Source organism: Microtus oregoni, unplaced genomic scaffold (genome assembly GCF_018167655.1).
Source record: "Microtus oregoni isolate MIOR12 unplaced genomic scaffold, Mior012 000004F_ref0000308, whole genome shotgun sequence".
NCBI classification, from domain to species: Eukaryota; Metazoa; Chordata; class Mammalia; order Rodentia; family Cricetidae; genus Microtus; species Microtus oregoni.
In genome coordinates, this window is record NW_024543063.1 from 23,649,757 (window position 1) to 24,226,472 (window position 576,716).

The following is a 576,716-nucleotide window of genomic DNA, read 5'->3' on the forward strand; positions in this document are numbered from 1 at the left end:
GCTCACAGAGATTGAAGCAACAAGCACAGGCCTACATGCGTCTGCACCAGCTCCTCTGTGTATATGTTATAGCAATTAGCTTAGTATGTTTATGGTCCCCTGGCTATGAGAACAAGTGGGTCTCTGGCTCTTGCCTGTTCTTGGGACTCTTCCTACAGTTGGGTTGCCATGTCCAACTTTGATATGAAAGTTTTTGCTTCCTCTGATTATATAAAAAGTTATAAGCCGGATGGTGGTGGCACACATCTTTTCCTAGCACTTGGGAGGCAGAGGTAGGTGGACCTGTGAGTCTATAAAGCGAGTTCCAGGACAGTCACGATTGTTACACAGAAAAATCATATCTCAAAAAGTATTATTTTTAACAGGTATACGAATCAACTGCAGACCTTATTAATAAATGTTCTTGGTCCTACAGGCAGCCCAGGAAGCTGCTATTTGTTTGACAGTGAACATAAATCTTCTAACATGCCGCCCAGAGCCATGTGTTTTCACAAGCTTACTTTGGGAAAACAGTGTCCTCTGTTGGAAACTTGCTGGTATTATTTTGAATTATAATAACCCATATATCTTTCAAAATTCATGTTCATCTGTCTCCATGGCCAGCTTACACACTTTGCATTTGGGACTGGACTCCCTATCTCTCTGCTTGCACTGATTCCTCCAAACTCTCCAGCTGTACTTGTGTGGTGACCATTGACCTTTCGTCCAAGATGAACCCCTAGGAATCCCCCTGCACAGCGTCATTTCACTCTCCTCCAACAGCCTGCACCCACCAACTATAACTCCCAAATTCACCTCTAATGTTTTATGTATCTCTACTGAAATTAGTATATCACCACAGGTCCCTTTCACTCATTCTAACTTCATAAAATCTCATGTGGTTTCCAACTGCTGTCATGCTCTTCCAATACATGGTTCCAATTTCAGCATGACCTTTATTAGATAGACACATCAATCATTCAAATTGCAAGCTCTGAGGGCAAAGTCAGATGACTGACATGCGAGGCCATCTATGGTCTGGCTACCCTGAACCTAATTTCATACCACTTCTGTCCAAAGACCTCCAGCTATAACAATGACTTTTGGATGCACATGTCAACCTGCCATGTGAATTTTTCTTTCTTGGGCCAAAAGTCATTTCCAACTTTATTAAGCTAGATATAATTCCCCATCTCATTCAGAACCATATCCAAGTGTCTCTGCAAAACTACTGGTGAAAATTAAAAGACAGATTAAAAGTGAATTTGCCTTCCTTAGAGGGGAAAGAGCAGAAAAGAAATAGGGAGAGCAGAAACTGTGAGAAATGTTTTTAGAGAGAGAGAGATAATAATAATCTCATGAGCCTCCTCTTCAAAAGAGACAGAGACAAACATGATTGAGACAAAGAGAAGACAGACAGACAGACAGACAGGAAGAGGAATGGAGGGGAGGAATCTAATTGACTCTATCTTTCTGGGAAACCCTGATGAATACAGATTTTGACACAGACATGGCTCCAGATCCTTGGTGAAAATATGTTCCTCTAAGAGTATCTTAGCAAAATGCTCATCTCTAGGACAAAAGAAGTCTCAGCTGTGCTTGTCTTCTTCGTTTTCCTTAGGAAACACCTAGAAGTGGTATTACTATGTGTGATAGGACTTAATCTTGGGGGAAACTGCCAAACTCTTTACAAGATGTTGGAAAAGGAGATGTTTGTATACATTTGCTCCAAAATGTAGTAAGTCCTGACTTTAAAATTGCAGTCTTTATTCAGATGTCCAACTATGGCATGCTATTGTTTTAATCTGAACATTGTTTGAGAATCTTTTCTGTGTTTCTTGGCTATTGGTTGACACTCTTTTGTGAAGTGGCTAAGTTTCTGCCTTTGATAAAAATTAAGTTATCGGTTTAGTTGCTGAGGAATCCCATCAGGACGGGTGAGTGTGTGCTATCCAGGGGCGGACTGTCCCGGAAGAGAGCACAAACCCCCTCCCCCAGCTCCTTCTGCAGGGCTGTCTTTCTTTCGCACGCACGACCCAGCCCCCCCAGCACCCCTCCCCAACCCTGCCCTGCTGTATGCTAGGACCAGTGCTCAAGTACAGTTTCAAGCTCCTAAACTAAGGCGACCCACCCAGAGCCGTGAGTGCCTGCCTACCGGGCAGGCCTCAGGGTCCCCTGTAAGGGAGCCGGGCACCTTCAGCTCCGGTGCCAGGCTTCCTGCGCGCTCCTGGATACCACCACCCCCCCTTGCTCCATTCATCCTCTTGGCCCTGGATCATTGGGCTACCGGCGGCCCTGTTTAGTTGCTGAGGAATCCCATTGGGATGGGAACGGTTCCTGCTTCTACACTGAAGAGATATACCCAGAGAGTCAATCACAGCAAAGACTGGACCAAGAGACCAGGCCTCTCCTGGCTCCATTTGAAGGAAGAGATGGGAAGGCGCCAATACAAGAATTCCTCCAACAACCTGAAAGGCAACATGACACCACCAGAAACCAGGGATCCCGTAATAAGAAGAATTATACACCCTACTCCTGAAGAAATAGAAGAAATCGACTCAAAGGTGAACTATATGAAAATAATAGAGGACCTTAAACAGGAGGTGAAAAACTGCCATAAACAATTAGAGATTACTAACAAAAAGGTAGAGGAAATGAATAAATCGCTCAAAGACACACAAGAAAACCAAGAGAAACAAGAAAAAGCAATCAAACAGGTTAGGGAAGCGGTTCAAGACATGAAGAATGAAATGGAAGCAATGAAGAAAGCACAAACCGAGGGAAGAATGGAGATGGAAAATCTGGGTAAACGAACAGGAATGACAGAGACAAGTACTAACAACAGATTACAAGAGATAGAAGAGAGAATATCAGACACTGAAGATACCATAGAGAAAATAAACACACTGATCAAAGAAAACAGCAAAACCAACAAATTCTCATCACAAAACATTCAGGAAATTTGGGACACAATAAAAAGACCAAACCTAAGAATAATTGGAGTAGAAGAAGGAGAAGAAGTGCAGCTCAACGGTACAGAAAATATACTTAATAAAATTATAGAAGAAAACTTTCCCAACCTGAAGAAAGAGGTACCTATGAAGGTTCAAGAAGCATACAGAACACCAAATAGGCTGGATCAAAAAAAAAACACCCCCTCGCCATATAATAATCAAAACACAAAATATACAGAATAAAGAAAGAATATTAAGAGCCGCAAAGGAAAAAGGCCAAGTTACTTATAAAGGTAAACCTATCAGACTTACACCTGTCTTCTCTATGGAAACCATGAAAGCCAGAAGGACCTGGATAGATGTACTGCAAAAACTAAGAGATCATGGATGCAAGCCCAGACTACTATATCCAGCCAAGCTTTCGTTCACTATAAATGGAGAAAATAAAATTTTCCAGGATAAAAACAAATTTAAACAATACGTAGCCACAAATCCAGCCTTACAGAAAATTATAGAAGGAAAATCACTAACCAAGGAGTCCAACAATGCCCACAATAACTCAATCATCTAGAGACCTTTCACCAGCGCAACTCAAAGAAGGGAAACACACAAACCCTACTACTAAAAAAGTGACCGGAGTTAACAACCACTGGTCATTAATATCACTTAATGTCAATGGGCTCAACTCACCTATAAAAAGGCACAGGCTAAGGGATTGGATATGAAAACAGGATCCAACATTCTGCTGTCTACAAGAAACACACCTCAACCACAAAGACAGGCACCTACTCAGAGTAAAGGGCTGGGAAAAGGCTTATCAAGCAAATGGACCTAAGAAACAAGCAGGTGTGGCCATACTAATTTCTAACAAAGTTGACTTCAAACTTAAATCAATCAGAAGAGATGGAGAGGGACATTTTATACTCATAACAGGAACAATTCATCAGGATGAAGTCTCAATCCTGAATATCTACGCCCCTAATATAAAAGCGCCCACATATGTAAAAGAAACATTACTAAAACTCAAGGCAGCCATCAAACCGCACACACTAATAGTAGGAGACTTCAACACTCCTCTCTCACCAATGGACAGGTCAATCAAACAGAAACCTAACAGAGAAATTAGAGAATTAATGGAGGTAATGAAGCAAATGGACTTAACAGACATCTATAGATTATTCCACCCGAAGAGGAAAGAATATACCTTCTTCTCTGCAGCTCATGGAACATTCTCAAAAATTGACCACATACTCGGTAGCAAAGCTAACTTACGCAGTTACAAAAAAATATTAGTAACCACCTGCGTCTTATCAGATCACCATGGATTAAAGTTAGAATTCAACAAAAATGCTACCCCCAGAAAGCCTACAAACTCATGGAAACTGAACAGTCAAGTACTGAACCATACCTGGAATAAGGAAGAAATAAAGAAAGAAATTAAAGTCTTCCTTGAATTCAATGAAAATAAAGAAACAACATACTGAACTTATGGGACACTACGAAAGCAGTCCTAAGAGGAAAGTTCATAGCACTAAGTGCCCACTTAAAGAAAACAGAGAAAGCTCATATTGAAGACTTAACAGCCCACGTGAAAGCTCTAGAAAAAAAAGAAGCAGACTCACCTAGGAGGAGTAGAAGATTGGAAATAATCAAACTGAGGACTGAAATCAACAAAATAGAAACACAGAAAACAATCCAAAGAATCAATGAAACAAAAAGCTGGTTCCTGGAGAAAATCAACAAGATTGATAAACCCCTATCCAAACAAATCAAACGGCAGAGAGAGAATACGCAAATTAATAAGATCAGAAATGAAAAGGGGGACATAACCACAGACACAGAGGAAATTCAGAGAATCATCAGATCTTATTACAAAAGCCTGTATAACACGAAACTGGAAAATGTAAAAGAAATGGACACTTTTTTAGATAAATACCATATACCAAAGTTACACCAGGACCAGGTGAACAATCTAAACAGACCTGTTGGTCGCGAAGAATTAGAAGCTGTTATCAAAAACCTCCCTACCAAAAAAAGCCCAGGACCAGATGGTTTCAATGCAGAATTCTACCAGAACTTCCAAGAAGACCTAATACCTATACTCCTTAATGTATTCCACAATATAGAAACAGAAGGGTCATTACCTAATTCCTTTTATGAAGCTACAGTTACTCTGATACCAAAACCACACAAAGACTCAACCAGGAAAGAGAATTACAGGCCAATCTCACTCATGAACATCGACGCAAAAATCCTCAACAAAATGCTGGCAAACCGAATCCAAGAACACACCCGAAATATTATCCATTATGATCAAGTAGGCTTCATTCCTGAGAAGCAGGGCTGGTTCAACATACGAAAATCTATCAATGTAATCCAGCATATAAATAAACTGAAAGAAAATAACCATATGATCATCTCATTAGATGCTGAAAAAGCATTCGACAAAATTCAACATCCATTTATGTTAAAAGTCTTGGAGAGATTAGGGATACAAGGGTCATACCTAAATATAATAAAAGCTATATACAGCAAGCCGACAGCTAACATCAAATTAAACAGAGAGAAACTCAAAGCCATCCCACAAAACTCAGGAACACGACAAGGATGTCCACTCTCGCCATACCTCTTCAATATAGTACTTGAAGTTCTAGCAATAGCAATAAGACAACATAATGGGATCAAGGGGATTCGAATTGGAAAGGAAGAAGTTAAACTTTCGTTATTCGCAGATGATATGATAGTGTACTTAAGCGACCCCCAAAACTCCACCAAAGAACTTTTACAGCTGATAAACAGCTTTAGTAATGTGGCTGGATACAAGATCAACTCCAAAAAATCAGTCGCCCTCTTATACACAAAGGATAGGGAAGCAGAGAGGGAAATCAGAGAAGCTTCACCATTCACGATAGCCACAAACAGCATAAAATATCTTGGGGTAAATCTAACCAAGGAAGTGAAAGATCTATTTGACAAGAACTTTAAGGCATTGAAGAAAGAAATTGAAGAGGATACCAAAAAATGGATGGATCTACCTTGCTCTTGGATTGGGAGGATCAACATAGTAAAAATGGCAATTCTACCTAAGGCAATTTATAGATTCAATGCAATCCCCATCAAGATCCCATCAAAATTCTTCACAGATCTGGAGAGGACAATAATCAACTTTATATGGAAAAACAAAAAAACCAGGATAGCCAAAACAATCCTATACAATAAAGGATCTTCTGGAGGCATTACCATCCCTGACTTCAAACTCTATTACAGAGCTACAGTAATGAAAACAGTGTGGTACTGGCATAAAAACAGAGAAGTCGACCAATGGAATCGTATAGAAGACCCGGATTTTAACCCACAAACCTATGAACACCTCATTTTTGATAAAGGAGCTAAAAGTATACAATGGAAGAAAGAAAGCATCTTCAACAAATGGTGCTGGCACAACTGGATGTCAACCTGTAGAAGAATGAAAATTGACCCACATCTTTCACCGTGCACAAAACTCAAGTCCAAATGGATTAAAGACCTCAATATCAGCTCGAACACACTGAACCTGATAGAAGAGAAAGTGGGAAATACCCTACAACAGTTGGGCACAGGAGATCGCTTCCTATGTATAACCCCAGAAGCACAGACATTAAGGGCAACATTGAATAAATGGAACCTACTAAAACTGAGAAGCTTCTGCAAAGCAAAGGACACTGTCACTAAGACACAAAGGCAACCTACTGACTGGGAGAAGATCTTCACCAACCCCGCAACAGACAAAGGTCTGATCTCCAAAATATATAGAGAACTCAAGAAACTAGACTTTAAAATGCTAATTAACCCAATTAAAAAATGGGGCACTGATCTGAACAGAGAATTCTCAACAGAAGAAGTTCAAATGGCCAAAAGACACTTAAGGTCATGCTCAACTTCCTTAGCAATCAGGGAAACGCAAATCAAAACAACTTTGAGATATCATCTTACACCTGTCAGAATGGCTAAAGTCAAAAACACCAACGATAACCTTTGCTGGAGAGGCTGTGGAGGAAGGGGTACCCTCATCCATTGCTGGTGGGAATGCAATCTTGTGCAACCACTATGGAAGTCAGTGTTTCGGTTTCTCAGGAAATTCGGGATCAACCTACCCCTGGACCCAGCAATACCACTCTTGGGAATATACCCAAGAGATGCCCTATCATATGACAAGAGCATTTGTTCAACTATGTTCATAGCAGTATTATTTGTAATAGCCAGAACCTGGAAACAACCTAGATGCCCTTCAATGGAAGAATGGATGAAGAAAGTATGGAATATCTACACATTAGAGTACTACGCTGCGGTAAAAAACAATGACTTCTCGAATTTTGCATGCAAATGGATGGAAATAGAAAACACTATCCTGAGTGAGGTATCCCAGACCCAAAAAGATGAACATGGGATGTACTCACTCATAATTGGTTTCTAGCCATAAATAAGGGTCACGGAGTCTACAATAGGTGAATCTAAAGAAGCTAAGTAAGAAGGGGAACCCAAGGAAAAACATATAGTTATCCTCTTGGCTAAGGGAAGTAGACAAAATTGCCAGGGAGAAAATTGGGATCTTGGGGGTGGGGTGGGATGGGGGAAAGGGGAGTGGGGAGAGAAAAGTTAGAAGGGAAGGAGGTCGGGCCTTGGGAAAACAGGAGGATTGGGATAAAGGAAGGTTGGACAGGGGAGCACGGAACCACAATTCTTAGTTAAGGGAGCCACTTTAGGGTTGGCAAGAGACCTGACCCTAGAGGGGTTCCCAGGTGCCCAAGCTGAGGTCCCCAGTTAGTTCCTTGGGCAGTTGAGGATAGGGAACCTGAAATGACCCTATCCTAGAGCAATACTGACGAATACCTTGCATATCATCATAGAACCTTCATCTGGTGATGGATGGAGATAGAGACAGAGACCCACACTGGAGCACTGGATTGAGCTCCCAAGGTCCCAATGAGGAGCAGAAGGAGGGAGAACATGAGCAAAGAAGTCGGGACCACGAGGGATGCACCCACCCACTGAGACAGTGGAGCTGATCTATTGAGAGCTCACCAAGACCAGCTGGACTGTGACTGAAAAAGCATGGGATAAAACTGGACTCTCTGAACATGGTGAACAATGAGGGCTGATGAGACGCAAAGGACAATGGCCTAGGGGTTTGATCCTACGTAATGTGATGGCTTTATGGGAGCCTAGCCAGTTTCGATGTTCACCTTCCTAGATATGGACGGAGGTGGGAGGTCCTAGGTCTTACCACAGGGCAGAAAACCCTGACTGCTCTTTGGACTGGAGAGGGAGGGGGAAAGGAGTGGGGGGAGGGGGAGAAGGGTGGGAGGAGGGGGAGGGAAATGGGAGGCTGGGAGGAGGTGGAAACTTGTTTTTTTTTCTCCTTTTCTCAATAAAAAAAATTTTTCAAAAAAAAATTAAGTTATCTTTTTATTATTAATTTATAGGAGCTATTTGTCTTACCTGTGTTCTTAATGTGCTGTCTACAAACCAAGGTTCTCATCACCCCTGCTTGGGCTTTAAGAAGCATGTCTCTAAGATAAAGAATGTTACAAGGGATAGAGGTGAATAAATGCTTGGGATGAGGTATGAGGGAGGGACACATAGTTTCTGTAATCTTTTCTGTAATCTCTTTTTCTGTAATCCCTTTTCTGTAATCTCTATGTGTTCAGATACCTATAGTTCCCTGAGTTTGGGGGTTTTATGGGGATGTTATTACATAGCTACAGTTACTAGCAGACTAAATGGAATAATCTAGTAAACTTGTCTATTCAGATTTTTCTCAACCTCTGTTCTAGTTTTCTTTGTGTTGCTGTGATAAAACACCCTGAACAAAAGCAATGCTGGGAAGGAAATGGTTTGCTTAATTTACAATAACATACTGCAGTCCATCATTTCAAGGATGTCACAAAGGCAAAAGCTAGAGACAGCTGGTCACACCATATCCACAGTCAAGAGGAGAGAGAAACAAACTCATGTTGCCTGCTTGCTTATTCTCAGCCAGTTGCCTCCACTCTTACACAGCCAAGACCCCATGCCTAGGGAATGGTGCTACCCACAGTGGGCTGGATCAATTAACAACTAAGACAGTCTCTCACAGACATACCTATGGGCCAGACTGATCTAGTCAATCTCTCAATTAAGATTTCCTTCTCAATTAATTCTTGTGTCAGGTTGACAGTTAACACTAACATTCACAGTCTCTCTGTGCAATGCTCTTCCCTCTGGGACAAGGAACAGGAGCACTTCTGAAACAGGATTCTTATAATCAAAGACTGTCTTTGTAGCCAGGTCTAAGCTAGAAATGTAGGGGGTGATTAGAGTGTGTTTTTAGTTTCTCTGATCCACTTTGGGGTTTCCATGACCTGTCTTGGGAAGTAAAATGAACAGAAGGAATAAGTGGAGAGGAAGATAAAATGGGGAAAGGGGAGAAAGAAACAGAAACAGGGAGAGAGAGAGAACAAGAGCGAAACAAACACAGAGGGGGACAGGAGGGATCAATTTGTGAGACCTCCTTCTGAGGTCGAAAGCATCTACACATCACGCTAGTCACAAGGACTATGGGTGCAGTGAGTCAGGAGCCGTGAATGGGAATCAAAGCAAACCAAACCAAGCAAAGGAAAACATGTATCATATCATAAGATGTGAAAAAAGAAGAGATAATGAAATTAATGTCAGGATAAAAATGCAGTCTGAAATAAGAAATGCACTAGACACATAAACAAGATATTAGACACATCAGATGGCCATATGATGAGCTGGAAGGCCTGATAAACAGCCAACATGAAGACCCAGAAGAAAAGCAAACACATGGAAGAAGCCTTAGTGACCTACGAGAGCCAAGCTGTGATTGGAGCCACACAAAGAAAGCAGAGAGTGGAATATGGACAAATGTAGTTTTGGGGTGGCTAATTCTTCAGAATTACTTGATATTTAAAAATCCACATGCTCAAGAAGCTGAAAGAAACCCAAGCAGGATAGCATGAGGAAAATACTGTAGAAAATTCATAAGCAAAGGAGCCCAGTGGAAGAAACGGAGAGAATCTCAATGTTTGTGAAAGAGGCAAACTACACATGTTAAAAAAGAAGATGATGGCCATAATTAGTCACTTAAATGCTATGAAAGCCCAAAGTACAATAGAACCGAATTTCATATGCTTAAATCGAAGCATACCCTGAAGCCAAAATTGTCTAGACAATAAAATTATATTTCAAAAATAAAGATATTTCTCAGGAAAATAAAAATTAAACTGGTACTAAAGGCAGCTCTCCAGGCATAGAGGAATGAGGGCAACAGGTAAAAATGGGGAGTCATGCCAAAGAAGGCAGATGTTAAAAATGGGTGTCATCTTATTATTCTTCTAGCTTCTTCTTATTCTTACGTTGATCAGGGTGACTCACTGGCCAAAGGCAAAAGTAAAATAAAGGTATTAAATCTGTAAGTTCAAACATATAACAGAACTAAAATTTGTGTTAGACACAGCACAAAGTATGGGTGATGAAACTGAGACATACTACTTACTGTATGTCGCCTCCAAGATGGAAAGTGACCCAAAACATTTTATGGCAGTATGAATTGAAAAGGACGCTTAGCATACCTTAAAATATAGAGTATATGTAGAATACCAAGAGTATACTAAAATTACTAAATCCAAAAGAAAGGCGTCAAGCCATAGAATATAAAATTTCAAACCCTTATTAAGATTACATTAAATGTGGAGCATCCCAATTAAATGGGAGAGTGTTATATTGACTATAAACGGAATATCCAATTAAATACTGCCTAGGCATTCACTTCAAATAAAATGAATAGGTAAAGAAGTGGAAATACATGTAATATAAACAGTTACCACTATAGGCTGTATGTTTAAGCTCCTCCCAAGTTTACTTATTGTAATCCTAATCCCCAAGGTGATGGTATGAGGAGGTGAGTTTTGAGAGGCGATTGAGGTAGGAAAGTAGAGTCCTGATGGGTGAGAAAAATGTCCTTGTAAATGTGGCCTGAAAGAGCTTCCTCCTCTCCACCACCATGCAGAGGCTGCCCTGAAGTTATTGGTTCTGTGAGCAGTCCCTCTGCACAGGCCAGGATGTTCAACCTCTCCCTTTCAAGGCATGAAAAATGAGGTTCTGCTTTTTATACATTTCTCCGTCTATAGCACCTTACCACAGCAGCCCGGACAGACTGGGACACTAGGATAAAGAAAGCTGGGGTGTCTGTATTCACAATGGGCAAAGTAGAGTGTATGCTCAAACCATCATCGGAGCAAGCATGGCTTCCACAGCATTAAGCAGGACCAGTTCATCCAGCAGGCACATCAACCCTAACAGCAAATAAATCTTAGAGGCTTCCCGAAAATGCAGCAAAAACAGATCTAAAAGTAGAAATGAGAAAATCCACTACTATGTAAGCAGATTTTAACCCTGTCCTCTCAGTAAGTGAAAGAGCAGTAGCCAGAACAACTGCTAGGGCAATGTGTATCAAACAGTTTAGCGTGGTGATGTGGTATAGTGCTGGACTAAACAACAGCAAAATGCATGTTCTCTTTATAAGTGCCTATATGAAAAAATCACCAATAGTAGAGACTATGAGAAATCATCTAACATTTTTCAAATAAATTTAGAACTAAAATTCTAACATTTTATTATCTAACCATCAAAAACTTCTGATAAATTAATCTCAAAATATATGAAAATGAAACAGGAATGGAGAGAAAGAAAGAAAAACCTAGATAAGAATGTTCTTAAACAAAAGCAAAACTATTAAATATGGAATACAATTGAAATGGAACATTTTCAGCCTCTACTTTTTACACTGGAAAGGAATGAATATCTTACACCTTATGATATTAAAGTCAAAATATTAGAAGTTAAGTACAGAGGGAGATTTACAAATAGAATAAAGATTTTAAAATCAATGAAATAGAAAATAGATAAATAAGAACATTGGAGCTAATTAAAATAAACAAAATAACTTTAATATCAGGGATATACTCCCATAGAATCCATGGTTCTCAAACTTTGGTGTGCACTAGAGTTAACACGAATGCTTATTGATGTATGGATGGTTGGACTTGGTCCCCACAGTTTCTGGATCACTAGATCTGGAGTGGGATCCACTGATTCTCATTTCCAATGATCCAGGTGATTATAAAGCTTCTGGCAATTGCATTTTAAGAATCAGAGAACTAAACTAATCACAAAAACGGCCAATACAAGGAATAAGAATTAAACTCTCATTGTAAGTCTTATAAACATGATAAAGAAGGAATGTCGATCAACCCTATTTAAATCTTTTATGTCCCCCACGGGCTAATGTGTTTGAATGTCTAGTCCTCAGATGATGGTGCTGAGTTACACTATCAGCCTTGAAACCTAGATCTTAGGTGGCTGACTAGGACAATAAGGGAGCCTTGAAGATTGTAGTCCAGCCTTGCTTTTGATTTCCCTCTGCTTCTTGACCTGCCAAGACCTGAGTTGCTCTTCCATGGACCCTCACAACTACCCTGCACCCTCATTGGTCATACCTTCCTCACTACTGTGCACTGAAGTAATGAGCCAAACACGTCCTCATTCTCATTCCTTGTCTAGTTCTTGCATTTGGTCAATAGCGAGGGTAGACAAGCATTAAGACTCTTGTGCTAGACCTTTCAAAATTTCTATGGCAGTGGTCCATTCCTTAGAGGATACAGCACAAATGCCAAAAGACAAACCAAACCTCAGAGGCTTGTAGCTACAGAATTCAAATAAACTGGATTTATAATTTTAAAATCGTCCACAGAGAAAAAATAAATAAAAAGTACAGGAAGGAAAATTTCTCAGTTCCCCTGCACCAAAACCAGAGAAACACATTATAAGAAAACAGCAAGGGGCAGAGAGATGGCTTATCTCTTAAGAGCATGTACTGATATTCACGAGAACCAGCATTTAAGTCTCAGCACCCACATTAGGAGGCTTGTAAAAGTAATAAAAATTAAAAAAAAATTCTTAAATGAAAAGGCTAACAGCAAACCGATATCTCTCATAAATGAAGATCCCCAAATCTTTACCAATCTAAAGAAATAAATCCCCAATAAAGAATAGTATCTCATGAATATTTGATCCTCTGGAATGAAGCTTTAACTTCACTTCAGAAAACTGGTCAATAAACACTCAACCTTATTTAAAAGGTAAATGTGAAAAATCACTTCCCTATGTAAGAGAGAGAATTTGATTAAAATGGACATGGATTTATGGTAAAAATAAAAATAACTCATAAATAAGAAATAGAACTTTTCAAAATCTGATAAAAACATATATGGGCTATTCACAGTTAAGGTCATGGTTGACAGCAAGGTGCTGAAAGCTTTTTCTTCTATGACTGGGAATGTGAGGACAAACACAGACTTGTAGAGGTAACACTTTCCTGGGAGGTCTAAACAATGTGTCAAGAAACTAAAGGCAGGAAGAATGAAAAGGAAGAAGAAAATGGCTTTTTCTGATAGGTGCCATGATGTTGCTTATGGAAAATGCTTACAAAGTTTGGAGAAACTACTAGACCAATAGGCAAATCTGTCAAGATAACAACAATTAAATTAATTTTAAAAAAATCAATTATCTTTCTATACCATCACTGCCAGGTTTGTCACTGAAAATTCTAACACTAGCTTTTATGAAAGTATGGAATAATTTCCCAAAGATTTAATAAAACATCTGGAAGGATTATGATTGCAATATTATATACTGTTGCTAAGAAAAATTAAGAGGAAACTTTAAAAGTGTGACAAGAGTCTTAATATTGGTAAGATGTCATTTCTAACCAAACTGATCTGTAGATGGAAGACAACCCCCAAAAAATCCCAGAAGGTTTGTCTTTTGACTTTCATAGACTGGTTCTGAAATACACATGGAAATAAAAGGACCCAGGATTGCCAAAACTGTGTTGAAATACGGGGGCAGGATTGGCTACTTGATTTCAAAATGAATACAAGGTAATGCCATAGTGGCATTAGGGTAAGAAAAGGGGGTGGAGGGGTTGCTCAACTAGTAAGAGCTAAGAACTTTCCTGTTATTATAGAGGACCAAAGTTCAGTTTTTAGCATCCATTCAAGACCATCAGTAACTCCAGCTCCAAGGGAATTTGACACCTTTAACTGGCCTCTGTTACCCACCCCCAACACTTGTACACATACATATAAGTAAAGATAAAATAAAATCTTTAGCTGCTTTTTGGCAAAGATACTAAAACTATTTAAAGTTATTTTCTAGCTGAAAGTTAATTTGAGAGAGAAAAAGAAGATGGACTTGGGCTCTAGCTACATCAACCATGAGCCCAGTTACAGTGCTGTAGACCTACATGCAAAGGCCTGTCTGCAAGAACATCTAAGGAAGACAAAAAAGATCTTCCCAATGTGCAAGAAGGCAGAGATTTCTTAGAGATAAAACATCTAAATCACAACATGGAAATTATAATTTGGAATATATAAGAAAACATAGAAGCATAATGTTCTTCAATAGAACAAGAAAATAAAAAAAATGTGCTGCTGAAACTGTCTCTAAAATAGGCAAAGAACAATAGATAAATGCCTGGAATATACCAAGAAGTCTACAAATTAATAATAAAAAGATAGTTTAAGTTTAAGAAAGGCAAAAACTTTGATTAAATACTTCACAAAAAATATCAACAAATGGCCAAGCTCAAACCATTTTTCATGTTAAAATAATATGTGGTATTTGCACATCCAAACAGAATGGCTACAGTTTAAAACAAAGCACATTACATTTTGGTATAGATGTCTGCCAAATGATGCTCCTCTTGGTCTCTTATTCAATTTTTTGTCCAACATCTTTGGGAAATAATTTAGTAGCTTCATATAAGGTTAATCCTACCATCTTCAGTTATTCTACTTCTAATTGTTTCCTAAAGTGAGAACTTGTTTTTCATAAAGTCTGTACACATCTGTTCATAAATTTTTATGGGACAGTCCAAAAAGTGAAAATCTTAATGTTCATAAGCTTGTCCATAGTATGTTTGTTCTGTGCATTATTATAGTATTAAGTAGTTTAAGGTTACAAACAATGACATCGTTAAATCTCATGAAGAGATTCATAATCACACAGAAAAGCATCATCCTGCATTATCCCATGTGGTGTGTGTGTGTGTGTGTGTGTGTGTGTGTGTGTGTGTGTGATAAAATTGTCTGTATCTAGAGTGGCAAAGGAACGAGTCCTTGGAGGCCCGGAGACAGGGGTGAGGAGGGTACTGATCACAGGGGTTCATGAGGAAGCCTTCTGCAGGATGACAGCTGTGTACTCTATCCTGATTGCCATGCTTAAATGCCCTCAAACTCTTGTCGGTCTCATCAAGGTACACTCTTAAAATGAGTGCATCTTGTCATGGATGATTGTACTGCCATTGCTGAACCTGGCGAATGATGGGCCTGACTTGGGAAAGAAGCCCTTGAGAGAAGGATGACTGGCAACGTGGAGGAAGGCAGGGGTCTCCTGAGAAGGGCATCAGTGAGGACAGTGAGGATGCTCATGATGAGAAGGCTAAAAGGCTCTAGGGACTCAGTGATAGTCTATCTTGAGACATTGAAATATAAATCTGTGTCCTTACCTCTTCATTAAATTCCACTGTACCCTGAGTGGATCACTGATTTTCATTTGATAAAGGAGCCACATGAGATTTTTCCAACCAGGGCCAATTCTGCTGGAGATGCTTCGCTCCTGTTTGTCAGAGTCCCGCTCCAAACCACTATCTTTTAATATAATTCCAGCTTGCGTGGGAGGTTTTTGAACAAAATGAATGAGCTTGATTTCAGGGTCAGGGTTGAGCAGAGGAAAAGAAGCAAAGCACATAGACTTTGGGTCACACATCTGTTAGGTTTCCAGAGTTGAAAGGAACCACGAGCCCATGAGATACCAAAAATCCACAGAAGCTTTGGACATGATAGGAGCTCTTGCATCTCATGAACTAAGAGGCTGGAATCAATTTTATCTACATTTCAAAGGCTATATCTGGGAATGTGTAATGCACCTTCATTGACCCCACAAGCTATGGAGTCGCTTTCTTCCTAATGGCGCCTATGCCTTGTTCCTAATGGTGCCTGTGCTGACTCTACAAATTGTCATTGAAAGTCTCTGAGCTGTGAAGTAAGTTGAGATCTAATTAATGTTTATACCCTAGCATCTACCCATTACTTGACCCAGAGGCCTCCTTTATCCGATGCTTGTAGAAATAGCTGTTTAGTTCTTTCTCAATCTCTCATAATTCACCAAATCTTGGCCCCACGTGTCTGTCACAAGGAGCCTGGTTAGAGGGTTAATTTGCTTCCTCCTCCCGGGTTCCCCATTTCTTTTTTTGTTCACTGACATCTGGTTCTGTGGTTTCACTTCCTGTTTGGTTTGGCATTCTCAGAGCACCAGACTTGGAGACAGTGCCCCCTTATATTGGCTTCATTAATGTCACTGGTACTGATGCGACCAGTGCAAAAGCTGGACAGTCATTGTATGGACATGTGACAACTTCTCCACTGAGCCTCCCTGAGAGCCACTGTGCTGATGGATGGATCTGGCTTGTGAGGATGTAGGAGGAGGCCAGTGGCACACATGAGAAGTGTCTATGAGCATCTGAAACCTGTCTTTTACTGACTAAGAGACTTTGAGCAATCATGTCCTTCTAGTTCTCTCTCTTCTGGTAGACTGAATAGTCTGGTGACCTCCAGACTCTTCCTTGGAAGACTAAGACTAAATCAAACTAGATTGGATTAAGAAAAGCATAGATGCCATAGTTATAGCTGAATATGGAGAAGGAAACCAGACCTGAGTCCTTGAGAATTATAGTCGCTGGCTCTTAAGGAGCTTGCCTTTCCTGTTTACAATGAGCATTCTCAGCAGGAGTCCTTTTGTAGCTGATGTGCCCTCTTACAGATAGGGTCTAGGTCCATGATCCATCTTCATAAGGGATCTCTCCCATTACCTAAAGCTTCTTTACATGGAAATACTAGGTAATTCCACCTGTCCATCAGTCATCACCACCAATACTTACAGTTCTTCCAGTATATCCATCCTTCGGCACTGCCTTCTCCCCACATAAGGTGTGTAGGGGCAGAGGCAGAAGACAAGATCGCCATCAACTATGGATAGTTCTGTGCATGTCTGTGCCCAATCATATCCTTACAGAAAGTTTCGTTCTCTCACTGCCAAGGTTCCAAGGAGTCCTCCCTCTCCTTCTAGCTCCAGTCTTCTTAAAAGGAAACTTAACTCAGAGATGGGGGATTTATACAGACTGAAAACCTACACATACAGTCTCAGAGGTGCAACAAAGAAATCACAATGCCTACCTAATCTATAGATTTTGGTGCTGGAGACTGGTTTCCTAATTTTAAATGAGTGAGGTTCACTCCAGGTTAAAAACGAAATGACCCCCACGTTGTTACAAGCACTGAGAGCCATTTATTTCAAATACTCATGAATATCATTAAATAATTTTATTTACTGACATTAGCCACCATTAATCTCATGAGCAGGGAGAGGAACCTATTGGAGCAAATTGCTGTAGCTTGAAGTATCTCCATCCATCCCTAATGTGAAGCAATCTCATGATCCGTCCATAGGTTTGTCTATCCTGCCTGTATCCTCAATCCTAACACCTCTGTCTTCCTCTAAGCAATGAAAGGTTCCATTCAGTACCATGTAACTAACTTAAAGGAGTTCTTTCAATATACCAAAGCCTGTGGCTACCGAGATAGACATCCTGCTTCATCAAAGGAACTCACAGTGTGGTGTCGGAGACTGGAAAACAACCAACCATGCTGACGTCAGTGGCATTTGCAATGGGAGAAAGATGGACAAGGGCCGACCAGTGAGGTGGCTTATTGGTTACCGGTACTGGCTGTTCTTCCAGTAGATGTAGTTTGGTTTCCAGTCCCACAGGAAGGTTCACAGTCATCTGTAACTACAGGTTTGGAGGACTGATACCCTCTTCTAGCTTCTGAGGGCATAAGGCAGGCACACGGTACACGGACGTAGATAAGTAGACAAAACATCCACACCAAAAAAAATCAAAATAAGTAAATCTTTTTAAAAAGGAAGAAAGGTAGATGAGCATGAACAGGAGATCGAGTCAGTAAGCAGTTTTCCTCCGAGGCTAGGCTTTTACTTACTGCCCCAACTCACCTCAGTGATGGACTGGTACCTGCAAGTATAAGCCAAATAAACCCTTTACTCCTCAAGCTGGTCTTGGTCAGAGTGTCTCTCACAGCCACAGACAAGAATTGAGACAGCCTCCTTGTGCCTCTTCCTCTGGATTCACAGTCTCCACATTGCATCCTGGTACTTTCCTCTCGTACTGCAGAGTGTGGCTCATTCCTGAGCAATAAACCACAGCGTGATTTTACTTCAGTGATGGGGAGGATATGAGCTTAAAAGAGTATTTTAATTGAATAGCATTCAGATCAGATAGTGTGAGTTCAAAACAAGCCCCAGAGGGTCTGAGAGAGAGAGCAGGGTTTCTTTCTCCATATGGGGTAGCTAGCTGTTCATGTTTCAACAGATGGGCTGTTCCTAAGACCCACGTTTCTTCAGCAGTTGTGTTTGTATGTTGGTTTCTGGCAAGGGCAAAGTGTTTACTTATGACCTTGAGAAAATGCAGACATCACCTCACCAGGTCTCATCAAAACCAGAACTGGCCCTAACATTCATCTTTGTCAGACCAGGAGCTGCATTCACGCTAGGTCACCCAGGGCCACCGTCGCTGCCTCCACCAAGGACAGGGAAGGTTTCATCCTTCATTCTGCTAATAAAGCTTGTGTGTGCTTTAGCCCACAAAAGCTGGTAACGATCCAGCCAGCCACAGTGGCTCCCTCTATACTGTGTCACCCTGCAATCAGGAAATGAAACGGGTCATTGGGTAAGTCTGCAATTGGCTTTCAAGGGTACTCAAGGTTGTAGTCCTGGACTCTTGTTCTATTATTCCTTTTTAAATTCGGGGATCCCATAGGTCTAGCCTCTGTTGGGGGTTAGGCTTCCAAACTCAATGCTCCTACTTGTCCTGGCTTATCCCTTCACTCTCCCCCATAAGGCTGGTTTTAAGCATCCTGTGGAGTCCCAGAGAAAACCCAGTGTGGCTTCTGCCAATCTAAAAGTTGGGGAATTGTTTATCTTATTAGCAAAACCAACTGAGTATGTTTTGCCCTCGACTGAAATTTTCTCAAAACACTGAGTAGGCTACATCAAGTTATTTTGGAAACTGTTAGAAGAAGGGGTCTATTCAGTGTTATTTACAAACTTAGAGAACCCTAGCCATTCCCTGGTTTGAGCCAGTTTCCTAATTGACCAGACCAAACTCTGCAAAACTTCTCTATTACTTAGCATGTATGGTTCACTCATGCAAGTTCCTTGCTAGGCCAGCATTGTAGCCTGAGCACAGAGCCACCATGACCCCAAGTGACACACACACATGTGACAGGCACAGTCCTAAATCACTAGGGACAGACTGGGAAGAGTGTGCAGGCACAGATAGCCTAAGAGTTGGGACTGACATCTGTCAGAGAAACTGTTGGGGTGTGAGCAACAAGCCTAATTCATGCTCTGTCTGTAGGGAAAGAAAATATAGGTTACTGTCCATGCCTGGATTAAAACAATGGATACAAGAGAATGTGTATAAACATTGCCACTCTCCCCCATGGAGGGGGTGATTCTCCATTTCCTGGCAGCCATCCAACTGTCCTAGCTGACTTTGTGTTCTAGTCTCCCAGATGATTCCAATGTCAGACCTACAACTTACAGGACCAGAAAATAAAATGTAGCAGGCTCAGTGAAATTGGAATTTCAGATAACAACTAATAATTGTTTAGTATAAGTATGCCCTAAATATTTAATAAGATATACTTTTAAAGGACTTGTTTATTCTTTCCCTAAATTCTTATTTGTTCTGAATTATATATACTTCACTTCTCTTGCCCCCACCAAACCCTAATAGCCAAGTTTAAGAATGAGGCTTTGGAGAAAGCCTTAAGATAGAAGGGGCTCCAAGCAGTATTGCAAAATCAAGACGCTTCTTCAAGTTCAAGCTTTGTCTGTGATATACTATGCTTAACCTTCATTGTCAACTTGAAGGGATTTTTCTAATCACTCAGTGTAGGTGGAATTTTCCTGTCCCGACCTCCTTCTCCCAAATAACCAACACAGAGACTTAAGACTATTTATAAATGCTCGGCCAATAGCCCAGTACTATTACTACCTAACTCTTACCTTTAAATTAACCCATATATCTTATCTATGCCTTGCTACGTGGCTCATAGCTTCTTACCTCATTTTCAACATGGGCCACTTCCTCGACTGCTGGCTGGCATCTCCCTGACTCTGACCTTCTTCATCCCAGGATCCTCAGTCTGAATGTCCGGCCTAACTTTATCCTGCCTTACTGTAGGCCAATCAGCTTCTTTATTAACCAATGAAAGCAATACATATTCATAGTGTAGAGAGGATTATTCCACAGCAACTAGAGAAGATTAGTGAATCATACTTCTCAATGCATCTTTGAGGGTGTTCCTAGACATGATGAAAGGAAGCGGAAAGAGCCAACCTGAGTATGAATGGCATCACCCCATGGACTGGAGTCTGGAAGAAATTAAAGGAAGAAGTGTGGTGAGAAGCGGTGTGAGAGAATACGTCAGTGTTCTCCTTTCTCTGCTTGCTCCCCACCACGATATGAACTGCTCATCCACACATGCCTCACCGTGATGAGCCAAGCCCTTTGAAACCACAAGCAAAGTAAATACTTCATCCTTCAGTTCTTTCTCCCACATCTCTGGTGAGAGTGATGATAAAGGTAACTAACATGGATGCTGGCAGCAGCAAGGTAGGCTCTTTGCTGTGACTTCCTGAACACGAGGTTCTTAAATCTTTGAAACTGGCTTTAAAAAGGAATTTGGCAGAGTCTGTAGGTATAAGTTAGAGAAGTCCCAGGATACTCTAAGCAGAACTTGGTGGGTGATTCTGAATGAAGACGACCAAAATGTCAGTACACAGGCAAAGAGCAAAGATTCTACTTGGGAACAAGGATTCTGTTGATCAGCGGTCTAGCAGCTACTTCTTTTCTATGTCGTTTGTGTCCTGAAACACTGGGGACTAAGTATAAAGGTGTTGGGCTGGCTAATCTGGTAGGAGAAATTTCAAGGCAGTTTTACAGTTAAGCTATAGAGTGGTTATTGCTGGATGCTCTTAGCCATGTTTACAGTGAGACTTAGGAACCAAAAGAATAACAGAAGGGTTTGAAAACTGGGTGGCTGTACCAGAAAAGAAGCAAGTTAAAAGTTTCAGCAGATAAGTAGGATTATTTAAAATAAGCTAGTCACTTTTGCATGGGGACCATGGGAAACCACCCAGACACCACAGGCTCCAGAAGGTAAAGCTGTAAGCTCAGTTGAGGAAAATACCCTATGTTAATGGGAGCAGCAAACATTAAAGTGATGAAAAAAGAAAAGCCAGACCTGGAACCAAGTTTCTTTTCCAGACAGAAAGTGAGGGTGGCAGAGAAAATACTGAGAAGTGGCCACCCCTGCAAACTTCCAGGAGCGTAGCCACCAGCTGGTACCTTGACTTCACCAGTGGTCACAGCCATGCTATGGAAATCATTCCACAGATCTACCCTCCAAAAGTTCAAGAATGTCTAAAGTCATCTGTGATTTACAAAGGATTCAGTCAGTACCAGGTGCGATTTCTGGGTGCTGCTGCCCTGGTTTGTAGTAGGCGGCTACTTGTTTCATTTCTGATTGCTCAGCCCCAAAATAATCACACAGAATCCATATTATTTGCAATACTGTTTGGCCAATAAGTTAAGCGTATTCCTGGCTAACTCTTATATCTTAATTTAATCCATCTCTATTAATCTGTGTATCACCATGAGGCAGTGATTTACCAGGTAAAGTTCTGGCATCGGTCTCCAGCAGGGCTCCGTGGCTTCTCTCTCAACTCCGCCTTCTTCCTCCCAGCCTTCAGTTTAGTTTTCCCCATCTGGCTCTAATCTACCCTATCAGGCCAATCCAATTTCTTTATTAACCAATGGTATTCACAGCATACAGAGGGAATCCCACATCACTGGTTGATTGTGCTTGCATCTCAACCCTGCAGTTCCATAAACAGAAGGTTTTTCCCAGAATGCATTTTCCTATTTGGTTGCTATTTCTTTCAGATTTTTTGCCCATAAAAGAGGTAGCCTTGGAAAACCAAGGTAGGCTTGGCAGATACTGTTCTGCCCTGTTCAACACAGTCTAGCTCTCATTCCAATAGGCAATGAATGTGTGAAAAAGAGGAAAGGTAGTGGCTGGGATATCAATAAGAGTGCATATGAAGGAATTGAAGGTAAAGCTGGGTACCTTAGGCTACCAGCTCCTGTCATCCCTGTTCTCCACTAGTGACAATTTCAGCCTGCCCCCTCTCTGTCTCTGTCTCTGTCTGTCTCTGTCTGTCTGTCTGTCTCTCTCTCTCTCTCTCTCTCTCTCTCTCTCTCTCTCACACACACACACACACACACACACACACACACACACCTCACTTCCAGGGCCTCCCTCCTGGCCATATGATCAATTACAGTCCAGAAAGATCTCAAAGACTTACATTGCCTCTGAGGTTAAGACTATGAAATTCTGTTTCTTCCCTGAGGTTCTCTTAGAACCTTGGAAGCCACAAGATCCTTCCTGGGGCAAACAGCCCAGTTCCTGAGGCTGCCTAAGATTGCTGGCAGCCATTAGTGACCACAGTGACTCATGTGGCAGCTATCCACCCACAAGGCCTCCATGGGTGAGGACACCATCTGGCCAGCAGGGACAGTGTCACTGTGCCGGGCCACCCTGGAGGACCGATGAGACAGGCTGAACTCCCCAGGGTACAGATGCTCTTCCTTCCTCTCTTGCCACCCATTGGGGTCATTCACCAGGCATTCCTTGACAAGTCCTGATGTGTTCTGAGCTCCACCCTAGTCAAATGCGTACAGCAGATGAGGGAGATAGACACTGGCCTCAGAAACCTTAGCACACAAATCTAAAGGATGGGAAGAAAAAGAGGAAGGCCTCCTGGAAGGGAGTGAGAGAAAAGAATGTTTGGACTCTGGGGAAAGAGATAGGAAGGGCAGATGGTGAGAAAGATAACTCTAAGGGAAGACCTGGTGTGTGCGTCTAACAAAGCCACATCTAGCAGCTGGCTGAGGAAGCAGTGACACTGGCAAAGAACATACACAGAGGCAGGCACAAGAGTCTCACTAATGAGGGTGGGATGCTGGAAATCCCCGTACTGTCCTCCTGTTGACACGCCATTAAAGCTTTATAGAACAGCTACGGGAAAGGTAATTACCCATCATTCTTTCACTGTGCATCCACTTCACGTCAGTTCAAGGTCTGACCCTGGGGACCTGGGTGTGAGCCTAGTGACCCTGGGGACCTCGGTGTGAGCCTAGTGACCCTGGGGACCTGGGTGTGAGCCTAGTGACCCTGTGGACCTGGGTGTGAGCCTAGTGACCCTGGGGACCTGGGTGTGAGCCTAGTGACCCTGGGGACCTGGGTGTGAGCCTAGTGGCCCTGTGGACCTGGGTGTGAGCCTAGTGACCCTGGGGACCTGGGTGTGAGCCTAGTGACCCTGGGGACCTGGGTGTGAGCCTAGTGACCCTGGGGACCTGGGTGTGAGCCTAGTGATCCTGAGGATATGAGTGTGATCATAGTGACCCTGGGGACCTGGGTGTGAGCCTAGTGATCCTGGGGACCTGGGTGTGAGCCTAGTGACCCTGGGGACCCGAGTGTGATCATAGTGACCCTGGGGACCTGGGTGTGAGTATAGGAGAACTTACCAGCCTCATCACATGGTGGACTATATGTGTATGCCTTACAACTTTCTCTAAGCCAATCAGAGGAGATTTTAATGATTAGTGGAGTTTCATGGCCTTTATTAGAAATAGATGGCCAGATGGCCAGGATACCATTAGGGAGTCTCATACAGGAACAAATGTAGTGCCAAAGCAAATCAGAAACTGTGTGCATGGCCATATTTCAGTGAGAAGCATGTGCTGTAAAAACATAACTCTGTGTGTGTGTGTGTGTGTGTGTGTGTGTGTGTGTGTGTGTGCGTGTGTGTGTAAGATATAGTATAGGTTACAATATGCAATGTTTTTATGAAAATATAACTCTGAAGGGAGGTGGTAAATTCCTTGCAGAATGTCATGATCCACACTCGTTAGAGCCTCTGACTAATAAGAACAATGCCCCTCAATGCTCAGCTTTCTACAGGACAACTCCGAGCTCCCCCCACTCCACTGAAGGTTGGGAATACACATTGAACAAGCCCCGTGTGTCAAATATTCATCACTGCTGCCCTACCATGCATCAGGAGAGGAACTGAGAACAAAACACTACTACACCCTTAGAGGCGAAGTCAGGACAGCAGCTGGGGTGAGGATGCAACCCAGGCCCTCCCAGCCCAGGGAAATGCCCAGCCCCAGAGCCACAGCCATAGTCCAGCGCAGTTCTAAGACGGGGTACAAAAGAAGCCAGTGAGAGAACAATCTGGAAGCTCCTGATTACAGATGCCCACCCTCATGTTCTCCAGACTCCAGACTGATGAACTAGATGTCCATCACCAGAGAGGCTATCCCAAAAGACTAACAGAGAGTTATCAAAACAGCCTTGATCCTCCTGGCTCCTCAGACTATTTTCTTGGCATAGAAAGAATCCTATGTAGTTATTTCATCCAGAGAACATTTTAAACAGCAATGTTTACATTTGTATCTTTTTTTTGAATTTTTAAAATTGTATGTGTACATGTATTTTGCCTGTATGTATAGATATGTATCACACGTGTGCCTGGTGCTCACAGAGACCAGACAAGGGTGTCAAACCTCTAGGCCTGGAATTACAGACATTTGTGAACCACCATGTGAGTTCTGGGAGTTCAACTTGAGTCCTCTGAAAGAACAGCTGGTGCTTTTAGCAGTGAGCCATCTCTCCAATCCCACAAGGTTTGTTTTTAATATAAATTAATTAAGCGTACAATCAGTAGATTCAAACTTGGGAACCAGGAGTTAGAAGTTGGTTTCAGTTATAGCCAGATTTACATATCTGTGTTGCAAAAATTTTCTAATTTACTAAACCTTGATTTGGGCACTTGCAGATTCCCCATTGGGGTGGGGTGCTTTGAAAACACAATGAGGGCCCGACCCACTCCCTTTGGGCACGGAGCTCAGCATAGGTTCTAATGCCAGTGATTTGATAACACCCAAGTCCACTAACTGGAATTTTTGTGGACAACAGCCAGCCCAAACACACAGTTAACTGACAACATGTTTTAATTGCTTTCTTCTTCCAGTTGATACAAAGGACCTGCTCATGGTGTAGGCTGCAACCTTTATCAGAAAGGAAGTAATGCCTGGCTCTTCCACATCCTAGCCTCTGCCACCTCTGCCCTGCACAGGAACACTGTTCAGTGCTCAAAGTAATTTGTCTACGATCCTTCTGGGAGACTCTGAGTCATATCATACTGTGTTCATATGTAAAATTACAGAGCTAACTTATCTCTTCGTGCACCCAGCTGACCTCTGTGTGGCTAATGGAAATCAGGGAGGAAAAGCGAGTGGCTTATGGGATGCGGACAATGTGCCAGGAAATGTGGTATTACTCCTGGCTCATGGGTCTCTTGGTGACTTTTAAGAGTCCCATGAGTTTGAGCAAAGCCACCATTCCCTTTTCCTGGGCCTCCCCTACTTGATCTGCTGAAGGAGGGTTGAATGTTATGATTCCAAACATCTCATCTGTCCACAGCAGTTCAGCCAAGTCCTTGTGTGAAGTTCTGCTAGCTCATAGAAAGATTCCTCTGCACAGACAACTGGCACAGGAAACCCAGAGTTATTTTTCACACTCTGTCTTGTTGTCTGAGACTCAGAGTGGCTTCTCTGGACACGGAGCTATTCAGAGATGCAGAGCCACACTCTTGGACAAAGTGTAGCTTCTATCCATGGCTGTGGACACTCCCTAGCCTATCTGCTACCTGGTGTCTCCAACATCCCTCACACAGCAAAGCCTGAGGGTCGGGCACATAGCAGGCATTCTGTGAAGATGCGCTTAGGAAGGGTCAGGATTCCCAGGATGATGATGAATGCACCTGGCCTGGTTTCATTTCTGTCCTTGTGATGAAAATATCCTGACCAAAAAACAACTTAGAGGAGGAAAGGCTTCATTTGACTTAACAACTCCAAGTTACAATCTGTCATGGCAGGCCGGTGCCGGAGACTGTTGGTCACATCATGTCCACAGTCAAAAGCAGAAAAAAACCTCATGCACCCATGTCACCTGCTAGCTGTTTCTTCCTCTCAGTTTTCTCCACTCTTCTTCAATTCAGGGCCCAGCCTATTATATAAAGGTCCTGCCCACAACCATGGAGAGTGTGTTTATCTCAGTAATCAAGATGACTCCCCACAGGGCTGTCCAATCTGATCTATTTAATTCCTCCATTGAGATTTTCTTCTCAGGTGAGTCTAGTTTGGATCAAGTTGACAATTTAAGCTGACAGGAGCAGATCCCAATATATTTAGAAATGGCATTGTCATGTTCCAAAGTCAAAAGGCTGAATACCTCTGGATGGATGGGCAGGTGGGTGGTGACTTGGAAGAAGGTTCTAAAATATCTCCACACATTGGAGCACTGGACTGAAATCTCAAGGTCCGAATCAGGAGCAGAAGGAGAGAGAGCACGAGCAAGGAACTCAGGACTGCGAGGGGTGCACCCACACACTGAGACAATGGGGATGTTCTATCGGGAACTCACCAAGGTCAGCTGGACTGGGTCTGAAAAAGCCTGGGATAAAACCGGACTAGCTGAACATAGCGGACAATGAGGACTACTGAGAACTCAAGAACAATGGCAATGGGTTTTTGATCCTACTGCACATACTGGCTTTGTGGGAGCCTAGGCAGTTTGGATGCTCACCTTACTAGACCTGGATGGAGGTAGGTGGTCCTTGGACTTCCCACAGGGCAGGGAACCCTGATTGCTCTTTGGGCTGACGAGGGAGGGGGACTTAATTGGGGGAGGGGGAGGGAAATGGGAGGCGGCGACGGAGAGGAGGCAGAAATCTTAAATAAATAAATAAATAAATAAATAAATAAGAATATAAAATGTCTCCAATGTCTTTAAAATTGTGGGGCCTTGGGAAGCTATATAAACTCTCTAGATCTTAGACTCCTCTCTCAAGACAGGAAGTAATAAAGATTCCTATCTCAAAGGGTCACAGTTTGGATTAAAGGATAGATGTATACAAACCTCTTAGAGTCCCATGCAATATGAAGCAGGCTTTAATAAATGCTGAGAATCTTCACTGGAAGATAGGGAATGCATGGTGTGTTCTCACAGAGAAAACCTTAAATCTCTCTAAATCATTAAGAAGCAAAAAAATTTCCAGAGCCCAACACTTCAGAGTTAGCAACACAATGCTAGCAGCCATTCCTTGACAGGTGTGCTACACCCACAATGGCGGGGTGGGGGAGGGGCATTAGAGAACCTACCCATTAGGTACACAGTAGGGTTTCAGGTAGATTTGAGGTCTGAATGGGCAGAATGAATGGAATGAAGTGGATAGGTGGACAACATGAAAAGGCCCCAAGGGAAGGACAGTGTGTCTGCTCAGTGGCTCTCACTCGGATGTTATTTCCTACCCAAAGGCTACTTGATGATCTCCAGAGTCAGAGTCAGTGTTGGTCGCCTTAACTGAGACAGACTGCTGGTATCCATTGGTAAGAGGCCAGAGATGATGTTTGGCACTCTGCAAGGCATAAGACAGCCTCCAACAATATGAACGGACCAGCCTAAGTGCTGTGTGTGTGTGTGTGTGTGTGTGTGTGTGTGTGTGTGTGAAGAAAGAGAGAGAAACAGAGGACAGGCAGGCAAATTTCTGTCTTTGTAAGCGGCAGATACATGAACATGTGTGTTGGGATTAAGTCTGCCTCCAACTGCACTCAGCTAAGAACCATTTTAGGTGTTTCACATGTTCTTCGCATCAGGGTTCCACAGACGCTTGTCTGTGACACAGAGCGTTTCCCCCATGAATTAACTTGAAATTCCCAGTGGGAGCCACATTTCAAAAAGCTTGCAAATGTTGCTTGGCTTCAGTATAAGGAAGCCACATATTTGAATTTCAAATTGTTCAGGGGCCTTTTGGGTTGAGAAAGCAGGAAATTGCCTTATTAAAAGATAATTTGCCCATGGAGTGTTTTCCACACAGGGCAGTTTAATAAGAAAAGGATTTCCATTTTGTGAACATTCTCTTTAGCACTTCAGAGTTTTCAGTGAAGCCAGCAGGAAAATGACAATTGATTATCCGTTGGCCTCCCCTGCCCCACCACAGCCAGGAAATGTGTTTGTGAGGGAAATTTTTAATCTGCAGATTAGAAAATTTAAATAACCAATGTGGAAATTCATTTGGGCAAAACTTACGTTATAAAGCCAGGAAGAAGCTTCTCACTCCATTCAGAAACTGAAGTTTCTAGACACTCTATTCAATCTCTCTCTCTCTCTCTCTCTCTCTCTGTGTGTGTGTGTGTGTGTGTGTGTGTGTGTGTGTGTGTAAGTGCAAGTGCAGAGATGCACCTGCCACAGTACACACAGGGAGGTCAGGGGTCAATCCCAGGTGAGAGGCCAGGCTAGCTGTCCTATGAGCTTCCAATGATTCTCCTGCCTCTTTCCCCCATTCCCCATCCTTTTAAAGGAGAACGCTGGGATCATACATACATAGCTGGCTGCATCTGTTTTACATGGTGAAGTCAGGGCATCATGTTTCCAGGGCAAACTCATTACTCACTGAGCAATCTCCCCAGCCACAGCTGGACACAAAGCCCTGCTCCGTGGCCTCTCCTCGCCCAGCATGGGGCATTTCCATGTTCCTATCCAGGTCATCCTCTACGTCAACCCACCTCTGTCTTCAATCTTACTCACTCTATTGAATTTTTTAGTGGTTCCATCTTTTTAAGCTTTCTTGATGTTTTAATATTTATTTCGATCTCACATCTATCCTTGGATGGCATGTGGCAAGTGTATTTTTTCTTCTGTCACTAGAATTCCAGTAGGGACTGTTTTCACCCACCAGGCCCTTCCTACAGGCCCCTTCGCAGTCTCCCCAACTCCCACCTTCAGGATCCAGAGACAAATGCCATTTGGATTTTTATCACTATAATTTTATTTTTCCCAATCTGGCATGTCACAGGATGGAAGGCTCTCTCCCTCCTCTGATGAGACTCACTATCTGATGTTTGCACCTGCAGGATGCAGATGCCTTGCTGTGTGTCTCACAAGTTCTGTCGTTGACTTTTAAGTAAAGTTTAAGTGCCTTTTGCAGCATCTCGGGGGCCACTGTAAATAAGAGAACTGTAAATACTCTTATATAGAACATTCTGAAACATGCTCTTCTTGCTGGTGGGAAAACACATATAGAAGAGAAGCTGCCAGTTGTGCAGCTGAACCTGCTTCTGACTATTGATGCCTCAACCTGGCTGTTGGTTCGCTCCTTGGAGAGAATGTGAGCCCACCTAAGACTTCACACATCTACCTGGGCCTTCTAGCTGGGCGTGTCTACGTTATCCTGTGAGCAGGTCTGATGTGACCCACTTCTAGGATCTGTATTAATTCCAGGTCTACTTCATTGTCAGTAATCCTAGCTGACTTTGTTAGCTGCAGGCACCAGTTTCAAACACGCTGAGCATGCCCATCTGTTTAGTACCAATTCGATGATTGGTTGAGCTGAAGGTCGGGGAGATGAGAAGCCCTGGTGACTGGCCTCTTAAAATGTTTATGCCTCATTATGGCCCCTCAGAAACTACTGACATTAGGTATGATATAAAGGGAAGGTCAGAAGGTCAATCGGGTTCAAGAGAGAATCTTGCTTATTTTAGTGTTTTGTTTTGTTTTTGCACCAAACTTCCATGAAACATATCATGAGAGGACAAAGTCCTTTTTTAAAACATGGTTTTAGAAATCACTAATCTAGTTTTGAGATCTCAAACTCAAATAACCCCAGGTGCCTAGAAGATAACACGAGGCCACTGCTTCATCAAGTATTCTTGTATTGAATGAATTCAAACAAATTTCCCTTCCACAATGAAGTGCTACCCCTCGCAAGCTGAATTCGCTCCACCCAGCACTCATCTGCTTTCTTTGATGACTTAGCTGCAGAGCGGTGTATATTCACAAAGGAAGGGGAGTAAAAATAGCTGGACAAACAGGTCCAAAGTGGGAACTGACTTTCAGTGTCAATGGCAGGGTTACAATGAGATCAGGAGTGTGCCCCTTAATCTAGAAGGCTTCATTCACTTCCATTTCAGGCAATTGCTGTCTTATGGGCAGTGTGAGATTTCAATGTAATTCAGAATATTGATTGTGGTGCGGTGTGGGAGATTCTTCTGTCTATGTGTTGCTTTTGTTGGTTAATGAATAAAGAAACTGTCTTGGCCTGTGATAGAGCAAAAGAACAGAGCTAGGCAGAGAAAACTAAAGTGAATGCTGGGAGGAAGGAGGCAGGGTCAGAGAGAAGCCATGGAGCTGCCAGAGACAGGTGCTGGGAACTTTACCTGGTTAGCCACAGTAACGTGGTGATATACAGGCTAATAGAAATGGGTTAAATTAATTTAAGAGTTAGTCAATAAGAAGATACAGCTAATAGGCCAAGCAGTGATTTAGTTAATACATTTTCTGTGTGATTATTTTGGTCTAAGCTAGCCAGGTGGCCGGGAACCAACAAGCGACCTCCCACCAACAGTGTTGTATGTATGTATGTGTGTGAAAGAGAGAGAAAAGGAAGAGAGACAGAGACACAGAGAGAGGGGCCCTTAAGCCATGAGTAAATTCCACAGAATCCCACACAAACACAAGGCATACTAGTTTGTGTGAGAACATAATCAATTGAAACAACTTAAATAGTATTATTGTTTTATTAACCTCAGTCCCCACCCTGGGGCCAACAGATGGAAGAAACAGAAAGCTTGTCCAGGGTCTGCACCTGCCCAGTGGTGCCATGTTAGTGTGCTAGTGTGAAGTTTGCCTTCATACAAAGACTACAGTGTACTGGCTGTTCTCTGACACACAGTCTTCTCGCTCGTCTATAGCCCATCTTTTGTTGTGAATTAGAGTAAAAGATGTGCTGAAGGTTGAAGACTGTGCCACACACTAGGGAACTTACTAAAGTTTAATCAAGCGGACTCACTCTGTGGAGGGCTTTACCATGTAAAGGAAGAACAGAGGAACACACTCACATGTAAGCCACACTTAAAGTACAACTGCGCCATGCTAGCTCTGAGAGGGTGTGTTCACCTATCCTATGGACCATTTCTACAGTGGAAGCTGCTCAGATGGAGCCTAGCCAACTTTACAAAGGTCCAATGAGTCAGTATTTTCAACTTTACTGACTAGACGTAGCTGTCTGAATAGCAAGAAAGAAACAAGAGCTCAAAAGACGTTTACCAGTGAACAGCAAAATAGTGAGTCCTGGTTTTTTATTTACGTCTGCTAATGAAAGGAATTCTCTAAAGGATAAGGAATATTCTTGCTTAATCAGATTGGGAAGCACTCTTCAGAGGAGCTACTCACTGATATCAGAGCAACTGTGGCTAATTGACGGTTGGGGTAGAAATAGGAAAGACTGGCTTTAAACATTTTCTCGTGCCATAAAGCAGAACATGGTGCATGTACACACACACACACACACACACACCATGATGGGGGCATGCCAAATAAATAATACAGTTGCCACCGGAAGATCTCAAGGTCAGTAAGCTAGATAACGTTGGGTTATACTCCAAAATATTAATAACTATAAATCCATACTTGTATAAATAAATCACCAGATAAGAGAATTAAATAAGTCTCAAAAGCAGAATTTCAAATAATTTATGAGATATTGTCCTTAATGAGGTAGCCATAACCCCCATTACATAAATGGGGTCAGTGTAGACAAAGAGTCAATAGGGAAAGAGGGTAGGTAACATAGAGTACTTCTATGCTGTAGAAGCTTGGCAAACTCTGCTGTAGCCGGTAATGTAGGTAAGTCGTGTTGACAGCGGGTGCCCTCGCAAGGATATGATGAAGCCTACACTTGATCTCTGTGGTCCTCCTCCCCAAAACCATAGACCCTGGTTGGTTGTGAGTCAAACATCCTCAAGTGTACAGAGAAGAACAATATATACAACACTTCGCCAATACTACTCAGAACTGTTAAGGACATGGAAAAGAGGGAAGAGCTGAGAAATCACCTCAGCTAAGACTTGCTTCGGAAGAGGTAAGGATGGGATCCATAGTTTACCAACATATGGTCTAAGTTAACCACTTTTCCTCTTCTTCACTTTGTGGGGGGTGAGCGTGGATAACAATGGAGTCAGATTAGGGAAACTAGATCCTACTGTGATGAACACAAAATCTGGGTCCTTTCTGTTGTAGCAGAAGAGAGTTTTGGTTCCTCTTACTTGGAAACATCTAAGGATTCTCTGGTAGTCCCATCACTCTTTGGGGGATGAAATACTTTTAGGAAGTTCCGGGAGATTTCCTAAAAGGTCCCACTGACCAAAGCTATGTGTTCAGCTCTAAGAACAAAGGGAACTAAGAAAGATGGCGCTTGGCCTTGCTAGTTCTCTGATACCTTAGGAAGAGGGTTCAAGAAATGGCTGGAGTAGAGTGGAGGCAGCCCATGGTATAGAGTAGTTATCAATAGCACTCAAAATGTTAAAATTATTTCTCATATATTTCTCTTTCCTGTGGTTCATCACACTCCTACTAATAAACTGTAAAATTTATCAAGATTAAAAATTCTGATTTCAATGTAGCTATGCCTAAAAATCTTTTAATGTTTGTTGAAGAACATCATTTGAGAAAAGGATCTAACTAGGCCTAGTATAGAAGATAGCCAGACCAAGTAATTCACATTACAATTTATACACACAGACCCATGGAATTAAACAGAAGCCACTAGGGTAGAATGCTTACTTGACAAAGATAAAGGTTGGTGATCCAAGGACAGGAATTCTAAGCCTCCTTGTGCTAAATAGAGGCTGTGGGTATATCAAGAAATAATCACTCGATGGCCGACGACCTTGGGAAGCAACTTACTGGTGTGTGTCACCTCCACTTCACTGCAAAAAAATGGAGAGCTTATAAAATCCCTCCCCAGTAGGCTGGGGACACTGATGCACCATTTATAGACTGGAGCTTTGTCTGTCCATACAGCCTTGTGGTAGTACATAAACAGAACAAGGTTGATTTGACCCCACAAAGTCAGAAACCATCACAAGCTCCTGCAGTCCCAAGCACAGTTACCCTGGCTTATCAAATGCTGACTTCTAGGGTATTATAGTTTTGGTGGGTTCTGGAGGACTTGACATGGGGGAGAAGATGTTCCCTGCTGTAGCACTGTGAACACATCAGGACACACTGTGGGCCATAAGCACTTACCATCAAGAAGGGTATATTAACCTACTTTGTGATAATAGCCACATCTAAAAATAAGAATGCCAGCAACCATAGTAACAACAGACAGGATGGATACTTCCCATATACCGAAGGTGGGGGACACAATACACATGCAATCTGCTCTGTCATTATCCAAATCTCTTTTCCAAATTGTGAAGCTTAAGCACACACAGTTACTTGCCCAAAGCTGTTTTCAAGTAAATGATTCAAGCATAGTTTTAATCTACTCTGCTGTAAAAACAATGCCACAGATCAGAGTTCATCTTCCCTTTGTATGTTCTCAGATGTGTAATTATATGTGTATTTGCTTACTAGACAAAGGGCTGGTATAAAGTAAGCCAAACTTGGAAGTTCGGACTCTTTCCTCTATCTCTTGCTGTTCATATCTACCCCCACTGATCATAGTTACATTCCTTTCATGACTCAGCCAAGCCATTTTTAATATAAGACTTAGACTATTTAGGATAAAATAACTATTGCAACATTTAGCATGTGTTTCTTGTTTGATGTTGTTCATGCTGGTTGTGGTGGTACATGCAGTAGGATTTGCTGAGGGAGGTGGAGGCAGGAGGCTCACTAGTTTGAGGCCAGCCCAGGCTACGGAGTTAGTACATGGCCCACCTGAGCACATTTTTTTTTATTTTTTATTTATGATTTTTTGAGACAGTGTTTTTCTGTAGCTCTGTAACCTGCCCTGGAAGTAGCTCTTGTAGACCAGGCCGGTGTGTGAGCATCCATTATGGTTGAGGAGATGAGTCAGTGGGCAAGACGCTTACTGTTCAAGCACGGGAACCTGAGTTTGGATCGCCAGCCACCAGCTAAGAGCACAGTATGGCCTTACTTTCCCATAAAGCCAGTGCTGCAAACGGGGGTAACAAGAGGGCCTCTGGGGGTTGCTGACTGGCCAGCCTAACCCAAAAAAAAATTGGTGAGCTCCAGAACTTGTCTCAAGAGGAAATAGTGGAGGGTGATAGAACAGTACACCTGATACCTTTCTGTGACCTCCGTATGTGCAGGCACAACCTGCATACACCACATGGACAGGGAGAGGAGAGAGACAGAGACAGAGAGGGTGGAAACGACCTGAGGGGACGTGCAGCCCTGTGGACACTGCCCTGGAGCACTGAGGAGAAATCAACAGGAATGGAACTGTATCGAGCCAGCATGGTCAGGACCTCTCCTCATCCACCCAGGTGTCTTATATAAAACGACTCCGCAGTATGTTTCCAGAAGTTATGTAACTAAGAGAGTTAATATTTTATTCTTACCCTATTCCCAAACACTGAGAACGTTAGCATATTGCACTGTGTTGGTTAACAATTAGAGTGTAGGTGTACTGCTATGTCATTTGTTAGATTGGGGACAGATGTTCTGAGGGTAGAGAGGGATGGAGAAGCATCTGAAATTACTTTTTCCTTAATGCCCGCCCTTGCACCTGATTTCCGGATGTCTTTTGACCTTACCAAATGGTTCCATGTAAAGCTAAAGATGCATTGTTTTTTTTTTAAAAAAAAAATGATACTGGGACTTTAATGCAGGATTTGAAGAAGAGTGAAATTGGGTGCATAGATACTCTAAACTACCTTCAGATTTCTAAAGGTGAGGAGCTGTTCTCTGGGGTAATTTCATTCCACCTACAAAGGAGAGCAGAAGAGAAGATATTTCTTGAGGTACCTGCCCATTATGAGTGAACATATCCTTGAATCTCACGTCCATTAAACATTGACACAACCTGCATCTCATTTAGATTCATGACTTCAGGCAAAAATTTCTCCCTGATTCTCTTCCCACTCTTCATGTTGACAAACATCAGTAGCCAACAGGAAGTGATAAAGATTCACAGAGTGTGGAGAATGACCCTAGCAACCATAGAGATGCCATGTCAGCCTTGAAACAGAATATCTGATGTGAGCTAGATTTTATAAAGAAAGAGGGGCCTATTTAGCTTAGAATAGAGGCTCAAATTCCAAGATCAGGTTGCCTTCTGTGAAGGAAACATGGTAGGTGGTGTCTTAATGGGGGAAGTCATGTGTAGCAAAAGAAGCCAGAAGGACACTCAGGATTTGAACTGTCTTATACCGGATTTTCACGAGAATTACCTTAATCCTTTTCCAAGGCAGCTCCCAAACTTAAAGACCTCTCCCCAGGCTTCACCCTCTTAAGGTCCCATGTCACTATTTGGGTCAACACAAGAACGTCTTAGAGATACATTCAAACCATACACGAGCTGTCCCTCGGGCTTTTTAAATGTCATAAACAATTGGATGAGTTGACGACCAATATCATATCTAAAACATTTCAGGTTAATTCTTAATGAAGGAGACAAGTAGATCCTCGACCTGCTAACGTTTATTCATTATTCTTTGAAATTAGCAAGAATCATAAGAAGCACATATCAATCAAATACAGCCACAAAGATGTCTTGGGTATAAATAAAGGTGCACTATGAGACACACTGCAGAAGGGACCATCACCTTTTACATGTTACTACCTCTTAGCAAGAAGCACCTGCAAAGTAATTTCATCCACTCACAGATAAGAAGAAAAACACTTGAATTTTAAAAGGAAAAAAATATATAGGTTAAAACTGATCAGTATTTGCCTCCCAAGACCCTTCCTTTGTTTGCATTTACAAGGTCAAGTTCAAGGACTGTTACAAAAGTGACCAAAACAAACTTGAAAGAACAATGTTTCCTCAGAGTTCAACAGAACAGTACAGAAAATAAGTTACTTACCCATGCACAGAATAAGGCAGAGACTAATTTCATTCGGGTTAGGAATAATAAATTTCACTAGTTTTCTTTTTCACAACACAGACATCTCGGACGTCACGTCATATTAAGTAACGATTATACTGAATTATGCATCATACTCTACTTACTTTCCTAACTCTACTCAGCAAGTCACGCCAAAAGAAGCTCTTCCCTTGGAAGGCTAACTGCGCAACCACAGAAGTCCATCTGGGTCTCACTGTAGGGTCTACTGGCAAGAGAGCCCATGCTGTCGAAGCAGACAGTGGTGAGAGCTGAAGGTACATTAAAACATGGTCTATGGATTTCACAAATTCTGGATTTTTAAAATACTTTTTTTTCAAACTAAAAGCCGCAGAGACTTAGTTCCTTGGTAGTCTACTGGAAACTCGTGAGCAGCTAACGTTTAAATTTCTTAAGCTTTTTGATTTTCTTAAAAATATTTAAATGATCTTAGTATCTCATCTTTTTTGAAAAATAATCCCCCCCAAAAAAGATTACAAATCTTTTGTTTTAATCAGTGTGACCAAGGGCTTGTCATCAGGGCTGTAATCCTCATAGGCAATGGGAGTCACGTCATACATCGCAGGCCGAGATTTCTTCCCAAACCTGAAAACACAGTCAGAAAGGATTCTGGTTACATGGAAGCGGTGGTGGGGAAGAGACAAAAATCTTTAATAAATAAATAAATTTAAAAAAAAGAATTGAATTCCAAATTCTATTAAAGGTGAGTGCTAAGAATTTCCATGATGTCATTGTTGAGCTTTTTTTGTTTTGTCTTGCTTTATTGGTGGTGGTGGGTTTAGTTTTGGTTTTTTGTTCGTTTGTTTTTGTTTTGGTGTGTGTGTGTGTGTGTGTTTTGCTATTGTTGTTTGTTTTTTGTTTTGGGGGTAAACCACAGAGACAGCTGACCTAAATTTGTGGGATCTCATGGACTCTAGACCAACAACTAGGGAGTTGGCATGGGAATGACCTAGGCCCTCTGCATCTGGGTGACAGTAGTGTACCATGGTCTTTTGTGGGGCTCCTAGAAGAAAGACCAGGACCTGTCCCTGACACATGAGCTGGATCCTTAAAATCTATTCCCTTGGGTGGGATGCCTTGCCCAGCCTTGATGCAAGCAGGGAGGAGCTTGGTCCTGCATCAACTTGATATGCCATGCTTTGTTGACTCCCATGGGAGACCTTACCCCTTCTGAATGGAGATGAAGGACAAGTGGATTGGGAGGGTGGGTAGAAGTGAGGTGGGTGAAGGGAATGGGAGGAGAGGAGGGAGGGGAAACTGTGGTTGGTATGTAAAAGAAAGAAGGAAAGAAAGGAAGGAAGAGAAAGAAAGTTTCCATCAAGCACCTGTTGCATACACATGAGCTTGAATCTAAGCTTGGTCCTCCTGCACCCATGTAAAACCTAGGGCAGTGTTGCTAGTGTACCCCAGGGCTAAGCAAGGAGGGGAGCAGATGGATCCCAGGTCTTACTGGCCACCCAGTCTAACTAATTGGTGAGCTGAGGTGAGCTCTAATTCAGTGAAAGACCCCATCTCAAAAATTAGTTGGCAGGGGGCTGGAGAGATGGCTCAGAGGTTAAGAGCACTAACTGCTCTTCCAGAGGTCCTGAGTTCAATTCCCAGCAACCACATGGTGGCATACAGCCATCTATAATGAGACCTGGCGCCCCCTTCTGGCTTGCAGGCACACATGGAAAGAATGCTATACACATAATATAATAAATAAATAAATAAATAAATAAATAAATAAATATTGAAAAAAATTAGTTGGCATAACCACCGAGAAAGTAGCTGCACATGGACTTCTGGCCTACACACATGCACACACACACACATCACACACACACACATGCACATCACATATACATCACACCAACACACACACGCACACATCACATGTGCACATCACATACCTACACATACACATGCATAACCTACATACAACACACACATACACTCATACAAGCATATATGTATACTCACATACCTACATATATATATATATATATATATATAACACAAAAAATAATATTCAAGAACTATAAAAATACTCCAAAGTACATTCTTTAGCATGTATAAAAACTTGAGGCACCCAGATATTAACACTGGGGAATAAACATTAGTCTTTAGTTCAGGAGACAAAACGGATTAATGTTAAAGCATCCAGGATAAATCGTGGCGAATCAGGCAGGACAGCTTCACACCAGACTTAAGACAACATGAATTGATCTCTCCTTTACTTCAAGACCCATAAATATCTGGAGAGATGGTTTGTTTTCCATCCATTCTCATGACTAGTGAGCAAAATAGCAGGTGGTGGTCCCTAGGCAGCACACAGACAGCCTCTGGCCTGGGGGTTTGGAGGGAGTAAGCTGGAAAAGCTCTGAGATCATCTGAAATCCCAAACACAAAAAGCCAAGAAGAAGGAAATGACCTACAGCACTGAGGGGTTTGCCCACAAATGCTGGCGGTGTTCCCCATCAGTTCCCTCGGCTCCAGGAGCATCCTTTTCCTCTGAGTACCAAGCTATTGCCCCGACAGATCTATGCAAAGCCATGTCGCCTCGGCAGCAGGACTGATGCCCAGAAGCCAGAGGAGCTAAAACTCCAAGTGCGAGACTTTCTGCCAAACCAGTCCTTAGAGAATAATTATTAAAACATGGCCAGTTCAACTTCTGGGTGGTCTCTTCCCAGGCAAGACCTCACTTTCCCCAAAGCCTCCGGAGTAAAACAGTTTAAAGTCTCGCATGGGAACCTACCATTGTTTCTTCCTCATATATATGGCTTTTTCTTTAAAAAATAATAAATTATTTTACTTCCAACAGAGTTCATTAAAAAGAGATTTTAAAAAAACAACCACCTCAAATTTTGAAAAGTTTAAGAAGGGTCCCCAAGAAATCAGAGGGGTTTACTTACCATGGCTCCCTCCCTCTGTTCTCTTCTCTCTTTGTTTCCTTTTGAATGTCTGCATTCTCACATACAAAGGTGAGAAGCAGGAGTGAGTGGGGAATGAGAAAGAGGGCACAGACTCATGGTAATCCTCCTGCTCCGGCCTCTCGTCCTGGTATTCCAGGCGTGAGTTGCCACCATGCCTGAAATGATCTTTGATTCTTAAACCTTCATCAGTTGCCTTTCAATTCACTCAAGATTGGCTGGCCTTCAAGAGCACAGAGGGAACACCATGCTAAATGCATGGTTAACACATTCTGCCACCACTGACCCACAGTGACCATTAAAATGTTTAAAAAAAAGGCCCTAAATAGAATTGTTTCTGAATTGCAAGGCCTTGCTGAACACCCACAAACAGTGTTGGCATTAACATGGGGTTGGACCTCAGCATATAGCCTGCCAGTCTGTCTGGGTGAGGCCCATGCAACCCTAGGACAGGAAAAAGTGCCCACATTATGACACTGGCTCCCAAGTGAAAACATAGGAGATTACTCTATGGTAGAGGACTTTGATAGATTATTTTTCACAGAAGAGCTAGATGCTTTTGTAATAACAGTGATGATTTAGAAGGAAAGCTGACAACTGAGAGCCTTCTCGGCCCTAGCCTGGTGGCCCTGGGATGTGTTCCTCTGGGAACACTGATGTCAGGATGAATCACAGGCATTAGCTGACTAAATGAATCAATTGTTTGGCCAAAAGTAAAGCAATGTAAACAACTGAACAAGCTCAATGCACCCTTTTAAGGCCACTTAAGAAAAAGAATCTGTCTTCTTAAAGCCCGGAAAATTAGATATCACAGTTTTGCGCCAAGCAGTAATTCAAATGGCTGAGAATTTCAGTGTCACCATGGGGCCGAAGACTGATAAGGAAAGTATGGGAAAGAGTACTGTGGACCTGCTTGATGGAGGAAGGTCATTGGCTAATAAAGGCACTGCCCTGGCCCATTTTATTGGTTAGAGGATAGGTGGGAGGAGTAAACAGAACAAAATGCTGGGAGGAAGAGGAAGTGAGGTCAGAGACTCACAGCTCTCCTCTCGGGAACAGACGCCTGAGAGAGACGCGATGCCCTGCTCCCGGGATGAAGCTCCGACCCAGGATGGACATAGGCTAGAATCTTCCTGGTAAGCGCACCTTGGGGTGCCATACACAGATGATTAGAGATGGGCTAAATTAATATGTGAGAATTAGCCTAGAAGAGAATGGGCCAAGCAGTGTTTAAATGAATACAGTTTGTGTGTAATTATTTTCGGGCATAAGCTAAGCGAGCGGGCGGCTGGGGTGCTGGGGTGCTGGGGAAGAGGCCCCGCCGCCCCTATTACTACATATGGCGCCCACGTGGACAACTGCTTCCACATAAAGCCTGAGACAGCTTGGGAAGTAATTCTAGAACAAAATGAAAGCATTGTGCCTGGTTTCTTGGTAGCAGCAATTTCTCGGTTCTACTCTGCTTGCTAGAGGCAAGCAAACGCCTCATCTAAGAGAGGCTTCCTGACTCAGCTTTAGCTGCAAAGCCTGCAGCTCATTAAGAGGTCCTGCCACGAAACACTTAAACGGTGTTGAAGAAAAGCTGAACGCATGCTTTTCAGTTTTCAGCCGTAGCAAGAAAAAAGCTGCGCCGTTTAAAAATGCTGGCTTTCTGGGCTGTCCTGCCAGGACAAACTCTGACTCTTTTATGCAGGCGGTCCCTGCGGTTTGCAAACACAGGCTGCTAAAGCTCGCTTGCTGGCTACAGCCAGTACCTCAGCCATGAGGCTGGAAAGCTAAGGAATGGGCTGGATCCAGCCAGCAAAGCCACGCCTTTAATCCTACTGATATTGCTTGGTAAATTAAAGATTCATGTAGTCAGAAAAAGAGAGATATACAGTAAAGAGAGATTCAGAGACAAAGAAAATTTTTAAATGGTTTACAGTGTGTTAAAAATATATGCAGACTAAAAGTTGAAGTTCTTAAAGTAAAAAACATAAAAAAAGGAAGGGAGTTGTTGTGTGTGGTAGCACACGCCTTTATTCCCAGTGCCTAGAAGGCAGAGACAAACAGATCTCTGTGAGTTCAAGGTGTAGTAGTATACACCTTTAATCCCGAATGCCTGGGAGGCAGAGACAGGCAGATCTCTGAGAGTTCAAAGACAGCCTGGTTTACAGAGTTACTTCAGATCAAAGATACAGAGAACCTGTCTCAAAAAGCAAAGAGTTAAAAGTAAAAATAAACAAAATAGAGGTTAAAACAAAGCTGCACAAAGATGGAAAATACACAGAAAATTTTGATACTGTATGCTATTATGCTCTCTTTAAATTATTTAAATGCTGAGGAAGGAGCAACAGATGCTAAAAGATATTTGTTTATAAATGCTGCTGAACTAATCCAACATAGATACTTTGAAAATGCCTTAACTTTGAAATTTGGATCTAAGGACATGATGCTTTGGAAAGGAGTTTCTTATTTTGTTTTCACAGAGGATGAGACGCTGTTCATTTCTTCTATTCCGATGTGGTATGATGGACCATGCCCTCCTGAAGGGTTGCAGTGAACATCTTCAAAAAATTGCTTTGCTCAACTGCCAACTGAGATGAAACTAGCACACAGGTTATACCATGAAAGACCTAATTAACGACGCCCCCATTCAGCAGGAAGCAGTTTGGAGAGAAAAAACTGCGCCCATGTTCCCAAATATGGTTTATAAACGTCCTTTTACATTTAAAGGGGGATATGATATAGATATGAATAATTTACATTAGTATAGATTTTGCTTTATTGATAGAGATTTAAGGTCAATTTTGTTATATATATAAGTGTTTCTGATTTTGATTAAGGTATTGTGATTGTGTAGTTCATTTAAATATGTACTGTATAATTAAGAAATATAGGTTGTTAATGGATAATCATCGATAATAGTAAAGCTTGTAGTCATGTTAGTTAGATTTTCTAGATATATAGAGATATATTTTAGATAGACATTCTTCATGTCTTTCAAAGATTACAGATTAGGACATTTAATGTTTTAATAACTGAGGACTTTTCATGACAATGAGACACTCTGCTCCTGGCAGCACCAATGTACTTCAAGAGGAAGATGGGCATCGAAGAGGCTCGTTATGGAGTTTGATAGCCATTTGGGCAAGAAACTGCTCTTGCCTGGACTATTGCATAAACTGGACACAGAGAACCCGCAGAGAGAGGACTACTGAACTTGCCTAAGGTGAGATGATCTTTCGGGGGTCCTGATTCATGAAAGAGTCTGCGAGACATTCTGCAGGACACAACAGATAGTGACTGAACTGACTTTGAATTTTCCTGCTTTATGGAAATGTCTGCTGGATACCATGGGCCTGAAGGCTGAAGATGGATGCCCCAACGGTACAGAGGAACCTTGGGTGACTGTCCAGGCAGCAAGATGTCTCTGTCATGTCTAGAGTTTTAAAAGTTGCTTTTTTCTTGTTTGCTTAGGTAGTATTGTATCTTTCTTGAGTCTTTGATGGAGTTAAGAATAGTTAGTTATAGTTTTCCTTAGTTATGATAAGGATTATTGTAACTTTTACTTGATAACTGTTTTGTTATATGTAATTTTGCTATGTTAAAGCCTTTTTTTTTGTTTAAACCGAAAAAGGGGAAATGATGGAGGAAGGTCATTGGCTAATAAAGGCACTGCCCTGGCCCATTTTATTGGTTAGAGGATAGGTGGGAGGAGTAAACAGAACAAAATGCTGGGAGGAAGAGGAAGTGAGGTCAGAGACTCACAGCTCTCCTCTCGGGAACAGACGCCTGAGAGAGACGCGATGCCCTGCTCCCGGGATGAAGCTCCGACCCAGGATGGACATAGGCTAGAATCTTCCTGGTAAGCGCACCTTGGGGTGCCATACACAGATGATTAGAGATGGGCTAAATTAATATGTGAGAATTAGCCTAGAAGAGAATGGGCCAAGCAGTGTTTAAATGAATACAGTTTGTGTGTAATTATTTTCGGGCATAAGCTAAGCGAGCGGGCGGCTGGGGTGCTGGGGTGCTGGGGAAGAGGCCCCGCCGCCCCTATTACTACACCTGCTGATGTGACAGCCCAAGTCCAGGCACTGATGAGGAAAGTACGGGAAAGAGTATTGTAGACCTGCTGATGTGACAGCCCAAGTCCAGGCCCACTCACTTGAACACATGCAAAGGGCACGAGAGAACAGGACACCTGACCTTGTGCCCAAACTCACTTGATTAGGTGGCATAATGCCAATGAGATCATCTGCATGGGTCAGAAAGTGTGATGCTGACGTCAAGAGCTGGTTGAAGTCAGACTAAGACAGGAAGAGTGGACCAGCAGTCTAGGAGCTGCCTACTCAACTGCCTAATCAGTGTGAACTCTGTATCCTTGGATGAGGTGCAACGTTAAACCTGAATTTAAGTTAAACCTGGAAGCTAAGAATGTGTCTGTTACAGACACTGAGGTGTGTGAGCACCCCTAAGCTGAGACAAGGCTGTCTTTGTCTCTCCTGCACCTCTCAAGGTGGCGAATAGATGCCTATTAGCAGTCATGCTGAAATAGTAACTGCTTTTCATATCTCCTTTGTTCCTTGGAAATGGCCCTAAAGACTGGCCACACCAGAGACTCTCAAGAGAGGTACCCCCCCCTTTCTCTTCTCTGTACTACGATTTCACCTACAAAGTCCACAGTGAAGAACCATATAATTTACAAAAACAAACCAATAAAAAGGCAATATATATACACTTATGTGTGTGTGTGTGTGTGTGTATATATATATATATATATTGTTTTGTAGATATAATGTTTTAAGTAAGTTTACAATTTTGTATTGAACTACATTTATAACTATCCTGAGCCATATGAGGCCAATGGGCTACAAGTGGCCCACCCTAGTTGGTCTCAGTACAAATACTACCAACATCACACTAGCATCTTAACCATATTTGATAACAAGTCCTGAGTGTCTAACTCGTTCTCTGAAAGAACAAAAGATGCTCTAGCCAGTCATAAATAAGACAGGAAAACTAGCACATTCTCCTAGCTCCCAAAAGCAATAAAAACAACACCATAAAGCATGTCAGGTTGATCTGATGATAAGCAAGGCCTGAATTTAAAGGTGTGTTATCTGAGAATAAGAGAATATGTCTTTCTGTTCTCCTTTTTCTACCTTTTGTAAACACTTCTGGAGATAGGCCTAGGCACCAAGACGTGACCTCACTGTCCGGAAATAGCAAGCAATGGATCTGTTCCTGCTGATAGTGATAATCACTCTGCCACCTGAGCGTAAGGCAGCTGTGGGGCAGGTGGCTTCTGGGACAAAGGAGAAGAAATAAATGCCTTCTCAGTCTAGCTGATAAATGACACAAGGGGCACCAAATGTCTTCTTGGTCTCTCATGAACGTCTCAGGTGACCCACTTGGAATGGATCTTGTTTGGTCACTGAACTGCGGTCATTCCAACTCAGTATCACTCCCAGGCTCACAGCCAGGAAACAGCCTGTGGAATGGCCATTTGCTACAGGCCATGTTTGGAAACTAGAGAGAAGGGAACATCAAAGGGACCAAGTTTGGCCCAGCTCTTCCTAGAGTTTCCAGGAACAGAGAGAGCTAAGAAGCCAACTCACCAGAGATCTGGCTGCAGACTCTTTGTGGCAGGCAGCAGATCAGGCTGTAGCTATAGAGCCGTTCCGGCAAGAAGTTACCCTGAATTCCTGATTCTTGGGAAGATGTGACCTTCCTGGGGACTGCTTCCTCTGTGCTTACTAAAGAACACTGGAGTTTGCTGGCTAGGATTATGCTTGTGCATTTTGATAAAGATGAGCAATAAATAGGAATCGGGTTGGTGAATGCTACCCCGCCTCTGCTTTCTTGTCCCAGTATTCCGTTATCTTCCCAGAGAGCTGTAGAAGCATCAGGCTCCACAGTAATCTCTCTCAAACAATCTGGGCCTGAAATGTCATATTCCTCCACTTAGAGGGGATTACAAAGGATCTTAGCCACATTTCTCTGAGACTCTTGTTCCTGGGTCTCCCAAACATCCAAGTATAAAGCGATACTCTCACTTTCCCCTATGAGCTAAGTTCTTCTGGGAGTACCAGAGAGAGAGGAGACTTCAGCACCAAGAGTGTTAGTTCTCCACTCCTTTTTTCACCCTCTGCCAAAAGTCCAGCCATTTAGAATACTGAAAACTAGTCCTCTTGGCTGGGGCCATGCACTGAGCTAGCACTCGAGGACTCAGACAAGACAAAACATCCTATGCCAACACAAACTGAGATCATCCATTCATGTCAGACCTCAAATTTTAGTGATATTTGCTACGTGGCCAGGACCTGTTGGAGAAACAGAACTGAAAGAAAAGATTTGAATAAACAGTGGGGCTTGTGTGGATTGGCCCTGGGCTTCCTGGAAGCTGGGTTGCCTGAACTGACCCTGAGAGGAAACATCCAGGCGCACAGCCATGTAGGTAGGTACCAAGTCCACTAGTTTCTCTCCCTCACAGCCACAAGAACCCCAGGGTGCAGCTTCCAGTGAGGCTTTGAGGCAGATGCTACAAGTTGTCCAAATTCACATCTCTGGCTCTTCTCTCTGAAACTAGGCTCTATTCCTGTTTCTGGAACTTCCCTTTGGGGGAGGAAGGCTATGAACCTCCTACCTTCTGCTTCCACTCTACAGATTTGGAGTATGTTTGTATCTTTACTGACACATCGTCCTAATAAAGATAATACTGCCAACAGTTTCCACAGGCTCCACTCTAGATACCAACCCGAGGGAGCTGGGGAGATCTATCTGTGGTTAAGAGCCCTTACTGCTCTTGCAGAGAACTGGAGTTTGGTTCCAGGGAGCTCAAAAGTATCTGTAACTCCGCCTTCAGGGGATACAACACCTTCTGGGTTCTAAGTGCAACTTCACATAGGCACACACACACACACACACACACACACCCCAAAATGTATTTTTATTTATAAAAACTAAACTTAGTACACTGACTTTCTGAATTCTGTGTTTCAGATTATTCCATCAACTCACAGGAAATAATTTTGCTGCTGATTTTAGAATGACAGCCAGCTATTAGCTGGCCTTCCCAGCATTATCATAGATCTAGGAGAAGTAAATATGTAATTATCTACTTACAGAATAATTTAATATCCTATAATTTAACAATTGTCTTGTTCTTTAAGGAGAGGATTGGAGAGAGCTGTGCTTGCAGATGGTTAAGGGAACCAGATGGAAGAGAGGCAGGGAACGTAGTAATGACACTTCTGGTCACACCAGCTCCTGACTTTCCTCCAGGAAAGGACACTCACTTCCAAAACACAAACTCTAAGCATCAGGTGACAGTGATTGATGTAGGCCTTGGAATCCAAGAGGATAGTCTACATTCATAGTGACTGCTTTAAAGCAAGCAAGAAATCGTCAGTCTGAGGGGATGTCTGTTAGTAAAGCTTTGCCTTGCCAACACAGGACTTAAATTCAATCCCAGGACCCTGCTAAAAATGCTAGACATGGTGGCAGGGCCTGTAGTCCCAGCACTGGGGAGGCAGAGACAGGAAGATTCCTAGGGCATGCTGGCAGGCAAATCCAGCCTCATTGGTGAGCCCCAGATCTCTAATGTGAGAGACCCTGCCTATCTCAAAGGAACTAGACAGCATCTGAAGGTAACACAAGTTGCTCTCAGACCTTCACACACACGCACACACACATGTGACATGCAAGGCATCCATACATACATATGCATACATATATACATATTTATAAAAAATGTTAATGCACAGTGATGAAGAATCATGTGAACAACACAAATCAGATAGATGAATATATTCAATATAAACATAACTGGCCACAGGTTTAAAGGGTCACTCATGAAGTGGACCAGGACTATCTTCAGTACCTTGTTCAGTTCCTGTTTTATTTTTGAAGACCCTCTCTCATGGCTGTGAAGTCCTAATGAGAGCATAGCCCTGGAGCCCAGGTGTGAGGTCTCCCCTGCTGCAGATTCCCAAGCTTACCTGGCATGCCGGATGGATGCAATGGCATTGCTAAACTCGCTGTCGATGCTGCGGCAGTTGTAGAACTCCTCGTAGGCGGGTCGGGAGGAGCCCTGGTACTCTATGCGGCTGATGCGGCAGATGCCCACAATCAGGATGATGAGCATGAGCACGAAGGCCACACAGAGGGCTCCGATGATGATGTAGAGAGAGTGCCGGGGCATGTTGGTGAGGCTCTCGGCCATGTGCCCAGACTTCCACTGCAGGTCTGAAGGCAGACAGAGCAATGGCACAGCATGAATTGTAGCAGTCTGTGTACCGTGGCACTAACTTCACATGAGGGCCATCTAAGCTAGGAAAGAGTCTTTCTGCGAATAATCCAGATCAAGATTTAATATCAATATTTATTAATTAATATTAATATTAATCTTTAACATTAAGGGTTACTGACAAATTACAAAGAAAAATCAAGAATACACTTACTTTGGTTTAGATGTGAAATGTCACCAAAGAACCTTGTGTTTGAATACTTGGGTCCCAGTTGATGGATGTTTGGGAAGGATATGGAAACTTTAAGAGGTGGAACCTTACTAGAAGTCTAGAGTCACTGGTGGGGAGGGGGCTAGCCCTGTTTCCTGGTCATGTCTGCTTTCTGACTACATGTGCTTTCTCCCACCATGATGGACTGTCTCCCCTCCAACTGAGAGTCACAAGAAAATTTGCCTTCCTGAAGTTGCTTCTCTTCGGATATTGTGTTACAACCAGAAAAGTAATTAACTCCATAGTCACTTTCAAAATACAATTCTTCTACCTGTTGCAAATATTATCTCAAAATGATGGAAACCACAATTGACAAGGATGCAGAAATGGAGGCTGCAAATTGATACTTGACCCTAATGGTTGAACTTCATCCCAGACTTCACCACTTTAGACTCCCTGCTGAAGAAACATCCATCCCTGTAAATGTGCACAGAACCGTGTACAAAAACATTCATCCTAGGGTCCTGATATTTCAGTGTTAAATAATCAACCACCGCATATTTACAAACAGCTCAGAAAATAAGGTCAGGCCTCATGTACTTACCTCTCAGAGCTAATAAATATTAATAGTTTATCACTCTGCTTTATATTCCTTTCACATGTTTTTAAAAAGGAAGACTATGTTGTAGATAAAGATGAAGTCCCCCCACTCTCATGTCCTCTCCTCACCCCACCAGCCCCCAAACAATTTACAAGAGTCAAAAGGAGGACGACAATCCAAATATTTAACTCTTAGTTAGGCAGAAAAAAAGATATTCATTATACAGTACAAACAAATCGAATTCAGTCAAATGAGACCTACTCATGGGGCAAAAGTAATTCAGTAATCACAGTGAGCTTAAAATAGTTGCTTGGACATTGAAAAGCTCAAAGTAGGCTCATAACACTAGCAAGTTTACCCTGCTTCCATGGGTGGGCTAAGACCTTAGAAACATCTTCTTTAATCATAACTCCCAAAACATACATTATTTTCACCACCTCACCCACACAAGAGAAGCAGCCTAGGAAACTGACATTCCTTTAGTGAAAACAAGATAGGAGCTAAGGTCTGCATGTCCTGTGTGCATCAACAGTGACCACCTCTGGAAGACAGGATTATAAGTGATTTTAGGGTCTTTTATATACTTTTCAGTCGTTTTTAGAAATAATGACCTTTTCTTTGTATAATTGAGAAATGAATAATAACTGTTGGTATAAATGCCCATAAGAGGACTTCCACAGAGCAGTTGAAAGAGCACAGCCCTTCTGATCACAACAGCGTAAGTATCCCAGCTCCAACATCTGATCCACCTCCCTGAGCCTCTGTCCCTTTGCGTGCAACAGGGAAGCAGCGACGCCAACCCCACTGGTATATAGTGAGCATCAGCCAGAAAACGGTGAAGAAGTGTAGTAAGAGAAGGCACTCAAAGGGTTAGCACTTCCAGCTGACATGCTGGGAGCAGAAAGGATGAAGAAGCTACACTGTCCTGTGAGGGAGATGCTCTGGCTGAGGATTTTAAGGTATCAGTTGCCCCAGACCTTCCATCTGCCTCTGTCAACAGGGACAAAATGGAAGGACCAGATGTCACTGGGTGCCTGGAATTGGTCGGCAGTGACAGGTGATATCATCTTTGCAGACTTGCACACCAATGGAAATGTCCAGCTGTTAGGACCAGGATGTGGAAGGAGACCGCAAATCAACAGGGGTCATGTCGTCGCCACCGTCATTGCCCTGCAGGGTCATCACTGACATGGCAGGACTTTTCCTGGTGTCCGGATAGAGTATTAAGAGAAGGGTAGAATCAGGACCACACCTCAAGGCACCTTTCACTAACCTGGTTGTATAAGAATACTGTCACACACTCAGCTACATCTTTGGGGACCACGGCCTCTGAGAACCCACTATTCTTGACCTTGGACAAACTGAAGGAGAGGACACAGATATGCAGGCAAGGAGCCAGGCCTGCAGATTCATTTCCTAGAGGCCCTGCTCTTGGTCTTGAAGCTTCTAGAAAGCCTGAAGAGATGGGATGAAGGAAGACTCTCTGAGCCTGCAGCCAGATCATCCAGTCCCTGAACACCTCGCAGAGGCCTGTGACACCTGGTTTATTGTTTCCATCCCTGGCTGCCTGCGCAGCTGCTGAGGCAGCAGAGGGAACTGGGAAAGCTACCTCATCCTCAGGGTGCTCACTCCTCAGCTGAGCCAATGCACAGAGACGGGGAGAGCAACGTTACACACTGCAAAGAGTCTCCACGGATGGCAGAAGGTATTTTCTGAAAGCAGAACTGAGGCTCAGTCCCCAAGTCAGCAGCCCTTTTGGCAATCGCTACCGACTGCTTGGAAAGACGACTCTGTTTTCTGGCTGAAAAAGTAAGTGTGGTTCGCATGGTTTCCAAGTATTATAGCATCCATTCCCTTAAAAATTCAGCAGCAGGCTGGAGTCCAAGGCTCCACAGAACGTTTTAGCATCCGTTTAGCATCAACACAAGGGTGGCCAGGGTGCTTTCTACTCCAGCTCATGGACTGCTCAGATCTGATGGCCAGGGAGGATCAGCATTTTTTTAATTATGTTTGTATGTATGAGTACATGTGTACACGTGTGTGCAAGTATGTGCATGCACGCATGTCATAGCACATGAGTAAAGGTCAAAGGACAACTTCCAACATGGTATTAGTGCTCTCCTGCCACGTGCATCCTGGATCTGACACTTAGGTCATCAGCCTCAGCCAGACCTGCAGACCCATTTCCTGGAGGCCTAACAGAAAAGTGGGCCCTGCTCTTGGCTTTGAAGCTTCTAGAAAGCCTGAAGAGATGGGATGAAGACTCTTCAGAGCCAGCAGACCGATCACCCAATCCCTGAATACCTCGCGGAGGCCTGTGACATCTGGTTTGACGTTTCCATCCCTGGCTGCCTGCGCAGCTGCTGAGGCAGCAGAGGGAACAGGAAAAAGCTACCTCATCCTCGGGGTGAAGCCTCGGCAGCAAGTACCTTTATCTGTGGACCGACCTCTCCAGCCCTTGCAGGAGTTCGTGACAGACTCCTGAGCTTTATGCGTGTGTGTAAGAAAAACTCACGTCACACTGATTGTGTACATGTTCTCACACCCACGTGAGAACTGCTGTGAAGGAAACATCGTGCCTATTAAAGGTCAGGACAGCATCGCCCCATGTATGACGAGTTGCTCACAGTTTGCATGTCCCTTCATTTGTACCACTGCTCAAGTATCTGCGTTCCAAGGTGTGATATTAAGGAGAAATCTATCGTGATTTCTTAAAGAAAAAAAAAAAGGCTGTCCTCATCTTTAAAGCTAGATTCATCTTTACTGCCATCTGAAATATTCTTGACAGAAGCGAAGATGTCTGCTCCACAAGCTAATTAATTGGTTTTGTAGCCAGCCTGGCTCTGCCTAATCTAACCCTGGGGCTGAGAGGCATCAAATGCACTCTCACCAGGTGGCTGCAAATGCCATCTCCCATCCAGGCTCCATCTTCATGAGGCATCGATTTTCCACATTTCCCCGAGTCCCACTGCACGAATCATTTGCTGCACTGGCTGCAGCCCAGCCTGGAGAAGAAATCTTAAACCTGAATGTGCAGAATGGGATTATCTCAAGGGCCCCAGCAGGTGTGTGACCAGGAATGCTCTCGCAAGAGCTGTTTGGGAAAATTTCATAAACGCCCTACTTGTGAGTTTCAAGGATCATTTGCATTTTTGTTTAAATTCATCTGAAGTTCTGTGTTTCTCGAAGGGCGTTTTGGAGCTGCTGGGAGCCGGGTAGGGAAGCTGTTCAAGGTGAGACAGGCAAGTAGATGAAAAAACCAAATCTATCCAAATTGGACTTCGGTTTCTTTGCATAATTTATTCTAAAATAAATTGTCCGTATCTATTTTGTAATTTATCTTAGTGAACATAGCCACGCTGGCTAATTTACTCATCCATATGATTTTAAAAAAGCCTGGAAAGGAGCACATTTGTGATGCTGTCATTTCATAACAACAATTCTCAAGGCCATCTGCTGCCTACAACCACAAGGTAAGATTTCAAATTATGTTGCTTTCCATAGCTGAAGGTGAGCTGTCCAGCGAAAGCATCAATGAACCTGAGAGAAACCAAGTCATTGCTGATCTTCAGATGATGAACAGATGGGAAAGTATGCTGACCTGAACAAAAATGGCCCCCATAGACTCATAGGGAGTGGCACTATTTGAAAGGAATGGGAGGTGTGGCCCTATTGGAGGAAGTATGTCACTGGGAGTGGGCTTGGAGGTTTCAGAAGCCCAAACCAGGCCCAGAGTCACTCTCTTCCTGCTACCCATGGATCTGGATGTAGAAATCTCTGATCTTTCTCCAGCACCATGTCTGCCTGCGTGCCGCCATGCTTCCCTCCATGATGATAAGGGGCTAAGCTTCTGAAACTATAAGCAAGCACAAGTTAAATGTTTTCTTTTATAAGAGCCTTGCTGAGGTCATGGTGTCTCGCCACAGCCACAGAACACTGACTAAGACATAAGTGGGACATTCTTCATAAAAACCCACATAGTGATATTTCATTTGTATTTTAATAAATAAAGCTTGCCTAAAGATCAGAGAGTAAAACAGCTGCCCTGGTCAGCCTTACAGACCAGGCAGTGGTAACACACACCATTAATGCCAGTAGCCATACCAGTTTGCCACAGAAAAACAGGCGGTAGTGGTGCATGCCTTCAATTCCAGCCCTAGAGAGGAATATAAGACGGGAGGAGACAGCTCTCAGACATAAACTCATTCTGAGGATTCCTGGAGGCAGGCTCGCCATTTCAGACTGAGATAGAGGTAAAAGTCAATGGTGGCTGTTTTGCTTTTCTGACCTTCAGGTTGAGCCCCAATTTCTGTCTCTGGGTTTTATTAATCGTGCTACACACCCATTCACGGAACACCTATGACTTGAGTGCCTATTGTGTGCTATGGTAAAATATAAAGAAAGTCGGGGATAAGAGAGCTCTTAGAGATGCGGGTCTTTTGACAGACACAGCAACAGCAAACTGTCACCAAACAGTGAAAGTACAGGTACACCAAGGCAGTCTGGGAGAGGCTGTAGAGAAACAGGGCGGGGGACGACAAGGTGCTCGTTTCACTGTGTCACGAGAGCTTGCAAGACAGGGGAAACTAGATACAAACCAGGGATGAGGAAGAGCAGGGGGAAAGCTCTCCCAGGCAAAGCAGCAGAATAAGGCCAGGCCTGTAGCAGAAGAGCAGGACAAAGGATCAAAGGAAGTCAGCATGAGGAGACTGAGGCAGAGAGGCCCAGTGAAGGGAGAAGAACCTCCCTCAAGTGTCCTATCCAGGCAATAGTCCTGGGTATGGCTGGGTGCAAGGGTCTGCGTGCCCTGCCTGACTGCATGTAAAGACAGGCTTTGAGACAGTGGTTCTCAACCTGAGGGTTGCAACCCCATTGTGGGGATCATATATCAGGCATTTATGTTGTGGTTCATATCCATAGCAAAATTACAGTTAAGATGTAATATTGAAATAATTTTATGATTGGGGGTCACCCCAACTTGAGGAACTGCATTAAAGGGCCACAGCATTAGGGAGGTTGAGAATCACTTCTGTGAAGGGTAAGAAGCTAGTTTAGGGGCTACTCTAGTTTGGGGCAGAGCTGTGGCAGCTTGACCTGGGGTGGTGAGGACAGAGTCACAGAGCAGCAAGTGAGGGTGACATCAGAGATGGAAATAGATTGTGCAGGCCGTTGATGGAGAAAAAAAAACACCTCACCTCGTGTTCCTGCCTTGTGTGGCTGGGAGCACACAAGGTGCTGCGGCTGAGTAGGGGTCACCTCAGAGTGACCAGGTAGAGGTGAGAATCTCAGACTCCGTTTCATAAGCAATGAACTGGAGATGCCATCAAGGTGGCCCAGCGACAGGGATGCCAGAAAGTTGCACTTGCTGTGAAAGCTTTGGTTATTAATTTCAGGCTGGCATTTATTTAGAGTCCCATCTCTGCTGGGCACAGCTCTTCATTTCAATTGTAGCTCATTTATAGATGTTATTGACATCTCCGTGTTATATGGGAAGCCACTGAGACCTTACGAGGAGCAACATAGCCAAGATTATGTGTAGTAAGTGGCAGCACCCGACTGGCTCTAAAGCCATCACACTTTGGTAATCGATAAACATAATCAATGTGGTTGACTGCACTTGGGTTAATTTCTGTGGTTTCTATTCTATGCTAAATTGGAAAAAAAGAAAAAGAAAACAGGAAGCATCTTCAATAAATGCTGTGGGCTTCTCTAATGGGTTGGTCAGCAATGTAAAATAAATGCCATATTGTCACCCTGTGGGGGGGGGCAGCAGTCAGGCAGCGTTTTGATAGATAACCTCTTGTTAAAACACTGAGTGACAGAAGGCTAGAGAGATTGCTCAGTGGTTAAGAGAACTTGCAGCTTTTGCTGAGGACCCAGATTCTATTCTCAGCACCTACAGGGTGGCTCACAACAGTTTATAACACCAGTTCCAGGGAATCTAAACCCTCTTTTAGCTTCTTCAGGTATGAAGCATGCACACAGTACACAGATATACACACAGACAAAACATACATATAAAAATAGAATATAAGAAAAACTAAGCTACAGTGGAGTCCAGAGACTAGAGAACATCCACAGGCCAGGGAGTCTCTCAGTTTGGCCTGCCACTGCCCCTGGGGCATGAAGGCCTGGAGAAGAAGCAGTTCCGGAAAAGAGGAGAACAGATTATGACAAACTAAGAGGCCCAGGCAGCAGAGGACTTGGCTAAGGCTGGGAGGTGCCTCAGGAGAGACGGCCTGCCTTCGGTGACACAGCTCATCAGCTGAGCATAGGTCTGACAATGCTAAACCCAAGGCCGTGAGTTGATGAAATTCTAAAGCCACCTGACTGTCACAGCTGTCGAGTCTGCAAACTCTGAAGTTCCAGAACAGGGTGCACATGATGCCACATTCCTTCAGCAGGATGATTCACGCTCTGGGGATGTTGAAAGAACAGAGATGGGCCTCTGCCTGGACCCATCTTGGTGCTGTGGCCAAGTCCTATGCACTCAGGGGACATCTCCAACTGAAACGTTAGCCACTAGAGGACTAGGACCTGAGGATTCTCCAGAGATACTGAGTGTACAATCCACAGGATGGAAAGCTGGATGTGGGCAACAGCGAGAGGCCCCTGCCGCCCAAAGAAGGAAAAGTACTTCCGCGAAGACTGCTCTTCAAAGACAGACCCACTAACTACGGAGTCCACAGTTTGGCTGACATCCACCCCATGCATGCAACTGTCACTCTAATTTTCAAGGACCAAAAAATAAGTTGGCGCAATTCTTCATTTTGTTCTTTCGTGGTGACCCTTGTGATGCCCCCATTTTGAGATATTTGTTTTATATGCATAGGTGTTTTGTGTGCACGTGTGTATGTGTACCGCATGCATACAGTGCTCATGGAAGCCAGAATAGCACCCCGGTTCCTAGGAACTGGGGTTAAAGACTGTTGTGAGCTGGCAGGTAGGAGCAGGGAACCAAGCCACCTGGGCCCTCTGAAAGGGCAGCCAGTTCTCTTAATGGATGAGTCCCACCCTCTTACTGTGAGCATTTGGAAGAGTCTTACTTGTGGTATTTTAAAGAGTTTTTATGCTTTTATTTGTTCTTTACCTCTACATCTTTATCTAATTCTATCTATAAATTTTTCCATTCAAAGAATATTTTTCCTTTCTATTTCTCTCTCTCTCTTAGATACTCTGTTTCCTCCTTTTTTATTTCTTTCTACATTTAGTAATATTCTGACTTTATTGCTTTTAATACTATCAGGTTTTAATTTTGTATTCCCCCTCTTATAGCTTCCTAATTTTCCTTTTGAACTTTGTACTTAATGAGAAATCATTTTTTATTTTCCTTTTCTTTAAATTATTTTATCTTGCTCTTCTCTACAGCTTTCTCCACCCACCTCCCTTCTTTCTCTTCTGATTATTTAACCTTGCTTCTCTTTCCCATTTCGTCCCCTTTCTCTGCTCCTTCCCTTATCTCATTCATTTACTATTTCACATTTATTTATTGCAAATAATGTTTATTTTTGTACCATACTCTACAGTGGTTCTGCCATTTTCAGATTTTATAGTCAATGGTGATATACTGATGTGCCATATTTGAGTTTTAAGTTTATTTCTGTATTTTATACAGTGTGATGTAGTCATTTCTAAAGGCGGTTTTGTCTCCTCCCACCTAGTTGTCCTGGGAAATTTCACCTTCCAAAGTAAGCTGTTCAACAGAAAGGTAATACACCTCCCAATCCCAGAAGAGCTTTCCAAACCAATAGATGCACAGATGCAACAAGGAAGTGTCAGGAACATGAGGAAAACAAGCAACACTGACTCTTCCAAATGCTCCCAAGCCCTCAACCACTGAACTCACTTAAGTGGCTAAAGCACTAAGTGAAGATTTCCAAATATTTCTGGTAAGAATGATGAGTGATCTGTGAAAGGACACAAACAAACAGATGAATCCAGTCCAGGGCCTGCAGAAGAAAATCAGCAACATGAGGGGAGATGGAAGGAAAAAGCCAGGAAAATGAATGAGAGAGCATCAGCGATGTGGATGAAGAAGTCGGCAACACAGAGCAAGCAAATCGAGATTCTGAAAAAATAAACAGATGGAAATTTTGGAAACAAAAAAGAAATCCTAAAGGAATAAAATTTAGAAACACAGTGGAATGCATGACCAATAGCCACAATCAAGCAGGAAAAAAGACTCTGAGGGGTGGAGGACAAGGTTAGTGAATACTACAATCAATCTTCTATAACAAGAAGTAAATAAATTAAAAGAGCATGACCACAAGATCTAAAAACTCTAGGATATGATCAAGAGACCAAACCTAAGACTCCATGGGCTGAAGCTTGAGATAAACACTAAAAGCATAGCAAATACAGCCAACAAAATATAGCAGAAATTTTCACAAGTCTAGGAAAAGAATCAGACATTCAATCAAAAGAGGCATCTAGAACCTTAAACAGACATGACCAGAGAAAAAGATCTCCACAACAGATTACAGTCAGGATATCAAAAATACAATGAAAAGAAACATTATTAAAAGCTGTAAGAGAAAACAACTCCCCTATAAGTGCAGAAACATCAGCAACCCTCAAAGCCAGGGAATCATGAAACAATATCAAGCCCTAAAAGAGATAAATGCCAACTCAGATTGCTATACCCAATTAGAAGTACACGAACATCAGCCTACCTCAGCCTAGGAAGGATTAGCATCAATCCCAGTTCTAGATGGGAGAAAACTAGCTTTATCAGTTCAGGAGACAGTGGTCTCCTGAATTTGCATCTTACAAGACTTGTATAATACAAGAGAAACCTAAGTATGTTTAACATACAAAGGAGGCAGCAACTGTTAGCATTGATCCACAGAAGAACTACACAAAAGTTCCTCTTATATTAGTATATCAGCTCAGCTCCTACTCTTGAAATAAAATTTAGAATCTTTGGCTTGGTAGAATCATATATCTACATCACTAACAAAAATAAAATCTTCAGACATCTTACAAATTTAGGGAACGATCACAAACAGACTCATCTTCTGATGTTCAAGTGTACCTCCTAATCAGTCATGTCTTCATGGGAGATTGCTCAGAGACAGTGGGAGAAGTTATCAGAATAGCAATAATGTCACGCTCAGTCAGTACCACCCAGAGAGGCTAAAGCAGAAAGACTATGAGTCAAAGGCCAGTCCGGATTTCATAGTGAGAACCACTTATAGCGAACTAAAATGGAGTCACAAAAAAGAGTGCCAGCCCTTTCCAGAGGAACTCAAGCTGAGATGCTACAGTGAGGTGGTTTTTATGCATGGCCACCAGACACTACCTTCGAAGATGCTACAGTGAGCTGGTCCTTATGCATGGCCACCAGACACTACCTTCTAAGATGCTACAGTGAGCTGGTCCTTATACATGGCCACCAGACATTATCTTCTTTTTTGTTGTTGTTTTTTTATATTTATTTATTTAAGATTTCTGCCTTCTCCCCATCACCGCCTCCACTCATATTTGGTTTCTTTTTTTTTTTTTTTTTTTGGTTTTTTGAGACAGGGTTTCTCTGTAGCTTTGGTGCCTGTCCTGGAACTAGCTCTTGTAGACCAGGCTGGCCTCGAACTCACAAAGATCCGCCTGCCTCTGCCTCCCGAGTGCTGGGATTAAAGGCGTGCGCCACCACCGCCCGGCTCATATTTGGTTTCTAGCCATAAATAAAGGACATTGAGCCTATAATTCGTGGTCCTAGAGAAGCTAAATAAGAAGGTGAACCCAAAGAAAAACATATAGGCATCCTCCTGAATATTAACCTTCATCAGGTGATGAAAGGAGACAGAGACAGACACCCACATTGGAGCACCAGACACTATCTTCTAAGATGCTATGGTGAGGTGGTCCTTATGCATGGCCACCAGACACTACCTTCTAACTTTATCTCTTCTTTTTATTCTTTTTATAATAGTTGCCTCAGGCATAGGCATATTTCAGAAACTTTCACATCAAATACCTCAAGATGGAGGTCTAAAAACAAATTGTAACCTTTCTGGCATGAAAGAAAATGCTCTAAAGAGAGATATTTGTGTCTCCTCTTTTGCTATCATACTATTATAATAGTATACCCCCAAGGAATTGTAATTTGCCCAGGAATCTCTTTCTAGGTGGAGGGAATGCCTAACATTCTGTTGTGGCCAGAAAAGGAAGTTGTCTATCAAGAAAAGATTTTACTCAGTTTTGACACCTGGTCAGACCACAATGGACTGGAGCTGAGACACTGATGTCTAAAATGTGGGAGACAACACATTGACCAAGACAGCTCAGCCTCAGGTGTTATTCCTCCGGAGCTACCCACTTTTATTTGGTTTTGTTGCTTGTTTGTTTGTTTTTGAGAGAGGGACTCTGATTGGAACCTGTGGATCATGGATTTGGCTAAGTTAACTGGCCAGAAAACCTGAGGGATCCTCATGTATCTGCTTTCAAAGCATAAGGCTTCTTGTGTAGGCAGTAAGGATCTAAACACAGGACTACATACTTGTCCAGAAAGCACTTTACTGGATGAGACACACACACACACACACACACACACACACACGGCAGCCCTAGTTACTCTTATCCCTCAAAGAGTACAGTCAGCAGAGAGAAGGTTCCGGAAGAAGCACTCTTTGAACACCATTTCAATGCAGAGAATCATCTGGAATTGGGAGGCAGCACTCCCCGACTCAGCCCGGTTGGATAAGATGAAACTTTACTGCCCTGAATAAATAAGAAAAATGCCTTTGGGCAGGAAATATTTGTCAGCTTTCAAAACAGATAAAAACCAAATTCCATGTTAGCCACTGTCACCTCCATCAGGCACTACACTGTTCTGGTGCATCAGACCCTGATCCTGATATTTCCAAACTTCAAGTCATTCACCCACAGCCCATTGCTTTTTAGTTTCTCTTTCCATGTTCATCCTTGATGGGCTTTCCTTCTTCAAGCAACTAAAGGAACCTGCTAAATTCAAAGACACCTAAAAACACAAAGGCAACATGAATTCAAATCCTGTACTGTTTCTTGCTGCTCTTTGGACTTTCCAGAGCAAAGGGTGCATTGTTTTTTTTTTGTTTGTTTGTTTTGTTTTTTTTTTTTTTTTGTGGTATTCTAACACTTTGTGAAGCACATTTTTTGGCTGACCGAGTAGCAGTGAACTTTGGATGACATCTGAGGATGCTCATAGTCAGTGAGAAAAAAAAAAAAAAGGCTGGATGTAATCTCAAGGAACAGGCATGGCAGAAAGCGGGAGACAGAAGAACTACTTGGACTCTGGAGACAGGGATGACGGAAGTGGTCCCTCTGAGTCTCATGGGCTTTCCTGTCATTGACATGGGGTCTTTCTGGACATAGTTAGCATCTTCTTCTTGATGAAGGCAAAGCATATACTAAGTAGTCCACAGTTGAAATACTTACGGATTTCACAGTTTGCTCCCACCCAGCCATGAGGGCAGTGGCAGGTATAACCATTAGGCTGGTCCAAGCAGGTTCCAGCATGATGACAAGGGTTACTGTCACATTCATTGATGTCAATGTCACACTCTTCACCTACAAAATAAAGAAAAGTAACAGTGATTGGCTATGTCCATATCCCCCATGAGTTGGAAGGAAGGAAGGAAGGAAGGAAGGAAGGAAGGACGGACACAGGCTGATGATCATGACTTCCAGCCATTGAGCCCAGCCTACTATTTGTACAAAGTAAGAAACTGTTGAGAAATCCCAAACAAGGAATTTTTCACTTAAGCAAAACTGAACAAAGAAAAAACAATCCTACAAAGATTCTCCCCCTTAAGCCCATGAGGAAGTAAAGCTGTTCTCACATCTGAATAAACCTTAGGGGGTCAATCTGAAAGGCAAAGTTGGTTCCTGATGTTGTTCAAGTCCACTCTGCTTTGGAGTCAGTAGCTGAATCTCATGCCATTTTCTGAAATTCCAGGAAGTTGAACACTCACAGGTTATGATTATTTTGTAGCCAAATATTTGAGTTTGCTGGTTTGGACACTGGCGCTTTAGTGGACACAGTTGTATGCCCAGATCAAGTCTTTTGTGAAAGCCACTTCTCCTTTCTTAGACCCTCTGTATGCTTAGATTCAGCAGGGAAGGGACTGAAAACCTCAGGGGGAGCATCAAGTCCAATTAGAGTGGCAGTTAAATGCACGAGGTTAGCCCAAATCTGACATGCCCTTCCTGGAAAATGGTGCTCACGTCCACTCCAGTCTGTTTATCCTCCACAACCAAGATGGCCAGACCCTGCTGAGACGCAACATCCTGGGCTTTCTGACCTGTCTACAGAACGTGCCAAACTAGCACACAAACCAGCAACAATGCAAAGCAAACATCCCCATATAGGAAGTATCTTGCTAGCAAAAGTTTCATGAACAAAAGACACCCTTGAACAATTTTACAGCCATCACAATGAACGGATACAAAATGAAGACATTCCTTAGACCTAAGGGCCTCTCATCAAAGCTGAAGAGGATACTTTACACTAAGACAATCACTCTTAAAGGGAAGAAAGTGGAAGAGAACATTTAAAAATAATCCCTCATTTGCTTAGATAAACGTAGAAAAGGAAGCAAAAGAAAATACAAACACACCCTGCTCTCGTCATCACAGTCAACTGAGAGCAAAACCAAATATTTTGCTCCCATCTACAGAAGGCAACATTTCGTTTTATTCGGGTAATTACTTCCGGGCTTATTTGGCATTAAATTGCTTTTCTATTGGCTGTTGGTTTACTTCGTATTTATAAAACTGCCGTAAGCTACTCACTGATCATTTCAGAGAAGGAATCTTACACTGAAAGATTTTCTGTCTGTTCCGTTTCACACTCTCTGCATACCTGGCATCTGACTATTGCGAGTCAAATCTGTCAAACAAGACACTCACAGTCTCGGGGTCATCCCAAAATAATTGCAATTCAATCACATCAGGTAAATTTGTTTCTTGCGATAAATATAGTAACATATATCAATAGAAAGAACGCAGAGTCGATTGCCTCACGCTAACCTGTTCTAACATGTTTAAAATGTGGTCTCTGTGTATTGGCGGGGTGATTGCTCTGGGAGGAGAAGGGCATTGACTGACTGCATCATTACAGATGGTATTGCATGATAAACCAGCTGGAAAGCATATCAGCTGAGAAAGGCTGAAGGATAAAAATCAAAGTTCTGACAGACAAATACACCAGTGCCCCCTTTCCACCCATTTAGGAGGCCAGCCTTAATGGAGACATTTGCTAAACAATTGCATGCTTCAGCTGGGAATCAGACATGGAAAATTCTGAAATGAGACACCCGTGACCTGAGCAGCAACAGTGAGAGAAACAGCCTGGCTCTTCCCAGTCTTCACAGACACAGTCAGGCAAACCCCAAATCAGCAAGCCCAAGGTCAATGTTGCGCCCTCTGCGTACCACGTGACCTTAAACTCCTGACAGGTCTCAAGCCTCAACTTCCCAAGTGTGATTACAAGCAAGACAGACAAGCATCAGTCTTTCCATGCGGCTCAACATGCTGGCATTGTTTCCAGACAACATGCATTATTCTACTAGAAAGGCTCCTAGTGTTGGTTTTGTTTACTAATTGTCAACTTAAAAGTCTGAGGTTTTGTGAGACTAAGACAGTTGTCTTTCTAGCTGACTTGCTTATTATTTTCTTTTACCTAAATTAGAAAAAAAATATGCAATGCTCTTAAATGACTATTATTCTTCAATAGCATTTGTGAAGAGATGCAAAACGATATTTCTCCTTAACTAAGGCTAGCAGTTAGGACCTGAACATGAAGGCTTTTACAGTTTACTCTCAATCTGTTCTTCTCTCCCCATCCCCATATCTCTCTCTGCATTCACGTGTATAGACATGTACATATAGATGCATATAGGTTTACATGTATGTGGAAGCCAGAGATTGAAGTTGGGTGTCTTTCTCTCTCTTGCTCCAATTTTTAAATGTGTACAAGAGTTTTGCCTTCATATATGTCTGTGTACCACATGCATGCCTGGTGCCAGAAGAGGCCAGAAGAAGGTATCAGATCCCCTGGAATGGATGTTATAGATGGCTGTGAGCTGCTATATGGGTGCTGGACAGCAAACTCAGGCCCTCTGGGAAAACAGCCAGAGCACTTATCTGCTGAGTCATTTCTCTTGCCTCCATCTTATTTCTTGCCACAAAGTCTCACACTGAACCCAGAGCTAGACTAGCTTGCTCATAAGTCATGGGGGCTCCCCTTTCTCTGTCCTCCCCTTCCCAGCGCCCCACTTTTCACATGGGTGCTGGAGATCCACACTCGGGCTGCATGGCCAGCACTTGACTACCTGAGCCGTTTCCCCAGCCCTCAATCTACTGTTTTCTAAGAGGCAGGGTAGATAATATGTATCCTAGGTAGTACTTACAAAAGGTTATAATCACAGTGATTTATTTATGATGCTTTCTTTGGGTAAATTAGGAAGTGTAAAACAACTAAAAACTATCCAAAGTCATTACTATTAGTAAAGCCTTGAGTTAGCAGAGTCCATGCTCAAAGGTATAGATGACAATCTCTGCAACCACCATATCTACATTAAACACGCCAGGCTCCAGGCAGGCGCTTTAGCTTGTTCCTTCACACTTTAATAGGATTTTACTGTGGATGAAGCAAGATTCAAAAACATTATTTAGAACTTTTCCTATGATGGTGAAAAAAAAAAAACTGGAACCTGTCTTAACCACTTCTATAAAGTAGAAGACTGAATAAAATATATGAAAAATAAAACCCTTTAAAGAACTAGATACCACGTAGTCCTGGGTTGCAAAAAACAAAACATGGCATGTTAAATGTAGGGAAAGCTACATCAGAAGACAGAGTCCCTCAGATAAATAAAGCACCTGAAATACTAAAGTACACTGTATCCCAGAATGATGCTGTCTCACTAGAGTTCGCTATCAAATATGATGTACACATGAATTCTAGAATCCTGGCAACGAGGGTAAGAGACAAACAGCCCCCAAACTGCTAGCAGATGAGGAAGAATTCAAGGCTCACTACTCACGGTACGTCAGTGAAGTCACTAAGGGTCCCATCTAAGCAGCAGGACAAAACAACCACTACAGTAGAGGGTCACACATGATCAACATAAAAAGGTTAGTATTAAAAAGATAGTCCTATCACTCACCATATTAACATACAATGGCCAGCATCCAAACAAATCTGGAGAAAAGGAGGAAGAGAGGATGAAGAGGTAGGAGTCTACCTGCCCATTTTCAAAAGTAACGTGGCTACAGTAGATTTTAGGTATTGAGGCTGTATGGCAACTGAACAGACACATCAATCAACGAAAAAGAAAAAACCCAAAAATAGAGCCACGCAAATATTGCCAACTGATTTTTGACCGAGGTTCAAAGGCAGTTCAATGAAAGAGAAACACATGGCCCTTTAACTAATGAAGCCATGTTTAAAAGGAAAAAATAAATAATGTCTAGTGGGAAAAGTCCATGATGGACTAAGTCTATAAAGAAAAGTAACTTGACCAGAGAAGCCTCGCTGAAGGGCAGCTCTGCAGGGTGGGAGCTGCTGACCGAATGACCTTGAAAATGAGTCACGTTCAGCTGCTGTTGTTGTTTGAGAGGAGGTCTGACTGACCTTGAACACACTAAATCGCCAAGGAAGACCTTGAACTTGTGATCCTCCTGCCTCCACCTCTGGAGTACTGTGATTATATTACTAAGCCTTCACGCCTGGTTTAGGCTTGGCTAAACTAAATGAAAAAGAGCTGCAAGCAGATCCTATATTCTGGTTGAAAAGTGATTTACTAAAAGAACACAAAGTAGTAACTTTGTTACCGAGAATGTTGGATTTAACGATGAAGGGGGGTGGGGGTAGTGGGAACCACTTACATTGCTATTATTGTGTGTTTTGGGGGTGGGTTATGGGTAAATAAAAGAAGACCAGCATGATCCTCGTGGTGCTAGATTAGAGTTTGGACATCACCATGACGTCTCATTAAACTTAATATAGATACAGAGAGCTATATAGTAAGACGTGCACCATACACACATTAGTGTATACACAGACAGTCTCTGGCTTGTCAGGCAAGAGGCTCTGAAAGCAGTGACATATAATAGCAACAAGCCCTGTTAGTGCCTAGATAGTTATTTCAATTATTCTCCAGGAAGGAGCCAAGGGACCTTGGAGAAATGGATGACTCCAGGATGAGGGCAGGAACTAGACAAGATGAGACTAAAGAGTCTGAAAACATCAGGAAACAGGCAAGAGCTGAAACACAACACAACAAGCAGCCACCCCCACACCCACACGGGGATATGAAGAAGGGGCACAGCCATCAAATGAAAGACCTCTCAGTGCCCACATTGGGAACATTGTGAACAATAAAACAAACTAGAATGTGTTGTCCTGTAACATAAACCATACACTAAGTACCCATAAGCCCTAACTAATATAAATGATTGAACAAACTAATAAATGGAGGATAATAAACAAATCTCTCACAAGGAAGAGTTCCAAATAGTCCTTTAGCTACCCCACCTTCATAGCGAAGCATAGCCCCACTCACTGAGGGTTGGCCATGCCAAGTGACTTCCTTCCACACAGTGCAGCATGGTAGAGAAATGATGGAGGAAAATGGAAGGAGCACCAGCTCAGCTAGTGACCAAGGCTATCAGTACCCACAAGCTACGCTGTTAGCAGGAGGCCTGCTATGCTGTGCCAGGCATGGAAGATGGACAATAGACATGAGAAGACCTTTGCCATGGAAGATACCCAGATAGCAAAATTAAAACACACACACACACACACACACACACACACACACAAAAAATGTTCACCATCATTTTGCCATAGAGAAACTCAAACTAAAGCCATAGAGAATGCTCACTATACAGCTAACAGACTAACAAAGCCCTGGAGGAAAGGGTGGATGCCACACCAATAAATGAAAGATGAGAAGGATCGACACTTGGTGGTGGTTCCACGGAGAGAGCTGTGCAGAAGAATGCCAGGCTTGCAGAGCAGGAAAGTGCTTTCGGTTTGCAGGGAAATGGGACATTTGCTTAGATGACTATTTTTATCTAACTCCATCAATGAAGAGGTTCTCAAACACTCACTAGTTGGCCAAATACAAGTTTTCCTAGATCTCAGATGCACTGAGAGGCAGGTAAGCAAGAAAAAGAAAAGAAGATCAAGGGCTGGAGAGATGATTCCAGAGGACCTGGGTTCAGTTCCCAGCACTCACAAGGCAGTTCACAACTACCTGTAACTCCAGGCCCAGAGGATCATGCACTATCTTCTAATCTCTGTGGACACTAGGCACACATGGGAGACATACATACATGCAAGGGGTCAAAATTATTCCACAGTTTTCAGGCAGAGCAAATTACAGTGGCAATAATACTATCTGAAGTGCTAGCCAACTTTTAAAAATTTAAAGCAGAAAAGAAAGGATCATCTATGAGTTTGGTACATGCTTGATAGCTCTAAGACAGTTTGCTAAATAGGCAGTTGGAGGTTCATTAAATATTCTGCAGTAAATATTCCATTTTCTCACCTAGAAAATTGGCAAAAAGTAAATTTCAAATACATTAAAGATTTAAATACTAAAAATTAGCTCATACATGGTTATAATGATATAGGAAGATACTAACAAAGCCTCAATAGTTAAAGCCATTTGATAACCAAGAAAGAAAAGGGGAAAAAAATCAATGTTTAATTATGTAAAGCTGAAATATAATACATGTAAAGCAGAGGTAATGAACTAAATGGCTAGGAAGAAAGATTAGTGTGGATGGCCTAGCAGCAAAACAAAGTTCTGAGGAAGTGTTTAGAGAATAAGGAACACAACTGGCAAGAAATGTTTTTAAAGTTTTCAACTCTTTGAGCCTCAGACCTACAAATTAAATAACAAAATAGAGCTGTTGCCTTCCAGAATGACAACTCCGGAGCGTGTGTGTCAAGACAAGAAGACAGAAAGTCATGTCATTAGGTGTGAAAGTTGGCGTTTACTTTTGCCTTCTTCCTTAGGGAATATAACATATATGTAATAATCTGTTCTTCTGGACCCCTGGGTTTCTATCCCGAAAAAGTGTACTAAAGGGGGGCGAGGGGCATATACAGAAAAATACATGTGTAGAAACTTTCCTTTCATTACTGTTTGTAATTTGGAAACGTTCCTAACTTCCAAAAATAAAATTGAAGATGAACTAAAAATAAATCATGGCATTTCATAGACCAACAAGTCAACCAATAAAAATGCTTTAACAATAAAGGCTTAGGTCCTCTTCCAAAGGACCCTTGTTCTGTTCTCAGCACCCATACTGGGCAGCTCACACCACCCATAACTCCAGATCCAATGACCCAATGACCCCTTCTGGCCTCTGTGGGTACCTGCACTCATATGCATGCACGCGTGTGCGCACACACACACACACACACACACACACAAAATTATAAAATAAATATTTTGAAAGTGTAATTCTTGGTATGGAAACACATTTATTATTTATTTATTTTGTCTAGTTAAAAGTAGGCTACAAATAACATATTATTATTCCATTTGTGTCCATATATGTACACATACATATGTACACATATACACTGTATGCCATATTCTATTCATAGACCTTCAGAAAACTCTTGAAAGTCAATATATTAATAATGTTATTTCCCAGCAATATGGTGTTAACTGGTGAATTATTATTTCAATAGCTTTAAACTTCTAATTTCTTCTATTCTTTGTATTTAATTACTAGTAAGATAGAAATATCTGGAAAAGACCCAGGAATCTTCCCTGATATATTTTTGCCTCTACTGACTAATACATAAATGTCTCTCTGCATTTATAAACCACCAGATAAACAAAACCATCTGCAAATCATTTTCTGGAGCAAGCCCACTTCTCAGTCTCGGAACAACACAAGAAGAAAACACGGGGTGAGAAAAAGATAAATAGGAAAATCAGAAACTTGGCTATTGGCACCTTCCCCAAGGGTAAACAGATAAGGCTTCCCTGGAAAGGACTGGAGAGTGGACTTTGCAAAGTGCTGTAGAGTTTGGAGATGGCCACAGTGGCACAGAAGGAGAGTTCAAGCCTAACTAAGTGGTCCCCAACAGAGGATGCCATGTGTTTCCCTACAGACCCTCCACCTTCTTCCATGGGCAGGCTTCTCCCAAACCTATAGAGGAAGAATGCTCCACCTAGATTGACTTAACAACATACCAAAATTATAGGCCATATGTCCTTTTTATGTACATGTATGTGTGTATTGTATATGTGCAGGAAATATGAATGATCATGTGTGCTCATGTATGTGGCCCCCAAGGGACAACGCCGAATGTTGTTCTTCAAGCACCAATCACCTTGTGTTTGGAGACTGGGTCTGCCACTGACCTGGAACTTGCCAAGTGGCTACGTAAGCTGGTCGGTGAGCTCAGGGAACTGGCCTGTCTCCCTGTCCCAGCTCTGGGGGACAGTGTTGCTGCCTCACTCAGCTTTTGTATATGGATCCCAGTGATATAACTCAGGTCCTCATGTCATTACTACAAGCAAGCCCATTACTAAGCTAAGTCCCCCAGCCCCAACCTTGTCTTATTCTTTAGTTTTGAAGGCTTCTGAGTTCTGCAGGGAAAAGCAAGGTTAAAATTTGGAATATTCTGGACTCTCGTGGTTTCAGACTTTCTTTGAGAATCTGATGAAAACTGAGAACCTCCCCTTGGCACACACATCCAACATAACACTGCACTTCTGCTTTCACAGATTTGCAAGCTACCTGAGCTCAGGGGCTGTGGCTTGGACAAAAAAAAAAAATCATGCTAGATTGGATCCCCAATCTAAAAGCAACTCCCTGACAATGTTGGGGAACCACCAAGACTAGGGTGAACCCAGCTTCTGTGTCTGCAGCTGTCATTTAATTCTAGCTACCCACTCCAGTCTGTCCCCACATTCCTATTCTACCCTCAGTCTTTCCTCCCCAACACCAAAACTGTCACTTTTGTAACAGTCAACGGTGTCTGGATAGAGTTCACACGGAAAACATGTTTGATCCTTCCTGTGCCCTTCATACTACATGAACACTGACACTAGCAAGTGTTCTCATGAGCTCATGGCTTATGCTTCAGAGCTCCAGCTCTGGAAACATACAGTGATGGCAGTGCCAGCAAATCTAAATGAGAAATGCTGGCTTCAGAAGAGCCTAGTTTAATGACAACATAATTTATTGTTTTGAAATGGATCTTGTTGAAGCCATGCCCCTGACATTTCACAATGGCATCTCTGCTTTGCAATCACTCATGACAGAAGGTTTGGGGTTGTCCAACCTCGGCAACCATGGGGACTATGCGGTGAGTTTGAAAACACACTCATGGACTACTCACCTGTGAACCCTGGTGCACAGATGCAAGTGCCGTTCAGGCCCTCGCTGTCGCAGGTTCCGCCATTCAGACAGCTGATGTTAGCACAGGGGTCCTTGTACAGTTCACAGTGTGTTCCTGCAGAGAAGCAAATGAGAAAGGGTGACCCATGGAGCACTCCCCTGTCCCTGTAGCCTTCCAAAGAAAGGGTTGCACCAGCATGTGACAGCATTGGAACAGATCCATGGTGTATATGTGTTCATGTGTGTGCACCTCAGTGTGGCTGTGTCGTGTGTCAGGGACCATTGTCCTAAAGATGATAGCAGGGACCATTGTCCTAAGGATGTTTGCAGAAAGCCCCACTACCTTGAGAGCTGTTTGCTAATGGAACCTGCCTCACATCCCAACTATCTTGATAGCAGGGACCATTGTCCTAAGAATGTTTGCAGAGAGCCCTCACATCCCAACTACCTTGAGAGCTGTTTGTTAACGAAGCCACAAAAAAAGAATGTTTCTGCTTACACCAGGTGTGCTGACTGGTGACCTTTGCTGCCCCCGCAAAGTAAGCACCAGACTACAACCCCAAGGTCCAAATCAGGAGCAGAAGGAGAGAGAGCACGAGCAAGGAACTCAAGGCCATGAGGGGTGCACCCACACACTGAGACAATGGGGATGTTCTATTAGGAACTCACCAAGGCCAGCTGGACTGGGTCTGAAAAAGCATGGGATAAAACCAGACTCACTGAACATAGCAGACAATGAGGACTACTGAGAACTCAAGAACAATGACACTGGGTTTTGATCCTACTGCACGTACTGGCTTTGTGGGAGCCTAGGCTGTTTGGATGTTCACCTTACTAGACCTGGAAGGAGGTGGGAGGTCCTTGGACTCTCCACAGGACAGGGAACCCTGACTGCTCTTCGGGCTGATGAGAGAGGGGGAGTTGATTGGGGGAGGGGGAGGGATATGGGAGGCGGTGGCGGGGAAGAGGCAGAAATCTTTAATAAATAAATAAATAGATAGATAAATAAATAAATAAATAAATGAAAAAGTTCCTTCCTGCCCCTGCCCCCCATCCCAAGCCAAATTCCTTATTCAAGGGCTATATAAGCCGCAACCATTACCCTAATAAACTGAGACCTTGACAACAGAACTTTGCTTGGTCTCGTTTCTCTCTCCCACCCATGATTCTTTCAGGTAGTGCCTCTTTAAGACCCTGGAATAACTGGACCTGCTGGATGGGTCAGTCGTGTATGTGTGTGCATACATGTGCATATCTGTGTGGATGTCTGTCCCTGCGTGCATGTATGTATTTGTGTGTGTGTGCATGTGTTTGGGTGTGTGCTTGTTTGTTACATGGGTATCTGTGTGTGCATGTGGATGTGTACTCTTTAAAAATGTACCTTATTAGAAAATAACCAATTTAATCCCTGCCCAAAGTAAGTATGGTATTTTGTCTACTTAGGGAGCTTATCTACATTTTCTCTGCATATCTCAAAGCCTATCGCATGGAAAGCCAAAAACCTGAAAGTTAAAATTTCTCAATGGCCAGCTCCCACACCCATACACATATGGGCAGCAGTAATTGACCTTACAGAGCTACCAAAAAAAAAAAAAGAGAGAGAAAGTAAAAAAGGAAGACAGGAAGTTAGGGGGAAGTATTAGACAGACATGGGGAAATTGGGGAGAAGGGGAGTATGTATAATAACATTTCATTGTGTATATGTATAAAGTTCTCAACAAAATAAAAAAAATCTCCATGGCAAATGCTGAATCTTTAAAAGAAACAGGAGATGGTTAGATAGCAAGAGAACCATTCGATATTCAACAGCAAAGGTGAAAACTGGACGTCGGATGCTTCAAGGGTTCCAACTCTACATAAAGACAAGAGGAGGCAGGAGGGGTTTCTCCATGCATGGACTTCACACTCAAGAGGAAATCAGCCCATGCTTCAAGTCTCCAGGCACCCTGACAGCACACGTCCCAAGCCCTCTCTCGGTGCCGAATGTCTGATTTACCCCTCACTGCAACACCCAGAAGAAGGGGAAACTGAGGGAAGGAGCTGCCTGCTGTCCCAAGGCCGCGAGGGAAGGAACAGGGACTCAAGTCCGTGAGTGATCCCTAGCCAAGGTGGCCACTTAAAGGGATGTCTGCTTCAGACCCGCATGTAGAGTTCAGCTTTCACTGGACAAAGATGAAGCATACAGATCTAAGGGGTCAGTGAGATGGCTCAGATGGGAAAGGTGCTTGTCACCAAGACTGGGCATCTGAGTTCAATCCCCAGGACCCACACGTAGAAGGGAAATACTGATTCCTACAAGCTGTCCTCTGACCTCCATGCATATAAATATGATATTCGTGCCCACATACTCACACTCACATACACACACACAGATAAATGCAATTAACTGCTTTAAATCCTTGAATAAAAATAGAAAACTTTGCTTGTATAAAAGAAAAAATAGGATATGTTTGCATGTGTACATACAAATGTCTGAAGTGAGGTTGGATTACTTCCAAAATAGATTGCTTTGATTTCACAGCTGCACATTTCTGCTTCATTTACACACACACACACACACACACACACACACACACACACACACACCTTTTCCACAATAAATATATTATTTTTTAATTAATAAATGAAAAACTCAGTACTATTTGGGAAAAGGGAGATCTGCTGGGAAGCCAGAGTACAACACAGATGAACAGATTTCTTGCCCTTCCTCCTTTCCTTCATCCCTCCCTCCCTTCTTCATCCCTCCCTCTCCCCTTTTCTGTCTTCTTCCCTCACCCCACAGCCTTTGGAGTAGAAGAAAATTTACATTCTGATCTAGGTGAGAATGTAAACAGTGCAGTGTTTATTCTCCCTGACTGCCTCAAGAAAAATAGGCTTAGAGCAAATCTCAGAAAGGTGACACCGACTTCGCTTGCATGCCACATCCTTCCTCAGCTCGCATTGCACAAGTGACTGCCACACCCTGTGACTCATCCCGTGGGCTCTGACATCTTGCTGGCCTTTTCCACTCCTCTCTTTGTCACTGCCTTAGGAGACGAGGCTCAAGAAAGGGGGACAGAAGAAAATAAAGGCAGAAAGCCTACATCCACAGGAGCGCCCTCCGTGAGCAGTGCATTTTACAGCGACAGCCCTGATTCCTGTTCTGCCTCACCTGCCATTTTCAAGTATTGCTCGATGCCATGACCAGGATTTTTCCCAAGTGTTTTTCGGAGCTCAGCTTTCTCATATCTTACTGCCTCGTACCTGCAGGAAACAGTCACTCACAACATGCCCTAACTTCCCCTCTGTGTCCAGGGCCTTGAAGGGGATCTCCCTGTCTTTGTAATGTGAAACTTTCTTCTACATTTGAGTTATAGGGCCTCTTCCTAAAGTTTCCACTTCTAGAGGCTGGTAGCTCACCCAGGTTTTGCTTTGATCCCCATCACCACAGAAATCAGGCATGGTGGCTTATACAAGGAATCTGGGACTCCAAAGTTTGAGGCAAGAACATGAGAAGTTTAATGTTGTCCTTGACTCCATAACAAGTTTAAGCCTCTGACTCAAAGAGAGAGAGACAGAGAGACAGCCAGAGAGATACAGAGACAGAGAGAGGAGTCTTCCTAAGGGAAGAGCACACCCATTGATATGCAACACAAAATGTTCAGCCCTGAAACATACACATACAAGTAACATTATATGGACTGAGCAGGTTGTGTTTATATATTTAGAAACTACATGTATGTATACATGTGTGTTGATATATGTTTATATAAATATACATACAAGCCGGGTGGTGGTGGTGCACGCCTTTAATCCCAGCACTCGGGAGGCAGAGGCAGGCGGATTTCTGTGAGTTCGAGGCCAGCCTGGTCTACAGAGCTAGTTCCAGGACAGGCACCAAAGCTACAGAGAAACCGTGTCTCAAAAAAACCAAAAATAAATAAACAAACAAACAAACAAACAAACATATATAGCTATATAAACAGTAAAAGAAAAAGAAGCCATGAATCTGAAAGAGAGCAAAGGGAATGTATGGGAGGAACTGGAGGGAGAAGAGGGAAGGGGAAATGATGCAATTATAATCTCAAAATAATTTTAAAAATCAATCAGAAGAGTGGGAGCAGAGGAGTCCTCTCTGCTTCAAAATATTTATCTCAAAAGATCATAAGTTTCCAATGGTTGATTGATGGGAACCAGACAATCAACAGATCCAGTTGTAATGTGAAATAAAGCTATCACCAAAGTTCAGAGCAAAGTCCAGCAGACCTGAATGGCTACACTGAGGCTGTGCTCCAATTGCTAGCCAGTCCAGCCAGGTCAATAAAACTAACTACCTTTGCCAAATAAGGTTAAAAAAGAAATTCTAGGCCAAAATTTACATATCATAAATATATCTACCTATCTATCATCCATCTATCTATCTATCTATCTATTTATCTACCATCTATGTTCTTATTTAGTTAGAGTCTTACATAACCCAGGCTGGTGTCAAACTCACTATTAGCCTATAATGATCCTCCTTGTACTGGGATTCCAACTGAACACCACCATAGCCAGTATATGTGTTCCTGGGGATCAAACCACAGGGGCTTGTGAATGTGACATCCACAGACCAAACATCTCCAATGATATAGATTTACTAAAAACATCCAAAATCACAAGCATACAATTGCAATCTTTCATGTATTTAGATTTCTTTCCCTTTGGCAATAATTTTCTTCACTGTTACTTTTCTTTTTTGATAGATAAGGCATTCAGTTACACGAGCATTCATTGGGAGATTTTTGGCAGCAAGGCTGGACAAAAGCTCATCTTTGCAGAAACATGATCTCTGTGAATTGGGAAGGGCTCACATCCCTGGTACATACTTGAGTCACATGCATTTCTATAGTCTAAGTTTGGTAATCCTTCTACTAAAAAATATAATCGCATGGCCATGTAGGTCATTAGAACAGAGCAGCTTTGCACTAGAAACTAAATACACAGAAGAGACAGACGGCACGGTTACCCGTGATATGCCTAGGTGCTTCTGTTCAAGCCTTCCTCTTGGCTTCCAGGGCCCACCTTCATGCCACCAGGATGTTGCCCCAGTACTGTCATAGGCATCCTGACTCCCTGACCAAACATAGCTACCTTCACCTCTTCCTGGACTGGACTTTGCCTGGCAGAACTGAACACCTTTTGCTATAAAGCAGAACTTTGAATTTCCCCAGGCAAAGCAGGTTTCAACATTGTGTGTTCAGAACTTGCTATGATTCCCATTGTCACAGAATTCCATGTGTCAGATCCCAATGTATCCATTCCCTCCTTGACTCCCCCATGGATCTCTGAGCACCATCTGAGCTGAGCACACATCTTAGTTCACAGAAGAAATAGCAGCCACAGCACCATAACCCTGTCCTCACAGAAAAGATGACAGACAGCCAGTGGACTTTGGCTGACATGCAGGTGAGATTGCCAGAGGAATGAGGCGTCATTCCAAGTTCCAAATTGGCCTCAAAAACATCCTATTTTGTCAGGGAAAACCAAGTCCACACTTCAAGCTAAGTCTGAGGACTGACACACACATCACCCATTGGCAAGGGACTGGGCATGCACAATTACGAAACATGTTTAGTCTCAAGCAAAAATAAACTTCAATTCAGTCACAATTAATAATAATTCATACTTCTCAGATTAAGGGATGGAGAATGATGTTTCTGGAAAATTTTCTATTCCAAGAGGGCTCCTTCCTGAATCTAGTTTTAAAATGATCTAGACTATAAAGAGCAATGTGCCAATTATATATCTTTGTTGTCTCAAGTTAGTTACAATTAATATTTGAAAACTGAAAATCATTTATTTTTTTAATCTCCCAGAAAAGTAAGCTCGGTAAAGACAATTAGCTAAAAATATTCTTGGAGGACGACTGCTGTTTTGTTGCTGGTTTCTTCTGGCTTGCAGTGCCAAGGACTGAACCTAAACCCCAGACTCGCTAGTAAGCAGTTACCCCCTGAGTGACATCCACCCCCCTCAGATGTGTTCTTAGTAATTCTGCTTCACTTTGTGATATCATTCTGTTTTACTAAGCTCTACTTTCTTCTTGAAGACTTCCTCAGGTTTTCAATTGTTACAGAGCTCACCGTCTTCTGAACCATTTTAGAAATTACAGTTGGCATCTCAACCCTAGTGCTATTGTCCTTTGTGCATGCCGATCTCAGTCTGTTCTCCTAGGGAAGCAATGGGCAGAGCTAGAAAAACTCGGACTTAAGTCATGTCTGCATGGATCATAGTGCAGAAGCACACAAATCCCTAGAATTCTCTGTTTACTCTGTAAAAGCATGGAACAAAAAATGCAACTTTACCCAAAAATAAATGCATAAATAAATATCATTCCTTCAACAGTAAAGGTATGATGTGACCACACCTTTAACAGAGTGATATAATTTCTGGGACATTACCCATTCCAAAAACAACCAGGAATTATAAAGAATTAAATGAACTGTGATAAACAATGCTACCATGAATGTCTTTGTTCATTGTATTTCTTTTTTATTATTATTATTCTTTTGTTGTTGTTGTTGTTCTTTGAGACAGGGTTTCTCTGTAGCTTTGGAACCTCTCCTGGAACTAGCTGTTGTGGACCAGGCTGGCCTAGAATTCACAAAGGTCCACCTGACTCTGCCTCTTGAGTGCTGGGATTAAAGGCGTGTGCCACCACTGTCAGGCTCTCATTGTATTTTTTTAATAGCAGAATAAATTTAATGATTAACCAATACTTGTTTGGGATTCTTGGTCACAAAAAATAGAATACCAATTCTATTTTAAAAACATTTAAAATAGTTTAAATGTTTTAAATAGCTTATCTTAGTTTTATAATACACAAAAGTAATAAATGACCGTCACCACCAAGAATCCCAAACAAGCATTGGTTAATCATTAAATTTATTCTGCTATAAAGAGATAAAAAACGAATCCAACATGAGGTTATACGTTGATTTTTTTTTTGACACGCTGAGGCTATGAACACTAAATAGAAATCATTTTAGATCCGTCATTCACTAGCTTTAAAACTGTGAAGAAGGAAGAACCAAGATGTTTGTGGCTGAAAGGAGGCTGATTGAGCCCATTGGTCTAGCACTGGCTAACAATGTCATGCCCCATGGTAGAAACTTAACATTTTCTCTTTTTACCTTTATGTATTTTATTTTTTGATAATTTCATACATAAATACACTGCATTTACATCATTTACAACCCTTTTCTCATCCCTCCCCCCATTCCTCTTGATGTGGGTGACAGGCAACACAGGAGAAACGCACATGTTCTATTTACTTTCTTTATTCTATTAATGTGATTAACAACAGGTCTTTTTGTTGTTTGTGTTGGGGTCTGCTGTAGTATTGATGGAACCCAGGAGCTGCGCATGCTAGGGGAACACTAGGAACTCTGGTTCTCAAACAATTCGGATTATATTCTGGCAAACAAACATGGGGCCAAAGTGCCAGAGAGCTGCAAACATCAAGCAGCCTATGACAGGGTTGGAGCTCCCATACGGAGACTGAGAGAGGCCAGGGCATGAAGCTGCGAAGGTGAAGTCTAAAGTGGGATTGTGAGGTGTTGCTCCAGCAACAGAAAAGGTAATTCCTGCACTCAAGGCTCTGAGGGAGCAGCAGGTCTATAGCAGGCGTGTGTGACTCCTTCGCCTCATAGAGACTTGGTTAAAACTATACAGAACTTTACTTTGGCTATGTAAATCCCCTCCCCCAGGAGTCCCTGTGATCTACCCCATGTAATTCCCTCCCCCTGAATATGAACGTCTATTCCAGAGCACCTTGGAAAGTTCAGAAATTTTTAAGACACATTTAAAGTTCCTAATCAGCTTACGTGGAAAGCTCATCCTATGTGAGCCTGACTAGGGAGGCCTCTAAGGGGATCCAGGCTATTGCTGATATGGAGAATTTGAAGCTACGGGGATGAAACAAACTGTCATGAATTCTACAACCCGAAGGAAGAATGTGAATGCTGTCCAGCCCTGGGGGTCTTCACGAGCTTATCCTTCTGGAGTCCAGCCTTAGCTTGGAGCGCAGGCTGTTTAATACACAGTGACCTGAGGGACCCTGGGCAGGGCACCACTCAAGCTCTTCCTGGGCTGACAGAACTAACAGCTATCCAAAGCCGTGTCCTAAGTCACTGGTGTATCATAAGCCTCTGAGTGGCAGCCACTAGCTAACGTAGCAGTTGTGCTATTCTGAGAGACTCTCTTCGCCATTAAATTAGCACAGTCACATCCATCTGGGTCACTCTCTGCATTTAAATCAGTCTTCCCACAACCCTCCTGTTCTTCCCCTCTACTATCTCAGTGTCTCCTGAGGACACTTCTCACAAACACAGTGCCAGGGAGGGTCTCTGAGTTATTAAAATGTATGGTGATATTTTGATTTTATACACCTGTGTACGTGTGTGCACATGTCGGGGTGGCAAGAGCATGTGTGTGCGTGTGTATGTGGAGACCAAGAGACAGCCTTAGGCATCTGCCTCAGAAATGCCATCCATCTCATTTGAGATATGGTCTCTCATTAGCCTGGAATTCATCAAACAGGCTAGACTGGCTGGCCAGTGAGCCCCAGCCATCCATCCCCCTGTCGCTGGGAAGTGTACCACCACACCTGCTGTTTGTATGTGGGCGCTGGAAATTGAACTCAGGTCCTCGCATTTGCAAAGCAAGCACTTCACCTACTGAACTACCTTTGCAAATGGTCCTCTAACCCCCAGCCTATACCCTGCCAAACAGGGCTGCCAGCTGCCGTTCTCCCAGTCTTCTGTTTAAAATGTGACCTGCACTGCCCATTCCCATAGAATGTTCTGTTTAGCCTAGGTGTTACCCGGAAATCACAACGTGTACATTGTGTTCTTGGGCACGCTGAATTAATCCTCTTGCAAGCCAGGTTTCCTCCTCTCCCTGAGGTCCCGGACAGTGACTTGGTGCTAGGCTTGTTTTGGTCTTTCCCTTACCCTTCTGGAGCATCTGTCCTCAGAGCCCTTGGATCTTTTCTCCAAAGTGTCTATCTTTTTCCCGATGACCTCCTTTTCCTCATACTTTAATATCTATCGGGAAATAGTTCTGCCTTTGTGCTCTCCAGATTCAGATTCAATTTTGAGTAAGACATATCGCTTTTTTACTTCCCTTCTTGAGTCTTTAGAGACTCGGTTTTTCTTCTTCTTTGAGTAGTTGGTATAGGCTTTTCTCGTGTGGGGCTGGAGGAGACATCAAATCAGAGAGGGGGACGCTGGACTGGCAGCCAGCTGAGCCCTGTCTTCCTAGGTCTAGAGTAGAAAGGCCTCTGAGTCTGGCTTTCTCAGGGTCCACTGATATGAACAGGAGAAAACCATTCTCTTCCAGCCACACAAGAAAGGATTCGGGCCTCCGGACTATGCATTTCCTTTAAAGAGCAGCCGGGGTCTATGAAATGAGGGAACAACGTTGCCTCCTGAGGTCATGGGTGGTATGTTCACAACGCATCCTTCAATTCCATGAACTCAGGGGTCCTCTGCAAGCCTCAGTCATCAGTTCCTAAACTTCTCAGCTCTCTGGAATCGTACTTTCTCTTCAAACAAGAAGTTGAACTTCCCAGCTCCTCTAGCGCTCCTCAAGAACCTCATCTTCATGTGACCTTTTACCTCCAGGATCAAGGTCACTGAATACAGGCTTCAGCTGCTTTCTTTCTAGAATCTTCACTTTCTTACACTAGGAGATGCATTGATTTATTGATAAAGGGAACATTCAATACTGCAGATGGACAAACAGCAAGGTAATAAGGGAAAACTTCTCAGGCAGGCAGACGGGAGCTCCTAACTCGGAGCACACAGGGACGTGCTGAACTCATGCAGAATGAGCACGGCCAGCTGACACAGTACAGAATAACGCAATTGCCATTTCAGATACGCTTACAGAGAGGAGTTCGCAAAGGCTCGCCTGCGTATGTGCCAGAAATGCAAAGTCTTGGCCCCCACTTTAAGCTTAGAATTAAAAGCTGGAAAGTTGAGGTGCCGTGGTCTAGATGAGAGCTGCTGGCAGAAGCTGGCATGAGCTCAAGCTTGAAAGCCATGGCTCACAGCAGAGGGAGGGGAGAGGACGAGAGGGTATATTTGAAGACTTTCTACATGATCGTTTTCTTTTATTCTATAGAGGCAGAGCCGGGCGTGTGTTTGGAATGAGGAGTTTCACGCGGGGCTTCTGAAGAAACGCTGTGATTTTAGAGCAACAGCATGGACAACAATACCCAGAATGTGTGGAAACCGCATGGAAAAAGTTAACATCGCTGCCCTTGAATTTTCAGGGCCATTGATAGGCTTTTAAATGCAACCATACTTTTCTTGTTTAGTAAGGCCAGCGTGAGCTAAAGGTCAAAGAGAGAAGAGCCCATATTCCAGATCTATGTACTTAATCATCTTGCTAATTATAAAGATAAGATCTGTTCCCCAAACTAAAGAATATTGGTAGTTTTAGTTGTGTGAAGCCTATTCCCCATACCAGCCCTATTACTGAAGGATCTGGAAATCTCTGTATCATTGGCCAAAATCCACTTGAGAGCTTTGTCCCGGCTCAGCAGACCTGTGGCGGGATTGAGATGAGCTAACTAAACCACTAGAGTCATTGTCCTTTTGTTCTCCTTTCCAGAATCAAATGAATTCCTCCTTCCCCCCAAGCTCTGATAGACCCCAAGCTGAAAAGCCACAAAGCCAACATGACGTTGAGGAAGTGGATGCTTCTCGGTTGTCACCGGCTATCCATTCCAAATGAAACAGCAGATGTGCTGGACACAAAGGCCTGGCCCAGCTTTAACTGCATTCAGAGCCCTCACTGAGTCCTTCGATGAGTGTCAGTCCTTGAAGCTTTCCAGAAAGATCACCAAGTAGAGGAGGGCCCATGAAAGAGAAGCGGGAAGAGGAAGGCAGATGGAGGCTCTCAAGCAAGCAGTAAGAGGAGTTGAAAGGTTAAGGGAAATGGATATAAATAGGGCCACGAAAGTATTTTAAAAATTTAAGCCAGCCCTGGTGTTCTGGCTTAGGGAACTGTGCGACAGCTAGCGAGCAGCATTCACGGTATGGCTGTGAGGAGCTGTGGCTCTCAAACTTGACCATCTGGGCTTAGACGAAGCCACACCATCCACACACCATGGCTAGAAGCCAAGGTAAAGGCAGGGAGAAGGGCTTTAGGAACCAAACCACACTGGCTGGCTCATGCCAGATAACATTATCATCTGCCTTGTGGGGCTACCAACAGATTCAATAAGTTGATGCACTTGCATGCTTAGACCGTGTTCCACATACTGTAACTACCCCGTCAAGGTCGGCTGTTCTTCCAGAGTGACAATAACAGGCATCCAATCAGATGAACTAACATTTCCCTCCCAACTGACTTGTTTAATAAGAACTCACATCTTTGTCAAAACATGTTGTTTCCCCATCCTCCACCAAGGGCATACTGTTTTTACTCAACAAGCTTTAGAGAACACCACACTTCTTTCTTGTTCCCAGCCACGACCTTTGACCTGTCCCTGCCTGCAGACCTTAACAGCCCTTTCAGGGTCTACTTTTATATGAGTTAAACAAACAGAAATGCATGTGAAAAAGAAAAAGGCAGAAGCTGGGTTTCTCACTTATCAGGAGGAAGTCTGAGGCTTTCAAATGGGGCTCTTGGGACCCTTCCACCATCCTAGCCTGAGTATTTGGTTTAGATTATAAACAAACCCATGCCCCAATCAGGGGCTTACCTACTAAGTTGCCATGGCCATGTGGTGTGGTCATTTAGCACCAAGAAGTCATGAGAAAGGGCTCACCTTTGTATTCTGCCAGGCACACACACTCATAGCCATTGATGAGGTCCCTGCAGGTGGCAGCATTCAGGCAAGGAGCAGACAGGCACTCATTGTATTCTTCCTCACAGTAGAGTCCATGGTAACCTGGGGGACAGAGAGGAAAGGATGTTGTCAGATGCACCTCGTCAAATCCTACATTCTGCTCATCTGCAAAGGAAGTAATGGGGTCTTCAGTAGAAGCTATGGGGCCAGGCAGTAGGGGCTTAAGTGCGTCAGGTTCCTTGGGGATAAATAGAAATGTGACTATTGAGAAGTATAATTCTTCACATATTTTTTATTTATTTATTTATTAAAGATTTCTGTCTCTTCCCCGTCGCCGCCTCCCATTTCCCTCCCCCTCCCCCAATCAAGTCCTCCTGTCAGCCCAAAGAGCAATCAGGGTTCCCTGCCCTGTGGGAAGTCCAAGGACCACCCACCTCCATCCAGGTCTAGTAAGGTGAGCATCCAAACTGCCTAGGCTCCCACAAAGCCAGTACGTGCAGTAGGATAAAAAACCCATTGCCATTGTTCTTGAGTTCTCAGTAGTCCTCATTGTCCACTATGTTCAGCGAGTCCGGTTTTATCCCATGCTTTTTCAGACCCAGGCCAGCTGGCCTTGGTGAGTTCCCGATAGAACATCCCCATTGTCTCAGTGTGTGGGTGCACCCCTCGCGGTCCTGAGTTCCTTGCTCGTGCTCTCTCTCCTTCTGCTCCTGATTCGGACCTTGAGATTTCAGTCCGGTGCTCCAATGTGGGTCTCTGTCTCTGTCTCCTTTCATCGCCTGATGAAGGTTAATATTCAGGAGGATGCCTATATGTTTTTCTTTGGGTTCACCTTCTTATTTATTTTCTTCACATATTTTTGTGGCCCCCCAAGGAAAGAAGAAATGATCCACTTAGCCCCACTTACTGGCCTCACCCTTATGATCCCAAGGCTCTGGGCACTGGAAAAGTCAGCCACCAAATGTCTCAACTCTGGCCACAAGGGACATCTGAGAGTAGCAGTACATGCTGCACGTGATGACAAACAGTTCCTTTCAAGGACAATGTCCACACTACTTCTCCTTATTAGTAAGAAAAAATGCACTTAACTGAAGAAACTGTCATTAAAAATGGAAAGTCTCTTTCCCTCTAATCCAAAGAGAAAGTGAACTCAAAAGGACCACCCAAAGTTCCTGTTGAGATGGGAGATTGCTTTGCCACTATTTGTTTGTTTAAAAACACAAATCTATATGTTATACAATTTCAAATTTACTTAATTTTTTAATTACTGGAGAATAATAGAAATGAAGAAAAGAAACTCAACAATTTTTATAAAGCCAGCTTTTATGCTTCTATTTTGCAAAACAGGTGTTTACCCTACAAGACAAGAAGACACTATTCTCTGAAATGAGGCATTATGCTGTTTTCAACTTTCAAAAACCATGTTATTGCTAATTTGCCGTGAAAACAGACCATTTTTGTCTGGCGCTGACCAAACAATGAGCACCATGTGAGGGCTTTCAAAATTCCCTCTGCCTGTGTTTGTTCTGAATTCAGATAAGCCGAAAAAATAAACCTTTGCCCAAGTGGGAATTGGAGTTGCTGGCTGTCACCACCCAGCACCCCAGCCTTTCTGACACACAGAAGGCCCTCAGACTCAGAGAGTCCCTTTAGAACAGGCTAATGTGTTCGAGGCTGCTTCTTGTGCCTATCACAAAAGTAGGTTAGCTCATATCTGCATTATTAACAGAGCACTTTGCAGCTGTGTTACCATCGCAGAGTTATTTTTGAACCACTTCCCAAATTTAGGTGTTGTAATGGACCCCTTGAGGTAACCTTGACCTACCTAAGACAAATACACCAGGGGTTGACTCTTCTTCTACCTTCCCCTACACCTTGTAATCTTAGGAAAGCATCTCCTGGGAGTCTTTATCAGGTTATCTCAGCCAATTAGATAAGAGGGTCACAACTAACAGTGACTTTGTCCCCTGGGGGGGGGGTGCTGTTACTGGCATCAACTGAAGAGAGCTGGCTCAGCATATAACAGTACACAGGCAGGAAAGTTTCAAGTCAAAAGTCTTCAGAAAGCAATAGACTACAAGCAGAATCCATCCCAGGCTGTTTGGCACATCCATCCATACATGTATTGTCTGTACCCGTTTCCACCATAACACAGAAACCCAACAGCTTGCCAACCGTAAATGGTTACTATCAACTCTTCATAGATAAGTCATCACTGTGGCCTGTGCTTTTTGATGTCGTATTCCAGAAATCATTGCCAAGAACTATGACGGATTTCCTAGCTGTTATTTTGTGGTTTAAAATCTTATGTTAAGTCATTTATTTTTTTTTAAAAAATGACAAGATTTTTTTGTGTGTGGTATAAAACACTAGTAATGGTGAGCAGGTATACGAAGGGATCATCAACATCACTAATGATAAAGGAGGTAAAAGTTAAAACTACATTGAGAAAACACATCACACCTGTTAGGATGGCCATCAGTGAAAGAAAAACAGCAGAGAGTTATGAGAGTTGTCGAAAACGGGAAAAAACTTGGACCCAACTTAGTTTCCTTTCCTGTTGCTGGGATAAAATACCATACCAAAACAACTTAAGAGAAAAAGGGTTTATTTGGCTCCTGATTCAAGGACAGAGTTTATCATGGCAGAGAAATCATGGAGGTAGGGGCTTGAACCTAGTAACACCCAGTCAAGAGCAAAGAGCAATGAATGTGTTCATGCTAGGACTCAGCTTCCTTTCTCCAATCTTACACAATCCAGGAGCCTAGGGAATGGTGCCACCCACAATAGGCAGGTCTTCACACTTTAATTAAAGTGGTCAAGACCCCCATTGGCAAGCCTAACTTAGACAACTTAGGCGATCTTTGACTGAGACTTTTTAGGTGATTCTAGACTGTGTTAAGTTGACTGTTAACCTTTGACCATTACTTAGCCGTAACCATCACAGAACTCTGGTGCAGTGTTGGTGGGAACATAATGTGAAACAGATGCAAGGAAAAGAATTTTCAGGTTCTTCAAGGGTTAAAAATAAAAAATGTTATATGATTAGGCAATTCCATTTCTGTGTGTTTATCCATTAGAATTAAAAGCAGAATTTCAGGCTTTGTTTGCGACCTGCCCACCAGCACGGAGGCCTGATCTCTCGGCGCCAGGAGAGACAGCGATGGGGTGAGTTTCTGGCCCCTCGGCACCAGCCTGGGAAGGGGAGCTCAGAGGTTCCTTGGCCCCCTATCCTTCTTGGGCGCTCTGCAGGGCCTCCACTCCCTGCATACCGCCTCTTTCTTCCTAGCCCACCCAGCTCCCATCCAGAACCCTCCCCACTTCGGCCCCACTGTCCTCTTTTGGTACATAACATCACCCAGCCCAGCCTGTCTGGGCACTGGGTCCGAATCCTCGGGGCACCCAAGCGGGCGGGAGTCCTTTTGTTTCTATCGCCTGCCTGCACCAAGCAGGGTAGGCGCTTTGTTTGCGACCTGCCCAACCAGCACGGAGACCTGATCTCTTGGCGCCAGGAGAGCCAACACTGGGGAGAGCCAGCGTTGGGTAGGCAAGGAGACCTGATCCGGTAAAAGAAGATCCATAAGGGAGCATTTGGAAGAAGAGATAGGCAGACGCCAAGGCAAGAATTCGCCCAACAAGCTGAAAAGCAACATGAAGCAACCAGAAACCAGCGACCTCACAAAAGGAGGACATGAACACCTTAATCAAGAAGAAGTAGAAAAAATTGACTTTATGAAAGTGATTGATGCCCTTAAACAGCATGTAAAAAACGCCCTTATAGAAATGGATGAGAAATATAACAGAAAGTTTGAAGAATTGAATAAATCAGTGAATGATACCCTAGAAAACCAAGGAAAAACAATCAAACAGATAATGGAAACAGTTCAAGACTTGAAGACTCAAATGGAGGCAAAGAAGAAAACACAAACAGAGGGCCGGCTGGACATGGAAAATTTAAGTAAACAAACAGAGTCTACAGAAACAAGCATAACCAACAGAATACAAGAGTTAGAAGAAAGAATCTCAGATTCTGAAGATACCATAGAGAAAATAAACACACTGATCAAAGAAAACAGCAAGTCCAACAAACTCTCATCACAAAATATTCAGGAAATATGGGACACAATAAAAAGACCAAACCTAAGAGTAATAGGAGTAGAAGAAGGAGAAGAAGTGCAGCTCAATGGTCCAGAAAATATATTTAATAAAATTATAGAAGAAAACTTTCCCAACCTAAAGAAAGATATACCTATGAAGGTTCAAGAAGCATACAGAACACCGAATAGGCTGGATCAAAAAAAAACATCCCCTTGCCATATAATTATCAAAACACAAAGCATACAGAATAAGGAAAGAATATTAAGAGCTGCAAAGGAAAAAGGCCAAATTATTTATAAAGGTAAACCTATCAGACTTACACCTGACTTCTCCATGGAAACCATGAAAGCCAGAAGGTCCTGGATAGATGTACTGCAGAAACTGAGAGACCATGGATGCAAGCCCAGATTACTATACCCAACCAAGCTTTCATTCACTATAAATGGAGAAAATAAAATTTTCCAGGATAAAAACAAATTTAAACAATACGTAGCCACAAATCCAGCCTTACAGAAAGTAATAGAAGGAAAATCACTAAACAAGGAGTCCAACAATGACCACAATAACTCAGACATCTAGAGACCCTTCACCAACACATATCAAAGAAGGGAAACATACAAACTCTACGACTAAAAAAATGGCCGGAGTTAACAACCACTGGTCATTAATATCACTTAATGTCAATGGACTCAACTCACCTATTAAAAGGCACAGGCTAAGAGATTGGATACGAAAACAGGATCCAACATTCTGCTGTTTACAAGAAACACACCTCAACCACAAAGACAGGCACCTACTCAGAGTAAAGGACTGGGAAAAGGCTTATCAAGCAAATGGACCTAAGAAACAAGCAGGTGTGGCCATACTAATCTCTAACAAAGTAGACTTCAAACTTAAATCAATCAGAAGAGATGGAGAGGGGCATTTTATACTCATAACAGGAACAGTTCATCAGGATGAAGTCTCAATCCTGAACATCTATGCCCCTAATATAAAAGCACCCACGTACATAAAAGAAACATTGCTAAAACTCAAGGCAGCCATCAAACCGCACACACTAATAGTAGGAGACTTCAACACTCCTCTCTCACCAATGGACAGGTCAATCAGACAGAAACCTAACAGAGAAATAAGAGAATTAATGGAGGTAATGAATCAAATGGACTTAACAGACATCTATAGAACATTCCACCCAAATAGGAAAGAATATACCTTCTTCTCTGCAGCTCATGGAACCTTCTCAAAAATCGACCACATAGTCGGTAACAAAGCAAACATCCACAGTTACAAAAAAATATTAGTAACCACCTGTGTCTTATCATATCACCATGGATTAAAGTTAGAATTCAACAACAATCCTACCCCCAGAAAGCCTACAAATTCATGGAAACTGAACAGTCAACTACTAAACCATACCTGGATTAAGGAAGAAATTAAGAAAGAAATTAAAGTCTTCCTGGAATTCAATGAAAATAAAGAAACAACATACTTAAACTTACGGGACACTATGAAAGCAGTCCTAAGAGGAAAGTTCATAGCACTAAGTGCTCACTTAAAGAAAACAGAGAAAGCTCACATTGGAGATTTAACAGCCCACCTGAAAGCTCTAAAAGCAGAATTTCAGAGAAATAGTAGCACCCTCCCATCCATTGCAGTGTCATTCATAATACCCAAAAATATGACAACCACCTAACCATCCGCCAACAGCCGAGTGGCTAAAGAAAACGTGCTGTGTCTGCACAACAGACTGCTATTTGGGATATAAGAGGAAGGACATCTTATCAGCAGCTACAACACGACCACCTAGACAACATGCTAGGTGTGGCAGAAGGACAAACACTGTGCAATCCTACAGCTAGAGGTCAAACTCACAGAAGCAAAGCATAGAAAAGTGGTTTCCTGGGGTGTAAGAAACAGAAGCTGGGAGCTGCTGGCCAATATGTAGTGTAGTTTCAGTGATACCGCATGAGTAGACAATAAGGATGTGCCATGTATCAGTGTGCCGATGGCAAGCGCTTCGGCAATGTTCCTTTATAGTCTTGCTAAGAAGGGAGACCACTCTGCTGCTTATCACAATAAATACGTTATGTACCATGAACTAGGTGCTGGGGAGACAGCTCAGCCATGGAAATTACTTGCCTTGCAAACACAAGAACCTGAGTTTACTCCAGAGCTCACATTAAAAAATCCAGGCATGGTAACACATATTTGTAAACCCAGTACTAGGAAGGTAGAAACAGATGGATCCTTGTAGCTTACTGGCCAGCCAGCCTAGCATACTTGGCACATTCCAGGCCAGCAAGAGACCCTGTGTGCTCACTAGTTTTATGTTGACTTGACACAAGCTATACGCATCTGAAAGGGGAAAACCTCAATTGAGAAAATGTCTCTGTAAGATCATACTGTAAGCTCTCTGGTCTTGGTTCCAAAGAAAGGGGGGGGGGGGAGGAGAAGAAGAAGAAGAAGAAGAAGAAGAAGAAGAAGAAGAAGAAGAAGAAGAAGAAGAAGAAGAAGAAGAAGAAGAAAGAAGGAGGAGGAGAAGGAGGAGGAGGAGGAGGAGGAGGAGGAGGAGGAGGAGGAGGATGCCCGGTGTGTGCCCAAGGACAAGACCATTTGTCAGGGACAAAGCCAAAGCAGGTATCTTTGATGCTTATGTGTTCCCAAACTCTACATCAAGCTGCATTACTGTGTGAGCCATGCCATTTATGAATGGCAAGGTGGTCAGGAAATGATCACGTGAAACTAGTCCTGCTGGTCCTGCACCACAGCTTCCATCAAGGTACAAAGAGGTGGCTTCATAAGGACAGAAGAAGAAACACCTTGGAAAAATAAAATGGAAGTTATACTTAAAAAAAAACAGTTAAAGCTATAGAGCATTATCTTAAATAGTAATTAATGTGGGAGGGCCCTGCCCATTGTGGGTGGTGCCATCCCTAGACTGGTGGTCCTGGGTTCTATAAGAAAGCAGGTTGAGTAAGCCATGAAGAGTAAGTTAGTAAATATCACTCCTCCATGGTCTCTGCATCTGCTCCTGTTTCCAGGTTTCTCTCCTGTTTGAGTTCCTGTCCTGACTTCCTTCAATGACAATGGAAGCATAAGTCAAATAAACCCCTTCCTCCTCAGCTTGCTTTTAGTCATGGTCTTTCATCACAGCAATAGTAATACTAAGGCATCTTGTCAAGAAGAAGAAGGAGGAGGAGGAGGAAGAGGAAGAAGAAGAAGGAGGAGGAGGAAGAGGAAGGAGGAAGAAGGAGGAAGAGGAGGAGGCAGTGCCTGAGGAACAATACAACTAGCCCCCACATTCATGCATATATGTGCACATGTACCTGTACACAGACACACAGACACACATGCACAGAGAGAGAGAGAGAGAGAGAGAGAGAGAGAGAGAGAGAGAGAGAATCCCGTGTCTTTGGACTCCTTTTCCTAAAAAACTTTCATGAGGGTTACTCAGCTGGAAGATCACTTGCCTTGCATACAGAACCTGGGTTTGACCCCACACCTACCAAAAAGACCTTATATGCCCACGAGATACCGTCCTGGGTAGCATTGTTCCAAGTGTTTGCTCTCCAGCAGATCTTTTATCAATCAGGAAGGATAATAAGTGACTCTGCACGTACCTTTGTCCTGTAAAGTGAGGTGTCATTTACATCGACACAAATCCAAAGCAAGTTTCATGAAATTATCCATAATTATTTTGTAATTTGCAAAGAGCACCATTATCTTTCAGTAGCATCATGAAAAGCAAACGTGGAAGTTATTTCACAGATATAATTAAGCTGGGGATATTTTTCTTCCTTGCCCGGGTGGGGGTGGAGGTAAAGGTTTCATATTCTAAAATTGCTTCTTCAGAGAGTGTAACATTTAAATGCCTTTACAGAAATGTCAAGGCACTCTTTACACTAGTTGCCAAAGAGCCCTAAGTTGTACTGTTTGAATTAAAAGGCATTCCTTCCAAAAGACAGGGGCTCTGAGAAATGAGGCAGCTACCCCCTACTGATAATTAATTCAGGCAAACAAATTAACCCGGGGCAGTAAGCCCAGGGTTTGAAAACTATGGCTTGATGGGGGAGAGTCTTTTGTTTTGTGTTAATTTTATTGGTTAAATAAAAGGGACTGCCCTGGCGCATTGATAGGACAGAAAATTAGGTAGGCAGAGTAGACAGAACAAAATGCTGGGAGAAAGAAGCCGAGTCAGGCAGTCGCCATGATTCTCCCACTCCAGACAGATGCAGGTTAAGATCTTTCCTGGTAAACCAGCTCGTGGTGCTACACAGAATATTAGAAATGGGTTAGATCAATATGTAAGAGCTAGCCAATAAGAGGCTGGAACTAATAGGCCAGGCAGTGTTTAAAAAAATACAGTTTCCATGTAATTATTTCGGGGCATAAGCTAGCCATGCAGAGCTGGGCGGGAACGCAGCCCACCGCAGCTCCCACAACAATGGCTAGTCCAATGAATTTTTTTTTTAATAGAAGAGGCTGGAGAGATGGTTCTGTAGATAAGGGCATCTGCTACACAAGCATAGAGATCTGAGTTCAGTAAAAAAAAATCCCACTGTGGCAGCACACACTTGTGACATTGGCACAGTGGGGCAGGGGCAGAGACAGGAGGCTCACTGGGGCTTACTGGTCACCAGCCTAGCTCCATGCTCAGTGAGAAACCCTGTCTCATGGGAATAAAACAGAACATGATGAAGCAGAACCCCAGGAGAGAGTGTAACTTTGTGCGTGCTTGCATGTGTGCATGTGTGTGCATGCATGTATGCACCACAGACAAGGTCTGTCTCTGAACCTGGAGCTTACTTGATCAAAAGCCCACACCAGGCCCAGTTTCTCTTTTCCTGTCTCCTGCAGGAAGATCATGATGTAAATCCTCAGCTACTGCTTCAGTGCCACGCCTGCTGCCACAGTCTCTGCCACGATAGTTGTATACTAACCCTCCAAAAAAGTAAGCAAGCCCCAATTAGATGCTCTGAGCTATAGTCTGCCTTGGTCATGGTGACTCTTCATGGCAGTAAAATAGTAACTAAGACAGGCCCCTTTGCATGTGTTGCTGAATCTTTATCAAAACCCAAAGGAAGTATGTATCTCAGTCAGTAGAGAGCTTTGCCTAGCATTCAAGAAGCCCTGGATTCCATCCCCAGTACCACATGAACTAGGTACAGCAGTGTATACCAATAATCCCAGCATTGGGAGGCAGAAGCAGGAAGGTGAAAAGTTCAAGGTCATTCTCACCTACACAGTGAGTTCAAGGCCAGGGTGGGCCTAATGAAACCCTGTGCACAGAACAAAGCAACCATAAAAGGGCATAACTAGTTCCAACTTAAAAGCGAGAAGTTAAGGGTAAAGAAGTTGATTGTGACCACACGTTAAATCCTATGTGCTCTTCCTGCTTCCCCATGTTGTCCCAAAATACATTGTCTAGTGTGTCTACCTGCTAGGGCAGCCATAACAAAACAACACATACTGGATAGGTTAAATAACAGAAACTGAATTCTCACGGTTCTACAGAATGGAAGTCCAAGAACAAGGGCATCAGGTTGATCTGTCCTTAGCTGGCAGGTAGCCACTATTTGCTGTATCGTCACACGGCCTTGTCCCTGCCAACGAACACTGCTGGGGTATTCCACTATAGCTACTGGGTTACAACCACACCCTTGGGACCTTTTTGAATTTTAATGACCTCTTTCCACATCTGTTCATGTGTGTGCATGTTTGTATAGCATGCACATGTTTGCATATGTGTGCAAAGACTAGAGATCAACCTCAGATATCATTCCTCAGTGCCGTTAACATTGGGTTTTTTTTGAGACAGTGTTGCCTAACTGGCCAGTGACCTCCAGGGCTCTACCTGTCTCACTGCACTCTCCCCTGCCCCCCCACCCCAGCACTGTGTGAGCCATTGGGTAGGTTCTGAGCCCAAGCTCAGGTTTCCACAGCGAGTACTTCATACATGAGCTGTCCCCACAACTCCTTTCATCACCTCTTCAAGGGCCCTGTCTCCATAGATAATCACACTGGAGTCAAAGCTTCCAAACATGAATTTGGAAAGGGATACAATTCACCCATAAGATCCCATTTCAGGGCTTCTTCATTATGTCTCTGCAGTACTCTCCCCTTATCTCAAGTTTTGGTTTTTGCAGTCTCATTGACCTACAGTAAACTGTGGCCTGTAAACTTTACATGGGAAGTTACCGAAGTAAACCATCTAAGTAAGTCATAAACCACATGCCCTTCTCAGTACCATCTCTCTTTACCCCATGTGGGACATGAATCAACCCAGCGTACCCATACTGAACCCATAGTACACCCTGTCCTCTATGTCTATAGGTTCCACAACCAGGGACTCAGCCTACCACAGTTAAATACTATTTGGAAGAACAGTTGTATTCGACTAAACATATACAGAATTATATTCTCCCTAAATCATATAGCAAAATAAGCATTTATGTACTATTTACATAATACTAGGAAGCATAAAACAAATAGAGATGGCTTAAATACACAAAAGGGAGTATGTAGACTGTGTGCAAATACAATATTATTTTCTACAAGGGGCTTGAGCATCTCCAGATCTTGGATGTTATATTTGTGTGCTGGAACCATGTCCTGCAGACACCAAAGGGTGACCATTTAGAAAGAGTTTGGCACATGGTGTCAGGCCATCCACTGGGGACTCAGGAATAGATGCAAATATTAGTGGGGCAGGAAATGAGGCACTGTATTTATATTTTGGAGCCTATCACACTTCACTATTGGGCACTTTCCTGTGAATTGTAGGGTGTCAGGCACAGCCCTGACTCCTACGCACTAAATCTCAGCAGCATTCTTACTCCAGAGGTGATGACCCAACCATCTCCAGTCATGGTCCAAAGGGCAGAAGTTCGTTTTGAGAGCAACCATCCTAGATTCGTTAAGGTAAGGATGATTTGAAGGGAGCGGGGGACATGAAGGTTTCAGATTGTTGCAAAGGGAGAACAAGAACTTATCAGAGAAAAAGAGACTGAGCATCAGTCCCCAGGCTGCATCTGCCACTGAAATCTGATTATAATACCAGCCCTGGATGATGCTCCCCAGCAGTGCTGGTCCACAACAGGAGATGGACACTGGATTCATCTGGAACTAAGTTTATACCAACCAATGGGGTTATGCAAGAGTAAGTCTAGCACCCCTACTGGTGGTTCTGAGGTACTGAGAAGTCTATGAAGAGATGTCTCCAGGATGAGTGAGGCAAGTCTGTACGAGGGCGTTACCAGAGAAGATGGACAAGGAGAAAAACAAATGAAGGAAAAGGACAGGCCATGAACGTGAATACAAAATCACCACACAGGCTGGGGTACATGTCGGGCTACAAGAAGGAGCCATGTCTTAGTTTCTGCTGCATTGTTGCGAAGAGACACCATGAACAAGGCGACACTTAGGAAAGAAAGCGTTAATTTTAATTGGAGGCTTGCTTACAGTTTCAGAAAGAGAGAGAGAGAGAGAGAGAGAGAGAGAGAGAGAGAGAGAGAGAGAGACAGAAAATGCTCCCAAACACCTGCAGTTCTGGTCTGAAGTGGTGCTCACCGGACTCACTCCACTGGGAAGCAAGACCTCCCACGGCCAGTTCTTTACCTTCCCCCCCCCCACCCCCGCAGGCTCCACATCATTTAAACACCAGCCTAAGATGGCTACTGCCCACACTGTTTACTCCCTAGTTCTTCTCCTTGCCTGGCCCATCATGTTGTCACCCCCTGAAAAATCCCAAACTCTGAGGCTCTGGTTGTAGCCAGATGGCTTTCACACATTGTGTGACAAATCCCAGCAACTCATCCATTACTGTCACCTTGGGGGAAGCAGGGGGCGATCCATGCTTCGTCCTGCCTCAAAGGAAGAAACCTGATGAGATCACCTAAACCCAGTAGCCACAGGCTCAATGCAATCAGGCCAAGACTCGCTGTTTAGGCCCCAGCTCCACCTGAATTCAGGGCAAAGGCAGCTTGAAAGAACTTTTTTGTTTCTGTGTTTTTACTTTGCAGTTAAGCGGCAGTCAGTGAGACATGGGGAGGTTTCTTCAAGGATACTAAGTTTTCCCCTCTTTTCTATATGAGCAGGTTAAATGGAACATCTATGACTTAGATTCAAGTCTAGGCCAGTTCTCAGAAGATCAACTCCTCCACCTCACCCATGGTAGTTAAGAATAGGCATGAAGGATATAATCCTTCTCTGTTAATAAGAGGGTCTGTGCGCTTTCAAGTGAAAATCACTTATGGCAGGGAGCCCTGGGGTACTGAGAGGAGTTGGGTGATGGCTTCCTTTACAGAGCAGAGCATTTCTTTAAACACTCGGGAGGAGATGGACCCCTGAGGAGGCTGCCACAATGACCAGGGATCCCAACAAAGATGAGGGTGGTGCCGGGGCATTGCTGAGAGCTATGTAAAAGGTAAACCAGAAACACCTAGTGATGAGCAGACTGTGAGAAGGAGAGAGAGTGTGAGGGCCACCCCAGGCTCCTGCCTGGTCTTAGCTTGAACTTCCACAAGAATGCTCTGAGGGCTGTAAGAGGGTGCATTTACTGAGGCCAATTTCTGCTCTACATACTTCCCAACACAGTCAAATCCATTAGTGGGAAGTGGCTGAAGAGAGTGAGGGAGCAGGAAGGCACGCAAAGCACTTTCTAGAAGCTAAACTTAAGTTAACAAAAGGGACTGACCGTTTCTTTCGGAAAATCAGATGATCTGAGAAGAAAATAATGAGTTTGTTTTCATGAGAGGGTGTGCTGAGTTCTGATTCTGTTGCCAAACAGTGAAGTCGATGCTAACATAGAAGGAAGCTGACATGCGCTTGACCCTGCCCATGAGGTTCTGACACAGGAGTGCACCTAGCACAATGTCTGCCATGCAGTAAGCACCTGATCCACTTGCTATGTGGTCATGTGGCCCAAAGTACAGATATTATCTAAACAGATACCCTAGGTGTCATGTTCCAGAAAAGAGTAGCAGGTTCACAAATACCGTAAAAGCTCTGAGTATCTGAATGCTGAAAGATGCTCTAAAACACCACATCACACAGGCAGCAAACACACACACACACTCACACTCACACACAACCTCACTTAAAAAGAGAAAAAAAAACACCAGATAATACTAGCTCAGCATTCCATAGTGCCTGGCTGGTTGGCCCAGCTCACAAACCAGCAACTCAAAGGCTGGGACTTTTCTAATACGAGTCATGCTTTTACCTTTGACTTTTTCAAAGCCCACTTTTCTGCAGCCTCGTCACCTGAGAGTAACCTCCAGGATGGATCTGGTTTCCCACTGGGAAGTAGAATTTTGAATCACTGCTCAATACCCGAATGTACATTCTGCATTTTCTCTTTATAATGGTTCGTTTTATGCTCCTCAAGACACAGATTAGTAAATAAAGAAGATGCCTGGTCACACTGATGAATTAAATTTGCTAAGAAAATCCTAGGGCAGAGTAACCTGTGCATTCATAAATGCAGAAGAATTCTCTTTTTCCATGTCTGGTTTGAGCAAATATGCATTTTCCAAAACTGACAATAGTTGTTTGGTCTTATATATTTAAGTGTTCATGTTCAAATTTTATAATTATCCATAGCAGAAGTATGCTATTTATGTAATATGAAGGATTTTATCATCCCCACTTTCTTGATATTATATAGCACGGCAAATTTAAGTGCTGCTTCATGTTACAAAGGAAATAATGCTCACATTCTATGGCTAATTCCTGCTGAACTGCGAGACAATAGGAAATACCAAGAAAAGGCCTGACTTCATTATTGACTTTTTAAGAGATGGGATGAGGGGAACTCTCAAAGTCTGTAAAGCAAAGGACAAGCCTTATTCAGACATAGGAAGCAGCCACCACACCAAGAGAGATCACTAATAAAGAAAATGCTTTTAAAAACAAGAATTATACTAGTCAAGCATCGGGGACATTTTTGTTTAAAACCCAGAAGTTTCTCTAGATTAAGTGTGTAAATTATAAATCATATTTGAAGGAGAAATGCACTGGACTAGAACAAACCACCAGCAATCTATTTATAGCAACAAGCAGAATTCTCCTTCCAAACACACGTAAGGACAAACAAAGATGTCAGCCATCACATCGCCGATGACAAGTGGGCGGCACAGCCGTGGTTACAAAGAGCATCAAAAGTCACGTGAGCTCTGCCATGCGCCGGCCACACAGAAGTGCTTGCTATGTACAGGCGATTCATCTTAAACTTGATCGTCATCTTGAGAATTTTCTAACAATCTGTTGACGTAAACATTGTCCTGAAAAGAATTCTCTTAAGATTGCATTCAGAACTAGGTTACAATCCCCCCCCCCCTTTTTATTCTCTTATGACTTTTTCGTGTCGCTTTTGGCCACTAGAGGGTGGATTCTACCTACGATCTAAACAGGATACATAATGGGAGGGGGAGATCTTTAAAATTTAATCACAGAGGCACCATAAAAGGATGTCTTTTATGAAGACTATATGGTGCCAGAATATGAGGGTCAACCAATCAAATTGCATTTAAAGAAGAAATCCTATTCCCTTTAAGAACAAAACTAGATACTTAAATATTCTCTTGCTACCATTCATGACTGAATTCACCAATGTGTCCTTTGAATATAGGATATCTGCAATGAACATTACTCATCCTAAAGCAAACTATTCACCCATAGGCTCTAAAAAGATCCTTTTCAATAGAAATGCTTCTACTGACGAGACAGTACTGCTCAATGATTTGAAAGATGATCTTGATAAGGTTTGGCTTATGGTTTAGGCAAAGATGGGGGGAAACCCAAGAAGAAAAAGGTTTCCCATGCTAGATGTTTCTGGCTGTCCAGCTAAGAGGCTGGACCAACACAGAGAGCAAATGATGGAGGCTGTAGTGCAAGGGACCAGGAGATGACATGTACACACACAATTTTATGTATATGCATAAGTATATATATGTAAACAAATTGTGAAGGGTTAAGGCATTGGAGCATTTTTTCAAAAGATTAATTGCTTTTCATTTACTTCACAGTTGATTAAATTTCATTTTAATAAACTGCCTTGTCAATGGATTGAGAGGACCTTATCCTAAAATCTGAAATCTGAAATGCTCCAAAAAATTGAAATATTCCCAAAGTCAGCATGATAGCACAAGTCAAAAATTTCTCACCTAACCTCATGATGCATTAGAGGCAAAGTGTACATAATTATTACAAAATATTACATCAGATCATTTCTAGTTTCCTATAAAAGTATGGAAAAAATTTAAAAATTATTGTTTGGATAAACCCTCAAAATTTATCATTATGTGCCTCCAAATATTCCAAAATCAAAAAAGATCTTAAATCCAAATCACATTTAGTCCCAAGAATTTAAGGTGGTGCTACTCAGCCCATATATATACCTTGATGTGTCTCCACTTACTGCACTGTAGTAGAAGTTCTCGTGGCACAGTTCCTAAGCCAGCAAGCAACAGATTCCCCTGAGAATGTGTTATAACGCATGTCCTTAGGTCCTCCTGAGACTCAGAAACTCTCAGGGTGGGGCTCAGGCCTCCCCATGTACAACAGGCTGGTTTGCATGGTCCCCTCAGCACCACCTAGAATCAGCTGGACAGAAAGAGTCTCGGAATGATGTCTGCAGGGGTTAGCCTGTGTGCTTGTCTGTGAGGGATTATCTGATATAGGAAGACCCAACCGAGGGTGGCCCTAGTTCCTAGGCAGGGTGTTGCAAACTGTGTTCTGAGTGAACTCAGCTGGCTGAGCACTAGGTGTTCATTTCTTTCTGCTCTTGACAGTGGCTGTGATGTGATCTGGGGTCTTAGTCTTCTCCTTAGTGGTGGTTTTGCTCAGCAACTAGACTCCTTTCCTGGCTGTCATTGTTCTGTAAGTTTTACCCCTAAAATAAATACCCCTTTAAATCCAAACTGGTGTGGGATTGTTTTGCGCATTAAACCTATCTTTAAGACTTAAGTCCAGGAGTTACCGGGCGGTGGTGGCACACACCTTTAATCTCAGCATTTTAGAAGCAGAGGCAGGCAGATCTTTGTGAGTTTGAAAACTGCCTGGTCTACAAGAGCTAGTTCCAGGACAGGCTCCAAAGCTACAGAGAAACCCTGTCTTAAAAAAACAAAAACAAACAAACAAACAAACAAAAAAAAACAAGTCCAGGAGCTGGAGCAATGGCTCAAAAGGTTGGAGCACTGGTTGCTCTTCCAGAGGACCTGAGCTCAATTCCCATCATCTGAAGTGCAACTCACAACCATCCATAGCTTCAGTTCCAGGGACCCAGGACCCTCTTTGACCTCCATGAGCACCAGGCATGCATGATATACACAGACATGCATTCAACCTAAACACACACAAGTAAAATAAATACAATTTTTTAAAGGATCTGTTAGTCAACTCCTATAAAGCCAAGTAGCCGTTTAAAAAAGAGGACTGTGGTGTCACCCAAGAGGTACTGAGTGAGAGCTCAGAGCATCACGGTGTCCTGTACTCGCCATTTGAGGGTGGGCTACAATTAAAAGAAAAAAAAGGAGAGAGGGAGGGAAGGGCCATGTGTCAGTCTTCTCCAGGTGAACCCGAATGCTCTGAATCTTTGTTAAAACAGAGGGAATTCTGTAGATGCACCGGCAGCTACTGTGAGCTTTCCAAACTGAAAATTATGGGGTACAATGGCAAACAATAAGGGAAATGTGGGGCATTTTCCTCGGCCTTTGTGCAAATCCAACCACTAAAGACTCTTCAAGAATATTGAAAGCTAGAAGACTGGAAAAATAGGACATGCAGAACAACATTCATGTTTGTTACCTAATATGAACTCTGGGGTTGAGGCTAGAGTCAATCACGAGATGGATATCACCAATGATACCACACTGTTACAGGGTCTCCAATGCTAAAGTTCCAAGTTCCAGAAGAGCCACTGTTATTAACAATGATGGGTGATCATTTCTACAGAGACTAGATTGTGGGCAGCTTGGGACATAAAAGCTGTCTCAAGGCAGAAGACTAAAAGCAACAAAAGTAGGAAGAGAAAAGAATATGTCAGAGACCGTGGCATTTCCAGAAGATGTGAAGAAGACCTAGGGTACCCATATTTCACAGTAATCAATGCAGGAGACTTTCAGAGATTTGGAGGATGAGAGAAATTAAGAGTAGGTATCAAAGACCCCAGAAGTGAGAGATGCCAGTCAAGAGGAACTCCCCAAGCTGATAGACAGTGCATCTGTCATGTGACTGTGTCTGTAGCCTCTGAGTCATAGAAAGACAAGCTCCTGTATTTAAGTGAACCCAGTAGACATCAAGCCAAATACAGTCACAAATTCCCAGCCCAGGTTGCCCTTGACATCAAGCTCAAAGCAGCTCACAGATGGATCTTCAGAGTGAAGCAAAGACAGGAAGGAAGTGGGGGGGAGGTGGTTCTAACTACTCACAAGAGTACTGCTTCCTGTAGTATTACACTGAGGAGCCTCTGCACTGGGATGGAAGAACTTTGTCACTCACTGACCCACAATCAAGGCTGCCTTCAGTCCAGGAGTCCAGGTTTTCAGGGGCAATGCTGAGAGAGGAGTCTGAGAATTTGTTCTTGTAATCGTTCAGCCAAAGTAAGAGTTGAAGAGACCGAGATCACAACTAATGTGGGAGCAGGGTTCCCCAACTGGGCTTCCAAGAAGCCTAGCCTTTGGTCATGAACAGCCTGTAATATCGAGCCAATACAAATGAACATGAGAGTTCCACTACCTCCACTTCCTGCCATCCGGACTCTAGATACCTCGATTTCTTTAAGAGGAAACACGTCAGACACTTAGCACAGCATCTAAATGAAGTGAATTCTCAAGAGATGGAAGCAGCTCAAGACACAGTCAGCCCAGTTAAGGTCAATACCCCACTTCACAGAGCAAGTCTGTATGGCTAATGACTCTCAATTTGATGGGCTCATCTGAGGGAGCTACAAAGACAGCTAGCACTCAGAAACTCCAGAGAAATTCCTCATTTTTCAGTCCTTATTATCCTCGAGGAATAAAGATGACCATTTAACCCTGTTTCTTATTTATTCTGAGGCAGCAGAGGCTCTGGGCCCTGAGCAGCTACATTCAATCTTTGTATCATCCCCCACGTAGGGGAGTCAAGGGCAGAGAGATGACAGCCATGGGCCTCACTCCACAAAGAATGATGAATCAGGAAGTACCTCCCTTACAAAGCTCTAGCCAGCCCCTGGCCCTTAACTCTTTATCACCTCAATCGGAAAATATAATGTTCAAGATGCTGAGTAACCCTTAAATCTTTGGACAATTCAGTGTGCACATGTAATTGGTGAGGAAGTAACTGGCAACTGAGTTGACAATAGAAACGGAGCAAAGATAATATTCAGCATCTTATTGTTACATGGTTATTGCTACCTTGGGTTGTTTGGTTTTATTTCTAGAGCTTGAGCCTACATCCTCATATACATTAAGCAAGCGCCCTACCACTGAGCTATCTCTTCAGTCCCGCTTTGCCTTTTCATTTTGAGACAGGATCTCAGTTGTTTGCCCAGGCAAGCCTTGAACCTATGATCATCCTGTCTCAGCACCTCAAGTAGCAAGGATGATGAACATGTATTAACAGGCCCAGGCTAATGTTTATCTTTTTATGTCTTAGACAAAATTCTGGTATGGTCTTGTTTCATTTTACTCTGCCATGGCATCTCAGCGATGTCTGACATCATCATGCTTATCTTGATGTCCAGCAGGAATCAATAGGACTCCATGCCATGTGCACTAGGCCAGCTCCTAACAGCTCCAGGTTCTACCTAAAAGTGACAGACAAGATATCAGTGGCTCTTCCACTCTTCCCACATTCTCAATTCCATCTGCATTTCAAGGCAGATTAAAACTGTTTTTATTTGTGGGATTTTTTTTTTTTTTTTTTTTTTTCCCTGCAGAGGACAGGCTCTGAAGAATGAGGCAGGTTCCCATGAACAAAGAGGCACATGATTAAACTAGCCTTCCTTCATTTCTTCCTTTTGGGGACCAAATGATAAAAACAGGCAGCACATTTTGGAGGATGAAAGAGGAAGGATGTCACATGATTGGGACCTACACAATGCATACTGCTCATATGCAATCCATACCTCTCATGAACAAGGAGCTGGAACAGATCCCAGCATGTCAACACACGTACTGTCTTTGTCCCAATAAACCAGAGGATGTCCCTTGGCTAATAGCGATAAAAGTTGCCCACTGGACTTATCCCAGAATCTGAATGTATCCAGACACTCATTAGCAAGACAAATGACGTCCTTTCCTTATAGGTGTGTTAATTTCATTGTTGCTGTTCAATTAGGATATGAATATCCTAACCATTAGGTCTCATCTTTATTCTGCTTACAGGTGGTACTATATGAATATTGATGTGGTCAAGCCTGAAAACCACAGTAGGAAAGCGACACCTGCTGGGTCTAACAAGCCACATAGCAGAAAGGCAGCCTACAGGTGAGGCAAATGTAGAAAACAGAAACAAAACAGCATCTGAGTCCTATAATTTCTAAGGACAAGAGCAACAGGACTTTATTTGGAAGGAGCCTTATTTTATTTAGTTTGCTGTCTGGATGTCATTGGTTCACCGCCCCCTTGGTGGAGAAGAACTGGCTGGGAAATGTGGCCAACACCCTACCCAGGTCTAGGAGTCTAAATGACTGCCATTGAGATTACAGTCATGACAGACATTATTCTTAAAATTCTAATTTGATACGTATTTTTGCACACAAGCTACTCTAATGGCTTACGCTTTCAGCTCCTTAAGCTAGCTTCACCTGCGGGGGTGGGGGGTTACCATCAAACAAGCACATGGGGAGGTGCTCATTCAAGTGCATTGGGAAGCCAAACCCCTCAAAAGAAAGCTGAACGCAATTCCTTCCAGCCGGCCCCTGCTGCTGATGCTGGTTATCTGCAGCACTGACTCTAAAATGCAGTCTAAAAGATGGCACCATTGTACCTAGTCATGAGATGTTGGGGCTCCACCTGCAATGGCCACAGTGTGCCCTTGACACATTCACACCTAATACACACAGTATTTCCAAGACCTCGGTTCTCCAGCCTCTGGGAGATTTCAATTTGCAATTTAAAAAGAAAAAAAAAAGTGGCCTGTCACTTAAAACTGTCACTGGGAGATGACATTTCAGCAATTACTCAGTGGTGACATTTTATTATTTAGTATTAAAGTGCCATCAGAAGCCCTGGGAGCCCTAAGCTAAAATTGAAGCTTGAACATAGAGCACCTGACAGATCTGATTCACAGCCATCAGAATAGCATGGTTGGTTTCTTTGTGGTTTTTTTTTTTTTTCAGATGAGAACTAATTGCCAATCTGGTATGATTTCAATCTGCTGCCATTCATGAGACAGGATCTGTTCGCTCTCTCTAAAGATGATCCAGCCCACCACTCTGTAGCCAGACACCCAATTTCACCCATTCTTATAAGACTCGACTATTATGCAAACGAGTGGTAAAGCAATTACATGCTCCAAAAAAATTAAGACGAGAAATTTCCCATTCACAGGCCTGTCATGTTCACTTTGTCACATGTAACCCAGCCAAGATGACTGAAGGCCCTTTTTCATTTCACATAGTCGCCCGACCACCTAAGAGAGTATTCCTCTGGAAGCAACTAGATGTCCCAAATTTGAAGAGCAAGCCCTCACGGGATCAATCCCAGAACCCCTCTGGAGGCTACATAATGAATGAAGGTATTATGGGATAGAAGATGTGTTTTCTGTAAGGTTCAAGGCTACTTAGGGATGATTCTGGACCACAGGTGACTACCAATCTAAATGTTCCAGGTAGACACAGGTGAAACCCTACCAGAGAGCAGTAAAGCAAGTGAAATAGAAATGATGTCTCAGTTCACCTTGCCTCAAAAGATGCTACTGGAAACCCCATGAATGGTGAGAAAGGTTGAAAGGATAGCCCTTAAGACCACACAAACAGAGGAGCTGCACTGTATCCTCCCTCAAGCTTCCCACCCAAAGAGGAAACTGAGGCCCAGGGTGCTCTGTAAGTGTCTTATTCTGCAGTGAATAGACAGAGGCATGGCCTTCCTAGTGCTGCCAACTGCTCTCCCAGAGTAGAAAGAGAAATGCTGAGTGATATATGTTGTATGTTTCTGCTTAGGATAATCTCTCTCTCTCTCTCTCTCTCTCTCTCTCTCTCTCTCTCACACACACACACACACACACACACACACACACATACACAGAAAGAGAGAAATTTATCTTCAAATAACTATAGTCCACTTAAAATTTTTTTTAAGTACTATATACGCCAGAGACTTTCATGTTTAAGACAGGAATTCAGAGGAGAAAATGAGGTTGTTTTCTGGTCTGCCCTGCTTGGGTCTTCTCTGTGAGGCTTGTAGGGAAAGAGGGTGCTCACAGGCAGGTGATAGAATATGGAGAAACTCCTAATAGAAATAGTTCACTTCCAGTTGCCATTGAAGGGGGATGACCCCATGTGCTGGGACATCTCCAGAGAACTTAGGCATGGTGAGTCCTAGTGACGCCAGGTATGAGATCTGGTTCTGTCTAGTAAGATGGCACATTCTGCACACAGAATGCTGTCCTAGGGGTGTGTTCACCTAGTAGGAAATGGTACAGCTCTGCTCTGCCTCCCTCTTCTGCGTGCAGCTCTGCAACATGTGGGCTTGGGTTCTCGTGCCTGAAAGTCAGGTCCAACATGCTACCATGTCAACCAAGACTTCCCTAGAGAAAGATGATGAAGATTTAGAAAAGACAGAAACATCACATGGGGAAATGGGGTTATTTCACTTTGAGGTTTACAGGGAACCCCCAAATATTACTTTGATCATTAATTGTACCTGTCAGGTTAGGTAGATGATGGCATCCAGATATTTTACCTACATATATGCCTAGAGGCATTTTCTCTTAGGTGGTATTAAAATTTACGAAAGTAGTCTCTGAGTAGAGATGACCATGTACCGTAGCCAGGAATCATCCTGGCTCTTGGAGGTCCAAAGAGCAAAGATTCCAGTTCTTGCAGATGAAGGATTTTTAGCTTCAAAGCCCAACACAGACGTCGCACTGGTTTTGCAGCCTGCCAGCCTCCCCTACCGGTTTTGGATTTGCCAGTCCCCACAATTGCATGAGCCAGTTACTTAAAATAAACCTCAGCGTGTGTGTGTGTGTGTGTGTGTGTGTGTGTGTGTGTGTGTGTGTGTGTGTGTCCTGCTCCTCTGGAGAATCCTAGCACTGTTACCAGGCAGATTAAACAGCCCCTCCTCTGTATTGCAGAGCTCAGAAGAAAGAAGAACTTGGCAAAATATCAGCTGCTTAGAAAATCAGAGACTTAAGAGTCTATGTGCGAAAAGCTGTGGGTCACCTTTCAAAATCTTAGCTGTGTTTCCCTTAGTTGCACTGACTCTTTTAAATGATTTGTGAGTATGAGACACAACCTTTGAAAGCCAGGCACTGGAGCCTTAGCACCAGAAGCATTGGGGTTGGAATCTGGGCTCAGGCTCTCTAATGAATATGAAGCCACAGGTAGAAAAAGAATCTCCAGGGGAATTTCAGGTGAGTTAAGCCCTGAAATGTCCATAGATGTGATACATCCAGCTAAGAACCTAGGAAGACTGTCATCCACTCAGCAATGGCTCGGAGGTACAGGTGTTGATTCAAAATCTATTTAAACACATATACACCAGTCTCTCACTCCTTGGGGCAGAATGTCATCTGTCACAATCATTAGTGTATCCCTTGTCACTGAAGGATGGGGAAACATCCCAAGCAGTGCCTTGTTAGGTGACTCCATCTTTGTGCAAACATCACTGAGAGTGTTCTCACACGTGCTAAGGTGGCTAAGATGTCCAGAGGCTAATCAACCCTATGGAGAAGCAGTGTATATGCGGGATGTTGTTATGAAACATCCCTGTGAGGTGTGTGACTGTGTCCCACTGTAAAGATGATGAGAGTGATTTTGTTTCTGGGGTACCAGAGAGCAGGCATCCCAGGACTGGAGCACAGTCATGGGTCAGCAAAAGGGGTACCAGCTGGCCACACTGACTGGCCAGGGTCACATGTGAGGAGAAGTAATGTAAAAACCTAGCTCACGCAAAGACAGAGATATGGGTATGATGGAAAAGAAAGAACGGGCTACCCACACACTCTCTGCAGACACACTAGGAGGTTAGAGAGACATCAATGAGGACAAATCATCACTCTGCTTTCCAGGTTTCCAAACTTCCACAATTTAAATAGCACTGTCATGAATGCAAAGTATTTCTGGGAAATACATGATGAAGCTAGTGAAATGTTCCCAGAGGAAGCCGGGTGTGTGTGACATGCTACACACAGTAGGAATGTTAATAGACAGCAGTGAAAGTGGGCCGCATCCTGCTTTCCCTGACACGAGCACTGTGTTACAAGATTCAGTTGATTCTCAATTTCTCCATCTGCCTTCCTGCACTTTCTAATTTTCTCACAATGAATGTGAATGGGTGGAATGGGTAAAAACAAAGGCCTGTTGATAGCTCTACCAAGAGTAAGTCTGACGAGTAGGTGTGCACCAGACAACAGGAAGCCACTCCTGTGTATGTCACACTCTGTGGGTGACCTTCGGTCAGATACAGAGATGAACTCATAAGCCGTCTAGGAAAAGCTTTGCTGTCTACATGGAGAACCAACCTGGATCACAGAGGCACTTGTAGCTGGTTCCCACGCTGTGGCAGGTGCCGTGAGCACACGGGCTGAGGGCACAGAAGTCAACGAGCTGGGCACAGGTCGGCCCCGTGAAGCCTGGGCTGCAACTACAGGTGAAGTGCACACCGTCCATATAGCAGGTGCCATTGTTCTGGCATGGAGACGACAGGCAGGGGTCGATCTTCTCTTCACATGCAGTGCCAAAGTATCCTGCAAGAGAGCATAGGAGGGCTTTAAAATGTTAAAGTAGGGCTGGAGACTAAGTCCTGAGTTCAATCCTCAGCCCTGCATGAACCAAACAAGTCCTATAATCCTAGCACTAGGGAGGCAAGGCAGGAGTTTAAGAAGTTCAAGGTTAGCCTCAAGAATTTGGCAAATTTGGGAACACATGGGATACTTGAGGCTTTGCCTCAAAGAATAAAAATAATAGAAGATTAAAACATTTTAGCACACCTTAACTAATTCAAATATGTCACAACCCAATAAGACCTATAAGATTGGTTATCATAGATTTGGTAGCCCTATATTAAAATATCTTGTTGAAACACAAAATATAAACACAAAAAAACTTGGACATATATCGTATGTGTGGTATATGTGTGCATGGTATGTGTAGGTATGTGTATATATATATATATATATGTGTGTGTGTGTGTGTGTGTGTGTGTGTATAAAACCTAAAATATGCCAAAAATAAGTAGACAATGACTACCTAAAAGTATGATAAGATGTAACACTAAATGTAAAAGAGAAAAAACATGTAAAATAGTAAATAATGAAGACATCTCCCACCCATCCCTATCATTTGTCTTCTATTCAATTTCTTGAAAACATATATTACATTTAAGTGTATAATTTCTAGATTATAATTCATTCTTCCAGGATATATAAGTTAGTCTTTTTAATAAATATTCAGGTGTTCAACCCAAAGGATGTATGTGTGTGTGTGTGTGTGTGTATTAAAGGTTGAGTCTGGTGATGGGTAGACAAACATGATACCGTCTATTCTTACAGTGCAATTCCATTTGGAAATAGTTACTAAGCACCCACATAAGTCACAAGATGAGTGAGTCACCATGGAACGACAGTCTAAGAATGAAGACAGGTTCAGAAGACCATACATCATATCAGAAACATCCAGAAAAAGAACAAATGAAAATATTAAAAGTAGATGTGGCTGCTGTCGCTGCAGGGTGACAAGAGATTGAGGACAATGGACATTGGTGGCCGTGGGTTAAGGAAACGTTCAAAGATGATCCACGTGAATAGTTGCACACCTACATGGATTTACTAAAATTGATGAGTTGTGCAGTTTGGAAAAATGAATTATAATCTAGGAATTATACATGCAAGCGTATTTTATGATATAATATTATGTAAAGCTGTTACACATTTCAATTTTAAATGAGATTATCAGATAAGTGATTTTGATTGTTTTCTGTACACAAAATTTGGCATTTCTCAGGCCAAAAATTATATATACATATAAGTCTGAACATCTCTTCAGTCACACAGACTTATATATTTAACAGTTATATGAACGTAAATGTCTTTTAATACTTCAAGACTAATTTAAAAATTTATTAAATATTTACATTTTAGAAAGAAAAGCTAAGTAATACACGTGCGTACTTTTCCTTTGATATGCTGTTTTCTCATCTGTTTTAGTTTATATTTATAGTCACACATAATTCCTTAGTGATATTGACAACTTCCATAGCTATTGTTAAGAATATAGTCAATCTATAAAATAAACAAAAATAGCCACAGATTTAATTATCTGAAGCACAACTCATAAGTCAGCATAATGAGAAATAGAAAAAAATTAAATGATACTCAACATTTTATAAACTTCCTTTAGCTTTCATGTTTCAGAAACACAACCAAGAATGTTCTGATAACACTTGAATTCTCCAGAGTCCTCTAGAATGGAGTATTTTCTGTCCTTCATGTATTCCATTCCACTGTGGTTAAAAAGAAGATTCTTGGGCACTCATTAGCACATGGCCACACTGTAAAGTATCCTTGTTTAGCAATTTATTTGCAAAAAATAAAACTACCTCAAACATCTTCATTTTAGAACACAATTAATTGTTGCTGTTTAATTGTGTCTGGAAAATGCACAATGGCCATTTGAAATATTAAAGATCCAATTTCACCCTGTGTGCATCACTAATAAAGGAGTTCTTATTTTCTTAATCTGAAGGGATAGGTTTGGGAAGATAAATGACAAGCCAACTCACAAGCTGCTTTCAATCAAAGAGAGGCACAGGGTTTTATCTTTTAACCTAGGAAAATGAAAAGATGGGTCTCTTCCTCCAAACGACTGACAAGCTAGAACTGCTGTGTCTTCCAGACACAAGGGAGCTGGTGAACAGAGGAACTCACAGAGACGGTGGCCATGCGCACAATACCTACAAAGGTTCAAGCCAGAGACAATCCCAGAACTGAGTTCCGGAAGTGGACATGAAGTCCCACTCCTAATCAAGAAGCTATTAGCAACTGACAGCTTCTGGGAGACCGGAGATTGGTTTTCGTCAGTAGAATGGCATTGGGTGCATCGACCAGACACCAAGGCAGGCCTCACTGAGGCTTGGAAGATGTTGGCCAACACAAAATGAACTTATGAGTACATGTGATAATTGTCTTTCTGTATCTAGGTTACCTCATGCAATATGGTAATTTCTAGATCCATCCATTTTCCTGCAAATTTCCTGGTTTTGGTATTTTGAAGAGAGAAAAAGCATACCTTTGGATGGATAGGGAGAATACAATGATGTAGGAAGAGTCTGGATGGGGATGAATACAGTCAAAATACAGTGTATGGAAATTTTTTTTAAAAGCAAAAGAAAAATTATGAAACATTAATGAAATTAAAATTTACCAAAAATTGGAAAAGCCTCCCCCAGTATATTAATTGGAAGAATTAATATTGTTAAGATAGCTGTACTACCCAAAGCGACTTACAGGTTAATGCAATCCCCATCAAAATACCTATTACATTCACAGAACAACAACAACAAACCCTAAATTTCATATGGAAACACAAAGGACCTCAAGTAGCCAAAGCAACCTCAAAGCTGATGAACAAAGCTAGATCTGCTGCAGTACTGACTTCTGGAAACACAACTGAGCCATGGTACCCAAAACAACGTGGCACCTGAACAAAAGAGGAACTTAAAAACCAAAGCCACAAGACTATAGCCCACGGATTTTCAATAAAGGCACCAAAACATTCCTGAGCAGGCTAACCAAGAAAACTAGATATCCACACACAGAGGACTGACTCTGACCTCTCATCTCTTGCCTTACCAAAAATCAACTCAAAATGAAGACAAGGAGACCTGGGTCCAATGGCCACCTCTGCCCACCAATCTATTAGATTCAGGGCTAGCACTGAATCCCTTGGGCTTGCCTGGCGTCGGGTGGAACGCAGATACTGATGAGGTCTGCTGTTTGGATTTATTGTGGAGCTTGGATGCAAGCATCGCAACTCCCAAATGCTAACTACTGGACCACAAGCACCCACATTTGTATGTGACTGCCAGAGAGCAAGGGCCTTGGTGCTGATTGCTAGGGAAAACACAAAAGTGGGTCCTGTAGTTAGGGTTGTCAGTCCATCTGGGAGACTGGACACACTCAAAGCATTTAGAAACTAAAGGAAGAAGAGAAAGCTGTGCTAATTTTGAAAATCCTCTAGCTCTGACTAGCAAGCTGCATTTCCTTCCGTTGTGCAAGCCACTGTTATCTTCTTGCTAATATGACATCCTTCTGTAAGTGACTCACTCTTTCTCAGCTGCCCCAGAAATGACCTTCCTCAGGGAACATGAATAAGGTTTTGTAACACCAGTGATGAAAAGCCAAAAAAAAAGAAAAAAGAAAAAAAATGGATTTCCTTATGAGATATCTGACTTTGGACAAAGAATCTTATCATTTTTGGCTCTGTTTCCTTACCTACAAAATGCTATGGACTCCGACTAGGTGAGACTAAGTATGGACGTATAGTGGCCTGTGGCGCCCGATAAAGGTTGGATTCGACTTGCTTTAGATGTGAGTCTTTTACTTTATGTGTATCCTCAGAGATTGTACACAGAGAAACTTTAAGATGTGAGTCTTTTACTTTGTATATATACTCAGAGATTGTACACAGGGAAACTGGAAGGAAGCTGTACTATTAGGCAATCTCTGCAACATCATCAAACTTCATATTTTCTCAGAGTCCCCCAGGACTGTATCCCTGAACATGACTGAGGGTGTCTTCTGGAATCAGGAGGTGGCCACACAGTTCTTTAAACACATGCAGCTACTGGGCCACCCTGTGAGGCAAAGTGGGTGAACTCTGGGGATAACAGCTGTGGGAAGTCATCCAAGAATTGCTTAGAAAAAAATCTCTTCGTAAGTTCAATAGGAGTCTCTTGCAAGCAGTTAGGATTTTACTATACCGATTTAGTTTTATATAAGTGACTCTTATATAGAACTCATATAAACCTCATGAGTGCTATTATTTCTTGATTTCCTAGTGGGGAAGTAAACACAGGAAGATCAAGGACTTTGCCCAAAGGTACACAGTTAGAAAAGGCAGAGTCAAATTTGAACCCAGGATTCTCAAATCAAAATGTTTTAACATTCACACCAGCACATAGCAAAGAAGCCAGTAATGAGAAGTGGTGTCAGTTTGAACCCTCACTCATTGGCTGCTGCCTAATCTAGTATCCATCTCCCAACTTTCTACATTATACAACCTAAGTTCACATAGCTATAGGAAATAATAGCTACACTTCATAGTCTCTGCTACAGTAATATACTTGTCACTTCATTCTGGGTAGTGAGATATAAGTGAAAATAACCTGAGGTCACATATGAAAAACTTCCTAAAGAAAGAGTTGGCATGTTCCCTTTGCTTTCAGTACTTTATCCCTCTGACCTTCCTACCACTTAGACTACACACATATGACTGAATTCTTCCTAAATTCAGTCAAAATTATCAATCCATGGGCAAAATATTCATTGAACAACAAAAGGATAAATTAAAATACATGGCAACAGCATAGTCAAACTACTAAAAATCAAAAATTAAGAGAAAATATTAAAAGGAGTCAAGGTCTAGTGAATTTTATTAATGGTTATATTAAATGTGAATGGACTATTATCTATAATAAAAGGCAGAGATTCTTAGATTGAACAAGAAACAGCAATTTCTTTTTTATTTTGTTTCTATTGAGCTATACATTTTCTTACACTTCCCCCTCTCATTCCCCTCTCCACTCACTTCTACTCTCTCCCATGATCCCCAGACTCCTAATTTACTCAGAAAATTTTGTCTTTTTCACCTTCCTATGTAGATTCATACATATTTCTCTTAGTGTCCTCTTTGTTGTCTAGTTTATCTGGGGTTGTGGCCTGTAGACTGTTTTTTCTTTGCTTTATGTCTAAAAGCCACCTATGAGTGAAAATATATTATGTTTGTCTTTCTTGGTCTGGGTTACCTCACTAAATATGTTTTTTTTTTCTGATCCATCCATTTGCCTGCAAATTTCAAGGTGTCATTATGTTCACCGCTGTGTAGTACTCCATTGTGTAAATGTACCACATTTTCTTTATCCATTCCTTAGTTGAGGGGTATCAAGGTTGTTTCCAGGTTGTGACTATTAGAAATAATGCTGCTATGAACATGGTTGAGCACATGTCTTTGTGGTATGATTGATAGTCTTTTGGGTATACACCCAACAGCAGTACTGCTAGGTCTTGCAGTAGATAGCTTTCTAATTTTCTGAGAATTGCCATACTGATTTCCAAAGTGGTTATACAAGTTTGCATTCTAACCAGCAATTCCCTTTATCCCACATCCTCTCCAGCCTAAGTTGTCATCAGTGTTTTTAATCTTGGCCATTCTGACAGGTGTAAGATGGAATCTCAGAATTGTTTTGATTTGCATTTCTCTGATGGCTAATAAAGTTGACCATCTCCTTAAGTGTCTTTCAGCCCTTTGAGATTCGTCTGTTGACAGTTCTCTTTTTAGGTCTGTACCCCATTTTTTCATTGGATTATTTGCCCTTTTGATGTCAAATTTCTTGTGTTCTTTGTATATTTTGGAGATCAGTATTCTGTCCAATGTGGAGTTGGTGAAGATGTTTTCCCAATCTGTAGACTGCCATTTTGTCTTGTTGACCATGTCCTTTGCTTTATAGAAGTTTCTCAGATTTGGGGGATACCATTTATTAATTGTTGCTCTCAATGTCTGTTCATCAAGGCATGGCAGTAGAGGTAGTTAAATCCCACTGTATTACTCAGAAAGCAGAGAGGGATGTGTTCCAGCGCTCAGCATGTTCTCTTTTTATCTAGATTGTGTTCTCAGTCCATATTCAGTGTGGTTCTTTCCTCATCACACTCCCTGTGGCATGTGTGCACCCACACGCCCAGAAAAAAAAAATAATTCTAAAAATTAAAGTTGTGGTTCTCTGTTAATCACCATCTACTATAAGAAGAAGCTTTTCTGATGGAGTTTGAGAAATGAACTAATCTATGGGTGTAACAATAAGTCATTAGGAGTTGGTTTTATACTATCTTCCTTTAGCAGAGCAAAAATAACAGGTTCTCCCTAGGACCTAGAACCTGTCTAGACACAGGTTCTTGGCCCACATGATAATGCCAGGTATGAGTTGCATCTTGTGGAGAAAACCTTCTTAATTTCAATCAGGTATTGGTGCATCTTATGGAGCAAACCTTAATTTCAATCAGGTATGGACTACATCTTGTGGACCAGACCTTTTTAATTCCCATCAGAAACTGACTGATTACTCCTATGACATTTGTGCCACTATTGTACCAGTGTGCCTTTCTTTCCATGCTGGTCCTTATTTGTTGTAGGTTTACATCTGGATAAGATTAATAACAACCTTTCTCCCTCCAGTACTGCTCAGAGCTCCATCCAGAACTATGAAAGCCAGACAATAAGGGTGAAGCTAAAGCATCAATGTTAGCCTTTTCTCTCCATGTTCTGTCATTTAAGTATATGCTGTCTTCAGCAATGGGGTCTTACCATTAAGTTCTGTGATAGCTACATCATAGGCCCTCCTCCCAAGGCTCAGGAATAATTGAGGGGAGGGGAGAGAGAAGGGTTCTATGGGCTAAAGGTGGTGAATGACTATAACAGAACAACATGTGACCTATGATGGCTATGATGGCATGCATAAGGCCGATACAGATGCAAGTCCAACAAAACTTCCTGCAGGGAAGGAAAAAGTGGTCACGAAATCCCACCCCTGACTGAGGAACTATTGGCAATTGACAGTTGCCAGGAGAAGGCAAATTCGTTTTCTTTCAGTTTGTGGACCCAGGTAAAGCCACACACCCAAGATTGTACAGGCAGCACTAACGGGACTCAATGAGTGTGCAAAAAGAGAATATAAAACTGGATGTGTATAGAATGGGGTAGATCTGGGAGGCATTTGGGGAAAGTAGATACAATCAAAATGTCATGTATGAAATTCTCCAAGAACTAATAAAAATTTTAGAGCGACAATTCTGAAATAACCAAAGATTAACAAAACTATGTGGGAACAAAAATAGGGAGTCCTGACCTGGAGGTGATGAGAAAACTGTGTTTGTATTTACAAGCCTCCTTAGAGAGAAAGAAATGAACAACTGTTTGATAGTATCAACCAACAAGTACAAAGAGAATGGCCACAGCAGGACCTCCTGTGTTCAATAGTTGGTTTCAAGTTGTTCAGGACACAGACATCAGGAAATGTTGGAAAGAAAACAGAAGAGCTCCAGAGAAAAACTCAGTCCCTAACATGTGGAAGCAATGTCACCAGACAAGGGATTTCAAAGGACTGTTGCAAAAGAATAAAATGCAGGGAGGGGAAAGGATGGATTCAGGGGCTAAAATGAAAGGTAAACAGACTGGCAGGGGGTAAAAAACTACCAGGGAATAAAGGCTGATTTAAGAAACTAGAAACTGTAATTTATCGAGTTGACTCTGCCTTCAAATTTTGTATTTGAACCAATATCAATATGAATGCCTGCAGAATATGCATTATGCAAATAAAAAGAAAATACCCTTGAGATACATACATGAAAACTGGGTATTTAAGACCAAAAGAAATCATTTCTGGGAAATTTTAAACTGTAAGACAATGAAGTCATTCTGTGTACTGTCAGAAATACAAATAGCTTTGCCATATTAATGAGAGTACATGAACTAAAGCAACACTAGCAACTGGGCTGATAGCAGAAAGGCAACTCACATGGGCCAAGTGATGTGTCTGAGCCTGTGAAACATCTCGCTGTGCAGCCTTGGCGAGTGGTTCAGGCAACACCTGGAGGTCTTTCTAATTCTTTCCCTTTGTGAGCCCCACATCCAGCCATCAATCAGTGGGTCTTGTAGCTCCCATTGCCAAAACATCCTGAACTCCAGTACTTTGTCACTGCTCCCTGGCCACCACTCCAAAGTCACCACTATTCCTTCTCTGACGTGTTTCCTCTGGTGAGACTCCCTTGTCTACCTTAACCCTACAACCAATTACCCGTGATTTATGAGACTAGCTTTCATAAATGCAAATGCTATCATGCCTCCAATCATCTTTAGAACAATATTGAATATCTCTTCCGTGGGCACCATGTCCTGTGTATAATAACTCTTACCATCCAGTCTGATGCTTTGTTCCCCAGCAACTGGCCCCAACAGCTGCCATTCAGTTTCCAGAACTACCTTTCTGGAAGTTCTTGCCAGTTCCCTGTATGTTCGTTTCTCTCTTTTTCTCCCCACCCCCTCTCTTTGTGGTATGTCCATGTCCATGTGGATGAGCCCACCCAAGTGTGTGTATTTTGTCCATGTGTGGAAGACCACAAGCCAACACTAAGTATCTCCTTCTGTGGCTCTCGACCCTTATTTTTTGAGACAGTCTCTCGCTGAACCTGGAGCTCATCTATTCCTCCAGGCCGTCTGACCAACAAGCTCGAAGGACTCACCTGCCTCCACCACACCATACCCCTGGCATTAGGTAACAAATACAACAGTGCCCAGCTTTTGCATGGGTACTGTGAGAACATACTACAATCCTCATGCTTGCACAATTGGCGCTTTCCCTACTGAGTCAAATCCTCAGCCCCTTTGTGTTCTCATCCATGGCTCACATATTAGATATGCTTCTCCTGACGACTCCAGCCTAGCAGAATTTCTATCACAACACCCCACTTTCTTCTTCATAGCTGTTTTTTCTCATTGGAAATGGCATAACTGTGTATCGGCTCACCTGCCATCTGTCTTTCCACCCTCGATGAGACCAGGGCCTTCCTGAATAAGAACAAGTATTGGCTCCCCTCATTACTGAGTCTCAGAAGCAACAAGTGCTTAGGTTATTGGAGGCACTGAGTAAATATTTATGGAGTGAATGTGAGCATGAACAGATGTGGGATGAGAAAATATTTTAATAGAGTAGTCAGAGAAATACACAATAGAGTAGTCAGAGAAAAAACTGATAAATATGGATTGGGTTTTAGAGATGACAATGAGGAAATAGGAAAAAGATGAATATTAGTCCCCAGATATTGTGATTGCAGGTTTATAAATGAATAATCGCTGAATCAAATAAAGGTAGAAAGTTTAGTTCTGAGTGTTCTCTGGATGGTACAGAAAGGGAGGAGAAGGTTCATTTAAGAGTCATTCCTCGGTGAGGAGTCCAGAATACATGGGAGATGCTGGGAGACGCTCGGAGGTGCTAGGGATGCTCGGGGATGCTGGGGGATGCTGGGGATGCTGGGGGATGCTGAGGGATTCTGTGGGGATGCTGTGGGGATGCTGGGGGATGCTGTGAGGATGCTGGAAGATGCTGTGGGGATGCTTTGGGGTGCTGTGGGATGCTGTGGGGATTCTGTGGGGATGCTGGGGGATGCTGGGGGTGCTGTGGGGATGCTGTGGAGATGCTGTGGGGATGCTGGGGGCTGCTGGGTGATGCTGTGGGGATGCTGAGGAAGGCAGAAAGATGCTAGGAGATGATGCTGGAAATGCTGGGGAGATGCTGCACTGTTTCTTCCAATAGATACTGGAATGATTCCTTTCATACATGAAGGGTTGGAGGGATGAACCAGGCTGTGGTTCTGGAGTCAGTAGGTGGCACCAGTTGTGATTCAAAAGAAGTGAGAACTAGACTTTGTGCTGGGTCTTAAAGAAAGCCCCAGATTTGGCTCAGGAAACAAGGAAGAGGAACAATGTTGGACTGGGAGAAGGGATTTTGAGTAATGCATATGGAAAAGTTAATTGTAAACACATTTGTTCTCCTCCTAAGAGAGAAGACAGTTGGGTGGGATAAAGAGAAGGGGGAGTATCTAGGAAAATCAAAGCTATCAGATCCAATAAGGCTGCAGTTAAAATGTGACTTTTAGCTGGGTATGGAAGTATGCACTGCATCCCAGCTACCTGGGAGCCTGAGGAAAGACAGTCAGTCACTTGAGTTTGAGACCAGTCTAGCAACATTGCAAGACCTCAGATAGGTAGGTAGGTAAGAGATAGATAGATAGATAGATAGACAGATAATAAGATAGGTGATAGATGAATAGATAAATAAATAAATTAGATGATAGATGATAGATAGATAGATGATAGATAGATAGATAGATAGATAGATAGATGATAGAGAGAAGGTAAACAGATATGACTTTAAGATCCTATTTTAGTTTCTTTTCAAAGGACATTAAAAATGATTCTTCAAAGACAGTCGCCTAAAATCTAAAATGATTGTCTTTTGGGGACCGAATCATAGAATGTTTTTCTTTGAGCTTGCTTGAATATAGATGTTTCTGGTAATTCTGAGTAAATGCCCAAAATGAATTATAATGCTATATAACATCTTAGCTATCAAAGAAAAGCAGACTGTAGTAAAATGCATTGGAAATGGCCCATGGATTGGCAATTCCAAGTGGATGCCTGATGTCACAGTGACCAGAAGCTTCACTCAGTGCAGACTTGATTTGTAAGATAACACATTACTCATATAAATTAAATTATGATCATTCATAAATGGAGAAATTCAAAAGGAGACCAGTGGGGGGAGGAAAAAAAAATCTTTAAAAAAAATCTATCTTAGGAGAAGCATAAGTATCAATCAACGTGATGTTGATGTTAAGTCATAAAAGATGAAATTGGGTCAAAAAAGAAGATTTAGTGAATCCAGCTTGCTCAGGGAACCTTCTGTTTCCTCCTTTCTGGTGCTAGAATTACAAGTGGGTGAGCAAGCCCACCCTACATTTACATGGGTTCTGGGCATCTCGGCTCTGGTCCTCACAGTGAACATTTTAACTGCGGAATCACCCCCCCCCACCATCCCTATACACTTCTTTTGGAAGAGAAAACACTAGGGCATCATCATCATCATCCATGCATTCATTCACCAGGCTGGAGCTCCAGGCTGCCACCTGTCAGTCTGAAGCTACCCATCAGCATGGATTTCCCAGGCGGAAGAAATGGTGCCCAAGAGAGACAGGACCCAATCCCTCACTAAATGCCCCTGCAGCTGTTGTCCTCACAGATGATGTGGGGGAGAGCGAACAAAACTCTCTGCAGTATTTCTACTTAAATGATTTCAGAGACACTGGACTAGGCACATGGGGAGGAAAGTAAAGAAATAAGAAAATGAGAACTCCTGTCATAAAATGAAAACTAAACTGTATGGACAAACCACAGAAACTCACACTTAGCAAGGCTCAGTGAAGGCCCTGCTCTGTTTCCAGAGGTGAAACTCTACACCACTTGGAAGCCAAGGGTCTTGGCTCTTAAGGTCCCTAAGTGGAGTGGTGGCTCAAAGATCCTGCCAAATGGGAGAGGAAGAAGCACATTTATTCTATCCTGTTTGGTTTATGGGAACACGTTGTAAGTTCTTATATAAATACACACAATTTTATGTGGTCCTCAGAGAATGCTTTCACCAAGCCATTATCCACTTTAGAATACTGCAGACTGCAGCCCACTCCCAGAATGGTGTGATACCTAAATACATATTAGGTGATGTGTCTAGTTTCTGGACAGGATATATAAGCTCAGATGCAACTCCTGTACCATGTGTTGTGAGCTTCTATAAACCCTTTGAGGTACAGAGCATTCCCACTGAAATTGGAGTTGGACAAGAGGGTTTATACGGTTAGGGTACTCCAGGCTATAAAACTTGGGAAAACAAAATACTTTGGATAAACTCATGGAGCTTGTTGTAAGACCTCTGGGCTAATATAAAGGTCTAGATCCCAGGCCTCCTCTAGTGTTGCTTACACTTTCCACTGTGATTATTACCTAAAACAAAGTATATGTATGAATTTATCAAGAGACTCTTAAAATGATATATTGGTATCAAAGACATTTATAAACAAGGTCCTTTAAAGGTAGTAATTAGTTGTCAAGATCCTATAACCAGGAGGCAGGAAGAGATATAGTTTTATATGACTCCCCCAATGTGCCATGCCCAATTAATAGTCATTATTCTAGCTAATTTATTCAGTACTCCCTACTTCCCATGCACAGAGCTAGGGTCTGGTATTCTTCACAACCCATGCGCTGGTAGCATCCTCATTCTGAAAAGGAAAATGAGCCTCAGAGATACAAAGACTTTGGAGTCTAGACACAGATCTAAGCAGTGTGAAGATGGAGGTGGGTCTTGTATCTTATATGTTGCTTTCATTGGTTAACTAATAAAGAAAACTGCTTGGCCTGATAGGACAGAAAATTAGGTAGGCAGAGTAGACAGAACAGAATGCTGGGAGAAAGAAGCCGAGTGAGGCAGTCCCCATGATTCTCCCATCCGACACAGATGCAGGTTAAGAATCTACCTGGTAAGCCACCAGCTCGTGGTGCAACACAGATTATTAGAAATGGGTTAGATCAATATGTAAGAGCTATCCAATAAGAGGCTGGAACTAATGGGCCAGGCAGTGTTTAAAAGAATATAGTTTCCGTGTAATTATTTCGGGTATAAAGCTAGCCGTGCAGGTGGCCGGGTGCCAGGAACGTAGCCTGCCATACCTATTACAACAGTGTGACCATAAAATCCATACTGAAAACCACTTGGCTTGGTAGCCTCACCATTAAGCCAAGGTTTGGGAGCCTTCTGGGCCAGAGAACAATACCCCATGTTCATGCCAGATGGGGATGCTTCAGCATCATGAGTTTAAAGCCAGAGCCGCAGGTTACAGTCTCCGCCAAAGATGAAAGTCTCCGCCAAACTGCAGTGTTTGCCTTCATGGTGACATAGCAAGAGGGGTCCACACAAGTCCTGTGATCCATGATTCCATACAGAAGGGGTTTAATGTTTGTAAACTTTTAACACCACCAATGTTTTGGGTTCATTGGATAAAAAGAATGCTTTTTGCAAACATCACATGAAGCTTACATTTGTACTTGAGTCTCGGGCTACTACAAGCCTCCTGTGACAGACATGCTATGAAGAGACTCCATTCTACTCTGCACCATGGGAATGGTCGTACCTGCAAGCACAATGAGCATCCCTTATGGCTAAGTGCTTTAATCATTACTGCATATTTTTATTCCTATTAATCTCCGTGGTGTCTTTCAGCTTTCCCAGAGAGAGCTGGGCTGCTGAGGTTAAGGTGTTGCATGGATGGATGGATGGATGGATGGATGGATGGATGGATGGTAGCATCTAGACTGTATTTGCATATTTCTTAAACATATCCACACATTGAAAAGTCAGGATTTAATTATAGGGTATACATAACCAGAAATCTTAGAATTAAAATCCATATAGCTTAAACATTTAAAGATCTCAAAGTTCCAAACTAAATATGAGATATCTCATGGGAAGGAGTGCAAATAACCAGAAACCTTCATAGTTAAAATTCACCCAGTTTCAAATGAAAGGATCTCAAAGTTCTGAACCAAACACGAAATAACACTGAAGGAAAGTACCATCGCTACAGGCTAACATACCAGGCTTCTTTCCTTGTCTTTGCCATTGTTAGCACTCAAGTGGTAAAAGTAAATTTAAAAAAAGTTTGTTTTGACTTTTTTTACCATCCCTTTTATAATTAGAATGAGAAATACTTTTTAAATATGAACCTAGGAAAGGTAAGTAGAAATTCAAATTAAAACCAGAATTCAGAGGCTGGAGAGATGGTTTGGTGGTTAAGACCTTGTACTTCTTCTACAGAGAACACAGATGTGGGAGGTCCTTCTGTCTTGGTTAATGAATAAACAAACTGCCTTGGCCTGTTGATAGGACAGAACTCGGGTAGATGGGCAAGACAGAACTGAATGCTGGGAGAAAGAAGGACAAATTCAGAGAAGAACACCATGGAACTGCCAGAGACAGACTCTGGGAATTTTACCTGGTAAGCCACTGCCACATGGTGATACACAGATTAATAGAAATGCATTAAATTAATATAAGAGTTAGCCAAAAAGAAGCTAGATCTAATGCACCACGCAGTATTTTAATAAATATGGTTTCTGTGTGATTATTTCGGCTCTGGGCAGCCAGGACAAGCAAGCAGCTCCCTGCATCAGAACACAAATTTAGTTCTCAGCTCCCACCCTGAGAAGCTCACAATTCCTTGGGATCTGCTGCCCTCTTTTGGCCTCTTTGGGCATCTATACTTACACGTGTGCTCATTCTCACATACACATATACATAATTTAAAATAAATAGCATATTTTCAAAAAGAGATTCAGCAATGAAAGACAAACATGTTAGTGTCAGAGATCCGTGCACACAGATACACCCCAAAAGACAGAATTAGTGGTGGTAACACAGCTGTCTCCCTAGTGCCTGATTCTGAGCTGTGGGAAAGGCATTTCAAGAAGGCTGATGTCAGAAGACAGCTCCCAGGAAAGACTTCACCCCTGAATGCTCATTGATCAGATGGAAAAAGGATCCTTGAAGGGAAAGGGAAGAAGGAAGACTGGGTGAGAGACACCAGCAGGCTGTGATGAAAGCCCCATCCACAGGAAAATCCCTGGCCCCATAGATTTCTGACCTGAAGAAGCCTGCTATGAGCAGATTCCATGATTCTTTTCTAAAGAGAGGGTCTCCTTGTCCAGAATGAAGAACTGAACTAGTAGAGAAGGAAATAAGCTTTAGAACCCAGCAAACTGCACTTACTTCACTAGCATTCATGGCAGCACAGTCATGAAAAATCGGCATCGGGGCAGCTGCACACAGAGGTCATAGCAGTGTGACAGTGTGCACAAGATGCATGCAAGCCCAAGTCAGACCACATCCCAGCATGGAAAGGGGAGTCGGGCCATAGAACTATCGGCAATTATTAGCTCCTGGGAAAGGGAGAGTTTTCACTTTGAGAGTAAAGCCATGGAAGGTCACATATCTAAGAACATTTTGGCAGCACAAATTGGTCTTGATGTTTTTTTGGTTTGGGAGGGGTTTGAAATTTTTTTGGTTTTGTGTTTTTGGTGTATTGTTGTTTGTTTTGAGCAACTTTATGTTAGTGGACGGTGAAGTGTGTGTGGTCATGGATCTGGGAAGAGATGGAAAGTGAATGCGGTTAAAATGCATTGTACCAAATTCTGAAAGAACTAATAAAAATAAAAATTATAAGCATCACAGGTGCTGGGGTGTAGCTCAGTCAGCAGCTTGTCCTAACATGCATGGAATCCTGGCTTCAATCTCCAGCCCTGCATGAACCAGGGGGTGATGTACGTTTGTGATTCTCTCACTCAGTGGAAGGAAGCAGCGAGTTCAAAAGTTCAAAACCATCCCCAGCTATATAAAGAACTCGAGGTCAATCTGGGAGACAAATCCTGTCTCAAAATATATATATGATAAAAATACACACCATAGGACTTATTTTAAAGAATGTGTCCAGAGAATATTAACGTGGTTAAAGAGCACTGGAGGCCAGCCACCTGCCTTCCAGTTTCCGGCTACATGACCAGGAGCAAGTTATGTGCCCTCTTCCCAGACTATTAAATAAAAATGGTGAGGAATGTGGAAGAGAGATGGGGTAGGGTAGTGGTTAGGCAAATATAGGCAAAGTACAATGTATGGGACACTAACATTTCTCAATAGAAGACAGACCACTTTGTAAAATGTTTGTCACCAGTTATGTTTTTGCTATAAAGCTTCCAGGCCTTCCCATAGCCATTTCAATCTTCACTGAATAAAAAGATGTCTCACTGAATAAAAATATTTCTGGAAAATTCACACTCATCCTTTTGATTCTTGAGTGCCACAGTTTCCACAGCACGGAACATTCACAGGGCCATAGGATGAATAAGGATCTTAGATGTGGTACCCATGGCTTAGACAACTGTAGGTCAATGGCTCTTATTTAGACTTAGCCAATACTTCTTCCTCAGTGGCATCTTGTTGGAATGAGCCAAGGACCCCTCAAACACATCTCTAAAACACCTCTAAAAACATCTCTAAAACATCTCCATTTCTGTTCCCTCCATTGGGGAAGACAACCTACTGGAAAGTGATGGAAGCCACAGATTCCTGCCTCTCTGCCCCGCCCTCCATTCAGTCCTTCCCGAGAGGTCCTGTCTTTGTCCCCTGCACTTCTCTCATTCACATCAGCTTCTTGCTTCTTCCCAAACCCTGTGCTTCAATTCCAGGGAGTCAGCTATTTCCTGGATATCTGCAACTGTCCCCAGTCCTTTCTCCTGATTTCCACTCTCCTCTCGTTCCAGGTTCAATACTGTCCCAGAATGAAATGATCGAATCACTTGGCTTAAATTTGCCAGTGGTTTAATGGTAATTGATGATGGAGCAATAACAAAAATCTCAAATATTTATTGAGAGCATGTCCAACCTCTGTACAGTACACGTTTATCTGCATGAGATTTTATTAAAAATGAAAGGAGATGCTTTGAATCCCTTACCCTGTGAAGAACACATTACCATCTTGTAGCTGCAACACTGAAGCCACAGAAGGTAAGTTACTTGTCCGTGGAATAGGAGGTAAGCTGGACATGAACCCTAATCCTCTGCCTCCCTGCACTCCAGGATGAAGTAGTAGTGCCTTGCCTGCAGCCCAGGAAGCCCTGCAAGCCTTGCCCTACCCCTATTCCACAAACTACCTCCAAGCCCTCATCTTAGCGTCGCCTCTGTCCTCAGGTGTATACCAAAGACACTGTACCTGGGAGGGACCTTTTTAGCTGCTCCAACCATCAAGGTCCACTACCTAGTACAGCACCTGATGCATAGAAAGTACTCAGGAAAGTCTCTGCCAAGAAGAAAAACTACATGAGTGAAGGCTAAGTCCCTAGATTCTAGCTCAAGCTGTACAGTCTCTCCTCTTTAAGTCTCTGGAGTTTTCTTGGACCTTTCTAGTAAATACCAGAAATAGAAAAGCATTTGGGAGTTGACTAAACTCTTGCAGAAATCCCATGTGAATTCATAATGTCCCAGAACCCTGACCTTGACTGAAGGTAAAATCTAAAAAGGGGTAGGTGGCCACTGACTCATCCGGAGTGTGACAAAGCTTTGCAGAACTGCAGAGCATTCGTAGGCAAGTAACAAAGGTGCTGCTTGCTCAGCCATCAGCCCTGGTATGCTTCCAAGTCTCCCTGTTTGTCTGCACTGCCCAAGAAAGATAAAGGCAAGGCTCATAAAGAACGTGGTTCCCCTTCACTACGGGAGTCACATGCATTACCAACACACAAAATTGGGGTTGGGCTGGAAGTCAGTCATTCTGTCCATGCTCCTTCCTGGGTGAGTAGGAATTGAACCAAGGGGCAGCTCACAGGAACCCTGTATTAGAAGAGGGCTGGGCTCTTGGCCAGGGGCTACTGAAGATGACTGGACGTATGGAGATATTGCCTTCTGTGTGGGCTCTGTGTTGCATCTCTGCAGAATATGAAAAGCTACATAGTCGCCTATGTTGTGTCTGTGAATCAGGAGCCGACGTGACAGTTTTAAGCACTGAAAAACTACTACAGCATTGTTCTTATGCCATTAAGGGTTTAAAGTCATCCCCTCACAGCAGAAATGGGAGCAAAATCGCTCCCAATGCCAGGTTCTACCTTCCATCACCTGCCTGTCTCTTTCCTAACAGTAAACCCGTCTTTTGAAATAAAAACAACCCTAAAGTGAGGACTCTCCAGGTGGCTTAATTTTCCTCAGCCATCATAAATTTGCCATAAAGCACAAAGAAGGCAAACTTCATATCGGTTGTTTTTAATGTGTATTTGTATGGGACCTAAAACAAGTCAAGCAAAGTAGAAAAGTGAAGTTTTACTACTGGGTTCTATTTTATCACGCTAACTCATTATATATATAATTATATATATTGCTTACTCATTTTATATGTATATGTCAATATGTGTATAAGGGTCAAATTTTGGAGATATGCATGTGTGTGTCAAAATCACAAAAATTTCTAGGTTATAGCTCTTATTCAAGCAGAGCAGAAAAAGGAATCCATGTTGGACATGGCAGTGTATGCCTATATTCTTAGCAAGTTAAAATCATCGTCAACTACAAAGAAAGTTCCAGGCTAGCCTGGGCTACTTAAGACCCTTTCTCAATAAATAAAAGAACAATAAAACTGAGGGATCATATTCAGCCTTTGCGCTCTCTCTCTCTCTCTCTCTCTCTCTCTCTCTCTCTCTCTCCTCTCTCTCTCTCTCTCTCTCTGTGTGTGTGTGTGTGTGTTTCTCTTGTATAAAGTGTTTAGAAACAAAAAGTACCAAATTGACCAAAAGAATTTATGTTCTAAAGAGGAAAATGAAAACCTTTCCCAGAGTACTAGATGACGTCTTACCTTCCAGACACTGGCAGGTGAACCCACTGACGCTGGACACACACGTGGCTCCATTTCTGCAAGGATCTAGGACACAGTAATCGATCTTGGTCTGGCAAAGCTCTCCAGTATAACCTGCAGAAAAAGAAGATGCCTGCTGTCCAAGACCTGCTATTCTAAAACCACAAGAGCCACCCACAAACTGAGGGACTGAACCCCCAAACTGAGGGACTCTGCCAGAATCCACCCTCGGAAACAGCAGTCTTGCATAAGGGTGTCTCAGACACTCCTTGATCTCTTGTAGTTTTATAATCAGAAACCACCACCATAAACTTAGAGCTATGGTTCAAAATTCATTCACTTTTCAAATTGTTTTCTCCCACATTAGCTCTGAGTTTTATATTACCAGAAGCTTTAGAAGCTGAGGTTGAATTGCACTGTCCAGAGGACAGGGTCCCCCTGACATCAGGTGCCCTGGGCCTGAGATGAATGCTAACTTCCCTGGGTCACCACCACACCGCACTATACAGAGGTATTAGAGAGTTTTAGTGGATAATATTTAGACCCAAAAGAAGCCACCTGTGTTAACTCTGTACCCTGTGCTCTCATTTTAAAGACTAAGAGTTTGCAGCACACACAACAAAAATCACATTAATATATTATGCTTAATACTTCTTTGAGTCATAAACCCAGCTCTCCCTTCTCCATGAAGCTAGCCCCCCAGCTGATCCTGTGGGGTAGTGACATAATTCCAGACAAGCGGTGGGAAAATCAGGCTGTAAATCTCCTAGAACACCTTGGGCAGCCTGGAGGCTTTAAATAAATCCCAGATTTTTAATTCAGTTTGAAAACATAGCCCTCCAGAGAGGCAAGTTTAATGAAAACACCACACTAAAACGGTCCTCACCTTAGAGTGGGCAATGCTTCAGGAAAAATATGGAAAATACAAGGTATAAAATAAAAAAGTAAAAAGGGTGCTCTTGGCTATGATATTTGAGTGATGGAATCACTGGTAGTCTAGAGAAAATTCCCATTATAAATTTTAATCAGATGTATTTTCTACACAATTTTCATTATACAGTAGTATCTCATATGTTTCCCATGGAGTCCTGAACAACACGGAAACTTGCCTTTCTGGATTATTGGTTTTGAAGGGCCATCACCAGCACACACAGCTCAGACTTGAAAAACTCACCATTGCCTGCCCAGTGGGTGTGAACTACAGACAGTGAATGGAGGCGATTATTTTAGCATCTCCCATTGAGTCCCTTCCCCATTCACTCCAAACCAAGCCAAGGCATTTCAAGTTATCCACGGGGATGGGATTGAGAGACCAGCCTGGAGACCAGCCTGAGAGCTAAAAGGCCAACACCCAGGCAAGAGGTGACTTCAAAATTCCAAAAGGAATCTTTCAGTATGACATCACAGCAAGAATGTAGCTTCAAATGAAAGTTCTAGATTCAAAGTGGAAGGCAGCATGCTTACAAGGGGAATGCTGTGAGGAGCCGTTTGACTTAAAACGGTACGTGTTTTTTATATCTGAGAGAATTCCTCTTCATCTGAGGTCAACACTCATCTGATCACACACAGCACTCCCCTGTCCCATCCCTTCTCTTACAAATAAGGAAACTGAGGATTAGAAAGATTAAGCTATTTACACAATTACCAGGGATTCAAACTCGTGGGGCCCACGCCCTTAAACACAGCTATGCTTAGTCACCAAGCAGCCTAGACAGAGAGTAGACCATGGTAGCTCCTGCCTGTAACCTCAGACTTGGGGATCCTGCCGGCCTTGAGTGGGTGACACTTGTGGAGGTTCTCCATCGTTTGAGAAAGTCTGATAGAACAGCTTTCTTATGTCAAGGTCAGAAGAGGGTCCCTAGTGAGGGAGCTCTTGTCTGGGGTAAAAACACTACCTCATTATTTCATTTCTTTATGGTTTAAAGTCTTTCAGAATTTTGAAAGTGTAAGAAACAGAAAAATATGATTTAAAAGACTGTGGCTTAAAGGATAGGCTTGTAATCTAGGCGTCTACTGGCATATCTATGGCTCGGCATTCCTACAAATGAAAAACAATAATGGAGGCATGAGGAAGTGGTGTGGTACAGAGGGGAGGTTGGGATTATGAGGTTATAGGCTATAAAGCATCCCTGGCAATACTGCAAATACCTAATAATTACTAGCATCCTAGCGACCACTAGCATCCTCGTGATTGTAGATGATACCCATCCTTGTGTATGCAGAGTGGTTTCAATGCCTGTCCATGCTAGGCTGATCACGGAGGAGCCAAAATTTATCATTGACCTTTCTAATTGATCCTCTACTCTGTTACACAGTTTATTTCTAAATCTTTGCTGTCTTTATTTTCTGATCCTACCAATGGATTTTTATCTTAACTAGCTGCTTCCACAGCCTCCCCCAAGTGGGTAGTCAACCAACAATGGTGGAAAATATATGTAAAGGCACAGAGCTATGCAAACCAGGTGTGATTGTTACGTCCTGTAAAATGCAGGGCAATGGAAAGCTTCACTGGTTTCCAGCAAAACATCTACAGAAACAGACAAGGGTTGGCGAGTGTGAAAACTCCTCTCCTGAAGCAGTGGACAGGGGTCCTTCTGACTACAGGGCCACAAGCACTATGGGCAGCCTTCCAGATTACTGACATAGCCTTGTGACACCTTTACTGTCTTCTAGGCCCAGGCATCACTGTTTCTCAAGACTCCAGCTACCGTTCCCCAGACTATCACTTTACACTGGCTATCTTTCAACCCATTATCCACATAGAATTAACCAGAGAAATAGTTGAACTACTACTATTCCTATATATAGACTCCTCCAATGCCTTCCCAAAGGGTTTGGAAGAAAACTAGTCAGTGACTAAAAAGTAAGACATGGTCTAGCCCCAGCCTTCCTCCTCTTTGTCCAGCCTCCCTGATGACCACCACGCAGTAACCACTTGGCCTCATTCTGTTCTTAAACTCACCAAACAACTCAGTCTTTAGTGTCAGATTCACACTAGCCTGGGAGCAGATAAAGATATAAGAAAAATGCACTATTCAAAATAAATAAATAAATAAATAACAGACCTAGACCTGGCCTACCCAGAGAAGGGCAGCATGAACTTAAGATTATCATCTAATAAAGACATCACTAATGAAAGTTAGAAATCAACTTTAGGGGAGGCAGAGGAAGTAGCTAGATGAAAGTCCATCTGTAGGATCAAAAAATAAGACACCAAAGATTTAGAAATAAACCATATAGCAGAGTAGAGGATCAAATAGAAAGGCAATGAAGTTGTCTCTAGAATCATGTAAGGGGCCAAAGAGATGGCTTAATCAGAAAGGTGTTTTTCCCCCACAAGCATGAAAACCTCCATTCAGATTTCCAATATGTACATAAATCCAGGCTTGGTAGTTTGTACCCAGAAATCCTAAGGCTGGGAAAGTAGAGACAGAAGGAGCCCTAGAAGTCTCTGGCCAGGAACTCTAGACAAACTGGTAAGCTCCAGATTCTGTGAGAGATGTCTCAAAAATCAGGGTGGAAGTAATTGAAGAAGATACTCAACATTGAACTCTGGCTTCCACACACAAGTGCACATGAACACACAACCCTACAAACATGTACACGTGGGTACAACACAAACACACACACACAATCCAGTCAAGCATAGAAGGAAGCTAATTAGCTTCAACCTTAGTCAGGTTTGCAAATAATATCAGAGCACTGAAGTGATGGTGTTTCTTAAAGCAAGGCCTATGAGTTGTGAAATCATGGCATTGGAAGACTGTGAGCTTAGAATCACATGTTGATGCAAAGGACCAAAAGGAAGGCATGACCTGTGTGGCTGCCCAGGTTTTGTGAATCTGCAAGCTCCAGTTTATGTCGGTCAAAAGCTGAAAATAGCTTAGAATAAATAATTATAATAAAGCTTTTCTTTTACTTGTAGGAGTTTTAACCCCAGAAAGATGTAGAAGTGTATTATGATTTGAACATCAAATGTCCTCATCTGTTTGAACACTTGGTCTCTTGACAATAGTTCTGCTTGCTGTAGGAAGTAACCACCAGAATAAGACCTTGGAGTCTTTTTTATCCAAGTTCCACTTCCTGTCTGCTTTCTGTGTTGTCTTCCACCAAGATGTAAAGGGGTTAAAAGACCCATCTAAAAGCTTCTATCACTGTAGAGGCGGAAAGGCCACCTATAGCCATGCCTTCCCTCCACGACAAACTGTACCCCTCAAACTGAGAGCCAAATAAGCCCCGCCTCCCTTAAGCTGCTTCTGGTCAGGTATTTGCCATAGCCATGAGAAAAGTAACTAAACAAACCAAACACAGAAAAAACAGCGCTTGTTCTCTTCAATCTATGGTGTTCTGTTCAATCCCTTTGGGATTGGGTTAGGATAATCTGGCATATGGGAATGCTGAGATTACATACATCACAGCTGAAGAGGTGTGGATGGTGTCTGAGAGAACCTATCAGACATGATTCCAATCACAATGTTAAATTGGGTAATTTTTTTTAGCTAATGAATTTTAAATTGAAATATGAGGTTGTTAGATCACTTTGAGATGTTAAACAGATCTCAGAAATCGCTATTAAAATTTAATTCTCCCTGGCGAATAAACACAAAGGAATAACTCCTTTCTTTTTTAATTTTTTTTAAATCTGTGTGTGTGTCTGTCTGTCTATCTGTTCACACATATGCAGCAGTGAATGGGAGGACCAGAAGATAATTTGTGGGAGTCAGTCCTCTCCTTTCCATCATGTGGGGCCTGAGGATGGAACCCAGGTCATCAGGCTTGACAGCAAGTGCCCTTACCCACTAATCCATTTTGTTGTCCCACAAAAGACAATTTCTGATTGTCTTCTCTGGCACACAAACCATTCTAGAACATCTGAGATGCCAACCCAGGTGACTCTACATGGCTATTCACTTGGCCTCTGCATTCTTTTGGGGCTACCCTGCCCAGAAATCACTAGGCAGGACCCAGTGCTCTGGTCCTCCTTGACTCTTGAACAAGATGCATGTCCCTACTGGTCACCGTATCCATGTATTTATTTCTTCTGCACCTATAAGAGCCTAAGAGCGGACTTTATCCCCTGAATCCATGCTCCAGCTCTTTAAACTTGCCCTTACCTGATATGACTCTCATTTGTTCACTTCTAGGTCCATCTATCTAAAGGACACAAGTTGGTTTGCCTTTTACATGCATTCCCAACTCGGTGAGAATCAGGACTTTGTCTTATTAATCTCTAGACCCTCATAACTTAAAACATTTCCCAGCACAAGTAATTGCTCAAAGAATGAACCATTCCACGTAAGGTATTTTCCTAAACTCATCGCATCTTCTAACTAAGATGTCTTCCTATTCTAAAGCAACGACACCCAGAAACCAGATGGATGAAGCATGTTTTCCACTCTTTCTCCTAATGGGTATGGAAATAAACACAAAGATGGGGGGTTTTGTTTGCTTATTTGTTTTTGCCTTTTAAAAAAAATGGTTATCTCACAAAATACACTGCAGTAATTTGAATGAGAATGTCCCCTGTAGGCTCATACATTTGCATGATTGGTCCCTAGGTAACCTGTTAGAGGATTAGGAGGTATGGGCTTGTTGAAGGAGATATGCTCTTGTTGGAGGAGTCATGTCCTTGTTGGAAGAGGTGGTATGTCCCTGGGGATGGGTTCATACCAGGCCCTGGGTCACTTCTTTGCCTGCTGCCTGTGGATCAGAATGCAAAGCTCTCAGCTACTGTACTGCTTCGGCACCATGTCTGCCTGCTCCCGGTCATGATGGTAATGAACTAAACTCTGAAACTGTAAGCAAGCCCCCAGTTAAACGCTTTTTATTTAAAAATGAGAGTTACTTGGGTCTCTTCACAGCAATAGAACAATGACTAAGACAAGCACTACAAAAAAATCACCTTGCTCTTTACAAATTGCAACCCCAATTTGGGAAATTGTAATGACAAATTATCCTGCTCAGAGGCCCCGCCCCATTCCGTCAGTCTGGAATGAGCAGAAAATTAAGCTAGCTCACTTCTGAACTTCAGTCTTGCTTCTCTAAGACTTCATCCAATGGCTCCCTGCAACATGGCAAATTAACATGGCTGAAACAGAACTCATCACCTTTTTTTGGCTCAAGAGTTCAGGTTAGATTCCTCAAGTGAGTGGTTCTCAACCGGGCTGACTCTCCCCAGGGTCAACTGGAATGTCTGGTGACGCTGTTCAAAGACCAGTCCCTAGGATGCCACTGACATCTAGTGGATACAGAGTACGGCCAGACATTCTGTAAATTCTGTAAAGTCTCCACCACAAAGAACTACCTGGTCCAAAATGGCGCCAATGCCGAGGCTTGAAAGCCTAGTCAGAGGGATGCTATCCTTCCTGACTGAAAGTTACTCTTTCCATCCCAGCCCCTCCTCCTTCCATTGCACAGAACCGGTCCTTTCTGAACCAGAGAGAGGATGTTCAAAGCACTTTGAATAATCGGAATTCTAAGCATACCTTCGGAGACCATTTGAAAATACATGTTTGACTCTAAAAACTTCAAGTTACTAAAGAATTCAGCATTGGGATGTTCAGAATAAAGTAATTGGTTCAAAATGGATAGCTTGAAAAGACTGCCTGGGAATCACAGGGTTGCTTTTTTCTTTCCTTGCCTTTTTTTTTTTTTTAAAAAAAAAAACAGGGTTTCTCTGTGTAATAGTCCTGGCTCCTTGGCTGTCCTGGAACTCACAGATATCCACCTGCCTCTGCCTCCTGAGTTCTGGGATTAAAGGTGTGCACCATCACTGCCCAGCCTATCTGCTCTTCAGAAAATATTCTTGTTTAACAAAGACTAAGGAAAATAACGTGACACGGGGACACACATGGATGGCTTCAGAAATGCGTGGAACACCCAGGGACACTCTAGCCTGAGCATCGGTGCTTTTATAGGGGTGTGAGCATAAGTAATGTTAGGTGAGCCATCGAGCATTTGACAGGAAATGTGCCCTGGCAGAGAGCCTGTTCACGGCAGAAATACCAGGTGCATTTAAGGAAAGCATCAGACTACAAATCATTCACCGGGTGTCTTAGTTGGAGTTTCTATTGCTGTGAAGAGACCCCATGACCACAGCAACTCTTATAAAGGACACCATTTAATGGGGTGGCTTGCCTAAAGTTCAGCGATTCTGTTCATTGTCATCATGGTGGGACACGGCAGTATGCAGGTAGACATGGTGCTAGAGAAGGAGCTGAGAATCCTACAGCTTGCAGGAAGTAGTCTGTGTGTTACACTGAGCAAATTTCGAGCAAAAGAGACCTCAAAGCGGGGCTGGAGAGATGGCTCAGTAGTTAAGAGCATTGCCTGCTCTTCCAAAGGTCCTGAGTTCAATTCCCAGCAACCACATGGTGGCTCACAACCATCTGTAAAGAGGTCTGGCGCCCTCTTCTGGCCTTCAGGCATACAGACAGAATATTGTATACATGATAAATAAATAAATAAATTAAAAAAAAGAGAGAGAGACCTCAAAGCTCACCCCCACAGTGATATACTTCTTCCAACAAGGCCACACCTACTCCACCAACACCATACCTCCTAGTAGTGCTACTCCGTTTGGGGGGGCATTTTCTTTCAAATTACCACCAGGTGTTAACAGACTACATGGTATTTAATATATCTTTGGAAAACTTGATTTTATAGTGTTTTATATTTTGTTATATAATGCATCTTAAAATTTAGTGGCATATGGAAAAAGAATGACTTTTCCCATTCAGTGTTAGAAGGACTGAGACAAAACTAGAGTTAAACAGTATCTTTTGACTTCTGACAATATAACAAAATCTACCTTCCCTACCCACCTGTCATCTTAACTGCACTACCTGACCCTTCAAATAGAAATCTATCAGAGGTCAAGGATGAATCACATGCATGTAAGAAGAGTTCCCTAAATGAGCCAGACTATTTCAAAAGCAATTTATCAGCTATATCTGATAAAAAAATCTGATATATTGGATATAAAACATTTCCCACCCTTCCCAGCACAATTGTTTGTACGTAAGACGTTTATTGCATGATTCTTCTACTGAAACGAAAAGCATTCCCCTTGCTGCTTTAGCTCGGGGAGGAAGAATCTAATTGTTTCTTTGGAGCTCTGTTCTGAAAGCTTCCAAAGTGGGAATCAAAGTGAGAGCTATTTTTAGTGCAGCCAGCCTTTTTATAATCTAGCCTGCGCAGTGGAGCGAAGCTGTTGGCCTTGAACGGAAAGCCTCATGCCACCAAGAGAGCTCACCAGCTCAGATCTTACCCTCTGGGATCTGAGCAGCTGGTGCCAGAGCCTCAGCCATGGCAGCCGAGATGACATGCAGCACCTAATACCGCACACTGAACAATAGGCAGATAGCAGGAATCTGTGTGCCATCGAGCTATTCCATCCTGGTGCGTGAAATCTCAATGTGGGAAGGCAGAAATTATTCAGGAAGAGAGAGAAAGATGGGCGGGCAGGAGAAAAACCAAGCATTTCTGGGTAAATGTAAATCTAAGTTAAAAACCAAAGGGAAAGAAAGAAAGATATAGATGGCTCACGAAAGGCAAACTAGTAACATAAAAGTAAAATGGGAATGTGTGATATGAATAAAAGCATAAAAGAAAGCTTGGCATTCATCAGAAATGAAAGAAATCTTAGTCTCAAGGTTTAAAAGAAAGCAAATACACCCAATACCCAGATATGCAGGAAGTACAGAGAGCAGAAAGGATATGGTTAGGGAAACCAAAGGTTCATGGTGGTAAGCTGAGTAGACTCATCCAAGTCTTGATAACATTCATGCCCACCATGGTCAAAATGAGGATAAAGATGCATAGGTCTCAGGTCATTGAGTGATGATGTGGGAGTGTCATATCAATCTGTTGCTTTCATTGGGTAATTAATAAAGAAACAGCTTGGCCTGATAGGTTAGAACATAGGTGGGTGGAGTAAACAGAACAGAATGCTGGGAGGAAGAGGAAGTGAGCTCACACTCCATAGCTCTCCTCTCTGAGGCAGATGCGATGAAGCTCCGACCCAAGATGTACATAGGATAGAATCTCCCTGGTAAGTCACCACCTAATGGTGCTAAACACATTAATAGAAATGGGCCAAGCAGTGTTTATATGAATACAGTTTGTGTGTTATTATTTTGGGGCATAAGCTAGCCAGGGGGTTGGGAGCTGGGTGGCAGGAACGCAGCCCACAGCTCCTTTTACAGAGTGAGAGCAACTCTACGCAGCAGATACAATGTCTATCAAATGTACCTTTAAATCTGCAGCAGCTTGCACTGTTCCTAGGTACTAGTGTATTTCTGTGCTTTGTGAATGAAGGAAGGGTTTGTGGATTTCAAGAGTGCAGTAGATTTTCAATGTGCCTAGCTATCATCATTTGAGTTCCAGTTCTTCACAGACAATTTAAAACAGTGGCTCTTGAAGTGTGACCAGCCTTAACATCACCTGGGAACATCTGGCCAGTGAGCATGAGCATCCTTTCTTTCTTTGCCAAGGCAGAAAACACAGGCAGGCCTAGAGACCTAAGCCTAAGGAACCATTAAGAGATGGCTCAGCTGGTAAACCACTTGCTGAACAAGTATGAAGAGTTCAGATTCTCCAGGACCCATAAAGCCAGGTGAGGTGGTACGTATCTATAATCCTATGTTCCTGCTGTGAGACGGGATGTGGAAATGGGAGAATTTCCAGGAGCTCAAGAGCGAACAAGTCATGTATGCACAGTGGCTAACACCAAAACACTCTGCCTCAAACAAGGTGGAAGATGATGCTGACACCTGAGATGTCCTCTGATCTCTACACATCCATGACAAATACATGTACACACACATGCACACACAAAGACACACATACACCACTCTCAAAACATAAATATAAAAATTAAAAAACAAAAGGAATTCTTCTAGGTTGCTCTGACATGATGTATCTACTGAAGAGGGAAGTGACCAGCAAACATTCTTTTAATATAAAATATTAATGTTGTTCATTTAAAATTTGTGCATATAATTCAGATTATTGAAGGGAAAAATAAAAAATAAAGCATAACAGGTCCCCAGACCTTGGCACAAATGATGCCATGGTAGAAATGCCATTCAGGTCTTGGAACCCAGGACATAGGCAGCAACACCTACCAAAGGAAAGCGAAGACCTAATCCACCAAAGTCCATAGATCTGGGAAAGTCCCTAAATGTACTAACCTTGCTTCTTAGCTTCTGAAGTTCTGTGTTGACAGAGGTTTCTGTCTCGCCCAGTCCCTCAGTCCCAAAGAAATACACAGGCCTATGTTAATTATAAACTGATTGGCCTATTAGCTCAAGCTTCTTAACTGACTCATATCTTAAATTAGTCCATAATTCTTGTCTGTGTTAGCCATGTGACTTGGTACCTTTTATCAATGAGACATTCTCATCTTACTTCCTCTGCATCTGGGTGATGACTGCAGACTGAGCCTTTCCTCTTTCCAGAATTCTCCTATTTTGGTCACCCTGCCTATACTTCTTGCCCGGCTACAGGCCAATCAGCATTTTACTAATCTTTACAGGGTACAAGATCATTGACTTGCAGCACTTCTGCTTCTGTCTAACTGTTCTTAGTGAGGTGTGTCAACCCAAGATGTGCTTTGGGTTTTTTTCTTGTTTTTTTTTTTTTATTTATGTCTAAAAGCCCACCCTCAGGAAGACGTGGAACTGCATGTAGATCCTGAACACCGGTGTAGTCACTGGCCAGCTAACAAAGGGTTTCTACACAGAAAGAACCTATGTCTGAGTTGTAGCACGAATAATAAAAAAAACCCAGAGACAGACATTGGCGTTCAAGCTGAAGATCAGAAAAGCAAAGTGGTTAGCCACTGGAACTTTCCTCTTCCTCAGACCAAAATGGCACTCTCCTGCCTTAGGAGAGGAGAGAGAACGTCCTGAGAATTGCCCATGGACCAGTACGGGAACCACAGAGAAATGAAGTCTAAGTTCTGACTGAAGGAAGCAGTGGCAGAGCTCTGTTCAGAGCTATAGGCTTTGCTTCAGACTTGGCAACAGATGTGACAGCTGGCACTTTCGAATGCCGACTGCATACCAGGCACATTCCTTTCTGAGCATGCCACAGGTATCCTCTGAACTGTGGCCATTGACTACCAACCTTCAACCCTACTTTAGATAGAGACATAGTGCAAACAAAGCTTTATTTCCCCAAGGTCATGAAAACAACATCACCTGGGCCCTGGGTCTGCCCTTCTCAGTTTAGGGCATCTCTTCAGCCCCAGGCCTGGGCTTCCCAAGTATCACCAGCAATAGCGAACAAAGCAAGATGGAATGCAGGGAGGCAGAGGCTTCTCCCCATTGCTCAGGCAGCAGATGACAGCAGCTTGAATCATGGCCATAGTGGTGGAAAAAGAAGAAAGAGTCAGATAGGGAATCATTGTAAATAAGGTGAATTGGTGAGTGTCCAGGGATAAATGATAGAAAGGCAGAACCATCAAGGTCCAGCATCCAGCCTGAGCAATGAGGGAGACAGCGGTGGCAGCCGCGAGCAGATGAATCAATGCCAAGTCCAATAATGCTGCCAGAGCCGAGGTGAGAGGCCAGACTGGAAGGGGGGTCTGGAAGTCATCCTTGTGGTGACAGCTCCAAATGAGAAACTGCTAGCAAAGGCCCAGGAGAATGGCTAAAACAAAAGGGGGGGGGGAGATCTTGTGAGAACTCAGGAGAACAGAAGCAAAACAGCTCTGCAAACTACACAAAAATGCTTCCAGAGAGATGCGCACTGCGGACAGAGTGAAGACGAAGGAGATAGCACTGATGGTTGACCTGTGATGTGAGCAAGCAGGTGATTTCATTTAGGAAATCACCAAGTGGATCAATGTGTACCAGTGACAGGAGAGAGGGGAGGAGAAAGGACGAAGACAGGGAATTAGAGATCAAGAGAAAGTAGAGGAAGATAGGATGAGAGAAGCTGAACATAGAGAAGCAGGATGGTTTGCAGCATTCTTAACAGTGTAAGGGGGCAGGTTTCAGACAGAGAACTGGGAGCCTAGCAGATAAGCAGCAGGAAAGATGAAGAGGGGCATGGGACACAGTAGAGAAGAGGAAAGGAACCAAAATGAAAGATGAGATGGTGCAGAAAGACTTGGAAAGAACACAGAAGTATTTTCCACAATAGCCTGCAGCCATAAGGGCAGGAGTGGATGACCAAAACATGGTGTGTCTACTCAGGAGAAATTGACTGGGGCGTTATGTCGTGGATGAGCCATGGAAGCATTGTACTCAATGGAAAAAGCTGCTTATAAACAATAGCTATCATATAACTGAATTTATAAGAGATGTCTAGAGTAGGCAAATCTATGAGGGAGAAAGTTGCCTAAGGCTAGAGGTTGGGGGAGTAGTTAAATCAGTTGATGAATGCCTATTTTGAGGTGATGAAACGTCCTAAAATTTATTGTAATGATAATTAGCCTGTGGAAGCCCAAAAATGTGAACCTAGTTTTACCTTGTCTAATGGTCAGAGAGTTTAAAAGTTGCTAAAAAAAATTGTTAACAACAACCAGGGCTACACACCCTGACCCAGGATGTGGTTACTTGGTTCTTTTGACATTAAGGTGGCCCATACAGGTAGATCCACTCCACCCTGACAAATGGTCAGGATATGCAGGCATAATTCTGCTCCTTCTTTTGTATTAGGAGGTTATCTGGGGAGTGGCTGCCTTAAAGATACTTGGTCTAGTTGTGGGTTCACTGCCTAAACAACAGAATGCTAATGACTTGATGTCTCAAAGTGTTGAAGCAATTAATTGAGTTCTCCTTTGTATCATGTTAAAGAAGTCTTTTGTTGCCTCCCCCCCCCCCTTTTGTATTGGGTATAAAAGTGTATGGAAGTATATAAAAGTGGGTGATTTCAGTGTTCACTGGAACTTCTTCCCAATACTATCCTATGTTTCTGTTTTATTATTTTTACTGACGTCTTTGTATTCTTTACTTACTTTTTGGATCCCTATGCACCTACCCTGTCAAGTAACATATTTGTCGAGGCTGGTCCCCAACATTACCCAATCCTGAACATACTTTAAAAAACAACCTCTATTATATATTTCAATAGTATATGAATGGTATCTCACTCAATAAGCTGATACCATTTAAAAATTGAAGGCATCTATAATTTCTCACTGCAATCATATTTTCTATTTAACTTGCCAGAAAGTATCGTCAGCACTACCCTCAAATAATTTTCAGGCAAAGCCTCTCACCAGGTCTACAGGTAGCAGGCCAGCTGTGTTCATGGCCCAGACAAGCTGCCTGGATGGCCAATAGTCTCCTTGCCATCTTCTTAGGGTACCTTCTGGTGTTCATTCTTTCCTCAGTTCCAGACTGATCTTTCCAAGAGTGGCATCACATAGCCCCCTGCAGTTGGCCAAGAAAGGCTTCCATCATCTTTGGGATAAGATCCTTGCCTGTCCCTGTGAGCTGGCGCATTCTGTCTGACTCTCTCATGCTCTCCACTCCTGCTTCATGTACACTCCATGCAAGTTCCTACTTGGGGCCTTTTGTGCTGTCTTAGTCCACTCAGGCTGCTCAAGCAATGTGTCTGACTCTGGGGAACCGGTAAACGCCAACAGCATCGTGCTGGTAGAGCTAGAGGCTAAAAAAAAACAAGGTACCAGCAGATTTGGTATCTAGTCCAGGTCCTCTTCATAAAAGATGCTTTCTATTGTCCTCACATGGCAGAAAGGAAGGCAGGGGCCTCTTCTATAAGAACAGCAACTCTACTCATGAGTGTTTCATACCTGTGACCCATCACCTCCAAGGTTCACCTTCCAATACCATCTTCTTGGTGGTTCCATTTCAACGTAACGGCTTTGAGAACACAGACACTGAAGCCATAGCCTATGAGTAAACCTAACATTTTCTTCCCACTGATATTTACACTGTCCACAAGCTCATTTCATTGGGGTCTCTTATCACAATCGCAGAAAGGCATTCCCTGTGGTAGACATACCTTACCCTGTCTCTTTGCTTTACCTCTCCATTAACCCCCTCACACCCTGTTTCTTTCTGTTAACCACATACACGTACACACATGCACAAATATACATGTATGCATACATACAGACACCACAGTACACACATGCATGCATGTGGTTTAGCCATCTCCACCTCTAAACTGTGACCTCTGTGTGTACAAGGACTCGAGCACTTGTATTCACACAACTCAGAGAAAACCTGGCATGTAATAAGCATTTGATAAATAATTATTGAATGAATGAATGAATAAATGACCTTTGACTCATCCTTTATTTTAAAGATAAAGAAACCTGCCAGGGCTTTAAGGAAGGTTGGGGGTGGGTCACATAACCAGTAAATCAGAAAAGTCAGCTTCTAGCTGGTGCCATCTCTGGTTCTGAGAAGAGACAATGCCCCTGGGGGTGATGCATTCGTACTGACAAGAACCACAAGTACCTTCTATCATGCACAGAGTGAATGAAAAACTTAAGAGTCACTGGTATGCTGAGAGAAGCTCTCCAGCTCAGAGACGGGCAGAGAGTGATGGAGCTGCATCTGTTTTTCCCATCTACCCTGGAATCTCGAATGTGTCCTTCAGTCTCCAGATTTCACACAAATAGAGGAATGGTCTGAATCCCCTCGAGCCTAAAACACCAAAACAGCCCACCTGTAAGCACAGTGCCACAGTCCACTTACACACTTGGACTGTGCGTGAGGACTCACAGTAGATGCTGGGACCAACCCCACAGGCACTGACCCTCTGGTCACCAATGTGGCTACACGTGCCTCAGCAATGATGAGTTCTTAAAAATAGTCTAAAATCAGCGATTAGTCAGAAGAATGTGGCGCTTGGAGGCATTATGGAAATCCTCTGCAAAATACTAATAAAATTTTGGCAGTGGCGGTTGTGAATTCGCATCACAGCTATTCTTTTCAGAAAAGGGAAAAGAAATGGCTCCTTTGAGGAAAAATTATATTATTGATGTTAGAAGGCTTTAATAAAATAATCCTGGCTCAAACAGTTAAATTTTATTTTAGTCATATATTTCCTGTGTGTTACCAAAGACCGGGCTTGACATGAAGGAGAGTCATGTGTGTTCCTCCCCAAATCCAGGCAGGCTCAAGACCCAAAGAGAGCTAATTTTATCAGTTCAAATCAGAAGGCCCACATGGGGACCAGGCAATGGGAGATTACAAAGAATTTAGACAAAGCCTGATTTAATTCCTTTCAAATTCAGGACCTCCTGTTAGAGTCTCCTGCAGCATTTGAGGTCTTGGATAATCTTCTTTCTGAAATATTGCCAGTTTCAAGAGAAATAGCTACTCCACTTGGTAATAACATCTTCCTTGTAATACAAATCTTAACAATGAGCCAGAGCTCATCCTACATTATTCAGAAGTGTACATGACTTTTCTGTAAGTCATGATTTGCTTACAAGACATTGTTTTAAAAACCCAATGAAAACCAAACAAAGACAAGAGTTTGTTGCTGAATCAAGTCAAATTCTAATCCACTATATTCATAATCTCTAGATTGCCCATGAATCAAAAAGAAAAATAATCTGGCTGACTGTACAAAGCCTGCATAAAACCCAGCGAGGCAGAATTCTGCACAGATGGGCGAGGACACTCCCTGAATGATGGAGCTGTTGGCAGTTGGTAGTGGCTGGAGAGGGAGAACTATTCTCTTCATGGAGGGTCTGGCCACTGGCAGGTCCCTGCTCCCGTGTGGATGGTCCCGCATGTGCGCACACATGGGCAGCACCAACTGGAGTAGTGAGAGATTTCACAGAGCCATTGTATCTGCCATGAATTCAGAGTGATGGCACCTGGGCTTTGGACAAGTCAGAGATGCTATCTGATGTTTCTGGAGCCGCTTTTCCCTAAAAGGGTTCACAGGCTGCACATAACTTAGTCCCCAGAGAGACCTGGTAAACCAGGAAGTCTGAGAATTGCTTAGGTAAAGGTCCCTTCAGACAACTCCTAGATCAGATAAGAGGTTTTGGTATGCAGGAACTGACCTGATGAAAGTGCCTTTTGTATAACAACAAAGAGGCTCCAGCTAAGCTGCTAGGCCTTCAGTTCCCCAACAGCTGACCTCCCTGCCACTAGAAAAGGCTCTAATACAACCTGCAGGGCCGCTCTTTCTTCTACCATCACTGTCAAACCAGACGCACTCAACTATTTATTTAAAAATCATGAAAGGATATGAAAAGTTGAGAGGGGCATGTGGAGAGAGATCCTGGGGAAGTTGGGGGGGGGACTAAATGGAAGATAGATACAATCCTATTTCATTATATGCATATATGAAATTCTCAAAAAGAAAACAAAACTTTAAATAGTGTGTGTATGTGTTACTCTATAGCTGTTTTAAAATCCCACTAAACAAAGCAAGCTTCCATGGGATGAGTTTCCCACAGGTGGGCAGCTTCAAGCAGTCAACACATCTCCGCAAAGAGCCTCAAAGCATCAAGAGCCTGGAAGCAAGGAGATCATTCCTTGCATGTTGAAACCTGTTTAATCTCTGAGCAACATGCAATGACACCTACATGTAAACATGATCTCCCTTGGAAATTTGGGGGTGGGAGGCAAGATATGCTATTCAGAAAATCGTGCAACTGCCTTATTAAAAATCAAGACATTAAAACAGCTTACAGCCATTGATGAGAATGGTACTACGAAATAGCTTTTATTTTAGTAGAAGAAATAAAATATGATCAGAAACAAGAACACAGTATCTTAAATAAGGAAGAAAATGTATTAACTATAAAAGCAAAGTCTATCTACCGCAGCCCAAGAACAAAGGACTCAAACAACCATGCAATCATGACCCCAAGTAAGGCCTTCCTCTTGAGCTCTCCCTTTTGGCATGTATATTACAGCAAGGAAAACCAAACTGTTTCAGGAGGTAAAACAGAGGATACTTGGACGTAAAAACAGTGTAGAAATAGAAGGTAAGGGTCACCTAGGATAACATGTAGAGGACTGGCTGGAAGACAGGAAGATGACCTGTGAAGACCTGGGGCCACTGAGTTCAATTTGGGGGTGCCTGAGCTTAAAGTAGCCTGGAACATTCAAACGGAGAGGCATTCAGATGAGTGGGTTGGAGAAGAAGCTAACTCAGACATACAAATGTAGGAGGGCATAATGGCTCAAGGAGTGACCCACCTCAAGACAAGACTCGTGCAATTGTTTTCTGAAACATACGGTCTGCTACTTGACTAAGAATATCATTTTCCTGAACAGGAAAAAAAAACTGATAGACTGCATCCTATCATCTGAAAGCAAGCTAAGGGGTGTGTTTGGCCCGTGTGCACTTCCTTCTTCCAGTCCTTAAGTATATGCAGACTGAGAAGTTCAAATGAGAACCTTTTGTCCAGCAGCTGAACAAAGTATTGTTTGCCCGCCCATAATTCATGTGTGGACACTCTCCAGAGAGACATCCGCTGGCTACTGGCTAAGTGAACCTTACCAGGAAGGCAAAGGCAAGTGAAATTGCTTCCATCCTGCTTCTCATTTGCATCAACACAGCTCGCCTCATTCTGGCAGGGTTTCCTCTGGCAGGCATCAAATTCTTCACAGAATGTGCCAATGTACTGGTCCTCGCAGGTGCAGGAAAACGTTGCCTAAGACACAAAAATAGAGCATGTAATACCTGAATACAATACTCTAAAACACATGCTTTGGATGACATTGGAGGTTCCAAGGTCCTGTGTCCTTTTATAAAAATATCAGTGCTGAGTGATTTTATCACCCAACTTTATGTCATAATCCAGGTAAATTGTGTTATGTGAAAAATAGTATGTGGCTGTTTGCAGTTTAATTTTTGGGCATTCATTTTTATAGCTTATTCATATTTATCCCAACCACTCTCAATCTTCCGAAAATAGAAATAGAAAGAACAACTTGTTTTAAACTGAAAATGAAGTTTCGCTGACCCATAGGAATGGCAGCTTTGCCATAGTATACAATCTTCAGTCATGCGAATTAGGTACCATGCCAACCATCAGAATCCTCAGCATGGATGATGCTCGCAACCCAATGCTACCAAATGGCCTACTTGGCCCATCTTTCCAGTGCACCAAGCAGACTCACTGAGTCACTTTATAAATTGATCTCAAACAGTCCCTGGGAGCAAGGTAACATATAAAGAATCCGATTCAAGAAGAATTACATTTCATTGTTATAATCACATGACCTTAATACAGTACAATTCAAACATCAGACTCAAAGAAACAACTTTAACTTGAAGCTTTATTTTTGAAGTAGCTGAAAAGCCCAAACCAAACTGGACTTCCCTAAGTCCCTATTTCTGAAAATGTCATGCCCTTTAGACAGGGCCCAGAGGAACAGAACTGGGTCGACTTGAAAGCCTCCTCCCTGAGGACCAGCTTTCATGGTGCCAGAGATGCCACACAAGCTTGCCAAGAAGGGAGGCACCCAACAGTCCCAGTCACAGTTGTGATGCCTATAACCCAGGACAACCACCCGCATGGCAAAGCAGCCCTAAGGGGACACTAGAGGCATGTATACATCCACACTGACCAACAGTTCTCTAATTCATTAAGACTGTTCAACGAGAGGGAATCATGTTTGGTACTAGAAACCTCACCAGCCACCTAAGGAAGTCACAGATCTTGCAGGAGAACCTACAATCCCCGTGTTACTAAACCAGCATAATCCCTAACTATATCCTAAATATTTATCATTATAGCCTCAGGTAAGTATATTTCTCACCCCTCACCAAGGACACTTCTCTTTGCAACCGACAGAAACCATTACAGAAAACTGCAACCATTAATGTGTGGAGTTGCAGCACCCAATAACTACAAATATATCTACAATATGACTTTTGAATGGAAGGCTCAGGGATCATTACAGAAAAAAGAATGGGAAGATTATGAGAGCCAGAGGAATAGGAAATTTGCTGTGAGATTGTGTCTCCTAGAAATATCAGAGAAGCTATACGCATGAAGTGCCATCAACATGACTTCCTAAAGATGATCTGGATAAGGATGACACCAATGGACATACTAATGTAAAAGGGGGAATGCTCATCAGGCCTCAACCAAGACAATTGAGGAATACTGGGAGTTTGAGCAATCTCCTTCCCAGGGAAGAGCGTACAACTGTGGCCTGTGGCTCCCCAATAGCGAATGATTGGCCCTGAAAACATGCATACAAGAAACTTTATACAGAAGTTGTGTTTTTATATATAGGGGAGAGAAAGAGAGAGAGAAAGCGAGAAAGTGTGTGTGTGTGTGTGTGTGTGTGTGTGTGTGTGTGTGTAACGACAATTAAAGAAAAGAAAGCCATAAAGGGGTGGGGATACAAAAGGGTTTAGGAGGGCTTAGGGGTGGAGAGGGAAGGGAAATGGAGACTGCACCTCCCTGCAGGGCTGAGTAAAGTGCAGATCTGACTCCAACATGCAAAACAGTATAAATCATGATAAAGTCAGGGCAGGCAAGAGACGACGACTAGTGAACACCGAGGCAGAAAGCATGGAAGAGGCAGAGTTAATGATGTCTCCAGTGAAACTGCTGTTCTTTTGGACACAGCAGGACTGTTGCACACACAAGCTCACAGAAGTTGTGACTGTGTGCACAAGACGGGCACAAATCAAGTCAGCCAAAATCTCTGCCTGGATGGAGGAGACGCCCATGAAGTCCCACCCCTAACTGAGGAGCTGTTGGCAGCTGATGGCTGCTCGGGGGAGGAAGAGGTTTCTTCAAGGGTAAGACCCTGGAAAAGCTCCAGGAGAGGCTCATACACCTGTGTGCACACAGACAGCATTAAGTAGGCAGCATGTTTTTAAAAAACAGAGAGCGGATTAAGTTGGGAGAGAAAAACAGTAGGGAGAAACTGGAGGAGAGAGGGTTGATTGATAAAAATGTAATATATGCCATGTATGAAATTATCAAATATGAAAAATTAAGTTTGCCTTTATAATATGGAGATTTGCTGGCACTAAAGTCCTCAGGTCTGTAAGGATGGTAGTGCCTGTAAAAAAGTCGAAAAAAATTACCAAGAGTAATGAGTTTAAGATATGTATGAGTACTATCTTCTAGAGTAGCAACGTAGAAGACTACATAGCCCTCAAAGCTTACCCAGAGTTCAATTCATCTGTATTTGCCTTCCTATTACATCATGTTCTGCCTTTATTACAGTCAATGAATAAAGCTATTTAGTTAAAATACTTTTTTTAAAAAAAATCTGAAAAAAAGCACATTTCTTAGCTCTCTCCTCAAGTCCTGAACCTGGATAGGTACTCTTGGGGAGGGGCAAAGAGATGAGGGTAGGCAGAGTGTTAGTGAGCTGCAGGTGCACAGGTGTGCAAGTGAGTGTGCAAGGGTACACATATACATGTGGAGGCCACACCTTGGGGAGAGGACCTGTGGAGGCTATACCTTGGGAAAGGTGAGGATCTGTGGAGGCCCTACCTTGGGGGTAGCTTCTCAGGCCCCGTCCATTACTTCAAACCACAGGATCTTTCATTGGCCTGGAACTGACCAAAAAGGTGAGGCTGACTTCCCGACAAGCCCCGGGGTTCTGCCTGTCTCCACTTTCCCAGCACTGGGATCACAGACCGCCATGCCTTTGGGTTCTGGGGATCAGATTCAGGTCTTCCTACTGGCATTCGCTCTAGTGACTGGGCCATCCCACAGCCCTGTGGTAGGCATTCTACCATCACTGTTCCAAAACCCTGCCTACAATCGCTGCACCCCACCCTCTCTTCCTACCCCTTACCCCAGATACCTGCCCTAACTGTTGTTTTGTGATCTTGTAAAAACTGGCCTTAAATTCATAACTCTCCTGCCTCAGCCCAATGAGTGCTGTTATTACTGGTATACCCTGCACTGACTGGTTTTCTGTGTCAACTTGACACATGCCAGAGTCATCAGAGGGAAGAGCCGCTGCTGAAGAAATGGCTTAATGAGATCCAGCTGTAAGGCATTTTCTCATTTAGTGATTAATGGGGGCAGGCCCAGCTCATGGTGGGTGGTGCCATCCCTGGGCAGGTGGTCCTGAGTTCTACAAGAAGGTGCACTGAGCAAGCCAAGAAGCAGCTCCCCTCCATGGCCTCTGTATCAGCTCCTGCCTCCAGGATCCTGTCCTATTTGAGTTCCTGTCCTGACTTCCTTCACTGATGAATAGCAATGCTGAAGTTTAAGCCAAATAAACCCCATCCTTCCCAACTTGCTATTTAGTCATGGTGTTCCATCACAGCAATAGAAACCACTAATCTTAGAGAAGTTCAGGACCTCCAGCCCACACCCTATCAGCACAACCCATACCTTCCTTCCCCCCAAAAGAAGACAGAGTTGTCCATACTTCTCTTTAATATACTTCGTCTCTCCGTCCAGTTTAACTATTGTTGTACATTTCTTGAAAACACTTCTATACATTTACATTTCTTAGTAGGTGGCATCAGAGCTTCCTCGTTCCATTATCCTGATGCCTATTGTTTTCCCTAGTGATCATTCCTGACATAAAATGCTAGGATTTTGTCACCAATCATCACACTGGCCTTTCAACATGAGCCAGTTTTTGCTTGAGTCTTAAGGCTATCTGAACAACACAAGACAGAACAAAAATTGTATCAATTACAAGTAATGATGTCACCCTTCTCTGGGACTCAGTCACATCAACAGCTGGGTTATTTTGGTCACAATGATGTTTTTGGAATTTATTCCATTGTTGGGATGCAGTAATGACTGTTGAATTGTATCAGTGTCATTTTAGGCTCTATATAGATTATTATTGCTTTCATTTGTGTCCTGTTTTATATAAATTGAACGTCCAGTTTTCTTAGTATTGACTCATCTTTATGTTCCTGGAACACCCACTGAAGTCATTAGAGTAATGACTTTCATTTGGCATTGGTTCCATCCATAGTTACACTTCTAGAGTCTTCTATTTCTGCTCTCCTGCCTGCATCAGACTTGCCTTCTAAGAAAGCCTATCCCTTGCTCAGGAGATCATGTTTTACACCACAGAAGGGTGCCCTTCCCAACAAGTGGCTGAACTGAGGAGCAGCAGTAGGTCCTCAGCTTCAGCAGACCAAGCAAGAGGCCAGACAAAAAAAAAAAAAAAATACAACCTTGAATATGATCAAAGTGCCAGGGCTTATGCAGTTTCTTTTTGCTACGGGAACAGGACGAGTTCCTGTTTTGATCTTCACAATCTACTCTCCTTCAGTTCAAAGATGTGGTCTTCATTAGACACAAAACAGCTGGAGCCAAAACAGCAGCCTTATCCAGTGTTCCATGATGCTGGCTTTCCTCTCGGTTGTGTTTGCAGAGATAAGGTGGCTAGCTGAAGCTACATGAGGACCGTTAGCAAAGAAATTTTTAAATAGGAAACTTTTCTTTGCTCAAATGCAAAAGAGAATAGGCATTCAATATTTGCAAGAGTTGTGTCTGGAGCTCTGTGTACAGAGGGAAATTTGTGACCACCTTTGGAATCTATAACAGATACTGTGTACACCCCCAAAATAGACAGGCCTATGGTGGTATAGATTGCCAAAGGCCATTGGTAAAGGCAACTGTCACCTAGAATTTGCTTGGTTTGTATCAGACATTCTATGCTACAGATAAATCACCTTGGTTAACTGAGAGATACGATTTGCACTCAACTTACCCAGCGAGTACCATGCGAAACATCTTGATGGTAAACATAAATTATTAAGATACCCAAATCAAATACTATCAGGTTGGCTTTTATTGGAATTTAAAGCTAAAACAGAGGCGTAGGCTTTAGTTTGCTTCGCTTTAAGCAGAGCCTTGAAAGAAGTGACAAGAGACTGCTAATGTCACTGCTTTTTTGACAAAGCAAAACACTGAATGGATTTTAATTTTGGTTGATGAGTAAGGAAGGAAATTAACAGATGTTTAAATATCCATGAATATGAAACATTTTTGGTTAAATCTTCGCATCTTCTGCAGCACACACCAGTAAAGTTCAAGTTTGTGCAAGAACAATGAACTTCCCTGTAATATTAAAAGGTTCAGTTTGCGGGGAGCGGGAACTCAGGGACCCACACCCTCAGTACAGAACTGCTCATTCGTGACAGATTTTTATGGAAGGGGGGGGTGGATGTTGTTTTCAGTTGTGCTCTTATTCCATCAGGTTCCAATTGGATGGCCACACACATGGCACTGCTTAAACCAAATGGGTTACAAAACCAAACCAAAAGTCACAAATCTGAAAAAGGGACTAGTAGGAAAAGGGGTTGAGAGTGATGAGAGGGACACAATGGGGAGGGGTAGTCAGAGCACATTACGTACGTGTGTAAAATTACCAAAGAACAAACTCAGTTGGTAAAAGAGAACTCTATAGTTCCAAGACTGTTGACTTATAAGAAATAGCGAATATTCATGCTAGGAGAAGTTATGTTGGTATAGTTTTATGGAAAACTATTGTTTAATCATTGAAGACTCCTTGAGAAAGTTCATGTGTTACCCATAATTTCTCCAATCTGGGTTCGATTAATGCTGCCAGCCTAAGAGACAAAGCAAATGTCTTTGAAGTTAATAGCTCGCCTAAATTGCTGAAAAATGCTCCCCTGTCAAAATATTGTTCGTGTATAGGTAAATGAAATTTTGAAGTAATATGAAAGGTGTCATTCAGAGATTAATTTTCAAACTGAGGATAGAATATCAATTTTCCTCCACAGCTTGAAGTCAAATATTCCATTTGTATATAAATGAATTTCTCTCAGAGGCTTACACGGAAGAGTTCCAGGTTAAAGGAATGTTCAATAATACGTGGTTTCACGTACCCACCCATTCAACAGCTCATTGAGCACCAACTTCATTCCAAGAACTGTTTGAGGGTTGTAAAGAACAGGATTTTGAGAAAGATGTGCTGGCATAGCAACAACTGGAGACAGACAGTCTCCATGAAGATGAGTGGGGTGTGCAGGGAAAGATCGTCTGAGGAAAGACACCCAGGTAAAGTCAACTGGCAGTAAAAAGACCTCCAGGAGAACTTGCCTAGGCTATTGGGCTGCAGAGGTGGCTCAGTGGTTAAGAGCACTGGCTATTCTTCCAGAGGTGCTAAGTTCAATTCCCAGCAACCACATGGTGGCTCACACCCATCTGTAATGAGATCTGGCGCTTTCTTCTGGCCTGCAGGCCTACATGCAAACAGAACACTGTATACATAATTAATTAATTAAAATAATTTTTTAAAAAGAACATTTAAGAAAGATCCAGAGGCCAAAGTGGACAGATTAGAGCAGTTGCAGAGAGTAGTTAGCCACGGAAAAATACACATAATCAGATATGAAATCATACAGAATGGTGATTCTCTAGCAACTCATAGGATATGTTTATCAATATCTGGACAGATACCTGGGGACCTGCTATTAGCATCTAATGAATGGAGTTTGGAGATGCTGCTAAGCACTGTACAGTGCACCTTAAGAAATGTTCCAATCACAAATGTTGATTTGTGTCAATATTGGGAATCACTGATACAGACAACTTGATAAGCTCTGCCCTCTGGCATGGTGTAAAACTTGGGAAGGATGTGCCAAATGAGATCCAAGGAGATATTGGAACAAATGTTCCTTGGTACTGTGTTACCTTGTCTCTTTACTATAACTTTCTTTATCTACATAATAACCAACCCGAAACAAACGGTCCTACGGCCTCGTTAGAACAGAATCTGGAGAGCCACTTAGGAACATTTTGTTTACTTCTTAAATTTTCATATAACGAGGTCAGTCTTAGGCGGTTTTCCAAACATGTGCAGTATCTTTATTCCACACTATAAAATGACTCGTTCTTTCTAGATCATTTAAAAAGAAAGGCTGCCTAGCACTTATTCACTAATCATACTCATTCAGCAAACATGCTTTGCGCCCACCATGTGTGGTGATCCTGTGTGTTCTAGAGAAATGGTGAAGGGCAGAATGAAATCACGGCTGCTTGCACAGCCTATATTCCAATGTAAGAAGTGGACACATTGCTCGAAAGGTGAGAGCTTAGAGTGACAACAGATACACCCTGCCACACAGTGCTAGGGAGTATAGATCAATATGAGAGGACCGGGAATGTAGTGGAGTAGGGATCGCCTTTGATGGCGTTCAATCACTAATAGAGAGGACAAATGTCTTAAACAATTAGACAGGTATAGAATTTAGCTGAGCATGGTGGTTCATGCCTATGATTTTAGTAGACAAATGCAGGAGGATTAGCCCATTTGAGGCTAGCCTGGGCCACAGTGTGAAACCCCATCTCACAAAAATAAAAAGCCAGGTGGCACATGCCTGTAAACCCAGCACTTGGAAGGTGGAAGCAAGAGGATCAAGAGTTCAAAGTCATCCTTGAGTATATAACAGAAACTCTGTCTCCAAATAAGGAAGAAAGAATGAAAGAAAAGGAAGAGAGGGAGGGAAGGAGCGAGGGAGGGATGGAAGAAGGGACGAAGGGAAGGAAGGAAGGTCCTTCCTCAATACAATCAGGGTTTTTCATTACTCTTAAATCAAGTTGGCCAGCAGAGCCCAAACCCTGGCTGTATTTTCTTGTTTCTCTGGAAAACTGTTCTCACTGAGTTCCTACTTCATTTACACCATCAATTAAGTATTAGAAGTACCCATAAGAAACATCCCTACAGGTGAATTTGCCCATGAGGATGCCGCCAAGAACAGCAGGCACCTTACACCATGTGAAGCACCATGAGCAAGTCGTACCCAAGGAAGCTCCCTCGTGTTCCAGGAAACCTCACTCATGCTGTGAGTCCCAATAATGACATGCAGACAATGTGAGCAGCCAGCTTTCCCCTCTGAGCTAGCTACGCTAAATCATTTGAACTACACAGGGCTCTGCAGCCTACATGACTACTTCCTCCTCCTAACTCAGCTCTTGCCACCTGACTTATGGAGGCCTCTATTCTGGCCTAGGTTGGTATTTTTTTCTTTCCAGTGTTATACAACACTGATGACATTGTATAATATAGAGCTTAATAGATGAGTGAATTTGCACTCCCCAACACGACACGCAAGGCCTATTTTGAATGTCTCATCCTTTGTCTTTTTTACATCTTCAGAAAATCTCACAGACAGAAGTGGACAGACAAGCCAGCCCCAAAATAACTGTATTTCTCACTTTCAAAATCAGAACTTGGGACTAAAGAGATGGCTCAGTAGCAAAGAGCACTAACTGCTCCTCCAGAGGACCTGGGTTCAATTTCTAGCACCACGTGGTGGCTCACAATGGTTGCTAACTCCAGTTCCAGGGGATTCAGTGGCCTCCTCTAGCATCCTTAGGCATCAGATACATGATGGCAAACACATGATACATGATGGCAAACACATAGCATAAAAATAAATATTTAAAAATAAAAATATGAAAAGACCAAATTCCATGTTACCTTCTCCATAAGAAAGGTACACGAAGCCGGGCGGTGGTGGCGCACGCCTTTAATCCCAGCACTTGGGAGGCAGAGGCAGGCGGATCTCTGTGAGTTCGAGACCAGCCTGGTCTACAAGAGCTAGTTCCAGGACAGGCTCCAAAACCACAGAGAAACCCTGTCTCAAAAAAAAAAAAAAAAGAAAGAAAGAAAGAAAGGTACACGGAAGACACTTTTGGTTTTGATGCCCCCCATAATATCAGTGTGGACACAGAAACACCCGCTGCTAGAGATGGGTCCCGGTGAGCTAGGACATGGGTTGGTGGAATCACATTCTTGGTGGCTATTTCTTGCCACTAGTCTCTCTTCTCTCTCTCCTCCCTGTCCTGTTTCTCCTGTTCCTATCAGGTGAGAAGCTTTCTCCCCTCGTGCCCTTCCCTTGGGATGCTTCTGCTTTGCCAAAGGCCTAAGTGTGAGGGAACTGCACAGCCATGGGCTCTGAAACCATAGGTGAAAATAAATTCTTTCTCCTTTAAAAGTTTTTCTCTGTATTTGTTATGGAAATAAGGAGTCTGACTTATATGGAGAACCTTATTTATCCTTTGCCAAAGGAGAGGAACTTGAATCTAAGATGGCGGTTATACTGAATGTTGGAGTTTCATTAAATTAAAATAAATAAAGCAGATACTGCAGGAGGATTCTATATAAGATCAGGATCCTCTCTCTCTGTTTCTTTCTCTCCCCCATAGGTGTGTGTGTGTGTGTGTGTGTGTGTGTGTGTGTGTAAAATCTCAGACACATCCACTGGTTTGTATGGACCACTGGTCCATACAAAGGGCCTAACTGCAACAAGGATTTGAAAGAGCATCCTGCATCCTGAACCAAGGAGTGCCTAATAGGTTCCAGTGCCTGAGAAAATGCAGCAAAGATGCTTCAACCCATTCTGCTCCAAAGAACTCTCCCATCCAACACTGATTTACAGGAGAGACCAGCTGGCTTCCAAAGGACATCTGGGTTATTCACAGTTCAGCATATGAATGTTGGCAAGGTCAAAACCTGTCTACTGGGTTGATGATTGGTGGAGCCAAGCAATGCAGACATAGCACTGTACCAGACTGTTCGGTGCTTTCATATACGCTAAAATTTTCCATAATGAAATGTGCTGTTCTTCTTTTGAGAGCCTGGCTATGGACCAAGAAAGAAAATATTCTTTTCAGCACTGTATCCAGCTCGCCCCTGAGGAACCAGCTGTTGCTAGTCTTGGGGGACAGTGGTGGGGAGCATCCTGGACAAGTCTCACTCCAGAGATTTATTTCATGTCCTTGTGTGTAGGCAAAGCTGGGCTCGCCCCAAGGGACTGACATATTTTCCCCTTTGTAGACATGGATCAAGAAACAGAGCAGCCCAGCATGCCTGAAGAGAGGGGTCAGCCAAAGGAAGGTGGAGGCAAGCGTGGCCACCCCTCTACTTCCTGAGCAGCCAGAGGTCACGAGTGGGGCACACCCAGCCTGAGCCTCAGCTGGAAGAGAGGAGTTCCAATCTGCAATGGCTGAGAGAGGGTAAGCTTTCTGAAGACTTCAGTATGCTAACTGCAGCACTGAGGAGTATTGTCTGGAATTTTCTTGCTCCTAGCATTTGGAGGAGTTCCAGGAACCACTGTCTATAAAGAGGATTCCAGGAATGAGGGCTTTTAGCATATCTATTTGCAGAGATGTTGGGGTCATAAGCTTTAGGTTAGAAGGGGGAGAGACACGACTAGCTTCTGTCACTCATAAAACCACACAGCAGGAGCCGGATTCCAACCTGAACCACAAAGATGCCCCAAGGAACTGAATCTATGGCAACCAAGACTTCAGAATATCTTGTCGTATTATCTTCATCTAAGAATCCATTAGCCCACCCCTTCAGCTGTGCAAACCAGACTAGTTGGGCGCTGGACCTGAAATTAGAGAGTTGATAAGCACTAACACCAGGGTAGAAACTTCTAACCATTGTGCTGAAGAGATGGCTCAGCAGTAAAGAATGCTTGCAACATGAGAATTTTACTTCACACCCATGAAATACTAAGCCCAGCTCTGAGCAGGGCAGAGATTAAAAACCCAGCAGATCTTGCTGGCTTCCAACATGGCCAGGAAAATTCAAGATCCAGGTTAAAGAAGAGACCCAGACTCAAAAGAATAGGTGGAGGGTGATAAGGAGAACACTTGACGTTCTCCTTTGGCCCCTATCTGGCACACACACACAGACACATAGACAGATATACACACAAAGACAAATACATACGCACACACACACAAAGATACATACAGACACATAGATGCACACACACACACACACACACACACACACACCACCAAATAAATTTAAAAAAAATAAGCCACGTGGTGGTGGTGCACGCCTTTAATCCCAGCACTCGGGAGGCAGAAGCAGGTGGATCTTTGTGAGTTCGAGGCCAGTCTGGTCTACAAGAGCTAGTTCCAGGACAGGCTCCAAAGCTACAGAGAAACCCTGTCTTGAAGAACCTAAATAAATAAATAAAAATCTTTTTTAAAAATAGCCTAACATAGCTTTCTTTGACTAAGTATAAATGAATTATAGCTACAAAGTATTGGAAGGATAGTCTAGCATGCCTAGACTAGATTGAATTTAGCCCTTTTCAAAATCCTCTCTTCATGCTTCAAGAGGCAAAAAGGATTATTTGGACACAAAATTTAAGAGATTTCTACTTACAATGTCAAAATGCCTATAAATGTCTTTTCCTTAGCTGAGGCCACACAAGAGCAGCTGGAACCTGGCCACGGAGACAAATTGATGCCTCTTTGGGGAAGCGCGGTACTCAAAGGAGACCTCACTAAGCACGGCCTGTTTGCGGTCCCTGTCTCCCGGCCAGGTCCTCCTGCTCTGTGATTCATTACATGTATAATTTCAAAAACACACTACTATGGCTCCCAGTCCATACGTTTACTCTAAGAGCGGTCTTAGACACCATTGCACTGCTATTTGAGACAATTAACTGCAAATATAGCAGCCTATCCTCTTGAAAACCAAACATTAAGCAGAGCTATATGTACCATCTAAACACTGAGTTCCAGGCATGACATCCATGAATTCACAGAGTTTATTCCTTTGGCTTAAACATGAAATTTCAAATAGTCAACAAGGGACCAGATAAACGGCTCAGAGGTTAAGAGAACTGGCTGCTTTTGCAGAGGGCCCAGGTATAATTCCTCGCACCTACATGTTGGCTTGCAGGGGTCTATAACTCCAGTTCCAGGGAATCTGATGCCCCCTCCTGGCCTTTGGGACTATCAACTCTGATGCATACATAACATATACATGCAGATCAAACATTTATATACATAAAATAAATCTTTTAAAAAATAATAGAAAACAGTACATTTCTATAAAGAGCCCTATGCATTCCTTTGAAAGGACAATAGAGTTAACTTTATCCCTCGAGGGAGGAGAAAGAAAATGACTTTCAGGAAATTTTGTAAAAAATTTCCCTAAGACTCGGCAGGTGCCTTTGAAAAATAGGATTGCTTGGGACCATTTTCTAACCACATCCTGGCACCTGGGGTCTTCTCGGCAGTCCTGGGGTGTCTGGGGTGAGGCATGAGATTTGCATGTCTTCAGCCTTAATCAACATGTGTACATATGTCCACTGCTACATTCTAATCCAAACAAAAGTGAAGCTTGACGTCACTGAAAAGCCATCTTTTATTGAATTTCCTTCCCTCTCAAAAAAAAAAAAAACCACACACACCTTGATTCCATAAGTCAAGGCACGCCATACTATTTTCTCATTTAAAAATTCTATTTAAGCCTTTCTTTGTTATAGTAAAAGAAAATTGTAAGGGGGGAAAAGCTTTAGGAAAATAGAAATGGTACAGGTAAGCTATTAATGAGAAAGAGCTATGGGAGAAGACAGAGCCTCTCATCATCTTTCTGGGGTCACTGTCCATGGAAGCAAAGATGATAAGCTCTAAGAGTGGAAATCCGACAGGATCAGGACAAGTGCCAAATTCTCATGCCGTGGAGAAGACCCCACCATGGGTCACAGATCATGTGAGTACCACTTCCACTAATCCTCCCAGTAACCTCACAGAATTGGTATTTATTATTTTGCCAACTGGAAGCAGATCATGCCCTGAAGCTAGTCACAGGCAGGTGGGTGCAGATTCAAACCCATTGTAAAGACATTCTTAGAATTGACAGTACACAGAGGTGTACTGATGACTAAGTACAAACAGGGCATCATCAGGTAGCGTTCTGGAGAGGTGATGAGAGAAACATTGGTGCACAGAATCTGAAGGGAGTGACCCCCAAAAGTCTACTACACTCTTGAATCCAGTGGCCCTGGAGTTGAGTCCCGTTGAGGGTCACTGTGCAGGGGACTTCATGTTCCTGCAGTGTGCCAACAGCTACCTCATGGGTTTCTTCCCTGATCTTCCTATACTTGTCTGTAAGGGTCACAATGATACAGTACTACAGTCTGAGTGGATTGACCATCATAAACATTTTTTACAGATCTATGGTTCAAAGTGTAAGCAGGACTGGTTTCTCCTGAGACTTGACTGCTTGACTTGTAGATACCACACTTTCTCAGAATGCCTTCACGTGGCCTTTCCTCAATGTGTCTATGTCCTCTCCAAGGGATGCCAAGCATGTTTGATGAAGTCCTGCACACTAGGCAGGAGCTGTATCAGCACTTGGCCTGGGGAAAGAATAGCACTTAACTCTTGGTGGAGAAGAAACTCCCAGGCACCTGTCTGCCAAACTCTCTGACGGTACTGGATTGGTCCTATGGACAATTCTGACTGTCAACCCTTGTCACTTTGTGGATTGAATCACTGAATTCCTAGAACCTTTGCCACCAATTAAAACTCAAGGCACTAAACATCCTAAAATCCAGAGCATGGCGAAAACACTCCTGTGGAGAAAAAGAATGAGTCTGGAGGAATTACCATAGCAGATTTCAAGCTAGTGCAAGGATATAGTAACAAAAAGAACAGTATGATAGTGGCACCAAAAATAGACATGTAGACTAACAGAACAGAATAAAGTATCCAAACAGTATCAGCCATTTGACATTTGACAAAGGTGCCAAAAACATGCTGGAGAAAATATAGCATCTTCAACAAAATGGTACTGGAAACATTGAATGTCCTCACATAGAGTAATGAAGTTAGACCCCTATCCATCAACCTAAACAGAAATCATTTTCAAGTGGTGGGAGGTCCTTGGACTCCCCACAGGGCAGGGAACCCTGACTGCTCTTCGGGCTGATGAGAGAGGGGGAGTTGATTGGGGGAGGGGGAGGGAAATGGGAGGCGGTGGCAGGGAGGAAACAGAAATCTTTAATAAATAAATAAATAATAATTAAAAAAAAAAAAAGAAATCACCTTCAAGCAGATCGAAGACCTGAATGTGAAATCTGAAAGACTAAAATGTCTAGGAGAAAATAGGGACAGTCTTCAAAAAAAAAAGTAGGTCTAGAAACTATTTGAACAGGACTTTATTTGCCCAGAAATTAAGGCCACTTACTGAAAAATAGGACTTCATAAAAATATAAAGTTCATAAATATAAAATATAACCAATTGAGTAAAAAGGAATTTTACAGAATATGAAAGAATATTTGACAGTTATACACCTGACACAGGATTAATATCCAAGACACATAAAGAACACAAAAAATGTCAAGAAAAAAAAAAGTGACCCAGTTAAAAAATGGACCATCAACCAAACGGACAGTTCTCAAAAGAATAAATAAAAATAGCTAATAAATTCCTCAAAAAGTGTTCATCATCTTTAGCTATTATGGGAATGAATGCAAATTAAAGCAACTTTGACTAAGATTAAGGAAATCAGTGACAATAAATTCTTGTGAGGATGTGAGGATTGGAAAGCCTCATTCACTTTTGATTGAACTGAAAATTAATATAGCCACTCTGAAAACAAGTGTGGATAGTTTACACAAATTTAATATAAAATCTACTGTATGACCCAGATAAATCACTCCTTGGCATATGCCTAAAGGATGGTATTCTACCCCATAGATACAGATGGGATCAGCCATGCTAACTACCGCTCTGTTTACAATAGCCAGGAAATAGAAACAACTTAAATGTCCTTCAATTGATAAATGGGTAGTGAAAATGTGGCACATATACACCATGGAATACTATTCTGCTGTAAAGGAAATGACATCATCAAATTTGTGAGTAAATAGATGGAACTGAGTTAATCCAGACCCAGAAAGACAAACATTGTGTGTTCTCTCTCATGTGAGGTTCTTAACACCAAATCTTCAGATGTAAGTATATAACCTGGAGGTCCACAGAAACTAGGAAAGTAAAAAATGATCATGGGGTTGGAAAAGGGATTCCAGAGAGGAATATAGCAGGATACAGGAGCTATGAAGGAGGAACACTGGGAGATTTTAATTGAGAAGTGGGGAAAAAGGATAATACAGAAAGAGAAGGCAAGTGGAGTGATAAATAAGACTAGGATTGCTTTAAAAGATCATATGAATCATGTTGTTTTATATTTACCTAAAATTACATATAATACACATAATTACATGTATATATAATTATATATACATATATATAATTTAAATGAGGTTATAACAGTTTAGACAATAATACCTTCCCCTGCAAAAGTATAGACTGTCTAACAAAAACCCCTGTAACCAGGTATGAGAAACATCCATTTGAGTGGTCCAAGAGACTCAAGACAATATACGCTATTACTAGTTCCCTTAGTTGCCTTTCAGAGATTAAAGGTGAGTCCCTGTTGTTGCTCAAGATGCCACACCCTATGAGGGAATTTGGAAGATTGGAGCTGACCTGAAAGTTTTCTCTCTGAAGGTTAGCTTTTACAATACTGGAAGGCACTATGCAACCTGACAAGGGAGGAAACAACGAACAGTTCTACCTACCTGTGATGTCTACACGTCACATTGGTGGCCAGAATGGTGAGATGTTCTCAAGGGTGCAATGCTGGCACTTATGTATGGGCAGTAACCAATAGCTGTCTAATTAGACTTCTGGCCCACTCAACAGGAGGGGAGTCAAGCCTGGTGTTGTAAGCCCTTGTAGAAATACTAGTGCCATTTTCCAAAATCAGTATAACTCCTAACACATTTTAAATATTTATCTTTGAAATATTATACCCATAGATAAGTGTAGTTCTCACCTCTCCTCAAAGAAACTTCCCTTTGCAACAGAAAAAGACCATTACAGAAAGTTATAATACAGAAAGCAATTGATCATGTGTTGCCCAGAACCAATTTATACATCTACAACACAACCTCTATAGGTAAGGTTCACTGGACATCTCAGAAGAAAGGCTACAAAGCTTGCAAGAGCCGGAGGACCAAGAAGTCTCTTGCAAGATTGCATCTTCTACTGATGGCAGGAAAGCTACACTCATGAAATCTCAACAACTTTGTAGTGAGGAGGCCACTTGTTTCATTCCCAGCTGCTTAGCCCCAAAATAATCACACAAGAAACTGTATTAATTAAATCACTGCTTGACCTATTAACTCTAGCTTCTTCTTGGATAACTTTTGCACCTTAATTTAACCCATTTCCATTAATCTGTGTATTGCCACGTGGCAGTGGCTTATCAGGTAAAGTTCCATCCAGCTCCGGCGGGGCTCCATGGCTTCTCTCTGACTCCGCCCTTCTTTCTCCCAGCATTCACTTTAGTTTCCCTCGCCTGGCTCTTTCTGCCCTGCTCTGCTATGGGCTCAAAGCATTCTTTTATTAACCAATGGTATTCACAGCATACAGAGGGCAATCCCACATCACAACATAGCTGCTTAAACATGATTTGAACAATGATACCAGTTGACATACCAGCTTGGATCAGGGAAATCTCATGGGGCTCCACCCCTAGACAAAAAGTTGCAAGCCATTAAGGACTACTGAGAGAAGGAGACTAGTCCTCCCCATGGATAAGCTACCTGATTGGTTATTCTAATGCCAAGTAGTCAACACTACTTGTACTCACTAAATGTACCCAGCAGGTTGTATTTACACATTTATTGCTTGTATGGTTGTGTATGTGTGTGTTTAACAGTAGTAAGGAAAAGGAGGCCACAAATTTAAGGAGTGTCAGAAGGACATGGGAGGGTGATGGCATGCTTCTATTTTAATAATTCAAAAGCTCAAGATGCTGAGATTGGAAGATGAGAGGGGAAGAACTCTACCTGTGTATCAGCTTTGACAACAAGATGCTATCTCTGCACACTACTCCTATACCAGGTTCTTTGCCCTTTCTCCATCCTGTAACCCCATATTCCTGTCTCTCCTCATCCATCCACATGTGTGGGTTACAAGACCATGGGCCACAGCTAGCCATTCCCATCTCTAGCTGTCATACAGGCCTCCTCTGACTAGTCACAGGTTCAACTCAGCTTCCATCCCATCTTGACTTTCAATTCTCCTCTGCCTTAGCTTTGCATCTCTTTTCTTCTAGGCAATTTTAAAGCTTATGACCTTTGTGTATTGCCTCAAATCAAATACAGAGAGATTGTGAGTGAAGAAAAAACAATAAAGCTAATAGAAGGGATCAGTTTAGTCTCCCTTTGGGGGGTAAAGCTATTTTCATCCCATTGTTCTCTCTTGTAGAAATGAGCATATTCACCTAAACATAGAATATTGATATAAAAACCTAAGGTCTAACAGGTTTATGTGATTCTAGATACTAATGGATTTGACTGAACACATTTTTCATGTTAAAAAAAAAACTCTTTTCATGGCAGTTGGAATATTTGCTTAGTGGTTAAGAGCCCTGAATACTCTTGCAGAAGACCCGAGTTTGGCTCCCAGCACCCATATAGATATTCATAATCATCTGTAATTCCAGTTCTAGGTGCTCCAGTGCCATCTGCTGGCCTCTTTGGGAATCAAGCACACATGTGGTACATGTACATGCATGCAGACAAACATTTATATACATTAAATAAAACTAAAAACATCTTTTTAAAATTTTTTTTCACTTTAATATATTTTTCCGCCTATAGAGTTCTTGATGGAATCCATACCGACACAAACTGAAATTACATCAGCAAAGGTGGGAAGGTCCTGCCATTCATGAGAATTAACCTTATCTCATTAAATTCATTGCTTTCACATCACTTTAATGGGGGGCAAAAGGCAGGTTATCTCTAATAAATGTGTTTCTGTAGAATGATTAGAAATGAATCATTTTAATAATCTCTAAGGGAAACTCAACTTAAAATATTCATACATCAAATTAATCCTGCTTGCTTTCCAACTATTTATGATCTCTGAAGTGCACATGAAGAGATGTCTTCCTTGTGGTCACGACACAATCCTCCAGTTCTAACCAGGAAGGAAATCTGCATACAAACTTGGAATGTGGAAATGTTAGTACTGCCCATATTTCCCTCTCAAAATCTTCTTGGTTAATGGACCTTTCCTTCCTTCTTTCTTTCCTTCTTTCTTTCTTTTCTTCTTTTCTCTCCTTCTTCCTTCCTTCATTTATTTATTTGTAAATGAGTGTTTTGCCTGCATGTATGTCTATACATACATGTGTGTGCCTGGTGCCCATGAAGGTCAGAAGAGGAAGTTCGATTCCTGGAACTGGAGTTACAGGTGGTTGTAAGCCACCATGTGGGTGTTGGGAACGGAACCCTGAATGTAGGTCCTCCACTAAAGCAACAAGGGCTCCTCACTGCTAAGCCATCTCTCCAGCCCCCTAAATGTATCATCTTTTAACCACTACAAGCTGGTAGTCCTTTTTTCAGTCATTTGGGACACCTAGACAAGAATATTGGAATTAGGCTCTTGGTTCAGAAGAGGAAGCCTGTGTTTCATTTTCAATAGCCTCTGGATCTCCTGGTAACGATGCAGAGAGTGATGCCTGTGCCATAGGGCTGGTGGATATGGAACTTTTTGTGTCAACAAAGATTCACTTGGAAACAAGAGACACAGTAAGCTTACTTCATTTTGCACAGGCAGGTCTCTAAAGCCAAGGCACCTTGAGTGTGGCCACCACACACTTCAGTGCTCCATCTTCAGGCTAATCTCAAATTCTTTCTTCTAATTATAATTTTTAGATTCTCATGTTGGAAATATTTTAAAAACAAAGGAATCCTCTGAACTGGCTCTGATTCCTGTCTGCTCTAAGTGTTGAAGAATGACTTCTGTGGAGGAATAAAGCTCAAGTCATTTGGTGTCACCCACAAGGAGTCTCCAGGCTTCTTTACATTCTCCAGGAATGCTCGAACATCACCAGTCTTTCCCAGCACAGGGCTAGGACCCACTAACAAGTCTATCAAACCCTGTGCTCCAAGCGCAGGTCCCTGTTCTCCTAGGCAACCCTGACAGGCTGTGTCTGCCTTCTAGAAGACCTGCTCTCCTACTAAAACCAATCCCTGATGATGCAAAATCACTCTGATTTTGAGTGTAGATGACACCCTACTGTGTTACCATGTCAGGAACATTTGGATTTAAATAGAAAACCATGCCTTTATTACAAAGGAAATAAGCTGTAAAACCAGAAATCCAAGCATCCTACCAAGCTGATGGCTCAAAGAAATTTGGATAAAAGCTTCTCCCACCCCAGATAGTCATGAATCTACTCTCAGTAGCCTTCTTAGCCCACTGTCTTCTGCTCAACATCATAGGACCAGAACAGTCACTTTTTAAATGTTTCTCTCCCTTCTCTTTCCTCTCTCCTTCCCCCTTTTCTCTGTGTGTGTGTGTGTACATATGTACACATATGCAAATGCATATTTGTGTGAGTTTGAGCATGCATGTATCATAGTACACATGTGGAGATCAGAGGACACCCTCAGGCATCAGTCCTCACCATCATCCTTCTTTGAGACATGTTACGTTAGTCATTTTACTAATACATACACTAGGCAAATTGGCCCACAAGCTTCTGAGCATCCTCCTGTCTCAGTCTTCTGTCTCCCCATAGGGGAATGGGATTAAGATGGTTGCTGTCATGTCCAGCCTTATGTGGGTTTGGGGGATTTGAACTTGCTTCCCCATGCTTTCACAGCAAGCACTAAACCCACTGAGCATCTCCCCAGCTCTGAGCCACTTTCATTTCCTTAAAAGCATGTCTTGATTGCTAGATTGAGGCCAGCCTGGGCTACATAAAAAGTTCCAAACTGGCTTAGACAACACAATAAGAAATAAAGGAATGTTTTTGAAAAAAATATTTCCTAAATAGGGACCTTCATAGCAATTTTTTTAATGTACACCATCTCCTGCCCTTACTGCCTTCTGGTAACTACAGATTTGCTGTATTTTTAAGACTCATATCATGTCTCTTTCAGGGAACAACTATTTCTAGGTAAAATTGTCAGCACTTTCATTTCTTAACTGCACAACTGAAATGCAGTTAGCCGATCAGAACCTCAGAACAACGGGCCAAAAGGGAAATGACCGATTGGAGAGTCCTGTGGCATGTGTCTTTAAAAATAAAAGCCAGCAAATACAGCTCGTGCTGGTGGAGGCTTGGCTTCCAAAATGCAAGTAGCAACTTTCCTCCAACAATTAGGCTTTAAATTTAGCATTCCATGAAGGAAATTAAATACAAGTATAGTCAATTAAAGGCAGTTGTATTGGCCAGAAGCACCTTGGGCAGTTTAAGACAAAAATGAGTGGAGGCAGGAGGATGCCAAGCATAACAGAGGTCACGGGGTGGTGACAGTTAGTAGACTGTGTGCCATGTGCACTGCTTCCAATCGTGAAACACTATTCTTTGTTTATTATTATTATTATTAATGCAACTGCTCATTCTTTGAGAATTTTATACAATGAAATGCGATCATATGTACCATCCAATTTTCCCTCCAACTCCTCCATGTCCCCTCCTAATGGTCTCGTCCTAATTTCACATCTTTCTTTTCTTTTAAAAAAAATCTACTCGGTCTGGTTAGTACTGCCCTTGTGTGTGTGGATGTGGCGTATCCATGGAAGCATGGGAAATATATTAGTAGCTGTATCCTCAAAGAAGAATGATTCTCCCTCTCCCAGAAGATATCAACTGCCAATAGCTCCTCCATTGGGGGTGGGACCTGGCAAGACCTTCCCCTGTAGGAGAAAATGCAGGCATGACCTGGCAGCCAGCCTTCTCAGCACACTGTGCTTCTAAATAAGAAGCATGGCACACTGTGGCCTGGAAGCCAGAACACTGAATTCTGAAGTGGCCGTTAGCTGGTCAGAGAATGAGTCTTCACTCTCCACGTCTCCCTAATGAGCTTCTTCTGCACTCGCTCACTGTCCAATCTGAGGTAATGTGCTCACCAATCACAGTTGCTGGGCTTCCACTATATAAGTGGTTGTTCACATGCAATAAAGTAGATGCTGCTCCCCGAAACCATCTCTGGAGTGGTTCATGTCCACACCCTTTACTGACCCATGGGCATTTCTGTCTTGGGGTGGGGGGCAGATAACCAGGTAATGACAGCACTCCCCCAATCCATGCTAGAGTTCTGGCAGGCTTGATCTCTACTGGTGTACAAAGACTCAAACTTGTCTCTGAACCAATATGGAAGCCAATATCACCTAAGCCAACTGCTTAAAAGTTAGATACTAGCTGAACATAATCATGCATTCCTTTATGGGTGGTAGGGCAGGAGGATCCAGAGTTCAAGGCCAGCCTGCAGCACCGAAGACCCTGTCTCAAAAAAGAAAAAAGAAAAAGAAAAGAACTAGGTATTTGTTGTCTCCATAGCTTCTCGCTATAGTTAGACAACTAAAATGAGGCCTCCAAGTACTTCTTCTGCTCAAACAAAGCGGAATATGGTAGGACCCTTGGAAACACAACGAACATTCTAAAATTTAAATTCTGGCTTTATTAAAAACCCTACATTATCAGAAGCTTTAGGATCAAGGTCTGGACTCTTTTGGTCCCAAAAGAATAGGCTCAATCATTAATCCCTACTGTGCCTGTTACAGAGACAAGTAACAATGGAAAGGAGAAAAAAGTTCATTAAATATGGCCACTTTAGGAAGAGAAACAAATAAGGTCGTCACTGAACAATCCCTTCGATCCCATCTTCCAGGTCCTGGCACAAAGTTTAGAATCAGAGGAATTAGAGAACAGGAGAGAGGTAGGCATAGCTAAGCAGTCCTGGTCACAGTGTGGTCTCACCCATCACTGATTCCTGCCACAAGGCAAGCTGGTCTGGTCCCTTAAGTTGACAGAACCTTGTGAACTCTCTTCCAGGGAGACAAGTTCTTCGGTGGGCAGGAACCTGAGCTCTGGTTTTTCCCTACCCCAGCGTGAGATTCCTGGGGAAGATTTAACTGGGAACAGGGCAGGAGGAGGTCCACTATCCAGTAATCAATAGTTAGAAAGCAGAGTGTTGCCTCCCTCTCGAGAATAGCTCCTCTCCTGCCAGAATGATACAACATTTCCACCGAACATCTGGGAGAAGTCATGTGAGCATCGCAGAGCAGGACGAGCTGCGACACCAGTGTCTAGTGAGCTTCCTGTGACTCTTAGATCAAGCTTGATGCAATGGAGCATATTTGATTAATTTGCAGATGGGATTATTCTGGTGACAGAATGAAGGGAGAGTGTCGTACTGATCTAAATACAGAAGCCCCAACTTCGCCCATTTTTCACTTATTTTAGCAACTTGAAAAAGCCCTTCAGGCGAAAGTCAGGTTGGCTGCTGCTTCTGATTTTAGATAGCACAATTTCTCTGCCCTCCCCCTTTAGTTCCAAAAGTTCTAGTATGCAGGAGAAATCCTAACAGTGAGACAAGCTCTGAGTGGAAAGGAAGAGGAAATGGTTCAAGTTCAGACAGAAGCAACTAGACTCCACTACAATTCCCAGTGTTCCTGGCTAAGCCCCAGCCACTGCCTCCTCAGAAGTCTGTTACCTGTCACTTGTGCCTTCATGACTGACATCTAACTCATCCCTTCAAGGTTTCATTTTCCACTAAATATTAATGTCTCTGTCCATTGATGCTTTATTTACTTATTTTTCATCATTATATTCAACTCCATGCTGCTCACTCCTACTCTACACTGTACTCCCCAGTGCTTATGGATAGATGACAGGAAAATGAAACCTGAGAAGTGCAAAAGGAAGGGGGAAACCAGGACATAGCGAAGGAAGCTGCAGGGAGAGATGGGAGAATGCCCAGTGCATGGAGTACTCACTGAACAAGCAAGACTACCTGGGTTTGAACCCTAACCAGCTGGGTGTAGGCCTGTAATCTCAACACTGGGGAAGTGGAAACAGGAGGATTCCTGGGGCTTGCTAGACAGCTAGTCTTGCCAAATCAGTAAGCTCCAGGTTCAATGAGACTCTGTCTGAAAAAATAAGGTAGAAAGTGATGGAGCAAGCCATCAACATTGACTTCTAGTCTACACACACATACACGCACATGCACATACATGCACATGCATACACACATGCACACATATACACATACATACACACAAGTACACATACATACAAAGTTGATAGGGAAATTAAAAAGATCAAAAGGAAAGAAAAATCTACAGAAGTCAGGAAAATACTGCACTATACTATAGACATTGACTGTGGAGAGAAAAAAAACAAACTTCTTTGTTTTTTATAGATATATAGCTGAATACCCATATACAGCTTATGAGGTGTATAAATGATATTGTATAAACAGCTACAGGGATATATTTGTTTACTCCAGTTTTCCCACTTCCTGCCAAAATACTACCATTGCCACAAAAAGTGTATAAATGGTCATTCTGATGTTCTATGTAATTAATGACCTACGAATTCTGCACCACTCTGGAATATTCCACACTTGCCAAGCCCTCCTCTGGTCCCCTGGAAGTCTGTCAAGCTAGACTCCTCTGAGCCCTTCTCTGCATCCAAGCCCTAAATGATGTCCCACTGCACATATCACATAACCACTTTGGACTGAGGTTTGAGACCCAGCTCAGATTCCCTGTCCAGAGGCTATGTGGAAACCAACAGCAGCCAGGAGCAGAAAGGATTGTACTCATGGCAACAGCTCAAGAGGGCCTGAGGTAACCTTGCTGGCTTTATCCATCACTGAGCAGCTAGGGAGCTCCAGAGGGAGCCAACTCTTTTCCCTCTGGAGTCAGCTTCTCCATCTCTTACTGAGTCGGAACCACATGAAACTAGAAATCCCCTGCAGTGAGTTGGAGGGAACCAATGCCTGAAACATTGATCTCAGTAGCCACAGAGTTCCCATTATGTGAAAGGACATTAGCATGGAATGACCCTCTCTTGCCAATAAGAAATAGTCAAGCAGGCTTAGGCCAGACTCTCAGCATTATTCTTGAAGTACAAAGATGAGAGAAACTCTTATGAATGTCTTGACTGTCTGACAGAAGTTGGAGATGCTGTGTCCTGACTCTTCCCTGTGGAAGTGCTGGTGGCCAGGTCAACATCAAGGCAATATTGATTCATTGTCTTCTCTATCTCTGTCCTATTGCTTATTCCCTAAGAACAACCATCTTTTGATTTTTCTTTTTAGACCAGACATAACCTGGAGCTAGACTGAACAAGAATCCCAGCTCTGACCTAGCCTAGACCAGAACTCCACAAGGCCCCGGGAGGATGAACCATCTGCCATGAGCCAGAAGCAAAGCATCTGGAATCCCAGAGTTGCTGAACCCTCACAGCTCAACAAAGTGCCATCTTCCACTTTCTATCATCCTGTCACCCAGCCCAGCCTCGTACACAAAGAGGGTAATCTCAGATATAGATTGAGTATAGAATTTCAAATATTTTTCAAAAGCATAAATCATGCTATTAATCAATATCATTCATTATTGGGGAGATAAGAGTACTGAACATGATAGCACATGCCTTTCATTCTTTTATTCTGGAGGAAGAGGCAGGTGAATCTCTGTGAGTTAGAGGCCAGCCTGGTCTACAGAATAACCTCCAAACCAACCAGGATAATAGAGTGAGATCCTCTCTTGGAAGGAAGGAAAGAAAGAAGAGGGAGAAGGGAAGAAGATGTGGTGGTTTGAATGAGAATGGACCTCCATGGCCTCATGTATTTACACACTTAGTTACCAGTTGGCTGGTGAACTGTTTGGAAGATTAAGAGGTATGGCCTTGTTGGAGGAGGTATGTCACTGGGAATGAACTTTGAGGTTTCAAAAGTCCATGGTAGGCCAGTGTCTCCACCTAACTCTCTATGTATGGATAGATCAGGAAGTAAAACTCTCAGCTACTGATCCAGCACCATGCATGCTGCCATGTTCCCCACCATGATGATAATGAACTAATCCTCTAAAACTGTAAGCAATCCCCCAGTTAAATATTTTATAAGAGTTGCCTTGGTCATAGTGTATTCTCAGCAATGGAACACTAAAACGGAAGGAAGGAAGGAAGGAAGGAAGGAAGGAAGGAAGGAAGGAAGGGAGACAGGAAGGGAAGGAGGGAGGGAGGAAAACCACCTTCACACCTGAGCTGCCACCTCACACACCACACAGTCAGATGTGAAGAATTCAAATCTGGTGAGGATGTGGAGAGAATGAACATTCATACTCTTTGGATAGGGTTGTCAAGTAGTTTTGTCACTATATATAAAACAATGTGGCTTCTGCTCCTTAACTGCAAACACATAATTACCTATGAGTGCTGCCAGAAGGTTTCTGTCCCACCCAGTCCCACAGTCATTCATTCCCAAAGAAACACACAGAGGCTTACATTAATTATAAACTGGTTGGCCTATTTGCTCAGGCTTCTTATTAACTCTTACATCTTAATCCATAATTCTTGTCTGTGTTAGCCATGTGGCTTGGTACCTTTTGTCAGTGAGGCATTCTCACCTTGCTTCTTCTGTGTGATGACTGCAGACTCAGTCTTTCCTCTTCCCAGCGTTCTCCTGTTCTGGTTGCCCCACCTATACTTCCTGCCTGGCCATTTTATTAAACCAGTAGAGCTTACAAAACTTAACAGGGTGTAAGACCATTGTCCCACAGCGTATGAGGTGGAATCATCCCTCTCCTCAGGAGAATAGGGAAACAGACATTCAACTTTCATAGCAGAACTATTCAACAGAAACAAAGGAGGAAACAACACAAAACCCATTGGTGATAAATGGATAAACAAATCATAGTTAGCATCCCCATTCAAAAATTGCAATTTCAAAGACCCCCTGAAGTCCAAACCTTGTGGAGTACAGACATGGTGGTGCAAGTGGGAAACCCTACACCTGGTTTCATGGAGAGGTGGCAGTCAAAACATTCAGTGCTATTTAAAATATTAAATGAAATCACATTTAAGATATGTAGGCAAAGTGTACATGAAACATGAGAGAATCTCCTACTTAGACTTGGGCCTCCTCTCCCGAAATTCTAAAAATTCAAACCACTTTTAGCTGCTGGCATTTTGGATAAGAAACGCAAGACTTTTGACCCCCTGCAATGGAATATTAATCATATATAGTTTTATTCACACACACACACACACACACACACACACACACACACATTAAAGGAATGAAGTACTAAACCACTCTGAAACAGATGTGAACTAGGAAATATAATAAGTGGGGGGAAAAGCCACAAACAAGAATCCACTCAATATGATTCCATTTAAAAGTTGCAGGATAACAAAGCCATGGAGAGACTGTTGCTAGGAAAAGGGGAATGAAGGGATGGAGAGTTTTTGAGGGGCATGGAGCTTTATCCTGGGGCAGTGAAAGTCTCCAAAACTAGACAGAGGCAATGGTAGCCCATTAATACGTTATGGTCATGTTTTTGTTTTGCTTTGTTTTGTTTTTTAATTTATATAATACTAAAGAATTTCATAATACCTCTGTCCAGCCTTCTATTTGCCTCAGACAAGAAGGTTCTCAGCCCTTTTTCTTGCATCTCTCTGTCTCCATTGATTTCATCTCTCATCCTTTGCCTACACTGCACCCATCCAGTCTGCCCCATCTCCACTTCCCCCATCTGTAGGCTTCTTCCTTATGACTGATTTCAGAGTGCCACAACCTGTACTCTATAATAAAAGCTCTTATTTTCTGGAAAGAATGAAACCTAGGGTCATATTCCTCCTTGTCTCTCTCCTTGGAGTCAAACTTATTAAAACAGCAAGTCACATAGGTTGCCAGCTCCCCATCCACCTCTATGACCTGCATCCTTCCTGTCCCTATCCCTGTCTTCCTTGAAGCTTGACCCAGATGGAGGTCTCAGGTATGTCCTAGGAGGAAAGCTCCAGACTCCAGGTAGGACCCAAGAAGTGAGGCTCACTCCTTCTTCCTTCTGTCTATCTAGAAAGCCAGCAATGTCCAAAAGGAAAGTGGTTTCAAACACTTTTGGAGCATTCTATAATTTAAATGGCTAGCTTCCTTTCTCGTTCTTTAACAGAGCCTTAAGGAGCATTTATTTGGTTTCTTGACAGACATCCCAGGAGTTCAATATGCTGCCCCAGGATGGGCATAGAGCAGAGAACACCCAAGAAGAAAACAAAAACTGGCAATATTATCTAAGCAGCTTTTAGAAACTGACCTGGAGTTGTTTTTAAAGAACCAATCAAAGAAGATCAAAGAATTGATACAGAGAGACACAAAAGCCACAACACGGTTTTCAAGATCAAGCAGGAAAAAAAAAACACCAAAATTGCCAAAACTAAACTTGAGATGTTTAGAAAAGGAAAAAATAAATAAATGCATTAAATGTGCAGACAATAGAGAAAGAAGAGGAGGAGAGAGAAAAGAAGGGTGAGTAGGAGCAGGAGGAGGAAAAGAAGAAGAAAGGAAAAGGGGGAGAAAGGAAAAGAAAATATTCATAAAAAAAGATTTGGATATATTCACAAAATGTGGTGTCAGAAACCTCTGGAGCTAAGGCATTTTTAGGGCCCTTTCAAGGAATCTGGAAGGTCAAAGTCATTGTATAGAAATACTAAAACAAGTCATTTCCCATACTGACCTTGGTATTAAAGACACAAAACAATGGTGAGAAAAATATTTGTCATTCACTGTAAGGAGGAGGGCCCACTTGTTCGCTTGTTTGTCCTGGCTGCCTAGCTGAGAAAGGATTGTAGAAAAGAAATTCCTAGGAATAATATCTCCTCTGGGAATGGCAAGAATAGGAGGACTCAGCCTTCAGGTAGGGGCCGACATTGGACCAATGAATGCTGATCAACAAAAGACAGACAAGGCAACCCGATATAATTCGGAAACTCCTTGAGGGGTCTCTCACAGGCCCCCAAGCCAAAAGTGGCCCCAGTCATACCTAGTAACTGTGCAGGGCATATCTCACCAGGAAATTTAAAAAAAAAAAACATACTGTTCTAGATGATGGCATAAACAAGGAGGATAAGTCAAAAATTCCAATAGGAAATAGGAAACATATATTCTGGAAGACCTCTATAAATGATCAAAGACCAAAGCAAAGAGTACTTATAAATGGCATTTGTAATTGTTGGTTTGATAGACACAGGTGCAGATGTGAGTATCATTACTCCAGAATCTCGGCATCAAAATTAACCTCTTCAAGAGACAGATGTTCAATTACTAGGAATTGAACCATATCTCAAATTAAACAAAGCACGAGATGGGTTGACTATATTGGGCCAGAAGTTCAAAGAGGGAAGCTGAGGCCATATGTGGCTAATATTGCAGCAAATTTATGGGGTCATGACATGCTGCAGCAGTGGAATATCCAGATTAACATTACTGCAGTCCCAGAAACTCATAATTCTAGGAAGGATATTATAAGATACTATACACAAAGGTCACCAGCCATTCAGGCTGTACAAGAACATAAAGCAACTAGCAAACCTTTAGAGGTACCAACAGCCCTATCTTTAAGATGGTTAACTTAGAAGCCTATATGGGTTAAACAGTAGCCTCTAGCTGAAGATAAGTTGTGGGCTTTAGAACAGCTGGTACAAGGGCAACTAGATGGTCACCATATTGAAGAATCAATCAGCCCTTGGAATTCTCCTGTATTTATTGTAAAAAAAAAAAAAAGAAATCTGGTAAATGGAGAATAATGACAGATTTAAGAGCTGTCAATAAGGTTATTCAACCTATGGGCTCTCTACAATCTGGAATCCCTCTGCCTTCTCTATTACCAAAAGGATGGCCTCTTACAGTTACTGATTTGAAAGATTGTTTCTTCACTATACCTTTACAAGAAAAGGATAGAGAAAAACTTGCCTTCACAGTGCCTACTTATAATAATTCTCAGCCTACTAGGAGATAACAATGGACTGTCCTCCCACAAGGGTTCACAGCAACGGAAGCCACTGTTTGTCACAGTTGTCTTGGAAGCTTCACCATCATATAGAATGGGCAGGGGAAATGTCAGGTCTACTTAGAATGTTCTCCATGAGGGAGCAAATGTTACAAGGTTAGACTTTCTCAGCCCTCGGGCACACATCTTCTTATTCTTCTAGAACCAGAAGAAAACAAGAATCACGCCTTATACCGTGGTAGCCCAAAGGTCATCTCAAGCAAATACTCTGGACTCCCTTTTCCTTAAAATAATGGCAAAAAGATCAACTATATTTACCCAAACCTGCCTGCATGCCAACATTTTCTCTCAAGTGAGCAAAGCCAGTCTATCACTTTGAAAACAATAACCAAGAGTCTTCATTGTCAGAGGTAAAAATCCAAGTTTTCAAGGACAAATGAGAGACATGAAAAGCTGTTATTTTCCACTAATACCTTGGCAGATTCCCAGAACTTAAAGGCTTTTCTGATGAAACTGGTGGTGACATTAACCATAATTGTGACTTTCTTAATACGGTATCACAGAGAGTATCAACACTTGGAAGTTTGCTTAAAACTTAGCAAGGCAGTATGTTCCATATGATTGATGGGCGATGCTACAGGCCCCATTCACGAGCAAAACAGTTGTACACAGAACAGCAGATTGTCATGTAACAAAAGTTTATTGATAGAGTCTCAGATCCCATCCACATTCAATTAACCTTTAAGAATTCTCCACTTGTCAAGCTCTGTAGACTTTCCAAGAATATCCACAATTATTGAAAAGGCTATTAAAACTTTTGTCCCATTTCCAACTAAACGCCTGTGTGAGGCTGATTTTCTTCCCAGACCAAAACCAAAACACCACATGGTGACAGCTTGCATGGAAAAGCAATCTGTAAATCTGTAAAACTCCAGCTGCTTTCTTTAAAGCCAGACCTTGAAGAATTTTGTAAAAGAAAAAAAAAAATGCCATTCTCTCACTATGTTGTTATTGTTTTGAGAAATGCAGCTATTTTTTCATTTAGAAGGTGTTGTTTATGTGAATTCGTGATGAGCCTATTAATTCAATGGATTGATAACTTTTTCTTCAGCCTGTTTCTACAGTAGGTACCAGCAGATAGAACTAGCCTCCAAAAGTTGCTTCGTTAACAACGTAGTGGAGGCCTAAGACCAAGATAAATAAATAAAAAAATAAATAAAAGCCTGAAAACCGCTGAGTTAGGTGACCCCAGACAGTTTTGTAAGAAAACTACTAACTTGGCAGCCAGAGGACATTTGCAGGAGAGTCTCTAACTCAGCAGGCAGAAATGGGTCAAGTACAAAGAAATGCCGTGGAAGGTCCGCAAGGGTGCCCAATTTGCTCAGCAAGTCCAGTAGACTTCCCTCCACTGCAGTCATACATGGAATCAATTTGTTTTGTTTTGCTTTGCAGTTGTCTGTTTTTGTCTTGTTTAAGTGGGTTTTCTTTGAGACAGGCTCTTGCTATTGAGCCCAGGCTGGCCTCCAACTGGCCATTAGTCTGTCTCTTCCTCCCAAGGGTAAGAAATGTGGACATACCGCATGCCCCACTTTCCCCATGGCATCTTGGTTATGCAGTTTGCATGTACCATTGTGTTCCATAATACTGTGTCACCTACTGATATTAAAGCCATCTTCTAGGTCGACAAGATGGCTCAGTGGATAAAGGCACTTCCAACCAAGCTTGATGAGTTTAATACTTCCTGAGACCCACATAGGCAAAGGAGAAAACCAACGACTCCCACAAGTTGTCCTCTGACCTCCATAATTATACCATAGCATAGTCTCAGCCTCTCTCTCTCTCTCTCTCTCTCTCTCTCTCTCTCTCTCTCTCTTTCACACACACATACACACACACACATACAAACACAAACCAGTATACACCTATGATCCAGTACTCAGAAGGCATAGGCATGAAGATTACTCTAAAGTTCAAGGTCAGCTTGGTCTACACAAAAAGTTCACAATGGCCGAGGATACAGAGCAAGACCTACCTTAAGAAAATCAATCAATCAATCAAGCTGGCTTTGTTTACATAAGCCACTATGTGATGTTCCAATCATCTAACAAAATGTTCCTCAGACCACATCCCCACTATTAAGTGATGTATGACCATCAGTGCCATGAAGACAGCCTACAACAATGCTTGCCATATGGACACATCAGAAGCCAATGCCCTATCTCCTAACAGCTGTGTCCACAGATACAAGTAAATGGTCACTGGGAGCTTGGGATGAGGTTTAAACTGTAAGGTGAGGTCACAGAAGGAATGGGGTGATCTCCTAACAGACTAAGCACTCAGATCACACTGGCAGAGGGATTGGATGTTGGGGAGGGTAAATAGACCCTCTAAGCAGTCAAATGAATTAACTTCAGCTGTAGAATCAGCATTTAGGATAATTCCTGGGTCCCTAAGCAAGGGCACAATGCCCGCTGTGGATACCCTCCAGGTACACAGCTGCTTATCCACATCTTCCCAATAGGACTAGCGCCTCACTGACTTATGAACTGAAAATTCAGCATTTCAGAAAGGCAGAAACAAGGAAAGTACTTCTGCCAGGCTTCCCCAGGGAGGCTTTGTTTTTTTTATCTCTCAGCGAAAAGTCTAGCCAGACCTTTAGTGCTATATTTCTTGCTCTTGTGTTGAATTACAGGGTTGGGAAGATGATAAAGCACTCACTGCGCAATCATGAGACCCAGTTTCTAATCTGAATGCAGGGGTACCACCCATGATCCGAGCACAGAGAAGCAGAAATGGGAAGTCCCTGGGGCTTGCTAGCAAGCCAGTGGCTGCTTAGCCACTGGGAAGTTCTAAGTTCAGTGAGAAGCCCCGTTCTAAAAAATAAGGTAAAGAATGACTGAGGAAGACTTCTGATGTCAACCTATACAGCCTCTATATGCTCATACGTGCATCCGAGCTCGCCTGCACACACACACACACACACACACACACACACACACACACACACACACCAATGTATACACAAAGGTAGGAACTAAATCAATGAACTCTAGTTATTCCCAGACACAATTCTGCCAAAGGCATTTCTTCCCTTTGTGAAGCCTGTGTCATAACACATGGAGTATAAGGCATTATTTTCTCAAACTTTTCTCTAGACAAAGTCCAGAGAGTTGAGTCCCTGGCATAATGTATGTCAAAAAAAAAATCATGGATGAAATTAGTTGAGTCCTATTGGTCCTTCCAAGGAGCTGTGATAGCATGTCTTCAATATTCTGCTCTCCCCACCCCATCCCTCATCTCCAGTACCTCACCTCAGGTCTGACTCTAGACCCCCAGGGTCAGATCATACAGTTTGACAAGTTCCTCCTTACAGGACTTATGTGTGTGAATGCTTTAGAAATGTCTAAATGTGTAGGGTAATGCCAACTGACCAAAGCATGTGTTTCCATCTGAGACCTGGATTTCCTTAGAAACAGTAATCATAGCACGAGGACACTGAAAATGCAATCCAGCCTCTGTCCCCAGAGTGTCTTGAGAGAAGATGTGTGAGGCTGGCACGGGGGAGCAAGGGAAGAGCTCAACATCATATTTGGCTCCATATGAGTTCAAGGCCAGCCTGGGCTATATGGCACCCCATCTCAAAATAAATAAATAAATAGATTAAAAAAAAGATGAATAAATTTTAAGAGTGCAGAAACGTGTGTCAGGAAGAACAGACACACAACTTGTGTGGCCCAGTAGGGGGAACTCTGGACTAAAAGTCCAGGAATTCCTCTCCACACTCTTCCTCCATGAATTAGCTCTTAGGCCTTGAGCAAACGACTTCAATCTGTCTCACAGTGCATTAGTTTTCTCAGTGTTGAAAAAAAAAAAACAAACGAACGGAGAGGCCTCTAAAAAACACCTCCTCTCCAAATCCTACGACCCTGAAAATGTCAACCAATAACATAATCTTTCCCCTAGTGCGTCTGGAATGCCACCGGCGCTCCACAATGTCTCCGGAATTCTTAGACCCAGGAGATAGATACATTTCAACCTTACACGAGACTCTGGCGTCAGTTAGAAAGCACAATGAGACGCTTGTCCTTTGAGATGTAATTTAGGATCATCTCTTGAAATAATTTAGAATCAATGATTCAAACATACACAGGCAATAACACTGTCATCCCTCTGTACTGGGACATGAAAGGCAGAGATGGTTTTTTAATTACACTAGCACCAAGAGTGATAATTCAAACACGCACAGATGAAATCCGAGACGAGCTTGGTTGTGCCCATTAAAAAGAAAAAGTGACAGTTAGTCCACACTTACTTTGATGATCTCTGTGGTTAATGTGTTTCCTAGAACTCATATTTTATTATTCACAAAAATATTTCTTCTCTGAGGTCTAGAGGTTACTTGCTGCAAGTGACATCTGAGATCTCACCTCCTTTCGTTAGCTAATAATGAACTACCAGCACCTTGGCCGATTTGTATCACTGCAGAGTCCCATGGGGGTGTGGCTAGGCAAGGTGTCTTAAGCTATTTAAATGTATTTCATACCCTCGCCTTAGAATTCGTTTTAAATTTTAGGAGATTGGATACTCGTTTAGGGAGTTTTGCATGTGTAATTTTACCTTGACCTCACATCTAAAGCATATACCCTCTGGCTCAAAAACCAGCATGTGTGTGTGTGTGTGTGTGTGTGTGTGTGTGTGTGTGTGTTCATTGTTTTCTATAATGCATCACCTGTTAAATGGTTCATCAGGCATGCATCACCACTATCTATTATTTTATTTAGCACCCTCTCTGTTGTGTCTTGCCCCATACTTTAAGGAGAGATTTCTCCAGAGTTCTGGCAGAGCCTGGGGAACCTGACCTCATTGCACACTAAATGAAGTGTGAAGGTCCTTCTGCACTCCAGTGATTGGCAGCAGCTAGCCTTCGGATGCTAAACGCAAGCAACAGTGGCTACTCCTTTGATTCTCTGTGAGTTGTCCTCTACCCTTCCACCCCAATGCTTTCTCACAACTCTGAGAGGTCAGAGCACCCGTTTTCTCAAGGTCTCATGAGGGCCTCTGCCTTACACTAATAACGTGAAGAGTTAGCTCCTAGAGCACTGACGGTCAGTAACTATGACAACTAGGTCTGCCCTTCTTGCATATGTCACTGCCACCTACACAGAGGCTCGCGCATAGTGATGGTTTCAAACCAACAGGAGGACATAATCAAACGGCTCCCAGGCTCAACTCTTCTGATCTGTTCCTTTCTGAAATGGTGGAGAAAGGGCTATGGCATTGAAGACTGTCACTTTCTGGGTCCTGCTAACTGTGAGTCTTCAACCAGAGAGTATTTTCTTCTGACTAAGTGTTTGCAAAACTCACCATTTGTTTGCCATGTCCCTAGACTTGTCCAATTTAGAGCTGAGTTTACACATCTACCTCAAAGCTTGAAGAACTGGTTCCCTACCACATTTCTGCTCATAAATTTCTTTTCCTTGCTCAGCTCACGGTCCTATAACAGCTCCCACAAGCAAAGGGCTATGCTACTTGTTGTATCCGATGCAGAATGTCTTGGAGTCGAGTGCTCAGGTGAGGGAGCCCACCATCACAGACTGTGGGGGTGACCACCCCCACACTCTCGGGCCTATTACAAGCATATCTCTAGGCTCTTGTACAATACTTGCAAAGTTCTACAAACACACACACATTACTGGGCTCTTCTCCATCCGTAACTCTTTCACCATGCTGCTCCCAAGGTCTCTGACTCCTTCTAGACATCCAAGCGATGCTTTCCAGACCCAATTCCTGTCCCCTAGAACCTAGGGAAGCCTAGGTGCTGAGCAGGCCCTCAAGAACCCAGACATGAGTTAGGTACAAATCAAGACAGACATATAAATACATAAACACAAGTCAAAAGCCCCATTCCCCCAAAAGACAAGAAAAGTACTACCAGACTCCAAAGAAATTGCTTAGTGATCCTTCTGGAAACAAAGATATTTGGAGTTGAACTTTAACTCGAGTGGGGAAGTTGGGAGAATAAGATCCAGAGGGCAGGCAGGCAGGTTATTTCAGACAGCAATCAACAAAAGCAAGAACAAAATCACAGAGATCTGACAGAGCCAGACAGGTGCTGGGGGTGGGGCGCAGAAGCTAGAAACAATGCTTGTGAGTCCCCATCATTTCTCTGCTAATGAACTCTGACATAAACAAGCCCAGGACCTGGGATTTCCTGAAAACTTTAGCAAAAGGCACCAGAATCTGTGAAAAGAAAGGAAGTTGTCCTAAGGCAGGAAGAGCCCTACCTAGGCCATGTGGGACAGAAAATAGGGATATCAAGCATGGTAGGTAAAGCCTTTGGTTCAGGTCAGTGATTCAGAAATTCATTTCTGATAAATCAAGACTACATAGAGGAACTCGGTCTGGCCATGTGTCCAACAGGATTCCAGAGAGTACAAACCTGTGACTACTTCAAGAGTAGGGAGGGAGGTGTCACAAGGCCAGGACTCCAGTTCCATAGCTGGAGACCAAACTAAGACATGGTCTCACAAAACAAAAGAGTCATTCCTACTGAGTTCTCTCTCAAAGCAAAGTCACAGTGTGTGGCTTTGGTAGCCCAGCCTTGATGCTGAAGGTCAGTGGGTTCCTTCCTAAGTTAAGAATTAGGGAAACTTCTAGGTAATTCCCTGAAATCAGAGTTCTGGCCCCTTTACCTATTGATGGACACAAAGCCAATAAGTGGGGGAAATGATAGGACAGCCATCATTCCATCACTTCCCTGTCTTGAGCTCATTATTAACTCCCTGTGGAAACCAACAGCAGAATCCTTAAATGAAAACATGGAGTGCACTCTCCATGGGAAATCAGCATGGAAGGGACGATGGTGAACACACTCTGGTCTCCGGTCATGGGACTATCTTTCCTTCCATTACCCAGCTATAGCATCAGAGTCTAGTGACAGGCTGAAAGGCAACCTTCTGTCAATGACTTCAGGCTGTTCTTAGGCAGCAGACTGTTTTAATACTCTCTTAGGCTTGTGTACAAGGCAATGAACTACATCAAAAGAGGCAACCGAGAATCAGTGGTATAGGGGGATTCTTGTACGGTCAATTTCACACATCCATTTGGCTGGGCCACGATGTCAATATATTCGGCCACCCGTTATTCTGGATCTTGTTCTGGAAGGGTGTTTGTGAATGAGATTTCCATTGAAATCAATAGGTTTTGAGTAAGACAGATTGCTCTCCTAATGAGTGAGCCTCATCAATCAGGAGAAGACCTGCTTGGAATGAAAGGTTGATGTCCCCAAGCCAGAGAGAATCCCAATAGCAGAAGATCTTCAGACTTCATTCACCCCCATTCTGCACCAGACAGTCTTAGGACTCAACCGCAATTATTTCTGTGGCCTCCGGATTTCAGGCTCCTGCCACCAGATTTAGGACTTGCTAAGATTTCACAGTGGTGTAAACTATGACTATGTCATTCTATTGGCTTCACATGGTGGGAAGATTCTAATAAGTCTCTTTCCATTCATTGGCAAGGTCCATGCCATCCAGCTTGGTTCTGAGCAGACTCAAACGCCCCATGCTGCCTTCCTGAAAGAATCCCTATAAGATAATCAAGGGGAGCTCAGTCATAAAAGTGTTTATCTTATAAGAATGATGACCTGAGTTTGATCACCAGAATCCACATTTAAAAAAATAAAACAGGTGTTGTGGCCAGCTCTTATAATGCTAGTATTCAGGGAGAACTAGAGAGCTCTCTGAGGATCAGAACCGCACAGTCCTGCACACTTGGTGACATCTGGGCCAGAGAAGACACTGTCTCAAGAAACAAAGTGGACGGCACAGGAGGAATGTTACTGAGCTTGACTTCTGGCATCCACAAGTGCAAGCATACACATGCATGTATGTATACACACACACACACACACACACACACACAGAGAGAGAGAGAGAGAGAGAGAGAGAGAGAGAGAGAGAGAGAGAGAGAGAATCAAGGGGGCAATCATCAAAGGTGACCACTGTTAGCAGGACAACCTTAGTAATAAAGTTCAACAAGAGAAATTGGTAGCCAATAATCAAATTCCTTCCAACAGACACAGGACCAACAAAAAGCGCCCTTGCTTCTGTAAGAGCAAACACATAAAAGGTCCTTCTAGGGATGGTGGGGTATCCAAGAAGAGCAACCACGGCCACCTGTCAACCTGGAACTGAGAAATATCCCCCCACCAGAACACATCTGACAGGAAAGAGAAATGAGCTCAACCACTCGGTGAGAATAGTGCAGAAATAACAGAATTGTTCTGTCTTGATGGATGATCTAATAAAATTATATAAAATGAAACAATAAAACAAAATCACCAAATACAGTTCTATTTTTCTCATGCTATAAAGTAGATTCTTGCATGGAGTGGAAGGCTGGACTGTGTAACTTTTGGCTGTAGGGAACAATAAAAAGAAACACAATGACAATGGTCCTTTGTCGCTGCAACTACTTAAGTCACTGTATCTGCCCAGACAAGGGCCATAAAAAGATACAGAACTCAAACAAATGAAAAAAGATAGCTACCTTTCCATTCCACCTCCTCCCCCACCCCCATTCTTGTCATAGCTAGTAGCCTTGTTTACAGGAGACAGTTCCTTCCTGGATAAGAACACACCACGTGGTGTTAGGTCTCCAACAGACATGGTGATCATTGGCTCAGAGGCTGGGGACACAGTTCAGTCTGTAAAGTGCCTGCACACATGCATGTGGACCCATGTTCAGTTCCAAGAACCTGTATAAAACGTCAGGTACGATGATGCATACTTGTGGTTCCAGCACTATGGAGACAAGAGCCTTTGGGCTCATTGCCTAACCAACTAGTTTCATTGGTAAGCCTCAAGCCCAGCAAGAGATCCTGACTCAAAAATTAAAATGTAGATAACTGAGGCAGATACCTAAGGTTGGCCTCTGACCACCCATGTACAAACAAATATGCAAGTGCATATCCCACAGGTATACACGAACATGTACACATGCACAGATACAAATGAAGGCATACACATTCACAGATACATATGAATGAGCCCACATGTGCAGAAACACACGAGTGTGCACTCACACTCAGATACACATGCATACTGACTCCGATAAGCTGACTGATCACAACATTCTGAAGGCAAATTCAAAGCCAATAGCAGTGAGACTCCACAGTTGACTGAGTGCAGGGAGATGGCAGGGCTGAAGGAGGAGATAGCTGCACAGCATTAGAAGCTCTTCAGAGAAGCCCAGGTCCCCAGTGAAGATGTGCTCACTCTGAAATGACCTGCCAAGATGACTGTGGGCTCCCCACCACAGCTTTTGAGTCTTTTTATTCTGTGTTTGGCAAGCTTTTCAAAGCTATCTGCCAGGTGCTAAACACCTCTCCAGCCTTTCCAATGAATCTGAATGCAAGCAGTGTCTCCTGGGTAGAGCCGCCTCCTAGGAGTTCCATATTTTCAGTGCATGCCCACAACATGTGGTTGCAACATGATGCCTGCCTTCTACTCAAACGTTTCCCTGAAGGGCCAGCCATTGGAAAACTAAGAGGAAAATGAGGCCTCCCGCTTCATCAGCCACTGGCCCATCTCTTCCATTTCTGGGCATACGCACAAAGGACTCCATATTCTACCACAGAGATACTCGCTCAGTCATGTCCTTTCTGCTCTATTCACAGTAGTCGGGAAATGGAGTTAGCCTAGATGCCCATCAACAGATGGATGGATAATAAAATGTGATAAACACACACATGACAGAAACACTCGATTGTAAAGAAAAATGAAAACTTCGGAAATGAATGGAACTGGAAGATAATATGTTAAGTGGGGTAGCGTAGGCTCAGAAAAACAAAATCTGCATGCTCCCTCTCACAGGTGGATCCCAGCTTCTGTTATAGTTTATGGAGCAGTGAGTGCCGTCAGAGGCCAGGAAACCAGAAAGGGGCCTGTGAGAGGGGGAGAGAGAAAGAAATGGGGTGGGTAATGAAGCACATGCGGTATGGAAATGAAAGAATGTTGGGGGTGAAGGGGTGCAGGCAGGGAATGCGGAGACGGGAGAGAGGGTTGGCAGATCAGCCACAAAGGAAGTATATAGGAGAAAGTCACTTTGACCTGAGTTCCCTACCACACTCTGCCTCTTTCAGGGAACATCTCACAAGAGAGTGGCCTATTTAAGCAATTGCACTATCAAGTCTAAAACAGTAAAATTGCACGTTTTCCATGTGACAATTACCATTCCAAAGCCTTCCTTTTGTTAATGAGTCCCATTCCCTTCACTCGTCAAAGTTCACACCTCTGTTATAAAATATACTTACATTAGCCAAGAAAATTTACCTACTTATCCCCTAAAAGCAGCCTTAAACAAGTCACAGCCTTGTGGTATTTAGAGAACCCGTGTTTGTTTAACTATTACTCTGGTGGAAATATGCATATAAATGACAAGAAGAAAATAAACAAGAATATGGGAGAGACAGAAGTAGGAAGCAGTGGGAGGAACAGGTACCCCCAGCAGAACAGGTACCCAGATTAATAACATTGTCACCCCTGCTGGGAGCTTCAGTTGGTGCCTAGAGCCCATCTTCCAAAAAGGCTTGAAGGGAGCCTGAGACTCAGGGATAATGGTCCCAGTGAATATAATGGCCCTTTGCTGGCCTGATAGCTGACTCCTGCCTATACTGGAAGGAAGAAGGCAGGAGAGAAAACTATCTGCAGCCCTTGCCCCACTCCCAAGAGACCTAGTGCCATGGGACCACAGCTAAAAAAGAAAATGGGAACGGGACACAGGTCCTCCATGGTGTTTATGATGCCGCACCTCAAAGGTGAAATCTACTAGGTCATCCTCTTCTCCACACCTTCTCTTACTGTTCTCTTGTTGCGGGAGGTCCTTCTGCTCCTCCAGCCTATAGCCGCTAAGATACCAGCCCATTGGGGCGTGGTCTCTCTCCCTTTAAAAAAGCGGCCACTTCCCTTCTCACTCTCTTCGCTTCCTCTTCGTTTCCGGCGACTAGACTCCTTCCTGATTGCTCAAAGGGCTGTTGTCTGGGACGGTTATCTGTAAGTTTTTTCCCCTTTAAATAAATATCGCCCTATTAATCATAATTCCAAACTGGTGTGGCATTGTTTGCGACTTACGCCTTCATTCTCTCACTTCCATAACTACCCTGAGGAGGGGGATGGCCTCGGTTTTAAAATCTGAGAAATAAATGAGTGTGATGACTTTTGCTTTCTTCTGTTTTTCTTGATTCTGCTACCAGAAGTAACCTCAACTTTGTGCTTATTCAAGAAGGTCTATCAATGCATAGAACTTACCCCAGTGGCTTTAAAAATCATATGGAAAAGCATCTATCTATATGTTGCCTACTTATATATACAAATACATATTTGTTTAGTTATAGTAATATGTAGAAGCTACCACATGTCCCTTACCTCCGACGGCTTCGTGGCACATTTTCCTCTTCCTGAACACTCTAAGTCATTCGAGTGACCGCTGCCCCCGGGCACACAGGTGCTGGCCTTCACCACCAGAGTTAAACGCAAGGCCACGATGGACTTAGCAACAGAATCATTCACAAAACCTAAAAGGAAACAGGATAACAAGAAATGTAAAGCAAGTTCTTCCAACACACTTTCAACACGACTAGAATTTTGCTTAGGCTGAACTTAGTCTGAAAGTCAGATAAGCACAGTAACGTGGAGGGATAAACTAAGGCACACAGCTTCTGTCCATTCAGACCTTGGGTCCCTAAGATGCACCAGTCTCTCCAAGCTTCATAGGAATTTATCAAAGACAAAGAAGAGGCGTATCAGGCACACCATTATCACTTGTTCCTCTCCTGCCCTTGTCCTGTGAGAGACACTTCCCTTGCCAGTCCCATCTCTGTGTTTCATTTTAGAATTCAGATTCTGAGTTTGCACCCTGCTCTTCACCCACAGAGAAAATGCATGTGTTACTCATTGCTTCCTTCTCCTGAGTACTCTGGACAGTCAAAAGTTCTGGAAATTTCTGAAGATCCCACCTTGTATCAGCTCATCCCAGAGAGTGCCATGTTAGGCAACTGGCAACTCACATCTGTAATGTAACTCTAGCTCCAGGAAATTTGACACTTTCTTCTGGCCTCTACAGGCATGTACACACACACACACACACACACACACACACACACAGAGGTATTCTGGCTATATAACTATAGATAGATAGATAGATAGATAGATAGATAGATAGATAGATAGATTGAGTTCAAAAAGATAATTCTTTTGAGTAAGCCATGTATTCATTTTATAGTCATGTATGATTTAATTTTCATGTAATGAAGTCTTCAAGATTCTATTCTCACTTATGTTTCGTGCAGGCATTGTCAGACTAGATACCCATAATGCATAATCCCAGAAGGGTTTCATGGCTACTGTATTCAAGTTCTTTTAACGATCTATTCCTCTCATGGTCCTGAGGCACAGGAAAGTACAGACTTACATTTTTTTTTCTCTCCTGAGTACATTGCAGTAAAATAAGAAACTGAGTAAGAAACACCCTGTCTTGGGTCTTCCTTGTCTGCAGGACAGTTGGCATCCTCTCCTTAATGATGGTCACTTAAGAACATGTTGCTTCTGTAGATAAGAAATCAGCAACCCTGTATAGAGTGTTCTCAGTTTTGATGCCCCTGCACTTCAGAGGTGCCGTGTATTATTTCCTAAGGCTCACTAGCACAGATTTGATCAAAGTGTTCCTTGACATACTCGGTTCATTTTCCATTCATTTAAATGCTAGGTGGAGGGCAATCACGGAGCAAAGCATGAAGCAGACCTTGAACTGGGAGGGATGAAGGGAATTATTCCCTGACAGAATAAGTGCATTTCAGGAATGTTGAGGAGGCCCTCTGGTCTCAGAAACTAGTCCTCCAACTGTGGGAAGTTAGTTTCTGGGCTGCGCTCCTGTTACTTCCTGAACAACCAGGCAAGTCTTGGTGATACTATACCAGCTCCCCATATGCCCTGCACAGACATTGTGGCAACTTGGTATCCCAGTGGAGACCAGAAGTAGGTTTCTGGTATAGTGTGGTGTTTTCATTCATGGGGAGAAGGTTGCTTTCTTCCTAGTATTTCTTATTGAACCTCTGTTGTGGAGAGGTTTTAGGGAAGAAGGAAGCAGATGGTTTGTTCCTTAGAATCTCTGCACTCTGGAGAAACACCCTGCACACCCCAACTCTGTCAACACTTTCCCCATTCACCCTTGCTGGCCATGCTCCTCCTTCTTCCACTCAGAAACCAGAGATCCCTCTCTGATCTCACCTCGCTTAGGGGCTTTCCCTCGATATTCCGGTGTGTTCTGAGCTTGTCTGGGTCTGCCCATGCTCAAGCATATGTCATGCACCAGTCCCTGACAGTTCTGTCTTAGATGGCTCCTTCTTACGCCACCCTACTGACACCTCCTTGGTGACAAAGAACAGGTCTTGGAGAAGGGATGAGTAATGAGTCAAGACATGGTACACAGAGCCAAAGCAGCAAAAATGGTGCCCCCCAAAAGAGTTCCATAATGCCTTATGAAATATGTACTGTCCACTGGGGCGGGGGGCTGTATGTGCATATAGGGGCGTGTCATGGACATTCCTGTGAGTGCATGGCCATGAGAAGGCATTATAACAACCTCAGGTAATGTTTCTTGAATGTTTGTTGCCTTTATTTTCAGATAGGTCTCTCACTTGCCCGGCACACACAAAGTAGGCTAGGCAGGGTGACCAGCAAGTGCTTGGCATTCAGCTGTTGCTGCTTCCCTACCTCTGGGACTGAAAGACCATATCGCCACACCTAACTTTTATCACACAAATTCTCAGGGTCAAAGTCATATGATTTCAAAGCAAGCACTTCACCAAAGAGCCATCACGCCAGCCCATGTTCTATTCAAATCCTAAAGAACGGCAATCATTGGCATGCAAAAATCTTAGGTTATTAGCACCTTACACTTACCCTGGTGGATAAAAGGTGTAAAAAAAAAATGAGATCTTATCCCCAGTGATTTTTTACACATAAATAATAGAGACAAAATATGCTATCAGTCATTATAAAAATGGTTTTCATATCTCTGCTTTGTTCTTACGTTTCACATTAAATACTTTTAATTTTCTAAAACCTACTTCATCTGTTCACTGAACATTTAGAACACATAGTGCTCTACAATTATGTAGACGAGGCTTTCTTCCAAAGACTATGCTTTAAAATTCTATTCAACTATTAAATTCATTTAGCGAGCAATAATTCAGACAAGTACGTAGTTAAAAGTACACAATATGTAGTTTTACATAATTTGCTCCCATTTCCTCAATGAGCACTGGACGAGCCCACTTCTACAAATGAGGTGACCAAGCGGACTACGAGAACAAAATGACAAGCCACCCTTGCTTCCGGTCACTCTAAACTTTTCAGTCAAAAGTAATGGTTCCTGCCGGGCGGTGGTGGCGCATGCCTTTAATCCCAGCACTCGGGAGGCAGAGGCAGGCGGATCTCTGTGAGTTCGAGACCAGCCTGGTCTACAGAGCTAGTTCCAGGACAGGCTCCAAAGCCACAGAGAAACCCTGTCTCGAAAAACCAAAAAAAAAAAAAAAAAAAAAAAAGTAATGGTTCCTTAAGCAGTGTTGAAACTAGTAGCTTCAGCCAGGCCTTGGAGTACAGGCCTGTAATCCCAGCTACTCATGAGGCTGTGGTGGGAAAATGACAAGCTCAAGGCTGGCCTCAGCAATTTAGTAAGACTGTCTCAAAAAAAAAACATAGAAATCTCAATGGTAGAAGAATTGCCTTGCATGCATAGGATAGGCCCAGTTCTCAAAAATGAAGAAAGAAGCTTCAAAATCTTGCAGAACATTCCCCAAACTACATATTTCCAGAACCAAACATACATGACAAAGAATCTGTGATTTGGAGTAGAATCCTGGCAGATATGTTTTTGAAAAGGATTCCTGGGAGCTGGAGCTGGCTCGGTGGCTAAAAGTGATTGCTGCTCTTGAGTTCAGTTCTCGGCACCCATATTGCACAGCACACACTTGTCTATAATTCCAGGGCCATAGGAATCTGAGGCCCTCTCTGGACCCATGGGCACTGGCACTCACATATATACACATAGTGGTATTTTGCTTGTAACCTAGTAAATAAAGCTTGCCTGAGAGATCAGAGGAGCAGTGCAGTCGGTCATTAGAGAGACCTTTTACCGAAGCATCAGACTGAAGAGGTGATACTGTCTCTGTGAACCCTCAGACTGCCTCCTCAGACTGCCTCGGAGCTCCTGTCTCCTCCCACCCTTAAGTTCCTCTCTCTGCCCAGCCATATCCCTTCCTGTCTCTATCTCCCTGGTGCTGGGATTAAAGGTGTGAGCCGCCACCACCTGACTTTGTTTCTCTTTGAGACTGGATCAGTCTAGTGTAGCCCTTGAACTCACAGAAATCCATCTGCCTCTGTCTCCCGAGTGCTAGGATTAAAAGTGTGTGCCACCATTGCCTGTCTTCTATGGCTAACTAGTGGCTTAGCTCTGCACTCTGATCTTCAGGCAAACTTTATTTGTTAGGTTGCAAATAAAATTTCACTATATGCACATCCTCACACACAGACACCTTCATAAATGCATAATTAAAAAAGACAAAGATTCCCCGGCGTAATTCAGGCATGTGCTTCCAGTTAAAAATCTGGTAGAAAAACTAATAAATCACATCATAATGTCATTGAAATGACAATCATTTGGAATGGGAGGTATTCGTGCAAGCCTCCTGGATTGCATATTATTCATGTAGTTTTGGAATCTAAGCAACTTGTCTTTACTCCCCTGCTCACTATGTATGTCTGAAATTCTTAGTGCAACTCAGAAAGGAAGAACTTTGTGTTGTCTGTATATGCTTAACAAAACCATGAGTATTGGGGCCTTAAAGCCCTACTAAACTATTAATGAAGTTGTACCTGTCCCAGTTAGAGGCATTTCTTTAAATAAAACTTTGTAATGTGGAGGCTGGGTGGGGGAATGGTTATGTCACTAAAGTGCTAGCTAGGCAAGCTTGGGGACGGACCTAAGTTCACAACACTAAATTTTAAGGAGAGGCAGGGGGTGGGGCAAGCCAGGTATGGAGACTCTGCTTGCAGCCCCCACATTGGAGAGGAGATATGGGATGATCCGTGGATCTTGCTGGCCCACCAGTCTAGCCATGGCAGAATCCCAGAGTCAGCGAAAGATTGTTTCAGAAAAGAAGAGCAATTGGGATTAGCGCATGGGGTTGAGAGCAATGGCCGCTCTTGAAGAAGACCTGAGTTTGATTCTCAGCACCCACATGGAGGCTCTGTACCTAGTCTCAGAGGATCCAGGTCCTCTTCGGGCCTCTGCATTCACATGTTAAACAAACATATTTGCAGGCAAAACACCTATACACACAAAATAAAATGAAAAAAATAAGAGCAATTGGGAAGGATACCCCATGTCAACCTCTAGACTCCACACGTACATATGTGCACATACATACACATTCATGAACACACACACACATAATGTTCTCAAATTCATTTACGTCATCATAGTACCTGTTGCTACCCAGTCACGTTCTCCAGTCCCTTAAACTGAGTCGCTGAAACAAAGAGCTTATGTGCACGACCCTGTGTGCATGCACTGAGAACAGTAGCTAGTTACTCTCACCAGGTCAGAGTGCAATCTCACTAAGTTTTTGCACCTCCCTTTGGTGATGTCTGTGGGACGTGCCTGGAATACCCCAGAGTGAAAGCAGTTAGTCCTGTGCAATTTTTCCATCAAACAGCTGTTAAGTCTGGAGCATAGCCCCCCTGGCCTGAAGTTGCATTAGTCTGGACTCCAAATCCCAGCATGCCAGGGGCATTAAATACCACAGGGTATTTAAGTGGGCTCCCAGAGAAGAAACACGTGGCTTTGGGTTTACATATGCTCCCTGCTTTCCTGTCTCCCCGCCATGCATTTGGCCACCCGAGAGTGTCGTATTTAACAAAACGATGGGCATTTTAATTCAGTTTTATCTGATCTAATTGGATTTCTTTGCACTGGCAGAGCCACCACTCTTAGGATATTTTTCTTAACAACAGCAACTAAGTCAGAGCAAAGGAGCACTTAGGAAATTCCATGTGCCCCTTCCAGGAAGAATCCAAAATGAAGCAGAATTCACTCCATGAAAGGAGGCTCTTTGGGGCCATGATCGTCTGAGAGCAGCTAGAAACCAGTATGATCCCTGTCACAGCATCCTGGCATGCTCAGAGGAAACATACAGTACATGGCGCCACTCTACCTTCCGTAAGATATGAAATCAGTGTATTAGGAAACGAAGTCCCCATTTCATTTAGGGGGGAAAAAACCCTACATCCCATGTGGCTGACTGTTTAACTGGCACCTCCAAGGTTGTTGAATGTTGGAATTTTGTATCTTGAGTAGTCGCTAACCCAAAATAACTGTGTATTGCCTGCCTTTGTTTTTTGACTTATTATCCTTGAGGCTTAAATTAGGTAAATCCTTTGAGGGTTTACAAATAGAGCCCTGGCTTCCACCAACCCAAAGGTCAAGAATGTCATGAGATAGCATCAGAGTCCAACAGCAAAGATTCCCCTTGCTTTGTGGGAACCTACCTACTTGCTGTTCCCAACAACATGTTTGAAAAGCACTCTTGATGTATGCTATCCTTCGTCCTATTATTTTAAGAACTTCATGAAGCTGTTGGAACATTGGAACATGATATTTGAATTTGGGGGAACCCGATCTGTGTTCTCATGCCCTGCTCACTTATATTCAACTCCAGAATAAACTATCTCTCATCCCCTTTGAGATGAGAGCTGTGTTCTTACACTGATGATATGGAATGCAATTACTAATACACCCATTGTGGTAGTCTGAAATAAAATGGCCCCCAAAGGGAGTGGCACTTGTTGGAGGAAGCAAGTTGCTATGGAGGTGGGCTTTGAGGTCTCTTTTACTCAAGTTTCTCTCAGTGTGACAGTCAGTTGACTTCCTGTTGCCTGCAAGATGTAGCACTCTCAGCTCCAGCACCATGTCTACCTGCTCGTTGCCATGATCGCCTTCATGATCATAATTGACTGAGCCTCTGAAACTATTAAGTGAGTCACCCTCAATTAAATGCTTTCTTTATAAGAGTTTCTACGGTGATGGCATCTCTTCATGGCAGTAGCAGACCCTAACTAAAACAGGCACTTAGGAAGAATTGTCTCCACTCCAGCACTATGAGAGCCAGGGGCCAGACAAAAGCTGTCAATAGAGAAGAAGCTCTGGAGCCTCTTTCAGTACCAGAATTTTCTGTGGTCTTTTCAAACACTCAGTAACTTGTGGCACACAAGAGGCTAAGAAGGTGTTCTAGTTGGGAGAGGGAGGAGAGTGAATGGGGGAGCAGGAGGGGAATGGGAGGAGGGGAGGAAGTATAAATTTTTGAATGGAAAAAATAAAAAAGAAGGTGTTCTAGTTGTAGCCTTACAGAAACTAAAAGCAAGAGAGAAAGGTAGGAGATAATTATTAATGCAAAGAGAGACAAGAGGAAGTGGGGTAGGGCAAGGGGAAGATAAACCAAGTCTTTCATGTAGATTGGAAAAAGGGTTTGAGGGAAAAGAAGAAATAACATCTGATATAGACAGTTGTATCTGGTGAGTAAATGGGTCAAGATTTCTACTGTAAACATTAAATCTGAAATGCCTTCCAGATTTAAATATATGAATATTCAGACTTTGTTGTGAATAAAGGATATACAAAGAGTAAATTTGAAAAATACACCTAATCAAGTTTCTATATTTTCTTTTTAAATTTTTACTTTTGAATAAAAGAACAATCTTTAATTGTGTTGCTTGAGAATTTCACATGTGAGACAATGTGTTTCATCAAATCCAACCCTCCCTCTATCCTCCCGTTCCTCCAGCATCCTCCCTCAAATGCACCTCTCATTTGTTCTTGTCTTATAATCACATACACGCACAATTAGAGTTCAGTTGGAGATGCCCATATGTATGTTGGTGTCAGGCTGACCACAAGGTCATGGAGACCAGGAGGCTTGCTCCTAAAATGCTGATGAGACCCCAATGGGGCAGTCAAGCTGATGTGATGGCCAGACACAGGACATGGGTAGTTGGGAACATGAGGGCTTATGGAAAGCTTGGTGCCATCTAAACACAGACGATAGCAAATGTACAGGAACAGAGAAGCGTGCTACAGGGGAGAGAAGAGAGAAGTGGGGACTCAGCACCAAGACCAGAGATTAGTGTCTGTCAGTAAACTGAGCTGTTTCCTTGGTTTTTGTTGGTTATTGGTTTGTTTTTGTTGTTGTTGTTTAGGCTTTTGTTTGTTTTGGTTGTTTTTGTTTGGTTTTGGTTGTTGTTGTTTTGATGTTTTTGAGACACAGTCTCTCTATGTAATCCTGATTATCCTGGATTTTTCTGTGTAGACAAAATTGGCCTCAAACTCACAGATTCTCCTGCCTCTGCCTTCCAAGTGCTGGGACTAAAGGCACGTGCCACTACACCCAGCCTATAAATCGAATTGTGTATCAATACCAGGCCATAATTATACAAAACACACACACACACACACACACAAAAAAAAAAAAACAACTACAAAATGTTTTCAATTGGTGAGGAAAGTTAAGATTTCTATTTCTTTTTTTCTTCTTTTTATTTATTTTATTTTATTGGTAGAATGGTGGTTTGCATTTTGGTCTGCTAGTTACTTTGTGGGTTTGTGTGGGTGTTTGAGACAGGGTCTCTGGTGTTCCCAAGCTAGCTTTGAATACACAGAAATCCTCCTGAACTGCAGGTGTGAGCTGCCATGCCCCACATGAGATTTCTTACAAAGCATAGAGAACTACACTAGGTTAGGACTATGACTGTATCACAGAGAAAATTTTGGTCCAAGGTGGGAAATGGGTCTTGAGCTCTCTGCGGAGGTCAACTTGTCATTTAGATACTGGAAAAGGAAAACGGAGGCTGGGAGGAAAACAGATGTTGAGGAACTCACTTCTGTCTGGAATGTGGTTGGATGATTTCCCTACTGAGATCTAAAACGGTGAAAGCAGCACCATTACCCAGGGATCTGTTAACACCCACAAGGAACTAGTTAGGATGACAAATAAAAGTTGGACTTCCCCTCCCCACCTCATTTCTCCTCTCCTGCCTCCCCCATCTTCCCAAAAACACTAATGCACACAGTGCTCTTGCTGCTGCCTAGGGGTGCTCATTAACACAGTAAGGAAGTGTTCTCCAATCATTACAGGGCCTCTTATAAAGCCCCCCTTGGTGCAAATGAGAAGTGAAGGAGGGCCCAGCCATTATCCTTGGAATGCAGTGGTCAAGCATCAATTAAAGTGCAGGGAATGGCTGGCTTCAGGCCATTAACTGTTTATTTTACTGCCTTCTTCTCTAAGGCTAATGCTAAAGAGTCTTAAATGGACTTTGTAGTTAACACCTCATTGGGATTAATAGCGAAGGGGATTTGCACAATTCACTTTAGTCTTTTAGTTCAAGATCATTTTCCTTCCTCTTAAAGGGAAAGGGTACATGGAAAATAAAAATTCTGACCATAAATTCTTAAGCTATAGGAGCTCAAAATAGATTGCACCAAGTTTGCCTATTAGTGCATGGAGTCATTTGGCACAAACTTATAACCTATAAATACCGTTCTCAACTCAGGAAGTCCCAAAGCATGGATGTTTTCAAATAGCAGCTTCCTGCTGAGGACCTAGGGCTCTGGCATTAACTGGGACACTGGGAAAGTCAGCTCACAATGACCACATCTTGTTCCATTAGGCACGGTGTGTGTGTGTGTGTGTGTGTGTGTGTGTGTGTGTGTGGAATGGCCACACCTGTGCCAGGCTAGTGCAAAGCATAGTAAGTCAGGAAGGATTCTGCTTGCATCTGTGACCCAACACTTGGAGACCGGGTAACAAAACAGAAGAAATCAACTCTTTGATAGTGTCAGGCCAGGAGCAAAGAGCTTCCTTTTTGGGTGTGAGCTCCTGTCAAGATCAAGTTTGGGGCTAACACTCCTCGACAGCAGGAACCCAGCTCCTCTTCAGTCCTGTTTTATGAATAAAATCCAGATCACGTGGTAAACTGGGAGGAGGTACTGGATCACTCCTTCTAAAACATCCTCCCAGTGCTAATATAGTTGTGCTGAACCCAGTGAAGAACCTGGTGGCACACTATAGACTCAGGACCTCATTGCAATCTTTTTAATCTTCTCTGCATGAAGTTTTGAGTCAGTTTCTACCAAAAAGGTTGACAGTTGCTGTTCCCACTGATAACATTTTGTTACTGTGTGTTTTGTTTTGTGTGGGGGACAACGGTTGGCCTCTGCTAGGTAGTCAAGGATGACTTTGAACTTCCAGTTCCTGCTGCCTTCACCTTCAGTGTGCTGGGATTATAGTCACACACCACCACATTCGTTTTATTGGGTGCTAGGGAACCAACCCAGGGCTTCCTGCCTGCTGGGCAAACACTATATAACCAGCTGCACCCCCTTCACACTTGTGAGTTTGATGCTTAGAGGATCAAAGGTGTGGGGGGACAGTTTGCCCATACAGAATATCTCATTGGGGGGACCCTAAGATCTAGCTTAGTGATTCCCAATCTTCCTAATACTGTGAGCCTTTAATAAAGTTCCTCATATTGTGGTGACCCCCACCATAAAATTATTTTTGCTGATACTTCATAACTGTAATTTTGCTACTATTACGAACTGTAATGTAAATATCTGATATGTAGATCTCTGATGTGCACGCCCTCCGAAAGGGTCGTTCAACCCCCAAAGGAGTCCTGACCCACAGGTTGAGAACCACTGAACTAGCAAACTATGCTTCCCGAATTAGGGAACACAATGGCGTGTAAACATGCCGTCATGTCATCATGTGGAACTTGTTCTAAATCTAAATCACCAAATGGGTTACACCCAGCCAAATGACCTTGGCAATTACATATCATCATTTTGCTTTAAGGAAGAAAATGGATAATGTGAAGACATTCTTAGAAAAAAGTTCAACCAACTTGCTCTCACCTGAACATAATTTTATTCTCAACATACGCTGCTGTCAATACAACAAGGTTATCACCACCTCCTTACTCAGGCAGCATCTTCTCTCCAACCTACAGAGAGCTCTGAAAATGCAACGTCCAAGAATAGGCTTTAAAAGTTAACAAAAGGTATGAGTGGAGTGTTCATCCTCGGTCAGAGTGCCACAGCGACTTGGGGCTCACCTAAAAAGCTATATTTTTGCTCAATTTCTTTGCAGAAAAGTATCGATGCTGATAATACTCCTTTCCCCAAGGCTGGTATCCGGTAGCACTTTCTCTGAATTGAAAGATTCTTTCTTGTCCTGTTCTATCACGTTAGCCATCTGGTCTAGAGGAAATCACTGCACAGTTACTTCCTCACATGAACAAAATACTAATTCCATCACACCCTCTCCATCTGTCTGTCATATACAAGGCCGGGTGGTTGTCAGAATGGCTCACCTTCTATTGGACAAGGAAGAAAAGAAAGAATTTTAATACCTTTGGTGTCTAAGACTCCTTTCTGGAAGAGAAACAGTCACTCTTTTCTAGATGGTTGTTTTGACAGGGGGTCATAATATGAAAAGATTTTGATGTAGCGCCAATAGATAAGGACTTTATAAATGATATTTGTCATCATCACCATCATAATAACTGCCATCACCATTACCTCCATCATCACCAGCCCCATCAGTATCTCCACTATCATCAACAGCAATATAAACAAATAATATCTATATAAAATGAGGCCTTAGTATTTGGGTTTCTGGAAAAACCACCGCTGTTTGTTAATGTTGAAACAAGAGAAAGTGATCTCTTTGGGAAGCTTAAGGCAGCAGCCGAGCTGGTGTTTGATGAAGGCCATCTCCTCACAGTATCCTCACAGGCAAGAGGAAGCAAGGGACTGCTGGGTGAGCAGTGCTCCTGTGCATGCTCATTGATTGGATTTATGAGCACTACACCTCACAGCCCGGTTACTTCCCAAAGCCCTTGCCTTGTGTTGTCACATCACAGTAGGAACTTAAGTTTTAACATATGAATTTAAGGAGGCTAGAGAAGATCATGAATATAACCTAGTACAAGTCCTGAGGAGAAGACACCGGAAAAGTATGTCCCCCCTTAAAAACAGCAGTGAACAAGAAAGCCAGAGATATTCCCTTAACTCAGTCTATCAAGTCTAAGCTTTGAAATGAAATTTTAAAAATTATTTTTCACTCTTTAAAGTTCTTTCTATAATTTAAAAACAATGTGGTTGGTAGTTTTGGTTTGGTTTGGTTTTTTGTTTTGTGTAGCCTTGGCTGTCCTGGAACTAGCCCTGTAGACCAGGTTGGCCTTGAACTCACAGAGATCCACCTGCCTCTGCTTCTTAAATTCTGGGATTAAAGGTATGAGCCACCATTGCCCAGCTAAAAATAATATTTACATCAAAGCATAACTTACAACTTTCCTGCAAATTAAAATGGTCCATCCTAGAGAGAGACTAATCAAGACCCAGGAAGTAAATAACTCACAAGTCCCAGTAACTTCCTGAAACTTATGAGTCACAAAAGCTTATATAACCTATAACCTTATACAAGGTTATATAAGCAGAAATGAATAGTTGGGGAAAAGAGATTCTCTGACAAAGCTCCCTACAAGGCGATAGGAATGAAGAGTCTTACAGGGATGTAGCCTTCAAAAGTCATCAGTTACTTTAAGGGTGGGTTTTTAATAATGCAGCTGCCTTTGAGATATCATCTATGCTCCTATAAGTATCCCTAATAAACTCAGTGCTTACCTAACCTAGAGTTGGGTGGAAAATTCAATGATAGCCTTTGCTGGAGAGGTTGTGGAGAAAGGGGTACACTCACCCATTGCTGGTGGGAATGCAAACTTGTGCAACCACTCTGGAAAGCAGTGTTTCGGTTTCTCAGGAAATTTGGGATCAACCTACCCCTGGATCCAGCAATACCACTCTTGGGAATATACCCAAGAGAGGCCCTATCATACAACAAAAGTATATGCTCAACTATGTCCATGGCAGCATTGTTTGTAATAGCCAGAACCTGGAAACAACCTAGATGCCCTTCAACGGAAGAATGGATGAAGAAAGTATGGAATATATACATATTAGAGTATTACTCAGCAGTAAAAAACAAGGACTTCTTGAATTTTGCATACAAATGGATGGAAACAGAAAACACTATCCTGAGTGAGGTAAGCCAGACCCAAAAAGAGGAACATGGGATGTACTCACTCATATTTGGTTTCTAGCCATAAATAAAGGACATTGAGCTTATAATTCATGTTCCTAGAGAAGCTAAATAAGAAGGTGAATCCAAAGACAAACACATAGGCATCCTCATGAATATTAACCTTCATCAGGTGATGAAAGGAGACAGAGACAGAGACCCACATGGGAGCACCGGACAGAAATCTCAAGGTCCAAATCAGGAGCAGAAGGAGACGGAGCACGAGCAAGGAACTCAGGACCACGAGGGGTGCACCCACACACTAAGACAATGGGGATGTTCTATTGGGAACTCACCAAGGCCAGCTGGCCTAGGTCTGAAAAAGCATGGGATAAATCCGGACTAGCTGAACATAGCGGACAATGAGGAATACTGAGAATTCAAGAACAATTGCAGTGGGTTTTTGATCCTACTACACGTACTGGCTTTGTGGGAGCCTAGGCAGTTTGGATGCTCACCTTACGAGACCTGGATAGAGGTGGGCAGTCCTTGGGCTTCCCACAGGTCAGGGAACCCTGATTGCTCTTCGAGCAGATGAGGGAGGGGGACTTGATCGGGGGAGGGGGAGGGAAATGGGAAGCGGTTGCGGGGACGAGGCAGAAATCCTTAATAAATAAATAAATTTATAAAATAAAAATAAAAAAAAAGAAAATTCCTTTTCATTATTTATATGACTAAATGGAGAGCTACGACTTATAAACTCATAGGATAGCACAGGATTAACATTTTTATAAAGGACAACAAGCAACCTACATAAGAATGACAAGCTAGTAAAGCATAATGTTATTAAAAAACATTCAAATCATAAAATTCTTATTTGAAAAAAAATAATGAGATTTGTCAAATCTATCCATGCCCCTGTCTCCAGCATTAAATAATCTCCATTTAAGCATGTGAATGATTTCCTTTTCTCATTGTACATAAAAAACACATCAGAATTGAACATCTTTTAAAAATAACAGTCCTAAGAACTCATTAGGAGAACAAGGAAATTAATTTGTATTTTTCTTTGAAATTTTGTTGGCTCACACAGAATGTACAATTGAAACTCTCCGTGTATGTAATCTATTTTTTAATGTCGGTTTGATGACTTCCTTATAATCAGTCAGAATTATATATCATTTAATCTTTCATTTGTGCAATTTGAACTCATCAAATCCTAGTAAGTCCCTTGTTAAATCACTGTAGCACTCATACACAACTGCCGCCATGTCCAGTTAACGAATGGCTCTCCATTAATGGCATTACAGTCGATGCCAAAATAATTAATCACATCTCTGTGCAGATGGGAGGGAGATGATAAATGCACACTTAATTGGGATGAAGGTGACTTCACAAGCGTCGTCAGGGAACTGGCTTCTCAGATGAGCTTCCTCAAAAGGCTGTTGATTGGCATGTTTGCTTTCCTGACCCTTGGGAGTAGTCTGAGCATGATCTTTCGATTTCCTTAGCTATATCCATAGCTCTCTGCTCTGCTTCAACTCAAAATCCAAGGTTTAAGTGGTCATCCACCAGGCTGTTGGGTAACTTAATAGTCCTATGAGAGCAGTTACCTGAATGTATGAGTATTTGGTAAGATTTCTAGCTGGGTTCTTGAATTCTGCTTGGCTTTATTTTTATACCTAAATTTATTATGCTAAAATAAATGATCTGATGTGTGGCACTGACACACTCACAGTGCACCATAATTTAAGGAAGGAAACAATGGGAAGGTTAGGAGGGTGAGTCTGACTCAGTGGGTGACTTCTGGTTCACATCAGCGTTATTTCTCATCATGGCAACTGCCCCACTCCTCACCTCAGGCCTCAGAAGACTCCCAGCAGCCTTCCCTATCTGCTCCACTTGCTAGGGCTCCAGAAAGGGCTCTGCCTGTCCTACTTCCACTTCAGTTGATGTGATAATACACCTGACAAAAAGTGACTGGTGGCAGAAAGGGGTCTCTTTCCGGTTATGCTCCCAAATTACAGTCCATCACTGCGAGAAAGTCGAAGAAAGAACTTCAGCTAGCTAGTCAAATCACATCCACAGTTAAAGCCGAGAGAAACTGATGCTCATGTGCTGCTTGCACTCAACTCTATCTCTCTACTATCACACTTGTCAGGCAGGAAACACACACACACACACATATACCCCTTGCCTATGGAATGGTGCTACCCACAGTGGGCTGGGGTTTCTCTTATTAATTGACTTAAATAAGACAATCTCCCACAGGCCAACCAGCATCAGCAACCTCTCTTTGAGCCTGTCTCCCCAGATGATTCTAGGTTGTGCCCTTGATAATTAAAGACAACCATTGCACCACTACTCAGGTCCTCTTCCATCTGACTTATAAAGGCCCAACATTACCTACAGAATCTGTTCAATAACCTTAACTTGGGCTTCAATACACTAGCCACCATCACAGACCTGAAGATGAGGTTTGAAGGAAAACACTCCTTTAGGCAGTTGTTTCTTCTCTGCAGAGCTAAATGCAGATACTTTGGTGGGGATTCTAGATCAAGACGAACGGGATTTCCCAGCTTGCCTGTAGTAGTTTCAGGCACTTGAACACTTGGTCCCCAGTTAGCAGCACTATTTGGGGACGTTTTGGTAGTACATGTAGGGGTAGCCCAGCCAATCACCTTGCTTGTTGGGTGGGGTCTCCCGAGGATATTAAATCTGTATGTATTATTACAATCTCTGTCTGAGTTCATTTAAGCCGCTACACTTGGCGAACCAACGTTCGGCTTTTTTGCCCCGGCCCCCTGTTCAGCCCGGGGGCACAAGCTCAATCTTTCCCAGCCTTTGCGAGCAAGTCAGCTACAGGAGCTCAGGAAGCGCGACTGGGCTCGAGCTTTCCCTTCCCCCACTCCAGTCCAGCTGCAGTACATCGGCTCACGGGCAACTCAGCCCTGGCCACCTGCTGGCCCTGTCCTGCTCCGCCCGCCAGACATGCTCGGATCTAGCAACAGTGGTGCCAGCGCCTCTGTATTCAGCCCCCCCACCCCACCCCAGCACCCAGCAGTAAAACAGCGTGATCAGTACACAAGGCCACTCCGTGCTGCGCTGTGTCCTCCCCCCTCCCCCTCCGCTGGCTGAGTCCGGCCTTGGCTCTGCCCCGGTTCCTGGCCCTCCCCCCTGCTGCTTACAGTTAACTTTCAGTTTTGGGTTTTGAGTAGACTTTTTCAGACCGGCTCTGACTCCTGCCACGTGGACTCACGTGCACTTCACCACCACAACCATCTTTTGACAACACTCTGGCCGGACCTTCTCGAAACGCTCAGAGACTAGTTACAATTTTCTTAGGTCAAAGGTTAATTTGGGAATTTTACCATCATTTGCCTTCACAGAACCCCCTAAGAAGAACATCGCCCCCAAGTCAGCTGGAACCAATCTAAGAGGACAACGTCCCCTCTCCCAACAGAGTTTGCCCTCAGGGTTAGGGACATCTTTTAGTGGTTGGTTTAGGGTTGAGGGGATGGGGGAAATATTTTATGGAATTAGGGGTATTTTCAAAAAAAGGGGGGGGATTAACTGGTTTGATGGGATGATTGGTATTTGTGAATTACTGTTTTTAAAAAATTGTATTGGTACTGTTTCTTGTATATTGATATATTGAATATTGAATGTGAGTGTTCCTACCTCTATTTTTGTATAAGACTATGCTTATAACTTTGTCTATATTGTATTGATACATCTACCATATTACAATGTACATTTCTACCTCTGATATTATTTATATAGTAACATTGTTTACATTTGATATGTAATGACATTGTTTACAGTTGAAGATCATTGTCTTCATATATTGCACAGTTGTTTATTCTCTTAGTCTTCAAGTTAGATAGGTATTGAGAATTATATGTTTGTCATATTTATTTTTATGTTAATCAGGTTTTTTAGATACATAGAGATTATATTTAGTATAGATAGTATAATCTTCAGCCTCTTCGAAGAGCTGTAGAAAATGGCCTTTAATCTAACCTAGAATTCTATGCCAACGAGACACAATCACTCCTGACAACACCACTCTACTCCCGAGAGAATGTTGAGCACCAAAGATACTCCACTGGGAGCTTGTCTTCTTGGCAGAACTGGCCTTTGGGTTAAGAAAAGCCCAGACCTCAACTACTGACAAAGATACAGAATATCCATAAGTGGATAAAACAGGATTGTCTTATCTTGCCAAGACAGGGTAGGATAGTTCTAAGAAAGTTCCTTGCCTTTAATAATGGTATGTCAGTTATGTTAGGCCTTACTCAAAGTTGGTTGACTCAACATTACAAACAAGACTTTGGGTGATTGCCCAGGTAGTCAGTTGTCTCTGTCATTTGTTGCACATTTTGGATATCTCTCATTTGTTAAGTAATATTAATTCCCTTCTCAGATCTTTGACAGAGTTAAAGATTAGATAATTGTTGTTACTTTCTACATTATTTAGACTCCTTGGAATAAAATGTTTAGTGTATTTATTGTTTGTTCCCATTGTATATAGTTGTATTTGGTTTGGCTCTATCTTATTTAGACAAAAGGGGGAGATGTAGGGGTAGCCCCAGCCAATCACCTTGCTTGTTGGGCAGGGTCGCCTGAGGATATTTTTTACTAATAAATATTGCGGGCGTGCTCCCTGCCGCCCCTTCTGCTTTCCTGTTCTTTGCTGACACTTCTGGTTCTGTAAGTCTATTTCCCAATTAAAGCTATATATATTATTACAATCTCAGTCTGAGTTCATTTAAGCCGCTACAAGTACAACCTTGCTAAGAGAACGTACATTCCTGGGGGTGAGCGCTGAGGTTAAAGTCCCTCTACCTGCTTCAGGCGTATGGTTTAGGATGTGAGTTCTTACGTTCCTGCTCCGGCAACCATACTGACGGCTCTTGTCATGTTGTCCCTACCATTGGGAACCCTAACCCTCTGGAACCATAAACCAAAATAAAGGCTGGTTGTTTTTTTGTTTTTGCTTTTTTTCTATAAGTTGCCTTGGCCATCGTCATTTATCACTGTGACAGAAAACTAATACAAAGTTACGGAACCCTGAGGAGGTGGAGCCCCAAGAGGGAAATTGGTCATTGGGCTCAGGGCTTAGGAGTTACAGTCACATCCTGCTTACTGGTCTAAAAAGGTCTGAGCAAGTAGCCTATGCTTCGACTACTGCAGCCACAGGCTGCTCCTGCCATGCCTTCCCTGCCATGACGCTCTCAACCATCAGCCTTCCTCTCTCAAGTGGCTGCGTATAAAGTATCCTGTCCCTGTGACCAGAAGAAAAGAGTTACTGCAGTGGGTATGGGACAGCAAACCTGAGGATATGAGAGAAGAATGGAGCAGTGGAATGACCCAGGAACCTAGAGAAGGAATACAGGAGTGGTGTGAATAACCCAGTTCCATAGGAGGTGGTAACTAGTAACTGTCCACAGAGAAGCAAATTTCATGCTCATCCAGGAGCCGGCTGAACCCAGAGCCCCAGGCCAGCCTGGGCAGAAAGCCTCACTGTACACTGGGCCTGCTCAGACCGCAAACGCCACACCAGCCCTAGTGGAGGGTGACAGAGGAGAAATGAGTTCTTCCCGCTTAGTTCTCCAAGTCCTGTCCTTTATTCCAATGGGGCTGTCACCTGGAAAGGGTTTCTCCCCGCTGTCCAGAGCAGGATTTGTGCATGCTCAGTCTTTTCTAAAGCCTTGAGGTGACTATCTGATTATCCTATCTGATTATCGCTCCTTTCTGTTAGAGCCAATGTAAGCACATTAGAAATTCTATTGCTCTCTCTTACAACCTTTACAGTCCCAATTCCCTGCTCGGCTTTGTTTGAACAGCCTGCCTTCTCTGTTGTAATATCTAATAGGAGCCGTGCACAGTGTGTAAAGTGGAGGTCTGAAAGAAAGCAAGACAAAGCCAACCTTGGTATATATTCTAAATGAAGAAAGCGCCCCAGGAAACATCAGGTGGTTCTCATTCCTCCCTAGATTCTATTTCCAATCCTAGCTGTGGCCCCACCTCAGTAGGCCGCCTGCTTGCCACCAAAGGCAGAAACTCAGTTTCTGGCGTGGAATGCAAGCTTCAGAACCGGGCTTATTTGTACAAGATAGTCCTGTGTTAATAGTCCAGATACAATGCTTTTCAAAGTACAGCTATCTTATTAACAGAAAACAAATTTGTTAATTAGCTGATTGTTTTACATTCATGAATATTAGCTATTTGTACCATACACACACGCACCCCAAAGCATCAGTGTCCTTTCCAATTCTAATAAGCTTCTTTCAGAGCACCTGTCCTTTCACAGGTATCACTATGGACCACACACTCACTCAAGCATGCTATGAGCTATACTATTTTATAATTATCTGCCTATAAAGACTTTTAAACTAAATATGTGCATAGGTATACCTGTTTCCTTGATGCATGCAGGTATTCATGTGGGTGGACATGTATGTACAGGTGTATATGTAGGTACACCTACAAGTGTGTATATGTATATATGGATGGATGGATGATGGGTTGATGGACAATTAATAAATAGATGGCCAGATGGATGATGGAGGGATGGACGCATTGCATCTGTATAGCAACAGAAAATCTAAAACCAGGTCAAGGACGAGTGCATCAGAGGACTGTCATTTTCTTTTGAGACAAAGTCTTGTTGTGTACCCTTGGGCGGCCTCACACTCAGCTGGCCACAAACTTATAGTGCTCCTCCTAATTCTGCCTCCTGAGTGCTGGTATTATAGGCATGTGTCCTTTTCTGGCAGGAAATTGATTAAAGTTAAAGTTGGTATTTATTAAAGCCATATCTACCCCTGAACTTTAATTCTATGAGACTCTTACATATCACCTTTGATGTTGGGTTTGGGAAAATGTTTTGTGGGTGCAGTGGGGTGGAGTGTTTTTGTTTGTTTGTTTTGTTATTTGAATTGTTTCTCAATGGCAAATTTGAACTGGGTTTTCATAATTATAAAATATGCCTCTTCTGGCTTACCAGGAACCTCATACTTACCAAACATGTACTATGCTAAGTGTTTATGATACAACAGTCAAGAAAACATACACTCCCTCCCTGCCTTTACGGCCCTTCCATTAACAGGAGTAACCAACACTGATGTAGAAAGGCTATTCTCCATAAGATGATTATCCTCAAGGAAGAGAAAGTGGGGTCCAGACAACACAGGAGAAGGGAAGCTGTTGTTGTCAGGTAACATGGTCACACTGAGGTCCTCACAAGTAGGCATTATGGGAATTCAGCAGGGAAGAAGATTCCGGGGGGCAGTTCTCACAGAGAAGAGGAACAGACCAGACATTTACGCAAAGGCCTTCCTCATGGGCTGCCAGGCCTCAGCTTCTTCTATGAGGGACAGAGGAGCTGGTGAAGAACTGTGAGCAGACAGGAACAGTGCAAGTGGCCCTCCCGACAAGGCTCAGAAGTCAGGGGCAGGGGTGGACACAGGAAGGCCAGGCAGGAAGATCTAGGACAGCCCAGATGCTAGAGACTGGAGCTGGGAAGTGCACAGTGACGGCCAGAAGGGATCTGTGAAGTTTGATGAAGTTTGAGCGGCAGACACTTCCTGGTGAAAGTATTAGGAAGGAGAAGAAAGGGGAGGAGGGAATCAAGGCCTGGGCTTGGATAAGCAGAATAAAGCTGACAGATAAGAGAAGCCACACTCAGGCATCATGGCACACAAGGCTGATCTCGACCTGAGATGACTCAAGCTTGTCCCTCACACCCTTCTCTTTGTCTCCCTGGCCGTACTTACTCATCTCTGCCCGGCTCCCTAGTCCCTTTCTCTGCACAGCCACACAATAGCATGTCTCTGCGCCCCTCCCTCCCCCAACACCCTTCTTCCCCAGCAGCTCCAGTTTCCTCAGAGGGCTGCAGAGGCTGAGCCCACCTGCCTCCTCCTCAGCTGCGGTCCTGCATTTCCAGCTGGATGCAGGACACCAATACCACATCTAAACCAAACAAAAGCAGAGCCCTTATCACTGATTGGGTTTGATATATTCCAACTGATAAGAACCACACACACACACACACACACACACACCCAGATGTGAGAATCCCTGACTATTGCTGCCCCTCTCTACTCCATGGAACTCACCATACACACCAGTGCCATTGTCACCGTCATTGTCGTCCCTTGGCCTGTGAGATAAACTCAAGCCCTTAACCCAAGAGTGACCGCTTTTCCAGGTCCACCCACGCTTCTCAACCCCTCCAACTTCCTTGTTAAAATCCACTGGCACAGACAGCTAACTCTGCTGTTGGCAAACACCATGTGCCCTCCCCACCCCCACCAGGCTGTCACTCACGCCCATCTCTACTTTTTGTTCAAGGCCCAATTCAAAGTATATGTCAGGTCTAACACCGTAGCATTCCCTTTGGCAGCTGACCACCATAGTAGTTAATTTTCTGTCTGCTTGATTGGATTTAGAATCACCAGGGAAACACACATCTGGATGTGTCTGCAGGGGTGTCTCAAGAGGGGTTTAACTGAGGGGAGAAGACTCGTCCTAAGGGTAGGATGCACTCTCCACGGGTAGGGGACTTGAACTAAAGAAAGAAAAGGAGAAAGCCTGAAGAGCCCCAGCAATCTTCTGTTTCTGGATCCACCGAGATGAGCAAACATCCTTAGGCCCTGAGAAGTCGCTTTTGTTATCATGCCTTCCCTACTATGAGGGACCAAAGTAAGCACTTTATCCCTCAAGTCACATCTTGTCATCACAGCAATGAAGGCAGTGACGAATATACATCTAATATACATCCTCCCTTCTAAATGCACACAGCCCTTAAGTTGATTGTGACTCTCTAATATGTAATAGACCCACTTTTCCTTTTGCATCTACCTCTCTATGCACAACACCACTGCAAAAGCATTGGCATCTTACAAGACAACTTGCATGCTGTGCAAATCTTTCTAGTTTCCCCCTCCATCAGTGACATGCAGGAAGGGCTCTTGCCTGCAGTGTCAGTTCCTGGTTAAGCGCTTTGCAGTGGGGAATCTAGACAATGGTCAGGACAGAGAGAACCAAGTACAACCAACACTGTTAGTATGCACTAACACATGCACGAAGACAAGAAAGGACAGGAAAAGCCACCAAGACTAGGAACTTGGCTAGGACTGGGGGAGGGGGTGAGGATCTGGAGAGTAGGAAGATTTCAGAAAGCAGGTGTGCCAAGCACGTGGAGACCCCTCCTCCCCCCGCAGCAAGGTCAATTTGATGTCAAGGCCAACACACACCAGGGCTGCATCTCCTCCCTTCTCCACAACCCCTCACAAAGACAAGATCCAACATGTTTTAATTTGGCTATGGTACTACCATTTATTTGTGTGTAACTTTATCAGCAAGACTGGGTAATGGCACCAGAAGATTTATGTGGCTTATTTAATATGCATATCCTCATGGGCCTGAAGCTGAAACCTCTCAAGTCAGAGATGAACATCTTCTATTTTTTTTGCATCTCCAGTATAATAGTAGTGTCCTGTGTATGGAAATCCATTCTCTGAGGCTTGTTGCTAAGCAGGGCTGTGGGGAGGTATGTAGACACTGAGGGCCCTTGGTTTTATAGGGCAGTGCTCTAGCATCTCCCGCTACTAACCACCTCGGCTAACAGAATTTGTCAGAGTGATCGTTTAAGGAGATTTTTCCATTTGTAGGTCAGGCTCACAATTACAGCCTGAAAACAAGACAGCTGTGAGAACGTTGCTTGTTAAGCATGCCTGTGAAACCAAAAATACCCAGCACTCAGAAACTCCAATGCCAGAGAGAGCCTCAGACAGGGGAATGCGAGAGAGGCCTCTGAAAACTCAACCGCAGTTATTTCTATGCCTTACCTGGGGCTGGATGGTTTTCTCCTTCTGACACGACCTATTTTGGTCCACTAACTTATTACTCTGAGTTTTAGACCAACAACCTTTGAAAACAAATTTACGACCATTAGGATTCTGGGAAAAACTCAGCATTCCTCTCTAAAGTCTCCCTAATAGGTTTTCCAAATATTTGTCTTTTCTAGAACATGCTTTGCGGCAGGCATTCTCATGATGCTTTCTGACTTTGTCAGAGGTCTATGACAGCAGGAACTTGAGTATCTGCCTTCGGGAGACAGCAGAGAAAAAGGGAAATAAGGGGAGAAGATGGGAACTTCAGTCAGGGTCCGAAGCCTCCGGTGTCACAGGGGCACTCTTCCCTGAAGCTGGATGGGTGTGACGGTGCCATGAGAACAGACGAGAGCTTGCTCTCTCCCCTCCCCTCTGCTTCTTCACCTTTACTCCAATGCACAAATGTCATGATGGCCATGACCATGACTATTCTCCTACTGCGATATTGTGACCTAAAGTTGCCCTTTCCTGGAAACTCAGACATCCACCTTCCATCAGGAAGAGATCCCACAAGCCAGGCTGCTGAGGAGATGCCGTGGGGTGTGTGAGAATGTGCGGTTGTAACGAAACAGCCTCTCCCTAAACCTGGGTGATGCTGGCTTTCTGCAATGCATTGGTTGCTGTGAGTGGGAATAGGAAGGAAGTTAAGGACAATGTGATGATCTGTATTAAAAACTGTCATTGCAACTGCAAGCCCCTTTGATTCAGAAAATACAGTATTGTAGAATTTAAATTCCAACATGTGGTGCCTGCCAGTGGTGGCTCATGCCTTTAATCCCAGCACTCCGGAGGCAGAGTCAGGTGGATCTCTGTGAGTTCAAGGCCAGCCTGGTCTATGAGAGCTTGTTCCAGGACAGGCTCCAAAGCTACAGAGAAACCCTGTCTCGAAAAAAAAAGAAAAAGATTTAATCCCAATATGTCATGAGATGACCCAAAACTACATAATTATAATTAATTATGCTTGGAAGTTGATCTAAAGAGGAGGAGGAGAGAGGAGGAGAGGGGAGGGAGGGAGGGAGAATAAAGGAAGGAAGGGGAAAAAAGAAGATTTGAAAGCAGGAAGGAAAAGAGGGAAAGAGGAAATGAAAAGGGGGATGGAGACAGGAGAGGGAAGGAGAGAAGGAAAGAAAGCAGGGAGGGAAGGGGAAAAGGACTAAAAGGAAGGGAAGAAGAAAGGAAGGGAGGGAGGGAGGAACGGAGGGGTGGAAGGAGGGAGGAAGGAAGGGGGAGCAAAGGAGATGGTGGGAGTGAAGAAGGGTATTGTTCAATAATTGTTCAACACTAGCATATTGGTTAAATAAATTATATTTTGATTCAACCAACTGCCATACAACCATTAAAATAATGGTATAAATTTCTACTCACTCACATAAAGAAACACCTGTAAGACACGAAATGGGAAAAGTAGATCACCAGTGCATACCTGAACACATTCTCCTCTCTAAACCTCAGTCTGCATGCACGCCATACACAGGTAGGAGTCTACAAGCAGACCTCACAGACACTAACACAGCTATCAGTGGAAGGGGCTGCAAAGGAGGAAGTTCCCATCTCCTCTACCTTCCTCCATCTATTCTTTCATAACAATAAATAGGATAAAAGTACAGCTTTTTATCTTGTTAAAGAGTTGGGAAATCTCTTCAGTTCTCTGAAAGGAAAACCACAGTTCAGTGAGTTTATCCACTGAGCGCTCTGCCTCTCTCTGCCCCTCAGTCCGGCACTTGTTCCCTCTTCCTTTCCCTGGTCTTTCCTTCGTCCCTCCTCCATCCTTCTCTCTTTTGCCTTTAATCCAGGGGCAGGTGGATCTCTGTATCTCTGTGAATTCAAGGCCAGCCTGGTCTTAGGCTAATCAGAGTTACATAGTAAGGTAAGACCCTACCTGAAAATAAATAAACACATAAATAAATCTTTACAATATAGAAAGAATTCACTAATATTTAATTCTTCCAAATTAATCTATACACAAATCCTACTATCTTTACTTTTTTACTAGAAAGCTGAGTAGGTGGGAAAGAGAACAAGGCAGAATGGACAGGCAGTGAAAGGAAAGAAAAAACCCTTATGCTTGCTGCATGGAACCAAGAAAATCCCCAACCTGACCCCTGGGTCTAGATGCAGAAGTATCTGCAGCTTGTTCTCTGAAATTCTGAAGCAATTTCGAACACTCAGAACTCAAAAACAGCAGAAGCTCCGTAGTGCTTCACGCGGTTCACTTCAGGTGTGCGTGACTTCACGCGTAATCTCACGCAGCTTTTATTCTACCTTAGCAGACTTCTGCACGTTTTTAAGTGCCTGAAAAAATCGTCTGAGGCATTTAAAAAGATTCCCTTTCACCCTAGCAGGTGCACTTGCTAAGGAACCTGCTTCCTGGAGCTATTGTGAAAGGTAAGACAAACACTTCCCCACCTGCTCCAACCCCACCACAGCAGGGGCCTGGAACCTCAGCCTACCAGCTGTGGCACCTGGCAAGTCCATGGTGGGACTCCCTACAGGGTGCTCAGTTCCTCAGCACAGTCAACATGGGTACCAACAAATAGAGATGCCAGTTGGGACAGTACCTGGGAAAGCATGGCGTTCAGGGCTAAGTCTTCCTTTGCATATTAATACTCAGTCATGGAAAGGATATTTTTAAGACCCTCCCTGCTGATGGTATGAAAATATGGTTTTGGTTTAAAAACAACTTGTTCCTCATAGCTCTCTTTAGTTCTAAAGAGATAAACAAGTACAGAAAAGAATTTACCTAAAGTTTGCACTTCCTCTGCTTTTGGTCTTTAATAGCTATTATTTTTTATTTTAACATGTCCAAGTTCAGGGAATTTCTCCAAACTTCTCTTGCAGAAGCTCAATGGAACTTATGCAATGGCGGTTTTAAGATGACCATGGAAAGGGAGCATTTTTGCGTTTTCAGTTTTGAATCTAAGTTTTTCATCAAAAGAAGATGTTAATGAGTCTACGTTTCTAACCTTTCTGCCCTGACCTCCCAAGCAAGAACTCTTAAATGACAAAATGTAGCATTCCCTTAAGAAAGATCAAAACTTTCTCTCTCTCTTTTTTTATTTTTTTGTGCATTTGATCCTCTAAAATTCTTTTAATGTAATGGAAAAAAAAGAGGGCATTTAAATGTCACAGAGGTGGGTTATGAAAGTCTAGAAAGAATTCTTAAGATTGACATTTCGCAGCTGGAAGTTCCTTTCAAGTGGCATTTACCGAGGGAAATCGCTGATGTGCAACCGAATTTCACCAGGCAGGTGACCACCTTTGGCCATCCTGACTGCAAGCAGCAGTGACGTGGGCCCCCTTCTCTAGACATCCACAGTCCATATAATACAGAGAACCCACACACCAAAAACCATGGGGATGGGAATGGAGATGATTCATTCCCCAGCTGTGGGATGTCAGCTGCCCGCGCAGCTGTCAGGGGGAAAGAAAGAGAAAAGGTACTGATGAAGGAGTGGGAAGAAGGGGAGAAAGCTGGAGCTGGGGGAGAATACACAGTGTGCTCATAGGACTGGGAGCAGCGAGCTTCCTGGAAGAGTGAGCAGCGATCCAACCACAGATTTGAATGCCTCCGACTAGGGATGCGGCTCTGCTGCTCTATGAATTGCCTAGCCTATGTGAGGACTTTGGCCCCATCACCATTATTGTATAAACTAAGTGTGGTGGATGACAACATGTTTGTAATATCGGGATGTGGAGACTGGAGGATCAGGAGTTCAAGGTCATCCTGGATGTGGTCATATATAATTCCTAAAGCTGACCAGTCATCCTAGCCTAAAAACATGGAGACCCTTTCTCAAAACATGTGGGGCTGAGTTGGGCAGCAAGTGAACACAGCCAAGTTTTGCCATTGCAAAAGGAAAGAATGCTACCAGAGAGAAGGAGGAGAGAGAGGAGAAAGCCTGAGGAAGGGATCCTGTGTGGCTTCACCCCAAGGAAGCACTCAATCCATTCCCTCCACAACATTCAAACAGAGGCCACACCCCTTGAAGGCTAGCTTTGTCCTTACCCCTAGATCATCCATCACTCCCAAGTCACCAAGCAACTTCATATTAAACATGAACACCACACTCAAGGCCAGCAAGCGCTGCGTTTCACGGGATAAGGACTGGAGCGATGAACTTGACTGTGGAAATAGGAACCACACGGTGAAGGGATCGGTGGAGAGCTAATGAGCACTGTTGGCGCTCCCTGTGGGGCAGACAGCGTTAAGCAAAGGTTACTGAGTTATTTACCCCCAAACATTGCATAAAGCCAATTACATATTTGAATAAGGCATGTCTGGGGGAAACAGAAGGGATAATTAAGTAGAGGGCAGAGGCATCAGAATTTGATGGCAACTCAGGGAAGAGGTTGATGGAAGAGGCACAGCAGGAAATGTCTGTACTTCATGGACATCCACATTATCTCTTTCCTTCTTCCCACAACACAGTATAAATAGTAATAAGGCAGTGGTAGTGAAGGAAAACTGTGAAAAGTATTAGATGTGGGAATTGTGAAATAGAATCAAAGAGCATACGCTACGTACAATCATCTGTAATAGGACATTGGGCTTACCACAATAAACTCCACAGAAGATCAGAAGGGAGGATTTTGACCACTGGCAGTCAAAATAGGTGCTTGATGCAATACAGATAGTCAGCCTGGCTTAGACACTGTACAATGTGTTCACGCATGGAAATAACACATAGAAAAAATGCTATAAGGTGTAGTAATAAGGGCGGCGGGGCTGCGTCCCCAGCACCCCTGCTGCCTGGCTAGCTTATGCCCAAAATAACAACACACAAACTCTATTCATTTAATCACTGCTTGGCCCATTTCTATCTAGCCTCTTCTAGGCTAATTCTCACATATTAATTTAGCCCATTTCTAATCATCTGTGTAGCGCCCCTAGGTGCGCTTACCGGGAAGATTCTAGCCTAAGTCCATCCTGGGTCAGAGCTTCATCGCATGCGTCTGCCTGGGAGCTGGGAGCATGGCGTCTCTCCTCTGAGGCATCTGCTCCCGAGAGGAGAGCTGTGGAGTCTGAGCTCACTTCCTCTTCCTCCCAGCATTCTGTTCTGTTTACTCCTCCCACCTATCTTCTAACCAATGAGGGCCAAGCAGTTTCTTTTTATTTAACCAATGACCTTCCTCCATCAATAAGGGGTGGTGAGATGGCCCCATGGGTAAAAGCACTTGTGATGTAAGCCCAATGACCCGAGTTGCACCTCAAAACCCACTCAAAAACATGGAAGGAGGCCAGGCGTGGTCTATCCCTTTAATCCCAGCACTCAGGAGGCAGTGGAGGGCAGATCTCTGTGAGTTCAAGGCCAACCTGGTCTACAGAGCAAAGTTCCAGGACAGCCAGGGTTACCTAATAAGATTCTGTTTCAATAAAATAAATAAACAGAAAAGACAGGAGGAGAAAATTAACTACACAAGGTTGTCCTCTGGCCTCCATGTGCATGCCTTGATGTATAGGCACTCACATGTATCGTGTGTGTGTGTGTGTGTGTGTGTGTGTGTGTGTGTGTGTGTCTGTGTCTGTGTGTCTGTGTGTGTGTCTGTGCACTCATGCCTTGGTGCACGGGCACCCACATGTATCATATATATGTATATACATATGTACACCTTGTTGCATGGGCACCTACATGTATCACATTGTGTGGTGTGTGTGTATGTATACATGTGCATGCCTTGGAGCATGGGCAAGCACATGTATCACACATGTGAATCTGTATATAGACACATGTGTGCATGAATATGTATATAATATATATACAGTAATAATAGTAAAATATCACAGGATAACCTGTCAATGTTTACAATTTATGTTTTAAGTATCCATTACAAATAAATAATAATTTATTAATCCATAATACATCATCTTAAACTATAGCTTTTATCACTGAACTTTAAAGGAGTATGTAAATCTGAGTCTGCCCCCCCCCCCAAAGATGTAGACAGGACATCCACACACAGGACATGCGAGGAAATAGTATGTTTAGCCATCAGTTAAGTATGTAGGATCTATTGAGTGTGGAAAAACAAGGAAACAGTGTAGCCCTGAGAGCGTTGTAGGCTTTCTAGGGAGGAGCAGAGAGCTGAAACACAGCTGTACAGGCTGGAACTCTGCTTTTCAGTCTTCCTTCCTCCTACTCAAGCACCCTCTCACCAAATGAAGACCATCGTACTCCTCAAAATAATCTTTCGGTTTATCAATATAACACACTTATGTCTAGAGAGCCCAGACTAGGAAAGTTAATTGCCACCCCCTTCTCTCAATTGCTTTCTTTCTCTCCCTCTCTTCCCTTCCCCTTCACCATGTGTGCATGTGTGTGTATTTATGTGGAAGTCAGTGGTGAACACCAAGTATCTTATTCAATCACCCTCCCCTTATTTTTTGAGATAGGGTCTTTTCAAGTCAGTGACACTGACTGGTCACCAAGCCCTATGGATCTTTGGGTCTCCACCTCCCCAGTACTGGGACTACAGGTGTGTACAGACACACCCAGCCTTTTTGTGGTTATTGGAGCTCAAACTTGGTTCCCATGTTTATTTACCAAATGAGCCATCTCCCCAGACCTAAGTAAGTAAGTTGGTTTTAATAAGCAACTTCTCATAACTTCTCTTAACAAAACAAAAAGAGTATTAAATGCACAACTGTGTAATAAGCATGATGTTTCTGCAATGATGACCAAAGATCTACTTGTTCCCTTAACATGAAAAACTGTTTGAAGAGATTGGTGGTTACAGATAGAGCCCTGTTGTTACTCCAAATGGGGAGCTGGCCATGTGTTAACTTGGAGGAACATGAAGCTGGGCTGCCCACTACCTTTAAAGAGACAAACACAGGGCTGAAAGGTGTGTTAGGAGTACTTGGTCCACTAGTTAAGAGTACTTGCTGTTGTTGCTCTCAGTGTCTCTGCTACTGGTCTTACACCAGTCAGAATGGCTAAAACCAAAAGCACTAATGATAGCTCATGCTGGAGAGGATGTGGGAAAAGGGGAACACTACTCCATTGCTGGTGGGAATGAAAACTTGTCCAACCACTCTGGAAATCAGTATGGCGGTTTCTCAGAAAAATTGGGAATCAACCTACCTCAGGACCACGCAATACCACTCTTGGCCCAAAGGATGCTCAATCATACTACAAGGATATTTGTTTAACTATGTTCATAGCAGCATTATTTGTAATAGCCAGAACCTGGAAACAACCTAGATGCCCCCTCAACTAAAGAATGGATAAAGAAAATGTGGTATATTTACCCAATGGAGTACTACTCAGCAGTAAAAAATAATAACATCTTTAAATTTGCATGCAAATGGGTAGAACTAGAAAAAAACCATCCTGAGTGAAGTAACCTAGACCCAGAAAGATGAACATGGTATGTACTCACTCATAAGTGGATACTAACTGTAAAGCAAAGGATAACATGCCTATAGTCCATAACCATAGAGAAGCTAAGTAGGAAGGTGAACCCTAAGAAAAACATATATAGATCTACCTGGAAAGGGGAAATAGACAAGATTGTGTGATAAAGTTGGGAGCATGGGGTGGGGGGAGAAGGGAGAGCAGAAAGGGAAGAGGAGGGAGAAGGGAGAGCAGAAGGGGAAGAGGGGGAGAAGGGAGGTAGGAGAAGAATTTGAGGGAACGGGATTGTTGAGATGGAGGAAGGACAGATATAAGAGCAAGGAAAGAGATATTTTGATTAAGGGAGTCATTATGGGGCTAGTAAGAAACCTGGCACTAGAAAAATTCCCAGGAATCCACAAGGATGATCCCAGCTAAGACCTTAAGCAATAGAGAAGAGGTGCCCGAACTGCCCTTGCCCTGTAGTCAGACTGATGAATATCTTAAATGTCACCATAGAACCTTCATCCAGAAAATGATGGAAACAGAGGCACAGACCTATAGCAGAGCACTGGGATGAGCTCCAAAGTCCAGTTGAAGAGTAGGAGGAGTGAGAATATGAGCAAAGGGGGTCAAGTGTCAGGAGCCAATTTCCTTCTAAAATCATTACAGGAACCATCACCCTGGAAAGTCTGCAGAGAACCCCACTCCCTTAATTGTGTTAGGAATAGTTCTATTGACAGAGCCTACCCCACACCCAAATTGGCTGTTAATGAGAGCTATCTGTTAGCGGAACCCACCCCACATTCCAAACTATCTAGGGATCTAGGTGTGTCAACTCATGACTTCTTGGCCTACAGTGACCTGACCGAAGACAACCTCCTGCCTACATGACCAACTCAGACCATGTGACCAACGTGAACCACGCGGCAAGAGCCCAGGCCCCTGTGCCCACCCCCCAACTGTTTACCCTATAAAAGTTGTACCCCGTCTCTAATAAACTGAGGCTTTGACAAGAATTCTCGCTTAGCCTCCTTCCGCTTTCCTAGCCCATTATCTTCCAGGTGGTGCCTCTCCGTGACCCTGGAATAACTGAACTGCTAGGTGGGTTACTAACCCTAGACTAAGTAGCCCACCAAGGCAATCAACAGTCAAGTGTGGGGACACACACTAAAACAGTTTACCTGAGCCAATGGGAGCTCACTAACTCCAGCCATACAGGAAAGGAACCAGTATAGGATCAAACTAGACCCCCTGAATGTGGGTGACAGTTGTATGGCTGGGGCAGACTGCAGGGCCACTGGCAGTGGTACCAGGATTTATCCCTACTGCTTGTACTGTCTTTTTGGGAACCCATTCTTTTTGGATGGATTCATTGTTCCACCTATATATAGTAGGGAGGTCCTTGGGACATTCCCAAAGCAATGTGCCTTACCCTCTCTGAGGAGTGGAGAGGGGTCTGGGAGGAAGGTAGAGGGAATGGGAGGAGAGAAGGGAATGGGAACTGGAATTTGTAAGTAAAATAAAAAAAGATAGTTTGTTCTCTTTTTTAAAAAAAATAAACTAAAATAAAAAAGAGTACTTGCTATTTTACCAGAGGACTCAGGATACAGGTCAGGTGGCTCACAACTATCTGTAACTCTAGCTCCAGGGAATCCGAAGCCCTCTACTGGTCACTTTGGGTATGAGCACACATATGGCATACGTACACAAACACAGGCACATGAACACGTAAACTTTTTAATTATTCTTTTAAAAAGAGAACATTGCTAAAGAGACCCATACTAGAAAACTGTGGTCTCTAATTGGGCAGTCAAGTAAAACACTGACAAGGCTAAAAGATATTGGACTCCCATATGTCCAAAGTGTGGAGGCCCAAAAATGTGAGCCTATTTCTACCTTAACCAAAGGTCAGAGAGTTGAAACTTACCTCTGTTCCTTCAAGGTTATTGTCTGTTTCTACCTCAAACAAAGGTCCCACCTAGATTTAGATCAGAGAGTTCTGCTCTCTCAAAGTTATTATAAATAGGTGAGGGTAATATCCATACCTTGTATTTCAGGAACAGAGAAGTAGATGTGTTTAAGTTCCTACTCCCTTAAGGATATGACTTTGGATTCTACCCAGGGCATGGTTTGCCTACAGAATGTTTTGGTCTAGAGTGTGAGCATTTCTTGTCTTGTTCTAACGACAAATGTTTACCTAAGAATGTAGCCTGCAACCTTCAATTGGTATGTTCATTTCCTTGTATCATATTAATGCATTTTTGGTGGCTTTTTTTTTAAATCTTATTCCTACCTTTTGGGATTAGGGGTATTTTAAGCAATTGGAAATTAAATGTGGGTGAATTTCAGTATTCACTGGAACTCCTTCCCGATACTATCCTAAGTTTTCTGTTTTATTATTTTCATTCTCATCTCTTTACTAATTTTCTGGTCCCTATGCCTCTGGTAAGTGGTATTTCTGTCATAGCTAATCTCTGACACCAAAGGAACAAAATGGTGTATGAAGAAAATGTTACCTGAAACATTTCTTCATGAGACCCTAAAGCAGGGATTCTCAATGTATGGGCCACTATCCTTTTGGGGACCTTTTATCAGATAGTTTGCATATCGGGAATGTATATTACAGTTTATAACAGTAGCAAAATTACAGTTACAAAGTAGCAATGGTTGGGGGGGTCATCACATCATGAGGAACTGTAAGTGTTGCAGCATTAGGAAGATGGAGAATCAATGACCTAAAGTATAATTTGAAGGAAAGTGTCCCTTAGTTATTAACTTATGAAGTTAATTTTTATATTATCCCTTTTGCATTTGAATGAGAAATATTTTCTATGAATCTTTCATTGGCAACATGAACTCAAATAATACACAAGTTCATAAAATCTTTCCCCTCTCCAGAGATTAAATCCATAATAACACTAGTGAGTCCCTCAGTACTAAGCCTCACCCACACTTCCAATATCAGTCTCCACCCGTAGTAATGCTACAGAGTGACAAGAAATGTCAGCTAATATTTCAAATGCATATCTTCTTATAATATCAATGACATTTTGAAGTGTGGAGACACTTCGTGTGCTTTCTTGAAATGCTAGATAGCTCTCTGTCACAGAAGAGCAACTATTCCCCTACAGGGGGGGACCTTAAGATCGCTATGCATGAAAGGGACTTATGTCAGTGAGAAGGCTCCATGGGTAAAGTCACGTGCTACAGAGTCTTGACAACCTGAGTTGGATCCTGGGACCCACAGGACGGAAGGAGAGAATCCACTTCTCCGGGGTCTCCTCCAATATTTAGACGTGCCATGCCTGCCCCCGATCAATCACACATGTCAATAAATATTAGAAACATGAAATTCTTTATCACAATACACCAACTACTTCCTTTTAGATAGAATGTTACAACAGATCCAGAATTAACTACCAGTTCCCCCGAATGTGCTGGGAAATAAAATTCAGGTTTGTATCTCTGCAAGTACTTCTGCACCCAAGTTCTGTTTATCTAGGATACATCTTGATGGTCAAACCTTGGCCTGAAATACAATGCCTGTCTTCTTTTTCTAGCCATATCTATATTTCTCAAAGTGTCTCTGGACCTTGTCTTCACCCAAAGAAAATCCTACTCCTCATATCTGGATTGGCAGGGCTTGAAAAAGGATGTTCTCATGAGAGGAAAGTGACTCAAACGAAAACTGCACCGGGCATCACTAAATAAAGCTGCACATTTTGTCTTAGCCTTTGACCTTTGTTACAATGTCTGCTTCGAGCGCATGTCTTGGAGAATAAATCTCAACCCATACTTTACATTCACTGTGTAAAATAGTATATCTCAGAAAAAAATTTAAAAAATCACCCTAGCATTTGTAACACTGCAATTTCATAGACATATCATGTGACCTCTCCAACCCTCCTGAGACAACTGTGGCCTGATCCACCCCCAGGGGAGGGCTGTTGACCCACCCCCAGGGGAGGGCTGTTGACCCACCCCCAGGGGAGGGCTGTTGACCCACCCCCAGGGGAGGGCTGTTGACCCACCCCCAAGGGAGGACTGTTGGATCCGAGAAGGTACTAATATCAGGACAAGAGGCTTGTGTGCACTGGACTCTAACGAGTGAGTTCTCAACTTGAACTTCTGTCTCCACATCGAAAATACAAAATGGAGTAAGCTGTTAGGAAGTCCCCAGTGTCTTCAGTCAGTGACATTAAAAGGCTAGAGTCACAAGTTCCAGCTCCAGAGAGTATCCTCTGGTGACAGACGGAACCTCCTGGCACTATATAGTGAGAACACTGACCCAGGGGAAAGGCTGTCCTGGGGAGGAGCAAGAAAGTGTCTGGGCAAGGCCGGAGGAAGGCTGATGACTTCTCTTTAGAACCAGACCATTTGATCTGCAGGGCAGAGGAATATTAAAACAACTTCCTGGTGGTAAAAATAACAGAGTAGGTAGGTTCAACAAATTAGAAGTAATGCATGGGAGAGCAATGGGTGAGGGAGGGAGAACACCCCAAAAAAGCAGACACACACTCTTACTTCTGAGTCAGGACTCAAAGTACAACTCCTGGATTCCAGCACCCATGCTTTCTCCACATAAAGTTACACTGGAAACGCTGTGTTAGAAGGATGTTCTTGAAGCAGAGGACATGCAGCAGCTGTCTAGAACTCACCCCATATTCTCCAGGCAGAATTCCTATGCACCATCTCCCAAACACTAGACCAGGGTGGGGCTGAGTCAGATATGAGGTAAACAGGGTTTCCATAACTCACCAATGAAGTGATTTGGTCCCAAAGCCAGCATCTCTTCTAGCAGGACAAGGCCCCCTGGAGCCTGGAGGGGTGTCACGCTTCGTCCATCTATGAGGGAACACTGTTGAAAGCCCGTGGCTGTGACCTTCCACAGCAAGATCAGTGAAGCGGTGGCATCCTGCCGAATTCTGAAAACAAGAATCACATCAATGCAAAGTCACCCTTGCTAAAATTCATCTTAGGACCAATTCATCAGCTCCAAGATGAGAATACAGATGGACTGTCCCTCCACACAAAGTGACAGGAAAAGCAAAGGAGTGGCTGTATAAACAAGCACCCTGATAAGTGTGGTAACCACACTTATCAGAAACGACTACCCCCCTCCATTTGCTCAATGTCTACCATGAATTGACTAGTGACTCCATCTTGCTAATGGTAATGATACTAAAACGCAGATGAGGTTCTTCTACAGATAAATGTAAATGGAATCCTGCTTAAGTTTATCCTAGATGCACACTGCAATCCCACCCATCCTTCCGAGCCATGCTATCACAGTCAGCAGTACACCACGCCTTTCCATCTTCTCAAGGCTTGAGGATAAGCTCCAAAGAAGAATGGGTAATCTAAAGCCAGTGAACCTCTGCCAGCTCCCTCTCAGCTTCACTCCCAGAATCTGTATCCCTGTCACCCAGGGTTCAGGCTACCTATAGGATTTTGCCTGGCCACCAAGCTATGTGTGTTCCTTCTCCCCATAGGGATTATTTGTGCCTCTAGCCTGTGGGACCCCAGGTCCCTTCCTATGATGACAGCACACTGTGCCAGCAGCTGCTTGCTCTCCTTGTACTTTAGAGGATCCAGGTCCTACCTCCCTCAGTCAGCAGACCCCACATAGCTGCTCCCCTAGTACAAGCTCCCCAGTGTGGCATAGATCTCAATAACATCTTTGTGAATGACCGGATTCATGAATAAGTGAAACTATGATATAAGGAGCTAATGACGCCCACACTCGAATTTGGGGTGCCCACAGATCATACACCATTCCCATTTTGCTCAGCCCCTGTCACACTGAGGTTTCCGTCCATTTCTGCCACCCAAGAGAGGTCCAGAGGGCATAAGATTTGTTGAGAAAGAAGAAGCGGAAAGCCCCGGATGGGGTGGGAGAGGAGGGCTGCTAAGAATGAGGTTATGATGGTGGATAATAAGGACCAACTCAAGAAAGAGCTGGAGGACGCCGTGTCTGCCTCAAGCCAGCTCCCAACCTCCAGACTTGCAGCTATAGAAGGTACTGTGAAACATTTAACGTGGGGTTCCCCCTGCTGGTAGAGCTGGGAGCCACCTCAAATTCCACCTCTGCCTAGGGGGACTTTCTTCTAAGACCTTCCGGGCCTGTCTAGGCAGCTTTGTCAGGGTGACCTCACTGCTTGGGTTGGTGGGGAAGGTAGAGAGGATCTACCTTCAGTTTAATTGAGATCCTTCTGGTAGACATTATCAGTGAGCTCACTATTGGGAACTCCAGGCAGGCAAAGTTGGTCAGGACCCACAGGCTAGGTGGATAATGAGCCAATACCTACAATGGAGAGCCAGTGCACAGAACCAGCTGGTCAAAGTCACATGGCTCTTGTCCTCTAAAGTCCCCTGGGAACTGTGGGGGACTAGAGTTGGAAGGGTGTCAGTTAATGGCAGCAAAAAGCAGCTAGTCAGTGTGTCTGAAACATTCTCAGGCTGGCTCCTTCGGACTCCCAGCTGTGTGCCCCTGGGCAGATGCCAGCCTTCCTGGGACCCATGTAAATCACCCATACACATCAAGTGGCTTCTCAGCCACAGCTGCTTTCCTTTGTCTCTTTTCTATCTCCCAGGAGACAATGGGCAGTCTGTCACTCAACAATTTAAGTATAGAACCAAACGCTTTCCCTATGCCACTTGCCTTGAAAGAGGAAGTTCTAATACATAGGTTTTTTTGATTCACAATAAATTACACAGTTGAATCTAATGGTCCATTAAAATTTCGAGAAGTGAAAGTCATCTGGGAGGTGAGATAACAAACTCCAAATCTTTCCTAGGGCTGCAGTAGGGCTGCAGTAGGGCTGCTGGGTTTCCTCTGTCAGCTCTGATTTGCCCGATCCCATTTCCTACTGCGCCTGAGCAGCTGACCAGACCCTAACCCTCTCACAATGATCCTCCTTATTCTTGCTTTCTGAGGGGCATAGGTCAGGTTCCTATGTGGGATTCATTCACGATTCCCCCTGGTTTGGTCAGTGGCACACGAGATGCGTGGTCGACACCTGCCAACACACTGTGCCTATAGCATTGCTCTTAACAGGTTTGAACCAAGAAAGTTCTTACTTTACAGAGGTGTTCTGTGGCACATCAAAAGACACGAGGCGGCCACCTGCAGAGTTATTGGAGCTGGCATTCCCGCAGGCAACATCAGGGACCACCTGGAAGAGAAAGGACCCATTACTTGGAAGGAGCCACGGTATGCGATAATAACATTAAGTAAAATCTGCAAGCTGTGTCCGGTGTCACCTAATGGTGAAGGGGACAACTAGATCCCTGGAGACTTAAAGGAAAAGCAATGCCTTGTGACTTTATGGCCTGTAGCTTTGCAGAGAGGGCAGCAAGCATTCTCAACTGCTGGGCCACCTTTCCAGCCCTTAAACCTACATTTTTAAGTCACATTGTTGTGTTACCAGTTCACACGGGTGGTCAGACGTGACTGCAGAGACTCCAAATTGGTTAAAATGTTGAGAATAAGTACTGTTGGATGCTGGACCGAATATATAGCATCTATTTTACCTGCTCTGAAAGGCCCAGGGAACAGAAAGAATGTAGAAGTCAGAGGAGGGGCTGAAGGGAATGCTGACCTTCAGGTACAACATGGCTGCTGCCCACTTGAACTCATAGGAGCAGTGATTACATATACAAGATCCACACAGAATCAGGTCCGTCAGCATCCCATCACAGGCTGGGGAGGGGCTCATGAGGTCCAATCCACCTGAAGATCTACACACAATTAATGACAGAGGGAGTGGGAGAGGCATTTTCCTCAGTAGTGTGACCACTGGTACGGCACCCATGCTCCTATAAAAAAACTCTCAGCCGTCCTCTTGTAGGCAACCGTGGTGAAACTGACTGGGTCACGTGCAAAAAAAAGGCATGTTAGTAGACAGGGGATACTTGGGATGATGAAGGGGATTAATTACAGGAGGGACCAAGGGAGAGTAATGGGGGTAAATATGACCAAATTACATTATGTAGATATATGAAAATACCATAACAAACTCATTATTATGTACAATTAGCATATGTTAATGACAATACTTTTAAGTGAATTGCAGGATGTGACAGTGTAAGCCTGCAATCCCAGCACTTGGGAGGCTGAGGAGGGTCACAAAAGTCTAAGGCTGGTCTAGGCCATATGGTGATTTCCAGGCTGGACTGGACTATGTCCTAAGACCTCTAAAGAAGAGGAGGCAAAAAGATGGTAAAAGCCAGTGACTGGGGAGTGAAATAGTATCTTCTGAGACATTGCAGGACCGTAACATTCGTGGATTCATGGCAGTTGGGTCAGCAGTGTGTGGTCCTGCAATATGGCAGCCTTGAACTATCTCCCCAATTCCAAAATTAATGCACAGAACTGTACATAGAGATCATCCCAGGAAATAATTCATTTTTAATTTTTACTGAATCTCTTTTTGCTCACACAAATCATCACATAACTGGATTTAGGGGTCACATACCCACCTGGGCAGTACAGCAAGTCAGAGGGCAGCCTGAGCAACCTTGGCCTTGTCTAAAATAAGGAAGGGCAGTGGGGGCGGGGTCAGTGCTAGAGTGGATTGGTGCTGGAGTACTTGCCTGGCATCTGTAAAGTTCTAAGTTCAACCCCCACTGCTGAAAAAGTCATGTATACAAGTAAAGACAGATGTAAGGTTGCAGACATGATTTGCTCGGTGACAAACTTAAAGGCCTTCTATTTTTATCGCTTACATTAAAACCGCTGGAATTGTTTTGACATTTCTGGCCCCTTCTGTGAAAAATATGTGCCGTACGATATTCTTACCTCTACTTGATCCCATTTCATTTCGACGACTTTCTGCCCTGTTTTTGGCTGCCAAGTTGGCAGTGTCACGGTTGCCTGAGCGCGGGGCAGGATTGTGTCAGGCTCCTGGGTGGCGGGAACAGGCTGAAGCTGTCTGGGTGCCATGGACTCTGTCCAACCAGAGGCTGGAATACTGGGAAGTGGCTGTTCACAGTTAAGACCTTCATAGCCATCGTTGCAAATGCAGAAGTAGCCATTGCTGCTGCTGCTTCTGCTGCTGCTGCTGTCGCTGCTGCTGATGCTGCTGCAGTTACCATAGTGACAAGGGTTGTTGGCACATGGATCTGCAACAAACTGAAAGGAGACCATAAATGGGTCAGTTATTCCCTCACAAGGAATGTGGTGTTGCTGGGAGGAAATTCGCTCCCTGGCTTACAGCTCTTCTCTCTTAACACTATTGCTTCTGAGCATGCAATCCTTTGCTTCCGTGGACACCGATTACAGATAACAGAAGCTCAGCAGGAGAAACATGATAAGGAAGAGCCTACCCCAATCCTAAACCCTAAACCACACAGATTTAAGAAACACATCGAGTAGAATTTTTTTAGATAAAATGTTTAAAATAAGACCCCTTATAAAGGGCTTTACCATCAGCTGCCAGTCATGACAAATGTCTTTGTGGATCTAAATTGGAATCTTTTTTATAGCCTAAACCCTTGTAAAAATTCTGGATGAGAAATGGTTGTCCAATTTCTGGCTTGCCTATATCTCACAACTTCCTACCTGATCTTTGGAGTAGATCTTTAAGATAGTGTTATTCAATTGATGGTTTGCAGGGCTGTCTATTCCTATGATAGTCTTTGCTAGACGAGAGCATCATGGGAACGTCAGCTGAGCTTGGTGAGATTTTTGGTCCCATCACTCTGCAGGATCATCACAGAGAAACTGGGTCTCAGTAGATGAGAAGGAAGAAGAGGCAGTTGTATGTCTCTCCTTCGTGTCCATGTTGCTATGAGCCTTTCACTGCTGACCTCTGCAGGGCCACTGGCTGGTACTCGAAAACGCACTACAGGACAATGGCACAAGGACCGCCTGCTCCTCTGGAGCTGGCACCAGGGTCGGGGCTCTGTGGTGCTCAGTTCCAGCTTACTCCCATGATACAGGAAAATTCAGTCACAGCAGCTACACCCCCAGCTTCTCGGAGCTGATTGCAGAAGAGAATCCACTACCAAATCAATGGCACAGAAAGGGGCTCTCAGTTCTCTTGCTCAAATGAGTTCATACGACAAGCATGTGTGGCCGCGATTCTGCACCGCTCATCCCACAGTTTCCAGCAGACTCTTTCACGGATGGAAGAGGGTGAGGGACTGAATCAGATGAAGCTCCAAAAACACCACATTAACGCTGCATTAGCACTTGGTGATTCCTGCTCTGAATCTCGGAGAGTTGATGGGTTAGCCTCCGAAGAGAATAGCAATACTGTCAATAATTTTAAATATTTATAATCTATAGGCACAAAGTAAAACCCACATACCATTCCAAGAAGATGTAGCCCTCCCTCATCTGGCCCCTTCCTACCTTCAGAGTTTGGCCCCTCCTACTCTTTCTTGTCCCTTTTTTGTGGACTTCAGGTCTCTGGGCCAAAACACCTGCTGGTACACCGACTGTGGTCTCTCTCCCAGACTCTGCAATGGCTCTCTACCCCGCCATATTCGGTTCTCTCCCTAGGTGAGGACTTTCCTCACTATGAATTTAAAAGAATCCCTTTCCCCCTGTCCCACAAAAAAAATAAAATAAAGTGAGCTCTGCGAATGAGGAGCTTTCAAGCGCCCTACTTACCGCTCTATTTCCAGCACATCAAGAGAGACGGCGAGGCTTTTTAAAAACGTTGAAAGAAATAAATGTGGATGGATTGATTGATATTTGGACAGAATGGGATTGGGGGTGGGAGCTGCATGTTTAGTCACAATGCTGGCTCGCTTCTAGTTTATTTTTAGGAGGGCCCAGTGGAATGAGTGTCACCTCAAGAACTAGTTGAGAGGGGAAGGAAGAATTTAATTAGCAAGAGCAAAGGGGACAGTTACCACCATGTCTCTGAAATCAGCGTTTAAATCATCCGAGGATGACCTCGTCACAAAGGAAAAATTGGACACATACACCAAAAAAAAAAAAAAAAGCAGAACTACATTTAAATCAGAAGGGATCAATACAGAAATTAATTCCAGACGCTGAAGCTGCCATCAGGCTGCTGAATCCGTGTCACTGAGGTAAGTACTGCCATTCTGGGAACAGAGAGACTCTCTACATCATTGGCACAGCCAACTGCTGAGACATCTCACCCTCAGAGGGACCCAGGCTCCTCAAAGAGACATCAGACACTGCTCAGTCAACAGCCTTAAATTCAAGTTCAGTCAAAAACCTTAAGGTGAATGTGCTCACCCTCCCTGTGACACAAGGCCACTGGGTGTGGTTGATGCCCACCACACCCCTCTCATGGCCACACAGAGCTCCAGAAGAACACCACCGTGGAGCTGCCTCATTCTTACAACCTAGGACCCAGAATCTGTGTCACTGCTGGGATGAGAAAAGCCACCATGACCACCAACAAACACCAGCACAATGTCACACCTGTTGCCCAGCCAAGAATGATCCCTGCGATTCACTTCCAGAGATGTGACATCAAATTATTATGTCCCAAAGTCCCTTTGGATCAAGCAAAGGGCTAGTATTCCATTTCTTCAGACAGCATAAATTAATAGGAATTTAACTCAGATCACGAATACTACCTCAGATGGGTTGTTTCTGTGTGTCTGTGTCTGTTTACATGTGTGTGGTATGTTTGTGCATGCTCATGTACATGCACATGTGAGTGTAAGGGCATGTGTTGGAACATGTGTATAGAGGCCAAAGGTCAATGTCAGGTACCCTCCTCCGTGACTCTTCATTTTCTGCTTTGAGACAAGCTCTTCCACTGATTCCATAAGTTTACCAGTTTGGGCTGAACTAGCTGGCCAGAAATCTCCAGTGATCCATCCATTTGTGGTCTCTCAGAGCTGGGGTCACAGGCTCAAGTCACTTGGTATAGACTGAGGGGTTGGAATCCAAACAGATTATTTCGCTGGTGGGGCAAGTACTTCTCCCCCTGAGCCATCTCCAGAGCACTCAAATGCATGCTTAGGAAAAAGGCACAGTAAGAGAATGACGCCATGGATATTGATTAATGGCTTACTGTGTGCCTGAAACTGCTCTGTGTCTGGCAATCAATGCTAAAAGCACAGACAACCATTCAATCTCCCTGAGGAGTTCACTCCTAGTAACCCAGGACCGAGAACAGGTCCCACCTGCCATCCAGTGTGCATGGCCACCTTGTCTAGAAGATCGGCGCATTTGTTATTTCACAGCTGATGTTTCTTGATGCTAAATGAATGACTAATTCAGAATAGAAGCCAAAGTCTTCACAGACTCTCACCAACCTATATGTCCTGCCTCCAGCTCCTGGGCTTCTTCATCTACTCCTTCCCTCCTCCACTGTCTCCAGACACACTGATTGTGGTTTCTTCTGCCTCGGATCCTTTATAATTGGTTAGCCTCAATCCAGAAAGCCTTGATTCTGGTGACTGCTCTGAGCTTTCTGGGAGTCTCCATCAGTTACTATCTTCTGATAAGGATGTCCCCAGCATCCTCATTAATGTCCAGTCTCCACTCCTTGTCACAGAGACTCCTCCTCTCCTCCTTTATTTTCCCAAAAACATCTGGCATCATCTAACATATCAAAAAAGAAAAACCCCAGTTTATTTACTTTCTGTCTTCTATTACAATGTTACCTATGAGGTCAGGTTTTTTTCCTGTCTGTTTGGTTCACTTGAATATCCCCAGTTCCTGTGCCTGGCACCCAGCAGCTGTTGAGAGACTGAGTGAGGGACTTTGAGTATAAGAATCTGCTTTGAGGTGCATTAAGTAATCCCATGGCCATGTTTGTGGAGGGGCTGAAGAACACTCAATCTGCTATAAAAAGCAGGGAGTGTATACCATCCTGGAGCCAGGCAGCAGGGTGAGCTAGCACAGTGTACAGTCACTGTCGGAGAAGGTAGGAGTAGAGCAAGGGGGCTTTGTTGGGAAGGATACTGCTCTCCGCTTAGAGAATCAAGCACATCTCTGTCCTCAGAGGCCAGCTGAGGAGGTGGGATGGAAAAGACCATGCAGTACGGAAATGGTCAGAAAGTACGGTCTACCCCTTCCAGCTAGGATGGGACCACAGCAATCATGGCTCTAGATCCTGGAGTTTGGAGCTATAGGAGGATGAGAAAGAGGACGTGCCAGAGAAAGTCTGGATTCTACTCTCATGGATGGTGACTTTGGGCAAGAGAAGGAACTGTCCTAGAGCTCAGCACCCCCAAGAGGGCAAGAAGAGGGAGGGCTTGCAGCATTCGCTTCACATTGCATGTCCGCGCGGCGCATTGGAATGGCTTTGGCCACAGCTGTCAACCCTTCGCTGATAGGCAGCCAATCAAGGTCAGAGTCCACCTGTCACAGTACTTTTTGTCTTAAAAAAGAATTCTTTCTTCTTCCTTCGGTAAAGGTCTCGACTATATTCTAATGCCAGGTCCCCAAGCACTTCCCACTAGAAGTGCAGGAAAACAAACCCGTACTTGGGCACCAGGCACATTCAGCCACTCAACAGAGAAGTCCACATCTTACTAAAACACAGGGCCCTGTGCCTTGATATTTCTTTATTTCTACATTAGAAACTCTCAGTCCACTCAGAAATGATTCTAAGATCTACCTGGGCAGTTAGCAGTTGGCAATTCACCGTCTACACAATTATGCAAGCAGATAAATTATGAGATTATGGAACTTCAGCAACATTGCTGGATTGCAAGGCCAAAATTTTAAAAAACAAAAAATGGGTGAGATGGCTCAGGGGGTAAACACACTTACTGCACAAGCCTTATGGCATGATTTCATCCCTGGAACCAACAGTAAAGGAATTGAACATCTAATTCCTGAAAGTTGACCTCTACTTCCACACATGTGCCCCCCTTACACACACACACACAGACACACACCTGCACTCACATGCACCCATATTACTCAACTATACATGTATACAATAGCAATTAATAATAAACACATATATATTTGAGACTGGTTTTCACTATGTAGTCCTGGCTAGCTTAGGATTCACAATGTAGACAAGGCTGGCCTGAAAGGCAAGAGCTACTAACCCCAGCTCAAAATGCCCATTTTCTTCAGAGAGTGCTTTCTTTCTTTCTTTTTTTTTTTTTTTTTTTTTTTTTTTTTTTTTTTTTTTTTTTTGGTTTTTCGAGACAGGGTTTCTCTGTAGCTTTGGTTCCTATCCTGGAACTAGCTCTTGTAGTCCAGGCTGGCCTCGAACTCACAGAGATCCGCCTGCCTCTGACTCCCAAATGCTGGGATTAAAGGCGTGCGCCACCACCGCCCTGCCAGAGAGCGCTTTCTTGATCTAAGCAGTTTGAGATGTAGCCATCATAACACTAAAAAAAACCCTATTTGAAGAAAGAATATTCTAAGCCTCGTAGCAGAATTCTATGGTCCCCCTTTTTGTATTTCCTGCCCATCACTGGATCCCTGGTGTTGTAAGCTATCCCTTCATTAAAATTTGCTGTTTCATATTAAGCTAGCCTGGTTATTACGTCGCATACAGTACTGCTGGCTTTTGACAACTTGACACAAGCTAGAGTCAACAGAAAGGAAGGCATCTCAATTGAAGAAACATCTCCATTCGATCCAGATAACTGCGAAGACACGCAGGCCCAAGCTGCGGAGAGACCTGCGCGAGGCCCAAGCGGCAGAGACAAGCGCTCAGACATGGCAGATGCGGCATAGTCCAAGCATGGAACAGTGAAGCCCACACTGAGAGCAGATCCTCCCACTACAATTAAATCAAGTAGGTTTGTTGGGGGCCAGGCCTGCAGAGTGGTAGACCTTTCATTGGCGAGGTCCACGGGCAAACGGGGAGCCTGGTCCTGTCTCTGAAGACCCTCCTGAGTGAGGAGAGTGTTCTTGGCCCGTGGCGGGACACAGGAAACAAAATGGGAGCATTCCCCGAACCCCTTGACCACCACCACCACCACCACCACCCCCCCACCACCCCACCACCCCCCCACCCCCCACCCCACCCCCGGTTTGCCTGAGAGGGCTAGTACCCTCTGTTGGGGCTGCTCCTCCTCTGCTGTAACCTCTCTCTCCCTGACCCATCCCAGCTTGTGCCCAGGGGCCTCCGTGCTGGGTCGGGAGCTCAGGGCAGAGGGCAGTGGGAGTTTCTCTGTTTTGGTGGCTGGTCTGTAGAGTGGTAGGCCTTTTGTTGGTGAGGTCCCTGGCAAACAGGGAGCCTGGTCCTGGTCCTATTCCTGAAGACCCTTCTGAGTGGTGAGAGGGATCTTGGCCCGCGGCGGGAGCCAGGAAACAGAGCGAGGACATTTTGTAAGCAGGGCCCCTGGCCAGCAGGGAAACCTGATCCTGTTTTAAAAGACCCATTAGATAGCATCGATAGGAGGAGATGGGCAGGCACCAAGGCAAAAATTCACCCAACAATCTCAAAAACAACATGAAAACACCAGAACCCAATGATCTTACAACAGAAGGACTTGAACACCCTAACACAGAAGAATAGGAAAAAATTGACTTTATGAAAGCAATAGAGTCCCTTAAACAACATGTAAAAAACACACTTATAGAAATGGATGAGAAATTTAACAAAAAGTTTGAAGAAATGAGTAAATACGTACATGATACCCTGGGAAACCAAGAAAAAAACGATTAAACAGGTAATGGAAACAGTTCAAGAATTGAAAAATGAAATGGAAGCAAGGAAGAAAACACAAACTGAGGACCAGCTGGATATGGAAAATCTAGGTCAACGAGCAGAGCCTACAGAAACAAGCATAATCAATAGAATATAAGAGATAGAAGAAAGACTCTCAGATTCTGAAGACACCATAGAGAAAATAAATGCACTGATCAAAGAAAACAGCAAAGCCAGCAAATTCTCATCACAAAACATTCAGGAAATATGGGACACAATAAAAAGACCAAACCTAAGAATAATAGGGATAGAAGAAGAAGAGTCACAGCTCAAAGGCCCAGAAAATATTTTTAACAAAATTATGGAAGAAAATTTTCCCAACATAAAGAAAGATATTTCTTTGAATATTCAAGAAGCATACAGAACACCAAACAGACTGGATCAAAAAAAGCATCCCCTCGCCATATAATAATCAAAACACAAAATATACAGATTAAAGAAAGAATATTAAGAGCTACAAAGGAAAAAGGGCAAGTAACTTATAAAGGTAAATCAATCAGACTTACACCTGACTTCTCTATGGAAACCATGAAAGCCAGAAGGACCTGGATAGAGGTACTTCAGAAACTAAGAGACCATGGATGCAAACCCGAACTACTATACCCAGCCAAGCTATCATTCACTATCAATGGAGAAAACAAAACATTCCAGGATAAGAACAAATTAAAACAATACGTAGCCACAAATCCAGCCCTACAGAAAGTAATAGAAGGAAAATCACAACCCAAGGAATCCAACTTTGCCAACACTGCCTACAATAACTCAGGCATCTAGCGACCCTTCACCAGCACAACTCAAAGAAGGGAGACACACAAACTCTAGTACCAAAAACAATAAGAATAACCAGAGTAAACAACCACTGGTCATTAATATCACTTAAAATTAATGGTCTCAATTCTCCTATAAGAAGGCACAGGCTAGGGGCTAGAGAGATGGCTCAGCGGTTAAGAGCACTGACTGCTCTTCCAGAGGACCCGGGTTCAATTCCAGCACCCACATGGCAGCTCACAACTGTCTGAAAATGCAGGTCCACGAGATCGGACACCTTCACACCAATGCACATAAAATAAAGTTAAATAAATCATTAAAAAATTATTTTAAAAAAGGCACAGGATAAGAGATTGGATATGAAAACAGAATCCAACATTCTGCTGTTTGCAAGAAACACATCTCAACCACAAAGACAGGCATCTACTCAGAGTAAAGGGTTGGGAAAAGGTTTTTCAAGCAAATGGTCCTAAGAAAAAAGCAGGTGTGGCCATACTAAATTCTAACAAAACTGACGTCAAACTAAAATCAATCAGAAGAGATCGAGATGGACACTTTATACTCATAACAGGAACAATTCATCAGGATGAAGTCTCAATCCTGAATATCTACGCCCCTAATATAAAAGCACCCACTTATGTAAAAGAAATATTACTAAAACTCAAGGCAGACATCAAACCACACACACTAGTACTAGGAGACTTCAACACTCCTCTCTCACCAATGGACATCTAAATCAGACAGAAACCTAATAGAGAATTAAGAGAATTGTTGGAGGTAATGAAGCAAATGGACTTAACAGACATCTATAGAACACTCCACCAAAATAGAAAAGAATATACCTTCTTCTCTGCAGCTCATGGAACCTTCTCAAAAATTGACCACATACTCAGAAACAAAGGAAACCTCCACAGATACAAAAAAATATCAGTGTCCACCTGTGTCTTATCAGATCACCACGGATTAAAGTTAGAAGGCAACAACAATGCTACCCCCAGAAAGCCGACAAACTCATGGAAACTGAACAATCAATTACTGAACCACACCTGGGTCAAGGAAGAAATTAAGAAAGAAATTAAAGTCTTCCTTGAATTTAATGAGAATAAAGAGACAACATACTCAAACCTATGGGACACGATGAAAGCAGTGCTAAGAGGAAAGTTCATAGCACTAAGTGCTCACTTAAAGAAAATGGAGAATGCATACATTGGGGACTTAGCACACCTGAGAGCTCTAGAAAAAAAAAAGAAGAAGCAGACACGACCAGGAGGAGTAGAAGACTAGAAATAATCAAACTGAGGGCAGAAATCAACAAAATAGAAACACAGAAAACAGTCCAAAGAATCAATGAAACAAAAAGTTGGTTCTTGGAGAAAATCAACAAGATCGACAAACCCCTATCCAAACTAATTAAATGACAGAGAAAGAACATGCAAATAAATAAGATCAGAAATGAAAAGGGGGACATACCATAGACACAAAGGAAATTCAGAGAATCATTAGATCTTACTACAAAAGCCTGTATGCCACAAAAGTGGAAAATGCAAAAGAAATGGACATTTTTTTTAGAAAAGTACCAGATACCAAAGCTAAACCAAGACCAGTTGAACGATCTAAATAGACCTGTTAGTCGTGAAGAATTAGAAACTGTTATCAAAAATCTCCCTTCCAAAAAAAGCCCAGGACCAGATGGTTTCAATGCGGAATTCTACCAGAACTTCCAAGAAGACCTAATACCTATACTCCTTAATGTATTTCAGAATATAGAAACAGAAGAAGCATTGCCAAATTCCTTTTATGAAGCTACAGTTACCCTGATACCAAAACCACACAAAGACTCAACCAAGAAAGAGAATTACAGGCCTATATCACTCATGAACACCGACGCAAAAATTCTCAATAAAATACTGGCAAACCGAATCCAAGAACACATTAGAAAAATTATCCATTATGATCAAGTAGGCTTCATCCCAGAGATGCAGGGCTGGTTCAACATACACAAGTCTATCAATGTAATCCGTCATATAAATAAACTGAAAGAAAAAAAAACCATATGATCATTTCATTAGATGCTGAAAAAGCATTCGACAAAATTCAACATCCCTGTATGATAAAGGTCTCAGAGAGATTAGGGATATAAGGGTCATACCTAAATATAATAAAAGCTATTTACAGCAAGCCGACAGCTAACATTAAATTAAATGGAGAAAAACTCAAAGCCATCCCACTAAAATCAGGAACACGACAAAGCTGTCCACTCTCTCCATACTTCTTCATTATAGTGCTTGATGTTCTAGCAATAGCAATAAGACAATATAAGGGGATCAAGGGGATTCGTATTGGAAAGGAAGAAGCTAAGCTTTCGTTATTTGCAGATGATATGATAGTGTACATAAGCGACTCCAAAAACTCCACCAAATAACTCCTACAGCTGATAAACACCTTTAGTAATGTGGCAGGATACAAGATCAACTCCAAAAAAATCAGTTGCCTTCCTATACACTAAGGATAAGGAAGCAGAGAGGGAAATCAGAGAAGCATCACCTTTCACGATAACCACAAATAGCATAAAATACCTTGGGGTAACTCTGACCAAGGAAGTGAAAGATCTATTTGACAAGAACTTTAAGTCTTTGAAGAAAGAAATTGAAGAGGACACCAGAAAATGGAAGGATCTCCCTTGCTCTTGGATTGAGAGGATCAATATAGTAAAAATGGCAATTCTATCAAGGGCAATTTATAGATTCAATGCAATCCCCATCAAAATCCCATCAAAATTCTTCACAGATCTGGAGAAGACAATAATCAACTTTATATGGAAAAACAAAAAACCCAGGATAGCCAAAACAATCTTATACAATAAAGGATTGTCTGGAGGCATTACCATCCCTGACTTCAAACTCTATTACAGAGCTACAGTATTGAAAACAGCTTGGTATTGGTATAAAAACAGAGAAGTCGACCAATGGAATTGAATAGAAGACCCTGACTTTAACCCACAAACCTATGAACACCTGATTTTCGATAAAGGAGCTATAAGTATACAATGGAAAAAAGAGAGCATCTTCAACAAATTGTGCTGGCAAAACTGGATGTCAACCTGTAGAAGAATAAAAATAGACCCATATCTATCACCATGCACAAAACTCAAGTCCAAATGGATTAAAGACATCAATATCTGTCTGAACACACTGAACCTCATAGAAGAGAAAGTGGGAAGTACTCTACAACACATGGGCACAGGAGACCACTTCCTACGTATAACCCCAGCAGCACAGACACTAAGGGCATCACTGAATAAATGGGACCTCTTGAGACTTAGAAGCTTCTGTAAAGCAAAGGACACTGTCACTAAGACAAAAAGGCAACACACTGACTGGGAGAAGATCTTCACCAACCCTGCAACTGACAAAGGTCTGATCTCCAAAATATATAAAGAACTCAAGAAACTAGACTTTAAAAGGCTAATCAGGGGCACTGAGCTGAACAGAGAATTCTCAACAGAAGAAGTTCAAATGGCCAAAAGACACTTAAGATCATGCTCAACTTCCTTAGTGATCAGGGAAATGCAAATCAAGACAACTTTAAGATACCATCTTACACCTGTCAGAATGGCTAAAATCAAAAACACCAATGACAGCCTTTGCTGGAGAGGTTGTGGAGAAAGGGGTACACTCATCCATTGCTGGTGGGATTGCAAACTTGTGCAACCACTTTGGAAAGCAGTGTGGCGGTTTCTCAGGAAATTCGGGATCAACCTACCCCAGGACCCAGCAATACCACTCCTGGGAATATACCCAAGAGATGTCCTATCATACAACAAAAGTATATGCTCAACTATGTTCATAGCAGCATTGTTTTAATAGCCAGAACCTGGAAACAAACGAGATGCCCTTTAATGGAAGAATGGATGAAGAAAGTATGGAATATATACATATTAGAGTACTACTCAGCAGTAAAAAACAATGACTTCTTGAATTTTGCATACAAATGGACGGAAATAGAAAACACTATCCTGAGTGAGGTAAGCTAGACCCAAAAAGATGAACATGGATGTACTCACTCATATTTGGTTTCTAGCCATAAATAGAGGACATTGAGCCTATAATTCGTGATCCTAGAGAAGCTAAATAAGAAGGTGAATCCAAAGAAAAACATATAGGCATCATCCTGAATATTAACCTTCATCAGGCAATGAAAGGAAACAGAGACAGAGACCCACATTGGAGCACCAGACTGAAATCTCAAGGTTCAAATCAGGTGCAGATGGAGAGAGAGCACGAGCAAGGAACTCAGGACCACGAGGGGCGCACCCACACACTGAGACAATGGGGATGTTCTATCAGGAATTCACCAAGGCCAGCTGGCCTGGGTCTGAAAAAGCATGGGATGAAACCGGACTCGCTGAACATAGCGGACAATGAGGACTACTGAGAACTCAAGAACAATGGCAATGGGTTTTTGATCCTACTGCACGAGCTGGCTTTGTGGGAGCCTAGGCAGTTTGGATATTCACCTTACTAGACCTGGATGGAGCTGGGTGGTCCTTGGACTTCCCACAGGGCAGGGAACCCTGATTGCTCTTTGGGCTGTTGAGGGAGGGAGACTTAATTGGGGGAGGGGGCGGGAAATGGGAGGCGGTGGCGGGGAGGAGGCAGAAATCTTAAATAGATAAATAAATAAATAAATAAATAAATAAATAAATAAATAAGAATTCTATGGTTAACGTAGTACAAAGTCAGGATTCTCATTTCTGGTTTGAAAGGTGAGGGTTAACAGCATTTTTGAGCCAATAAAAGTTGAGGAGGTTGCAGCATGGTGGGAGGAATACTGTTGAGAACATGTTTGTCTTGGAAGGCAAATCAGTAAGCAGGGATATGGCAGGTGAGACCCATACCTTAGGCCACTACCCTTGGTCAGCAATGAGTAGATGTATTCAAGGGGTCAACCTGAGGAGACCAGAAAGACTTGGAGCCACTGTAGTCATGGAGGAAGAAGTAATAGGGCATCTCTAGGATGGATCCATAGATCCATACCAGTGGGTTGTGTAGCCAGCAGACAGAGGCTAACGGATTAAACATGGTTCAGCACAGAAAGCTCTTTAAGAATCTGGGGGCAGCATGAGGCAAGACCTTGAATTGACTGTAAACACAGGCCTGATGGTCAGTAGAAAGAAATGAGTCGGCTCTTCTGCAATCACAAGAACATGAGGTAACAAGGAGGAGTGTGAAGGCTGGGAGGGGTCAGTGAGAGAGGTCAGAGGTCAGGAGAACATCAGTTTGGAGGAGAAACCGGAGCAAAAGTGGAAGTGAGCATGCACTAGGAGTCCACAGCACTTGCTCACTTGCTCCTAAAAGCATCTCGAAACATGGTCTTCCTTTCTCCATCAGAAGCTCAGGTCAGAAAGCACCACCACTGTTGCCTGAACCCAAGACTGGGTGGTTTCCAAATCCATCCTTGTCCTCTATTCTGCATGGCCTCTTTCTCTTATCAAGCTGATAGGTGGCTTTGGAAGGTGACTGTGACACTGCCTTGGGCTCTAAAAAGGAAGTCACGTAATTGCTGGGCAATGAAGCCTAGACTTGGCACTGGTTACCTGTATTAGAGCCATCTGAGCAGCTTGAGGGGTCAAACACTACCTTATCACAGAGTCAGGAGAAGATGCTTAGGACACAATGAAAGAGGGAGAACTGGTCTACCCTAAGTCCTGGGAAGCCCATCATCCTTTTAAGATCTCGGGAGCACACTCAGCTCAGCAAGAACCCTCCCGCCCAGAGGGCCCTACCTCAGTTTGCTGTAAGGTTCCACATGGAACGTGAGGTGCTGCTGACCAGTCCTGGGAAATGAAGCTGATGGAGTACGGAAACCAGAAAGGCAGTGTAAAAGCTATCCTCAGCCAAGCGGTCCTCAGGCGTGTGTGACTTCTGGGAGAAAGTAGTCACTCTGCGCCAGGTAATACCCAAGTTTCAGGAACTTGTTCAGAGAAATGTTCAAGGTCAAAGAACTTACGCACACGGAACTAATTCTCATTTAAAAGGAGGGAGCAGAGTACCCCAGAATAGAGCCCCATTGCAAAGAGGGCCAAGAATGGAAGGGCTTTGGAGGCCTGCAGTGGTGTGAGAGAGGTTGCCTTCATCCAGAGAAGACCACATCTGCAAAATCTTCACAGCCTGGGCCTAAATTGCCCACACCTGTGAAACCCGAGCCCCTCCCCTTACAAGGGCCTTAGCAAGGGAGCACAGCATAGTTTGTGTCTGTCCTTTTCAGCCATTTAAGGAAATATCTCCTCTACCATCTAAGCAGTCAGAAGGCAACCTGAGACAGGGTGTCTGCTCTCAGCAACTGGTCTGATAATCAGGAGAATCTACCTGAACCTCTATCCTGAGTTTCCTGCTTCCAAATCCCCCTGCCTGAAGAGGCTGTGGGTTTGACAAGGACCCTCCCTGCCTTTCTCACAAGTAACTCAGGGCTCTTCCCCTACTCTTCTCTTAAACAAGAGCAGCAGGCACACTTCATGGAGACCCCTCGAGCACAGGAGTTATAAGAAACGCCAGGGAGAGGGGTCAGCTAAACACAGCCTGCACCTCTGTCATCTCTCTATCCCTCCAACGTGTTGGCCTTTGTCCTTGAAGCTGTGGAAAGGAAATGGAATACCCTAACTGGGTAGAAATTCAAGACTTTGAAGAAAGTCTTTCACTCTTGCGAGGGACCTCAGACATCTAAATCTTCTGGTTTAAAATTATCATTATCATTATTATTATTGCTGTTGTTATTACTGTTATCATCATTATCATGTAAGTGCTTGATATGTATGTGTGGGTGCAACTGCCACAGCTTGTATGTGGGGGTCGAAGGGCAACTCAGTGGACTCAGCGCTGACTCAGTCCGACCTTTATTCCAGGGATTGAGCTTGGGTTGCACGTGCTGCGTGGCAAGTGTCTGTGCCCGCTGAGCCATCTCAGCGGCACCTGGTTCATTTACTTCTTACGTTAGAGAGAGATAACAACGCTAATGTGCTGTCATGAGGAGCTGGGAAACGCAAGTATGCAGGAGGCATTCAGTAAATAATTATTTATGAAGTAGAGATTGCATTTCATTTATTAGGACTTGGGGCCATTCTCCACTCAGAGCATTTCCCACCAGTGAGAGTGTTTTTCCACACCTGCTAGTAGCCAGGAGCCATGAGAAAAGCTGTGAAAAGCCTATGATGTCATGAGACTAGGAATGAGTGCAGAGCCCAGGGTCACCTTGGAAAAGGCTTTTAGGCTCTGTGACAAGTGTGCTGTGCGCCTGGCTGGTGCGAGGACATTGTTGGGTCTTCTCCAATGGCATGCAGATTTTCTTCTGCTCTCTTTGGAGTTGGGGGAGGCTCTGACCTGAAATGGAAACAGCTGTTCTAATTTGTAGACCCGTCTGCCCCCAGGGGCTTGACCAGAGGGTGGCTCTGTTAGACAAGGTGAACATCTCCGCATTGTCTAACCTCATTTACCTGCAGGCGGGCCTTCTAGGTGCACCAAGCCTCCTACAGACAGGCAGCTTCGCTGAGCAAAATGGCAAGCCACTAAAGGATCAGACCCTGGATCTCCAGCAACAACTGTTTTAAAATCAATCAATGCCGGGGATGCCCAGTTGCAGGCATGTTCAGATCAGCCATCTTGCCAACTGACAGGAAAGAAATCTGATATTGGATCATGGAGGGGGAGCAGAGGGAAGGGCACTTTGAACCTTTTCAAGGCAGAAGAAAGAGAAAATTTAGCAAAAGTATATTACAATGGGGCTCAAAGTAGAAGAGCTCATCCAGAAATGTCCTACCAACTGGAAATGACCATGTGCTATGGAAACAGCATGATGGAGAAACATGATGGCCACCAAGAGAGGGGTCTGCAGGCTAAGGGTCCAGTCAGGGAGTAAAAGGACAAGGCAGCAAGACATTATCACTTTGACTTTGCAGACCTGTGAACACGGGATGGCCCCCCACAGAGGCAGAAGAGAAAATGTCCCACCTGCTCTCCAGGCGCTGTCTTCTGAGGCAAAGGGAAGGTGCCTCAGCCCTGACCAGCTACTGCTCACATCAGAAGAGATGGCACCCGCCAAAGAATATCTGAGGAAGCATGAAGCCGACGCCCAGAGTCTCGGATACAATCTACGAGGCTGATCATCAAAATCATCTTTTTTAAAAGGCAAATAGTTAGCACTTGCAATTAAGGCATAAAATTAGAAGGTTAGAAAATCCCAGTGGGAAAATCAACGGTAAAGCACAGCCATATTGAATCAAAGGGCTCTCGGTGAACTCATTTCCGAGCCCAGAGCCTCTTCTGCATGGGTTTGAGAATGTTGATGACACCAATCTGATACCCTAATGCTTGCTAACTGAGCCTGAAAAAATCGTCAGTGGACAAAGATTGCAGTACTATAACCTGCTTTGGCTCTGAAAACAATATAGACGTCCATAAAATAAAACCTAATTGGTGGAAATTTTCACTGTTTGCCACTTTTATGATAAAAGATTGGTGGTCAGATCCATCTTGGTTTTAAAATGTGTTTTTAAAATCAAATCAAAGATGCTTCAATTTGGGGGTGAGTTTGGAAGGGGCATTAAGGAAAAAGAGATCCTCAGATTTCAAAACAAGAGAGTTCGGAACCAGAGGAGTCAGCAGAAGAAGACACTGCACTAACCACAGTCTCAGAGATAGGGGCTGGGATTGGAGAGCGAGAAGTCACACAGAGATGGGAAATACAGCCCTGAGCACAGAGAAGACAGGAAACGATGATGTAAAGCCTCCCAGGGCCTTCCTGATGACTTGGGAAAGAAGGCGGAATGGAACTAGATAAATCTACAAACCAGTCTACAGAAAAGCCAGAAAATCTGACATTCTAACATCTTAAGATGAACGAGTTCCTCATGAGTGATCAAGGTCTCTATTATCAGTGTCCCGTGTGTCCATCAACATTTCCTTGATTTTGTAAGTCAAGAAACTAACATAAAAGTCCACTAGGAGTGATGGAGTGACAGCTTTCATGGTGTGGAACACAAGAGATCACAAACACTTATGTGCACACACCAACACTTACAATGAGATCATGGCATGAAACTGCAAACTACACCAGGAAAAACACTACGATGAAACCCAGCACCAGCATGCAGAATTGTGGACAAGGGGTCAACACAATCCCTTCCTCTACTACACAAAAACACACCCATGCATTTTAAGATAAATACTGGCTTAAAGTCTATCTGCAAAGTTCATGATCGCCTGCTTAGTTTCTTTAATTAACTGACTTGATTAACTGTCCTGATTCCTTAATGAGAAGACTTCTACCAAAGAATATTAATAGCTAAGGTTTCTGAATGCTTACATTATGCTTGGCACCAATTTCAGTGCCCATTTAATCTTCACTGCAGCCCAGTGAGGCAGACACCATTGTCTGTGTTTTATATCCGAGGCTTTCAGACTGAGTAGAGCAAGTTACCATGGCCGCTTAACTGGCGATGTGATGAGAATTCTAATCAAGGCAAAAACAATACAATACCACCCCAAATCCCACTTGCTCTCTTCTTTCCTAATTTGTCAAGTTGTTCCAAAATTCACACAACAGACGAAAGCACTGCCAAGGTAATTTGACAAATAGAGACATCCCTACCATATACGGGAAATGTTATGTGATCACTGTAACATGTGGCAGTAGCCATGGGGAAGTCAACAGAACAAACAAAGCAGAAGAGAAATAATAGAGATTTACCATCAGTTAAAATTAACATAAGAAGACGTTAAAATTAACAAGGAACAGGGCCTGAAGAATTGACTCGGAGATAAGAGCCCTTGCTGTTTTTCCAGAGGACCCAGGTTCACCTCCCAGCACCTACATGTTGGTTCACAATCATCTGTAACACCAGTTCCAGGGGACCCAACACCCTCTTCTGGAACCCAAGAGCACCAGGCAAACACATGATGCACAGATATATATGCAGCAAAACATTCATATCCATAAAATTAAATGGAAAAATTAACATAGCATTGGACTGAGAAATGTTATAGTAAGTAGCTCACAAAACTTCCCATCCCTGTGGCTGACATAAAAGTTTCATTCATTCCATACATCTATACACACACTTGTGTGTACACAGAGAGAGAGTTAATTTTTTGTTGTTTTTGTTTTTTAAGACATGGTTTCTCTGTAGCTTTTTTGGAGCCTGTCCTGGAACTAGCTCTTGTAGACCAGGCTGGCCTCGAACTCACAGAGATCCGTCTGCCTCTGCCTCCCAAGTGCTGGGATTAAAGGCGTGCACCACCACCAGCCAGCTTGAAAGAGAGTTAAATTAACATGTAATCTCAAAACATTTAAAGCAGGGGCTGGCAAACTGCAGCTCCTCAATTAGGCGAGAGAAGTCTTGGAAGTCGTTACCCTATCTCCTTCCACTGATTTATATCACTCATTCAAATGGTTGGCTAAAAATATTCAGAACATGAATTTTTATCTCGGAAGAAACTTCATGAAGGAAGTCAACTCATCCTGTAAGAACAATAATAGGACTTCAATAACCTTGTAATTTTAAAGGTGATTTTTTAATATCACGTATGCCTCTAGTTCAGTATAAAGTGAAATAGTCAAAATGCAATGCTACCATGTTTGATGATGAAAAATCCTTTACTTGGAAATGAGCACATTCAATAAGCTCACACCCAGGTTCTGAAAATAAACATCAAAGACAAGTGTCCTTTACTGGTGGGGACTGTGAGTGGCACAGAAAAGGCAATGCAGAAAATGTCAGTGTGTCATGCTGCAGAAATCAAAAGCAACAGTCCAACTGCTAGGTAATAGGTACTGAAGAAGAGAACAGCATCCAGGACACAAATGGTCCTCTTAGAATTCAGGAAGACACATGTCCCCTTCTAAGTAGAACTGACATCCAGACACACCCATCTGCCATTAACATCACCCAGGAGGGAATCTGAAGATCTGACCCAGAATCATGGAGGACACCCTGCACTGATCTGCCTTTGTTCCGTCTGACCACAAACATTAGCAGAGTCTCTTTTTCACCGGCAACTTCCTGGATGATACTCTTCAGAACAGATGGCAGCTGGGGTCTTTTCTCAGGTCTGTGTTCCCCTTGGGCAAGAGAAAATCCTGCTTCATAACCTGTCATGCAGCCGGGGTGACACATGCATGCTTCTATCCCCAGTTCCCATGCTGCGAAAGTATGATGGTGTCACTGTCACACTGAAGGCACTGGGTTCCACGGGTGACATGCATGCCTTCATTTTCAGGAGAAACATAAGCTACGTAGACTCCATCAGATATCACAGAAACTGCTGGCTGGACCAATTTCAGTGTCAATATTAGATCTCATTTACAGACTTTAGATGATAGCATATCTCCCCAATGCTGGGGTTTTATTTTTTTCACCGATTATTGTGATTGGAGGGCAAATATTCCATGAACGTTGAAATCAGATGATCAACAAGTCCCGTGATATGGATCCTGAGACACTTCATGAAATGAAAGTATACGTTTTCTTTCAAATGGCTACAAAGTGGCTTAGATGTAAGTTGTTGAGATAAAACTGTTTAATAATTAAAACTATCAGTAATAATTTGGCCTGAGTTGTTATGGGATGAAAATTAATATATAATACTAAGACCACTATGAAGCAAAATGTTTGGGAATTTCTGGTTTATATTTTAAAAATGTTTTTTTGACTATTCTTAAACCCTTATAAAAAACTTTCTAAATAACCCCCCCCCAAAATTATTCTGTTGCTTAAAATTACAGAAATTTTAACATTTTAGATGCTTAACTGTCCAGCAGGCCCTACTAAGAGAGATGAAGGCTGAAGTTTCAGAGGACTGGAAGACCAACCACATAGATAATAAATAGTACTGAAACCAAGCAGATCACACAAAGTAATCCATTAACACAGTCATCTTCACAGCCTCCCCTCTACGCAGTGGCTCTCAACCTTCCTAATGCTGTGACCCCTTAATACAGTTCCTCAAGCTGTGGTGACCCCCGACCATAAAATTATTTCATTACTTCATATCTATAAGTTTGCAAGTGTATGAATGATAATATAAATATCTGACATGCAGGATATGATATGCAGCGCTTGTGGGGGTCACAACCCACAGGTTAAGAATCACTACAAGGGACGGCTGACTCAAGCCAGAGTCCACCCTCATCTCGTGAAGAAAGCAAAGTCCTGAGAGGTTTTGAGTGACTAGGCTGCTGCTCAAGTAAAGTCCTGCTTCCTAAACCTGTCTCTATCAACCTTCCCCTGAGACACACCCAGGGGAAGCAATAAAGAATGCAGGCTGCAGGGTTTGTGTGAGTGTTCATTCTGCCAGGTCCATTAAAACCCTCTTCTTCAGTAGCAAACAAGGATTTGTGATGGCTAATTGTGATTTTCACCTTTATCTGATTGAGAAGCACCTAGGGGATTGTTAAAAAACACCTAGGAGACGTGAGAGATGGTTCAGCAACTAAGAGCATCTGAATGCTCTTGCAGAGGACCCAGATTTGGGTCCTAGCACCTATGTCAGGTGACTTCCAAATGACTGTAACTCTGGTTTCAGAAGTTCTGATGCCTTCTTCTTTCCTATTCTGCAGCTGTGTAGTACACACACATATACTCAGGGGTACGCACACACACAAATGCATATTTTTAAATAAAAAGGAAAAGAACACCACTGGATGTGTCTGTGAAGGTATTTCCAAAGCAGACTGAGTAAGGAAGTAACACATGCCTTGACTGTGGGCCACACCGACCCATAGACCAGGGGCCCACATGGAGTGAGAAGGAAACAGAAGCCCAGAAAGCAAGCTCTCCCTCTCCCCATCCCCCTGCTTTTCCTCTTCTCCTCCCTCTCCTCCTCACCTACTTCTTAATATCAGCATCTTAATATTGGACTTCCTGGGCTCTACAACCATTAGGGATAAATTTCTATTCTTTAAGTTACCCAGTCTGTGGTATTCTGCTTATAACAGCCCAATATGAGCCATGACAGTCTTCACACCCATAGCCTGTCACTTTCTGATCTCCTACCACTCCTCTTGGGTTCTGGAGACTTGCCAAACACCATGTGAATATTTCAGGTATTCATTGAAATCTGAAGGTAACGGCTCTGGGATCAAGTCCCAGTACAGAGGGTCACACCTCCTCATCCTTGGGTATAGGAACCACTCGATTCCTCAGGTTCCTTATTTGAAATGAGGATGATACTGTCTATGAGGTTCTGCAAAGGGGACTCTGGGACTCACATTCAGAATTCTCAGCCACACAGCTAAGGGCTCCAGTTGCCCACTCACCATATCACATGATCAGGTTAATAGAACACAAGCTGCATCTCTGGCTGGGGATAAGACTTTCCCAGCATCCCTGATGAACTGGGGAAGCTCAATGGAGTGTATCCCCAGCACTGATAGGACAGTGTCTGACAGGGCTGGCTGTAGCCAGCAGGGCCTCCTCTTTGGTCAAGGAGAATGGTTCTAGGTGTAAACTAGCAGCTGACACCAGACTCGGATAGAGCCAGCTGTCCACAGGGACACCGCTGAGAGAGCGGGCCCTCTGAAGGTCACATCACTATGACTCCGGCAATTTAGCTATGGATCCAGAACTGAGAGAGACATTCCAGATTCACTGTCTTTTGTACTTTGCCAGAATGTCCAGGATATTGATGCTCCTGCTTAACCTTGACCAGTATTTAGCATCACCAATGGTAAAACAGTTACCTGTGGTCCTCAGTTCTTACCTCTGGGCCTTGTGAATAATCTATGGAGGACTCTGGCCATTGATTTTCATTGTCATATCTATGGCTATATGCAGGGGGAAATAGATACATTAATAAGAAATCTTAAAGTGACCCAAGCTGTCTTAGTATGCCTTATAAAACAGGAAATTACTCCAATATATCACAATTATTTTAGACTAAAACACATGTTTTTCATAATCAAAGCAAATGTACAAGTGACTTGCTAAAAGGAAACAATGGCCTGGCTGTATTTAAAATCCAATCACATTCCTGATCTCATTAAAACATTTGCATTGCAAAGCATCTACCATGAGATACAGTTATCAAAATCTCTGATGTTGCCAATTCTTCAGGGAAGATTTTCATGCAACAAAGCCATTTTAAAAATCTAATTTTGCTGAATACAATGTAGATTAATTACTGGCTCATTCTATAAATATCACTTCTAGAAACAGAATTTTTGCTGGTAAAGAAATAAAATCCAAACAGCATGACCAATTACTATCCTAGCATTTTCAAGTGTTGCCAATCAGTGGCTGCTATTACAAAAAAAAAAAAATCAAACATTCCAGGATATAACTACAGCATTCATCTGAATTATAGTCATATCAAACCAAATTTATGAGCTGTGCCACAGTCTACGTATTGTGTAGAAAACTGAACTGATGATAAAAATTCTCATATCTTGGGATATATAGCGATGCTATAATGACAAACATTATTCCTTAGGCTAAATATAAGCCTGGCAGGTAGGCTTGACAGACCAGTTATATTTTAGAGGTGAAGAATCTAAACAGTGGGGTTAACACAAAACACAGAAGAATCAACCAAGATTGCATATGAGAGTCTCCCTCCCCCCAAAGAACACCTGATAGGAGACAGGGGTGGTCTTAGTTGTCCCTCTTAACTTTTAAATGTCCCAGAAGGGCATTTCTAGTCAGCCGAGACTGATCACACATCTAATGACAAGGGACACCATGTATTATTCATTCCAAAGCTCTAGTCTTGTTTAAGCTTGCAATTCCGAACTGTACATGCTAGGACTAATGAAAGGGCGATACCCCATAGGTGAAGCCAGTTAGGAGCAAAGGAAAAATAATTTTGTGTTCGGTGCTGCAAGAAATTGGGATTTCACATCTACAGATGAGAATCTGTAAACTCAGGACCCATGGGAAAACCCTATAACTTAAGGGATGCTAAGAATCTCTGAGGCTACTGCGCTCCCAGAAGTCCATGCCCAGGGAGCCTGAGGGCCTCTCCCAGCCTTAACTATGTTGTCTGTCTTGATTGGCAGTCATAAATTCCTGGGCCAAGGTAAGAATTCTGCAGACCCTATAAACCCTGTTGCAGTCTTTCTGAGCTACAGCAGGGTTGCCTCTAGGCTATAGGACAAGCAACCAGCAAGGCTGAGTGGCATCGTCTTGTGTGATGACTAAACAGAAGTCTGGAATTGCAGCTTCCTCATATCAAAACACAAGATGGAATTCAGAGGTACGACACTTGCCTGGAATGCAGGGATCCTAGGTTCTAGCCACAGTACCATAGAAAAGGCAATGGTGGTTGACTTAGCAGATAAAGCGACAGGCCAACAAGGCAGTCAGCCTATAATTCAAGCACAGGACAAGACTGGATCCCTAGGGCAGACTGGCTAAGCTAGACTGACTGACTGAGTCAGTTCTGGGTTCTAAGTGAGAGACTCTGCCTCGATATTTAAGGTGGAGAGCTATCAAGGAAAACTCCTGATATCAGCTTTGTTGGGTTTCTTCGTGCATACACACACATGTGAATGCACACACACACACACACACACGAAAAAAGAAATAAAGAGAAAGGAAGAGGATAGAGCTCCTGGCTTCCTCATGGGCGGCTGGGGAAATCAAATGCATGGGGCACTATTATCCAAAGCAGTTATCCTGAAATTGCAGTTACCCTGCATTTTCCATGATGTAGTCTCTTCAAGTCTAGCACCCTGGATGGTTGCTTAAGACTTTATTAAGATTGGAAACTAATCTACCAAGCCTTCATCTACTCAGATCAGCAGTAACAGGGATAGCTGACAGCTTCTGGAGTACAGGGAACCATTTTCCTCTGGAGTTGTGCCTGCTGATGGGTTGCCCGTGCTCCAGTGGGTAGCTTCACACACATGCACATGGGGGCAACACTAAGTGAATTCAGCACTTTGTCACAAGACAGAAGACATGTCATTGGGAGGAGGATGTGTTGGAGTAGTCTCTGGAGGATGGGGAAAGGAAGTTGGGCTGGAAGGATGGCTCAAGCAGTTAAGAGCACTGGCTGTTCTTCCAAAGAACCCGGGGTTCAATTCCAAGCACCCGCATGGATGGTAGTTTGGTGTAGGAGGTCCCTCTGTATTTGTGTTGCTTTCATTGGTTGAATAAAGAAACTGTCTTGGCCTTCTGATAGGGCAAACCTTAGATAGGCAGAGAAGACAGAATTGTATTCCGGGAGGAAGAAAGCAGCAGATAGAGCTGAGCCGCCATGAAGCTGCCAGGTCAGACACGTTGAATATTTCCCAGTAAGCCACGACCTTGTGGTGACATACAGATTATTATAAATGGATTAAATCAAGATGTGAGAGTTAGCCAATAAAAGGCTAGAGCTAATGGGCCTGACAGTGTTTAATTAATACAATTTCTGTGTGGTTATTTCGGGTGTAAACTAGCCAGGCGGCAGGATGCGGCCTGCTCGCCTACTGTAACAGTAGCTCACAAATGTCTGTAACTCCAGTTTGAGGGGATCTGACATCCCCATAACATACATAGATGCAAACAAAAGCCCAGTGTACATTAAATAAATTAATCTTTTTTAAAAATTACATTTTCAAAACATAATTTCAACAAACTTATGGACCTCTGGAAAATACACCTCGTAAATGATGTGTGTGCCCCCCCTTTCTCCTTCTGCTCTCAGAAACATTGCTGATGAAGGACCACAAACTAGTAGCTTTTATAATACCAGAAGCGACAATGTAATGTGCTGAGGAAGAAATGTCAGCAGCAGCCTTACTCAGCTGGGAAACCTGTGAGCCACAATAATGACCAATGTATTAGGATGTGTTTATGGGTGCAATAGTGGTAGACACATGTTGGGGTAACCAACACCTTTCTGATTAAATTTAAGGCCACTCCACAGAAGGAAACACATACCTGGTGCTGTCAATCTGGCCAAGAACCATGGGAATTTATAGACTCCAGGTGAACTTACTGTTATTTTGATATATGAACATAGCATCAAACTGTCCTCTAATTTGTATCTTGATGCAGTTCAAATACTTCATTAGAGAAGTTTCTTCGTGCAATGGATGGTAATTAAGACAGAACTCAAAAACGGGTTGACCTGCAGAAACTAAGTGTCTGTGGTGTGCTCTGCCACAGTGGGATATCTGGCTCACATCGCCTCCCCTAAGACTCAGGGGCCGCTGCTGAAGACAGTAAGAACCAGAGATAAGGGAGGACCAGGGAAAAATGCTGTCGTCTGGACACAGCAAGGCCACTGCACTCAGGACCCCACAGCAGCTGTCATTGGCTACACAATTCCTGTACCACAAGATCAAACCCATCAACACCCCGAATGGAGGGAGGAGGGATTCATGAATCCCCCTCCCCTAGATGAGGAACTATGGGGTGATCTGTAGCTTCTGGGAAAGAAAGAGTTGGTTTCCATTACAGATGTGGCACCTTCTAGGTAGCCTTCAGTCCAGTGGATGCACCCATATGCATGAGTATATGAACAACATAAATTGGACTTGGTGGATTTTTAAAAGAAATGAAAAGAACATGAAGTTGGAAGGTGGTGCTGGGGTACGAGAAGGATCCAAGAGGAGTTTAAGGGAAGAGTTGGGATGAATATGGTCAAATACAGTTTATGCATGTAGGAAATTCTCAAAGAATTAATAAAATATTGCAATAAAAGGAACACCAGGTCAGGAATCAAAAGAATAATATCATTCTCCATCGCCTTATTGTGTCATCTCTACACTCATATGGTCATGAACAAAATGAAGGAAGCATTAAGAATCTAGGCAATGTTGAGAACCATTAGGAGGCCAACTTTTATAATGTTAGTAACATCTAACATTCTGGAGTGGTTCTCTACAAAAAGCCTGCCATGGGCAGAGGGAGACTTGCAAACATAATAATATTTACTTAGACATGTGGCCAACCATGGTCTCTAGCTGAGGCCAACAGTATGTTTCTGTGCATGAGAGAAGAGGGTTTATATGGTTCTAGCCATGATGCAACAACTTGTGCCCCCCCCCATAAAGGGTCACTATAACGTATACACATAGAGGCATCAAAAGGCAAAAGGTAGGCATTTTAATCTAACATTAACTTCAAAATGTACAAAATAAATTCAATAGATAGAAAAGCCTATATAGAGGGAATATATATAGGCTTTTCTATCTATTGAATATATATACTCAATCCCATTTATCAAACTCAATGAAAATCAAGGTGAAAAGAATAGGAAGACAGGAGAGGAGAGAAGAAGGGAAGAAGAGAGGGAGGGAAGGAGAGAGGAAGGGTGAAGGGAGAGAGGGAGGGCAGAAGAAGGGGGGACTAAGGTCCCTCTTAATTCTGTAGCAAGAAATCTGCATTCTAGCACCCAAATTATGACAGGTTTCATTTTCAGCATTTGGATTCAATTTATTCAAATAATTGCAACCTAATTACACCGAGCTATTTTAAATACTGATTTGCTTCCCATTTAATTTAAAGCCTTGTCACCTGTGACTATTATTCCAAATAAGTTTCTCATAGTTTAGACAATGGCAAATTAATTATAATGTTTTTAATTAGCTTTGCTGAGAAGCAACTGTTCTCCACAACCCGCCACGAACAGAAAGGACTGTTAAAGACAGAACCTGTCACACTGAGCAGCTGGAACCTTTTATCTGTCAATATTTTAGCAAAAAGAAAAGTTATATTTTTATAATCTCTGTGTATGGGGGGAATGTGAGTGTGTGCACTTGTCATGACAGACACACGGAGGTCAGAGGACAACTTCTCACCTTCTTCCACGTGGTAGTTCTTCCAGGGATAGAATTCAGGCTACCAGGTTTGGCCGTAGCCACCATTATCTGCCAAGCCTTCTCGCCAGCCACATTTTCCTACTATTTAAATAATTAATATTTCTATACCCCATAACGAAGCCAGAAAAAAATCCAATTCCCTGTCTTCTGGTCTTGGAAAAATCAAGTAACCAAATATACTCATGAAAAGAAGAACAATAAGTATTGTTTATTGACATCTTTAGTATGTGATTGCAGATCGAATGTTCTGTGATGCTATAGCTGGAGGGATGTAACCGTCTACCTGCTCCAGATAAGGCACCAACACAACAGACCAACGTATGACACTACAAACATCCAACTTGGTGAATTTTATTGGGCTACTTTATAGGATTAAGAGTGAGTAGAGACTTACAGGAGCAGAAACGATTCAAAGACAACCACATCACCAAAAGCCTATCCCAGCATGGCTGACAGTTCAGGAAACCTGGAGTGTACTGCACAGCCTGCAGGCAGCTGAACAGGTTGGTGCAGGAAGGAGTGTCCTTCGCCGTACCTCACTTGGTCTGAACCTCTTTCTGGCAACTTGGCTGGTCTCTCCTAGGCTGTTCTCCTTCTGGGCAGTGTCTTTCTGCAGTCCTTACAGCTTATAGATAGGGGTGGGAGGAGAACAGTGAGCCTGGCCAGTTTCAGGGACTTCCTAAAGCCATCGAGTTATTTACTTCCTGAACTTAAGGAGCTTCCTAGTAGGAATGAATGTTACACACACACACACACACACACACACACACACACACCTTTTAGAACATCCTGTTGTTTCACCCTTTTTTAATATCCTGCATCGTAACACACTTACATTTCCTTCCAAGATGGTGGTTTTTCTTGGAGGAAACTGCTACACAACACGGAAGCCTTGGTAATTTTTACCCCAGGCTCTGTTACTCTCTTGAAGACCTAGTTCTGAGAGCCCTTCATTAGTTTGAATACACTATATGTGCATTCTTATGAGCAAATGAATGAGTCAGATAAGATACTGCTTATGATTTCAAATGCCAAGCATTTTATCAAACTCTACCCTTTTGTATCTTTGAGGAAAATGTCATATGAAAATGGCAGTTAGTAAAAATTTCACATTGGCTATTGATAGTTGGGAAAGTTTCTTTGTGGCATTCCAATCACTAGTGATCTCTCAGATTATCTACAGATCACAAAGCTGCTGGGCACAACGTTCACTGGTTCTCGCATGTGACAAATTAACCTGGTCCAGAGGATCAGAGCCAGACTTTCAACTAGAAATACGGCCTATATTTGAAATCCATCCGACTTGGCTCAGGTCCTGTCCCTTTTCCTCTTAGCTATGCCATGCTGGTTTCACATCTGTTTAAGCCTTTAAAATGTCCTGTTTCTGACAGGTGTGGTGGCGTGTGCCTGCGATCCTAGCACTGAGGGGGCACAGGTAAGAATATCGGGTGTTTAAGGCCATCCTTGGCTACAGATTAATGCTCGGGCCAGTATAAGGTTAAGGGAGACCAGTCCCAAAAGGGGAGGTAGCTACTCCCGCAACATAGAGACTGCATGAGCAAATAGAGTTCAGGCATTAGAAGTGCTCCTGTTAGAGGGCAAAGACAATGCTGGCCAGTTCTAGTGTTACCCAGAATTCTAAGAATACTTGGATTACATGGACTGAGTTTCCAGGTAGGTCACTGAACTATCTTAACCTATTATTACCTCATTTCATTTATGATTTCCTGCATACCACTGTTGTGGTAGTTTGATTTGGGCCCCCATAGGCTTGTAGGGAGTGTCACGATTTGAAAGGATTAGGAGGTGTGGCCCTGTTGGAATAGGTGTGACCTTGCCCAAGGAAGTGTGTCACTGGGGGCCATGGGGGTTGAGATTTCAGAAGCTCAAGCCAGGTCCAGTGGCTCTCTCCCTTGCAATACCTTGATTTAAGACTTCTGGCTCCAAAATCATGAAGAGAATACACTGCTATTTGAACTAGTCATTTGGTGGTGTTTTGTACAATGATCCCGGAAAACTGTTGTAATATAACAAGAAAAGGCATCTGTTCGACTATGAGTTCATGCTGCCTACTAATCCTGCTTCTTCTTCTAGCCCCGGTGGTCCTCCTTATTCAAGTCCTCTCTGCATGCTTTCTGAGACACTTGCAGATCTTATGCAGTGTCCTTCCCACTCTTCTATTGCTCTGAAGAGACACCATGACTAAGGCAACAACCCTTATAAAAGAAAACATCTAATTGGGATATGGTTTACAGTTTCAGAGGTTTAGTTCATTATCATCAGGGTAGGGAGCATGATGATGGCATGCAGGCAGGTGCTGGAGCAGCAGCAGAAGGCTATATCCTCATCTATAGGAATAGAAACACTGGGCTTCTTGGCATGGGCTTCTGGAACCTGCCCCAGTGACACACCTCCTCCAACAAGACCACAACCCCTAATTCTTTCTAACAGTGCCACTCCCTGGTGACTAAGCATTCAAATCTATGAGCCTATGGGGTGTGGGGGGGGGAGTCATCCTTATTAAAACCACTCCATGGAGGAAATCTTCTCCCCATTAAGACAGTCCTCTCCTGTTATTGCAGTAAACCCTCTCATAACCTAAGCCTAGGCCTGTTTGTTTTGGTTGGATTTTTTTTGTTGTTGTTGTTGTTTCTTTGTTGTTGCTTGTTTTTCAGTCTTTTGAGACAGGGTTTCTCTGTGTGGCCCTGGCTGTCCTGGAACTCACTATGTAGACCAGTCTGGCCTCGAACTCACAGAAATCCAGCTGCCTCCATCTCCCAAACTGGAATTACAGCATGCACCACCACACCTGGTGGTTTTTAAAGCCTTCAAAGTCAACATTGCAACCCCTCCAGCTGCTTCCCAAAAGTTTCTCAGAGAGAGCTTATGAAGGCCTGGGGGAGCGGGGACAGGCAGAGCGGTCTATTGCAGAAGGATATCCATCTTCTGAGCCCTGCTGAAGAATGGACCAGGGAGATGAAATGACAGAGAGAGAAGGGGAGAACAGCCCAGAGGATGCACCCCATACCCGGGCCAGAAATGCTGCAAAGAAAGAGCTGGGATGCAGCTCTGGGATAGAGCATTTGCGTAGCATGGAAGGTTCCAGATCAGACCCCAGCACCTCAAGAAACAAAGAAAGAAGAGATGAAGTAGAGAGAAGCCTTAGCTCCCAAGTGCTTGGTAGGAACTCAGATATGATATTAATGGACAGGGATAATATATAATATAGTGCAGTATAGTATAATATACAATATATCAGGAAAAGGGTCACAGCAATCCAAGTCATTCCTCCCTTCAGGGATAATTTCCCCTTGTTCTTTATTTGCACTAATTGAAAAAGTAAGTCTGAAAATATTATGTAAACTAAAAATGATCATTGAATATCAATAGGAGATTTTCCAAACTTCAGAACCAAAAACATTGATGTTTTCTTAGACATTTATCAGATTGGCAGAACATGAGATAATCCCTACCTTAACCACTCCAGGCCTGCCCTGATTTCACCGAGACTAGGTATGTCTGCATGCACGTTATCAGCTGTTTCCACCTGTGTCTAAAATGACCTAAAGTCTGTTCTTCTGTCTGCTTTCAGGCTGTGACACTCATTCAGTCTGACTTCCAGGCAGTTTCCACAGCGCCAGGCTTGAGCTACACAACGCCTTCCTGTCTGTGTACCGCTCCGGAAGCTGTACAAGATGATCACGCCAAGTCACGCACCTTAACTTTACTCTTGCTGAGTTTAGCTTAACAGAGCCAGGACCCGGATTCCTGTGACTTCTTCTCTTAGTCCATTTGGCCAGATTTCCAACATAGAGGCAAATCTCCTCAAGCCCTCCCATGTGAGCGTGAGAGATATACTCTTATTTCATTTTATGGCATATGAGATAAACAAAACTCTGAGAAATTTTATAGGATGGTGTCGTTTCTTTTAAACCTACCCATAAGCCCAGGGCTAAAAAGAAATTGCAACCAAATCAAAGAAAATCACATAAAGCATATTTAGAAAAACCTATTTCCTCGGCGTCTGTCTCCTCTATTCTATATTCATGGGAAATCCGTTAAAGCTGAGAGTGGGAAGGAGTGAGGGAGAATTTGCAGAACTGAATTCATGGCTGCGCTCCCGCTCTGCCCAGGTGGTCCTCTGTCCATCTAATCCCTGCTTCTCTCCTCAGCTTCAGCTCCTGCTTTCAGCCTTCTCTCTCCTCACTAACAACTCCCTTTATCAAGCCTGTCTCCTCCACAGCTGTCAGAGCCAGCCTGGAGCAGGAGGGCTACTGCTGTGTTGTGTCAAAGGCTAGAATAAAACGGAGAAGAGCAGAGAAGCTGAAGTCTCTGCTGATAGGAGATCCAGGCTCCAGACGCAACAAAAAGCCTCTTACCCAAAACTCCAATGAGTTGCAGATGAACTGAGTTATCAGGTAGGAACAAAGGATTGGGGAAACGATATAAATGGAGAGGAAAGGATGGGGTTGGGCAGGACAGTGGGCTAGGTATGGAGGGGAAGTCACGGAAGCTCTTGGAAGCAACACGGAAGGACCGTGAGAGGGCCCAGTATGATTGGTCTGGAAAGTGGGGCGAAAAGTTGGTGGAGATCAAGAGCTCACAGTCCTGCAAGAGAGCAGCTTCTATCAGGTGATTTTGATGACAAAGATGGGACCAGAAGCTTCCATTTGATCCAAAAACCAGGAGGCCAATGTTGAGCGATGGAGGAATATACCCTCATAATCTAACCATCTCATCCAACTCCAAAAGATAAAAAAGATCAAAAACCACATACAGTTCTTTAATTGCACAGAATGTATATGGGATTTTTTAAGTTTTTTTTCTTTTCTTTATGTGTGTGAATGTTTTGTCTGCATGTACATATGTGTTCCATGTGTGTGCCTGGTACCTAAGGTTAGAAGAGGGCATCCGGTCCCCTAAAAGTGGAGTTAGAGGTAGTTGTAACCACGTTTGGGAGCCCAAACTCAGTTCCTTTGAAACAGTTGCAAGTGTTCTTTACCACTGAGCCATCTCTCCAGCCCCTGGATTTTTTTTTTTAATTATTTAGAAAAGAAAGCTAGAGAAAGCACGAATTCAATAACTTCCCCTATTTGCTTATACAGCCATTACTTATGGTCTCTTCTTTAGACCTTTTAAAAAATTCAAACACATTACCAAAAGCAGTTACAGGGAATCAAGCAATTACGGAGAATCAATGTTCCTTCCCTGACGGGGGCCCAGTGGGAAAACTTGGTTGCCTTGAAACTGTACAGGAAGCCTGGCTTTTTTTTTAAGCATGCCTTTTTCTTCCCGTCTTTGTCTGGTTGGGAATAATGCCTTCAGCATCAGAAGGTAAATCGATAAGTCAGTGCGGTCAACCAAAAGGCACTGGCGTAAGATACTATAATTGATTCATCCTCAAGAGCGGACTAGTTCCAAGTTGTCTTGCACCAAGTAAATACCAACCAATTCACCTCTAAAATCTGCTTTTGGATATAGTGCATATATTTTCTCTGTGTTCATAAAGATCATGTAGGTTATTTACTTAAAAATAAAAGCATTCCCAACGTGAGCTGTTTCTTTAAAAATGCTAACATGGTTTTAGAGCTCATGGGAGCAAACTCATTATAGGTCACATTGGGAAGCTGAACTCAAGGGAGGTTAAATAACTCGCTCTAAATCCCAGAGCAGGTGACATATTTTTCTTTTTCTAAAGCACACTGTCCCAGTGAATTTATCAGAACAGCTCTTAGCCTACAGTTGCTCACCCAGTTACCTCAACTTGAACTTCCCTTCCCCTTTGGTTAGCTACCAGAAAGACGACTGCTATCGGTGGTAGACAGGCACCCTGTGATGTGGCAAGGTGGATGCTTTACTTAGATGCCTAGAAAAGTGCACACCACAAATATCCATGATTTAATATGCACGGATTATCCTGCAGTTTATAGCTACAACTAGTTGTGGAACAAGAAAACAAAACAACATAATGCTATAAGTCTGTCAAATGGGTCTGTCTAGTTTACAACTTCAGATGGGACAGGGTGCAGCCAACCAGGCCTCCTCATTTTAATGACATCTAAACCACTTGGTACCCAACCATCCAGCTCATGGGGAGAGGCTCTTTTTAAATCCAAAGCAATTAAACAGATACGCACCACCTATTAACAATGACTGCTGCTCAAGCTGACAGCAGGCCTGCCCTGAGGAAGAAATCCACCTAGCAGATGGCCCTTTATCTACGGGATCTGTTCATTGAAAGGATATCAGTGATAACAAGTTGCAACCAGGCAAGACTGGTAAAGAGATAGAGAATCTTCTAGAAGCCGCTAATGTGCCGATGGAAGGAGCAAGTTGTAAGCACAGTAACGGGGAAAGAGAGAGTGCCACAGAAGCAGCGAAATAAAAGAAGAGCTAAGAAACCTGATAGAATGTAGGAGAAACTAGAGAGAGTCCTTGATGAAATTGCATCTTCAGCCCAGAGGTACCACAGTGGCCGTGAGATGTGACAGACTGGATTTTCAAAAAAAGAAAGTACAACAGTGGCTCTCAGCCCCTGTCTCCTTCTGTGATGGGACCTGGCCATTTTCCTTCCAGAAGGTGGGAGCCCTGTCCCATGCTCCCTTGGGCTCCCGACTGTCTTGGCCAACTAAGAGGGTGGAAATGGCACCCTACCAGATCCTCAAAAAAGCCTATCAGAACTAGTAGCTACTGCTTCCTACCTCCAAGAGGGCAGCCATCACATTAAATTACATCATCCAGAACCCATCCTGCAATGAAAGTCAAATCGTGTGAAGAGACGCTTTGAAGCATGAGGTATTTGGTGTTACTAGCTTTTAGCCTGGGCTCTGGCAGCCCTAACAAGCTAGACTTGGCCACAGGCCAACTAAAGAGGCGAATTAGAGTAAAAATCAAAGAAGGTAGATTTATTCGATGTGACCACACTGGGACGAGAAACAAGGAGAGCCAGCAGCCCACCACCCCAGCCTGTCTTAGCATCTTGACCAGAGGCTCGGGTTTAAATGCAAAACGAAGCATTGGTAGGCAGGGTACAGTGCTAGTCATCACTGCCTTATCATTGTCTTAGTCTCTCTCTCTCTCTCTCTCTCTCTCTCTCTCTCTCTCTCTCTCTCTCTCTCTCTCAAGCCAAGCAGTCAAATGCGCTGGGAGACTACGGAGTCGCTGTCAGGGAGATGGGGCTTCGACTCTTTCCTTCTCCCAGATTGAGAGATTCCCGGAGACATTCTAATTTCCTGAGATTTATTGTTTGAATGATTTAGCAGTCAAAGAGAGGGGCATGAGTGTCTCTCTTTAAAAGATCTTTCCTCCTGCCAGAATGGTTGCAAGGAAGTTGGAGGCACAGGAGAGGGAAAACACGGCAGAGAGCAGGAACCACCGGCCTTGGTCCTTACAGGGACCACAGCCCCATGCACACCAGCTGACACCAAACAGACCTGAGCAAATTCATTGTTGCTGTTGCCACAGTGTTCTTGTCACTTGGTGTGTGTAAGCATGGGCACACCATAGAACAAGAAACGTGTGGCAACCAGAAGACAACCTCACGCTTCGGTCCTTACCTTTCACCTTGTCTGGGGACAGTCTATTTTTGTTGCTGTTTGCCACGTCATACACCAGGCCAGCAGGCCCATGAGCTTCCTGGAAATCCCTTAGACTCACATCCCATCTCCCTTAGCCACACAGGTATTACAGATGCATGTGGCATTGGATGGGCTCTAGGGATCCAAACTCGGGTTGATAGGCTTGACCAGCAAGCATTTTATCTGCTAAGCCGTGACACCAGTCCCAGAGACAAAGTCTGAGTAGTATCCTCCCAAACTCTCAGCTCAGGAAATAAAAACTAAAATAAAATGGCTACTTTAAGTAACAGAGTTTGGAGATGCATTTGTTATACAAAAATAAAGGCCCAAAATACAGACACACCATAGTATCGAGTCCTCCCTAGACCTTTTGTTCAAGAGACTCAAAAAAGAAAAAACAAAAACAAAGAAAAAAACAAAGCAGGGCTATAGTTTTGTTAAACAGAGGGCAGGGCCAGGTCTGCTCTGGAATGTTCTGTAGTACTAGGGCTCAGATCAGGACCCTGTGAGCCCTGCAGAGAAGTCCAGAAGATGTTACAACCCAGCCACCCAGCAAAGCATTTAATCTCCTCTTTGGCAGTGCTACTGGCAATTTAGATCTGTAACCTCACCCACCTCAGGTTTTCTGTATTGTAAAGAAATTAGGAAACAGCGATTAGTCAAGGAAAATAGATTTGGGTTTGGTTTGGTCAACCCATAGGGAGTTGATTTTGTTGTTGTTGTTGTTGTTGTTTTGTTTGTTTTTTTGTTTTTCGAGACAGGGTTTCTCTGTGGTTTTTGGAGCCTGTCCTGGAACTAGCTCTTGTAGACCAGGCTGGTCTCGAACTCACAGAGATCCGCGTGCCTCTGCCTCCCAAGTGCTGGATTAAAGGCATGTGCCACCACCGCCCGGCAGGGAGTTGATTTTTAAATTCCCTCCCTGCCCCTGCCTGTGGCCTTTTTGCATGAGACAAAGGCTAGAACACGTGCACACGTAACTGTGCCACAGATGAGTGAGGAAAAAGGAGTCTTCTCAGGTTACCTCTGTTTTCTTTAGGTGTGCACGCACGCAAGTGTGTGTGCATCTGTGTGTGTATGCATGCATGTCTGTGTGCATCTGTGTGTGTATGCATGCATGTCTGTGTGCATCTGTGTGTGTGCATGCATGCAAATGTGTGTACATCTGTGTGTATGCATGCATGTCTGTGTGCATCTGTGTGTGTATGCATGCATGTCTGTGTGCATCTGTGTGTGTATGCATGCATGTCTGTGTGCATCTGTGTGTGTGCATGCATGCAAATGTGTGTACATCTGTGTATATGCATGCATGTCTGTGTGCATCGGTGTGTGTGCATGCATGCAAATGTGTGTACATCTGTGTGTATGCATGCATGCGTGTGTGCATCTGTGTGTGTGTGTCTGTGTGTGTGCATGCATGTGTGTGTGCGCGTCTGTGTGTGTGTTACCGTGTATATTCATGCACATGACACACATCTGTGCACATGCATATGGAGTGGCATCCAGAGGTCAGTATCAGGTGCCCTCCTTAGTTTATCTTTTGAACCTTGCGCTTGCCCTATTGACCAGACTGGCTAAAACAGCATCCTGACCATGTCCCTATCTCCAGTGCTGCCTTGGAGGAGGCCTTAAGGTTATTGAGAGAAAACACAGATCTCTCCTCAAAGGAACTGAGAGTTTATTTTGGAACCCGATATGAGTGACCATGACCTGGGAATGTGGATCCAGGTTTACCTCTGCTAGAAACAGAGGGCCATGAGGGCTGGGTTATGTTTAGACAATATGGCACTGATATGGATATCTGATAAAAATCAGCTTAAACATGCAAGACACTAAACATCTTAGGGGCCACGAATCCATACAAAATGACTGAAAACAGAACCCATGGCAAACAGTGATGTTGTTCATTATACAGCTATTATGGCACAGTGACACTTTTGCATGATTCCTTATTTTATGTGTATGGGTGTTTTGCCTGCATGTATGCCTAGTGCCCCTGGGAGCCAGAAGAGGGGGTGAGATCTCAGGAACTAGACAGTTGTGAACTGCCATGTGGGTGGGTGCTAGGAATCAAAACCAGGTGCTCTAGGAGAGCAGCTGGTGCTCTTAAACGCTGAGCCAACTCCCCAGCTCCAGCCCCCACTTTCATGTGATTCAGCATAAATATGGCCTTGAGGTAAGAGGCCTGAGGCCTTCACTTCCACCGTCGCTTTCTGCCTGTATATATCTGTCTGGAGGCCTGTGTTCCTGTCTGCGTAGCCTGTGTACCGGTCTCTGTATTTATGCCCACCCGTGTGTGCCAGCATTTGCTTGGGTGCCTGCCAGCTGTGTACTCACTGGCCTGTGTGCCAATGAATAAAGGATGTGTTATCTCCCACGGCTCCTAGAAATCTCTTTAGGCTCCCACTCTCCCACGATCCTTTTCCTTTCCTGGCATCAGAGTAGGAACCTCTCACCATCAAATGCCATGTTCTACTCTGGAAATGGTTTCATGAACTTTCTATTGTTACAGAATGAATGAAAATCATAAATCGAGGCATCCCCCCCAAAAAATATTGACAGAACATCAGGTTACAGCAAAGCCAGGGAAACAGTATTATGGTTTTCAGGTGCTATCTGATGACATTCCCAGCGTGGGGCTAGTGTTCTGTTAAGTTGATAGGTTCCAAGAAGCTTCACTTGTATATATAGGGTCACAAGTATATTAGATCAAGACTATGAGTGGGCAATGAGTAGCTCTCCAGGGATTTAAAGATAGCCAAAGACAATCTTGCTCTCTCCATTGGCAACATTCCAACTCCTCACACGCACAAGGTTCTACTACTTGATTGGTCGTGTAGACCCTAAAACACAGACATGGCTGTTTTTTCCTGGGAGCTTCCATCCACAAGAGGGCACAGTAGGACACCTGGAAAAATTGCCCTCATCCTGTATTCTGTCCTCCCAGTTCCCTCTGAAAACTGTCATTGCTATTTGATATAGAAAAGGCTGTCTGTCGTGGGAAGTAAGGCAGATAGGAAGGAAGGAAAATGAGGCCCTTTTCCCTATGAACTGCTGATTGGGTAGTGTTGTTTTTATTAAAGAATGCATTTCAAGAATTACTAAAAGTTTCTCAGCTCTGATTGTTTTTTTCTCATCCACAAAAAGGCAAGACCAGGCTACGAACTATACAATAATAAAGACATCACTGCCAGCTCTTCAAGTCTGCACCCGGGATTCTTTCTGCATGACTAGGTACTAGAGCCCATGGCTCAACTTAGTCAAGAGCACTGAGGGAGAAACAGAAGAAGACAGCTTGTCTCTGAACCTCCATTTCCTTGTCTGCAGTGTGTAGTGCTGGGTCATAAGCTGTGCATGTGACATACACCTGTAACTCCAGTCCATGGGAGGCACAAGTAGAAAGGTTGATAGCAGGTTTGGGGCCAGCCTGGTCTATATACTGAGACTCTGGCAAAAACAAAATGACAAAAAAAAATAATTAAATGAGCTAACAGAAATGATTGACAAGAAGTTAAAAATGTCAGCAAGGATTATTTTCATTATATTAATTTTTCTTATTTGTTTTATGCCAGTCACTAAAGTATTTGTCAATATTTTCCTTGTCATACTCTTAAAGTGAACACTATAGAACTTTCAGGGCATCTAACACAATTTTGTATGAAATGTGAAGCTTGATAAGAATATCTCTTTGGGGGCAAAAATGGCTTGGTGAGTGTGTCATGAAAGCCCAGCAACCCGAATTCTATCCCTGGACCCCGTGTAAAAATAGAAAGAGAAAAGCAACTCTACAAAACTATCCTCTGGCCTCCATGTATGCATTATGAAACATGCATTCATGTGTGTAAGTACACACACACACACACACCATACAGTCTCACACACATAATAATAAATACAATGTTTTGGAGACTCTATCCTTGCTCTCCTATAGAAGAAGGGACAAATCCAGAGTTCCTCATGCTTTCTATTCCCGTCCTACAAAAACAGCATGTAGAAGACGCTAGGACATTTCGTCTAAAGTTACACAAACACTGCACCCTTCAGCAGCTCACGGGGAGCCTGACTGAAGCACTTTAGAGTCCCAGTTCCGGGACCCTCATTTGCTAGTGAGTCTCCTAGAAAAAGCACTGATAGACAGTAAATTAACGTGCAGCTTTCAGGCAGGTATAAAGTGCAAGCAGGAGCTTAGGGGCAGGATCTGGAGTGGAGGCAATTCACCAAACGATTATGATTCACGTGAAAAGGTAGAAGATGAGCTCCTAAAATGTCATAAGCATACCAAGGGAGCAATAATTAGAATGTGTGCTAATCCGGAAACTCCAGATCACTGCAGTCCATATATCAATGTTTGGAATGTTCTGGTTAGCAGACAAACTAGCTTTGGAAGCTGTGTGTTGATAGCCTCTCTTTTTTAGTAGTGCAGAAGGGGGTTACATCTGAGTATTACAAGAAGCAAAAAAGATACCTCATCAGATAAAGAAGAAGAAAGCGGGGAAAGGGGGCTCGTGCCACCAGTAATTAAACAGTAAGGTAAATGAGCTAGGGACTTTCCCTTCTACATTCAAAAATAGTCATTAGCCAGGTATGGTGAGCACACCTTTAATCCCAGCACTCAGGAGGCAGAGGCAGATGGATCTTTGTGAGTCGAGGCCAACCTGGTCTACAGAGAGAGTTTAGTGAGTTCTATGACAGCCAGCCAGGGTTACATAGTGAGACCTTGTCTGATAAACAAAAGCCTTCCCCCAAACTTTTATTTATATATCTGTATGGATGCGTAGTACAAGTGCGTGGGTACCTTCGGAGGCCTGTAGAGGGCGCCAGACCTCTTGGAGCTGGGGTTACAGGAAGCTAGTTGTAAATTGCCTGGCATGGTAACTAGAAAGTTCCTGGAAGAGCAGGAACTGTTCTTAACCTCTGAGGCATCTATACAGCCCCAGATTTAATTTTCTTAAAGAAAAAAAGAAAGGAAGGAAGGAAGGAAGGAAGGAAAAAAGAAAAGAACAAATAAAACATCTGAGTGATTAGTTATGGGTCTTTCTTTTTATTGCTAAACTCCTCATAATGGCACTATGCCACTTTTATAATGCCAAAAAGAAAAAAGATGACATTTTAAGAACCAAGTAAAGACATAAAAATCCTTTGGAAGAGCAAAAATGAGTCCAAAGTACTATAAACAATGATTGGAAGTGTGAGCACAATAAAAAATATTCACGCTGAAAGGAAGGCGGGATGTGAGATCCGCAGCTGTCCTCTGGCTTCTTCACACATGCGTGCACACCCACACTCAGGGACAGAAATGGATAAACTCCGGGAAGCAGAATGTTTACCCAAGTGAGAACACAATGAGGATCCTGAGCTGAAGGAATAAATTACAAGCCCAACCCAGCAGGCTATGACGTCACCCTTTACTACTGGACAAAGGCACACAAATGCAGCCTGTGGGGAATGAGAAAGAGGACTCTAATTTTACTTCTGGATCTGAGAAATATGTATCTAAAAGAGAAAACCGTTTCATTTCACAAGGCTACCACCACATCCAGAACTTGGCTTTGGTGAATTACTTTTCTCTCTAGAATTTATGGCAGAAAGTTCAATGCGAAACCATGTTTTCTAGAAGAAAACAGACTGGCATTTACTGCCATTTCACAGGCTGGGCAGAATGGAACTAGGGAATTGCCATCTTTTCTGCTCTGATACCTTCTCAATGCTGCTGGCCCAAAGGAGTCTGTGGTCACCATGGCAACCTGGCACAGTGCCCTCCATGAGATGGAAGGAGGGGCCTGCCTGCCTTGTCTGGCTCACACTGCTCATCCTCTGCCCTTCCCTGACTCACTGCCAGTGGAGACCCAGCAGGCCCACGTCACAACCTTCCTTTGCTGGGTCTTCTCTGTGACTGCCCCTTAAACCGTGTCTTATGGGATCTGTCATCTGGGTTTCATCTCAGGCTCAAATACAGCTGGTGGCAGTGTAGATGGTGACTGGCCAGGGCTCACATACCCAGCCGGTGTGCACAAAGACAGCTGGTAATGTTAATGCTGTCAAGTTCTTCCCTCCGTCCCTCGGTCGCTCTCATCCTAAGGAGCCTCAGTTCTTCCTCCCACAGCCCCTTGCTGCTCCTGACGCTTTAGCTTTGATCTCCCCAGAGTCCCAGAAATAAGTAGCTAATGCCCAGCACAGTGGGGTGGGGGGGACCTCCAGGGCAGAATGAGCTCTGATCAGTTGGTGTCACATGTTTTGACCACAGTCCTTTCCCATGAAGGTCCTGAGGGTTCACAGAAGTAACCTTTCATATTGATTAGCTGTATCTGTCAAGGACAGAAAGAGAGGAGGAGGAGGAGCTATGCTGACGACATGCCAATCTGATCAAGTGCCTGCAACCTTTAATTCAGCCCCTCACTTGGCAGGTCTGGCGTCCTGTAGGGAAAAGAAGATTAAAGGAGAAAGAACAAAGAGCATGGAGACCGTAAGGAAGGGACAATGAAGGCTGCCTGGAGTATGACAGGGGCCATTTTGAGTAGCCTCTGTACAATCTATTGAACCAACTGCCAGCTCTGGCGTTCCAGATTGTGACTGCCATTGCCAATCCACAGTGTCCGTAAGGGTGCCATTCCTTAAGTATTCTGAAACAATATTAATCATAATGACATTGAAACTGGCACTTTTTATAGCATTTATCACATGCTGAACAGTGTCCTGGCCATGCAACAGGCGCTCTAGATTAGCTCTCTTAATTGACATTCACAGAGACGAACCCTGAGGCATGGACAGGTTTAACTAATTTGGTCTTGTGGCAGACTCTGAGAGGGCCAGACTGAGATCTGAACCCTCTCTGACTGGCAGAGACCCTTCACTCACACATATGACCACCCCGCCAAGGAATTGCTTACTAGAGCAGACCAGAGGCCCAGCACTTGGAACTTGGCATTTTTCTTTTTTCTTTTCTTTCTTTTTTTTTTGTACCTCAAAAGCAACACTGTATTTTATTTTTTTAATTTATTTATTTATTAAAGATTTCTGCCTCCTCCCCGCCACCGCCTCCCATTTCCCTCCCCCTCCCCCGATGAAGACCCCCTCCCTCATCAGCTCAAAGAGCAATCAGGGTTCCCTGACCTGTGGGAAGTCCAAGGACCACCCACCTTCATCCAGGTTCTGACTGAAGCAAAAGGATGTCTTCCCTAGAGATTCCCTCACCTGCACCACTCATGGCTTTCCCCAGATCCAACAGCTGCACTCAGCCCCACAGACCCCTGAAACAAATGTGTCTCCCCATCCCAACCAGACGGTTGGTAGGACTGCCCAAGTCCCAGGAAGACCAGGGCTCCCAGAACAGAAAGGGGACTTACTCATAAATTTGCTTAGGAAATACTAAGTTCACAAGTAGAATTTAAGTGAAGGAGCGCTGTCTTCAATAATAGTGTCCCAACCAGACTGGCTGGACACTGTATGAGAGAGAATTCTGTACCATAAATGAAGTTTAGGGCAGCTGAGAAAGTTTCTGCTAATTTTTGCTCACCAGGATAGACCACCAATTAGTCTTCATTTCCATAACAAAAGCCAGGATAGACCACCAATTAGTCTTCATTTCCATAACAAAAGGAGACAATCTAGACTTCCAACCAGCCATAGGCCCCTCCCCTTATCAAAAGACAAGCCTCTAACCTGCAGCCCTAGGGCCACCATTAAGACCTAGTCTGCCACCAAGTCTCCTGAGCTCTTATCCAGGAAAACTGAAATTCTACCAGTGGGCAAGATGACCCTGGGTAACAACGATTCAAAAAGAACAATCCTGTGTACTTACGAAGTAATTCTGAAAATATCTGTGCTGTGTAACTCTCCCAATCTGCCCAACCATACTTGTGCAACCTCCTGTCTCCGTTTAAATTGTTCAAAGTGTAACCTGAGGCCAGGACCTGAAGGAGATTTAAGGATGACGTGTATGTGAAATATAAAAGCCTAAGGCGTTATACAAGCTGGAAAAATAATTCTGTTCAAGGACGGTTCCCTTTTGTGCATTAGCTGGAACGAATCAGCATATTATTCAAGAACGTTTTTCTTCTTAATCTCTAAGTGTGTAGACTGATTTCTTATGACAAAGGCATATCAATTCTAAAACATGGAATATATATGTGTGTGTATACATATATATATACTAAGATGAACACTGAAAAGTTTATCTTAAAAAAAAAACAACTATGAGATTTATCCTAGTCTTAAAACTGTGGTCCAGTAGAGTGCCCAGAGTACTTGAGGCAATATAGTACTGGTCTAGCAGCTGGCAAATGGAGTCAGTAAACAGAATCCAGAAATAGACACGATCGACTTCCTGCAAGTGTGCCAAGTCCGCTTAATGGGTAAAGAATACTCTTTTCAGCAAATGGCATAGGAAAAAAAAAGTAGGTGTCCATATGGAAAATATCTCCATGGTGTTCACTGCTGTTTCTAAACCTGCACATTTTGTCATGCAATGTTCATGAGTAGCAGGGCAAGATGAGAGGCTTAATATGTGTGTTTCCCTAGTGCTGGGACTTTAATTTCAATCAGAAGGTGCACAGATACTTCCTGCTGATGACGTGTGGGACTCGTCTATCTACCAGAACCTCCTAACCCTGTAGCCAAAAGACTAAAATTAAAGCGTTAATGAGAACTGTAACCTTTCCCTGGTATGTTATACTGTTACCAGGACAGCTCACAGACAGAGACACGCTGCCAAGACAGTCTAATTCAGTCCTCTTCACAGATTGAGAAAATAAATGCCAAGGCAGTGAGGTTACCCTTTTGAAGAGGAGGAGACTCCAAGCTGGGTCTCCAGGCTGCTGGAGAAGCCACTGAGCAGGCTCAGTGCACCTCTGGTCACCTGGTGTTAACGGAGGCAGAGTTGGCCAGGGAACCTAGGACTGTGGAAGTCTTGTGGGAATTCCTTCACTGGGGGAATGTCATACCAAAGTACTGTCACTGGGTAGTCAATGAGTTCCTTAGGTTTGTATACAGGAGCATGGGTGAGGAATTACAGACGGGGTGACCCTAAAAAGCACTGGTATGGATGATAGCTCCCCGTGGCCATGTAGAGCAAACCTGGCCCCAGCCCATATTCATCCCCTACCAAGACCACAGACAATTAGGGTAGAATTCTATGCAAATGGATTGGGGGAGCAGGATTTCATGCAAATAGATGGAGGGGGCTGAGTATTCAGGTGAAGGTCCAAGGACCCTCCCTACCCTCTCCTTCCATGAGGGAATGTCAACAGGGCACAGACCTGATCTGATTGACACTTGAAGCAGGTACAGCTGAAAATGGAGGCTGTTTCACGCAGAGGACTAAGTTCGACAAGAGGAAGGTCTAGAGTAGGTCAGCTTTGTCTCCCTGCCCACCCCGCCCCCCCAGGACACTTTTCAGGAGGTGCAAGCTCACGTCTCTACAACAATTACCTGCTTGAGTTCAGAGCCGAGCATCAAGAAATGAGGAGAGGCTGAGGGAAGCAGCTTTGGAATAAGAAGCCCTTATCAGTCTTTTATCTTGAAAGTAAAACAAATTTCCTGCTGACAATTTTAAACATTTAAAATGTCTTGTTTGAACACCACTCTAGGATATTAATCTAGGATAACGAGTATGGACACTAATTCCTAAATGCATTATAATTCTAAAGTAAGCTTCTGAAGGTGTCCTTTGCAATGGGAAAGTGCCTAAGCCCCTGGCTCCGATAGGACGGGGTCTCAGTGTCAGTTCTAACAGTGCCTGCACAGCTGTCTGGGAGTGAATGGAGCCAGGAGGGAAGGCGGTGGTGCAGGTTCCCAGAGACCCCAAGCCTTCCAGGATAACACTCGGATAATGGCCCCACCAGGCACGCAGGAGCCTCTGGATCTTCCACATTTACACAAGCAAGCTGAACTCCATCTCTGGGTCCCTCCTGCAAGGGTCAGTGCCCTATCTGAACATCTCAATAATTAGCATACACTTACAACAATACTCCTTAAAGAAAGACACTACATTGTTAAAGAAACCACCTTCTTCCCACCTACATCTGAGCTGATAATCAAGAAGGCTATTTTCATTTTTGTTACATTTATTTGTTTGTTGGAGACAAACATGCATAACACGCAGAGGCAGAGAACAACTAGAAGGAGTCTGTCCTCTCCCTCACCTCTTGGGACCCAGGGATTGAGCTCAGGGCACCAGCCTTGGTGGCAGGAGGCTTTATCCCTCAAGCCATCTCGCTGTGCCGAGGTGGTTATTTTTAAAAGCTGGAAAGCAAACCAAAGCAAAAACGATAAAAGGTTCACAAAGGTCTCAGGAGGGCTATTGGGAAGACAGTTCCGTTCCGCTGGCTGCCGTGGCAGCTCTCTGCCTCCTCACTGAGTGCTTCAGGCTGACACCCTGATGCAACTCTTCCCTCTCATGATCCCAGAGCTTTGTTGAAACGGAGACTGTGGAAATGTGCCAAATTATTTATAGATATATGAATAGTGAGCAAAACATTGTCATCAGCTGATCCAGGACGAGGATCCTGTACGAACGCTGTCATAGGAACGCCTTGCCTCTGCTGGCGCCCACATAGACTTTGCCTATGTGGAGTAACTTCAAATACCTGCAGTCATTTCTGGAATCGAGATGTATTTAAGGACAGCCAGGTATGGTGGCATACATTTGCAATGCCAGCATTTGGATAGCTGAAGCAGGAAGATCAGAAGTTTGGGGGTAAGCCTGGGCTATACAGTGAGTGCCAAGCTAACCAGCCTGTGCTACATAGTGAGATTCTCCCCCCCCCCAAAAGTATCAATCAAAGGCACCACAGAGAAGATGAGGAAGACATAGTTGAAACACATGTCCTACATGTCTGAGTTGGTCTCTTCTTTGGAAGAACATGTGGGTAGTGGGACTAGTCAATACAAGGGGCACTGAGAGCTCACTGAGGCCATATGAAGGGCTACTGGGCGGGGATCAGGACCCAGCTGATGTTGCAAACCGTGGCTATATTGTGGCATGGGTGTCCAGGTGGGCGGTTTCTCTCTAGAAAAGCCCTGGGGCCTGGCTTTGGGGACACATATGGCCAACACCTAGACATGTCTGGGCTCTGGTTCTGCTGAACTGGTTGGTACAGAAGGATGTCTAAAGCAGGGACAGGAAGTGAGACAATGGGCAAGAGTTTGGTTTTGGATGGGGAAAGAGGAAAGTGCTGTCATCTAGTAAGGGACCCCGTAAAGAGATGAAGCCTTAACGGTTCTGCACATCTGGAGCTAGAAGGACAGGTATGGTGATGGGCATAGAGTATGGGAGTGAGGACTTAGGAGCAAGGTAAGGAATGCAGAGGACACAGGAACCAGGAATCCTGGGAGCCAACAGCTCCAGAGCTGACTCTGCCCAGGACATAGTCAGGGACAAGGAAGGTCACAAGGAACAAGAAGGAAATCTGCACAGTTTGGGAGGGCGGAGCCAAGATAGGGCTTGAGGGTTGAGTTAGATGGGTGTTTTCATAAGCATGCTGCATCAAAGCCAGTCCAATGACCAAGACTCAGGAGAAGGCCCAATCAGATACAAATGATTTTAAGAAATATTGCTGTGGGACAAGGGTCTTTTATCCTGTCACTTGTATTATTTTTAAAAAAACGCTGATTGGCCAGTAGGCAGGTAGGAAATAGAGGCAGGGCAACCAGGCAGAAAGTAAAGGCAGGACGACAAGAATAGGAGAATTGTGGGAAGAGGAAAGCTCAGTCTGTAGTCGTTACCTAGGCAGAGAGGAAGCAAGATGAGAATGCCTTGCTGAAAAAGATACCAAGCCACGTGGCTAGCACAGACAAGATTTATGAGCTAATATAAGTTATAAGAGTTAATAAGAAGCCTGAGCTAATAGGCCAATCCCTTTATAATTAATGTAGACCTCTGTGTGTTTCTTTGGGACTGAATGGCTGCGGAACTGGGCGGGACAGAAACTGTTGTTAACAGAATATGGGATATAATAGGGTGGAATCCCACCAGAAAAAAAAAAGTTTTCAAAGGGGGACAATTTGATGCACAGATGTTTAAAGACAGTATTTTCAAATTATACTGGGAATTGAGGGTGATCTCTCCCTCTCCCCCAACCACCCCTGCACACCCATAATCATGTATGAACATTACAAATTAATATTTGGCCCAGACCTACAATCCCAAGGTACTTCTGAAACAAAGAGCCCCACCAGACAGAGATGTGGAATAATATGTTGCCAGTCTTCTACATCATCCATAAGATAACAACCATTGTATTGAGAAAAATGAAACAGACAACTGTATACTATGTGCACGTATAGCTCTCTGGGAGATAAAACAGCATCAGAAAGGAAAAACATGAAAACATTCTCCTTTGAGAAATTTAAATTTTTCTTTTCACAAGTGGGAAGAGATCAAAGGAGGGTAGGTTGGCCATCCCTTTGATCCTCGACTCTCTGCTGGAATATTGATTTTCATGGCACACCCTTCAAATCAATCAACTCCAGAGGGCTGGGAGACCTAAGCTGGCAGAGATGCAACATTAGCACACCAAGTTGGAGGAAAGGAATGGAAGTCATCAAACAACTGGAAAGGAGCATGTCTGTGCAAGAAGCCACCAAAAAAAGCCAAGAAATCATTGCAAAAGAATCACATTCATATGATACTTTATTTCTATATAGAGTTTACTATGGTATGTTAAAATTCTAGCCATTAAACTAAAATATCTCCTCTAAGAGAATTTTCCTTCCTGTAAGAATGGCATTTGCTCCAAAGACAAAGGCACCCAAGACATCTTGCTATAGCTTTTAGAGAAATTGCTAACTATTCTTAAATTTAGGGTTTGTTTGTTGGAGGGTATCATTTAGGAGATATGTTTGGGGAGACCTGGGAGATTTTTGACACAGGGTCTCATGTAGTTCAAGTGGTCTTGATTCACACATCCCCTACCCTGCAAGTGCCAAACTACAGGGTATGCCACACCCAGTTCAAAATTTGTTTTTCTTAATCCTAAACTAATTTTGTATTTTTAACTCAGAAACAATTTCATCCAAGAAAATATCAGTTCTCCAATGATGAGAAAGCCACTTTGATAGTGGTCATGGCCTTTTACAAAGCACACCAAATTCTCCAAGAGGCGGACATCCATGAAAATACAAAGAGAAAGCCAAAGAGAGACCCAATTGAGATGATGGTCAACATTTGACAGGATCGGTGGCTTCAGAAAACACAACACAATACAGACTTGCAGAAAACCATACTTAGCTCACTGCTGGCTGCTCTGTTCCTTGGAAGCAGAGGAGATGGTGTTGTGAAGGGCCTCTGTAGTTGTAGCACTTAGAATTGGCACATGGAAAGTAGGAGACAGATATAACTCAGTCGGCATAGTGCTAGGGCAAGCATGAGGACCTGAGATGGACCCCCAGCATCCACATTAAAAGCCACACACTGTGGCAGTGTTAGCATCACCACCCCAGAGCTTGTCCCAAAGCAGTCATTCAGCAATTGCTTAACTCACGTGAACAGTTAAGAGAGTACACACACACACACTGTGCTACTTACATGGATTATTGACAGACTAGGATCAATCTGAAAGACGTCCACCTTTCCCAAAGGTCAGTAATTACTGTGTTTTGCTAAAACACCTTCCACCCATCAAGTAAGAGGGATGTCTTTATTTCTGGGGAAAGAGCTTAATTTTCAGTCCTAGGCAAGGTGAAGAGGATCTCAAACTCAGCGATCATCCACAGGCTACCACAGTAGCATCTTGGCCCTGTTCACCTTGGTAGTCTAGAGATGAATAGATGCTAAAGAAACATGTGCACTAACTTTGCGGCTCTCATTTTTTAAGTGTACTGAATTTTTAATCCTCTCAAAGGGTCCCCTACAGCTATAAACCCAACTCAGTGAAATGAAGATGAGTATCAGTGACCATGGGGATCTGAGGGCCCTTTGATGGGGGCAGGGTGGGAAATGAAACCAGGTGGTATCACAGTGATTAATAAATAAGCCCAGAGTGCCTGCTGCCACTGTAACCTATCGTGAGTAGGGGACCAGAATCGAAGCTGCTCCAAATGACATCGTAGTCCTGCTCAATCAGTCCTTCTGGGAAATTCAAGCACTTACAGGTTCTAGAAATAGTCCTCACTTCTTGCACAAATTGGATTGTGCTTTCTTGTAGCCACTTAAGACACCGTCACCAATCTATCCACAGGGCCTGTGGTGCAGGTTGACACTATAATTTATCTCTCAAGGCAGAGTGTTTTAGAGCAAAAGGAGATACCACCAGTCATTACCAGGAGACAAGTCTGGGGTCCTGGTCCCCCCCCCCCGTGTGAACACAGGAGAATTAATGTCACCTAGCCCAGCGGAACATCCCACTGGAACATCTTTGATCTACTGGGCAAAATGCTTCCTGGGAACAGGATGAGGGACTGGTGAGAGTAGAGACCAATGAGCTGGTACGTGAACTCTGCAGACCCGTCTTAGGATGCAGAGGGAGTTACCAGGAGCATTTGGGAGCTGATGCATCAAATGCAGAGAAGAGGTACAGATGCCTGCATGGACACAGTCCTGAGAAACAGGGAAGGGGGGGGGCATGTCCTGCCAGGTAATCAGCCTAGATCAAGTATCTGGGGTTGGGGAGGGAGATCAGTCTGGTGTGGATTGTGTAGAGAGACCAAAGGATGGGCCAGTACTTGGCACTGTGGATTCTAGCCCTCTGTTATTGCCTGGATCTGTAATTTCAAGCAGCTCTCTCAATTGTTCTCTCTCTCTCTCTCTCTCTCTCTCTCTCTCTCTCTCTCTTCTGCTTTCTAGGAAGACGACAGTGACAAATATGACAGAGGCTATTCAATCTACTCATGTGTGGATCTCTCCACTTTCTAACACAAGGCATCACAAGAAGTCCCAACAAGCAAAGACTAGGATATTGCTGGGGTTCTGTGATGGCCACTCTTGGCTGCCAACTTGACGACATCTGGAATGAACTGAAACGCCATCAGCTGGGTACACCTGTGAGGGATTTTCCTAATTGAATCATCTGAAGTGGGAAGACCCACCCTAAATCCAGATCTTTTGAGATCGGAAACCCCACCACTCATCTGGGCCACACTTTCTGCTGGCAGCCTATATAATGGATGTGGAAGAAGGAAGCTTTTGTTCTTTGCCTGTGTGCTCTCACTCTCAAGGCAAGTCCGTTCCTTCACTGGCATTAGGCCTATGTCTTTGGGATTCTGCTGTACACTGAAGACCAGTTGAGACACCCAGCCTCATGGTCTGAACAACTACTGGATTCTTGGACCTTCCATTAGTAGACAGCCACTGTGATGAGCTGGACCACGGCCTGTAAGTCACTCTAGTAATCCCCACACCCCGTATATGTGTGTGTGTGTGTGTGTGTGTGTGTGTGTGTGTGTGTGTGTACATATTCTTTCAGTTTTATTCCTCTAGAGAACCCTGACTAATGCAGATTCCAAGAAAAGCTTGTGATAAGATAGTCCAAGAATATGATCTGGAAAAGCATTATAAACACAGGCTCTCACAACACAACATAAATAATACTATATTGATTCAATTAAGAATCTCGAGCACTAGAACTGATCCATCAAATAACCATACGCTTTGATTTGTATCTTGTTGATGCTGGCTGTGTAGATTATGCTTAGGGAGGCAATTGTGCAGGTGAATTGATTCAGGGAGGAAGGCTGAGGCAGCCCTCTCAGAGCTAACTGGGTGGAGCAACATCTGACAGATGCTTGTTACGCAACATTACACTCGGGGTTTTTTTAAGGAATGAAAATAAAGACAAAAGCAACCAAATTCCACAAGAATCTTGGCCTTCCTTTACTGGCATCTTCACCCAACATCTGTTTGCTCCAGTCTACTCTGCCAGGAACACACTGGTTACTCAGGGTCCACAGCTACTCAGACAAGCTTCCTGCCCCCAGCCTCATAAGCAGTAGCCAGAAACAATTGACGTCCATGCTAAATCATTATTAAAGGTAAGAAGTAAGCAAGTAATAAGTTTTTAATACCAAACAATGATAGCAATAAAAAGGAAAATAAAAAAGGTTACTTGGCCAGAGCAGGTACGGTGATACACCCCTGCCATACTAGCATGGGGGAGGTAGAAGTCTGAGGACTTCAAATTAAGGCCAGCCTGAGGTGTAATCAATTTCAGGTCAGCCTCAGACACTGTAAGAGATCAGAAAAGGAAGAAGGAGGAAGAAGGAAGAAGAAGAGGAGGAGGAGGAGGAGGAGGAGGAGGAGGAGGAGGAGGAGGAAGAGGAAGAGGAAGAAGAAGAAGAAGAAGAAGAAGAAGAAGAAGAAGAAGAAGAAGAAGAAGCAGCGGCTGGAGAAGTAGCCCAGTGGCAGAGACTTGTCTGACAATCATAAGGCCCTGGATTTCATCCACCCCTGTCATCCCAACCTACCTCCAACCCCACTCACACAAGCACATGTGCTAGCATGTAGGCATACACACATGCACACACACACACGCACACACACACATACACACACACAGGACAATGTTCTAGTTGCTGTGATAAACACCATAATCAAAATCAACTTTGGGAGGAAAGGGTTTATTTCAGCTTATAAATTGTTGTGTGGAGCAGCGGGCCACTTCCCGCCACCCAGCTCCGCATGGCTAGCTTTACCCGAAATAATTACATGGAAACTGTATAATTTTGAACACTGCCTGGCCCATTAGTTTCAGCCTCTTACTGGCTAACTCTCACATCTCGATTAACCCATTTCTAATAATCTGTGTAGCTCCACGAGGTGTGGCTTACCAGGAAAGATCTTAACCTGCGTCTGTGTCAAGTGGGAGAATCATGGTGACTGCCTGACTCGGCTTCTTTGTCCCAGCATTCTGCTCTGTCTACTCCGCCTATCTAAGCTGCTGTCCTATCAAAAGGGCCAAGGCAGTTTCTTTATTAACCAATAGACATATGACCCTCTTCCATCAATAAATTAAGGTCCATGACCAAGAATGTGCAGGATAAGAGCTTGAAGCAGAAACCATGGAGGAATGCTGCTTCCTGCCTTGCTCACCATGGCTTGCTTGGGTACCTTTCCTACAAACGCCAGGCCCAGAGCTAGATAGTTCAGTGGTAAAGAGCACTAGATACTCTTCTAGAGGACCTGGGTTTGATTACTGGAACCCATGTGGTAGTTCACAACTCTGTAACTCCAAGTCCAGGGAATCTGGCATCCCCTTCTGGCCTCTGTGCCACCAAACATGAACATGGTACACAAGCATATATGCAGTAAAACATTCATGCACATGAAATTAAATTAAAATTTCCAAAAGCCCAAGCCTACTTCCCAGGGATGACATCTCCCACAATGGGCAAAGCCCTCCTATTCAATTAGCAATTAAGATAATTGCTCCCAAAGACATGCTCAGGCCAATCTGATGAAGGCAATTCCTCAACTGAGATTCCCTCATCCAGCCCAGAGGAGGAAGAAAAAAGGAGAAAAAGACAAAGATGAAAAGTAGGGGAGAGGAGGATTAGAGAGGAAGGAGAGGAGAAGAGGAAGCCAGGGAATCTCATTTCTCAGGAGGACAAGACAGGAGGGTCACTTATGTCTAGGAGTGCAAGACCGGCCTGAATAAGACAGCAAAACCAGGGTGAGAGTTCTAGGACAGATGGAGGGGAGAGCCAAGCTTAACAAGGAAGAATGCTCTGGAAAAAACAATTAAATCATAAAAACAGGAACAAGTTCTAGGGAGGCTAATAGAAGTGGATTGCTGCAAGTACAGGACCATCCTAACCTGTTTATCAGTACCCTCTAGGAAGGGAGGAAGGGAGGGAGGGAGGGAGGGAGGGAGGGACAAAATTTTCTTCACCTGTGCAAAAAATATGTTTTAAATTAGAATTCCACTTCCACATTTACATCTATGATGCAAATATTAAAGGATAAATTGTGAAAATATATCATTACAGTAAGAGAGATGGCTCAGCAATTAAGAGCACTGACTGCTCTTCCAGAGCCCTAGGGTTCAGCTCCCAGCACACACACGGGCTCACAATTGTCTGTAACTCCTGTTCTAGGGGATCCAATGGCCTCTTATGGCCTCTGTGAGCACTCCATGTACTTGGTGCATAGAAATACATGCAGGCAAAACACTGGTTTACATATAACAATAAAATATGTTATTTTTAAAAAAGAAAGACTATAAACTGGAACTCTACTGCTAGAATGCAGCCGGAAGACCTATGTCAGAAGCTACTGTAAACATCTTAATCATTCAATTCAGTAACTGTGCTCTTAAAATTGTAAACATAGAACCAATTATATAAATATATATACATACATAAATATATAACAGTAAATAGTGTTTTCACTATTCAGAGATATACACTGATTTTTATGCATGAATATCTATAAATATCCATAGAAAATACATCTACAAGTAATAATAATAACAGAAAATGGACAGAACTTTCTGACCTACTATGTCTGTATGAAGAAGTACCAGGAAATGAGTAAGAAGCATTTTTAAATAATATTTAATAACATGCATTAATGCTCATGAGGATTTTAAAGGATAACAGATGACAACTTGAAATCTGCAATATGTTTGCATTAATATAAACAATATCCCCGTGTTTGTATACACATACAAACCATGATCATGTGTCTACATATGTATATAAACCATATTCCTATGCTTGCATACCCATATAAATCTCAGCAAAACACAGGGTTTGATTTCAGGGTACCGAAGAGGAGCTGGTTCCTCTCCTTCTCCCTTTTGTTTATGCTTTTTCCCTCCCATCTGTTGAAGCTGCCTTCTCATCAACCCACAGGGAAAACTGGGCCAGGATGACCTGGGCATCTCCGCGTCTAACCCTGCGCCCTGTACACAGCAGATGCTTAGGAGAAGTCAGGTGACTAGTGTAGGTCACAAGTTCAAAGCTCCACAACCTGGAAGCATCCACCCACTGAGTCAGGCGATAGCTGGCTTTTGCAGCAGTCAAAGCATGCTCTCCTCCTGAGTGACACCTAGTTGGTGGAGTATTTAACACGTTCTCTGCAGAGCTTGTGTGTGCTGCTTGTGAGAGCAGGCCTGAACCGTCACTGTAGCCGTACCATTTCCTCCTTGGAAATGTCAGAGATGATGGGTTCAAATGCCTACTTCTCTAGGGCATATTCTTTCTAAAAGGCTTTAGTCCTGCACTGGGAATTCTAATCATATGCATAATAGGCATCCTAATAAAAGCCCTTAGAGCTGGGCGGTGGTGGCGCACGCCTTTAATCCCAGCACTCGGGAGGAAGAGGCAGGTGGATCTCTATGAGTTCGAGGCCAGCCTGATCTACAAGAGCTAGTTCCAGGACAGGAACCAAAAACTACGGAGAAACCCTGTCTCGAAGAAAAAAAAAAAAAAAAGCCCTTAGAACTGACATTAAATGGTAAGCACTCTACGCGGGTTCCCAAGACCTCTGACCTGACACAACCCCTCATCATCGGATGCTTCTCTGAATTAGACACCTTGCCCCAGAATAACTATATTCTTTTTCAAAACATTTTTTAAAAATTTGTAACATCTTCTGTTGAAAAGGTGCTTGCAGCCACAGTAGGCTTCCTCATACCCAGGGACAGACCTCTGCAGACACTCGTGAGGTCAAAGTTCGCAAACGGAGCACACAGTCCTGAATTTACTGGATTTCACAGGCCACTGGTGCCTATAACCTGTCAGTAACTGCAGGCAGAAGAGGGGAGGACAGAGAAAGGGCTAAACCACAGCAGGTCAGCAGAGCCTCAGAAGCTACCCATCCTCCTCTGTCTCAGCCAATCAGCAGTATTCTCAGTCATGGCAGCACGAGCTTATAGAACCAGAACTCAGGAGGGGAAAGGGAAGGATCATGAGTCCAAGACTAGTCTGGGCTACATAGAAAGCCTCCATTTAAAACAAAACAAAATAGCAGCAGCAACAACAGAAACAGGCAGTGGTGATGCACATCTTTAATCTCAGCACTCGGAAAACAGAGGCAGGCAGGGGAAAAGCAGAATCTTGCCTCCTAAAATCATAGACATCACAGGACTAAGTCTAGCCCCTCCATCCTGCTTCCATGCCTCTAGAAAGACCTCCCTCCACTGGCTCCCTACCTATGGTTTCCTTTCCTGGTTCCCCTCTCTCGCTAGCATGCAATTTTTTTCTGCGTCCCCAGAGTGATCTCATCACTGTCCATCCTCACGTCCACACAGCACCTACCTCCTGACAATATCTCTAAGGCCCTCCCACTCCATGGGCCACTTCCTGGCTTGTTTTGAAGGAATCTGGAACCCATTGGTGTGAAGAGGTAGGAAATGCTTTAGGTTGGACTCATGAGCCTGTAGCCAGCACATCGTGTAGGGGACACACACTGGTCTTGCTGGCCTCTCCTCTGATTGTCTTTCATCAGGAACAAGCACCAAGATTTCCCTTAGGGAAGCTTAGTGGAACCGTCCATCAAGGCATGCTTGAAGGTGGCTCGTGACACAGTGAAGGCATTCAGCTTTCCCTAATACAAGTCCTGAGTCAAGTGATGGGGAACACAAAGACTGTTCACTCCAAGGGCAACCTAGAAGAGAGCTGGCAACTGTTTCTGGCCTCCCAAACTACCACGGCCCCTCCTTCTCAAGTTGGGTCTTCATTCAACTTGAAGTGGTATCATGAGACTGATAGCTAACTCCTTCCTTGCTTAAATTACTGAGTCCATTTCTGCTGCTTGCAGCTCTAAGTGGCATCAACCTATCCATGGGTGTTTGGTCGACAGATCAGGTAAGCAGTTGAGTCTTCTGTGTCCTTTCTATTTTCCTACTGCTCCCACAGAGGGGTGTCACCACAGGGTCTCCCTAAACTCTGGACATGGCAAGCTCTGCGATCATTCGCTTCCTCCTTCTTTAGAGAATAAGAAATTACTTGAGGACCTCAGAGAAAGCACAATTCTTCAAGGAAAAATGCTCTGGGACCTGAAAGCAGAGACAGTCTGTTCTAAACCCAGTCTGTCAGCTGCTCACAGTTTGCCTTATCGACTCTGTACGGGGCAGATGAGGATAAGTGCGTGGGGATGGGCTACTCACAGAGGAATGAATGAATTAGCACAATATTAGCCAAGGAGACCTCAAGGACTTCTGGAGGTGACATCTCCCTGCAAGGCTCCCAGTTTCAAAAGGGATGCTGAGGAAGCAATCAAACAAAGGGTAGGCAAAGGGCGCTGTGTGAGTCAGAGCCGCCTTGCAGCTGACTAACCCCAGCGCCCAAGATGCCAGGAAGCAGGACTCTTTTTAAGATCCAGCATTACACCATGCAGGCAGGAGGGAGGCAATTAAACCAGAAGCCCTGGTGAGAAAGGAAAAGTCAGTGGGGGCACAGTGCATTTGTATCAAGTAGAAAGAAGAAATGACAGGCATCTGACATCCTACCCTATTACTGGTCATTCCTGTAATGTTTCTTAAAAAGGAAAACTAGGCTCCAAGGAGGTTTGCTTAATGATAGCCTCAAAAAGCTGCAAGACTCCCAAGGGGAACGAAGTCCCACCCCGACAGTGGAGAGCAGTAGCGGAGGTGAAACCAGTTAGAGGGAACCCAGCCTGGGGTCTGGAATCAGAATCAAGGTTCACATTCAAGTTCTGCCCTCTTTCTCACTTTCCCTTCGTTCAACCTGTAAAAAAAGAAGGTGAACCCAAAGAAAAACATATAGTTATCCTCCTGGCTATCGGAAGTAGACAAGATTGCCGGGCAAAAAATTGGGATCTTGGGGGTGGGTGGGATGGGGGTAAGAGGAGATGGGGAGAGAAAAGTGAGAAGGGGAGGATGGGGGGAACTTGGGGAAACGGGATGATTGGGATAAAGGAAGGTTGGATAGGGGATCAGGGAAGCACATATCTTAGTTGAGGGAGCCACCTTAGGGTTGGCAAGAGACTTGAACCTAGAGTGGCTCCCAGGTGCCCAAGGCGATGTCCCCAGTTAGTTCCTTGGGCAGCTGAGGATAGGGAACCTGAAATGACCCTATCCTATAGCCATACTGATGAATATCTTGCATATCACCATAGAACCTTCATCTGGCGATGGATGGAGATAGAGACAGAGACCCACACTGGAGCACCGGACTGAGCTCCCAAGGTCCCAATGAGGAGCAGAAGGAGGGAGAACATGAGCAAGGAAGTCAGGACCACAAGGGGTGCACCCACCCACTGAGACAGTGGGGCTGATCTATTGGGAGCTCACCAAGGCCAGCTGGACTATAACTGAAAAAGCATGGAATAAAACCGGACTCTCTGAACATGGCAGACAATGAGAGCTGATGAGAAGCCAAGGACCATGGCATGAGGTTTTGATCCTACTTAATGTTCTGGCTTTGTGGGAGCCTAGCCAGTTTGGATGTTCACCTTCCTAGACCTGGATGGAGGGGGGAGGACCTTGGACTTTCCACAGGACAGGGAACCCTGACTGCTCTTTGGACTGAAGAGGGAGGGGGAGAGGAGTGGGGGGAGGGGAAGTGGGGCGGGAGGAGGGGGAGGGAAATGGGAGGCTGGGAGGAGGTGAAAAAAATTTTTTTTCAATTAAAAAAAAATAAGGCCACCGTGGAGCAGGTTCATTCTGCAGGATATATGAGCATGCAAAACCAGACCTTTGCTAAGCTCTCAGTGTGATCTTCTGAGCACACTAGATGGATGGCTCAGAGGATCAAAGAGGGAAAACCCAGGGCACAGCTAGATGCACTATGCAAATGACCCGTCTCCCATTGATGCTGTTTTAAAAAGACAGGGATTGAAAGCTGGGAAATAACTTATCTGGTAAAGTGTTCGCTGAGGGTTGAAGGCCGGATATCCCAGCCAAATAAGTGAGCTCCAGGTTCAGTAAAGAGAGCCTAAAATAATGTGGAAATTAGTGAAGGAAAACACCAGACACCAACCTCTGACCTCCATAGGCACATGTGCACACGGATGTGGAGGAAAAGAAGAGAATTATTATAGAAAGTCAGGAAGAACCTAGAAGAGGTGCCAGGAAGAGGACATGGTTTGGCAGATGTCCCTCTGTGTCTGCCTTACTGAGAAAGCTTAGACAGGAATCAGCAGTGAGTCATCAGCAGTAAGCTCATGAATAGGAGAGGGGTCGATTCTTTTTCAGCCTGGTATCTTTGGGTGTTTACGGTGTGGAGGGAGAATATTAGGAGCTGATCTTTAAGAAGGTCCCAAAATAGCCCCTCACCTGCTGCCAGTCTTTCTATTGGCCACAAAGGCTATTATTCATTTCAGCAGACGGTGAGAAGCTGGGAAAAGCAATCAAGAGGATGCAGTGATGGGCGGTATATTAATGATCGGGGCTCAGGTAATTAGCTCGCGGTTAAAGTAAGAGCTTTCTCTCCCCAGAGTTTGTGAGGACTCTGACCTGGGCCTCTGGCCCCAGTGTGCTAATTTGGACTCAAGTCTCAGTGGGCACAGAGGTGAGCAGGCTGAGTTCCCATCAGAGGCAATGACTTTCTCTGCGTGGGTAGCTCAGTGACTGAGAAGCGTTTAGCCCCCAGGTTAGAGGTACGGAAAGAAATCAACCATCTGGGGAGACAGTCGTCCCTTCTGCCAACAGCTGTCATCCAATCCTGCACGCTAGTGGAGCAAGGGACACCTCCCAGGAAGCTCTGTGGGACTCCTGGAGTCAGGTAGGAAAGCACCCACTTGAGAACCATTAGTCCCTAGCAAGTTGGACTGTTTGCATCTTCCTACTCAGTCCCCTGCTGCGGCGCATCATGCCCATCTGCACTCTATGCGCTGCCATACAGTTTGTGAACCAGGCAAGGGGCTGGAGATTGAAACAAAGACACATAGACAGAGATATGGGTCATCCTTGAAACAAGAATGCCCCCTTCATTGTGCCCAAGGGCAGCTTATATAGGGATCCTTAACTGATAGCCACGCCCTAGCAAAACGCACCAGAAACCACACCCCTGCCATTAGGAGCTGCAAGCTGTCTCAGAGCAGAAGAAAACAAATTGTTTACAGGATCTGGGGGCTCACAGCTCCCAACACCCTGCCACAAGAATAGCAGGTATATAATTCCACTCTGCAGTTATGTCTCTGTGTAGATGGGCCAGAATCTCAGGATCTGCACTCCCAAGCCAGAGATAGGTGTGCAGTTGTGACTACAGTACCACCCTCCCCAGCCACTGCATAACACCAAACCTTTCCTGCCACACCTGGGAATTTGACAAATGGCACTGAGGTTGGGGGTGGTGAGGAGGGGAAGGGATATGGAATCCCACCCAAGCCTAAGATCCAGGAGGAGCAAGGCAGTCCAGAGAGTCTCCATGAGATGGAAAACAACAGTGTTTGCAGAAGTGGGTCATGTGTTGATGGTTTTGGTCCTCGATCTCAAAACACTTGCTCTATCAGAGAGTATATAAAAGGAAATAAGAGGAACTATAGCAGATGAAAGTGAGCTGAGCACCAGCACGCACTACTCTCTGCTTCCTGTCAGTGGATGCCATGACCACCACCCCCAGGCTCATGATGCCATGACTCACCCACCCTGGTGGACTAGGCCTTCAACCCACAAGCCACACCCGACCCTTCCTTCACTAAGCTGCTGTGTCTGGTATTTACCACTGCCACATTCAGGGTGGGTCTTCTCACCCAGTTAACCCACCCTAGACAGACATCCCTAAGGCTTGTCTCCTAGGTGACCCTAGCATCTGTCACGTGAAGTAACTTAAGAGCCATCCTTCACAGTTTCTACAGCTGTTATCTGTGGGACAGCAGGTGCTTGCACAGCAGAAGGCAGAAACTTCTGGGTGAAAAAGACCCAGGCTGAATCCAGATTTGGGCAGTCACTTACTATGTGACCTTGGGCATGTTTCTTCAGTGTTCTCTCTTCAAAGTTCTCATCTGATTGTATTTCTGGAAATGAAGTCTGACCTCCCCCATGAAAGAGCATAGCCTGAGGCAGACACATGAGACACATGGTAACAGACGTTCCCACCACTGTGTCTGGCTGAGCTTCAATTCTGAACCAGCTGCAGCAGGTGATCAGGAGTCGATAAAGAACTAAGAGTGGCCAAAGAGTTGACTCTTGATAAGCTGCCTTCTTAGCACACATTAAGCCTTGGGTTCAAAACTGGGTGTAGTAAATCCCACCTGTAATCTCAGCACTTAAGAGATGGAGGCAGGAGGATTAAAATCAGTCTCAACAACATAGCAAGTCTGAGGACAGTCTGGGATACATTTGGCCCTTGGGAGATTGGGGGAGAAGGAGGAAGAGGAGTGGAAATAGGAGAATGGTTCATTAATAAGACACCAAAAGAAGTTGACTTCTAACCTTCTAAGGCTTTGAACCTGCTTTTCTCAGTAAATTCTTGTCAATAATTAAAATAGCTGCAGTGTCTTGATACCCACAATTCTATCTATGATGCTTATTATCTGCTTCGTTCCAACTCTCATCATTTAAGGACTTGCTCATTAATTCTCGCAGAAGGAGTTTAATTTCGGCAAATGTGTTTTTGAGATATTCTGACGGCCTGGAGCTGTAAAACTATAATGCAACTCATTTACTTTCTGAAAGCTGCACAGGCTATTATTCTGTTTTTTCCCCCTTTTCCTCAGCTTTAGTGATGCATACTTGAGAAATAAAAGCTGTACATACTCGAGACACACAGCAGAACAGCTTCACATACAGTGTGAAAGTGACGGCCGAGCCAAACCTCTTCCCACACCTTCACTTCACCCTCCCGCTGTGTGTGGAAGTGCATCTGTGGAAATTTCCAGTAAATCAGACAGTAGTACTAGCCAGTGGCACCATGCTAGACCTTCTCTGCATCCCCAATTCTTTCACCTTATAAATGAGCATGTATTCACTTTTACCAACTCTCCGTATTTCCTAGACCCCAGGTCTCTCTTGAGCACTACTCTCCTTTCTGGTCTATGGATTTGATGCTTTTTGTATTCCACCTAAAAGTGAAAACAGACTTATTTTATCCAGGATAATGTCCTCTGGGTTCTTCCTGTTGTCTTCCATGGTGGAATGTCCTCTTCCTGGCTGAATAATAATCCACTGTAAATAGACACCATTCCCTCTTCCTGGCTGAGTAATATTCTGTTGTAAGTAGATACCATTCCTTCTTTAACCACCCATCCATGAATGCGCATTTCAACTGATTCTTTATCTCAACTGTTATGGATAACACTCTGCAGTGCTATTCAACTCAAACCTTGGAAAGGCTCTCCTAGTGATCCACAGGGATTTAAAGTAAAGACACTGTCCACTATGTTCAGCTAGTCCGGTTTTATCCCATGCTTTTTCAGGCCCAGGCCAGCTGGCCTTGGTGAGTTCCCAATAGAACATCCCCATTGTCTCAGTGTGTGGGTGTACCCCTCGCGGTCCTGAGTTCCTTGCTCGTGCTCCCTCTCCTTCTGCTCCTGATTTGGACCTTGAGATTTCAGTCCGGTGCTCCAATGTGGGTCTCTTGTCTCTGTCTCATTTCATCCCTGATGAAGGTTAATATTCAGGAGAATGACTATATGTTTGTCTTTGGATTCACCTTCTTATTTAGCTTCTCTGGGAACGTGAATTATAAGCTCAATGTTCTTTATTTATGGCTAGAAACCAAATATGAGTGAGTACATCCATGTTCCTCTTTTTGGGAACTCAAGAACAATGGCAGTGGGTTTTTGATCCTACTGCACGTACTGGCTTTGGGGGAGCCTAGGCAGTTTGGATGCTCACCTTACTAGACCTGGATAGATGTGGGCGGTCCTTGGGCTTCCCACAGGTCAAGGAACCCTGATTGCTCTTCGAGCTGATGAGGGAGGGGGACTTGATCGGGGGAGGGGGAGGGAAATGGGAGGCGGTGGCGGGGAGGAGGCAGAAATCCTTAAATAAAGAAATAAATTAAAAAAATAAAAAAATAAAAAATAATAAAACCAGTACCACCTAAAAAAAATAAAATAAAATAAATAAAAAATAAAGTAAAGACACTGGGCTGGGTAGAGAACTTGCTAGAATGCAAGAGACCCAATCTCCAGGAAAGGGGGGAAGGGGGAAAACAGGATAAAACAAAAACACTATTTACTCAAAATGAACCCATTCATTTAGTAAACCTTTATTAAACTTCAGCAATGTCTGTAGTACTTAGGGACATTTGGGAAGGAACTTATTTTGTTTGCCAACTGACCATCAGCAAGGCCTTGGATAAATAGGTGTATCCTACTCCTTTATCTAATTAACAAGCAAACGCAACACATCCAAGTCTACCTCGATCCCTTATTCTTCTAGAGTTAGGAACAAATAAAATTATTCCAGTGCTTTCCTAAGACTGTCAAAGGCTGAACGTACAGCCGTTACATTTGTAGTTGCAATTCAACAGTATGTCATCTGAAAGGACCATATATCAAATGGATCAATGACAGGACCATATATCAAATAGATCTTAAACTGAGCACACGAGCCATTCCTATAATGCCAGCACTTGAGTGCTGAGGCTGAGGGATGATCAGTTTGAAGCAAGCCAAGGTTCCATAGCAAGATTCTGTCAGATAGACCTCTAAAAATGTGTTACAAAATTATCTTTCTACTGAAGATACTCTTTTTAATTCATCACTTCTCTACACCTGAACTTTATCCTGAAGGATGTGGTTGACATAGCTAGATGCCATTGGCATTAGCTGTTAGAAATCCAAGCACCCAGAGCTGGTGGCCACCAATGAAGAGTCCACTCAGTACAGAGGTGCCTCTGGTTCAAGGTGAAACCTAAGTGTGGCTTTTTGCCAGAGCTGTATGCCCAGTGGGTGGTCTTTGGGGGTCTCTGAAGCTAGACTCTACTAAGCACTGGAAACAGAAGCCTACTCAAAAAGACAGGGCTGGGGAGACGAGGCAGCTCGGGAAGTAAGAGTCCTGGCTGTGCAGACATGAGGACCTGAGTTCAAATCCCCAGCAACTGAACAAAAAGTCAAGTGTGGCCACATGGTCTTGTGACTGAAACACAGTGAGCTTCAGGTGTAGGGAGGCTACACGGAAGAACTAGATTCTTAAGCCATTAATTTTTCTGAAATCGAGGAAGTTTGCCCCTTTCAACACTTACGATAGACTCACCCACAAATTACTACACATGCCAAAAGCAGATTTCAGAAGCGCCCCACTAACAAGGTCATCTGTGCACAAAGGGCTGCTTGCTCCCATCCGTCCATTCAGAAGCTAACGCTCACATTCAGTAGCTATTATATAGAACAGAACACGTGACCTAGTTGAACACCGCCCCCGCCCCCACTGTGATCTAAATACTTCTAATTTGCAGTCTGGTCACAAGATGTGACCTGGAAAACTGGAGCTAGGCCGACAACCCAGTCTGACCTTGAGTGAGCCGGTGCTTCCCTGAGTCCACTGGGAGCCTGTCTCCACAAGCTTCTCCTCAAGGAATCACTTTGCAAGTCTGCCGAAAGTGGTGTGGGGCTCCTCAGAAGCACCACATCTATGGCAGATCCGATGGTGTGTTAAAGCAGCCCTGCCTCCCAGGGAAGGCAGTGACCTCAAGGATCTCCCCGCATCCCCACCAGAGCTGAAGCTTTACAGCCTGTACCAGGCCAGGCTGTGATATGGTAGATGCACACACACAGACTAGAGGACACTGTATTTCATTACACTGTATGTTGTGCACTGTTATTTTATACAGTTACCAGACTCTGAGTGTTTCTTTATGCTCACCACACCTAAGGCTAGGTTCTGACCTATTGCTAGAATGGCTAACAACTTTCAGACACTTATTTTAAATGATTATAAACATATTCTGCAGTGACTGAGCACTTGATCTCTCCTACTTATATCAGCCATGTCTCCTCTTAGCCTGACATAAAGGAGGTGCCATCACTGAAGCCTATGGGCAGCCCAGAAGCCGGGGAAATCAGTACCATCGAGTCACTGCAGTGGTTTTCAACCTGTGGGTCGTGACCACCTTTGGAAGGGGGGGTCACATATCAGATACATTACATAACAATTCGTCACGGTAGCAAAATTACAGTTATGAAGTAGCAATGGAATAATTGTATGGTGGGGGGTCACCACAGTCGCACCATTAGGGAGGTTGGGAACAACTACCCTAATGGAAGATGCGATACCTCTCACCTGGGACCCCAAAGTCTGTCTGACAGAATGGCATGGGAGCCTGGGAATGCTAGCACAGGATGGAAACCACGAGGTCATCTGTTGACCTTGACCTAGATAAACTCTAGACTTACTAGGTGTGCAGTTGCCAGAACTCAACCCCCAGGAGGAAGAGAAGTCTCCAATCTGCTTTTGCAGAGTTTGTTGTAAGTTGTGGCCTGTCACAGATAAGCTTGTTGTATGGAACTTAAATCCCTGGCTTTAAGGGGATGCAAATAACGAGTCAAGGTACGGGATTGTTTAGGGAAGGCAAGGTTGCCACTGACAAAGTTTGTTGCTTTATACAAGCCTACCACTCTTTTTAAGTCTTTTGTTTATTTTTATGTGTATGTGTGTATGTATGCCTGATGCCTGTGGAGGCCTGAAAAAGACTTCAGATCACCTAGAGCTGAAGATACAATGGTTGGGAGCTACTGTGGGTGCTGGGACTCAAACTAGGGTCCTCTGGAAGAGCAACAAGTGCTCTTAACTACTGAGTCATCTATCCATTCTCCAATACATAACCTTTTGACACCCAATTTCATCTCTTCTCCCTACCCTTTGAGCAAATGTAACTTCCATATGAAAAGGGTTCTATGTGCTATGTTTCCTTCTGTGCCCTACGCATATCAAGCATTGCCTTGTGCCACAAATATTTGGTAAGAGAATGAAGTTGTCTATGCCAATGGCATCAAAGTGGTTCTGAGTCTATAACTCATTCATTCATTCATTCTCTCTCCCTCCCTCTCTCCCCATGTGAGTAGCTGTAGTTACTTAGATATGATAGCGAGGCAGAAAATGAGAAATCAAATGTCATCCTAGCTTTGAAAACAGCTGCCCACTCTGGACATGGCTCATTGAGTTGAAAGGCTGGAGCCATCAGCTGGAGTCCCAAACTCCCAAGATCATCAGTTACCAAAAGCAGGGGACGATATCCAATTTTAAGTTAACCTCTTTACAGATTGCCCAAAGAAGGAGGAGCTGGGTCATGATTCGTCATCAAACAGAAAATGTCAATGAAATTAAAGAGAAAGCTTCCTGGGAAGGATGACCAGGAAAAGGAAATAAATGTTAAGAGAATAAGTGAAGATTCATGAGGCAGCATAAATACACTAAGTGAAGGAAAGCCTTAGTGTCAGGGCAACTAGCAGAAGGCAGTAGGTATGAAACCTGTTTAATAAAAAAAACGTTTATGCGGAATATCCGAAGGCTGTCATTTCATAGTGACTTCATTGATAAAAGTGGAAGAAATAATGCGCCACGGAATGACTTATTGGAATCATAACTAAAAAAGAGAAATAAATAAAAGCTCACAGCTGTGGTCTCATGTACCGCCCCCAAGATCTGGGAACCAGAAACCTCCAGGAAGTGGCCATGGGGCTTTCTTTGCCCATTACATCGAATAATATATTTCACTAATTTTTAAGCCAATTAATAGATGATTTCTCATCACATACTTATGAGCAAAGGCTTATCAGAGTCTACAGCACTAAATTTAATCATATCTGTATTCATTCCACAAATGTATGCTACTTCCCAGAGTACTGGGCTGACAGCAATAATCCCGTCTCGGCTAAAGAGGAATGCAGTGTCATTAGAGGAATTGGGACAGGACTTTCAAAGTCAGCCCCGCAAAGGCATCCAAGGCCATTCGTTCACCCAGTGAGACACAGCTATGCTTAGATGCCCTTGCATATGTGAGCGGCATTACCAAGAGAACATACATCTTGCTATTTGTTGTTATTTCAGTTTTGTTTTGCTTTAATTGTGAGCCGACGAGTTTAATCAAGGTTGCCTACAGGAACAAGAGGACCAAAGGACTCCTCACAGAAGCATGTAGCTATCCTACAGAAGAAAATGTCTCTCCCTCCTCCAGGAACCACTAACTGTCAATAGCTTCTTGGGAAAGAGTGAGCCCCTCCCCCATCTTGTACAAATCCTGGAGGACACACCTTTGGATAGATTTGAGGGGAGTGGGACCAGCCCTGGGAGGCTCACTACCGGACAGATGTTCTCTGTGGGTTGTATCCAACACAGGAATGTCGCTCTCATTGCAGATGTGGAAAGTGAAGCACACAGTGACAAAAGAACTTGATGAAGGTCACTCAGCGGGTAAACATCAGAGCCAAGACACAGAGCCAGGAGCCCTGGGTCCAAACACCATACTCTGAGCCACTGAATGTAAGCATAGACTCCAGAGAAGAAAATAAAAATGCCTGTCTCATCCGCTCCTCCACCTTCTGGGCCTCCAAGATAAGGGTGTCTAAACAGATCTACCAGGCTTGTCAGCTCAACTGAACCAAATCAAACCAATGTGTGGACAACAAAGCTTCTAAAAACTGCTGAGTAGGATATGGAAGGAACTAACCCATATCAGGAAGTCCTGTCAGAAACAGTTAAGGACCATGTGAAGATGAGGAACTGAATTACTGTAATTGGCCACCCCTAAAACAAGACTGTGCAGGGCTACATGTCTGTGATCCAAAAGGCAAGAAGCAGGAGAAATGCCACAAGTTCAAGACCATTGTAGTCTACCCAGCAAGATCCAGACTACCCAGGCCAACCTAGCATGAGTAGGTTGGGCCATTGCTAAGTCCTCCTAGCCTAAGACGTGGGCCTCTGGTTCTCCTCTGAGGAAAACACACCAAGCCTTTCCAGGACTTCACCCAAATAGATGCTGGATCAAATGAACTGGAGCAAAAGCAGCTCCTTTCCTTCTCAGGATTTCAGTTTTGGTCAAGGACAATGCAAGTCAGGAGAACTAAGCAATGCCATGCTAGGTGCTTCTTTGAGGATCCTGAAAAGGAAGCATGGTAGAACAGCTGTAGAAGAAAATGCAAACTGCCTCCCGATCACAACACCGGTTTTCGATGTTGAAAGCAACTCTTTCTTCACACATTGATTCAATCCCAAGAACTATGGTGGGACTCACTTCTTGAGTGCAGAAACAAACTACACTCATCGCTTATCCAAAGCAAGCGATCTGCTGGGCTTGTGAAGAAAGTATAGCTTGGCGTGCTGGTCCCCTGACTGCAGAGACAGTCTAAATGTGTTCAAAAATCAAGCATCCTCTTATTAAGGAGAGATTTCAGTTTCCATAATCAGTTTTATTTAAGATTTTAAGCAGGATCACCAGTAAGATGAAATGTCTCTTGGACCTTACAGAGCGGAAGTTTGTATCCTTACACCCCGTATCACCATTGCCAACCTTTTCTTAATGCACCCAGCATTTTCCCCAGGGATGTGCCTTTCACGAGGGAGAAGAGGGAGAACTCCAGGAGGGAGCTGGCATACCATCACACACAGTTTTCACTATTTTTCCTGAGGTTACAGAAAATGCACGGGTGGTTATGCAACCAGCTTTAGCCACACATGATAGACAGCTTCCGTCTGGTGCCAGCGGAACTCCCGAATGGACCCTTCTTACATTCCATATACACCGTGAGTAGGAAAAGCAGGGGTTACCTATTTGCAATAAAACTTAGTCTATGTGGGTGGTTTCAAAATAAAAATGAGCACAAGCAACTTCACAAAAGTTCTGGAGCTCAGTGAAGATGTTCCCCACCTCAAATCTCTTGATTCAAGGTGACTGGCATTGATGTTAGCTGGCATGCTACCAGAGCATTAATGGCTTCATCATCCCCACTCACGTCTCCATTACTGACTTGCACTGATTTTGAATGGATTCATAAACTCCTGTGTATTTATCATTTTGTTGACTACAAAATTCTGATTTCTTCCAAACAGACCAGGGATTTCCTCCCAGTATATGCTTTTAGTAACTTCTTTGCTCAGTGTTCAGAGGAAAACTGCTAAAATAAATATAGCTTTCCCTTACAAGCATTTCATATATACCAGCTGTGATTGTCAATTTGATAGAATCTAGAAATCGCTGAGGGTGTGAGATTCGAGGTATGCCTGTAGGTGGTCATCTTGATTGTGTTCATTGAAGCTGGAAGACCCACCCACTGTGGGTGGCACCCTTCCTTTGGCTGGGATCCTGGACTGTATAAGTGGATAAAGGAGGTGGAGCATAAGCATTAACTGCTTTCTGTTCCTGATTGTGGATGTAATCTTACCAGCTGCTTCAAGGTCCCCTTGCCTTGACCCGGCTGCTGTGATGAACGACACCCTTGAACTGTAAGCCAAAATAAAACATTGCTCCCCTAAGCTGCTTTGTCAGGGCATTTATCACAGTGACCGGAAAGAAACTAAACACCAGTGACATGATATACCACCCAGTGACTCTGGAAAAGCGAAGAATCGACGTCAGTAGGCAGATCTTCAGGGGTATGGCTTCATATTTACTATTTTAAACCGACTCTATATTGGGAAGAAATAGTCATAGAAGTGATGCATAATTAGATTTGAAGTCAAACTGCAATATATAACCATGTTTAGCCATTGTTAGAAGTTGGGATCATCTCTCATATGGGGTTGAAGGTCTTTCTTTCATCTTTGTGTGACAGCTCAGTCACCTTTTCTTCTCCATCTCTACAAGCCTTTGCCAGGTATGCCTGAATTCCCACAATGTCCCATTACTGACCTTTCCACTCTCCACTCCAGTCTAAGTGCTGCACTTGTCAAGTGAATGCCTCACCCTTCCACCCTGTCTCATCCACGGTGAGCAATCTTGATCATTAACCTGACTGGATCTGAAATCAACTAAAAGCAAAGTGTGGGCAAACCTATAAGGGCCTATTTGAAGTAGGAGGGTTATTTAAATGAGGTTATCTGAAGTAGGAAGACACACCCAAAATGAGGCTACTCCCAGTGGCAGCTAAATAAAAGAAGGTACAAGGGGAAAGCTTGTAGTTTTTGCCTTTTGATCTTCATGTCTGGCTGACAAGTTCATCTACTCTGTTGCTTCCATCACAGCTTCCACTTCCACTGCTATATTCTTTAACTGGTATCTGAATCAGACTTTGTCAGATTTCCAACTTGCACTGAAGACCACTGGCTCCCCAGGAATCTTCAGCACCAGACTGAGACTTCTAAGGAATTCAGTCTTGTAGACTGAGCAGCTACTGGGGCTTCAGCTTCTCCAGTGTGAAGACAGACACTGTGAAACTCCCCAGACCATGTCATGTAGGTCAATCTAATAAATTCCCTTTTATTTTATTTTTTATTTGTGTGTATAGTGAAGGGTGTATGCACGTGTGTGCAGGTGCCTGCAGAGGTCAGAAGACAGCATCAGATTCCTTGAAACTAAAGGTACAGAAGTTGTGAGTTGTCAAGGTGGGTGCTGGGAAGCAATCTCCAGACCTTTGGAAGAACAGCAAGTGCTCTTAGCTGTTGAACCATCTCTCCTGCCCCAAAGTCTTTGTAATACATACTCGTTCTATGAGTTCCATTCCTCTAGAGAACCTTGACTAACATAGATTCAAAACCCCAATTTCTCAGCACTTGCCCAACCAAGCCCTAAGTAAGCTTGGTATCCAAATGGAGACTCCTGGGGGAGCACTCCTCCCTCTCTCCCCTTTGCAACACCACTTTCCCTTGGACCTCTCCTTTGCTCCATTCAGCAGACGCCCCACCTCCCCACCTTTACTCACAATGTTATATTTAAGATTAACTTCCTTTTTAATTTTGTGCACCTTTGTGCATCTGTGCATGTATGTTTATATGTAAGTGCAGATGCCTTCAAAGGCCAGAAAAAGATGTGGCATCCCCTAGAGCTGGCCTTTCAGATGGTTATGAACTGCCCAACATGAGTGGTTGGGTTCCCAACAAGAGCAGCAGACTCTCTTAACCACTGAGCCATCTTTCTGGCTTCCAGTCATGTTCTTCAATTACGTTATATCCCCTTCCCTCCCTTACCTCAAACCTCTTTTCCTCTGCCTCCATCCCCTCTTTATGGGTTCCCATACCATATGATATCTAGGGAAAACTCTAGGTAAAAAGCACACTAATGTATCTCCCTGTCCCATCTCCAAATGCAGATTGGTATGGCTCACCTTGAAGTACATAGCTATGATGAAACAACTCTCCCCCAAGATAGTTTATAAGTTTCCCACAGACAAGACACAAATACTAGAGGTGAAGAAGGAAGGTAGGAGTCATATTTTGAAAAAGCTAAATTTAGAAGAGTTTCTACAATTAGGCTGACAAGTGTCCTCTGACTTTCAAGGTAACCAAGACAAAAGAATAAAGATGACATATGAAGGACTTTTTAATCTGAGTTTTATCCCATGAAGTCATCAGTAGAGCTTTGGTTTTCTCAGCTCTAAACTCAAAGGAAAGTCCCACATACAACACTGTATTAAAATCATTTAGCACCATGATGGGTAATATGCCTAAAAACATTTTACAGAACATATTAGCCCAGATAACTATTTCTTACTTCACAAAAAAAAAAAAAAAAAAAAAAAACAACGTAGGGCCTAATATTAACCTTATTCAATTAAGGCGATTCCATTAGGAGCTAGAATGCAACAGCCCAGGTGCATAGCACCATGACTCTGCGACTTGGTACAGGAGTCTCCCACACCGCTGTGCACTGTCCTTCTAGGACTGAGGGGAGCAATCCATAACAAGATGAAAATGGAAGATCACCCTCCAGGCCTGGAGGGACCTGAAGGGACCTTATCAAATGTGGCCTCCCTCACACAGGAAAATATAAATCACTCTGAGAAAGGAGCACCTAATCTCCCTGGGGAGAAATTCCTAAGCTAACGCCTGAAGGGTGTGAGAAGACAGCTCAGTGGGTAAGGGCTCAGTTGAGGCACATGACCAGCATCACTGCTCTCTGTTACTTGGGGGTTTTGCTTGCTTCTTCCACTTCATCTAGAACTGGTGTTGGCATTGTCTCTAGCACTTGCCTCGACCAATTAAAGCCACCTAACAACTGTGGGTCCCCTGTGTTTCTTCTCACTCCCAACACATCTAATGACGAGAGTGATGGTCGTGCACCTGTAATCCCAGCACTTAGGAGGCTAAGACAGGACACCTATTTGAAGCTAGTCAAAACCCATAGCATGTTCCAGGGCAGCCTGGGCTATATAATGAGACCCTGGAGCAAAAGAAAGGAAGAGTAGGGGAGAGTGGGGAGGAAAAGAAGAGGAGAAAAGAGAAGCTGAATGTTTTCAAAGTATCTTAATGTTTTCAGCAAGACTATAGTGATTATAATCTAAAAGATAAAAATAAAAACTTAGTTTAAAAGGGGGAAATGGAGGAAATATTATGGATGGATGGATGGATGGATGGATGGACCGACGGACGGATGGATAGATGGATGAATGGACAGATGAATAAAGAGGAGCAGTGGGCAGTGCAATTCCCTCTCAAATGGTCACGATAAGAATAGGCTCCAGCTTGTCCTGGGGAATGTGGGTAAACTAGAGATCCCACAGCAGTGCCCGTACCACCTGGGCTAACAGAAAGCATGCACTGTGTGTCACTGAGAACGTTTGAAGTCCGAACATACACCAAGTGCAGCCTCACACATCACCCTTTACAGAGTTAAGGATAAAGAGAGCTTTCTGATCAGGCTCTCCCGGATGGCCTCTCATCAGACATAACGCTCCTGTGCCAAATGGGGACCCTGTTGTGGGGCTGTGGCTACTGTTGTGTCTGTCCCGATTTGGAGACCCTTCTGAGGGCTTCAGAGGGGATGACATGCTCCCATGACCTTCATTTTCATGGATGCCCAAGGGAAGATTATTATGAGGGACACTATGTGTATCATTGTGTGTTCCAGACAGCACAGGACATCTTCTAATGCGTGGATCCAGAAGGAATGCACACTCTTTATAGATAGCAGAAATATATCTTAGAAGTAGATCACACACACACACACACACACACACACACACACACGGTGGGCAAGATCATAAAGCTTTTCTGAATAAATAACAAATGGGTAGGGAATTCTTACTGAGTATAGAAACATGGGGACTTGCTCTCCAGAGTAGCTGCAGGCAGCTCAGGCACATCAATTCTTGTTGGAGCTTCAGACTGGCATCAGCATCTCCCTCCAGACCAAGGCTGCTGAGCTAGATGCTGGTGATGGAAAGACCCCTGTGGACCCGACATCCTCTACAAACTATACCCATTCCCAAACCTCTGAGACAGCAGCAGTCCTCATCAGACACCAGAAAACCACATTTCTTTACAGACAGAAAAATAAATAAATAAAGCTGAGTCACTCAAACAGCCCAGCCCGGACCCACAGCCTGACACATGAAGGTCACTACTGAGTCACCTGCTGAGACTGGAAGCTGGCTGCAGGTTAGTCTTATTAGAGAAATTTTCTAGCATTTATTCTACATGTCCAAGGTTGATGGGCCGCCTTGCCTCCTCGTGCTGATTTCAGGGGGCTCCTGCTACTACAGTTGTGTGTGGCGGTGCTATAGGCATAATTGTTCCTAAGCCTATCCCTCATCGCAGGGCAGGACTTATAAAGACTCTAGTGGGGGAATGAAGGCTAACAGTCCTGGGGAAACGAGTCACCCAAACAACAACCCAGCATGGCCGGAGGAGTGAAACATTTTCCGTGAGATTTTCCAAGGACGTGGAAACTCAACAAGACAAGGTGTTGCTGCATTAGCCCCTGGTATCTAAATACACAACTGTATGTGTTGCCAATGCTATGGCAACAGTACAAACACATAAGGACAAAAGCACACACACACACATACACACACATATACACACATATATACACACACAGCACTATCCCTCAGGCCTTGCCATCAGGGTATGTAGATCTTATGGAAGTATTTTCTCCATTGAGGTTTCCACTTTTCAGATAACTCTATCTTGTATCACGTTGTTATAAAATTAATCAACACATACACATAAAATAAATTAGCAAGTAGCATGGCCTTTCTCCATGCTTCATACTTTGCTCTCCCTAGGGACTGCCCACAAGGGTCCTGCCTGAAGCAAGTCACCAGTCATTCATTTACCCACCGGTAGTGGAAGGACACTAGATAGACTCGGGGATGAGAAAGTTCTACCTTCTGGGAACTCTTAGCATGTACTTGGACTGTACCTGGCCTCAGAAAGTATCTGTTTCCAGTTCCATGAATGATAAGATGATACAGACTACACTTGACACCCCTGTCTTCATCCATCACCCTAGACTCAAAGTCACTGAGGAGAGGCCACCTAAGAAAGGAAACTCACAGGCCCAGCATAGTGGTATACGTCTGTGATCTCAGCACTCAAGGAGCAGAGGCAGGAGGAGGATGCCTGCTAGTGAGACCAGCCTAGTCTACACAGTAAGTTCCAGGCTATGTGGTGAGAGACTGTTGAAAAGAGAAATAGAAAAAAAATTTAAAAAAAGAAAGAAAAGAGAAATAGGAGAGAAAGAATAAAGGAAGGAAAAGAAGGAAATGAAAGACAAAAAGGGAATCTTTTATTTAAAAGAAATCATGTTCTAGAAGCCATCAGTCCCACTACGTCCTTCAAAGCACTGTCATTACAGCTGGTGATTACTGACACACAGGTTGACATGGATGTATATATGTGTGTATATTTTTGTTGTCAAGACATATGATGATGCTAATTTTTTAAAAAAGGAATACATCAGACCATACAACACAAGCTACCAGAAACACCTCCACACCATGAGACTATACAGAAGCCTGTTGAAGGAGCTAAGCTGGTGTCACAGGCCCCATCAGAGGTGACATTTCTGAATTGCTGTAGGCGATACCAAAATGGACTTTTTTAGAAGGAGGGGTGGGCTGCACCCGCCCGGCTCCCACACGGCTAGCTTTACACCCGAAATAATAACACACAAATTGTATTCATTTAAACACTGCTTGGCCCATTAGCTCTAGCCTCTTACTGGCTAACTCTCACATCTTGATTAACCCATTTCTATTAATGTGTGTAGCGTCATGAGGTGGTGGCTTACCGGGAAGATTCTAACCTGCGTCCATCTCAGAGAGGAGAGCTAGGGCATCTGCCTCATTGCCTTCTTCCCAGAATTCTGTTCTGTCTACTCCGCCCTATTTTCTGCCCTATTAAAAGGCCAAGACTCTTTATTAACCAATGAAAGTAACACATAGACAGATGATCCTCCTACATCAGACTTTACTTTGTTCCTCTTATATGGGCAGATTCTATCTGCCAGTCTTTGGTCTCAACACCCACCAGTTGTCAGATGCCATCATCTCTGCTCCTGGGACTGGAGATTCTTTGGATAAATCCAAAGAATTAGTGGACAGGAATCTTATCTGAACTTTCACATTCACATCCATAACTGTCCAGCACATAACTGGACTTAAAGGTGGCCCAAAGCACAAAGGGATGGGAGCAATGTGTCATCAACAGTCACAGGCCTCTGTGTGTTCCCACAGCTGTCCACCAATCAGGCAGGCACAATCTTGTTCTTTTCTCAAAGATAGCCTCCAGAGGCCTGATCTCTGCCATCTCAGCTCACAGTTTCAAGAAAACCTGACAGGCCATTGGTATCTGGCCACCGCTCCACCTGTACCTATGCATTACTGCCCTAAAGCATCAGTAGGTCTTTGAGGGCATCAGGAACTGGACCCATCTTCATTAGCCCTGCAAACAACTCAGTAATGCCCATGCTACAGTGAAGCTTGAAGTTCTTCCGGTGGGGCTGGCACGTTGAGACTCTGTGGTACTGGAATCCAGGGCTGTGAGCTAGCACTGTTTCAGGAGCACCTTGGGGTAGCTATGAAGTGGGTGAAGCCATGGTTGGCTTCATACAAGGCCCCAGCTGATGTGGGGTACCAGCTGATGTGGGGTACCAGCTGATGTGGGGACCTGCTTCTCACTCTCATCAGTACCTGCAGTCTCAAAGCCTGCTGCCCTTGACATTGAGGTGACATTGAGGGAGGGTGAGGGAGGGTCACATGTCCTGAGCTGCAAATGGTGGAGCAACCGATCTGCCCTCAGAAAAGCCAGCCTGGCGCTAGAATCCTTCCGACTGTGAGAGCTCTGGTCAGCCACTCCCCAGTGCATACATGCACCTGCTTCAGAAGGTGGCTGCCTGATTGAGAAATGCCTCTGGAAATACATCTGACATTTGCTAAATGGTGGATTAATAAGGTTAAAAGCATGAAAAGAATCACGTTGCTATTTATGCTCAATGCTGATGGCAGTACCTTTCTCAGACCCTGTGTATGCTACAATGATGACAGGTTTTATTTCTTAAATAAAGGACAGCTCTTAAGTTCTGTACATCACATCTATATTTCCAGCCACTTCAACAAAATTCTGCTAAGCAACACAATGGGATAAATGTTTTATACAAGACCTACAGACATTTATCTCCCAAGGAAAACTTTGACAGTGGTCTCATGGGGATACTCAAATTGTCTGTATGCATAATTAATGGGCATCAGCAAACATATATCTTAGGATAAGGCTACCTGGGGCTGAGCTGGACTGAGTCTATCTATCTATCTATCTATCTATCTATCTATCTATCTATCTATCTTTCTACCTATCATCTATCTCTGGTGGTTTAAATGAGAATTCCCCCCATAGATTTATATATTTGAATGCTTAATCCCCAGTTAGTGGACCTGTTTGGGAAGGATTAGGAGGTGTGGCCTTGCTGGAGGAGGTGAGTCACCAGCTTTCTATCAATTGCTTGTGAACCAGACATAAGCTCTGAGCTACTATTCCAGTACCACACACACCTTCCTACTGCCATGCTCCCCACAATGACAATCATGCTCTTCCCCTCTGAAACTGTAAGCAAGTCTCCAATTAAATTTAAAAGGCCTCTTTTATAAGTAGCCTTGGTCAAGGTCTCTGTGTGTGTGTGTGTGTGTCCTCTCTCTCCTCTCTCCTCTATCTATCTATCTATCTATCTATATATCTATCTATCTATCTGCAGAAGCACTGCAAGGATGAGTTGGCATTCCCATTCACAGCACTCTTCCCCATGCATTTCATGAGGAGTTGAGTTGTAGAAAAACTGTATGCATTCCCTTTATCCTGAGGTCAAGCTTGGGTGTATGTTCCAAACAGCCTCCAGCCTGAAGATGTGCCTGACATTTGCCCATCAATTTGTCCAGTAGATGGACATGGTGATATTTTTTGTTTTGTTTTCCTAGACAGGGTTTCTCTGTGTAACCCTGGCTGTCATGGAACTCACTCTGCAGACCAGGCTGGCCTTGAACTCACAGAGACCCACCTGCCTCTGCCTCCCAAGAGCTAGTATTAAAGGCGCGTGCCATCACCACCAGTGACATGGATGATTTTTGTATCTCCTCTTACATGAGCACTATGAAGTCTCAATGCTAGCCCATTTAAACATGTGGGGTTATACACAGAATCCACATGCCCTGTAGTTCAGGGTTCTCCCTCCTCGACTGTCTCATGAAGAAGTTCATTATCATCTTCTCCCTAAACTCATCATCTGGTCCATCCTGTCTTGAAAGTCCTGGCCTGCTTCTGTCCATCTTCTGCCTTCTGGGATGACTTCTTTGCTTGCACTCCTTTTGTTCCTATGCTTCTCTCTCATTTGAGACAGTTCCCTCTGACTGGCCAGGGTACAACTCTGATGGTAGATCTTGCATCTTTTTTTGAAACTAATTTTAATGTTTGCATGTATATGGCATGTATGAGGGTGTATATGTGCACACTTACATATGTATTGGTACACGTGTGTGCATGCATGTAGAGACCTAAAGCTGATGTTGGCTTCTTCCTTCATCTCTACTTTTTTATTGAGGAAGAGTGGGGATCTCTCACTGAACCCAGAGCTCCCCAAGTCTGCCAAGTCTAGTTAGCCACCTTGAACCAAGGATCCTGTTCCTCCTAAGTACTGGGATTATGACAGCTGCCATACCTGTCTGGTTTCCACATGGATTCTGGGTACCCAAACTCTAGTCCTCACCCAGTATAGCAAGTACCTTATACACTGAGTTACCTCCCTACACCCTCTCCTTCTTTGTTTTTTTTTTTTTTTGAGATAGGGTCTCAACAGGTAGCCCAGGCTGGCCTCACACTTCAGCCTCCCTGTCACTGGGATGACAGAGTTGGTGTCTTGCATTTTCATCCAACATCTCTCCTGTATGTCTTCCCACATCATAAACTGTGTCACCCTGGTACAAACTGAGATGGAGGTGTCGATCCACATTCTCCTGTTAGCATAGTTCCTACTCTCTGCCTTTACTTGGTTTATATCCAACACTAAAACTCAGAACTGAAAGATGGAGGCCCAGGGATCACCAGGGTAGAGGTGTTAGAAGGAATGTAAGAGCCAGAAGAGAAAGAGAAAGACTGGGAAATGCTGTCCTCTGGGTGTGCATCCCTCGCTATGTGCAATAGGACTGACTATATCCATGTCCCTCCTGCTGCTGAAGTACTGGCTCCCAATGGTTTCTGGTGGACAGGCAGTGACTGTCTTCTGTTGTGTACTCAGTGAGAAACCTATTAGGCTCCAGTGGATAGTTCCAAATCCATAGTCTCATAGATGATCCTCCCTAAACTTGGAGGGTCTCAAAGGGGGGGAAAGGATTATGAAAGTCACAGTTGGAGCTGGAGAGATGGCTCGGCAGTTAAGAGCACTGATTGCTCTTCTAGAGGACCTGGGTTCAGTTCCCAGCACCCACATGGCAGCTCAGAACTCTTTATAACTCCAAGATCTGACACCCTCACACAAACACATGCAGGCAAAACACCAATGCACATAAAATAATTTAAAAAAGAAAGTCACAGCCATTGGAATGTACTTTATGCACATATGAAATTATCAAAGAACAAAGTCAGTGAAAGAGAGAGAGAGAGAGAGAGAGAGAGAGAGAGAGAGAGAAGTCTGAAGGAGGTGGGAGTTCTCATTTCTCACAGCTCTGGATGGCCATAACTTTGGAAAACAGAACAACTTTGTTCTCTTCCTAAACACACCACCTCTCACCACCCCCCACACAGAGTACATGTGTGAGCACAGGGATTTTTTTTTTCAAATCTATATTTAGGATACTATTCTAAGACAGAGTCCTCAGGGTGTAATGTCAGCGTATCTCTCTTCCATACACAGGTCAAAGACAGTTCACCTTTTGGGATCTCGAAGCAACACATCCACAAGAGTGTTTTAAAATTTCTGGAAGGATTAAAGAAATGACCAAGTGCCCTTGATCTCTCTTTGATTGTTTCCTGACCAATGAAAATAAACATGGCCATGGCTTTCACACCAATGTAGGCAGGGGGACTTAGCCTGGTTTTCTACTGCAGCTCAGTTAGCTGATAAGTGCTGTCCTCCTTGAGAGCTCCTGGAACTAGGAGGAGGACTGTGATGACTTTAACATAGCCATTGCAATCCTATTTACTCTGTACTCAGGCAGTAGATGCGGGGTAGACTTCCTCCTAATGAGTTTTCTAGACAAAGCGGCAAATGTCAAAACTCATGCATGCCAAAATGATTACATATCAGGCGCATCCTCCAGGTTTATACAAGTGGCAGCCACTTGCTCCTCCTTAGTCATTTAGTAGGACTCTGAGGCAGTGTCCTCTGTGTCCTACCCAGAAGATATTCCAGTGACTTCTAGATTCCTTCTAAGACATGGCAGAAAAGACTGGCATAAAAGCTAATGGAGATTAGCTCTCATGTGCCTACAGCTGGGAAGGTGTTAGGGATTGAATGCTATCCTCCCCACCCAAGCAATATGTCAATGTCTAAGTACCAATTCCTCAGAATACACACTGATTTGGAGATACAGTCTTTATAAAGATAATCAAATCAAAATAGGTTATTAAAATGGGACCTTACCCAGTATGAATAATAGAAACAATATAGACAAGCACCAAGGAGGGACAACATGGAAACACACAGCGAGACGATGAAGGAAACAGGATGAGGCGATGCATCTAAGGTGAGCAGCAACCCAGCAGAAACCAGTAGGCAGGTGAGGGATGAGCTCCCTCAGCTCTCGCAGGTATAGCCATGCCAGCATCTTGATTTCAGACAGACTTATAAAACAACTGACTTCTGTGGTTCCAAGGTGCCTGCTCAGTGTCAGTTGGTGACAGATGCCCTAGAGAACAAACACAGGCATCTTCTTATTTGGGTTCTGATTTTGTTTCTAATAATAGCAGCAACAGCACTGTTTGCAGCCTCACAGTTGATGCTAGAGAGCTGGAGTGGAGCCCTACCTAATCTTGGTGAGTCTAATTCTGTTGGTCTTAGAGAGTAAATATGCCATGAGATGCTTCTATGGTTAAATGTGCCCAGGCCACAGGGAAGCCCACACACATAGTGAATTCTTCAGAAAAGCCATATTGCCGCTCAATTGTAATATTTTCTGATTCTTCCTTATAAAAATTTCAGTGTAGAATTAGCTACAAGTAATGTTGGTGAATAAAAATGTATTCTATAACTAGGCAGACCTTGAAGAACTCTGGTAGGGTGGTCAAACAGGTTTAGCAAATGGGGGAGAGGAAGCCAAGTCAGCAGGATACACAAATGAGCCATTTATATGCTGCAAAAATGAGACCAGAAGCCAGGCATGGTGATACATACATTTAATGCCAGTGTTCAAGAGGCAGAGGTAGATGGATCTCTATGATTTCCAGGACAGCCTGGTCTATATAGCGAATTTCGGACCAGCTGGTGGTACCCTTACTCAAAAAAATAAAAAGTGGCATTGGGCCTGGGGAGATAACTTAATCAGTATTTATTATGTGAGCATAAGAAGTTGAGGTCAAGTTCACAAAACCTACATTAAAAATAAAAGTCAGGTGTGGTCACATGCCTCATAATCCCAGTGCTGGGGGAGGTAGAGACAGGCAAATCTCTAGGGCTCTCTAGTGAGTTGGCCTTATGAGGCACAGGCCAAATGAGAAAAATAAGAATGGACGGAACCTAAGGAAAAGCACCCAAAGTTGTACTCTGAACTCTCTCTATATATACCCACATACACATGTACACATACACAAATATGCATACTTTATATTCACACAAAAAGTGAAACCATTGTCCTTCAACCATGAGGTGTCAAATCCCCTCAACCTGTTCTACAGGATGTGGGGCACTGGGCCTCAATATCACCAAGCGAAACTCAGCTCCCTCTGGGATTCAGAACTCTGAAGTGCATCAACATGTTTTAGTACCTATAGACAGCACAACTGTATTTGCATAGTATAGATATCCATAACAAAAGAGGGAGTGATTGACAAGGAGGAACCAAGAGAGAAAGCTAGAAGGACACTAGACATAGTTATGACATGAAATGTCCTCCATTAAACCTGGTTGTTAGAACCCTTGGCCCCCAGTGAGTGATGCTGTTTAAAGAGGCTATAGAATCTTTCAGACAAGGAACCTGGTTAGCAGATAGAGATCCATCGGTACAGGGCTTATGGGTTAGCTCAGCCTATCCAGTCAAGGTTCTTCTGCTCCCTTACTGCCAAAGCTGCTTCACGCTCCCACTACCCCAGCTGCCATCACTCTCCTCGGCATGCTTCAGAGCAGTAAGAAAATTTACTAACACAGATATGTTCCATAGTAAGCAACATGTAAATGTGCACAGACAGCTACAGTGAAGCACACACCTTGCATCCCAGGCCCTTGTGTAGACCCCTCTTCTTGGATATTGACTGGTACTCTGACCCACCTTGACTTCCAGAGTACGACAGAAGTGGCAGTGTGGTGTGTTAGCCCTAGGCCTCAGATTTAAAGAATCCCACTTTTTAAAAAAATTTCATTCTCTGTAGGAATCTAGATGCTATGTAGAAGGGGCACCTACTATGAGTCCATCCTGCCATGAGAAGCCCTATCTGGACACGGTAGAAAGTCACATGGCAGAGACAGAGTCCTGGCCTACAGCCCTGGCTGAACTTCCAGTCAGAAGCTAGCACCAGTCAGTGACCAGCCTGGAAGCTAATGCTTCTGCCCAGTCATACCTCCCTACCCAACGCCAGATGCCCCTTTCAGCCCTGCCAAATTATAGGCCCATTTGCAAATAAACGAAATGATTATTGGTTTGAGTGACTGCAGTCAATGTGCCCAGAACTCGCACATGTCTCTGGAATGTTCCAAAACTAACCAGTGTCTTCAGAATGAAATAAAATATGTGACCCTAATAAAGTTCCTGTCATCTGGCCGTAGCTAAGCTTTCTCGCCACACCGACTACTACAGCTTCTCCCAAAGCCACTGCAGCTCCGTTCCGCAGACGAGCAGAACAAGCTGATAGAGTCTCCTATCCTGCCTGAAATCACCCAGAGTAGCAGGCACACCCAGATCTACTCCTGGCAACTCTTGTCTTCATGGACATGACCTAATTATGGACCATGGCTCACCACAAACCGCACAGCAGCACAGACTATTTTCCAACTGAAACTAATTTAAAATAATTCACATTTTTTGAAGAATTATAATGAGAATCCATAGTTACAGATAATTGAGATGAAAGCTGTTCTCATGACCTAGTAAAAATAAAGAGGCAGCATATGCTTAGGAATTAGTGTGCTTCTTGAGGATGCAATCTGGATAATCACTGATTTATTATAATCACTCTGGGACCTGTTTTATCCTTGTTGATTTTTTTTCCTATCCACTAGGACTCTGGTTGTATAATAGTAACACAAGTTTAGAGGGCTCTCATCTCCTGTTGCCTAGCAACCTGTAGCTTTGAAGAGACTGAGGGATGAAGGGTCAATGGCAAAATAATGCTGCTTGCAATTTGCCAATTATTTAAAAGTTTTAGACCTATTAAAACTGTCCGAACTGTACAAATGTGCAGAGCAATGCCTCACTGGATCAGCTGCTTCTTTCACACCTTGAATTTGATGCTGGAGTCAATGATCACATAATGACATATATTTACCAACTAAACAAAGACACAGAATCCTATTGTTACTTCCAAAGCAGAGCTCAGAACATTGTTGGGAAAAATAAATGGAAAAATTGGTGTAAATTATAAGGGTGCTAACAAGTTGCTAGAACCTTCCCAGAAAGTATTAACTGTCAACACCACCATTATTACTGCCATCACCAAAGAGGACCAGATAAACTGGCTTGTGTGAGGAATTCAGTAAACAACACATGTTCCAAAATTCATTTTGGTGGTGGCAAATATAAGGCCAATCTACATGTTCCCCATTCATTCATTCATTCATTCATTCACTGTTTATTGGACAGGCACGGTGGTGCACCCCTTTAATCCCAGCACTCAGGAAGCAAAGGCAGGTGGACCTCTAGGACTTTGAAGATGACCTGGTTCTACATAGTAAGTTCCAGGCCAGCCAGGAAAAACAATATCTCCCCTCTAGTCATTTACGATTTACTTGATCAGCAAATGGTCATAGAGAAACTGCAAGCACCGAGAGAATATCTGGAAACATCATAGACTGGAAAACTGTCTTCATGGGCTCTCCAAAGGGGAAGAGAGATGGCAAGCAACTAATGTAAGTCGTAGCAAGAAGGTGGCAAACAGGAGACCAAGATGAGCCGATACTTAATAAATAGGGACTGAAGGACGAAGGCAGCTAGCCATGAATATAGGTAAGAAAAGTGTGGCATTGGGAGGAAGATCACACACAAAGGGCTGAGACACCAAAGAACACATGTGTTTGTGTTGGGAGCCCCTCAAGTTATGATGGACACAGTGAAAAAAGAGGGAGAGTGGAGATGGAGATGGATCTGTATCCTTATGAATTAGGTGCTACACCTGAAGCAATAAAACCTCCAATCATTGCTTGTTTGCTTGTTTTTCTGTGTTGGGAATCAAGCCTAGGGCTTCACACATTCTAGGCAAGCACTCCACCACTGACCTACAGGGGGATGACGTGTGTGTGTGTGTGTGTGTGTGTGTGTGTGTGTGTGTGTGTGTAGGGAACCCAGAGATCAACCTTGAATGTTGTCCCTCACACTCAGTCCATTTGTTTCTGAGACAAAGTTACTCATTGGCTGAGGGACCACTGTGTGGGATACACTGGCTGGCTAACAAGCCCCAGGTTATCTTCCTGTCTCTGCCTTTCTAGGACTAGAATTACAAGCGTGTAGTACCACAGTTGGCCTTTTATGTGGGTTCTAGGGATCCAATTTAGGTCCTTAAGCTAGTGTGACAAGCACTTTACCAACTGGGCTATATCTTCCCAGCTCACAAAGTTACATTTTTTTTTTTTTTTTGGTTTTTCGAGGCAGGGTTTCTCTGTGGCTTTGGAGCCTGTCCTGGAACTAGCTCTTGTAGACCAGGCTGGTCTCGAACTCACAGAGATCCGCCTGCCTCTGCCTCCCGAGTGCTGGGATTAAAGGCGTGCGCCACCACCGACAAAGTTACATTTTTGTTGAAAAAATATGTCCATGTTTTCACTCCATATAGAATGAAGCAAGGCCCCAGCAGTGAAACCAACCTTCATCCATTCCAGTTGACTTGTCAATCACTCCATCAGCCTGGGACCTCTATATCTTCTAGACCAGACTCCACCATCATTACCATGAGGGAATCTGATTACCAGAAGGTGGAATCCCAGGAAGCTGAAGCACAACATCCTCTAGAGTGTTCCACCAAAGACAAGGCACTGGGTGGCCAAGGGATAAAGCAAGAAGAAATACCAGACACTGGTTATGCCAGCAAAGGCAGCCCTGGAGGTTCATAGGCTCACACATCCTGATCCTCAGCATTCTCACAGAGTTCCTCTGGGCCACCAGTCACACCCCTAACTGAGTTTTCAGAAAAACTTGCTTGGGCAGCCCTCTCCAGTTGTTCCTCCAAATACTGTAAAGGTCCCTCTTTACCTTCCTGCAGCAAAAACCAAACTTCTGTTATGGAACAGTAATTGCTAATGGCTGAATCCATATTCCTAACACCACAGTCTATGTGGGGGTCTTCTGGATGTGCTCAGAACCTTAGTCGAACATGTGACTAACTGTGGAATTTCCAGATATACTGACAGGGAGGGAAGAAGTCTTGTAAGTTTTATTGCTAACTTCCTTTGAATCCCAACAGAATATGGACAGACACAGGCAAGTAAAGCCATGGCCTTGAAAGGACTTCAAGGTACACACACGTCCTGGTTGTTATAGCACTGTCTCAGTCTGATACGTTACTACCCATCTGATTCTGTGCACCTTATTAGAACCATGGATATGGTACTGGTCCAATTTTATTTTCTCATTTAATCTCATCAGAACAAAGTTGTCTTGTTAAAAATCTTTGGCAAAGGCTCTTTAAAATTCTGTCACTTAGTGGCTGGAGGGATAGCACCATTGTTAGGAGTACAAACTGTTTGTGTAGGGGATCCAAGCCTGGTTTCCCCACAAGCTCACCTGTAACTCCAGCTCCAGGAGAGTCTGGCATGTTGAACCTTCGTGCACCCAGATACATGTGCATATATCTACACAAGCACATGCACACATACACATATTTAAAAATAAAATAATTAAAATTCTATCACTGGTTTGTGTTATTATTTAGCATTCTACTGTTACGTTGGCCCTTTGGGTCTGTCCCATTTGAGGGCTATAATAAATAATTTCTTGATAATTACCTCTATTTATAAAACTTTGTTCAAATGTCTATTTTTGTAGGGCAAGCTCCAAAAAGAAATATTGTGAAGTCAAAAGAATTGAGGGTTCTTGGTCCATAGTGTCTAATTGCTTTCTAGAAAAAAGAAACCATTTTCATATCCAACTTTTATCTAAGTGCCCATTCTGCTTCAAGGGGTATATATCCAATGCAATTTAAAATTACTTTAATCTGTCATAATATTTTAATACCAGCTAGCTGCCAACTGCAAGCATGGGGCTAATAGAGTGGTTTTGCACAATATTTATGTGTCTGGCAGTGCTGTATGCCATAATGACTTCCAGATGGGTTCTCAGTTGACTTTACCTTATCTGTCATCATTTCACTCCTTTCTATCCTCATAATCTGGTTTATAATAAAATTGGGCAAATGCTTGGCAAGCTGTAGGTACAACAGACTCAGTGCCCATTGTCCATCAAGGCAAGCCCACATAAGCAGACACACCAGTAGGAAGGTGTTTAAGACCACCTTAGACAATAGTTGTATCTAACATCCTGTACACTAATAGAGCAATCCAAATGTTAAGAGGACCCCCCCCCCCCCGCAAGACAGGATACACCAAAGGGACCTTCATAGAAAGGACATGGTCAGAGCCAGGTTACCTAGAAACCCATACATCTCTCAGAAAACTTGTGGACAGCTAAACTGCCACTTGGTTGTTTACTAGGGCTTCCCTGAAGCAACAATGAGGCCATGGTATTCATACAAGTTTGGATGTCAAAAACCTCAGCCACAAGAACCAGGCCATTCTCTTCTTCTTTAGTTACAGAAATTTGTAAAAAAAAAAAAAAAAAAAAAAAAAAAAAAAAAAAAAAAAAAGACAAGAATTTCCCTAGAATCCTCCTGAACACTGAGATGTAACAAAATGTGGGTTATGGCACCAGCCAGACACCCTCTCAGAACCATCTATGGGATTCCCATGATCTTGCCTGTAGGGGGTGAGACAGTCTGCTTATAGCACATGAGCTACACCACTAGACAGTACCTTCAGGGCCTTGACCTTCTATCCTAGAAGGCAGGATAGAGCCCTCATGAAATACCATGTTTTGCACACTGTGCCCTCTGACAGTATATAAGAGGATCTAATCTACAAAGCCAATTCATGGGAATTTTTCTAAACTTACATCACCTGAGCACATAGTGAGGATGAACTCACAAATCTAAGTTTAACGTACGGACCTTAGCCCATGGTACAAGCAGTCTCTGCCCTTCTGCCCAGGCATTTTGTTGAATCCTGCCTTGTTTCTTCCAAAACCAACAATTGGGTAGCTTTCATGAAACCATATCTTTTTGTTTGTTTGTTTGTTTGTTTTATTTTATTTTATTTTGTTTGATACAGGATTTCTATGTAGCCCTGACTATCCTAGAACTCACTCCATAGGCCAGGCTGACCTTGAACTCGAATATCCACCTGCCTCTAACTTCAAGTGCTGGGATTAAAGGCGTGTGCCACCACTGTCCTGCTAGGAACCATGCTTTCTTAATGACGCATGAGTTTAGACATGTGACTCCTATTAAAACACAATCAAATATAGGCAAAAATGTAAAGCCATTTTAAAACATGTCTCTTCATACAATTTGCCTTAGTTTCAAAAGCATCCAGAAGGGAAAGAAACAAGCTGAGTATATTCATATCAGCACACTAGAAAGCATTCGTGATGTAACTTGGAAGGACATCAAAATGTCTGAAAAAAGTATGTTGGACTCATTGAACTCAGACTGGGTGGAGAGGAAATACCACCACCTACCAGTATGAAACTCTCTTGCCACTTCCCACGTTCTAAAAGCATGCACACACATATGAATATTCCTATGACAGAGACATGATCAGAAGCAGTGGGTGGCAGAACCACCCGTAGTCCTCTCTGACTCCCTGGGAAAACTCCAAAGCTCAGGAATATTTTAGACTTACAACATACACATGCTATGACTAAACTCCAAAGGTCAAGTCATTGTCCAAGGACCTCCTTCAAGCTGTGATAGAGCCTGGCTTCTACATGTCCTATCTAGAACTCTTGGTGTGGGACAACTGTCTATCTATTATTCTATCAATTATATTTTAAATAAACACTGATTGGCCAGCAGCCAGGCAGGAAGTATAGGTGGGACAACCAGACAGGAAGTAGAGGCCGGTCAATGAGAACAGGAGAATTCTGGGAAGGAGGAAGCCCATTCCTCCCCAGTCCTGTGCCAACCACAGAAGATGGAAGATGTGACTGCCACACAGAAAAAAGGTACCGAGCCATGTGGCTAACATAGATAAGAATAATGGGTTAATATAAGTTATAAGAGTTAATAAGAAGCCTGAGCTAATGGGCCAATCAGTTCATCATTAATATAGACCTCTGTGTGATTTCTTTGGGGCTAAATGGCTGTGGGACCTGGTGGGAGGACAGAAACCAGGTAGGACAGAAACCCAGACAACAAACTCTACTATTTCACTCCAACATGAGACTTACTAGACTTAAAGATTTATTTTTCAATTCAAGTGAGGGATCCCTAAACATGACAAATATTGGCAAGCATAATTTGAGTAATTATATCTAAGGCTGCAATGGTTTCCTTCCAGTGGGTCACTAGAGTCTCAAATTGCTGATGAATAAATTTTCCGAATGATCAACCCCAAGTGAAAAATCTCTCTACTATCAGACAACAACTAAGTAGTTAGCTATTTAGCCAACTAATTTCTCCAAAGAAATAGATGCAAAACAAGAATATGTCAAGTTCCTTAGCAATATAATACAAAGAAAAACTTGCAGTGCAAAACTCAGTCCAGGCAGTGTAAAAAGAAAAAATGCCAATATACTCCCAGCATACCGCCTCTCTCTTCCTATCCTACCCAGCTTGCATCCAGAACCCTCCCCCCTTCTGCCTCCCTTCCCTCTTCGGGGAACTGGGGCCGAATCCTGAGGGCAACTGGGTGGGTGGGAGCTCCTTTGTTTCAATAGCCTGCCTGCAGCAAGAGAGGTAGGCACTTTGTTTACAAGCTACCCAACCAGCACGGAGATCTGATCTTGGCACCAGGAGAGACATCACTGGAGCACCAGGAGGGCCATCACTGGGGAGTGCCATCACTGGGAAGGTACATCAGTAGGCAAGGAGACCTGATCCTGTAAAAGAAGATCCATAGGGGAGCATTCGGAGGAAGAGATGGGCAGGCGCCAATGCAAGAATTCACCCAACAATCTGAAAAACAACATGAAGCCACCAGAACCCAGTGACCTCACAACAGGAGGACATGAGCACCTTAATTAAGAAGAAGTAGAAAAAATTGACTTTATGAAAGTGATTGATGCCCTTAAACAGCATGTAAAAAAAAATGCCCTTATAGAAATGGATGAGAAGTATAACAGAAAGTTTGAAGAATTGAATAAATCAGTGAATGATACCCAAGGAAAACAAGGAAAAACAATCAAACAGATAATGGAAACAGTTCAAGACTTGAAAACTGAAATGGAGGCAAAGAAGAAAACACAAACAGAGGGCCAGCTGGACATGGAAAATCTAGGTAAACGAATAGAGACTACAGAAACAAGCATAACCAGCAGAATACAATAGATAGAAGAAAGAATCTCAGATTCTGAAGATACCATAGAGAAAATAAACACACTGATCAAAGAAAACAGCAAGTCCAACAAACTCTCATCACAAAACATTCAGGAAATATGGGACATAATAAAAAGACCAAATCTAAGAATAATAGAAGTAGAAGAAGGAGAAGTGCAGCTCAAGGTCCAGAAAATATATTTAATAAAATTATAGAAGAAAACTTTCCCAACCTAAAGAAAGATGTACCTATGAAGGTTCAAGAAGCATACAGAACACTGAATAGGCAGGATCAAAAAAAAATCCCCTCGCCATATAATAATCAAAACACAAAGCATACAGAATAAAGAAAGAATATTAAGAGCTGCAAAGGAAAAAGGCCAAGTTACTTATAAAGGTAAAGCTATCAGACTTACACCTGACTTCTCTATGGAAACCATGAAAGCCAGAAGGTCCTGGATAGATGTTCTGCAGAAACTAAGAGACCATGGATGCAAGCCCAGACTACTATACCCAGCCAAGCTTTCGTTCACTATAAATGGAGAAAACAAAATTTTCCAGGATAAAAACAAATTTAAACAATACGTAGCCATAAATCCAGCCTTACAGAAAGTAATAGAAGGAAAATCACTAAACAAGGAGTCCAACAATGACCACAATAACTCAGACATCTAGAGACCCTTCACCAGCGCAACTCAAAGAAGGGAAACATACAAACTCTACTACTAAAAAAGTGACCGGAGTTAACAACCACTGGTCATTAATATCACTTAATGTCAATGGACTCAACTCACCTATAAAAAGGCACAGGATAAGAGATTGGATACGAAAACAGGATCCAACATTCTGCTGTTTGCAATAAACACACCTCAACCACAAAGACAGGCACCTACTCAGAGTAAAGGGGTGGGAAAAGGCTTATCAAGCAAATGGACCTAAGAAATAAGCAGGTGTGGCCAATTTCTAACAAAGTTGACTTCAAACTTAAATCAATCAGAAGAGATGGAGAGGGACATTTTATACTCATAACAGGAACAATTCATCAGGATGAAGTCTCAATCCTGAATATCTATGCCCCTAATATAAAAGCACCCACGCACATAAAAGAAACATTACTAAAACACAAAGCTGCCATCAAACCGCACACACTAATAGTAGGAGACTTCAACACTCCTCTCTCGCCAATGGACAGAAACCTAACAGAGAAATTAGAGAATTAATGGAGGTAATGAATCAAATGGACTTAACAGACATCTATAGAATATTCCACCAAAATAGGAAAGAATATACCTTCTTCTCTGCAGCTCATGGAACCTTCTCGAAAATTGACCACATACTCGGTAATAAAGCAAACTTCCACAGTTACAAAAAAATATTAGTAACCACCTGTGTCTTATCAGATCACCATGGATTAAAGTTAGAATTCAACAACAATGCTACCCCCAGAAAGCCTACAAACTCATGGAAACTGAACAGTCAACTACTGAACCATACCTGGATTAAGGAAGAAATAAAGAAAGAAATTAAAGTCTTCCTTGAATTCAATGAAAATAAAGAAACAACATACTCAAACTTATGGGACACTATGAAAGCAGTCCTAAGAGGAAAGTTCATAGCACTAAGTGCCCACTTAAAGAAAACAGAGAAAGCACACATTGGAGACTTAACAGCCCACCTGAAAGCTCTAGAAAAAAAAAGAAGCAGACTCACCTAGGAGGAGTAGAAGACTGGAAATAATCAAACTGAGGACTGAAATCAACAAAATAGAAACACAGAAAACAATCCAAAGAATCAATGAAACAAAAAGATGGTTTTTGGAGAAAATCAACAAGACTGATAAACCCCTATCCAAACTAATCAAACAGCAGAGAGAGAATATGCAAATTAATAAGATCAGAAATGAAAAGGGACAAATAACCACAGACACAGAGGAAATTAAGAGAATCATTGGATCTTACTACAAAAGCCTGTATGCCACAAAACTGGAAAATGTAAAAGAAATGGACACTTTTTTAGATAAATACCATATACCAAAGTTAATCCAGGACCAGGTGAACAATCTAAATAGACCTCTTAGTCGCAAAGAATTAGAAGCTGTTATCAAAAACCTCCCTACCAAAAAAAGTCCAGGACCACATGGTTTCAATGCGGAATTCTACCAGAACTTCCAAGAAGACCTAATACCTATACTCCTTAATGTTTTTCACAATATAGAAACAGAAGAGTCATTACCAAATTCCTTTTATGAAGCTAGAGTTACTCTGATACCAAAACCACACAGACTCAACCAAGAAAGAGAATTACAGGCCAATCTCACTAATGAACCTCGACGCAAAAATTCTCAACAAAATACTAGCAAATCCAAGAACACATTAGAAAAATTATCCATTATGATCAAGTAGGCTTCATCCCAGAGATGCAGGGCTGGTTCAACACACACAAATTTATCAATGTAATCCATCATATAAATAAACTGAAAGAAAAAAACCATATGATCGTTTCATTAGATGCTGAAAAAGCATTTGACAAAATTCAACATCCCTTTATGATAAAAATCTTGAAGAGATTAGGGATACAAGGGTCATACCTAAATATAATAAAAGCTATTTACAGCAAGCTGACAGCTAACATCAAATTAAACAGAGAGAAACTCAAAGCCATCCCACTAAAATCAGGAACACGTCAAAGCTGTCCACTCTCTCCATACCTCTTCAATATAGTGCTTGAAGTTTTAACAATAGCAATAAGACAACATAAGGGGATCAAGGGGATTAGAATTGGAAAGGAAGAAGTTAAACTTTCGTTATTTGCAGATGATATGATAGTGTACATAAGCGACCCCAAAAACTCTACCATAGAACTCCTACAGCTGATAAACACCTTTAGTAATGTGGCAGGATACAAGATCAACTCCAAAAAATCAGTCGCCCTCTTATACACAAAGGATATGGAAGCAGAGAGGGAAATCAGAGAAGCATCACCTTTCACGATAACCACAAACAGCATAAAATATCTTGGGGTAACTTTAACCAAAGAAGTGAAAGATCTATTTGACAAGAACTTTAAGGCATTGAAGAAAGAAATTGAAGAGGATACCAGAAAATGGAAGGATATCCCTTGCTCTTGGATTGGGAGGATCAACATAGTAAAAATGGCAATCCTACCAAAGGCAATTTATAGATTCAATGCAATCCCCATCAAGGTCGCATCAAAATTCTTCACAGATATTGAGAGGACAATAATCAACTTTATATGGAAAAACAAAAACCCAGGATAGCCAAAACAATCTTAAACAATAAAGGATCTTCTGGAGGCATTACCATCCCTGACTTCAAACTCTATTACAGAGCTACATTATTGAAAACAGTGTGGTACTGGCATAAAAACAGAGAAGTCGACCAATAGAATAGTATAGAAGACCCAGTTTTTAACCCACAAACCTTATGAATGCCTGATTTTCGATAAAGGAGGTAAAAGTACACAATGGAAGAAAGAAAGCATCTTTAACAAATGGTGCTGGCATAACTGGATGTCAACCTATAGAAGAATGAAAATAGACCCATATCTATCACCATGCACAAAACTCAAGTCCAAATGGATCAAAGACCTCAATATCAGTCTGAAAACACTAAACGTGATAGAAAAGAAAGTGGGAAGTACCCTACAACAGATGGGCACAGGAGATTGCTTCCTACGTATAACCCCAGCAGCACAGACATTAAGGGCAACATTGAATAAATGGGACCTCCTGAAACTGAGAAGCTTCTGTAAAGCAAAGGACACTATCACTAAGACAAAAAGGCAACCCACTGACTGGGAGAAGATCTTCACCAACCCCGCAACTGACAAAGGTCTGATCTCCAAAATATATAAAGAACTCAAGAAATTAGACCGTAAAAGGCTAATCAACCCAATTATAAAATGGGGCACTGAACTGAACAGAGAATTCTCAACAGAAGAAGTTCAAATGGCCAAAAGACACTTAAGGTCATGCTCAACCTCCTTAGCGATCAGGGAAATGCAAATCAAGACAACTTTGAGATTCCGTCTTACACCTGTCAGAATGGCTAAAATCAAAAACACCAATGATAGCCTTTGCTGGAGAGGTTGTGGAGTAAGGGGTACACTCATCCATTGCTGGTGGAAATGCAAACTTGTGCAACCACTTTGGAAGCAGTGTGGTGGTTTCTCAGGAAATTCGGGATCAACCTACCCCAGGACCCAGCAATACCACTCTTGGGAATATTCCCAAGAGATGCCCTATCATATGACAAAAGCATTTGTTCAATTATGTTCATAGCAGCATTATTTGTAATAGCCAGAACCTGGAAATAACCTAGATACCCTTCAATGGAAGAATGGATGAAGAAATTGTGGAATATATACATATTAGAGTACTACTCACCGGTAAAAAACAATGATATCTTGAATTTTGCCTGCAAATGGATGGAAATAGAAAACACTATTCTGAGAGAGGTAACCCAGACCCAAAAAGATGAACATGGGATGTACTCACTCATAATTGGTTTCTAGCCATAAATAAAGGTCACTGAGTCTATAATTTGTGATCCTAGAGAAGCTAAATAAGAAGGTGAACCCAAAGAAAAACATATAGTTATCCTCCTGGCTATCGGAAGTAGACAAGATTGCCAGGCAAAAAATTGGGATCTTGGGAGTGTGGTGGGATGGGGGTAAGGGGAGATGGGGAGAGAAAAGTGAGAAGGGGAGGATGGGGGGAACTTGGGGAAACGGGATGATTGGGATAAAGGAAGGTTGGATAGGGGAGCAAGGAAGCACATATCTTAGTTGAGGGACCCACCTTAGGGTTGGCAAGAGACTTGAACCTAGAGTGGCTCCCAGGTGCCCAAGGCGATGTCCCCAGTTAGTTCCTTGGGCATCTGAGGATAGGGAACCTGAAATGACCCTATCCTATAGCCATACTGATGAATATCTTGCATATCACCATAGAACCTTCATCTGGCGATCGATGGAGATAGAGACAGAGACCCACACTGGAGCACCGGACTGAGCTCCCAAGGTCCCAATGAGGAGCAGAAGAAGGGAGAACATGAGCAAGGAAGTCAGAACCACGAGGCGTGCACCCACCTACTGAGACAGTGGGGTTGATCTATTGGGAGCTCACCAAGGCCAGCTGGACTGTGACTGAAAAAGCATGGGATAAAACCTGACTCTCTGAACATAGCGGACAATGAGGGCTGATGAGAAGCCAAGGACAATTGCAGGGGGTTTTGATCCTACTTAATGTTCTGGCTTTGTGGGAGCCTAGCCAGTTTGGATGTTCACCTTCCTAGACCTGGACGGAGTGGGGAGGACCTTGGACTTTCCACAGGGCAGGGAACCCTGACTGCTCTTTGAACTGAAGAGGAAGGGGGAGAGGAGTGGGGGGAGGGGGAGAGGGGCGGGAGGAGTGGGAGGGAAATGGGAGGCTGGGAGGAGGTGGAAACTTTTTTTTCCCATTTAAATTTTAAAAAAAAAATTAAAAAATAAAAGAAAAAGAAAAAATGCCCTGCCCTGAGAGGTTCCTAAGGCCCCTAAAACAATACGGTCAATTACCACTACTGTGTGTTGCCCACCAGAAGTAGATAATAAAATCCTATTGCTGAAGACAACACAGGTTCTGGTCCCAGGACAAAGAAAAGTCCAGCTGAAACTGAACTGGAAACTTTCTACCTGCTGGTTAGCCTTCGTGGTGCTGGAAGGTGATGTGTAGGCTTTAAGGGATAGCGTTAATTAAAGGGTCATTCAGCTGTGAAATCTGTGTGCTATTCTATACACTGGCCAAGATGTGCCAACTGCTGTAATAGTGGCAAGGCTGGTAAAGGAGTAACCAACAGCTTTCTGCTTATATTTGAAGGAGGAAATTCAAGTCTGATACAGAAAACATGGTAAGCAGCCCATGGCTGGAGAGGACACAGGCCCTAGGCAGGAAGTTATGGCTATTGTTTTGCTGTAAAGAGATGATATGCTTGTCTTTACTTTTTCAAGGATCTGATCTCTAACCATGGTGTGTGTGGGGGGGGGGGAACACAAACAGTTTTTAGAGCTTCAATTCCAGCAGGAAAGTTTGCACAATGAATAGGTAATGGATGTTACAGGGGAAAAAAAGTAAAATAATAAAACAACAGCCTTTCTGTGTATTTATATGTGTGTGTTCAGAAACCCGGGACTACTGCTTTATGTTTTACTTCAGTTTTTTTGTTTGTTTGGGGTGTTTTGTTTTTCGAGACAGGGTTTCTTTGTAAAGTTTTAGCTCTCCTGGAAACACACTCTGTAGACCAGGCTGGCCTCGAACTCATAGAGATCTGCCTGCCTCTGCCTTCCTAAGTGCTGGGATTAAAGGTGTGAGTCACCACCACCTGGTTTACTTGGGTTTTTGCTTACCACATTGCAATATTAATGTGTATGATATGTTCAAGTCTATTTGTATCAATGCCCATGAATTAAGAATGAATGTCGGCTGGGTGTTCATTGAGAGGCTGAGGCCAGAATATTGCAAGCAACGTTTTGCCCTATCACAGTCACACAGTGAGATCCTGCCTCTGAAAAAAGTTTAAAAGGGGGACTAGAAGTGTAAGTATGTGGGAGAATACTTGTCTAGCATTTGTGATAACCACACACTAGAAAAAAGAATCAACGTACTGTACAAGATCTTATGTCAGTAAAGTTATAAGGCCTTTTCAGCATCACATATAGTCTTTTGGTCTGAGTTTCCTGTACAGTTGAGCCTGGCTATACAGAGCACTCATCCTGCTGCAAACAACTAAAATATTAAAAATAAAAAACAACAACAAAAAAAAACACATGGCTTAAAAACACCAGAAGGTGTCCAGCACTGGGGAAGGCTTCTCCACCAAGAATGTCTGAGTTTTCCAGAAGATACCAGAGAGCTGAGGAATTACGATGAGGCAGTGACCGCTTTGCTGAACGAGACAATATTGAAATTCTAAACCATCCGAAAGGCAACACCTGGCAAATTGCTCTCATTTGGGGTTGGAATCCCAAACATTTGAAACTACACAATAAAGAGTGAGACAGAGCTGCAGTGTCACAGAAATAAACCTAGTTATAAACATAAACAACCACATCTATTAAAGGACAAATGCTATCAAACTGCATAAGACAAGGAACGCAACTCTATGATAATTATATATGAAAATTCAACTATAAAAAGAAAGGGCTCTAGGCACAGTTCAGTGCTTATTTGGCATGTGGGAGGCCTGGATTCAGTCCTTAAAACCACGAAATAATAATGATGACAATAAGGATGATGGGAAAAAAGATTAAGAATAAAAGAAAAAATAAGAAAATGAAGAGAAGGAGTTGGAGAGATGGCTCAGAGGTTAAGAGCATTGACTGCCCTTCCAGAGGTCCTGAGTTCAATTCCCAGAAAACACATGGTGGCTCACAACCATCTGTAATGAGATCTGGTGCCCTCTTCTGGCATACATGGAGGCTGAACACTGTGTACATAATAAATAAATAAATAAATAAATAAATAAATAAATAAATAAATAGAAAATGAAGAGGAGAAGGGATAGGAAGAAGGTGGAGGAGAGGAAGAAGAAGAAAAAGGAAGAAGACAAAATGAATGGCTGAGAGAAGACGGAATGGAAGAGAAGAAAGAGAGGAAGAGAAGAAAGAGAGGAAGAGGAAGAAAGAGAGGAAGAGGAAGAAAGAGAGGAAGAGGAAGAAAGAGAGGAAGAGAAGAAAGAGAGGAAGAGAAGAAAGAGAGGAAGAGGAAGAAAGAGAGGAAGAGAAGGGTACAAAAAAGTAGACAATAAATCAAGTGGGAAGAGACATCAGAAAACATTAAACTGAAAGAAAATGGACCGCAGCAACATCAGAAAAAACACACATTAAGATAGTTAATATATTACCCTAGTTTACTTTCTACTGCTGAGATAAACACCATGATCAAAAGCAAGTTGGGAAGACAGGGTTTATTTTATCTTAGCATCCATCACCAAGGAAGTCAGGACAGGAACCTGAAGGCAGAAACTGAAGCAGAGGCCATGGAGGAACGTTGCTTCCTGGCTTGCTCCTTGTGGCTTGCTCAGCCTGCTTTCTTTTATTTTTGGTTGTGAGCCTAACCCTTACCAATGGAGCCTTCTCTCCAGCCCCCACTTTCTTATACAACCCAGGAGCACCTAGACCCAGGAAGGTTACCACCCACAATGGATTGGGTCCTCCCACGTCAATCATCAATTGAGAAAATACCGACCCCTCACCCCAACCCGCGCCAGCACTAACACCCCGACTTGCCTATAGGCCAATCTGTTGGAAGCAATTCTTTGCAGGTAACTCGAATCTGTGTCAAGGTGGCAACAAGAACTAACCAGCATATATCTAACAAGGGGTAAAGAGGACTGTGAAGGTTCCATTGACTAGAAAAATGTAACACAGAAACACATATGCATTCAGAACAAGAAACTCGCTTACTCCTAACAAAAACTTTCAGCAACTGTCAGTGCTGCGAGGGCAGCAGGGAGTTCCTGCAGGCTCCCCTCTCGTTTCCCTTGCTACACACCGTGCACTAGTATGTGACGTTTACTCCATTAATGAAGCAACAGTGGCACACTGTCGTCTAGAGGCCGGGCTCTGTTCAGATCTTCTTACTTCTTCCCAGGGCTGCGTGTCTATTGCAGGCACCCACGCAGCATTTCCTCCTTGCGCCTCCTTTGTCTCCTCTTTGAAGAGACAGTATCTTTCATGACCTTTCCCTTTCTGATGACCTTGATCATTGCAAGGAACACTGAAACAGGATTTTGTAGATTGTCACTGAATGAAAATGTGTCTGGTATTTTTGCCATGATCACATTCAGATCACAGGTTTAGAGGACACACACACACACACACACACACACACACACAAAGCTTCTCTCATATAACAAAACAGCAGATTAAGCTAGGGAAGGGAGATCTTTTCATTGGCGATGTAGCCTCTGCTCTGGTAAATAATAGACACACACACTTATGTTCAAATGGGCAAACCTGATCAAATTCACTGGGTCACTAAAAAACAAGAAAACTAAAAACAGGAAAGGCAACTCCTCAACTCATGCTGTAGAAGTGCCTGCAACGGGAGAAGAGAAGTGTCTGCCTGGGACCCCCCTTTATCCGCCAGATGCTCCAGCTGGTTCCTTAGCCTCCCGGGTCGGTTTCTACTGGATACTTAAGTGTCTGCAGTGATGCTGACCTATTTTTCTGCTGCTTTATTCCTTTATTGCTGCTTGCTGTGTACTCAATGAATGCACTCCTTCTAAACTAAAGCATGGCTCTCATAGGTAATTCTCAATACCCACTGTCCTCCTAGCTGTGCACTACAATATTTTGAAATTACCTTACCTTTGTCTTCACAGTAAGATACTACTACTTAAAATAAGAGACACAGAGACCAATATGAACAATGACATGTGTTCATGGCCACCATAAAAAGTACACTTGTGCCAGATGGTAGTAGCACAGGCCTTTAGTTTTAGCACTCAGAAGGTAGAAGCAAGTGGATGTCTGAGTTCAAGGACAGCCTGGTCTACTGAGCAAGTTCCAGGACAGTCAGAGCACACAGAGAAACCCTGTCTCGAAACACCAGAAGCAAGCAAACAAACAAAAATACATCTGTGAGAAGTCTCAGCGGATCTGGCTGCAGATGCAGACAGAAGAAATTTATTTTTGCTGAATTGCCACCCAAACATGAAGCATAGCTCAATGAGGAAAGCAGGAAGGCATTCCAGTCTCCTGATTTCCTTAGGAAGGATTTCCAGTGTCGGTCTGTGGACTGGTGACTTTCGCATGGCCCAAATCCTGACAGAACATGAAAGAGAGATTTGCATTGGTTCTTGGTTTCAGAAGGTCCAGTCTATGTTCGTGAACTTAGGCAGAACATCATAGCAGTGGAGGCCATCACTGTGGCAGACAACAGCTGTTCATATCACCGTCGACCAGTAAACAAAAAGAGACAGGACATAGCCAAGGATAATATATCACTAAGGGTTCTCTTAAAAGTGACCAGCTAGGCCCCACCTCTCAAGCTTCCAGAACTTACTCAAACAGGGTGACTATGCATCCAAACTGAGAGCCAATGAGGAACATTCCAGATTCAACTGCTTACAGTCCACGTGTTTCCACCAGGGCTACCCATCAAGCCCAGTGGTAGACACATGACTCAGGCCTGGCCAATCAGCAGAAGCCAATCCTCTGGCTGCAGTGATTGGCTCAGAGATACACATGTGACTTAAGCCAGCTCAATGGAGCCAAGCCCAGGACTTCGTAGGAAGGTGGCAGCAGGGTCTCTCTTCACCTGCAGCTCCTGCCTATGGGATAATGTGAATCTGTAGCTACTGGAAGTCACTGTTTGGACTCTGAGGGTAAGGCCAACACAAAGAACAATGAAGCTGACAGATGTGGGGACTTGTGACCTGGGTGCTGACAAATTGAGTTCCCACACACTGTACTCCCTATACCCTTTACATGACACTGAAGACTTGCATTCTGGTGTATACAGTCTGAGTTGGGTTTTCTGTTGCAAACAACCCAAAGAATTCTAACATAGGCAGGAAGAACCGTGATCTAGCCCAGACTTCCAAGCTCTGTGGGTTTTATTATTTTCAGCTATAAGATGAAAATAAAGTTAGATGTGACACAGTCTTTAAACTCTTTACAGGAACATTTAATGTGTTTATATTTAAGATGCTGCTAAATAAAATTCACAGCACTGTTCTTCTGTGTTTTTGCTCATATGAACACATAAACATTATGATTATCTAAAACCAGGGTTTCTCTGGCTTTTTCTCATAGTTAAGCAAATTACTGAGCTTCATCTTCTAAATGGTTATGTGGGCTAATTCTTATTCTTAAGACTCACTCAGTTTACCGCTATGGGTTTTATGTCAGTTAAAATAATAACAACCGCACTTTCAACTTGGCTATCTCTAAAAAGCGTTAAGAGGGAAGACTTTGAGACATACAGAAATACTGCTTCTGATCTAAATTCAAACAGTTTTGTGTGTCCAACAGAAAGCAATGGCGTGCTCCTCTAGGAGGTCTTTGATTCCCAAACTATTAAATGATGTTATGGATATAGTTAATATCCCACTGTCGTAATTCATCCTGCAGTCTCCAAGTGGCTAGACTGTCCCCGAGGACAATATCTTAAAAACAGGGCTTTTCTTCTGTTGCAGGGATGAGTAAAGCAGACAGCTGTGGCCACACAAGGGACACCCTGCACATGGGGCTCCGATCTACCCACCTGCTCTATTAGTTTTCAGTAGGTCATCAAGACCTCTAGCAAAAGGAGCTCCAGTGAAATAGATGGATCAGGACAGGGAATGTAGAGGTGAGAACCAGGTACAAAGGTATGGCATAGAGAATTAAGCATTCAATTGGTGCTGAATGTCCATGAAGATGGCTCTGTTAAGTCTCCATAGGAGTGTCTTCAGGATTAGAAATGTCTAGACTTAAATGCTTAGTGAAAGAGCCATGGGTGCAGAATTGGCAAGTTCTTATCCTGACTCTAGCATCCATCTCTTTGATTTTTATTTTCTTCCATAAAATCAACTGACCAAGCCAAATTCACATCTCAGCTACATTCAAGATGCTGCCCTTGGAGTCTGTCCTCATTAGGGTTTCTATTACTCTGAAGAGATACCATGACCACAGCAACTCTTATAAAGGAAAACTTTTAATTGGGGTGATTCACTTACAGTTTTAGAGGTTCAGGCCATTATCATCATGGCAAGGGGCATGGTGGTGTGCAGGCAGATGTGGGGCTGGCTATATCTTGACTTACAGCCAAGAGGAAGTTGACCAAGACACTGGGTATCCTGAGCTTAGGAAACCTCAAAGCCCACCCCCACAGTGGCACATTTCCTCCCACAAGGCCATACCCACTCTAACAAAGCCATACCTCCTAATAGTGCCACTTTCTGTGAGATAATGGGGGCTAATTACATTCAAACTAGCACAGAGTCAGTACTCCAAAGTGACTAGTGGAGGAATCAGAACCCTGCATGGCTTGACTTTGCATTGAAAATCCAGAGAACTCTGTCTCCTCTCCTTCCCTGACATTCCATAAAGCTGAACACAGACTATGGGTAAGTCAGACCTGGGAGAGTCCCAGCCATAGGAACAGAGGACTGGGTAGGTAGCAGACATTCGTGTTGACTCTGACTTGAAGATGTGATTGCTTTGTGAGAGTCTCTGGGCCACAAGAACTAAGGAGATAGCTCAGTCTTTAAAGAGTTTGCCACACAGGGATGAGGACCTGAGTCTGATTCCAAACATCCACATAAAAAGTTGAGTGCAAGAGAAACAGTGATAGGTGGGTCCCTGAAACTTTCTGGTCAGAGGATGAAGCCTTGGCAAGTCACTGAAAAGCTTTGCTTTAAACAAGGAAAAAAGGAAACAAAATGCACAGCAATTAAGGAAAAACACCCAAGGTTTTCCTCCACCTGCCATATACATAGGTGCACATACATACACGTGCATGCACATATGTGTACACACACACACACACACACACACACACACACACACACAAAAGATTCTGGACAGAAGAGGACAAATTGAACTTCTGAGGTCAAAATTCTAATTCCCAAGGAATTCATAAGAACAAGTGTAGCAGTCAAAGGGCCTGGTAGTGGTTGCTAAACAACAAGGGATCGCCAGTCCTTTGAACCTGTTTTGACTCATCAGCAAGTACAGGAGTCCCACCTTCCAACCTACTCTGACTTCTCATTTACAGGGAACCCATTAAACACAACATGGATGCTTGCCATCAACCCACATGAAGCAATCCCTTAACAAAGAAGGCAGCTGAGATGGTATTCCAGCCTGCAATGACCACTGGGGAGTCTCTGCTCCTGTTGTGGTATTGAATTTGCTTGATGGGGGGCCAGAACCCAGGTGACATGAGTTGTACAGAGTTTCAGAAGATCCCTTGGTAGCTCTCAACACACTTTCAGGAGCCCTGTGCACATGTGAGGTAAGAGGAGAACCTTGAGTACCAGCAGGCTTCATCTTTCATAGGCACGGTCTCTTGCTCACTGCCACTGAAGCCAAACTAGCTGGCCTGCATGCTTCTGGAGACTGTCCCGTCTCTGCTTCCCCATCTTGCCATAGGAGCACTGGGATTACAGCTGGCTCATCCAGCTTTATGTATGTTCTGCAGATTCAAACTGGTGTCCACACACTTGCAAAACAAAGGCTTTACCTACTGAGTGAGCCATCTCCCCTGCCTGAAGGCCACTTTGTGGTCCCTCAAGTGCTCCTAGAAAACACTATTTTTCCCAGAGGATCTGAGCATACCACAGGAAATAGAACAAGGCTCCATTCACTGGTAGGTAGGAGCTGTACTCAGGGTCTGGGCTGAGTCAGAAAGCAGAGCTCTCCAGCATGCAGTCTGTTCCAGGAGGGAGTCATGAAAGGCTGGGCCTTTAACTAGGAAGCCATGGAGTTGGGATATCAGAATGTCACTGAGAGCTAGGCTATTGACTGTGCTCAAATGGGTTCTGGACTACTCTACAGCTAGGACAGTATAGTAGTAGGAATATACCATCTGGCCTGGGGTGGGGGTGCGGTGCAAATAATCATCCACCCAAGTTTGTCTGTTGCTTTGGAAAAAACAGCGCAGGGGAGGAAGGAGGTGTCTGTTTGACTCACAATTCCAAATTACAGTCCATCATTTCAGAAAAGCCAAGCCTTGAAACTCAAGCAGTTAGTCACGTGGCAGCCAACGTCAAGAACTCAAGAACAAGAGAGTAAATACCTCCTCGTTTGCTTGCTTCAAAGTACTCAGGTTGCTTTCTCCACTCCTAACCTAACCTAGGGAACGCTGCCACCCACAATGGGCCAAGTCTTTCCATGTCAATTAACAATCAAAACAATCTCTCACAGACCCTCCCACAGGACAACTTGATCTTGATAATTCCTCATTAAGACTCTCTTCTCGGACAACTCAAGGTTCTGCCAAGCTGACAATCAAAACTAGCCATCACAGCATGCACAGCCAACTCTGGGGCTCACGTTGAAGATAACACAGATAGAGAAGCATCTAGCAGAGCAGGGGAGATTGCTCATTCTGCAAAGTACTTGCCACAGGGCATGAGGACTAAGTTTGGGTCCCCAGTAGCCATGTAAAAAAAGAAACCAGGCAGGGCAGTATATTTGTATCTCTAGCACTAGGGAGGTGGGGTAAGTGGATCCCTGAGGCTCACCAACCTGTCTAGATAGTTAATGAGCACCAGCTTCAATAAGAGATCTTGTCTCAAAATAATAGTAATAACTATAATAACAGTAATAATAATGATAATATGGGGAATGATAGAGGAAAACACTCAACATTGACTGTGGCCTCTGTGCAAGCCTGGCACACACATGCACATCCACGTACATACATACACATTTTTTTAATTAAAGAGAAGGACAAATTTCCAGTCCTTAAAAACATTAATATAACATTATATGATCCAGCAAGTCCACTCTTAGCATAGACTCAAAAGAACTGAAAACAGAAAATCAAATGCTGGTACAAGAACGTCCATAGCAGGGCTCTTCACAGTAACCAAAGAACAGAAGCAGCTCATATCCATCAACAGATAACTGATAGATAAAATACAGTGTATTTGCACATATGCATGCACATGGATTTGTTCAATTAAATCCATTTTTAAATGAAGTTGTGGCATAAACTGCAATATGGAATAATCTCAAAATTTTAAAGGTATGGGAAGCAAGAGAAGTCAGACTTAAAGACTGTATAATTATTCTGTTCCATTCATACAAGAAACCAAGAGCACGCAAACCTAGGGGCAAGTGCAGGTTTGTGATGACCAGAGACTGTGGGAGGAGTGAGGATTCGCTTCATGGGCCCAGGATTCCCTTTGGGGGCAATAATAAAATGTTTTATGTCTTAGTTTCTTTTCCCATTGCTATAATGAAATGCAACGTCATGCAGAGGAAGGCTGGCCTGGCTCACAGTTTAAGGTACAGACCATCATGATGGGAAGGTCCCAGGAAGCAAGGGCTGGTCACATGGCACCTTCCATCAGGAAGCAGAGGGCAATGAATGCACACTTTGCCTCAGCTCCCTTTCTCCATTTATTTAATCCCAGATACCAATCAGTAAATGATGCCACAGGCAATCATGGGCTCTTTCCATCCCAACTATTGTCATCAATATAATCCCCACAAGCATGTCCAGAAGCTGGTCTCCTTGGTGGTTATAGATTATATCAAGGCAATAGGAAATACCAGTCCTCACATTCTGGTGTTAGACTGTGAACCAAATGTCCCTCGATTGTTCATTTTAAAATAGACTTTTTTTAAGGTCAGGAATCGGTAGTAGTTTTTATATTATGTGACTTTTACTTCAATTTAAGAAAATCAAAAATCAAGATGAGATGGTGCAGATCTATCTGGGCTGGTGTGGTAAGAGCCTTACTGTGGGGATCGGGATGAATCCAAGTGTTCCAGGACCCTGCTGCCGTCCACCCAGAGGATAACTGCCGTGTCCAAAACTCCTTTCCAATGCCCCATAGCCAGAGCTCTAAGAATAGAAATGTAGAACTCTGCACATCTTTCTGGAGCCTTCAAAGGATGCATCTGCTGATGAACCCTGACAGGAATATAAAATTCCTCTTTCTTAGAGACAGCCATATTCCACTAGAAAAAGGATCTTTAGGAACGGGTAGGGAAAGAAGGTAAGGAATTCAACCCAGTCACGGTTCCCTGTGGGTCACTCTTCTTCTGGAAGGGTGCTTCTCCACCATTGAATCCAGGGTTCTGTGTTTCCAGAGTTATGGGAGGGAGAGCAAAGGGCTGCATGCACACTTCACATGCTACCTGGGAGATGTAGGTTCAAAGAGGATCTCGCCTTCCCTTAAATTCCTATAGACTCAGATGCCAGGCTGTGGTGGCGCATACCTTTAATCCCAGCACCCAGCAGACAGAGGCAGGCAGATTTCTGTGAGATCAAGGCCAGCCTAGTCTACAAAGCAAGTTCCAGCATAGCCAGTCATATGGACTCTGCTTGAAATAATAATAATAATAATAAACTGTTTAAGCATACAAAAATATGTAGAGTCCATTGAAGCCACAGGAAGCAAGCTGGGCATGGTGACCCACATCTACAGTCCTAACACTTGGGAGGCTAAGACGAGGATCACCACAGGTTTGAAGCCAGCCTGGGATACATAGTGAGACCCTGTCTCAAAAATAAAAAGTATGAGAAACACTGCAGTAATAACATCCATTTGTGAATTTTTTAAGTTGCTGGCATATACCACTGAACTTGGACCCAGCAATTTTTCACCTGTGAAACAAAATGATTAACCTCCCTTTGTGTCAGAATAGCTCAGAAATCCCTATCATGCCTTATCCTTTCCTTCTTCAGTAAAAGAAAAAAATAATATTAAATCTACTTTTCTCCAGCTGAGAGTTTATTTTAGTCCTCATAAAAATGCTAATATTAGTTCTCCTTTTTCTGTCTCTCTTAACATTTCTCTCATTATGAGGCTTTTCTACAGAGATAAAAGAATTCTCTTTTGCACCACCAAAAACCAAAAACAAAACCCCCAAATGGCCAATTTTAAAGTGTGAAAATAAACACAGAGAAACACAGAAACCCGATGGCCGGGACTAATGAGGCTGTTCTTGAAGAGAAAAGAGCTAAAAATATCGTGTGAATATTAAGGCATGGGGAGTGTTGCTTCCTACTGAATATTAGGCCAATCCTTTCCCTGTCCAAGAGGAATGAAAAGAACCTTCTGGAACTGGAACACTAAACCGGTGAATGCAAGAACTTTGAAGGAAAGCTCTTTTCACCAATGATGCCATTAAAACTAACTTGGCAGCTTTAACAAAATATCAGGCACCAGGCCAAGTATTAAGGGGCAGGGGAGCTGAGTAGTTCTTTTTTGAGAAGAAAGGAAGATTCCTCATTAAACAGTTATTTTATTCCAATATTTATATAAAGTCATCACAAAATTAAATATTTAAATGTGATTTATGCCAAACTTTTGGAAGGGCCTGAGATAGGATTTCTCTCTGTAATAGCCATGGATGTCTGTAGACCAGCCTGACCTTGAATTCAGAGATATCCACCTGCCTCTGTCTCCTGAGTGCTTGGGGGAAAAGAAATGTGCCTCCCCCATCCCAGCTATGCCAACCTTTCGAAACAAATATATGTTAAGGTAATAGCCACAGTGTGCTTTTAAAAGCCAAGAGAGTCAACTCGAGAAGTATAAACCTTGACTAGAATGAAATTCAACAGAGCTTACACTACCACAGGTAATGGGCTACTTTCCTTCATTAATAAGGGGTGACTCCAAATCAACGAGGTGAAGAAAATATAGCCCAAAGGAGAATAAATAAAAAATAAGAAGAGAAAACTCATTGTTCTCCCTCATTTTAAGAAATATTTCAGGGGACTGGGGAGATGGCCTTATACATAATCACCAAAGCCTGATCAACAAGCATTTGTTATCAACTGGCTGAAAAATAAGTAAATCACGGAGAAGCTTGCAGTGGGGTACTACTTGGCTATAAGGAACAGACTCCCAATACCAGAGACCACGGAATCAACCTCAAAGGCATTCTACTAGCCTAGTATGGTTGCATGCCTATAATCCCAGGTCTTGGGAGGCTGAAGCAGGGGGATTGCTACAAATTTGCAGAAGCCCCTGGCTACATAGTGAGTTTAAGGCAAGCCTGAGCTACACAGTATGATAAATGCTTTGTTTCCTATTAAATATGGCAAGCCCACCAAGAGCTAATTTTCTGTAAATCCCTCCCATCTTATAAAACATCTATGCAAATCTTTTCTTCTCCCCAAGCCCAGAAAATTTTTGTTCATGCGAAGGCCTTCCAGCATTCCCAGAACTTCCTCCTCTCCTACATTTCCTTCCTGCCCCTTTCCATATTAGCCAATCATAAGAAGACTGTCAGGTCGAACACCAATGAGGAACAGCCAAGCCCTCACTCCCTTATGTTAGGGATAGGAGACAGAGGCCATCATGGCTATATGTGCTACTCACTAGCCCAGTCTGAATCATGGCACACCCTTTTTACAAAAAGAAATTGCCTTGAAAGTTACTTTGGCTTTGTTTGGGTGTCCCTTTGTGCAACAGCAGGAATATTCTTTTCCAACAAGAGTCAAAGCCTGTCTCAAAGTTTCAAAAAACAGACAACGTTGACAACGAAAGGGCAGAAGGATATTTGGGGAACAGAATAATTGTGATGGTGGTTTAAAACTCGCAAAAACAAAGGACAAAATGAGTCAATTTCACATTCTGTAAATTATACCTAAAAAGAAGCATCTGAAAATCCAGCGGGAGAGCACCGATATCAAGGTGGAGATCCTGGGTCTCTCGCTATTGTTCCTGTGTTATGTCCTCCCTTCCTAAGGTAACATGGGACACATTTAGCCTTTTTCTTGTTCTAACACATTCAACTAAGAATGGGATTTTGTACCTTTGCTGAAAGCTAAGCAGAGTGAGGGAATAGGGGAGACCTAGGAATCCTATTTCAGCATCTACTGTGCATTCCTTTTAGCTTCTCATCCTACATAGAAAAGAGGGACTGTGGAAGGTAAGCTGGCTGCTTAGTGGGTAAAGGTACTCGGCCAACCTGAGTTTAATACCTGCGATCAGCATGATGGAAAAAGAGACTCTAATGCCAAAAGTGGTCCTCTGACCTTGGAAGCACTCGGTCCTAAACGATATCTACATCAAACCCCTTTTCTCAGGGTTTGGGGAACTAAGAACCAGAGGGATGGATGACACCGTGGAAACAGTATCTTCCAAACACAACAGGCCAAATGCACATAAGAACTCGCAGAGACTGTGGCAGCACGCACAAGGCCTGCACAGATCCAAGCCAGGTGGGTCGCAGCCCTGAGAGAGGGAAGTGGACAGGAGCCCCCATCCCTAACCCAGAAGCTATCTCCAATTGACTACTGATTGTAAAAAAAAGCAATGAGCTTTTTCCAGTGGGGTCGCTCTTGGTATAAGAATCACACTTAAGAGCAGGCGTGTGCCCAGCAGTAGATGAGAAAACAAAACAAACTCGGTAATATTTTTGGAGATTTTTTTTGTCTTATTTTGTTTTGTATGAACATTTTATTTTTAACCTTCTGGTCTTTTGCTAGTACATTATAGTTCCAATTTTGTGTTTTTGTGGGGTTTGTTTGTATGTATGCATGTGTCTTTGTGTGTACATGGTTTTTCTTTGTTTTTTTAATTTTGGTTTGTTTGATTTTATGTGACTGTTTTCTAAAGAGAGAAAGAAGCCATCGAGTTGGATGAGTGGGAAGGATCTGGGAAGGAGATGAGGGAGGGAAGACCCTGATTAGAATGTAACATAAAAATACGTGTATGATATATTAATATATATAGTAATTATATATTTTTTCAACTAAAAAAGAAAATTGTCCTATAAATTCCACATCTGTACCGTGCAATGTGAGTACACAGAGATAGACAGATGATAGATAGATAGATAGATAGATAGATAGATAGATAGATAGATAGACAGACAAATGTCATTTTAGCCTTTTTTAAAGAACTCAAAAGAAAATGGGGAGTAGATACATTTTGTCCCTTGTAATTCCACCCAGCACAGAAAACTCATCCCATAGAGAAGTTCCAATCTGCCTCTGAAACCCAAAAGTAATTACAAACCCTTCTTCAAATTAACCACAAGAAGCAGATAAATGCTAGCACTGGAATTCTAAAGGATGCTCCGGCTGCAGGAGCTGGGAGCAGAGTGAAGAGCGTCTCCTTCGGTGCCTTTCTCCGCTCTTCTCAATTCCTCACCCTCCTTTATAAGCTATCCCTTTTCTTTTCTCTTTAAGAAGAGAAACTTTCACTTTTTCAAACAGTTTGAAGCATCTATCCATTCAGAAACTAAAACCTGCCCATCCCGACCACTACCCCTTCCCCTCGCCTGGCTGTACTCTGAAAGTTACATGGAGCAGGTCAAGGCACTAGCTGTGTAGCCATTGAAATAACACAAAGTCACAACACCTAAGCTTAGCTGGTCCCCAAGCTACAAGGCTCAGGATAAATTTCCTCAGCTATGAAATGGGAGTGAGGGAATCCATATTCCCTTCTATAAAGACAAAGACAGCAGCTTGTGCTCCTGCAGGGCCAGTCTCTGCTAGGGCCTCTTCAAAGGGCTCTTTTAATTCTTCCAACCATCTTCCTAATGAATGAGGAAACAGCTTTTAGAACCGCGCATGAGCTAGTAGTACCATAGCAGGGATTTTCCCCGCGTGCCAAAGCATTTCAGGCTGCCATTTGTCTCTCCTGATGCTCAGGCTTTCCTAGAAACGGCATGACCAAGGTGTCTAAGTGCGCTGACCAAGGACAAAGACAAAACGAAAGGCTACAATCTGCCCTGAAGGATCCTGATCTCAGGAGCTGGACAGATGGCTCCATTACGAAGCTTGAGGATCTGATCATGGGCCCCCAGTTACACATGTAAGCACATGACCCCAGTGCCGTGGAGGCTGAAACAGGAGAATTCTGGGAGCTTACTGGCCAGACAGTCTAAACAATCCGTGAGCTCCAGCTTCAGAGAGATCCTGTCTGAAAAAAATACAAAGGAAAATAATTGAGGGAGACACCTCTGGTCTCCTGTCCCAAGAATCCCTTCCCTTGGGAGATGAGAACAATGTCCACCCCCTCCTTATAAGGTCCCAGAGGCAAACTAAAATATGCTTCCACCAGAGGTCGACTTGGAGATGTGGTGGGTCTATTGTCCTTACTTACAGAGCATGGGTGAAGGGTTGCTTACAGAAGCACTGATGACCCCAAAGACTGAAAAGTCTTTACACAGCATGACAGTTTCCATAGCTGCATAGATACAGCACCCTCTTAACCATCCTGTCTTGAGCCTATGAACTCTAACATCTGCGCCCTATAGGCTAAGGTTTTGAGTGGTTAGGGCAAGATTTCATATAAATGGCTAGGAGGAGGAGCTGGAATTTCAGACAAAGTTCCAATGACCTTTCCCACCTCTTCTTCCTCTGAGCAAACATCAACAATCTACAGGTCTGCCCCTGATGGTCTTTTACAAGCTGACCCAGCTTATCTAACAAAGATGTGGTTGTTTTCCTCAGAGGACTAAATTCTACAATACTCCCACACATGTGCATAAGGACACACATGCACATGTACACACACACATAGCCAGCAAGCGCCAGTGACCTTCCTGTCTCCATCCCCTAGAAATCTGAGGTTACAGATGCATGCAGCTCCATCAAGCTTTTGACGTGGGTGTTGGGATCAGAATTCAGGACCTCACAGTTGAGTAGCAAGCATTCTTACCTACTCTGCCATCTCTCCAGCCTTGAAAGGTAATTTTAAAGGGTTATTAGAAATATAGAAGCTAGGGCTACTGAATATATGTGTGTGTACATATATGCATCATATATTCATTTATTCATTCATTCATACATACATACATATGAAGGGGCTAGAGATATGATTCAGCAGTTAATAGTTCTTGCTGCTCTTGCAGAGGACGTGATGACTTTGGCTCCCAGCACCCACATCAGGTATCTCACAACTGCCTGTATTTCTAGCTTCTGTGACTTAATGCTCTCTTCTGGCCTATACAGGTATTCACATGAACATGTCTATATATACCTGCACATAAATAAACAAAACAAATAAATTTTAAAAATAATAAAATTCAATTTTTTAAAAATATTTGGGGCCAGGCAGTGGTGGCGCATGCCTTTAATCCCAGCACTCAGGAGACAGAAGCAGGAGGATCTCTGTGAGTTTGAGGCCAGCCTGGTCTACAAGAGCCAGTTCCAGGACAGGCTCCAAAGCAACAGAGAAACCCTGTCTTGAAAAACCAAATAAATAAATAAATACGGATAGTGGGGCAGTGGTGGCACACGCACTTAGTCCCAGCACTCGGGAGGCAGAGGCAGGCGGATCTCTGTGAGTTCAGGCCAGTCTGATCTACAGAGCAAGTTTCAGGACAGCCAGAGCTACACAGTGAGACCCTGTCTCAAAAACAAAACAGTAACAAGAAAATATGGAATTTAAAAAAAAATATTTTTAAGAACAAACCTGGTACTAGGAGAAACTAATAAACAGTTAAGAATCCCAATGCACCGACCTCCCAAACATGACTCCTTCTTGACAGATGTTCAATAGGCCCCACAGCTGTGGCCCACCGAGGCCAGCTATCTATGCAGCCGTACTGTGAAGCACTTCTGAAGACTGTGGGGAAATCTGAAAAATCGTCGAGATTTAACCCATCCTACCTGCTCATGAGCGCTTGCTTTCAGTTCACTGTAAAAAGCACCAGTTCCAGAGCTAGAGCTAAAGCCTCTGGCCCGTGGGTCACTATGGTAACCGCTGATGAAGTGTGATGTCATGTGTGCAGGTCATCCATTAGTTCTAACCTCCAGCGGCTTCACCCAGTAAAGATCCCAAAGCCACCGCCTTGGGGAATAGGATTCCAGAACTGCTTTGTCTCCACATGTGACCACTTCATAAACTTCTGCAAAACTCATCCTTTCAGCAATGGGCATAGCACATAAGGCAACCCAGGCATGGCTTGGTACCACTTCTGGATGCGGCTCCTGTGTGGGTGCTAAAGCGCCCTCTGTCTGTCTCGGCTGGAATTACTTTAGTAGAGAGAGCACAGGGTCTCATACAAGGGCATCTAATAGCGATGGGTGACTGAGTTCAGTCAAAACAACCAGTGGGGACTGGAAAGATGCTTCCGCTGGCTAAACACCTGTCTTGAGAGGTCAAGGACGTGCATTCCAGCACCAGAAATTGGGAGAAGTGACACTGTTTATAATGCAAAGACAGGCAGACCCCTGGGGTTCGTGAGCCAGCCAGACTAGCTTATTTATTTGACTTGACTACTTCCAAGTCATCAAGAGACCCTGCCTCAAAATAACACAGATGACAGCCAAGATTGCCCTCTGACTTCCAAGTGCACATGTATACACAAGACAATCTTTTCGTTCTCCATTTGTCATATTTCCTTGCTGTTCTTTCACCTACTGAGTTGGGGAGGTCAGAAGAGAAGAAGGTCAACGTATTCTATGGGCACATCACTGGGCTGGATTTGTCTAAGCCAAAACCATCTTCAAGGCTAGTATCTAGATCTCAGCTTCCCATAGAGTGACACTCATACTCAGAGGGAGAAGTTACCAATTGGAGGGCATCCAGAGAGAGCCAGGTTCTGACCCAGGGATCCCCTAGTTGCACCCTCCCAAGGACCTAGACCACTTGAGACTGTCTGGGAATTACTGAGCCACGTGTCATATGCTCAGGAGTTGGAGGGGGGTCCTCTCAAGCCTGACAATATAGGAGAACATGTAAAGTTACCTGTACCCCGTTTTTCCTCAGTAGATAATGCATAAATCAGAGGCTGGTGGTCAGAGGGCACTAAAAACCCAGACACATTTGTTAATGCTTCCTGGTTCTTTAATATATAACAAGGACTGAGCTGCAGTGATGGGGTTATGGGAAGGGCATGTAGGAAGACATCTTGCCTATGAAACTGTCATGCTGGTAGATGTTCCACTGGGGACCTGGATTCTGCAGCTGCTTCTCTGGGGTGAGTAACTCTGACCACAACTGCCTCCTGAGTTGAAGAGGATGTCTAAAATTATAGCCAGACATTCTGCCTTTTGACTCAAATGCCCTTCAACTGCAGGCTAGGTTTTTTTCCCCCATGGATGCTCATGAAATGAGGACACAGAGCCACTTTGGATGTTGGGTACCAAGTCATGAGCGGCGTAAGCAAAGACACTAAAGACCAAAAATGTGTTTTGACAAGTGGCCAGGATGTGGAAGGTGATGTTTCCTATGAATGGCCAAGAATACCACTCATAGATATAAGAAAAGCATAGAAAATCAACCGTTTCCTTCTTTTCTTAAAACTGTTACAAGAATTTTGACACTTTGAAAACTCTTTCATTTCAAAGGAAATGTCAGCTCACTGAGAATTTTACTGAGAAAACATTTATTTCAGAAGACGAGAACAAAAATTTTAAGAGTTAATTTGCCATTTTAAAAACTTATGACACTGTGGTTCTAGTGCAGGGAAAACCCTGAAGGGAACCAACCACAGACACTGATTTAACTGGTAAAACCGGATCTTACCCAAGAAAAAATTAGGTTCTTTTCTTATACTTCCTATTTGTGCACCTCTTTACATTGCTCCAAACTTTTAAGCATTCATTCTTATGCCATGTCCAGTGGTGCACATCTGTAACCCAACACTAAGGAGGCTGAGGCAGGAAGGACCCAAGTGCCTACACAGTCTGAGCGATGTAATGAGATTGTTGAGAGACAACAAGATGGCTCACTGGGAAAGGCATTTGCCACCAAGCCTAACAGCTTGCGTGTGATCTCTGAGACCCACATGGCAGAAGGGGAAAGTTGTCCTCTGACCTTCCTGCTGCCAAATAAATAAATAAAGATGTAAAAGCAAGCATCATCTCTATTTTCACACACTTCTTCATGCTTAGAGCAAAAACTGAGATTTTCATTTGTGATTTCATGGCTTCTTAAAAGAAAATATGGCAGGTAGTTCATTTCAGAGATATGAACACTGAGGTTTAGAGACACTGAGTGACTCTCAAGACTGTAAAAACAATTCATAGAGAAGCCAGAGAGAGGGTGGTGGTGGTGCACGCCTTTAATCCCAGCACTTGGGAGGCAGAGGCAGGCAGATCTCTGTGAGAACAAGTTCCAGCATAGCCAGAGCTGTTACACAGGGAAACCCTGTCTCAAAAACCAAACCAAAACAACAAAACAGAAAAAAATAAAACAAGTAAAAAAGAGAGATAAATCTGTACACTGCATTTGATTGCTGTTAGATACCGCAATAGTGTGTGTGTGTGTGTGTGTGTGTGTGTGTGTTTGTGTGTGTGTGTGTAAAAAGTCCAGTCTTTGTTAGCTGATGTAAGGCAAAGAATTACAACCTTGGGTTATTAGCTAATCTCAGCCAGAGGCTGAAGAGTCAGTGGTTTACTGATGGCCAAAATTTTGCAAGACTGATTCCAACTCCAGTAAAACAAAACAAAACAAAAAAACAACAAAATGTTTAGTATGCCCCAAGGTGATGGGGGGGGGTAATTTATCTCCAGGAGAGGAAGAAATAGAAATAAAATAGATCTCATGGGTAGACTACGGGCAAGTAGAGATGGGAACAGGATGAATTAGGTACAGGGTGTGGAGGGAGAGAATACTGGGAGAAATGATAAGAATTGGGGGGCATTTCTGAGGTGAGGTAGAAACCTAGTGCAATGGTAACTCCCAGGAATCCACGAGGGTGACCCTAGTGAAGACTCCTAATAATGGAGAAGATGGAGCCTGACCTGGCCATCTTCTATAACCAGGCAAGACTTCCAGAGGAGGGATTGGGACTCAAAACCTTCAACCTACAATGCAAGATGTGCTGGGGTCAAGGAGGCACAGAATTTGTGAGAATGGACAACCAAAGACTGGCCCAACTTGAGACTCACAATGAGAGAGGGAGCCCATACCTGACATTGCCTGGAGGGCCAGGAACCAGAATCTGAATAGCCCGGAGACCTAGGATAGAACCAAGCATGCCCAGAAGAAAAAAAAAAAGTCAAGGCAATGATTCCTAATGATACTCTGCTATACTTGTAAACTGGAGCCTAGCATAACCGTCATCAGAAAGGCTTCATCCAGCAACTGAGGGAAGCAGATGCAGAGACCCACAGCCAAACATTAGGTAGAGCTTGGGAAATCCTACGGAAAAGGGCCTGGAAAGATTTAGGAGCCAGAGGGGTTGCAGACACTAGGAGAACACAGCCCACAGAATCAACTAACCAGAGCTCATACCAGTTCACAGAGACTCAACCAACCATCAGGGAGCCTATATGGGTCTCAGCTAGGTCCTCTGGGAATGCTATGGTTGTGTAACTTGGTGTTCCTGTAGGATTCCTAACAGTAGGAATGGGCGCTGTTTGTGATATTTTTTGCCTGCTTTTGGGACCCTTTTTCTCCTACTGGGTTGCCTCATCCAGCCTTAATACAAGGAGATGTGCCTAGTTTTTTGGTTTTTGGGGTTTTTTTTATAACTTGACATGCCACGTTTGGTTGATACCCCTGGGAGGTCTGAAGGGACCTTTTCTGAAGGGAGAGGAGGAGGACTGGATCTGGAGGGAAGGGTTTATGAGGGGAGGGGGGGACCTGAGAGGAGAGGGAGGGGAAGCTGCAGTTGAGATGCAATATATTAGAGAAGAATAAATTTAAAATAAATAAGTGTTTTGAAAAGAAAGAAAGAAAGAGATCTGTTCATCTGAACCAGTTTCAAATTAGTGTGCTTGATCAGAAGAAATCTCGAATGAGCTTAATGAACACCATTAACTTAAATAAAAACCTGCTAGGAAGTGCCCCCTTTTCTTCAAAAGGGCAGAAATTGATACATCTTTATCTTCTTTCCAGAGGATAAGTTCCTTAGGGAAGGTGTAATGAAAAACAAACAGGTGTCTAACCGCTTGCATATTTGGCAGAGGATTCGGTCATTAAAATAAAATAAGCTTTACAAACAAATACAATCCACTTTAAATAATCGCTGGCTTTCATGAGAATTGGACCACTGAACCACCTGTGTGCTTACCCTGACAGAAGCTCTGGTTAGAAGAGGGAGACTGGCCAGATGCTGACAACTGCCACCTTCCTGCATCCCTAACCACTTGGGGTTGGGGTGGGGGGGGTGTGTTTAATGGGTTGGTTTTGAGACAAGGTCACTCTGTAGCTCAGGCTGGCCTAGAACTTGGGATTCTCCTGCCCCAATGCCAGGATTACAGGTGAGCACCATCATGCTCATTTCTTTTATGTAGTGTCCATTTGCTTGCCGCTGTAGTCAAGTATCCCAATAGGACCTGGAATCATGAGGACTTGAGTGAGTGTGAGAAAGAGGGATGAAGCAGTGACATCATGCAGGGACCAGTGTGTGACCCTCCCCATCAGCATCAAAAGAGGGAGTGCTCAGGCCCTTTATCGGCTTCCCTTCCCTGGATATAGAAGGGAGGAGAAAAACCAACAGGCAAGCCTCAAAAGCTGCCAGCAGTCAACCCCATGGTCAACACAAGACAAAGACGGAGAAGCAGTTTGAAGATAAGGATAATGAAACCATGCCCCGGCCATCTCTGTCACCTCTTATCATGTTTAACGGAAGTTTCAACCTCATTTGACCCTGTTTCCAGGTTCTATAAGCTCCCATCATGCCACTGACACTTCAAGAAGCCGGTTTCAGAAACATGAAAATGACAGTTGATTAGTGATCAATAAGGTTTTGTTGTTTGTTTTGTTTATATTTCTCAAAACAAAAGGAGACCTCAATGACAGGTTATAATGTTGCCATGGGCTAAACTACCTTCGTGGGGGGGGGGGGCAACACTGTTAGGAAGACGCTTCATAGGCAGGTCAGCGAGCATTAGGTTCTCACTAAGTACTAATATCCGTACCCTTATCTGTCACTAACCTTGCATTTGTTTCTGGTTTGATTTCGTTTGGTATGGGTTGGGTTTTGGTTTTTGAAGCCAACTACTATAGTCCAGGCTGTTCTTGAACTTGCCCCGTGGCCAAAGAAGACCTTGAACTCTGCCCTCACCTCCCTCATCTTCTCATTTTGCCACCACACCCAGCATGTATTTGTAGGTAGGTTTCTGTTCTTGTGTTTTCTGTCTCTGCCTTCTCTATTAAGGTTACCTTCTGTGTATTGTTTTCTGATACCAAATTAAAATCACCAGGAATCAATTTTGTATGGGTTATAAAGCTCTGAATCCTCTATTAAGTTTTTTCTGGGTCTGAAGTTCCCACTTGGCTCAGCTTTCCTCTGAGGAAATTGCAGCTCCTCTACTCTCCCCACTCTGATCCCAGAGCAGGCCCTGATGCTTCTCCTTGGGTGGGCAGTCTCCCTCACACAGCTAACCCTACCTTGAGTGGGAGCTGTAGAAGGAACCCAACTGTTTTGAACAAATTGCTTCTGAAACATTAGTGAGCCTTCCAGATAAATTGCCTTAGATATTGAACCAAATAGTTGTGCTTTTTCTGTTATCGTCTTTGGGGAGCAATAAAGAATACTTTCCCTTGCTTGAATAATTTTCTTTTTCTATTTTTAGAGTCACACAAAAATATCTCTGAGTTGTATTAAGTGTCCAATGCCTAATTAGCTTTCTCTTTTTACCTAAACTGGTTTAGATTGATAGAGCTCTCTCCCTGTCTGCTTATACTATACCTATTTCTCTCAACGAAGAAACTCAGGCATGCAAACATAGCAGCAGCATAGAAGCAGTCAGACATCTCCCTGGGAAAAGCTATCATCTGCCAGGAGAGAAAACAAGTATAAATCCACCCTCCGACTTCAACCTGCAGGTCTGTCTTACACAGACCAGACTGTGTCCCTGATGGTTTAGATGACTCTACTAGGCTTTTGCCTTCAAGAACAGTCGTGCAGAAAGTCTGTTTGCTGTCCATACCACACAATACCCCATCGCCATCCCCGCTTTTCCCTTGAGGGAGTTAACATTTACTGAAAGCAGTTAACAAAGAAGAGGACTATGGCACTGAAAAAAGAATCAGTCTCCAGCTTTTGCTACTATGGGGGTGGGGGCAGTTTGTAATAGAAAAGAAAAACAGTCTGTCTGCCAAGGTCAAGCCTCTTTATCCCCGCTCACCTCTATTTTACAAGTGAAAGCCTATCTCACAGAAAGGGTGGCCTCCTCGTCTGTAAGTGGAGCTGCTTAGAGCATTCTTAAAGTCTTCAATCATTGTATCAATCTATAGGAAACTAACTCTTCCACCCTAACTGTAAGAAAGCAAGTGGATCCCAGATGTGTCCCACCTTCACGTGGTTTAATCTAGCTGTTTCAGATGGATGCTTTTTTTTTTCATCTTTACCCTAGAGGATCAGCTGTGCGCACACAAGGAGCTACCAATTCGCACACGGAAAACGTTTGTAGGTTCTTTGTGCTTTAACACACTTATAAAAGCCGCGTTTATTTTCTGTCAGATCTCTCTTTGGACATTTCCAGTTCAAGGACGGTTGCTGGCCACCTCCCATCCCTCATAGGGTTACAGCTTTCTGAGACTTCCCAGGGCCCCTGCTTGTGTCCTGGCTACGAGAGCATCCAGCCAGAAGGGCGACTCGGCAAGACCCAGCTTGATGCCCTCGAATGTCTCCACCTGTTCCGACATCGCCACCACCCAAGCTCAGACAGGGCTGGCAGCAGGCCAAGGAGGCAGCTGTCCTCCCAGCCTCTGGCTGCCTTGTCAGAGCCCTAGAGGTGGAAGAAAGGAAGGAAAATGCCCCCACGACCTGGCATAGGGCCCACCATCCTGCCCCCACTTATTGCATTCTTTACACACACCGGATCCAGTAGGTTCAGGAACAGAGCCCAGCTGAACATTGAGTACCCCACAGGGGACTCACAGAACCGACTCCTCTGCTCTGCCTAGCCTGTGCTCAGCCTGGGCATCCCCGAAGGGGCGCGCCACTTGGTGGTTGATGATAGATTCACGAGTACCAGAGATGCGATGGGGTGACTGCCGGGCCCTGGAACACAGGACACGCCCCAAAAGCCCCAGTTGGCATTGCCAGGTAACTGAAGTGGAGAGCCGAGCCGCACTTGAAGGGTGAGCCCCCGTCTACACCTACGAATTCCCTTCCTAAAGTAACAGAAGCTAGTAAGTATCTGGAGTACTGAAGACCCAGCGGCCGGAGAGAGGTTGCGTGTCACTGGGCGAGTGTAGGGTCCACTCACCTGGCAGTCGGTGCCGGAGACCCCAGCGGGACAAGTGCAGATGTAGCCGGGCTCAGCGTCGGCCGCGGGATGCTCCTGGCCGGCCACCGAACGTGGGGTGCACACACCCCCGTTCTGGCAGGGCTGAGAGGCGCACGGTCCCGTTGCAGACAGGGGCGCGGTGGGCACCGGGCTGGCCAAGCAGCCGCCCTGGGGCCCAGCACCGAGCAACAGCGGCAGCAGGACCAGCGCGGGCAGCAGCCGGGCACCGGGCGCCTGGGCTCGGCGGGGAGGCATGGCAAGCGGAGAGGACTCAGGAGCCAGAGAAGAGCTGGGAGCGGTGGCAGCGGCCGAGCTAGCGGCGGAGATGGCGGTAGCAGAGGCGCCAGCGGCTGGTGCTGCTCAGCGGGACCGGACGCCTCCTGCAGCTGCAGGAGCCCGTGGTTCCCCCGGCAACCGTGGGCGGGACTGAGGGCGGGGCCCACGGAGGCTGGGCGCCGGGCGGGAGGACCTGGGATGGGAACCCTTCTGCTCCGAGTCTCAGCAAGTTGCAGTGAAGCGGTCCACGGTTTCCAGCCTCAAGGGGTCAGAGTCGTGGGTGTGTCCAAAGGAAAACCGGAAGGCACAGAGGTGGGGGCGCGGGCCTGGAGTGGATAGCGAGGCGATGCTGGGGTAGAAAGTGGGAGGAGAGGCCCCAGAAAGCTTGAAGGGGCCGCTTCAGAGGACTCGCAGCTGCCACTCGCGACCTGGCGCAGAATCTGTGAATCCGCAGAGGGACCGGCTGACCTCATTCTCGCGGGTGCCGCCCCCCCACCTCCACATTTCCAAAACACTTATCCCTGTCCCCGGCACGTACAGCTCTCGCACGCCACCAGCGAACGCAGTCGACCTGGCGTGGACCTGACCTTGTACCTCCACGACCCGCTGTGGGGCCCTTGTCCTTGGTGCTGAACCGACAGTCTCCTCTTCAGGCTTTGCGGAGCACGCTGCTCAGAAGGGTTGTAGTTCACAAGAGCTCAAAGAAGCCTGGGGTGGCTGGAAGCTGGGGGTGAAAGTGGCCAACCCTATTATTGAGTACAGGATGAAACAGACCCAGACCGGCTAGACTGAGACCCGTTGGTCACTTGAATTCCCTCCCAGAACACTATGGGAACCCTCTTGCAGTTTCGCAAAAGCCCTTCCATTTGCTACTGAACTTTGCGGGGAAGGAGATTTCGCGGTGACCTACTTCAAGAGCTGTTGTGTCCTCTCCGTTAGGTGCTCCTGGAGGTCAAATCCACATGGCAAAGCTCATCCGGCTTTGTCTCCACTCAACCCGCCTTTCACAGCCTCTACTGTGAATAGACTCCAAAACTAGTTCCCCCTGTCTATGCAAAACTTAGAAAGGAGAGGAAGGGTGGTTGAGCTGGGCAAGACGGCTCACCTCTGTAATCCCAGTGGTAGGAAGGCGGAGGCAGGAGGGTCAGAAGTTTCAAGGTCAGCTCGGCCACCTAGGTCAGTTTGGGCTACAGAAAACCCTGGGGAGGGGGGGGGGAGAAAAAGAAGGAGGAGGAGAAGGGAGAGAGGGAAAGAGAGAGGGGAGGAAGGACAGAAGGAACGAGGCAGAGGGAGAGAAGAAAGGAGAGAGAACAGGAGGAAAGGAGAATAAGAAAGGGGAGAAAGTGACTCTTTTGGGTTAACAGGCCGAGTAAATTTTCTAGAGAACACAAAAGGTAGTTTTGAAAAAGGCTGAACTAATACAAAAGTAGAGACTTCATGAGGTGCTTATAGGCGCCACAGATCTAGAGACCAGGGGCTGGTGGAAGCCCTCTAGTGGAAGCAGAAGGGCCAAGTGCTGGGCCCCTACCAAGCCAGCTTAGATCTCAAATCTCAAACCTCTGTGTTTAAAAGATGCCAAAAACTCCGTGTTGCAGGGTGACCCCCAACCAGCTCTGTGCCCAGCAGGGGTTACCATTCCCTCCCACCTGCTGGCGTTTAGCTGACACGTCTGAAGTCCTAATTTTGTGCCTCTCCAGCACCCTCTGCTGGCCCTAACGTCAATTCAGGTGGTTCTGGAGCTCTCTGAGATCTCTTCCCTAGAGTAACCGCTAGGGTCATCACTTCCTTCCATCAAGATACAGACAAGAAAGCCAAAAAAAAAAACTTTTTGTTTATCAAAAAGGTCATAAACAATTAAAAGCACGTTTCCATTTATTAAGTTTTTTTCTAAGCAAACACTTTCTGAAATGGGGAGATAAAGAGTAGCCTTATTTTCTGATGCTGATTTCTGAATTTTATAGTATCATGTCTTTAATTTTTAAAGGATATACTATGGGGGTGAAACATACCATTTTGTCTTTACTACAAGCTAAGTCTTCCAGCTAAAAGGAGAAACCTCCAATTTGCACTCATTAACTAACTTTGCCTGGAAAATATAATGAAATATATATTCACTGTGTATAGAAAGAACTGACAGACCCAAAGAAAATATTCCATCCAGGTCCAACTTCATGAAACAATGGATATATTGGGATTATTACAGGGGTATCAGTGACACAGCTATGCTACCAGGAAGTCACCTGAATGACAGCTTCACCACAGAGAATTCCCACCCACTTGGATCATATGGTGGCAACTGGGACTCTCCAGGAGGGGAGGAGCCTTATGAGTGAGTGTTCAATGCATCTCCCTATCTCCGTGAGAGAATATTAATAGGTCATCTTGTGTGGGACATCATAGTTGCTGTACTTCAAGGTGGCAAAGGTCTTGTTCCATCGAGAGGAGATAGCTATATCACATATACAGAATCATGTGGTTGGTTCTGAGGAACAGGACATGGGTTTGTAGCTCCTGGCCCCATGTAGTAAACACCATGCATTACTGTTATTGCTCTGTTCATAATAAAATTTCCAGACTGTAACCTTCTGTGACAGCAGGCACAAAATGAAACAATGGACGAGACTGAAGACCCCCATATTGTAAGTTTAGAAGCATACACAAAAAAGCATGATGTCTTCATCCTTGTTCTGCTACTGTGAAGAGACACCATGACCAAGGCAACTCTTACAAAAGAAGTCTTAATTGTGGACTTGCTTACGATTCCAGATAGTAGTCCATTATCATCATGGCAGGAAGTATGGCTGGCACGCATTTAGATACAGTGCTGAAGAAGTAGCTGAGGGTTCTACATCCTGATCTGTTAGTAGAGCGAGAGAGTCTAGACTGGGTCATAGCACTAGCAGGAAGAGGCTGGATGCTTAGTCCAAAAGGAGACATCAATTGCATCCCCAGCTAAAAACCCAGCCTTCAAACGTCCAAACCTATGAGGGACCATTTCACATCCAAACCACGGCACCGTATAGGGCAACTGCTCCTCTTGAGTTGCTGCAATTTGGGAGTGGGGTGTCACTTGAAAGATCTTCAGCCACTTCTTCCCGCCACCTTAACCAACCACCCATCCATCACTTTTGCCACTCAGTAGTTCTCGCTCCCTTTTGGGGCACCCACTACGTGGGCATCTTCCTGTTATGCCCTTCTGGGACCCCACCACATGGGCAACTCTACTTATAAGTCATTTGTACCTCTCCAGCTGTTTTCCCTCCACCTGCACTAACCATTTGTCTCTTCCCTCCTGTGACATGTGTGTCACTATAGAGCTTCCTGCTTTGTCTACTTTTACTTACAAAAGTCACACTGGTATGCCAGGAAGCTTCCGCACACCCTACGGGGGCCCTCATCGTGTGGAAAGGGGCACCTCTTCTCTGGCACTCGGGACACAGCTGACAAGGCTCTCAGTCCACTCGGGACCACACTGGATTAAAAGTCTTGTTGCACTTACTCCCTTTGCTCCCTCGGGGCTCCTCTTAGCTCCTTCAGGGAACTTCCTTACTCTCCTTCCTCCACCCCGCCGCCAAGAGCCATTTAGGTGCTCCTGGGTCTGTGACCCTTTCCTTGCCCCCTTTCCCTTGGAGCCACCTGTTTTATCTTTCCTAGTGCCCCCCCTGGGCCTGAACATTATAAGTTTCCTTGTCTCTCCTAGGAACTGCAGGGCTAAGTCCCTCAGCTTGTTTGCCCAAGTGGCTTTTGCAGTATTGAAACCTTCCCTTGGGTGGAGTGCCTGCTGGTTTTCTTCCTTGTCCCTTGTGGCTACACTCTTCTCTCTTAGCTGCCTAACCCTCTCTGTGGCAGAGTTTGTTTTATGACCTTTTTCTTGTTTTCTCCTTGGACTCAGAGATTTTCTTAAAGCCTTAATGTCTTCCTGGAAATGGCTTGGCCTCAGTATATATAGTATGCCGAAGATGGCACACTCAAGTTCCAATTTCTCTCAGCATCCTTCAGTCCCTATCTCTAACAGGATGTGGCTCACATACCAGGGCCTCTACCCTGACCTCTCCAGGGGTTGTACTGCCCTTCCCTTGGAGGCTCTTCTATATATCATCCAGACATTTCGGTTACATGTCCCTTTTGTATTTTTGACCTCCTGACTGCTGCACCCCTCTTCCTTCTTCCTCAATCTGGTCTCCCGGATGTCCCTGCCTCTATGTGCTCCCACATATCTGCAATACACTTTCTCCTCCATCATACCTAGGAGCAGTCATGTCCTTTCTTCATTAATAATGCAATTACTCATTTGCATGTCCAAGTCCATACAGTTAGGTTAGTTCATTCTCAACTGTCATTGAACAATTCCTCAGTGCTGTCTGAGACAAGTTCTCTCTCAATGTTCTTCCTTCTTTGACTTGTTCTGACTTGAATTTAACCACTGCTCTGGCAGCTCTTTAAAGTAATTTCTTGTATATTATCATTCTCGTATTGATTGGGTCTTGGGCAGGTTTAAATGAGAAGTCTTGAATATAAAAGACTTGAAAGAAGCAGACCTTCCCTATATAAATATTTCATAAAGCACTTGAAGTACAACCAAATGGAAATCAGATCTCTCAGATGCCTGAGAGCAGGGGAGTTAAATTCAGTAACTGCTCTTAATTCCAACATACTATGAGAGATGTGCCCTACCAGAACACAGACTCTTAGGAAGGAATTGAGCCCAGTGTCCTACAGAGAAAGAGGCACAGTTCAAGCCCACCTCTATGGTGCTATGAATGGCTCTAGTCTTTGGTTTTTCCAAGGTCTTTCCTGCTGTGCAAAACAGTGCATGCTTTCTTATGGAGGGTGTTTCCATTAATGGCATAAACAAATTAAGGGTTTATTATGTGCACACAGAGGTTTAGAAATTGTTGGTTCAGGGTGGTTCTCCTGGGTTCCAAGGGAACATCTCAAGAACGTCTGAACTATCCAAGCAAGACTATCATTAACACTGCACAAGGTGGGACTTCTGCTGTATACACCCCCCCTTCACTTCCTCGGGTAAGTCACCCTAATTCTGCTTTAGAGGAATCATCCCCATTGTTTCTAAGCCCATTAACTCAGAGAAAAACAGCCCTTCTTCATAAGCAGTCACTGCAACCCTATTCACTTCACGCTGTTTTGATAATGTGTTCAAGTCATCAGTGCCTAAACTCAGTAAACCTATCACTGGCAAAATGGCTCAGCAGGTAAGGGCGCCTAAAGCCAAGCCCGACAACCTGAGTTTCACCCAAGGATGCGCATAGTAGAAGGAAAGAACGGACATCCACAAGCTGTCTTCCAATACACACACACACACACACACACACACACACACACACATTCCAAAGCCCAGTAAGTCTGGCATAAAAGCCGTGGTGAGGGAGGTTGTGCTTAGGACAGAGGTGGTGAAGTTGTACCCTCAGCAGGAGACAGGTAGGAGGAGGTGACCCATAGGGTGGAACAAATGAAAGGCTCAGCTCTCCAGGCTTCTAACTACACTAAAGATTACTTCTGTTTCTATCGTTATGGAGCATTTTTAAAAATGTAGAGGCACCATAGAAGTCAGCTGTCCCACTCCTGAGTTTGTGGACTGGGATGCTTACGCGTCTCTGTATTGCTGCACTGTTCACAACAGCTAAGAAATGGACTCACCTAGATGTCCATCAACAGATGAATGAATAAAGAAAATGTGGGTCATGCCTACAATGGGATTTTATGCAGCTGTTTAAAAAAAATAAAATGACAATTGCAGGGAAACCAGGCTTAGAAGGACAAGCACCGCATGTGCTCTGTCTCATCTGTGGGACCTAAATTTAAAAGTACATGCTTGTGTTTTATTGGGGGGGGGGGTGTCCCAAAACTAAAAGAACATGGGAGAGAAGGAATTAATAGAGATGGGAATTGGAGAAGGTACTAGGATGCAAATACTGAAAATCAGGAGGGGGAACGGAAGGGGCAACAGAGGGGAAGAGGGGACAAAGGAGAGCAGGGGGAGGGGGAGGAATGAGAACACACTATAATGCTGCACATGTATGAAGATGTCATGATGAAACCACACCTAAATAATGGTCTTTCTGACCAAAGGGGAGCAATTAGCCATATATTTCTCCTGGGTCTCCTGAAATTTAGTTCCCAGGGCAATACCCACCAAGCCTGATGACCTGAGTTTGATCCCCAGAACACACACGGTGTAAAGAGAACAAACCTATCACAATTGCCTTTATCTGTATGTTAAACTCACCCCACACCCAGCCTATTCTCACCCCTTCACCTCTCTTATTGGATAATTGTCATGGAAGCAATTTTGATGTGCAGTAAGAACGAACCTCTGTGATCTAATCTTCTTAAAAATAATAATACTAGCAACAGTTATCAAAAATAACTGAGAATCAAGAATTAGATAGCTCAGTAGTTTCTTAGAACCTGTAATGTGAGAAACTCCAACTCCAAGAGATCTGAACATCCTCTCTGGCCTCATGTGAACAAAACCAGAGACATACATGCATACAGTTAATTGAAAAATAAAACTTTACTAGCACTTAAGAAGCAGAGGTAGGTAGCTCTGAGTGTGAGGCCAACCTGATCTACAGAGCAAGTTCCAGGACAGTCAGGGCTACACAAAGAACCAAAAATAAATATTTTTTGTTTTGTTTTGTTTTGTTTTTTGTTTTTTGAGACAGGGTTTCTCTGTGGTTTTGGAGCCTGTCCTGGAACTAGCTCTTGTAGACCAGGCTGGTCTCGAACACGCAGAGATCCGCCTGCCTCTGCCTCCCGAGTGCTGGGATTAAAGGAATGCGCCACCACCGCCCGGCTAAATATCTCTTTTATATAATTATTTCTTTTATTTTTTTTATGTGCATTGGTGTTTTGCCTACGTGTCTGTCTATATGAGAGTGTCAGATCTTGGAGTTACAGACAGTTGTGAGCTGCCATGTGGGTGTTGGGTCCTCTGTAAGAGCAGTCAGTGCTCTCAACCCCTGAGTCATCTCTCCATTCCCATAAGTAAATAGATCTTTAAAATTTTCTGAGAATCAACTGAAGTTATCCACCCATCAGAGGGAAGCTTATTTAAGAAAATGAAATTGATCTCAGTTTTTACAAATTAAATTTTAATTTAAACATTTAAGTAAAACAAAACTCAATAAACACTGAGCTGTCTAAGAGTTCTGACACACCTGGCAATCTAGACGGCAATATACATTTTCTGGAGCCGCATGCTGCCTAGAGAGTATCAAAACGGCCATGACCTCTGACGTTTGACTTTGAGTTTCTGCATAAGCCAGAGTTTTACACTAACTCCAAATTCTGAAAATATGCTTCATTGACAGAGTGCTTCCGTGTACACCCACACACACACACATTCACACACCACACACCAGCACCACGCCAACACCACACCACACACACATGCACACACAGGGCCCCTTAGGGAAGGCTGAGCATTTAAAGAAACCTTTCTCTAACTCTTAGCTTTGTCAAGCTAACAGAGGAAGGATGCATACTTTACAGAACTGGTCTAGAAAAGTCACTAAACCATAACCACCACTAACAGCAGCCAATACCACAAAGGGAAAGAAATCTGATTTCCAGAAGTGCTGCATTATATTCTCAGCATTACCCAATTTTAAAAAGTTGTAAAAATAAGCAGGAGAGATAGTGGGTAGAGAAGCATTCAAAGTTTGAAAATTATGCTTAAAGATTTTTAAAGTTATGAAGGATACATTCAAATACCCAAAAGAAAAGATGTCATAAATTAAAGAAAATTCTAAGAAAAAAAGTCTCATCAAATAGGGAATAGCAATAAAGGAATGAAAATTATGAAGGAAAGAGAAACAGAATTTCTAGGGTCAAAAAGTTCAATAACTGAAATAAAAAACCTCAGTGGAGGTGGAGAAGCAGCAGCTTATTTGAACAAGCAGAATAAAGAATTACTGAACTTGAAGATAGATCAGTTAAGAGAAATAGAAAAAGGAAAAAATTAATAGCACCTCAGAGAGCTTGAGACATTGTAAGAGTTCAATATATGTATAATGTAAGTCCCATAGGAGGAAGGGGAGAAGGGACGAGATGAGACGTTTGAAGGAATGTCCCTCAAATGTGTTCAAGACTTTGCTTTCAAGGCAGCACTAGTGGGAGGGGATAGAACCTTCAATAGATGGCACCTAGTGGGAGATTTTTGGGTCACTGGGGGTCATGCCCCAAAGGGATATGTGGGGTCTGGTTCAGTCTACTTTTCTTTATAAAATTCTGACTCATGGTGGAAGCAGTTTGCTCAGCCACACACATTGTCGTTGAGTATGCTGTGTAGCCTAGCACAATGGGTCCACCCAGTTATAGGCAGGAACTTCAAAAACTATGAATCAAATTAACCTTTCATTTTAAAAAATTTCTTTAGATTTATAAAGAGCTTACTAACGTGACAACTGACTTCATATCAAAACCAATACCGACAGAGCAGTGGATAGCATATTCAAGGACATGGAAGAAAATGAGGGGATATAGAGATGGCTCAGTGGTTAAGAGCACTGGCTACTCTTGCAGAGGACCCAGGTTCAATTCCCAGCACCCACATCAGGCAGCAACAACTGCCTCTAATACCAGCTCTGGGGGATCCAATGTCTCTGGCCTCAGTGGGCACCCACACTCAGAAGGACATACCTGCACACACATATACACGTAATTTAAAATAATAAACATAAATCTTAAATTTTATAAGAGCTTTAAAGATTAAAGAACAGGAGGGATTGGGGGTGAAGAGGAGGATCCTGGCTGAGGACCGATAGAGATGAATGGGAAAAGAGGAGGGTTGGTACCTCAGTCTCCTAGATATCTAGGTACTGTGAATAGAACCTAGGCCACCTTTGCATTCTGGTCATGGCTCTGCCACTCATGCAAGCCTGCACAGGTCCTTGAACTTTCATTGACATCTCTCTTCATCTGTAACACAAGACTCCCGGGTCAGATGACGGCTGAGATTCCAGTAGTTCCACAGAACAGCTTTCAGAGAGGCCAGACACTTCCACAGCCATTCGATAACTAAATTAGACCACCTGGGAGGTAGCTGCTTTTCTACAAATGATAGAAACCACTGGAGAGCACAGAAGTCAAGGAAAGTCAAATTACACCTGAGAGTACTTACACCTTCAGAACTGATGGGATCAGAAAGAACAAGACCTAGACAATCCACTAGTGTTGCTAACTTGAAACTCCAAACGTAACCCAACCCTTTAACAAAATACCTTCTCTCTGGTTTTGTTTTTAAGTGATTCACAGCCACAGAGAAGTGTCTCTGAATATTTAAATATGCTTCTCAAATATTAAGCAGACCCCTCAGGCCAAGGAAGTGGCATATTTATTCTGTCTCTTTCTCCCTTCCTCCCTCCCTCCTTCCCTCCCTCCTTTCCTCCCTCCCTTCTCTCTCCACCACCTATATCTGTCTGCAAATTCATCTGCCAAATTCAAGACTTTTAAGAAGGGGCTAGAGAGATGTTGAGCCATTAAGAACACTTGCTACCCTGGCAGAGGACCCAGGTTTTGTTCCCAAGATACACATAGAGGCTCATGACCATCACATGGAGAGTGTGTTTTCATCCAAATTAGCTTCTCCCTGAGGGTCAGAAAAGAGCCCCTTACCTAGAATTTGATCTAGGGAAATCTCAATTCCCTTCACTATTTCCTGCTGTTCTAAGAGTCTAGCCTCTTGCCTGAATAAGCATTTACATTTCAATTGCGGTCCACTCTCAAGTACCATAGAAGCTAACTGAAGCCAGTCAGAGGGCATGACTCTGTTTGTCGTGGCCCAAGATTTTAGCATCTCTTTAACAAAGGAGGCTTGCATCCAAAAGTAAACACAGCCTGTTTAATTTCCTTGAGATCATTCATACGGAGAGGCTCCCATGTATCTTCCTTGATGACCCTAGGGTTTCTGGAACCAACCACTTTCTCTGTTGTTAATACTGGAAAGGCAGGTAGAGCTGTAGGTAGAGCTTTGTGGGAATTGTCCCGGAGAGATTTACCCACAGATGAAGTTAAAATTTGCCTTTCTACCCTTTGCTCTTCTTCATCAGAATTTAGAAATTCCTCAATCTTTTCAATTCTATTCACCATTGCCTTCTGCAATGTCTGAATCTCCTGTCCAGAATTATGTTCCAAAGCCTTCATTGAGGATTCTAAAGTATGAAGTTTGTCCATTAGTGATAACATCTCATCTTTGGACATAATTTTTATGGCATAAACCGTGCCTTCTTGTATTGACAATCTTTCTGCCAATCTGTCATAAGCTTTAGACAAAATCCGATTGTCACATTCAGCAGTTTTGATTCTCTCAGTTAATGTTTCAGTTCCTACAGAAAGGGACTGAAGCTTATGATCCAAATCAGCAGTTCCCTCTTCCATAGTAAGGAATTTCTCCTTAACATCAGCCTGTACCTTTTCTTTTTTTTTTTAATATTTATTTATTTATTATGAATACAATATTCTGTTTGTGTGTATGCTAGCAGACCAGAAGAGGGCACCAGGCCCCATTACAGATGGTTGTGAGCCACCATGTGGTTGCTGGGAATTGAACTCAGGACCTTTGGAAGAGCAGGCAATGCTCTTAACCTCTGAGCCATCTCTCCAGCCCCCAGCCTGTACCTTTTCTAAATTTTGCTCAGTTGATCAAGTCATGTTAAACAAAGATCTGTTCTCTTCCTGGAGAACGTCAAACTGATTCTTGAGAGGATTGTTGTCATTCTCAATTGTATTTAAGCATTCAACCTCTTCCTTAAGAATCCTGGATTCATCTCGTAAAGACTTTATCATATTTCTATTATCAAACCATTTATTACCAAGGAAAACTATGAATCCCAGAAAGATCCATGGATGTGGGGTGACAGACACCTCTTGAAAAATCTCCCACATGGTACAATCAAAAAGGCTATTAAAGTCTTGAATGGTAACGTTTTCAGACATTTTCAATCAAATCAGTATTTATTTTCATTTATAAAAGAAAATTTTACCTGTAATGACCGATTCCTGCCAGCAGATGGTTGTGGGGGCAGAGTGCACATGAGTTTACTTGGTAGGAGTCTGAGCCGGTCTGAAAAGTCTACTCAAAACCCAAAACTGAAAGTTAACTGTAAACAGCAGGGGGGAGGGCCAGGAAACTGGGGAGAGCCAAGGTCGGACTAAGCCACCTGCCGGGAAGGGGACAGCAGAGCAGTCACGTGCGCAGAGTGGAGTTGTGTACTGATCACGCTGTTACAGAGGCTCTTGTACTACTGTCCTGCAGGGCAGGGCAGGGCCTACGGGCCAATTCAACTATCGCCAAACCGCCCAGGGCTAAGTTGCCCGACAGGAGTCCCGTTTGCCGACTTTCTAGCAAGCGCCAGGAAAAATCGAGTCACTGCAGATGTTCAGTGACTCAGAATCTCAGCTGCTTCTGCCGCTGTAGTCGGGCAGAACGAACCTGCGAGGAGCTGTGCTGAGAGGGTACAATCTGCGGGGAGGAAGAGGCCTCTGGAGGGGGGGGGGGCAGCTGGCTCCCAGCACTCGCCACCCAGGAGGCTCTGATTCGAGGCGGTTATCTGCAAAGCCCCATGTTAGGCGCCAAGTGTAACGGCGTAAATGAATGCAGACAGATTGTAATAATATATACAGCTTTAATGGGGAAATAGACTTACAGAACCACAGGTTCCCGTGGAGAACAGGAAAGCAGAAGGGGTAGTTGGGAGCACGCCTGCAATCTTTATAAGTAAAAAATATCCTCAGGAGACCCGCCCCCTGCTAGCAAGGTGATTGGCTGGGTCTCTCCTACAGCCTTGGTGAGCTCCCAATAGATCAGCTCCACTGTCTCAGTGGGTGGGTGCACCCCTCGCAGTCCTGACTTCCTTGCTCATGTTCTCCCTCCTTCTGCTCCTCATTTGGACCTTGGGAGCTCAGTCCGCTGCTCCATGTGGGTCTCTGTCTCTATCACCATCCTTGGCCAGATGAAGGTTCTATGGTGATATGCAAGATATTCATCAGTATGGCTATAGGATAGGGTCATTTCAGGTTCCCTCTCCTCAGTTGCCCAAGGTACTAGCTGGGGACATCTCCCTGGACACGTGCTAGCCCCTCTAGAGTCAAATCTCGTGCCAACCCTAAGATGGCTCCCTTAATTAGGATATATGCTTCCCTGCTCCCATATCCACCCTTCCTTTATCCCAACCATCCCATTCCCCCAAGTTCCCCCCATCCTCCCCTTCTCACTTTTCTCTCCCCATTTCCCTTTACCCCCATCCCACTACACCCCCAATTTCCCAATTTTTGCCATGCAATCTTGTATACTTCCAATATCCAGGAGGATGACTATATATTTTTCTTTGGATTCACCTTCTTATTTAGCTTCTCTAGGATCACAAATTATAGGCTCAGTGTCCTTTATTTGTGGCTGGAAACCAATTATGAGTGAGTACATCCCATGTTCATCTTTTTGGGTCTGGCTTACCTCACTCAGGATAGTGTTTTCTATTTCCATCCATTTGCAGGCAAAATTCAAGATATCATTGTTTTTTACCGGTGAGTAGTACTCTAATGTGTATATATTCCACACTTTCTTCATCCATTCTTCCATTGAAGGGTATCAAGGTTGTTTCCAGGTTCTGGCTATTACAAATAATGCTGCTATGAACATAGTTGAACAAATGCTTTTGTCATATGATAGGGCATCTCTTGGGAATATTTCCAAGAGTGGTATTGCTGGGTCCTGGGGTAGGTTGATCCCGAATTTCCTGAGAAACCACCACACTGCTTCCAAAGTGGTTGCACAAGTTTGCATTCCCACCAGCAATGGATGAGTGTACCCCTTACTCCACAACCTCTCCAACAAAGGCTATCATTGGTGTTTTTGATTTTAGCCATTCTGACAGGTGTAAGTCGGAATCTCAAAGTTGTCTTGATTTGCATTTCCCTGATCGCTAAGGAGGTTGAGCATGACCTTAAGTGTCTTTTGGCCATTTGAACTTCTTTTGTTGAGAATTCTCTGTTCAGTTCAGTGCCCCATTTTATAATTGGGTTGATTAGCCTTTTACGGTCTAATTTCTTGAGTTCTTTATATATTTTGGAGATCAGACCTTTGTCAGTTGCGGGGTTGGTGAAGATCTTCTCCCAGTCAGTGTGTTGCCTTTTTGTCTTCGTGACAGTGTCCTTTGCTTTACAGAAGCTTCTCAGTTTCAGGAGGTCCCATTTATTCAATGTTGCCCTTAATGTCTGTGCTGCTGGGGTTATACGTAGGAAGTGATCTCCTGTGCCCATGTGTTGTAGAGTACTTCCCACTTTCTCTTCTATCAGGTTCAGTGTGTTCAGACTGATATTGAGGTCTTTGATCATTTGGACTTGAGTTTTGTGCATGGTGATAGATATGGATCTATTTTCATTCTTCTACAGGTTGACATCCAGTTATGCCAGCACCATTTGTTGAAGATGCTTTCTTTCTTCCATTGTATACTTTTACCTCCTTTATCAAAAATCAGGTGTTCATAGGTTTGTGGGTTAAAGTCAGGGTCTTCTATTTGATTCCATTGGTCGACTTCTTTGTTTTTATGCCAATACCAAGCTGTTTTCAATACTGTAGCTCTGTAATAGAGTTTGAAGTCAGGGATGGTAATGCCTCCAGACGATCCTTTATTGTTTAAGATTGTTTTGGCTATCCTGGGTTTTTGTTTTTCCATATAAAGTTGATTATTGTCCTCTCAATATCTGTGAAGAATTTTGATGCGACCTTGATGGGGATTGCATTGAATCTATAAGTTGCCTTTGGTAGGATTGCCATTTTTACTATGTTGATCCTCCCAATCCAAGAGCAAGAGATATCCTTCCATTTTCTGATATCCTCTTCAATTTCTTTCTTCAAAGACTTAAAGTTCTTCTCAAATAGATCTTTAGAGTTACCCCCAAGATATTTTATGCTATTTGTGGCTATCATGAAAGGTGATGCTTCTCTGATTCCCCCCTCTGCTTCCATATCCTTTGTGTATAAGAGGGCGACTGATTTTTTGGAGTTGATCTTGTATCCTGCCACATTACTAAAGGTGTTTATCAGCTGTAGAAGTTCTTTGGTAGAGTTTTTTGGGGTCACTTATGTACACTATCATATCATCTGCGAATAACGAAAGTTTAACTTCTTCCTTTCCAATACGAATCCCCTTGATTCCTTTATGTTGTCTTATTGCTATTGCTAGAACTTCAAGCACTATATTGAAGAGGTATGGAGAGAGTGGACAGCCTTGTCGTGTTCCTGATTTTAGTGGGATGGCTTTGAGTTTCTCTCTGTTTAATTTGATGTTAGCTGCTGGCTAGCTGTAAATAGCTTTTATTATATTTAGGTATGAGCCTTGTATCCCTAATCTCTCTGAGACCTTTATCATAAAGGGATGTTGAATTTTGTCAAATGCTTTTTCAGCTTCGATTGAAATGATCATATAGTTTTTGTCTTTCAGTTAATTTATATGATGGATTACATTGATAGATTTTTGTATGTTGAACCAGCCCTGCATCTCTGGGATGAAGCCTACTTGATCATAATGGATAATTTTTCTAATGTGTTCTTGGATTCGGTTTGCCAGTATTTTATTAAAAATTTTTGCGTCGATGTTCATGAGTGAGATTGGCCTGTAATTCTCTTTCTAGGTTGGGTCTTTGTCTGGTTTTGGTATCAGGGTAACTGTAGCTTCATAAAAGGAATTTAGCAATGACTCTTCTGTTTCTGTATTGTGAAATACATTAAGGAGTATAGGTATTAGGTCTTCTTGGAAATTCTTGTAGAATTCTGCATTGAAACCATCTGGACCTGGGCTTTCTTTGGTAGGGAGGTTTTTGAAAACAGCTTCTAATTCTTTGCGACTAAGAGGTCTATTTAGATTGTTCACCTGGTCCTGGATTAACTTTGGTATATGGTATTTATCTAAAAAAGTGTCCATTTCTTTTACATTTTCCAGTTTTATGGCATACAGGCTTTTGTAGTAAGATCTAATGATTCTCTGAATTTCCTCTGTGTCTGTGGTTATTTGTCCCTTTTCATTTCTGATCTTATTAATTTGCATATTCTCTCTTTGCCATTTGATTAACCAATCAAATAGGGGTTTATCAATATTGTTGATTTTCTCTAAGAACCATCTTTTTGTTTTATTGATTCTTTGGATTGTTTTCTGTGTTTCTATTTTGTATATTTCAGCCCTCAGTTTGATTATTTCCAGTCTTCTACTCCTCCTAGGTGAGTCTGCTTCATTTTTTTCTAGAGCTTTCGGGTGGGCTGTTAAGTCTCCAATGTGTGCTTTCTCTGTTTTCTTTAAGTGGGCACTTAGTGCTATGAACTTTCCTCTTAGCACTGCTTTCATAGTGTCCCATAGGTTTGAGTATGTTTTTTCTTTATTTTCATTGAATTCAAGGAAGACTTTGATTTCTTTCTTTATTTCTTCCTTGATCCAGGTGTGGTTCAGTAGTTGACTGTTCAGTTTCCATGAGTTTGTAGGCTTTCTGGGGGTAGCATTGTTGTTGAATTCTAACTTTAATCCATGGTGATCTGATAAGACACAGGTGGTTACTAATATTTTTTTGTAACTGTGGAAGTTTGCTTTATTACCGAGTATGTGGTCAATTTTGGAGAAGGTTGCATGAGCTGCAGAGAAGAAGGTATATTCTTTCCTCTTTGGGTGGAATGTTCTATAGATGTCTGTTAAGTCCATTTGATTCATTACCTCCATTAATTCTCTTATTTCTCTGTTAGGTTTCTGTCTGATTGACCTGTCCATTGGTGAGAGAGGAGTGTTGAAGTCTCCTACTATTAGTGTGTGCGGTTTGATGGCTGCCTTGAGTTTTAGCAATGTTTCTTTTATGTACGTGGGTGCTTTTATATTAGGGGCATAGATATTCAGGATTGAGACTTCATCCTGATGAATTGTTCCTGTTATGAGTATAAAATGTCCCTCTCCATCTCTTCTGATTGATTTAAGTTTGAAGTCAACTTTGTTAGAAATTAGTATGGCCACACCTGCTTTTTCTTAGGCCCATTTGCTTGATAAACCTTTTCCCAGCCCTTTACTCTGAGTAGATGTCTGTCTTTGTGGTTGAGGCGTGTTTCTTGTAAACAGCAGAATGTTGGATCCTGTTTTCGTATCCAATCTCTTAGCCTGTGCCTTTAATAGGTGAGTTGAGTCCATTGATATTAAATGATATTAATGACCAGTGGTTGTTAACTCCTGTCATTTTTTTTGGTAGTAGAGTTTGTGTGTTTCCTTTCTTCGAGTTGTTCTGGTGAAGGGTCTGAGTTATTATGGGCATTGTTGGACTCCTTAGTTTGTGATTTTCCTTCTATTACTTTCTGTAAGGCTGGATTTGTGGCTACATATTGTTTAAATTTGTTTTCATCCTGGAAAATTTTGTTTTCTCCATTTATAGTGAATGAAAGCTTGGCTGGGTATAGTAGTCTGGGCTTGCATCCATGGTCTCTTAGTTTCTGAAGTACATCTATCCAGGACCTTCTGGCTTTCATGTTTGCCATAGAGAAGTCAGGCAGGTGTGAGTGATAGGTTTACCTTTATAAGTAACTTGGCCTTTTTCCTTTGCAGCTCTTAATATTCTTTCTTTATTATGTATGTTTTGTGTTTTGATTACTATATGGTGAGGGGATTTTGTTTTTGATCCAGTCTATTCGGTGTTCTGTATGCTTCTTGAACCTTCACAGGAATATCTTTCTTTAGGTTGGGAAAGTTTTCTTCTATAATTTTATTAAATATATTTTCTGGACTGTTGAGCTGTACTTCTTTTCCTTCTTCTACCCCTATTATTCTTAGGTTTGGTCTTTTCATTGTGTCCCAGATTTCCTGAATGTTTTGTGATGAGAATTTGTTGGATTTGTTGTTTTCTTGGATCAGTGCGTTTATTTTCTCTATGGTATTTTCAGTGTCTGAGATTCTTTCTTCTATCTCTTGTATTCTGTTGGTAATTCTTGTCTCTGTGGTTCCTTGTTCATTTACCCAGATTTTCCATATCCAGCTGGCCCTCGGTTTGTGTTTTCTTCATTACTTTCATTTCATTCTTCAAGTCTTGAACTGTTTCCCTTATCTGTTTTGATTGCTTTTTCTTGTTTCTCTTGTTTTTCATGGGTATCTTTGTGATATTTATTCATTTCTCCTACCTTTTTTTTGTCATCTCTAAGGCAGTTTTTCACCTCCTGTTTAAGGTCCTCTATTATTTTCATATAATTCCGTATAAAGTCTATTTCTTCTCTTTCTTCTGGATTTGGGTGTTTAATTCTTCTTACTTCGGGATCCCTGGATTCTGGTGATGTCATGTTGCCTTTCAGGTTGTTGGAGGAATTCTTACATTGGCGCCTGCCCATCTCTTCCTTCTAATGGAGCCAGGAGAGGCCTGGTGTCTTGGTCCTGTCTTTGCCGTGACTGACTCTCTGGGTGGATCTCTTTAGTGTAGACGCAGAAACTGTTCCTGTCTGGATGGAACTCCTCAGCACTGAAAGAGGGACACCTGGTAGCCCAAGGACACAACGGACAAAAGGGCTAATGTGGGGACCAGGGCAGGGTCGAGTAAAACACAGGAGACCCTGCAGCACAAGCTGAATGTGCCCACACTCCCTTGCAGGGAATTTCAGGCCTGCCCGGCAGGCAGACACTCACCCCTCTGGGTGGGTAGCCTTAGTGCAGGAGCAAGAAACTGTTCCTGAGCCAAGGACCTTACCGACAACAGGGCAGGCTTCGGGGATGGGGCTGGGTCGTGTGTAACACAGGCACCCTTGCAGCAGTAGTTGGGGGAGGGAGGTTTGTGCTCTCTTCTGGGATAGCACACACTCACCCATCCAGATGGAACTTGTCAGCACTGAAACAGGGTCGCCTGGTATCCCAAGGGCACTGGGGACAAAAGGGCTAATGTGGGGAGCAGGGCGGGGTCGAGTAGAACACAGGAGACCCTGCAGCACAAGCTGAAGGTGCCTGCTCTCCCTTGCAGGGATCTTCAGGCCTGTCTGGCAGACAGGCACTCCTTCTTTTGTTTTTTTTGAGGAACCCACTAACCAGCTCCCAAATAAATTATACACAGAGGCTTACTCTTAGTTACAAATACCCAGCCTTAGACTGGCTTGCTTCTTGCCAGATTTTCTAACTTGAAATTATCCCCACTACCTTTTGCCTTTGGGCTTTTACCTTTCTCTTACTTCTGTAAATCTTACTTTCACTTCTACTCCGAGGCTGGCTGGATGGCTAGAGTCCTTTTTTTCTCTCGCTTTTCATTCTCCTTCTATTTATTCCTCTCTGCCTGCTAGCACTGCCTATCCTTGCTCCTGTCTTGCTACTGGCCATTGATCTCTTTATTAGGACCATCAGGTGTTTTAAACAGGCACAGTAACAGTTTCACAGAGTTAAACAAATGCAGCATAAACAAAAGTCACACACCTGAAAATATTCCAATGTTTCCCCTTTTTTTCTTTCTAAACAAAAAAAGTTTTAACTTTAACATAATAAAACTGTATACAATAAGAACAATTATCAAGTAAGGATTACATTAACAATATACTGAATTCCAATTCATTTGTGTCTGTAAATTTTAAAAAAATACTCCATAATCTATCCTTAGAAAATCCAAATTTTTATGCCTAACTTACTTTCTATCACATCTAAGAAAAACTGAATTATCTAGTCTTAAACTCCATCAAAAACACCAGAAGGATATAATATTACTTAAATAAAACATGCATTGCAAATAACTTTTAAAAATTCTAGAAATGACAGAGACATCTGACTGCCTGGACTGTCACCCAAAGTTCTTTTGCAATGTTGGAACATCCATCATCAGTCTTCAAGGCCTCATGTATCTAGCAGACTTTTCAATGAAGCAGGAAACTTGAAAGACTGTCCTGCCTATATTGATCATTTGTCAGCCGCTTTGTGTCCTATTGAATGTCTGGCAATTTCTTCTGTGAAGCAGGAACCCTGAAGGACCATCCCATCTTTTTCAGGCCAGCAAAGTTCACTGGTTCCTTCCATGTGGGTCCTGCATGTCCAGTTTATACAACATACAGTTCAAGCAAGAGCAGCTTCTTGCCCAAATAGCTAATCTTGCCACAATGACAGCAAACTCCATAAGGAGTTTCTTCAATGCTCATCATCTTTGAAGTCAATTGGTACTGCCAGGAGCAGATATCTTCACTGTCATAAAAAACTATAAATTAACAAAACATTTTAAATGTCAAATTCTGTAAGTATTTGAAATATTTGAAGACCATCAGTCTAAAATCTATCTCTATATGATAGGGAAAACATACCTAGCATTATCTACATACCTGATTGTTATAGATGACTAACTGTGAACCCATGTTTCTTGATTGTCCTAAATAGTTCATCAAAATGTTTTCAAAAACTAGAATTTGCATTTTTAAATGAACTACATAGGTACAATACCTTAAACAAGAACAGAAACATATACAATATTTTGTAACAAAATAACCTTAAATTGGTATCAATATACAAAAGTCCTTTAAATAAGAATAAAAACATATATACAGTGTAACAAAATTGACTTTGAATTTGTACCCACAAACCAAAATCCACACCAGTCAAAATATCTGATTAATAGCTGACTTTTTATCCTATATTCACCTAAATATAACAAACCTTCATGACCCAGAAAATAACCAAAGACCCCCACACTCCCTTTTGGACATTGTTTTTTCTAGACTGTATCCTGCTGAATGTAGGTGAAGACATCTTTAGGGTACCAGAGAGAAAAATTGAGATAATGATCAAGTCCTGGGGACACAAGTTATAACCTTTCTTGGCAGAAATGACCTGTCAAGTTTCAGGAGGTCTCCCCTGATCAAACCAGATCAAAATCAACCTGGAATGAATCCACAGCCTCTTGTTTCCTGTGGAAATAAAAGCAAAACTCTCTTCTCCAAAGAATTTTGATTTCCATTTGACAAATACATTTTTTTAATTTTTTAAGTTAAGGCAATCTCAAAATGTCTAGGCTGGTTTACTTCAACAGTTCCTCTTTCCATCCCAGGTCTCTTGGCAGCTGTCCTTTGCTTTTAAACAGTCAAAAAATTCAAAATAAACACAGTGGCATACAGGATCCAGACTCCCTGTGTATTTCCCATCTTTGTTGCTTTTTCTTTTATATTACTTTTATTGTCTCTTTAAAGACTATTATTTTTAATCTATTTCTTTCTATCACTGCCTATACCCATTTTCTTTCTTTCTTTAGCTACAAACATTGTAAAACACACTGGAACCTATTTAGAGGTTTTTGTTAGTTTGTTTTTGGTCTGGATCTCTTACTGCAGCTATTAGCCTTTTTTGACTGCACAAGCAAACTTGAGTCAGTTAAACTACATCTTGGTCCTCTGCAAATTCAAGCCAAGCCCCAAACTTGTACCCTGGTCAGAGATTGACTGAGAACTATAATAAACCTTTCTAGCTATGAATGCCAGTACTTAGTTTGCCATTCCTAGTTTCTATTTAGTGCTCCTAGTTGAACATCAGCGCCTCTTAAAGGAACTGTGGGTTTTGTTTTGTTTGTCAAGTTGGAACACCAAAATATTGTGTGGTATTTTACACTTTCGGTTCTTTTTGAGGGGTCTACCACCCAGCTCCCAAATAAATCATACACAGAGGCTTATTTTTAGCTTAGCATGTTTCTTGCCAGCTTTTCTTTTTTTTTCTATCAACTTTCTTTTTTTTATTAATTTATTTACTTATTAAAGATTTCTGCCTCGTCCCCGCCACCGCCTCCCATTTCCCTCCCCCTACCCGGTCAAGTCCCCCTCCCTCATCAACTTGAAGAGCAATCAGGGTTCCCTGACCTGTGCGAAGTCCAAGGACCACCCACTTCCATCCAGGTCTAGTAAGGTGAGCATCCAAACTGCTTAGGCTCCCCCAAAGCCAGTACGTGCAGTAGGATCAAAAACCCATTGCCATTGTTCTTGAGTTCTCAGTATTCCTCATTGTCCACTATGTTCAGCGAGTCTGGTTGTATCCCATGCTTTTTCAGACCCAGGCCAGCTGGCCTTAGTGGGTTCCCGATAGAACATCCCCATTGTCTCAGTGTGTGGGTGCACCCCTCGTGGTCTTGAGTTCCTTGCTCGTGCTCTCTCTCCTTCTGCTCCTGATTTGGACCTTGAGACTTCAGTCCGGTGCTCCAATGTGGGTCTCTGTCTCTGTCTCCTTTCATCACCTGATGAAGGTTAATATTTAGGAGGATGCATATATGTTTGTCTTTGGATTCACCTTCTTATTTAGCTTCTCTAGGATCGCGAATTATAGGCTCACTGTCCTTTATTTATGGCTAGAAACCAAATATGAGTGAGTACATCCCATGTTCATATTTTTGGGTCTGGCTTACCTCACTCAGGATAGTGTCTTCTATTTCCATCCATTTGTATGCAAAATTCAAGAAGTCCTTGTTTTTTACTGCTGGGTAGTACTCTAATGTGTATATATTCCACACTTTCTTCATCTATTCTTTTATTGAAGGACATCTAGGTTGTTTCCAGGTTCTGGCTATTACAAATAATGCTGCTATGAACATAGTTGAGCATATACTTTTGTTGTATGATAGGACATCTCTTGGGTATATTCCCAAGAGTGGTATTGCTGGATCCAGGGGTAGGTTGATCCCGAATTTCCTGAGAAACCACCACACTGCTTTCCAGAGTGGTTGCACAAGTTTGCATTCCCACCAGCAATGGATGAGTGTACCCCTTACTCCACAACCTCTCTGCCCCGCTCCCGGGATGAAGCTCCGACCCAGGATGGACTAGGCTGGAATCTCCCCGGTAAGTGCACCTTGGGGTGCTACATACAGATGATTAGAGGTGGGCTAAATTAATATGTGAGAATTAGCCTAGAAGAGAATGGGCCAGGCAGTGTTTGGAGGAATACAGTGTCCGTGTAATTATTTCGGGGCATAAGCTAGCCGGGCAGGCGGCCGGGGTGTTGGGGACGCATCCCCGCCGCCGCCCTTATTACTACATATGGCGCCCACGTGGACAACTGCTTCCACATAAAGCCTGAGACAGCTTGGGAAGTAATTCTAGAACAAAATGAAAGCATTGTGCCTGGTTTCTTGGTAGCAGCAATTTCTCGGTTCTACTCTGCTTGCTAGAGGCAAGCAAGCGCCTCATCTAAGAGAGGCTTCCTGACTCAGCTTTAGTTGCAAAGCCTGCAGCTCATTAAGAGGTCCTGCCACGAAACACTTAAATGGTGTTGACGAAAAGCTGAACGCATGCTTTTCGATTTTCAGCCTTAGCAGGAAAAAAGCTGCGCCGTTTAAAAATGCCAGCTTTCTGGGCCATCCTGCCAGGGCAAACTCTGACTGTTTGAGGCAGGAGGGCCGGCTACTGAGAGAGGACTTGAGTGTTGTCTGTTGTAGCTCACTTGCTGGCAGGGACCTTGAAATGCCATACAGTTGTTGCAGTAAACATGGCTACAGCCTGTATATCCGCCATGAGGCTGGAAAGCTAAGGAATGGACTGGATCTAGCTGGCAAAGCCACGCCTTTAATCCTACTGAGATCGCTTGGTAAATTAAAGATTCATGTGGTCAGAAAAAGAGAGATATACAGTAAAGAGAGATTCAAAGACAGAAAAAATTTCTAAATGGTTTAAAGTGTGTTAAAAATATATGCAGACTAAAAGTTGAAGTTCTTAAAGTAAAAAACAAAAAAAGGAAGAGAGTTGTTGTGTGTGGTAACACACGCCTTTAATCCCAGTGCCTAGAAGGCAGAGACAAACAGATCTCTGTGAGTTCTAGGTGTAGCAGTGTACACCTTTAATCCTGAATGCCTGGGAGGCAGAGACAGGCAGATCTCTGAGAGTTCAAAGACAGCCTGGTCTACAGAGTTAGTTCAGATCAAAGATACAGAGAACCTGTCTCAAAAAGCAAAGAGTTAAAAGTAAAAATAAACAAAATAGAGGTTAAAACAAAGCTGCACAAAGATGGAAAATACACAGCGAATTTTGATACTGTATGCTACTATGCTCTCTTTGAATTGTTTGAATGCTGAGGAAAGAGCAAAAGCTACTAAAAGATATTTGTTTATAAATGCTGCTGAACTAATCCAACATAGATATTTTGAATTTGTATCTAAGGATATGATACTTTGGAAAGGAGTTTCTTATTTTGTTTTCACAGAGGATGAGACGCTGTTCATTTCTTCTATTCCGATTTGGTATGATGGACCACGCCCTCCTGAAGGGTTGCAGTGAACATCTTCAGAAAATTGCTTCCCTCAACTGCCAACTGAGATGAAACTAGCACACAGGTTATACCATGAAAGACCTAATTAACGACGCCCCCATTCAGCAGGAAGCAGTTTGGAGAGAAAAAACTGCGCCCATGTTCCCAAATATGGTTTATAAACGTCCTTTTACATTTAAAGGGGGATATGATATAGATATGAATAATTTGCATTAGTATAGATTTTGCTTTATTGATAGAGATTTAAGGTCAATTTTGTTATATGTATAAGTGTTTCTGATTTTGATTAAGGTATTGTGATTGTGTAGTTCATTTAAATATGTACTGTATAATTAAGAAATATAGGTTGTTAATGGATAATCATCGATAATAGTAAAGCTTGTAGTCATGTTAATTAGATTTTCTAGATATATAGAGATATATTTTAGATAGACATTCTTCATGTCTTTCAAAGATTACAGAATAGGACATTTAATGTTTTAATAACTGAGGACTTTTCATGACAATGAGACACTCTGCTCCTGGCAGCACCAATCTACTTCAAGAGGAAGATGGGCATCAAAGAGGCTCGTTATGGAGTTTTGATAGCCATTTGGGCAAGAAACTGCTCTTGCCTGGACTATTGCATAAACTGGACACAGAGAACCCGCAGAGAGAGGACTACTGAACTTGCCTAAGGTAAGATGATCTTTCGGGGTTCCTGATTCATTTTGAAAGAGTCTGCGAGACATTCTGCAGGACACAACAGATAGTGACTGAACTGACTTTGAATTTTCCTGCTTTATGGAAATGTCTGCTGGATACCATGGGCCTGAAGGCTGAAGATGGATGCCCCAACGGTACAAAAGAACTTTGGGTGACTGTCCAGGCAGCGAGATGTCTTTGTCATTTCTAGAGTTTGAAGTTTCTTAGTTCTTGTTTACTTAGGTAATATATCTTTCTGGAGTCTTTGATGGAGTTAAGAATAGTTAGTTATAGTTGTAGTTTTCCTTAGTTATGATAAAGATTATTGTAACTTTTACTTGATAACTGTTTTGTTATATGAAATTTTGCTATGTTAAAGCCTTTTTTTTGTTTAAACCGAAAAAGGGGAAATGATGGAGGAAGGTCATTGGCTAATAAAGGAACTGCCCTGGCCCATTTTATTGGTTAGAGGATAGGTGGGAGGAGTAAACAGAACAAAATGCTGGGAGGAAGAGGAAGTGAGGTCAGAGACTCCACAGCTCTCTCGGGAGCAGACGCCTCAGAGAGAGACACCATGCCCCGCTCCCGGGATGAAGCTCCGACCCAGGATGGACTAGGCTGGAATCTCCCCGGTAAGTGCACCTTGGGGTGCTACATACAGATGATTAGAGGTGGGCTAAATTAATATGTGAGAATTAGCCTAGAAGAGAATGGGCCAGGCAGTGTTTGGAGGAATACAGTGTCCGTGTAATTATTTCGGGGCATAAGCTAGCCGGGCAGGCGGCCGGGGTGTTGGGGACGCATCCCCGCCGCCGCCCTTATTACTACAAGCAAAGGCTATCATTGGTGTTTTTGATTTTAGCCATTCTGACAGGTGTAAGTCGGAATCTCAAAGTTGTCTTGATTTGCATTTCCCTGATCGCTAAGGAGGTTGAGTTTAAGTGTCTTTTGGCCATTTGAACTTCTTCTGTTGAGAATTCTCTGTTCAGTTCAGTGCCCCATTTTATAATTGGGTTGATTAGCCTTTTACGGTCTAATTTCTTGAGTTCTTTATATATTTTGGAGATCAGACCTTTGTCAGTTGCGGGGTTGGTGAAGATCTTCTCCCAGTCAGTGTGTTGCCTTTTTGTCTTCGTGACAGTGTCCTTTGCTTTACAGAAGCTTCTCAGTTTCAGGAGGTCCCATTTATTCAATGATGCCCTTAGTGTCTGTGCTGCTGGGGTTATACGTAGGAAGTGATCTCCTGTGCCCATGTGTTGTAGAGTACTTCCCACTTTCTCTTCTATCAGGTTCAGTGTGTTCAGACTGATATTGAGGTCTTTGATCATTTGGACTTGAGTTTTGTGCATGGTGATAGATATGGATCTATTTTCATTCTTCTATAGATTGACATCAAGTTTTACCAGCACAATTTGTTGAAGATGCTCTCTTTTTTCCTTTGTATACTTTTAGCTCCTTTATCGAAAATCAGGTGTTCATAGGTTTGTGGGTTAAAGTCAGGGTCTTCTATTCGATTCCATTGGTCGACTTCTCTGTTTTTATGCCAATACCAAGCTGTTTTCAATACTGTAGCTCTGTAATAGAGTTTGAAGTCAGGGATGGTAATGCCTCCAGACGATCCTTTATTGTTTAAGATTGTTTTGGCTATCCTGTGTTTTTTGTTTTTCCATATAAAGTTAATTATTGTCCTCTCAAGATCTGTGAAGAATTTTGATGGGATTTTGATGGGGATAGCATTGAATCTATAGATTGCTTTTGGTAGAATTGCCATTTTTACTATGTTGATCCTCCCAATCCAAGAGCAAGGGATATCCTTCCATTTTCTGGTGTCCTCTTCAATTTCTTTCTTCAAAGACTTAAAGTTCTTGTCAAATAGATCTTTCACTTCCTTGGTCAGAGTTACCCCAAGATATTTTATGCTATTTGTGGCTATCGTGAAAGGTGATGCTTCTCTGATTTCCCTCTCTGCTTCCTTATCCTTAGTGTATAGGAAGGCCACTGATTTTTTTGGAGTTGATCTTGTATCCTGCCACATTACTAAAGGTGTTTATCAGCTGTAGGAGTTCTTTGGTAGAGTTTTTGGGGTCGCTTATGTAGACTATCTTATCATCTGCAAATAACGAAAGTTTAACTTCTTCCTTTCCAATACGAATCCCCTTGATCCCCTTATGTTGTCTTATTGCTATTGCTAGAACTTCAAGCACTATATTGAAGAGGTATGGAGAGAGTGGATCTTGCCAGCTTTTCTAACTTTCTACCTTTTGCCTCTGGGCTTTTACCTTTCTCTTACTTTTGTAAACCGTACTTTCACTCCTACTCCATGGCTGGCTGGGTGGCTGACCCCTAGAGTCCTCTTTTCCTTCTTCTCTCGGTTTTTCATTCTCTTTGGTCTCGGTTCTCCTATTTATACTCTCTGCTTGCCAGTCCTGCCTATCCTTGCTCCTGCCTCACTATTGGCAGTTCATCTCTTTATTAGACCTTCAGGCATTTTAGACAAGCACAGTAACACAGCTTCACAGTTAAAGAAATGCAGCATAAACAAAAATCACATACCTGAAAATAATATTCCCCAACAAGCATCCAACTCTAGTCCTCGTGCATACTCAGTAAGCACTCTTTTTAATTTTTTGTTTGTTTGTTTTTTTTGAGACAGGGTTTCTCTGTGGTTTTGGAGCCTGTCCTGGAACTAGCTCTTGTAGACCAGGCTGGTCTCGAACTCACAGAGATCCGCCTGCCTCTGCCTCCCGAGTGCTGGGATTAAAGGCATGCGCCACCACCGCCCGGCTCTTTTTAATTTTTTTTTAAAAAAGAAAACCAACTATGTTTTTTTCATTTTACATACTAATCCCAGTTCCCACTGCCTCTCCTCCTCCCATTCCCTCAACCTTTCCCACCACCACCCCCCTACCACTCCTCCAAGAGGGTAAGGCACACTGCTTTGAGGAAGGTCCAAGGCTCTCTGTACTATAACTAGCCTGAGCAAGGTATCATCCAAAGAGAATGGGTTCCCAAAAAGACAGTACAAGCAGTAGGGATATATCCTGGTGCCACTATCAGTGACCCTACAGTCTGCCCCAGCCATTCAACTGTCAACCACATCCAGAGGGACTAGTTTGGTCCTATACTGGTTCCTTCCCTGTCAGGTTGGAGTTGGTGAGCTCCCTTTAGCTCAGATAAATTGTTTCAGTGAGTGTCCCCATTATTGTCTTGACCTCTTTGCTCATATTCCGCAAGCACTCTTAACTGGTGTCAATTAACTTTCAGAGCACAGAATCTTTGCAAATCTTGTCAGAATATAACCTTTAAAATTACAGTGTTGTCATGCATAGATTAATGCTGGTTTTGACACAGGTCCTTGTTAGATAACCCAAAATTTGACCTCAAACTTGAAATCATCCTACCAAAGGCTTCCTAGCACTAGGACTGTAAAAATACACCAGTATACCTGGCTATGTGTATGGCAAGAAAACTAACATTTGGAAAGAATGTGAAAAAATAATTAAAAAAAAAACTATTAGCAACGAGCAATTGATCTTCTTTCCTCAATCATCCCAGCAATGCTGGGGGTGAGCATTAATCCCTCGGTATTATACAGAAATCACAGCCTCTGCACACTTGAGTCGCATACTCAGCCTAATGTGTGAGCTTCTTTTCTACTGAAGCCTGCTTGCACTTGCTTCAGGCTGCTGCCCCACCATAGCTCTTTTTCAATTGTGAACCAAAACAAATCCTTCCTAAGTTGCTTTGGCCAGGCATTTTGTCAAAATTTTGAGAAAAGCAGGGAAGGAGGCATGACGGCCAGGAAAACTATAGCAACATCATTCCAGGCAATGAATAGCTATAAAAGGCAATATATAGATCTCTGCTAAAGCCTTCAGCATCACCTTTAATCTAACCTCATCTATCAACGTTACCTTCAATCCCAGTGGTAAAGTTTTGAAGATTAAATATACATGGGGTGGGGGGGAGGTTCTCTTGCCGAGTTCCACGTGGGAAGGTGAGCACCACTCAGACAGCACTGACGTCTCAATCTTTCTTACATAAGTTGGGAGAAGGATAAACCTCAAGTTTACATATCTGGCCAAGACTCTTGCAAGAAATAGCACAAGCTTCCAGAAAGAGGGGCATGAGACCTTCACAGCTGCACACACACCAGCTGCACCTGGTACACTTAAATAACAGTGGCCTTCAAACGGATACTGTGCTATCTATTGAATACTAGCCTACCAACTGCCATTAATATTTAAAAGTCCGTGCTGGGTAGATTTAAGAGCACACACCGCTCTTGCAGTGGAACCGTCTGGTTCCTAGCACTCACATCATGCAGTTCACAATCACCTATTAACTCCAGCTCCAGGGAAAGATGACATCTCTGGCCTATTGAGTACCTACAACTCATGAGCACAAAGCCACACACATATACATAACAAAAATTAAAACTAAACCATCTACAAAGTCAGTTAACATTCATATACCAATTCCCAGAACAATTTCAACCTCGAAGTGCTGCTCCCCAGCCCCCAAACAGGGCTGGAAATATAGCTTCACATTGCAAACTCTTACTTAGCAGCACCTCTCAACTTTTGACAGCCCTTTTTATAGGAAAAAGTGCTTTCTCCTGCTAGGCAGTAATACCAAGTCAATACCCAAGTTTGTGTTTACATCCTGTTTACTAGCCCAGATAACTTTTGTTTCAGAGGTAGACTTTATGTGGACATTCGTCATGGGTAGAACAGCCAGTCAGGATATCTGTCATCAAAAGACTGTCGCTGCACATTGTCAAGTGTTTCCGACAACTGCAAAGGCAGAGGCTTCACCTATGCATAGGAGTCCCTGAACAGTGAACACCTTGCTCCACTCTCAGCAGTGTTCTAGGCAGCCTACCCCCGAGTTACTTACCAGAAGTAGCTTTCCAAAAAACCTTCCACACACCACCTTCCAGGAAACACCCTCTGGCTGTACATAATATAACAAAACTAACCATGAAGGATAACGCTGTTTATTAAAAATATAATAGGAAGTCAGGGCATCGATGCAGTTTTACATACACATTTGTAGTCTGAAGTTCCATTATTCCAGCAGTTCATATAAATGTTTCAGATCAAAAGAGAAAGAAAACACTTTACAGAGATGAGCAGTTGCTTTTCAGTTTGGTTGTGAGTCTGTTTGTAGTAAAAATAAAACTCCCTCTTCCACTATTGAAGAATGTCTCCTTGATACTGAACAAGTCTGTAAGCATTAAGGAATTTCTTCTTGCCATTAGTTGTTCATGTTAACTTCTCGGCATATGCCAATTTTCCGACGTGGTTAAGTGCTATGAGTTGCCCACTATTACTGTTTGGGTAACTGGGACTTTCCAGTGACCTGTCACCAGGTTACTCCTTACTGTGGATACCAGCTACAGCAATGTCAATGCTGTATACCATTGACACCTGTATACCACCACTGTATACCATTGACACCTATATACCACCACTGTATACCATTGACACCTGTACACCACCACTTACTGTGGATACCAGCTACAGCAATGTCAATGCTGTATACCACTGACACCTATATACCACCACTTCTCAAAGAATCATACAGAGCACGACAGTTCAAGACAATATTCTCATTACAACAGGGAAAACAAAAATGGGTCAGAAAACCAAACCTTTAGAGATGACTGGAGCACAGCAAACCAAGGGCACATTTCCCTAGTGTGCAAAATTAAGGCCTCTGCTGAGAGTGCTTTAAAATGTAGTCTTCCTGACCCCAAATTAGCCACAGGTCCCAAGTACTGAACAGAGTAAATTGATGATAGAAAGCTTTTCAGTGACTTCCGGCTCTGAAATATTCCAGTCAGAACCATCATAAGCATTCAATTGATGCAAGATATCAACGAAGCCAAATCTGCCAGCACCACAGGTGTAAAATGCAAATACAGATTATTTTAATATGAAACATCACTGTTTTATACAGATGTCTACATTTTAACAGATCTTTAAAAAGTGAGGAACAAAATGCTATGTTCACACAAAAAACTTTGTGCTCAGTATGTAGAACACCAGAACTGGAGACAACAGGGCCCAGATCTTCTGGCCAACAGGGTGAAGCTGCAGAACCCAACTCCCTTCCCCTCTCCAGGTAACATTGCTCATTTAGAAGTCTCTGTAAGCAGAGAAGCTTCTGGCCTCATTTCCTCCTTACTGGGCGAACTGTCAAGAGATTTCTGTCAGCAGGGGATGTTTCCACATAAGGCAAGGTCAGTGTAGAAAGACAGTCACCACAGCAGTAAACTAAGCCACTACCTTCCTTTGGGGCAATGGGATAAAGAAGAGGGCTCTGTATCAATACAGTCAGCACAATTAGTTTCTTCAAAGTTCAGTTTTCTTAAGAAAGAAAGAAAGAAAGAAAGGAAGGAAAGAAGGAAAGAAAGAAAGAAAAAGATGGTGCATCTCATTTTGAAGGAGATGAAGGCAGAGTTCAAATTTATTAGTCTTCATTTGAGCCTTAGGAAGGAATGGATCAGCTCCCATTTTCTTTCCACATTTTGTGTTCAAGAAGCTGTAAACAGAGCCCCCCACGGCTGGACTTGTGGCACACAGTGACTTTCTCACACTGCAACGTCACCCTAAGTGCTTATCTTAGACAGGTGGGCATGTACACAGCACAGAACTATAAACAAAAACAGTGAAGCAAACTTATTTTATTTTTAGGTAAAAACATTAACCTGATGGATTACTGCAGATCTGAGAAATGAGCACACAAACAAATGGACAGCATTGTTTACAGGTGCTTTGATCTGTGTGGAGACAAAGGCTGAACAGTTCGTCTGCAATTAACACTGGGAGAAGACGAGAGGAAAATATAGACTGAGAACAGAAATTTAAAACAGGAGTAAGGGAAGGAAAAAAATCATTTAAAACTCCAACACGGAATGAAAAGTAATTCATTTAAAACTTTCTATCATTTTAAAATGGTCTGGCAATAAGATAAATGCTGGCCAGTCCAAGCTGTGGACCTTTAACCTACACAGAAAAATAAATGCACTTTCTTGCCTCCTTACCAGAGTGAAGGAAATATCATGTAAACAGACCGGTCTAGTGTCACTTGGCAAAAAGCCAGGAGATGCTGTAACTATAACCTAAGCTATAAGAAAAGCCTGCCTCCTACCTAGCTAGTTACAAAGGTTGAATTATATTGAGAATATTATTTCAATTCAATAAATTTCAAATTGTATTTTAATTTGAAAGAACTGAGTATGACAAGGCCCAGAGCTAATGAAAATGTCTTAACTATTCATGTTGTATTATTTAAAAAAAGGAAAAAGAAAATACAAATGTGTATGAACTGCAGAGGCAGTAATGAAGTAAGAAAAGAAAATTAGAGAGGTGGAAAGCACACAGAACCCATTTACTAAACTAGAGTTGTTAAATCCACAAGAGTTTAATGTCTGTACTTATGTACACAAGTTGTCTTTGGAAAAAACAAACTGCAAACTTAGCTAGATGGATACACACAGCCCAGAATTAAACTGCACAGCGACATTTTTATTGTTCCAGCCTGAAAAAACATCCCTTTGAAATTTCACACAGCAAAGCAAGTTAAAAACTTCACTCATCAAATAAATGATAATTTAAACAAGAACTTGCTAAAGAAACTTCATCACAACAACGTTTTAGGGCCTGATCACTTTAAGTCCACGGGGCCATTATGAATTATAATCTGCAAGCCGTTTTCCTACAACAAGAAGGAGAAACATGTTTCCTTGACTCAGGTGACACACAGAAAAGAAATCATGATTTTTTTCTTTTGCTGTAACAGGCAGACACTGATTTCTTGTTGTGATCAGGAAAGATGGAACGACTGTTGGCCTTCTCTTGCTGCTATCAACAGTTTGTCACGCATTATCTCAATGCTCGAGTAGTCCGGCAACTTAAGATAGTTCACACAAGTCATTACAGAGGGTAAGAAGTCATCTGGGTTTTCTGTTGATTCAAATGTCTTCCGCACAATTGTCAGAGGTGGATTTAAACTCCGGAACCCTAGTTAAGAGGAAGAGTTCCAGAAATTTGGTTAATTTTATTAAAAAGTCACCATTATCACAAGACATATCGTTGCTTTGTTCTAGTGTTAAACTCCCACACAAAGTACTCCTCTCTCCTGGCTAACGATGGCTCACTGACTAAGAGAATTGGCCACTCTTCCAGAAGAATCAGGCTCAATTGCCAACACATACAGGGTGGCTAACAGACATCTCTAACTTGAGTCCAAGGAGGATCCAACACTCTCTTCTGGCCTCAGAAATACTTGACAAGCAAAACACCCATATAGAAAATAAAAACGGAAAAATCCAAACAAAGCAGACTCGTTCAATTTTTATTTCCAGAATGTATTCTTATCTGAATCAACAAAGAATTTAAAATCTGCAAACAGTCTAGAACTTCATCTAAGCAACATTCCTGTGTATTACCGATTATTATTATTATTATTATTTAAGTAAAGCAGTCTCTGAATTTCCTTGCCAGTTTCTTCATACTCCTAAGCAGATAGGCTGGCAGCTTAGGAACATAATAGTATTGTAATAACTAGGAGATACTATACTCCAAGTAATGGACTAGCTCTAAAGACAAATGATGTTTTTTTACTCACAGAATTAAGGCTAAGCACAGACACTACCCACCTCCAACTGGCAATCGTGGGCTACCAGTCACAAACTGGAGAAACAATCTCTGCTGTTCATTATCAAAACTACTGAGAATCTCAAACAAGAACTTCACGGCTCGACTAAAACAAAAAGTGGAACAGAATTATTCTGTGTTAAAACACTATGTCAATATACCAAGTCTTACTTATAATTATTAATATCTATTTTCAGATATAGTTACAAATGAACTCTCATTATAACATACTTTAAAAGTTTATTTTGTCAACATAATTGAAACCCTAATGGAACAACTTGAGCAAAACTCAATTTTAGAAGAAACTTCCCACAAACTGTGGTGAGTTGATCCCTCTCCCTCTAAATCCCTAACTATTAACTGAACAGGCAGATCCCACACTTACCTGTCGTGAGTATAGCCATGATCAGGCCTACAGCATTCCATCAATGTCTTTGCATCCCAGGTGTCTGCTTTACTGCCGCACAGGAGCTGATCCAGCTTTGAGACGAAATAAGGAGAAAGAATTAGTAAAGAAACAACTGCATGCTTGGGTGACAAGTAGCTAAGGACATGGCTTCCAGGGTGCTACTCTGTCAAGTCCCTTTCACACTGAGCAGCAGGGTGGCCTGGACTAGAATGATGCTGCTGTACTTTACTTTCACACAAGGATCCTATCTCCCCACCCCAAGGCCTCTAGAACACCCTTATTTAACAAATTTCCTTAATCAGAAAATTTCCTTAGCCTTTCCCAAAACTCCAAGCCCTTACTCCAAAATGCTGTAGAATGGTAGGGTTTGAAGCAATAAGGTAAACTATTCTGCTACAATATCACAGGCAGAAATGAATGTCTTTTAGATGTGAGCTACTCACTTCTTCTGGGTAGAAGTACTGAAGATGACTGAGTGGGAAAACTGATTCAAATCCATCTCTGAACGAGTCAAATTGCCTAGAAACACCTTCATTTAGTGCCCAGAATATCACCAACTGCAAAAAGAAGACACTTTTAAAACTCCACAAAATTCCAAATCAATATAATATGTGATAAAGTATAGTAAATAACCTTCTAGAATCATCTTAAAAACTAAAACTTAAAAAAAAATACACAAAAATAAACTCAGGTGGTGGTGGCGGTGCATGCCTTTAATCCCAAGCTCTCCTTCCAGAAGAGAATCATGTTGTCTTACCAGAAGTTCCAGACAATGTTCCAAGAGGTTAAAATGTTACTGAAATTAAAGATTAACATTTCAAAATTCTTAATTAGCAACCAGCCACACTTTTAATGTGGAGTGTTGACTTTTAAATTGTCAAGTACTGAGAACCATCCTCTGCAGTGTGTGCCTCTTCTTAGAAACAGATACAGCTTGGATATTCAGGAGAACAAAATTGAGATTAAGAAAAAGCAGCCCTAAATTTACTCAGCTCCCAGTGGCCCTGATTAATTTATTGGTACACAGAACATTCAACTAACAGTTACAAAGTATGTTTAGAAAAGCAAGGATATAGAAGTTTGTACATTATTTGTTAATAAGTTGGAAACACAGCTTCCCCATAGATGGAAGAAACAGGTAATACAAGAAGATACCTGATTAGTTATTTTAAAAAATTACTTGAGTCACAGGGCTGTTGGGAAGTCAAGAATCTTGGATATTATCCTCTTTTTAAATAAATAAAGAAACTGGAGTGAAAGTTTTTCGGAGACTCTGCAGTCCCACACAAGATTTTAAGTAAGGTCAAGGTTTCAAAATGAGTACTCTAGCTTGAATCCAATGTTCTTTATAGCCCGTGTCAGGTATAAACCCAAGTAAACTTTTAAACGTCGCTAAATGGAAAAATACAGCCTGCAATTTTTGCATGCAACAGGAAATAGTTTCTCCTACATTTAGCAACCTTAAGTCTACAGTTGTAAATACCTTTGGGGAGAGCCCAACAAAGACATTAAGTGTGGTATGTGTGCCTATATCAGTATTTTAAAAGCAATTCTGCCAAGGCTTAAAACAGGACAGAAATGTAGCTCACACAAGTGATAACTTCTTTTTGCTGATATCTTCTCTTACAGGAGAAAAATGCAGTGTAATGCATGGTATTCAAGATCAGGGTTAAAGACAGGCCAATGGAAGATGCATGAGGCACCAAGAAAAAACTGGTAAGCTTTTTACAGACATGTTTTCTGCAGAGTAAAGAGATACGAAATACAACCTTTCAGCTCTAGAGCTTCTTCCCAGGCTGAGAGAAGATAAGTGGCATCTATGTATACAATGCTGCTCCATCATTATGGAGCCTTTGATGGGTGAATAACAGCTAAGGAAATCCACTGTGTCCTTTGAGGTAACACAGGATAAAATTTAAGGTCACTTTTCTCTAAGTCACCATTGGGGTAAGCAGCAGACAGAGTTCACAATGTTGAGGGTCATCATAAAAATGGACTATGCTGGACCTACTCAATATGCAGTTTTTGGTAGCAGATTATGAGACTGGGTGGAAAATTGTGTTTCAATGATCCACAAAGTCCATCTATCTATCCACAGGTCTCACTTTCTATGTTTAGACTTTTGTGTCTATTTTAAAAGTGTGGAGGAAGCTAACTTCTTATGGTTTCTTTGTTGTTGTTTTAGCATAAAACATTTGTGTGTTCTCTACAAAGTAAACAGAAGCTTACAAAGGCTAAAATAAAAGGGCCTCCAAGAATGGTCCCAGTGGTGTACAAGGTCTTTAGCAAAGGTCCACACAGGCAGAAGCTAAGAGATCAAGTTCCATCAACCCTAACACACCTCTTCATAGAAACACAGAAGACAAACTCCTATGGCTCATGACCCACAGAAAAAAGACAATACATACTCTTAGGTAGTCCTCTAAATTGTGGATAGTGACTGGTATATCCTTTCCTCCTTTCTTCAGTTCAATGTTGGGAAATCCCGGCAGTGTAAAGTCCAGTCCCAGATCTTCCACTGAGCAGCCATTCATTGTGAGAGTTTCCAAAGCATACTGTAGACTCTCTTTAGTCTTTCAATGCAGAGAGGAAGAGCACAAAAATTCATGCAAAATTATATTGTATTCACAAAAATAAGACCTAACACTGTAATAATTGATGGTTCCTTTAGTTCCCGAGTAAATTTTTGGTCATATACTACTTATTAAACAAGCCGCTGGGATCACAAAGGAAATCATTTTAAACACCTCAGTATCAATACAATTATTTTTGTGGAGAGAAACGAGATTGCTGGAGTTATTTTCCATACTGAGAAGTAATTTCTCCCTGAAAGCACATTCAAATCACATATTAGAGAAAGTCTTTACACATTTTTGTTTAATGTTAAACAAAAAAGAAAAAAAAACTTTTCTTTATTCTAGGCCATTATTTATAAGCCTAACTATATACCCATGAATTATATAAAATTTGTAAAATTACTGACAGTGTAATAAACTTTTCCCCTACAAGGCTCAAGTGTAAAGCACACCCTGGAGATGTTCACTTCTTGTCCCCAAAGCACAGCACAGCTTTGTATAGTTGGGGTGGGTGGCTTCCAAGAAAGCTGAGCCACATCACATCAAACCCACAGGATTTTTAAAAATGCTTACAACTGGAAAAGGCTACATAAAATGCTTTTTTTTTTACAGCATTAAGGTTCAATGACAAACACAAAAATTTAAGTACTAAAAATAAAGACATTTAATTAATGCTGATTCATTAGGAAGTTCTCGAACTACCCTTCATTAAAGCAGATGGGATTATGGGAAACAAGTGAGGATGAAATGGAAGAAAAGTCAAGAGAGAGGAACACAAGAAATACTGGAGTTTGCTCTCAGGAGAAATCTAGATAGAACATTTGCAGGCCTACCCATGCAGATACACACAATACAACAACAGAAAGGATACTACCTTGGGGGAAGAAAGTTAATGGAGTCGGGGAAAGGTAAAAATGTGTAAAGTACAATAATGCATTTGAAAAAATTCTTAAGAAACCTATGACTTTGTACTTTAAAAAATAAAATAAGCCTGTCTCTAAACAACCTGTCACAGATCAAAGCGATCCCAACTGTCTACCCCAATTACGTAGTCGTGTATAACATTCAGTACATTCAGAACATGTTTAAAGAGAATAGACTGACTGTTAGTTTCTCTGGCTTATATACTAGATTAGACTTAACATATTCCCAATTATCTTGTGAGAATCTAACCTACCGAGTCAAGGGTCTAAAGCTCAGTAGTAGAGTGCTCGCCTTGCAGACTTTAAGTGGCAGGTGTGGTCCCTAGCACTGTAAACAAGCAGGTCAAATCTGAGCCTGAAAAATGTGCCCCATTTGTATGTTTTATAAGACAAGGGGACAGTGGGCCAGGGATGTACCTCAGCTGTTTATGGCTTACCTGTCAGTACTACATAACCTGACATTGTGACAAACATCTTTAATTCCAGCATTTGGATTCAGAGACAGGAAACTCAAAGTAATCCTTGGCTACATAGTACATTTACATGAAGTTAGGACACCAACTGTACATACATCTTACAAGATTGTGTATATGTGAGGTAATCAAAACATGCTACAACTTTTATCTCCTTTCCTTTTTTCCCATTTTGTATGTAATACATGCTAAATAATGTGACAGAAGTTTAAAGTACTAGTGTCTGCAAACCTTTGGATAAGAATAAGGAATCACCCCTGAAGTTCAATGGACAGCTAGTCTAGTCAACCAGTGAAATTTAGGCACAATGAAGGATGTATCCCAAAACATCAGGTGGAGAATGATTGAGGAAGATATCCAAGGTACATCTCTGGACTAAGCAAAGACAACAAAAATCTTGTAGTTATTCAGTACAAACCTATGCAATTCTAAACAACTTCTTATAATATCATGTATCCATTTATTTTTGTGTCTGAATGTGTCTCTTTGTCAGAATATTCACCCACATGTGCACTGTGTGTCCAGTTAAGAAACTGTCAGGTTCCTGGAACTACAGTTACAGATGACTGTGACCTACACCAAGGAGGTATGAGAATCGAACCTAGATACCCTTGAGAAGAGTAGTAACTGCTGAGCTGTCACTTCAGATCAAATTCTAAACATAAGATTAGTTCTTATAGAGAAATGATTTAAAAAAAAAAAAAAAAGACCTAAATTGTGTCTTAGTTTCTTTTCTGTTGCTGTGATAAATGATTGAGAAATCCAACTTAAATGAGACAGGGTTTATAGCAAGTTACAGCCTGTTCCAGGACAGTCACAGTGGTAAGAGCTTGAGAGAACTGTTCATATCACAGCCACAGTCACAAGCAGAGCTCAACAGATTAACATAGATGCTCAGCTCACTATCCCTACTCTTACATAACCTCTGCTTATAGAATAGAGCTATCCACTGCAAGCTAGTCTTTCTATATCAATTAACATAATCAAAAAACTCAATGCAGATACACCGCCAGAGGCTAGACTCAATCTAAGTAATTCCACATGGGTATGCCCAGAGGCTTGTCTCCTAGGTGCTGACAATTAATACTAATAACCGTTACAGCATCTTTAAACACTGTCTCCTCATAAACATAACTGGGAGATAAAATGAATACCCTTCCAAATTATCTTCCAGTCTCTACTGTATGTACCACCAAGGTGCAACACTGTCTTTTATTAGCTTGCTTTTATTTTACCTTAAATAATCGTAAAGTGCTAGAAAGATAGCTGTTAACTGTACTGGTGCTGATCTTACAGGGGACCTAGAATCCATATGATGGCTCATAGACCTGATGCCCTCTTCTGATCTCTTTAGGAACCAGGCACTCATGCAGTATATAAACTTACATACAGGCAGTCATACATACACATTAATACAAATAAATAAGCTATGAAATGACAGTTGGTTAAACCTACACAAATAGAAGCTACTGCACCATGTTATGTTTTAGGAAATACAACCTGTTTTCTTCTGATATTCAATACGCATACATATAATCACAGATTAGCCTAAATGAGCTGATAATATATACATTTAAAAACACAATAATGATAGAGGATCAAGATTATGAGACGAAACAGAAACCTTAGACATCTATGAATCTTTTATTAAAAATACTGGATAGTGAGCCTAGCACCTCACACATGCTATTTTAAGTGCTTTACTATTGAGCTGTATAGTCCCAGCCTGTCAATAACCACTAAAAACTATTTCCAAGCTAGGCGTATTGGTATAAACTCGCAATGCAAGCAGAACCTGTGGTGAAGAGGAGAAAGCAGACAAAAATAGAAATACCTTTCTGAAGAATTACTGAGAAGGCATCTCATTATCTAAAATTTAAGACAAGTGGTCTTTGAACTTTCATTAGAAGTATATTTAGAAGTCAAGACATGGACTTGCTGTTATTAGAGACCACCATGGGTACACTGTGAAATCATACTTCTGTTAGTTTAAAGGACACATTAAACATCTCCAATAAAATGAAATATTGCTGGGAAAGACAGATGGCTCAGTGCTTAAGACTTCAGGGCAATTGTTGCTCTTTCAGTTTCTAGCTCCAATGTGACAGCATCTGATGTGCTCTTCTGGCTTCCAAAGGCATTGCATGCAATTAATATACAAACACACATGCAGGCAAACACCCATAAAGATAAATACATGTTTTTAAATTAAAAAGCAAAGTAAATACTATCGTCAAATTAACTAGGTCAAATACAAACCAGTGAAGAAGTCTCATAATTCTGACACAAAGAACTGATCTGACCCTCTGGCCATCTCCTCTAGACCTACCTGGGACTTATCCTGCTCCAGTCTTTTCTTCTGTCTGACAATGTCTTCTAGGTGATATACTGATCTGGCAACAACAGGATCAATGTCAAATAAATCATGAGATGTCAGTGAAGTTTCCTGCCGCAGCATCCATTTATAAAAGGGCAGGCCAAGCGGAAGGTCCACCTGAAAGGGAACAGGCAACATACTTTGTCACAACTAGTTTGTAAGAGGTCATTTGAAAAGGTCAAATACTCTCCAAGAAAAAAAGCAATTTAGGAACTGTTTCTCTTTACATGAAACCAAGAGCCACAAATTGGGGCCCAAATCTCTGTCAACATTTTAGAAGGTTAAAGAACCTATAAACAGGTTTTTTAAATAGAAAGATGGCTCAGAGGTTAAGAACATTGCCTGCTATTCCAGAGAATCCAGGTTCAATTCCCAGCACCCACATGGCAGTTCACAACTATCTGTAACTCTAGCAACAGGAGATCCGACATCCTTACACAGGCAAACATGCAGGCAAAACACCAATCAATGCTCATAAAAATAAACTATTAAAGAAACCTATTTAAGCATAACACAAAAAGAGAAATGAACATACAATATCCATTAAAGTTTTTACCTGAGTACCTCTGAAACACTATGAAGTGTTTTGACTTTATTTTGAACCAAGTAAACTCAATACAATTCTACTTATGCATTTAATATTTTGAAATCAGAGAAGGTAAAAAGAACTTACTTAAAACAAAAAATTAAAATGATAGAACTTCTAAAATAACTGAGCTGTATACATCTCTTTGCAGAGAATGTAGACTTGTGGGTTTATCAAATGAAAATGTCTCACTCATATTGATAAAGTAAGAAAATGTGAGAAGAGGAAATGAAGAAAAGTCCAGAAATATTCAAACCTTAATGAATACTGATCACTTGGTTTATTTACGCAAGAACATCTAACAGAAATTCAATGAGTTTACCTACAATGCTCATGGCTTTCTTGCTGAATTAAAATCTAATTGAATCCTGAAAAAATTTCAATTAATGCCATCTTTATGTTGCCGGACTCTGAACCCTGGCTACTAAAGGAATGGGTTGGGTGCTGTTACCTCAGACACAGGACAGCCTTATATGTGTGCTACAGAAGCAGAACTGGCATTTTAAACAAAACTCTCAAGCAGCTGGTGCACACATTGGAAGTAGAGCAGCAGAGCTCTAACACACAGCACTGAGTGCAGGGAACTGAAGTACTTTCACAGAACATTGTACAAAATTACAGATAAGCAAACAATCCTAAACTTACCAATCTGAAATCCATGATAGCCTTAGCCATTAATTTTCCTAAGAAGCGAAACTTCATCTTAACCTTTGCGATATGAGCTGGCTTAGCTGTCCTACCAAAGGGAAGCGCAAACAGGCCCTGGAGGTTTTGAATATACTTGGTCCCTTCTTGGCTTCCTGTAAAACGAACAAGTCACCAAATTTCAGATGAGATTTTCCAAAACAAAACAAAACCTAGTAACTAAGAACATTAAGAAATTCAGTATTCACAAAATTGGAGCAATGACCTCTAAGCTGGAAAGCCTTCCCTCTGGATAAGTGAGAAAATAGGGGCAAAAAGAAATCAAAGGCCAAGAACACAGCCCCAGCAGAGACTAAGATGGAGGCCCCCTTACCTGATCTGAGTCATACAAACTGAATGGCTCACAGCTGCACATTACCTTTTGGATTGCTAAGAGTTACTTCTTCACCTCTCCAGAGACCCAAATCAGCCCTCTGTAGTTCCTGAGAAACAAGTGCATAAAACTCCAGTGTTGGCCCAAGACCTGTACCAACCTAGAAAAAAATAAAATAAAAAAAAATCATTTTAGAAATTGTGGTGCCTTTTATGCCTGGCAACCTCTTGGTAACATGGACAATCATACAAGGTGTTTGTCAGGAAGCGTAAGAGATAGTTTTGTAAGATGTCCTGAATAGACATTCAGTCTTGGGCACTAGAAACCCTTTATCATTCCCCTAACCCCAACATTCCAATTGTATGGTTGAAAACTCTTGTTGCAGTTATGAATTTTTCCTTTAGAGAACAATGTACTATTTACACATGCTTATTTTTCTCTTTAAGGGAATTATGAACCTCAAACAACTCAAGAGCCATCTTCTCAGGAGAAGCCTCCCAATCTCCCCCAAACAATTAGTTTGGCTATTTCCTATGACATTCTAGGGTTTTACCTCTATTCCATTACATACTTGCAAGTTTTAAATGAAGAGAATTATTTTGACTGCCTTGAATCCCCAGAATCTAACATACATTTAATAAGAATCTAAGAGTTAAAATTCAAGGCCCAAATTCATGTCAGGAAACAGAAGCTTAGCTCAGTGGCCCCTATAAGTCCAAGGGTACACTGGAAGCCCAAGACAATTATCAGTGTTACCACACATGCACCCATGTGTGAGAACACAGCATTTCAGCGGTAGGAGTCAGGGTGGGGGATCTGGAGCTATTTTTATTTAAAAGTGAAAATTCAAAGGTTCAGCTTCCAAAGTTTCTACGTGACAGCACCATCATCAATATGCTTGGAGCAATGTTCACAGACTCAGCATTCCTCCATGTTCCACCAGTTTAGCACGTAATAAACAAAAGCAAGAAACAATAATAAACTTATGTCACAGTTCAAGATTATAATGTAACAACAATTGTTCAAGTGGCTACTCGCTTACAAACCATGTGCAAATAAGAGATATTTTATTATTACATGTACTTCTAAAATGGTGCATACTATCGATCCTAAAAGTTTGACTTCTTGCTGGCTTTTCTTAAATTATCCTACTTTTTAGCCACTGGGCTTTTTCTTTTTCTTACTTCATGCCTTACTTTCACTCTTCCTCCTAGCTTTGGCTGGTCTCTAGTGTCCTCCTCCCTTCTTCTCTCTTACTCCTCTCCTTTCCCTCAATTCTCCCTGTTTATACTCTCTGCCTGCCAGCCCCACCCATCCTTGCTCCTGTCCTGCTATTCTTTATCAGGACCATCAGGTATTTTATACAGGCAAAGAATCACATCTTCACAGAGATAAACAAAAGTCACATACCTTTATATTACCCAACACCAGTCACTACACAATATAAGCTGTTATCCCTTAAAAGCACATTCTAAACTAATGATTCTCTACCACCCTCTTTTATCTGATCTGCCTGAGGTTGCTGAATGAGGATGTACACCAGTGTTCCTAACATCTTAAATACATTAACAGTGAGTGATATTTCCTAAGAAAAGCTTTCTTGTTCAAAGGACAGCACATATATTTTTAACCACAATCTAATAGCTTACATAGACTATTCTAGTATCTCTACTTCCAGCATCATTGACCTGGACTCCTACTGCTATATCCTAATTACTATTACCTCTAGCCACCTTGATCCCATGAATAGCTGGAACACACTGCCTCAGTTATTCTGTTAGAACCATTGTCCCAACAGCAGGGACTTGCTGACAACTCAAATGTCACCTTAGAACCGTATTACCTACCATCTTTGCCAACGTGTTCCATCTTCTTTAACCTTTCTAGATCACATAGTCTAACGTGGTGGTGTGGTGTGGTGCGTGTGAGAGAGAGAGAGAGAGAGAGAGAGAGAGAGAGAGAGAGAGAGAGAGAGACTTTCAAACTAAAGAAAACCTCCACAATACTTTGCTCTCCAATTTCCAGCCACTGAAAAAAAGATTAGACATGCAGTAACACATGTTGTCCACAAGATGGCCCTCCAATGCCATTTAATTCTCTATTCACAAAATTATCCCCAAATGATCATAAGTCTATTACTTTCTCTTAAATGGTTATTTTTAAAAGTAAAAATGGATTTAAATTAAAGCATTAAATTCTACAGGTGCTACTGAACTGACTAAAGGAATACAACTCCCTCCTAAGGCTGTTCAGGAGTATTCTCCCCCAACATTCTACTGAAGTAGAGTTACTTAGTTGGTCTGTCTTATTTCCATTTTTAAAGAGAGGAAAATATGACATAGTCCAGGAATAAAATTACAGAATAAAAGACTGTCTCAATAAAACAAATATAAAATCCAAAACAATAAAACAACAACAACTTGGCTTAAAATAGTCTTTTTATCTCAAAGTTAACACAAACCAGCATATTTATATGCCAGGCAATAAGTGTTATACATATTTTAATTTGCTAACCATTCTAGCAACATGATGTGATGAATATATTTTTTCCCATGAAGTTGGATTCCGTAACTTTTTCAGAACAGGGAAGACATACTAAACACCATAAACTGCTGGGTTTTGCACTAGCAGTTCAAACCTTAACCCTAAGCAGAGTCAGTGAAAACAGAAAAGCTGTTCTGAACTCATATTAGGTCTCATTTAATTTAACAGTTTATGTTTAGATCATGCCTATTGTGTGCCTATCAGCGAATGCACATGTTTGTGCAATCCAAGTGTTCAGGTTTCAACGGACAATTTATGTTAGACATTTCTCTTTCCATCATGTGAGTTCCAAGGATCAAACTCACGTAGGCTTAGGTTTACCCCAGCTACAATTTGAAGTTGAGAATTAAAAAAAAAAAGGCCATCATTTAGAAAAGAAAAACACTGGAGGAAAAAAAAATAGAAAGCATGTTTAAACACACCTGGTGGTTCACAGCCAAGATTTTACAGTCTTACAAATAAAAAATTTAAGTACCACATCCTGTGGGCAAAATCTTTTGAGGAAAGATTAAAAAAAAATCCAAACCAGTACTAAAAAGTTTCTAAGCTCATTAACTCTCTTCTTCATCTCCCCTGCCTCCAAAACTTTCAGATAGCACTGGCTTATGTCACTTGTCACCAAGGCCCAAACCCTTAAATCAAGTCCCAATGTGCTGGAAAATATCCCTCTTTCCAAGAGTTCTTGTCTTTGTAAGACAGGCTCAATCCCCTGCCTGAATGCCTCATTCATGTGGCACCTATCTATACCAATCATTTTCAATGCCCTTTTGTTTTTGTGCTTCTGGCCATAATCTGGACCACTGACACATAATGCACTTCTCAGTACACAGACCTCTGATTTATTTTGGCGATTGAAGGCTCTTAGAGTCTTCCAAGAAAAGTTATTATAAGATTATGTTTAAGAAAATGAGGAAAAAATAAAAGCCATGACTACAATTATTTAAATAGCTACTGGTAATACTGCAAACAAAACTATTAAACTTACAGTGTACTTACTATGATACAATGTTTTAACTCTACACACACACACACACACACACACACACACGTGAACTCTGAGGTTATTATTGCACTTCTATTACCCTCATTTTCACACAAGAAAACAGGAGCAAAGTAGTGGAGATTCAGTGACATTAAAATCATCAACCCCCGGAATCTACATGCTAGGAGGAGAAGACTGACTCCACAAAGTTGTCCTCTGAGCCTCACACAGATATTGCACACACCCACACACATGCCCACATATTCATACCCAATAATAATAAAAAAGTGCAAACTGTCTGTAATACCAGAGCTTAGGAGGCTGAGGCAAAAAAAAAAATACTAAATTCAAAGCTAATCTGTATTTCACAGTAATCACTCATCACAAAAAAAAAGGGTGGTGCCTTGCTTGACTCCATGACTCATTTATTATATACAAATTAGTGTAAAAATGATCACTGAATGAGCTAAAATAATAAAACACAGGATTAAAATCTGAGATATCATTCATGGAAAATCTTACAATGTGTTTACATTTACATGAAAGAAAAAATGACTGATTAATGATAAACTGAAAGCAAATGAGCAGCCATTTATAAATCCAGATAACAGTTGTTTTGTTTTCTCAAGACAAAGTCTCTCTATACATCTGCCCCAGCTGTCCTGACCAGGCTGGCCTTGAACCCAGAGATCTGCCTGCCTCTGCCTCCTGAGTGCTGGGATTAACTTTTATCTCGATGATAAAGCAAAACCAAACTAAAACCTAGTGAAAGGTCTGGGCATCTTCTCCAAAATGGCCAAGGAACCAACAAGCAATGCAAAAACAGTATGTTTTCAAATCATACCAAGATCCTACTACTAACTCATTACTAATTTCAATTATTAAAATTGAAAAACCTGGTAACACCAAGTACAGACTCATAAACACTGAAATAACATCAGAAATAACATCACTGGGAAAAGAGAAAAACCTGTTACTCTACTGATGTAAAGTATGATAGATACTTCTTAATAAAATTAAAATATATTACCAAATGATTTAGTAATTGAGCTATATATCCAAGAGAATCACAAATATGTTTATTACAGAAAGGCTTGAGCATGAATGTTATAACATTGTCACTAAAACTCAAAAAAAAAATGCCCCAACTAGATATTGACACATATTAAGCCATCTGTGAGATAAAATACACAATAAATGGAAAATTAAAACAACAACAAAAAACTATATAGTATGAACGAGGCCTGCATGCATGGAAGAAATGAAAGAAGAGACACAACAGCCACATTACTGCATGAGGCTATAAATATACGGAAAAAAATAAAGAAGAATAGGAAGCTAGGCCATAGCTGTTATGGAAAGTCTTTACAAAGATGGGTGTTCTTCACTTGCCATGGTGAAGATGGCTCCTGTTGGCATATATATATATATATATATATATATATATATATATATATATATCAACTCTTAGAACATGATTTATCAATAAATCAACTCTGAAAATGCAGTCCAAGCATTTCTGAAATAATGATTCTAAGAACAGCCTTTCATTTCATGAACATTATACAATTATGTGCATAATTATGCCAGGAAAAAAAAATCCCGTTTCTTATTTTGCATTTAAACCCTTGAAAAATGGAGAACTTAAAACATATCATTAAAGAGAAAATAGACCAAATCTTTTTAAAGTAAATTTTCTAGCTGCCTTTCAGAATTACATAGTACCAATATGCACAAATGATATCACACCATCAAGGAGTCCAAAACTCACCTCATTTTCATACTGGATTTCTAACATGGCCCGTGAACTACCAAGGTCCTGCATCACAGACTCAGCTTGTTTTAGCAGCTCCTCTCTGTTCACAGTGCGCTAACAAAGGAAACGGATGTGAAAAAATAAGAAATAATGCTCCAGGTAGCACTTACTGCAGTGCAAAATAGATTTCATTGTCAGAAAATAATTCCTTTAAGCACATCTCTTAGGAAGGCTACAGTATTTGCACTGTTAAAACATACACAAGTCCCTGAAACTGACCAGATTCACTACCCTCCATGACAGATTAAACAATAAAAAGGTGAGAAGACTCTCAGGTGAGCTAACCTTCCAAGACTTGGACAAGCTAAGCTGCAAAGAACACTCTCAGAGGAGAAAAGCTGCAAAGAGAAGTCAGGGAACAGAAGTTACCTGGAAGAACGAGAAACCAACTGAGCTGCCTGGAAGAGGTTTAGACCAACTGAGGAACCTATTGAGTTGTCTGCAGCCTCCATGTTCCCAGCTTTGTCATGCATGCTGGGATGGGCTTTGATAACTCAACCATCCTTTGAGTAATTTTTGCTTCTATAAGTAACCGCTCACCTATATTCCTGAAAGTAACCCTAATAAAACTCATCTTCATGACACTGGACTTTGGTGAAATCTGTACTTAGTTCTGTTGTGGATTCCCTAACTGGCTTGAGTATCTGTGTGCTGTGTCTCCCCAGGAAAAGTTTTGTCACACAAATGTTTTGCATGTATGAAAGAAAGCTAGATATAAATAACTAATATAACCTGACCCATGGCAAGTTTAGAAAATTAAGGTTAGGAAAAAGATCTTTGCTACTTTGCCAAACAGTGGTATAATTCAGGGCTCCAGCTACATGAAATAATCTTGGGACATTTATACACTGATGATAGAGAAGCGGGTAGAAAGATGACAGAGGAGACAGGTAAGCTGGAAAACATATAGGTTCTGAACATCGAGGTTCTGCTACAAGAACAAGATGCCCCGGAATGAGACTATGATGATGGTGAAGATAAAGACCCTGCCATTCAAACAGCATCACGACAATTGATGACTCCATCAATGAGATAAAGAAATGGCATGATGCACTGTTAAATACAGCTACCTGGGTGTATATGTGTTTGTTTCTAATTACAACCACTCCGTCTACCTTTTGTTATCCCTAATGGCTCTTTGAGATAAAAAAAAAAAACTTGGAACAGACCACAGAAAAGTCATGGAAGAAAACAAAAAGCAAACAAAAGAACAGTGGAGGTCAACCAGGCAATATTGCACATCTTTAATTCTACCACTTGGGAAACAGAAGCAGGAGGGTCTCTGAGTTCAGGGGCAGCCTGGTTTACAGAGTGAGTTCCAGACAATCAGGGATACACAGAGAAATCCTGTCTGAAAACACACACACACACACACACACACACACACACACACACACACACACACCAGTGCAGATCAAAAGGTTGGGATTTGTCTCACATGAAATGGCATGGGTACAACTGCAAGCCAAGATTAGAAGCATGATAGATGATGAAGTCAGTAAAACTGGAGCTGACTGGGACAAATTCAAAATATATCAGGGATTCTGTTTTACTCCCTTCCAAATGGGCTACCAGGCTAAAGGGAGTAAAACGCATCTAATACACAGAGAGTCCATTTTAAAAGAGAAGTTTTTCAATATAAAAAGGAAGAAATTAAGGTGTGTTAGTAAGATTCATGGTAACTAAATGAAGGATGTTATTTCAGAAATAATAGAAGACAAAATAGTAACAGACAATACAGTTTCAAGAGGCTCATGGGAAAATATACTAACAGAGGTGGTTTTTTAAAAGATAGAATAATAGTGCTCAGCAATTAAGAGCGCTTGCTACTTGTCTCTCAGCCCCCACATCAGGCAGCTCACAACCTCCAGCTGAAGGGGACTCAGTATCTTTGCTTTTAGCCACAACCATAAACACACTCACAGACAGACCTAAGGATCAAGTGAAGGTTGTTACTCCACAGGCAGAATCAGATGTAGTACTTTAGGTCTTGTCTTTAATTTGGAAAGCTCAGCATAAATAGATACTTATTTGTAGGAAATGCTTACCTTTTTTCTATCCAATCTAGGTGCAACTCTGCTGTCTTGCGAATCAGACTGGTTGATTTCTGGGTTGGTATCAAGCAATCTTTGCATTGCCCGGTCTCGATCAAATGCAGTTACATAAAAAAGCATTTGTCGGGTATCAAAAGGAAAGAAAAATGGGCTATAAAAGATAAAATACAAATTTACCATCTGTGTGAGAATCAAGAGACATTTAAAAAACATCAAGATTTATACTGAAAACAACTTGATATAATACACTACTGACATAACACCTTTAGTTCCAGGTCTTTGGAGGCAGAGATGAAGACAGCCAGACTATATAGAGGGACCCTGCGCTTGCGTGCGTGCGTGCGCGCGCATACACACACACACACACACACACACACACACACACACACACAAATTCCTATGTAAAATATTTTAAAAAATCTGTAACAGTTTTGTTGCCATGGAGTTTTACTGTGCTGCCTAGATTGGCTATAAACACTTAGGGGAATAGTCCCTCCTAAAATTTCCCAAATGGATGGGGCCTACAGGAGTATGCCAATACATCATCACACCTGGCTCTTGTTGAAATCACTAAATATTGAGCAATTGTATTCTATATGCCTTTCCACATGAAATCTACAATTGTCTATCCACATCCACCTTAAATCTATTCTGAAGATTTTAGGACATGCAAGCCTCCATGCCATATGAGCTCAACATTCCATACTTCACATACAAAAGTTAATGGCTTTATTATTTCGTGATATTCATCATAGGCTTAGCATTAAAAAAAAAAAAAAATCACTGCCAAGACAAGCAAGCTCCTTGTTCTCAAAGAATGAATCCTGCAGCCAAGACATTTCCTACCATGATTTTTAAGGGTTTGATTTTATTTTCCTTTTTGAGAAAAGCTCTTGAAACGTCCACCAGAATCTCTGCATTGTACAATACGGCAGCATGTAGAGATATGGTGAATCCAAGTGAAAAACTCAATTTCTAACTTGATTTTTACTGTAAGTAATAGGTCTATAGTGTCTAGTTCAAAAACAGGCTCAGAAAAACCAAGTATCACTTTCAGGAAGGCAAAGAATTTTACTGCCCTCAGTCAAATATACTTCACTGGGTTTGTCAAGTTGTCAACAAACACTACAATATTGGGAAAGATATGAACAAGTCAACTTCAACATCTCTATCACAAATCAAATCAAGACTTGTTAATACTTACAAAATTTATCAAAGGGACTATCTTACCAGGTTTTTCCTAGTTCAGTGAGCCATGATGGGATGTTTCCTGTCATGATCACTAGAGGATCTTGAAGCTGCCTATTCGCTTTTGCTGTTAACTTACTGTTAATAAATTCACTAGTTGGAATAATCTCCTTGCACATCGCATTCTGTAAAATTTTTTTAAAAAAAAAGTTCAAAATCTAGTCATTGATTCATAAGTAGGTCAGTCTGTACAATTCACCTGTTTTTGCATGCAATATCAAATCCCTCAATGGTATTTCCCATTTCTGAAACTTCCTATCCTCAAACCCCATGAAGCTGTTTCCTTCACTTGTCCTCACTATATTAAGAGGTATCCAACTGTTTACTCAATATAAATCTTTACATGAAGAAATGAGTGCTGGCAACTTAACACGAGGGAACCTCAAATTCCTTTTGGTCATGGTATTTCATCCCAACAGTTGAAACCCTAACTAACTAGGACAGAAATTGGTACCAGGATTGTGAGGTATTACTGTGACAGATCTTGAACCTTGCTGTCTTTTGTAAAACTATGGAAGGACCTTTGTTCTTTGGACTGGAGTTATTGAAGATTCAATTCAAACCTTGGTGAGCGGTGCTGTGGGAATGTGGAGGATAAGAATGCTGGTAAATACAGAGGATGGAAACCTGGCTTGTGAAGTTCTAGGGGGAAGTTTTGGGAGACAAAAACTATCATTTTCAGGACCGCTGCATATTTTGAATTAAGAACCCCTGGCTCTTGTCTGCTAGGAGGGCTCAAAGACTAAGTTGTGACTAGCAAGAGTAGCACCACTGAAGTAAAACCTTTGAGTTACTGGGACAATTGATGCTGGTCTGTTGGAGCTAAGAAATTAGCAGTGATTAAGAAGTGGTAAGTGTTTCATCAGAGTCAGCACACAGAAGCTGATCAGCTGGCAGCTGATCTTGGTAGTGAAAGAGCCACGCAGGTGGTACTAATTTTGAACACATAAAGGGGTCATGAAGAACAGAGGTTAACAGGTAGGGTGGACACTGTGGCATGACTCAAGTCTGTGAAGAGATTTGAGCCCAGGAGAAGTTGTTGGTGAAAGTGCAGACCAGCTGCAATAGACTCAGCATTTTGGAGATGCCAGCACCATGGGATGACCACCAAGGAGAGCAGCAGTAACGAAATGGAGCTTAGAAGACAACAATGTGCCCGGCAAAGGGAGCCGGAGAAGTGACCCAATCCCCTTATCGGAACCATAAGATAGTGAGTAAATGTCAGATATTGGAAATTGAGTTATTTACACTGTTGGAGTTCAGTTTTGCTTTGTTCAGATTGTGACTGTGCCACATTTCTTCCCTCTTGAATAAAAAAATGTAATTAATTTAATTTCGGTTTTTGCATTTGCCCACAACTGAGAGACTGTGAGCTTTTAAAAGAGATTTTGCAATTTTAAAGAGAATAGATTATTTTTAAAAAGACTGTGGGGACTTCATGTTTTATATTTTGATAATATTAACATGTTACTTTGGAGATGAATAAGAAAAAAGGTTTTGGTTTAAACAGTGATGTTTATGTGTCAAGTTGACAAGGAAATCAGTTGTGCTGGCTAGCTTTATGTCAAGTTGATTGATGTAAGCTATACTCATCTGAGAGGAAGGAGCTCAACTGAGAAAATGCATCTATAAACTGGGCCACAGGGAAGCCTGAAGGATATTTATTAACTAGTGATTGTTGTGGGGAGCACAGTTCATTAGGGGTTTGGCCATCACCACACTGGTGGTCCTGGGTGCTATGAAACAGCAGGCAGAGCAAGCTACCACAAGGAACAAACCAGTCAAGTAAACAACACTCTTAAATGGCCTCTGTAACTGCTGCTGCCTCCTCCAGGTTCCTGCCTTATTTGAGTTCCTGTATGGATTTCTTTCAATGATAAACAGTGATGTGGAAATGTAAGCCAAATAAACAAACCCTTTTCCCCCTAACTTGCTTTTGGTCATAGTATTTCATCACAGCAATAGAAATCCTAATTAGAACAAAATATTTCGCTATTCCCTAATAAATAAAAAACAAACAAATAAATAAAAGACTTATTCCAAGAATATTAAGTTCAACAAATAAGTTCATTGTATACATTTAGTGAATCACTGTTTCTATTTCAACTGTAATAAAGCATTCGTTTACTAAACAGACAACTGTAAGATGACACAGGATTTCATGGAGAGACATTACTCACATCATACAAGTAATACCAGTACCGACTGATGGCGTGTAAAACTCTTAAAAGAAGGATCACATCTAAAGATGGGTCTTCAAAGGTAATATTTTCAGGTGGTGTGGGAATGAGGTAAACTTCTAAAGGATTTGCTACTGATGGGCACACTCCATCTAAATGATAGAAAGTTTCAGCTTTAATCAAAGCAACAATGGCTTAAAATACAGACTCAAAGTTACCGTTACCATCTGAAACTGTGTCATGTTTAACTTCTTGGTATATCAATGTTATCAGACATTTCTTCCCTTTTAACCTTGTGCACAGTAACACATAGGCACATAAAATTTCAAGTTCCCCTGAACATACATACCCAAACAACAGTAGAAAAATAACTAACCCCTTTTGCATTCCCTTCCTGTGTGTAAAGACACCCTATGAGATTAAGGACCAATCTGTTGGTGACTAGACAAAGTCTTCAGCAGTCTTTAGTATGAATGCAATTTAACCCTTCATGAAATCATGAATTCTTAAAATATTAGAAGAATGTCATGATTGATTTTCAGTTTTAATTTTATAGATACTTAATTCTAGCTTACTAGACATTAAAGTCAAAGATTTAACTAAAAGTTAAATCTACACTATAGTAATTTATTTAATTATCCCCAAAGCTTTCTGGAGCTCTGAATCAGTTTTATTCCTAGCAGAAATGCAGAGAGGCCAGGGCCCTGCTTCTCTCAGTATGATGTCACCTTACCATGCCATAACTCATCATGCTTCTTTGCATTTCTGGGGGAAGTTTTTGTTGGAGCTGTTTGGGCTCTTCCCCTTTTGCCACCAACACAATCTTTACTATTTTCTTCATCCTCTCTCACAGGTTTGTACCTAAGGAGATATGATAGCATGAAAGTCAAATGTAGATTTTTTTTTTTTTTTTTTTTTTTTTTTTTTTTTTTTTTTGGTTTTTCGAGACAGGGTTTCTCTGTGGCTTTGGAGCCTGTCCTGGAACTAGCTCTGTAGACCAGGCTGGTCTCGAACTCACAGAGATCCGCCTGCCTCTGCCTCCCGAGTGCTGGGATTAAAGGCGTGCGCCACCACCGCCCGGCCAAATGTAGATTTTTAATGTGCAAATTATTCAGCAAAGCTAATGTTAAGTCACAGAATGCCTAAGAGTTCTCTGGAGTCTGCCCTCTTTCTCCCTATTTGGTTTCAGAGTTACCAAGCGTTTGTTTTCCTAAAACAAAACAGTAAGTCAGTCTTCCCAGGAACACTTTACTTTGGGAAATGATTCTTTTCTCTAAGTGGCAGAAACTATAAAGGCAGCATAGGAAGCCTATCCAAATGACACAGAATTCAGAGCTTCAAACTTATATATAATGTAATACCACACCATTTTGACTCCATTAAAAGACTTAAACTAATCAAAAAGCAGCTTACTGCCTATAAACATGCTTTCTAGTATGGAAGTAATGTTCATATACATCTATGCATAATAAATATTGAAAAGGCTTTTTCATAGTTCAAATGCAAGATTTAGGTTCTCCCTCTAGTCACAGAATTAGACCATGAATATAATATGAATTCTAAACCATACCACCAAGAGAAACCAGTTCAGACTTACCATATTGTATGAGTCTTTGTCCAAATACCAGCTCTTCCCAGAGGATTGCTCTCATCATCAGTAGATTCCCTTTCATCTTCAGCCTGTACACTGAACTGCCGCACTGCCTGATACACCGTCATGTTATATGGTAGTAAATGCTCTCCAATATAAAACTGTAGCCTGTGCCTTACATTTCCTGAATTTAAAAACTGAGCAGCCTGAATAAAGCAAAGAAAGGTCCATATAAGCCCAAGTAATGGCATCTATACATTAGCCAAGACATATCCTGCTGGACCTATGGTGGATGTTTGAAACTACAGATCCTCCTGAAGTCCATATATCCTGATTATCACTTACCTAAAGTGCTTTAAGACAGAAGTGATCAGAGACTAAACTTTTTATTTCAAGAATGAGGATATTTGCATATACACAGGGATGGTACCTAAGTCTAGACAATTCATATTTTGCATGCACAGATTTGAAGACAACTGAATATTATTAGTACAATTAATAACTTCCATTTTTTCTACAACCTACCACATAACAAGCAAATGTGGATTTTGCACATGTAATATCCAATTGATTTCAGATTTTGAATTCCCTCTGGGAAATTGGTGAATTTTTCCCTCTACATACACCATTAATTTATAAGCAGATACAATAAGAAACTTATAAATAAAAAATTTATTACATAAATACTCTAAAATAAACTATTTATTACTAAAAGAATTGCTCATTTCTGTGATTTTTTTTTCCAACAATGGTTGGTGAGGGGCTATTTGAACCCAGGAAATCTAAATCACAGATGCAGCATGATATAACTACAATATGGTATAAAAGGTACCTACCAGAGACTCATCTATTTCCTCATCTGATCCATCATCATCACTGTCTTCATCATCTTCTCTTACTCTTCCATACCCTAAGCAACAAAACAAAACCAACCAACCAAACAAACAAAAAATTAGGCCAAAAACATAGTTAATTAGTAATTTTAGGTGTCAGATAAAAGACACTGGTTATACTGATATTTTCTTTAAAAAGTAGATATTACATTCTGATCTATCAGAAAGAATTCTCATTCTTATCAGAAAGCATTCAACATACGCCTATTTACTTCTGGTAGGAACAGAGATTCCTACTGCCTAAGGTTTATCAGGAACAGCAATATACCCTTTAATGCTAATTTCATAACCATACAAGTAAAGGACATAGATGTAAAATACCTCTAACCACAAGGTATCTTTCAATAGCTTGCACCAGAGCCAGAGGATCGATCTTGACAGGTCCGCCTTTCCACTGTTTCACATTTGCACATTCTGGGTGTCTTTGTAATTGACATTTTAACTGATGTGTGTTGAAAAACTTTAAAGCTTGTGATCCTCTGTTGAGAGAAAAGCTCAAGATAATTTGAGAAAAAAAGGTTATTCTATTATTTTCAGTCAACATATATTAGTTAAACTAAAAACAGACACACAAAAATACTTTTTTATAGTACAAAGCATTTAGCATGGAATGAACATGATCTCTAGCCACCATGAATTCATATGATCAATGATGTCATAAATACTGGCTTCAATGAAATGCCATGCCTATTGGATTATTCAGGTGGAATAAGAACACTTCAACTATCTGAACACACTTCTACAGGAATTTGTCCTCTACTAAATTCTATTCAAAAAGCAAGGGAGGAAGAATCCTCTGTTCTTTTGCTTCTACTTTCAATTTCACTTATAAAAATAAAACATGAAATAACATAAAAATAAAAAAAACCAACCTTCAAATTTACATTGCTATGTACTTTTAAATGAACGGCTACATCATTTGATAACTATTTTCTTCCTGTTATAAGTTCTGACAAGAGTCAAATATAGTCAACCTTAAATGTGGCTAATTATACGACTATGAAGCATGCAAATATTAAGCGAGCATAGTTCATATAAACGCAGACAAGTGGAAAGCCTCATGGCTTTTTTATTCTGGTCTATGTTTGAGACTCAAATAGCCCACGTTAGTTCTAAATTCTAAGATGCTTTTCTGCCTACACTTTGTGGTTATTCATTTAAAAGGATGTAGCAAAGTAAAGTGAAGGTTAGTTTTAAATTTTGTATTTTATTTATAAGAGAAATCTAAAGGAAAAAATATAGGATTCTACCCTCTTTATTTTTTGGTTGGGATCACAGGTATGCCACCATATTTTGTGATATCCCTTTGTTTCACAAAACTATTCCAAGATAGTATAGTGCTATAGCACATTATACAGAAAACAACTTAAGCCGCACTATGGAGAGCATTATCTACATTGACTACAGATACTGTTTCGATTCAAATTTTTAAAAATGTTTTAAAACACATAAAAACATGGATTTTAAAATAAAAATAACTTTTTCAATGAAGCTTACAGAACTGCCTAACAATTTTATCTTTCTATAACAACTTACATAGTAAAACCCATTATAGTTATATAGTTATAACCACTTATCACATAAAGTCTCAGAATAAATGTTTTGTTGCCCACATACAAAAAAATTATTTGAGACTGGGCAGTGGCAGCACATGCTTTTAATTCCAGCACTAGAGAGACAGATAGGCAGGTATCTGTGAGTTTGAGGCCAGCCCTGTCTACAAAGTGAGTTCCAGGACAGCCAGAGCTGTTACACAGAAAAACCTCATCTAGAAAATCAAAATAAATGAAAAAAATAGTTGGAGAAGCATTACATATTAAAACTTATCAATGTAGAGAAACTAAAAATGTGTTTCAAATATTGTCAATCCAGTCACTGATTTACTTATGTTAGAAATATTAGTTGTCAAAATACACGGTGCGAGCTAAAAGTAGTGTCACACGCCTAATCCCAGCACTTGGGAGACAGAGACAGGTAGATCTCTGAATTTCAGTCTAGCCTGGTATATGAAGTTCTAGGACAGGCCAGACTACACAGCAAATTCCTGTCTTTAAAAAACAAAACAAAACAAAAACATGATCTTACCAAGAGCTTACCAAACCTCTCACCATGGTTTCCTTCAACAATTCTAGTAGAAAGTGGCCATGCCCAGGCAATGGTCCTTACCTGCCTCCAGCCCCATTTCCACTAGGGAAATCGTGCACTTTGACTGGAAATTGCTCCATTTGGCTGAGGCAGTTGTTCATCTTATGAACTAGTGCCAACAAAGGCGCATGGCCCACTGGTTCTACTCTTCCAATGGGCTCTTCTCCAGGAAGCTAGAGTTACAAATAATCAAACATTAAACAAACCTTTTGAAAAGTCAACACTCCATAGCAAAGATATTTTTAAATAATTTACTTATATATGAATATTTTGCCTTTATGTATTCTTGGGTGTCACATGCATGCCTGCCTGGTGCCCTAGGAGTTCATAAAATCCTCGGAAACTGGAGTTACAGATGGTCATGAGCCACCATGTGGATGCTTGGAATTGAACCTGGGTTCTCTGGAAGAGCAGCCAGTGTTCTTAAGCACTGAGCCATCTCCCCAGCCCCTAGCAAAAACATTTTAATAAGAAGTTTTACAAATGGAGATTTATCTATCAATTTTCTTTCTTTTATAATAGATTTCATTAGGACAATGTTTCCAAGTAAGTTAGTTAGTTCTTTTTATTTTATTTTATGTGCACTGATTAGTGTTTTTCCTGTCTGTATGTACGTCTCTGTAAGGGCACTGGATCCCTGGAACTGGAGTTACAGACAGCAGTTCTAAGTTGCCATGTGGGTGCTGGGACTGAAACCTTTGGGAAGAGTGGCAGCGGTTTTAAGCACTGAGTCATCTCTTCAGCCCCATATACATAATCTTAAGCAAGATAGAAAACCCTTGGGATATCCACACTTGCACCCACATACATGTGAAAATAAGATTTAAAATTAGTATCTACCAATACCACTTCTGACTTTAGACAGTGTTCCAAAATGCCTATGAACACTTAAAAGGGGCATGGTTAAGCAAATAAACAGTAATCATTAAGCTCATCATAACCCCCCCCCCCCCAAAAGGCCACTTCCTGAGTTATGACTCTAAAGCAGTTGTAACAGGAGGTCTAATCAAGACTATGTGAGAGTTGTTAGCTCTGTTCTCACCTAAGGGCAAAGAGAAAAGGTGGGAACCAGCCTACAGACCCAGACCCTGTCCTTGTAACCTATAAAGATTGTTGTTAAGCATCTTTTATGGAAAAAACAATAACCTCAACAAATAGTAATAAATATTAAAATGTAAAACTACTACTAATGATTTACCTTGTGGGAGGGAGGGGAGAAAAATACTTGACAAAGTTGATGTGGGCTTCAGGTCACTAGTGGTTGGAAGAATGGCTTTTTGTTTTATTTTTCTACCCAAACTGGTCTAAAACTCACATAACTGAGGATGATCTGTACTGCCTTGCCCTCCAAGTGTTGGGATCTCAATCATAGGCTTCATGTCTGGTTGCATTTTACTATCTATTTTATGACACATAAAAATTTAAGGAAGTCAGGCATGGTAACTCATACCTTTAACACCAGCACCAGGGAGGCAAAGGCAATCAGATCTCTGAATTCTAGGCCAGGCTCATCTATAATAAAACCTTGTCAATAAATACATGTCAAAGGAATCTAACTGAATAGGCAACACACAACATACTCTTATTGGGACACAAATGTACGCACTTGCTAGCACCGATTCTATTAAGATGTGACCGTTATTAACTTACTGGAGAAGAAAAAAATACATGTAGGAATCGCTTTAATCGGATCTCTCGGCTGACAGCATCCTTTTCACTTTTAGATGTCAAGTAGAACAACAGTTGTTTCACAAATCCACTATGTTGGATTTCAAATGATGAAACATCTGATTCGGAGACTATGCTACGGATTTCTACAAGGCACTCAGCTCCACCGTCCACCTGAAACAGTGAAGAGAATTCTATACTGATTTAAACAGTACAATTCACATTTCCCCAAAAGTTAATCAAAATATATTTACATGGGCCAGCTATGAACCATATGAGCTGTAATACAATCTTCCAGGTAAGATGAGCCCACTGGAGCAACGTGGCTCAAACATTACTTGGCAAATTCTTTCCTTAAGATTTGAAGCCCACTGCACATGAAGGAATTCATTTCAGTGGAGGTCAAAAGCCCTCCTGTTGTTTTGCTAAATGGCCAGAGTCAAAACATCTTATAAATAATCAGATTAGTGTTGGTCCCAGTCTTGGTCAGAGAACGTTGTTTGCAACAGACAATAATATTTAGTCATAACTGGTAAAAGTGCTGAGAAAAATTTTTTTTTAACCATTCATCCCAAAGCAGAACATCTATTATCAATCCTTACAAGGCTCAGGGAACACTACAGAAAAAGATTTCATGATGAAGAACAGGCATTCCATTTAACTAATGCATTTTCTAGGTAGAGATTAAAAAATAATATAATAATACAAACTCAAAATAAAGGGGCTAACAGAAAAAAATTGTGTCATTAAGTGAATGGATACTTGAGAACCAGAAGAGAGGGGGAACAGGAGAGGGTATTGGGAGGGAAATTTGAATACAATCAAAGTACATAATATACATGTATAAATGTCATAGTGAAGATCATAACTTTGTATAATTAATTAATAACTTTTTCAAATTAGAATAACGTTCATTTTGAAAGCAAGATTAAAACGATGAAATGTGATGTGGTTTTAGTTAGTAAACTTAAATATTTATAAAATAGCTTAGAAAACAAGAACGGAAATTAGAAAAGGTACATTTACAAAGTCAATGAAATGGTCATGGCATAGTCTCACGGCTTTCCAAGTAAATGCTATGAGTCTGCAGGTGGGGACAGGTATGTGGATTTAGAAAGGACATTCTTAAGAAACCATCTGAAATTTTGTCATTTGTCAAGAACTAGAGAGCACAAAGAATGAAAAGTAATGGCAAGTCAAGGGACACGGAGCAAAAGAAACCAATGTTTCTACAAATCCCAAGAAATCATCCACCGGCAAACAAAATGCACTGCACAGTACCTGGAGGTTGAGTTGTTCAGTTGCAGCACAAAGTCTCTGAAGTACATTCAAGGCAGGGTTGCTTCCATCCATATTCTCTGAACTAAAGTAACGCTCAACAAATTTATGCGCCTGCTCCTTAATCCAACCTTTAATTTTTTCTCTACAAGGAGGTAAAAGGAGATATTAATGTTTCCATGTAGGTAAAAAAAAATCTAAACTGAAAGTCAGATTAGGGACCTGTAAGATGTGAGTTCAATACCCAGGACGGTGGAGAAAACCAACTTCTGCAAGTTGTTTACTGACTTCTACAAGTACTTAGTTAGATACACACACATATATATATAGACATAAAGGAAATAAAATTACAGCTTTTATTAAAAACAACTAACAGCTCACTTAAAACACTTACTGGCCTATGATCATTACTGTAATTCAGATTAAGCAAATATAGGTTCATTCTGAAAACAAGCTAAGATGTATCTGTAGAATTGCTTAGGTATGTAGAATATATTTCAAGGCATCGCATGAACAGTAACAAGATGTTCAAATTTTCTAAGTGTTCATACCCGAATACAAATTTACAAAATAATTGACAAAAGGAAAAAATATATCTACACTGTTCATCACTGTTCCCTAAAGAGGTGAGGTGAAGATAAGGTATACCAGACGGATGTGATCAGGCTGTTGAAATTATAAACTTTAAAAATACATTTGCTTATTATTCTTCATAACTAATTTAGAGAATCAGCAGCCAACTCAATCAAATTAAAAGTTATCTTTAAAATAAAGTATTACTGGGAAAATGTCTTATTTATAGAGGAAGTAGTCTACACAGGTACTCTACATCAAGTGCCTTCCCAAGAAAGGCATTGCCATATGACCCACACGCTGGAAAGAAATTAGTATCTGACATGGAGTCAAGTACGTTTTTAAAAAAGCAGCTGCTCTCCCTTACAAATCTTCAAATTCCATTAAGTAGGTAGAAAAATTTCATTAAAATGTATAAACAGAAAATGCAAGCATAATTCAATAAAAGGTTTCACATAGAAGAAAACTATCCAGAGCTGTCAAGTAGATATATTATATATATTTTTATATGCAGGGGATAGGGCTGAAACCATAGGCAAGTCCTGAGCTACATACATACATCCTCATAAGAATCTACCTAATCTGAGTTGAGAATAAATTGAACCAAGTCCATGTATCATCTCCATGTAATGAAGGTGCTCAATACAATCATACTGAGACCTTTCAGATGAAGAACTCCCACCCCCAATCCCAGCACAACTTTACCTATTATTGGATATGGTGTCTTTTGAGGCTGCCCTGGAAAGACCACTAACTCCTGCAGTTCGTGCTGGCTCAATGTTGTTGCTGTTGGACTGTGCACTTAATCTTCCCCACGTTTTTGGATTCAAGCTTGCCAGGAAGGAAGATTTGGGTGACTGAGTAGTGGTAGGGCTTTTAGCTATAAAGAGAAAAGAATTACATTCAAATTATTTCAACAAAACTGAGAAAAAAATCAACAAAACATTCACAGACATAATATAGGAATTAAGAGCACCAAATCATGAGCAAACTTATCACCTTCTCCTCCATTTACCTATTAGTTCAATAAAGGACTCACCTTGATTGTCTACTTTGTCATCATCTCTTGGAGGTGAATACTTTGGCCTTCTTGGCCCTCGTTTTGGCAGTCGTTTTCTCTTGAGAACATCACTTAATCGACTGTTGTACAGAAAAACAATGGATGAGGTTAGCAATTACCACGGAAGAACCCAGCTAAGATACTAGAGGCAGTGACACAAATAAAAATGTCACAACAATTTTCGTTGAGTGATTTTAATATGGAATCTGCAACAGTCATACTCGAAAGGATGTATGGAGACAGAAAATTGCTGCTAAAAAATAAAAACCAAAGGCTTAATTTTCTTCATATGCAATTTTGTAAAATGTAATGTATTTAAATAAAAATACAAAGAATGATTGACAAAAAAATAAAACCAAACGAGTATATTTCTTCCCTAACCTAACTTGAAACACATGGGGCTTAATGTTCATACTAACTACTTACAGTATTATATCCAAAAGGCATAACGAAGGCAATAACAACATAATGATTTCCATAACTGTTTTTAAACTATATAAGTCTATTAAGTGATAATGTGAACAACCTATTCGGACCTAGAACCAATATTAATTGAATTGTCTACAGCATTTCTTTTATCACGTTTTGTTTGATTGTTGAGACAGCATTTCCACATTACCTTAGGTTGGACCTCAAATCCATGATTCTCTTCCCTCACCCTTTGGCTCTGAGAGTAGGGAGGGCTTCACTTCATCTGCCCAAAGACTTTATTCTAAACAACACTACAAATACACTACACCACACCTTGCAACCTCCTGCTCTTGACATTAAAAATTATTTCTGAAATTATTTAAAAACAAAAATACAAAAGAATGAGCAGATAAATGAACATTCTAGGGGACAGCAAAATAGCTAAATAAGTAAAGGACTTGCCGTCAAGCCAGACAACCTGAATATGATAGAACAAATGAACCAACTGGTGCAAACTGTCCTCTGACTTCCAACACTGGCACCAGGGAACACAAACACAAATAAATATGCTTTTAAAAATTAAGCAAATTGTTCCAGCTGTGTTGCTCTATAGCTCAAATAACATTTAAATAATTTAAATGAAGACTCCCAGAGTCTGGTAATTCTATGAAATAGGTATACTTAATATATTCAAATACACAACCAAGAAAAATAAATTTTCAGGAAGAAATAGGCTATAACAACTTGTAAATGAAAAATGAACATTTTACTTGGAGGGCTGAAGACATGGTTCAACAGTTAAAAGCATCTGTTTCTCTCTAGGAATTAGGGTCTGTTTCCAGCACCTACATGGAGGATCACAACCTTATTTCTGGGCATCTGATGCTCTCTTTTAGCCTCTGAAGGTACCTACACATTTATAGTGCTCAAACATATACTAAGGTGCACATACATAACAAAAACAATGAGGACTGCCTGTAAGGCCTGTTCTACACAGTGAGTTCTTGATGAGAGAGTCAGTGCTACATACCAAGATTTAAAAACTTGGAACAAGGAACAAATTAAGATAAAATATTTTAAAAGAAAGGCTTTCTTTGGAATAATAAACTATTAGATTACATAATAAACAACTACTTCCTTATTGAAACTGGCTTAGAAATATTATATTATTATCAAACTATTATAAGCAGTTGTTAATTAATATAATATTAGGAGATTATTTTAGTTCCAGGACACAAACCCTATCTCCATCACCCCCATGCAAAAGAAAGATTACATCTGTCTGCGTTATCTCACAGAATTCTGTGATGGAGCAATTAAAGATATCTCAGGCATCAAGTAAACATTTTATAGTAAAGCCCTGTATTAATATACGGTTACTGAAAGACCACAGTATAGAAGAAGTGCTGAGGTGGAGGAACAATAAGGTAGAAGGGTAAATGGGAGAAAAGCACAACAGCATCACAGATAGGAAGGTAGAAAGTCCAACAGGCTCAAAGCCTAATTTTCACAAACTTGCCCAATTAACAAAGAAAAGCATAAACTCACCCCCTTTCCTGGATTAGCAAACAGTCCCAACTAGAATTTTTACTTAAGCTAAAGTACGTAACTGCCACAAGGTGGCAGCAAAATAACTTCCTTCAAGCATCTGACCCCCAGCCATCTAGCCAGATGTACAAGACAGGTTCTTTAAGATTTAAATTTAAAATCCCAGTGAGAATATTTTACCAGATATATATTACAGGAGCTAGCTCTGATTTCCTAGCAGCCACATGAGTTCAATTCCCAGCACCTACAAGGCAACTCACTACCATCTTGTAAGTCTAGTCCCAGAAGGTTGGGTGGTGTCTTCTTTTGGCCTGCAAGGGAACTGCATGAACATGACACAGAACCATCCATGTAGGCAAAAACACCCCTAAATATGTTAATAAAAATGATAAAAGTTTTCGTGAAAAAATTTTAAGATGTATTTTATAGCAAAAAGAAAAACACTTATTGATTATGCTGCGTACAATTTAAATTTCAGAACTGAATGTGGCTTTATCATATACAATTCATGGCAATATTCCAATTTCCAAAATAAAATAAGACCTCTTAAATGTATGATCTTCTAATGCAACAATTTAAAAAATATAAAAGTTTCCCAATATCCTACCATAGTACAGCAGAACAAGCATAAATGAGTTTAAGAACTACCATTTATTTACCTTTAAGATATAACCATGTGCTTGGGAATTAAAGCTAAATGAGAAGTCAGGTTTGGCTACCTTGCCTACAGTCTCTAATTTTATATTTTTCACTGCATCAACACTTTATATCACAAAGGAAGATCTGCAGTAATACAAAGTAATTACAAAATTATGGAATCAGGGAGCCAGGTGGTGGTGGTGCATGCCTTTAATCCTAGCACTCAGGAGGCAGAGGCAGGCGGATCTCTGTGAGTTCGAGGCCAGCCTGGTCTACAAGAGCTAATTCCAGGACAGGAACCAAAAGCTACGGAGAGAGAAACCCTGTCTTGAAAATCCAAAATAAATAAATAAATAAACAAACAAACAAATAAAAAAAACATGGAATCAGAAACAAAGGTTAAAATACTCTGTGATATGTGTAAACAAACCTATTATGTCTGTACTTCATTTCAATTTGTGTACCAATGTGAATTAAATGCTCATATCTCATGTAACTACAAAACAGGGACCAGTAAAGTAGCTTCCCTAAAGTTATTTTCTTTCCACTCCAAAGGGCAGAAGAGCTGAGGAAATACTTCTGTGGTAGAGGTTAATTGCTGAGGCTACAGAATCAATTCACACTACCACAAAAAAGTCCACTCTCAGGTATTTTATTCTCAAGTAAGAGTCTAGGACATCAATGCAGATAAAGGCAAAGTACTTTAAAAATTCACAACAAAACTCACCCTTGAGGGCTCAGGTCCAGTGAATCATCTCTGCTATGCTGCAAGCTGGGTGACCCAAGATCAGCAGAAGCATTGGTTGCAGCCGTGGCTGTCCCACTGCTGGCTGGTGTTGTGGACCCCAGGGATCCTGAACCATTTGTACACGCCTTTGGTGGACTTGTCAACAAAGACTCAGATTCTGCTAAATGCTTTACTTGATGCATGACACCTTCAAACACAACAAAAAGAGAGGTCAGTTTAATCAGGAGTTAAGAATAACCCCCACCACTATGAAATCCCTAAATGTTAAGCCTAATAAGCTAGAAATAAAGCCAGGAAAAGAAGTTTCCATATCAACTCCAATCAAAAAGAGTAAAATTCAGGGGCTGGAGAGATAGCTCAGAGGTTCAGAGGCTCCTCTTCCAGAGGTCCCGGGTTCAATTTCTAGGTCATACATGGTAGCTCACAACCATCTAATAATGAGATCTGGTACCCTCTTCTGGCATGCAGGCATGTATGTAGAAAGAACACTATTTACTTATATAATAAATAAATCTTTTAAAAATAAATAAAATGCAAAGGTATTTTTATTGAATGATTTCTAATCTTCAAACCAAAAATCATATAAAACAGTTATACAAAAAGTAGAAAATAACCACTTTATAAACAATAGTAAATCTAAGAAACACAGCACACATCACAGTATGATAACCGCAAAGGGAAGAGACATAAGTAGTCAATTAGCTTCAAAGGTTATGAGGGAAACACTGTAAAAATACTGCTATCTATAAAAGGGCTACTGGTGGCCACACTGTCAGAGAAAGGAGAACTGAAGAGTTCCTATTGTGATAGGAGATACACAGTCACAGATATCTAAGAAAGCCTGTGTCAAATATATGAAATTCTGTGGGTGAAATTATATATGATTGCACAGACATTTTTTCAGGGGTCCTAATCTTTCATTAGATTCTTGTTGCTTTATGCTGTTTAGGGTTTTTTGTTTGCTGTTGTTTGTTGGGATCTTAGAATTTTCTATATAGACCAGGCTGGCCTCAAACTAACAGATATTCACCCATCTCTGTCTCCCGAGGACTGGGATTATAGATGGGCACTACCATACCTGGCTTCCTTTAGATTCTTTAAGAAAAGAAGGGGGGAGGGGCGGATGATTTATACTTTAGGCACTTGTTATAAAAATATGTTTTAGGTAGATACTGAGTACATGGTTATCAGGCAGGACAAAAGCAAAAATGACTAGGAATGATACATTTCTTAAGGATGCCAGTAAGTAATGATGAACTCATAAAACAATACAGCAAGCTAGTGTACACTGCAGAAGAACCAAGCTCAATCTGGAAGGAAAATAAGACCTTCAGGAAGAGGCTAATGTTTATTCTGGTGTTTTATGAGTAGCATGACCTAGCCATGCACAATTAACACCATTATGTATGCACCACAAATATTTGAAGTTAGAAAACAGAATACGATGGTACAGCAGATTCTCTAAGCTTAGCAAAAAATACTTGGCATGGGATAGAGATGAAGTGGGCAAGTGGATCTCATTTACTTCTAAACCAAAAAATTAGATGTGTACCCGCACACCTACCTCACTTGTTACAGACAGGTAATGGAAAAACAATGCTTTGTCTTTAACATCTTTAGCATCAACACCTACTGCTGTTTTTGTTCTGTTTTTTGTTTGTTTTCTTTTTCTTTTTGAGTATTTTGTTAGTTGAACAAAGCTAGTTACTTGGAGATGATGGTGTCGCACTATGTTAGCTCTTGGGTTGGAAGTCAAGAGATCGTACCCCTCTTTTGGATTTAAGGTATACACCACTTTACAAAGACAACTTTAAATCGTTAAATCTTCTTCCTCCTTTGTTCCTTTTTCTATATTGGCCTATTTATAATATTTTAAAACACGGAAAAGATTAAAACCCCAATATAAGAAGTGTTGAGTCTAACGAGGCAAGCAGACCAGGCCTTCTTGCTCAGCCATCATTGGAAGCTTCCCCTAGCCTGGTGGTGGCACACACCTTTACCCGGCACCCAGGAGAGGGAGGCAGGCAGATTTCTGAGTCAGAAAGCCAGCCTGGTCTATAGAGTGAGTTCTAGGAGTCAGGGCTACACAGAGGAAACTCTGTCTCAAAACAAAACACAAAAAAACCAAACAACAAAAAACAAACAAACAAACAAAAGAACCCACCAACACCAACATTATCAACAACAAAAAGTTTCCTCCTGCAGCACATGGTAACAAAAAGACAGAAATCCACAGGCAGATAAAGGGACACTGGAACACTGAGCCTGGATGAAATGACTCCATCAAAATCTCCCCTCAGGACTTGAGGGACCATGAGAATGGTGATGGGGATAATTTAAAAGCCAGAGGGAATGGAGAACATAAGGGAATTAAGGCTCTCTAAACAATATATATAACTCAGAGACTGGGGCAGCAGGCACAGGTCAGCATGGGTCCGCACCACATGGAGTCACAGAGCTGAAGAAGTGGAAACAAGCTGCCACTCCTAACCCTCTAATTCAGAAGCTATCAACTGATAACCACCTGCAAATGAAAATTTGGTATTCTCCAAGGGAGTCTCACTCAGGAAATAAAACTAAGGATATGCTGCTGGTCCAGCAGTAGATGGTCAGCATAAATGAAGTTCCTCATCTCAATGTCACATCAAGGTTTTTCCTTTTACCCCTTTTACTCCTCCCCCTTTTTTTCCCCTATTTATTCTTGTTTTGTACATTTTTCTTGTCTCTCTTAACACTAGAGATCCTTTGAGTATATATTATGGCTTTCATTTCAGTGTTTTTATGGGATTATGGGATTCTTAAATTATGAACAGTGGGTCTCTACACATGTATCTGTTTCTTGTGACTTCTGTTGGGCTTGTTTCTACAGTTTGTTTTGTCTTCTGATGTATTAGTTTTTCTTCATCTAATTTCATTTTATTTAATTGTTATTCCTTAGAAACTTGTTTGCTTTCGAATGAGAGACAGAAAGAGCATGGATCCTGACCGGGAGCGGAGAGAAACTGGGAAGGGAAACAGTAATTAGGATATATTATGTGAGGGGGGAAAATCTATTTCCATTAAAGGGAAAACAGAAAAGGTAATCAAGAGCTGGAGAGATGGCTCAGTTGTTAACAGTACTAGCTGCTTTTGCAGAAGACCTGAGTTCAATTCTCAGCATCCATATGACAGCCCACAACTATCTGTTAAATCCAGTTACAGAGAATCTGATCATGTACACTCTCAACCCAATAAAAGATAAAGTAAATGCTGAACTGTTTTGCTCTACTGCTATGATGCGCTGCAACCTTATTCATGGAATTACTATAGACTGCTGACATAAAAGTCTGACTGCTGCCAAACTTGAGCACATATTGGGGGTAGGAAGATCACTGAGAATGACTACAGTCATCAGTGATAGTCAATTTCAAGCTTCATGTACTTAGCACAATAAACATATTACACATGAAACACTCTATGCTTGAGTTCTTAAACACATAATCTTTCATATGAACAACTAATACTTTTCTTGTAGACACTGAACACATCACATCAAGCTCTAGACTCATCAACTTATTATCAAAAATGGCAATGAAATTAAAGGTGGTGGTGGCGCATGTCTTTAATTCCAGCACTCAGGAGGCAAAAGTAGGCAGATCTCTGAGTTAAAGGCCACCTGGTCTACAGACCAAGTTCCAGGGCTTCCAGGACTACATAGCGGGGGGAAAAAAAAGGGGGGGGGGTGGAGGGAGAAAAGCATTACCTTCTCTTCTGAAGTAAACACTGAAAATATCAGGTAACTTTTGCATTAAGATTTCTGCCATCTGAAGTGCTCCAACTACTATCTTCAGATCTTGACTTGATAGCATGGAAGCAATGTGACTAAAAATAAAACATTTGTGTATGAGCAATGTGAAGTTGGTCTCTGTTTCTGGTCATACTACTTAAAATTTAAGAACAAAATTCCATTCTATTATAACAATTATAATTTTTATTAAATTCAGTTAGATTTTAAATTATATTAAAATAAAATTCAAGACGTTCCAAACAAACTTTACTTCATTTTTTTTCTGTACCATGATTTGGAAATTTTTAAAATTACTTCAGATTTGAATTTTTAAAACATTTTTAGCATTTTCATGAACACACCTTGAAACAGCATGATTTTTCAGAACATCCTTCAGAAGTTCAGCATCAGCAAAATAAATTATCCTAAGAATTGCTCTAAGGCACTTATGTCTGACTGCAGGTCCTGCTGAGGAGCTATACACTTCATAGAGAACACCAAATAAAGTCTTAATGAAAGACTTAGCCAGTTCCGGATCTTCTTTCATTAGCTGTGCTCGAGCATCATCCTTCTTTAACTCTGAATATCCACCTGATGTTTAAAAAAAAAAAAAAAAAAAGTCAATTCCTGAAGTGGCTGACTACTATAGAAACACAGCAAAAACCAAGTATTCAGCCAAGCAACTCTGTGAAATACTAGGGCAGCCTTTCTCATTATAGAACAAACTGACTTTTCTGAGCATTAGGAGACTACTGGACTGACTATTCTGACCAGTAAAGTATCACTGTACTAAGTATGCTTCTTTGTACTAAAACATAGTCTAAGAAGGACTAGGAAAATTTCAATACTAACCTACTAAAATACAGGTTGAAATAAATACAGGACAGTATATAGTAACAAAGTTATTATGCAGATAAAAGTTATCAAAAAAACTGGAAAACAAGGTGACTCTGCTATTTTGTTCACAAAGAATATGTATAAAGGAGAATGAAACTGATGAAGACTATGAACAAGAGTTTGGCCAATTATGGTTACACATCTTGCCCTTTGCCTATAAAGTACATTTGTTTATGTCTTATAATATGATAGCTTTGAGACTACGATAGTATTAAAAGAGGCAAAGACTATATAACCTCTGAAGTTTCCAACATTTACTACCCAGACCTTTTCTGATGGAGTGTTGTAGGGTCAGATCAAGTGAACCTGCATTCTAACCCGCACCCCATCACTTAAAAAAAAAAATTGTGGAAAAGACATAGCACATGTAGCAATACTGACTTATTCATAATAACTGAGGCATGGGCTTTAATTAAATATATCACCATTATTCAACAATCTTACCTCCCTCCAAGGATACTCAATGAAACCATAACTATGCAAAAAGAAAATATTACGCCTGGAGTCTTAGACTTCAGGAAAGAGGGAGGGAGGGAGGGAGGAAGGGAGGGAGGGAAAAAAAAATTACAGGTTCCAGTAAGAAGGTAAAGGTGCTTATAAGGCCAAAGACTAGAACCTACATGGCAGAAGAGAAATAGCTCCTTCGAGTTACTCTCTGTTTTCCACATACATGTTATTGTATGCCCACATAACATACTCAAAATCAATGTGAAATAAATAAATCTCAACAGTGCACCTCTACTTAACTCAAAAGGATACTTACTAGTGTTAGTATTGGCTAAGGGGTTAGGTTTTCTCTGAATGGCACGTGCTGTTCCCGTGTCCTCATTGATTTGCTGCATAGAATTAAAATCAATAGTATAAACTCGTCCCAGAGTGGACAAGCTTATCTCATCCTCACCGACCTGATGGGCTGCCTGAGAGCAAAGAGAGAGAAACCTTGAATATAAACATGTAGAAATTCATTAACTTAAGCACAGCAGGGACCCGCTACACATGCTACTTTACATATCTATTTTATGTGGCTAGTAAACTGACAGAAAGTGGAAATTTTAGTACTGCTAACAAAACGCATTGGTTTACCAAATCATTTTAAATTAAACCAAACCATGAGTTCTGAGGCATAAGTCAGATAAAATGAAATACCAAGTGACATAGCATAATTGACATGAAGACACCATTTGTATTTCAAAAGAAATTGTACTGTGAAGTAGCTTTTACATATGTACTTACAACTCTTAATGGTAAGACAGAAAACATTTTTTACCTAATCAGTTTCTACTAACCTAAAATGTTCCTTTAAGCCAAATACCTTGTAAAATTGTCTTTCAGTAAATAAAATACCTTACATTTACATGCTGTTCTAAGACTGTAAGGAGCACAACTAAAACTTAAGATTAATAATCACGATGCAAACACTACACAGAAGAGACTATTATTTAACTTCAGGCACACTAGAGAAGATGCAAAATATGCTACATATGGCAGTTGTGCACATGGAATCCCAGCACTCAGGAGGTTTCCAGGGTCAAAGACAGCTTAGACTAAATAGTAATAACCTATCACTTTAAAAATGAATAAACAAACTACTCTTAATACAAAGATCAGTCTGAGCTGAGACTCCTAGACAGACTTGAGTAACTATCTGGAAATAGAGAATAAACTAACAATGAAGATGTGATTATCAGGAGTATGCTAAAAAGAAAAGCACTTAAAGTTAGAAATTAAGAACACTAGCAGTTGTAATATAAAGGACCAGTCAACAATTAACTCATAAAAGCACAAGTTGGTTCTGAATTCTGAGTTCTTTTATAAGGACTCCAGACTTTAGAAACTGATTGGAGGAACATATCTGGAAACTACAGCTTTATAAGAGGTATAAAGATGGTTGCAATTCAAAAGCTGTATTAAATTTAGAAGAATTATGTTTAAGTATGAAAAATGCTACAAAAAATGTATAGCCTCTTGAGTGCTGAAAACACTTTTCTACCTCAAGTCTTTTTGTCATCTGAGAAATTTAAGATTATTCCAGGGAAAGCAAACATCAGATGAACATAAATCACACAGAAACTGTCATTAACGTTTTAGTATATTCCTACAACATATTATTCATTTTCTTTTCTTATACGAAGTAACAAAAAGTTCCATCATTTTGAGCACTGCTTTCACATTTATGTCATTAAATCTATTGCACAAATACTGAATTACATACTAGTCTATTTATCACAGTTTTCATGTTCACCCTGAGGCAGGTATTTAACTTGTTTTCCCGTTTTTCCCCATTACGTATAAAAAGCACACACTGGGAGATTTCTTCTGGGTTGAAATAATAGACCTGCTCTGAGACATAGTCTAACCCTCCAGTGTTTCCTTTTGGAAACAAAACTATGGGATAAAGAACTTAGATTACTTGCTCCAAGCCAAGCAGGTAGTTAGCAGCAGAAGCAGGACTAGAACATCATGTTTTCTGACCTCAACAGAATGAGGACCTTCTTTCTCAGGAGACAAAATGAGAGAATCTTAAGTTAATTCAAAACTGAGCACACTAAACACACAACCACCTCCCCATTCATCCCTATTCCATCCCTACACCCACTGTCCACAAAAATAGGCATATTTAAATGGTACAATGAAACTACTACCTCAATGATCCGGCTGTCAATCCTGTTATAGGGATGCCAGAGGCCTCGGTCATCCCGCCACTGCCAAATTGCACCATCTGTATTCTGCGCATTTCCCTTCTTTAGCATTGTATCAACTGCAAAAATGCCTTCTTTTGGTAAACATGGCATAAGTTCACTGGAAATAAAAGGTGTAATTATTTTAATAAGCAACTTTCTGTGCCAACGATAGGTGTTAAGACTCTCAAGGAAAATAACCCCATTTTTACCAAATCAGAGAGGTCAGTTCATACAGTTCTTGAGGACTTCGTGGAACAAGATCAATCTGCTCCTGACAACTTCCATTGGAGGCACCACACAGAAGGAAGTGAAGTGTTTCTGCAATGTCTGTTAAGCCAACAACACATAACATAAGCCTATTAAACTAGATGTAGTAATTTATTTAAAAGACAATCATTCCCTAGAGTAGAGCAAAAATTAAAATTATTTACTCACAGAGGATCTGAATATGGAAACTGCAAAAATATAAACCAATTATGTGTGTAAAAAGAACAGCAGAAGAAAGTTTGTGGCTTTTAACCATGTCTTTCTGTGGACTTCCATCCTGAGTACATATCCTTCAGCTTACCCAAAATACCACCATATTGGATCCTTTTGCTACTGTAAGGAGCACAACACTTTCTATCAACAGGCTGTCACTCAGATATACTCATACTTACCACCTTCCTTTTAAATATACTGGAAGCACCTGGAGCTTACGTTCCCTGCCTCACATTAGACTGACATGTTAACTCAGTACAAACATCATTAAACTGCATCAGTATTTGGAGAATCTATGATAATCACTCAAGTGCACAGGTTTAGTCTAACAGCTAAAACCTAAGAAAAGTTATGTCTTTGTTAGTTGTACTATGTTTCTAAAAATATTGTCTACATGTAAATATGCATAAATACAGCTGTGACTTTTATTAATCTTGAAAAGGTATAGTTTTGCCAACTTTTTCGAGTAATATTAGTACACTGTGTAGGGTTTTACAAGGATGCTTTAATGGGCATGAGGACGGAATTCAAAGACAGACCGCTTCCTAGACCTACAGGATGCTTTAATCCTCATTCTACAGAACCACAAAAGGACCTTGAAATTGTGCTATATATTTTTTTATAAAGATATCAGATAAGTGATCAGAAAAGTAGTTAAGATAACCCCTTGAAAAAGAGGTAAACGTGCCCACAATTACTTTTTATCACTATAGAAGGAAACGGTCTAATGTGGTCCATGAGATAAAGGAAATGTCACAATATGACATCAAAGGAAAAGTATCCAGTGTGTTCAAAGAAAGCACTTCCCAAGCTGGTATTTAAAGCTGGACTACTGTCCCTCACAGTAACTAGTGAGAAGCTGTTCTCTAACTCCTCAAAGAGGTCCTAGAGACTTCAGAATAAGTTACAAAGCTACTTGTGAAGAAGTTAAACTTTTCTCCATTTCACTGACGTTGGGAGCACTGTGGAAACAAATCACAGGGGAAACAATAATCTGTCCAACTATCCACCTCAATCACACTGTCTTTTTGTCAAGGTCTATCGTCAATGCATTAGTTCACAAGAAATGCAATGAAAAGTGAAACAAGGTTTATCCAAGACAAAATATTATACAGTCTGAAACGATAAGGCCAAAAGCTGTATTTTAAGTAAAAGGCAAAACTGACCCTCAAGATCGAACCTTGAAATTTAAAATTCCAAGTATAAAATTATTAACCGTGATTGGAGTTGTTCCAATAGTTAACACTATAACAAAGAATCAAGATACAGATTTTTTTCTGAAACCATACCACGTTCTGACATTTACTTATGAGACAAGGCCTAAGAAAGAGGGATCAATTTGTCACTGGTTAAGAAACACAAAATTAGTTAACTTTGTAAAAACTGGAGATACTGATCAGTAAAAATAAGGTCCAGCTTTCTGAGAGAAGAAAGCACTCTACACTCAGATAATTAACTGGAAATATCAAACAAGGGCTGAGAGAATTGAGTTATTGTTAAAAGTAATATAAAAGTTAGAAAACTAAAACTAGATCATTAGTAATTAGTGTAATATGAACAACAATGATCTTGAGTCATTCCCAAAGGTGAGTTTTAAGAATATAACATTAAAATCTCATGATCAAGCCAAGTGTACCAGCATACACTTTTTAATCTCAGCACCAGAGAGGCAGGAGGGATCTAGAAGTTTAAGGCCAGTCCAGTCTACATAGCAAGTTCTAGGTTAACCAGGGCTACATAGAAAAACCCTCTCTCAAAAAAACAAGAAAAGATCTTTAGCACTACTGGATATCAAACACCCAGACTTCGTATAAGTCAGGTAAGCCTCTATCACTGAGCTTACTTTCCTATCCCACCATTTTTCTTCTTCAATAGCCAATGTTATTTATGGTTTCTTACTTTTGTGACTTAGGTTGACTTGTTAATGAAGAAAGAGACACTTTTATGGCTTAAAATACCAATAATAAAACAGCACTTACTTTGTTTCATAAGCTGAACAGCTAGTGTTGGGCAGTTGGAACACATCAGAGAAAACATGCGAACCACCATTATAAACATCCCAGAACTTAAAACTGGTGGAGTCACTACCAACAGTTGTTGAACATTTGTTAGCAGATCTTTGGAAGCAACCTGCTGCAGTAAATTCTTCATGAACACAAGAAGAGAAATTATTATGCTGTCATTTAGCAATTCTACAATTTAAAAATATATACTACCAAGATGATACTGACCTCCTCGTGTTGAAAGTTGTCCACTAGGCGTGCAAAACAAAGGCAAGTGCTTTCTACTGACTTTTTGTCCTATTTTTCACAAAGGAAAATAAAGTTTATTAATATAAAATGTTAGCACCACCAATCACTTAGTTCTTTCTTTGCCCCAAATCTAGGTAACTCTTTATCAGATATAAGCTTTGAAAAGAAAAACCCAGAGAAAGTGTAGTTGGTAATATTAAAAAAGTATGTGCAAACATTTGTATTGAGACTTGAAGATTCAGGAATTTGTAACCATCAGCAGATCCAATCCCCTAAGCACTAAGGAATGAAGTTACTGATAACCATTGGCTTTTTCACTATAGAAATAATCTAAAACAATTTGGCTATTAGAAAAACTTTATATTGCTATAAAAATAAAGCAATTTTTGGAGAAAATATCTGTAATACTCATAACAAAAAAACCCAACATTTTCTTTACTTCAACTAGGCTTCCTTCTGTAAAAACAGGAATCAAAAAAGTTGCAAAAGCCCAAATCTTTCCCGTTACTCCATTCCCAAGAAAGAAAGCTAGAAAGTAGTAGCCGACTTAATTTAAGATTTCTGATTCTTAGTTCTCATTTATGAAGGATGTTAGGTAGTATTGATTTTCACAATTAATTACAGAACATATTTTAAATTATTGTGGTTTCAACTATGCTTTTAAGAATAAACAAATTAAGCCAGGCATGGTAGTACACAGCTTAATCAAAACATTTGGGGTGGGGGAAGCAGAGGCAACTGATCTCTGTGAGTTCTATGCTAGCAAGGGATATATAGTAAGATCATATCCCAAAGATAAATAAATAAGAAGCAAGCTGTCTAGGCATGTATGATAATAGGCTTGAAAGGATTCAAGTTCGGAGCTAGCCTACACTGTACTATAAACTGTCCCTTGTCCTCTATAGAAAAGAAAAAAAAACTTAATGTCTCTGATCTATCATTATCATTATAGAAATGCAGGCGACAAATAAGCCATCATCTTGTGTAATCCCTTAAGCATATTCTGTACATCTAATTGTCACAGGTTTCAAATAATCTGTGAAAGTAGATTTTTAAGAAATTCAAAGTAGATTTCTTAAAAAGTGTCTCCAGTAACAATAGCATTTGTAAAATATGGGTACAAGAAAACACAGTTTCTCCCTGACCTCCAGATGTAGCAACTCAATTCCCCCCATTCAAATCTGGTATGAATACTGCTGTTCAAACTCTATCTCTGATATTTTACCTTTTACATACCTATTCTGCTCTCCTCCAATCCCAACAGGTAGAATCTATACTTTCCATTTCTATTTCGGGACAACCCTTTTCTCTCTTCCAGTCTTGACCCATGCTCCCAATGCCTTTTAGGGGGATCTTTCTAAAAGTAAATTCTTATCTCACAAAGGAAAATCTTAATTGATACAATAACAAAGTCATCAGTTAATACCAATATAAAGATACTGAACCTATAAATTGCTTATCATTTGGGTAAATCTGCCAAAATCTTATAAAAAAATAATCTAATATGTTACTAGATAATACATTTAAAAAGAAACATGGATCAGAACACTTAGAGTTATACACATCCAATTAGAAAATTGTAAACAGAATTTTGGGGAAAAAAAAACAAACTTTCACGACATAGGAAACAAGATTCATACTTTACCTGATGAGTTAGCCTTTGGGTAAGTAATGGTAGGGAATCTGCCACAAAATGAAATTCATCAGGTGTGATACTCTGGCAGCAATTGGCTGCAATTGCTAGTGCATTTCTTTGGGCATTTATGCTGAAGAATTCTAGATACAGCAAGCAGTCTGCCAAGCCACCCTAAAATACAGAAAATTGTTAAAGTGAAAGAAAAATATCCTTTGACAAAAAGAACTATTATAAATGTCTAGAACATCACATAGTGTAAAATATGTGCATCTTATGGAGCTACAATCAAGGAACTAGCACAATGCAGTTCTGAAATATCATCAAAGGAAATATAGTCTTTTAGCAACAACACTTACCGCCTGTAAAATAGCTTTACTATGTCGCCGTGACAGCATCTCCAAGGCAGTTAAGGCCTGCTCTGCCACATCAATACACTGAATAACTTGCAGCTAGGAACATTGAAGTAGGTACAAAGGTTATTATTTATTTTTCAACAGTACTTTATCTGCACAAACACTGTATTCATCTGTTTGTAGCCACTTACACTACTTCCAACATGAAACCAAACTAGAAAAACTCACCCTTGGGTAAAACTTATAAAGCTTTTACTTTCCTCCCAACAACTTACTTGGCTTTAGGATACTGTAAAATATTACCATAGAACAAAATTCCCTATTTAAAACAAGTTAGTTGATACATATAGCAAAATTTTTTAAACCTGACTTAAAAAGTACATTTAATCAGAGTAATTATATTTTGCCAGATGAACTAAGTTTTATCGTGCATTTAAGAAAAATGTTAGATATAATAATACAACCTACTAACCACTGACCATATGAAAAATTTCCTTTCTCCACTAGTCAATTTTGTGAACATAAGCTCTCCTTTGTCTCAAACTTTTCAGCAATCAAATAAGATTATAGTTATGAATTCTACTGTCCTGTTGTTTTGCTAACTCCTTTTATACTGATTGTGACGTGTTTATACTCTCATACACACATTTTAGAAGTCGGTTTTCACCTTCTACTTTGCAAAAGCAGGTCTCTATCTCATGTCTCATCTCTATCTTACAGGTATCAAGATTACAGATACATGCCACTTGGCTTTTTATGTGTGTTCCAGGGATGATAAAAATTCAGCTCTTAAGGTTTATCCTTTAAGCACTAGTACTCAACTCACCAGCCCCCAATGTATTATTTTTAAAGAAATGCTTTATGATGCTCTCTGATGTTAATGTGTTAAAAGCTATCATAAAAAAATCATGAAGTGGGGCTTTATTTTATAAATAATTTATTAGTTTCAACTACTGGGTTTTTTGTACATAAAATAGTTTTTTTGGTAAATTGGTTAAAGACACATACTTTAATTACATCACAGAAACAAATTCAAGAACCCAAAACTTGACTCCTCCTGTGTACTTATGAACAAGCTGTACAAAAGCAGGACTACCTTTTCTAAAAAGACAGGAATAGCATCTACGACAACAGCAGATGATCGAGGGAGCGCTTCCATCATGTACGTTAAGGCTCGGCAAGCGTGATTCATCTAGAAAACAGAATGAGTTTTTATTCAATACATACTCAAATTAAAATTTAGGTAGCCTTTAAAAATACATGATGTACTTACAATGTCAAAATTATGTTCCATCTGCAGTAATGTTATCTGTTAGAAACATAACAAAATATTAGAAATTTTTAAAGTATTTCTTGCATTTCACTGAAATGGAGAGAATTTTCTTCCTTGCACTACACACAAAAAAGTAATAGCAAGACATACTTAGGTATTATTATGCTTATAATGTCTTTCATTGCATGCTACATCTCTAGATTGGCAATGCTGTTATAAGGCATGAAGTTAAAAATCATCATTTCTGTTGCTTACAACCAGCCATTTTAGTAGTTCTAATATACTTCAGAGACACCCACTAACATGAAAGAGATTTATCAACTGACACATCACCAGAGCCAGCAATGACTGGTATTCGCTGAATTATTAACACAGATTGAAGACTACAGTTTACATTCTGTACACATCTAATAGAAATGAGTACTGTCATAACCATATGCTAATGATATAGTAAAATGTGGTTTGAAGAGAAGTGGATACATTAGAGACTACAATTAATAAATGACATACCAATTAATTACTTCACAAATAAGTAAGTCTAAAAGTTAGAATTTATAGTATTTTCTCATTAGAAAAAGATTTCACAGAGATTGCAGCTATTTTGGTCAAAGGAAGCAATGTAAAACTCGAAAATTTTAAATGCACTATATTTCAGATATCAAGTACCCTTCAAATAGTTGCTGATAATAAAAGATACACAATACCCGATTATTACATGACTTCTCTGGTAAATAAATACATTCATAGAAAAAAACTGTTCAAAACTGAAACATTTATACACATTCACCATCTAAATCAGTCCCTTGAAAAACCCATCTAATTTCAAAGGGTTTTCATGCTAACACAAAAACACTAAGTTTCCTAATTGAAAGATGAAAGCTTTCCCTTACACCAAAAGGGACTACTTGTATTTGCTTTTCTGTTTTGTTCTTTTGTTTTTTTGAGACGAGTTTCTTTGTGTAGTCTTGGCTGTTATGGAACTAGTTCTATATTATCAAGCTGGTCTCAAACTCACAGAGATCCACCTGTCTCTGCCTCCCGAATGCTAGGATTAAAAGCGTGTGCCACCACTATCCAGCAAAAAGAACTACTTGTAAATGTCAATTGTTTTAATCTCATTTCTGTTGCTAAGATAAAATATCCTTAAAAAGTAACTTAGAGGAGAAAGGCTATTTTAGTTAACAAGTACAGGACAGAGTCTATCATTTCAGAGGACGACAAGGCAGAAACTTGAAGCAGTTAACCACATCAACAATGAAAAACTTACTCCTTACTCAGTACTAATAGGGGATGGTGGAGCCCATTTAAGTTGATGTAATCAAGATAATTAAAAAAAACATGAACTCAGAACAAGATGACCAAAGACTCCCTTTTATCAAGATTCTTTCCAAATTATTTTAGATTTTGTTACGCTGGGAGGATCAGAATTTAATCTGAAGGATGAGCTAGCAGAAAGGCAAGAAATTGCTTTATAGTTGCCCAAACCAAACCTTTCAAAAGGAAAGAATGTGCTAAGTAATGGCTGTGTGAAGCCCTTTATATTTGATAGACCTTTACACAGAACTCCTGAATTATCAGGTTTCCATAATGTAAGAATGTGACCAAATGAGAAAATCTCATACTCCATAATTTTTGCCAACTACTTGGATATATGAGAAGGAATATTTATTTAATTTTCAGTAACAAAATATGCTATAAGCCTAATACTAGTATAATTTAATGGATTGCTGCCTGGCTTGACAATTCTTCCCATGCATAATAATAAACAAATAATAAACACTCAATCTTTCTCCACCACAAAGATAACCCAAAGTATTATTTCCCCAACGAAAAAGGAAATTAAACAATAAAGCCTAGCACATTTTTCGCAGTGAAGAAACAAAGCATTACTGATAGGTTGAAAAAAATCATTTAAGTAATGAAGATCAAGTGAGTGACTTCAAGAAAAAATTGGCACAAAAATATTTACGAACTCAAGATGGGTAAATAGCTCATAAGCAAAGTAAGTAAATATAAAAACAGCATGCTTACCAAAGCTGGAACAACACTCTTCACAGGAAAGCCTCCTAATGTCTCCTCATTTCCCATGACCAATAGCTGACACATTTCAATGACTGCCTGAAGCTGTTGACTCTCATCACTTGCTTGTAGTCCTTGAAGAAGCTGTTGGGCCTTAGAACCTGCACAGAAAAAGAAAGCATTACTTTTAAACACTGGAGCTAGAGAAATAGTTCAGCAGTTAGGAGTAATATTACTCTTCCAGAGACTCCAACTCTATTTCTAGCAGCAATGTCAGGCTGTACACGATCATTGATAACTGCAACTCTAGGGATAATCTAACACTTCCTCTGGCCTCCTCACATATTCATCCAAACGTGTGTGCATAGAAACATGTAGAAATACTCACAAACATATAAAAAATGATCTTTTTAACACTGAAGAGCTGGGGAGATGGCGCAATTGGACTGAGACCAGATTTCAAAACAAAATGTTGGTCCAACCATGTAGAAATAAAATACATAATACACATAACTTTAAATACCTACTCCTGGAGACAGATGTTATAATAATAGCAAAAAGAGAAAAGGAAAGCAAACCAAGTCTATGCCACTTTATACTCAAGGGAGAGCTGAACTGTTGTTTCTGCTTAGCCTTAACATGACCTCAATTACTTGGGTTTATGCTTTCTTAACTTAAACAAGTTCATTAATTTTTAGCAGCAAAACTCACATCACCAAATACCAACAGGAACTGCACTTTCAAAAAAATTAATGTAGCAAGTATAATTTTAGTCCAATAAAAATTTCCTAATAACGGTATCTGGATGTAAAAGGAATTTCATGCTTCTTTAAATATACAAACCAGGATTAAATAGAAAACAAAGAAAGAAACAAAAATTAAGACAGGCAGAATAATGTTTCTGAAGATATGAGGTATTCTGTATAAAAAACAAGACAAATAATCTTTGTAGTTCCAACTGCATTAGCAGGTGCTGACTACCAGTTCATTTTTTAGTCATTGATTCCATTATGCAAATTAGTTGCAGTGAAAGAACTCAAAATTAAAATCAACACTTGAAGTAAAAAGCTCAGTGCTACAATGCTTCCCTAGTATTTGTGAGACCTGGGGATCAATCCTCAACATGGTAAACAAATGATTAAAAACTGCAAATCGCTTTTGTCCCTTCAGATATGCTAGTAAAATTATTATTTGCACAGTAGGCTTTTAAACTCAGTTATCATTAGGTTTTAAAATATATAAGACCGGATACAAAAATACCTGAAAATAACTTTCAATCTACATAAAATTCATGTCAAAAGTAGTTTACCATAATTAAGGTTCAGGTGATCTTCCTGGTGGCATAACCCTCAAAAAGACGTGTGACCAATTGGGAAATATTATTTTAAGGTATGTTGTTTGTTTGTTTGTTTGTCGTCCCCCCCCCCCCCCCCCGAGACAGGGTTTCTCTGTGGTTTTGGAGCCTGTCCTGGAACTAGCTCTTGTAGACCAGGCTGGTCTCGAACTCACAGAGATCCGCCTGCCTCTGCCTCCCAAGTACTGGGATTAAAGGCGTGCGTCACCACAGCCTGGCTGGTGTGCTGCTTTTGTTTATGCTGCATTTACTTAACTCTGTGAAGCTATGATTCTTTGCCTATTTAAAACACCTGATAGTCTAATAAAGCGCTGAACAGTGAGGCAGGAGCAAAGATAAGCAGAGCTTGCAGAGAGAGTATAAACAATAGGAAAGGGAGGAGCAAAGAGCGACCAAGAAGAGGACTTCAGGAACCTGTCACTCAGCCACCCAGTCAGCCATAGGGTAGAAGAGAGTAAGATACATAGAAGAAAGATAAAAGTGCAGAAGCAAAAAGTAGACAGGATAATTTAAGAAAAGCTGGCTAGAAATAAACCAAGCTAAGACTGGGCATTCATCACTAAGAATAAGCCTCCATGGGTGATTTAATTGGGAGCTGGGTGTTGGACTCCCCAAAAAGCCAAAAAGAGCTTTAAACAAACAAACAAAAAAAAATTACACAATAGTAACCTTTGCAAGACTTGTTTTCTGTACTATATGTAACTAAAATTTGTATAATTGCTGCCTACTATCTTGTAATAACTAAAAGTCTACCTGAAAACAAAATGCACAGACATGTTCAAAATAATACAACTTCTAAATTCTAAACTAATTATTAGTATCAGTATGGCAGGTATATCATTTGTGCTTAAACAATACATAATTTAAAAATAGTAACTAATGAAAAGAAATCACTAGTAGTTCCTAATTTCACCTAAAAAAGATGAAATTATGTACACCAAGTTTATCTCAGCAACACAATCACCTAAAAGAGAAAAACTGGCAAATATGCCATACAATGGGTGTCTCAAACACTGAAGCTGGCAAGCCTAAGTATAATCATTATCAGTGAGATTACAATTATCTAAAGCCCTATATCAAAACAACTGTGTGAGAACTTCAGTAAAAACAATGGTCAAACTGGTTAAGTACCTCTGATGCATGAAGAAATCCAATTACTAGCAGAACATTTTGGATAATGGATCATTTTATATTCATAAACAATTAAGTTAGGGGTTCAATTGTAGACCATATGACCAGCAAGCAAGGATGATGCCATGCATTCAACTCCACCGCCAGGAAATAAATAGAATAAAAGCAGCAGCAGTCATCACCACCCATAGCATTGTTAAAGTTGGCTAAAAGTACTTCTAATCAAAACTTGGTGCATATTAAGAGTTCTTATACTCAGAATTAAAATTGTCTTTTCTCAAAACAAATAATAAAAACTGTGTTACTGTGTATCTTGCAAGTCATCTCAATGTCAATAACAAAAGATATTACTTACTCCCTATGCTGAAATCAAGAAAATAAAAAAAAATGTTTCTCATTATGTTACAAAGATCACAAACACTAATTAGGAGTAAAGACCAAGTGAGTTTATTTACATATTTCAAAGCCTTCATAAAGCAAAACTGGAATTACTGAATTCACCAGCACTTAATAAAAGTATTCAGGCTGGCACTGAAAATATAACTGACAAATTTGAGAATGGGAAGTATTGCTTTGGTTCTTGTTAAGCTACCAGCAGTTTGTAGTATCAGTTTAAACATCAACTGAGGTGGAAAGGAAAAGCCTAGTATTGCAATTACTAGTCACGTCCTTATATTTTCATGTAAGGATTTCAGGAACTTCCCACATAGCCACAGACCAACATTCCAATAAGCACTGGAGATCAGGAATTGGCAGGCCAATATATTCTATAAGGAGCTTTGGAGGTCATATGATCTCCACTGTTGCTGTCCCAATTGTGACTGTAGTATTATAGTTCAAAAGTAGACATAGACAGTACCAAACTAATGAACATGGCTCTGATTCATTAACACTTTATGGAAAGTAAAATTTGAAATTCACTTAATTTTCAACTCAAAATATGATGCTTCATTTTTTTTCCAGGCACTTAAAACTATAAAGACATTCCTAGTTCTCAGGCTACATAAAAGAGTAACCGAGATGGCACAGACCAACTGAACTCAGTCTGTAGATCCTATACTGGAGTGAGAAAAGTGGCTCCTGACAGTTGTCCCCTTACCTCCACATAAACTGCAATGCACACATTAAACAAACAAACAAAGCAAAATCAAGCAGGGGCCAGATTGGTCCTAGTCAGGATATTGTAGAATTGTAACATTTTATATTTTATGAAGAAAAGGAGGGAAAGATCACTAGCAGACGTTACCTGATAAGTCTCTTCAGTTCTTTTATACATAAATTAAAAAAATACTAGCTTAATTGATAAAAATTGGAAATACAAGACTAAATTATAAAGAGGAAAAAAATCAACACTTCTAGGATGTTAACTGCGACAATAGTCTAAAAAACACAAGCAATGGGCTGGGAATAGGGCTCGTCAGTGTGATGCACAAGGTTCAATGGCTCCAGTACTAGCAACAAAGAAAACAAGGGAAAGGGCACTACAGAATTTCAACAGAAATCTGCAATAAAGAATCAAAGAACTGCCTAGAACTGAAAAACACAGCATTTCAAATTAACTCAATACAAAGCAAATAGGTAGCAAAAGATTGTAGCAAACAACTTTTAGAAAAAACATTGTTATTAGGTGTAGTGGCACGTTTAATCCCAGCACTAGGTAGACAGAGGCAAGCAGACCTCTAAATTCAAAGCCAGCCTGGTCTACAGAGTTCTACACAGAGAAATGTTAACTAAAACACACACACACACACACACACACACACACACACACACAGCCCTGCTCACAGGAAAAAGAAAATGCTACAAAATGAAAACAAAAATTAAAAGAAAAACTTAATGGAGATAAACTATGGCAACTGGGGGGCGCTGGTGTAATATGAGAAAATAGCCTTAGAAATTTAAGGCATAATGATTTTTCAAACAAAAAGAGATTGTTATTGGTCACCCTTTACTTCCACGACATACAGTTCTCCAGCCAAAAGAAAATCATGCAAGCAGAAATTAAGCACAATGGAAAGAATAAACAGTTTTTAACAATGCATCTAAAATAATTAAGTGTTATCAAATTTATAAGAAGTGTTTCATACAACAGTAACAGGAGGCCATAAACTAAACCATTACCATTCTTATACTGCTTTTGATATGACAAATTATTATTATTATTAGTATTATTAAGATATACTAAACCAAGGCTATATATAATAATTTCTAGGGAAACCATTAACACACACAACTGACAATTTAGTAGAAAAAACATATTAAAAATAATACCAGATGAATATCAAAATGTTAACAGTCCTCACCTTACGTTTTCTAAAAGCCCCCAAATACAACACTATACTATTGTTATAAATGATAAATACAGGGTGGTAGAGCCCCACAGTGGGAAATTCGTAGCTAATAACTGTGGACACCTGCCATTTGATCCAACAAGCATGTTTTCGTAGAAAATAAAGCAGGGGGCTGGAGAGATGGCTCAGGGGTTAAGAACATAGGCTGCTCTTCCAGAGGACCTGAGTTCAATTCCCAGCAACCACATGGTGGTCAGAGAGCCAAATTGAAGGCCAGCTTGGGTTATAAAATTAGCCTAAGACAGGTAAGTAAAGCTCTGTTTCAAAAATATTTCTTTTAACTGAAGAGTAGAAGGGTGTGGTTGCACACACTTTTAATCTCAGCATTTAGGCTCTCTGTATGCTCAGGACAGTCAGCCCTACATAGCCAGGACAGCTAAAGCTATATGATACAGAGATTCTGTTAAAAAACAGAAACAAACAGAACAAAACAAAGGGATTAGGAAGTAACCCCTCAAAAACATCCTATAATCAAACAGAACAAAGTAAATACCAGTTTAAAAAAAAAATCACTAAAATATCTGGAAATAGTGCAAGTTCACTGCTTATAATAATGCATTTCCAGTTTGACCAAAAAAAAAAAAAAGAAAGAAAAAAAAAGAAACCCACCAACAACAAAAAACTTTCTGCCTATTGACACAGCTGAGAAAGCATCGCTGAAGGTTCTCATTTCCCTGTGGTCATGTCTAAGTCAGAGTCTCCCAAGGAGCCAGAACATCTGTGGAGGCTTTTTTGAGCAATGGGGAACACTCACAGGCTGTGTGATAATGAGAGATCCAAACACCAAACAATCCAGGGGCTTTGGGTTTGTTACACACGCAACTGTGGAGGAAGTGGATGCCGCTATGAATGCGAGGCTCCATAAGGTGGATGGAAGAGTTGTGGAACCTAAGAGAGCTGTGTCAAGAGAGGATTCTCAGAGACCAGGTGCCCACTTAACCGTGAAAAAGATCTTTGTCGGTGGTATTAAAGAAGACAAGGAAGAACATCATGTGAGATTATTTTGAGCAGTATGGGAAAATTGAAGTGATTGAAGTCAGGACTGACAGAGGCAATGGAAAAAGAGATTTTGCTTTTGTCACCTTTGATGACCATGACTCTGTGGACAAGATTATTCAGAAATACCATACTGTGAATGGGCACAGCTGTGAAATAAGAAAAGCCCTATCCAAGCAGGAGATGGCTAGTGCTTCGTCCAGCCAAAGAGGTCGAAGTTGTTCCAGAAACTTTGGTGGTGGTGGTGGTGGTGGTGATGGTGGAGGTGGTTTTGGCAGCAATGACAATTTTGGTTGAGGGAGAAACTTCAGTGGTCATGGTGGCTTCAATGGCAGCCATGGTGGCAGTGGGTATGGCTCTAATGGATTTGATAGTGATGGAAGCAATTTTGGAGGTGGTGGAAGCTACAATGATTTTGGCGATTACAACAATCAGTCTTCAAATTTTGGACCAATAAAAGGAGAAGTGCTGGCCCTTATGGTGGTGGAGACCAGTACTTTGCTAAGCCACGAAACCAAGGTGGCTATGGTGGTTCCAGCAGCAGCAGCAGCAGCAGCAGCAGGTTCTAATTACAGCCAGGAAACAAAGCTTAGCAGGAGAGGAGAGCCAGAGAAGTGACAGGGAAGCTACAGGTTACAACAGATTGTGACCTCAGCCAAGCACAGTAGTGACTGCTACAAAGACGACATGACAATATTCGGGGGGGGGGGGGCGCGGGGGCGCCCTCCAGGACTGTATTGTGACTAATTGTATAACAAGTTATTTTAGTTTCTGTTCTGTGGAAAGTGTAAAGCATTCCAACAAAGGGTTTTACTGTAGACCTTTTTTTTTCCACCCATGCTGTTAATTGCTAAATGTTATAGTCTGATCAAGACGCTGAATGTTTTTTTTCTTATTAAAAAATAAAAAAAAACCTCAACCACCACGAAAACAAAAAAATCCTTTATAACCTAAAAGGATGTTAAAACCACTATTTTGAAAATTAGGCAAATAATAAGAAAAATCAATTTCCCTGTAGCAACTATCCTATGTAATCAAAAGGGAAAGTCATCTTTTATGTATTTCCACTAAATACTTCTCAGAAATTTAATCTAAATGCTATCATCTTGTAACTATCATTACTTTAAAACTTGAGTTTAGTTTGCCAGGGAACAACCAGAAATTATGTAATTCTACTTGTGTGTGGCATCAAGTATGCCTAGGAAAACAAGATCTCTCCTTCCAGTATGTAGGTTCCAAGGATTAAACTCAGATCATTAGGTACATGGGACACGTCTACAGTACTATAATCCTTAGCATAAAAACATACTACCATTTTGAGCAATCATTTTTCACTAGGCAAAAAGGGGTAGACAAGTGTCAAATCCAGGTCTAGAGACATGAGATTAAGAACACTTGCTCTTTTAAGAATAGACTAGATTCTCAATGTTCACAAGGGGATTAACTACAGTTTTAGTGATTATGACACTCTCTTGAGATTTCTGAAGACACTGCATGCACATTGTGCATATACACACAAACATGCAGTCAGACAAAACAGAAACCTAAAATCAAAGTAATTTTAAAACAACCACAAATCTGAAATAGACACAAGAACTAGCAATTTATAAGAAATAAACTATTTTAAACAAAAGAAATTTAATGTTAGATACCATTGAGGAATAAATGTAAGAGCAGTAAATGTGTATTTGTGTTAAAAAAAAAACCTAAGCAACGAAAGGTTCTAATTATGTAATATCTGGAATTTAGTTCAAACACAAGGAAGAATATGGGTTAAGAATAAGGATAAGGACTGGAGAAATGGATCAGCAGATAGGAGTTATCATTGATCACTGAGCGGACCTAAGTTTAGTTCTCAGCATCCACACCAGGCAGCTCACAATTGCCTGTAACACCAGCTCTAGAGAATTCATCTCCCTTTGTTAGACTGTGAAGGCTCCTCCACACATATGCATACAGACACACAAGAACACACAAATGGACAGTTGACATACACACCACAAATAAATCTTTAAATATATACAGGGCTAGAGATGGCTCAGTGGTTAACAGCAATGACTTGTATTCCAGAGAACCCAGGTTCAATTCCCAACACCCTCATGGTGGCTCACAACCATCTCTAACTATTTCTAGAATATCTGATGTCCTCTCCTGGACTCAGTGGGCACCAAATATGCAAAGAGGGCAGAGATAATGCAAGCAAATAACTCACCCATAATTAAAATTAGTGAGGTGTACAGCATCTCAACCAGCTAGATAAGGAATTTCAATGTCAAATTTATAAGGCCCCGACCCAATTTTCCAATCTTCAACTTAATGAAATGGCGAAATAATTTTAGAAAAACAAAAAAGCATAAACTGACTGCAATGTATGAATCATACTAAACAAAGTTTTTAATTTTTGAGAACAGCAATATTTCTTAAACATAATCAACATTTTAAACTATGCCTGCTTATTATTAGCTTACGTTAAAGAATATAAAGATGTTTTTAGTGTGAAAGGAATGGCAGACGATATACATGAAGCAGTGATTACTGAAGACTATTGGGTTTCAACTTGGGTCTGAGTTGTGTTTATTATCTCATGCCACTTCCCGTCACTCAACCTTGTGGCTGCCCTACCAGGGTACTCTGTGACTTGGTAGATGTATGTACCTTTTGGGTTTATCATTTATCACTGTCCAGTTTCCTGTTGCTGGTTTGTTTCTTAAATATGCAAACTCAGGCCCACATCTCACGCCAATACACATTCTTTCTGTGGGATCTACGTACTGTTTCTAATTACATTTATATAGCTACAAAATCCTCATGTCTCTGAAGTTTCTCTAATCAAACAACCTCTCTTCCTTCCTAACTGGCCTACATCCTTACTATGTTTTTTATTTTTTTCACTGTATGGATACTATTCTCTGCATTTTTAACATACTGTATTATTTGTGTCCGAGGTAGAAGGCCATTTAGAAAACAATTCTGCTTAAATGTATTTATGATTAGTATAATATCAGCATCTAGTAAATAGTATTAAATAAATATTCAAGAGTTCAAGAAGACAGGTATGGTAGTGTCTACCCATAATCCCAATACATGGGAGACCCAAGGACTCAGTTATAATTAAGCCTGGGCTATATTGTATAACTCACAAAACTCTCAAAAAGAGAACTTTGTGGCAGAATATGCCACCTGGGATGTAGGGAAACAAAAACACAACTGCTTTAAAGTTTTCTATTTAGTAAAAGTCAGAAATGAGTTGTGCTGTTTGGTTGTTTTGCCTGCATGTATGTCTGTGTGAGAATGCCAGATCTTGGAGATAAAGACAGTTGTAAGCTACCATGTGGGTGCTGGGAATTGAACTTGGGTGCTCCAGAAGAACAGTCAATGCTCTCGACCTCCAAGTTGTCTCTCTAGCCCGCTGATTTTTGTTGGTTTGGCGGGGAGGGCACAACAGAAAAAATATTCAGGTATAAAAATTACACATAATGCAAAAAATGTTTTTTGTTTTCATTTTTTGGTTAAGACAGGGTTTCTCTGTGTTGCCTTGGCTATCCTGGTACTTTACTTTGTAGACCAGGTTGGCCTCGAACTCACTCAGAAATCTGCCTGCTTCTGTCTCCCCAGTGCTAGAATTAGGCCCAGCTTATAATGCAATATTTTAACTAGAAAATAAGGCTTAGAAAACAAAGATGCTTGGTACATGAGCCTGATGGGGTCCATCCTTAAACCTATACAAAGTTAGAGAGGACCAACTCTAAAGTAGCCTTCAGACCTCCACAACTTGTCCTAGCATGTGCACCCACACAAATCAAGCATATATTCAAACACGCCCACACTAATACCAGCTGTAAGACTTTATTTTATTTTTAAAACTTCAAATACTTAAGGATATATATTAGTCAGTTAATAAGCTGACTATAAAGTTATAAAAAAATTAACCAAATGTTAAGTCAAAAAGGATTTTAACTGGACTTTTAACTATACAACAGGACTTTCCATTATAAATCAAGACTATAGTCACTGTTATGTCTGGTGAGAAGTAATGCTGCTGAGAAATTGTTCCTTTCAGGTTCGTGTTAACACTGTTTTATGGGGTAAATTTTAAAAAGCTTCAGATAAAAAATAAACTGAAAATATGTAATCAGATGACATAACTATCTATGATTCTTTCCTACAGTTAGAAAAAATATTTTTTAATAAAAATCTGGATTATTTTTGTAATTCCAATTGAGCAGTCAAAAACAAAAGTACAGAAGGAAATCGAAAAGATTTTAAATTATTATATCAACAAGTAACCAATAAGAGTAACATTTAACTAATTATTCAGAGACTTCAATTGAGGGAGGAAATGTTTTAAAGTATTCACTTACTAGCTCCGCTTCCAATTGTTCTATGGAAAAGCTGTGACATCCGAGGACCAAGAGGACCAAACAGGTGAGGAGGAAGACCCCTGGCCTCTAACAGGGCTAAAGAAAAAAAAAAAAAAAGAGGCAGGGGAGTAGTTGAGTTGATTTAAAAAATTGTTCTTATCTAAAAATGTCAAGGAAGTGATTCATCTCACATATCCCAATGTTACTTTCCAATCTGAATTTTAAGAGAAACTAAGTTAAATTTCTAAAACCTCAGACATAAACAAATTTAGTTACTACAAATTAAAGAACCGCATGACATCTTCAAATATATTTAAGTTTTAGGGAGAAGTTAAAACATATCCTGACCAAAACTATGTAAGAAACCATGAGGTAAATTAAGTATCTTAGGTAAAGTCATATATAAAAAGAGCCCTTGCCTCGTTTTTCCATAAACATTACTTCCCAGAGAGATTTTGGTAAACCTGTCCAAACCCATGAAAATCATTTTTACCAGTTAACAAAGAAAAGCTATGTTTGTAAGTGGGACCACAGAAGAAATTATAAAAACTTGTTATCTCTCAGGAACTGTAAAGCAATGTGAAGCTGACATATCATATCTCTTTTAAGTCTTATATTGAAAATCTATTGAAAATCCATCATCTGAGATTTAAGTACAAACTCACCTATTCAAACATGGAGTACATACAATACAACATTGTATTTTAAAGGCTCTGAGAACATTAACAAAAATAAAAAAAAAGAAAACTAGAGTTTACAAAAAAACATGGGACTTGGGGAAAGCCCATGCTATTAGATTTATGGTGTTAGATACCATAGAGTAACAACATATTGAGGTGCTTTGTAAATGTATTGCTAAAGCCAATTACACATGTAATCATGTGAATTAACTTTAAAAAAAAAAATGAGGCTTTTGCTTGGTTAAACAGTAAAAACGAAGACGCAGACAGGTCATTTCCAAACTCAAAATATCACGTTGTCATGAAGTACATTTTTTTCCTCCAGAGGAGCAGGTATACCTAGAACTGCTAGACAACATTCAGGAGAATATATATGAACTGATTCAAGTCAAGAATAGGAGGATCTGCAGCCTGTGATAATCATTTCTTGCACATTCAATAGCTCTCTTTACCTTGTAATCGTCCCATCTCAGAATCATCCGATTCACTCTCCCCAGAGGTGGTCATGCCAACAGCCCCTGCAACAGAACTAGAGGCTTGGGGAGAGGAAGGTAAGGATTAGGAGGAGTATTTAATCTCGTATGTCTGGCTTACCTTAAAGAAAAACCAAAGTTTACAGACTATAATAAATTAAATGTGTCTTCCTACACACTCAGCCATTCTACAATCCCTTCCATAAAATTTAGGAGCAAAAAGAGAGCTCAGCTACTTTTATAAACATAATCATAAACTTTGAAACCTTCAAGCCCCTGAAACAGCTTTCTCCTGAATTCCTCTGCCGTTCATTAATCAAGTCAGGCTCTAAATTATAGTTCAGAAGTGTAAATAATCATTTATCTGTTTTCTCTAATTGCAAGAGATTATATACACTCTTCCTTTGGGAATGAACTACTAAAGACATACATTACAATTTACACCTAAGTGCAAAGAATTGCAATGAAGTTATGAAAAAGCAGAAAGATGCCAAAAATTAAGGTAGAATGAAGACTTCCACTACACAATATATATGAACCAAATAAAAAACAAAACCAGTTCAAGTTAATAACAGCAGCAGATATTATAACTCTTAGAGAAACTAGTAGTCTGCTAAATCACTAAGTATATGCTGAGACACACACAGTTTCAAAAATAGGTTTGGTCTACGTATGACTGCATCATTAACAATACCATCAGCCTACTTACTGGACATTGACAGAATGCAAGGCAAAAACACAGAGGTTTATGATTGACATAAATTTGGGATTTCATCACCAGCAGAGAGGACACACACACACACAAAAACCACAAGACCCCATTAAAAAGTAAAAGAAGCCAATGTGGCAGTCATTAACCAACTCAACAATTTTAGAAAATGTTTCTTTAAATATTGTATTCTTTAACTTCACCGGACTCTTTAATTCTTAAATATAATTTAGAAAAAAAGAGAACAGTGGCCCATAGGCCAAATCTGGTTCATTAGTTATTTGTTAATATAACTGATAAAAACATAGCTGTATGCATTTTTTATGAACTGTCTTGCTGCCGTTTTCCAATTACAATCCCAATGTTAACATTTTCATAGCTAAAGTTAAAGCCTCTAAGATTAACACAGAAGATAAAAAGACTAAACTAACTGTACCATATAAGGCTACTTATGAGGAAGCATTAATACACATATATGCTGAATTGTCAACAACCAATATTCTTCATGCACAGGAAAAAATTAAGCTTCATGACTTCAACTGCTCATGTCACCTAGTAATCAGGTTAGAACCCAGAGAGCCAGGCTTCACTCCTACACTCTAAATTATACTTCTAAAACACATCCCTTAGCTGGAAATTTTAATTCAGTTACAATCATTGTACCAAGCCCTATCAACAAGTAATAATATTTTAGGTACTAATTAAGACCCAGTCTGTTCAAGTGGCTTTTTTTTTAAGCATGGGAAAGCAAGCAAAATTAAACATAAAATGTCGAAGAATCTACAATCATTAAAAGATATCTCTATTTCTAATAAATTTCATAGTAAACACAGCAAACTACTTTTCGACAAAGATGTTAACTAAGAAATGCAACTTTTGAAACATAATTAGAAGCCCCGTTTAGTGACAAAAAACTTGGCCTGATTAATATAAGTCAGACAGGTCTAATTCTCAATAATAGTAATCGGCCAAAAGGAGTCTATTACAGTGGAACTCTAATAGTATGACCTTCCTCCTCCCAAAACCACTCTATAAAAAGGATAGGTATTTTTCTTTTCAAAAGGTTAAGTTGCCAATAGTGACAAATTTGCTATCATTCAAAATGAAGAAACTGAACTTTTTGCCATCCCTTAGTGTGTAGAAGCCAAGGGAAGACATCAAGTTTGTCCATCTATGTATGGGTACCAGGCTTACTCCTTAAACAGTGTCTCTATATGCTGGCCTAGGCCAACACTGGGGTTACAATACTGGAAACACAAGTCCAGCTTTTTAAGAGGTACTAAGGAATCTCAACTCATATTTTCCTGCTTCTGCAGCAACAGCTCTTAGTCACTGAGTTCCCCCCAGACCTTGGTAGCTCTTTCCAACTCTGACACAATTGTCCAATGATGTGAGGAGTTCCCTTTACATACTGTTGTACAAAATTAAGCACTCAGATTAATCTAGCCTTTAAGCTAATTTAATTAAAAATAGCTTTTTAAAAAAAAAAACAAACACCTGTTAACTCAAAAAGCCCAAAAACTTTATTCATAACCAAAGTAATCGGAAAGAGAAGGCATTAAAAATGGTGGTGGTGGTGCAGGCCTTAATTCTAGCACTCAGGAAGCAGAGGCAGGAGGATCTTTGTAAGTTCAAGACAAGCCTGCTCTAATTCCAGGACAACTAGGGCTGTTAAAAAGAGAAACCCTGCCTCAAAAAAATCAGAGAAGAAAAAAAAGAAAAGAAACTGCGTGCAACGGTATGGTAGCTTACACCTTTAATCCCTGCACTTAGAAGAGGAAACAAGGCAAGTTCTGTGCATTGAGAGCCAGAGTGACACCAGGCCAGCCAGAACTACATAGTGAGAACCTATCTTTTGTTGTTTATAGGACTGTTAATCTTTAATTTTTATCTAGTTTTAATTTCAAAACAAAATAAAACCAAAAGCACCACAATATAAAACACTCAACCACTCTATTTGGTGAAGGAGGGAGGTTTCCTGTCTTAAGGCATCGATGACAGAATAGAGGAAAACAAAAACTGGACATAAGCAGAGAGCCAGGTAGAGATCCTGTCTTAAAAACAACAAAAATAATGCTACAATGCTTTCTAGGATATGACCTTGACCATTTCTTGAAGTTATGAAGTCTTTTTTTTTTTTTTTTTTTTTTTTTGGTTTTTCGAGACAGGGTTTCTCTGTGGTTTTGGAGCCTGTCCTGGAACTAGCTCTTGTAGACCAGGCTGGTTTCGAACTCACAGAGATCCGCCTGCCTCTGCAGTTATGAAGTCTTGACATGAAAAGTGAATACCAGGACACTGCCTATTTTCCCTTGCCAACTACAGAACCACTGTTCAAAAGACAGACATCAAAAAGTAGTTCAAATCACCCCAAATGTGTCCTCTATGCTAATTTTGGTTTGTATTTTATACATAGAAAAACTAAAGTAGATTTTCCCAGAAGTATTTTACCTCAACCCAGAGGAATTTCTGCTATGCATAAAGAAATTACTAAACTCAATGCTACTCTAACAGCAGTAAACATCCATGTGAACATTTCATCAAAAAAAAAAAAAAGGAGAGGGGGCGCCCTCTATCACAGTGATTTCAAATGTAAATGACAGACACACTACAGTCACTTGAAGCATTTACCCTCTTAGATAATGTATCAAAGACCAAATCTACCCTTTCTAGCCTTGAAATGTATACACGTAAATTAAACTCTTCGAACCCCTAGGGAGCGAACACAGCTGTCCTTTGTTTCTATGACCTGGATTGAAGCGTCATAAATCTTAGCTTAGAACTCTGGGAAAGCTTACCCAATGTGTGCCTCAGTTTTCCCCTCATTTATAAATGACAGAAAGAGAACTCACACCTCAGCAGGTTGTTTTGAATAGTCAATGGGATTATATGGAGGAATGTTTAAAGCCACAAATGCAGAGTGAACAGGTGTTACAATTAAAATTACTTTAACAGTAAACTCTAACAATGAATTCAGAAATCTCATTTCTGTCACTCATTTGATGACTGACCTTATACTTTAATATTCTGACTTGAAATAAATAACGAGAGGATAGGAAGTGATGTTCAACACTGAAAAGGAGAGGCCCTGTTATTATCAACAGCCTGAATGAGCCTGCAAGTGATACAGCTTGTATTCTTCCAAACATTTACCAATAACTAGTTAGAAAAACAGAGGGGAATCTTTAAAATTTAATCCCCAATAGAAGAGATGCTACAAATTCAGTGTATAATTCTTCTTAATTTAGATACAGCAATGGCTTCAAAATAAGCCTAGCTAAGCAGAGTACAATAAACATGAGTAACCAGACCTTTCCAGCAATCTAATTTATTACCAACCACAGGCAAAAGAAAAAACTACTGTATAGTCTAATAGCAAATCACACTACATAAAAGCTTTGTCAAAAAGTCTGTATATGCTTTGCAACTAAATTTGATGTAGCACGGTTGTAGAAATACATACACATTCATAAATGAAAAATTACAGTGTTAATTCTGTTTTGAAAGAGCAATTATACACTAGGTTTTAAATTTCACTTACCACAATTATGGTAATGGTAACAGATACTTAAAGCTAAAAAAAATGCATTTTTTTCCTTGGGAGGGGGGTGACACCCAAAGATTATAAAGAAAAAAATTTAAAAGCCCATAGAAATCTAAATACTATTATTATAGTATCTTCAGAACAAAATTAATTTTTAAGGGCTTACAAAATGCTAGTTAAGAGTCATATGCTTACAAAATGCTAGTTAAGAGTCATATGCTTACAAAACAATTTAAAATACATTCTTACATTTTTATTATAAAATTAAATTCACTAAAACAATTGTTAGTCAACTCATGATATATACTGATCCATATATAAAAACCTTAAATGGAAAATTTACACCTTCGTATAAAGCCCTCTGAATGTATCTAGTAAAAGAAATTTTAACAATGAACCTACTAATCAAAACACCCAATTTATTATGTACAACAAAATTGGGCGGGGGAAATATTTCATGGTAACATCTATGGTAATTCTGTTCCCTCCTTTATCTTACGTATAAATTGAAAAAATTCATCCAGAAATAAATTGTTAAGACAAAAAAAAAAATGTCTCAGAACTAAGAAGTGCCCGTCTACCTGCTGCTCCTTGGGGAGCTTCATCTGTCCGGGCAGCTGAGGAATTTACTGTCTCCTGGTTGCTTTCTGGGTCTGCCATTTTCTCTTGCCGCCGAGCCTCAGCTGCTCCTCTCTTGCCCAGGCCAGAGCCTCGCCGACTGCAACAGAAAAATGTCATCAGCATTACCAAGGCACGAGGAGCAATGTATAGACAACGCAAAACTCAAATTCACAAAGCACAAAGCCAGTTTCTTCTCCCTTTTAAATAAAAAATGTTATCAAAAAAAAAAATCACTGAGACTTTGTATTTCTGAAATTCTTCCAAGGTATAGCTCACACAGTACAAGCTTTTGTTACTGGAGCTATTGTCATCTTTACAGATAGAAATGATTTTAAACACTTCCAGCTAAATGGAAAAGTGGATCTTCCTGGAGGACGAAAAAAAAATCTACATATTTAAAATACAAACTCACTTCCAAACATAGACAATGGCTTACAAAATGACAGCAAAAATAGTAGGATCAAAAGATCAGAGAGATCATGCCCATACTCTTATATCAGACTACCTAAATCATTTAAATCAAATATCTTAACAACGCAAAACTGTTAGGGGTTTAATACTTATGAACACCACATATGACTTTGAGAAAGTCAGTTTTAAGGACAGACTGTAGTGCAACCTGATAGTGTCGAGTAACACAAAGAGAACAGGTTCAATGAGCAAGAGAATGAAGCTCTCAATTAACCTGAGTAACTGAGTTTATTTTTAGCCAACTCTAAACAGGAGTGGGCTTAACTAATCTTTGCTTCAAAAGTAAAGAAATCATTCAAACCTAACTTAGTATCAAGCTGCAAATAAGATTTAAATACATTCAACATGTAATTTTCACAATACTCTAGGCGAAACACTCTGTATATACAAGATGTTACTCAAAGACTGTTTCTCTGAAAGAAGCCCGCAAGCTCATTAGGTCAATAAGGAATAAAAAATAAAAAATCTTAAAAATTCATAAAATATAACCTAGACCAAGACTGTTTAATGCAAGAATGCTAGACGGCTTGTGCACAACATGACCACATATACTGAAATTTTACATGCACTGATCACAAGGCCATGTGTAACAAAAGGGTGCAATGAAAGAAAAAGAAAATATTAACACTAAATAATCTATCTGACTTCACATGCAGCAAATTCAAACTATAACCCTTTGGTAAGACTGAAAGGTGGAAGGAGTACTGCAGAGTTGTACAGTTAAGGGAGCATATATCTCTTCTAGGTGATCAGAGGTCAATTCTGAGCTCCCAGAATCCACACAGGAAAGCTCACAATTGCCTGTAACTCCAGCTCAAGAAGATCAGTCACCTTTGACCCCTAAAAGCACCTCCACATTATCAATAAACAAAGATTATTTTAGAAAATGATTTTTTTTCATTTTTTAGAATGTTGAAAATTTGGCACAAAATGTGAATAAAGCTCTGTAGAACTCAGAATTATTTTCTCACAAGCCCTCAAAGGTATTAATAAGAAACCTCAAATGCAGTCAGTTACACTAGTTCTAGATACTTTAAAAGCAATATGGAAAAAATGTGTGTGGAGGACAGAAAACAGAAGTTTTTTATTCTCAGGCTATGAAGATTTCATATTCTATTTGGGTACTGTGGCACAAATCTTTAAAAATCCCAGAGTTCAGAGAAATCTTTGGGTTTGAGGCCAGCCTGGACTACACAGTGAATTCCAGTACCCCCAGGGCTATATAGAGAGAACCTGTCTCATTTAAAGAAAAAAGTCAAATTCTCTCCTCATGTCATCATTAAACACTGAAAGCTGATCAAAACTGAGTCTTAGGAAATAACCAAATGCCATTCAAAAATGACTGCCTACTTAAATCTGAACAGAAATAAGTCAGCCTAAAAATCAGTGACCCATTACTATTTTTACTGCATTTTCTAGAAGAAACTACATTTAAAAGAGGAAGAGTTTGCCGGGTGGTAGTGGCTCGCGCCTTTAATCGCAGCATTCAGAGGCAGAGGCTGGTAGATCTCTGTAATTCCAGGCCAGCCTGGACCACAACAGCTAGTTCCAGGACAGGCTCCAAAGCTACAGAAAAATATGATCTGAAAAAAATAAATTTAAAAAGAAAGAAAGAAAGAAAGAAAGAAAGAAAGAAAGAAAGAATTTCTCTGTTTAACAGCCCCGGCGGCTGTCCTGGAACTCTGTAGAACAGGCTGGCCTCGAACTCACAGAGATCCGCCTGCCTCTGCCTCCCAAGTGCTGGGATTAAAAACAAGGTGTGTGTCACCACACCTAGTGATACAGCCATTAAAGCACACACGCTTTCGGTTCAATCACACCACACTGAAAGTCCACCTTTCATTAAAGGTATCTAATCTGCACAAAAGAGGTCACTGGAAATCTATTTGTAGAACTGTGCATTTTTTCCCCAGCCAGCATTTCACTCTATAGTCTTGGCTGGCCTGGAATTTACTACGTAGACCATGTTTGCCTTTAACTAGTAGAATTTTGCTTGCCTTTGCCACCAGAGTGCCAGGAGGTGACATTAAATCCAGCTCAACCTAATGTCTAAATACTGGTAATAATTGTAAAATGTTTTTTCCAAAAGAGAAAAAATTTAAATGTGTCAAAAAATAACATGGCTTGTGCAACTCCTTTGAGGCATTATGAGTTGAGCTTTCATTTTGATGTTTTTTATTCATTTGTTATGGGATAGGGTCTCACTATGCAGCCCTTGCTGCCCTGGAACTAGCTATGTAGACCAATCAGGCTTCAAACTCAGAGATCTATTTGCCTCTTCCTTCAAGTGCTAGAGGATTCTCAGCCCAACCACACTTGGCTGAGTTTTCACTTTAATTCTGTTGACAATTCTGTTGCAATAGGAATTAGACATGACTAGAATGACTGAATATGTTTACTGCACTGACTCACTTAGAAAAAAACTGGTTTTTGTAGTTGCTATTGATTGCTTTTTCTTTGTGTTTATTTTTGTTTGGCTGGTTTTTTGGACAGGCATGTTGGCACATGCCATTAATCCCAGCACTCCAGAGGAAGGTGGATCTCTGAGTTTGAGGCCACCCTGTGGCTTACAGAGCAAGTTCCAAGACAGCCAGGGCTACACACACACACACACACACACACACACACACACACACACAATTTAAAAAAAAATAAACACCTATCTAGAAAAACAGAATTAACTTTTAAAAATTTTGCATAAAGTTATTCCATTACTTTTATTTAATATGTAAATTACATTCTATATATTACTGAGCTGGGTGTGGTAGCATACTCCTGTGAGCCCATAACTTAAAAGAGACTGAAGCAAGGAAATATTAAGTCACAGGTTACCTTGGTCACAACCAAGACCCTATCACAACAATGGAAGGAGGAAGAGGAAATGAGACAATTTGGAGTAAGGGAAGGAAAAATTAGTTGGTAATTTTAAGATGTACAGAAAAACTGAAACAAAGTTGAAACACCTGAGCAAAAGAAGGTAAAAACTGTAAGCTCAAAAATTTAAATTACCTGGTACTAGCACAGGAGCCCGTGGTCTTTTGACGTGTGCTCCTCCTCAAACTGGGGAGCTCAGCAGGTGGGGACTCACTGCGCTTCTTGGTAGACTTTCTTAAACCTACATGAGAAATAGAAAAGTTGAATTTTCTAAGTTATCATGAATCAGGTGTTCAGAAAACCCATGCTTTTTAAAAAACCTACCAGCTCTTCCCGTGATCTTTAGCATCAGTCCAATCACTCAACACAAGTCTCACAGTAGCCGTCCTGCCTTTCCCAGGTCCTCTACCCTCTAGCTCCTGAGATTTCCCTGGTGTAGACTCTGGACTTAAAGAATTCCATTTAACTGGGTGGTGGTGCCGCACGCCTTTAATCCCAGCACTCAGGAGGCAGAGGCAAGCTAATCTTTGAGTTCGAAGCCAGCCTGGTCTACAGAACTAGTTTCAGGACAGCTAGGGCTGTTACACAGAGAAATCCTGTCTTGAAAAACCAAATAAATAAATAAGGAAGGAAAAGAAAAAAGAAAGAAAAAAATTCTCTCATTAATTTTACACTACCCCTTGATCTATTTTGGCTACTTTATATAAGGCTAATCAAAAAAAGCACAGTATGCAAGACAGTATTTCATTATTTCATTTATGCCATGAGCCTGAAACTAAAGTTTAGTGGAATGACCAATTTTTAGAACATAATAAGGAAGAAATCAACCCAGCAACTTTACAGTTATTCTGAAAGCTACCTAATGCTCTTATAGTGATAGTTGCTACTAAAGTTCTAATAACCAAAAGCTTGTTATTTTTAAATGAAGAAGCCATGACAGCATCTACACTTATACCCTCCTTTTCACCATAAACAATGGTACCATGTATGACAGTATACAGGGCAGTAGGCTCTATTTAATGAAACAACTTCAATAGTGAAAAGACTCCAAAGTCAATACTCTGAATACTACGGGACCAACCATGTTAAATGAATGCAAACTTTTCAGAGCATAAGTATGTGTTTGGTCTCAATTACTTCTATTTTTCCATTAAGTTTTAAGTTTTGGACATATCTTTTTAAGGTGAAAATTCGCTACAGGGTGGGGGAGGGGGGGAAAGACAGAAGTCATTATGTAGCCCTAGCTAGTCTGATGCTTGCTTTGTCTCCCACTGCTGAGATTAAAGTGAACTACCACTACCTGGCCTAGTACTTTTGAGTTCTTAAAGCGCCAAGAAGGGGACTGGGAGAGAATGAATTGAAAAAAATAATTCAAGATATCTATGGGACAAGAGAGATGACTCAGTAATTAAGAAAGCTTACTGTTTTTGCTAGCAATCCAGATTCAGTTTCCGGCACTTACACACAGAAGGCAACCACCTCTATCTCCAGATGTAGGTAGGCCTCTTCAAAGTTCCACAGACCATGCTCTACGCTCCTTGCACACGTACATACACTCAAACATACAGATAATTTTTTTAAATGGCATATTAGGTATCTCCATCTTTTTTATTAAATTAAAACTGCTGCTCATTCAAGTAGAGATCATCTTTATATAATCGGGAAAATTGATGAATGAGTCTTCAAACAAAATCAGACTCTGAAGACAAATCCAATGGCCAGAGTGACACTCACTATAAACTAAACATTCAGGGAGTATATAACCTTTGAAAGAATAGACATTTAAAATAAAAGGAAAAGAATCAGAGCATTATAATGTAATTAATAAATAAAGACTAGCTTAAGAATTCTTGAAATCTCCATTTGGTTTTAGGTTAATTTTCAACCCAATTTCTTGATGTAATCACACACCTGTGCATTCTACTCTACTAAGCCTTTGTCTTGACATACAATTTGGTCACAAGAGACACAACAGAAGTGCATATTGCAATAAAACTGACAACATACTTAGTCAATATTTTAAAAAAAAAAATCCAGCCACTTAGGCAACATGCTATAAATTTTACACTTGGGGTTGGAAATGGGAGGATTAGCCTGGGTTGCATGAATCTCTCTATCTCAGAGAAGAGAGAGAAATTTATTTCAATATTACCTTCACAACACAGTAACTTCAAACCTAGTCTGAGTTACACAAAGCTCTGTCTCAAGCAACCAAAAGCACTCAAGATCGAAGGAAAATATACACAGGAAAAAAAAAGCAAAACAACTTTCACTTACAATAAATCACTTAAAAATCTGTTAAGAGCCAGGAGGTGGTGGTGTACACCTTTAATCTGTGATTAAGGAAGGCAGAGGCAGACTGATCTTTTGAGTTTAAATCCAGCCCTTTCTACGTGAGTTCTAGGACAGCCAAGGCTACACAGAGAAACATTGTCTTGAAAAACCAAACACAAAAAACAGTAAAAAAAAAAAAAAAAAAAAAAAAAAACAAACCTGATAAGGATACTATAATGTTATGTCATGTTATGTGTGTATCTTTCTATATAACATGATAGTGATAGTGGTAAGTAATAGACAGTAACAGAAAGAAGAAAAGCCTGCAGAGCAATGATGGTATACACCTTTATTTCCAGCACTTGGGAGGCAGTGATAGGTGAATCTCTGAGTTCCAGGTCAGCCTAGTCTACAAAGCCAGGGCTGTTACACAGAGAAACCCTGTCTCATCGGGCCCCTCCCCCCCCCAAAAAAAAGGAATGAAAAAAAAAAAAAGAAAAAAGAAAAATGCCTAGTGCCACGAAAAACGGAAAAAGTATTTGCACGTACATGAAAAAAAAAAACCTGCCTTCTGAATTAAAAAAAAAAAAAAGACTAAAAAATATGCACTGAATTCTACCCCTTCACAAAATGTCCATTAAAAGAAAAATCTGACTTTCAGGGTACAGAGAAACCCTGTCTCAAACTCCCTCTACCCTTTAGCACTGGGGAGGCAGAGGCAGGTGGATTTCTGTGAGTTCAAGGCTAGCCTGGTCTACAAGAGCTAGTTCAGGACTCGCTCCAAAGCAATACAGAGAAACCCTGTCTTGAACCACCCCCTCTTCCAAAAAAAAAAAAACAGTTATTTATGGTTGGGTGGCACACTGCTGGGCAGTGGTGGTGAATGTCTTTAATCCTAACACTCTGGAGGCAGAAGCAGGTGTATCTCTGAGTTGGAGGCCATCCTGGTTACAAGAGCTAGTTCCAGGACAGGCTCCAAAGTTACAGCGAAACCCTGTGTGTGTGTGTGTGGGGGGGGGGGGGGGGGGGGGGGGCACGGGACAGTTTTCCAAGTGAAAAGCAAACATTGGCACTGCACTCCCAAATGCTATAAGGCAGAAAATTGAGACAACCACCAATTATAGCTGAGTCTACATAAACTAAAGACACAGAAACTGATGGTGCTAAGAACCTCTGGGGGCAATTCTGAAGTTAAAACAAAAGATTAAATGATAGAAGTTTATGAAGCTACCTGATTTCCAGATCCTGATTACAGAGTTCCTGTATAATTTTCAATTGTGAAGCTGGGCAACTTTCTGGACCCAGGAAACACAGGAATGTTATACTTCACAACATGCAAGTTACAGAAATTCTCGTTTAAAGCATCCAGTCACAAATATATATGTCATGTTCCCACACCACACCCAGGACTCTTCTCAGTTCAAGTTCCTCAGAAGTTTGACACACCTTCACTTTCAGACAGGAGTTTCAAATCTTCCCTGTGGAATTTTACCAACCTAAAAAAAAAACTAATCTAAAAATAGTAACACAGATAAGATTTCGTTACAGAATAATCCAACCAATCATTAGGCAGTAAATCTCAACTCGCACTCACAGCTTAGAAATTAGGTTTCCGCTCTTATCTTACACTTGACTAAGCAGACAATCACTACCACCAAACACTGAAGAAAAGTTCCTAGCTTCAAACAAAACCTATCCAAACGCTAGCAAACACACAGCACTTAAGTCAGAAAAAGACAATATTCAAGCACGGAAAATTACCGCGGTAGTCAAGAAACAAAACTCAATAAACCAAATACAGGATTCTATGTAGAAAAAAATGAATCATAACACAATCTCTTAAAAATAAGCTAGTAAATATGTGGGCTAGGGTGAAATAAAAATCAACAGGTTGGAAGATGAAGCTGGGGAAAGCTACCAGAAAAAATAAAAGTAAACCAAGGACAAAAACGTCAGGTTTCATTTAAGAGGAAATCCCCCTACCCACCCATTTAAAATAAATAGATAAATAAAAACAGGAAATCTAGAGAGAAAATAAACAAGGACCAGGTAACTAGCAATGGGTTTTTCTAGGACAATCCTGACTTTTAGGCTCAAAGTTCAAACCGAATGAAAGTCCTAGATCCAGGGGAAACAAAGACAGTTGGTCAATCTAACAAGGAATGAAAACAAATGTTAAAGAAATAAGATAGTTTTACTTTCTGAGTAACAGATAGTACTTGAGCTAACATAAAAGCAAATTACCAAAACATATAGGTAATTATAGTATTAAAAAATAAAAGTGGTTAAGATACAAGCCATTTAAAATCTGAGAAAATAGCTCTGAAGAGGCTGAGGCAGGACAACTATGAACTAAGAAAAGGTTATAAGACAGGAAAAGACGAATGACTAAAGCACACTCTACAGCTGGCAGCAATACACCCCGGCATAAACAACATCTGGAGGTCATCCTGTCTTCAGTAGGGTGAAACAGTATGGAGACCATATGGAGAAGTATGGAGGTACATGGAATTAAGAAAGTGATATGATCAAATAAAAGTAGAAAAACAACAAAAAAGCATAAAATTCGGGGAAATAACAGATTAAAATGAAACATTTATTTCATATAGTACAGACATTTATAAATTCATGTAATACAACAAGTATAAGAAGAAAACAGAAAGTTTATGTTAAGCGAAAGGTTGGGGAAGTTAGACACAAAGTTCTCCTAAGTCTTAGGATTAACAGCATAGTGGTGTAGTGCAGGTTGGTTTGAGGTTCCATCTTTGGAAATAAAGGGATTTTAAGGGTCCTCAGGGCTGGAGAGATGGCTCAGTGGTTAAGAGCACTCACTGGCTGCTCTCCTAGAGGTCCTGAGTTCAATTCCCAGCTACGACATGGTGGCTCACAAACCATCTGTAATGAGATCTGGCACCCTCCTCTGGCGTGTGGGCATACACGGAGGTAGAATGTTGTATACATAATAAATAAATCTTTAAAAAAAAAAAAGGGTCCTCATTTTCTATAAGGACAATAAAAGATCAAGCCAGGAAGTGGTGGCACATGCCTTTAATCCCAGTACTGAGGAGGCAGAGGCTACTTTCTAAGTAGCCCTAATGAAATTTGCTGGGTTCACTCACACACACATACCATCACATCCCTTACAACATTTAGCTAAGGGAGTGATTGGGAAGAGGAAGGAGAATATTAAAGGAAACAAAAAAAGTAATAGATATGATTGGATTACATGAATATAGAAAGCCATTTTGTATAATTATATATATATAAACTCTTTCCTTTCCCCTTCTTTCTTCTGCATACCTTCCACCCCTTTCTTTCTTCTCTCTCTCTCTCTCTCTCTCTCTCTCTCTCTCTCTCTCTTTCTTGAGGGTTCCACTATGTAGTCCTAAATAGCCTCAAACTCACGACGACCTGCATGCTTCTGCATCTGTCTCCAGCCTGCTGGGACTGAAGATGTGCACCACACCACACCTGGTCCTAGAAACTATTTCTTTAAGGTGACTGGCTGGAAGGGTTGAGAAATGAATCATCACTTATCAGCAGTGGTTGTTCTTCTACACAATCCTGGTTTGATTTCTAGTACCCAAATGTCAGCTCACAACTGTAACTCCAGTTCCAGGGAATCTGACACCCTCTGTCTAAGAGGGAACCATGCATGACCATGGTAAACAAACATAAATGCAGTCGAAACACCCATATACATAAAAAAAAATTAAAATGTTGTTAGTAAGAAAAGAAAGCTCAGCAGGCATAGCGGTGCATGCCTGTAATCTCCACACTAGAGAGGCTCAGGTAGAAGCATCAAGAGTTCAAGTCTTCTAGAGTAAACTATAGTTCAACCTTACTTGCATAAAGAGACCCTGCCTCAAAAGAAATGAAGAAAGAAAGCTGACATTTGAGGAGAGTCTGAAGACATGGCCTGTAGTATTTACTATGTCCCATCACCTGACCATGGAACTACCTTAAGAATTAAGAATCTGGCCAGGCGGTGGTGGCGCACGCCTTTAATCCCAGCACTCAGGAGGCAGAGGCAGGCAGATCACTGTGACTTCGAGGCCAGCTAGTTCAGGGACAGGCACCAAAGCTACAGAGAAACCTTGTCTCGAAGGAAAAAAAAAAAAAGAATTAAGAACCTAGTCTGGTGGTGGTAGCACACGCCTTCAATCCCAGCACTTGAGAGGCAGAGGCAGGAGAATCTCTATGTGTTCGAGACCAGCCTGGTCTACAAAATGAGTGCCAGGACAGGCTTTAAAGCTACACACAGAAACACTGTCTCAAAAAAAAAAAAAAAAGAAAAAGAAAAAGAAAGAAAGAGTAAGAAAAGAGATGAATAACTTGAGTGAAGTACTGAGAAGAGGAAAGGAAGAATATCAATCTTCAGCATTTTAATAACGTAAACAGAATCCAATTTACTGGCTATGAAAACTACAGTTTTCTAACAGAAACACCCAAAAAGAAAGCTATCAGTTATTACTTCATTTCAAGTGGGAAAGAGAAATAGACATTAATATTTCTAATTGTCAAGAAAACCTGGGCAGATAAAAAAAGGACATTGAGCCTATAATTAGTGATCCTAGAGAAGTTAAATAAGAAGGAGAACCCAAAGAAAAACATATAGGCATCCTCCTAAATATTAACCTTCATCAGGCGATGAAAGATACAGAGACAGAGACCCACATGGAAGCACCGGACAGAAATCTCAAGGTCCAAATCAGGAGCAGAAGGAGAGAGAGCACGAGCAAGGAACTCAGGACCGCGAGGGGTGCACCCACACACTGAGACAATGGGGATGTTCTATTGGGAACTCACCAAGGCCAGCTGGCCTGGGTCTGAAAAAGCATGGGATAAAACCGGACTTGCTGAACATAGTGGACAACGAGGACTACTGAGAACTCAAGAACAATGGCAATGGGTTTTTGATCCTACTGCACATACTGGCTTTGTGGGAGCCTAGGCAGTGTGGATGCTCACCTTACTAGACCTGGATGGAGGTGGGTGGTCCTTGGACTTCCCACAGGGCAGGGAACCCTGATTGCTCTTTGGGCTAACGAGGGAGGGGGACTTAATTGGGGGAGGGGGAGGGAAACGGGAGGCGGTGGCGGGGAAGAGACAGAAATCTTTAATAAATAAATAAATAAATAAATAAAATAAAATAAAAAAAGAAAAAGAAAACCTGGGCAGAATGGGGTACCAAGCTTTTTCAGCAAGTCTTTCATTTCCTTTTGATGCTAAAGTTACTAAACTTCCAAATCCCAATGCATTACCTACACAATTTTAAATGATGTCACCTTTCTAATAATCATATGATATAAGTAAACAAAAAATGTTATGGTTAAGCAAGTAAGGAGCTTGCTTACTACCAAACTTAAAGACATCAGAATCCAAAGTAGGAAAGAATCAAGTTGTCCTCTGGCCCCCATAAGCACCACAGCACATGCCCAGGTATGTGTGTGCATAGCTATAGATTTAGTGCTCAACAACAGGGTTAACACCTGAGGCTCTGTATTAAGTTAGGCTGATTTGGTATTAGCTGAAGTTTTTGAATAAGAACATTAGTAAGAGTGCCGATCTGAAGGCTCAGCCAGTAAAGGTGCTTGACACTGGGGTGAGAACCTGAATTCCATCTCCAGGACCCACAGGGTGGAAATAAAGAAACATACGTACAAAGACATATGTTTACCCACAAACACAAGAAACAAAAGTAACTTTTTTTAAAAAAAAATGCTAGCAGCAACCATTAAAAGGCTTTCAATAATTAAGGAATTCCTTAGCTCTATCTAGCCAATCTTATAGGACTCAAAATAGAAAGACTGTCTGAGCACCAAAGTGCTACGCTATATGCTTGCAATCCCAGGCTAAAGTATGAAGATCACAATGCTTGAAACTAGTTTGAGCAACATGCTGAGACTGTCAAGAATTTCAAAACGTAAAGAAAATTAAGACCCTTAAACTTGTTATAAAATGTAAAAAGGGCTAGGTAGTGGTAACACATGCCTTTAATCCAAGCATTCAGATGACAGAGGCAAATGGATCTCAGTTTGAGGTCAGCCTGGTCTACAGAGTAAGTTCCAGAACAGCCAGGCTACCCAGAGAAATGCTACTACCCACCTACCCCCAAAATGAAAAGGATGTGGCTTATGTTCTTAAGTTCTTTGTCCTTTATTTCTTACAACAGAACAAAGGGAACAGCTTCAATATGACCATAATCAGAAGTTATAAAGTCAGTATCATCTGTCTGCCTCAGTTACAAGAAGAAAGTCTCCTGAGAAGAGGGGTGGAGTGAAGTGGAAAGGGGGGAGTGGAAGGGGAAAGGGAAGGGGGAAAGAGAAAGCGAGAAAGAGCATGAGCACCTGTGTGTGCACCAAGGTAGTTCAAAAAGAAAAGTATACCGCACTATGCTTCTTCCATCTGTTTCTTTGCTTAAAATATTGCTCCTACTCTCCTACAAACTTCAACATGATAATATTCCTTCCATTAAGTTAAGTGCCTAGTAAGTAATACATGGAATGTAAGAAGCACCTTTTAAAAGCACCTTAACAAGTCAAAATATTGCACTTTTTAAATCTAGTACAGAACACCAACTTTTCCCCCATGCTGACATTAGGAAATGACTGATCAGTAGATACTGTAAAGACAAACATACAGACAATGAAATAAGATTACTTAGCACTAGTAAGTTAATTACTAAGCAGCAATAAGTCTGTCTCTGCAATTTAACTTGTATTTCAATTGAAATGCATTGCCATATGGAGATAAAATAGTAAATCTGAGAAAATAAATAAAACTAACTTGAAAGCATAGTCACTCCTGACCAACCAGGAGATGTTCTTTAAGTAAAGAAAGATTGTCCCATAAACTTACTTGCTAATTTGGCCTGTAATCCAGAAGGTCCAGGTTTTGATGTCTCTGACTTAGAAGACCCTGGAAGAGACAGTTTTGTTTTAGGTAGGCTAACTTTAGGGCTGAAACGAGCAGCCCAATCAAATTTTGAAGAGCCACCAGTTTTACTCTGCTCCTTTTCCCTGCTACTTCTTCTGGGACTAGGACTGGATGCTGAACGGGAACGCCTGGCCTTGTTCTGGTCTTTTCCTTGTTTCACCCTGGCACCTGGTGGTACAGTCGAAGAGGCTGAGGCTACAGCCGAAGAGGAGGAGGAAGTAGAGGCAGCAGAAGAAGAATCGGTGATGGTGCTACACCCAGCTTTGGCTGAGGTGGCTGATTTTGAAGCCAGCTTGGTGGGTTTTGCAGATCTTTCTTCGGCACCAGTTGATTCAGACCCAGGACCACTCTTTACACAAGAACTCTCTGTCCTCTTTCTTTTCTGACTCCGTGAACTACCAGCAGCCACACTCTTTCTGGTGTGAGCCTTGCTTGTTGATGGCAATTGTGCAGATTTCACTTGTTGCTCCTGATCTAAATGTCTCTTCTTTGACTTATTGTGTGGCTTATTGGTTTCTGAGAGAGACTCAATGTGCTGAAATGCTCTGGGTTTTTTCGCAGAGCTAGGAGAATTGGTTCTGTTGTAGTCTGGACTAGCACTGCGTTTCACTCCTCGAGAATTGTCTTTCTTAGGCACCTGCCCCGTTTTCTGCCTTTCAGAAGTATTGGCTCTGTCTGGATCCTCTGGTTGTAGAACTATGACAGTAGATGATGAACTGCAGCTTCTAAGAGGTTAGATAAGAAAAAGAGTTAGTAGTAGCATATCACGAGTAAACCTGCCATCTAACACTTAAGCCTAAAACTCCCCAAAATCCCTGGACTAAATACTTGGGGGGGGGGGGGGGGGGGGGACGGACAATTTTTGTGAAATCCAATATTAAAATTTTCAAATAGTTCAAAAACAAAAGAGAAAGACTGATTTTTTAAATGTCTTGTTAGGAGAAAAAAAAGCATACTTTTTACAGGGAGAAGAGGGAGGAGGTATTCTCTCTCTCTCTCTCATAGCCCAGAATTGTCTATAACTAAGAAGAGTCTCAGCTAAGACTGTCTTTGAACACTGGTCCTGCTTCTATTTCCATGTGCTGGGGATTTCAGGCTTGCGCCACAATACCCGGCTCAAAGTAAGAATACTCTTTGGTCCAAAGATCACTGACAATCCTGATCAAAAGAATTTATTGTTTTTAAAAAAAAGAATGCTTAGTGGTTCATAATCACTAAGCTAGAATACTTAAGTTCAATTCTAAAAGACAAATGTTTTCCCAATGTGTAGAGGAAATAAGCATAAATCATTTCTGAAAGATTGGACACCATCTTAGAAAACAATCTTCTCAGTAACACCCCTTTGCAAAGCCTCCTACCAATTGGAGATGTAGAGAGATGGCTTGTTTAAAGAGTACTTGCTGCTATTGATTCCCAGCACCCACGTGGAGGTTCACAAGCACCAGTTCTCGGTATCCAAAACCCTCTTCTGGCCTCCTCTAGCATCCACATATATGTAATACACATAAATAAAATAAAATTTCCTTTAAAAAGAATATTGACTTGTACTAAAAAAAAATACTGTCTTAAACAGGTGCTCACAATCAGCATTTAAAAAAATGTTAATTAAATGACACCATCAACTGCCAACAATGGGGCACAAGCAATTAAGAGAAGCTGAGTTCAGTTCCCAACACCCTGACCAGGTGGCTCACAACTAACTCCAACTCCAGGGAATCCAATGCCGTCTTCTGGTCTGTAGGCATTGGCACTCATGTGCACACACCCACCAAGATATATATACACACAAAGGGTTTTTTAAATGCCTAACATGGTTTGTTAAGCAAATGAGGAACCTCATGACTCCCCAATAAGTAAAAATTTCATCGACTAAGGTATGTATAAGTGATACCACCAGAAAGGGGATAAAATATATACTCAGAGGAAAAAAGAAAACTTGTGTAGATAACTTTGTAAACTTTAATATTATGCAATAATTCAAATGCAATTTGTCTCCCTTGAAATTGTACAAGCAATGTGAAAATTTACCTTTTAGAAAGGTGTCCCCTTGACAGTTCAGAAGTGGTATTAGATTGCACTTTGGGTGCCTTAAAATTAGATTTTCTACTCTCAGGAGGGATATATCCCTTATGTTTTGCCTGCCCTAAATGTGACCTGTCAGCAAAAAATCAAAACAGAAATCTATCAGGACACTGAGATGCAAATACAGTATCGAAAGTGAAATTTTTACATTAAAAAAAAAAGGTCTCGCAAATCAGAGTTGACCTACACTTCTTCCAAATATTCATTAACTTGAGATCCTATCAAATAATCTGCGAAAAGTAATTTTTGTCTTGGACCCAACCACCTCTGTACCCAAAGGTGAAGATTCCTAAGTATCAGTTACCAAAAGGCAGTGTTTACTTGAGTAAACTTTTCAGATTTCATTACAGAAATTCAAATATTTTCACACAAAACACACACATAAAGCATATATTACTTTTAATATCAGTGTATGCTAATACACAGTAGGTTGACTAAATGACAATGTACTATATATCCCGAACTGAATTCTGGATGCATTAATGAGGAAGAAATGATAAATAGCACAGATATATTTGTCTTGATATGTTTAACATTATTACATAATGCAACATATATAAAAATACATTATTACATAGTATCCCATTAACTTAAAAAACTTAAAAAAAAAAAAGCAAAATGGCTTTAAAGATTCATTATAGCTGCTGGCTAAGCAGACCAGCAGTAAAGTATGTGCCCAGTTATCATGCTTGACAAGATCTTGGTTTCAAGCTCAAGCACAGAAAGTAGGAAACCTATTTTTGTTTTTTCTTCAAAAAAAAAAAAACTTTGAAGAAAAAAGGCAATTATGATTCAAAAAATGATAGTTTCCAATTTGTACATTAAAATTCAGGTAAGGACATTAAATGAGAAACCCATTTTCAATCTGGTTTTGCATAAAAAATCAATGTGGGTATTAAATAGTAAATAAAACATTATAAAATCAAGACAGTATTAATAGAAAGTACATATGTGCAAATGTACACATACATCATCCTGGAGACAATAAAATTTACCACAAAACATTAGTTCATGTTCAAAAGACTCCAGTGATATACCTACATTTTGTTTATTTACAACAAATTTTTGTATCAATGCCATCATTATTCTAAAAGCAAGTTTTGAAGAAATTGTGTCAACTGTTAGATTTTGTGTAACCAGTCAGGGTCTACCTGATAATTACATAGACAATAAAAAGGTACATAAACATCTATCAAAAAAACTCATCTTAATAAAAATAATTGGGACCCATGTTCCTCATAAAAGTGTTCTAATAAGGAACGAGAGCACAGTGTTATTAATAATGAAGACAGTTGCATTTCTAAAAATAAATTGACTAGGGTAGAATAACTTCAACTAATTTGTATGCAGTAGGTCCTGGGTTTGGTCCTAACTTTGCAAATTGTTCTATAGTTACTTACAAAGAGAGGTGTAATATTGTTTTTTTCAGAAAAGGATTTAGTAGCAACAGAATATTTATATACTGTATCATCCAGATACTATATTATTTTCATAGTTTTCCTGTTATACTAGTTATACTTGTACTGGAGAATGAACTCAGGGCCTTGCACATGCTAGACAAGTGATCTACTCCTGATCTGTCCTCAAAAGTTTAATAATTTAAAAATCATGAATTATTCATTCAAAACTAACCATGTTTTTGAGAAATAATAATTGAGCCAGGGGTGGTGGTGCACCCCTTTATCACCAGCACTAAAGAGGCAGAGGCAGGCAGATCTCTGGGAGTTCAAGGCCAGCATGGTCTACAGAGCTAGTTCTAAAAACCAGCAAGAGTTACACTAAGAAGCATTGTCTCAAAAATCCAACATCAACCTCTGGCTTCCACAAGTGCATACATTTGGCTCCTATATATACTATATACTAACACGTAAGTAAGTAAAATGGAGGCTGAAGAGATGGCTCAGTGGTTAAGAGCACTGTTTACTCTCCCAGAGGACCTGGGTTCAATTCCCAACACCCACATGACAGTTCACAACTGTCTATATATAACTCCAGGTCCGGGGGACCTGACACCCATGGCAAAACACCAATGTATATCAACTGAATAAAATAAAAGCAAAAAGTGTTACATAGCCCAAATAAATCACAAAAAAATAAAATTCTTTATCATCAAAAATTAACCTACTATAAAAAACAGAACTATTCTTTCAAAGCAAAATTATTCTTGGGTTTTTAATTAAAGTCCATTAAAAAAATTTTGTAGTGCTAAATTAGAATGCATTTATCATGACCTTACTAAGACCATCAATGAACTAGGAAACAGCATATAAATTCTGTGTCAGGCCACAAAAGTAAACTCTATTCAATCAGATCAAAACTGAGCGAGGCAGTGGTGGGTGGTGCATGCCTTTAATCCCAGCACTTGGGAGGCAGAGGCAGGCGAATCTCTGTGAGTTCGAGGCCAGCCTGGTCTAGAAGAGCTAGTTCCAGGACAGGAACCAAAAGCTATGGAGAAACCCTGTCTCAAGAAAAAACAAACAAACAAACAAACAGAGCTGTTACACAAAGATACCCTGTCTCAAAAAAACCCAAATCCAAGAGACCAAAACAAAACCAAACCACAAATCCCAGCACTTAAGTGGCAAAAGAAGGTGGATCTCTGAGTTTAAGGCCTTCCTGGTCTACAGAGCAAATTCCAGGACAGCCAAGGTTACACAGAGAAACACTATCTTAGGAAAAAAAAAACAAAAAAACAAAATTCATAAAATTAGTTTAAACCAACAATACTGTGTGATCCTTTCAAAATCATTTAGCTGCTGCTATTCTGATTGAGGAGTGACTAGCGTTTTCAAAAACTACTGTACAGGGCTAGCAAGATGGCCCAGCAGGTTAACGGTACTTGACACCCTTGAGTTCTGTCCCCAGGACCAACAAGGCGGAAGGGAAGGGAAAAAAAACCTCTACAAAGTTGTCAAATCTGAACACATGCACTGTGGCTCACTCGTACATTAAATAAATAAAATTGTTTTAAATCAGTGTATAATTGCATGAAAATACTAGCCATTTTCCCTATTTGTTTTAGAAAGGGAGCAATAGCTCTTCTTTATTTAAAGGACAGTCAATATTTTCAGCTTTATAGGACTTGGGGCATAACTTAAGTGGTCATGTAATTATACGCTTCAAGCCCTGGGTTTGATCCCTGGCACCACAACGACATAAAAACAATTATAACCATCAATCAGGTAGGGTCTTCTCTTTAGATCATGTAAAGACAGGGAAATATATTCCTTTGAGCTTCCTATGGTTATGCCTGTGTAAAGTTCAGTGGTCCTAAAACTAATTTTTTTGTAATGTTTTCATATATTACCAATTCTTTCCTCTCTTTTAATCAAAACATCTTTCACCACTTGACTTTATGTAATCCCAGCACTCAGGAGGCAGAGGCAGGCGGATCTCTGTGAGTTCGAGGCCAGCCTGGTCTACAAAAGGAGTTCCAGGACAGGCTCCAAAGCTACAGAGAAACCCTGTCTCGAAAAACAAAACAAAAACAAAAAAAGAAAAATAAAATGTGACCAGTTAAACTATATAATCCCTCATGTTATAAAATTTTTAAATGTTTGAATTCATGCAGATATGATGACATGTATCTATAATCCCAGCACTTTAGAGCATAATTTGAGGCTAACCTGAGCTACACAGAGAAAAAACTCTCTCTCTCTCCACACACACACACAGACACACACACAGAGTCCATATTGCCAAGCATGTAAGTGCATTGGGACTTAATTACATCTCCAAATTTATGTGCATAAAAACAGAAACTAATATAAAAATTTTGTCTTCCAAAAAATTAAGTTTACTTGAAGCATATCTTAAAGATTTCAAGGATAATTTCAACTACATAATAATTTTGAAGCTAACCTGGGCTATACCCAGTCTCAAAAAAAAAAAAAAATGGTTAGGAAGAGGAATAGATTGAGGAGATGGTTTTACAGAAACATGCCTGTTGTAAAAGGATGAAGACCTGAACTCAGATTCCCAGTATCCACACGCAAAGCTGGACCCAAGCAGCACTGCATATAGTCTCAGGTCTGGGTAGGTGGAAACAGGAAATCCCTGAAACAAACTGGTAAGCTAGATTAACAAAATTGGTGACTGTTAGAATTACTGAAAAAATATCTGCCTCAAAAACAAGGTAGTAATCTAATGAAGACATCCAGATTGCAAAGACAAGGGCAAATGTTTAAGAGTAAAAACAGCAAGACGGATGGATACTCAATGCATAAATATAAACAGCTATATACTAAACTGTATTCCAAAGACAAAAGCAAACGTATGCCAAAAGGTGAGTCTGTTTGCTTCTACATTAATACTCATTTTTTAAATCTTTGCTTAAAACTTTTTCATGTATTTGTGTGTGTCTATGCAGGCATGTATGACATAATATGGAAACCAGAAGAGAACGTTTGGGAGTGAGCTCCATCCTTCCAGCATGAGAAACTCATCATCATATATGGTAGCAAGCACCTTTTCTTGCTAAGTCAACTTGTCAGCCTTAAAAATTTTTTAAATGTTAATTAAAAAAAAGCTACAGTTCTAGTAACTGTATCAAACATCAAGTAATTATTAAAATTTGCAGGACCAATTTCTGAATAAGGATAAGACAGATTTGATTTAAGCTTTTTTTTATTTGATATAAAAAAAAAATCAAACCACAAGAAAAAGATGCTTCTTGGTTTTAAAAAAGGACAAAGAATAGGAATGAACTTAATTTTGATGACTTCATACATTAAAACAAAAAAGTCAGTCAAGGTCATGAGTTAACAACCTTCCATGAAGAGCTACAATTAATTATACAACAATCATCTTTGAAACTAAGACAAAAGATCATCTAACGAGCAATGACATAAAGCTAGCCAATATATAGGAAGATAATCAACTCACAAGCAATCAAAAAGGCTAACTTCTGCCAACGGCATACTTTTTCTGCACACTTCCAAAAATAACTGCATGGGGATAGAGTTGTAGCTAAGTAGACAAAACATTTTCCCAGCATTCACGAGGCCTTGGGTTCAATACCCAGCACTGCATCATCAGATATTCAGCTAATCAATACTAAAGACAATTCAACTACACGAGACCCTTTCTTAAATTAAAGGCAGTAAAAAAGACATGGAACAAACTACATACCACAGTTATCTAAGTGGTAACACTAAAATGATCTTATTTTTCCTGTAGCTCCCCATTTTATAGTCCCTATACATACTTTTACGGAAAAAGCAATACAGAGGAAATTAGCACTGATATAATCTTAAGCAAAATTGCTATAAAAGTTAATTTAATCCCACCACTGCCCATTGAGGAAACAAGTGAAAGCACACAGTACAATGAAATGATACTGCATGGCCAAGAGGGAAGGGATAGCCTACAAATACCTGTGCTAGAAGTGGAAAATGCTAGAAGTATCCCTGAGAGCAAGCCAACAGAGAAGCAGTGGAAGGAAGATTTTTTCCTAAGGAAGAAAAAGAGAACAGAAAAGAGAGGAACAGATCAGCTACCATCCAAAAACTCAGAGAAAAGAGAAAAAGAAAAATAATAGGAGTAAGATGTCTAGTTCATTCCACACAGCAATGGGAGATGTGAGGATAAAAGGGAACAATCAGAAGATACTTTTATCATAGGAACGAATGAGTGCAAATTATTCTTTTTAAAAGGTAAATGGATTGAAGTGATGGCTCTCAGTTAAGAGCACCACTTGCTGGTTTGAGATAAGGACCAGGATACATTTCCCAAGTACCTACAAGGAAGATCACATCTGTTAACTCTAGTTCCAGGGGTTCTGACACCCTTTTTTGGTCTCTTAGAGAATTATTGTGGCACACATATATACATGATAGCAAAAACAAAAACAAAACAAAACAAAAAACACTCAGACACAAAATAAAAATAAATCTTAAAAGAAATAAAAAGGAAAGGTTAAGTTACTAACCATAGCATGGTGGGACACGCGCACAATCCCAGTAATCAGAGGGAAGGGGCTCAAAACGGGGCCGGCCTAAACTAAATACAGAAGCAAATAATGAGAGATAGAGTGATCTTGAGAGATATTCTTGATATGGAAGGACAGGTTAAATGGAAGAAAATTCAAAAGTGACAGCTTAATCCTGTATGAAAGCAAACAGCAAACCAAGACTGAATGTAAACAAAAGGTCTAAAGATAGTCAGATGATGTCACGGCAGTGGTAGCAGGCACCTTTAATCCCAGCACTCCAGAGAAGGAGGCAGGTGGATCTCTGTGAGTTCAAGGCCAGCCTAGTCTACACAGCCAGTTCCAGGACAGCTGGGACTACTCAGAGAAATCTTGTCTTAAAGAAAGAAAAACACCTGTATAACGGCAGATCTATGGGACTCAAGACCCTCTTCTGTCCTCCATAAGCAAACACACACACACAAAAAAATTCATCTTCAAACTACAACTGCAATTGCTCTTTTCTAATAAACTCAATCTTCTCCCTCACAGAAACCACAAGAGAAGTTTTTTCAAGATTAGATAATTGTTAGGAGAACATAGTAGCAAATTAGTCTGGGTTTTGATGAGAACACACTCAATTTCTTTCCAGCTGAGATTCTACTACCAAATAACAAACAAGATGGCAATATTTTCATTAAAAAACAAACAAAAAACCTACATCCTTTTTAGCCTAAAGCTGTTTGATTATGCTTATATTTATACACATAAAAACTAGAAAATAAATCATTATTAACTACACAGTTGAACACAGCCATACCTCAAACAAGATATGATATGATGCTAAGTTTAGGTAAGTAAATGAGACCTCTTGTTTATTACTTCTGTAAAGAGATCCTTCTTTGGAAATAGGTTATCATGAACTTACTGTGCCGATCCTGAACTGACAATCCAGTTCACACAGTGATGGAGGTCCAACCAAAGGCTTTGTTTGCTTGGTTGGTTTTGGGTTTTTTGTGGTTGTTTTGCATGCTAGACAAGTACTACACATAGACAGTTTTGGAACAAAACAAAATTTACTAAATATCTTTATTAAAAGACATGATAAAGGTTGAAAAGCATGTGAGCAACAGCTGGAAAGACGGCTTGGTCATTAAAAATAATAGCTGTGCCTCCAGACAAACCAGCACCCAACAGTGACTCCCCTCCCCTCTTCTGGCCTCTACTAGCATCAGGCATGCATGTAACACATAGCCACAGAAGGTAAAACAAGATCCATAAGGTTTTTTTCAAACTTAAACTTTTAAAAGACAATTATGGAAGTTGAAATTCACAGGTGAAGAAAAACTTTTTGCATGTTTTCCGTCATTTTCAAACATTTAAAATTTTATTTTATTTTTTTTCCTTCAAAAGGAAGCACAGGATAGATTGTCTTAGGGCTGGAGAGTTGCATATGCTGCTCTTGAGAAGAGTTCCCAGCATTAAAATGAAGTGAAAAATTCTACCATAAACATCACAAGATTTACAAGCACTTATAAATAAATCCAACACCCTCTTCTGAACTCCAAGGACACCTACTTAAACTCACATGTAGACACAAACATAAGCATTTAACTTAAAAAAAAAATGAACTAACCAAATAAATAAATAAATAAATGGATTACCTTAAAAGTACATGGGGGGGGGGGGGCAGGAGATGCGTGTGTCAGGTAAAGATACTTGACACACACAAGTCTAGTAACCTGAGTTTGATTCCTAAACGTGTGAAGGTGGAAGCACAAGGGATTTATTTCACAAGTTTTTCTCTCATCTACACACACAAACCACAACATGTGCACCCAATACTCACAGATCATGCACATAATAATGACTTATTTTCTTAATGCTTCATTTAGAAATGTGCTATTCTACAATCTACTGCAATTCCAATTATTGCACCCTTATAAAGCTATTTAAACCAACACAACTCTAATCACAGTAATTAATGACTTCATTTGTTTCAAACTTTTGGGAGGATATGGGTGACACAAACTTCTAGCTTTACAGCCAGACTGACCCTGAACTTGCTATGCAACCCAAGAACGGATCAAATTTGGGGTCTTCCCTGCCTCCCCTCCAGAGTACTGAGAATCCAAGAATAAATACCACGTCCAAACCAGCTCATTTGTAAACAAGTCACCATTAGAAACTGCTTACATTCTATAGAACACTGATTTATCAAACCAACAATATTTTGCAAATTATTGCAAAATGGCTCAAAATGTTGACAGTTCATGTTCTAAAACATACAGCGTCAATTGTTCAAAAGATCTAACTTATATGAACCCATGTACTTGCAGTTTTAAAAAGACTGACAATGTCAAGATCAATAGAAACATTTTATGTGGACTGTGAAAACACATTTTTATTTTACTTTTGTATGTTCCCTGTTCTGATAATGATACTTATCCGTATCTCAAAATTGGACATGGGGATCTATGTATTTTGTTACTACCTAAATATTGGTGGGGTGTACTACCTAAATTATAGTGGCATTGAATGCTGAAGACTTTGAAATTTTCCATTTTCAACAGTATGTGAAATGAGTAGGGTGCAGTTTCTCATGCCTTTAATCCCAACACTAGGGAGGCAGAGGCAGACTGAGCTCTGAGTTCAAGGCCAGCCTAGTCTACAGAGTGAGTTCCAGGAGAGCCAGAACTATACAGAGAAACCCTGTCTAAGGAAGGAAAAAAAATCAGTTTGTGAATGATGCAGATGTTAGGATAAAATCTCACAAAGTAATGCTATTTAAATTAATGAAAAGAACTATTTATTTATAGCCATCAACATAAAAGTATAGCTATTTCATATGCTGAACGTAGAAAAAGAAAGCACAACTCTGTACTAAGTGTGACACTAACTTTGCACATTATATTACTTAAGATAATCCGCAACTCCAAAAAACAGACAGACCCACTTGAGAGGACTAAAGAACTAAGATTCCCCTGAAACCGTACCCCAAAGACTTGCAATGTCTACAGCAGAGGCAGAACTTACACACAAAGCTGTCCTGGTCCAAAGTTCATACACTTGCATACTACTTACAGTCAACATGACAAATCATATAATTCATTATACATCTGACATTTCAGTTTCTTTTTAATGATTTACCAATGTATATATGTCCTCAAGTTGTTAAATTTAAGTAATCATTCTAGAAATAACTAGAATTCACTCTGACCCACTTCAAGCTAACCACTGGCATCACTAGATTAGACTTATGCTTGACAAGTAAAGTTCTGAGTACTTAAACAGTGAGAGTCCATGCCTAAATCAGACCCATATTTTACTTTTAAGAGACTGTATTTTACTCTTCATACTATTGTATATAAAACCATTCTGATACAAAGACCAACAGCAGATGACAAAATCAAGAGAGCTGCTATGCTAACAAAACATTTCACAGACTCATAGTTCAGACAGTGTTCGTATGGAGTCCACAGGAAAGACTAGTCCACACCCCATCACCCTCTAACTGGGTGTTAAACCTTCCTTTCAATAATATCATTCAGTCTTAAGGAAAGGACCACAAATGGCTCAAAGACATGTTGCAGCACATGTCAGGCAAGTAGAAAGGACAAACAAAACATGATATGCTTATGCGAACAACCTTAAATTCAGACTTTGTATCAGTGGCTAGGAACCGATTTTAGAGAAGCCTAACTTAGAAAAAGACTGAGAAATTACTTTAAATTCTAATTGTGTGTTACTCTGCTCAGAAATAAGGGAAATGACCCATGAGCAATGCTTTGGTCCTCATAATGAGAATGTTTTTATGTGTGTGCTTTTTAATTCCCAACTTTTTAGATTTCCGTGAAATACATACCTTCCTCCTATTGAGTCGTCTTGTGGTTGGGCCCCGGCAGTGTTCCTCTGTGAACGTCGCAGTGACCCCCCTGGATTGTTATTAGGCCGGTTGGACATTGGCACCTCTCTCTTGAAGGGACATACCCTTTCTAGACACTACCATTCACTGAAAGATAAAAAGGAGGGAAACAGTCTAATTAGATATGCACAATACTATAGAGAAGAAATGTGGGGCAGCAAGCAATACTACCTTATTATACTGTGTAACTTAACTATAAACATACTATAAAAGAACAGAAATTTGGAGCTGGAGTGATGGCTTAGTGGTTAAGAGTATTTGCTGCTCATCTAGAACTTGATTTTGGTATCCAGTACCCACATTAGGCAACTCACAATCACTTGGAACTCCAGCTCAGTGGATCCAAAATCCTCTTTATCATCCTTAGGTGCAAGCATACATAATAAACAAAAACTAAGGGCCAGCAAAATGGCACACCTGGTCAAGGGTGGCCTAGAATTGGCTCCAAGCACTTGGTCAGGTAGTCCACAACTGTCCAGTAAATACAAATCTCTTGGACTCCAAAAGTACCTTCACTCAAATGCACAGCTCCACATGCAGACAGACACACATCTACCACATAATTTTTCTTAAAGTTTAATCATGGAAGAATTTGTTTAAATAAATTCAAGTTGGGTATGGTGGCATTCTTAATTTCCAGTTCTGCTGAGGTAGAGGCACGAGGATCTCTGAATTTGAGAACTACACTATATACAGAATTCTAAGCCAGCCACAACTACATAGTAAGAACCTGTCTCAAAAAATAAATAATAAACCCAATCTTTCGTTTTTGTTGTTTTTAAATCAGACTTGTTATATATACAGGGTTACTGGGATCCAGTTTCCACTTGCATAGTACTATACAGAAAAGAACCATCTCACAAAGTCCCAACTTTTTTAAAGCCTCCAAAGAAACTGGCAATCAATTCTTTCAGTACACCTGTTTACAAGAGGAACAAATGATCTCCAAATTTACAAAGGATGGTGTCAAAAAGAATTCAGTTGAATCATAGCTAATTTTCTCCATCCCAACCTGGCCACTGCCAGACCATAACTAAATTTAAGTGGAATTTTGGGACTTTTTTATAACTGTGACAGGAAAAAGTAGTTTATAATCTGACCCAATTCCATACAAAAGAACTGTTTACCCTTCTTTATTCTAAGCAAACTATCAACAAGTTCAAATTGCTACCCAAGCATAATAGCTCATTCCAGCACTGAAGAGGATGAGGTAGAAATGAACATTATGTTCGATGCCAGATTGAGCTATTGCATCAAGACTCTGAACCTGGGAGTAGGGGGAGGGTGGGGGAGGAGAGGGGTGGGGAAACGAGTTATTACAAAGAATTTCAGTCCTTTCTTTGGTACCAAACAAAAGGGAAACAAATAACTGTCAATACAAGTTTTATTTTAAAAAATAATACAAACCAGTCGGTGGGGACACACGCCTTTAATCCCAGCACTTGGGAAGCACAGGCAGGTGTATCTCTGTGAGTTTGAGGCCAGCCTGGTCTACAAAGTAAGCTCCAGAACAACCACGACTGTTTTACAGAGAAACCCTGTCTCGAAAAACCTAGATAGATAGATAGATAGATAGATAGATAGATAGATAGATAGATACAGACAGACAGAAATAGATGGCACTAAATTCCTTAATGTTTCTGTACATTACAACTCTGAAGTACACCATGACATGCAAACTTCAGACCCTTTACAACATGTTCTTTCTTACAAGTGCTTGTATTAGTTTCATCTCTCACTACACACTGGGTTCTCACAGACTGCCAAGAAGTTTTCACATATGACAATACTTCATGTTACAACACTCACAAATCACGATTCAGAATTCAATAAATGAAATACAATGGATTAATCAAAGTCTTCCCTCAAGACTCTACTGGTACTAAACCATAAAGCAACAAGTTTTATATTACAATAGCTATAGTTGGCACATTCACGTATTAAAAATAATCTTCAGGGGAAAAGTGAAATAAACACAGAAAAAATAACAGACACTAGAGGTAAGCGTATCTGAAACACTGGTTTCAGTTAAATTCCTAACACTCACCTGTCCAATTTTCACTAAATACACAGATAACCACACTTAGGAAGTAACTCTACCAAACTTATTCTCCCTACACCCCACTGCACTGTTAAATCTTTATTTTTTGTGTCTCTATAGCAAAACAGATACTCACATAAACCTGACTCAGCATTTCTTCCAAGAACAGGGACAAATGAAACTATCAAGTCACAGTATACAGGATAACAACATACAGATTTCCTATCCTACTTCTTACTATCTAACCCTAACAAACCTAGATGACTAAGATCAAGTATCACTCACTTAACAGATGACTGCTCATCCACACTCAAGCATCTACAATTAAAGTTAGGTTGGAAGGCTGATATCTTGATTCCAGGACCACTGTCAACATGACTTTCTCTTTTGCTTTGAAACACCATCTCACACTATAGCCTAGGGTGGCTCTGAAGTCTTAGCTATCCTGTTTCAGTCTACTAGTGTTGGAATTATAGGTTTGAGTTACCACCACTTCCTGCTTAAACTGACCTTCACAGCTAAGTCCTTATTCAAATTCATCTCGGAGCTTTCCCTTGTTCAATGCCATATATAATCATGAGAAGTAATACGTACTCTATTATGAAAGTAAGAATTTCTCTAAGAGGTTCAGAGGTTTTAGGCCAGCCTTAGCTATGAGACCCTACCCACCTTCCCCTCACTAACTCCCTCAAAAATATAATGCATTAAAATCGAGAATCCTCTTTTCTCACTATTTACCAAATTAAGAATATTGTGAAGCTTGAAAAATAAGGCTGAACAAACCAGTAAAAAAATTTCTAAGATCAGTCATTTCTTCTCTAAAGTAGAAAAATAGTTCAATAAAACAAGAAGCAGAGAGATACAAAAGCTAACTTCCACACCTTCAAAATGTAAAATTAAAAAAACAAGCTGGGTTTTGGTGCACACCTTAAATCCCAGCATTCAGGAGGCAGAGGCAGGCAATCTCTGAGCTAGAGGCCAGCCTGGTCTACAGAGCAAGTTCCAGGACAGCAACGGATACACGGAGAAACCCTGTAGGGGAGGCAACAAGAATTAAAGGCCAGGACAATTAACTAAGTCTCTACTAGGGGTGTAATGAATAAAAACCAACAAAGAATGAGTATCAAGTGATAGAAGATCCACCCTCATGCTTTGTGGAGACAAAAGCTACACCTAAAGGGGTTTTAAGACAAATGAAAATGAGATGGAAAGACTGTGATTGACATCAGAATCTTCAGGAGGGAGGCTCCTCACACGCCTTTTAATCTCCGTACAACACAGGCTATTATCACTAGAGTGAATCTAGAGAGCCTAATATAGGGAAAGTTGAATATAGTGGTACAAGCCTTTAATCTCAGGAGACAGGCAGATCTATAAATTCAAGGACAGCTTGGTCTACATCGCAAATTCTAGACCAGCTAAGGCTACACACACAGTGTGATCCTGTCAACCTTCATCCTCCTACCACACATTCTCTCCCCCCCCCCCCCTCTAATGCTGTTAAGGATGTAAAGGAAAAGGAACTGTTTTAGAGGAAGTAAATTATACAGTAACATAACAAAGAACTAAAAACAGATTGATCTTGCCATTTCTTACTGGATGAAGATGGTCTTGGCAAGCTGTTCTGCTGATTCTCAGCCGTTTGTTGGTGTGTGGTATACTCCAATGATTCTAACCTTTGTTTGGGGGAAATCTCCTAAACCTTCCCATGTACATCCAATTGAAGTTCTGACCAAGAACATGTCTGTTACCTGACCCAGCTATCACACTCTTTTATTGGTTTTACAAGACAGGGTTTCTCTGTAGCTTTGGAGCCTGTCCTAGAACTCGGTCTATAGACCAGGCTGGCCTCAAAGTCACAGAGATGCACTTGTCTCTGCCTCCCGAGTCTGGGGTTAAAAGTTAAAATTTTTATGGGGAGGGGACCGAGGTGTTGAACAGCACTAATTCTACCATTGAACTACCTTAAGCTTTTTTGCTTTGCTTTGATCTTAGCCTTTAATGGCAAAGTCATCTTTTTTGTGTTGGTTTGCTAGTGTTTGAACCCAGATTCTGAGACATGCTAGACAAGTACTCTGCCACTTTAGCTACAGCACCACCAACTCAGCTGGCTTTTAAGTAAAGATTTGTAGCTCTTCATACTTTTATATGGGGTATTTTCACTTAAAAAGCCTGCAGTGCTTTGGAATGAAGCCACATTCTTGAGTATATAACCATAAGGTTTTTAAGTCAGCATACCATGAAATACTTGCACATCCATTTTTACTGCTGTGTTATTCACAACAGCCAGAAAATAAAGCCAGCCTAGATGTGCGTTACAGTGAATGAATAAGCACAAGCCAAATGGAATTTTATACACCCATAAAGAAAAACAAAATCATAACATTTACAGGAATGTATACATTTCCAATACATTGAACAAATACCACGTTTTCTCTCGTATACAAAAGCAAAGTTAGATATCTATATGTACGCTTGTAGGAAACAAAACCAGAAAAGTAGAGATAAAAAAGATCTAAAGGGAGGCAGGAAACAGTAATGTGGAATACATGCATCGGAAAGCAGGAGGAACAAGCTAGAAGAAAATAAGGGAAGAACATGGGAGAGGGTAATGGTGAAGGAAATGAGTAAAAACAAAGTATTGTTACATATGTATGAAGATGGCATTATGAAACACATTACTTGTATGTTAACCTTAAATTTAAAAGAAAATTTAAGTCAGCTCAGGGGAAAACAGAATACCCAGAGCATAGAGAGTATTATTACCAAATAATGGTACAAGTCCTGAGCCAGGCAATACAAACAACTGCCAAGGAAAAAAATCCAAACATTCTTAGGAGTAAAGGTTTTCTCCAGAAGGAAAAAAAAAAGGGGGGGGGGGAGCCTGGAATATGAGGCTAACAATTTGTACTAGATAGGAACAAATCTCAGGAAGACCCAAATAAATGAATAGCAAACAGTGAATAGTCTTACAAGACAGCTTGAAGCTTCATTAACACTGGCAGACAACACTACAATTATATAAGGCATGGCTCTTCCAAAAAAGCTTCATTCCAAAGCACTGCAGGCTTTTTAAGTAAAAATACCCCATATAAAAGTATGAAGAGCTACAAATCTTTACTTAAAAGCCAGCTGAGTTGGTGGTGCTGTAGCTAAAGTGGCAGAGTACTTGTCTAGCAGGTCTCAGAATCTGGGTTCAAACACTAGCAAACCAGCACAAAAAAGATGACTTTGCCATTAAAGGCTAAGATCAAAGCAAAGCAAAAAAGCTTAAGGTAGTTCAATGGTAGAATTAGTGCTGTTCAACACCTCGGTCCCCTCCCCATAAAAATTTTAACTTTTACCTCTTAGGGTAGGACTTTCACTATCATGGAATAGTAAAACAGAGTTTTTTAATTTGCTCTGTCTTTAAGTTCGGTCCTGAAGTAAAAACTGCCGTCTTTCCTAAATATTTACCCTGTCATGGCAAGAGAGTAGCACATATTCTAAGGCACTTGAGAGGAAGTGATTTTTCTTAAGCTCATACTGGTAGAAGGTACATACAAACACTACTCTCTTTTAAAGTTTGGAGTTCTATTTGGGGCAGGATCTCCTGTATCACAAGCGTGGTTTGAACATACTACATGGCTGAAGATGACCCTGAACAACTGTTTCTGTCTACAGACAGGTAGCAGTTTATGTGTTAAAGAAATCAACAAAGGGGCTGGAGAGATGCTCAGTGGTTAAGAGCACTGCTGCTCTTCTGGAAGACCCGGGTTCAATTCCCAGCACCCATATGGCAGCTCACAACTGTCTGTAACTTCAGGATCCAGCACCCTCACACAGATATACATATAGGCTAAAACGCCAATAAAATAATTAAAAAAAAAAAAGAAATCAACAAAAGGTTTTTGGATGTGCCTGGTAGACACTCAATCAACTAGGTCCAAACATTCTATTTTTGGGGGGAGTGAGGTTTGAGACAAGGTTTCTCTGTGTAACAACAGCCTGGCTGTCCTGGAACTTGCTCTACAGACCACGCTGCCTGGAAAATGGAGATACACAATCCTCTGCCTCTCAAGTGGTTAAAGGCGTGCACCGCCAATACCACCCAAAAATAAATCAATTTTTAAAAATAGGTATTTTAATTCTGAAATTGTTTCTGCTTTCTGAAGTATTCCACTGCAGCAATAGGAAAATCTTAGATGTTCTATTGTATTTATTTGAGGGGAGAGGAGAACTTTACACATTGAGTCATCTCAACTGATTAATGTGTCTATTTAAAATCTTCAACTATGTCCACAGATCAAATGCCAAACTCTTCCTCAAGTATTGACATTTACTTTGTAATTCAAGGAATCATATTAAAAGCCCAGGAATTCTAGACAAGTATAGGACCATAGAACTAGGTACTACCAGCCCTCCACCTCCCAAATTACCAGTCTCTCAATTTATCACTTAACTTTGCTTCTCACATAACAGGCTAAGTAATCACCTTTAAGAATGAAAAAACAAGCCAGGCAGTGGTGGTACACGCAGGCCTCTAATCCCAGCACTCAGGAGGGTCAGGAGGGAAGCAGAGGCAGGATTTCTGAATTCAAGGCCAGTCTGGTCCACAACGTTTGCTCCAGGACAGCCAGGGCTACTGAGAAACCCTTTCTGGAAAAACAAATCTTAAAAAAACTACACAGTGGGGCAGGCCTTTAATCCCAGCACTAAGGAGACAGAGGCAAGTGGTCTACATAGAATTGGCCAACACTACAAAAAAAAAGGATGAAAAGAAATAGCCTGGCATGGTGGCACATACCCTTAAGCCCAACACTGAGAAGGCAGAAGCAGGCAGATCTCTGGAGTTAAACGCATCACACCACACCTATATAGCAATGATTTTTACAAAACTTTTTCCACCTATGCTTTTACATCAATTGCACTTGTTTGCTTGGGAGGAGAGGTCTTAAACTTTGCCCCACAGATTTATATATTGGGGAGTTTGGTTGACAGCTTAACAACTTTAGAAAAAGGCCTGGATCCTGGATCTAGAAAGTTCCAATCTTTAACTACTCCACTGATGGAGTTAGTAAAATGGCATTATAGAGGGCAAAGAGTGAGTGAATAAATAAATAAATAAAAGGTGAAGTAGCTTAAAAAATAAAATTACTGGAAACATAACTCCCCCAAAATACATTTTTCCCTCTTCTATCACCCTCTACTTCCTGGATGGCAGCAAGCAAGCAGCTTCCGCCACATGTTTCAGGCCTAAAGTAGCTAGCCTGAAACTGTAAAAGAAAAAATAAATAACTCTTTCTTCCTATTAAAATTTTTACAGGAAGCCGGGCGATGGTGGCGCACGCCTTTAATCCCAGCACTTGGGAGGCAGAGGCAGGCGGATCTCTGGGAGTTCGAGACCAGCCTGGTCTACAGAGCTAGTTCCAGGACAGGCTCCAAAGCCACAGAGAAACCCTGTCTCGAAAAGCCAAAAAAAAAAAAAAAAAAAATTTTACAGGACTTGGGTATACACTTCAGTTATTAAAGTGTTTGCCTACCACACCGAAAGCTCTGGGTTTAATCCCCATCACCACATAACTGACTATGCTACTAGTACACACCTGTACTATCAGCATTTAGAAGGGAAGCTGAGGATCAAGGTTTTCCTCTGGCTATATGAGTTCCACAATAGTCTAGGATACAGGAAACCCTTTCTCACACATATTCAAAAATACTTAGCTGGCCGGGCGGTGGTGGCGCACGCCTTTAATCCCAGCACTCGGGAGGCAGAGGCAGGCGGATCTCTGTGAGTTCGAGACCAGCCTGGTCTACAAGAGCTAGATCCAGGACGGGAACCAAAAGCTACGGAGAAACCCTGTCTCGAAAAAATAAAAAAAAAAAAAAAAAGGAAAGAAACTTAGCTGTTCTTTGGGGCATTTATCATTGAACTGAAAAGCTCACTATGAGGGGACACAAGGCCTATTGGTAACCAACCCCACCCACCCATATAGTACTAGCTGGGAACCAACCACAGGGCTTGTGCAGGCTCAGCAAGAGCTTGACAGGTAATAAGTCTCTAACAAATATTACTTAACCTTTACGAAAAGGACTTGCCCCTAGAGAAACTAACATTCTAGTGGGGCAGAAGACAAGCAGCAAACATCAGGAAGTACTGACAAGAAATTACATACTCAAAAGCAAGAATAAAAAAGGAAGAGATCATAGGCAAAAGAAATTAGACAATGTCCCCTACCCAAATTCCACTTCTCATCCTCTAGACTCTTATCACCCTACCCCTGCTGAAGCAACATGGCACAAGTCTGTGAGCCTGTATAGTCCCAGCTATTCAAAAGACTTGCGCTCAGGAGTTCTGGCTAGCTTAGGCAATAAATACAGAGACTTATTCCTTGAAAATCACGGTGGGGGACACACTTTTAATCCCAGCAGTTGGGAGGTAGAGGCAGATGGATATCTGTTAATTCAAGGCCAGCCTGGTCTACAAAGCAAGTTCCAGGACAGCTAAGGCTATTACACAGAAAAACCCTGTCTCAAAACACCAACAGAGAAACAGAGACAGAAAGAAAGAAGGGGGGAAGGTGATTGGCGTTTTAGTCTCTGGGACACAAAACTCATTTTGATTAAAATATTAGACCTAAAAACTAAGACCCAAGCTTTCCCCTCGGGAAAAAAAAAAGAAAAAAAGACTCAAAATAAAAAATGGTTAAAACCCCTCTTCAGTTAAGATAGGGGGCAACCTATCTTAACTGAAGGTTTAATGGTTGCCCAAGACTGGAACTGGTATTTGATAACAGCAATGTCACTGTACTCTTACCCATAAGAAAAGCTTTTCTTATCCTTTGATTAATGTGGATTTAAGAAAATTGTGATATGCTTAATTGTCAGCTCAATGTCATGGTATTGACCTGATACTTGTAACTGCATATAAGATGCTGAAAAAAGTTGGTATTGACCAATGCTGAAAATTATGATACTGACCTAATGATATTTGTAACTGCATATACAATGCTAAGAAAAGTTGGTATTGACCTGATGATGTTTGTAACTGCTTATAAGATGTTGAGAGGGCTGGAGAAATAGCTTAGTGGTTAAGAGCACTTGCTGGCTGCTCTTCCAAAGGTCCTGAGTTCAATTCCCAGCAACCACATGGTGGCTCACAATCATCTGTAATAAGATCTGGTGCCCTCTTCTGGCCTGCAGACATACATGCAGACAGAATACTGAGAATACTGTATACATAATAAATCTTTAAAAAAAATAAGATGTTGAGAAAAGTTTGACATACCCTGTAAATGTTGGGATTTAATGCATATGATAAGAAGTTTAGATTTTGATACAATGTAAAAAATTTAAGAGGTGCTCTAAACTAGCTGAAAAAACATTTTCAACTCAGGCAATTCTCCTCTCCTTTAAATAGGAGACTAGCCTTTAGGAGCATGATTATTCATAAAGCATTATAATTTATCCTGACAAAAATGTATGGCTCTAAGACACAGACAGAGCCCAAAGGTATCTTCTCTCCCCTAATCTCTTTCCTTCACAGAGATCAGCAGTCAATGATGGGTTTGAAGTATCTCCATCCTAAAAACCTAAGGCAGAAGATCACAAAATAATAAAATACGCCTAACTTCCAATGACAGGTAATTTTGGGTAAAGGGAGAAGTCTTTGCCCAAGGCAGACGTAGTAATCTGTCCTGTTGCAGAAACAGCTTTTTATTTTAAAATTATTAAGAGAGAATGAATTGTGGGGCAATATTATACAGGTCACATATTTCTGCATTGAATGGTGTCCAGACTCTCAAACCATAGTTCGCACCTGAGGTGGTCACACAGCACTTACAGATTAGACTGGCTGTTGCCTGGGTCAGGATATGCTAATGCTGTTCTGCTCCCTTCTTTGTAATTATGGAGCTAGCCTGGAAAGAGGTGTTAATCCAAGCTAATGACTTTAGTCCTGCTACCCTGGAAACAAAATACTAATGAACTTCCCCCTCAGTTTACCTTTGGATATAAAAGCTGTTTTGAGAATTAACTCGGGTCATCTTCAGGATTTGAATGTACCCTGAGACTCCCTTCCGATATTGCTGTGTGAACTGTGTCTCAATTACTCCCACGCCTCCACACCAGTCCAGAGAGATAATTTATGTTGGGGTTGGACCCCGACACAGGGGCTGCTTAAGACCATCAGAACACAGATATTTACACTATGATTAAGGAGTAGCATTGAGAATAATTCTATTGTTGGGGGTCACCATGACATGAGGAACTGTATTAAAGGGTCGTAGCACCAGGAAGGTTGAGAACCACTGGCTAGACTGTGTTGCTAAAAATGCTAAGAAACATTACTACAGTCAAGCTGAAAGTCTGAAAGCTAGATGGTAATACTTTGATATATTTGGTTTCTCAAGATTTATGCATGTTATTTTGAGTTTAAGTAATTCCAGCTTCAGGAAATTTAACACCCTCTTCTAACTTCCTTAGGCAACCACATACATATGGCATACACTCACACAGACATACATATAAATAAAAACAAAGTAAAATTTTAAAAATTATTGGTTATGGGGGCTAGAGAGATAGCTCAGCAGTTAAGAGCTCTTGCTGCTCATGCAGAGGACAAGTATTCTGTTCCCAAAACCCACAAGGTTACTAACAATCTGTAACTCCAGTTCCAGGGAATTAACATTGTCTTCTGACCTCCAAGGACACCATACATGAATGTGGTGCACATGCATACACGTAGTCAAACACTTATACACAAATTAAAAAAAATAGTCATGGTCCAGGTGCAATGGTACACTTTTCATCCCAGTACTCAGAAGGCAGATCTCTTATTTCCAGGCCAGCTAGGGCCACATAGTGACAGCTTGTCTCAAAAACAAAAACCAAAAAAAAGGATCAAGTAAAATGGTTCAGCAGATCAATATGCTTGCTGCCAAGCCTAATGACCTGAGCTGGAACCCCAAAACCCACAGTGGATTCAAATCCAACAATATGTCCTGATTTGCATACATGCCACACTACACAGAATAAGATTTTTTAAATTAAACCCAGAAGAATCTTAAAAATTGTTTTTTTCCTAATTTACATGTTAAATTGACCAAGGTCAACCAACTGGAAAACCATTACCCAAATTCTTTTATCAATACTCTTCAATGATATCCTTACCACCCAAAGACAAAGTCCTTTTTTTTTTTACCCAGTTTTTCAAGACAGGGTTTCTCTGTGTAGTCTTGGCTGTCCTAGAACTCTGTAAGACAGGCTGAACTCGAATTCACAGAGATTCACCTGCTTTTACCTCTGCCCCCAAGTGCTGAGACCAACAGCATATGCCACCACCACACAGCCTAAGACATAACACTCAATTATTAAGTGAGTGTAAGAGAAACCCAACTTCTCGAACTGTATTTTCAGATGTAAAGAAAAATCTATCCTATCAGTAAAAATGGTTACTAGCTAGCGATAATAGCTGACTAATCAAGCTTTTTGTTACTGGCATTATTCTAACTCCTTTGCAAACATTAATTTTCATAATATCGGTGCTATTATTCTTTTTTTAAGGGGAAATTGAAGTTAAAAAAGTGACTTGCCCAAAGTTATGTGGCAAATAGTTTAAGAGCAAGAATTTAAACTGATTAACCACTAAATTCCTTCATCACTAGGACATTATCACATTAACTTCCCAAGACTCTGCAGTTAACTCTACCATGCTCCAAGCAGAAAACCAAAGGGGAGGACTGAAAGGAACTTAGTTGCTATTGCTGATATTACTACTTAAAGCCTCTCCTACATAATTAGAAATAGTTTACATAAATATATGCAGTACACTCTTAAAACACTCTGGGTTGGTCGAGGTTATGAGAAGTTAATGAAATAAGAGATCCCCAGCACTGTCAAGAACAAACAAGCCAGACGGTGGTGGAACACGCCTTTAATCCCAGCACTCAGGAGGCAGAGGTAGGCGGATCTCTGTGAGTTTGAGGCCAGCCTGGTCTACAAGCGCTAGTTCCAGGACAGGCTCCAAAAGCTACAGAGAAACCCTGTCTCAAAAAACCAAAAAGAAAAAGAAAAAAAAAAGCACATAAAGCTATGCTAAGCTTCGATTTTTCAGCTGATTCAAAATACTCCAATGATGTAGTATCTTCTCATTAATTCCTTTCACTTATAATTTATGTAACATGTTTGGGCACAAGGAGGGGAGTAGCATGAACTAAAGTACATGCAGCTGAAAGGCAATAGTGGCTGATCAGAAGAGGCATATTATCTTACACTGCACAGCCAAGGCTGAAATTCCCCATGTCTTACCTCACAGCAGCAACTGGAAGGCAAAACTAAAAAGGCAAAAGACAGAGATGTACTCTCCATATTTAACATTCTAATTTTCTAGAAAACATTTTGAAAGCAATTGTGTCCCAATGGCAATTAACAAATAATTAGCAAGTCAGTCTGTTCTAAGTTAAAGATACTTAATTTTCAAAATTCAACTAAATTATTGCCATCTACTAAGGAAAGGGCACAATCACATGTGGATGTGGTATAGAGGAGGATGAATCATGGAGAAATTCCATGAGACTAGGCCATTTCCCCTATGCAGGTAAAAGAATGGAAATAAATACCTCACAAAGATAAAGTCTGAAATTGCATATTCCTTCTGCAGAGACCCCTGATTCTTATATTAGCAAAATATACATACTTTACATATTTTTATTCTAAAGTTCACACAAACCTATTAAAGTTAGATATGCAATGCAGCCTTCCTAACTTCACAAAAAGAATGGAATTATGGTATGATGTTGAAGCCAGGCAATAGTGACACATATCTTTAATCCCAGGCAGATCTCTATGAGCTTGAGGCCAGCCTGGTTTACAGAGCAAAATCCAGGACAGACAGGGCTGTTACACTGAGAAATCCTGTCAAAGAAAACAAAAACAAAGAAAAGGTACAATATTGAGATATGAAATTACACGAACAGCATCTTTGCTATTTCAACTCAAACCAGGCTCAGTGTGTTGACCCACACTTTGAAGCCCAGTACTCAGGAGGCAGAGGCAGGCAGGCAGATTTGTAGGACTTTGGGGCCTGCTTGATCTACATAAATACATATAGTTGAGTTCCAAGCTAGCCAATACTACATATTGAGAATTAAAAAAAAAAAAATTAAACCAATCTGCAATTAGCAGAGCCTACAAGAATACAATAGTGGCACTCAAGCCAGAGGAAGATAGTGGGTTCAAGGCCACCCTGGGATACATAATAAGACCTTGTCATCAAAATCAATAAACTAGGAACTCAGAAGGCTGAAGCAAGCAAGAGGGCCAACATTTGAGGATAGCAGTCTGAGCCTCTCTCAAAAACAAACAAACAAAAAAACACTCCTCAAACTCTACTGTGTAAGATCAAGCTAGCCTCAAATTCACAGTGATCCTTCTGCCTCTGCTTCCCGGGTGCTGGGATTATAAGCACTGGTTAGTTACTACCACATACCTTGGCTTAGTTTTTACTAGGCACAATTTTTTTTTTAAAGATTTTATTTATTAAGTATACAGTGTTCTGCCAGAAGAGGCACCAGATCCCATTATAGATGGTTGTGAACCACCATGTGGTTGCTGGGAATTGAACTCAGGACCTTTGGAAGAGCAGGCAATGCTCTTAACCTCTGAGCCATCTCTCCAGCCCCCTATAATACCAGTCTTTACTGTAATCCTTCAATGGGAGACAAATAAATTTGAATTACTGTAGGGAAATGTCCCAGAGCATTTGCTGCTCTTGCAGAAGACTGGGGTTCATCCTACTCACACTAAGCACCTCTCAACCACCTGTAACTCTAGTTTCAGGGGATCTCACACGCAAATCTCCTCTGTAAGCACTCACATGTATGTTAACATAGAGACACACATAAAATCAAAATCTTAAGAATATCCTTAACACATAAACTATACTAATTTTTTATTAGCATCTGAATAAAAAAATAGCATGTAAATACTAATTTACAAATGAATTTCAGTTCAGGGGGCCTAATCAGATGGCTCAGTGGTGAAGACCACTGGCTTCTCGTCCAGACAGCCTCAATTCCATTCCCAGAACACACATGGTAGCTCACAACTGTCAGTAGCTCCAGTTCCAGGGGATCTGACACCCTCTTCTAACTTCCATGGGCACCAGGCATGTACATGGTGTGCATATATACAGAGACAAAACACTCATACACATAAATAAGTAGTGAACAATTTTTAAATGAACTGAAAAGCAAAATAAAACTGTTGTTGGACTTCCCTTACTATGACACTGAATTTTGTAGTAAATTTTGGCAAAGATAAGCACAATGAAGGTGTATCTGAAACAGGTGGTACCTATCTTTAGCCCTGGCTATTCCAGAGCCGAAGGGAAAGGATCCCTTCAAATTACAAATGAGACCAAACAGAGCAACATAATAAGAACCATCTCAAATGGGGGAAAAAAAAAAAAAAGTTCTGAAAACAGCATTTCTTGTTCACTTTCTAGTGCCAGAGAGCATTAAATGTTTCATAAAATAAGAAAGATCAGTCCTTTGTTCAATCACATGACATTTGATTACCATTGATTCAGATTTTTTTGATTTTTATTCTGAGTACTGTTTAAGACCTAATGCCTGATTTTTACTATTATTCACTCAGTATTTTTTAAGTTATTATAGAAAGAAATTTTAAGTATAGTAGAGTTTAAAAAAAATACTCAAGGGCTAGTGAAGGCAGATCACTTAGATAATAAGACATGCATGGCATATGAAAAGTTCTAGGTTCCATTCACTCTAAAAAATGTCAACCTTTGTGGAGCTAGACAAACTACTGCTCAGTGGATAAGAACACTGGCTGCTTTACAGTTCCTGATGTCCATATCAGATGACTCCAGCTCCAGGAGATCCAATACCCTCTTCTGGCCTCCACAGTAATCCCCACACATGAGGCACACAAATATATACATAAAAAAATTAAATTTTTAAAAAATTACAGCTTAGAATAGAAATTAACTCTACCCAGTTTAATATTTTTGAAAGTTTTTTTTTTTTATTTTTGCTTTGTTTTGTTTTTTGTTTGGTTTTTCAAGACAGGGTTTCTCAATAACTTTGGTGCCTCTCCTGGAACTAACTCTGTAGACCAGACTGGCCTCAAACTCACAGAGATCCACCTGCCTCTGCCTCCCTAGTGCTGGGATTAAAGGCATGCGCCACCACCAACCCCAGTTTAATAATTTAAAGTAGCTGCAGAGCATTTTAGTTGATGCCATAGGTACTTTTTAAAGATCCGTATGCTTTAATTAAGAGCATGTATAATATATACACTGAGTACAGATGACCCATGAAGTATGTCTGATCTTGGCCAGCCTGGCCTACAAAGAATGTTCCAGGATAGCCAGGGGTATAAAAAGAAACTGTATCTGAGGGAGGGAAAAAAAAGACAGCCTCAGAAGCCCAGGAGTGGAGTTGTGTACACTGTGAAGATGTATCATTCTGATTGGCTTAATACAAAGCTGAATGGCTAAGCAGAATTTTCAAGAACACAGGAGTTGGGAGGAAGAAGGAGTCACTAGGCATACAGAGTAGAAGCTGTATGGAAGAGTGAAGGTAGTAGTAAAGCCATGAGTCAAAAAGTAGATTGATAAAAATGGATTAATTTAGCCAAGCAGTAGTGGTGGACGCCTTTTATTGCAGCACTTGGGAGGCAGAGGCAGACAGATCTCTAAGTTCAAGGCCAGTGAGTTCCAGGACTAAAAAAAAAAAAGGTGTTGGTGGTGGGGGTAACTTTAGTTGTAAGAGCTACTAAGCTATCTGCTGAGCTTTCACAAATAGTAAAAAAAGAAATATCTGGTTATTTGGGAGCAAGCTGGTAAGACAGAAAAATCTGCCTACATGCTAGGAATTGAACTGGGTCCTCTAGAGGAACAAGAGCTCTTAACCAGTAAGCCATCTCTTCAGCCACTCACAAATTACTATTCTTTTACTTTTCATTTGTCTTTCAGGCTGGGCATAGAAATAGAACTCAGGACCTATTGAGCCACACCTCCAGCTCACCTGTTCATCTTAATAAAAGTGAATATATGTACAAGACAATTTTATCTTATTTACTTTGGTTTATTTAAAGCAAGCATTCTTGGCCTAGAAATGGCTCAGACATTTTTAAAAGTTTTCCTTCCAGAGCACAAGTTTTGATTTCTATGGTAGCTCACAACTGTTGATCTACAGTTCCAGGGACACTCACTAGTCAACGCATACATACATCTGTTTTAGTTTTTTTAAGAAAGAAGACAGGGGAGGCTGGAGAGATGGCTCAGAGGTTAAGAGCATTGCCTGCTCTTCCAAAGGTCCTGAGTTCAATTCCCAGCAACCACATGGTGGCTCACAACCATCTGTAATGGGGTCTGGTGCCCTCTTCTGGCCTGCAGGCATACCCACAGACAGAATATTGTATACATAATAAATAAATAAATATTTAAAAAAAGAAAGAAGACAGGGTCTGTCACTGTACCATAAATTACTCTCGAACTGATTATATAGCCCAGACTTACTCTGAATTTACAACAATTATCCTGCAAATGCGAATGCTGGAATTATGGGCATAAACCTCTTATAAAATTCTTATGTCCAGGGCTGGAGAGGTGGCTCAGTGGTTAAGAGCATTGCCTACTCTTCCAAAGGTCCTGAGTTCAATTCCCAGCAACCACATGGTGGCTCACAACCATCTGTAATGAGGTCTGGTGCCCTCTTCTGGCCTGCAGGGATACACACAGACAGAACATTGTATACATAATAAATAAATAAATAAATATTTAAAAAAAAATTCTTATGTCCAGATTTCTAAATCAGAAGAAAATATGCCTTTTAGAATACCTATAGAACACTGCTCTACGATAAATACTGTATTCCAGCCAGACAATGGTGGTGTGTACCTTTAATCCCAGCACTCAGGAGGCATAGGTGGGTGAATCTCTGAGCTCAAGGCCAGCCTGGTCTACAAAGTGAGTTCCAGAACAGACAGCCTGGGCTATATAGAAAACCCATGCATGGAGGTGAGGGGAGAATACTGTATTCCTATATAATTATTTTGTTTTTTTATTTGGGGAGGGGTTTGGGGTGCTGGCAATTAAACCTAAACCTTAAGGGTTGAAGAGATGAATCAACAGTTAAAAGGGCTGGCTGCTCTTCCAGAGGTTCTAAGTTCAATTTCCAGAAACCACATGGTGGCTCACAACCATCTTTAATAGGATCTGATACCCTCTTCTAGCATGTAGAAATACATGCAGACCATTCATACATTAAAAAAAAAATTAAACCTAGAACTTCACATGTACTAAGTATACATTCAGCCAGACATGTCCAAACAACTCCTGGGTCAACTACGTGAAATATAACAAAGCTCCAAGAACTGATTAAGTGCTTTTCATATTCCTCCCAGCAATACTGGCAAAGAGAAAGGAATGGGTAAATATATACTGGTAAACTATCATCTAGTAAAAAAGAAAAAAGAAAAGAAATAAAAAACAAACTACTAACATTAAATTTGGATCAAAGCTATCTTGTGTCTTAACAATTCCGTAATAGTGAGCTGGGAGTGTAGTTCAGTTGGTACTTACTCAGCATGCACAAAACCATGAGATTTCAATCCAAAGCACCAAATAAACCATGGTGATTCATACCAATAATCCTAACACTGAAGAAGTGGAGGTAGGAGGATCAGGAGAGCTTTCTTCCCTATCTTAAAAAGAAAACATTCATACAAGTACCTGATTTGGTACTGAAGAGATGGCTCAGTGGTCAAGAACACTTGTTGCTCTTGCAGACCTAGATTCAGTTCTCAACACCCACATGATGGCTCACAACCATCAACTCTAGTTCCACGGGTTCTAACACCCTCTTCTGACCTCATGAGCACCAGGCATACACTGGTAGACAAACACATGAAATCAAAACATTCAAACACAAAATTTTTTTTTTTTTTGAGACAGGGTTTCTCTGTGGCTTTGGAGCCTGTCCTGGAACTCGCTCTGTAGACCAGGCTGGTCTCGAACTCACAGAGATCCGCCTGCCTCTGCCTCCCGAGTGCTGGGATTAAAGGCGTGCGAGGTTCTTAAGCATTATTTTTGTTGAGTATGGTGGTACATGTCTGTAATCCAATCACCAGAACCTGGAGACAGAAGGTCAAAGTCATCCATACGGAAATTTCAGGCCAGGCTGGGCTACATGAGATCCTTTTTCACCACTCCCAAAAAGAAAAACTAGGTAGCTGATCTTAATAAGTCTAACTGAAAGAATTCATCTCCTACACTAGCTATCGACTTTAGAAAAGTTCAAACAGCTGAGAGTGGTAGTAAAAAAAAATCTCTGACCCCTGAGTGGTAGAGCACTTGCCTAGAGAAAGCAATCCCTAGGCTCTGTTCCCAGAACCAAGGGGGGCAGGATAAGTTAAGCAGCAAAGAACTAATTATATAAAATCGAATGAACCCTACAGCAAGGAAGAAAATGAAGACTAAAAATTTACAGAAGCTATTAGAAGTATACATACACATTACAAAAGACACATGATGGAGGACAAAATAAAAATGAGCAAGGACACTTGTAAGTTCCAAGAACACAAAGCAGAAACAACAACAACAACAAAACTAATGTAAGGCATTAAATAAAGGCAGATCAACATGCTTGTGCATTTCTGTTTACAAGACAACTACAAACACTTAGTTTGGGAGGAAAAACTAAAAAGGGGGTGCTCCACATGATCTTTCTGAACCTCTCTCTAAAGACACAAAGATGCTTAAGTTAAAACAGTGAATTTCAGATGGACTGTGAGAACTCACTTGGAATTTCCAGACCATCAGATGTTTACCATGATAAGGCCTTCAAATTGGGTTCATCTTAAGACAGCACAAGGTACATATATTTATTCAGAGTACCGCCCACAGTACAGTGAGCAGGAATTTAAGTCAGGGTAGAAGTCAATAATTATGACAGCCAAAGAGATGATTAAGTACACACTGAAATGTCCTAATTCAAATCTTGAAGGCTCATTTATAGATCAGCATTGTGGAAAGTTAGGTTTGTTACATTTGTTTATGCTGCATTTGTTCAATTACATAAAGATGTGTTGCTTTTTCACCTTGCCTACCTAAGGCACCTGGCTGATCTAATAAAAAGCTGAATGGCTAATAGCTAGACAGTAGAGGAATAGGTAGCGCTGGAGGGCAGGGAGAATAAGTAGGAGGTGGAATCTAGGCTAGGAGAAAGGGAAAAAGAGGGAGAAAGACACAGAGTAGGACATACAGAATAAAAGAAAGGTTAAAAAGCCCTGAGACACAGGGAGGTAGTGGTACACATCTTTAATCCCAGCACTCTGGAGGCAGAAGCAAGTGGATCGATCTCTTTAAGTTCGAGGCCAGCCTGCTCAACAAGAGCTAGCTCCAGCTGGGCGGTGGTGGCGCACGCCTTTAATCCCAGCACTTGGGAGGCAGAGGCAGGTGGATCTCTGTGAGTTCGAGACCAGCCTGGTCTACAGAGCAAGTTCCAGGACAGGCTCCAAAGCCACAGAGAAACCCTGTCTCGAAAATCCAAAAAAAAAAGGAGCTAGCTCCAGGCATCTAGGGCTGTTACAGAGAAACCCTGTCTTGAAAACCAAAAAAAAGAAAAGAAAAAAACCAGAGACAGTCAGGCAGTGGTGATGCATACCTTTAACCCCAGCACTCAGGAGGAAAAAGACAAGCGGATCTCTGTGCATTCGAGGACAGTCTAATCTACAGAGCAAATTCCAGGACAGGCTCCAAAACTACAGAGAAACCCTGTCTCGTGGGGTAAAAAAAGAAAAAAAAAAAGCAAAAAAAAAAGCTCTGAGACTTAGATGAAGAGAAACAGGTTAATTTAAATTAAAACATCTAGCACAAAATGATCCTAAGGTAAGGCCAAACATTCAAAACTAATAATGTCTCTATGTCATAATTTGGGAGCTAGTTGGTGGCACAAAAGAAAGTCTGCTATACTTCAGTTTGAAAAAAGCTATAAAAATCCATGTATGGCAACACTACCATATTTACAGAAACAAATGCATCCCTCTAAAAAATAAAAGAACTAAAATGATGAGTTATTAACATAAATTGGTGGAGGAAATTAAGTTTTTGCAACATACCAAAAGATTACTGTGGCTTTAAATAAACTATTAGGCCTGACCTAGTGGTATCAAAACTATAGTGTGTGCTACATAGCAAGAGCATCATTTCAAAATAAAAACCAACTACTATATGCAAATAATGGACAATTAGAGAATAATATACAACTGCCCAGGATTCCCACCCCTTCCCCCCACAAGGTTTCACTGTGTAGCCCAGGCTGTCCTGGAACTTCTCTGAAGACCAGGCCTCAAACTCAAGAGATCAGCCCGCCTCTGCCTCCTGAGTGCTGGAATTAAAGGATTAAAGGGTTGCACCACCATCACATCAGACTATTTAGTACATATGATTTCAACTTATAGTCTCTAAATGCGTACTCATCAGCCAGGCTACGAGGTAATATACTCGTATAATCTCAGCACTTTGGGAAGCAAGAAGTTGGATATTTTGAGATTGGTTTAACTATATACGACCTTGTCTCCAAGCAAGTCATTTCACATTAACAATGCATACAGTATCTTGTTCCTACAAGGTTTGTTTCCTTCAACAAACTTTCTTTTCTGAAATAGGCCTTTTCTGAACTGGAACTTTTAAGTACTTACCAGATGGTGCTGAACTCAGGATCTGCCTTCCTCTACCTCTCCACAATGCTAGGATTAAATAAAGTATGTACATCGAAGTTCAGACTTCAATAAACATTTTTTAAAAATTATCTATTATTGTGGCTAAAGAAATGTCTCAATGATTAAGAACACTAGCTGTTCTTCCAGGGGTCCTGAGTTCATTTCCCAGCAACCACAGTTCCACATGTGTGCATGCAAACGAAAAGGCCCAATCTCCAAACTTTCATTGCCAGGCTGTGGTGGCACACACCTTTAATCCCAGCACTTGAGAGGGAGACGCAGGCAGATCTGAGTTCAAAGCCATCCTGTTCTACAGAGTAAGTTCCAGGACAGCCAGGGCTACACAGAGAAAACCTGTTATCAATACACAAAACCAAAAAATGTTGTTTACTACTAAAAACTAAGAACAGCACAAGCAGCTAACTAGATGATTTCTCCCAAGACAGTGTTTAATCATGTATCCCAAGCTAGCTTTGACCTACTGACTCTGGGCATCCCAGGTGCTGAGTTTATAGGCATGAATCACAATGCCCAGATAAAACATACCTCTCCATTATTTTTAAGATAGGGTCTCACTATGTAGCACTGGCTATCCTAGATTCGCTATGTAGACCAGGCTGTAACTCAGAGATCCTCTTGCCTCTTCCTGGGACTAAAAAACATGCACAACTATATTAGAACGCCTTCCTAAATTAAGCAAAACCAGGAAACTATCACCAAGATTCCCCACACTCAAAGTAGATAAATTTCAATCATAAATTCATTTTTCTTCTGGCCAATGAAACTGAAAGAACCACCAAGAAAATCAAAAACTAAATGGCCTCAGGGAAAAACATTTACTGCAAAGATAAATGTGCAGCACAGGTAGCTAGAGTAAAGAACCACTAGTTCACACACTTAGATCACCTGTTAAAACTACAAACACGCCGTGCAGCCGTTTTACGCCTTTAATCCCAGCACTCAGGAGACAGAGGCAGTTGGATCTCTGTGACTTCAAGGCCAGCCTGGTCTACAGAGTGAGTTCCAGGACAGGCTCCAAAACTACACAGAAAAACCCTGTCTAAAAAAAAAAAAAAACAACTACAAACACCAAAATTATACAATCTACATATTAGACTTAGTGTAACAGCCTACTTTTTTCCTAGTATGATTAACTGCAATTTAGGCTATAAGAGGCAGAGCTGGCTCAGAGACAAAAGAGGATAATAAAATACAAACATGGCTATACAGGGCTACACATCTTGGAGCCTGACTTAAAATAATTAATGCAATACGCAAGAAAGCAATAAAAAAAAATCTATTGTCTTGATACCGAGCCACAGAGGTGACACATCTAACCTGTTACCTCAGTGGAAAATCAGTTAGTGGGAACAGAAAGGGACCAAAACCACTATCAAACCACAGGAAACATTCTCAAGAATGTTGGGGTCAGATTTTGCAGGTTAAGGGTGCTAGTTACACAAACCAGCGTACCTGAGTTTGATACCCAGGACCCACATAAAGGTGCAAGAAGCAAACTGATTCCAGAAAGTTGACCTCTAACCAAGACATGTAGAGCAATAAATAAAAAATCTACTGGACAGAGCAAAGAAACCTTCAAAGCAGAAGACTGCTGGCTATCATTACTCTTCAAATGCATCTTCATGCATACTATAATGATCTAAAATAATTGCCCTCAGAAGTCTAGAAGGCATTGGGGGAAAACAAAAGCAACACACCAACAAGTACTCCATTATAACACAAAAATAAGCCATATACAGATAGCCAAGAAATAAAAAAGGCAGAAGATAGCTTTTAAAATATCAGTTGAAAGGGTGGGCAGTGGTGGTGGTGCACACCTTTTTATCCCCAGGGATTGGGAAGCAGAGATGGATCTCTGAGTTCAGGTCAGCCTGGTCTACAGAGCAAGTTCCAGGACAGTCAGAGCTGTTAGTAGATAAATCCTGGGGGGAGTGTAAAGGGGTAAAGCTAAGTTTGTTACCTCCTCTGGCTACTGTGTATATAGTAGATGCTTAGTACTAGGTTTGAAGAAAAATGTAAGCCAAATTGATATTTGAAAGAAACCTGAGCCATCAAATTACCTCCATAAGGCCAGTGTGGCAGAAATGCCTATAATACAAAAAAAGAAGATCATGAGTCAGAGGCCTTCCTGGTTACATGAGACCCTGTCTCAAAAATTAATTAACTGTGCAAATAAAAAATAAATAAAACTACCACATTTGCTCATCCTTGCCTTATACTGATCCACTTGGGGGAAATTAAAAGTTCCCTAGAGGTCTAGAGAGATGGCTCAGTAGTTAAGAGCACTGGCTGCTCTTCTAGAGGTTCCGAATTCAATTCCTAGCCACAGGGTAGTTCACCATCCTCTATAATGGGATCTGATGCTCTTTTCTATCATGCAGGCATATGTGCAAACAGAGCACTCATATACATAAAATAGATGAAAACTGAATCTTTAAAAAAAAACCAAAACTCCCTAGATTCTATAAGATTCTACAAGACAGCTGACAGTGGTACATGCCTTTAATCCCAACACTTGGGTGGCAGATCTCTGTGAGTTCGAGGCCAGCCTGGTCTACAAGACAGTTCCAGGACAAGCACCAAAGCAACAGAAACAAACAAACAAAAAAAAGTCTACAAAACCACTTCCCTTAACACTAAAAAGTCAGCTGGGAATCAGAGCACCTGAGGTGGACACCGGAGATCAGTAGGTTAAGGTCATCATCAATACAGAGTTCCAAGCTGGGCTAAATAAGACACAAGAAAAAAGTTATGTGAGAGCCACAAATCAGAAAAAGTACAAATTCTGTCAGTAATAAAAATGTGCAAACAAGGTGCCCTGTAGAGATGGCTCAGCAGTTAAGAGCACTTATCCTTTTGCTTGTTTTGTTTTTTGTTTTATAGAGAGAAGATTTCTCTGTAGCTTTGGAACCTGTCCTGGAACTCACTCTGTAGACCAGGCTGGTCTCAAACTCAGAGATCCGCCAGCCTCTGCCTCCCAAGTCCTAGGATTAAAGGCATGCAACACCACTGTCTGGGCCCAGATTCAACTCCTAGTATCCACATGGTAGCTCCAGTCCCAAGGGATCCAAAACACTTTTCTGACCTTTGTAGGTACCAGGTATAAATAGCATGTTGTACACATACACACATGCAGGTAAAACACACTCAAAATAAACTTTAAAAAAAGACTCACATTTCTCTAAGTAGGATTAACAAGTTTAGCTGTGGGACATACATCAAGTAGCAGGAATGTTAATGCAAACCTAGATAAAACTTGCCTTTTTTTTCACTTTAATACTAAACTTGGGCTTAAGTTTCACTACCAATCAATTAGTAGTTTATAGCTCTATCAACTCTGCCTTACTTAAGACCCACTAACATCTACCATAATTTTCTAATATGAATATCCTTCTTGAGCGGCTGGATTTTTTTTCCCACTAATTATATTTTCTGGGTTTCCAAAGTCACCTGGTGGAAAATACTGCCTATTCACATATTAGCGATAAAATGGAGTAGATTAAGGGACCTAAAGTCACATCAATACTGTTAACATCAACTTTCAATTCAGTAATGTGTCTTCTCTAAGAGATGTCTCTTTAAACAGAATAAGGGATTAGAGAGAAGGTTCATCAATTCAGAGCACTGGCTACTTTTCCAGAGAATAGGGATTCCCAGCCCCTACTCTATGGCTCACAACTGTCTGTAATTCCAGTTCCAAGGGATCCAATGCCCTCTTCTGGCCTCAGTGGGGACCAAGCACACAAATGACACACAAGCATACATGAAGGTAAAACACCCATACATATAAAGTAAAAAATACTTATTTTTCTTTTTTATTTTTTTAAATATTTATTTATTTATTATGTATACAATATTCTGTTTGTGTGTATGCATGCTAGCCAGACGAGGGCACCAGACCTCGTTACAGATGGCTGTGAGCCACCATGTGGTTGCTGGGAATTGAACTCAGGACTTTTGGAAGAGCAGGCAATGGAGCAATCTCTCCAGCCCCAAGATTATTCAAAAATAAAATAGAACCATAAAACCTTAACCAGGTAACACATTATAATTTGAATAAAAATAAACAGCACTCCAAAACGTACTCCCCTTTCAAGATCATTAATTCCAGAGACAAGCAGATCTGCTTGTGTTCCAGGACAGCCAGGGCTATAGAGGGAAAAACCCTGTCTTAAAAACTAAATACTGCGCTGGGCAGTGATGGCGGACGGCTTTAATCCCACCATTCCGGAGGCAGAGGCAGGCGGGCCTTTTTGTGAGTTCGAGGCCAGCCTGGTCTACAAGAGCTAGTTCCAGGACAGGCTCCAAAGCTACAGAAAAACCCTATCTTGAAAAATCAAAAAAAAAAGAAAAACCAACCAACCAACCAACCAAACAAAAAACACCACTAAATACTGCCAGGCAGTGGTAGCATACAGGTTTAATCCCAGCAAACAGGAGGCAGAATCAGGCAGATCTCTGAGATCTGAGGTCAGCCTGGTCTACAGAGCGAGTCCCAGGACAGCCAGAACTGTTACACAGAGAAACCCTTTCTCAGAAAAAAATAAAAAAAATAAATAGCTTCAGCTGATGCCCTTCACATGATGTGCTCGAAGGTAAAGGTTACAGAGTACACGGAAAAGTGAGGTTCGCACTGCAAGGAGAAAAAAAGAATGCCTGAAAAGAACATAACACACTTAAAAAGTATTCTCAAATGTAGACAGTGATGTTTTAAGAAAGATGTTAAAGAGATAGTAACTGTAGTGGTACCCAAACATTGCAGGACAAAAAGTCATAGGACTACGAAAGAAATAACTTGAAATGGAGACTAGGATTAAGAAAGCAAAGACTCTTCTAGAACAGCACAGACAGTCCCAGTACGGATGATTCAGAGACAGAAAGACTGAAGCAAAGGAGAGAACAAGACTGAGGGGGTGACCTAGCAGACCCTTCCAAACTGGGACAGAAGGCTTGGTTGTAAAGTCTGCACTGATTTAAGCTCTAACTAAATGAAAGTCATTTGCTTTCAAACTTTAATTTGGCTTTATTTCAGCAATTCAAAACAAAAATAACTCAGTTGTTTTGGGAGCTTGAATAAATATCTTGGAAATAAATAATTTTATTGATTAAAATAAAAAACATTAATTTTTTAATTTTATTTTGGTTTGTTCAAGACCAGGGTGTCCTGGAACTCACTTTGTAGACCAAACTCAAGATCCGCTTGCCTCCACCTCCCCAGCGCTAGGATTAAAGGCAAGGAAGGCATGGGCCTTTACCACCTGGCAATATTTTCTAATTTTACAATAGCACTTTCTGGAACTGCCAAGAGTTCTCAAACTTCTAGAAAGTATTCGAAAAGCTAAAACAAAATGCCTGATCAGAGAACAACGGAATGTCAGCTGAGCACACTTAAACACTTCTCACAACCCTGAAACAGTGAAGCAGATGGAAACAATAAAAGAGCTTTGCAATTATTGTATTGGTACAGTCCTAGACAAGCAGTCATATACAAAGCCCAGCAGCAACCAAGTAGAAAACCATACCAGGTCTTGGACTAAACATGAAAAAAGGAGTAAAGTCAATACTGTCTTAAGATTTAATACTGAAGTAGCTGCATAAACATAAGAAAATAGGCCTCTGTAATGCCCTCCACAATTTATTATCCCTAAGTTTGTAATAACTCCAAATGCGACACAAACAAGGCCTCATATACAGGCCTCTTGCCTTTTTTTTAACACAACTAAGACCTTTGTTCCCCGCATCAGTTTTTTACCCTATTCAATAAAAGCTCTTTCAACTTTCTACCACGTATTTTTGTTGTTTTTAAGAGATGAGATTCTAAGCCTCAACTTGCCAAGTCTTTAAAAATTTTAATGCTAAAAATATCTAGAATCAAGAAAAAGAGTAAGTTTTAAAAAAGACACCACTACAAGGCCTACAAACCGATGAAAGCCTGAAGATCGGGTGATTTGGCAGCCCAGGCCAGATCGCGAGCTCAAACTAGGGAGACAGGAGAGCGGTTAGACCCACTCGGAACAGAGTGCGCTATCAACCGCCCCTCCCACCCCCACCCCACCCCCACGTTTACCTAGTAACATTCCCGCCCCCAATTAACGGAGCGAGGACACTAAATAAAACCCAGCACCCCGGCAAGAAGCTACAGCTAAAGCCTCTCCCAGAAAAAAAACAAAACGTAGTAACAGAAACCAATCTGCTGGAAGGGTGGGAAGCCGCCCCTTGCTGTTTCCCTCTTCACCTCAGAGGTAATCAGTCCCCTCCCGTCCACCTAGAGTTAGTCACAAGGTGTAATTTAGCCACCACCACCACCCCCATCTGCATTTTCTTTCTTTTTAATTCTAGTAATGTTTCTCCGTTCTAACTAATTAAGGTTATCTGCTATTCCCGAGGAAGTGAACGGCAGGAGGCTGGGTCTTAAAACCTTCGTTTTCTGAACATCCCTGGAACTTGTTTCCCTAACCAAAAACGCACTCGCTGATCACAAGGAAGAGATGAACTGACGGACAAACGTGTAATAGGTTTTATGTAATCCACATATATTAATCGCCTGACTCGCTTTGAATGTTAATACGATCGGGATGACAATCGGCCCACCTCCCTCTCCCGGGCCCCGGTTAACCTCTGCGTCCTATGCCCCTGCTGGTCTTCTCCGAGGATGCTGCTTCCCTCCGCCAAGTTTCTCGGCCTCTCCCGCGGCCCCTGCCAGCCCGACGGGCACGTCGTCGTTTCTCCCTCAGACTCGACTTCCCCGGCTGGAAAAGCCTCCCTCCTCTCCGCGTTGGCTCGCCCGCCCCCAACCGTCCCCCTCAACAGGAAGACCCTTACCGCGGCCCAAAGTCACTCCCGCCTCTCCCTCCTCAGAGCCTTGCCTCCCAACAGTTGTCACTCGAGCAGCTCCTCAGTTTCCATTTCCGGGCCATCCACAGCCCAAAACCTCCCTTTCCCTGTTTCCGGGCCCCCCGTCCCATTTCCGGGGAACCCTTTGCCGTCTTCACGCCCCCACCTGCACTTCCGGCCCCCCACTTTCTCTCTTCCTAGACGCCCTCCAGGCTCCAAAGACCACTTCCGGTCCCCTCCCGCCCCCCGCTGGGCTCCCCCAGACCCGCACGCCCTACCCAGGTTCCGCCTAGGGCCTTCCTCATCGCGGGAGGCCAGAGCGGGAGGGGGGGGGGGACCCAGCGCTCCCCCACACACCCCAAGCCAGTCGGCCCCGGCTCCTGAGGCCGCGGGGCTCGCTCGAGCGCCTCACCCGTCAGCCTCGGGCTGGTCCTTCCGCGGCCCCGCCGCCGGCGGCGGCAAGTCGGGCCGAGAGCCGCGTCGCCACGATGACACGAGCGGGCTGCTGGGGACTTTCGGCTCAGGCTTCCCAGGCCTCCTCATCGCCTCCCCCCTCCCCCAAGGCCCAATCCCGCCGCTCCGAACGGCGTCCCAATTACCTAGTTAGGCCCCAAAGTCTCCGGTCCGGACTCGGTGGCGCGACGGCAACTTCCACGGGCTCCCCCCACCCCCCCCAGCGGCGTCGGTGGCGGCGGCTGGTCGTCCCTTCAATTATCAGCTGAGCCGCAGCACCGCTCCGCCGTGCGCCTCCGCCCGCGCCGCCTCCCTCCCCGCCCGCTCGGCTCCAGCGGGGGACTACTTTGCCCTGAGGCCCCGGCCTGCGGGATCTTCCGCAGGACCAGCCCCGCCACCTATTTACAGCCCAACATATCGCCCCTCCCTCCCCAGCGCTCGGCTCCGCTCGGCGCGCAGCTTCGAGTCTCCTTCCGATCCCTTCAAGGGACCAGGAAGGGGACTGTGGCACTCCACTTGGTATCCCTCCGCTGGGGTCACCCCCGCCCCTCCGCGCTAGCAGGAACTAAATTCCACTTCGGGTCACCCCGGGACCTGATTGTAAAAAATTCACAAAGCAGGGCTCCTCGTGACCCCTGGTCAAGGAAACCACGACACCAAGTTAAAACCCCCAGTGCCAACTTAAAAAGCGGGCTTCGCTTTAAACTGGGGCTGCGGCCCCCTGACCCCTGTCAAGCCCCGCCCCTTCCTGGTTGTCTTAGCGACGGCGGTGGCGTCCCAAGATGGCGTCGTGGCTGCCGGAGACTCTGTTTGAAATTGTAGGACAAGGCCCGGCGCCGAGCAAAGACTATTACCAGTTGTTGGTCACTCAGACTCAGGCAAGTGGGAGCCGCGGGTTCCTGTCTCTCCTGACCCCCTTCCCCGCCCGGCCGGGCCCCGCGATGAGGCCCGCTCCAGGCAAACAGCCACCGTGGCCTGCCGGAAGCGCCGCTCACAGCGAAAGATCTCCCCTCGTCACCTCTGCTCCGCGGCCTGAGAGTCGGTTCTCTGCCCGAGGCCGTCTTGTCCCTGGCGAGCCTTCCTTGCCTTCCCCTCCCCCAGTGCCGACCGCTTCCCTTCCTACCTCCCGGATTCCTACCCGCTGCGTTCCCTCCGCGCGCCAGAGAAAAACAGGCGTCCCTGCTTGCGTGCCGCCTCACCTCAGCGTGGGAAGGAGGGAAAGAAAGACTCAGCCAAGTGTCCCAAGGAGGAGCCGGCAGGGGGAGAAAGGGACGGTCTCTTCCAGGGTAGGACTTAATCCTGGGGGATTTTTTTTTTTTTTTAAAAAACCTCAAGGTGGCCTCTACAGTTACCACATCAAAATTTCTCTGTCTAACATGAATGACTGACTGAACGTTCTTTCCTTACCTTACTGGAGCCCCTTCTATCTCTTTGAAAGTGTGTGTGGGGGGGACAACAAAAATGTTTCAGCTGCTCTGCTCATCAGCCCCACCCATAATGACATCTGCTCCACAACAATAAGAACGAGGGTTATGTTTTCGCTGGGGTAAAGTAACCCCGGGGGCCTTTTTTTTTCCTCCAAGTGTTTTGGTTGTCTAGGGTAGGCTTTGGATAATGTATTGTGCCACGAGTTACTCTGGTTGATCTGGGCCTCCACAGATTCCTGGCCGAGCTTATCCAATCATTAAGCTGTTCATGTACCCCCAAATTTTAATAGGCCATATTCTTATAAAATTACATTTAAAAACTTGTATTAGTTTGGGTCTTGGTGTTGATTATCCCATCTATCTTTGTTCCAGGAGCCGTCAAACAAAAGCGTCGTTAATTAATATTTCTTTTAACCTGTAAAACAGTAATGATGCATGCATTATACCTAATAATCCTACAAATGTAATAACCTGTCTGTTTTTAATTATTTTAACTTATTAAGAATTTGACAGTAAAGATTTTGAAGGTTTTGGTTGGGTTTATATGTGAAGTTGGTGTTGGTTTGGTTTCTTTGTTTTTTGTTTGAGACAGAGTCTCACTATATAGCCCTGGATGGCCTGGAACCCAATGTGTATACCGAGCTGGCCCTGAACTTAGAGAAATCCACCTCCTCTGCCTCTTAAGTTAGGCAATGCACCAACCTTGAGAGGTGAGGGTTTTGTTTGTTTTTTTTGTTTGTTCTGGTTTTTTAAAATATTATTTTATGTACATTGGTGTTCTGTCCATGCTGTTCTAGAAGAGTCTTTTTGTTTTCTTAATCCCAGTCTCCATTTCAAGTCATTTCTTTTTCTCCTGTGTGAAGGTTTCAGATCTTAGAGTTACAGGTCGTTATGAGCTGCCATGTAGGTGCTGGGATTTGAACCTAGGTCCTCTGGAAGAGCAATTAGAGCTCTTAACCACTGAGCCATCTCTCCAACCCTGAGATGAGGGTTTTGTTGGGTGGTTTGGTGTTACTTTGTTTTCCTTTTTCTTCTCATTGGCTCTGTGATGGGTAGAACCCAAGGCCTTCTGCTTGCTAGACAATTTTACTATTGAGCCAGATCTCCCCCATCCATATTAGCTTTAAGATCTATGATCCTAATAATTCTTCACTCTTTGTATGACTGACTGCATCTTTAAAATTGTTCTTTTGAACATTTTTTTCCTTGAAGGTCTGGTGTCAAAGGAGGGTTTCTCTCCCTCACCCTCACTCAGTCTTACCCCCAGGGGTGTCTTAAGTCTCAGTGAATTGGGAATATCTGTCTACATGCCTTCCTCTAATTAATCTGCTATGTGAAAACTACCCAAAATATTCTTAACTTTCGTTTTCATTTTGAAGACAGAGTATCCTGTGGCCTAGACTGTTCTGAATTCCTGATCTTTTTGCCTCTGCCTCCCAAGGGCTAGGATTATTACAGACATGAACCACAATGCCTGACATTCTTAAAAGAAGAGGAAGAAAGGAAGAAGGGCTGCAAGGAAAGAAAGAAATCATTTTTTGAGCCCAGCGGGTGGTGGCGCACGCCTTTAATCCCAGCACTCAGAAGGCAGAGGCAGGAGGATCTCTGTGAGTTCAAGGCCAGCCTGAGCTATAAGAGCTAGTTCCAGGTCAGGCTCCAAAGCTACAGAGAAACCCTGTCTCGAAAAACCAAAAAAAAGAAAGAAAGAAAAAAAAAAGAAAACCTTTTTCATTAACAGATAAACCAGGAATAGTGGCACAGACCTTTAATTGCAGCGCCAGAGCGGTAGAGGCGGAGAATCTCCAAGTTTAAGGCAAGTCTGGTCTACATAGGGAGTTACAGGCCAGGAAGGGATACATAATGAAGCCTTGTCTCAAAAATTAGTAATTAAAATGTTTTTAAAGGACTCTTATTTGAGGCCATATTCTTTTTTATCACTCACTCAACACGTAAAATCCCTCTAAAGACCTAGTCCAGTTTCGTTATCAAATACACTACAGTTCTACAAGGAAGAGTTCATTTCAAATCTGATTAAGTTGCCCTCTTTTCAAAATAAAATTTGTTGTAAAAAGTGAGTCAAAAGGGTCTGGAGAGATGGCTCAGCATGCTCTTCCAGAGGACCCAGGTCCAGTTCCCAGCACCTCCATGGCAGTTGTCTATAACTCCAGCTTCCAGGGAACCAGACACCCATGGCAACGCACCAATACACGTAAAATAAAAATAAATTTATTTTTAAAGTGTTATATAAAGAAGTCTAAAATAATTTTAGTCTTGAAATATACTATGTCTAAGGACAGGATAGTTTTTATAAGTCTATATACAGGAAATGGAATACTTAGTAAGAGGTAGCCTGGCATAAGAATTTAAAAACTGTCCTATAGACCACTCTCTCTGGAGAAAGCCATGTCTCTCTTCTCTGTGGATGCCCAGTTTAATCCTTATTAAATCTTTTTTTTTTTTTTTGAGAGGCAGTGGTGGTATATACTTTTAATACCAGCCCTCAGGAGACAAAGGCTGACAGATCTTGATGACTTTGAGGCCAGCCTGGTCTATAGAGGGAGTTCCAGGACAGCCAGGGCTACAAAGACCCAGTCTCAACAAACACAAACCCAAAAATTAAGGCCTTGTGTTCCAGGCATGGTGGCACACACCTTTAATCCCAGCACTTGGGAGGCAGGCAGACGGATCTGTGAGTTCCAGTACAACCTGGCACTATCTCTTGTGCTACCAGGGCACTTGCCATAAAAACCTGATGACTTCAGTTTGATCCCGGGGACCCATATGGAGAGAATGGACTCCTACAAGTTGTCCTCTCTGACCTTGACTTTCTCATGTATGTTGTGGTCTTTATGTGCTCATGTTCCCCCTCCATATACACACACACCAAGAGAGAGGGGGGGACTATAGTAACCTTGAATTCACAGAAGTCCCCCCACCCCACCTCTTCCTCTGAGAGCTACGATTGAAGGCATGTACCACCACCACTATACCTAACCACTCAGTATTCTGTCCTCAGAGTCTCTATGTAGTCCAAACTGGCTTCAGACTCGCCTTAGTGGTGGAATCTCAGACATTCACTAACTATACCTGGCATATGCTTTTATTCCTACAGAGGCATTCTCAGTGAATAACTTAATGCTATAAAGCACATCCCTGTAATCCTAGCACCCAAGAGGCTGAGTCAAGAAGATTTTAAGTATAAGGTCTTTGTGGGCTACATAGAAAGTCTGGGGCCAACTTGGCCTACAATGCAAGACCATCTCTAAATAGAAACAGGTCTGGCATGATGGTTAAAAGGCACTTGCTGCTCAACCCGATGACCTGAGTTCAACCCCCAGGACCTACATGATGGAAGGAGAGAGCCAAGCCCCCAAAGTTAGTTTCTGACTTTACATATGCACCATAGTACACACACATAAATACATACAAATAAGTGCAATTTTAAATTTTATAATAAAAAACAACTTTCAAAGCATAGCTTGAGGCCATTGCAGTTCTATTCTCTAATCATGCCTTTAATATGATAATCCTAAGACTTAGAAAGATGAACACATTTTTCTTTTGCGGGAGTGGGATAGGGAAGTAGATAGGGCCTCTCTCTCTCTCTCTCTCTCTCTCTCTCTCTCTCTCTCTCATATTCCATGCTAGTCTAGACCAAGTAACCTTGATTTCACAGAAATCACCTACCTCTACCTTGAGTGCAAGAATTAAAGACGTGCCAGGCGGTGTTGGCGCACGCCTTTAATCCCAGCACTCAGGAGGCAGAGGCAGGCGGATCTCTGTGAGTTCGAGACCAGCCTCATCTACAAAGCTAGTTCCAGGACAGACTCCAAAGCCACAGAGAAACCCTGTCTCGAAAAACCAAAAAAAAAAATTTCATTTGCCGGGCGGTGATGGTACACGCCTTTAATCCAGCACTCGTGAGGCAGAGGCAGGCGGATCTCTGTGAGTTCGAGACCAACCTGGTCTACAGAGCTAGTTCCAGGACAGGCTCCAAAGCCACAGAGTAACCCTGTCTTGAAAAACCAAAATAAATAAATAAATAAATAAAATTAAATAAATAAATAGAATTAAAGACGTACACCACCATCAGCACCACCACTACACGTGGCTAATGTACTATTTTTTTAGTTTTCTTTTTTTTTTTTTTTAATTGTTGTTTTGGTTTGGTTTTTGGTTTTCAAGACAGAGTGTCTCTGTATATCCTTGACTGCCCTGGAATTAGCTGTGGGGACCAGGCTGGTCTCAAACTCAGAGATCCATCTGCCTCTGCCTCCCAAGTGCTGGGATTAAAGGCGTGTACCACCTGGTTAATGTACTTTTTTTTTTGTTGTTTTTTTTTGTTTTTCGAGACAGGGTTTCTCTGTGGCTTTGGAGCCTGTCCTGGAACTAATAGAGATCCACCTGCCTCTGCCTCCCGAGTGCTGGATTAAAGGCGTGTGCCACCACCACCCGGCTTCTTTTCTTTTTTTAAAATATTTATTTATTATGTATACAATATTCTGTCTGTGGGTATGCCTGCAGGCCAGAAGAGGGCACCAGACCTCATTACAGATGGTTGTGAGCCACCATGGGGTTGCTGGGAATTGAACTCAGGACCTTTGGAAGAGCAGGCAATGCTCTTAACCACTGAGCCATCTCTCCAGCCCCCTAGAAAAACATCTTAAATATTACTTTTTATATGTGACATCTAAGAAAATTTCAGTTTTTCTGATTATAGATAGATATTTTCCTTAATCGGTAACTTAGTTTATATATAACAGTAGGGACAAAAAAAATATGAGATTCCTGGCTCCAAAGAATGTTCCAGGGAGGGAGAGGGAAAAAGGAGGAGGTGAGGAGGCGGAAATTTTTAATAAAAAAAAAAAATGTCCCATTCATCCAACACCTTTCTGTTAGATGGTTGATACTATTCTAGAAGCTGGGGAGTTACCAACAGCAGCCACATTCTCTCAGGCAACCTTCGCTCTACTAGCAATGTTAAAGTTAATGTGATTGACTTACACTTTTTTCTCCTAAAGAAAAACTAGACATGGGTATCTCTACTTAGCCCAGGCTGACCTTGAACTCAAGATCTCCCTGCTTCAGACTTCTGAGTGATGGAGTTACGAGCATGAGCCCTTCCTTTCAGAAAGTATAGTGCCCAGTGCTTATATCATTTACAATCTATTGCCAAGTTAACGGTATAGTTGCTTTAAATCCGTGAATGCAAAGAAAGCCTAGAAAATTGCTCTATGTGATTGTAGCTACTATTGCCACAAATATGTTGTCTTCTGGGACCGAAGGTGTAGCCCATTAGTAGTGTTTGCCTATTATAAACAGGGGCCTGGGTTTGAGCCTCACCAATACTCCCATGTATACAAAAATTCGGTCTTTCTTGTTTAGTTTTTGTTTTCCAAAAAAGATTTTTTTTTTCCAACAAGTGGAGGTAGTGGTACACGCCATTAATGCCAGCACTCTGGAGGCAGAGACAGACAGACCTCTCTGTGAGATCTAGGCCAGCCTGATTTACAAAATGAGTTCCAGGACACAGAGAAACCCTGCCTCAAAAAGCATCAACAACAAAAGATGGTTCTGCTCTTCCAGAGGATGCAGAGTCTATTCTCCATCCACTTAGTGACTGACAACCATCTGTAACTCCAGTTTCATGGCATCTGATGCCCTCCCGAGACTTCCTCAAACAACAGGCATGTCTGTGGTGCACATATATACCTTCAGCCAAAACATTTATACACATAAATCTAAAACCAGAAAAAAATGTGGTGGGAGGGCATTGAGATAGCATCTTTCTATTCTGTATGTAGCTCTGGCTGTCCTGGAATTCACTATGTAGACCAAATTGGCATTAAAGGCATATGCCACATTATCCATCTGTTTATTTTATTTTTAATTATGTATATTAAGTATAGTTGTGTTTGGGTATGGTGCATGGAGTTACAGGTAGTTAGGAGTCGCCTGACATGGGTGCTGGGAACCAAACTCTGGTCCTCTAGAAGAACAGCAACAGGGGCTGGAGAGATGGCTCAGTGGTTAAGAGCATTGCCTGCTCTTCCAAAGGTCCTGAGTTCAATTCCTGGCAACCACATGGTGGCTCACAACCATCTGTAATGAGGTCTGGTTCCCTCCTCTGGCCTGCAGACATACATGCAGACAGAATATTGTATACATAATAAATAAATAAATATTAAAAAAAAAGAACAGCAACAGCAAGCACTCCTAACTATTGAGCACATTTTTAAAAAAATTAAAAGTTCTATCTTCTAAGAGCTGGAGAAATAGCTCAGTGGTTAAGAGCCCTGGCTATATTCTTCAAGAGGATCTGGGTTCAAGATTCAGCACCCACATGGCAGCTCACAACTGCCTGTAACTCCACCTCCAAGTGATCCAAAACCCTCGCATGGACATACACCGGGCAAAACACCAATGCATATAATACATAAAAATAAATAAATCATTTAAAAATTTGCTATATTCTTTCTCCTCAAATGGTAGCCAAAGCCTGCAATTTAGGTTTACTGTAGAAAGTTTTAGAAACAATAATCATGTACTAAGAGGTGGTTGATTCCACTTCTTGCAGCTAATATAAGAGATGATCTCAGGTGTGCCAACATATAATGGTCAGTCCCACAGATAAAAGGAAAAATTGGGCAATAATGTGGTCTTGCTTATCTATTATGGAATTCTACTCAGAACTTCAAAAACCTGAAGATGTAGGAATATAGTTCCCTTGATAGTGTGCTTACACTAGCTTGCACAGAGCTCTAGGTGTGGTCCCTAACCGCACAAACCGGGCTTAGGGGCACACACCTGAGGAGATGGAGGCAGGAGGATCAGAAGTTCAGGGTCATCTTGGCAGCATTTTTAGGGCAGGCTAGGGTACATGAGGCACTGTTTTAGCGCCCATGCCTAAAAAGAATAGAAAAAAACTAGAGTTATTCTTTCTGCTTTGTTGAATATAAGACATGGGAAAATAAAGTAGGAGCTGGGGTTATGGCTTAGTGGTAGTCTGCTTCACTGAGGAAAAAAAACACGACAAAGTATTACACTGACTAGGTTGATTTGGCCCCAAATAAAGGGATTTCTCTGGTAAATTGAAGTCATTCAATAAGCAATAGATTGCCTATTTCGGAGGTAGATGGACACAGTTGACTTGCTAGTGGGTGTTTTTCCAAGAGGACCCAGGAATCTGAGAAGCCTGTGTTTCTGGACCCGAACCTCACACACACAGTCTCCAGGAGCCATGCATACAGGTGGAGGAGCGCACAGAGCCACTCCACTCTTCGCTCCTGCCTGTTTTTTCCCATGTCCCCCTGGGAAGTCTGCATCTGTCCCAGCTCCAGTGTCCAGTTTACCCACTGCCTGTCAGCCACAGCCCAAATGTTTCCACCTGCAAACTCCAGTCCAAAAGTCAGGCTCAACTGTATTCGCTCTGCTCCTTGTCTGTGACTTACCCAGCCTATCTTCTGCTTTTTGTGTGACCTCCTTAGCCCTTTTCCCCTTCTTCCCTGTAGCTGAGAACATTGAGCCCAGCTTTGTCTATCCCTCCTGGGGTGTTTCCATTTTACCTACTGAAGTCATTCACATCTTCCTGCTCTTCCTGACAGCCACAACCGCAATAAACGCACCCTTCCCTACCCCACTGGTTGGGTCAGGTGTTTATAATAATACACTGCATAATTCTTCTGTTCCTCATGTCTGACACACTTTAGAAAAATGTCTCCCAACCCTGTGACACTCCAGGATGTACCTAATTAGAGTTGTGAAATGGCTTTTAATCAGAAATTTTAAATTCCTTTTAAGTGGCATAGGGCACTTCGGGGTGGAAGAGGGATGACATGGCCCAACTAAATGGATTAAACTCTTGAAAGTGTTCAGTGTGGTCCCCATCCTCACTTCAGAATTCCATAACACCTGCACACACACACACACACACACACTCACCATGCCCCCCCACACACCCCATATCTCCTGCAGGTGAGATGTTCAGCACCTGTGAACGCCTACTCAATCTGCTCTCACCCCACGTTGCCACAGTTCGGCTGCAGAATTATGTGGGGCAGTAGAACATTAATTGGGAGTCATTGAGTCATGGATCCTTTGAGTCCTCCCGCTTCCATGCAAGCTCTTGACCTGGGGCAAGGCTCTTCATTTATCTGGGCCACAGTTGCCTCATCAGCTACTAAGGTCGCTAGACTTAAAAGATCACTAAGGTTGAGTGTTTCGCTAAAATACTCTTTCCTATGACAGTGGTGTTCGATCCTGGAGAAAGCACTAGATTTTTTTTTCCTTAGAATAATCAAATTGGCAAAGATTTCATGTTGGTTGCTGGGTGGCCTCCCTCACCTCCCTAATGTTCCATTTTCTTTCATCTGTGAAATGAACAGTTCTACCATGGCTGCTTTACAGAACAAGAGTGAAGTAACTTGGAAAAGTCACTCAGGAATAGTGTTTCTCAAAGGCAGGTTTCATGATCAAGATTGGGGGACCCTGCATGAAACAAAATTATATTTGCTTCTTTCTGGGACTTCTCAGACTTTAAAATCTTCCTGTGAAAAGAAAACTCAATTGGCATGTAAAAGAGGTGAAGAGGATGCATACGTGAAGAGGTCACAGTGAAACCTAGTGCTTTGCATAATGAATACATGCTAATAAAAACAGAACAAAACCCTGTTGTGTTTCCTGAACCTCCAGGGACTGCGGTCACGTGACCCTAGAATCTCCTTCCCTGAGGCTCTTCAGGAGCCTGAAATGTTCTTTGGAATATAGCAGGAAATACCAAAGGAGCCAGCATTACCTTGTCCATGGAAAGAACTGGAGCTCAGTTGCTGTCAGTGATGTCAGTGATTTTCATTTCCTTGCTTATTTTCACAGCCAGCTTATGCCTCCACACAAAGAGCAAGCGATATTTTCCTTGATGTTGCACTTAGTGTACGGATAAATTTTCATGAACTGATATCTTTTGTTAATACTGTATCTAACTTTCCTTTGCAAGATATCTAAGTATGAAATCTTACTGGGTGATAGTGTAGAAATCATAGATTTGTTTTCTTAGACATCTAGATGTTTCTTTTTGTCATCATTTGTATAACTGATAATTGCTTCTCCAAATCGTGTGTCCTGTTTCTACTTAACGTTGGATGGGTGACACTAATGATTCCGTATGTTACGCAGGCACTCTACTACTGAGCCAAACCCCAGCTCCCTGAAGTTGACTGGTGACCGCAGTAAATTCCCTTCTGTCTAGTGATCTTGCTAAGTCAGCTACTAACTCGAATCGTTACTTGTAGTTGATGTCAGATTTTCTATGACTAGTCCATCTCATCTGTAAATGATGACACTTCTTCTTTAACCATATTTAGTCTCTATCATTGAGGGGCAGGGTGCTCTGTAAGAGGCTGTTTGGGTTTCGGCTGTTTTCTAAGGTATTTATTTTATGGGTCTGAGTATTGGTCTGCATGTGTGTGCCTGGTGCCCTAAGAGGCCAGCAGGCGGTTTCTGGAGTTACAGTCTGTTGTGAGCCATGCATGGGATGCTGAGAACCAGACCTGGGTTCTTCACAGGCACAGCAAGTAATCTTAACCTTGTGCTATCCCTCCAGCCCTTCTTTCTTTCCTTCTTTTTTTTGGGGGGGGGTGTTCAAGGGGATCAAGACAGGGTTTCTTTCTCTGTAGCTTTGGAGCCTGTCCTAGAAGTAGCTTTGGTAGACCAGGATGGCCTCTCAGAGATCTACCTCCCTCTACCTCCCTAGTGCTGTGATTAAAGGCACTTGCCAAGGCCACCACCACCCAATTTAGCGAGCTTTTCTTTACTTAAATTGTCCCACCTACCTTTTGCCTCTAGGCTTCTTCCTATCTTCTGTTATCTTTCACTCTTAATCCAGGGCTGGGTGTGTGACTGGGTGGCTATGCCCTTCTTCCTCCCCAACCGTCCTCTATGCCCTTCTTCCTCCCCAACCGTCCTCAGTCTCTCTTTTTTAACTTCTATTTATTCTCTGCCAGCCCCACCCATCCCTCTCCAGCTTAGCCTTTGACCATTCAGCTCCTTATCAGCTGCTTGTTTATTTTTTTTAATATTTTTTTATTATTTATTATGTATACAATATTCTTTCTTGCAGGCCAGAAGAGGGCACCAGACCTCATTACAGATGGTTGTGAGCCACCATGTGGTTGCTGGGAATTGAACTCAGGACCTTTGGAAGAGCAGACAATGCTCTTAACCACTGAGCCATTGCCATCTCTCCAGCCCCCTCAATCAGGTGTTTTTTGTTTTTTTGTTTTTTTTTTTTTTTGGTTTTTCGAGACAGGGTTTCTCTGTGGTTTTGGAGCCTGTCCTGGAACTAGCTCTGTAGTCCAGGCTGGTCTCGAACTCACAGAGATCCGCCTGCCTCTGCCTCCTGAGTGCTGGGATTAAAGGCGTGCGCCACCACCGCCCGGCTTCAATCAGGTGTTTTAGACAGGCAAAGTAACACAACTTCACAGAGTTAAACAAATGCAACATAAAAGAATGCAACACATCTTTGCGTCATTAAACAAATATTCCGCAGCATAAGCAAACACACCTGAGAATAACATTCCGCAACAACTTCTGGTTCCAGAGACCTAAGAATCCGTCACGGCAGGATAGCATCGCAGCAGGCAGATGTGACAGTAGGAACAGAGAGCTGAGATCTCATGTCCTCAACCACAAACATGAAGCAGATATAGGGAGCTGTAAGTAGAGGTTGTATAAGCTCACAAAGCCCATCACCAGGAGAGATGTGAGCCAAGACCTGCTAGTGATTTTCCTGTCACTATGAGGATCAACTCACCTGCAAATGCAACCATTGTATAGGGAAAAGGAGCCAGCCAGCAAGTGAAAAGGTGAGGTCTGAAACATCCTTTGAGCCTCTCGAACCAGCCAGACTATAAGCAAGCCAATAAGAATTTTGTTGTTGTTGTTGTTTGTTTTGGGATTTTTGTTGTTTTCTCAACTAGGCTGAGCCGGGCGGTGGTGGCACACGCCTTTAATCCCAGCACTCGGGAGGCAGAGGCAGGTGGATCTCTGTTAGTTCAAGACCAGCCTGGTCTACAGAGCTAGTTCCGGGACAGGCTCCAAAGCTACAGAGAAACCCTGTCTCAAAAAAAAAAAAAAATCCAAACAACAAACAAACAACTAGGTTGAGAGGGTTTTCCACCACCACAAAACTTCCTGACTTTAAAAAAGTTTAGGTCAAACGGCCAACCTGAAACCAGGCATGGTGACACATGGTGTTACATTAGATCTTAGCACTGGGAGTTGGAGATGGGAGAACTGCTTTGCATCTGAACCTAGTCTAAGTTATAGAGTAAGGCTCTGTCTCCAAAAAAATAATAATAAAAGGCAAAGCAATTGGCTACCCTCATTTGTTCAGCCATAGTTAGAACCAGGGAAACCCAGCTCATCTACAAAACTAGGAGTGCCTGAGTCAGCTCAGGTTGGAGAGGTGGCTGTGAGGGCAAAAGCACTAATCCCCCTAACCTGATAATCCCATGAAGCCAAGTAAAGAGCCACATGCAGTGGCCCACATCTGTAATGCAAGCACACCTACAGGGAGAGGGAAGGCAGAGGCAGGCACGTCACCCTGACCAACGCTCACATTGACAGCAATCAAAGAGAGATCCTGCCTAAAAACAAGGAAGCAAAAGAGAATCAGATTGTCTTCTGATCTCCTTATCAGCCTTAACTGTTCTAAAAAATAAAAATATAAAACAAGAATAGGTGCCTGGGTGGGTAAAGGTCGTTTGAAGTTCAGCTTTTTTGGATATAAATAAGGGCATGCAAGGATAAAAAAAAAGTCAAGTCACTGTGGGTATGTACTAAGGCCCACTAGATTCCTATTCCTCCAAAATAAAAATAAAATAAATAAACAGCCTTGGACCCTTCTGTAGTAAATACTTTTCTGTTGCTGTGGTAAGCCATGACCAAGGTGACTTGTAATTGACTTAACAGTTCCAGAGGGTGGCCAGCATGGCAGCAAGAACAACTGAGTTCACATCTGGAAACAAACATTCATTAGGCAAAGGGAGCAAGTGCCAGTAGGCATGGACTAGTCTTTTGGAATCTCGAACCCCAAGAGAGATTGAAGCACTATTAGTAAAAGCTCAGGTCAGAAATTGGGGTTCAACCTAAAGATCCACAAAACAAAACAGCCGGTCACTGGCTCTTATCTCGAGCTCGGTCCGAAAATGGTGACCCTTCCTCCAGGAATCTCAGAAGGAGATTGAGAGCTATCTCCCCACCCCCACCCCCTGTCTTATGTTCCTCTCTAGGGCTAGGATTAAAAGTGTGCACCAGTTGGATTAAAGGTGTGTGTGATTGTAGCTACTGGGGTTAAAGGTGTGTGTGATTGTAGCTACTGGGACTAAAGGTGTGTGTGATTGTAGCTACTGGGGTTAAAGGTGTGTGTGATTGTAGCTACTGGGGTTAAAGGTGTGTATTACCATAATCTGGTATAAGGCTGACCAGTGGGACTGTTCTACTCTCAGATCTTCAGGCAGTCTTTATTTATTAAAATACATTTGAAATACCACTACAATAGATGTTCTGAGACTTCAGCCCTTTTCATGCTTTGCAGTAAGCCCCATGACCTGACTATATTTAAACCTACATGTATGATCCGCTGAAAGACAGGGCCCAAGATCCATTCATTAAAACCTTGAGAGCAGCAACACCGTATTGCATCAGCAGCCCATTCAGGGCATGATGTGGGAGTGTCATATATCAATCTGTTGATTTCATTGGTTAAGTAATAAACAAACTGCTTGGCCTCATAGCTTAGAACATAGGTGGGTGGAGTAAACAGAACAGAATGCTGGGAGGAAGAGGAAGTGAGCTAAGACTCTACAGCTCTCCTCTCGGGAGCATGGTGTCTCTCCTGAGGACGACGTCCCCTCTCCCAGTAAAGTTTGCCCTTTGGTTTAGGGACATCATTTATGGGTTGATTATAATTAGTATACGATTGAGGGTTGGGGGAGGAATTTTATAAGCTCAGGGATCATTTTGAAAAAAAAAAGAGGGATGATGGGATAATAGATTTGTAATTGTGAGTTACTGTTTTCAGACAAATATATTGGTATAGATTCTTGTATATTGATACGAAGTTAAATTATATTGACTATTGTATGCATGCATGTTTCTACCTCTATTTAAAACATTTTTTATGTATTGACATATATTGTATTGATATATATAGTATATATTTACCATATTGCAGTGTACATTTCTACCTCTGATTAAGATACTTATATAATGTTTGTGTATTGATATATATTTACCTACTGCAATGTATATTTGTACATTGTTTATATTTGGAGGTCATTGTCCTCATTTGTTTCACAGTCGTTTATTTTCTTAGTCTTTAAGTTAGATAGATATTGAGAATTATATAGATTAATAGTCATCTAAGTTTGTCATTTATAATTAGACTAATCAGGTTCTTTAGATATATAGAGATTATACTCAGTATAGATAGATAATCTTCAACTTCTTCAAAGAGCTGTAGAAAATGGCCTTTAATCTAACTCAGAGTTTCATGATAGTGAGACACAATTGCTCCTGGCAACACCACTCTATTCCCGAGAGAATGTTGAGCACCAAAGACACTCCACCTGGAGCCTTTCTTTTTGGCAGAACTGGCCTTTGGGCAAAGAAATGCCCATACCTCAACCACTGACAGAGATACAGAGCATGCACCAATGGATAAAACAGGACTGTCATATCCTGCCAAGACAGGGTAAGATAGTTTTGAAAAGTTGCTTGCCTTTGAAAATGGTATGTCAGTTATGTTAGGCCTTAGCCAAAGTTGGTTGCTTCAATGCTGCTAACGTGACTTTGGGTGATTGCCCAGGTAGCTAGGTGTCTCTGTGATTTGTTGCATGTTTTGGAAGTTGTTTTACTGAACTTCCTAATTACCCAGGTAACATTATTTCCCTTCTCAGATCTTTGATGGGGTTGAAGACTGTATAAATGTAATTTCTTTCTCTCATGACTTGGCCAAGTTATTTATTATACAAGACCTAAGCTAGTTAGAATAGGATATTTGTACTTATTGTATATAATTTCATAGTAGGTTTAGAACTCTCTTATTTAAACAAAAGGGGGAGGTGTTGCGGGAGGTCCTCCCACTCCTCCAGCCTATAGCTGCTGAGATACCAGCCCAATGGGGCGTGGTCTCTCTCCATTTAAAAAAGCGGCCACTTCCCTCTCCTCTCTCTCTTCACTTCCTGCTCCGCTGGCAACTAGACTCCCTTCCTGGTTGCGCACAGGGCTGTTGTCTGGGACGGTGATCTGTAAGTTTTTTCCCCTTTAAATAAATACCACCCTATTAATCATAATTTCAAACTGGTGTGGCATTGTTTGTGACTTACGCCTTCAAGGGCAGGATCGAGCCCCTGAATGAGAGCACCACCACCACCCATTCCCACTCCCTGCACTTATAACATTCTTTGGAGATTGTGTCTTGGATTCTCCAACTTAAAAACCAGCAGTGTTTGAGAATGGAAGTGACATAGAGTCTAAAAGCAAGCACGCAGAAGGAATATTTGTAGATGGCTCACCAAGTTTACCTGCCACGTTGAAATACTTGCATTAGCCAGGCATGGTGGCACATACCTTTAATCTCAGCATTTGGGAGGCAGAGGCAGGGAGAGCTCCACAAGGTAAAGGCCAGCCTGGTCTACATAGTGAGGCCCAATTTCAATTAATAACATACATGTGTTTGTCGTGCAGTTCCATTGACAGCTATTTTATAGATTACTGCAGTGGTCTGACTCAATAGAATAGTGTCATCCTTGTAAACATGAGATCAGGTGGGTAGCTTAAAGCAAACAAAGCCTATTCAAACGTGAGCCTATGGGATCACTACTTTCATATTTTAAAAAAATTGCTGGAGAGATGGTTCAGTGTTTAAGAGCACTGACTGTTCTAATCTAAAGACCCAGGTTTGAATCCAGCACCCACATGGCAGCTCACAACCATCTTTAACTCCAGGGGACCCCATATGCTCCTTGGCCTTCTTGGGTGCCAGGCACATACTTCCAGGCAAATCACCCATACACATAAAACAATGAAATAAAATTTTAAAATAAACAAATTTCTGGTAGTTGAGACTAGCAAAAGCAGCAGTTTTTTTCTAATGTATGAAATAATGAAGAATGAGGGTCTCCCACATATCTCAATTGGTAAAAGTTCTTGTTCCCAAGCTGATGACCTGAGTTTGATCTGACCTGAAAGACAGAGAACTGCCCTCTGACCTATACACACACACAATGAAATGTGCCCCCACACACCACATGCACATAAATAAATACATATTTTAAAGAAATGATGGAGATTGTGGTGGGTTGGGCATACAGCTCAGTGATAAGAGTGCTTACCTAGCATGCACTACTTCCTGGATTTGATCTCTAACACCACAGACAAGAAAAATGGGGAATTTTGTTAGGGTTGTTCAGAAAAAAAATCGTGAAAGCTGCTGGACAGTGTTGGCGCATGCCTTTAAACCTAGTGCTCGGGAGGCAGAGGTAGGCAGATCTCTGAGTTCGAGGCCAGCCTCGTCTACAGAGCAAGTTCCAGGACAGCCAAGGCTACACAGAGAAACCCTGTCTCTGAAAAAGAAAATCTTGAAGGCTTTAGGAATGTGTTAGCTCCAGTTTCAAATAGATTCAGACAACTAAGTTTTTTATTTTTTGAGACAAGGTTTTAACATAACCCACACTAACCTTAAAATTACTTGTTATGTGGTCAAGGTTGCCCTTTAACTTCTGATGCTCCTACCTCTGCCTCCTTAATGCTGCGACTGTGATCATGGATCACCCTCTCAAAATTGGATGTCTGAGGTTTCTGAGCAAAAGATAAATGAAGAACTTAGGGTGAAATGGTTTTTTATTCTATTTCAGATAAAAAGCAGTGACCAATATGGGGGGGGCAGTTGAGCAAGAAGACAGTGGTGTGGTATGAAGGGTTGAGAATCAACTATGACCAATACCACCCACTGACAGTACTGTGGTTAAACATATATTTTCGAGTTGTTCATTAGTGAACAAGTCTCTACCTTCTGCCTCAATTTCTGTATCTAAAGCATAAACTAGGGCTAAGATAATGGTTAATGAGTAAAGTGCTTGCTGTACAAGCCTGAGTTTGGGTCCCCAGCACCCACCTAAAAGTAAGGCTCAGAGGCCCACATCCATAGCTCCAGAAGTAGGATGAAAAATAGACAGACAGGGGCTGGAGAAATGGCTCAGTGGTTAAGAGTTTTGCTTGTTCTTTCAAAGGTCCTTAGTTCAATTCCCAGCAACCACATGGTGACTCATAACCATCTGTAATGAGACTTGGTGCCCTCTTCTGGCCTGCAGAGATACATGCAGGCAGAACACCATATACATAATAAATTATTTAAAAAAATAGAGAGACTAACTGAATCAACAAACTATAGACTGAATGAGAGACCTTGTCTCAGAAAAATTAGGTGGGGCCAATAGTACATGCCTTTAATCCCAGCACTGAGGAGACAGAAGTAGGCAAAATCTTTGTGAGTTCCAGGCCAGCCTGATCTACAGAGAGAATTCCAGGCCAGACAGTGTTACATTATGAGACCCTGTTTCCAAAAAAATAAAGGATTGAAACAGACACCTCTGGCCTCCAAACATGCCTGCACACACACACATTTAGGAAGACAAAGTAGACTAAGGGTGGAAAATAGCACAACAGACAATAGTAGTAAAGCCCTTGCCTAGAATACTTAATTAAGGTCCTAGGCCTAATCCTCAGCCCCATGGGGAAAAAATGAAAGATAAAAAAATAATAGTCATTGCTTCCTAAGAGAAAGAAATGAGCTCATAAATATAGACTACCTAGAACTAGCCTAGGGATAGCTCAGTCCTATCATTGTGGTAGAAATCTCAAGGATGGGCACATGACCCAAGGCCTCCTCCAAACTGCAGTGTTAGTTAATTCAGACTGAACCAATATAGTCAACCTTTCAACCTTAATTGCTGTTTGTGTGTGGTGATGGGGGTTAAACACCACCTTCAACCCCCCACGCATCCCTAAAGACTTCACCTTTGCTAGGCAAGAATCTTGCTGCCTTCCCAGCCCCCTCAATTTCATTGCCTGTGGTGCACCTCAATGCTTAGTTCTCTGGTGCTCAAGGAATATATACTTCTGCAGTCAGAGAGAAAGAGGCCTGCAACAGAGAAAAGCAAACTAGGAGGACTGACGATCAGATGCTGTCATTGGTACCTCTGGGTCCTGTATTGCCTGCGGTCAGCCATAGCACTTAGGTCTCTAACCCTGTGGGGTTGAGTTTGTCTCTTTAGGCCAAAGATACTAAGTGAATGCACCCAGGCCTCTGTGCTGTCTCCAATGCACTGTAAGTGATAATGTAAGGCCCGTTTGCCCCTGAATTTGTCCAAAATTTAGTGTGTTTAGATTTCCTTCTGAATATCTTAAGATATTTTATGAATTTTAGTTCAACATCACTCTTTATGGCCTTTTTAGTTAAGATCAAATGTGTGATTGTTTCTATTTTAGAAAGACAGACTCACGGAGACTGGGAAGATAATCAGGAAGTAACAGAAGCAAAATTCTTGCGGTGTAGCCCTAGGAGGGTAAAAGAGTGGAGGCGGATAATTAAAGCTCTGGGACCTGCAGGATGCAGGTAGACCTGGTTAGTCTTCCCATATGCCTTACGGATTCTCAACAAATAAGTTCTTGGGCCAGCAAAATGGCTCAGAAAGTAAAGGTACTTGCCACCATGCCTGCCAGCCCGACTTAGATTCCCCAGGACCTGCATGGTGGAAGGAGAGAATCAGCTCCTATAAGTTGTTTTCTAACCTAAACGTCTGCATGACATACACACATAAAGTAATTAATGTAAAAACATTTTTTAAAAACAGTTAAAAAGAGGCAGGTGGATCTCTGAGTTCGAGACCAGCCTGGTCTTCAGAACTCAGAGAAACCCTGTCTCGAAAAACCAAAATAAATAAATAAATAAAAAGGTCTGATCAACATTCAGGAGGCTGAGCCAGGAAGATGGCAAGATCTGAAGGCAGATTAGTCTGCACAGTGAGTTGGAAGCCAGCTTGTGCCACATAGCAAGTTAAGACCCCCCCAACAACAACAACAACAACAACAGAAAGGTTTTTGTTTTTCTTTTTCTGTTTTTTTAAGCCAAACACCAGTTGGTCTCAGTGGATACCAGGCATATACACGGCACACACACATATATACAGGAAAAGCACTCATACACTTAGAAAGGGGAGGGGCACTGAAGAGATAGCTCAGATGATTAAGAGCCTAAACTGTTCTTCCAAAGGACCTGAGTTTAGTCCCCAGCACCACGTGAGACAGCTTACAGCTCCCTGTAACTCTGCTTAAAAGGGATAAAATGACTCTGGCTTCCATAGACACCGTGCACAGATAATAATTTAAAAAAAGTCAGGTGGTGTTGGCTCAAACCTTTAATCCCAGCGCTCAGAAGGCAGAGACAAGGTGGATCTTTGTGAATTTGAGGTCAGCCTGGTCTACAGAGCAAGTTCCAGGACAACCAGGGCTACACAGAGAAACCCTGTCTCAAAAAAAGAAAACTAATAATAATAGTAGTAGTAATAATAATATTATAATATTATATATTATATAATATTATGATAAATAGGTGAGTGGCTGGGTGGTAGTGGCTGGGAGGCAGAGGTAGGTGGATCTTTGTGAGTTAAGGACAGCCTGGTCTATAGAGTGAATTCCAGGACAACCATGACTGTCACCCAGAGAAACCCTGTGTTCAAAACAAAAGCAAAACCAGCAAACAAACAAACAAAAAAAAGGGTGATTCTTAGAGAAACCTACACCCATGTTTTTGAGTGTATCTTTCTTTCTGAGGGCTGGAAAGCTGGCTCAGAGTCTAAGAACACTTGCTACTCCTTTACCCATATTAGGTGACTAGCAATTGCATTTAACCCAGCTCCAGGGGTATTGGAAGCCTCCGGCCTCCTTACATACCTGCAGTCACATGTTGATACCCACACACCCCTGCAGTCACACATAGATACCCACACATACCTGCAGTGACGTGTGGATACCACACATACCTACAGTCACGTGTAGATACCCACACATACCTGCAGTCACGTGTAGATACCCACACATACCTGCAGTCACGTGTAGATACCCACACATACCTGCAGTCACGTGTAGATACCACACATACCTGCAGTCACGTGTAGATACCCACACACCCCTGCAGTCACGTGTAGATACCCACACATACCTGCAGTCACGTGTAGATACCCACACACCCTTGCAGTCACTACGGGTAGATACCCACAATACCTCCAGTTACATGTAGATACCCACACATACCTGCAGTCACATGTAGATACCCACACATACCTGCAGTCACATGTAGATACTCACACATAGACACGCACATAAATTTTTTCAATTAAAAAAATGATTTTGGCCAAAAAAAAGAAAAAAAATGATTTTGAGAGAGAGTCTCACTATGTACTCTTGGGTGGCCTGGAAATCTCTACTTAGGCCAGGCTGTCTTTACACTGACAGAGATCTACCTGTCTCTACCTCTGGAGTGTTGGGATTAAAGGTGTGCACCACCAATGCCTGGTTAGTTTTTAAGTTTTTTTTTTTTAATATTTATTTATTATGGATACAATATTCTGTCTGTGGGTATGCCTGCAGGCCAGAAGAGGGCACCAGACCTCATTACAGATGGTTGTGAGCCACCATGTGGTTGCCGGGAATTGAACTCAGGGCCTTTGGAAGAGCAGGCAATGCTCTTAACCACTGAGCCATCTCTCCAGCCCCAGTTTTTAAGTTTAAAATATGTCTTTCTGAGTGTCTCTTTGCTTCTCTTTACCCTCTTTTTTTTTTTTTAAACTCTTCGTTTTTGGCTCAGTGGTTAAGAGCCTTACTACCCTTTCAGAAGGCCCAAATCAGTTCTTTGCACTTGCATTGACTTACAACTGCCTGGAAAATCCAGTCCTAGACTGGAACTAGAGAGATGGTTCAGTAGTTAAGAGCAGCCCCTGGCTGCCCTTCCAGCGGACCTGGGTTCAGTTCCCAGCACTCGTATGGCAACTCACAACTGTCTGTAACTCCAGTTCCAGGGGTCCCGACACCTATGGCAAAACAAACACCAATGCACATAAAATAAAAATATTTTTTTAAAAAAAAAATCCCAGTCCATGGGGATCTTACCCTTCTGGCCTCCAAAAGCATCTCTACCCATGTGGCATACACAGACACACATAATTAAAAAATAATAATAAAGTCTTTCCAAAATGTATGTTCAAGGGTTCAAAATTGTGTGTTCAAGGGTTGGAGAAATGACTCAGCAGTTAAAAGCTCCTGCTGCCACGGTTATAAGGGCAAGTGTTTTTATCCCACCAGCTACTTAACAAGTCTGTCATCCTGCAACCCACTACCAATTCCAGCCCCGAGGGATCCAGCACCCCCTTCTGACTTCTGTGCATGCACACAGCGCTGCACACACAATAAATCAATTTTAAAAGTGAACAGGCTCTCCCCTGCCCCCTGTATCAATACTGTCCCTTGAATTCACAGAATCTCTGTCTCCGCTAGGGCCACTCTTCTGCTGAGAATGCCTTTTCCTAATCTTTACTTGACTCTGCACTCAGTTCTCAGATTCAGATCGGCCTGTCTCTGCCAGGGAGCCCCCCGGAACACGGGCCGTTTCAGGGAAGAGTGTGAGGCGAAAGCTTAGAAAATAAGGACCCAACTAAGGCTCAGCTCCAGCATTTCAATCCTAACCATTCAAGTGGCTCTGAGTGACAGCAGCCCACATGGGGTCACGGAAGCGGGAGCAAATGAGCATTTGGATACACGACAAGACACTGAAGAAAATGAAACTTGACATGATCAGCAGCAGGCACCATCCATTTCTTGGCATATCAGTGAGATGAATGCAGGCAGAAGATTACCTTCCTAGCAAATGAGATGATGGATGGGCGCTGGCCTCTTCCAAAGCTGTGTAGAATAAAGATGCAGGAGTCTGACAGTCCATGTTCAGGTGGCATCTGGCCCTCTGATAGCTCTTAGCATGAAGCGGAGCCCAGTGAATAGTGGGTTACTTAATAAATGTCTTATATGTTAAAGTTTACTTTTCTTTTTGTTTGTTTGTTTGTTTCTCTGTACCTTACTTTCTCCAGTACTTGGGATTGAGCCCAAAGTCTTGACACACAAGGCAAATACTCTGTCACTGAGCTGTTTCCCCCAGCTCTTGCTGTATCGTTTTTACTACATTCATTGGTTTTGGGTGGGTGGGTAGGTGGGGGTAGGTGCAGAGGTTAGAAGGCAGTTCTTACGAATTGGTTCTCTTCTTCTACCATGTGTGTCCTGGGAGTCAAACTTGGGTCATCAGGCTTGGCAGCAAGTACCCTGTACCTACTGACGACCCATCATCCCATTGGTCCTGCTGTAATTGTTAAACAACACAAAACAAATGGTTTGGGGCCGGGCGTTGGTGGCGCACGCCTTTAATCCCAGCACTCGGGAGGCAGAGGCAGGTGGATCTCTGTGAGTTTGAGGCCAGCCTGGTCTACAAGAGCTAGTTCCAGGACAGGCTCCAAAAAGCTACGGAGAAACCCTGTCTCGAAATATCAAAAAAAAAAAAAAAAAAAAAAAAAGAGAGAGAGAGAAAAACCAACTGGTTTGGAATGTAGCAGTAGGCTCTGGACACTCAGCGTAGAGCTGCTCCATGTTTTCCAGAGACAGAAGAAGGGAATAGGAATAATTTTAGGACAACTGGCCTCCGTCTCAGCTGTAACTGAATTGTGACACTGGCTGTGACTTCTGGTGATGCTGCATGAGGGGCAGGAAAGGAGCAGCGAGGAGCACGAGGGGATGCTGAGGAAGGGGTTAGTGCTGGGCCTGCATACCACCCAGGCTATGGGCTTTGGGAGGAACAAATAAAGATCTCATTCATGGCCAGGCTGTGGTGGCACATGCCTTTAATCCCAGCATTCAGGAGGCAGAGGCAGGTGGATCCCTGTGAGTTCGAGGCCAGTCTACAGAGTGAGTTCCAGGATAGGCAATGCTACTCAGAAAAACCCTGTCTTGAAAAAAAAAATCTCATTCACAATGGCACCTTTGGAAGAGGCTTAGGACTACTACATAAGGATGAACTGGCTCAGCACCATTGAGGGATTAGTCTTCTGAGGTTTGGACCCTTTGCTCCAGGGTACCATGGAGATGAATGACAAGGAACGTGAAAGAAGTGAGACTGATAGATTTTGGTCATGAACTTGGGTGATGGCTTCTAGAACGAAGCACCAAAATCAGGACTGCAGCAAGGAGAAGAGGAGGGCTTCATACGGTTGCAAATAAGATCCATGGATTACACAGGTGGGTGTACCCTTTAAGCAGCTGGGTGGTTACAAGGACTCCAGAAATTAAGAATGAAATCTAAACCTGCCAGTGGTGGTGCACACCTTTAACTCCAGCACTCAGGAGGCAGAGGCAGATAGATCTCTGAGTTCAAGGCCAGTCTGATCTACAGAATGAGTTCCAGGACAGGCAGGAATACACCAAGAAACCCAGTGTTGAAAAAAAAAAAACACACAAAAAGGAATTTGAGAGACAGCTCAGCAGTTAAGAGCACTGTCTGTTCTCACAGAGGACCTAGCTTCAATTCCCAGGGTTCAATATGGGAGCTCCAACTGTCTGTAACTCCAGTTCCAGGGGATCCAACACCCTCACACAGACATACATGCAGGCAAAACACCAATACATTAAAAAGAAAAAGAAAATATCAAACAAATAAAAAGAATGAAAAGCTAGACTTTGGGTCAGCAGTGTGAAAATCTCATGAATGATATCACCCGAGGACGGAAAGCAGCTAAAGATAGAACTATTGCGCTGAAGATCAAGGCAGGACTGGGAGATGGCTCAGGAGTAAGGTGCTTGCCTGGCACGTGTGAGGCAAATACAAAACCGCCAAGGCAGAGCGAGAGTTGCATATCCACATTAGGACGTCCTCGGTGGGCTAGGGAGATGCCTCATCGATGCTGGTGTCATACCCTATACAGGTTATTTAAGGATAGGTTCGAGTTAAATATTCCTCCTAATAGATGATAAAATGTATCTGTAATGTAACAGGAAGTGCCTGATAAAACAGTCTTGGTTAAAACATGGAAAATAAAGGTTTCTTTTGTAAGAAGTCCTCATGAAAATGGCTGGTTACATTCTGCTACTTTCTTCCTGAAATCATTAATCATTAATTATCCCCAGTAACCATTTTTTTCCTTTTTAATAGTAAAAGGCTATCTGATTTGTAGCTGAAGAAACAGACTTCACAAAGAAAAGGAAACATTTTTCTTTTTCCTTACATTTTTGTTGCTGTTGTTTTTTGAGAAACGGTTTATCCATGTGACAGTTCTGGCTATCCCGGAACTGGCTCTGTAGACTAGGCTGGCCTTGAACTCAGAGATCTGCCTGCCTCTGCCTCCAGAGGGCTGTGATTTAAGGTGTGTGCCACCACTGCCTGGCCAAAAAAAAAAAATCTAAACCACCCCACCACTACCCTGTATCTACATATGGCCACATAGCCAAGTTTTGGCCATGGATAAAAAAAAGCCTCAGGGATGCCTGACTTTCACCCTATAGGCCTGGAATTACAGGCATGAGTGTTGTATTTAAAAAAAAAAAAGTGGTGTGTTGCCTGGTGGTGGTGGTGCATACATTTAATCCCGGCACTTGGGAGGCAGAAGCAAGCTGATCTCTGTGAGTTCAAGGCCAGGCTGGGCTACTGAGTGAGTTCCAGCAATTGCTCAATTGCTACTGAGAAATCCTGTCTCCAAAAAAAAAAAAAAAGGTTCATGAAAGAAAGACACCGTGTGATATATTCATACTTTGACTGTTATGTGGGTACTGGGATCCAATCTCTGGTCTTCATAATTACACATCTGTTTGAAAAAAATATTATTTATTATATTGTTAATTATGTGCCTCTCTGGGGATGGGTTTGCCATAGCATACGTGTGGAGGCCTAAGGATAACTTATGGCACTCAGCTCACTCCTGTTTTATTGGTCCCGAGCCTGGAATTTGGGGCATCAGGCTTGGTAGCAGAAACCTGAACCTGCTGAGCCGTCTCAGTGGGTCTCCTCAAGCACTCCTAACTGCTGAGCCATCTCTCCAGAGCTAGGGCCCTACCTAGCCCTTTTTAGAGAGTGTATATTTTTGTTTGTTTGTTTTTGTTTGGATGTTTCAAGACAGGGTTTCTCTGTGTAACTTGGTTGTCCTGAAATGCCTGTAATCCCAGCACCCAAGAGATAGAGGTAGGCAGATCACTATGTAGCCTTAACTGACCTAGAAATCGTTATGTAGATCAGGCTGTTTCTAACTCATAGTGAGACCCTGTATCCAAAAAAAACAAAAAAAGAAAGAAAGAAAGTTTATAAAGAGATTCATTCGTAAAATTAATTGCAATTAAAATCAAATTGTAAGATTTTAAATAAAGCTATTTATAGACTTGTTTATCTCAGTATTTATCAAATTTACAATTGTTTAACGATATGAATTTGATCCCCGGCACTATTAAGTATTTTAAGTGGTATTGTACAGTGACCCCACTTTTTTTATTTGCGGGACTCCCTGCCAGTTTGATTAGAAGCCCAGCGAGAGCATTTTTAGCCCTATTGTGGAATTTAATCTTTCCCTTTCATTACCACTTAAGCAGCACGCCAAGAGAATCCCTTGTTCATTCTTGTCACACTGGTTTTCCCAGCACCTTTCTGCACTTAGCATTTCCCAAAAGCAGAAAAAGCAGCGGGAAAGCGTGATCTGGCCCTTTAATGTAGTCTGCTGGAAAATAGGCGAGGTAGTTGAGTTACAGCCTGGATCCTTATATGTATTTAATATGATTCAAATACTATGTTCTCTTAAATAGTCTTTAGTCATTCACACACAAAAGTGATTTTGTAGCAATGCCTTCAGTGTCTCTTGTTCTTTTGTTTCTTTTAAGACAAGAGCCTTTAAACTCACAATCCGCTGCTTCAGCTTCTCTTCCAGACCTGTGTCACCATACCTGGCTTTTCTCAATTCTTAATATTTGCTCAGGCTGGGCAATGGTGGCTCACTCCTCTAATCCCAGCATTTGGGAGGCAGAGGCAGGCAGATCTCTGTGATGTTTGAGGCCGGCCTGAGGTCTACAAAGCAAATTCCAGGATTGCCAGGGACTACCAAAGAGAAACCCTGACTCAAATCCCGTCCCCTCCAAAAAAAAAAAATTTACTCAGAAGCTTTGGTTTATTCTTTTTGAATTTTAAGATAACTAACTACATAAATGTATAGTAAAAATAAAAGTGTTTGCTAAGCAGTGGTGGTGCATGCCTTTAATCTCAGCACTCAGGAGGCAGAGGTGAGCAGATCTCTCTGAGTTCAAGGCTAGTCTGGGGTCTACAAAGTAAGTTCCAGGACAGCCAGGGCTGTTAAACAGAGAAACACTGTCTCAAAAAAAACAAAACAATAATAGTAATAATAAAATAAAAGTAAAAAGCTCACCAAAGCAGAAACACATCAATATTAAATAATTCTAAATGCATATGAACATAAACCTAAGTCTATAAATTTAAAATACCAATTTTATATGTAAATAAACTGTATTGATGAGGTCTAGTACTTAGAAATCTTACTGTCATTTTGAGCACTATAGTCTAATGGGAAAATCTCTGACCTTCCTAATTTGGTTTCTTTCCTTTATTGGCTGGTGCCATCAGATAAATCAGTGTCTTGATTTATTCTAGAACTCAGGACGGAATCATTTATTGACTCTGCGCCCTTTACCACACTAGATGCTACAAATGATGAAAGGCAGCGCTAAAAACGACGCTTTGGAGGCTTGCAGTGGCACCCGAAAGATAAATAGCCCGCTGGGACACATGCCCACTGCAGAACTCTCCAGCGGCTGGAGCTTAATGCAGCTCAGGCTGTTAAAATCGTGTGCTGTGATTCGAAAATGGTATTCTAGGCCATCTTACACACATGTGAGGAGACTGTAGAAGGCAAACTAATGCCTTGGAAAACTACCCTTTGGAACCTGGGAAGACTCCGTGAAGAGGAAGAACCCAGGTAGGGTGTCAGATGATGCACAGATGTGAGCCAAAAATCAGGGGTAGAGTGCTTGCCCAGCACATGGAGCCTTAGGGGTCATCCCCAGCACTGAAGAAAACTTGTGGCACAAGTATTCGTGGCATCAGGCAGTGAAGGCAGGAATGTCAGAAGTCATTCTACAATATTGAGAGGAAAGGAATGTGGGAAGACCTGGTTTGCAAACGAGGTGTGAATGGAAAAGGGGGGGGGGGTGTAAGGAAATTAGATAATTCTAGGAAAACTTGCTTGTTGGGCTGGAGGGATGGTTCAGTGGTCAAGAGCTCATGTTCTTGCAGACTTGCTTCTCAGGACCCACGCGGGGATCACAACCTCCTTAACTTCAGGTCTAAGGGATCCAATGTCCTTTTCCAACTTCCAAGGGCTCTAGGCTCACACGTGGTGCACATACACATATATGTAGACAGCAGAAGAAACTCTGAATGAAGTCCCGAGTAAATGGGACTTCTGACATGGGCAGAGCCTATAAAGGACTCTGAGACCAACTGGCCCATAGGAAATTGGCAAAACATTACATATATGGGCCAGGCTCCAAAGATATGGCAAACTTTTCTCAGGAGTTGGAGTATTGTAACGGCGTAAACAAATACAGACAGATTGTAAAAATATATACAGCTTTAGTGGAGAAATAGACTTACAGAACCACCGTTCTGCGGAGACCAGGAAAGCAGAAGCAAGTGCTGCCAGCACGCTTGCCAGATTTATATGTAAACATTAGCCCGAGGCGAATATGCCCCCTAAGGGGCGGGACTTATCCCTACATCTCCCCCTTTTTTCTAAATAAGACAAAACTAAACCAAATACAACTGTATACAATAATAACAAATAATAAATATAACAAACAATATTGAGAACAAAAGTTTTGCTAAACATTCTATCTCAAGGAGTCTAAATAATGTAGAGAGTAACTACAATTATATAATCTTCAACTCTTGTCAAAGATCTGAGAAGGGAATAAATATTACTTAACAAACGAGATATATCCAAAATGTGCAACAATTGACAGAGACAACTGACTACCTGGGCAATCACCCAAAGTCTCGTTTGCAATGTTGAGTCAACCAACTTTGGCTAAGGCCTAACATAACTGACATACCATTTTCAAAGGCAAGCAACTTTTCAAAACTATCTTACCTTGTCTTGGCAGGATATGACAGTCCTGTTTTATCCATTGATGCACACTCTGTATCTCTGTCAGTGGTTGAAGTATGGGCATTTCTTTGCCCAAAGGCCAGTTCTGCCAAAAAGAAAGGCTCCAGGTGGAGTATCTTTGGTGCTCAACATTCTCTCGGGAATAGAGTGGTGTTGCCAGGAGCAATTGTGTCTCACTATCATGAAACTCTGAGTTAGATTAAAGGCCATTTTCTACAGCTCTTTGAAGAAGTTGAAGATTATCTATCTATACTGAGTATAATCTCTATATATCTAAAGAACCTGATTAGTCTAATTATAAATGACAAACTTAGATGACTATTAATCTATATAATTCTCAATATCTATCTAACTTAAAGACTAAGACAATAAACAACTGTGTAACAAATGAGGATAATGACCTCCAAATATAAACACTGTACAAATATACACTGCAATATGGTAAATATATACTATATATATCAATACAATATATGTCAATACATAAAAAATGTTTTAAACAGAGGTAGAAACATGCATGCATACAATAGTCAATATAATTTAACTTTGTATCAATATACAAGAATGGATACCAATATATTTGTCTAAAAGCAGTAACTCACAATTATAAATCTATTATCCCATCATTCCCTCTTTTTTTTTTTTCAAAATGATCCCTGAGCTTATAAAATTTCTCCCCCAACCTCCCAACCCCTAAATGATGTCCCTAAACCCAGGGGCAAACTTTACTGGGAGAGGGGACGTCGTCCTCTAGAATTACTTCCAGCTGTCATGGGGGCGACGTTCTTTCTGGGGGATCCTGTGACAGTAAAATGATGGTTAAATTTCAAGATCAATGTCTTTTAAAATTGCAAATAGTCTCTGAGTATTTTGTGGAGGTCTGGCCAGAATGTTGTATAAGATGTGCACCATTTCAGCTAACCAAGTTGGGATCGTCATGTGCAGCTGGTATCCAAAACAGGTCTTGTAGTAGCGCTATCAGTATCATGACGTCATATCAACCAGGTGGAGTTGTTGTTATGGGGCCCCATCTTCTTCCTGGAAACTTCAAATGTCACTTCAGGAAAAACTCATTGTTCATTGTGAAAAACTTAAACAATCATATATATATATATATATATATATATACATATATATATATATTCAATGAAAGGCATGATAGATATATTCAATGAAAAGTATGATAGATGTGAAGAAAAGCAAAGATGTTTTCTAAACTCATATTTCTTTCTGTCCCATATCATGGCTCTTGACATGAGACAGAAACTCCAGAAACTCTGGGTTTTTCTCTTACTAACAGGCTTGGAATTGGAGAGGGACTGAGCCAGAGTCCAACTTCAAAACCAGCTCTACATATTTATAAAGAAATGTTTAATAAGACACACACACACACACACACACACATATATATATATATAAATTAATACTTACAAAATGTGTCCATCCATCAGTAATTAAATATTCAGGGTCCCTTAATTTCTTTGAAGATGAGCATTTTCCTGTGGAGATAAGAAAAGAACCCTGCCCCCAACCTATCTGTATTTCTTACCATCAGTATGCTCGCCATCCTTGTGAATGAATTGTCATTTATCCTTTCCAAGTGGCTTCTCTTCTTCAAACCGAACCTTTATTAATTTTGACGGTATCCACAATTTTTCCTCACCTGTGGAGATAAGAGCAAAACCCCTTCCCCAACACAGCACATCTCCTGGCTTCCATTGTGAGGTCAGCAAATCCTTGAAATAAACTGGTTGATTTAGTTCAGTAGACTTTTCCATTATCCATTGTCTTTCTGCAGGCATTGTTCCTTTCTCATTAGCGTTGAGAAAATTCAAGGTTAACAAAGCATTATGTAACCTATTTCTGGGGGTGTTTTCCACCCCTTTCTGTTTGTTCAACATATCCTTTATAGTTCGATTTGATCTTTCTATGACTGCTTGACCTGTAGGATTGTATGGTATACCTGTAACATGCTTGATATTGTAATAATCAAAAAAACCGTTTCATTTTCCTAGAGACATAAGCAAGACCATTATCCGTCTTTATTTGTGTAGGTATATCCATGATAGCCACGACTTCTAATAAATGAGTGATTACTGAATCAGCTTTTTCTTTTTTTTTAATATACACTTTTATCCAATCATTCCTATATCTCTCCCCCTTTTTAAATCTTATTTATTTATTTATTTATTATGTATACAATATTCTGTCTGTATGCCTGAAGGCCAGAAGAGGGTGCCAGACCTCTTTACAGATGGTTGTGAGCCACCATGTGCTTGCTGGGAATTGAACTCAGGACCTTTGGAAGAGCAGGCAATGCTCTTAACCACTGAGCCATCTCTCCAGCCCCTGAATCAGCTTTTTCTGAACTTAAAGCAGTTGCCCACTGAAAGCCTAAATAAGTGTCAATGGTGTGATGAACATATTTTAATTTGCCAAATTCTGCAAAGTGGAACACATCCATCTGCCAGATTTCATTCCTTTGCAGGCAGTGGCGTTTGGTTATAGAAAGAGCAAGTAGGGCATTTCTTTACAATCTCCTTAGCTTGTTGCCATGTAATTGAAAACTCTTTCTTCAAATCTTTGCTATTAACATGATGTTTTTTATGAAATTCAGAGGCTTGTAGCACACTACCAATCAATCATTGATCAATTTCTGCATTACCTTGTGCTAGAGGACCTGGCAGACCCGTAAGGGATCGGATGTGTGTTATGTACATAGGGCAAAGCCTGTTCCTGATCAAATCTTGAACCTGGAGAAACAATGAGGTTAGTTCTGTATCATCGGGTATAAATTCAGCAGTTTCAATATGTAAAATAACTCTTTCTGCATATTGTGAACCAGTAACTATATTAATAGGTTCTTTAAAATCCCTTAGCACCATAAGAATGGCATATAATTCTGCCTTCTGGACAGAATCATAAGGACTTTGTTCCACCTTACCTAAGTCTTCTGATTTGTAACCTGCCATCCCTGATTTATTGGCATCAGTATAGAATGTACGGGCTCCAGTTATTGGAGCATCACAGACAATTCGAGGAAGGATCCAAGAAGTTCTCTTTATGAAGTTAAGCCTCTTGCTTTTTGGATAGTTGTTATTAATGTCTCCCAAAAAATTAACACAAGCTCTTTGCCATGGTTCATTATCTTCCCATAATTTCTTTAGTTCATCAGCAGTGAAAGGCACTATAATTTCTGCTGGGTCTATGTCTGCTAGTTGACGAAGTCTCAGCTTGCTTTTTATATTTAACTCAGAGACTTTTTCCACATAAGCTTTCAGTTTCTTACTTGGTTTATGTGGTAAAAAGATCCATTCCAAGATAATATCATCTCTCTGCATTAAAATTCCTGTAGGAGAAATTTTTGATGGTAGTATGACGAGAATACAATCGAGCTCTGGATTCACCCTGTCCACATGTTCCTGTTGTAATTTTTCCTCAATCATTGTCAGTTCCTTTTCTGCTTCAGCTGTTAATTCTTTGGGACTGTTTAAATCTTTATCACCATCCAAGGTTTTGTTCAAATGAATTATTAGATCAGGTGTTATCCCAATAGCTGGTCGTAGACTGGAAATGTCTCTTAACAGTCTTTGAAAGTCATTAAGAGTCCGTAGGTGATCTCTCCTAATTTGTGCCTTTTGTGTCTTAATTTTTTGCAAACCTATTTTATAACCTAAATAATTAACAGAATCTCCCTTCTGAATCTTTTCAGGAGCGATTTGCAATCCCCATTTAGGTAAAAGTATCTTTATTTCTTCAAACAGTCTGTTCAAGTTATCCATGTTTGAATCGGATAACAAAATGTCGTCCATGTAATGGTATACTATAAATTTGGGAAATTTCTTGCGAATTATTTGCAATGGTTGGTTCACAAAATATTGGCACAGGGAGGGGCTATTTAACATACCCCGGGGGAGACGGCCCAGTGGTACCTCCTCGAAGGTTGAGAATTGCCATAAGTAGGCACTATGAAGACAAATTTTTCTCTATCTTCTTTTTGTAAAGGTATAGTGAAAAAAACCAATCCTTTAAATCAATAACTATGAGAGGCCATCATTTTGGTAATAAAGAGGGCAAAGGAATTCCAGATTGCAGAGGGCCCATAGGTTGAATAACCTTGTTGTTGGCCCTGAGATCTGTTACCATTCTCCATTTACCTGATTTTTTCTTAACCACAAATACAGGAGAATTCCAAGGGCTGGTAGGTTCTTCTATATGTCCAGCATCTAATTGTTCTTGTACCAGCTGTTCTAAAGTCTGTAACTTTTCCTCAGCTAAAGGCCATTGCTTTGTCCATATTGGTTTCTCAGTCAACCATTTTAGAGGCAAGGCTGTTGGTATCTCTGAAGGGATATCAATTGCTTATTCTTGTACAGCCCAGATGGCCGGTTTTCTCCGTTTGTAATATCTTTTAATATTATTCTCAGAAATATAGGCTCTAGAAGTAGCAGGAATGTTAATTTTGGTATTCCATTGTTGTAATAGGTCACGACCCCATAAATTCATTGCAATATTGGCTACATATGGCCTTAATTTTCCTATTTGTCCCTCTGGCCCTATACATTCAATCCATCTCGTGCTCTGCCTTACTCGAGATAGGGTTCCAATTCCCAGGAGCTGAACATTTACATTCTGAAGAGGCCAATACGGATGCCAAGATTCTGGGGTAATGATACTTACATCAGCACCTGTGTCTAGCAGGCCAGTAATAAAAATGCCATTTACACACACTCTCAGCTTAGGTCTTTGATCATTTATAGAAGTTTGCCAAAACACACGTAACTCATCTTTCTGATCATTATTGCTTGTAACAGTAGGCATGTGGCTTCCTAATTGTCCTGATGAGGCACTTTCTCTGCAGAAACTGGAAATGACTGAACCCTGTTTGCCATGGGGGCCTGTGAGGCCCCCCTCTCACGTTTCCCGTCTGTATCAGGTTGCCTTGTCTATCTCTTGTAGACCTGCCTGCATTCATTTGTCCCATGTCCGCCTTTTCCACATCTTCTACATAAACCTGAAAGCTGAGTCGTCCTATTTCTGTTATTTCTAGAAGATGCATTATTATTATTTCTGAAAATCTGTTGTCTACAATTCCTTTTCATATGACCCAGTTTGCCACAATTAAAACATTTGGTATTCTGGTGTCTCCTTTTACCACTGGAAATTGCTTCTTCTACCCATGCTTCAGTGCCATAATCAAATGTATCAACATTCAGTGTATGCAAGACCCATTCTTCCAAGGGCACTGATCTGAGCTATAACGGCCCCAAAATCCTTTTGCATTCCACATTTGCATTTTCTTAAGCCAAAGACTCAATCATTGGGCTGGAGAGATGGCTCAGTGGTTAAGAGCATTGCCTGCTCTTCCAAGGGTCCTGAGTTCAATTCCCAGCAACCACATGGTGGTTCACAACCATCTGTAATAAGGTCTGGTGCCCTCTTCTGGCCTGCAGGCATACACGCAGATAGAATATTGTATACATAACAAATAAATAAATATTTAAAAAAAAGACTCAATCATTATACGTCTTGCTTCTGGGTCAGATATCCCTATTTGTACAGTCTTAGTTAATCTTTGAAAAAGTCACTAAAGTGTTCTCTCTGACCCTGTTTAACTCTGACAAATGATTCCATTCTCTGTCCTGGGTCTTGTACCCTGTCCCAAGCCCTTAAGGCTGCTGTAGTACACATGGAGAGTGTGTTTTCATCCAAATTAGCTTGTTCCTGAGGGTCGGAAAAGAGCCCTTCACCTAGAATTTTTTCGAGGGAAATGTCAATTCCCTTCACTTTTTCCTGCTGTTCTAAAAGTCTAGCCTCTTGCCTGAATAAGCATTTCCATTTCAATTGCGGTCCACTCTCAAGTACCGCAGAGCTCAGCTAGAGCCAGTCCGAGGGGGTTGCTCTGCTTGTCGTGGCCCAAGATCTTAGCATCTCTTTAACAAAAGAGGCTTGCATCCCAAAAGTCATGACAGCCTGTTTTATTTCCTTGAGATCATTCATACGCACAGGCTCCCATGTATCCTCCTTGATGACCCTAGGGTTTTTGGAACCAATTACCTTCTCTGTTGTTATTACTGGAAAGGCAGGTAGAGCTGTAGGTAGAGCTTTGTAGGAATTGTTCCGGAGAGATTTACCCACAGATGTAGTTAAAATTTGCCTTTCTACCCTTTGCTCTTCTTCATCAGAATTTAGAAATTCCTCAATCTTTTCAATTCTATTCACCATTGCCTTCTGCAATGTCTGAATCTCCTGTCCAGAATTATGTTCCAAAGCCTTCATTGAGGATTCTAAAGTATGAAGTTTGTCCATTAGAGATAACATCTCATCTTTGGACATAATTTTTATGGCATAAACCGTGCCTTCTTGTATTGACAATCTTTCCACCAATCTGTCATAAGCTTTAGACAAAATCCGATTGTCACATTCAGCAGTTTTGATTCTCTCAGTTAATGTTTCAGTTCCTGCAGAAAGGGACTGAAGCTTACGATCCAAATCAACTATTCCCTCTTCCATAGTAATGAATTTCTTCTTAACATCAGCCTGTACCTTTTTAAAATTTTGCTCAGTTGATTGAGTCATGTTAAACAAAGATCTGTTCTCTTCCTGGAGAACTTCAAACTGATTCTTGAGAAGATTGTTGTCATTCTCAATTGTTTTTAAGAGTTCAACCTCTGCCTTAAGAATCCTGGATTCATCTCGTAAAGACTTTATCATATATCTATTATCAAACCATTTAGTGCCAAGGAAAACTACGAATCCCAGAAGGATCCATAGATGTGGGGTGATAAGCACCTCTTGTAAAATCTCCCACATGGTACAATTAAAAAAAACTGTTAAATTCTTGAATGGTAACGTGTTCAGACATTTTATTTATAAAAGAAAATTTTTTTACCTGCAATGACCAGTTCCTGCCAGTGGTGGTCTCTGTGGTTTTGGAGCCTGTCCTGGAACTAGCTCTTGTAGACCAGGCTGGCCTCGAAATCCCAGAGATCCGCCTGTCTCTGCCTCCCGGGTGCTGGGATTAACGGCGTGCGCCACCACCACCCAGCTAAGTCACTTTGTATCAGACCAAATCTTCCCCTGTGGTGGCTTTTGTTGCAAAACCGCAGGTACTTGAGCTTCTGCTAATTCAGGTAGCTGTGTTCTGCTGCAAACTTAGCCAAGGCAGGCATGGAGGGGTTAATTGCTCTGGCGAGCAGGCGGGGCAGAATGGGCTTGTGTGGCCGAGTGTATCTAGGACTCGGCACTGGGGCCCGAGTCCCGAACTAAAAAATGGCACCCGGGCAGGGGCAAAATAGCCCGACGTTGGACACCAAAATGTAATGGCGTAAATGAATGTAGACAGATTATATATATATATATATATATATATATATATATATATATATATATATCTTTAATGGGGAAATAGACTTACAGAACCACCATTCCCGCAGAGACCAGGAAAGCAGAAGCAAGTGCTGCGAGCATGCTCGCCAGATTTATATGTAAACATTAGCCCAAGGCGAACACGCCCCCTAAGGGGCGGGACTTATCTCTACAGAGTATGAGTGTTTATGGATCAGTGAGTACAAAGACTAGCAACTGTAGCTCCTCCTCCTGGATGTTACAGCCTGAGACTACAGCCTACAGAGACCTCCTACTGAGACTAGCTAATCCCCCACAACCCCCAGCCCCCATGTTGTACATAATAAAAGCGCTGAGGTTCCCAATTAAGGCAGCAGCAGGAACAGAAAGCAACCCCATCCCAGCTTTCTTATGTCTGTTTTACCTTCATTTCTTCACCTTCCCTAGCAGGGTTCCTGGACCTAAAGTGAGCAAGATACAGCATACATACATGCAGACAAATATTCAGACAGACTCATACAATTAAAATAAATTAATCTTTTTTAAAAAAAATTACTTGTTTCTGCCAGGCAGTGACAGCGCACACTTTTAATCCCAGCACTTGGGAGGCAGAGGTAGGCGGATCTCTGTGAGTCTGCGGCCAGCCTGGTCTACAGAGCTTAGTTCCAGGACAGGCAGAACTATAGGGGAACAGAGCTAGGCAGGGAAAACTAAAACTAAACTAAACTGAATGCTGGGAGAAGGAAGGTAGAGTTTAGAGAGAAGTCATGGAGCGGCTGCCAGAGACAGATGTGCTGAAACTTTGATAGTAGATCACGACCTCTTGGCGATGCACAGATTAATGGAGATGGGTTAAATTAAGATGTAAGAGTTAGCCGGGCCGTGGTGGCGCATGCCTTTAATCCCAGCACTTGGGAGGCAGAGGCAGGCGGATCGCTGGGAGTTCGAGACCAGCCTGGTCTACAAGAGCTAGTTCCAGGACAGGCTCCAAAACCACAGAGAAACCCTGTCTCGAAAAACCAAAAAAAAAAAAAAGATGTAAGAGTTAGCCAATAAGAAGCTAGAGCAAATGGGCCAAGCAGTGATTTAAATAATACAGTTTCTGTGTGACTATTTCAGGGATGAGCAGCCAGGAACCAACAAGCGGCCTCCTCCAACAGCCTAGACCTGGATAATCACACAGAAACTATATTAATTACAACACTGTTTGACTAACAGCTCAGGCATATTTCTAGCTAGCTCTTATATCTTAAATTAACCCATTTCTATTATTTTGTATTTTACCATAAGGCTCATGGTTTGTACCTCTTGCTTCTTGGGCAGCTAGATGGCATCTACCTCCTTCCACAGCTATATGGTGTGTCCCTGGCTTTGCCTACTCTCTCTCTCTCTCTCTCTCTCTCTCTCTATATATATATATATATATATATATATATATATATATATTGCGCTGCCATAGGCCAAGCAGCTTTATTCATTAGTCAATAAAAACAACACGCCAGGCAGTGGTGGCGCACGCCTTTAATCGCAGCACTCAGGAGGCAGAAGCAGGTGGATCTCTGTGAGTTCAAGGCCACCCTGGTCTACTACAAGAGCTAGTTCCAGGACAGACTCCAAAGCTACAGAGAAACCCTGCCTCAATAAATAAATAAGTAAAATAAAAGCAACACATATACGGAAGGACATCCCACATCAGTGTTAGACCTGCCACTGGAGACAGGCACACAGCTCCTCACCACATCCATAATTGCCTGAGTTCTTAGAAGCCTCCAGTTAAGCAAGCCTGGGATTTGTGGCGTCTATAACAGAATTAATTTCAGAGTGAACCTGAAATGAAGCAACATTGAATTTATGGAGGAGGGAGGGGACCAAGACCAAGGGAGTGGGCAGGACATGTGTGAGCCTTTCTAAGGGAGGCCTTTAAGTGTTTTTACAATGGAGATATATATTCTTTGGCTTTCTGAATTATACCTCTAAAGCTTGCTAAGGACTCCTTCTCTCTAGCATTGTCTAAAGAATGTAATTTATAACAAAGTTAAAAGCTGAAGAAATTTTCTTAGTAAACAGGGCTGTAAAGAGGATTTATGAGGGGTGCTATTTAGGTTTAGGGGAAAGAGGAGAGTGCTAGAACCCTACGGTTATGTATCATTTTAGCCGAAGTAAATGCAGCCTAATTATCATCTGTGACTCCTTGATTGAGGTGTCTCTAGAAACAGCACCATCTGATGCATTATGAGAGGAATGTATTTATTACCTTTGAGGGTGACTTTTGGGAAACCTAGATTGTCTCTGTGGCCTTGGGGCCCTCTCAGTGGAGTCTGAAGACTCGGGCCTTTCTCTGCAGTAAAGACTGACCAGCTTTCCTGGCCCAGACTTTTCTCCCCATATTGCTGCAATTCTCCCATGGTTTTATCCTACTGCAGATACAATTAGAATCATTTGCTGGGCATGGTGTTAATCCCAGCACTCAAGGATCTGAGACGAGAAAACCTGAGTTCAAGACCAATCTGCTCTTCATTCACATCTATGTCCTGACCAGTGGGGGCTACAGTACATAGTGAAAGTCTGTTGAAAATGGTATTATTAAAGGTGTGTGCCTCCCCACCTGCCTAAGAATTTTCTTAAGTGCCTCTGCGCTTGCCTGATTGTCTGTTTACCACATGTCTGTGGTGCCTGCAGAAGCCAGAAGAGGATCTTGGCTCCCTCAGAACTGGAGTTACAGGGTGTGTGAGCAGCCTAATCTAACATAAGAGCAGCAGATGCTTTCAAACTCTGAGCAGTTTCTCCTGCCTGATTTAAAAAAAAAAAAAAAAAAAAGATTGATACTTGGTTACTGTTTCGATTTGGGTTAAGAGAGAAAGCCATACAGTAAAAACTGGGATGGATTCGTGGCCTGATTAGTTAGTGAGTGGCACAGGACAGGAATTCTCTCTATTCCGCATAGAGGGTGAGGCCTTCTCAGATGTTAGGAAGAACACAGGTAACCACAACAGCCCCTGCCAAACTGTGCCTGTGCAGTAACCAGCTTTTACTTGAAACCCACACTGCCTGAGCCAGGAAAAACAGAACAATAGAAAAGCCCAAGTTCCTGATGACAGCCTTCACCTACAGATGCTTCCGGGGTGAGGCTCCACGTCAGCGTGGAGGGGCTACAAACGCATTCTCATAGATCATATGAAAATAAAATAGAAGCCGGGCGGTGGTGGCGCACGCCTTTAATCCCAGCACTCGGGAGGCAGAGGCAGGCGGATCTCTGGGAGTTCGAGGCCAGCCTGGTCTACAAGAGCTAGTTCCAGGACGGGCACCAAAGCTACAGAGAAACCCTGTCTTGAAAAAAAAAACCAAAAAATAATAATAATAAAATAAAATAGAAAAAAGCGTTGTCTATGGAGTTCAGAGAACAACTTTTATAAGAGGGTTCTCCCTTTCCACCATGGGTTCTGGAATCAGAGAGTGCTGGTTCCCTCACTAGCTTTTTCCCACTGAGCCACTGTGCCATACGTCCTAAACAAGGTTTCGTGTCCTTTTTTTTTTTTTTATTTGAAACTGGGTTTCACGTATCCCAGGCTAGCCTTGAACTCACTATGTAACTGAAGGTACTTCCGGTCTTCCTGCCTATGCCACGCCAGTGCTGGAATGGAAGAGGTATGTGCTGCCATACCTTATTTGAGACAGGGTCTTGCTGTGTAGTCCTGGAACTTCCAGACTTTTTATATGAAGCTAGATGGGAAATATCTTGAGTTTGTGGATCACATACAGTTTGTGTTATATATTCTCCTTTGTTTTGTTGTCACAGTTTTCCTCTCTGCCCCACTCCCCTGAAAGATTTCTCTGTGTAGCCCAGGCCTCAAACTCACAGGGATCCGCCTGCCTCTGCCTCCTGAATGCTGGGATTAAACGGCTTTATCACCACCACCCAGTTTCAGTTTTCCCCAGTTTAAATCTTTAGAAACCTGGGGCTGGGGGATGGTTCATTGGAGAAAGTGTTTGCCAAACAAGCATAAAGATCTGAGTTCAAATCCCCAGGAACAAAATAAAGGGACACAGTAACATATATCTGTAATCCCAGTGCCTTTTGTTTTGTTGTGTTTTGTTTGTTTATTTATCTTTTCTTTTTGTTTTTGGTTTTTTGAGACAGGATTTCCCTGTGTAATCCTGAATGACCTGCACCTGGAATTCTCTTTGTAGCCCAGACTGGCCTCGAATTCACAGAGATCCCCCTTCCTGTGCCTCCCAATCTCTGGGATTAAAGGCATGTGCCACCACCTGGATAATCCCAACACTCTAAAGTGAGATGCAAGGGAATCCTTGGAAGTTTGCAGGCAAACATCTAAAAGCATCAACAACCTCTTCTTTGGTGATGGGGGATGTATATTAAATATACATATATGTTCTATTGGCTGGAGTTTTCCAATCCCTCCAAAACCCATAGAAGGGGACTAGAAGGAAAGAACTGTTGATTTCTAGTTTAAATATTAGGGTAGCACATCCAGGTAGACGTATTCATAAGCCAAGAGATCTGGGCTGGAGATAGGAATTGTGAGTCATAGGCACACAGGGGCCAAGGAAGGAGCCTGGGGGCAGCTAGCAAAATGCAGAAAGATGGGGGAAGAGTCACAACTAGAACTCAGGGAGCCTTATCCCTCTCCATGACCAGAGTGAGGGTCAAAGTCCGAGCAGGTTGGCTGAGAATGTGAGAAGAAAGCCAGTTTGGGTGTAGTGACTTAAAAGCTGTGAGCGATTTCTGCGCAGAACTCTCCAAGACGAGCAAACCAGCCTGAGCTTGAAAAAGAGCTCCTGACCCCTGCCTATCAGTCCAGGACTGCGAGGAGCCAAATGTTCCCAGCAGGAGCAGAGCAGGCAAACACAAGCCCTGGTATGCAGGCAAAATAATATCTGAGGTGGGACCCAGGCAGGGTGAACCAGAAGGGACTGGGAAATCTTTGCCTCAGGCAAAGAGTTAATTTTTCTTCTGTGCTGGGGACGGGACCCAGGACCACTCCTGTGCTAGCCAAGCACTCTGTCACTAGGCACGCTAGGCTACACTGGGCTACCTAAGGATTCTTTTAGCAGCTAGGAGCATAGGCTGAGAATGGGGCAGCCACCTTTGTAGGTAGATATGATTGTGTAATCCTGTAAACTCAGCACTTGGGGAGGTTGAGACAGGAGGATTGACAGCCTGGGCTAGAGAGTGGATTAGAGAGGAATTTAGGAGTGGCATGGGTTCTTTTGTTGTTTGTTTGTGTTTGTTTGTTTTGAGATGGGGTTTCTCTTGTGTAACAGCCCAAGCTGCCCTGGAACTAGCTCTGTAGACCAGGCTGGCTTTGAACTCACAGAGATCCGCCTGCCTCTGCCTCCCGAATGCTGGGATTAAAGGTGTGTGCCACCACCGCCTGGCATAGCCTCGGTTCTTTCTAACTGGCTGGCTGAAGGATTTCTGTTGCCCCTGAAGACTGGGATTACACTATCACTGAAACAAAGAACTCTAAATGCTGAGGGTGTAGCTTAATTGCTAGAGTGCATGCCTAGCATGCACAAAGACCTGGGTTTGATCCCTGGCATGGTAAAACAACATGGTGGCACACACTCACTACACACTTATAATCCAGCACTGGGGAGGCAGAGGTTCAGGAGTTCAAGGCCAGCCTTCACCACGCAGTGAGATACTGAGTTCAAGACCTACCTAGGATACAAGAGACCATGTCTAACTCTTTTGTCCCTACCCTCCAGAAAGAAACCAAGCAATACATTCTTTAGGGAATTTTATTTATCTAATTATTTATTTTTTTATTTGAAAGAGACATTCATTATAAGGCCCTAATTGGCTTGGCCTCTAATACATAGAGATCTGCCTGTGTCTGCCTCCCAAGTGTTGTGATTAAAGTGGTGTGTCACCATGCAAGGCAGGACAGGGGCACTTAATCATTTTGTGCTCTGGCTTGTATCCCTGGAACCCAAAACTGTATGGCACTGATTAAAACTCACTAATTTGGTTTTTCATTTTTGTCTCTTTGGGGCAGGGTCTTGTGTTGTGGAATATTATTTTTACTAGGCAAAGATGTACTGCATTTATTTATGCTGTGGAATATTACTTTAACTATGTGAAGATGTGTTACATTTGTTTATGCCGCATTTTTTTTGCTGTTTCACTTTGTCTGCTGAAGGCACCTGATTCATCTAATAAAAAGCTGAATAGTCAGTAGCTAGGTAGGAGACGGATAGGTGGGGCTGGCGGGCATTGAGAATAAGTAGAAGAAATCTAGGTTTGATAGAGAAGAAAGACGAAAGAATGAAGGCGAAAGAGAGGGACGTGCTTGGGATCAGAAACTAGACCACCACCAGACAGACGCTGGAGGAAGCAGGAAAGTAAGGCAAACAGAAGAAAGATAAAAAGCCCTGAGGCAAAAGGTAGATAAAGAAACAGAGTTAAAGGAGCTGGCCAGAACTGTGCCTAAGCAAGGTTGAACATTCTTAACTAATAAGTCTCCATGTCACGATCTGGAGCTGGTTGGTAGCCCAGAAAAATAAAGCCTGCTATAGTCTTGCCTTGTAGCTAAGGCTGTCCTGGAACTTATGATGATCCAGTTTTAGCCTCTGGAGTGTTGGAAATACAGGCATGCTCCAATACTCCCTCCTAACCTCTGAATTATCATACATACTTTCTGTGGTTCTGGAAATTCAGCCCAGGGTTTAACTCATGCTAGGCAAGTACTTGCCCACTGGGCTAACCTCTACTCCTGCTTTGAATTTTTTTTTTTAACTTTAAGTTATCCAGGCTGGTCTTGAATTTAGAATCTGACTGCCTCAGCCTCCTTAGTAACTATAATCATCTTCTACCAGTGATACCAGATCTGGTCAATGAACTACTGGTTTTCCATTAAATTACTGAAGAGATCATTGTTTATATAACCAGTAAGCAAGTGTCTGTGAAGATGTGTGGAGCCAGATGTATAGTACAATGGTCCAATACTGTCGAGAATAAGAGGGATTCAAGATAATGTCTTTCAGGTTACACTGAAAACCCCAGCCGAGAAATATACTGGGCAGTAGCCAACCGGGGGAAATTTTATATCTACTGGCCTCAGGAGAAATGAATTCTTTCATGCAGTTTCAGAGCTGCCAAGAGCAGAGGGACCAAGAACTTGCACTAAAATATAGTCTGAAAACCCCAGGGAGGGCTGAATGAGTTGACGTTAGTTAGAGAACTGAGTCCTCAGGCAAAGCCTCCATCATCAGATCATCAGATCCCCAGTGCAGGCTTGCTGGAGATGGCCTCAGAAAAGGAGGAGATGGGGAAGATCATGGGAGCTCACCTGGGATTCCAGCTAGTCCTTCCAGCGATTTGTGTGCAATCCTGCACTAATTGCACAAGGCCTGGGGGAGAGGCTCTCTTGGGAGCCTCTTGCATATAGGCTGGGCAAGGTTAACAGAAGGAGACCCATTACAGGGAAGAGGGAAGCCACCACTCTGTGGTGTAGACTTTCCATCTTTGAGGTCACCCGTACTACTGGGAGCAGTTCCTCACTCGTGTCCTATAAGGAAGTCCAATAAACTCATTAGTTGCCCAGGATGAATTTTGTTAAAATCTTGCTGCTGCTGAAAGTTTGAAAATCAAGCAAAGCCAGAGTTCACTCGAAGGGGACAATTTTATCAGAGTTTAAAAGCAAATCCCCAAGGATGGCAGTCTGTGTATTTCAGCTGCTGCCCAGAGAAGGAGACCAGAGAAGACAAGGGGGTTGGGGGAATGGGAAAGCCTTCACCACGTGACCGCACACGGAGGGGAGGGGAGCTTTAAGAAAGAGTACCAAGGCCCAGAAAGTACCAGGGAAAAACACCCAGAGGCTTTGGCCAGCATCAACGAGAAAAAAGAGCTAGGCCGTAGGCCCAGCACGCTGATGGTAGAGGCAGGAGGATCTCTTTGAGTTCAAGGCCAGCCTAGTCTACCAAATGAGTTCCAGAACAACCAAAGTTAGAGAAACCCTGTCTCGAAAACAAAAGCAAAAAAGAGAACTTCTTTGTGAGCCCAGATTCAAAAGCTGAACAAATACAGTCTGACCTTACTGAAGGAGGAGGGTCTATATGTTACTTTCATTGGTTAATAAAGAAACTGCCTTGGTAGGTGGAGTAGACAGAACAGAATGCTGGGAGAAAGAAGCAGATTCAAGCAGTAGCCATAGCTCTCCTCTCCAAGATGTATGCAGGTTAAGAATATTCCCGGTAAGACACCACTTCCTGGTGCTACACTCATTAGAAATGGGTTAATCAAGATGTGAGAGTTAGCCAGTAAGAGGCTAGAGCTAATGGGCCAAACAGTGTTTAAAAGAACACAGTTTCCGTGTAATTATTTCGGGTAAAGCTAGCCAGGTGGCGGGACGCAGCCCACTGCTCCCAACTACACCTTACTGTGCCTTGTGAGGGCTGCAATAAGCAGGGTTAGAATTCTGGGAAAGAAAAGTGCATTATCTCAAGAGGCTGCCTATCTCTTTAGCGTGGCTTACAGTGAGCCTTTTCCCTATGGGTGGTCCCTCAGACACGCCCTACTCTATTAACTCTTAAGGTATGTCTCCATGTAGAGGTTGATTCCCTTCTTTACTCTATCATTCCCCTGCCTAAGGGTCGTTTAGGAGACATAATGAAGTTGAGTAGCTATAACCCATTTCCACAGTGAAAATCAACAGGTTTGGTTTTAAAGCCATTCACAGAGGGAATCTAAGTCCCCACCTCAAAGCTACACCCGGAGAAACCAGAACTCCCTTCTGGGATTCCTGGACAAGACAATCAAGGATGTTTCTGGAACTGTGTGTAGCCTTTGAGGTACCTGTCCAAGGTAGCTTTTTTTTCTTTTCTTTTTTTTTTTTTTTTTTTTTTTGGTTTTTCGAGACAGGGTTTCTCTGTAGCTTTGGACCTGTCCTGGAACTCCCTTTGTAGACCAGGCTGGCCTCGAACTCACAGAGATCCGCCTGCTTCTGACTCCCGAGTGCTGGGATTAAAGGCGTGTACCACCACCGCCCGGCCCTAAGTAGCTTTTCTACTTGCTGTTCCAATCAACTGGGACCTTAGAAGGAGGGGGTAGCCATTGCTCAAACCCCCAAAGGAAATTTCAAAGCATTCAGTAGAGGGAGGAGGAATGTGAGCAGGTGAGGTGACAGCAGGGACTAGGAACAAGGAATGTTCCAGAATACAGGATTTACCAATGTTTACACAGTTCCAATTTAGCCCGAACAGAAAGCCCAGGGAATTTTTGGTCAGCGGAACCTGAGACTGGAACCTTATTGATATTGAAAAAAGGCATGGACAAATCTGACTTTGTAGACACGGATGTAACCTGGGAGTGAATCATTTGTTGTCTTGAGTTTTGTTTTTTTTATTTTAGACAGGGTCACTTTGTAGCTTTAGCTCACGTGGGACTCACAGAGACCCACCTGCCTTTTGCTGGGATTAAAGGTGTGTGCCACCACCTCAGCTATAAATTATTTCAATGCTGTGCCTAATGAGAAAGAGTGTGTGTGTATGCATTCCTTCATTTTAAATTGTATATTTAAATTTTTGGGGGGTTTCTCTCATAATGGGACTGCTGGTCAGATAAAAAACACTTAGCAGTTCTTGTTATGCTGTAGTGAGGACTGAACCCACAACCTTGTACTTGCTAGGCAAGCAACCTTCCACCAAGCTACATCTCCAATTCCTTTCTATATTTTTCTTTTTGAGATGGTCTCACTAAGATGTCTAGTCACATCATGAAATTGCAATATAAATTAAAAAAATAAGGACATGGCAGCTCCTAGCTCTGGTGGAGGAGAAGGTTTAATGTAGATGATATGAGGGAGAACTGACCCAGGCCATGAGAGGAGAGGGGGAGGGAGAGAGAGGGGGGAGGCAGGAGCAAAGAGAATCCATGAGACCAAAAGGCAAAGAGAGGAACCACAAACCAAAAGAGATCAAGGAGCAGAAGCAAAGCCAGCCAAGGCCAAGAGGGCAAGAGGCCAAGAGACCTCGGAGCCAAAATGGCTGCGGTTGTATAGGGATCTGAGAAGTGGGGGAAGGGAAGCTCTGGGGCTGGAGAGGTTCAGAGTGGGGGGGCTGGAGTGAGACGTGTTGAGGCGCCAGGACTCAGCAACAGGCCTCGGTGATGCCGAAAGAGACTGGCTACCTGCTGCAGTATTGATCTCTTAAATAAGCACCTCGGGTCCCATTTGCCAGAGATAAGGAAAATTACTCCTTTTATCAAGTAGGGACTATCTAAGTCCCTGAGGGAATGCTGGCTTTTGTCAAAATGCTGGACCCTGGGAAAAGGAATTTCTTGTGATCTAACACAGTCTGTCCTCCTTCAGTTCCATAGGGGCCTGGATTTTACACATGGTCTGCCAGGCCCAGGTATCATTTAGGTTTCCCTTCAGACTCGCCCTTTCCCGCCAATATCTGCTCTGGTCTCTCAAGCCTGCTGTAGTGATGCCTCAGGGGAGTTTCTTCACCCAAACTGTGGGTAAAGGATCGGGTCTTCAGAATATCTACCACAGACAATAGATTGGCCCCGAAGCTCCTGGGAGCCTCTCTAGGCTCTGGACCATCAAACTTGGAGAAGATGCTGCTGAGAGAAAGGGAGCTTTTCTCCTAGGTCCTGGGGGAGAAGTTCTCTGGGATTCCTTTTCAGCTAGTTTGTGAGGGAAGCTAAGTCAATAACCTCTTCAGGAGACCCACAGTCTAAGAGCCCAGTGGACTTTGTCTTGTTCCTGGAATTGGGGTCAGAGCCAAAGCTGGACATTAACTAAGTTAACCAGTTGTAGTGAAAAGCAAACACTGGAGAAAAAAAAAACAAAACCCAGTGGCACTTCCTCACCCCCATGCCCCTAGTTTGTCTTCAAGGTTCTAAAAGAGTTTTAGGTTTAAGCAGAAGGCAGAGGTGTGCACAACCATGTCAGTTCCAGCGTCTCCTACGAGGTCTCCTGACATCATTCCCCCCTTTGACAGGTTTCTTCTTTGGCTGTCACCAGGCCTTAGCCAATTCCTCCTTCCACCAAGAGATTGCTGGCTATTTCCAGTTTCTCAAGATCCATTGTTTCGACAGGTGCTGGTGGCCATACCTTTAATTCCAGCACTGGGGTGGTAGAGGCAGGTGGATCTCTATGACAGCTAGGATCTCTACACAGTAAAAGCCTGTCTCAGAAAAATTAAAAAAAAAAAGTCTTTGTGTGTGTATGTGTGTGTGGTGACTGGAGAGTTGGCTCATCAGTTAAGAGCACTTGCTATCAGAGGAATCGAGTTGAGTTCCCAGCACCCATTTCAGTCCCTTCTCAACAATCTGTAGATCCAACTCTCTCCTCTGGCTTCCACAGGAACTGGCAAGTGAGTATGCCTTCCCATATACAGATATAATTACTAATCAATTTTAAAACTTAAGAAGAAAAACAGCTTCCTGCCATGAGAGTTGTACCACTACCACATAGTGTGTGTGGTCAAAGGATAACTAGATGCCTTTACTTACTGAGCCATCTTTAGTCCGGCTGGCTTTCACCACCCCCAGAGAGAAAAGGGAATATTATTAATTAATCATGACACTTGAGTGATGGCCAAGAGTTTTAACAGACTTCCATACTAAAATAAAAGTGGCTGAAGTGATGGAGTCTTCGAATTATTTTGTTTGTTTGTCTTTTGTTTTCCAAGACAGGTTTTCTCTGTGTAACAGCACTGCATGTCCTGGAACTCACTTTGTAGACCAGGCTGGTTTCAAACTCACAGAGATCTGTCTACCTCTGTCTCACAAGTGCTAAAACTTTGTTTTTTTAAAAATAAGTAAATAAATAAATATACTGGCAGGGCAGGACATAATGCCTCACATCTATAATCCAACATTCTGGAGGCAAAGGCAGATGAATCTTTCTGAATTCTAGGCCAGCCTGGTCTACAAAAGGAGAGTTTCAGGTCATCCAGGGCTACACATTGGGCTTCTGTCTTTAAAAAAAATACATACAATTAGACCCATTTATAATTTTTAAAAATTATTTATTCTTATTTTATGTGCATTGATGTTTGGCTTGCATGTATGTCTGTGTGAGAGTGTCAGATCTTAGGGTTACAGACAGGTGTGAGATGCTGTGTGGGTGTCTGGAGCTGAACCCAGGTCCTCTGGAAGAGCAGTCAGTGCTCTTAACCGCTGAACCATCTCTCCAGCCCCCATCTATATTTTTTTTTTAATTTAAGATTTAAGCTGGGCATGGTGGCACATGCCTTTAATCCCAGCACTTGGGAGGCAAAGGCAAGCAGATCTCTGTAAATTCGAGGTCAGCCTCGAGCAAGTTCCAGGGCGGCTAAGACTACACTGAGAAACCCTGTCTCAAAAAACCAGACCAGCCAGGCGGTGGTGGCGCACGCCTGTAATCCCAGCACTCGGGAGGCAGAGGCAGGCGGATCTCTGTGAGTTCGAGACCAGCCTGGTCTACAGAGCTAGTTCCAGGACAGGCTCCAAACCACAGAGAAACCTTGTCTCGAAAAAAACCAAAAAAAAAAAAAAACAAAAAAAACAAAAAAAAAACAAAAAACAAACAAACAATAAAACCAACCCAAAACATTCATTCATTCATTCATTGCGTGTGTGTGTTTTGTGTGAATGTATGCCGTGTATGTTCGGGTGCCTGAGGCCAGAAGAGGGCATAGGGTCTCCTGGGAGATCCTGGATCTTCAAGAGTTACAGGCAACCATTAGCCTCCCCTGTGGATTCTGGGTGTAGGGCCATATTATATAGGCCCATATTCCTACATTGTATGGCAGCCAGACTTTCAGGCCACAGTTTGCACCTGCCACATAGAAGGTGGTCACCCAGCCTTTGAGACAAACTGAAGCCATCCTAAACAAAGGGTCAGGATCTGCTAATGTCGCTCTGCTCCTTCTTTGTAATTGGGGAGAAGCTGCCTGGGAAAGAGGTGCTAATTCTAAGTGACAGAGCAGACATAGTTGTGGGTGTGACCTAAAGCACGGGCTACCTAGGAAACAGAATGCTAATGAATTTCCCCCTCAGTTTACATTTTTGTATAAAAGCTGTTTGGAGAATAAACGCGGGTGATTTTCAGGATGTGAACTCAGGATTTCATGAGGGATCCCTGAAAACTTCTTCCTGATAAAGTCATGTGAGTTGTGTCTTTATTCCCACGTCTCCCTTCTGGTCAGAGATATAATTTATGGTACAGGACACTGGGAAGGATATTCAGGTCCTCTGGAAGAGAAGAAAGCACTCCTCAGCTCCAAGCTCTCTCCAGCTCTTCCGGGTAATATTTAACTAAGCAGGTTTAAGCAACTTTGAGAACTCCTTGGTAAAATGTTAGGCTCTGAGGTGTTTGGGGGTTTGTGTGTGTGTGTTTTATTTTGTATAAGTTAGAGACAGTGTTTAACTCTGTAGCCCAAGCAGGGATTCCTCCTGCCTTAGCCTCTCAAGTGCAGGGATAAACCACCATTCCAACAGCATTTGAAAACTTGAGGCTTCTTTCTCTTGGAAAAGTTTTTTGTTTTTTTGTTTTTTTTGTCTGCCAATTCTCTACCTCTTTGGCTATCCCAGTACGTCTATACATTTATTTTAATGTATGAATTGACAAGAATTTGGCACTTTGAAAAAAACAAAACAAAACAGACAAATATTTATTGGCATTGCATTTGCATTAATTTGGGAAGGAATGATTTTCTTTTAATCAAACTGTAACTCTAGTTCCAGGAATTGAACTCCTTGTTCTTGCCTCTGCAGGCCTCGAACATGCAAGTTGTGCACAGACATACAGGCAGGCAAGGCACTCATACACATAAATTTAAAAGTAATAAAAGCAAAAAAAAATAAAATCTTTAAAAGGTAATGAGGCACATAGTCTGTAGTCCTTTAAATATCCTGGTACTACACAGCGCATCATCAACTTACAGAACTTATTGCCAGGCATCCCTTCAGCACTAAAATGACAACCAGATGGGGTTTCTGTCAAGCACAAACCTATAGAGATGAAGAGAATTAAAAGAAACAAAAAGATCACGTTTTTTGGTTGGTTGGTTGGTTGGTTGGTTGTTTTTTTCAAGCCAGAAAGTAGTTCATAGTGGAGCTTAGTCTGGAAACCCTGACAAAAGTTCAGTTTAGAGCTGGGGAGAGCCAGAGGCCAGTGGAGGTGGGGAGGTGCAGAAGGAATTGATTGTGATGGCAGTACTATGTAGTCCCGGGTGTTTTGCCTGCGTGTACGGCTGTGCACCATGTGCACACAGTGTCCAAGGAGGCCAGAAGAGGGAGTTGGGTTCCTCTAGGACTGGGTTACAGATGGTTGTTAACAGCTGCATGAATGTTGGGAATGGCAGCTCTTGGCCACCGATCTATCTTTCCAGCCTCGGTGACCTGGCAGACCTGGTAGAACCTTTTTTTTCTCCCCTCGAGACAGGGCTTCTTTGTGTGACTTTGGCTGTTCTGGAACTCCCTCTGTAGACCAGGCTGGCCTCAAACTCACAGAGACCCACCTGCCTGTTTCCAGTGTGTTGGAATTAAAGGCGTGCACTGCCTGGCTTCCGACCTAATAGATTTTAAAATCCCTTACAACACTGATTTTGTAACACTAATCTCTAAGGAAAATGTTCACTGATGCCCAGATATTACTTCACAGTGTAAAGTTATTGCTGATATTGGGAGCATAGTCCAACAGCCACCTTTCAACACCCTAAATTTAAGGTAGGCATAGTAGACCATGCCTGCCAGCACTTGGTAGACAGAGATGGAGAATCAAGCATTCAAGGTTAGTCTTGGTTACTTAGTGAGTTCTAGGTTGGTCTGGGCTACATGAGACCTTGTCTCAAATAAAATAAAATTAAAATAAATACACAAACAACAAACAAAAACCCTAAACTTAACATAGCTGACAGGGTTAGAGTCATTTTTAACTGCTACCAACTCCTGTTTAATCACAGATGATCTTTAGATGGTGGAAGATTTCTCTGAGAAGCGAGTTTCGGACAGCAAAACCTGGAGAGATAAAGGAAACCCATGAAGACTTCCTAGACAACTCTAATCTTCAAGGTGAGGCAATCACACCCCAGCATATGCGGCAGCGATAGATCACAGGCTTCATACTTATGTAATTATGTTCTTAGAAATAATAGGCTGTGGAGAGATGGCTCAGTGGTTAAAAGCATTGCCTGCTCTTCCAAAGATCCTGAGTTCAATTCCCGGCAACCACATGATGGCTCATAACCATCTATAATGAGGTCTGGTGCCCTCTTCTGGCCTGCAGATATACACACAGTACAGAATATTGTACACATAATAAATAAATATTAAAAAAAAAAGAAAAAAGAAAGAAATAATAGGCTGTGCTGGTGCAAGCCTTTGATCCCAGCACTTTGGAGGCAGAGGCAGGTGGATATCTGAGTTTGAGGCTGGCTAACCTGGTCTACAGAGAGAGTTCCAGGACAGAGAAAACTATTACACAGAGAAACCCTGTCTTGAAATACCAAACCAAAACAAAACAAAACCAAAAAAAAAAAAAAGAAAAGAAAAAGAAAGAAAGAAAGGCGATGGCATAGTGGTTAAGCCTATACTGTGCTCTTGCAGAGAACAGGAATTCAATTACCAGCGCCTGTGGGAGGAGGGGTTTATAACTCCAGCTCCTGGAATCTAGTGACCTCTTCTGGCCTCTGTGAGCAACTGTACAATCCACACCCACATTAAAAAAAAAAAAAAAAAGGTTTGTTTGTTTGCTTGATTTTTGTTTTTTCTAGATAGGGTTTCTTGTAGTCTTGGTTGTCCTGGTCCTGGAACTCACTCTGTTGTAGACCAGGCTGGCCTTTAACTCACAGAGATCCAACAACTTCTGTCTTCCAAGTACTGGGATCAAAAGCTTGTATCACCATGGCCCAGCTAAAACAAGTCTTTCAAAATCTCTTTAGAATCAAAAAACTAAATTTGAGATAGTGTCTTCTGCATCTTCGCATTGTGTCATTTTCTGGGGAGATGCGAACAGATGTATGCTTGCCCCAGATAGTATAACAATAACAGACGTGATTCCACCCAAGTACGGCGAGAACACTGGGGTTAGTCACAGGCATCTGGGTGACTCAAAGGCAGCTGTGTCACTGAAAAGACCAGCCCTGAGTGGCTGATGACTCAGATGGCTTCGTCCGCACACACGTTGCAGGCAACCCGGTAGCCACTGCTGTTCATCTCTACCCTCCGGTCTTGGAGAACCATGCAGAAATACATCTCCCTCAGCAGGAGAGAAAGAGGCCACACATAGCAGGTCTGGGGGAGGGAGGATCATTCGGCCAGCTGGAGCCTCCGTGCTGCCACTAGCCAGCTGTTGTAACTACAGTGACAGCTCAGCCCCTTTGTGAGTCACTTTCCTTGTTCGGACTGGAGATAATCATGGCCACTTTATTCAGTCATCCTGAGCCTTCTGTGACTCGCTGGGCGTTATATGTAATCAGCTCTTAATTATCGTTTGCTGTATTGTTAAGCAGACAGCGTTCCACTGGACTTACTTTTCCGTCTCCTCTTGGTCATCTCCCTAAGATCCCCTCCATGGTTTTCTCATGCAGATATCCTGGTTCTGAGCATGTCACTCGTGCTGCCTGGACCTCTCAGTGCTACTTAGCAAGCAGGTGGTATTTCCTGTCATTTGACCTCAGTCTTAGTTTTTGTCCCTCACTGGCTTCTTAGGCTTCAAGTCAAGATGACTAGGAGTTCAAATCTGTGCCTTGCGCCTGTCTGTTTATGGTTATGCCCTGGGGGCTCTGGTTCAGACTCTAACTTTCAATGCCATCTATAGGGCTCAGTAGTGAGGAGCATCTCCTATTCTTGCAGGGGACCCAATTCCTGCTTCTGGCACCGTGGGCAGACACACACACACACACAAACCTCTTACTGGGTTGCCTCATCCAGCCTTGATGTGATGGTATATTCCCCCCTCCCCGCCCCCAAGACAGCGTTTCTCTGTAGCTTTGGAGCTCCACACACACACACACACACACACACACACACACACACACACACAAAACTATAATTTAAAAAATCTTCTAATCTCACCTTCCATGAGATGGTAGGTGGGAGGGGGTAACCTCAAGCCACAAATTCTGATGTTACTCTTTATGTCTCTTCCTATCAGTGTTGGGCCCTTCCCAATCACGATAATCTGGGCAGTGGCAGGCAGGTTCCAAGAAAACCGGTGCCCTTAACCTCTGTCTGAGCCATCTCTCCAGCCCCTTCTAGCTCTTTTAAGCCCTTGGATGACACAGTGACACAGTCCCAATCGCAACCTCAACCTCAGGAGACCCTGTTTCAAAAATGAACACAAAAGGTCTATTTTTTTCTGGGATGTCTCCACTGGCTTGCCCACTATTCAGTCTGCTGACACTGCCTTCTTAGCGAATGTTTCCTTCAACCACTAGATAGAAAATCACAGCCTTTCTCCAGAATGGCGTGTCTCCCATATACTCATTGTCAAATGAGACACCATGCATTCAGTTGTTTGTTTCTTGTCTATTTTATTGTGGTAGGAACTTGGCTTGTTGATGGGTCCTTGGTGCCACTTAGAACAATGATTGGTACACAGCTCGGTAAATAAATTATCATATGAATTATTTAAGAAAGTTCTTCCTTCCTTCCTTCCTTCCTTCCTTTCTTCTTTCCTTTCTTCCTTTTTTTTGGCAGGGTCTCTGTATGTAGTCTTGGCTGTCCTAAAACTAGCTATGTAGATCAGGTTGGTTTTGAACTCATAGATACCTGCTGCTGGCTCCTAAGCGTTTGGATTAAAGATATTCAAGAACATGCTTGATCTTATTTATATGTGTGTGTCTGCATATGGGTTTGTGTAAGTACAAGTAAAAGCTCCACCAAAGACCAGACTAGGCCTTCTGATCCCCAGTGCTAGAGTGAAATATTGTGGAATAAGTTAACTGAAGAGACCACTGGTCTCCACCAAACACTAGTAATATCTTGAGATAGCTTTTGAGGTATGGAGCAGAATTTCCTTCCCTCTCTACCACCTTTCTGCTCCTCACTTGCCCAATGTTCCCACCAGTGTATTTGATCACCAGTTGTGGTGGTGCACCCTGGTAGGATTTGCTGAAGGATGCAGAGCCAGGAGGTAGGAGGATCATGAGTTCGAGGTCAACCTGGGCTACGCATTTAAAAAAAAGAAAATGCCTAGATCTATGATTCCCTATGTCCTGTTACTCTAAAAGCTTAATGAAAATGTTATATTAGGAGCTGGAGAGATGGCTCAGAGGTTAAGAGCACCGGCTGCTTTCCCAGAAGTCCTGAGTTCAATTCCCAGCAACCACATGGTGGCTCACAAATATATATAATGACATCTGGTGCCATCTTTAGGTATGCAGGTGTACATGCAGGCAGAACACTTTATTATTTACATAATAAATAAATCTTTTTGTTCTTTGTTTGTTTGTTTTTTGAGACAGTGTTTGCCTGTGTAGCTTTGGAGTCTGTCGTGGAACTTGCTCTGTAGAACAGGCTGGCCTCAAACTCACAGAGATCTGCCTGCCTCTGCCTCCTGATTGCTGGAATTAAAGGTGTGTGCCCCCACCGCCTGGCTAATAAATCTTAAAAAAAAGATAGAAAGAAAGAAAGGAAAAAAGAGGAAGAAAAAGGGAAGAAAAGAAAAAGAAAATGTTATGTTAGAACACGGAATTTGGAGCGTCCCAAATCTGTCTTCCTTCAATGTGTTCACTCCTTTTTGGCTCCAGAATAAACTCTGACCTCCTTTGAGGTTGGAGTTGTGGTTTCACAAGAACAGGGTTACTGAAAGGAACCTCAGTGGCTCTGTCCCTGTACCTGAGAAGAACTGAGCAAGACGTGTGTTGCTGGAGAATTACGGTTCCTCTTGGCAGGCCTAGTTCTCTCTCTCTCTCTCTCTCTCTCTCTCTCTCTCTCTCTCTCTCTCTCTTTTTAAATATTGATTTATTATGTATACAATATTCTGCCTACACATATCCCTGCAGGCCAGAAGAGGGCACCAGACCTCATTACAGATAGTTGTGAGCCACCATGTGGTTGCTGGGAATTGAACTCAGGACCTTTGGAAGAGCAGGCAATGCTCTTAACCGCTGAGCCATCTCTCCACCCAGGCAGACCTAGTCTTATTGATGAAAGAATTTTAAAAGATGGACTCTGAAGGAAACTCAAGAACCATTTTATTAGGGTTTGGGAGGAAAATCACAGGGCAGAAGAGCTGTATATCCTGGCAATGGACAGGAGGAAGGAGATGGAGAAACCAGGGTTTGAGTTAGGGTTCAGTAGAGCAGGTAGCTGGGGCTGAGGTGATGTCTCTGCTGTTAAGAGCACTGGCTTCTCTTTCAGAGAACTTGGCTTTGATTCCCAGCACCTTGAGGCTGTTCATAACCCAGTGTAACTCCAGTTCCAGGGCACCGAATGCCCTCTTCTGGTCTCTGTGGGCACTGCCTGCACATGGTGCAGAGACATACATAAAAAATAAAAACAAAAGAGAGCATGCGTGGCAGCACACACCTTTAATTCCAGAGAGGCAGAGGCAGGCAGATCTCTGTCGCATGGGCTACAAATCGAGTTCCCAAACAGCCAGAGGTTCACAGAGAAATCCTGTCTCCAAAAACAGAGGTGGGGGGCTGCTAACACCTGTAAAACTGAAGGTGGGAATGAGAAGGACCCTTGTCACAGCAAACATACTTAGTATCCAAAGAAGAGAAAGAAAAAGGAAAAAAGTATGCTTCTCAGTTAGAACTCAGAAATAAGGGAGTGGACGATAGTATGTAGTGTTCTAATCATTGGGATGGGACAGATTAGGACTAAGATTCTATCCTTATGACCAGGAGGAAATGGCTTTTCCTTCATGGGCCTCAACAAATTTCTGAGATATCTCATTGTAAGTGTTAGGTGGGGTAAAAAAATAGTCCTGAGGGAGGGGTCCAGTAATCTGGCCTCCATCCCTCTTGGTGCTTGTTCAGATGTCTAAATTTGGGCATATGGCTGCCAGAGTCCAGGCTGGGACCCTAAAATCTCCAGTTCCACAAAGGGAAATTCTTCAGGCTATTATTAGTGATCTATATCCAAACAGGTGTTTCCAGGCTTTTGACCTTTAAAAAAATACTTATTCATGTTTGCATATGTGCTTGATTGAATGTGTGTGCACTCATGCCAGGCTGCACACGTGGAGGCCAGAGCCGGTTCTCACTTTCTACGGTGTAGGTCCTGAGCTAGAAGTCAGGCTGTCAGCTGTGGTCTTTAGTCCTTTTGCCCTCTGAGCCCCCTGCACACTCTTCTTGTCCTCTTATTAAAAGGGTTGACATAAGGGTTCACACAGGTTTGCAAACATAGCAAGGAAACTTGATTTAAAGGCAAAAGAAGAGGCTGGGGGATGGCACAGCAGTTACGAGTGCTTCTGTTCTGCCAGAGGACTGAGTTTGCCATCCAGCACCCATAGGGGGTGATTTACAACCACCTTTAACTTCGGCTCCATCGGATCCTACACACTATTGTGGCATCTGTAGACATCCCATCCTGGGCATGTATGTACACACGTGTGTGCACTCGTGCACATAACACACACACACACACCACACACCACACACACACACACACACCACACACACACCACACACACACACACACACACACACACACACACCACACACACTCCAAAGCAATAGTAAAGATCAGAAACACAGGCTGAAGAAATAGTACAGCACCCACAAGGTGGCCCACAGCCATCCTTAAGTCCAATTTCGGGGGGCCTGCTGCTTTCTGGATTTTGTGGGCACCAGACAAGCACGTGGCACACATGTATGTGGTGTGCATGTAAACACTCATACACATAAAAAGAAGTCAGAAGCCTACTGTCAAGATTGACACTGGAGGCACGCAAGAGCTCGGATTATTGTTTGTGTCTCCTCTTATGGGGTTCAAAAGAAAGAAGAGTATGGTTAATAGTGGATGGTTCACTGTTTTGACAGATTAGGTCATGTAATCACGTATCTGCTGAAAATGTTCCTTCCCATAATGCTGCTGATTTGAATGATATGCATTTTATAATTTTAATTTTGCATAGGCAAGCATAAGATGGTAAATAATGAATTCTCCCTCAAAGTTTATCTGAGGACACACATTTGCCTTATGGGTCAGGCACCCAGAACCAGCTCATGCTGGATTGGCCTCTCTATCTTGGGATCAGCATGCATTGGGGATACTGTTGAGCACAGACTGTCCAAGTATGCTGGTTGTCAAAGGAGGAGACTATTCCATTGTTCAGAGAGGAGTACATGCAGCCAGATGTAGGCGGGGCCTGAGGATGTCAGGTGCTTTGTTTGGAGGGAGCAGTGTGTGTGTGTGGTATGTGCAAGTGAAGGAGTGTGTTATTAGAATAGAAGAGGGTAGAATGGTGGCACACACCTTTAATCCCAGCGCTTGGAAGGCCAAGGCAGGCAAACTTCTGTGAGTTCCAGGCCAACCTGATGTACATAGTGAGTTCTAGGACAGCCAGGGCTCTGTAGAGAGACCTTGTCACAAAATTATCCAAAGCAAAACACATTTCCATTCTTTGGTTATTCAGAGAGCTCAGGAGTGAGAGGGATCTTTTCTATTTTTCTAAATAAAAATTTAAAAATGTTTATTACAGTGTGTGTGTGTGTGTGTGTGTGTGTGTGTGTGTGTGCCTGCAGCACACATACCACAGTAACTGCACAAGTTCTAAGGTCAGAGGACAGTTGGAAGGAACTGGCTCCCTCTTTTCATCATGTGGGTCCCAGGAACTGAACTCAGCCGTTGCCTTATCTGCTTCACCATCTTGCCAGTGTTGGATCCAAAGCCCCCTTACCCCCAGCTACCCGTAATAATTCGAATGACTTGTCCACCCCTCGCTCCCTTGAGCTGCCTCGCTGTCCTTGCTATTTTTCTGCTGTCTCCCTTGTGCTTTCTCATCTCCCACACCAAACTTCATCTCCTGCCATCTCCACTGCAGCTTTCCTAGCCCTGGCCATGTCCAGTCTGCTGCTTCGCTCAGCTATGGAGTCTGCGAGACGCCTCTGGATCTTTTCTCTCGTAACTACAATAAAAACCCTTTCCAGCCGGGCGGTAGTGGCACACGCCTTTAATCCCAGCACTCGGGAGGCAGAGGCAGGTGGATCTCTGTGAGTTCAAGGCTAGCCTGGTCTACAAGAACTAGTTCCAGGACAGGAACCAAAAAGCTACAGAGAAACCCTGTTTCGAAAATTAAAAAAAAAAAAAAAAAACCCTTCCCCCTAATGGGGAGGTCATGTCTGCAGTTTCTTTTTTTTTTAAATTATTTATTTATTTATTATTTATTTATTATGTATACAATAGTCTATCTGTGTGTATGCCGAAGGCCAGAAGAGGGCACCAGACCTTATTACAGATGGTTGTGAGCCACCATGTGGCTGCTGGGAATTGAACTCAGGACCTTTGGAAGAGCAGGCAATGCTCTTAACCTCTGAGCCATCTCTCCAGCCCTCTTTTTTATTTATTTATTTATTTTTTGATACAGGGTTTCTGTGCCCCCTTGAATACAACTGGCCCATCATTTTTGCTTCTACAGTGAATTTATGTTTATGTCAAGCATTCCATTAGTCTATTGTCTGTGAGATAAAATTTCCTTTGCAAGTAACTAAAACGTCTAAGAATACAAGGCAGCGAGCTCTGGGCATGTGTCTCATGCCTTGAATCCCAGTGCTAGAAAGGCAGAAGAAAATAGATCTCAGTGAGTTCGAGGCTGGCTGATCTTGATCTGCAAAGGTAGTTCCAGGCTAGACAAGGCTACATAAACAAACCCTGTTTCAACCTTAAAAAAGAAAATAAATATACAAAGCAAAGCCACAATGGTTTTCATTCATCTGTTAATGCTGTTTATCATCACTTTATAGTTGTTAAATTATGTAAAGGTGGGGATGAAAAAAGGTAGAGAGAAAGGAATTCTAATAAGAAAAAATAATCAGAGTCAACTGAACTCACCATCCTGTGCCTCAGATCATCTGGGAGCGGGAGGGATGCATACAGACCTTGCTGTCCATCACAGGGGCAGACCCCGGGAACTGAGTCTTTCAAGTGAGAAAGCCCTCAGGCTAGAGAGCCCCAGTGGAATCAGCCTCCTCAATCCTTTCCTCATTAGCATTTTTATAGAGAAGAACCAAGAAATCAATTCAAGGTTCAGGCTTATCCTTCTGTCCAGGTGGCTTTTGTCTCTGAGGTCCCCTCCCCCTCTTATCTTTCTGTCACTCTGAGCATAGCTGGGGAGTTTGTGGGCACCAAAACCAGGCGCTTGCATTCTCCTTTAAATTTATTTTTTAAAGATTTATGGATTTATTGCTTTTTGATTTTGTTTTGTTTGGAAACAGGGTCTCTCTATGTAGCCTTGGCTGACTTGGAACTTTCTATATAGACCAGGCTGGCCTCGAACTCATACAGATTCACCTGCCTCTCCTCCTACTGGGGTTAAAGCTTATGCCACTGCAAGCAAGTAAATATTTATTTTTATTATTTTATTTATGAGTATATCATGGTGTCTGTCTGTATGAATGGAGGCTACATGTGTGTGGGTAACAAAGGAGGTAGAAGGGGGCTTTGGATCCCTTGGAGTTGGATCCCTGTAGCTGCCTGATAGTACTGGGAACTGAATTCAGGTCTCCTAGAAGACCAGCAAATTGTTTTGACTGTTGAGCTATTGCTCCAGCCTTCGCTACTTCTCTAAAATAGTTTTTTGGGTTTTGTTTTGTTTTGTTTTACAATATTTTACGTGTGCATGTGCATTTTGTATGTAGCAGGGGGAGGGTTTGCAATTTTTAGTTTCTGAGGACTCTGTGTAACAGCTCTGACTGTTCTGGAACTTGCTTTGTAGACCAGACTAGCCTCAAGAGATCTGCCTACCTCTGCCTGCTGAGTACTAGGCCACTATTACCACCACAGTGGGGTTTGCAGACTTTTAAATCCACTGAATCAGGGTTTCACAGAGATCCGCCTGCCTCTGCCCCCCAAGTGCTAGGATTAAAGGTGTGCGCCACCACCGCCAGACTAAGTTCACTGATCCTTGGCAGCCCTTCCAGATCCTTTCTTTCTGTTGTCAGGGAGAATTCTTGAGAAGAAGCTCCTAAAGACACTAGTTGATTAGAGCTACACAGGCTAGCCTGAAACTCAGGATTCTCAGGCCTCTGCCTCTTTTTGTTTGTTTGTTTTTCAAGACTGGGTTTCTCTGTATAACAGTATTGGTTGTTCTAGAACTCAATTTTGCAGACCAGGCTGGCCCCGAACTCACAGATATCTGCCTGCCTCTGCCTCCCAGGTGCCAGGATTAAAGGTATGCACTACCACCTCCCGGCTATACCTCTGCCTCTTTAGTGCTGGAATTGCAAGTGTGAGCCACTTAAAGAAACCCAGCCCTTTTTTCTTTTTAATGTTGAATTCTCTGCCTAGAGAGGTTCCTGCCATCATTTGCTCAGCATACAGCCTATGTGGAAGTGTGGGGACAAACTTCCACAATACCCATGCTTCGCCTCTCCATGTAATGATGATGGATTTGGGGAAAAGACAGTTCTGAAAACTATCATGGGTTGTGGGGGGGCCGATGGGCTTGGTGACAGGGCCCCCCACAGACAGACTGTTGGTGTTATGTTGAATTAAGAGCGGCTGGGCTGCATCCCCGGCACCCGGCCACCCATACGGCTAGCTTTACCCGAAATAATTACACGGAAACTGTATTCTTTTAAACACCACTTGGCCCATTTCTATCTAGCCTCTTCTTGGCTAACTCTTGCACCTGGACTAGCCCATTTCTAATAATCTGCTGTAGCCCACGAGCTGGCTTACCAGGAATGATCTTAACCTGTGTCTGCCTGGAGTGGGAGAATCATGGCGACTCCCTGACTCAGTTTCTTTCTCCCAGCATTCTGTTCTGTTTACCCCACCTACCTATGTTTTAACCTATGAGGGCCAAGCAGTTTCTTTATTACTTAACCAATGAAATCAACAGATTGATATATGACACTCCCACATCAGTGTTATTCTTAAAATGATCCACGGGCGGGCTGGCGGAGCCCGCCGTGCGACAAGCGGCTACAGTTTCCCACCAGCAGGAGGGCACGCGCCACACGGGCGGTGGTGGCAGGTAACAGACACATAAACACAAAAGATAGGCATAAAGGTAAAATATTTATTACAGGAGAGAGGGAGAGAGAGAGGGAGAGAAAGAGAGAGAGAGAGAGAGAGAGAGAGAGAGAGAGAAGATAAAAGGGGAGAAAGATAGAACAAGTGCACACGCCAAGAAAGCAGAAAAGGAAGGGGGCAAGATGGCAGGCAGGTCAGAGGTAATGGGAGTGGGCGTGGCTTGTCCCTTAAAGTGACAGGGAAGCACAGGAGTTGGTCTGTCAGTTTTACAATAAAGCTTGTTTTTCTCCCTCAGCTCCTCCATCTTTCAGGTCTTTGATAGTGACAATAGCCAGATTTGAATATAAGGCACATATATACATATTTCTTAAGGAAGAGGGTGTTTGGGGGAGCCAGCCAGCCTGCTGACACTGGCACTAGCCGCTACACAGTTGCAAGCCCCTTTATTTCTCATCCCTGATGTTTCCAATCTTATTGTTTAAACATCTTAGTTATGTATGTTAATGTAGTATGTGTGTGTGCCACAGCATGAATCATGTGTGTGGAAGTCAAAGGATAACTCGCAGGAGTTAGTTCTCTATTTCCACACTAAATGGGTCCTGGGATCAGACTCAGGTTGTTGGGCTTGAGAGCCTTTACCCATCAGGCCATCTCACAGGTCCTTCCTTTTTTATTTTTGAGACAGGGTCTCACTATGTATCCCTGATTTTCCTGTGTTTTACTGTATGGACCAGGCTGGCGTCATAGAGATCCATTTGCCTCTGCCTCGCAAGTGCTTAAAGGTGTGTGCCACCACCACCTGGCAGACCTTCCCTTCACATTGTATCCATATCCTCCTGGCACAACTAGGGAGGTGATCATGCTCTTTGTCTGTTCCGCCCACTCAGTGGTGGGTGACAACCTCCCTCATCTGTCTCTAGCTGATTCTCTGTTAGCTGTTAGCCAGGGTGAGCATCACCTGTCACGCCCACCTCCATATGTTTCTAGTCTGACCCTTGGAGGGGTGCTGCTGGTCATCAGACCCATTCTCTTTGTTCTCACTTATTTGTATTCATGACAGACTCACCATTTTGCTACACCAGAGAGCCATCTCATCAACTGACAACAAACGTCTCCAAAAATCCACTCCTTTAGTGCCACAAACAGCTTGGTGAGCATAGGAATGACTGGTTTTCTCTGTGTAGCCCCGGCTGTCCTGGAATTCTCTCTGGAGACCTAGCTGGCCTCTGCCTCCTGAGTGCAGGGATTATAGGTGTGTGCCAGCACCACATGGCTTCTAGACCTTTTTTTTTTTCTTATTGTTGATGGTGTTCATGGGGCTGAATGAGGTAACTGGCAACCGTTGGTTTGTGGTTTGGCTTACAGTACAAATCGCCTTAGTATTTGGTGCAAGAGTATTAGACTATGTCTTCAACCTGTGCCAAGGTAAATTTGACTACCTGGAGCGGCTGTCGGACAAACTGCTACTGAAGATCATCTGCTATCTGGACCTCGAGGACATTGCCAGGCTCTCGCAGACATCCAGCAGGTTTGCCAAGGTAACAGTCCCCGCTGCTGTGTTGGCTGCACCAGCAGCACCAAGAGCCCTCCCACTAACCTCATGGAATCCGTATTGCTCTTTTTCCTTATTTATTTAGGTTTTTGTTATTTTATTGCTTGATTGATCTATCTATTTAATGTAGATGGACATTCGCCTGCATGGGTGCATACTGTGTGCATGCAGTGCCCATGGAGGCCAGAAGAGGGCACCTGATCCCCTGGAACTAAAATTAGAGGCAGCTGTGAACGGCCATGCCATGTGATGTGCTGGGAACAGAACCTAGGTCCTCTGCAAGAGCAGTCAGTGCTCTTAACTGCTGAGCCATCTCTCCAGACCCTGAGTACCTTTCTGCTTATCTATCTATCTATCTATCTATCTATCTATCTATCTATCTATCATCTATCTATCCATTTATCAAAATAAGGATTTATGTAGTATATGCTAGCCTTGAACTTCTTTTTCTTTTCTTTCCCCTTTTTCCTTTCTCTCTCTCTCTTCCTTCCTTCTCCCTTCCTTTCTCTCTCTCTCTCTCTCTCTCTCTCTCTTTCTCTCTCTCTCTTTCTTGTTGTTGTTTGGTTTGATTTTTCAAGACAGGATTTCTCTGTATAGCCCTGGAATTCACTCTACAGGTCAGGGTGCCTCTGCCTTACAAATGCTGCGCTTAAAGGCGTGTGGCACACCCAGTTTAGCCTTGAACTTCAAATCTTCCTGTTTTTACCTCCCAAACATTGTGATCATAGGTTATGTCACCATGACCAGTTTATTTTTTCTTTGAGATAGCTGAGACAGTATATCTGCAATCTTGCCTCAGCCTCCCAAATTCTGGGATCGTAGATGTGACCTCACAGTGCCTAGTCTACTTGTGTTTAATGTCCACAGCTATTGGTTGAGTCCTGCCTCTGTGACAGACAGAAGCAACCAAGATGACATTATTCCCACACTAAAGGAACTTACTCTCAGATATCAGGTTGCTACACAGATACAGGTTGTGGTATAATGTGATGGGTTTGATAAAAAGAAGTGGGCAAGGTACAAGGACTGGGTGTTGAGTGGTTTCCTGTGCCTGGCTTCTTAGAAGTGGGTCACTCTATCTGCATTTTGAGTGCAAAATAGGGGACATTTGGGGCTGGAGAGATGGCTCAGCGGTTAAGAGCATTGCCTGCTCTTCCAAAGGTCCTGATTTCAATTCCCAGCAACCACATGGTGGCTCACAACCATCTGTAATGAGGTCTGGTGCCCTCTTCTGGCCAGCAGACATACACACAGACAGAATATTATATACATAATAAATAAATAAAAAAAAATAGGGGACATTTGTTGTAGGTTGAGTGGTGGGCAGCATCCCGCCACCCAGCTAGCTTAACTCCCGAAATAACCACATAGAAACTGTATTAATTAAAACACTGCCTGGCCCATTATCTTTAACCTCTTATTGGCTAACTCTCACATATTAGTTTAACCCATCTCCATTAATGTGTATTGCTTTTTGACTGTTGGCTTACCGGCATGAGTCTAACCAGCCAGCATCCATCTCGGGCAGGAGAACAATGGCATCCACCACACTGCCTTTTTCCTCCCAGAATTCTGTTTTGTCTTCCCTGCCTACCTGAGTTCCACCCTATCAACTAGGCCAAGGCAGCTTCTTTAATAACCAATGAAAGCAACACAAATACAGAAGGGCCTCCTACACCAGGCATTCAAGACAGGGAATCTTCCAAGCCAAGGAACAGAGGTAGAGGCAGCATGGTGGCACTCAAGGATGAGCCGAGAGTATCTCGGTTAGGAGTATGCACTGCCAGCTGGTGGCACACTCTCTTAGGAGGCATCGGCAGGTGAGTTTGAGGCTAGGCTGGTATACACCAGTCAGTGTTACACAGTAAGACCCTGCAGTAGAAATGAGTTCTGCCTCCAGCCCATGTCAGGAGGCTTGCCAACTAACACCCTTTCCTGGCTTCTTCACGTACCTGAACTCACATGTACACACATACACGTAAATCAAAATAAATCTTTTTAAAAACTGTTTGCTGGGCATTGGTGCATACCTTTAATTCCAGCACTCAGAAGGCAGAGGCAGGTGGATCTCTGTGTGTTTGAGGCTTGCCTGGTCTACAGAGTGGGTTCCAGGGCAGCCAGGGCTACAGTCTAAAAAAAAAGAAAGAAAGAAAACCTAAACAAACACAAAAAAAAACCCAGAAAACCAAACCAACCAACCAAACTCAAGGAGTAACTGACCTATACCCATTTCAACATGGGCAGTTTTGGTGGTCCTGTGTTCCTGTCCTCCCACCCCAGGCTGATCAGGGAAACTCTGACCCTTGGTACTCTCAAGCCTTAGCAGCACGTGCTGAGGCAATAATGCCAAGTTCAGCCTGTTAGGACAGGGCCCGGTTTCCTGCCTCCTCAACCATCCCTGCAGTGTTTAAGTGTCTGTGTCCCACAGGCAAACACATTAGAATGTGACATTGCACCCTCATTTTGGCTCAGCTAGAGTGCGTTGCTGGCACTCGAAGAACCTTGGCTGGCTCAATATTCAGCTGTGAAGTCATGGAGGAACATCCACATAAAAGAACAGGTTTTCCCAGGTGGTTCAAAGGACACTGTTACCCAAAGAGTCAACAGTCCCTCCCCCAACAATAACACAGTAAAATGTCTTCACGATTAGAATTCATTTTCAGTAATATAATTTATTGGGGTGCAGAATTCATTTATTTCTATTTATTTTTGAGACCAGATCCCATCATGAGTTAAGTTGCTGGGGAACTCACTGTGTAACTGAGGCATGGTCCTCTTTCCTCAGAACCCCAGGTGCTGGACTTGTAGGTGTGTGTTGTCACATCTGGCTTAGCCCCCCCCCCCCTCCAGCCCCAACCACCTTCCCAGCCAGGCTTTCCCAGCTCGGCTCTCCCAGAACTTGCTGCGTGCACTGTCATTGTGGGAGTGCACCCAGTGGCAGCCGGCTATGGGGTGGTCCCTTGCCGACCCCACCCAATATTTTGTTCTTTATATGAATTTATTTATTTTGAGAGAAAGTCTTATTATGTAGCCTTGGCTGGCTTGGAACTCATAGATATCCCCCTGCCTCTGCTAGAATTAAAGGTATGTGACTTCACCCCCTGCCAGGCATTCATACTTTAAGGAGAATGTTGAAGTAACCAAAACCCAGTGGTAGGGACCTATGAAAGCTTCTGCCAGGGCCTGGATTTGTTTCCTCCCCTCCATACAGGGGCTCAGCAGGATCTGACATCTGGTGCTCTCTCTCCTCACACTGGGTGTGCACTACTTCCCATCCAGCTCTCAGGCACCGATTCTCTCATCCTCACCGACCTGCCATTATTGCCGCACAGTTTTGAATTTGCACTGAGTCCTGTCCCCAGAGCCTGACAGTCAGGCTGTCCTTAGTGGTTGGTGTGTGCACATGGGTACACGTGTGTGCATGGGTACACGTGCCATGATGCGTGTATGGAGACAGATGACAACGCTGTGGGGTCAGTTCTCATCTTCCATCTTTATGTGTGTCCTGGAGGTTGAACTTGGGTTGCCAGGATTGCGTGGCAAGTGCCTTTATCTACTTTGCCATCTCCTCAGTCCTTTTTAAAACTCACAGGGTAACCATGAATGACCTTAAATTTCTGATCCTCAGAAGTCCTGGGGGTACAGGCATGTGCCACCATACCCAATTTACGAAGTGCAGTGGATTGACTCTAGGCCCTAATGCCTCCTGGGTAAGTAAGTACTCTGCCACCTGAGTTACAGCCTCAACTTTTTTTTTTTTTTTTTTTTTGAGACAGGGTCTCATTATGGAGCTTTGTTTGGCTTTATGTGGATTAGGCTAACCTCAAACTCACAGAGATCTGCCTGCACCTTTCTCCCAAGTGCTAGGATGGAAGGTCTGCACCATCGTGCCCGTCTTTTAAAATTACATTTATTTTCTTTATTTCTGTGTGTGTTCACACACACTTGTGTGCCACAACATTAGTGTAGGGGTCAGTGGACAAACTATAAGAACTGATTCTCTTCTGTTTTGTGGGTTCTGGGGAATCAAACTCAAGTTCTAAGGTCTGGCCTTCACCTACCCAGCCATTTTGTCAGCTCCTCAGATTTTTAAGTACCCCTGCACACGCGCGCGCGTGCACACACACACACACACACACACACACACACACTTAACATCCTAGTGTTTTTGCATGTGCATGTTCACTAGGGGTTGAACCCAGAGCTTTACATATACTGAAAGGTCCATACTGAAGCCAGGTGTGGTGGCTCACCTGTTGTTTACATACACTGAAAGGTCCACACTGAAGCCAGGTGTGGTGGCTCACCTGTTTTTTAGCCTTTGAGAGGCAAGGCAAGAGGACAGCTGTGAGCTTGAGACCACTCATCTAAACAGCGAGCTCTTGGCTAGTTAGAGCTACAGTGAGGCCCACATGTGGCATTTGTACTAGTGTGTTCTACATTCCTTAACTTTCATCCCTATCAAACTGAAGACTCTTATCACGTAAGTTTGTATGTCTTCTCTGATAGAGTGCCTAGCCTGGGTCAGCTCCAAGGGTATGGCGTTTTATTTTATAGAGGATATGCCTTAGTAAAGAAGGGTCTGGAGCTGGAGAGATGGCTTGGTGGCTAAGAGGGCTTGCTGCAGCCTGGTGGTGGTGGTGCACACCTTTAATTCCAGCACTGGGAGGCAGAAGCAGCCGGATTTCTGTTAGTTTGAGGCCAGTCTGGTCTACAAGAGCTAGTTGCCGGACAGGCTCCAAAGCTACAGAGAAACCCTGTCTCGAAAAACCATAAACAAACAAATAAATAAAGGCTTGCTACTTTTCTAGAAGACTTGTTTGGGTACAGCTTTCATGTCACAACTACCTGTAACTCCAGTTTCAAATCCTTTTGTTTTGTTTTTCAAGCCAGGGTTTCTCTGTGTAGCTCTGATTGTCCTGGAATTCACTTTCTCCAGACTGACCTCAAACTCAAAGATCCATCTGCCTCTGCCTCCCAAGTGCTGGATTAAATATGTGTACCACTACTGCCAGGCTTCAGCTCCAGGAGATCCAGCATCTCCTTCTGACCTTTGAGAAACCATCACCCAAGTAGCATATGCACACAGATACAAAATAAAAGTAATTCTTAGGGCTGGAGAGATGGCTCAGCAGATAAGAGCACTGGCTGCTCTTCCAGAGGACCTGAGTTCAATTCCTAACAACCACATAGTGGCTCACAACCATCTATAAGAGGATCTGATGCCCTCTTCTGACCTGCAGGGATATATACATGCAGAGCACACAAAATATAAATACATTTTTAGAAACTTATTTATTTATTTATTATGTAGATAATATTCTGTCTGTGGGTATGCCTGCAGACCAGAAGAGGGCACCAGACCCCATCACAAATGGTTGTGAGCCTCCATGTGGTTGCTGGGAATTGAACTCGGGACCTCTGGAAGAGCAGGCAATACTCTTAACCTCTGAGCCATCTCTCCAGCCCCCATTTTTAGAAACTTTTAAAACATTATAAAAATAATCTTAAAGCAGGGGCTATATCAATTTGTTCCTGTTTTTGAAATAATGATTTTCAGTTGAGGATCTGGTGGGCTCAATGCTGGATTTTTTGGTGTAAACAAATGAAGATGCATCCTCCAAGCTTGGCTGACTGGAGGGCACCCTGCAGCTCTTGGATGCCAGAAAGGCAGAGTTCTACACTTGTCAGATGGAGGGCCAGTCCTGAACTGAAGGAAGTTCCCAAGATATGCAGTCACAGGGTCACCTGCCTGGGAGCCTGCTGACTGGCCTTAAGTCAGAACGTCTATGTTATCCTTTTCCTTCCAACTGCACCAGAATTGACCAAGTGTTTACAGAGGAGATGTTCAGACACACAGGAAAAGAACAGTGATGGTTGGGATGTGACTGTGACCGTGCTTTTTATGGCTTAGAAATAACTGAGGTTACTAAGCACGTTTGTTTGCACATGAGACCTGCCCCAGAAAAAAGCAACACCTGGGTGTGGTGTCTCACAATTGGGAGGCAGAGGCAGAGGCAGGAGGATCTCTGTAAGTTTGAGTCCAGCCTGGTCTACATAGTGAGTTCCAGGACAGCCAGGGCTATATAATGAGACCGTGTAACAAACAAATAAACAAACATCCCCAAACAAAACAAAGGACTCTTTACTCTCACATTTTAGCTGAGGAGGCAGATTTTTAATTTTTTAATTATTATTTCTTTTAAATTATGTGTGTATGTGTATAGGGTTGTGTGTGTATGTGTGTGTGTAGGTGTGTGTGTGTGTGTTTGTGTGTGTGCTATGTACAGCTACAACACAGATGTAAAGGTCAGAGGACATTTCACCAGAGTCATTTCTCACCTTCTACATGGATTCCAGGGATCAAAGCCAGCCTTGGGCTTTTCAGGCAAGCAATTTTAACTGCTGAGCCATCTCACTGGCCTACAGGGACATTTATTTTCCTTGATCCACAAACTCCCATTGAAGAGAATTCCCATCTCTAGACAAACAGGTAATGTACCTGGTGAACAGGTGAACACACAATTGTCAGGCCTCCCATTCTGTGGCAGGTTTGGGGATGCTGAGGGGACTTAGAATATGTGTGTGTGGTGTCTTGAAACAGAGTCTGACTGGTCAGCCCTCGTCGACCTGGAACATGCTCTGTAGACCAGGCTAGCCTCAAACTTGAAGACTTGACTTTTGCTATTCCTAGTTAGAATGTGTAACCCCTAGTAGAGGAATGTTGAAAATTGGGTAAGATAATGAATGACTTGTAAATCATAAAAGGGTTTTGGGGCTGGGGGTGGGGGCTCATGCCTGTATTCTGGAGGTTCAAGTAGGATTGTTGAGAAGTGGAGACCAAGGGTTCATTGTCTTTTTTTTTTTTTTTTTCTGAGAAAGGGGCTTCTCAGTAGCTATGGAGCCAGTCAGTCCTGGAACTCTCTCTGTAGTCCAGGCTGGCCTCAAACTCTCAGAGATCTGCCTGCACAAGACTCTGTCTTCAAAAAAATGGATGGTGTCACACATTTTTAATTCCAGCACTCAGGAATAGAGGCAAGAAGATCTCTGTGAGTTTGAGGCCAGCCTGGTCTATCAACAAGTTCTAGGCTAGGCAGGGTTATATAGCGAGACTCTGTTTAAAAACAAACAATGCACCTACAAAAATGTAGGGGACAAAATGCATGATTCATTGTCACTGCTTATCTTGCATTATGTGACCTATAATGGCTGTTCCGTTGCTGTCTATGTAGATAGGACTTTAAAACATCCATTTAAAGACCCAATCTCATGTAGTTCGGGTTGGCTTTGGATTCTCTGCCTCTGAGAATGACCCTGGACTTCTGAATGAATCCACCCATACCATCCTAGACCACAACATTGCTAGTACAGCCACCTCTGATGCTTCAGAGACTGACCATGACTTGTGTTGGGAAGGAGAGCAGTCAGCACTTCACCTCAACAGCCAACAGAGGCTAGCCTTCAACTTCTGATTCTCCTGCCTTCACCTCCTAAGCACCTCCACAGCTAATGCAGTGTTGGGGCCCAAAGCCCCAGCCTCATGCATACCAAACCAGCATTCTACCAACTAAGCCCTGGGTTTCACATATTTTTTTTGAAATAATTTTTTAAAAATTTTATGTGGATCAGTATTTTGCCTGTATGTATGCCTGTGTGAGGGTGTTGGATCATCTGGAACTGGAGTAAAAGTTGTGAGCTGCCATGTGGGTGCTGGGAATTGAACCTAGGTCCTCTGGAAGAGCAGTTAGTCCTCTTAACTGCTGAGCCATCTCTCTAGCCCCTGGGTTTCACATCTTAACTGAGTGCAGGACTTGTTTTGTCCCACTGACCCTCTGGGTATCTGTAGATACTTGTGTATCTGACAGGAAGAGTTTCTGGAGGCCAAGCATTTGTGGCTGCTGATATCACACAGTACCTCCCAGACAGCAGGCATCCCTTTAATAGTGACAGTGTGAACTAGTGTAGACAGAGGTTTTTGTTCTGCCTGGTCCTGCGGCCATTCAATCCCAAAGAAACATACAGAGGCTTATATTAATTATAAACTGTTTGGCCTATTAGCTCAGGCTTATTATTAACTAGCTCTTATAACTTAAATTAACCCATAATTCTTATCTATGTTTAGCCATGTGGAAGTACCTTTTCCTAGTGAGGCACTCTCATCTTGCTTCCTCTGTATCGGGATGGCTACTGTGTCTGCCTCTGCCTTTCCTCTTCCAGAATTCTCCTAGTCTGGTTGTCACACCTATACTTCCTGCCTGGCTACTGGCCAATCAGTATTTTATTAAACCTATATGAGTGACAAATCCTTACGTGTACAAGAGCATTATCCCACAGCAATGGGATGTGATATAAGCTAGTGGATGGTGTGCCTTAACCCACTTCTGGCTTTTTCCACCCGCAGCTGTGCAAGTCTGACTCACTGTGGGAGCAGATAGTTCAATCGGCCTGTGACACCATCACCCCTGACATGAGGGCCCTGGCGATGGATGTGGGCTGGAGACAGATGTTCTTCACCAACAAGATCCAGCTGCAGAGGCAGATCCGCAAGAAGAAGCAGAGACACGGAAAGCACAAGGAGAAGCATATTTAGGGGCCATGGTGCTTCTCTTCAGGCCCGGATCTTGTCCTAATGACAGCCATTGCTGATTTCAGGAATCACCTGAAAATCCCACTTTGAACACACATACAAATCCACCCAGTGCCTTGCTTGAGCAAACCACCCCTGTCCTGCTCAGGCCAACCCATGGCCCACATACCTAAGGCTACAAGACAGGAAGCCTCTCAGGCCACCACCTTCCCCAACCCCTGCTGCTCCTGAGGGAAAAGGCTTGTTGTGTATGAACTAACAATAAAGAGTTACTACCAGGCTTGTGTTTTTGTATATCAGACAGGGATCCCAAGCCGGACCTTTAGGATGAATAGCTTTGAACTTCTAACCCTCCTGCTTCCCTCTCTCCGCTCCTGGGATTATAGGCTTTCACCACCATGCCCAGTTCATAAGGTGCTGATCTGTGTGCCAGGTAAACCCTCTTCACCATCTCTCCTTCTCCCCCTCTGCTCACACAACACAGTGCTGGGGTTTTGTTAAAGAGAGGATTTCTCTGTGTAGCCCTGGCTGTCCTGGAACTTGCTCTGTAGAAGAGGCTGGCCTTGAACCCAGAAATCCACCCACCTCTGCCTCCTGAGTGCTGGGATTAAAGGTGTGTGCCACCACAGCCCAGCTGTTAAAATATCCATTCTATCTAGGCTTTCCAAAACAGCAGCTCAGCTTTTGATTTTTTTCCCCTTGGTGTTGTATTATGTGCTGTATTATCTGTGGGTGGCTGGGTGTACATGGAGGTGCAGGTGCCTTGGAGGCACCCCAGGAGAGTACAGCTGTTCTCTCAGTTCATCCAACAGAGTCTGTATTCAGTCACTGTCCTTGTGGGCCCAAGGTGTCATCCACCACACAAACAGCCCTGATCTGGCGCTGGAGGGTAGCTGAGAGAGCCCAGACACTCTGCAGGCAACCCTTACTCAGAGGATGTTACCACTCTTTAACAAACCAATCAGTTCTTAAGGGAGGACCACTGCTTTCTGAAGGGAATGTAGCCAGACTGATGGAGGAAGGTCATTGGCTAATAAAGGCACTGCCCTGGCCCATTTTATTGGTTAGAGGATAGGTGGGAGGAGTAAACAGAACAGAACGCTGGGAGGAAGAGGAAGTGAGCTCAGAGATTCCACAGCTCTCTCGGGAGCAGACGCCTGAGAGAGACGCCATGCTCCTGGCTCCTGGGCAGACACATGCTAAGAAGCTCCGACCCAGGATGGACATAGGCTAGAATCTTCCCGGTAAGCGCACCTTGGGGCGCAACACAGATGATTAGAAATGGGCTAAATTAATATGTGAGAATTAGCCTAGAAGAGAATGGGCCAAGCAGTGCTTAAAGGAATACAGTGTCCGTGTAATTATTTCGGGGCATAAGCTAGCCGGGCAGGCGGCTGGGGTGTTGGGGACGCAGCCCCGCCGCCCCTATTACTTCACCAGACAGCACTTCACAGCAGGGATTTTTGTTTGTTTGGGTACAGGGTTTCTCTGTGTAACAGCTCTGGCTCTCTGGGAACTCACTCCGTAGACCAGGCTGGCCTCAAACTCACAGAGATCTCCTTGCCCCTGACAGGCCACAAAGCTATAGAGAAACCCTGTCTCGAGAAAAACAAACCAAACAAAAAACAAAACAACAACAACAACAAAAAAACCCCAACCAACCAAATAAACAAAAAACAAAACTCACCAGCCACCTTTAAAGAGGACAACATTTATTTAGTTACAGGTAAACAAACACCACTTGGGTATGCAAAGGATAAATGAGAAAGCATAGGATGTGACCACACAGTTAATCAGCAGAGTATCTTCAGAACACTGCGGTGAGAACGGAGACAGGATCAGCAGAGTATCTTCAGAACACTGCGGTGAGAACGGAGACAGGAGCCGGGGTTTTGTTGTGGTTTTAGCAAGCAGGTCTTACTTCAGTTCTGCAGGGACCTCTGATTCAGGAGAAGCCACTGCACCCTCAAGTACAAGTAAATCCACAAATAGGACCGTGAGCATCTACCTGGATGCAGTTCTAGCTGGGTCAATGGGCAGAAAGTCCGTATCTATGATGCACAGCGAGCAATACAAGGATCCTCGATCATGGACCATAGCACCATTCAGCACACTGATCAGCCAGATCACTGCCTCCCGTTAACTGACGCTACAGACGATGAGAGCAGTGAAGTAGTGTAGTTTCAAAATTCATAACATGTTTAACCAGTCCTAATTGTATGGTAAATACCTATACACACGTGCATGTGTGTGCTTGTATGTATTTAACATGAAAATAAATATCACTGTTTCAGTTTTAAAGATTGTTATTTATTTATTTTTGAGACAGAGTCTCACTCTGTCCCTCAGGCTGTCCTGGAATTCACTCTGTAGACCAGGCTAGCCTTGAACTCTTCCTGCCTCTGCCTCCCAAGGGCTGGGATTAAAAGTATGCACCACCATGCCTGGCTAATATTACCTTTATTAAAACATCAAGTTGTGCTATAGGTATGATGATAACAAACAGGTCTTTGGCCAGGGGTGGAGGTAGAGACAGAGGGGCAGAGGAATGCAAGTCTTAAAGATTTCAAGGCCAGCCTGGTCTACATAGTAAAATCCTGTCTCACACAAAACAAAACAAAACAAAACAAAACAAAACAAAACAAAACAACACACAAACCTGTCTTTGAGTTAAGCCAAATGGAACACGGCATCTAAATTATCCTCAATCTAACTTCCAGGCAATGCTCACATTGGGAAGTTAGATTGATGATAAGTTAGATTGATGGGAATAGCAAGGGTGTGCACCAAGGCCAGCTGGCCTGGGTCTGAAAAAGCATGGGATAAAACCAGACTTGCTGAACATAGCGGACAATGAGGACTACTGAGAACTCAAGAACAATGGCAGTGGGTTTTGATCCTACTGCACATACTGGCTTTGGGGGAGCCTGGGCAGTTTGGATGCTCACCTTACTAGACCTGGATGGAGGTGGGTGGTCCTTGGACTTCCCACAGGTCAGGGAACCCTGATTGCTCTTTGGGCTGACGAGGGAGGGGGACTTGATGGGGGAGGGGGAGGGAAATGGGAGGTGGTGGCAGAGAGGAGGCAGAAATCCTTAATAAATAATAATAAGTAAATTTAAAAAAAAACTAAAAAAAAAAGGGTGTGCATTAGCAAGGCCTTTTGGGCACCTTTCTATGGGTCAGTCTGCTCACGACTGGTGTTATCTGGGTGGGTTTCACAGCATAACCCTTTCCCTAGTTCTTAGGACAGGAGGCCGTGGAGATGAGGCATGAGGAAACTGTTCATTTAATTACTTGTTAACGCCTGGGAAGCTCCCCTTGCATTCTGACTGAAAGTTAGACCTTGGGAGCATTCTGCAACTCCAGCTCCTAGCATCCCTGTCTTTAATTACCAAAGATAACCGAGACTGGCATGCGTTCATTTTAGGGAAATTTGACCCAAGACACTGGCAGTTTTGTTAATGAGCAAATTGTGAGTCCAAGTTTCTTGCTTTATGGTGTGAAGATGAATACTAGGGAGGGTCTAGAACATGTTAGGCAAGTGCTCTTTATCACCGAGCTACACGCCCCCCAAACCAGCCAGCACACATTTAAGTCATTAATTAAAGGTATGTATAAATAAGTAAGGCAGTCAGAAATTTCAAAATGATCCTGGGAGGAACATTCTGTAGTCTGAAAACGTTTTAGCTTTAGAAAAATAGAGATCTCAGCTAAGAAAGAGTATTTGATTTTATGATGTCTCAGATTAGACATCTTCATGTATGAAACCTACAAAGAGAACTATCTTTAAAATTGTGCCAAGTTCAGACAAGTGGATAATAATAACATGGCAAGAGGCACCAGAGCTGGGCTGGTTGGCACCACTGCCCCAATGTCAGGTACATGGAAAGCTACAAGGCAAGCCAAAAATAATCCTCACAGCTTGATTCTTCTTTGTTTTTGTCCCCTCACAACCAAACCAGGGTTTCACGTGTAGCCATGGTTGTCCTGGAACTCTCTCTATAGACCAGGCTGGCCTCAAACTCACAGAGATCCTCCTGCCTCTGCCTCCCGAGTGCTGCAGTTAAAGGAGTGTGCCACCACTGCCCAGCTCTAAAAAAAAAAAAGGTGTTCACTCTAAGACAATAATAGTATGAGTCAAAGAGTCTGAATTGTAGCCCTTGATGCAATAGCATGTGCACTAAGAAACACACATACCACTAAGGACATTATTATAGACCACTTGGGAAGGATTTGTGTTGAGTTCATAAACTGAACTCATCTTCTATGACATGAGAAACTGAGTTAGAAGGATGGCCAATTTCATTTCCTAAAGGAAGAGTTAGAAACTGCACTTCTTAGCTTTAGAATTCTTTCATAAAAATATAAACTGTGTTTTTTTAACCGTACTAAATTGTCTTACTTTTTTAATAAAAGATTTGTTTTTGTATTTTATGTGTATGGGTGTTTTGTCTGAGTCCATGTATGTGTGCAACATGTGTGCAGTGACCACAGAGGCCAGAAGAGGGTACCTGAGACTGGGACTGGAGCTACAGCTGGTTGTGAGCCAACATGTGGGTGCTCATAGCTGAACTCTGGTCCTATCCAAGAGCAGCAAGCGCTCTTAACCTCCTAGTCACCTTTCCAGCCCACTAATTATGTTACTTTTGAAATGACAGCCTGCTTTTGTATGATATTAGCAGACCAATAACTCCTTGTAAGAAAGAATTAATTCATGATACTCAGTCATGGTCTCATGCTCAAAGCCCATTTATCTGAACACTTTGGGGGAAATCTAGACTCTTGGGTTTTCCCTTACAAAGAAGTGGTTGAGTTGCAAAGCTTTTATTTCCAGTCTTTGTATGTAAAACCCTAGTCCCAGTGGAGTGAGAGGAGAGGAAGAAAGGAAGGAAGGGAGGCCGAGAAGGAGGGAGGAAGAAAAAGAGGTGGGGACTTTCTTCTTCATTCCTTCCTTCCTTTCTTTTCTTTTTCTTTTCTTTTTTCTATTTTTTTTCCAGACAGGTTTTCATGTAGCCCAGGCTGGCCTGGAACTCACTAGGTAGCAGAGAGGCTAACCTTGAACCTCCAATCCTCCTGCCTCCACCGAGAGCTGGGATTACAGGCATTTACCACCATGCCTGGCTTGAAAGATTTCATCAGGGCATCTGTATCAACTACTGAATAAGCTCTAAGCAACATCATCTCTAAAACATGCACGGTTCTAATCACTTCTGCCACCTCCGGAGAGGCCATGCTGCTTACAGATGAAACAATGACAAGGGCGTTTACAAAAGGACATGGCCGGCCACCACACAGAGCATTCCTCTAGCAACCAAGTGAGGTAGGCATGAGGAGAGGACCCACACGAACTGTTGCACGACACTAAACGTGTGCACCGTCTGTGTACTTTCTTCTGGATTGTTCTGTCATCTGAACACAGGGTTGAATGAGCAAAAAGAGTATTCCTACCATGTAAAGCAGGCCACATATATAAAAGGAAAAATCGTATTTTTGTGTGATGTCGAAGATCCACCCTACGAAAACAAAGAAATACAGATATATTCAGTATAACACAATTTAAGACAAAGTTCAAAAATATAAACCAGGCATTTATTGCTACTTCAATTTTTTTGCTTGTTTTTGTTTTTTGAGACAGAGTTTTTTTTTTTTTGCATAATCCTGGCTATCCTGGAACTCCATCTGTAGATCAGGTTGGCTCAATTTTTTTTTTTTTAAAATGAGCTTGGGTTGGGGATGTAGCTCAGTGGTCGAGCACCTGCCTAGCATGTGTTAAAGTCAAAGTTCAGTCCCCAACACTGCCTCTCTAATTTATTAACTTTTCTTTGTGATGCTGAGGATGGAGCACAAAGCACTGCCCATGTGGCCACCGCTGGCCACAGTCAGGCCTCACTCACAACTTTTTCTTTCCATACAAGATCTCATCTATTATACTGAAGGCTGGTCTCAAATTCACTATGGATTGTTTTTTTTAAACATTTTTTCTTTTTTTTAAAGATTTATTTATTTATGATGTATACAATGTTCTATCTGCATGTATACCTGCCCACCAGAAGAGGACATCAGATCTCATTACAGATGGTTATGAGTCACCATGTGCTTGCTGGGAATTGAACTCAGGACCTCTAGAGCCTGTGCTCTTAACCCCTGAGCCATCTTTCCAGCCCCCTGTATTGTTTTTTTTTTAATCTTTAATTTTTTTTTTGTTTGCTTGTTCTTGAGACAGGGTCTTACTATGTAGTTTTGGAACTCACTACATAAACCAGGCTGGCCTAGAACTCAAAGAAACCCACCTGCCTCTGCCTCTCAAGTGCGCCACCATGCCTGGCTGTTATCCTTCGTTTTTATTTTATTTATTTTGTGTAAGTGTATGAACTTTTTGTATGGCACTCATGTACTATGTAGAGGTCACAGAACAACTCTTTGGGGTTGGTTCTCTCCGGTCACCTCTGTGGTGTCCCAGGGATCTAGCTCAGGTCATTCAGCTCTTCAGCCACTAAGCCAGCTCATCATCTCTATTAAATGTGTTATTTGACTTAAAAATCAGAGTCAGCAGGTGTGGCAGAAGCAGGCGATCTCTGTGAGTTTGAGGCTAGCTTAGTCATAGCAAGTTCCAGGCCAGCCAGAGCTGCCCAAAGAGAGCCTGTTTCAAAAACAAAACAAAACAAAAACCAATAGACAAAGAACAAAAGAACAAAACATAAACAAGAACAAAAAAGGGGCTTAAAAATAAAGGTCATATTCTTTAGATGTGGCTTAGTAAACTGCTCCATCCTTTCTCCATCCGCAATCTAAAACACAGAAATCCAAAAATGATGAGTCTGAAAGCTAACACAGATGTCTCAACAAACCCCCACCAACATCTGTCAGTGTCACACCTGCTCCTGATGGGACACCTGGGAGTAATGACCACCTGAGTAAGTGAAGCTGTGGCTGTGGAGGGGTCTGTCTGTATCTATCTAGAAACAGTGGGTGAGGGAACCGACTGTAATCTGAAAGTTAGACGACCAGGGCAGGATCTGGGGCACAACAGATCTGCCATACCAGCTCCTGGAAGACTGTAAATTCAAGGTCCATCTGGGCCACAGAGTGAAAATTAGCCAAGCTCACCCCATACCTCTAATCCAGCACTTGGAAGGCAGAAGCGGGGCAGATCTCTGCCGGTGAGGCCAGGCTGGTCTGCATAATACATTACTGGCAGGCTATAGCCAGACACACAGTGAGACCCGGTCCCCAAGAGGAAAAAATGAAAAGTACTTGGTGATGTAGCCCAATGGCGATCATTTACTTGCTTAGGATATGAGGAGGCTTTGGGTTCAATACCATGGAGGCCAGAAGAGGTCGCGGGTTCTCTGGAGCTGGAGTGCTGAGAACTAAAACTCTGGAGGAGCAGCAAGTGCTCTTAATCACCGAGCCATCTCTTTAGCCTCCCCCTCCCATCCTGGAGACTGGATGCGAGGGTCTCAGGCTTGCCAGAGATGTGCTCTGCCACTGTGCCACATCTTCAGCCGTGTGAATCCCCTATAGCTGGGGATGGGCGAGATTTCCTCACCCGCCACACATCATTGCACCTGCTTGTGACCTTTGTTCTTTGATTTGGAACACGGGACATTTGCAATCCTTTCATCCATTAACTCAAAGCCACAGCTGTGAAGTGAAACCTGGTTCCCTACTCAACTGCCTTCCCTTTTCATTTGAGTGTGCCCAGTGAGAAGCATAGGCATCTTTCCCATCAGTTAAATTGCTCCCAGCTTTTGGCCAATATCGAAAATGCTTGTTAAGGGGCTAGATTTTATTCAAATGAAGGTGAGTCATGTAGATTACTCAGACAAATCTGAAGGGCTAGATTTTGTTAGAAAGTATTCTGGAAACATCTAGAAAACTCACCTACTACCATGGCATCTTATAAAAAGAAGTGAACACCCAGCAATGTTATAACATACATTCGACTGAAGTTGGTGTTGTTTAGTGCCCCAGTTGAAATGTCTGTGTAATGTTTTGAATTGCATGCTTTCCCTAAATGGAAACACTCGAGTGTCTAATGTGGCACTAAATTGTACCAGGTTTGTAAGTGGGAGTAGAAATCTCTCTGAAAAATGGGAAACATGTTTGTTTCTGAAACCACTTACAAAAAAAAAAAAAGGTAATTGGAGAAGTAATTTTCTCTGCTGCACATTAAGTAGCATTTAAACCCATTGGGATGTCCATCAAGAACTGAATGTGGTTATTTAGTTGATCCTATTGCTGGCACCCTGAGCCCATAATGCATGAATGCTGGTCCTGCATCACATTATGACTTTAGTTTCTTGGCCTGGAGAGTCAATTAAACATTATGCAGGCAGCCAATGAACGTCCTTCACCATTAGTGTATGAATCTGTGGGAGGAGAGGAAGCAAGAATATAAAGAGAAAGGACACTTCAGACGTGAGGGACACCAGCCTAGAGTCCCCACAGCAGTAAGGGTAGGCACCCACAGAAACTTCTTTCTTGCTGGGCAATAGTGGGTGCACACCTTTAATCCCAGTACTCGGGAGGAAGAGGGAGGCAGATCTCTGTGAGTTCAAGGCCAGCCTGGTCTACAGAGCGAGTTCTAGGACAGCCAGGACAGAGAAACAGAGAAACCCTGTATCAAATAATAATAATGATGATAATAATAATAACAATAAATTAAAAAGTAAAAAAGAAAAGAAAAACTTTCTAGTTTTTGTTGTGGTAGTGATCTTTTTTTCTTTTTGGTTTTTCAAGACACGGTTTCTCTGTAGCTTTGGAGCCTATCCTAAAACTAGCTCTTGTAGACCAGACTGGCCTCAAACTCAGAGATTCACTTGCCTCTGCCTCCTGAGTTCTGGGATTTAAAGGCGTGCGCCACCACTGCCCAGCTGTGGTAGTGATTTTTGTTTGTTTTGTTTTGAGATAGGGTCATACGTAGCCCAGGCTAACCTTAGACTCCTGATACTCCTGCCTCCACCTCCAAGTGCCATGATCACAGGCTTACATGCCTGGCTTTAAAGTTCTCTCATAACTATATATTTCTATAAATATATGTGGAGAATATATTCAGTGCTTTCGTGTAAGCATATGCACATGTGAATGTGAGCACGTGTGTGTAGTTTAAGAACTTGAAGGTCGAAAGATGGTGCTGGGTGTGCACATCCCACTTGCACTTGCATCTCTCTCCATCTGTTCCTCTGAGTCAGGGTTTCTCCCTGAACTTGAGGCCCTTCCTCACTCCCTCCCTCTCTCCTTCCCTCCCTCCCTTCCTTTCTTCCTTGACAGGGTTTCTCTATGTAGCCCTGGCAGTACTGGAACTCAGAGATCCGCCTGCCTCTGCCTCCCATGTGCTGGCATTAAAGGTGTGTACCACCATGGTGGCCAGCCAGAGGCACATGTTTTCTTGGCTAGACCTTTGGCTGCCAGAACAGTAAAATAATGTTTACGGAAGCTTATTTGAGCAGTGACAGGCAACAAACACGAGTCTAGACCCAAGAGCATGGATGCCTTTTGGTAGTTTTTTGAGATAGAGTCTCAGGTGGCCAAGAATCACCCTGGACTCTGGATCTTTGCCTCTGCCTTTCAAGTGCTGGGACTACAAGTATGGGCCACGACAGCAAGGGTATGATGTGCTGGGTGCAGAACTCAAGGCCTCCTGCATGCTAGGCAGACAGTCTACCACCTATGACAACCTTTAGCCTTGGTTTTGGTTTCTTCTCTTTTAAAAGTTTTATTTACTTAATGTGTGTGTGTGTGTGTATGTGTATGGGTCTGTATCATGGTATAAACATGGAGGTCAGAGAAAAATCTGTAAGATTCTATACTTTCCTTCTACCATGTGGGTTCTGGGGATTGGACCCAGCTCATCAGGCTTGGTGGCTGAGTCACAGGCCCCTGCCATTGATTTCTGGAGATGGGGTCTTATCGTGCAGCTAAGTTGACCTGGAATTTGTAACAATCCTCCTGCCTCAATCCCCTTATTACTGGGATTACAGGTGTAATCCCACATCTGGCCTTTTTGTTTACTTTTTGTTTTTTGAGACAACTTAGGCTGATCTCTAACTACTAGTGCTCTTTCTACCTAAATTTCCCAAGAGCTGAGACAAGTATATGCCACCACACCCAGCTCTGATGTTGGACTTTGTAAGGGGTGGGGACACATCCTGCCCTCCTGCATGAGCTCTAAACTCTGGGTACCTTGGGGCACTCACCTGCAAATGGTGGTCCCAGTAAAGCCGAGATGCCGTTGGCACAGATGATGATGCCATAGGCATTGGCCAAGTGCTCAGTGCCAACCAGGTCCTCCGTCACCACAGGCATGAGGGAGAAATACCCACTGGAAAACCCAATCAGGGCACAAATGACAGCCAGGCTTGCATAGGTATGCATCAATGGCAGAAGGAAGATGCTGAAGACAAGGGTGAAATTAGCGATGAGGAAGACGTTCCAGACGCTGATGCAGGGGAGGTCAGCCACCGCCCCCAGGATCACCTTCCCGAAGATGTGAACAATTGCTATAATTGAGGTCAGAGGGAACATGTCATTTTGTTCTGACAGGTTATACAAGCTGACGATTTCTGGCAGGTGGATGAAGGGGATGACGAAGCTGCTGTATGCAAACAGAGCCCAGAACACAAAGGCTACAAACATGCGATTGGTGAAGAGTGAGGCTGTTCCGAAATAGCCTGAGTACCAGTCCCCAAAGCCCTTTTGGACTCGCACAGTGAGCTGGCTCACTGTCTTCAGAACCCGGAAAGCACGCGCGTTCTTCCTGGGCCGGGTTTGACCTTGACATTCCTGTGCTTGAAGGTCACAGACATTTCCCTCGTTCTCAGGCTGTCTGTCTTGTTCTTCAGTGACACCTAGTGGTCCTGATTTCACAGATTCAGCGGAGTAAGCTGGGACAGCAGAGGGCTCCTCCCCTCTGGGGCAGTTTTCTACCTTCCCAGGAGAGAGGGGTCTCATGAGCGCTCCACAAACACAGAGGTTCAAGGACACGGCACCTTGGATGAACATGGCGTTCCTCCAGCCATACTCTGCACACAGGTATTTCAGCAAAACGGTCATCAAGAATGTCCCAAATCCTGTCCCTGTGGTACTGAGGCCCTGGGCCAGGGCTCGCCTCTTCTGAAAGTACCTTCCCACCATAACCACTGCAGGCAGGTAGGCCATCCCGCTGCCGAGGCCTGCAGGTGAGATGGAAAAAAATCAGGAGGCACAGTCAGAATCCATAGACCAGCTGCTGTGTCAGGCAGCTGTCCAGACTGTAGCAAAAACACTTGAGGCAATCAACTTAAAAAGAAGGAAGGTTTATTTTGGCTAGTGATTTTAGAGACCTTAATTCCTGATGCTTTGGGGGCACATCAGGGCAGAGAGACGTGGCAGAGCAAAGCTCATGGTTGCTGGGAAGACAAGGAAAAGAGGAAGCAAGGACTAGGGATCTAGCTGTTGCTGGAGTGCTTGCCCTAGCAGGCATTAATTTCCACCCAGCACCACATAAAACTGGTCACTGACACTATAATCCTAACACTTAGCAAGCGGAGGTAGGAGAATCAGAACTTCAAGGCCAGTCTCAGCTACACAGTGAGTTTGAGGCCATTATGGGATGCACAAGACCCTGTTTAAGCTGGAAGCAGGGCGGGGTGGGGGAGCGGAGCATATTCCCAATTACCTATTCCTTCTACTAGGCCCCATTCCCTAAATTTCCTACCACCTCTCAATAGCCCATCTTTACTACTTACTACACAACCTTCAGAGACATTTAAGGTCTAAACTGTTACACCTCTGTCTCCCTACACCATTGATCTTTTCCATTCTAATGAAGGAATAATAATTATATAAAGAGGAGGGGAGCTGGGAGGAGCCGCCAATTTTCCTTTAGGGCTTTGCAGTAGTTTCTGCCAATAATATCTGAGAAGATCCCTCCTGTAAGATCAAAAGATTAAAAACACAGCGAGCTCCAGGCCAGCCTCACCTATGGAGCGAGGCCCTGACTCAGGCAGAATCAAACAGAAGAAGAAAGTGACAACTCCATCGTCCTCTGGACCACTGTTCATGAATAAAACTGTGGGAGGATTTCTGAGAACTTGTGAGTAAACAAGACAAGAGCCCTGTTCTTCCGTAAAGTGGGTTGTTCTTGGAATATGCTTTGGTGCCCCTCCCAGATGTACTAACAGGGACACGTTTATTTTAGGTCACTCATCGTTCTATCCATTGTTATTCAGAACAAAGTTTCCAAGCACACGTTGCCCTTGTGACTGTATATAGTGACTCTAGTGAACATTGCTCACATGACATTCCTAACCCTCAAAATACTCTCAGAATATAAACTGTCTGAGACCCTGAATAATGATGGCCATTCCATGAAACTTCAGTCTATTTTAGTCTCCCACTCTCCCAGGTTCATGCCTCCAGCTAGAGCAGTAACTGTTTCTGAGCCTCCTACTAATGTCAGTGATGGGAAGACACAGTCCTCAACTTTGGGCCTAACTCTGGACAGTCTTTATAAAGCTTATGATCACAAAGATAGACATCTACAATTTCTTAGAATGTAAAATAGACAAAGAAAAAACAGCCCAGAGGTTAGCAAGACAGGAAGGAGGGGCTTGACAACCAGGATGTACATGGTGGAAGGAGAGAACTGAATCCTTCAAGTTGTCTTCTGACCTTCCCACATAAGAACTGTTACACACACAGACACACACACACACACACACACACACACACACAGACACAAACACACTGCTGTGGATAATGTGTTTGTACTCTGTAGGGATTTGTCTCTCGTATTGGTTTAATAAAATGCTGATTGACCAGTAGCCAAGTAGGAAGTATAGGCAGGGCAACCAGAGTAGAAAAATCTGGGAAGAGGAAAATCAGAGAGTCAGTCACCAGCTAGATGTGGAGGAAGCAAGATGAGATTGCCTTACTGAAAGGTACCAAGCCACGTGGCTAAACATAGACAAAAATTATGGGTGAATTTAAATCATAAGAGCTAGTTAGTAATAAGCCTGAGCTAATAGGCCAAACAGTTTATAATCACCATAAGCCTCTATGTGTTTATTTGGGACCAAATGGCTGCGGGACTGGGTGGGACAGTAACTTCTGTCTACAACACACACATACACACACACACACACATACACGGAAAGGGGCTGGAGAGACGGCTCAGTGGTTAGGAGTATTTGTTCCTATTGCAGAGGATCTGGGTTAATTCCTGGAACCCACATGGCAGCTGTAACCATTTCTAGTGGGTCTGACCATCTCCTCTTCTGAACTCTGCAGTCACCACATACTCATGCGATTCATATACACACATGCAGGCAAAACATTCATATACATAAAATAAAACTTAAAAAATCTGGAGATATGACTCAGTGGTTAAGAGCACTTGCTGCTCTTGTGGAGGACCCAGATTTGCTTCTCAGCATCCACATGATGTCTCACAATCACCTGTAATTCTAGTCTGGAGACCTTGCCCCTTCAGAAGCTGGCTACAAAATGTCACCATCAGACAGACTCTGCACTCATGTCCTCAGCTCCCAGGTCATCTGACATCAGCAATACTACCTGGATCACACTGCTGTGAAAGGAAGCGCCCTGGTATGGGAGGTCCTTCTGTCTATGTGTTGCTTTTATTGGTTAATGAATAAAGAAACTGTCTTGGCCTGCTAAGGTAGAACAAAGCTAAGTGGGGGTGGGCTGGGCGGGAACTAAAGTGAATGCTGGGAGAAAGGAGGTGGAAGCAGAGAGAAGCCATGCAGCCCCACCAGAGCCAGATGGAACTTTAGCTGGTAAGCCACAGTCACATGGTGATATACAGATTAATAAAACTGGGTTAAATTAATATATAAGAGTTAGCCAATAAGAAGCTAGAGCTAATGGGCCATGCAGTGATTTAATTAACACAGTTTTCTGTGTGATTATTTCAGGATTAAGCAGCCGGGAACCAACAAGTGGTCTCCTCCTACATGCCCCTTCTTCTACCCTATTACCCCTTCCCTCACCTGGTCTCAGGTAGTTGGTTAGTTCTCTCCTTCTATCACATGGGTACCAGGGATGTAACTTGGTCATCAGGCTTGGTGGCACCTCTGCCTGCTAAGTCATCTCACTTGCCCAAGACAAATCTTTTAAAGATGAGATTAACTTTGCACTTCTATGCTAAAGATAAAGCATATTTAAAAAAAATAAAGGAGCCTCTTCAGCGGGTGTGTCAATGGCTATTCTAAAAAGAACCCAGAGTGGATGAACCACAGGGGATGTGACTGAGAATCACACAATGAGGATGTTCTGTTGTCTGGACATCATACATCATACTTACAAAAAGTGATTGTCCAGTGTGCATGAGACCTTGGATTTGGTCCCAGCACCACATAAATCAGATTTGGTGACACACACCACAATACCCAAGCTGAGAGGAAAGGCAGAAGTATTAAGGTCATCCTTGGCTAGATACCAAATTTGAGGCTAGCCTGGGCTACGTGAGATGCTGTCTCAAAAAACAAAACTCAAAATCTAGGGTGACTGCATCAATAGGGAGTATAATCTTAAGATTCTTTGTTGTTGTTGTTGTTGTTGTTGTTTTGGTTTGTTTTTCAAGACAGGGTTTCTCTGTGTAGCTTTGGTGCCTGTCCTGAAACTAGTTCTTGTAGACCAGGCTGGTCTTTAACACCCGAGTGCTGGAATTAAAGGCATGCGCCACCATTGCCCTGCAAGATTCATTTCTTGGGTGGGGGGTGTCTGTGTGTGTGTGTGTGTGTGTGTGTGTGTGTCCGTGTGCAGGTGCTCTTGGAGGCCAGAAGAGGGCACTGGGTCCCCAGAGCAGGTGCCATAGCTGGTTGGGAGCTGCCCAGTGTGGGTGGTGGGAACTGAACTCCAGTCCTCTGCAAGAGCAGCAAGCATTCTCAACTGCTGAGCTATCTCTCCAGCTCTAATGGGACAGTTTAAATCAAACTCTGGGAAGCTTTGAAAAACAGGATGATTTAATGACTTTTCGTGCCATCACTTAGCTTCAACAAATCTCAACTCGCAGCCAACTTGGTAAATACCACAAATTATTTTGAAGCAAATCAAGAATACATTATCTCATGTGTGCATATTTTAGTATACAAATCTCCAAATGTAGGAATCATTTAAGTGGCATACTTCTCATATCATTATCTCATTGGAAAAAAGAAATTTTTGATACCACTAAATATCCAGAAGGCTCTCAAACTTCCAAATGTTTCATAAATGGCTATTCTTTTTAAAAAGCAAAACCACCCCCCCAAACTTGTATTTTTAAATCATGATCCAAAAAGGTTTTACACATTGCTGTTTGTTGGTGCCTATTTTAAGTCTTTTACAGTCCCACCCCAAGACCTCTTGCAATTTATTTTATTGAATTTAAGACAAAGACCCTAGGTGATTTGTTCTGTGACACTGTCATGCTTTGGATTTTGATGATGACACAAAGTAAGTCTACTTATTTTAGACAGGTTCTCTTATAGCCCAGACTGACCTGGAATTTGTAGTTCAGGATAGCCTTGAAATTCTGATCCTAGCTAAGTGGTGGTGGTGCATGCCTTTAACCCCAGCACCTGTGAGGCACAGGAAGGCGGATCTCTGTGAGTCTGAGGGCAGCCTGATCTACAGGGTAAGTTCCAGGATAGACAGGCCTGTTACACAGAGAAACTCTGTCTCAAAAAACAAAACCAAACAAAAAAGTTTCTAATATCGTTTAAACATTATTATTATTACCATTGCTATTTTATGCATATGACATGTGTGTGACTGCAGACACACACATGCAAACAATAAGCATGTGGAGGTAAAAGGATAATGTTTAGGACAGTGTTTCTCAACATGTGGGTCGCAATTCTCTTGAGGTCCTAAAGACCCTTTTACATAGAGGTGGCATATCAGATTCAATTCATAACAGTAGAAAAAATACCAAATTTGTACAAAAATTACAAAGCACCAAAACCAATTTTATGTTTTGGGGGTCACCCTACCATGAGGAACTGTATTAAAGGGCCACAGAATTAGGAAGGCTGAGAACCTTTGCTCTAGGAGTTGACTCCTTCCTTCCACCTAGGGATCCAAGAGTCATTCAGGCTGTCCAGCTCGTACCTGTCATAGGCAAGTACCTTCACCTGTGTGCCATCTTGTCAGCACATTGGCATCAGGTCTTAGTGTCTCATTCCTCTTGTCTTAAGGGATATACTTGAGTTTATGTCATATTTATGCTACACATATGCTACCAAGTTTATATGTCAGCTAACATTTACCAAGCACTTTAGTACCTACCATCATGCTAAGCATTTTCTGTGAATTACTTCCATCATTTCAACAGGATACTGTGATTGGTACTCCAGATATGGCAGTATGTAGCTATCATTTTAGCCCTAAGTAGGTGGTGACAGGAAGACCCCTGATTTACATGTAAGGAAACGGAGGTACAAGGAGCTTCCGTGATGAGTCTAGTGTGCCTAATGTCACATGAATACTAAGTGGTTACAAAAGGAGCACACAGATGGGTGACACTCAGTAGTAAGAGTTCCCAGAAAAAGTGAAACACTAACCAGGCCTGACGGCTCATTGCTGCAATCCCAACACCCAAGAGGTGGAGGCAGGAGGGATCAAAAGTTCAAGGTCCTTCTCTGCTACATAGTAAATTCAAGGTCAGACTGGGAATACGAAAGGGCCCATCTCCTAACAGAAATAAATAAACATAAATCTTTATTAACCTTTTGTTTTTACATTGATTGCTTTCTGAAGTAAGGTCTTAAGACAGAGTCCTGACTAAGTTTAACCTTTCTATTGCCTTGCCTGAAGCTCCCAAGTATTAGGAGTCCAGATGTGCTATTTACCACCATATCCCATCCAAAATAACTTTTTGTTGCTTTGTTTTTTGACCTTTGTTTGCACAGGGACTTGTCTAGCCCAGGCTGGTCTGGGACTCACTATGTATGTCGCTGAGGCTGGTTTTGCTTTCTGGGTCTTCCTCTCTCCACCTCCCCAGGGCTAGAATTATAGCTATGTACTACCACATTTGGATCTTTTCTTTTGCTTGTGATTTTGTTTTTGAATTTTGGGACAGCGTCTCAATGTCTGTGGACCAGGGCTTTGAACTAATAGAGATCCTTCTTCAGTCTGTCTCCTGAACACTGAGATTTCCTTCCTTCCTTCCTTCCTTCCTTCCTTCCTTCCTTCCTTCTTTCCTTTTTCTGAGAAAGAGTCTCACTATATAGCCTGAATGGCCTGAAATTCTCTATGTAGACCAAACTGACCTTGAACTTTTGGTAATGCCCCTGCCTCTGACTCTCAAATGCCATGAATGTATGTGTCACTACATCTGCTGTCTTAATCAAAATATCTTTCAACTCTGATTCAATAATTCATTTTTTTTTTTGGAGACAGATCAGAGTTTTGTTCCCACAGAGTCAGGTGGGAACACAGGGTTCGAGGAAATAGCTACTCACTGTGTGAACCCCACAAACCGTGGGTAAAGGAAATTATGGCTAGGAATACATTTTGCAGAATGCAGATTACTCTGCGTGGTGTTTGGTTTTAATCCATCCCCTGCCTGTGTGCTAGATTGGCTTCCGAGAATCTCTGTCTGCCAGGGACTTGTGCTAATTCATTCATCTGAACGGAGCTGAACGATAATGACTATTCCATCAGTCACATTTAGTCCTGTGGTTACTAATGAATGTCACCCATTTCCCTAGCATCTTGGTTTACTCACTTTAGTTTGTGTCATTGTCCCCCCTTTCCCATTCTTTGAAGGAGAAACCCTAGCACATAGGAGTCTGGATTTTGTTCTATTTGGGGGAAGTCAAATACAGTTGCTAGTGAGTGTCCCACATGTAAGGGACACTTAGCATCTATTAAAGTGTTTCTTGGGTTGATGGATAAGACGGTTTGCTATGCAAACACAAGGATCTGAGTTCAAACCTACAACATCTAAGTAAAAAGCTGGGTGTGGCTTTGCATACCTGTAACACTAGTGGTGGTTGGGGTGTCACGAGAAGGAGGCTCTCTGGGGGTTGTTGACTGACAGCCTAGCCCCAGATACAGTGAGAGACCCTGTGTCTAACAATAAGGCAAAGGATGACAAAATGGCACGTGCGCGCATGTGCACACACACACACACACACACACACACACACTTCCAAGATGATACAGAATGCTTTAAAAGTTTTTTCTAGATTTGTTTATTTTATTTGTGTGAGTGTTTTGCATGAATGCAAAACTGTATGTAAACTGGTGTGTGTGTGTGCTATCCATAGCAATCAGAAGAGGATATCAGATCCTCTCAAAAAGAGTTACAGATAGCTGTGAGCTGCCATGTGGATGCTGGAAATGGAACCTGGGTTCTCTGCAAGAACAAGTGCTCTTTACTGCTGAGTCATGTCTCTAGACCATCAACAGAATGTCTCAATGGGCCTCTTTGCTCCACAGTTAAATTCATCCTCTGAATGCACAGAACACTGAAACCAAACATGTTAAACCGTGCTTACCAGCTGCCACTCCAAAGGTAACAAAGAGAGTTTGCACATTGGCTGCGTAGGCACTCAACACCCAGCCGAGGGAGTTCACCAGCCCTCCAATGATCGCTGTCTGGCGGCACCCACAGGTGTTAATGAACAAACCGATGAAAGGTCCTGCCACAGAGCAGTGGAAAAGGCACTGACTAGAGGTTCCTTGTCTTAGTGTCCCCCCACAAAAAGTTAAAGAGTAAAACATCACCAGGGCTGTTGAAAGAAAACCAAACCAGGACTAGCGAGATGGCTCAGCGGGAAAGGGGCTTGTGGCCAAAGCTGGCAACTTGAGTCTGAGCCCTCGAACCTGCTTGGTAGAAACAGACCAGACTCCCACAGGTTGTTGACCTCCACACAAGCACCCTCAATAAGCAAATAAGTATAAATTTTAACAACATAGGCAAAAACAAAATATCTTATGATGGGGGTCTGAAAAAAGGCAAGAATGAAAAGCTCGTTCAGATTGACTTGGTCAACCTGGATCAAACTTTGGGAAGTCTGATGCCAGCCGGTTTTTATTGTAATTTAAACACAATAGAGTCTGGAAAATGGTTTTCCAGGCTACAGTCATTCTGATTCCAGGTGCACAATAAATCTTAAGGTGTGACTACATAGACATTCCTTTACAAAGAACATGTGACCATGAAGGTGGGTTCTACAGCTAAAAGGCCTGGGATCTGGTGCAGTCTCTGATGAAGACAGCATAGAGGTCAGCAGGCTAAGGATGGGCTCTGTTGACTGAAAGCTAAAGATAAAAGTCTGGGGTGATCAATCTGGGGGTCTGGATGAGGTCTACCTCTACAGGTAGCAAAAAGGTCATCAGGTCATTAACAACATCCATTCTATCTTTAGAAATACAGGGTTTTGTTTTATTGAATGGCATTGGTGTGAGGATGTCAGATCCTCTGAAACTGGACTTACACTCAGTTGTAAGCTGCTGGAAATTGAACCCCGGTCCTCTGGAAGAGCAGCCAGTGCTCTTAACCACTGAGCCATGTCTTCAGTCCAGAATGCAGGCATTTTATTGAGGAGAGGTAGTACAGTACTTATTATCCATTGAGGAGACATCCCTGAGTGATTAATATTCTGGCTTCCCTGTCAAACTGTGGACACAAGGACCATTGTGCCCAACAATCTTAAAGTATAAAAACTTTGCAGATGTGCACAATCTCATCAGAGAACATACAGCTCTAGAGTGGACACAGCGGTCAGCCTCATTCTGCCCACAACAGAAGCCCTCAGCTGATGTTCTAACAGGATCCTGCCTAGCATGCATTTTCTGGACCTTACACAGAGTTTGAAAATGTGTGGAATAAGCAAACACTTGAAAATAAGAGAAACCACACACACACACACACACACACACACACAAATCCAGTAGCAAGGCTGACTATTTCCTACCTCTCCTCAGATGACTCGGTGTCATGTGATGGCTGACCCTCTGGCTTAGTCACACCTTCTCAGGCTGGTCGCAGCTTCTACCCTTGCCTCTTGAGGTTAAATTCCACCTATGACATGTTGTTGGTGAATGTGCCATGGTGCTGGAGTGGAGGTCGGAGGACAACTTACGGGAGTTAATTCTCTCCTTCTACCATATGGGTTTATGAATGGAAGGAACTCAGGTTGTTAGGCTTGGTACCAAGGGTCCACTGAACCGACTCACTGACCCACACCAGAGGTCTTTGCTCCAGT

The 576,716-nt window shown here is 42.2% G+C and overlaps 4 protein-coding genes and 1 pseudogene across 17 annotated transcripts in view; 2 read left to right on the forward strand and 3 right to left on the reverse strand.

Moving 5' to 3' along the window:
- Positions 1-35,743: 35,743 nt before the first annotated feature.
- Dner (delta/notch like EGF repeat containing) lies at positions 35,744-337,073 on the reverse strand. The gene is made up of 13 exons (XM_041650981.1): positions 336,441-337,073; positions 219,588-219,920; positions 217,868-217,962; positions 215,546-215,712; positions 180,782-180,930; positions 140,287-140,440; positions 122,830-122,943; positions 104,089-104,313; positions 80,299-80,421; positions 68,500-68,613; positions 59,556-59,687; positions 47,084-47,330; positions 35,744-36,771 (listed from the first exon to the last, which is right to left on the reverse strand). Exons 1-13 carry the CDS (start codon positions 336,714-336,716, stop codon positions 36,660-36,662), a joined length of 2,241 nt encoding a protein of 746 aa, XP_041506915.1. The 5' UTR covers positions 336,717-337,073; the 3' UTR covers positions 35,744-36,659.
- Positions 337,074-365,635: 28,562 nt separating this feature from the next.
- Trip12 (thyroid hormone receptor interactor 12) lies at positions 365,636-486,323 on the reverse strand. 12 transcript variants are annotated; one of them, XM_041650040.1, is made up of 43 exons: positions 485,330-485,609; positions 457,046-457,192; positions 447,219-447,344; positions 445,260-445,915; positions 445,113-445,172; positions 436,113-436,218; positions 432,593-432,729; positions 427,741-427,824; positions 426,609-426,704; positions 416,428-416,576; positions 414,397-414,432; positions 414,220-414,315; positions 413,127-413,219; positions 412,780-412,941; positions 411,114-411,182; positions 410,862-411,027; positions 408,612-408,729; positions 408,364-408,520; positions 406,485-406,638; positions 405,187-405,415; positions 404,801-404,919; positions 401,038-401,245; positions 397,692-397,792; positions 397,358-397,532; positions 396,083-396,224; positions 394,784-394,975; positions 393,155-393,306; positions 391,310-391,467; positions 390,932-391,005; positions 390,102-390,301; positions 389,238-389,365; positions 388,505-388,656; positions 386,307-386,449; positions 385,071-385,227; positions 382,978-383,076; positions 377,726-377,840; positions 377,308-377,462; positions 376,029-376,193; positions 372,136-372,300; positions 370,171-370,284; positions 369,704-369,798; positions 369,321-369,424; positions 365,636-368,682 (listed from the first exon to the last, which is right to left on the reverse strand). In XM_041650040.1, the coding sequence occupies exons 2-43, from the start codon at positions 457,141-457,143 to the stop codon at positions 368,486-368,488; spliced, it is 6,102 nt and encodes a 2,033-aa protein (XP_041505974.1). In that variant the 5' UTR covers positions 457,144-457,192; positions 485,330-485,609; the 3' UTR covers positions 365,636-368,485. The 12 variants fall into 12 exon arrangements, 11 of the variants coding, with proteins under 11 accessions (XP_041505974.1, XP_041505972.1, XP_041505968.1 ...); XM_041650038.1 differs by having other exon boundaries at positions 391,310-391,482; positions 408,361-408,520; positions 485,330-485,608; XM_041650034.1 differs by lacking the exon at positions 485,330-485,609 and adding an exon at positions 486,307-486,323 and having other exon boundaries at positions 391,310-391,482; positions 408,361-408,520; positions 445,113-445,915.
- On the forward strand, positions 418,595-422,816 carry LOC121446884 (annotated as a pseudogene).
- Positions 485,954-556,787, forward strand: Fbxo36 (F-box protein 36). Of its 2 annotated transcripts, none has more exons than XM_041650045.1 (4): positions 485,954-486,061; positions 536,185-536,293; positions 547,736-547,908; positions 556,324-556,787. In XM_041650045.1, the coding sequence occupies exons 1-4, from the start codon at positions 485,966-485,968 to the stop codon at positions 556,510-556,512; spliced, it is 567 nt and encodes a 188-aa protein (XP_041505979.1). In that variant the 5' UTR covers positions 485,954-485,965; the 3' UTR covers positions 556,513-556,787. The 2 variants fall into 2 exon arrangements, with proteins under 2 accessions (XP_041505979.1, XP_041505980.1); XM_041650046.1 differs by lacking the exon at positions 485,954-486,061 and adding an exon at positions 535,964-536,012.
- A 2,784-nt stretch (positions 556,788-559,571) lies between these two features.
- The window catches only part of Slc16a14 (solute carrier family 16 member 14), a 27,226-nt gene continuing 10,081 nt past the window's right edge, over positions 559,572-576,716 (reverse strand). The window contains exons 3-5 of one of the 2 annotated variants that reach the window (XM_041649538.1): positions 575,004-575,147; positions 566,712-567,686; positions 559,572-562,025 (exon numbers count right to left, since the gene is read on the reverse strand). In XM_041649538.1, the coding sequence (XP_041505472.1) occupies positions 561,874-562,025; positions 566,712-567,686; positions 575,004-575,147 (1,271 nt within the window). In that variant the 3' untranslated portion in view covers positions 559,572-561,873. The remainder of the gene's footprint in view (positions 562,026-566,711; positions 567,687-575,003; positions 575,148-576,716) is intronic. The other variant, XM_041649539.1, reaches the window with a different exon arrangement.

Bases quoted from the DNA above. Each gene is read 5' to 3' on its own strand.
- Dner (XM_041650981.1), bottom strand. From the start codon at position 336,716: ATGCCTCCCCGCCGAGCCCAGGCGCCCGGTGCCCGGCTGCTGCCCGCG. The intron at 180,931-215,545 runs GTGAGTTATGGA...GTTTCCTTTTAG, and splicing joins GGGACCAAATCACTTCATTG to GTTTTGTGAATGATTCTGTT. The intron at 36,772-47,083 runs GTAAGCTTGGGA...CTGTGTTTTCAG, and splicing joins GCATCCATCCGGCATGCCAG to GTTTGGGAAGAAATCTCGGC.
- Trip12 (XM_041650034.1), bottom strand. From the start codon at position 457,143: ATGTCCAACCGGCCTAATAACAATCCAGGGGGGTCACTGCGACGTTCA. The intron at 447,345-457,045 runs GTATGTATTTCA...TTTTGCTGACAG, and splicing joins GACGACTCAATAGGAGGAAG to GTCACATTTAGGGCAGGCAA. The intron at 397,793-401,037 runs GTGAGTTTTGTT...TCTGTACAACAG, and splicing joins CTGGACCTGAGCCCTCAAGG to TCGATTAAGTGATGTTCTCA.
- Fbxo36 (XM_041650045.1), top strand. From the start codon at position 485,966: ATGGCGTCGTGGCTGCCGGAGACTCTGTTTGAAATTGTAGGACAAGGC. The intron at 486,062-536,184 runs GCAAGTGGGAGC...GTTTAATCACAG, and splicing joins TGTTGGTCACTCAGACTCAG to ATGATCTTTAGATGGTGGAA. The intron at 547,909-556,323 runs GTAACAGTCCCC...TTCCACCCGCAG, and splicing joins CATCCAGCAGGTTTGCCAAG to CTGTGCAAGTCTGACTCACT.